At 39.0% G+C, this 576,716-nt stretch overlaps 13 protein-coding genes, 5 long non-coding RNA genes and 1 other non-coding gene across 65 annotated transcripts; 10 read left to right on the top strand and 9 right to left on the bottom strand.

The window, feature by feature from the left end:
* Window positions 1–2,035: 2,035 nt before the first annotated feature.
* DIPK1A (divergent protein kinase domain 1A) lies at window positions 2,036–15,149 on the top strand. Its single transcript, XM_027712963.2, has 5 exons — window positions 2,036–2,437; window positions 9,879–10,013; window positions 10,281–10,388; window positions 11,042–11,218; window positions 12,346–15,149. The coding sequence occupies exons 1-5, from the start codon at window positions 2,384–2,386 to the stop codon at window positions 13,156–13,158; spliced, it is 1,287 nt and encodes a 428-aa protein (XP_027568764.1). The 5' UTR covers window positions 2,036–2,383; the 3' UTR covers window positions 13,159–15,149.
* Window positions 15,150–16,107: 958 nt separating this feature from the next.
* Window positions 16,108–23,532, bottom strand: RPL5 (ribosomal protein L5). The gene is made up of 8 exons (XM_027712993.2): window positions 23,433–23,532; window positions 22,629–22,698; window positions 22,418–22,533; window positions 20,187–20,321; window positions 19,436–19,638; window positions 18,426–18,603; window positions 16,885–16,973; window positions 16,108–16,268 (listed from the first exon to the last, which is right to left on the bottom strand). Exons 1-8 carry the CDS (start codon window positions 23,433–23,435, stop codon window positions 16,169–16,171), a joined length of 894 nt encoding a protein of 297 aa, XP_027568794.1. The 5' UTR covers window positions 23,436–23,532; the 3' UTR covers window positions 16,108–16,168.
* LOC113983909 lies at window positions 18,765–18,861 on the bottom strand. Its single transcript, XR_003539282.1, has one exon. It is a non-coding gene; the product is annotated as a small nucleolar RNA SNORD21 (small nucleolar RNA).
* A 100-nt stretch (window positions 23,533–23,632) lies between the features above and the next one.
* Window positions 23,633–101,037, top strand: EVI5 (ecotropic viral integration site 5). Of its 8 annotated transcripts, XM_027712787.2 has the most exons (23): window positions 23,633–23,825; window positions 39,237–39,288; window positions 39,538–39,767; window positions 43,539–43,728; window positions 46,514–46,738; window positions 47,755–47,829; window positions 48,481–48,606; window positions 50,037–50,180; window positions 51,158–51,247; window positions 51,357–51,454; window positions 51,999–52,059; window positions 53,988–54,041; window positions 56,370–56,402; window positions 56,961–57,107; window positions 62,800–62,934; window positions 65,014–65,154; window positions 65,672–65,830; window positions 67,413–67,559; window positions 70,567–70,662; window positions 79,606–79,701; window positions 94,476–94,485; window positions 98,561–98,566; window positions 99,761–99,904. In XM_027712787.2, the coding sequence occupies exons 2-23, from the start codon at window positions 39,280–39,282 to the stop codon at window positions 99,808–99,810; spliced, it is 2,322 nt and encodes a 773-aa protein (XP_027568588.1). In that variant the 5' UTR covers window positions 23,633–23,825; window positions 39,237–39,279; the 3' UTR covers window positions 99,811–99,904. The 8 variants fall into 8 exon arrangements, with proteins under 8 accessions (XP_027568588.1, XP_039239074.1, XP_027568537.1 ...); XM_039383140.1 differs by lacking the exon at window positions 98,561–98,566 and having other exon boundaries at window positions 23,634–23,825; XM_027712736.2 differs by lacking the exons at window positions 94,476–94,485; window positions 98,561–98,566 and having other exon boundaries at window positions 23,634–23,825; window positions 99,761–101,037.
* Window positions 35,860–105,408, bottom strand: LOC113983658. Of its 11 annotated transcripts, none has more exons than XR_005564264.1 (6): window positions 105,381–105,408; window positions 104,793–104,927; window positions 103,555–103,645; window positions 67,070–67,129; window positions 61,696–61,833; window positions 55,812–57,293 (listed from the first exon to the last, which is right to left on the bottom strand). It is a non-coding gene; the product is annotated as an uncharacterized LOC113983658 (long non-coding RNA). The 11 variants fall into 11 exon arrangements; XR_005564260.1 differs by lacking the exon at window positions 55,812–57,293 and adding an exon at window positions 73,727–74,060 and having other exon boundaries at window positions 61,546–61,833; XR_005564265.1 differs by lacking the exons at window positions 55,812–57,293; window positions 61,696–61,833; window positions 67,070–67,129 and adding exons at window positions 41,146–43,665; window positions 73,727–74,060.
* Window positions 105,409–109,213: 3,805 nt separating this feature from the next.
* On the top strand, window positions 109,214–119,893 carry GFI1 (growth factor independent 1 transcriptional repressor). 2 transcript variants are annotated; one of them, XM_039383076.1, is made up of 7 exons: window positions 109,214–109,548; window positions 109,751–109,972; window positions 110,181–110,387; window positions 115,066–115,481; window positions 115,571–115,708; window positions 117,279–117,444; window positions 119,507–119,893. In XM_039383076.1, the coding sequence occupies exons 2-7, from the start codon at window positions 109,858–109,860 to the stop codon at window positions 119,683–119,685; spliced, it is 1,221 nt and encodes a 406-aa protein (XP_039239010.1). In that variant the 5' UTR covers window positions 109,214–109,548; window positions 109,751–109,857; the 3' UTR covers window positions 119,686–119,893. The 2 variants fall into 2 exon arrangements, with proteins under 2 accessions (XP_039239010.1, XP_027568777.1); XM_027712976.2 differs by having other exon boundaries at window positions 109,214–109,972.
* Window positions 119,894–121,702: 1,809 nt separating this feature from the next.
* LOC113983686 lies at window positions 121,703–143,588 on the top strand. Its single transcript, XR_005564251.1, has 4 exons — window positions 121,703–121,943; window positions 136,185–136,360; window positions 141,408–141,458; window positions 142,150–143,588. It is a non-coding gene; the product is annotated as an uncharacterized LOC113983686 (long non-coding RNA).
* Window positions 143,589–145,154: 1,566 nt separating this feature from the next.
* On the bottom strand, window positions 145,155–177,642 carry RPAP2 (RNA polymerase II associated protein 2). Its single transcript, XM_039383426.1, has 13 exons — window positions 177,609–177,642; window positions 177,345–177,390; window positions 176,451–176,565; window positions 175,684–175,782; window positions 174,654–174,719; window positions 173,568–173,656; window positions 172,523–172,558; window positions 170,733–171,669; window positions 170,324–170,418; window positions 168,509–168,589; window positions 162,746–162,814; window positions 145,842–145,991; window positions 145,155–145,272 (listed from the first exon to the last, which is right to left on the bottom strand). Exons 1-12 carry the CDS (start codon window positions 177,640–177,642, stop codon window positions 145,853–145,855), a joined length of 1,806 nt encoding a protein of 601 aa, XP_039239360.1. The 3' UTR covers window positions 145,155–145,272; window positions 145,842–145,852.
* Window positions 177,643–178,235: 593 nt separating this feature from the next.
* On the top strand, window positions 178,236–201,741 carry GLMN (glomulin, FKBP associated protein). Of its 5 annotated transcripts, none has more exons than XM_039383059.1 (20): window positions 178,236–178,358; window positions 178,509–178,644; window positions 179,893–179,964; window positions 180,422–180,547; window positions 181,751–181,870; window positions 182,625–182,733; window positions 183,853–184,099; window positions 184,575–184,674; window positions 186,565–186,752; window positions 187,227–187,280; window positions 188,078–188,108; window positions 188,465–188,554; window positions 189,141–189,182; window positions 189,266–189,339; window positions 189,658–189,742; window positions 190,912–191,021; window positions 192,096–192,159; window positions 195,026–195,149; window positions 196,530–196,612; window positions 196,745–201,741. In XM_039383059.1, the coding sequence occupies exons 3-20, from the start codon at window positions 179,899–179,901 to the stop codon at window positions 196,850–196,852; spliced, it is 1,821 nt and encodes a 606-aa protein (XP_039238993.1). In that variant the 5' UTR covers window positions 178,236–178,358; window positions 178,509–178,644; window positions 179,893–179,898; the 3' UTR covers window positions 196,853–201,741. The 5 variants fall into 5 exon arrangements, with proteins under 5 accessions (XP_039238993.1, XP_027568623.1, XP_027568692.1 ...); XM_027712822.2 differs by having other exon boundaries at window positions 179,841–179,964; XM_027712891.2 differs by lacking the exon at window positions 178,509–178,644.
* CUNH1orf146 (chromosome unknown C1orf146 homolog) lies at window positions 197,234–206,856 on the bottom strand. 6 transcript variants are annotated; one of them, XM_027713008.2, is made up of 6 exons: window positions 206,720–206,842; window positions 205,983–206,108; window positions 204,041–204,134; window positions 202,753–202,921; window positions 199,264–199,342; window positions 197,234–197,971 (listed from the first exon to the last, which is right to left on the bottom strand). In XM_027713008.2, exons 1-6 carry the CDS (start codon window positions 206,798–206,800, stop codon window positions 197,852–197,854), a joined length of 669 nt encoding a protein of 222 aa, XP_027568809.2. In that variant the 5' UTR covers window positions 206,801–206,842; the 3' UTR covers window positions 197,234–197,851. The 6 variants fall into 6 exon arrangements, with proteins under 6 accessions (XP_027568809.2, XP_039239033.1, XP_039239031.1 ...); XM_039383099.1 differs by lacking the exon at window positions 206,720–206,842 and adding an exon at window positions 206,271–206,660; XM_039383097.1 differs by lacking the exon at window positions 206,720–206,842 and adding an exon at window positions 206,457–206,660.
* Window positions 206,857–209,353: 2,497 nt separating this feature from the next.
* On the bottom strand, window positions 209,354–249,433 carry BTBD8 (BTB domain containing 8). The gene is made up of 18 exons (XM_027712715.2): window positions 249,130–249,433; window positions 248,867–249,052; window positions 240,900–241,174; window positions 240,069–240,186; window positions 236,972–237,061; window positions 234,732–234,812; window positions 233,585–233,681; window positions 232,843–232,931; window positions 232,519–232,621; window positions 229,495–229,677; window positions 228,535–228,672; window positions 227,384–227,513; window positions 224,800–224,861; window positions 223,078–223,717; window positions 222,690–222,777; window positions 221,984–222,123; window positions 218,621–220,936; window positions 209,354–217,268 (listed from the first exon to the last, which is right to left on the bottom strand). Exons 1-18 carry the CDS (start codon window positions 249,237–249,239, stop codon window positions 216,799–216,801), a joined length of 5,316 nt encoding a protein of 1,771 aa, XP_027568516.1. The 5' UTR covers window positions 249,240–249,433; the 3' UTR covers window positions 209,354–216,798.
* Window positions 249,434–249,698: 265 nt separating this feature from the next.
* LOC113983896 lies at window positions 249,699–294,412 on the top strand. Its single transcript, XR_003539273.2, has 5 exons — window positions 249,699–250,181; window positions 257,831–257,904; window positions 279,548–279,637; window positions 288,311–288,415; window positions 294,023–294,412. It is a non-coding gene; the product is annotated as an uncharacterized LOC113983896 (long non-coding RNA).
* EPHX4 (epoxide hydrolase 4) lies at window positions 250,519–267,851 on the bottom strand. Its single transcript, XM_027713498.2, has 7 exons — window positions 267,574–267,851; window positions 264,607–264,692; window positions 260,995–261,152; window positions 258,840–258,968; window positions 256,639–256,742; window positions 255,452–255,600; window positions 250,519–251,457 (listed from the first exon to the last, which is right to left on the bottom strand). The coding sequence occupies exons 1-7, from the start codon at window positions 267,814–267,816 to the stop codon at window positions 251,223–251,225; spliced, it is 1,104 nt and encodes a 367-aa protein (XP_027569299.1). The 5' UTR covers window positions 267,817–267,851; the 3' UTR covers window positions 250,519–251,222.
* On the bottom strand, window positions 273,489–324,571 carry BRDT (bromodomain testis associated). Of its 9 annotated transcripts, none has more exons than XM_027713322.2 (23): window positions 324,271–324,571; window positions 319,467–319,540; window positions 308,795–308,844; window positions 297,692–297,730; window positions 294,555–294,796; window positions 292,270–292,407; window positions 291,121–291,250; window positions 290,142–290,314; window positions 288,643–289,014; window positions 287,471–287,599; window positions 287,118–287,306; window positions 285,778–285,965; window positions 285,411–285,703; window positions 285,213–285,323; window positions 283,538–283,660; window positions 282,594–282,661; window positions 281,247–281,439; window positions 280,422–280,534; window positions 279,298–279,439; window positions 277,483–277,556; window positions 276,027–276,226; window positions 274,424–274,586; window positions 273,489–273,697 (listed from the first exon to the last, which is right to left on the bottom strand). In XM_027713322.2, the coding sequence occupies exons 5-23, from the start codon at window positions 294,744–294,746 to the stop codon at window positions 273,629–273,631; spliced, it is 3,060 nt and encodes a 1,019-aa protein (XP_027569123.1). In that variant the 5' UTR covers window positions 294,747–294,796; window positions 297,692–297,730; window positions 308,795–308,844; window positions 319,467–319,540; window positions 324,271–324,571; the 3' UTR covers window positions 273,489–273,628. The 9 variants fall into 9 exon arrangements, with proteins under 9 accessions (XP_027569123.1, XP_027569132.1, XP_027569154.1 ...); XM_027713331.2 differs by having other exon boundaries at window positions 308,800–308,844; XM_027713353.2 differs by having other exon boundaries at window positions 308,795–308,841.
* Window positions 294,556–309,377, top strand: LOC120323596. 2 transcript variants are annotated; one of them, XR_005564221.1, is made up of 7 exons: window positions 294,556–294,640; window positions 295,197–295,348; window positions 295,715–295,891; window positions 298,526–298,581; window positions 298,759–298,877; window positions 306,429–306,573; window positions 308,015–309,377. It is a non-coding gene; the product is annotated as an uncharacterized LOC120323596 (long non-coding RNA). The 2 variants fall into 2 exon arrangements; XR_005564220.1 differs by lacking the exon at window positions 298,526–298,581.
* A 136-nt stretch (window positions 324,572–324,707) lies between the features above and the next one.
* On the top strand, window positions 324,708–432,229 carry TGFBR3 (transforming growth factor beta receptor 3). 4 transcript variants are annotated; one of them, XM_027713482.2, is made up of 18 exons: window positions 324,708–324,928; window positions 337,294–337,469; window positions 351,406–351,450; window positions 370,498–370,682; window positions 384,923–385,060; window positions 398,098–398,281; window positions 403,415–403,583; window positions 405,916–406,063; window positions 410,621–410,810; window positions 412,020–412,342; window positions 412,998–413,147; window positions 414,923–415,054; window positions 415,319–415,486; window positions 418,136–418,435; window positions 419,201–419,318; window positions 423,026–423,061; window positions 425,056–425,163; window positions 431,498–432,229. In XM_027713482.2, exons 2-18 carry the CDS (start codon window positions 337,409–337,411, stop codon window positions 431,614–431,616), a joined length of 2,574 nt encoding a protein of 857 aa, XP_027569283.1. In that variant the 5' UTR covers window positions 324,708–324,928; window positions 337,294–337,408; the 3' UTR covers window positions 431,617–432,229. The 4 variants fall into 4 exon arrangements, with proteins under 4 accessions (XP_027569283.1, XP_027569244.1, XP_027569289.1 ...); XM_027713443.2 differs by having other exon boundaries at window positions 324,709–324,928; window positions 412,017–412,342; XM_027713458.2 differs by lacking the exon at window positions 324,708–324,928 and adding an exon at window positions 325,054–325,166 and having other exon boundaries at window positions 412,017–412,342.
* Window positions 432,230–480,902: 48,673 nt separating this feature from the next.
* CDC7 (cell division cycle 7) lies at window positions 480,903–496,238 on the bottom strand. Of its 7 annotated transcripts, none has more exons than XM_027713224.2 (12): window positions 496,188–496,238; window positions 494,443–494,591; window positions 492,454–492,537; window positions 491,005–491,140; window positions 490,271–490,364; window positions 490,032–490,174; window positions 489,060–489,309; window positions 488,397–488,498; window positions 487,254–487,426; window positions 485,971–486,053; window positions 483,021–483,170; window positions 480,903–482,087 (listed from the first exon to the last, which is right to left on the bottom strand). In XM_027713224.2, the coding sequence occupies exons 2-12, from the start codon at window positions 494,534–494,536 to the stop codon at window positions 481,711–481,713; spliced, it is 1,686 nt and encodes a 561-aa protein (XP_027569025.1). In that variant the 5' UTR covers window positions 494,537–494,591; window positions 496,188–496,238; the 3' UTR covers window positions 480,903–481,710. The 7 variants fall into 7 exon arrangements, with proteins under 7 accessions (XP_027569025.1, XP_027569034.1, XP_027569053.1 ...); XM_027713233.2 differs by lacking the exon at window positions 496,188–496,238 and adding an exon at window positions 495,729–496,051; XM_027713252.2 differs by lacking the exon at window positions 496,188–496,238 and adding an exon at window positions 495,859–496,051.
* A 131-nt stretch (window positions 496,239–496,369) lies between these two features.
* On the top strand, window positions 496,370–498,213 carry LOC113983794. The gene is made up of 3 exons (XR_005564206.1): window positions 496,370–496,884; window positions 497,726–497,840; window positions 497,964–498,213. It is a non-coding gene; the product is annotated as an uncharacterized LOC113983794 (long non-coding RNA).
* A 20,950-nt stretch (window positions 498,214–519,163) lies between these two features.
* HFM1 (helicase for meiosis 1) lies at window positions 519,164–574,613 on the top strand. Of its 2 annotated transcripts, XM_039382975.1 has the most exons (42): window positions 519,164–519,457; window positions 521,306–521,357; window positions 521,828–521,977; window positions 522,360–522,481; window positions 523,949–524,276; window positions 525,007–525,272; window positions 526,795–526,842; window positions 528,538–528,608; window positions 530,748–530,880; window positions 533,167–533,318; window positions 533,669–533,746; window positions 533,890–534,051; window positions 534,494–534,694; window positions 534,777–534,865; window positions 535,522–535,565; window positions 535,657–535,758; window positions 537,762–537,907; window positions 538,306–538,400; window positions 539,178–539,311; window positions 540,212–540,259; window positions 542,923–543,003; window positions 543,634–543,725; window positions 544,563–544,669; window positions 544,758–544,805; window positions 545,005–545,102; window positions 545,190–545,321; window positions 546,987–547,072; window positions 548,054–548,137; window positions 549,140–549,297; window positions 550,007–550,110; window positions 551,619–551,774; window positions 552,017–552,112; window positions 552,536–552,654; window positions 553,484–553,566; window positions 553,719–553,828; window positions 554,673–554,771; window positions 555,229–555,289; window positions 555,565–555,670; window positions 556,051–556,208; window positions 568,762–568,959; window positions 570,915–571,097; window positions 572,970–574,613. In XM_039382975.1, exons 3-41 carry the CDS (start codon window positions 521,907–521,909, stop codon window positions 571,072–571,074), a joined length of 4,626 nt encoding a protein of 1,541 aa, XP_039238909.1. In that variant the 5' UTR covers window positions 519,164–519,457; window positions 521,306–521,357; window positions 521,828–521,906; the 3' UTR covers window positions 571,075–571,097; window positions 572,970–574,613. The 2 variants fall into 2 exon arrangements, with proteins under 2 accessions (XP_039238909.1, XP_039238911.1); XM_039382977.1 differs by lacking the exons at window positions 568,762–568,959; window positions 570,915–571,097; window positions 572,970–574,613 and adding an exon at window positions 556,480–557,576 and having other exon boundaries at window positions 519,167–519,457.
* The last annotated feature ends 2,103 nt before the right edge of the window (window positions 574,614–576,716 follow it).

Raw genomic sequence — 576,716 nt, 5'->3', positions numbered from 1 at the left:
CACTGTGAGTGACAAATGTTGCACTTGTATAATTAGCGGTTGATTTCTACCTTATACACAAACCCTACATCACTACAATAACAACATTCAGTGTTGTTATAGCTGGATAGGAAACTTAAATATTAATAGGTAGCAATAAATCAGCATAATGTCCACTGATTGGACATTAAGATGTACCAAAGTTTTGGCATTGGCATACAAAAATGGGTAATGCGTGAACTGCAGAACTGAAAGGCTGTACAGTAAATAATACATCAATATGATTTATATTCTACCTGCGTGGGTTTTCTGCATCTGCTCCCCAGTTTTAGAATATTTCTTTGGTTTTGCACAACCAGAGAATGCCAAGTCAGTGCATGTTAGACCTTTTCTGTTACTGTTCTGCCTTACGTGGCCTTAGCTTTTTATGGGAGTTGCCTCTACTGAGGCTTAACTGGGAATTTAACAGGTAACTCAAAAAGGCTGATATAGCCTCATTTTTTAGCATTTGGCAAAGCCTGGGCACAAAGAGTACTTCAGTGCTGGAATAACGCATCTCACAAATGATGAAGATCTCATGTACTAAGTGAAAAATATATCCCCTAATGAACATATGCCAGGAACTGTTGGGATCTAGATGTAACAGGAACAAGACATTTAGATCCTTACCAGCCATATGGGAGACCCACATCTCACAATTACTCCCAGCCTGTCATTCCAAGGGTTGGCATAGAGCACTGGATGAAGTAAGGGCTTGCAATTATTCAGCAAAATGTTAAACTGTTTGCTCTGTGACATCCTCTTGTGTAGCTGTTCCATTTCATGTCCGTAATCAGGCTAAACTCATGCAAATCACTGAACTGTAGTGGGAGGTGATGCAGAAAGTGCAGCCATCTGGGTCTCCTGAAGAGGAAGAGAAGAAAACCTCCATACCATGAGAGTCACTGGCCGTTATTAAAACCAGGATTGCTTTTACAGGAGTGCCAAATCTTACTAATTAATTTTCAGATTTATACTTCAGGGTCACTCTGGCAGTGATTATATTATTCAAAAATCAGCCACAGACACATCTTTCTTTAAAAGTAAGCCCTGCCAAAAAATGGCAGCTTATCCTTACAGTAGTATTTTTGTGACCTATCTTTTCATCAAAGCTGCCTTCTGCACTGAACACCCAAAGACATAATGTGCTACATTCATCTCATTTTATGCCCACACCATGGCATAATATTTGTGCCCAAAGTCTCACAGACAAAAAGCATCAGAACTGGAAACTCCCAGCTTCTGACTTTGACTCCCCATAGGCCTTCTGGGTCTCATAGGCCTCAAGGACTCCATAGGCCCTATAGGCCACATAGCCCCCGCACTAAAAGGAGTCACAATCAAGTCACAAAAACAAGAAGGCTGGACAAAAATCAAACCTCGCACAAGAAAGGGCTATTTTATTTGAAGTTAACAGTGTTCCCACAAATTTCAATTGGACTGAGACTTCCCACAGTGCACGAAGGGTTGAGAAATCCTCTGGCGAAGAAGAAATTCATAACTTTTCCCCCACTTTATGGCACTAGCGTAGAATCATAGAGTGGTTTGGGTTGGAAGGGACCCAGATAATTAAAGATAATCCGGTTCCAACCCTCTTGCCATGGCAGGTTGCTCAGAGCCCCATCCAACCTGGCCTTGGACACTTCCAGGCACGGGGCAACCACAGCTTCCCTGAGCAACTTATTCTCCGCCTCACCACCCTCACAGTAAAGAATTCCCTCCTGTGCGTTAACATGGGCCCAGGCAAATGCCCCTTCCTTATTTCGAAGGAAAGACTCCTCTTTTTTTTTTTTTTTTTTTTTTTAAAGACTGCAACAAGCCTACAGCTGTTTTTAATACCCTGCCCAGTGAATGATAGGAGCCTGTTCGCAATCAACGACACACGTTTTTTATTAACTGACTTCTCCATAATTGTCCCCAGACAGCGCCCGAGCGCCTTCTGGCAGACAGGAGCGGAACCCGGGGGTGGCTGTCGGCTCCACGAGCCCCGCACGGCCCCGGAGGGGGAAGACGGGCCGGGACAGCCCCGGAGGCTCGGGGCGGGCACGGCCAACGCGCTGAGCGCCGACCGGCGGGGCGGGGGCTCCCCGCCTTCGCCCCCTCCGCCCCGCCTCGCCCCCTCACAGCTGCTGCGTTCGACTCCTTCGAGCAGCGGCGTGAGCGGCTTGTGCGGCGGCAGCTGCCTGCCCGGCCGCCCTGCCCGCTGACAGCCGTCGTCTCTCGGCGGCCGCCGGTGCCCGAGGCAGCGCTTCCCTCGCCGTGCCGAGCCCCGGGGAGCCGGCGGCGCGGCTGCAGCGGCAGGCGGGGGAGCGCTCCTCGCCGCTCCGCCTCCGACCGCCGCCCGCTGCGGGGATGTGTGATTGCCATGGCGAGGCGGCTCTTCCCGGGGGCCTGGCTGAGAAAGCCCCACTCCGCGCAGGTAGGCCGGCGAGGGGCCAGTGCCGGCGCCCGTCTCTCCCCGCCAAGTTCCCTCCGGAGCGGGCGCCCCCCGCAGGGCTCTCGCCGCTCCCCCCGGCCCGGCGCGGCCGCCGCTCCCTCCCGCCGGCGTCTGGCGGCGGCCGGGGCTCGGCCCGAGGGCGGTGGCGGCTCCGGGGCTGGGGCGGGTGTTGGGGCACCAGAGCAGGTGGCGGCGGCCCCCGGGCCGCGGTGCCTCTCGCCGCCCCCGCCGGGCGGGTCGGGCCTTGGCGGTGCGCGGAGCGCCCTCCCCGAGCGCCGCGGGACCTGTTACGCCGCGGCCGGTCCGCGATGGCCCCGCGCTCTCGGGGGATTGTCAGCGGGGCAGCCACACCTGCGGCACCGCCGGGCCCGGGGAGCCCTCTCCACGTCCCGCCTTTACACCTATCGCCGCTGCCGCGGGCACCCGTCCTGTCAGCGGGGGGAACAGAGCTTGCATGAGCAGACTCGTTTTTTCACGTGTTCTAAAAAAATTAGTGTCGGGCGCTTTTTTTCTGCTGCCCAGTAGGTAATTGCTCCATGCATCTGTGTATGTGTTCGTAGACAGACTTCTGTATTTACGTATACAAGTACACGTTTGCATTACTTAAGTTACCTGAGTAGTGACGTGTTGGTTGGAAGTGCTGTATCTATCGTGCAGTGGAAAGTTCTGCTGTGAAATGTCAGTCAGATATGACCCTGTGGTTTCTTGATAGGTGTCCTCTGGGTTTCCTTTTTATCGATTGGATTGTATTTTAAATAAATTGTAACTAAAATGAGTATTTGTTAAGTCGGAGCAGAGAAATATTTACTTATATATGCTACTTACGTGTTCATCATCTGTTGATATGCTTCGTGACCATTGTATTAAAAAAATTTATACTTTATTTTGATGCATTTTAAAATCTTGAATGTTTTAGTTTCTTTTTATCTGGAACTTTTCCAGTCTTACTCTGGTTTTGGAAGTGCCCAGAAGAGGGTATAATGTTTAAGGAAAAGCATGCAGATATAGTATAATCTTACCCTCTTCAGTATTTGTTTTATGGTACGTGTCTGCAAATCTGGGTCAGTACCACTTGAGCTTTAGACCGGAAAAGATTACTGTAGATCTATTTACTGAATTTACATTTGTAAAGCATTTGGATTCCTATAGGAGAAAGCCTTCAATACAAGTAAAAATGAATTTGTAATCTATACACTACCATTCAAATTAGGGTTTTCCAAATTGTTTGCCTCCTTTGCCTTGATAACCTCTCTCTGATCATTATATGGGGACGTCTGATTATATTGTTCTCTTTTCTTCTCAAAATTTAATTTAAGGCCTTCCAAGCAAAATATGTTATTTTGAAGTCCACTGAGAAACAGGAAGACAGCAAAATTATTTATTAGAAAAGCCAAAGAAGCTAAATTTTTGTTTCTATTGCAGATTAAAAAAATATTTCCGACTGTGCTTTTTTATACTGGAAGCTGCTTTTGAATATTCTACAGATTCATTTTAGGAGATCTAAAATAGTGGTTTTGTGAACATAAACATATTTTTCTGTGTTAGTGTTAGCTGCTATGTTGATGTTTGATGCATCTGTGGAATGGCAGCAAGCTATCAATATATTGGCTTCTCTTGTCACTGCACATTACTGTTGGTGCTTGACAAATGTAGTCATGGTTTAACTGCACTAATTGCTGAGTGCTTTGTGGGGATTTGTCTCTAAAGAAGCCAGTGCTCTCTAAGTAAATGTTAGACTTAACTCACTGAGGCCTCTGAGCAAGATAAAAGATTTGTGTAGTATTTCTATGCAGCATTTCAAGTAGCACAATGAGGAAGGTGTTTGTACAGTGGAAGGTTATCACTGAGTGAATTCCAACTTTTGATGGCTGGTGTTCCAGACTCGTAGAAAACTGTGTTGTAAAATGTCTTGACAGAACATCAGGTTCTGCAAGACAAAATTTAATACCTGTTCTGGTTTTCCTGTTGTACTAGGAGCAGGATGTTATGAGTTGGTTTGCAACAGATAGTCTGTGGCAAATTTACTTGCTCTTCAGCTTTTACGCAGAATGCTAGATCCGTAGGTAATGTAATAATAGCAAAAAATACCCAAAAATACTGTAAAACCTGACAAACTTTTGAATGCTACTAAAGATCACAAAAAAGTAATCTAATTATATTTATAGGATTTTTCCGTTGGGTGATTAACACTGGGATTTTGTGTTTTATAAAGAGAGGTTAGTGTCCCAAATTTAGGAGACATTGACCTGAAGTTCCTTCTGATAGCTGTAGTTACCAATTGTATCGTGAGGCAGAGGACAAGCCAGCAGGGTTGCTCACAACAATAATCATGTAAAGAGCACTTGCATGCTTGGAAACTTTCTGGCCTCTAGAGGTTCAAGTTTTCAGACTCTTTAGAAGTGCCCCATGGACTTAAGTAATGTACAAGAGACTGTCTTTAAAGGGCCAGAGAATAAGCAAGTTTAAAGCCACACATAACAGAAATTTCCTGTATCATCTCTTTGCTTTAAGATTTTAATCCCTTTTGTTTTGTTTAACCTTTTAAGGAGAGAGATCCCATTTTCCATCTTGGTCACTATTTCATTTCAAAAGATACCTCAGCTCTGTTTACTCAGTTTAGTTACTCAGGATACAAAATAATTCAAGACACTGGCATAATCTTAAGAATTCACTTGTGCTCTTAAAGATGTGAACGTGTCCATTACATGGCATCCAAGACAGTGTGGGCTGATGCTCTCAGGCATCATGTCAGCATACCTGAAGTGCATCCCGTGATCCACAAACCAACCTGAACAGAGAACAAAAGAGGATTTCTAACATGATTGGCCTCAATTTTTTTTACCCGTCCTTTCCTGTTGCTAGTGTGTAAAACAAATGGAGTAAACAGCTCTGATTTGGAGGAGATAAGTGCACTATGGTTATCTGGAATACTTTGCAGAATTAAGCTCTCTGTACTACTAAACAAAGAAATGCTTTCATACTCTTTAACCATAAAAGTGTTTTAAATAAAAAGTACACTTAACAAAAAACTGTCAAGTTATGTTGCATGTTGATTCACTACTCTCCATATGCTTTGGAGTTCATCCAGGCTTGAGTTTTGCCAGAAGTGGTTTTCCAGTTCTATTTCAGGGGATGAATGTCTAATTATTATTCAATGCACATGACTTAGCAGAATATACAAGTGATGGAAGAAGTTGACTCTGAAACATCAAGCATTACAAGCGCTTTCCCTCATTCTTGTGTTCCCTGGCTCATATTTAAGTGTCTTGGTGGAAGAGTGAAGTTGAAAAGAGAAATTGTTTCCTGAGTTTGAACACTTTCTTCCTTTTTGATACTTTTGGAACTCTGTCCTCCCGTTGCCCTGAATATGTTCTTATTACAAGTTTCCTAGCAGTTTGTCACAATTTCAAATGGAGTCTATCTGTATGTGTTGCTCCCTAAATGCAACACTGGGACTCCTTGCTCAGAAATGTGTTCCAATGACGTGCATGGCATATGTGCAGTGAGTCCTCTGCACTGTGGGTGCATTAGTGCACATGTGACCAAACCAGGCTCGGTAAATCCTGTCCCTGCTGCACATTCAGCACGTGCACATGCTGGATGAAGTGGACTAAGTGTGTCTACACTCACAGGCTGACTGTGGGGAGGAAATAGAAATTGGATAGGAGGAATGTATGGGAAGAAATCAAATAATGAACAGTCCTTTTGCTGAATGTGATAAGGAAGTCCCTAGAAAAGTAATTCCCCTTGAATCAGAGAGTGAAAGCTTGTGGTTGTCTGTAAGCAGATGGATGCTGTTGTCCATGCTCTGAACTGGCAGGATGGCTTTTGCAAGTCAAAAGCTACACGACTGCATTGGCACAGTGCTGAGCTCAAAATAAACCTCGCTTCTTCTCTGGAACTTCTTGCCAAACATGTGATGTAGTCAGATGGCATTTGGGAAGGATTTTCTGTCTTAAACGCATTTGATTTCTGCCTGAGAAGGAGGACAGATTTGGATAAACCCATATATACATTATTCTGTACATAAATATGGTCGATATTCTGCAGTGGTCCTGAAGCCTGCAGGCCACTGCTGGTCTCTGAGGTTGTACTAAATGGTATGTGATTAATACAGATTTGCATTAAATAGCACATTGGTTTAAAGTTTAGTGTTATAAAGGTTCATGGAAAGTTTCAGCAAGAAACACTGAGAAACGTAGAGGGTTTGTTGTCCCTGAAGCTTGGGTTCCCAAGCAGTTTTTATATGTGAAACAGCTTTGCCTAAAATTATCAGATGTATTTCTTTTTATCTTCCCTGGATTTTATCAGTAGTTTTCTGTGCTTTATGTTCTACAATATAATGGGGTTATTAGAAATAGTTTTAAAAAATGCAAAATAACAAAATCCCATCTCTAAAGGAAATCGCTGTATCTTATCTTTCAAATAATCAAAGATAATCATTAGCACTTATTTTCTATAATTCCTGATTCTATGAATCAGGAATTCCCCTTATTTATGTGTAGGGGAAATACTGAAGAAAGTTAACTTATTAGGATTTTCAGTAATCCTATTAAGAGAAGACTTTTGTAGAGAAAAATTTTGAGAAGCTTCAGGAAGACCATTCTTTCTTGATCTCAGCAGCTCTAGGCTGAGGAAAGACCATGAGAGGTTGGGTGGGAAGGAAGAGGACTTACCTGAAACTGTAAACACCATCCGTGTTGTGTGAGTTTTGTTGGTGTTTGGTTTGTGGTTTTTTGGGTTTTTTTTTTCCTTGGGTGGGGAGAGAGGGGGTGTTGTTCGTGTGGCATTTTTTGTTAGATTATGGTTTCTTTTTCTCTCCCCTGCCCCCCTCCCCAACCCCCTGCCCGAAATTTAGATCTAATACCATAAGCTGTTAAAAAACATACCTCCTTTTCAGGTTAGATGCTCAAGAGTTTTGTTGCTGGAGTTCTGTGTGTGTGATGGTTGTGTTTGGGGTTTATTTTACGAAATACAGGATGAACCTTTGTCTGAGATTAGGTTCACAACAATGCACTGGTGGCATATATTTAGATGGAAAATAGAATGGTTTAGGTTAGCTCTGTGACAATTTAAAGGCAAGAAATTAAGGATGGTTTGAGTGAGGCCATTCTCATTTCAGCCTGGCACATCTTAATTGTACTTGCTCAGTGCTGTGGAGTTGGCTGGGTAGTCCAAGATGCCCCTCTTAGTTTACTGTATCTACAGCTAAAGAGGCAGAGTGAGCATGTGCCCATACCTTAGCTGCTCCAGCTTGTTATTTGTTTGACTACTGGAAATTTCCGGTGAAAACAATTTTTTTTTCCTGCAAATAGTGATGCAGAGTATGACACCTAACTGTGTGTGCTTCTACAGAGTCTGCCATGTGGTGGTAACCTTTGACAGAGGATTTGGGCAAGGGAATGGAATTGGAAATAATAGGTAGTTGCTTGTCTAGTCAACTAGATGTCAATCCTGATAAAAAGATGGGCACAAAAACCTCATGATTAAACATGCCTTCTTTGCATAGCTTTGCATAGCTAGCTATATCATAGCTATAGCTAGCTTTGCATAGCTAATTGAATATGATCTGATTTTATCAAAATACTGTGCTTTAATGACAAATACCATTTGTACTTTTCTTTAGATGTTTCTGTATCTCATGGTGCTTTTTGCAAAGTAATTCTTTCTTCTTCATGTTGTATCTAGTTACAGAAACATTAGGCCAAAGTAAAAATAGGTGAGTGACTCACCTAGTTAGATAATTTCAGGCACTAACTACAGAGCACTTAGTGGTATTATTACTAGGTTGAAACGTAGTGATTCAAAAAATGTTTATGGAACCATGAATTTTTTGGTGATATAAGAACAAAAAATGAGAAATTATTACAGAAGACATTGAACCTGCATGACTGTGCTGAAGCAGTTCTTGTTTGTAAGTGCTAAAATTATTCATTTGTAATTCGACCAGCAGAAAGTATGAAGGGAGCAAAGAAAAAGCGAATTGTGTTCTGTAGATGGACTGAGAAAGATCTGGTTGTATGCTCACAACTGATCCAGGTCTACTGCTTTGGTTCACCTCTCAGTTCAAAGCCCCCTCTGCTGGAGAGCTGCCTCTGAGCTGGTATCCTGGACTTCCTAGAGATCTAGGGAGCAATAAATCTCTAGGTTTGTTTTGGTTTATTTTGTGTAGTGTGGGTGTAAGAACTAAACTAGGGAAAGAGTCCATCTGCCCTGCTTACAGTTTTCCTTTGGTTCTGGAAGTGAGAACAGGGAGAGAGACCCTCTCCTAATGCTTTGCCATACCACCTCTGCTGGCTTCCCAGAGCTGAGAAAGAAGGATGCTTGTGGATGGTAAGCGCATTTGGTACAGGGGCAGGACAAGGATTCTGAAGGAGGAAAGTTGTGCTGGAGAAACTGAAGAAGTGGATGAGGTGCTGAGTAGTGCTGGAAACTTACTGGAGATGGAAGACAGAAAGTGGAGGAAGATGGGAACTGAGGCCAGTGTTGCAGAGTCGGATGAAAATAGACTGGAAATAGCTGGAAGAAAAAGAATAGCAGAGGATGTGTGGTTTGGGAGGGGGACACTAAGACTGTCTAAACAAATGGTTTGAGATGAGTACTGGAAAGAAAAAATTAGGAAGTGACAATTGTAAATTACTAAATACAGAAAATGATCTGGAAGAAAAAATCGATGAGACTGAGTCCACCTATGCTGGAACTAAGATTTCAGTTCTCTTCTTTAGGGGGTGAGAGCAGTATTTTTGAACCCATAAGTTTTCACCTACTGTTGGTTCACATGTAGGATGACTTCTACTGCTTTTCGTTCATCTGTTCAAGTAGTGTGGTCTACAAGGAAGATTGTGATGCTTTGTGTTGTAAGCATGTAGGTGTGGTATTTTGTCTTCTTTTTAAGGTGAGGCTAGTACAGAGGAATTTTATTTGCATAATTAAATGGTGCAATTTCAAGGAAGGAGAGGGAGACTTCAGCACATGGAACCTGACCCTGACATTCACCGTGCTCTTTGTATATCTGCCTTGCATATTCACACATGAACACAGAATATTTTTTGAAAAAAATCCTGATCTGTTGGATTTGATTTACCATGAGTGGAACAAAAGTAACTGGTCTTAGAGAAAAATGCATGTAATTGAGCTCTGGCAGTTTATGATTTTGATCAAATTGGTTCCTGCAGTCTGGCTTGCCCTATAAGGGTCTGACACCTTTTCTTCTATTTATTTATATCTCAATTTTCCTTCCATTTACATAAGTCAAACTGACCTCCCCTGTCAGTTTTGCTCCCTGAAGGAAGCGAATGTTCCATGTAATGTAGGCTGCTTATTTTATCACTGTGGAAGTCAAATTCCTTAAAGGTGAAATAGTAAGTCATGTTTACTGCTGCTCAGTGAATTGCAAATCATATTTTCTCTTTGTGTCCTCTAGGTACGTTTGTCGTACGTGCGCGTGAAGTATCTCTTCATCTCTTGGTTAGTAGTGTTTATTGGCAGCTGGGTTATGTATGTTCAGTACTCCACCTACACAGAGCTATGCAGAGGACATGACTGTAGGAAAATAATAGTAAGTATATTTAGCATAGCTTTCTAAAGTGTTTGACTAATTCCACTGCCAATTCAGTCAGTGCCCTGTGTAATTTAATCAAGTTCTCATATTGAATTGTAAGATTACAACTTCAGTTACAGATAAAACCACTTGTGTCAACGTTATTTTGGTGTAGAGTTATTAAAATTGTTTTCTTAGATTTTTCTTTCAAGAGTTAGAAGAGATGCAGTTGTTGTCTCCTTTCTCAGGCAATTTATTGAACATATTTCTCCGTATTTGTTTCAGTGTGATAAATACAAGACTGGAGTTATTGATGGGTCAGCATGTAGTAGTCTTTGTGCTAAAGAAACATTGTATTTTGGAAAATGTTTGTCAACAAAGCCCAACAATCAGGTAAGGCTTTACTCATCCAACCTAGTTTTATTATTTCCCACTGAAATGTCATTGTCTGGAACATCAAGAAGACCTTGGTGTCAGCAAGTTGTATCTGTTTAATACAGATTATTTCAAACTTCATTTGCTGTGACATGCAGAGTGTGTGTGTGTATGTACATAAAAATATCTATACATGGAAGATATAATACATACTAATAATTTATACAATATGCACCTATATACAATAGTATAGATTATTCCTGTATGTAGAGGCGTATATCATTATTTTATAATAGATGTGTTTTGGAAACATATATACTGGATCCTTCCACAGTTTGACAGAATAAGCATACTTTTGTACAGCATACTGCTGCTCTGCTATCCTGCTTCACAACTAAAGCAGCAGCCTCATAACAGCCTGTGCACAGTGGCAGTAATGCCAATACACTGTGAAGCTGTGTTTTGCCAGTGTAGTGTCTCCTAAGTACCTGCAGCAACGTGTTGTATTTGAGGTTGCCATTGTTCAAATTGCTCTATGCATTGTCTGTGCACAGGACTCCGTTGGCTGAGCTGTGTTGCCATTTGACTCCTGAAGCAGTGGCTGGAAGACAGGTAGTCTTCAGGTGGACTTGTGCAGTGTTTTTTACATTTTTCCCTCTTTTTCTGCACAGATGTACTTAGGAATCTGGGGAAATCTGCAAAGTGTTATAAAATGCCAGATGGAGGAAGCAGCTCAACTTGATTTTGGTACTGACCCAGAACCAAGGAAGGAAGTAGTCCTATTTGATAAACCAACAAGAGGAACCACTGTTGAGAAATTCAAAGAAATGGTATATGGTCTTTTTAAAGTAAGTATATGCTTATTTATTCTATTTTGACTGAAAGGCTCATTTTCCTGAAGCTGGAGAGAATACCCTATTGTATGAGCCTTGTTCAAGTGCATATTATAAAAATAATCAGCACAAAACTAGTTTTTCCCAGAGGTGCTTACCTTGAAGTTTGAAGTAACTAATTATTAGTTTTTTTCCTTACTTTTTAAATTACGGAAGTTGGCATTCATCTTGCATGTTTACAGCCTTGACTTGTATTTGTATAGAAAATACGGTAAAAACATTTATTTTTTGGTGCTTTTGAGGTTATTGTTCATGCTTGGGAAGAGTTCCTGTGTTAACTGAGCAGCAGCAATCTCTCTATCCGGAGTGACCAGTCATACTTGTCCTTTCTGTGTTACATTCACATGATGCTTATTTCTATTACCTTAATGCTACCCCAGAATTTTCATAATATAATCACCTTGATGCTTCGTTAATTCTGATTTGGGGTTTTCTTTCTTAAAATTATCTTGCTATTGTCATAGCTCCTATGTCTCCCATATCTCCTATTTGCCCTTGCATGTGCATTCATGGTAGCTGAAAACGGAACAGTTCTGATTCCAGCAGTGGCTTCTGTGTATTGACACAATCGAGGTGGTTATATCAAATAACAACATTAAGCATTTCAGTACACTTAGGTTATGGGATTTGTACCCAGTGTGTCTTGGTACTTTTTATAGTTGGCCAACATGTAGTTTATAATGTAATTTCTCTATACCTGTAAGGTTTAACCAGCTGAAAACTAAACCTGATCTAAACATTTGAATTCTCCATACTCTTTCTAAGAGAATATCGAATAAGCTAGTTGATACAATTTTTCTAAGGACTGATCTGACCAAGAATAATGTTTGAATTTTAATGTTTGCGTTTTGAAATGCAGAGAACACTCGTACTTTCAGAAGATCATATGCTTAGTGCCCATTAAAACAGCAAAAAGGAAGCTCTTCAGGCATCTGATACCAGGTCCTGTAACATCCATACTCAGTGGAAAGTAGAACATACACTACCATGCTATTCATACGAGATAACAGGAGGTAGAATGACAGATGGATTGGTGGTAGTTAATGAAATCATACTTAATCCTTTTTGCTTGTTGCTTTTAGGCAAAATTGGGTGAACAAGGAAATCTTTCAGAACTGGTTAATCTCATCCTGTCTTTTGCTGATGGAAACAAAGATGGCAGAGTCTCTTTGCCAGAGGCGAAATCTGCATGGGCACTTCTGCAGCTAGAGGAGTTTCTGTTAATGGTGATCCTCCAGGATAAAGAACATACTCCCAAGTTGATGGGGTTTTGTGGGGATCTCTATGTGACGGAAAGAGTTGAATATACCTCTCTCTATGGAATCAGCCTTCCATGGATTATAGAACTTTTCATTCCCTCTGGCTTCAGAAGAAGCATGGACCAGTGGTTCACTCCATCATGGCCAAGAAAGGCAAAAATAGCTATAGGGCTTTTAGAATTTGTGGAAGATATTTTTCATGGACCTTATGGAAACTTTCTTATGTGTGATACAAGTGCCAAAAACTTGGGATATAACGATAAATATGATTTGAAAATGATGGACATGAGAAAAATTGTGCCAGAAATGAATTTGAAGGAAATAATTAAAGATCGTCAGTGTGACTCAGATTTGGACTGCATTTATGGCACAGACTGTAGAACACTATGTGACCAAAGCAAAATGAGATGTACCACAGAAGTAATTCAGCCAAACTTGGCAAAAGCCTGTCAGCTACTTAAAGACTATCTGCTTCGTGGTGCTCCTTCTGATATCCATGAAGAATTAGAAAAACAACTGTACTTATGTATTGCCCTTAAAGTCACAGCAAATCAGATGGAAATGGAGCATTCTTTAATACTCAATAACTTAAAAACTTTACTGTGGAAGAAAATTTCTCATACAAATGATTCTTAGCTTCTTCACCAGCAAAGGGAGTATTGATGCCTGCCATTAGAGGTGGTCTGCCACATTTGATAAAAACAATCTGCACCTTTTTTAAAAGATATTTCTTTACTCAGATTTTATTAATGGTTCTTTCACTCTTGCCCTTCAGTAAGTACCTTATGACAGGGCTTCTCAAAGAATGAACATGCCACTGAATGATCGGGCAGAGGCCAGAAGTACTTCTGGTGTTCAGTGCTGTGTTACGGAAACAAAAACTCTGCATGCTTGACCGTTCTGTGCACTTTGTCAGATCTTGAACAGGATGAAAGTACTCAGTGTGCCACCACATCAAGAGATGGAACATCTTACAATTCTGTGAAAATCACTGCTCACTTGTGAAATACCTGCGAAGGATTTTTATCCCGAGTAGTTTTCTGAAGAATCACCACTACTGCAAATAATGTGTTCAAGTCCAAGCTGCTGTTATGAATAAACTGAATCGTGAGATTGAAGTTTACTAATATCTTGGCATGGCAGAATTTGCACATTAATAATTTTTTAACTGTGGAAAATTAGAATTTTATTCTAGAATGGACAGGTTGTAATATAAGACTTAAATCAGATTCTGTTTACACATTTGTTACCTCATGCTTACGTCCTGAATGTTTAAGTAGTTCACCACTTCTTAATTAAGTCATTGTATGGTGAACCAGGGTGAGGGCCAAGAATTTTAGAATGTTATTTCTTAAAATCATCTATGTGGTCTAGCAGCAATACCAGCATCCATTTCAAAACCTGTAAATTGTTGTATTTCAGTTGAAATCTTTAACCCAAATTAAGGTGTAGCAAATTTTGAAAAGTAAGGAGTTTGTGGACTAAGCTATTGTATGAAAACTGAAGTTAATTAATTTTCAAAAATACTGATAGCAGAAGTGTGCTACCAATTAAAAAAAGGAAGCTTGCACAGCGTGGGAATCTGCTGTGTAATATGAGAAATAAGTTAATAGTTGTGCATAGTCTTGACTCTTTACTGTCCCTCCAAATTTAGCTAGACTTTTACTTACTTCTTACAATAGATTAAGAAGATTTATGTGAGAGCTAGACCTGAACTGCAGGACAGAAGCTGGATTGTTCAGGCCCATGGAATATTGCTTAAATTGGAGCCTATGAGATAGTAACAGGTAGGAAAGAGCTGGAAAGTAAGTGAGCTGCAGTGTGTTACTGTTATCCTTTTTTTTCTAGTAGCATCTATGAGTCATTGTTAAGTCTCGAGTAAATAAACATCATCTGATCCTGGCACTCCACATGGCATGACCACTCTACCACCTTTATTATCCCCTTGTTGCTCTTCAGATTTACATATATGTTCATAATCTTGCAGAATTGGACATCCATAAAACACCTTGATACTGTGCTCAGTTCTTATCTGTTAATGTTTAATTTATAGATGCTTTAGGTATAAAGTTGTTCAATCCTTATGATTTTAAAGCTGGTCATCCATATTACTTCTGAATCCTGGCCCCTTAATTCATTCTCAGCTTTATTTAAATATCTGAAAGGTTAATTGCTTTAGGTATCCTGTCTTAAATGCAATCTTTGAATGATTAAACTGAAGTACTGGGCCACAATAAAGTCTCGTCTTCATACCCTATGTGATAATATGCAGCTTGGGTTAAGAGAGTACTGTTTTGTGAACAGCAGCTTTTTAATTTAAGAAATACTGTGCTCATGCTAATTCTTGTCTCAAACTTGCTACTGTGCTCCAACCACAAAAACTAATAAGTATTTGTAACCAGCAATGCACTCAAGTGTAAAGTGGTCATGTTCTTGGTGAAAAAAATCTGAGTGATGGCTAAGAGGTTTTGGGCAGAGAAGATTCCTGCTGTTAACAACTGGAAAACATGTTTAATGTGATTTGTTGTACAGAACCTTCATATTTATTGCTGTTGCATCAAGTTGAAGCTTTGGTTGGAACAAAACACTTGTTTACAATAAATCACAGGCCTCCTTTTCTCTTTCAAGAGCAGTATTTACACCAACAATCAGTATCTTAAAGCAAAACATTCCTCACGTAGCCTACTCGACCCATGTTTTAACTGTGCAAACAACTTCAGTAAGTCTAATGGGAAACAAAGCACTTATAAAACTGAGATAGTAGGACCTGGGGGTTCTTGGGTTGGGAGTGCTCCTTGGAGGGGCTGTCTCGAGTTGTGTTACTGTGCCAGGATAAATTGCCTTGTGGAATGTGATGTCTTGGACTCTGCTCAGGGAAACCTAGTGTGGCTGTGTCTTGTGGGGGGGGGGAGGCAAGTGGAGCACCCATGGGCTCAGTGGAGCTGCCCCCAGGGAAGGAGGGCCTTTGGTCCCAGCAGTGAGAGTCTCTGGTGTCGTGGCTGCAAGGGAGTCTGGGAAGTTTCCTTATCAAGGCCTTGTAACAAAGCACGTACGTGCATCTCAGAAGTGAATTCTCTTATCAATCACTTAATAATGTTAAGTATTCAGCTTAAGACAGTACCTGTTTCAGTAGCAGCCAGAACGGGGAGGTGAGTGCGTGAAGTGCCTGAAAGCCTAAGGTTACCTGTGGGCAGAGGTTTTAGAGCCTATTTCGACTACTCTTGTTCTTTTCCTAAGCTACATCCAGACTGCCACCTAACGTTATGCTGAAAATTGTGAAGGACATGTAAAGCCCTTTTTAAAATGTTAAAACCTTTTTCTAGTTAGAAGCAGCAAACTCTTATACCTAGTCTTTGATACTCACCATGCCAAAGATTAAAAAAAATTGATTTCCCCTTCTTATAGGAGTAATTCTAATGCAGCAACCTTGGTCTTTGAAGTCTTATCACCTCTCTTCGCAGTGAAAATTCAATTCACACAGTACTTTGAGAGGGGAAAAAACCCTTTCAGGTACAAAATATCTAGATAATAAAAAATATTGTCTCTTTTTATAAACTATATAAATAAGCCAGTCTTACACTGTTGCTTCTTTGATAAATTTATTCCTGCTTTTTCCAAAGCTTCGCAGAAAACTGTGGAAGTTGTCTTAACTATCAGTTCTGCGCTCCTGGGCCCGGAGGAAGCTGGCCTTCTTCTGAGCAACACGGTCTTTCTTCTGGGCGAGGGACATCTTGGGACAGTTCCATCTGCAATGATGTAAGCACAGGGTACGATATAGTCAAGGCAGAAATAAGCAAAAAGGTGGCCAAGAAGCCTGTAGTGCACCACAACTGTGATTAAGAGTGTGACGGAAAAATGTATGTATGCCCACTTCTGTAACATGTTTTATTTTCTTGCAATGACTTAAGGCTGTAGTTGGGGCACCACGAAAAGTTGGACAGTTTGATTTCTCAAGAGGTAAACCCTGTACTCTTTTGTATAGACATTATCAGCCCAATGCAATAGCTGTGCCTTGATTTCTCCCACACCCCCGAGCAATGAAAATAGTTTAGTACTGACAAAGTAGTGCTCTCAGCTGAAGAGAAGCAGCTTTCCCACTGAAAACACTAAGACCTGAAGATACACACCTCAGAGTTCCAGCTATTCAGGCCAGATGCATGCTTCACTTGGAAATTTTTTGCTCTTGAATTTCAGATTCCTACTGCTAAAGTTAACTCCTAAGTTATACAGAACTGCTTTTATCTTAATCTGATCTACAATGTGAATTTTGACACAACTGCTATGTGAATTGCATTACTTGTTTTACTGTAACTAAAATATCCTCAACTGAGAGGTCACATGGTTAAAGAGAATGAGTTTTACCTCTTTTTCTTGACTTCTCTCTTGGGTTTCTTTTCATGGACTGGATTATCCCGTATAGCAGCATGGGCTTTTTTATACATTTCTTCCATCTTAAAAAAAAAAAAAAAAAAAAAAAATTAAAATTTAAAGTCACCAAAATGGTCCAGCTGTTGGATATCAAAAATCCAAGATATCCCTAGCTGAGCATGCACTAGAAACCAGTTTCATCACAATACAGCTTGTAATTTGGCATGGTTACCTTTAAAACACTTCCTTCATACAGAAAAGAACTGCCACAGCATTAAGAAATTCCTGCTGTCACTATGTTAAATTTAAATCTCCAAACCCAAACTCAGGGCATTTAACAGAGAAAGTAATTTTATCCTTATTTTACAGTTAGTTACTCTAGGGCCTTAGTTCCCTACAGAACTAAGAAGTCTCATAACTACAGGCTGGCATCTTGCAGTTGCTGAAGCCTACTTTCAGTGCTGCAGCTTCCCCAGGTTTCAATTAAAAGGCAAGCCAGAAAGTTATTCTACCTAGAATAAAATGCTTCGTGTTTACTTTATAAAAAAATACTTCACACAAACTCTGGCACCAGACACGTAATCTTTTCAGACCCTACTGCAGTACCCACTACAAAGCTGCTTAATAAAAGGTAGAAGTTGTGAAGCTGTAGCTGCTTTTACAAGTCTTGCAAGAACCATGGTAGTGCCTGCATTGTCCCCAGGGATGCAGTAATGCTGCTCTGTCCCAAAGACAACTCTGGCTCCATAAGGGCACAAATTTTAAGAATACCTTTGCTGGTGGTTAATTAAGACCACCAGATCTCAGCTGTGAAAAACTTTCTAGGAACATATGTTTTAAAGCTTCAGGACCACTTACTAGGAAAACCAAGCAAGAATATTACAGGCAGCAGGACAAGCATCTGAAAGGAGCTTAATACTTGGAACAAGTGGAAGAAGCACCTCTGTATTCTTACATATCTTCCAGTGTTTTGCGCAAAACACTAAAATTTAAAGCAGTACTAAAATAAAATGTATTAGACTCTGTAGATTCATGAAATGCTAGCTCCTACAATACAGCTAGCTTGGGCTATTCTGTGTTCACCTGGAACACAGAACTACTTACAGGGTCACACAAATCCTAACACAGATTTGACACGGAACCACATGCTCACAGGTGCAATTGCTACAGCTGCAGAAATGACAGGCCTGTGGTGCAGGATAAGGATTGAGTGGATAGCATGTACAGAAACTTCCAAGTTAATTTCTGTATTGGGGATGAGGGGAAGCAGTCCAGCACAGAATGCAATCCTGTAAGCTTGGATTTAAAGGCAGAACGTTAAGCTTCACAGCAGGAAAAATGGTCCCACTTTTGAAAGTTCTATGATATACTACAGAGCCCTTAATGAAGAAAAAAAATATTTTCTTTCCACAGATAACATACAGCATGAATCACATAATTTTACATACCAAACTTACTTGCATTACTACAGAAGGCCTTACACAAGAATTAGCAGCATGTCTATTAATGCACAAGATCAGCTAGGTAAATCTTACCCCGTCAGGTGTTACATTGTTCTTTATGTACTGGGAGAACTGTTTCTTGTAAGCGTCTTCGTCCTCCTCCATCAGGTAACGCATATAATCTGCAACATTCTGGCCCATGATGTGCTTGCGGTGAACCTCCGCATTGAATTCTTTGCTTTCCGAGTCATAGCCAGGGAAACGTTTGGTACTGTGGAACAGCAGTTACAGTCAAATTAAGACACTGCCAAATGCTCTAATTCAGAGGCTAAGATCCACACAAATTATTGGTACATCAGATTCTCCTACAGATAACTGAGGGATAGGACCCTCTAATTAAAAATAAGAAGCAAAAGTTTTAAGTTCATCTTAGCTGCCATCAGTCCCGTCTTGAAACACTGCAGTACATCATACACACACCATGGACCAACTACAGAGTGTTCAGTCATTGCGAGTGTCATCATGTAGCAGCCAAGTCAGAAAAACTGGACAGTTAGTCAAAAATAGGACAGCATTTTTGCTGGGAGAGGGGAGGAAAATACATAAGAGATCTCAGGATTTTCTTTCCTCCGCTGCTGCCAGCAGAAAGCAGCAGTCAGCTGTAATATGTGATAATTTTAAATGCAGGTGGACTGCTCCAGCTTACTATTGTACTGACAACTGGAGCAACATACCTGGAATGCACAGGTTTTCATGGTGAAATGAATACCTACGCACATTTTGGTAAAGACTTAACAGAACTCTAACGGATATTTACGTAAATGCATTCAGTCACTTGACTTTTAGTAGAATCAACAGTGTCTGAAAGTTTCTCAGCATCTCAACAGTTTTGAGATTCCCAGCAGCAATATCAGAATTGCACTTGTGGATTAAAAAACAACCAACAAAAAAACCACCAACTCAGTACCTAGGCTACATAATCATTACCAGGTCAGAACAAAATTATTAACATAAAGTGTTAATAGCACTTTAGTATAAGCAGACTGTCATATACAGAAGCATCTCAGGTTAACCCTAAAGAAATTCTTCCAAACATAGATTACCTATGAGGGATGGACAGACCACCATCCACTGCACCCTTCAGAGCACCAAAGACTTTGTTTCCAGTGGTAGTTCTGGCAAGACCTGCATCCAGGTAACATGTAAAAGCACCAGGCTTGCCATCCACACTTTCCACGTTGTATTCATCACCAGTGACTTCAACTTGGCCTTCGTAGATCTTATCGAGGCCAAATTTATTCAGAAGCTGTGGGGAAAGGAAAGGCACTTCTGAAATTCTTCCCATTAGCTGACAGAAGGTAGAGTCAACACCACCTTAAAATGTGAATTTGCAGTAGAATCATGTTTTTAACAAATTTCTTTACAGAAACCTTTTTAACTATCACCACTGTAAGAATGTCTGTTATGCTTCAACCTACAGTTCCAACAGGCACACCAGTGAACTTAAGACTTATTCATGAGCTCACGTAGGAAATGGATGGATGCAGTTTACATGTTTTCAAACTCTTTAAGGAACATTTCTTACATTTTCATCTAGACTCCCTCACTCCGCCAAACTTAGGGGCTGAGACTTAAAAGTGGGCTGCTGGAGCTGAAACTGTGTGCTGTCATACTTCTGTGATTTGACAGTCACAAGAGGCCATCAAATCTATACGGTAAAGAGCAAAAGTTATTATTTTGAGAAACCCACAGATGAGGTGGGCTGACGCACCATTCAACGAAGTGGGCTTTCCCTTTCATAAGAGAACCAGAAAAACAAGAGCAGCCACCTGCAGGCGCCATGACAATACGTACCCTGCGTGCCAGGAGCAGGCCTGTGCAGTAGGCGGCTGCGTAGTTGGTCAGGCCAACCTTCACGCCGTACTTTGGCAGCTCATGGGCATAAGCAGCACAGACAATCATGTCGCCTTCAATCCTGGCATAGGCAATCTGACAAAAACAAAACAAACGTTAGTGTTCTCACAATTCCAGGCTCCGTTTATTGTTCCAACAGGAATACTGTATGGAGGTGTGCGGCTCACCGCCAACCTCTGCATGCAAGCTCAAGGGAGTGTGGGGTTTTGGTTTGCTGAGGGTTTGTTTGGGGTTTTTTTCTTGTGATTTTTGGTTGGTTGGTTTTTTTGTTAAAGGAAGAATCAACTCCTCAAGTAAGTACAAAGTATTCAAATCTGTATTAGGACAGTGAAAACGTATTTGTAATTACCTCTCCACATAGGTCAAGAGGCCAGGAAACTGCCTACAAAATCAACTTTTCAAAGAATCATTACAGATGTGGGTGAATTCTCTCCCACTTTCTGGCACATCTCAGAAAAATGCAAAACGCACGTGACACAGAGTTTGTGACAACACTGTTAATAACCTTATGGAATGATTTTATTAATGGGTCTGAGACTATCATCATCTCAGGGGTCTCCCGTGAGACAGCAGTACTATCAGGTATGTTTCTGATGACTCCCACACCTCCTTTCTACATCCAAAAGTTGTCCCCTTTTTGCAGGATTCCTACATACTGGAAAGGCACTATCAGTCAGATGCAAGCACCTGCCACTGATTTTTGTTTTGAGTTTCAAAGATTAAATTACCTTGTCGATGACTGAACTGACTATTCTCAACAGCTAATCTTTCTATGAAGGAACAACACTTATATTTTTCCAGCTGCCTCTTTTTTGAGCTTAACAACATATATTCATGATACAACAAACATGCCTAAGTTTTTAACTTCAAAATTAGTCAAAACATTCTGAAAATGAAACAAGAAAGTGAGCCCAGTGAGAAACAGCATATGATGCAAGACACAACGGCATACTTCATAAACACGAAAAAATGCTTACTATTCTTATTTACCAGTATCCTTTAATCTCACAGGAAAGCCATCATAAGGCCTTGCTGCTTCATATGACCCACAAAACATCATGGAAATAAAACTATCAAAAGAGAAGGCACCTTCAGATACAACACAATAGCCCATGAAGGTTGACAAGTCACCCTGTCAACTTGGTTGCCTTCAGCCAAGCAAAAAGGCCTCTTTTTGAAGCCCTTTACATAGCACCAAGATCAGTGTTTACAAAGCCATAGTGTTGTCGACTCTCTTATATGGCTCCGAATCATGGGTCATCTACCGCCACCACCTGCGTCTCTTAGAACGCTTCCATCAACGCTGCCTCCGCACAATCCTAAACATCCACTGGTCAGACTATGTGACCAACACATCTGTTCTAGAGCAAGCAGCTATCACAAGTATTGAGGCCATGTTGATGAGAACTCAGCTGCGATGGGCAGGGCACGTCTCCAGGATGAAGGACCACTGCCTTCCTAAGATCTTGCTCTATGGTGAACTTGCCACCGGCTGCCGCATGAGAGGAGCCCCGAAGAAAAGATACAAGGACTCCCTGAAACAACATCTCAGCCTCGGCCACATTGATCACCATAACTGGTCTACTCTGGCCTCAAATCGGGAGGTCTGGAGACACACCATCTATAACGCAGCTGTCTCCTTTGAGAACACACGCAGGATCACCCTCGAGGAGAAAAGGCAACGCAGAAAGAACCGTGTATTGCAGAATACACCATCTAAGGAGTCTTTCTGCTGTGCCTTTTGCAATCGGATATGTCTGTCACGTATTGGCCTCATAAGCCACCAGCGTGCCTGCAGCAAATGTGGATAGAGCCTTCCCAAATCTTCGTTCGCGAAGCCTAGCCATGATTACATAGCAGAAAAAAACCCCAGAGAAATCTTCCCTCTCCCTAAAATTTGCTACTTATTATAGCATCATTAAAGCAGTACAATCTTATATTGCAAATAACCTCACAGAAGAATGTTAACACTAATAAAACTTCATTTCTATGATGAACGTAATTTATTACTGAAGTTGTGACAACATTAAAGACTGTTCTCCTCTAAGGAACTATTTTACAATACAAAAACTTCTCAGATCCAGCCTAAAAATCCCAGCTGCTCCAACCATCCCCCCTCCTGTTCTCCCTGGGAAGGCCAGTGAGCAGGCAGGAAGCACCACAGGCCTTACCTGGCAAATGATGTCTCTGTTGGTAACACGCACAATCATCCTGTACTTAGGAGTGTTGTACTTGTTTTTATCTTGAATTACCAAACGTTTGCGGGCATAGTAGTCAGTTTTTCCCTCTGAAAAAGCAAGAGTTGCAGTGTGGAAAAACGTGTGAACAAAGTAAGACTAATCATCATCGACGTTTAATTATATGTTACAGGAAATTTAATACCTCTCCTTCTCCTGAATTTCACTTGGTATCTCTTGAAGTACGCCTTATTCTTGACAACTTTCACAAACCCCTTGGATAAGAAATATAACTAGATGTTATTAACATATAACCACATAAGCCAAGACCATCCAACTAAACGTGCTAAGAATAAAACCGTGGTGCAATCAGGAATAAAACAGGTATTCTTATACATTTAGATAAAAAGCGTCATAAAAATTAAATGGGGGAAAAAACCACAACAGATCAAATCCCATAAATTCGGCCCCTCCCACAGGAACTAATGCATACTTATCCCCATAACTTCGTACAGAAGGAGAAAACCAAACAGTGTATTTGTCAACTGGAGGCCTGTCTGCACGGACCGGAGCAGCGACCGTGGTCATTTCCTGTCACTCGCGCACAGCCAGTAATTTCTCGGGCGCGTTCTGCCCCGGAGCCTCTCCCCCTGCAGCCCCCTGCCCCGGTCGGTCCGACGGGCACTGGCCGCTCTGTCAGACCCGGCACCGCTGCCCCGCGCCCGCGGCCCGCACCCGACCCAGCGCCGCCGCCCCGGGCCGGCGGAACCCGGCCGAACGCGGCCCAGGGCGACAGCGCCGCTGGTGCCGGGGCCGGGCCGTGCCCCGCTAGAGCCGCTCGTAGCCGCCCGCGGCGCAGCCCCAGCAATGGCAGCCATTGCCACGCCGGCAGCCGCCCCGGGCCCGGCGCAATCGGGCTCCATCCGGCCGGGCGGGACGGCGCGGCGGGTGCCAGGCGGCGGAGGCAGCCCTCCCGGACTCCCCTAAGCCCTGCGGGGCCGGTACTGACCATCGTGCCAGGCACTGTCCGGTCCCACCAGGCCGGGGCCCGCTCCGCACGACAACTGCGCTCCGCAGCAACCGGGGAAAGGCCGCACGTCCCGCGCAGCCGCAGCTCCTCCCTGCCCGGCGGGGCGGGGCGCCGCGAGCGCCCTGCTGCCCCCTGCCGGCCCGGAGGAGCCGCCGCGCGCGGTCCGGGCAGCGCCCGCGGGCAGCCCGGGAACGGGCCTGGCACAGCGGCGGCGCTCCCGCGGCACCGCGGCATTCCTTGGGGCGCATCCCCCTGCGCTCGGCACTGCTGCGGCCACACCCCGAGTACTGCCGCCACTGCTGCTTCAAGAAAGACATCGAGGTGCTGAGCGGGTCTAGAGATGGGCACCGGAGGTGGTGAAGGGTCTGGAGGGTAAGTCCTACAAGGAGCGGCTGAGGGAGCTGGGGATGTTTAGGTTGGAGGAGGCTCAGGGTTGACCTTATCGCTCTCTAGAAGTACCTGAAAAGAGCTTGTAGTGAGGCGGGGGTCGGCCTCTTCTCCCAGGCAACCAGCGACACGACGAGAGATCACAGTCTTAAGCTGAGCGAGGGGAGGTTTAAGTTGGACATCAGGAGAAATTTCTTCACAGAAGGGGTGATTAGATATTGGAATGGGCTTCCCAGGGAGGTGGTGGAGTCACTGTCCCTGGAGGTGTTCAAGGAAAGACTGGATGTAGCACTCGGTGCCATGGTCTAGTTAATATGGTGGTGTTCAGTCAAAGGTTGGACTCGATGGTCTCAGAAGTCTTTTTCAACCTAATTGATTCTATGATTCTGTGATATCAGAGAAATACAATTCTAAGGAAAAAAATAATATTGCTGTCATCTAACACCTACGTGTAATGCATGATCACTTGCAAGTCTCCTTTTGTTAACTACCTAAGCCAGGGTTATATCCCAGTAAAGGGGTTCGTAAATGGAAAAAATACATAAATTTGATCTTAAAAAAATCACCAATTATGGAAATATGATAGGATATTAATTCCCTTCATTTTCTAGGGAAAATTCTCACAACTGTTAAAACAGTAAGTAATTAAACAAACCAGACACCCAGTTGAATGATGTTCTTACAATAAATTATAGATGCTTGGGATTACTGATATTTGATGAATTAAAGCCAGAATTGAACCTCTGCTTATATACACATATATGTATATATATACACACTGGACCAAACAGGTCAAGTGGCATCAGATTTCTTGACATTGTCAGACAATAATGCATCTTTTTTCCTGATGTATTTATCTGGATATCCTCATTCATTTTACTTAAAAAAACCCAAGAACCCATCTCACTAGTTATACATAGACCAATATTTTAAAAAGCTTTTAATATGATATAAATAACCAAGAGAAGTAAAGAAATAATAAATGTTTCCTACATCAGGCAAGTACCAGCATGGTTCCTACCACGAATGGAGTCACCATCCCTTGAGGTGTTCAAGAAATGACTGGATGACTAGATATGGTTTAGTTGACAAGGTGTTCATCAGTCAAAGATTGGGCTTGATGATCTTGGTGGTCATTTATGAAAAATAATTCTGTGATCTAAGAATGAATTTTAGAAAGCTTAGAATTCTGCATGCTTTTCAATTTGTACATGAAGTATCTCTTGGGGAGCACATTGTCTTAGCTACTCTCTGGCATATAAATTCGTGCTCTCCAATAAGGGTCTGCTGGCCACTGCTAGGCAGTTACTTCGGTGACCAATGTCTCACAGTCAATGGTATCACAAGCAAGACTCCATTAATCTTGTTGTTAAACAAGTAAAAAAAAAAATCAATTTCTTCTTCTCTATAAGAAGACCTTTTACTCCTAAAATAGCTCACCATGACAAAAATCAGCCTGTTAACCCATCACACCCACACACTTTCTTGCTCATTGTCACCCTGCAAAACGGAAACTCCCACTGAGCTTATTAGCCCCACCCCAGAATCTCTTACAAATTCAGGGTGAATTGCTCCTCTGGCCTTTAGTTGACAATGTTTGTTGAAAGGGTGGCTGCTGTTCATAAAGGCTCTGAACGTGTTGAAGTAAAAGCCAGTATTTTCAGTGCTTTAATGAAGTACTTTAAACTGATAACACATTGATAAGAAAAAGGTATACACTCTTTTTCCCGCACTCCCGATGTTACTTCTCAATTTCTGTCATATTTTATGTGTTATTTTTACTTACCTGAGTTCTGGAGAGCAAGGTATCAGGCAGGTCCTTTAGAGCAGTCTCTTGTACTTGTAAGTCTCTTTGTCTGATGAAACCGGTACTTTATCAGCACCTCCTGGAACCAGGGCCCCTGTCCCTGTTTGTCTGCAGAGGACTTAAGGCAGAAACGCTGTTGTCTGTGACTGGACTGACCTGTGGTCACTTTTAGGAATTGTACTTTTTTTTTCCCTGTACTCGCAGCAGTGACAGCCTTATTTCTGCACAAGAGTTATGCTGAAGGCCTACCTATAACCTATTCCTGCTACCGCTGCTTATCGTTTTTTTAAGAGTGTATTCTTTGCATATTTGTGTTATAAAGCAGTAGTATGGAGTGCTGTATGTGTCCTGGAATTACTTTTATATTTTTTTAAATGAAAATTATATTTAAGATTTTATTAGAATTCTTCCAAATGAAAATTTCTGTATGGTTTTGTCTAGGAGCCTCTACTCATTGTGGAAGGACAATGGCAAATGGGCTCATTATTAGACGGGGAGCTGCGCCGGGCAGACAGTGTCTCAACTGTTTGTGTAACCTAATCGGCATCTGGCTGAAACGTGTCTGACAAATGTGCGTGGGGAAGGGCCCATGTAGCCCGAGGCTGCGTGGTGCTCCCGGAGAACGCGTTACTGTGGGCAGCTTCCAACGCGGAGAACGCATTATGAAAATCCCTGGGCAGACGCTCTAATTACACCAAAAAAGCCAACTCTTCGCGGAGCAGGGGCTTCGCGTCCTCGCCTCGTGTGGAGGCAGCTCCGTGTCCCCGCCGCTGCCGTGAGGGGCGAGCTCGGGGCGGGGGTTCGGATGCCGCGACCCGGGGCCGGGCGGGGGCTCTGCTGACGGCCGGGGGCTGTGCCGGTGCGGCAGCGGTGACACCTGCACGGTGCGGAGACAGCTCGTCGCCCGGCCTTCCAGCACCGGGGCCCCGTGGCAGCCCCGGTGCGTTCCGCGGGGAGCCCGGTGGGGCAGAGCCGCCGCCCCTTCCCGGCCCGGAGGGTGCGGGGGCCGCGGCGGCCCCTCGCAGCGGCTGCGCGCCCAGTGCGCCTGCGCGCGGCGCGGGCCGGGCCGTGTCCGGGGCGCGGGGCCGGCGGGGCGGCGGCGGGGGCTCGGCGGGCCGGACGCCGATGCCCGCGCGCGCCCGCTCCTCCCGCCGCGGGCAGCGCTCTCAAGGTGAGGCGCGCCGGGCCCGCGGCGGGGCCAAGGAGGGCGGGAGCGGCCGGGCCCGGGCGGGGCGCGGCGACCCCGGCCCGCTGTCTTGTCGCGGCAGGGCCGGGCCGGGCTGGGCGGTGTCGGGGCGCCGCCGGCTGCCCCCGCCCGGGCCCTCCTGGCGGGTTGGGCGGTGCGGCGCCGCTGCTGGGCAGGGACCCCCCGCGCTCCGCCGGGAGGGTGAGGGGAGGCCGCGCTGCGCGGCCCTGCCCGGCTCGGGAGCTGCGGGGCCGGCGGGTCTCGGGCCCGCGGCGGGACGCGGGTGGGAAGCGGGAGCTCCGCGGGAAAAGTGCCCGGAGGGAGGGGCCGTGGTCCGGGGAGACTCCAGAGGGTCCGTCTGCAGAGGGCGAGTTCTGCCTTGGCTGGTGGGAGTACCCGCCGGTCTGTCATTCTTGAGAGAGAGAATTTTCAAATAGTGCTTCGGAGATCTCGTTTCCTGCCACCTTCTGCTGCATCTGCATGAACGTGGTTATATAATGAGAATAAGAAGTCGATATTAATGTTCTGGCTACTTATAGCTGTATTTACTAGTGCCATTTTGCTGTGGTTCCATGTAAATCCTGCTATTTGTTAGCATTGATAATCAGGGCAATTCCATAGTAAACGAGAAAATGGGTTTATACCATTTTCAGTTTCCAGCGTGAGCTGCCATTAACACTGCCTGTATCAAAACATGGCATTCCACATCAGTCTTAAATAACTTCATCTTTTCCAAAGATCACATGCAAAAGATGTAGAAAGAAGACAAATTCATAGGGAGAAGAGCAGATAATGTTCAATATGTTTTACTTGTCTCCAAAAGTATTTGCCGAAAAATTCAGTTTTTTTTTTTCTTGTTTTTTTGTTGTTTGTTTTTTTTTTAAAATTTGCTTTACTTCACATGTCTAAAGAAGATGGTAGCTGGATCTTGTTTGGTTTACTGGTAGATAGCATTAAAGTGTTTTGTATAAATGTGCCTGTTTATTTCTCTTCCCTTTCTCCAGTGTGCAGTGTCAGCTTTGATGATTATACAGCTCTCTGTTTATGCTTATAAAGATTTAAGGCTTATTTTGAAATACATAGCTATGAGTTCTTTTTCAAGTGAGGATTAGGAGAGGAAATAGACACAGCCAAGGAAAGAGGAGCATGATCAGGAGGAAAGCACTCGTATTATGAATCAGCATTCCCTGAATCTGATAAAGTGGGATGAGAGCAGCTGTAGGGATTGTCACTGAATGTCCATCCAGCCCAACAGTACCTTGAAGAGGAACAGATGTTTGGAGAAAAAAAACCTTTAACAGAACAGCCCTATTTCCTCCCTATATCTCTTCCTATACTCACGCGGGTTGAAGTTTACAGACTTCCTGAGCTACAGCTGCTGGCTTGGATTTTTTGTTTTGGTAATGTTGGTTGGGGTTTTTTGTTGGTGTTTTGTTTTTTTTTTGTCCCCATTGCACTCCTATGTTTGCCTTCTGTAGACTTGTTTAGTTGCTGTTAAACAAGAAAACAGGAGGTGGTTGGAGAGTGGAGTGGTTGAAATGGTGTTAATGGAAAGGAAGAGATGGGAGAAAAGCTTTTCCAAATTTATAGGAGAAGAAGGGATGGAGAAAGTGACATGCCTAAATAATTACTGTCAGTTTGTTCTCTGGGTAGGATTGATAGTAAACAAAGAAGTAATCAAAATGGGAAGACAAGTCCTTTGTCAGTGAATTTTGGAAAACAAAAGTGTTTACCTTGCTAATTCAAGCTTCTAATACCATAATTTAGAAGGGGGAAAACAGCTGAGTTGGGGGTATGCATACTTCAGATTATGCTTATATTTTCTTAGTCTTCCTGGGTTGTTTTCTTAACTTGTAGAAAAAAGGAATTCTAATGCTTAAGGAAGAGACATAGTAGAATTTAATATTTTGGATATAATTTTAAGTGTCAAATGTATAGTTTAAAAGAAAAATCTTTCTCTGGTGGTCCAAGAAGAGAAATAATAATGAAAAGAAACCCTGAGTTTATGAGTGTTGTTTTCTAAACTAAGCTATACTTGCCTTGATTACAGTCTCTTCGTTTTTTTCCAGACCCAATTAAAATAGTTATAGTTTAAAAAAAGAAAGCAAATATTATAGGGGTATGTAACTTTGAGTTGTTAGATGTATTCTCTGAAGTTCTTGACTGTCACTGAAGGTTGTAGATAGCATGCTGAATTAAAGCCTCATGTCTTCTGTAGGCCAGTTTTTGATCCCTTTAACTTGGGAATACTGTCTTTCATGGCAGTTGTCTCTGCTTAAGTGCATCCTTTTCTTCTCCAGCAAGTGGGGATTGCAACACATGGGTAGTGACAGTGCAGGGCCTCTGCTCTTGCTGTGCTCATTTCATACGCAGTCGTGATGTGGTTTTGTTGTATGTGTGTACACAGAAACTGTATTATCAAAGGTAACAGCAGAAGTCATTTACTGAATTGTAGCTTTTCTGTAATTACTCTTAATGTTGTCTAACTTCTTGTGAACTCTGGAAACTATTCAGTTTAGCTGTGAAGTGGTGTTTTGGGGAGAGCCTGGGAATCGTTGAGCCTGTATAGGGGTCAGGCAAGGAAGGATCTCCTTTCAGTCATGATGACAGGGATGATGCTGTGGGCTCTGTCTTATTTCAGGCTGTGTGACTGTCAACTTTGTTTGCTAATTGCAAAAGTAATCCTTCCCAGTCTCAGCCAGACAGTTGCATATTTGGGGTTAAGTACAGTACTGGGGTTGGTCTTTATTCTGGACAAGAAGTAGGGTGGTTGGACAGAATGACTGTGGACACTTAACCTTTTTGTATTAATTTCCAACTTGGAAAGCAGCTAAAAGCCATCACTAAATGTCTTCATGTTCTTTGTTCTGAACAAACTTTACCTGGGCTATGTTACTGAAGTCTGTCATCTTACCTGACCTGTATTGCCTTTACTTCCAGTTAAAAAAAAGAAAAACAAACCCTAACTTATTGTTTTGGTAATAGGTTGTTATAATGTATTCTGCTACATGGTAAGCTATTGAACTTCCCAACTCCTGAGTTTGCTTATGCCCTATTGTCATGACTAAATCTTAGTGCTTCTTAGCATAGCACTAAATACCTGTTTGGTACATCATAACATGTTCTTGATGCTTTAATTTAAAGAATATAATTATATTGTGATGATAATGTATTAATTATGTTTTTTTTCTTTGGTTTCATCAAGCTGGCAGATGGGACCAGTCTTTCAGTAATGCATTGTTTTTATCATAAGTTAACCATGCCCTTGTAGCTAAGAGGATGTTAGAAGAGCTTACTGTTACTTTTCTTACAAAAAACAATCAAATATCACTTAAAATGGGTGTGAAAAAAGTAGTAGCTAGCCAAAACCTGACATTGGGAACATGTCCAGTCCACATAACTATAGAGTGACATCGTGTAGAAGTTAGTTTTATATCTCTCATTTTTCATGTAGTCTTCTTGATTATATGTAGTTCAAACAATGAACTACTTTCAGGCATTGTAAGAAGAAATTCCAGCTTTCATGCTGTCTGCAACAGCAGAGCTAAAACCCAGTATTCATTAAGCAAAGTCATTTTTTTCTCCATTGGAATGCATTACTGGTGGAACTTCATAGATTTGGCTGAGGCCTTAGGAAGTATTTCTCAGCCCTTTGGAAAAAGAATTGTGATTGGTCTTTCTAAAGACAAAGCTACAAAAGCAAGTTAGAATTCCATGGTAAGACACGTTATGTTAAAATGGACTTGGGATTTTTATATAAATTTTCCGGTGTCAGACTGATACTTAAAAATCATCTGTTTCAATGATCTTCCTTGCATTTTTCCTGTAGTAGGCCATTTTGAAAGAAGTAAACAGGCCCTTACTTCCAAATGGAAGTGCAACAGTCAGTGGCCAGCTAATCAGAAAATAACTGACTTCTTTGATGATGAGCAGATACATATTTCTGTGAAGAGCCACTTCCCTTTTCTTTATTTAATATCTAAGGAAAATTAGATTTCTAAGACTTGTGCTCAGAGCAGGCTGCAGGAGCACTGTTGCTTAAATAGCATGGAGGAAGACTTCCATAGCCACAAGAATACCTTGGTTTCAAGTTATGCTGTAAGTGCTTGTGAAGGCAAGTCATGGCTATGCTAAGAAAATTAGTGAGCAAAATGAAATATTACTGCAAGACCATGGATGTTGGATGGATTGTGTTAGAAGAATTGACTATTAATGTATGCAGCTGTGTTTATACCTTCTCTGTTTACTGGGTAGCTTGGACAGCTTTCCTGTGTGGAAATTACTAAACTGGTTATGCTTCTCGCTGCTAAAATCTTTACTTTCATTTCTTGTTGGCTGTCAACAGCTGCAGGTTGCAATGAGTTGTAGTTCACAAGAAAAGCTAGTTTAGAAACTGTTTTACTCTTGAGTTTGAGTGTAACTGATAGAAAGTTGGCCTTTTAACTGATCATTTAAAGGAGAGTAATATCCTGAAGTGGGTTCTCACCAGTCACGTGGTTTGTTTAAAATTGTAGTAAGTGATTAATAAAGGGTTACGTGTTACCATATTGCATAAGGACCATGCTTATGTTCTTTGGTTTCTCCATCAAGTCTCATTTCATACATCCCTTTGGAAAGGGAACTGTGCACAACTTGGTAAATGAGAGATGAGCATTTTGGTTCTAGCCTGCAGATTGTGGCATAAGTTCATATTATCTCTATAACCAAGGAGAATTAGACCTAGAAAATACTTCAGCTGCTGGTACATAAACCCCAAAGTTGCATAGAATGGTATGTTTTCATGTGTCACATGCTGGATCCTTTTAAACTTACCAATTTAACTCCTTGTAAATTTTGTATATCTTTAAAATAAAGAGTTATGCTAAAAACATTGATTCTAATTAAGGCTCAATGAACATTTAAAAATATGACTCGGTTGTTCTCACTTCTGGCATACGGACCTAAACCTTATAGTAAATTTAACTCCATTTGTATTCTTTTGTTTATTTTGGTTCTGATGTAGGGTAGATGCTAGTTCTGGCTCCTTTCCAGGAGAAAGTTGGCTAAAAGCAACATTAAGGAAGCTAACCTTTGGGGGAATGAGTAGGAAAGTAAAATATGTAGAAAGGAGCTTTAATTATAAGCATGTGACCTTCAAAGTGTGTTACTCTTTTGTAAATGCATGATGATACTTGAACTCCAGTGAAACGATTGAGTTGCATTTTATTGAAAAGAAAAAACCCTAAATCTTCCGATCTAGTGCATAAACAAACTAACTTTGCAGTCAGTTCTTAGCTGATTAATCTGATTCTTCCCTGTTTTGTTAGCCAAGGGGATGGACCTTCAAGTATATGTATGTTTCGTTTGGCATGCTGAGCCTCAAAAACAAAGAAATTTTCCAGCCTGAGGTCTAAGAGAACAAAGGAAGTTCCCTGTTAAAAGTTTTTACTGTAGTCCATCAGTATTTTCTCTTGCAGCCCGGGGAGCTCTCAGCCATCTTATGTACAAATACACTGTATTTAATTCTTTTCCCCTTGAAAGAAGGCTTCTCTGGTTTCCTGAAGGACACATCCCTGTGTCAGATTTGAAACTTTTTTGATAAAGGGCCATCTTCAGATGGACAGGAGATAGTGTCTGCAAAAACAGTGTGGTTTTTTCTTCTCAGCACACGGGGACAATGCTCGACAGACTGTAAATCACACTGGAATTCAGAGGTAATTAAAAACCTGAAATTGTTCTTGGAAATAAAGGGAATTTAGTTTAACGTGGTCAGTGATGGAAATGTTAGTCACAGGACTTTGAGCAATGATTTCAACTTTTAGTAGATTGCTACAACATTTCTAATTAAGTTCCTTCTTAAAACACCTCACATACTAGTTGTATTTGTGAACTTCCACTTCAGTTTTCTTTGGGACCATGAAAACCCCATGACTCATTAGTCTGATGATGACTTTTAAAGAATGATGCTACATAAAGCTTTCTGATAGGATAAGTTTTATACCATCTAAAATGTTAGACTGCTTTATTTTTTTATATCAGAAAGACTTGGAGAGCTAGTGAGTATCAAGTGAAATGGAATCTGGGGAAGGCTAGCCATGATATTCCTGACTATTGTTAGGCAATATTCCAAGTAAAATCAGGAACATGTCAGCAGAAATCAGTTATATGAATTTGTAGTGTAAAAGACACTAATGAAGCTTACAGTGAAGCTGTGTTTGAGCCCTAAATTGTGATTTTAGCTTTTCAGGGAGCATTATAGTAGGCTAATTCACCAGCTCTCTCTCCTGCATGTGTCATTGACTGAGTCAGTTTAATTTATTCTTCAGATATTAGAATGCCATTAACTTTGAAGCAAGAAGGAGACTGGGTCTGTGGAATGCTATATAACTGGCTTGAAAACCACATATACAATTTCAGCCCCAATTCTGTCAGACTTCTTTTTATATGTAGACTAGTATGAAGATTACTTCCTGTATTCTGGAAGTTCCCATTTCTTTCTCTTTTCAGGAAGAGAAGGAATAGTTTAAAGCATATCATATATACAGTAGTGTTTGTGTAAGGTGTGCAGTTATTTTTACTTTGTCTTATGATAAGAATAGTTGAGACACTATTTTGGGTAATCAAGATACCTGTAACTCTTTAATACCAATTTTCTTCAGGGAAATGTAGGATATAGGTAGTAAGCTAATTTGATGCGTACAGTGAAGAAACTGTTTTTAAAAACAAATCTAAATAGACTTTTTTAGAAAAAAACCAAATGCCTGGCATTGCAGATACATGTAGGTGCTAACATATTTGGGCTTACTGTAAGGTCCTGCACTTTACCTTAGGATTCTCAGGGAAAGAGGTTTATACAGTTGTATGTAATGTGGGGTGTTGCAGTCTATCTTCAGCTAACCTTACTTAAAATATCATGTGTGCTGATCCACTGCAGTGTTCCTTTGAGTAACTCAGAAATCTAAACACAGTATTGTAGTTCCTCTAGGTAATAAAGCCCTGTAATCATCACTCAGTTAAAGATACTAAACATAAAATTGAGATACTGAATTTTGTATATAATAGGCATATATATGCTGCATATCATATGCATCTGTGGGTAATATAAATGTAAACATTTATGTTTGCAGTAACTTTGAGGATGTAGCAGACAGGTCTGTGCCTTGCCTGACTGACTGATCAGGTGGCTGAGAGTTGCTGGTGGTTCTGTTTTGCCCACTGGAAACTGCATCAGAGTACAAAGTCTTTACTAATTAAGTCTTATGTCCTCCTATCTTTCAGTATGTTCAAACTCAAAATCCATACATTTCTTTAGGAGGTATCTGCATGACTTTAGGCAGGGGGATGCAAATGGGGTCCTCCTGGGTTTGTTGGCAAACTGGGAGCAGTGTAGCTAATATGGCTTGGAGCCTGAATGAGTGTCCCTGCTTTGGAGCTGGGTGATGCTGCTTAGTTCCACGTGTGCTCCTGCACAGGGGAAGGAAGGTGTACCCCTGCCTGCTTGTCTCCAGACCCAGCCATCTTCAGTGGAAAGTGTTGGTGTCCTCAGGAGCACACTGGAAGTGGGATTTGTGTTCAAAATCTCTGATAAATTGGCAGGTTCTAGAGTGAGCCCTCTCTGGGGAAAAAGCACATTTTTAGAATGGGTTGATTCTAGTTTTGATCACACATTAATAATAGTTAATAATGGCTTGAGCATCCTGATGGTGCTCTGGATGATTTGGCATGCTTCCCAGCCAAGGTAGGTTACCTTTTGTACTCTTCAAATATAACTTGAATTTCAGCATCTGAAAAATGCTGGGAAAAACAAGGAAACCAGTTCTCTTTGCAGAGCTGAAAAACTGGCTGAGGTGAGTTGAGCAAAGAATACTGTTAACTGGGGGCTTCCAGCCTGGGCTGGTCAGCTGGAGAGAGCTTGCCTAGATCTGGAAGGTGTTGGGTCTTGGGGAGCAGAGCCTGGGCTTGAGCTCTCTGTAGCTGCTGGCCCTGTGGTATAAGAGGGCACCAGGTGGAGCAGCTTTACAAGATGAGAGCTCCCGCGGGGAGGTGCGGCAGGGCACAGGGGGACCAGCAGAGGTGGGAGGGTGACGGCAAAGGCAGAAGTCCTGACTCGTGCAGTTAGATTTATCACTGGGGCCTAGCTAAGATCTTAGGAGGGGCACTGTGGTGTATCTGGCTGTCCTTGTTACTGCTACAAACAGCTGAGCACATTACTACAATCTCTTCCACTGCAATTAAGAGTAGCAAAGGGAAGGACACTTTGTAACTGAAGTGCAGAGCATCGTTTTTGTCGGCAAAAGGCCTGCAGATCTGTCACTGTTTAAATAATAACCAGGTTTTTAAAGAAACATTTGTTTAGGAAAGCCTTGAGAAGACTGTCCAAAAATACAAAGATTAAAGGTTTAATGAGATTTGTTTTCTTGAGTGTTTCCAGAATGCTGTGTTAAGCAAAATCACATCTCTAAAGCAGGGAAGTTAAACCAAGTGCTTATACAGATTTTCCTGGAGTTGATGATATCCAGTGAAACTATCAGCCATCATTCATAGTGAATGTATTCTTATTGCTGTCACTGTGAGTTTTAATTGGAGAAGCCTCAGTTTCTCTAACAGGGCTAGAGAGAAACTTTTAGCTCTTTCCTTTGTGCTGTCAGAGGAAAGAGGGACATATCTCTTGGGAGTCAGCAGGATTCACTTGTGTACTGTGGGTACGTATTGTCTTAGTGGAGCGACACAGATTTCTTGCCGCAGGGGTTGTCAGCAGAACGGTGGGAGAGAGCAGTGGTCTGTGGTTTAGTGATGGCCAAGTAAACTACCCTGTTGCATGGAATGGTGTACATGGAGTTGAAAAGCTTATGACATGTAGAAGGGATTTTCAGTCTTTATTAAGAGGAGGGTAAAGAGTTGGAAAGGCAACTATAGGAGCACTCAGTGTGTGTCCATAGGAATGCTGATATGTTGCTCGTTACAGGAGGAAAAAATAATTAAACTATATAAATTTGCAGCTTAAATTTGGTAAAATAACTCAAGTAACTGGATCTTTACATGTTAACATTACTATTCTGTGTTCTCCACATCACTAAAATCAGCTCAATAAATGTAACTGCTATTTCCATACTTTTCTGAAGAGAATCATTACAAATAAACTAATATCAAAATAATTTGCTTTATTGCTGGTGATTTTCTATTACAATTTAGACTAAGTTCTATTTGCATGTTAGCATTTAAAGGGAATCAAAAGACATACTAAAAAGAAATAAGCAAAACCAAACCCTTAAAATTACTACTGACAATGTATACTCACTTTCAGAAATCCTAGTATTTTAAAACTGACTTCCTGAACATTGTAATTCTAAACCAGAGTATTTTATTTCCACTTCTCATCAAAATACTGATTTGTTTTCAGATTAGAGTAAAACCACACAGCAGAAAGAAAGGTTTAAAACTGTGCATGTGACTTATTTTACAATTAATGTTCCTACGTTTATTGACTAGATGTTTATTTACTAGAGTCATAGGTATGAGGTATGCATTTGTTCAGATCAGGTTTCTTGGGACACAGCCCAAGGTTTTCTCACTTTCAAATTTCAGTGACCTGTTTTCTGGAAGGTCTTAAGTCACTTATCAGAGAATAATTCTTTGAAATCTTCTGCCACCGTTATAAATTTTGAAATTAACATAGGTGAAATGATGAAATATGAAAACTCCTGTTATTCTGTCCTATTTAGGGAAATGGATAATGAACTGATAGCTAAATGCCTTCATGTCTAGGTCCAAGAGTCTTCACTGATGCTGACAGTTTAAGAGAGCTGGTTTTAAAGTTTTAGGAAAACCTGGAAAACCCTGACAAAAACGATGTAGGCGTGACTAGTTAGCTGTTATATCAGAATTGTATTTTTCTTAATTTAGCTTGGCCTTAGGTGACTGCCGTAACTGTTTTTCCCCAGACAAATTCTTCATGTGTTTTTGGTGCAAACTTCACTGTGAGCCTTTTGATTTTCAAACATTTGCTTTTGGCAGCTGTGCACTTTGCTTGCTCTATGTGTCAATGCTTTCGGAGAGATGGCTAGGAATAGTTTTGTATTCTGATACATTCTAATGAAACTCTGAGCTGCTCTTAGAAACAGTAGCATTGTTAGATACATTGTTCTGACCGATTTAAAATGCTGGTTTGCATGGTTTTCTTGACCCTACTTTTTCTTGATATTCCTCACATAATTGGCTTCTCCAAACCTTTGAGTTAATTTGTTTAATGCCTGATGAAATCTTGGTGAATGAGTGTTAGCAAGATTCTTGATTTCTGTCCTCTACACCACCCACCACTTCAGCTCTCTTACCATGCAGTGTGAGCCTCACATTTATAAGCCAGATTGACCTTGAATTTACTTTTTTGCCTTAAATCTTCCCAGTTACTTTGTGAAGAGATAAAAAATTGAATGTATTTTCTCTTCCTATTTGCACCACAGGGTATTACTCAAAATCACTGCTTTCCTAATCTTTATACCTAAGATTCTTAGTACGGGTGACTCTTAAAGCCTGCTGTGTATGGCAGTCATTTTTACCGTGTTGTTAAGATTGGCCCTGTTTCTGCTGGCACTTATTTTTGGAGTAGTTGCATTACTTGTGATATTTTAAGCAGTTTAAAGCCTTTGAGAAAATAATCAGTCTTAAGTAAGATGTATGAGTTACCTTCATTATAATGCAATTTCATTCAAAGTGAAACAGCAGTAATTCATCCTTTCATAGTGACAGTGAATAAAGGATATAGACTGAGAGTGAAATATTAATGTAATAAAATTAGGATTTTGAAACATCTAGTAATTTTTATTCCTTTCTTGTATAAAAGATGGTGTCAAATACTAGTGTTGAAAGTAATTTTTTCCAAGATTATATGTAAAAGATATATGTTGGGATTTCTGTGTTTTGGTTTTTTTGTTTGGTTGGCTTTTTGGTTTTTGGGATTTTTTTTGTAATTGATATACCTGAGTCTTTCTGTCCCACAGTGACATAAATACCAACTGGAATCTTTCTGATGTTTGGATTGGGACCTTACTATTCCCACCCTGCATCTGAAGGCTTCCGGCAAAATCTGATGCCATTTTCAGAGTGAATGTGGAACATATGGAAATTGGAAACCCCTTTGCAGTTTTCTAGGAGAGCTCTTCAGTGTCATGTTGGTGGTGGAGAGAAAGTGGGAAAGTTGAGTACTACTGGTTTGGGTTTGACCTGTGGTGTTCCTCTTGTTATCTGAAGGCATTCAGTGTGTCTTCCTTTTGATATGAAGTGACAATAAAACAATGCTGTATTTGATTGACAAAAAAGTTCTTTGTAGCATTGCATCCAAATAAAAGCTTCTGCTTTAGCAACCAATCACTCAGTCTATATATTGTGCTTCAGATAAATGCACAGTGTTATGAGATGGATTTACTCATTCCAGTAATTTTACTTTAATTAGATACTACTGGAGGATCTTCAGAAGTGACTTTTTTCCCCTGTAGCTGCAGAATTGTTTGTGGCAACAATTTAGTAATTCAGTGTTTTGAGGAAATCAGCAAAGGTCAAAATAAATAGTTACCAGCAACACCACTTCAAAAGTTCCTCTTCAGCCTTTGTTTTGCCAAGTTTTACCCTTTGCTCTGCAGCTAGCCCTTCCTCTGAGGTGCATCTGGATTTTCTCTGAGTTGGGCTGGGGAAGAATTAAACTCTGAGTCACTGTAGGTCAAAGCCCTGCATTTTCAGATGCTGAAGGAAGCTCTAGTGAGGGGTTCACTAGAAAATGCCCCAAAGGGCTGCTGTTTTCATTTCCTGAGTGAGCAGCGGTTCTGTTCTGACTGCTCTGACCCCACAACTCTGGTCAAGAAATAGCAGCAATTAATGATTAATGAATTGGCAGAATTAACGAAGTGGCAGGTAACCTTCACTTTCCCAAACCCACTGTTTCCCTGACTGCTCAAGTAGCACCTCTTGCTCTTCCTCCAAAACCCCAGGCCTGTCCAAGCACTGGCAGTGAGACTGGGGATTAAGGACACTTGGTGTAGGGAGTGACGTGAAGAGAAAGTGAGGAAAGAGCAGAACCAGCAGTGTGATGCCTTAGTGTGAGACATTTGGGAGCTGTTGTAGATTCCTGGGCATAAATTCTTTGAGACTGTTTTCTGCACACTGGCAGATGCTAGAGGATCTTTTGCTTTGGTGTAGATTAGAAATGTGGTGTCCCTGCTCCTCTGTCCTGCCACCGTAGGGATTAGTGAAGGTGAGCAGTGGGTGGCCTGGAGGGTTTACACTGATACTTGTTACTTGTACTGCTTCAGTGCCTATCACTAAAGTAGTTGATTGTTTCTATATCTATTTTTCTACAGTTTCTGTGCCATTATTAGTTTATCAAGATGTTTTAAAATAAGCTTTTATTTCTATTTATTTTTGTAATGGGAAGTCGGAGCTGATCCTGGATCCTGTGGTATTTCTGTACTGCAGAGATGAGCTCTGTGAGTATACATCAGGAATTTCTCTGTCTTTGTGGATGAGCAGCATACTTGCATGTTACTTCTATAATGTTGTATTGCTGTTGATGCTTGTGTAACTTCTGACAGCCTTGGGGGTTCTGGAGAGATAAATAATCTCAGTGTCCCTTTGTGCATACTGTATATTTTTCCTTTGTTTGGTGCAGCAGGTTAGGTGGAAAAAAGGAATTAAAAAAGGACAACTTTTGCATCCTCTTCTTTTTGTCCTAACAGGTGGCGACAGACAAGGTTGCAGGAAAGCTGAGCTCTACTCTCTCATGGGTGAAGAACACTGTGTCACACACCGTCAGTCAAATGGCCAGTCAGGTGGCAAGTCCATCTGCCTCCTTACACACAACATCCCCCTCCACCACTCTGTCCACACCCGCCCTGTCGCCATCCTCACCAACACAGCTGAGCCCAGACGACTTAGAACTACTCGCAAAACTTGAGGAACAGAACAGGTGAACGGAAAACTTTTTGCTCTTCGAAATACAGCAGTGAGACTGAAATTGTTTTATTGCAATTGCAGCATAGAGGCTGTTAAAGGGGGGTAGGTAAAACGTTATGGCACAACACTTCAATTCCAAGGCCCTAAGGTTTAAGAACTTATATTCTTGTGCTATGTTTTTACAACTTCTGTTTTCGTGGAACTCTAAAAGGTGTTTTTCTCTCCTGATTTTACAGGAGCATTTGTAGCTGCTTCTAATAGTGAGAAATTATGCTGAGTCTGTGATTTTCGGTATCCAATTTAAAATAGAGTATCTCAGGGATGAGACTTGTGTATAACCTTACCTTCTAAGGTCAAAACTATACTTCCTATTAGCTTCTTGAAATCTTAAGTATTTCTAAATTCCATTTTCTCTATTTTTTCCATTTTTACCCAGTTCTTGCTTTTAACTACATAACTTTCTCTGTATAGAGATAGAACAGCGTTCAACCACGTTTCTGCTGTTAACACTACTGGTAGTAATTCCTAATTAGTCCTTTCTTCTTGCCTTTTTTTTTTGTATAGTAGGTAACCATTTCCTTGGCAGCCTTTCCATGAGTGCATATTTTTTTGCACTGTGTGCAATTCAAGGTGCAACTTTTAGGTGTATCAGTTGCTCTTCATGTGCACAGTGATTGCAAGTTTGCAGTGTCACTAAAAACTGGAACTGGACTGTATAATTTCTTAATGCTGAATTTCCAGAACCCGTACGCACTTGCACTTTCGAGGCAGGACTTCTAAGTCATCTGTCCTCTTGCAAAATTTGGTTGTGTTTGATAAATATGTTTCAGTAGTCTTTGAGAGGTTGACTGCAAAGAACTTGAGCTCCAAATAGATTTTTAGACTTGGCAGGTATCTGCAGGGCTTTCATACCTGCTGGAGATGGCTACCCCTGTGCTGTAGTGCAGTGCAGTGATTGCTAATTTAACTCAAACTAGTTCCAGTTTCTGTGAGTGTGACTGGACTTTGTGCTGAGGCAGTTGAGGTGCTCTATTTTTGGTTGGGTGGTTTTTGTTTGTTGGTGTGTGTTGTTTGCTCTGCTGATTCCCTTATGAGAGTAGTAACTTCCAGTGGAGAAGAGTAACTGAGGGAGAAGGGGCTAATGCCTTTGTGTCACCTGGCAAGTCTTCTCTCATGTTTATATTCTGCAGCCTAATAGCAGTACAGTTTGCAGGGAATTTGATATATCTGTCTAGTTCTTGACCGAGAACAGAAGGAAGCTTCTAGAAGCACATCATCCTCTCTTCCTTGTGGTTTATGAGATTGTCTCTCTTTGAAGATGAACTATATGTAATTTTTGCTGTGCAAATGAAAAATTATCAAGAGAAGCAAAAAATAGTTAAATAGTGCTTTTAAGAAAGCTAATTTGCATTTAATCTGAGGCCTCCTACTCTGTTCATGGCAAAGTGACTTTTATTTGTAAAGCAAACTGTTCTTTGGACTGCTTATCTATGTTGGAGCATAATGTCTTTACATGTAGAGTCATCTCATTAAGCCCTGCAGTTAGACTAGCTGGCTTGTTGAAAGAAGAATATGAGCCTGGGCTTTCTTTTTCAACTCAGCTTTTTTCATTTAGTAAATAAATTAGCAAATCTTGTCAGGTTTTATTTAATTTTAGCCAGACCTGTTGTTCAGTCCCCCACTAGTCTTGTGTATGAATTGTGATGAGAAGCTACCCTATCAGGTGTACCTTTCCTCGTGACATACTGCCCTTTAATACTGAAATTTGATGCTCTCATGCTGGGTTCACTGTAGTTTCAGAACAGTTTGCATCTGCAGTTTTGCACAGTGGCACTTTGTTGACAAGAAATTGTACTCTGTTCAGAGGGAACCATTCTTGTTTCTGCTTGCTGGAAGAACTGCTGATGATGCATGTTTTTAAAGATTTCCTTTTCATTGTTGGCTTTTATGTCAGTAAGGAGAATACGAATTAGTTAAACAGCTAGAAGAGGGAAGAACTCAAATTGTATCAAGCTATGTCTTGTAGCATTCTGTAATCTAATTATACTGAAAGTCCCCTCAGAATAATGAGGTAGCTCAGTCCAGAGTCCTGGTGCAACAGTTTGGCATTAGTAAATCATTTATAAAGTTTTAAATGAAAGAAAGCAGTGACTAAACATCACAGAACTTGCTACTTACTGTAAAAAGAACTTCCCATTTTCAAATCTAAGAACAATGAGTTTATCCAGGTAAGGTCAAATTGCAGAAACTTAGTGTAACTTCTATAGAAAGCTGTGAAAACTGGAAGTGACTAGTTAGAACCTTGTTTTTGTCATCTTAATGTTTATTCTGTGCTTGTTTTTGCTCTGTGATTACTTTGAATTTGATGTTTAGGCATTATTGTGGATTGAGGGGAGTTCCAGACTACATTTTCACTATGGGTCAATATAAACCATGCTTCTAAACATTTAAAATGGATTTTTAAAATATTTTCTTTAAAACTTGATTTTTTGCATTCCATTAATATGGACTAAATGAAAATTTGTCTTAAAAAGGCTTTGTTGTTTGTTTTTTTTTTCCAGAGGCATTACCATTTAACCCTTTTCCAAACAAAATACTGCTGTAGACTGTACTTGTCATTGTGAATTAAATTACTTTTCCCACGCCTTTTATAAACACCAGTAGGTGAAAGCTGGGAAAGCTAATATAAATATCTCTGTTGTAGCAGAGAGCTTAAAAATTGTAGGTATGCTGAGGTTTGTGTACCATCTCAGGTACAATATACCTCAGCTTATGATTTATTAAATATCTAGACCATAACCTTTCTGAAATGCTGGGCAGGGACAGCTTTTGTGCAGGTGCATTGAGAAATTATTCAACCACGTGGCTCTCATATACTCATGTTGGAATTCCTGGAAGTTAAAGCACAAATGAAACTCTTGGTATAGCAAAGTTAACACTTTCAAGTTAGTCTGAATTCTTGCTCTTACCTAACACATGGTCTAAAAAATTTCCCCCTGTATATGGGGCTCAGTGTGAGTTGAGGATAAACAAAGCATGCCTTTTTGCCCAGAATCCCAGCTCTTTGCCAAGCTGAGGGCCATAGCAACCAGCTAACAGGGAAGCCTCTTCAGGAACTTGTCTGGCCCTTGGCACATCTTTATGTGTGCTCTGCTGCCTGATAACCCCAGAGGTTCTCACATTTGAACTCTGCGCATTAATTAAACATTCATTAGCTGTACTAATCACTCCTGTCGCCTGGTCCCCAGTCTTTAGGTCAGGGATTTCTCCCTTGCATTTATAAAACAGCATGTTGATTTGTGAACAGTTGTCAGCAAATGCCAGGTGTTTTAAAATTCCATCAGGTTTTAATTATTTTGTCTGTATTTACACTGTCAATTTTAAAAAAGTGTAATCAGGTAGAATTTTAGGAGGCTAATTATTTGTCTTTTTAATTACTGTATTTTTTTAAGTACTCAGACATTTGAGACTATCATTGGGGATATTTAACTTCCTTAGGTTCTCTTTGTCAGTCTGATACATGACAGCTGTGGGTGACATCTTTATCCATTTCTTAAAATGCTGCAGTGTGAACTGTTCTGTCTGCAGCATTACTTGAGATCTCAAGAGAAAACACTAACATTGAACAATTCTTTTCAAATGTAGTACAAATTGATGTTCCATTGAACCTCTGGGTGCATTCTTTGTCAAGAGATTGGAAGAACTGACTTACAAACAAACAATTAATAGTGTGATCCTTTGATTAGAAGAACTTGAATTTGAGTTTTGTGTGCTTTCTTTGCAGACTCTTGGAAACCGATAGCAAATCCTTACGATCAGTAAATGGGTCAAGAAGAAACAGCGGATCGTCTCTTGTATCTAGTTCATCAGCTTCCAGCAATCTCAGCCACCTTGAAGAAGACTCATGGATCCTGTGGGGGAGGATTGTGAATGAATGGGAAGATGTACGGAAAAAGAAAGAAAAGCAAGTTAAGGTAGTAGCTGGACACCGGGATTTTTGGATATATTTGTATTGTGATATAAGTGAGACTGTGTTCCATCTTCCTGTTGGGCTTACTTTTTTAAAATAAATATGTAATAGAAGCTTACAGTTGAATCTGTTCCATCCCTAGGCCTTAGTCCTTCCTATGTAACTGTTGCCCAGCAAATGTCTCCTACTGAAAACTAGATCCATTTACCGTATTTTGAATACTAAAGCTTTCAGTCTACCTCTAAAGAGATTTCCATGAGTACAGGGATAATTAGCTTCATGTTTCCAAAAATGGAATTACTGAAAATCAACTTAAGGGCATCTGATAGCTGGATGCTGTGATTATTTTCCCCACTGAGCAGTTCTCTTTTTAAAGCATTCTTAACAGAAGAGCTGATAATTCTACTGTATGAGGCTCCCATGAGTTTGGGTTTTTTTGCATGCCGAGTATGTTGACCACTGGGCAAACTTTGAGCAGTCTGTCCAGTCTGGGTTAGTTGTGGGCATGCACAGAAGTAGAGTTCAATTACATTTTAAATTCAAGCTAAAAAGCATCTAGTGCACTTGAATGTATCCATGTTTCAGTGGCAGCAAGTACAGCAGTGTGGGATTTCTTTGTTTGTAGGCAAGTCTGTTCTGCTTTGGTTCTTTATTGGGCTGTAGTCTGTAGTTTTATGTGCAGAATACAAATGTCGGGGTCTTTTGAACAGTTTGAAATGTGTGTCTATGAATAGGTTGTGGGAAGGCAGAACAGTGGGCTAAAGTAAAGTGTCTTTTATGTGAAGCAGTTGTGAAGAGAGAACATGACTTGAGAGGAAACAAGGGAAGAAAATGAACTCAAGACTTCCTGCTTGCATAGGGAAAGCAGTTTCTGGAAAGGTGTTCCAAAAGGCCATGAAAAGAAGGCCACATGAACCTGGCAAGAGAAAGGAGAAGTGAGATGGTAATAAGTAGATCTGGTTAGTTAGAATTTGTTTGAACCCTATCACCTGTCACAAGTATCACTTGTTTTTACAGCTGACCAAGTACAATTTGGGGAGCATTTGACTAACTTTCAGGGAATATTTAATTAAATTGCTAACTAGTATTATATTGAAAACTAGCCAAGTTTTCCTTTGCTGGTTAAATAATTCTCAGTATTTTTTTGTCCAAAGTCAGCCTAAACTCTGTCAGTCTGCATTTACGATGGAATATCAGAACATCCATTCCTATTTCCTGATTGTGCCGGTAGGTACATAGGTAGCAACATGGGTGTCTTTTTGTCCTGGCTGTAAAAGATGCTCTTAGGTTATTAAGAATCTGGTAAGTTTTTTAAGTTTTAAGCATAGGCATCTATACCTTCTTCCATAGGTGATGTGTTCCACCCTTATGTCTCTCAATCCACTTCAGAACTCAGTTCCCATTTATGAGGGATTCTGAAGGATGACTTAAGTCCTGCTATTTGATTCACATGATACTGTGTAGAGTAGCATCATTTTAGTGCTGCCTAGTAGGGGTGTTTTCTGCTGCTCCTTTTAGGAAAGCTGGAGGGGTTAACCCTATTATTCTGTCAAGCAGGTACATGGTAACTCAAAGCACTAGCAATTAGTTTCTTGCTTTATTAGTAGCCTTTGAGGCTTTAGATGACTGATGTACGGTCTGATAGTGTGTTGTTGACAAAGGATAGCTAGAGACAGGTGTGCAAAGCTGATTTGTTAGGATTCTTCACTTGGAGCTGGCAATCTTTAAGGGAATAACACAGCATGTCTTAGTGGCATTACTATGATGGTTCTGAGGAAGGAGGGATGGAGAGCTTAGGGATATTAGAAAATTGATTACTCTGGCTTCAGAATAAATAATAGTGGAAGGAATTATCCTTTAGGAGACAAAATGTTTGATAATAGTTCTTAAGGTACAAAAAATGATTAAAGGAAACATCTTGAAGAGACAATCTTCTGGGTCAGACTGATTCTAGTTGCAGGAAGGACCACTAAGACAGTCTGTAAAATTCCTGAATAATACTTCTTTCTCAGTTTTCAGATTAAGCAGCAAAACTACTTGTCCTTGTGATTTCTTAAAACACAAGTAACAGGTTTATAGTTCTACTGATCTGGGCATGTTTAAATCATATAATATCTAGCTGATTTTTTTTTTAAGATAAAGTAAATTAGTTAATTTAATAGATGTAAACTTAATGTTTTCTTGGTCCGGTGTCTGAAACTGCATTTAGATACTTTCTTAGAAGGCAACTTGGAAATACTGGCACACCAGAGAAATTAGACACAACTTGTCAAGTTTGTTAAATGACCTCTGATATTTTTATTGTACATATTTTTTGTTGCAGTTGGCTGTGCTACAGTTAGTTTCAGTTTTTGTCATTTACCTATCTTGGAAATAATTTTTAGTTGGTGATTTCTTAAATCTCACTTAGTACAAATTTTACCAAAGGGTCTTATGTTTAGTCGTCTTTTGTGAAATTTAGAAATAATTGTATTAAATTCTGGTTAATGAAAGTTCTTGTATAAAATTATTTGAATATTCAGTTTTTCAAGTAGCTTACCATGGATAGGGTACTACTTTCATTAGCTAATTTAGCCACTGAAAATCATTCAGAGACTGCTTACTTCTGTTAACTTAATAATCTATCACACTAAAATTAAAGTTTACCTGTTATAAACTGTATGATTAGTTTTTGCTATGATGTAAATTTTTTCTGAAGTTACGAAGAAGTTAATTTGAAGTGTTTTGTTCTTTAGGCTTAAGTTTACATTTTTAGGAGATATAAATTAATTTGTCTTTTTGTGCTTTAGGAGCTGGTTCGAAAAGGGATACCTCATCACTTCAGAGCAATTGTTTGGCAACTTTTATGCAGCGCTCAAAGCATGCCAATTAAGGATCAGTATTCAGAGCTTTTGAAAATGACGTCTCCTTGTGAAAAATTAATAAGAAGGGACATTGCTAGGACATACCCTGAACATGATTTTTTCAAAGAAAAAGATAGCCTTGGGCAGGAGGTCTTGTTCAATGTAATGAAGGTGAGTCAGTATTTCAGCCCTTGAAAATATATTAGCAACAAGATGCACAAACGTTTGGATTGCCTTGTGTAGAGTGAACTTGCACCGGTTTCATGGGTTTGGTTTTTTTCAACTTACTCTTTTTTAAACCATTGACATTGGAATGGTTTAACAAATCACATTCCAGTTTCAAAGAGAGCTTCCAATGGTATTCCTATAAGCTTTTTAAATCTCTTACAATGTAAAACCATTAAGTAGGCATTAAAACAAAGTCACATGCGAACTGCTGATAGTATAGTGGAATGAAGTGTGCCATGAAATAAAGTAAACAACATTCACCAAGACAAGAACATCGACAATCAGAACTAGTATTCAGTTTTCAAGTATTTCTGAACCTGCAAGTGGTAGCAGCAAATGGCAGGTACAAGCTAATGGTCAGTTGTTCCAGTGCCCAAAAACAAAATAAGAAATGCCAACATAAAATTGTTTGCATTATTTTGTCTTCACTGTACTAGAACTTAAATTTTGAAAGACAGACCTTTCCGTACACCATAGTTTCAACAGAAAAGTTAGCAGGTTTCCAGATCTTAGTAACTTCCATAACTCTAAAATGAAGATGCTACATGCATGAAAATCAACACATTTCATCCTCCCATAGATAAAACTGCAGCACGTATTTTTTTCTGAAAAAAACCCAACTTGTTTCTTTGTCTGGTCTGTCTCTTACAGAAGTAGTAACCTTGTGTGGTTTGTATGCCAGCTGGCTCTGATATCTTGGCAAATTCCTGTAGTTGAAAACTGCTTGTATTTTTGGTAGGTTTGCCTTACTCTCAGCTTTGTAGGTGATCAGAGAGCAGACTTCATACCCTTTGTAGCAGCAACTAGAACATCTGACTAAAACTTCTAAATAGAATGTCTGCCCTTGCTGGATTTTGGAATGGAAGAGTGAGTTATTAGCTAGATAGCAGGATGAACTATGATTACTTTTTATTGGTGATGAGGTTTTAATTGTTGAGAGTCTTAACTTTATTTCCCAGGCTTATTCTTTGGTGGATCGTGAGGTTGGATACTGTCAAGGAAGCGCTTTTATAGTTGGATTACTGCTTATGCAGGTAAGCATAATATTAAATATGTGAACCTTCAAAATCCCTGCTAGAATGCATAATATATTGTGGTGACTTGTTGGGAATTTTTACAATAGTGTTCTTCATCATTTTGATAAAATGGAGTTGTCAAGGGCAGCTGTTTACTCTGCAAATGAAATGAGATTTACTTTCTGTTGCTCTATTTGCCAAGATACTATATTGGAGTGAGAGAATACATTTATTTCTCAGAGCTAAGGTAGGACTGCAGGCTTGCAAGTTATTTTGATGAGTGTTGTTTCAACTATTAATGAACTTCTCATTTCAGTTCTATTACACTGAATCTCCTCAGAGTTGAAATGAAACTTCACACTTGATTTGATTGTTTTAAAGCTGTGTTTGTATTATCAGTTTTTGTTTTATGACAAAGTAGAATATACAATAAAAAACTACTCGTAGACCTCCATTTCAGTTTAGAAATAATTTGATAGAATTTAGTATATGCAGAAGTTCAAAACAAAACAAAACAAAAACCTTGAAACAAACAAACAAACCAACAACAAAAAAACACATTGCGTACACACCCCCAACCCCAACCCCCAGAGCCCTCCCAGGCACTTACTTTGATATATCATTCCATTTGTCCAGAGTTTTTACTGTGCTTTTTTATTTTTAATATAGATGCCAGAAGAAGAGGCGTTCTGTGTGTTTGTTAAATTAATGCAAGATTACAGACTACGAGAACTCTTTAAACCAAGCATGGCTGAACTGGGCCTTTGTATGTACCAGTTTGAATGCATGATACAGGTACATACAAAATCTATCAAACTTTCTCTTCAGAAACTATTAATAAGGAACTTGGGAATTACAGTTCAAGAGCAGGCATATCTGTTGGCTAATGGGCTGCACTCTTGACAGTAGCTAGTTTCAGAACTTCAGAAGTAAATGCATGTGGCTCTGTGGGATACTTTTTTTTAACCTTTGGCAGACTGACTGGCTTTAAACACTGAAGCATGAGGATTTTTATCACTTCAGGTTTAGGCATATGAAAGACTAATTTTGTTTGAATTGAAGACTCTGGAAGTCAAATTCTTCATAGTCAATTTTTAGCTATTTTACAAGATGGAAACTGGAAGATATCCTCATGTGGAATTGAAATTGTTTTCAGATTATAACTCAGAGCACTGTCTTCCTGGTCAGGTTGATGGAGAAAAATAGGTTTGTGTTTTGTGATCCAGTTTATAACATGATGATCGGGGTGGGATATCCTTAGATATTTCCAGCTCTTTTTGTTCCATTTTAGATGTTACTTAGGGATTTATAAGTGTGCTGGTTTAAGAGTTAACCAGCAGGGGAAATGAACTCAACTTAAAGGAGAGGTTATAAGTCAGAATAACAATTTACTAAAATAATACAGTAAGTACAATCATACAAACAAACAATTGGTCTTAACCCACAAAACCCAAATGTATAACCCAGTACCCTGGGGCATGAACAACGTGGTGTTCCTTGGGCCCCGCTTGAGTCCAAAGTAAAGGGAGAGGGGAAGAACCTGCTGGTGGGAGAGCGGTTGCAGTCTGGTCAAAAGTGGTGATTGCAGTCCAGTTGAGGGTGGTCTAAATCTGGTTGAGAGCAATGAGCTGCAGTCTTTCTCTGGATCCCACAGAGTGGTTAAAAATGTTCCAAGACTCCAAGATTATATCCTCCAGTTCAGGCAGGAATGTTCAGTGCTTCCCTCAGGGCGGGGAGTTCCACAAAGGGTGTGAGGACAAGAGCATCCTCCTATCTCACAGGCCTCTTAGCACCTAGTTTATAGCCTGAGGAGTCAGGCTCTATGGGCAGAGGGTTCGAATAGTCTGTTGACAACAGTTTCTGGGAAATGGCATGGAAGGCTACAGAATACACAGTTTTGGGTTACACCCATACCATGATGAACTGGTCTCAGTTGTCCTAACTAGGACAATAAGCTTGTGACTTCCTATTAGGATCAGGAAGCGTTTTTGTAATCTGTGCTTTGCAGGGTGGAAGTGCTGTAGAACATTCTATATTGGGACTTCTGTTGCATGGTTCTTGATAATGATGACTCATAGCATTCCTAGTCCTGTGTTGCTAAGCTGTTGTCTGTACTAAATATCAGTTATTTTCTTCTTTTATTCAAAATTTGTCAAAACCATGTCTGCACTGACTGCAAGCAGAAGCTTAACATACTTGGTTTTTTTATTCCTCTTCTTTTCCAGGAGCATCTTCCAGAGCTTTATGTGCACTTTCAGTCTCAGAGTTTTCACACTTCTATGTATGCATCATCGTGGTTTCTAACTATATTCCTTACAACTTTTCCACTACCAATTGCAACGAGAATATTTGATATCTTTATGTCTGAGGTAACTACTAAATGCTCATAAGTTATATTTTAAGAGTAGGTGTTAAAAGCAGTCATTTACTTTTTAGTTCTTACACCGATCAAATTATTTTAAGGGGAAGGTGTCTGTGTGTCAAGTAGTTTGTCAAGGAAGAGGAACTAAGTCTCTGAATGTGGATCCTGTGTGTAACTTTGTGCTCTAACCTATTGAGGGGTTACCACATCTGTTCTTTCTGGATGCAGTGCAGTAGCATTGCATGCAGCACGGACATCATTTTCTCAGTAGTACAGTAAGTTTGCAGGGGAAACTAATACTGCTTTCAGGCCCAAGTCAAGTTCCATGGGCATGTGCAAGCCATGAAGAGGGAGTGTTAGTAACTTATTATTGTCTGGATGATGAATAGTAGCCAAAGAAATTTATGGAATTTTTCAGTGTCACTATCACAAAGACACATTGTCTTGTGTTTAGGATTAGAGCTTTGCATCATTGTAACTAGTAACAAATCATAGCTTGTGGTCCATTTATGCTCTGCAGTGATCTTTTAGAAAATAGTAAGTCAAAGGTGGATCCTTTTAGCTTACCCTCAAGAATGTCTGAGATAGGGTATATATGGAGACGTTCCCTTATATCTGTTTCAGTAGGTTAACTGTATTGTACCATATCTGAAATTAAAATGGCTTTTTGGAGAAGTACTTGGGTGTTTTTCTACTAGGTATATTTAAAATGTTTGATGGAGCTGACCTAGAGGACTCTTGTCACTTGAGTTTTCACTTCAGCAGTGGCCTCTCTGAGGGGGGTGTCTGACATCAGGACAAACAGCCAGACTGCTTGTCCCTAGAACAAACTAAGAAACCCAGAACCCGTTGTTGAGAGACTTTTTTTGTAGCCCTTTTGCTTGTCTGAGAAACTGGGTGAGATTTCCATCATTAATAAAGAGGCATCACACTATTGATGATGCCATGAATAATTGTTGGATATTTTTTAACTTCTGTTTTCAGGGTTTAGAAATAGTATTTCGAGTAGGTTTAGCACTACTTCAGATGAACCAGGCAGAGTTACTGCAACTTGACATGGAAGGAATGTTACAGGTAAGTTATGATTATAATAATTTTGAGAGATGTCTGATATGTGTAGTGTGTGTGTGTATTTCCTCACAGCTATTAATTATGTGTAATCTTGTGCTCTGATTGCTTTTAGCACTTTCAAAAGGTCATTCCACATCAGTTTGACAGTGGTCCAGACAAATTAATCCAAGCATCTTACCAAGTCAAATACAATGCAAAAAAGATGAAAAAGTAGGTATAGCATTTTGAGAAAATAGATTATACTGTTGCTAAGAAGCTACTGTTTGTTTATCTTTAAAACTAGTTATTCAGTGTTTATTTTTTAATTTTCCATCTTTAATTTTTTTTTGTTTTTATACTATATAAACAGTTAAAGCTGAGTTCTGCCTGTAAGAAAATTATTTTAAAGCAGTATTTGCTATTTTTCTTTGTAAAAATAACCAAAAAAGCTTTGAAGAAAGAATGGGGAATTACAACACTTCTGTAAACAGGAGCTGAATAGGAAAGCTGGGTGGGGGGTGCTTTTGGAGGGGAGGGGAGATTGTTTGGTTTTTTTCAGGGTGAGGCAGGGAAAGGAGTGCTGGTTCAGAGTCTGTTCATACCTACCCAAATCTGTGTTTAAATTTAATGTCTAGTCTAAGCATTTACAGGAGTGCATTTCAGAGGAAATATCAATAATCTGTATCTCTGTTCTACTGATATTTGTTTGTTAGTTCACCAACAAGTAAATTATCCACAAGTTTTCTAATCCTAATTTACTATTTCTAATTTTTAGGTTAGAAAAGGAATACACTACAATAAAGACAAAAGAAATGGAGGAACAAGTTGAAATTAAAGTAAGAAAGCCTCAACAAATTTATTTATGAATCAGTTTAATTCCTAGGGGGGAGGGTTACATGTTTGATCTGTACATGTAGCAGGACATGTAATTAAAGTCCCCAAATTCTTTTCTTTCAGCATTTGTATTTGGGATATCTATTCATAAAGGATACCTACAGTGAAATTATTGAGATTTCTGGTGAACATTAAAAAAAAAAAATCTTTAGAGACCTGCTGTACTTATTTTTTATTATTTCCTGCTGACTAAAGCTTGCTTACAGATGGCCTCATTTATCAGGGGTTCCAAATATGCTGGTTTAGTTGTAGGTGTCCCACACAGGAGCTTTGTATGACACATGTTAAGACAGAGTTTGTCAGAATGCATTTGAGTGGTTTGTCATTGATTTTGAGATCTTGATTTTTCCTGTGCATTGGACCCAAAATGGAGACTCTTCTGTCTGGAGTCACCTTTTCTTTTGGAGCTTTTGCAGTTAATACTAAGACTGGGGGGGGAAAAGCCAACCTGCCAGTGCAGTTTATTTTTCCCTTTTACTAACTGACCTACTTCCCGTATCTACTTAATCACTGCATCTTTTTCCTTTTGAGACATAAATAGGCTTTTGATGCCTTTTTTTCCTTTTTCTCATTTTTTTTTCACAGCATGTTGTTTGATCTGGATTTTCTTTCTTGTGTTTTTAGACAATTCTGTGAGAAAAGGCAGTGGGAGAAACGATGGGCAAGTGCATTAAATAAAGCTTACAGAGGGAGTGAGGTACAGCCTTCCTTCCTGTCCACTGCTAGTCATTTTGCTTTTCAGTGTCAGTTCTTAAGGCATCAGTTCTTCAGAAAAATGACTGACATGCACCTGGAAGCACAAAGGTGTTCTGAGCCTTTTCAGGCAGTTTGTTATTGTTGTAGCAGGCAGTGAGGCATTAGCAGCATTATGATGTAATGCTGTAATGGCATCTGAAATCAGAAGATTTGCAGGGCTTAAATGACAGCTCTCTGCAGAACAGGACAAATAAAATGATATGAGAGACAACTGTAACTTTAGATTCTAGTATTTTAATTCATTTCAAATCCTTCTCCGCTTCTTCCCATGCTCCCCCCTGTGGGGAGCATGTTGGTTTTTGTTGGCAAAAACCAACAACCACACCCCAACAAAAAAACCAACCAAAAAACCCCAACCAACCAACCCCAACCCTCAAAGCTGTCTGTTTCTAGGTCCTACTCTGGGACTTACGTATGTTGTTTCTGACTTAGCAGAGCTTCTTAACGGAAGAGACTATTTTAGAGAGATAGGAAAACAAGCACATTTTGAGTTTGTCTTTTAGCCTGGCAGAATAAGCCATTTATTGAACTGATATCCAAGGCTCTATTCTTAGGGATGTGGATCTCTTCTATCTGAATGCTGACTGCTAAAATTTACAGGAAGTGCACTAGTAAAGTATATAATGCAGTACAATTCCTTCTTACTTCTGGGGCATCTGAGGTAAATAATTCTCAGTATAACCTTACAGATTAACACTAACTATTATGAGGAAAAGGAATGAAACCTTGCAGCTATCTCATTTGCCTGTCCCAGTGCAGGGAGTGCACTTTCATGTCCGTTAACCATGAAGACTTTTGCTGTTTTTATGAAGGGGAGGCTGTCAGGTCTAGCGTGGGGTTAAGCCCTGTGGTTCACCTGCAGACGTGCTGCTTTCAGCTCATGTAACACAGATGCTTTTGTATAACACAAGACATTGTCTCATCTTTGCTGGTTAAACTCATCTTTAGAGCTAGTTCATCATATAAAAGGAATTAAGAAGGTCACTAATTATTTTCGTACTTATATTGATTTTCATAGATGTGATGAAGTAAAAATGTTGTTAGCTTGCTTGGCTTTTATCAGACTTTCAGTTCATAACTTGAGAAATGCATTTTTGAACTGTTTCCCTTCCAGAGGTTACGAACTGAAAATAGACTCCTAAAGCAGCGCATTGAAACACTAGAAAAAGTGAGTATGTTGGGGATTAGATTTAATCTGTGTTAATTTATGCTTAAATTTATGGAAATTTTATTATATGAAATGAGAATCTCAGAATTATAGGTTATTGTTTTCCTTCTAAACTATGGTGTTTACTAACAGTGCTTAGCCAAACAGCATGGCAATAATCAGGCAATTAGGGTCAGTAAGTGTGTAAGGTTGTAATGTCTGACTCATAGTGATTAAAAAATCAAACATTTTCACATACCCAACTTTGATTGTACTGTTTTCTTTCTGAATTAGAAGCATCTGTTCAAAGTGGAGAAGACTGCATATAGTGGAGTGCTTGGGTGGAAAAGAGGTTTTTGTGAGAGACTCCTCAGTTCTGAAAATCTGAAGTTGTTGGGTGTTTTTATGTAGGAGCAAAATGACAGACCTACCAATGACCGGAGAGATGAGATGAAGGCAGATCACTTCATCACTAGTGAATACAGCAGTAGAGGGTGTTGTTGCAGCATTCACAGGAACACTGCCATTAATCTGCTCTGTGTAATTTTGAACTTCTGTGGCACTTTTGGATACATGGTGGAGAGAATATCTAAAGACTTATTTCTCATGGGTTTAGTCTGGAGTAGAGTTTTGTTAGGCTTCTTTGTAACTGGGTAAAACTTCATAAGTAAGCATGTTAACTGCTGTGGATACACTGCCAACATGCAGGCATTGTTCTCCAGTGGCCTCTCCTATGTCCTGGTATCATGCTTCCCGTGGCAGATTTCATCTGAGCTGCTCTGCTCTAGAATGAGAACATTCTTGTCCATCTTCACCACAAACAGTGGAATTGAGCACTCCTGTGAGTTGCAAACAATTGTGTTTCACAGGGAAGAAAATGGTGAAGTTTCAGTTTAGTGGCATAGTTGGAAGATGTCACACTTCAGATGTTAAATCTGTTATGATTTCTTGAAGAACAGTCCATCTATGTCAAATTCTAATTAATTGGTTTCTGAATTTAGTTTGGAAAATATGCATAAGGACACATTGTGAAAGTTGTGAACAAAAATACAATTTCATGAATATTTTTGTTTCTAATATTGAAGCATTGATAAAATGAATGGAAAAGAGCAGGCTGTCTTTAAGAAGCTTGAAACTGTAGTGAATCATTTCAATTTCCTTGGCAAATATATAATAGTAAGTATCTCTGTTTTATACTTAACTCGTAGGGGTTGGAAATTTTTTTTTTTTATTATGAAGTCCGTGATGAACTCCCAGATGCTAGTGCTTTTGCACATTCTGTATTTAGAATTTCAGAGTTCACTTTCAGAGTATCCCAGTCTGACTGGAATTAAAACATTGCAAAATGGGAAAATATTATCTATTAGTAAGAATTTCTGATGATCATTATCATCACAGCATTTGAGAAACAGATCATGAAGTGTGAACAAACACATTCAGTTCTACTGTTGGAAATTTATTTTAAAAATACTTTTTCCCTCATCCAAACTCATATGATTTAGTTGTGATTTTCTTAGTGTACCTTAACTTCTCAGTATTAGCTCTTATCAACTAGTTCGCACTTCAGTTTTACTAACAGTTCCAAGGACAAAGAAAGTCTGTGGATAGATGTGTTTGTAGAATGTGCAAAACATCGAGTGCTTTCAGGAGTGATAAAGTAGGAGTTAATTAAATGCAACTGCAGTGGGGTAGTGCTTTTCAGTGTGCAAAAAATGAAAATTTCTTTCTTGCAAAAGTTTGTCAAGGAAAGAGAATCTATAAACAGCTCGATGAGTTACTGCAAGAGTTCAGTAAAACAAAATATGAGCTGTCATAGTTGACATTTCCTACTTGTCTGTCAGTTTGCACCATTTAATGTTCCTGCTTCATCTTACTGGAAGCTGTTAGCTCTGCATGAGCACCTTGGTGCTTAGTGGAGTTTCCTTTGTGCTCAAATTATGCCTTTGTTTCATGTTGTGGGTGGACTGTAGTCTTGCATCTATCTACTAGATCATATCAGATAATGCATCAGTAACTCTTGTTAATTAGGGAAGCAAGCTGTTCAAAGAAAAATACCTACTCTCCTGTAGGTGAATTTTAAGTGTTACAGAAATTTGGCTTTGAAACCTTCTGTACCAAAGATGGATTGTGTTAAATCTGTTGCAGAAAAGGCTGCTTCCTGGGACTTTCAGGCTGAGTTGCCTTAATTTATATGAAGAGTTGTTAATTTTGCTAAAAGGTTTGCACAGAAAATGGGTAGAATTTGGGCATTTTCTTTCTTTTAGCTCTTGGTCTTTTTTGTCACTATTATCAGCCCCTTGTTTTTTGATTTTCCTTTTCCTTATTCCTATCTGAATTTTTCCTTTGTAGGAAAGTGCTTCCTTGGCAGATAGATTGATACAGGTATAGTCTTTTAGTCTTTTACTGTATGACTCTCTTCCTACTCTTAAACTCCAACTGCTTTAATGCATGCATATTTGCATGCTATATCCTATCCCTGCTTTGCTGATTTGGAATAAATATAGAGCTAACATCTTGCTAGAAACTTGTTTAATTTTGTTTACTAAAAATATATAAACCCAATACCTGCACGTTATAGTAATTTTCCTAACCTAATGTGATTTTTCTGGTACAAATTCCTATGACAAATGGATTCTATGACACTGTATTAACACTGAAATTGAATATTGTGAACTTCAATCTGTGCATGTACTACTGAGTAATAATGCATGAAAGGAATTTTATTGAATGCAAGTACCAAACCGTGCTTGCTAAATGGATGCTGAACTTTGTACTAAAGTACTAAAGCAGCTGTTCAGTACTACCTTGTCCTAAAATTTCTACCAATTGTATCTGTGCTGTTCGCAAAACCAATCTGATGAAATAAGCAGCTAAACATCACAAAGGCAGTCTTTCTTGGATTTGTCATTAAGTGCTTAAAAAAATAAATTATGTCCTAAGGGACAAGTGACAAGGGCCCAGGAGGCTGAGGAAAACTACCTCATAAAACGGGAGCTGGCCACCATCAAACAGCAGAGTGATGAGGCCATTACTAAACTGGAGCAAGCTGAGAATACCATCAGGGAGCTCCAACAACAGCAGCAATGGGTAAGGAGCCTGGCAGCACATCATCTCATCTTTTTCACTCACTTGTGTTTATTTTTCCTCATCATGACATGGTCTCTGTGCTGTCCTTGTAAATCCTTGTTCATTGTGATTTGCATTCTTAAAATTATACAAATTAGACTAAACGAAGTTTTGGTCTGTTCTTACTGATAGGTGAGATCCATAACCCTGGATAGATGTAAGTTTATCAGTTTATAAAAAAACCCCAACATACCCACAATGAAACACACCAATCAAAAAACTCAACAACAAAAACCACCCAACCCAACCCCCCCCGCATACCACCAAAGAAATACTAACAAAACCACACACATACAGCCTTTGGTAGCTCTTCATGCTAAGAATCTACCCATTGCAAGTTGTGTCACTCTGAATACTCAAATCTGGGAGTTGGTTTACAATGCCTTTACATAGTGTATCTTCTAAGTCAGTTTATTTCATGTTAGCGTTTCTTCTGTGTATCTATATTTGGGTTTTTCCTAGTATGCTAAAATTTACTGCTTACTGAAGTGGAAGGATGTTGTCCCTGAGTTTGGAACTACAGGACTTGATTAAAAAATGTGGGTTTATGTGGATGTGAAGCAGGAAAATAATTTATATATAGTATAGTACTGTGTTTGTGTTACTCTGTGTTTTAGGTAGTAAAATGTGCACGACTTCAGACTATTGCTGTGAGACTGAAGTTACTTCCTCTAAGCCACTTAAAGTGCCCAGTGTCTTCTCCTGGGGCGTGGGGGAAGCCACTTCAGCATCTTCACTTGCTGAATAAACTCTGCACTACTAGTGCTGATGTGAATATCCTCATACTGTTGAAAGTGGTATCTAAGTACTTGTCTGGAGTCTTGGGCATTTCAGGTGTATGAAATACCACTTTTTAAAACTACAACATACTGCAGCTGCTTACCAGGCCCCATTAAGTCAGTAGGGCAGTTGGTTTTATACATCTTCCACCAAAGCTCTAGAAATACTTGTATCTCATCTTGGAAGGTAAAGATGAGATTTACTGTTAGACTGAAAGGAAATCATAACTTAGACTAGTTCTAGAGTGTTGTCTTTATTATGTCTTTTTAATGCATTTCAGCGTAAAAAAGGTATGCTAGAATAATTGCAAGGAGTGACTGATGAGCTACTACTGATGAGCTGTCATGTGAAATGCTGCTGTTTATATAACATGAGCAATTTCTTTAGGAGGAAAACAGCACCATGAAGAAATAACAGTTAGGAAGATGGGGATGGTCTTGTGGTGCTTTCCAACATTTTAGATATATTGTAATCTTTCAAGTGAAATGCAGTGGGAAATGATAGACTTCTAGTTATCTAGCAATTTATTGTCTGATTGCAATAGTACACATGCCCTTAGAATGTGTTTTTTGGAGGCATCCACATTAATGACCTGTATGTAGTTAAAACTTATTAGAAGAGACTAAGGTACTCTATTTATTTATTAGTTAATTGACAGGTAGTGTCTTTAAAAGCTAATGCCTTTAATTATGCTGGGAACTTACTGAAGAACAATGATGGGGAGGCCTGAGAGATTGGCTGGGCATGGGAACTGATCCTAAGCAGAACTGTAAATAGCTGTGGATTGCAAAATTGGCTGGATTGGAGCTGTAAGGGCAGAAGACTGGACAGGTACTGAGAGAATGGAGAGTAAGTAAAATACAAGAATGAGCAGTTAAATTAAGAGCCACGCTTCCTACTTTGCATGCTTGCAGCGTTGTTTTCCTCCACTTAAACGTGAACATGACTATAGGAAATAGTCTGACTATGTATGTGGAACTGAGACTGTAAATACATGTGGTTATGGACAGATTTGTGCCTGGTAGCTGGCTAATTCTGAAGTGTAAGGAGTAGTGCTGTGGTTTTGAGAACCATCGGAATTAGACAACGTGGGGAAAGTGCAAAAATGGCTTCAGTTAGGAGATCGCTATGGGCTACTGCATCGGTAACATTAGTACTTGAACAGGCTTTTAACTTTGTTTCCAAGCGTGGAAATGGGAACGACACAAATGTAAGCAGTTGCGTCTGTTTAGGGCTCCACCTGGTGGGAATGCATTGGTTTATTTGGAATTTTGGCATTTTACTTTACACTGGTAAATTTTTTACCACGTGCTAGTGCCAGTAGCTTTGTTCTTGGCAATATCCTTTTCAGTATTGTCTTGCGAATATCTGCTTTAATGTTTTTCTCCCCAATTATTTCAGCTTTCTTTATGAATAGCAAAAATGATAGCACTGTAAACTTTTAAGTGGCTGGATAGTTTATCTGTGCTTATTTAAAGATACAGCATCTATCCTATGTATTTTATAATCTACGTATTTTCCAGTCTTGAATATTCTGTTTCAGCATGACAGAAATGGTAATGTTTGGGTATGAATTTCTGAATAGGAATGTATGAAAAGAACTGCCTAAGGATACTTTCAACTAACATCGTGGGATTAAAAAAACTCAACAAAACGCGTTTTTGTTGGTAGCAAAAATATCACCTAACCGTAGTATTTCTAAGAAGGTTAACATGTCCTTTGTAAAAAGGTTATGTGTTTGTATTTATATATTAATATTATTGAGGTTTATGCAATCTGCTTAAGGAGATTCGATAGCACAGGTTGGATCATTCAAGGGTAAGTATTGAAGGTGCTTACTGGATGTTTGTGTCTATGAAGAAATTCTCCACTGCAGCACTTCTGAATACAGAGATGGGTAGAAGAGGAGTATTTTGACTGAAGTCCATCACCAGAAGCCCAAATTACACACAAGTTTATTTCTTCCTGTGCTGAAGTATTTATAGGGAGTTTTTAGATGAACCAGAATGACTTCATAATGAAGTGTGAAGTCTACTCAGAGGTTATCATTGTACTATTGGACGGTACTAATCTGTCTTTGGCTTGTCTAACCTTTAAATACAGAAACTTGCCAAAGACAAGTTGTGGTGGATAACCAAACAGTTAAGAGGAAGGTGGCTTCTTCCTCATACTGGTGGTAAATCAAGAACTGCATAGAGGAAGTTGTGCCTGACTTTTAACAGAATACAGTTTTCTTTTGAGGCATGCTAAGTATATATAATGGTATTTGAGGAGTTAGGGGCAGGGGTAATCAGCCTGTTGTAACTTAGTCCTGATAATTATGTGCTGAAGGTTTTATTCTCTGTTCTTTTCCCCTTTTTGTTTCTAAATAAAAAAGGTAGCTTCTGCTGGATGTAAACACCTCCAGAATGCAAATCTTGTCTTTCCCAGTGATACCTTAATTGTCAATGATTACCCAGTTCATCAGTCTGAATGCTTTAAAACTGAATCTGAGAAATGAGAGGCAGATCAAGCTGAAATTGGTTCACATCTTATTTTTAAATAGTCTCTTCAACTGTGTTATGTGAAGATAGAATTTTAATTGACTAAGCATTCAGATGGAAGCATATGCACTTTGTAAGGTAATTTATAGCCATGTATTTGGTTATTGTTACAGCAACTTCATAGTTGTTTTTCAGGAACTCAAGCTACAATGGCTGATAATTATTAAAAGCATAGTAGTTGATTTAGGGAATATATGCTTGTAAATGAGTGTTGCAGCCTTATGGAAGGCTTCACTGTACTTTGCAGTATACTCTTCTAATACTGTGTTCTGATTTGCAACCAAAATGGAGAAAATAAAAATATTGTATTCAGTGTTAGTGCTTAAATGTATAAGCAAAGTTAGCTGAGCAAAGTTAGCTGCTGAACAATCTGTTAATTGCTCTTCAGTATAGTGTGCTGGAGGAACATTCTGTAATTACATCTATCATCAGCCAAAATAATATTAGGAATGGTCGTGTTTAAGAAAAATTGGGGGAAAATAAATCCAGTTGTGTGAAACTAAGCAAGGACTTGTTTCTTTCAGAATTAAATGGCTGTAGAGCTGCAATTTTAGTGCTTTATGTTGCATTTGTCTTTTCAACATAGTCAACAAAGTGCTACGGTGATTAAAATGTTTGGCAGAATCTGGAACAAAAAAGGTAGAGTCCATCTAAGTTGTCGTGTGTATCATGTGATGAACTTGTACAAGCAGCCAGGGAATGTGAAAGAGCTGTTGCCTCTTTTCTGTGTCTGCATGTTGTTACCTATGGTACTTGTGTTCCTACATCATGTGAAGCAATCGTAGAAATGAATCAGCATTGCCCACCCATCCTTTTCTTGCACTCAGATCAGGTCTGCCTCCACTGCTTGCTGAGGCAAAGACACTGCGTGGGTTGAAAATAATACGAATTAAATTAGTAATGTGTAAGGGCAAATTAATACTAATGTACAAGGATCATAATATATATGTGTTCCCTGTGTGTTCAGCTGCACAGTTAAGCAGGCAGAGCACTTAAGTGGATGGTCTTGATGACACTAAAAACTGCCTGAGCTCTGCTTGCTTTTCAGTGCTTTGTATACATCCCTCCATCACAGCTTCCTGAAGGCACATTTATACAAGAAATATAATACATTGTAACACTAAGGTTAGCGTAGATTCTGAATTTGGATTGTACTGTAAGTCATGACAAAAGGCTTCCTTGGCATGCAGAAGTATAAACATAAATGAAAAAATAATTTCCCTGACCATGTAGTTACATGTAAATCCTTGGTTTGTCCTGTTCGCCTTTGGTTTGTGCACTGAAGGTCAGGGAATGCCACACCATAACAGAAGCATGCGGAACTGAAGGCTCTTCATTTTGTCTCTGTTTTTAGATGTAGAAAACTAAATTTTTTGATGCAAACATAAAGAAAACAGTTGTATCTTTAGTATAATGAATAATCTGTGGATTTTACTGTTGAATTTTTAATTAATTAAAACTTAATCTATTAATCCAAGTATAGTATTTATATTTCACAATGTAGTTAATGACACCAAAAATGTATTGAATTATTTTCCTCTAAATTTAATTTTCAGGGTAACGATGTAAGCACAGTAACTAGACAGCTATGCTTTGAGGATGTCAACACCCCCTTTTTTCCTAAATCAGAAATTAAAATACCGATTTCAATTTTCAAATACAGAATGCCTATCAGGCAAGTCTGACAATCTGTCAAACTGCTAAGTCATTTTAAAGTGACCCAAGAAGAAATAAAATGTGTTTTTTAAACTATTGACTAGGGGGGAAAAAAGTTAAGTGAGGCTTTTGAATATAAATGCTTTGGTTGGATGTGTCTGAATCTCAGAAGGAATATGTATGTGGTGAGCAAATGATAGCCAAGGGTTGGAGTGAAGAAATGGGCAAACCAAAGTCATTGTACATTGAAGCCACACATGACTTCATTTTAAATCCAGAATTACAGAAGGATTCTGTCGAATCACAGTTTGAGTAGAAATTGGGAGATACTTGTATTAACCTTGTAATTAGCTAGTGTTCTGTAGTATCTTTTTCTGCATATCACAGATCCTTTGAGAATCTTTCAGTTTGGTTAACAATGAGACAAAAGTGTGAGTTGTTGCTTGTCAGTATTAACAGGCTGGGTGGGGGTGCAGTTGTTTGAGGCAGAGCACTAGGGATATTTTTGGTGGCAGTCTGGATGGACATATTAATAGACTTGCATAAGGTAAGCACTTAAGGTAGTCTTCCTGATCTTACACAGCTGAAGGTACTTTTCACACCAGGTCTGGTATATAAAACCCCTTTCAAACCATCTGTGCTTCATACTAAACATGTTTCTGCAAACTTTGTAGCATAAATGCAGTTCACGATACAGTGAAGACTTTGTGCTACAGCTGGAAAAAGAGCTGGTCCAAGCCAGGCTGAGTGAAGCAGAATCGCAATGTGCCCTGAAGGAGATGCAAGATAAAGTTCTAGAGATGGAAAAGGTAAATTAAACCAGGACCCTCTGTACAGAACAGCACTACAAACAGAATACAGGTCCCTGTAATTCTTTGCATAACTGTGCTCTAGAACTTTCTCTTCTATGCTTTCATGATTACAAGATGCTTTTCAAACCTGTAAGAACAACAGCAATAAAACTAAGATATGTTTGCACTGGCAAAGGTTTGTGAAGAACAAACAAACCCCTTTTCTCTTGTTCCTGAAGCCTACTGTAGTGGAAAACTTGGATTCTGATGAAGTCTTTACAGGAAACATCAATTGTTTCAGAATGATATCCTGCAACAAGAGCAGGGGGCTTAGAGTGAGCACTGAGGTGATGTGAAACTAAAAAGTTTGGGAAAGGAGGAGGAAAGGGTACAATATAACCATTCCCAGGTCTTCAGCATCTTCTACTTTGTCCCATTATGGGCAGGGAAGGAATCTCTCCACCATTAATTATCAAAATCTCTGCTGCTTTTTGGGTGCTGTGGTAGCTTGTAACTTCCTGATGCCAGAGCTCAAGCTGTACTCAAAACAACTGTCAAGCATTTACCTTTCTTTGAAGTAAAACTTAACTGCAAGATAAAATAGCAAAATGAAAAAAGGAAAAAAAAAAACAAACCAATAAGTTGACCTGATATAAAGCATACTTTTCAGATCTTATTGTATTGGCCTTGGGAATAGTTTCCTTAGGAAATTTTAAAGGGCTATATACCCAGGTTTTGGCCAGAACTTAGTTACTGATTAAATTAACCCACTGGAGTCAAGATTTACTTTTTAAATTATCTGAGGGGCTTGATGAGAGCCTAGCAGGTTAGTAGTGTAGTTTTTACTGTCCTGACCATTGGTAAGAATTCAAGATATAAGGTATTTTTCAAAATTCAAAAGGAAACTACTTAACTCAGAGACAGCATGCACTGAAAACTTACCTGTGAAAAAAAACCTGGAGTAATAGGGTCAATTCCAGTGTACCAGACAAACTCAGATGTACAGTAGTACTTCAGTCTCTTATAATGAACTTAGGCACGTGAGAAAGTGGCTGAAGCTAATTCCCTCAAATTCCTGCAGTACAGCTCTTTATTGCTGTTATTGATGTATCATGTAATCTGGGGAACTTCTGCTGAATAAGCCGAGACTTGCATGGCTATACTGACAGTGATGTAAACATTCAGAAACACACCCTCTCACTTCCTATATTTGCCAGTACTCAGATCCCATGATTTTGAAACATGGAATGCTAATAAATGGCTGTTGTGCTGTGTTCTGTTAATGTTAATCATGTGCTTTACTCTCAACTCTCAAGAAAACCTGGAAACTGTCACAGTATTACATGTCTTCAAAAACACTGGATTTTGCTGATGAGAAATACAGTAGAAAGTGATGAAGCACAGTCAGGGATATTGTAATTGGACAGACTGTCCTTTTTCTTCCCCTCTGTTTTTTTCCCATATTTCCATTATTAGGATTTCATCTCTGTGTTGCTTTCCCCAGTGTTTTCCTGTGTTCTGTTTGGCTTTCTCTATCCTTTTTTCCTCATGTGTCTTTCATTTCTAAGACCTCTTCTTGACTTGTTTATATATATATATTAATGCATGGTTCCTTTGAAAAGGAGAACAGATATGTTGACAAAGGCTGGTGACCTACTTCCTAAAAAATAAATTTCCATTATTTTCTCTGTAAACCCAAGTAAAAGTTATAGCTTTAAAGTGTAGTTTTAGTTCCTTGTTTGCTTTACTGTTTATCGACTAGCTCAAAATCTTTCAGATTTCTCTCCATATTTTTGATGGGTTCAAATATTTTAAATATAATGTTTTGTTAGGGAGATACCATCTAGGGAAATCACAAAGTCAGAATACCTAAAACTATTACCTTTTCATTTTTTTCTGTAGTTGGCAGTTAGAAGTTATTTATACATACTATATCCAGAAACTTAGATTTTTTTAAAGGAATTTTATTTTGCAAAGGATGTGTACTTAAAGCTTGATTAGTAATAAGAGTTATTGTTCCATGTCTATATTCGGAGTGGGTTTCACTAAGCACAATTTTATTCAAATACATATTTAAGAGGATGGTCCTTGTTGCAGAGGAACAGCTCCCTCCCTGATGAGGAAAATGTTGCCAGACTACAAGAAGAATTAATTGCAGTAAAATTAAGAGAAGCAGAAGCTTCGATGGGTCTCAAAGAACTAAGGCAGCAAGTCAAAGATTTGGAAGAACACTGGCAGGTATGGGTAGCAATACACTTTTATTAATTTTTATTTTCAATGAATGGTGATAAACCAAGACTATGAAATTTTGAATTATAGATCAAGTAGAAACTAATGAGTGTGGACCAAACTGCTGAGATGAGAAAATCTTTAAATGCAGCTGCCACAAGAAACTTAACTTAGAAAGTATGTTAGAATTTGGTCCCTAGATGGCAGAGGGCCTGTGCTTCCAGCTAACCATTCTGGTAGGAGGGAAGTACCTGAGCAGTACTCTGACTTTGCTAAGTGGTAAGGTCTAGAAATAGGCAAAAGTCTCAGGATATACTTGCAATTCACTGACTTACCGTAGCTGGGAATGACTGTCTTCAGCTTTTTAACTGTTCTTAAAAACAGTAAGTTTCCATGGGTGTCTAGCTTTTAGGACCTACAGGAGAACTATAGCTATTTGTCCTCATATAACTCTGAGACCTTAAATGAAATAAGGGAACACCAGGAAAGATCTGGCATTATCAGCAAAAACATGCTGTTTTTCTAGCGTCATCTAGCTCGTACCACTGGAAGATGGAAAGATCCTCCCAAAAAAAATGCAGTGAATGAGCTACAGGATGAGCTGATGACAGTGCGGTTGAGAGAAGCAGAAACTCAAGCTGAACTGAAAGAGACCAAACAAAGAATGATGGAGATGGAAACACAGGTATGTTTTGAATGCTAGTACGTGTGAATTGAGCTGGATGCTACTGTTGGACTAGGATGGAAGAATCTAGTGCATACAATCCAGCTTACTTTAATGTCTCTTCTTTAGTCTTCTACGACTATGCTTTCCAAATTTCTTATTTGGATTAGTTGGTAAACTGTGTGTGAATGTAAATTTATTAAATTATATCTGATTTAACAAGAGAATGCTTAAGGTGTTTTAAATTTCACAAATCACAAATAGTAATTCTAATTGTTTAAATGGCAGTGTTTTGCTTTCTTCTGGTGAAACTGGTGATACTGGATTTTCTGCTGAGGTCATGAATCTGGTTACTAAGCTGTGGACTCAGCAGAGCAGTTTGTGTGTTGGTCAGGTGTTTTTAGCAGAAGCTTTGCCTTTTGTGTGCCAGAATAGAAATGCATGGATGACCCTTGCTGAGGTTTGTTCAGAAAAGACAATCATAACTTGACTGCCAAAATTCTTTTCGTATAACTAGGGAATAAGTTGTTAAGCAAAGAAATCTGAAATAAAAGTGCATTAAAGTGGTGAGTTCATATTATATTAGTGAACTTTCTTTCGAGTCAGTAGGCACAACATGCAGTTGATGAGAAGGATTTGTAAGAGACTTTTGAGAAATCCTCCCATGGAATATCTGCTAAATGTAACTGTTTTTTGAAAGAGACTTGTGCATCCAAAAGGCTAAACAAACAGTAGCTTTACTTGACAAGGTTCAACAATTCCAGACATAATGAGAGCACGTAAGGGTGTGCTATTGAAGAGAGATTAGCTAACTGCAAGGCACATGGTGGTTTATTTCTGACAGAGGCACTGTTTTTGCTATACCAACTGAATAAAGGTTTCCTTTTGCAGTAACTTTTAAAGTCTTCATTGAGGTGTCAATACTGTTGCACTACAGTTAAAGTGCTTTTATTTTGTTGTCTTTGCCTCATGTGTGTATTTTGGTCAGTAGGGGGCATAGGGATCCTGCTGTCTGGCTAATATGTCACAAGACCTTTTAGGTACTTCTCACTTCAGTGTTATGCATTGAGTCTGTATGTGTTTATGCTGTTTAGCTCTCAGCTGAGAGAAATGCACTGGTTCTCGTGTTATGTACTGGCCTGCACAGCTTCACATACAAATGGTGTGACTGGTACTATTGCACTGATCTCAATTAAGGTGCCACGTTGCTTTTAGGAATTCTTTGAACAGAGAAATGTGCACATAGTATTTCTGACATACCTGATGTTTCTTGGATGCATGCTGCAATTGGGATACAAGTTCACAAAATCTTTGCCTTACCTAAGCAAGAAATTGGGAAAAACAGATGTACAGGAGCTTTGCGATAGCATTCTTGTAATGAGTCATCTGTTATTAAGGAACAATTTGAATATCTTGATCATAAACAAAACGTCATGCAAACTCTTCTGATTGCACTTAGAAAACTCTGAATGCTTTTTCATCAAAAGTTTTTTATGGTAAATAATCTATAAGTCTGTTTTGTCAGACTTCGGAGAGTTAAATTAATATCAAAAATCTTTCCTTAACATGCATTTTCATTCCCTTTTTTTGTCATAAATTTCAGAATCAGATCAATAGTAATCATTTACGAAGGGCAGAGCAAGAGGTTACCAACCTACAGGAGAAGGTGCAGTATCTTTCTGCACAGAACAAAGGACTTCTGGCTCAGTTGAATGAAGCAAAACGTAGACAAGCAGAGATTGAATGCAAGGTAAACAACATCCTGAAAAGACTACTTGGGTGCTAATATACATGTGCATTTTAGTCTTGTCTGCTGTTGTTGGACAGAATTGTGTCTTAACTGAGAAGCGTAAATCATAAAACCAAAATTCTTTTTACTGATTTTGGCAACATCATCTTGAATTTACCATCTCACAAAAATCACTTGAGGTTTTGACAGAGCTGCTTCTTTGTGGTCCCACAAAGATAAACTTTAAAGTGTGGTTCTACTCAGAAAAGTGTCTGTGTGTAATATAAAAAGACACTCCGAGACAACAGACACTTTTAGGTTTTCATTTTCTTGCTGTCTTGCCAATTCCATTTGTTTCTAGTTGAACCTGAATCAAAAGTGCAATGAAGAGGTAACTTCTACTGACTACTCAAACTCCATCACAAACTTTTGGGTAAAAAGCCACTGAATCTTAATTAGAAGAAATTGCTTCTACTGACTGTCTTGTTTGCCATAATCATTGGGTTCCTAAGTGCTATTTTTTTAATGCTGAGATTATTCTTACTGATTTTTTTTTTTTTTTTTTATATTCTCAATCTTGGTGATATGTCTTTTTCATATAACCTGTAACTTCTTTGTTTGATACTGAAGGTGCTCATTAAGCATTAAGAGATTGAGGATTAGAGTGTGTAGTCAATATTCTGGTTTTATGTTGACTATAAGAGAATAATATGTTTTTAACCTGACTAATGTGTTTGTATACATAACTATTCTCACTAGGATAATTTGCTTGTAAAGCTCTGTTCTAACATGGGCTAGAGAAAAGTGTGACAGTAATAGACAGAGCACCAGAGAATCTTGAGAGATTCTCTGAAAGTAGCAGTGGTCAATACCCAGTGAAGCAGTAGTACTGACATACACTGACATTAGATCCTGAAACTTGGTTTGTAGTTGATAGAAAAAAGATTACAATTTACACTGTAAGATGTTTTATGAGTTGATGTTTCTGATATAAAATGAAATATTGCCAATTTGATGCATATCCATTACCTAGATTTCTACTGCTTAACTGTGAGCTAGACAGTGACTTCTTGGGAAGAGACTTAGTAGAATACCATGTAGACTCCTGTACTGCTTAAATGCACAAGTGTTTTTGCTAAGTGTTTTTCAGATAATGTCATGGAGCAATACAGACAAATATTAAGTTTTTGTAGCACTAAATATATTTAAAAGTTCCACCTCCCATCTCTTTAAATCTAGCAAGTTTGTTATTCTCAATTCCATTAGTAACTGATGTTCGATTATTTTTTTTTTCTTCCTGTTGTTTCAAGTCATCTGAAATCACACTCTAGTTCTATTTTTGTCAGTACATCTTGGCTAGGTAGCAATATTTCTACTTCAAGAGGTGTCTCAGAAAAATATATATTTGGATTTTCAACTCCGCCCCCAGTTGTTCTATGCATAAAGGATTGCTACGTTATTTCAGTAGCTTGTATTTTTATTTTAAAAAATAACTTGAAATGCATAAGCAGAAGTTAACATTTTTGTAGCAAGTTGCATCTCATACCACCTGTAGGACAACTCTTTTCTGTCACTGGTGTGTACTGTTACATTTTTCCCTTTTGATCTGAGTACTGCTTCTACAGCAAGGACTCAATTTCAGATTGTTTCTTGAAACTCATCACTGATCTTTCTAATCAGTTTTGCTAAAGAATTTACAACATAAGATTTGTGCCCCCACCCCAGTCTTGTCCTTCCTACCACCATATCAAGGTCTGTGGTAATTGAGAACATGCTCTGTTTCAGAGATAAAGCATAAAGTGCCATCTAGAGCAACACTATTGACTCATCTCAGATACCAGAGTCTGTCCTTCAGCTTTCAGTTAAATACATGCAATCCTGTGGACTTGTCGGTTTGGCTTCATTTGAGTAATCATGCAACAGAATTTAGCAAGAATGGCTGAAATTTGGCTAGCACATGATGGATTTCTCTGAAATGGACTCCACTGATTACAAATACTGTTAACTGGATCCTATAGATGATATACCTCTGTTACAGTAATCTTTAAAAAAACCCCAAACAAATAGCATGTTTGCAAGTGGTTACTGAAATAAGCTTTGATATGTTCAATTTGGTCTCAACTATACTGTCTAACAAAGGAGGCTTGAGTACTGTTAGTTTGAAGCATACATTAAAATAAGTGAAATACTGGAACTGATTTACAGTAACTACAGTTTAGTTACACCAGTCTGCCATAAAAGCAGGTGTACCTGAGCCTAGTCTGTCTCTTCCCCAGTTATTTGCTCTCCAGCTGACAGTACTGCTCGCTCACTATCTAGCACTGCTTTCTCTCTGTGGCTGAAATATAGACTGCTGAAAATATAATAATAGTTGTTTTGTGCTCTGAAGTCTTGAGGACTTGCCTCATAAAACAGGAATAAGGGTGTTTCATGTTTCCTTCTCTCTTGTCCAAACTGCCTATCATTTATAGACACTTACAGGTTAAACTTACAGTGGGAGGCTGATTGTAGGTTATGTGCATTGGTATTTTATTCCAAGCTTTGTTGTGTACTGTGATTTAAGACAGCTGGACTAAATGAGGTTTAGAATATATTTACTTTTGTGGGGTTTTTTTTAATTTATTTTTTTAGACAAAGGAAATGATAAGTAACTCTTTTGTAGCTTTGCTGTTTCTTTATACATAAGGTCAAAGGTTGAAGCTGGTTTTTTATTATGTTGATGCTTTTTCTGAATTTACAATATAACATTTCTGGAAAACAAGACAGCTGTTTTCTGGACCTGAAAACTGATAACAGCAAGTTTTCAAAACTGCACAGATTTTTTTTTTAGATTATTATAGTTTAGAATTTATATTAGATGATTACACAATTCTAGGGGTTAAAATTAAATTTGAGTTCTTTGGAATAGTAGTAGTTCACACAGTAGTGCAGAGCAGTTTTCTCTTCTTATAATTTTGGGTAAAAGCAGTGCACAGTTGTTAATAGCTGAAACTGATATTTGTTCGCTTGCATCTCTGCCTTCTTTCAGAGCAAAGAAGAAGTGATGGCAGTTCGGCTCCGTGAGGCAGACCGCATTGCAGCTGTGGCAGAACTCCAGCAGCATATTGCTGAATTAGAAATCCAGGTAACAAGTGATGGCACTAAACATGTAACTTGATACTGATTAGTTTCTGTACTTCATGGGTTTTTTCTGCCTCCACTTTCTTTCCTCATTAACCTACTGAGAACACAAGGCACTGCTTTGCCAAGTAGGATAATGCTATATTGTTGAATTCCTGTTCAAGCAAAGCCTTAAATCTACCTTATGTGCATACTTGTGAGCTGTTAATAATTGCTTCTGTACTAGTACTGTGCTAATGGCAACACTCTTTTTAACTCTGACTTCTGTTTTGGTTTTTATTCTTGTAATTGGTACTTTTTACCAATGAACAGATGAGGCTGAAAACATCCTCTGTCCAAAAAAAGATGCTAACATTTTGATTTCAGCAAGCATTTTTTTCCTATGCTTACTCTTCTGCTATGACCAGTATGGGAGGATTTATTGTAGAACTCTTACTCCCTTTAAGTAAATCTTGAAACCAGAAATGTTTACTGCTACCACATCACTGTAGGATCTGAAGATGCATCCTTTGGCCTCTCTGTTGTTCCTCACACTTTCAGTTCCTTTTGGCGCTTTACTTGTCTCATGAACTTGAACAGAAATTACTGTTCCTTGTGTTTTCTTGGCTTGGAGAAATCATGATGTCTTACTGTAGTCTGGCCTTTCTATACTCATATACTGTTGTCTTTTCTGAATTCTGCTGCAAAGGTTTTCTTGATTATCATTCCCAGGTTACTAACTAGATACTCTCTAGTTTATCTTTTTAAAAAACTGGTATTGCTATTGTCTTTTCTTCCTCTGAAATCTTTCCTTTGAGGTGATGATTTCTCAGCTAGTTGTAGCTTTTTCATCTCTTTGTATTTGGAATGTACAAAAAAATTTCATTGAGCTTGCATAAAGAATTTTCATTGTATTTCCTTTAGTGCAGCAGGCATGAAATTTATTAAAAGAAAAAGCAATCATTTCTTTTAATCATATAATGCTTAGATAATGCTGTGATCAATACACTAGAAATACAGTAAACATTGCATATGAATCATTTATCATTTTTTAAGATAACAAAAGTGTAGCTGAATTTAGGTCAATCTTCTACTCATGTTAACGTTTTACTAAAAAAAAGGGGGGCGAAGTTTAGAGGTTACTTCAAACAATGTGATTTTGTAGGTAAGAAGTCAGTACTCATTTTGCATTATTTTTACTGTAGCACAGACTTCAAATGGCATCCTGCTTCCCTTATTTGACTGATACAGGTCTCCCAAAAAGTAGTCGAAATCTTATCAAATGGTGAATCCCCTAATGATCAGGGTTTTTTTCCTGGTAGCTGTCACACAATTAGAATTGTATTCATTTTGTAATGTCAATACATCTAACTGGGTTTTCTGTTGTTTGACTGATCAAACCATCCATGCTCCATCATTTAACAGCTCTCTCCTATTCCCTTTCCATATTTTGCTTAAGTTACAGATATAAGAATTGCATGCAGATTTTTATAATACCTGTTTCATGACTCTGGCTAATACGTTCAAAGATTACACTGCCCCTCTTTTGTTGTGATATTGCGCTGTCTCGTGTTCAGTTGGTTGTCCACATCACCTCTCCTTCCTCTTCACAAGAACTACTTTGTAGGATGCAACTTTTAGTTATGTTTTTATTATTCTAGGTTTTATGTTTCCTACTAAAGTGCATTTCAAGTCTCAATCTTAGTAAAATTCTGGATTTTCTTCACAAATGACAGTGGCTGTGCTTTCTTTGTACACAGTGTGGAGTATGAAATCATTCTGTGGCTGGAGTTCATGTTTCTCATTTGATGACTTTGCCCTGTTAGGTTTTTGGTGAACTACTGATCTCAAACTTAAACATGGAAGAAAACTTCAGTTGTCAAACACAGATTTTGAGTGTGAACCTTATCATATTTAAAACAAAAGAGATTTAGTAGAATTAAGTTCCTCTAATGTTAATGTATTTATTTCTGACACTGTAGACATGACCTGAAAGCCTTTTATTGGACTGTGATAGGTGGTGGTTTTTTTTTTAGGAGTCTAAGCAGATACTTTTGACCAGTGTGTTTTGCCAGCAAATATGAAACTTATGATCAAAACTTCCTTTTTGGGTACTCATGCTCAAAAGCCTTTGAAACACCTGCACCAAAAAAATAGTAATGGAGTTGGAAAGCCTGAACTCCCAAAGCTTGTAAACTGTAAACCATGCAATTGATAATAGAGCTTAAACAAATGCCACTTTTTAAGGAAATTGAAAATCTAAATAACTTCTTCCTCATTGGAGAAAAAGCTGCCTCTCATTATCTTCTGTTCAGCTTGTGGCTGCACTTGCTGTGACCCGATGTGAGGAGCAGAGAGCCTTTTAATCAGGACTTGCCTTAATGACTTGAAATGCAATATTTAATACCATAAATACACGTAGCCAGTCTTGGAGTGTAGGTGTCTGTCTTAAAGTAGAGATGCACAGAGCACCACAAATAGATCTGCTTGCTGTGTTATTTCAAAGCTGATAAAAATGAAGGGAGGAAGTTAACCTACCTCATAACCTTCCCTTTTTTTGAGCAGGGTGGAGCTTTTCTAAGAAGCTCTAGGGATTCATTGCCAGGTCCACATGGTCCATAGCAATGCTTAACCTGAATTGTGTGGTTTTCTTTTAAATGTTCATGTAGGTGTAGGTGCAAGACACTGGTGTTAAATTTGTAACAGAGTATCACTACTCCCACATAAGAACTGATCTGACGTTACACACACACAAATGCTAGATTTAAATCACAGTTTATGGGTCACTCTTAGTTTTGGTTAGTAATAACGGCAGAGAAGGAGAAGGAGAGAGAACTCTTATCATTCAACAGTAGATGTAATTCTGCAGCAAGTTGTCAGTTTATTATGATACTAGGAAGTTATTTTTTAATATATTCTAGATGCCATCTTATCTTGGCTGAGCATTCAGTTAAGGAGCTTTTAAATTTCTGTGTAAGTATATTGACGTGCAATGAGTTGTCCAATACATGACAGATATCCTTAGTCATTCCTTAGCAAAAATAACACAGAATTGAAGTATAACTGAAGTTTAACTTAGATGCACATACCTGTTCACACTTTGTAACTAAATGGCTCGTCCTGGTCAGGTTGCATGCACTCTGATTGTGGTTGTCCCACCCTTTTGTAAGGTGTAAAGACCCAGGGCTAAGGAATGGACATTGTCTCCTTCTATGTCTATTGTCAATTAGCAAAGATTCAGGTTTGCTTCCTCAGGAAGCTAGTCTAGTTTTCAGCTGAACTGGTCTGATAGCTTCAAACTGCAGCAAGCAAATATTTCTGGCCTATTAATTAGCAAGTGATCCTTCTGATCACTTATGGGCAGTCCTGTTGGTCCGTCAGTGGTGTTTTGGGTTTGGTTGGTTGGTTTTTTAAAGGCTTTCCCTGCAGTAGTTGAAAGAAGAACAGAAAAATTCAGGCAGGGTTAAATCAGTTGCAAGCTAGTGTCACTCAGCTGGTTTAGGGTACGGAGCATTAGGCCAGTGGAAGTGTAGGCGGGCCAAGGAAGCAGAGTGGGGCAGCTTAATCCCTCTCCCTCCATTTCTGTTCAGGCTGGTAACTTGTACTAGCCTCTTAAAATTATCCATGGCTGGTTTGGGTTGGCAGGTATAGAGCATACTTGTAATATAAAAAACTGGTGTTACATCTGAGTAATCTTAAAGCAAAAAATATCCATAAGAACTCATTCTTTCTTTTGTTAGGTTGGTCTGGACAGGCGGTAACATCACTTCCTCCTGCTGTGTTTCCTGGCAGATTCAGAGAATTTTGTCACATTTACCCTATCTCTAACCATGTCAAAGCTGCTTTGAGAGCAACTGTAAAGGAAATCCATGATTGTGCTAGTAATCTCCCCCACAGTTTAAACTTTTAGCACTATTTCGTTAGACTGAAGCCTTTCTATGACCTCTGTTTAATAACTTTTCCAAGTACTGACTGTTGAGTAAAGAAATTGTTTCCATCTTTTCAAATTACAGGAAACCTTTTTTTTGCTCTTATCAATAGTGGTGTGTGATGTTAGTGATGTGTTTTTGAAAGTATAGAATGAGTCACTGTAAAGTCACTGAAAGGACACTAGTTACCACATTTACCCTTCTGAATATACTTCATTTACATTTTTAATGCAGTATCTTTTGCCGCAGAGTAAGAATTTTAAAGTCTCCCCTGAAAAGAGGCTGAGACAAGGCGTTAACAAGTAAATATTTCTAAGTCAGAAAAAATCAAGGATGTTGGGGAAACATCCTATCTTCCAGCCATTTTTAGTAAAGATGGTACACTGTTATCTTAGGAACAGCAACTTTCCAGTGTGCCTGGAGTTCAACTGCCTATAAAACCATTTTTTTGTTTTTCTGTGTTTTTAAATTTACAGTTATTAAAGTGAAAACAATCCTAGATGTTTTCTTATGATTTAAAATGGCATATTTTCTCACTGATGTGTTTTTATTTTCCAACTCTGATGTGATAATTGAGTGTTTTATAAAACTTTGTCCTTTTGCTCCTCTTGGGATAAGACACCTGCAACTGAAATTTGATTACATTGATCTTCTGTGTCTTTCGTTGAGCAGCAAAAGCAGGCTTAAGTCCTCCAGTGTTTTTTGGGTGACTTCCAGTGATTTATTTATTTTTTGTCTAAACACTTTTTTTATCATGAGTACTAAACTTGATTTTGGGAGGGCATTATACAGTAATAGTTTTCAGTATTTTAAAATGGCATTCTTTGAAGCAGTCTGTCCCTGCACTCTTGTGTTGCCAGCTATACATGCTGGTCTGCTGATTGAGTCTGAAAGGTCTCCACATGTTTGGTAGTTCTCAGTAGGTATCAGGTGTTTGAGACTAACTGCTGCTTCTTTGGAAGATATTTTTCTCCTGGAAAGCCAGACAAAGGAGGATTCAAGTATGAGATGAAAACCATGATTCTCAGCTGATACTTTTTGGTGGGCAGAATTTTTCCTCATTCTAAGAAGGAAATTTTTGGAGTACAGATTTTTCTTCTCAGGAACTCTCAGTGTAACTCTTGTATGTACAGAAGTACAGTCACTAGTATTTCACAGCAGGATGAGAGAGGTGAGAGCTTCCAAAACTGTGAAGGGGCCTAAGTGAGTTCTGTTTTAGCAATGGGGTTTTACAATCTACAGAGCTCATTTCCTGCTTCGCTGCCCGTGCTGCTCCCACTATATACACAACCTCTGGGGCAGGGGATTGGATTGTGTTCTGCTGTGTACACTGTTAGAAGCACCTATCACCTGAGCAGAGGTGATACCTGGCTGACAGCGTGTTTGTTTTCATGATACGGGGTTTTCTCATGGTGGAGCTGGTCTGTTGGAAGAGACTGTAAGACTGGGAGGAGTTATTAATCCTCCAAAGCAGTGAAATTGAGATGAAGCATCTTTATTACAACATAACACCAACTGGCATTACTTTTCTAAAAACCTTTCTGGGAAGAGCAGATGGGCACTGCAGTGGTGCCAATATGCAGAAGCAGCACCCCAGTGGGTTGTGCATGTAGAGAGATTCGTTCACATATAACTGCAGGGTGTTTTAAACAAATTTCTAGATTCTAGAATTGGCTCTCTTTCATTATCTTGCAATTCTGTTAATACTCACACTTTGCTTATGACATGTTATCTGACTTTTTCTCTATATTTTAGTTTTAAATTTAAAATGGCTATTGTTTGCCTAGAGATCAGCTATTCTTAGTGTCATGACCTCTCCAAATACAACAGATTTTCTATAGTAGTGCTCCCCCTCAAAAAAAAACAACAAAAACCCAACAAACCAGCAACCCACATCCTATGTCTATAATTCTAGATTTTAAAACATAAAGCATGAAGAAATATTACTAATTGCTTATGCTATTTCCTTTTAAAAGGTGCGATGTTCATACCTTAAAGACTTCTAAATTTTCAGTGGAGTTGTTTTGAACCCATACAGTTGATTTGAGTGCTGTCCTCAAAAGTACAAAGCTGCTCAAGCACAGTAGTACAAAACTATTCAGGCATAGTATAAAAACAATGCAGAGTGAAATGTCCAGTTCCTACTAAAGTAAACGCTACAATAGGAAGCATTAAATGAAATTAAGTTGCATTAAAGCAATTTAATTTTTCTTATGTCAGTGGGACTGTCTAGTAACTAATGGTATCGCCTCACCTGGAGTACTGTGTGCAGTTCTGGGCCCCACTATTTCAGAAGGATGTGACGGTCCTTGAATGTGTCCAGACGAGGGCAATAAAGCTGGTGAAAGGGCTGTAAATAAAGCCCTGTGAGGAGTGGCTAAGGATGTTGGCCTTGTTTAGTTTGGAGAAAAGGGTGGCCATGGGTGGCCTCATTGCCCTATATAGCTTCCTGAGGCACTCTTATCCCTGGTATCCAGTGATAGGACACGTGGGAATGGTTCAAAGTTGCACTAGGAGAGTTCAGACTGGACATTAGGAAGCATTTCTTTACCAGAGAGTGGTCAAATGCTGGAACACGCTTCCTAGAGGTGGTTGATGCCCCAAGCCTGTCAGTGTTTGAGGCATGTGCACAATGCCCTTAAAAGGCTTTAACCAATTCAGCCCTGGATTGGTTGGGCAGTTGGATTAGATGGTCATTGTTAAGAATTATGTTAAGAGTTAAGAATTATGTAATATGGTGTTATCCAAGCTGAAGCTGCTCAAGCTTTGATTAAGCTACTCATGAAACATGAACATTAAATTATTTGTGCAGTTTCCATGTGTTGTTTGGAGCATGAGTGTCCTTGTGGTCTCTGGGGCTTTCACCATTCACAGTGACATACTAGCTGTGTTTTGTCACTATTCTATTGTCATCTAGAATTAAGATGTACAAGTGGGAATCTAACCTGCATGGGGGCAGAATATAGGGTTTGTTTTGCAGTTGTGGAGGTTTTCACGATCTCAAAATGCACATATACTGACCTTAAAAGATACCATACTCTCCTTAAAAGAGATTCTAGGATGATATTAAGATCACTTGATAAAAACAGTAAGAAATAAGTTTTTATGATAATCAGGAAGTAATAGATAATGTCATACAATGTAGGGTAATCTTGAGAAGCAAACCTAGAACTATAGAATTTTTCAGAAGAAGGTTTCTGTCTGAGTGAGAGATACTAACAGATAGTAGGGAAAGCTGTTAACACTGGGTTTGGTCACATTAAAAAGAACTGCCACGTTGAAGTTTTTCCTGACAACAATTTTTCTTTTCAAATTCTGTCAAGCCACCCTAATGAAAAAATACTGTTAAAGAATATTACTACTAAATTTAAGTTCCTCACATTAAAATTTGCCTTTGATTAACGAATGCTCATCAGAAGGTGGGAATTATTTGCATTAAGTTCAGGTTACTTTCTAACATGAAATGTCACTAGAAAGTGAAACAATTTGTCAGATCATGGTAATACTTTGTACTTGTATGGAAATGTATGTATTGATGAGAAATATTAATCTTTTCTCACAGTTTTAAAGAATGTTGGGTAACTTAATCATAATCTGACAGATAAAACTTTGAATTTTTTTTGTTCATCTAAAATATGTAAGTTTTCAGCTATCTATTTCTTATTTATTCTCTAAATTAGATGAATTTGGTAAACATTAAAATATATTTTAATGCTACAGTGTCTGGCCCCTACATGTTTTTTCAGTGGTTTGCTACTGCACCTGCATGAGTGCCTCTAGAAGGCAATGGCAGGATCAACTTAGTCTACTTTTCTTTTTTAAAATAAACTCTATCTTTTCTATTGCTCAGAGATGAACAGCAGCTGTGAAGAAGACTGATACCTTGCTCTTAATTTTTTCTATGTCATCCTTCCAATTTATCCACTGTAGACAGACTTGGTAGCTTTTAGAACATGAGCTTATTTAATTTGAAATATGTAATTTCTGTTGCAGCCAGTTAAAAGGATCAGCTTCTGATCTCTAGTGTTTTGAATGTTTCAAGAGGAAGTTACAGCATGACCTTTTTTAAAGCATGTTTGTAGAAAATGATATTGCAGGGTTCCGTTTTTTTTTTTTTTGTGCTAAATGCATTTTTGTGAATTGCCAGCTCTACAAAATCTGTAGTTCTGAAAGGAAAACTGAAACTTACTTGCCTTTCACTAAAAATGGGGATCTTGCAAGCCAGGTTTGTGCACAATATTCAGCTCCAGCTGACTGTATTAGAGTCAGTTCTTCCATGAGCAAATATACGTCAGATTATTTTGTAATATCTGCATTAACTTTACAGTGTTATTTCTGGAATAAAAAGTAACAATAAAATCACTTAAATATAATGAAAGTGTGTGATTCCCATATGGTATACACAAACAGCTTTCAGCTCTTTGTGCAGTGCCAAAACCAACCTGCTAAATGTTACTGCTTCTGCTGTTAGTTTATACTGACTTAACTTGGGAACACCTTTTTCATGTCCTCTTGTGCACCCAGTTTCAATGTAAGCTCAGCTGCTTATTACACTTCTGTTTTAAAAGGGCTATGACACCTATGTTCTATTTGTGCTAACACTTTGCTTTACTGCTGCTTTTTGATACTATAGTGTATAGTGACATAGTCATTCAGAGTAATATAAAGTAATTTTAACTATTTAGGACAGGAACTATTAATAATATTGATAATATTACGTGTGTGTGTGTGTGTGTGAATTGGGTTTACTAAAGCAAATATACAACCTCATGTACATAGGACATGAATTCCACCTGTGAAGCTGGTAATTCTTCATGCTCCTCCATAGAATCCTGCCTGTTAGTACTGAGAGAGTCAGCTTGGTCTGAGCCACTGTCACCTTTAGATACCTGCTGTAACTTCAACCAAATGAAAGTGCTCAATGGTGTCTGGGACTAGCTTCTGTTTGTGACAAAAATATGCAGACAGTTAAACTAAGATTTTTAATATAGTAGATCTTTGAATAATTTGAATATGATTCCTTTTTTTAACCAAAACAGAAAGAAGAAGGAAAAATTCAAGGGCAGCTTAATAAATCTGATTCTAACCAGTACATCAGAGAACTGAAAGATCAGATAGCTGAACTGCATCATGAGGTAAGTGATAAAATACTACAGTCTCTGATCACATGGACCTTTTGTCCTTTCACTTGTAGCAGGTTTTAGTTATTTAACACTTATTACATTTTCAGTACCTGATTTTACCCAAGTACATTATTTTAAATGAATGCAATAAAACTCTTATACGTGAATCTTTCCTTTACCCTGGGATGTAAAATAACAAAAAACTGCTTAGTTACATGATTTGATATTAAAGGAGATCAGCATTTATGTTCCACCTTGGTTTTTCTCCTTAATTTCATGAGTTGATGATGTTCGTGTTGCATTTACTGCATTTGGAGCTGTGTATATGAAAATAAGCCCCTTTATGCCTTTATTTGCTACAACTATTAAGGCTATTACAGTTAGAAACTAAACTGCATTTGTTTGAGTAGAAGAGTCCATGTGTAGATTTTCTGGTTCTTGCTCTTGCAAGGATGAATTTTATGTGGTACTATACTGAGATTGCTTAAAAAAAGAAAAGGATGCTTGCTTAATATCAGTTAACAGATTTGTAAGTTTTAAACTGCCAAAACCTTCAACCTATGAAATTTCTGCCTTCAAACTTCCTTACTCTAATAGTTGTAGTAACTTTCTGTTAGTTAAAAAGATCAGAAGGTCTTGAAACAGAGATGGCTTATGTAACTACCATCCTCACTGGCTCATTTCACTTCATCCTGCATTGTGAAGAAATGTCTTTACCTAACACTACACTGTGTGCAAAATGCCCAGTCATCTTTGCATTATAGTCTGCTTCTGTTTCAATAGCCTTCTAATACACAGCTCTGATAGTGTTGCTTAAAACCATAGTATCATAGAGCAATTCTGCTAATTGTTTGGTGCCTTTTTGCTTTTGTAAAATAAACACACACTTTCTTTAAGTGTAGATAGTGTTTTCATAACAATTTTAGTAGATTCAACCTTTTAGGATCAATCCCCTGAGAGCTGTAATACAGTTGAGGATCTCGGAATTCTGTCTATGCTATAGATTGCTATGCTGTAGATTGAGGATAGTCTCTAGGGCCGTCAGTCCAGCACCCTTTACCAATCATTAAGCTCACTTAAAAAACAGATTTAAAAATCAATAACCTGTCTTCTTCCGTTAAAGAACTCTAACTAGCTTGCTTTGTTCCTTATAAGAAAGTCACCTGCTGAATTCTCAGAAAGCCAGATATGTAGTGTATTTTTGCATTATGAACAAATAAGGCACTGTACTGGCTTTTTCTTCTGCTTGGTGTATGTTTAAAAGGTAAGAAACACTGCTGTGGGGGAAAGTGGAATTACTGTTGGAAAGCTGTTGCATAATTTTCTCAATACAATCATTTGTTATGTGCCTGGTGAGTAACTCAGTTGTCATGAAGGCAGACAATATTGTACATGTTTACTGTGTGTAAGTTAGTGTGAACAGGTTGGAATGAAGATAAGGTCCATTAGCTCACAGAACAATGATAATTCTTAGTAATACCAGTGATTCTTAAACAGTTCAGCCTAGACAAATCTTCATTAGCATTTCAATTTGACTGAAAGAAAATACCAGCTATGAAGAATAATGAATTTCAACAACAGCAGAGTTTGAGAAATTCCATGTAGAAGACCACTCCTCATCTAGATTTGTTTTTGTTGTGGCTTAATTTTTAATTTCCAAACTAGGTAAACACTACAGAAACAAAGTCATTCTAGGACACATAGAAACAGTAAGAAGAAATGGTCTGACTTGATAATCCTACAGGTCTTTTCTGACCTTCGTGGTTCCATGATTTTATGAAACTCTGTATGTAGTAGACATGTTCTACCCTGGCAGCATTCTGAATGTTTCCTTTCTTAAAGCCTGAAAGTCTTTGTTTACTAATGAGTTTTTTTTCCTTCCTCTCTTACTGTTATGTATCTATTTGTCTAGTTTTTAAATAAAAAATTAAGAGGGAAAGTAGTGTTTCCTGCAGTGTTTCCTCAAAAAGCAAAATCTGAGCAAAATGGCAACAGGAAGAGGCAAAAATGTTTGCCCTCAACTGGTAAATGTAAAGATTAGAATAATTTAGTCACTGCCAGTTCAACGACAACTTTAAATCTGCACTGAGGCACCTTCATATATACATCCATTAATGACTGTGTGCTTTGCTTTTTGGCTAGCTGCTTTTTGATTCTACTTCTGCAAAAGTTAAAAGACACGTTACACGTTTGCAAATTCATCTTCCTGAAGATAGGGTGATGGTGTATGTGACATGCTGACCACAACCTCCCAACTGGTTAGCATGTAAAAGGCACTGGAAATGGAACCGAGCTGACTGTATGATTACCTTCTAATATATTGTAGTTGTAACTTTAAACTGTTTCATCAGTGTTTGCAAGCCAGGGTAGTAGCCAGGGACAGGGCAAACCTAGAATATCAGTGAGGAACACCAAAAGGGACAGCAAAGAGAGAGTTGTTAGTACTGCCCAGCGACTAAAGCTGAATTCTCTCCACTAGAAGGTGGTGTGGGGGTGGGAGTTGGCTATGGCACAGGTGCAAAAGGCTGCTGCTGTAACTTCTCTTGACTTTTTAAGTGGAGAAGAGTTAGACCCTCAGAGTTCAGATATTTCTCTCAGCCGTTCTAGTGTGGTGACCTAAATCAGCCACGTATTGGAACTCTGCATATGATTTCAGATGATTAATCAATGGACTCAAATTACAAAGGGCAATTGGCTGGAAGTTTTTAAAAGTATGAACAAAATTTTTTAAAAAGAAATTTTTAATTTTGGTCATCTTTTTCAGAGCTCAAAATTTTGCATGTGTCTTAAATATAGTGCAGCTTGCAGCCTAAAGGATAAATTTCAGCTGCTTTTATTACTCATCCAGGAATAGTAATGCTACAGTCAGTCTTTAGTTAATATTATAAGAAGACTTACTTGAAGTAAATTCAAGTTGTGTTCCTGTTACTGAATAAAACTGCACATACTGGAAATTGGTAGTATGGCACCCAAAACTGAACCGATGAGGCACAAAGCTATGAAATGTACAGTGTAAATTAAATAGAAAAAGACAATGCCTTTTTTCTTCCCTTTCAAATAAAGTAAAATAACTATAAATGGAATTACTATATTGGATTTTTGGTCTGTTCTAACAATCTGCCTACCTGATTCCTTTTACACCTAACCAGAGGATTTCTGTGGGACAGTAAGCTAAACTGTATATTGGCTACTTCACAGTAGGTCTTAAACTTGTATTTTATGAACACTTCAGGAAAGCAAACAGACAATATTTTGAGCTTTGAGAACACTGTAACAAGAAGTTGCAGGCTTCTGCTCTACTAGATTCTCTAGACTTCTGTAAGCTTCTGGTTTAGTGGTGAACACATCAGTGTTGAGTTAATGGCTGGACTCTGATCTTAGAGGTCTTTTCCAGCCTTAACAATTCTGATTCCACGGACATTATCTTCGATCTACTTACATGCACCTCTTTCTTTGCACTAACCTGAACAACCAAATATGGGTCAGAATCTTAATACTGAGTGTAACATACAATGTTATGTAAAATAGTGAATTAATTCTTAAATTCCTCAGTGCAACCATAATTTCACTCAGAGATCAAATACATATAGATCAATTATTATTAACTTGCACTTTTAACTTTAGTAAATATATGTCAGGTTTTATGTTCATTCCCTAGAAAGTTACTGACAGCTATCCTTTAATCTTTTACACAACCTTTCAACATTCGAAGAACAACTGATGCATAAAGAAAGGATACTCAGACTGCAGTATTTCTAGTTAGCCAGTAGCTAATCCTTTGATAAGTTTTGTATATTTAGTGCTGTACTACCTTTTCTGCTTTGTTGGGCACAAAGTTGTTAGATGGTTGTGACTTATGACTTTATTGTTGAAGGTTGAAACTAGTGTGAAAACTTGAAATGTTGAGGATCATCACAAACAGGAAGTCATGATGTAAACTTGTTTTTAATATGCACTGGACTTGGATACTCTGTCTGCCTTTTCAGAAATTTGTGTCCAATTGCCATTTGTTCTTTTCATGAATTGAAATCTTTTCACCTAGCATTTTCTTTCTTCCTCCAATTCCCTTCCATTCTTAAAGCTATCTCTACAGTATTATCTTCCAGCTTAGTGGGATTTTAGCCTAAAATGCTTTCTCATTGTGCAGTCCCAACAGGCTACAGCTTCTGTGGAGCAACTTTTGTTACTCTTGCCAGTAAGTACGGAAGCTTGGTTGCCCTGTCTTTGGCACAGGAGAAACAAGGTCTAGTGAGCACTATATTCTGTCACTTGACTTTCCAGTTCATGTGTTTTGATCAATGTGACATAAATGACATGAGTATACAGACACTGCACGATTCATACTATGGTTATATATTCTCAGGCTGCACAAGGAGTGGTAATACTTCACAGAAGTTGCCTTTGATTAGACACCAAAATGATAAGTGAAAGCAACTTTTGTGGTACATTTTTACTGTTCAAGAACATATCCCATTCAGTAGGCAGTACTGAAGTAAAGCTGTTATCCTATGTGGAAATGAATACACTGGAAGTTTTGGACTGTTACGAGTTTCCACTAAGTAAATTTAAAAGTTTAAGAAAAAGTAAGATGAATCTCGAACAAGTTGTTACTCTTTTCAACACAAATCACATACTGAGGAAACAAGGAGAGGGTGTTCGTAGTTTTCCACTTTTTCCTTTTAATTCAAACTGAATGGAATTAAATGATTTATAAACTGCTGAAGTTCTGCATTTCGTGCACTACCCCTCTGTACGTGCAATCAGTTTATATATATTACCCAGCAGCTGGCTCTGCTTCCTGTTGGATGTTGCAAGGCTTGCATGTGTTACCTAGATTACAGGAGTGGTACAAAAGATTAGAATTGACGTGCTTACCCACAAACTACACTGGCAGACCACAAGACACCTTTGGAGACAAAAGCGAGTGGTTTCCAGTCTTTCAGACTTTGTGATTTAGGACTGAAGTGCTTAAGTTGTTTTACATGAAACTTTACAAAGTTTGTCATATTGTTAGCTGATTTTTGTGTCTCTCGGAATCTTTTAATGAGTTTGTTTTGCTCCTAAATTGCATTTTCTTATTTATACTACTACAGTATTTCAAATGGGGATTTGTTTTAAGCTTATGACGGTTTTCATATTAAAGGCTAAATTCTGCCTAACACTGAGGTCCACAAAAGCCTTTCAGTGCATTTTTCCATGAAGCTATGATTTGTCTGTGTATTGGGTATCTGTGTTAGAGGACAGCTTTATGAAGAGAAACACTTCCTTCACTTAGCACATTTTTCCTTAGGAAGCAGAAATATGGATGTTCAAAACAGCCTGTTTTTCAATTATACTATGGCATCTGTGCATCTGCAGGGACTATTCCACCTCCCACCCCTCCCCATGAATTTAGAGAGCTAACTGCTGGAATTTGGGAAGAACATTCTGGGAAACTTCATATTTTGCCTTTTTTCTGCAGGCATCTGCTATTGACCACTGTCAGAGACAGAATACAGAGCTAGTTTTCTCCTAGCCGTTTCTCTGTATTGAGATATGCTCTCGACAGCTAATTGTAATATTTTGAGAGGAAGCAAGGATGAGATTTTCTAATGTGCAAATCTTATGCATGTGTTTGGTATTTGAATGAAAACCAAAATCCTGATGTTAGTGTGGCACGCTGTTCCAACAGTTAGAAAACTGTCTGCAAACTAGCCCAGTTAACAATATTTCAGCTTGGCTGATGGAAAAGAATAACATGGCAAATTCCTTGGGGCATTATTATTCTGCCAAAATAATTTCTGAGGCATTTAAAAGGCTTTATAATAGTACCTTTAAGTGAAATTCTAGTGATTTAAATTCTTGCATATTGACAATGCAGAAAAGGGGGATTTTTTTAAAGGTATTTCCCATTTCAGTATCTGAAAACTTGATGGCTATTCAAAGAAGTAATGACCATTAGCTTACTACTCTTCCATTCCCACATACATAGAGTTTATCTAGGAATGGATGATATAGTATGTTTTAAGAACCTAATGCAGTCAGCAAGATTCTGATATAGGTGTTATCTCATGGTCTGATCATGCTCCTGGTGAGCTAACATTTTAAGATTGGCTTAATGAAAAAAGATATAAAAGTTGGAGATTAAATACTGTGCTTTTAAAAGATTTTGCTTGTGTAAATAAAATTCAAAACACTTTAAGTAATGACTTTGAGGATAAATAATGCATAAGTTGTGACCAAAGGAGTAACTGGTAATATGGCTGAATTAAGGATACATCTTGCAACCTGCATTAGCTTTCTAGGCTTTTTCACTGCTGAAACTAAAATGGAGAAGGGAAAGTAAACTGTAGCCCATCAGTGTGAAGGATTAAAAAAAACACCTATATGGGCCACGCAATAAAATACCTAAATAAAATTCAATGCACTACAGTACCAGGATGAAAGAATAAACCACATTAACAGTTCCTTTAATCTTAAATATCATAAATATATATGGTAGGTAAGCTGTGTTTAAAAGCTCTCATATTATGTCCTCTTTTTATTATTAGCTAATAACCTTATATCACTGTGGGACAGCGAGTGGTTCTGGTCCCTGGCACAGGGAACCCTCGGTCCAAGTTGTCCATTAGGAGTTGAGGGAATATCTTTACAAGCAGCTAAATGATGACTCCACATCAGTCATAGATGAGCACAAAGCTGTGATGCTCTTGTGACCCACTGGAATAGCACCAGATGGGTTGTCCACTTCCAGCAGCATTCCTAGCTCCTATTTCTCTCACAATCACAGCATCTGAGCTTGAAGATGGGATACCAGCGGGAAGCATTATTTCTTTCCTCTATTAATTTTATTATTTGGATTCCTTTCAGTCAAATTCAGTGCTTCCCAAATCAAATGTTCTCTTATCTGATGCACCACTAGACTGCATTCAGAAGCAGAGTAAGTAACTTGGAGTAAATAACATACCTTAGAATAATGGGGATATGAGGATTAACTGGGGAAAGGGAATTCTAGTTGCAGTTCAACCTACTAGAATTTTTTTCAAATTCTCTGGAGACAGAGGGTGATGGACAGTGGTGGTCAGATCATATGGGCAAATGAGAATGGGAGATCAGATTTATCACAGTTTAGGTACCTCAGAAACAGAAACAGGTAACACTTCTTTCATCAGAACTAAGGCAAGAATAGCAAGTCCAAAAAGGCCTAGTAATCTTCCTGTAATATTTGTTATTAGATATAATGCTCTTTCACTCAGTCTCTCAACAACTTATTTCCCCCTCTTTCTTCTCGAAGGAGCGTACTATTTCCTTTTCATGTAGTACAAGCACGTGTATTTGTCTCTTGGAAGCTGTCATTTTGCTTGCTTTCATAAAACCAACTAAGCTGCATGGGATTTATTTCAGTCAATTTTTACATTGTTTTCCCTCCACAGTTCTCAGTAGAACTATAATGTTGGTTAAAACTCCTGTATTAACTCTTGCAAAGCACTTGTTTCTCAATACAGAAGAGAATCACATTAACATCTTCTAATAGTATGTTTTACTAGACAAATGCTTTCAAAATATGTAGCTATCTATAAATGTTTTCTTACTTGATAAGAAGTGTTGTCTCTGAAAGGAAATATGTTAGCCCTCAGATTTACAGAGTAAGCATTTCAACTTGTGGTGGAAGTATTTATAGCACAATAAATCATGTGCTTTTCTTTTACCATATCTTGCAAGCACAGTTGGACAAGAGATGATCAGATTTTTCCCTCTCCACAAGTAAAATTCTTGCAAGGCTGCTGGACAGCTAAAAATGTAGTTGCTTTACTAGTTATGTGTCAAAGTTACAGAGCCTCCGTGCTGGCAGAGTCTGATTTAAGTGGTTGTGGTCAGTCTGAGGAACCTGTGATGTGATAAGATAGTGTTTGTGAGGTCATGTGGTTTGCAAACACCCAATCTAACGTAGCAGCTTTGTCTACACAGGATAGTTAAATATACACTCTATGCTTTAGAAAAGGGAATTGCTTTAGTCCTTTAGCTTAGTCCTTAGACTTAGGCTCAACTTGTCCTTGAGAGTCAGATGTTAAACTGGCTTGATAATGCCCAGATTGTTACAGAAGTGGAGGACTGATCAGATTGAGAGTCTTATCCAGTAACTTTCTCCAATTTAGTCCTGACTTTAATAAAGCAACTAGCTTTAGAAACTGTCTGGCTAAACTAAGCAATCAACAGTCAGAAGGAAGGCACAATGGAATCTCTCTGTATTTTATGAACTCGTTTGTTTAATTCAATTAACTTTGGGTGGTCATAGTGTAATTAACACAGTCATGTTACACTTGCCCAAAATGATACGATTGATTCCTTAGTGATGGTACTTCATTCCATGAATCTTTGGACACAAACTCCATCTTCATCTTTGCATGAGGTAAGGTTGATTCCTCTCCCTTCCCCCCAGTAACAACACCATCAACAAAATATTTTCCATCCCTTGTGAGGGTGAAGGAAACCTCTAAATGTGAAGAGTGTAACCAGGACACTGATGTAGTCTGTCCTCAAATGGAACATGTCTTTGTTTACTTGGATGAGGGACACATGATTCTTAACTGTTTCACCACCACTAGTGACAGATTAGATAAAATAAATGAAGATGGCTGATGGTTTTCACATTTTCCCCTTTTTTTTCCTGTGTCCTACTGCATTGAAGTTCCAGATCTGTCTTGCTGAGCAGTATAGGATTTCTTGATTGCACCATTAAAGATGAACATAGCTATATTGTGTCCTTCTTTAGAGTTTGTCTGGATTGCTAAAGCAAGTAAACCGATAATAGATAAAGTTATTTCACTGTCTTGGCAATAACGTTCTTGACTGTTGAAACTGTGTGACCTGTCTGCTGTACTGATTAGAGCTATGTCAGGGTCTGTTGTGTGTTTCTGCCTGTAAATTAAGTTCTTGGGGATTGAAAAGTGGAGGAATCGAGGAATTGAGGTTCTACTGGTTTATCTGAGTGGTTGTTCCTTGCAAAAATTAGGTGCTGTCTAGGTGAGAAGCACGCTGAAGAGAGGACTGCTATGTGTTAGCTTGTAATAGGTCTCTGTAAACTTATCTGAATATAAGTGAGGCAAACAGTGGAAATGTGGTAGAAACCCCTCCTAAAATTCTTTTATCACTTTGAGTGGCAGCCAGCACAAACGAAAGTAGTTTCTGCAGTCAGAGGCAAAAATGTTACTTAGTCCATTTAAAACTGCTGAGTTTAACTTGTGCTTTAAAAGGACAGAGTAAAAGTGTGAAATGATCATTTCCTGTAACTGTTGCCCGGAATGGGTATATTTTCAGTCTCTCTATCAGCCAGTACATTCTAGTTAATGCTGGAGGTTTCAGTAACATTTGTATTTACAGATGCATACTGTAGAGAGGCGCGCTGAGACTTAGGTATTTCCTTGGATATAATAACTGCAGTACATTCAGTATGATTATACTGCTGTTTTAAATTATTTTTGTTGTCGTGTCCTCACTGCAAATATACACTTCCATCAGAGCTTCTTATAGAGTTTCTAGGAACTTTCCATAAATAACTAGTAGGTAGGTGGAAGGAAAATTCCTAGGCCTGTAGCTTGGAACTTTCTTTGGAGTTGCATACAATCTCACTACAACAAACCTGTCAATCTTACAAAAATTCCATCAAGAAATAAAACCTGACTTATAATTGCCAAATACTAACTTTTTTTGAAACTAGTGTAAGAGTTGGGTATTCCTTAGCACTGTTGCTATTTCAATTGCATATTTGATACCTAACTTCAAAGTTTAACTTGATTACACAGCACTAGATCAAAACCAGATTCTTTAACCATATAGTGCAGTGATCAAAACGTCATGACCTCCCATTGATCGCTTTATTGGTTTCCTGTTCTGATTCACTGGAAACCTTCTGATCTGAACACTTGGTGGTGGTTTTAATCTTTGTCACGTTTACAATACAGCAGACTATGGTAAAACTGATACACAACACACATTTAACATCATATTTCCTTTTGGCTCAAGTGCTCTCCAAATAATAATGTTGAAAAAACCACTTTTTATAAAAACTTAAGTCAGGAAATATAAGAGTACATTCAGAGCAATAGGAAATAAATAGCTGGACAGCTGGAGCTGAGATAAATATTTCAGATATTTGAGATAAATATTTCAGGTTGTATACTAGTGTGTTATATACTAGTGTGTTACTCTTGATCATCCTTTTAAAAGTACGAGTTTCAAAAACTAAGGTAATACTTTCATTAAACAGGAGACTAGTAATTAATCACATACTTAATCTTGGATTCCAGAGAGTTAAAGATGAGTTGGGCAGATTCATCTAATGTTGTAGTACCTCATGACTGTTGCTTTTAAGCCTACTATAGATGGGGGAAAAAAGTCAGGCCAGTTTTTAACTGGCGTTTTTAACTTTTAGCAATAGCAGCCATATTTGCACAGCCAGAATAAGCAGCCTAGGCCTGTTCAGGTATTTATCATTGTCATTCACTGGTGTTCTGGCTCAGACCCACAGTAGGATTATCCAGCCTGGAGTTTACTACTTGCTCTGATTTCTGATTAGCTTTTGTTACCAGTTTCAAGGTGTTTTGCTGCAATTGCTCTAAGAAGTGGATAGATAATACTGCAACAATATTAGATTGGATTTAATTTACAAACTCCAAGACCAGTTGTACTATTTTGAGATAGTGCAGATCAAGAAGTTCAAAGAGAACCTGCAGACAACTGGATATGGACACTTGCAGTCTTCCTACCATGAAATGTGCTACAAATCAGCACCTTTGAACCCTTCTGCTATACTGAAAGTAATCAAAAACTAACTTTCCCTATCTGCTTCTTTCTGCTTGTCCTAACAACTCTAGCAAATCAAAATTAACTTTTCTCCAAGATTCATTTTATTACACCTCAAGATAAGAAGCCAAATATTCCACCAAGTCCTCTAAAACTTTTTGTCAACAGATTTTTATCTTGGTATGACCATTATAAAATTTTTGGGGGGCCAGATCAGATAATGCTGGAAGGAAACAAATACAGCTCTGAACACATCTCTACAAAGCAGAGTTAATTTTCTTTAGGACACTATTTTATATTCTTTATAAATAATACTTTATAGAAACCACTAAACTTGCACTATTCTAGAATCACTAACTCATATCACTTGTTTGTTGATTGTGCAGGTTTCCTGTTTTTGTCATGCTACACTCAGTCCCAAATAAATGGCCAAATGTGCTAAGATGGTCCCAGACAGTCTTGAATATGTTAGAATGCAGCTTGGCTCTTCCTGTAGGGATCTTACAGGGACTGCTTAATAACCTGATTTCAAAGGTCATTGCTGGACTCCCTAATAATCAACATTTTGTTCATCTCACTGAAAGCTGGGTGAAAATTTTTAGACAAAGAAATGAATTAATGTATATATCAAAGACTTTAAAAGTGTCTTTAAAAAAAAGCTTTTATGAGAAATTAAATGTTTAATGGTGATTCATTAACGCTAAGAAAAGGAAGCAGTTTTGCAAACAAATTTTTGAAATACTCTCACTGCATGTTCTTTGTAAGCATGATCAAGACATTTCCTGCTTTCTTAAGTCACAGCACCTAATGCACTGGATTTTTTTTTAAGCAATTTCGGTTTGCTTTATTTTCCTTAACTAGTTTAATTTCTTTATTTAGTCCCTGATGAGAAACTTGAGTACTGCCTTACCAATATCACCTTTGGGGGTGGGGGAAAGGCAAAAGCAAAGGCAAACTATAGAGCTATGTAGTGGTGGCTCTAGTCTGCCAGACTCGAAATTTATGTCAAACCGTCACCCTAAACACTTCAGGCTAACTTTAATATTTTTAGTTTAGGTGAACTCCATGGGGAAAAGTATTTTTGTTAGTGGCGTTATAAAACTCCCCTGAAATAGTCTTCCAGAGTTTTTAAATGCCTTTTTAAATGTATTCACTTCCCTCCTGATGTCCATGGTTCTTCAACACCCATTAGAGTGTACTGAACAGCTTGATTTCAGAAAAATTTAGCTAATTTGCTGGGATTTTTTTGCTTTTGGCACAAAATTAAATCTTCGGGAACGGAGCAGTAAAGAGAACTGCATACTAACACTTCCTATTTGAGAATGTCATTGTCTATTGTATCAACTTCAAAATTAGTTAGATTTTACGATGAAGCAGAATGTCTTTAGGGAATCTGAGAAGACTCAAAGTTGTTCTGAAGAGTTTAGATATTTTAAATTGAAAAGAAAATAAAAAGATGTGTGAAAGCAATAAATGAAGATGTGACCTATTTCCTGAATTTCTCTACTAAGAATATCCGACTATTGCAGATCTTGCATGTCTGCCTCACAGCAAAACGAAGACACGATTCATTGTGATTTCTCTTTCCTTTGCCCCCCGTTTTTTTAACATATTGTCTGGATATATTTTGAGGTCTAAAAAATGTATTTTGAGGTCTGCATTTCATCTTTTAAATCGGTAGGGGTAGATATGGCATTGGAGAATCCAGAATGGCTTTGTTGAGAGACTGGGGGGAGGGCCCATCTCTGTAGCTTTTCCAGGATTTCAAAGAGAAGAAGCCCCTCCCAGCTGTCACCTTTCAGTGAGTCCACGGTTGTTAGAGTCTCTTCCTCAGGAGGGACAACAGCGATTGGGCAGTGGGAGCAAATTGAGTAAATGGGAGTTCCTGGATTCAGCATCTGTTTGGTCAGGTTTGTTTGGGCTTCTTGAATCATCAGTAATTTCCAAGAATGACCCTTGTCTGGCACTGATCATGGCTGTTACTTAGAAACTGTTAATCCTAATTATGGCTGCATTTATAGCTATGGTTTTAGAAAAAAGCCCTTAATGCTAACTGAAGTGAAACAGGAAATTCACTGACGCTGAAATAAAAGCCACAACTTCGAGCTTTGTCCTAATACAGTTACAAAGATAACACATTGCTAATTTAACATATATTTTTAAAATTTGTTAGAGAATGTGTCACTATTTCTAAGCAAAGAATATCGTACTGTATACAATATGTGTTGTTGATTTTTACAAATAATCTTATTTTACATGTAATCTGAAGGTATACGAGTTGTCAGGAAAAGACATAGGATAGTCTTTTGCATATGATCCATATGTTTGGGTAAAAACTGCCTCATGCTTGAGGAAAATGAAGAATGTCTTCTAAAGCTGGTTTGGTTTTGCTTTAAACTTTTTCTTTCTTGCAGGATTAATTGAACCATACCTAATATTTTTTTAAATCTCAGACTGTCAAAAAATGGCTTTTATTAAAATGCTCTGATACAATTCTGTCACAATGCATGTCTAGCAGTCCTTTTCACATAAGGAAGCTGATTCTGTTGAGAAAGTTTAGAAATCCTATTTGCATTGTAGCTGTACAGCCATTAAACTTGTTAAGAATTGCTTTAGATGATGGATTGCTATTATTAGTTTCTGCAACCATTCGTTTAGCTCACCTTGTCTCCGTTTGTGCAGTGTTCGTGTTGTGATGGTTTCAGTATGAATGTGACTCAACCATGTATTTAAAAATGGGCTTCAGAGAGTTTAAGATACCTAAGGAGCTGCTTGTGTTCATGGAAGTGAAAAAGTAGCATGAAAAGGCCTGCAACCTTGACATTGTTCATTTCCTTTGTGTGCATGTGCAGAAATGCTTCTGCATTGTACCTGCTGGATGTAACAGTTGTCTGGACTGATATTTATCTCCCAAATGACAACATATTTTCCATTAATTCAGTTGAAGGTGCTCCAAGTACTTAATTTCCTGAGATAAGCATTTTTCCAAAAGAAGTTACTGGGAGTGATTTTAAAGTAGTGATAGTGTACTACTGTATGCCTTAAACTGAAGTAATCTCATTACAAGTGGGATAGTCAGCACTAAGTAGCAGTCAACTGTTATATATGATAAGGGATCCCATTAGATGCTGTGGACAGTCTCAGGACATTTTAAGAACTCCAATTAAATTGCTTTTATTCATGTTAAATGTAATTATAATTTAATAGATCATAACTGATTTTTTTTTTTGGCTTCTAATTAGGTTTTGACTGCTAAATCTCTACTTTCATCTTGCCAAATTGACAATGCTTTTTATGCATTATAGGACAGGTATTTGAAAATGCTTATGACTTGTTTCTTCAGCTAGAACATACTTTCAGCAACATTCTAATTTTGACACAGGTTTGGTTTTTAAGTATGAAATCGTATGAAGAGTTCCTGTTATTAAGGTAGAGAAAAATAATGAGGGAACTCTGATTTTTAGATTCCTCTTGTTATAAGTAAAAGCACTGAGAATTCAGTATCTTTATTCTTTAAATAAAAATGTAACATCTTGCCTTCTGCCAAAACCAATTTTATTCACCTGAGGCAGTGGTCATACTTTTATCATATTTTGATCTCACCTGTGTATTGTATATTAAATATTTATTGGCAAGTTTTGTTAAAACTTGTCTTTACTATTTCAGAATTGAGTAAATTTCAAGAATTAGTAACTGAAGCCTTTTAAAGAGAGCAGACAGTAGCATTTTAGTTTGAGTTTTCACCACTGAACTACTAGCTTTAAAAAATCCTACAGGTTACAACATAAAAATGTCTCCCAGAGCTTAAGCAGAACTCTTTCACAAAGTGCCACTTGAAAATATGACATATGTTCTCTAGTTAAAAAAAACCAGAGGGTCTTGCAACTGAATAGCACCCTTCCGACTATGATCCTATGGTTTAATATAGAAGACCTTTTGAATTGTTTTAAAACTTCTAAATTTCTCTTTACTGTTTCTCCTTCATGCCTGGCTCGATGAGGCAGTCAGCATCAGGTAAGAAAGTTTATTCTGAGGTTCAAGGACCTGATTGTTAGCCTTTTTTCAGCTCTTTTGAATTTGTGAAAATACAGTGTTACTTGTTAAGACTATGTACAACTAAAGTATTTTCATATGTTGACCAGCAGACATACAGTTTGTCTTTAAAATGCTGAATTCTTTAGGCAAGAGAATGTATATAAATGCACACATCACTAAGATTCTGCTCTTGATTCAGCTGGCTTTTCAAGGGATAATGATGACATAGATTTTGGTCATATAATGTTATTAACCCTTTGAAATGTCCTAAAGACCATGTGAATGTGCTGTAGTGAAAACTAGGTTGAAGCTGCAGTCATCTAGACAATATGACCTGGATTTGAGAACTCAAAGCAAAACACATGGGTTTACCAGACCTGGATTTTTATCAGTTGGTTTTTTTTCACAGATGTGATCAGATTTGAGATTCTTGCAAAATTGAAAGAGTAAGAAACAAGTTCATTTAAATGTCACTTGTTGGAGTGACAGAGATCTAGTTCCCTTCACTTGGAGGAGCAGACCCAAAAGTGAAAGCCTTTAATCAATACTGACTCTGTACAAAAGAGAACAGAAGTCTATACTCTGTTCAACATGACTGCAAGAAGAGGGTTGTTTTTCCTTCAGGTAAAAGGATAGAGTGGAACTAGGGTGTGGAGGTGTATGTTTGGGTTAGGTCCACACATCCTGCATTCTGAGTCCTTAACCGGATTTCCCATTGTCTTGATATGTTGGCTACACGAATAGCAAATCTTGGCATAATGCTTTAGTTCCTACTTTAAGCTCTTCTTCCATGTTCAAATGAAACACTGACAGCAAGAATCTCAAGTCTGTCTTAAAAAGTGACAGATAAGCTTTGATGTAAGGTGATTCATCAGCTGCAAAATCTAAGGCCTTACCTACATGATGGCAAACATAGAATTGTTAGTTACAAATCAGGAAAGATATTTTCAAGTTGGTTTTTAGAGTCCTGTGACATCACTGGCTTAGCACACAGTAGCAGCCAAATTGGACAAGGCAATGTTGGGCATCAGTAAGAAGTATATTAAAAAACAAATTAAGGAGTTTGTATTGCCACTTGGTATCTAGATAGGTGTAGAGAGTTTAAAGAAGGCCTGTAGGGAAGTTAAAAGGCAACTGAAATGATCAGCTGTCTTGATCGCTGCCTGTTCATAAGGCGAAAAAGGAGTGGAACTCATCTGTTTTAGAGAGAGGGCTGAGGGAGGCATTGTGACATAAGGTTCAGAATCATGACCGCAGAACTGCTCTTCACCACTTGTTCCTGCATTATTCGAATTCGGGGGCAGTTACTTAAAAAGAGTAGGAGATTAGTTTAAAACAAATAAAGGAATTTCTGGAACTTACTGCCACAGGAAGCTGTGGAGGTACACAGCAAATAAAAAGAAAATCATCAGTCATGGACAGCTGGTCTATAAATATATGCTGAAGCAGCTAGTAAGAGATTGCACTTATATTTGCTACAACTACTTCTGGACAAGTGGATGGGGGCTTGGTAATATGAAAGTTCTGTTGTCACTGCTGGAGACATGATATTGGGCTGGTGGACCAACAGGACAGTAATGTTCCTGCCTTGAAAAAAGATACTGCTTTTTCTGTTAAAGTGCAGAGCCTCACTTGCTAGACTGTAAAGTTATGTGAGAATGCAAAACTTCATTTTAAGGAACATCTATTTTAGAGCCTTATGCTGATATTAGCCACCGCTATCTAATTGCACTGGAGCACAGGCTGTCTGCAAGTTGTTTCAAATGCTTTGAGAAGCCTTATAAAGCCTTTCTGTTGCAACAGAAATTACAAATAATTAGGCTCCTTCAGAAATGCTCCTGAACAAATATTCGATTGAAGTGCCCCTGAACTATCTTCAACTCTGAAAGTACACAAAACTGGAAATAGTGTGCAGCTGTTCCCACCTATTCTGTTAAATAATTTTAATTTCTTGAAGATTACTTGCTGTCATCAACACTGAAGTTTAAAAGTCAGTGCAAAACAGATTCTACCTTCAATTGAAAAAACAACTTAAGTATTTTCAAGATTCCAGTGATGTGTTTCTAATTGTAAAATGAAAGTAACATTCTGCTGAAGTCTAGATTTTGCAATAAATACAGATATTTAGTACTGATATTTAATGTAAAAGCATTTGTATTCAAATGACAGCATTTACATATTTGAGAAATGCAACAACTTGGGCAGGTAGAAAGTATCTCAACTTCTCAAACTCAAAATGGCTCCCATAAAGAGCAGTAAAATGCATCCCACTGCCTGTGCTTTTCACGCATCTCACTGAAGCAGGCTGGAAGAGACCCTGGGAGGCCTCTAGTCCAACTGCCTGCTCAAAACAGGACCAACACTGAATTCAAAGCAGGTTGCTTAGGGCTCTGTCAGTTGGGTGTTCAAACTTAATGACATGAAGAGTCCACAGCCTCTGAACAACCTATTCTAATTCTTAGCTAGCCTTATAGCAAATATTCTCCCTTCACATTCAAACACAACTTTATGGTTTGTGTTATGATCAATGTCTCTTCTTCCACCACGCATTTCAGTGAAGAACCAGCTCTCTGCTAGCTTAAGGTATAAGCTCCTGCCCCTTAACCCTTAAGTCTTGGTGCCTCTCATTAATCTTTTGTACTGAGGAAGGAGTGAGGTAGCCAGTGTGGAATAGGAGAGATGCAGTCTAACAAGTGCCAGATAAGAATCCATTCCCATGCCGTACTGGTTGTGCCCTTGTCTCCGCAGCCTAGTGTGCTGTTAGCCTTTACCCCTGCCCGGGGACACTGTGCATTCATGTTTAGCCTCCTGTGTGTCAGGCCCCCCATGTCCTCTTCAGCAGTGTTGCCCTCCAGCTTGTTGATCCCCATAATACAAATTCTATGCTGTAGTCTGTGCTTCTGGCTGAGGTGGCCATGTCTCAAGCAGACAGAAGTTACAGAACTCTGTGACCATTGATATTACCATTGATTGTCATGTATATTCTCTGCAGTACATTTATGTTTCTTCGTAACAACCTGTTTCCCCTTGGATGTGAGGAGTACTTGAGAAAAAAGGCAGGCAAGTGTGAAGCTGCAGATCAGAAGTGTTTCTGGAAGGTCACAGATTTGTTATTTTAATGAAAGGATGCGCAAAGATAACACCACAGCGTTTTCCTGAGCTTCCTTTAGGAACTGGCAAAGGTTGTGTCTATTCATGATTTTTTCACCAACAGCATTTTCCACAGACTCTCCATTTGGAAAGGTTACTACCCAAAACCGTAAAACCATGATTTTGTCATATTACCGAAATATATTCATCTAAAGGTATTGTGTTTTAAGTCTTCAGGAAAACATCTGAGGTCACTGGCTTGGCTTTCTGAGTGTTCAAAACAACTAACACTGAGTATCAGCTTTATAATTGCAGGTGAACCAATGGCTCAACTCTGCAGACCTAAAACCATATAATTTCCTACTCTAATATGAAGTTTGTAGTCACTGTACAGTGGATCTTTTTTTTTCCTGTGGTGAGGGCGGAGAGAAATTGTTGGGTTTCTGTGTTTTATTTTCTTAGTGACTAAAATTGATAGCTGTTTTGGAAAATTCATGTGGTAGCTAATCTGATCATATTGCAGGATATTTTCAGAGATAATATTTCTAAATAACACAAGAATGTCTGTATCAGGCTGTCTGTATCTAGGTATATAAGCTAGTAAAAATTATCTATTCCAGATATATGTTACTGTCCAGTATCTAATATTTGGCATAAGCTTAATTTGCTTGCATCCTGAGTTACGCTGTGCAAATGTGGAACTCTGTTCTGCTTGCCTTTATATAAGCAAAGACCTCATGAAACAACTGCAGCCTATGTGTATGTGAAGACAATGCAAAAAACTAATGTTAGTGCACATAGTAAACAAGGTTTAGATCTGCAGCATGTATCCATATTCCTAACAAGGATGTTCTGATATTAAAAGGTGAAGCTTTTACATGCTGTTAACATGTGATTTAATGGCAGCTAGTGTGATTATGACTCATGTGATTTTTTTCCAACTCCTTTTTCTCTTCTACACAAGCCCACGGTAAGTACAGAGATTCCTTCTTCCCCAAATGGACAGATAAAAATCTCCCACTGGTGTTCAATACTGAGGACATACATGCACTCGTTAATTATTAAAGTGAATATTGCTTCAGATTTCTGAAACATCAAATAGATTTCTGTAAAGAAACTCTTCAGGCATTTTATTCTTTCTATTCTCCAAGTCTCTTACTATGAAAAGTTGCTTACAAAGTAGCACTTGGTGCATCTTCTGTTTTAAGTTTTCAGAGTAACATTAGGAAGGTTCTGTAATCCATTTTTAATGTTTTTCTCCATCCTCAGGATTTTTTATCTTAATACTCTTATACTGTTAAACTGACCCTGAGGGACAGTTGCTAGTAAAAGCTAATAAAAGTGAAATTATAAAACAAACAAACAAACACCACAAAACCAACCCACCTCTGGAATGTCATCCGTGAGTTATTTTTCATTAAATTAACAGGAGACTTCAGCACTTTAGGTTTTAGTTTTGAATAGCTTGCATGCGTGGTTGTAATAGTGTATTACTCCATAGTGCATTGAATTAAAATGTTATCTGTCTATGGCCTGACAGTCATTTTTGTCTTGTTTGATGTTCTCTTAAAATTGCAACTACAATCTATTCATGCTGTACGAAGAAATGTTTCTCTCATACTGCTCAATCTGAAATCTCATTGGATCTGAACTAGATAGTTAAGACAATCTTGCAGTGGAGACAGAACTAAACATATTCTCTGGGATTTTCTTCTGTGGCTGTGTGAAACTGGCAATATTCACTTGGGACCCCGCTCTTTGGAATAGGGGAAGGGACTTCTCAAGTGAGAAGTCAGGTGATACAGGAGAGAATGGACCTGTAAAAGCAGATGTTAAGGCCAAAAGTCCTGTCAAAACAAATAGGCCACTCTAGAAAATAGAAACCATCCTTGTGGGGATATTAAAGATGCAGTAAATAGAGGGATCTGTCATTACTGATTCTAGGTACCTTCATTATTACGCCTTAAAACTGTAGTACTTGAAGTGATCATCAAACATGCTACTTCCATATCTAGCATTTAATTTTATCCACTAAGAGTTCAGTGATACATTTCTTGAAAATGTGTTTGGTTTTTTGATTTCGTTTGGTTTTGGTTGTTTGGGGTTTTTTTACTACTGGACTCTTGAGCTCTGATTAACTGTTAATTTCCACTTTTTTGAACAGATCAAATGTCTAAAAGGCCAGAGAGACTTCTCAGACCAACCCACTTTTGATGGGATTCACATTGTCAACCATTTCACAGGAGACGATGAATCATTTCATTCTTCTGATGAAGATTTTATAACTAACTCCATACAGGAGAGTGGGGTGAACTTTCATCTACCCAGAAGGACTGGTCAGATGGCTTTGGATCACACACTTGTAGACAGCAGTGAAAGTGATACTGATGAAAGTGCCCTTCACACTGGGAATTCAGACAAGATGGTTTCTAAGCAGAGAAGAATGGAATCTTACTCTACTACTGTGTGATTATCACTGTGACGAGCACTGAAGATTTTCCTAGTTCTTTAAGGCTGAAAATGAAACCATCCAGCAGTTAGCTTTAGGCAACTATTGGATCTGGTCTGGCCTGTGATAAGAATATAGATGTACTGTTTGTCTGCCTTCTCTCTTTGCCAAATCTTGCTAATGACATACCATTGCCATAAAACAGGCTGGGAAGAAGCTGATGGATGACAGTTCTGACAGTATTACTGAATGTTCTTTGGTTTAGAAACTGCAAATATATTATTTCTTTAGTGCATAAGAACCATTTTTGCTGTTCACAAACACGGGAATTATTTTCCTCAAAAGAAATTGCTTTTGTGCAATATTTTATGCTCTGAACAAAAGTGTATGTTTTACATTGTTATCCTTTTGTGATCAAGATGGACCCTATTAAACCATCTGATCATGACACATATATATATAAAATTACCTTATACTTCTCAATTACTTTTGGTTTTTTACTAAAGTTATTGGATGCCCACAGAAGGCTTGAAAGAGAAGCCTTTATCTGTAGTACTTCATATATGCCAATAATGGTCACTAATGTCATAAAGGTGTTTTCACCATTTTCACTTAAATCTACGTGCATCTGCTTTTGATGTTGCTAAATAATAACTGGTCTGAAATATATTAATTACAATAATGTTTATTTTGTACATATTTATATATCTACACCAAGCTGAAAATGTACATTACACCATTTTATATGAGGAATGTAAATGTTGCAATATTACTGTCTCTGGTATTCTAACAGGAAAATGAATTCTGTATATACACACTAGAAGTGAATTACTAAATAAAGGCAAAACACTAACTTTACATTCAGTTTCAGCCTAGCTACACTAACAAGCTCATGTCAGAAATGCTTGTTCAAAACACTATTGACTGAAATCTTTTACCTTCATGTATATGTAATGAAAATAAATTTTTCATGATTTAACAAGGTTGCAGCATTTACTGTTTAGTCACTTCCAAGCTACAGTCCTTGGTTACCACGTAGTCACTTGTGGCCTCTAGATGGGTTCAAATAAGGTGAAAAATTATTCAGTTCTAATGAAGACATGGTCAGTGCAGTGTAAAATATGTAAGTTCAGTCTTCTTACAGTTTATATTGCAGACCTATGTAGGAAGTGAGCTATTGGTGCTGTCACCAAATAGCTGTGATTGAGCAAAGCAGTGAGAGCTGAGCTGAGCATTCTGCTTTCAGTCTCCTGAAAACTGAGATCCAGTAAAATGGCTTCACCTTCTTGAACAGAACAACATATTCTCCTGTTGTCATATGAACACTTACTTGCCCTCTCAGACACATTCTAGTCAAGAATATTCTTAATATTCCATTATTGCCATGTTATGTAATTAAGCAATCCTTAAGACTTCTTTTAGCAATATTTGCAACTGTTCTATTAAAAAAAAAGCCACACACAAGTCGGTACTGATAGGCAGCATGTATGTTAACTGTCTTGCTACTCACAAGCAGCAGTGTAGTTGTTTAAACTGCAGAAGTGTGGAAGCATACTGCTGAATGCATCTGCCAGGCCCATGAGGCATTTCCTTTCCCTTTATTTGGAATGTATTTTCAGAAAGAAACAGCACGAGTGAGGAGATTAACAAATTTTCAAAGAATGATAGAGAAGGCTGCATGGAAGTAGCCATTCTGGGCCTCTCAACTGTAGTATCTGCCCAGGTGCATCTAATTTACATCTAAAGCATGTAGGTGACAAATTCCAAATTACTGATGTCTGCAGCTCCTAACTTGCTTCAGTATTTCTGCAAAATTTCCCCACATCCTACCACTGATTATGTTGTTCCCAGTGTAGCCTGTGGGAATTGCCATCTCTCAGGTGGATTAGCTCACCGATTCTTATCCCTGATGAAAATTTTATGTATGCAAAACCAAATTAGGAGCACTTTTGTTCGCAAATGAGTAACAATTGTCTTTTTGCTTCCAACGAGCATCTGCTAACTTAAGTTTGCACCTGGATCACTGTTGCCCAAGAGGATAGGTGACAAATGTCTTGTTGCCTGTCATCAATACCAGCTGCAAGCCTCTCTTAAAGGTAATCTTCTGTAATAAGTGGCAGGCACAAAATTCAGTTGAAGAGCCATAAAAATCCTCTTTGTTTGAACAGTGAAGTGTTATGATTTTGCAATAACTGCCTTAATATTCAAGTGATAGCAAATGAGATTAGTTGGCAAGAGTTATTCCCTGAACTTTTGTGGTCTTAAGGTACAGAATAAATACTGATACTTAATAACAGCATAAATAAAAATATTAAGGGAAATACAGAAGTCGACCAGCTACACCTAGTGATAAAAATGAGTCGCTGGACATGCTGCAGTTTCAGAAGACTTGGCTATACACAGACTATCCTAGAAAGACAGCGCAAGACAGGCTGCTCAGCATCATCCTGCTTTTTCTGCAACTCTTCTGGCAAAAAAAGACACTAATCTCTTTGCTGTATGTATTATAATTTGAATATGCATGAGAATATTGTAAAGTTATTAACAGCATAACAATATATTTGTCAATAAATAAAACATTAATTATGCTACATACCATGACCTTCTAACAAACATTGCTAAATGCTTAGATTTGCTTTAAAATGCAGGCTGGAAAAGCTCAATGCTAACGCTAAAATCATAAGGTTAAAAAAAGCACGTAAACATGAAAACTCAAGATTCTTGAATATGTAAGTGCTGCAGCTGAGAAGAGAGGTGAAATAGGGAAGGGGGATGCGCTGCTATATATGGGGTTTATATGTAAACTACATTTTATGTAACTGTAAATTACAATTTTATGTAGTGAAAATGGTTCTGATTTCCCCAGTCTGATAATCAAATGCCTTCACTAATTAATTTGCATTTTCTTATGAGTATTTTAAGTACTAATAGCATTTATGGTTAGACCTCTTCTTACTGAAGTCATTTTGTATGTTAGAAGCTTTTTAGCATTTGTGAAAAATTTGGAACATGACTGTTTGGGAGAAAATACATCGGTGAAGATAAGAAGCATGTATTACATTCACAGCTCAACAACTCTTTATTCTCATTGGTCACTTTTTTTTTAAACAAAAAGCAGGCCTCATCTACATACACATCCACAAAGTACTATTGTCCACTAAATTCAATTTTCAACTGTATCTGCAATTTCCTGTATTAAATAAATTGCTATGAAAGTGATTAAAAGAAGCATTCACGTAGGAGTTTGCATAAATTTAACAAAACCACTTTGTAAATTCTGTACTATTGATCTTGATCAGTACTCAACCCTTTTTTAGAACTGCAACACAGAAGGTATTGCACGTTTGTCTGGAGTATTTAATATAATCACTGTTCTGTATCAGAGACTGTGTTAGTGATTTAGTGAAACTTGATGCTCACACATTTCTATTTTAAGCTAGAATGACCTAGAGATATGTTAGCATAAAAATACCCACATTTTATATGGGATGTACTGCTAATTCTCTTACCTGTCGAGGCTCCAAAAAATGTAACTCATTTCGGGAGAAGATAGAGGATGATGCAAATCCCCTAGGAGAGCCATTAGGCTAGTCCTGGAGACTAAAAAAAAAATCAACCTGTAAGACAGAGGTTTGTACAATCTATGTGGAAACTACGATGTTATGTTCAATCACGCACCAGCTACTAATTCTGTGTATTGAGAGAAGAGAAAAGCTATGTATAACAGATTTTTAGATTCACTTAAGTACATTTTTGTTCTGTGAAATACTTCTATCATTGTAATTACATCAGCATATTTTCTGTAATTCTCGGATGATTTTAGCTGGTGATGGAGTTTTTTGGTTTGGGGTTGGGTTTTTTTTGTTGTTTTGTTTTTAACATAAGAAAAATCGGTGAAATACATTTCTGCAGTAGGCTTTAGAACCCGAAATTCTGAATAATAGGAAGTACACAGTAAATTGACTTTCAACATAACCTCTGTATAGCATGGAGTTTCAGCTTCAGTGGAGAAAACGTTACATATGCATACCTACGCATGCCCGGGCACTGACTACTAAGATACAACCGCTAGATCTAAGATACAACAGCTTAACACTCTCCCTTTCCAGGAACTAATACCTTATTTCACAATTAGGAAAAACAAAAGCGGTGTAGCATACTCTTAGAATTGTAGACTACTACCCAAGTGACTGAAACTTCTACTGTCCCACTACGAGAACTAAAATTCCTATGAGACCATTTCACATAGTCTATGTTCATCCCAGTTTTCAACACCACAGCATACTGTCACTTTCCCTCCCCAGTTTGTGCTTACAGGGATCATTACTTTTCTAATCTGCTCTGAGACCAGCAGAAGTTACTTTGCACTTTTTTGATTGCTGGAAAAACCAATCAAAATCACTGATTAATTTCTCACATGTTTACATCACGTGTTTATGCCACAAGGCATAAAGGCAGCAGTGAACAAGATGGTGGAAGAAAAAATAAACAATAAGCATCATGTTAAAAGCAGGTTTTAAAATAAAAGTTATTAAAAAAAGACATACTTTCCAACAGAATGCACGCTACTACAAGTTCTAGCAGCTTCTCATAGTGAAACTGTTCTGCATAACTGTGCTCCCAAATTTTATCACTTCAAAGTACGCATGAATTCCCCCCCAGTATCACCCTCTTTGCTGCCTTCTCCCAATCCTGACTTCCACACACAACAAACTGCTTCTCCTCTCCTATGTACCAAGCAGCCAACCTGTCAAATCGTGGTCTTCAGATTCCTGTTGCAAAGTCTCTCATCATTTCTGATCGAAGATCTCACCTGCAGCCCGTCGCGTTTGGCGCCTTATCTGATGTTATCTTTAGCTCTAAGAGTGACACCAGGCAGCTGCTGTGAAGAGTGCAGGGAATTACAACACTTAATAGCTCTTCAGTTTTAAGCACGACTATAATAAAATCTCACCCTACTTTAAATCCCTCCTCTTATTTCTTCCCCTCTTTTGACACCAAGGGGTAGCAATCATACACTTATCATTGAATTCAACTGTATCTTACCAAATTTTTACGTTGAATTTGGAATGCCACACTCCCTTTGGGGGGAAGCATTGGAGCAGCTCCGTTAAAACCCAGCCCTACACTGCCCACGAATTACAGCCCTCCACCAACTCAGGGCCTGGGTTTTGGCTTTTTTCCACCCTGGGACACAGAACACTTGGCATTCATTGTCACAGAGCTCTTGCATATCACACGATGGCCACTGCACAGGCAAGACCACCTCAAAGGTTACTGAGTTGCGGCACACATGTCACACAGTAAACCAAGAATAAGAGCCGAGCCCCTTCACCTCTGTTCATCGTGCTGTTACTACAGATGTTACTGTTACGCTCCTCTCGGCGTGGGGAGGACCCTGGGGCGATGGCTGTGGGCGGCTCCCCGCGCGGCAGAGGCAGCGCTGAGGGCTCCCCTCAGGGCTCCCCTCAGGGCTGAGCGCGCGGGGCCGTCTCGCGCCACCGCCCGCGGGCACGTGGCACAGCGGCCCGCGCGCACGAGGCGGCCCCGCGCCCGGCCCCGGTAACACCGGTACCCGCGGGGTGTGCGGGGTGTGCGGAGGTGTGCGGAGGTGTGCCCGCACACCTTCCGGCGACAGACCTGAACCTGCCTGAGGCCCCGCTGGCAGCCCCGGGTCATCCCCGGCAGCACTCGGTGCGCAGCGCCCGCGTTCCGCTTCCCCCTCCCCACCGGCGGCGTGAAACAAATGGCCCGTCCAGCCGGGATTCCGGGAAGGCAGAGTCCATTCCAGGCTCGAACTGGTTTTGCAAATCACGAAACACAGCCGGTTTCGTACCATTTCCCCACTAATCGTTTGAGAAAACTGACGCCCCAGAGCCAGATGTCTGTTCCCGGTGCCCATGAAGCGCCCACCCTCACACGAGAGATGATATGGCTGTATGTGAAACATTCGCTTGGTTCACTCGTTGATTTCTTTATTTCTGCTGAAGGGTTTAACCCGATTAGGGAGCAGAAGGTGAGGAAGGGCCGTCCGCAGGTGGGCTGAGCAGAAGGGGCTGGGCGCAGTGCCTCCCGCAGGACAGCCCCGAGCGGAGCCGCTCGGCGCCCGGCAGCGCATCCCGCACCCCGCACATCTCGGATGGCTGCGAGCGCCCTGCGCACGGAGATCACCGCGCCTTACAGCGTGCTGCAGCACCTGTATAAATTTTGAATTTACATATATAAAGACGAATATGTATTTTCTTGTAACCAGGTCACAATTATTTATGAGCGCTAATTTTTTCTCTTGCCTTCATTACATCCAATCAAAGCGCCGTGTAGCAAGGTACTCAAAAGGGTATGAGTTTATCATCCCATTTCAGAGGCAAACGAGAAAGACTGTTTCTCGAAAAGTCACAGTGAGTCAACGAAGACGCATACACGAAATTAGACCGAGTTTTCTAATCTGGTTATTTCTACTGATTCGACATTGATTTTTGAAGCCGAAGGCGTGAATGATTTTCAGAGTAATCAACCAAAGGCGCAGCAAGGAGACCGCGGTACACAGCTGCCGTAAGTAAAACTGCTGTGCCCAGCACCAGGAACTTTCCGGCAATAATGAAGGTGTTAAGGACGATGTGTCAGTCGTGTTCTTCAGCTTCCTTTTGTGTCACACAACCATCAGCAAAAGGTTGGACAGTTTTTCCCGTAGTGGTGTTTAGTTAGACTTTGGGAAGTCAGGTTAATCCTATGTTCCACAGGGGCTCAGTGACATCAAATGACTAATGTTTCTGTGAATGCTTCGGGGGTGGTGGCGAAAAAAACATCTGCTCGTAAAGCCAGCATGCTCCAGGGCGTGAGGGAGGCTGAAGCTTCTGTCATGTCCGACTTCAGTCTCAGTCGTTTCTGAACGGAAAATAGTGTTAAACCTCGACTGGCTCACTGCAGAGCCGCATTTTGAGGGGCCCTACAGCCATCGAAACGATGCTGGTGACCCGAGATGTCTAATCGCGAAGCCTAGAACCACCTCAGAAAGATACCAGAGACCCGAGCTGGATTTCCTGGCTGCGTTAGGAATCCGAGGCTAGACCTGGAAAACTATGTTTTGAGGTCGTGTGTGAGTGTGTAAAGCAAGGCGAGCCTTTTTCTCTTTGCCGCCGGTGCCTGCCCCACGGATCCTCCCCGAGTCACTGCACCTAACCACGGGCACGCAGGGGAGGACGGCAATCGCTTCCCTCCTGCGTGTTTGAATCGCTGTCAAGCAAACAGTAGCGGGGGGGGGGGGGATTTCGCCTACCCCTTCCATATTTAACCATTACCTAAATCCGAAGGGAAATGAGCAAACCTCTAGGCTTGGGTCTTAAGGTATTTTCAGCGCCGTTGGGCGTATTTATCCCAAAAGAGTTTTCCACAACAAGCTATTTCTAGTGTAGGAGAGGTCTCCGTCGCCCAAGGCCCGGCCTTAGCCCCGATTACAGCGCCACGCACGTCCCGATGGCGGCGGGAGGTGCGGCCCCCGCTGCCGGGCCGGGGGCAGGGATGTGGCGCGGAGCGGGCTCGGCAGGGCGGGCACCGGCTGCCCCGTCTCCTGCCCTCTGCCTCTGCCCGCCAGAGTCAATCTGTGTTTTGAATCTGTGACTTGTTCTCGTTGCGGAAGTCGAAGGGGGATCCAAGAATAGTTCAGATAGATTTGTGTAATTTCTGGAGCAGAACCCCGAGAGAAATGAAAGGCCCGATTCCAGAATGACACTTCGATGTCACTTTAGCGAGCCCTATGTGAGGTGGAATACGGTAAGACATTTTCATTTAAGGAAAACTGAGAGAGAAAGAGAGGACGGGAACAGTACTGATTTGTGAAGTTCTGGCTTTTTAAAAAAAAACTTTTTTTTTTTTTTTGCAGAAGCTCCTAACTAACGCTCAGGAAGTGGAATTTGTGGTTTAGGGGGCCGAGCTCTGAAGGAGGAGAGAGAGAGAGAAGAGAAAAAAAAAAGCCAACTCAAGCAGCATTGCTCTTTGAAGGGAGGCTAAGTTTAAAGTCACCCAAACTATTAGGCTGCCGTGCGTACCCCGTTGACAGCCCAGGTTCCTTCGCCCCTCCTAATGGGTAAGCGCTCTCGCTTCTCTCCCCTCGCATGGGCAGCCGCCGGCGGGCGAGCCAGGGCAGCAGAGCCCCCTCTCCTCTCGCCCCCGGAGTGGCGGCCACCGAACGGGCACGGCCGTCGGGCCAGCGGGAGCGGGGAAAGCGGGGGCGGGTGCCCGCAGCGGACAGGTGGGCTGCGGAACTCGCCTTCCCACGGGCCCGGTCCTTGCCTGGCCGGCTCCGGCCTTGGGAGGCCGGCGGCGCCTCCGCGGCGTGGCTTTTGGAGGGAAAAGCGCCGCGCCGGGGACGAAAACACGCGGCAGAAGCGGCGCCGGCGCCCGGAGCCCCCAACGGCTGCGGCGGGCGCTGCTGTCGGGGGAGCGGCGCGTTATCGAGAGCGCTTTGATTTCTCGCCCTGCTCCGCGCGGGCCCCCTCGCTGCCAGCCCCCACTCAAGGATGAACCCAGGCGCAGGTGGATCTGGGCAGCAACGCTCCCACCCGGCCACCCGGCCCCGTGCCCGTGGGCGGCGCCTCCCCGGCGGCGAGGAGCGACCCGGCCCCCGCCGGGCGCGGACGGGCCGGTGCTTCGCGGCACAGCCGGGGAGGGCACCTGCGGGGCAGCTCTTGCGCCCCGCCAACGGGTTGGGCCCCTTCCCTCTTTTCCCCGTTCGCAAACCTGAGACCGCTAACGGGAGAGGGGGGAAAAAGGTGAAGCCACCCCCTTAAAGAACCCAACGAACGTGGATTAAATTCGTTATTTGCAAAGTGTCAAGTGTAATGGCAGAGGCGGCCCGGTACTGGACGAGTTCCAGTGAACCTCTCTCCTGTCTTACTCCGAGGAGCCGGCTCAGGGCAGCTCTCGTTAACCTGGTCCCTGGCCCCCCTTGACTCCACGACTCCCCCGCAGGGTCCCCAGGAGGTTTCCCACCTCGCCTCCTCTCCCCGCCCCGGCTTTCAGTGCCCGCAGCTGCAAGGTGTCGCGGCGCCGACAGCTGCGAGCTTCAGGAAAGATTCCGTTTTGTTCGTTTTCGCGTTGTCGTGGTTCGCGCGGGATGAGTGAATCAGTCCCTCCGACAGGAACAGCCCCTCAAGCGCCAGGTTTACGCTGCCGAGTTTGTAACGACTCTGCCGCCCGCCCCGATAGCAACCGCGCGCTGACCAGCCCGTTCAGGGTGGCGGGGACTGATAAGCAGTTTCTGGGGAAGAGAGATTTGTTGGCGCCGCTTCTGCTGCGGCGCCGGCTTGGGGACCAGCACGGAGGCGCGGTGCGCCCGGTGGGCCGACCGCGGACGCGCTCCCGCGGAGGGACGGGGCTGCACCCGACCGCGACCCCCAGCTCCCTCAGCCCCCCTCGTCCAACGAACGGTGCCCGGCTACTGCTGTTGCCTGTTCCCCGCGATCTGGCTGCGACCGACGGGCTGCCGGGGCGGCCCCAAGGCCCTGGTGGGGAGGGTGGAAAGGCGTTGGCCGGGGGCGGTGGGAGGCTGAGTTAGTTGCGCTCAGGGAAGGGGGGGCGAGTCGAGCGGGGCCGGGGGCGGCGGCCGGAGCCACCTGCGCGCCGCCACCTGGCGCACCGCCCCCGACGAGCGGCCCCTCCCGGCCGGCGCCCCCGGCCCTCACCGGCGGGATCGCCGCCTCCCCGCAGGTCGCCTCCTCGCCGCCGCCCCGCAGGAGACTCGGGGGTGACACTCGCCGCCGCGCCCGGCGCCTGGAGAGGGAGTGCGGCCGTGCCGGCCGTGGCAGCACCCCACCATGCCGAGGTCCTTCCTAGTGAAGAGCAAGAAAGCGCACAGCTACCACCAACCCCGCTCCGCCGACGAGGACTACAGCCTGCAGCTGGAGACGGTGCTAGCCCAGATCTGTGCAGGTAGGAGTCTGCCCGCCTGCCCCGCATCACCCCGCTGCTCACGGCACCGGCCGGTCCTGTGCAGCCCCCGCGGGACGCCGGAGGGGCTGATGCGGGGTTTTAGAGCGTCCGACATCAAACCTTGGTGGGAGCGAGACCGCCGCGGGAGGTGGCTGGCTCCCACCATGGACCCGCACTGATGAGCCCCCTCGCCCCTTTTGCCCTGCAGACAGCAAGATCCCCGAGGACACGGAGCTGTGCCGCACTGCCCCGCCCGATCCGGAGACTTCCCAAGGACGCTTCTCCCCGGAATCCCACCTTACCGAGGCTGCCGATGGCACCTCCGAGTCAGTGCCCAGCTGCGAGGGCAGCGTCTGTGACAGGGTGTCCGAGTTCGAGGATTTCTGGAGACCTCCCTCGCCCTCCGTCTCTCCAGGTAGGACCGGGGCGAGCATCGCCCAGCGGGGGTCCGGCTGCATGTCAGCGTCCGTGTGCCGTGGGGCGTGCAGCATGTATTTCGTGGTTGGTGGCCGCCGCCGAAAACGAGTACAAGGGACAGATTTGCCTGTCTCTTTTTTATTATTATTCTCTTCCCCCCACAGATTTGCCAGAATCTGTTCCTTCCACTCGTTTTCGGGTTACATCTTTCGGGTTGCTTTCCCAGCCCGTGTCCCGCTGCTCCTTCAGCAGGCTGTAGAAAAGTTGTCATGACATCGGGTGTTGATTTTTTTGTTTGTGATTAATTGTTAAAAGCAGGTCGGTTATGTTTTTAAGGGTCCCGGCATTTTCGTACAGGGTCCTGCCTACACGGAGCTTATAAGTTTTTTAAGACAGTACAAATTTCTGCTAGGCAGTCTATATACCTGTAGCAAACAACGTTGATTTTGTGTTTTTTACTACCTGCTAGACATCTTCCCCAACCCCCTTTCACGTTATTTCTTGACTCTTACCTATAAAAAGGATCTCTCTCTCTCTCTTCCCGCCCCCCTCTCTTTTGGTGGTTTTTTTTTGGATTGGGGTTTTTTGTTTGTTTATTTTTCTTTTCCATAAACGCATTTGTAAAAACCAGAGGAAAATAATGATGGTCAGATTTAAACACCCCAAATCCAGGAAACTCACACTTATGGCTGTAGTGCCTGTCTCTGGCTCCCTTGTCCTGCCTTTGATGTGGTTGAAGCAGTGGGAAATGCTGTCCCCAGCCTGGCGCAAATACTTATCTCGTTTAAAAATACAGTGGTGTCATTTTATAACAAAAATACGTGCGTATATAAAACTATTTTTTATTGCTTCGATTAAAAAGTGACAGCTGGAAAAAAGAACAATTTCTGTCTCAATGAAGGAGAGATTGTGTCAGGTTTACCAAGTGACAGCAGAAACCAGCAAACGAATACTTAGTCCTGGTTCACCACCAGGTTTTCCTACTTTGTCTTTATAGTGTCCTCGCATATCAGTGGCTGATTGTAATCATGTGGGTTTGCATTTTTAAAGCCTCATCTTCTTTTAAGAGTCCTAAGCCCCTTTGAAGGAACATTTAAAATGCTGCCCAGCATCATCACAGCCAGCCACGGGACAGTTTCAGTCTGTGCAAATGACAGACCAGACCAAATGCAACAATGCAACAGTCTCTCTTCTGATAATATTTCTGCACAAAGTGTAGCCATGTGGGTAATTTTTTTTCTAATGAATTTGTCCTGCTTCTCCTTTCCCAAATAATTACAATTTCTGCACAGGAAACAGACCGTTTTCACGTGTTGTATAAAGGCAGATGTAAAGTGGAGCAGGTATTTACCAGGTCTACTCTGCCTTTTCTTCCCCACTCATTTCTTCCCTGACAGTGGGATTCACTAGCTCCCAGCCAATCATCCAGCTATCCCGGGAAAATAGCTTTGCAAAATGCAGGTGACATCCCCAGATCAAGATTTTTTGAATTGTAGGGGGGTGCGGTTCTGGGATTGTCTGATCCCATTCATAGGAGGACCGGGAAGGTAAGGAACTCCCAAGAAGTGTAAGAACTTTATTGAATGAATCTCAGTGCATTGAGACAGGTGCTGTTACGTTAATGATGAAGACAGTGGCAGCAGGATTAGATAGTTAGGCTTCCTCCCTCAGCTCCCTCCAAAGCCCTCTGCCTTCCAGCTGCTTTGTCAGATTCAGTGCAAAGCTGGAATTTGTGTCTAGGTCACTTCTCTAAGATGCCCTGGTGAGAGACTGTATTCCTGTGATTGTGTTTGGATGAGGCACAGTTTTTGTGTTTTGCCAGGTAGAGCAGATGAGAAATGATGATATTAAGTCATGCTCAGAGCAGGCATGGTGAGCAGTACGATGACCCCCTTATCTCTGAATATAGGTGTAGGTTGCACTTCAGTATGCAGTGAAATCCGTATTTCACTTTTGGTTTTGAGTGCTGTGCTGCTGATCTAGGTGGGCATACAGCATATAGACACGCTACCTTTTAACTCTCTAATACACTGTTGACTCCATTAGTGCAAATCACTTTGCTATTTAACCTCACTTTCTGTGTGTGTCTCTAATCACACACGTTTGCATATACAGAAGGTGCATGGGAGCTCCTGCAGCAGTGTATTAGTAAGTCCTGATGAGTCTCTTGATGTTCCAGTCTTGAAAGGAGACTTGTACTGGGTATAATGGGCAGAAAGTGGTGTTTTGTGCTCTAAGAGGACACTTGAATCTTTCTTTGCTATGCATATCAGCCATTTAAGGTTGAGTTTATCTTGCCTTCAAAAAAGAACATTGATTTTTTTTTCTCCCAGAAGTAGTCTATATAAAGGCTGCACAGAATTTCTAGGAAAATGAGGGAGAATCTTTGTCTCCCTCCCTGCTTCCCCCTAGATGCTGTGGAGTGGAGGAGAGGCAGACACAAAAGTACCTTGCAGTGTGGCAGAGAAGGGTTTGGAGGTTGCTTTTACACTGGGTACAGGGCTTGGATGGCTTGAGTATAACGTGAGTGACTCCCCTGCACTTGTGCTTGAGAGGGCTCCAAAGCATGCGAGGTGATGGAAGGAACATCGCACGCAAACTGATCTGTGGTGCAGTGTTCACCGTCTACTGTATTGCCAATTCCAAGGGCTCAGAAATCAGGTCAGCCTTCCCTCTCCTCTCACTCAATGAGCTGGCTTAGAAATCAAGCTTGTAAGTAATACCTTATGGATATTTGGTTCTAGTGTTGAAAAATTGAGGGTTTATGTTTTCATACTTTTCTTTAATGTTTGGACTAGAAGTTGGCTTTAAGGGGGGGGGGAAAGGTTAAAACAAGAACAAGCAAACAAAAAAGCTGAAGGCCTGATGAAATCATGCCGTTTTAAGAGCTGGGACTTTAAAATAGTTTTTAATTTTGTGGTAAAATTGCAAGAGATGGCAACACTGAAACTGGTTGCAAAGACACAAGATAGATGATGTGACACTGACCGCAACTTTGCAGTCAGTGCAGAACAGGAAAAATCATGCTCAGCACCATGTCAGCTAATTTGATTTCATCGCTCTGTTCAGATGTCCCAGTTGGTATGTGTGCATATATATCCAACCAAAAGACTGCTAATTTCAATGGAAGAATTTGAGACTGTTAACGTCTGAAATTACGTAAAAGATAGGAAACAGTCATGTCATTCAAAGCTCAGTTTTCACCTGATTTCTCACTCCCTTCTGTAACCTCTCAGTGACCATTTGCCTATCCAAATGGATAGCCTAACACATCATTCCTTCCTTCCCTAGTCCACCCCTGGTTATCTTGTTTTACCGAAGGCTGAGAAGGCCATGGGAGCTGTGAAGCTGACAGGAGGGAGAAAAAGTAGGAGAGCAATTGTGGGTGGACAAGATTTTGGTTAAGAGGCGTTAATCTGGAAGCCCAAGTTGTAAGCAGTGCCAATATCTCTATGAAGGCATTGGTGTTTCAGCAGTTAACTGATTCATCTTTTCCTTGGTTCACTAAAACATTTGTCCAGTGGAGACATTTGACTCTCCCAATGCTGCTGTGCGTTGTGATGAGAAGTGAAAGCAGTGCACCTCAGCCATTAATCAGCATCTCTGGTAGACACGGTTGGGGTCTGGTACCTCATGCTCCATGCCCAACTGTGCTTTCCTCCATGCAAGGCTTCCTGAGCATTTGTGCCTCATCTGAAAGGCTGTGCTCCTGCCATTGTATCAGACTCTGCTATGGGCCCCCAAGTATGACTGATATTGTAGTGCCCAGTTTCTTGATCAGATGCCATTGCCCAAGATGAGCCTGTTAGAGTCAACTAAAGCCATCTAAGCTTGTCTTGGTGGAAGTTTGCTTTGATTATCACTGGTAGGAAAATGTTAATTGTGTCTTCAGTTTTTAATGTGGCTTATACTGATGACTTTACAAAGCTCTGTGTTGTGGGTGGACTCAATTTCTTCACATGGAGAACCTCAGAGCAATCTGAAACAATCATGATTGTTTTTCAGATGAGGATTGATTTTAGTTGTTCAGGATTTTTTTTTTCTGAAAAAGTGCGGCATATTATGCAAGCACCTCAGAAGCTGTTATTTATTTCAGTTATGTTGTAGTATAGTTATGGTCAGTTGTGGCATGAAGTTGAGAGACTAGATTGGGACATTAAATTGTGCAACAAGCTGCTTTTGTTGAACAGGTAAATCTTGGTACGTATTTGCTGTGTCTGGCACCTCTGTAACGCCATATTTACTATATGGATGTGTAGAATCTCTGTCAGAGCTTAAACATGGACTGCGAGCTTTGATGTCCATCTTGGGACATAGTAGATACATGTTTCTGAGAAGTTGCAGATAAAACTGTAGGAAGTTGCAGACTGAGTTGTTTAGACTGTTTGCACAGTCAGATCAGTGTGTATACACCTGGACACTCAGAAATGGAGACAGAAAAAATTAATGTCTGCTTTAAGTAATTTGGCTGGGACATCCAGTAAGTAGGTAGTACTGGATGCTCAGCCCCTAATGTGCAATGTAAAATGTCCTCCCATGAGAGATGAAAGGGCAGCCTCAGTGTGCAGTACAGGGGTCTGCCTCTGGGCATAAGTCTGAGTGCTGAGACTGTTCTGCCCCGTGATAGTGTCTGGATCATGAAGCACGCTAATTCCCATGCCCTTGTGTTTCCACAGCCTCGGAGAGATCTGTGTGTCCATCCCTAGATGAAGCGCCCCCTTTCTCGGTGCCCTTCAAACCATACATGTGGAACAGCCTGGGTGGCTCTGAGCTGAGGCACCTTGTGCAAAGCTACAGGCCCTGCCCAACGCTGGAGCGAACCTCAACGCTGGGGCTCTTCTGCGACCGAGGCTCTGAGCCTGCCCTGTATGGCACTGAGTGTGGCTCTTCCCTTGGACTGTATGGTGACTTCAGCTCCCCGGGCACGGGGCTGTTTGAGCGCTCGCCGGCAGCAGCTCCTGGACTCTATGCCGAAACACAGCCTGGGCTGCAGCAGGAGAAGGGGCCAGGTGGCATCAAAGTGGAGTCAGACCTCTTGTGCCGCCCATTGCTCATCAGCACTGGCTCTTACAAGTGTGTTAAGTGCAGCAAGGTAGGGGTCCCTTTCTCCCCCGCTGGTTATGACTCTTCCCCAGACCCTTCTCCCTGGTGAACCTGACCCCGTGTACTCTCCTCCCTCAGGTTTTCTCCACACCGCACGGCCTTGAGGTGCATGTGCGCCGCTCACACAGTGGCACGAGGCCCTTTGCCTGTGACATGTGTGGCAAGACCTTCGGCCATGCAGTCAGCCTGGAGCAGCACAAGGCCGTGCACTCGCAGGTGAGAGCAGGGCAGGCTGCCAGGATGAAGGTCTGGGAGCCAGGGCCAGCTGCCTTATTCACCTGGCTCTGGGGAGGACAGGAAGGCAATTGCAGGGCAAGAGTTGGGAATCTAAACTCAGGAGGGGAAGAGAACATGGTAGGGCTGCAGTTGGGCAGTTGTAGGTGAAGAATATGTGACAAGCAGAGGAAAGGGTGGGCAGCTGGTGAGCAAAGGAGCTAATCAACAAATTAAAGAACACAGGCTTTGTTTCCATTCCTCAGACTTTGCATGCATCTGTATTAAGCAATGGGCACTCTTGGCACTCCAGAGGTAACAGATTTTCACTCTCAGAGCTGGAAATTGTAATGCAGATGTGGACTTCTCTTTAACAGCTAAAGCAACTCACTGTGATTTCTTTGGATGCAGCTCTCCTCATTCTTTCTCCTCCTTCCCCCAGAACAGTGAGTCTTTCCTTGTTTGTAGTCTCTGTGTCTGTGAAGGGAACATCTGAATGACCAGTCAGGTATAGAGCACAGACTTCACCCGTCTCGACACACTCTGAGTCACACCCCAGAAGAATATGGTAGTTAATTTTGGTAGGAGGACTTGTAACATTTTCCACCTGCTGATACTGTGCCATATTTCCCCTTCCCCACCCACTTGACTTGGCAAATCTTCCTTCTTCAGACTGGCTTTTAGTGGATAGAGTTACAGCAATGTTTTTTTGCAAACTGTTTTATTTATAATTTCATGAGTGTGCAACCAGCAGAGCACACAACGAGGGGAGGTATCTCATCATCCATTAAACAATGGTGAAAAGAGCACACTGCATACTGTGTCTATGGAGGGGACAGCATTTCAGGGAGAGTGCACTAAAAGCCAAATAAAGGTGATTGTGTGAAAGCATAGAAGGAAGAGGAAGGTGCGATGGAGGTTAAGGGATGAAAAGAAGAGATGATTTGTGGTGGAGAGGAAGGAGTGTGTGAGGGAGAGGCGAGACATAAGATCTTAAAGCATTTGTTTTTATATGTTAAAGTAGTAACCTGAAAAGCTGTTTTTCCCAGGTGCTCTGCATACCTTTCACTTGAATTTTAATGGAACTACAGATAAGCAGTTAGCTGTTACCCTGCCAGCAGAACTCAGTCTGCCACAGGGATTTCCCAGGAGAGCCAGGCAGATCTTAGCACCCACTTTCCTGTGTACAGTGAAGAGGTGGCCTCTGAACAGTGCTGCAGCTGTTTGGCTTCCCAGTAGAGTGATTGCATCTCGGGCCCCTGTTAAAATGTGCAGGCAGACTGCCTGGTCCATCAGGGCTGCCCCCACCTGGCTATTCTTTCCAGCAGGAAGAGCTGTTCAATTAAATTTTTTGAGGAGCAGTGCACAGCACTGGGAGAGGATTCATTATTCTTTTTATCATGTGGTGCTATCAGGCCAGTGTTAGTGTCTCTGAAGGCCAGTTTAGCTCTCTAGAGAAGTGTAAGTGCTTGCTAAGGCAGAAGGGACAACACCGATGTGCTGCTGGGTAGTTTGTTGCTGATGGGATCATCGTTGTGGTGTAATGTGTGTGTTTGTGCTCATCTCTCTGCAGGAACGCAGCTTTGATTGTAAGATCTGTGGCAAGAGTTTTAAGAGATCTTCTACTCTGTCGACCCACCTGCTCATCCACTCGGACACCCGACCCTATCCGTGCCAGTACTGTGGGAAGCGATTCCACCAGAAATCTGATATGAAGAAACACACCTTCATTCACACAGGTCAGCCCTGCAGCTGCTGGTATTCAGCCCCAACACGAAGGCAGAGGTTTCTCTGCAGCAATCCATTCCTACTCAGCTGGGACAGTACACACACATCTCCCGGTGCTTCTCACTGCCCCGCTGCTATTCATGCTGTCTGAGCTGTACTTGGGCAAAGGAGGGTGATTTGAATGTGGTTTACTGAACAGCAGCTGCAAAACAACCCAAATCCTAGCAATCCAATCAGTGTTCTCTTAATAGGATCCACCAATGTTTATTCAAAGGGCTTTTGTGTAAGATGATTTGTAGAGTATTATATTCGTGTAGCCTTGATTTACAGCTGAGGTCCCTGGAAAATGACAGATGAATTTGATTGCAGCATTGCTTTTTGCAGGATCTACCAATTTACAATAGGAGCAACAGGAGTCTCCTCCTCTAGATCAAACACTAAACTGAAGGGCTGAGGATCCAGCTCTTAGTCTAAATATTTGTTCAGAGATTGCACTTCCACCCGGACTTTCTGAGAAATGGCTGCAGTTTGATACAAAATGGAAGGAGAGGTGCAGAGTTCTCAAGTTTCACTGTTAGTAATAAACATGGAAACTAATAAAGTGCAGGTGAATCACCAAAGGAAATTGTTTTAAAAATGTCATTCAGTGAGAAGGCAGGTTTATCAGAAATCATTAAAAGAAAATCTTGCCTTTCAGACCTGCACCGTTCACTTAAAGTAGAGGGAAATGAATGATGTGTGAGATATGGAAGAATTTATAGACATGAAATAATAGCTTTACTGGCCAAACCCAAGGTTCAGATAACAAAAATCCTTTTTCCTGATGTGTCCACTAGCAGATATCGAGGGTGAAGCCTAAAAATGGCAAATATGTAGAAAGATGGCACTATATGTGGTGCTGCTTGACTGTGACTTTTCTAGGTGATAAGCAGTGAACAATAAATGTTACTTATAAAGATTTTCCACTAGATGGTTGCTGGATGAAAATGAACTATTTAGAAGTAACACAAGTATTTCCATAATAACTTTTTCAAATGAGGCTTGATTAAGTAGAATTTCAGCCAAATTCTGAATCAGTCAAACCCATTAGTTTGTTGTGAGATCAGAAACTGTGCCTGGGCTTTTAAACTGCTAATATAAAACCAGGTCCTTAACTGAATCAGGGATTCCGTTCATATGCAGCATACACTTGTGAACTGAGACTTCAGCAAATTTTGTATTATTTTACGATTCTAAGAATCTGATCTTCAAACATCCAGAGAGTTTGTTGCTCCAGCTGAAGTCAGTGGGCTCTGCAGGTGCAAAGCCACTCTGAAAAACTGACTTGGTATTGTGGTTGGGTTCCCTTTTATTCGTTATTTGATAATAAACACAATGAAAACACACTGAGATCCTACTCCCATGGAGGCCAGTGGAGTTTTGCCACTGAGTGCTCTGTAGAAGTTCCAGAGGCTGCATTTATTCTCATTTACATTATTTGCCTTCAGGAGAACTTCAAGGCTGTGACTGCTAGCATTTCAGTGTGGGGAACAGAGAGAAGAACAGATGTTTGGATAAACCCTGCCCTTCAGGGCTCACTGAATGGCCCTAATACCTCCCTTGGGGACAGATCCCAGCTCACTGGGTTGATCTTAACAACCTCCACCTACCTATTCCCCCTGCCCCTATGCTGATGGTATAGTAATCCATGTCATGCATTCATCACTTTTCAAGGAGTTCCTCACGTTTCTAGAGCACAAAGCCAGTTTAAATTGGACAGAGCCCATGCAGCCAAATATGTTCACAAAGTGTGGTATCCTGAGAGCACTCTGTGCTTCAGACTGCTCCCAGGACTATACTGGGGTGATGGACGTGCATCCAAGTCCAGACCTGCTCAGCTGTAGTGCAGGCTCAACTAATGCTTTGAGGCTCCCAACTGCGTGTTTTTTTAAGAATGACTTCTTAGGTAATCACACAGGAATCTGTTTAATAAGCTGTAAGGCCCAGTGTGCATTTGCTGTTCGCTGTGGTCCCATGTAAGCAGCATGATGCCTCTTTCACACCCTCTCTCATTTTTCCACCTTCTACTTGCAGGTGAGAAGCCTCACAAGTGCCAGGTGTGTGGAAAAGCCTTTAGTCAGAGCTCCAACCTCATCACCCACAGTCGGAAGCACACAGGCTTCAAGCCCTTTGGCTGTGATCTGTGTGGCAAAGGCTTCCAACGAAAGGTGGATTTACGGAGACACCGGGAGACACAGCATGGCCTGAAATGAGCCTCATCTGCAATACGGAAAGCCTACAACACTATGAGAACAGACTCCCTTGGCTTCCTTGCTGGACCCAAGCCATTTCCTGAACACAAACCCTGGCATTATCTTTCTGAACAGAGCTTGAAGAGGAAAGAAGAGGACAGAGCCATGCATTGACAGCTCAACCTGAATGACTGAAAGTAGAAATTAAAGGCTGGCATTTTTCTCTTTCTTTTCTCCTCTTTGTCTCTGAAATAACACTGGAAAATAAGTCTTTTAGATATGAAGCCTTGATATTCCAAAGATGGATAAGCTACCAAATATCTGTAAGGTGGAAAATACTTCTCCCATGGCCATGATGAACCCCTTCAAGTATTCAGTAGCTTGAATCACCTTGCAGGAAAACATGGGTATAACAGTGTTTACATAGTGCAATGACAGAGAGCCATCAGCACTTGCCTTGGTTAAGTCCAGTGCTGAATGGGTTCACTCTTGGATGGTTTCCTTTCAGGACTGTGCAGTTTGACATCTTTCTGGTTTTTAAGCAAAGGTACCAGTTTGGGTCTGAGTCTGCTCTCACTTGTTCTGGTGCAAATCAGGAGCTGCATTATCAGTTATAGAGAGGCCCTTTTTGTCCTTCCAGAACTGTCTCTCTGTCCGTGCAAGGCCTGACTGCCTGAGTGTTTGAGGTATGGGGGGGTTACCTCTTCCTACATCCTGTGGGGAGAAGGAAGTTTGTGAAAAGACCACTGGAAAAGCCAAAGCACAGAATTATGCCTTAGAACTAGAAACCAGTCCAACAAGTGATCCTGCCTGAGAAAGGCGGGAGCACAAGGAAGGCACAGACTTTCTGTCCAGAACCATTACAGGCTTCTGCACTCTGGGCTTGTTCTAATAACTGGAAAATAGCTACTCAATAGCATCATTTGTATATTTGGTTTTGGTTTTTTAATTTTTAGAGGGAAACTTTCTGAGGTGGGCAGGAATTATTATAAAAGTATAATTGACTTAATTTGCCTTAAACAACCCTGCATGTACCTCAGTTAAAAAAAAAAAGCTGTTTTTACTTTGTTGACAGGTTTGTAAATGTCCTTATTTAGAGTTTACAGAGTGTCTTATGTTTCTTGGCACATATTTATTGGAACAATGTTTTAAGTTAATAAAGTATTGAGGATGGTCCAGAATGATTTTTATTTAATATCTAACTTAAGCACATTTGTGAATGTCAGCCATTACAACAATACAGAGATTGTCAGGAATACAGAATCTGAGGACAGAATTTGCACAAGGTCTGTAGTGATTGGAGAACACCACTGCCATATATATTTGTCCAGCTCCCACTGATTTCAGTTAAACATTTACACTTTTGAAGACTGGGGTATACTGGGCCTAGTGCTATCAGCATGAAAGGGTTTAGAGGAGAAACAGTGGTTTTAAGTGTCTGCTTTGGAAGTATAGACTGCCAGAAGTCCCTGCTTAGCCCAGGAGAAACTTGAATGTCCCCCCACAAGATTAAATGTCTGTGCCTGGGAGTTTGCAGGGACACCTGAGCAGCAGGTGCATCATTTATACTTAAGCCTGTTGGGACTCAGAGCATTGCCTTTTGCCTGCCTGCCTTGTCAGCAGGGCAGACTCCATCTGGCAGTTGCAGCCCATACAAAAGAGAAGCAGGAGGAGGATGGAGGGCTCCCTTGTCCTTTTCCCAGCAGAGCGCAGCATGGCAGCCTGGGCTTTTATATGTGCATGTAATCTTGTGCCCACATGGGTATATACTCTTGTTTTCAGCTTTGTACTTTTATTTTGGATAAACCCAGTGAGCAGAGGCCCCTGTGCCCTGCTGGGCTGGCCCAGCCCTGCGGCACCCTTCCCACCCGAGGGCCGTGGCGCTCTGCTTGCCATGGTGGCACCCAGGTCCCTCTGTGTTTCTGCTTTCTGCCACCCCTGAGAACCTCAGCTGCTTCCCCACAGGTCGCCATCGCAGGCTATGGCTGAAGCGAATCCCCACAGGGCGAACCCACTTGGGCAGGGCTTTGCTGCCAGGCAGGGCTGCCCACACACCGAGCTCTTACTGAACAGCCCAGCAGTGAGTGAGAGAGGCTGTGGCACAGGCACCACAGAAGGTGCCAGGTGCTCTGATGACCACACATGAGGCCCATTATGCTGGATTAATTAATGCAGAAGGTCAGTGTAGGACACTAAGTGTTGATGGGGAGGACCTGTGATGTCCTGGGCCCTGCCCGGGCCAGGGGAGCCTCCAAGGAGCGGCTCATCAGGTGGCACAGGTAGGCTTGGGGTGTCCCAGGGTTATGCTCAGTATTTATTTTACAGGAAAAGGGGTGGTGTGGATGGAGTTGAGTGCTAGCCAGGGTTCTGGGCATGGGGTGGCTTGGGTGCCAGCTCCTCTGCCCTCAGGAGGGCCTTTCCTGCCGGGCACAGCCTTCCTCCCTCCCTCTGAGCAGGCCTCACTCCAGCAGACCCTGAGCAGGCTCAGTTGCTGGCATTTGCCTTTACGATGACAGTAGCAACGTGTGCCTGTTCCCCTGGAGTGTCCCGTTTCCAACAGGGCTACTAGTGTGGTTTGAGCCTAGTGCTGCCCTGCTGTCTGGGGCGGGCAGCCGGGGAGGCAGCGTGGATGCAGCCCAGGTGGTGAGAATGTTTTTTATGGGAAGAAACTCCGGTGTTTGTATTGGTTCAAGTGTGTCTCCTGCCAGAGCGTGTTGCAGCTCACTGGTGTGTCTCAGGGGACCAGTGCTGGGCTGCTGCTCAGGCCCAAACTGCCCCAAAATGTCCACGTGTGGCTGCATGGGAAGGTGTTCCCACCTCCCCAGCCCCTCTTGCAGGAGTGCCAGCTGCTGGCTTAGGTAAAATGCAGCTACCTGTGGAGAAAAGACATAGCTTTAAGGTGGGGAATTGAAATGAAGAAAAGAAGATTTATCTGGGGAGAATCAGAACAGGCTACTGAGAGGCTGCAGTGCAAGTCTGAAGATTGGAAATATCTCTCTCAATGTTATTACTGCGTGCCATTAAAAATGCATTATGCATATTACATTACATTCATGAAGCAGGTTCCATACCTTTTGTTTGCCAGAGTAACAGTAGAAAGGGTAAGGAGAGACGCTGGAGCACACCTTTGTTTCTTTCTGTAAATTTTTAATGACACCTCTAGCTAACCAGTTGGCGAAGCTCAGTTCCTGCATAAAAGTGGAAAGGCAGAGCTATCTACAGGGCGACTAAGCCTTTCAGAAGCTAATTTGAGCTTGTGTTCATCCACGCCAACAATGATTAAATTACCTATCAAGTGTGCAGAGCTATCAGAATTCAGGGCATTGAAAAACAAGGTGAATTTATCTGATTGATGTAAAAGACATGGGTGGAACAAGTGGGTTATAAAAAGAAAAGATCTATTCCTTAAAGATATTATAAAAGTACTTCTCCTGGCAAGCTAATGAACTTGTTACTTTGCTTCCAAAAGTTGTTTTGCCTGCCCAGAAAACAAATTTAGTAGTTGGAATCAAAATGCTTTATCCAAATCAGTTACCAAGGTGAATTAATTCATGAGGCAGAAACAAAGCAACTTATTAGGTTCCATCCTTATGCCAAGCAGAGATGTTTAAAATTAAAATATGCAAACATCATCTGTGTTTTCTATATAGTCAGTTTTCAAAAGCTGATAGTAACACTCAGATTGGATATTGCAACACAAGTGAGAGAGCAGCTCTTCTGGGTCTTGCTCCTTCCTCAAGCAAAACTTTTGTTACAGTTGATGGGGGGAGGAAGAGGTTTTTAGAATAAGCCCTGGGTGAAAGATTGCAAGACTCATGCAACTCTATTTGCAAGCTGTGCTGCTCTTGCACGTTGACAAAGGTGTGCTCCTCAAGTCTCTGCATTTTCCATCCTTAAGAGAGAAAACCCAAACAGGTCAGTTGTGTCAAATTCATCTCCAGCATTACCCCAGTTCACATCAGGAATGGATTTTGCCTTTGCTGTATAAGATTTGGGTCCTACTCTAAACTTAATAGTGAAACATAGGTCAGCTATGTTTGGGTGAATTGTGATTTAGAAAAGCACTGAAATATGCATGTAAGTCAATGGAGTGCTTCTCTAGCAGAGACCTTATTAGATGCTTGCTCAGAGTCAAAATTCCAGAGATTTTCCCTGCTGAATCCTCGACCTCACTCCATTGCCAAGCCACCTCCTGTATGTCTGTTTTCACCTGCAGTGGAAGTGGCTGCTGAGAATGCCAAGGGTAATTTTTTTTTAAATTGTCCGTAGGATAGTGGAAGTTTCCAGTATTTTTTCCTCCGAGTAATAGAGCACTCTAAATAGATTTAAGGCATGAAAACATCTGTAATGCATTATAAGGTGTGTAAAATGATGGAATCAGATTTGAAAAGATATTTGTGCATCTGAAGCTGCAGACAGATCTGAATGTACATTGGATATGGGTATCTAGTTGTGTCTTTGACTTCCCTACTGGGGAAAGAAAACAAAACAAAAAAACAATATAGGAGTCTCAGAAAATTTCCAGAGTCTGTGTCACACCAGTTTGTGATATCCACAACATATGGACTATAAAGAGAGAGAGCACATAAATCTGAAAGTAGTGTTTCATACATTATAAAAGTGTTGGCCACACCTTGTTGGAATAATGTTGCTTAACGGATTAACCTGGAGCATGTGATAAATCTTTTAAATCAGATGAAAGCAAACCACTTTTATTTGCTTGTTCCAACATGCTGCTTCTCATCTGCATGTTTTTGGGTTTTTTTTAGTAGAGATATCATAAAAGAATACTGAATAAGACTAACCTAGAAAGAAAATAATATAACAGCTGTTGAAAAGATTTTTTTCTTTAAAACCATCCAGCCAACTTTCTGACACACGTGGGATCTGCCAGCTGGCTGGATACTACCATGCATGGGGTACATCCGCCCCAGCTTGCCCAGGCCCAGCTTGCCAAGGCACTGGCAGCATTTCATGCCGCAATGCTGGGGTCCTCTGCTCAAGCAGCCCAAAAAGCACCTCAGCTGCTGGCTCGTGCTGCCAGCTCCCTCCTTGGCATGCATGTCAGAGGTGGCTGGGCAGGAGTGCAGCACAGCAGATGTTTAAAATGGCCAAGATATTCCATTTATTTAGTTACTGTAATAGAGCCAGCTGGCATTAAAGGGAAACTGTAATCCTCTGAGGTGATAGACAGGCCAGTATGACACAAAACTTATGTTTTACACTTTCTTTTTTTTTTTCCCCCTATGAATAATACATTCCCAAAACTCACTGATAGGCTCAACGGGTGAGTTCAAAGGGGAAAATCAATGCAAGCAAGAGACAGGAAACTAAGTCCCAGAGTTCAAAAGAATACACTTATCTGAAAAGAAAAGAGGCAAAAATATGTTTTCAGTGTTTCATATAGGAAAGTTGTGTATTGCAGTTAAGAGCCACAACAAATTAATTGTATTTCATTATGTGGTAAGCCAGAAGAGAATAGACATTTACGTGGTCTAAATTGCTTCCAGGGGCTGCTTCTAGCAATTAACTTACACTCTAAATTCCCAATTTCACAAATGGTCAGGTCTGCTTCTCCTGTTGCCTTTTGCCTCTCTGAAACACAGCAGTATGGATAGGCAGGCAGGAGGGTGAGACCAGCTCCCAAAAAGGGAAGGGGTGAAAAATGGTCTTGATGCTCATTATGTAGCTGTTCAACTGTCTGAGCCGCTGCAGGAATAATGGTTGTGGGTGAAGACATCTTTTATTGCAAACCTGCAGCCAGCGAGTTCAGACCCGCTGGACCAGGATGCTCTTGCTTGCACTGAGTAATAGTGAGTGTGAGTCAGGGTGCTGTCGCCTTGAGCTCTGAGAGCTGGGTCTTCCTGTGTGCTTGTGCTGGGCTTTGTGCTGCAGGGGCCTGACCTTTGCTGAGCTTTAGTGTGTACTCTATATATCTGCTGTCAGTTGGTTTTGGAATTATTTGTGTTTTCAGTAGCCTAAATTAACATTAATGGCAGTTGAGAAGAGTGTCCCTCTCCCTCCTGTGTGACGTTTCCACCATGGCTGAGGCGTTTTGCTTGTGAGCTCTTCCACTGGGCCGGGCAGCCTCGCTCTCCCCCTGCCCATTTGTCAGCCAGGCCTGGCTCTGGCAAGGCTCACCGCTGCTGTTTCCTATGGGGGTTTGGCAATCTTCGGATTGATTTCTGTGGCCACTTGAGGTGGTGAGGCTGTTTGCCACCTCTCCCTTCATTCCAGGCAAGGGGGGCGATGTTCCAGTGGGTGCTTCCGTCCCAGTTTCCCCAGCCCAAGTTGCATCACAGACCCTTGCAGGATGGAAAAGAACGGTTGCATTTCTGGAAGGAAGGGGTTTTATGCAAGTGGGGTAAGCTGTGTCCTATCTTACTCTTCCCTAAATTCTGAATTCCTTTGTCTGAAACCTTTCACACCGCTCACAGCAGGACTCCAGCCAGACATGGGGCCATGGAAGAGCACGTGCCTGCTTAAGTGTGAAGTGCCTCAAACTGCTGGGCACCAAATAATTTCAGAAGGAGAGATATTTGACTGTTACTTCTCTCTTTTGAGACTGCTGTGGTTTGTTTTTTAACTGTGGCTCTTTCCACTTGCCATTTGGATGTCTGTTTTGTTCCTCCGCATGTTCGGTTGCTTAAATCTTGTTTGAGTAATTTTTTCTGTGAACCTTTGCATGTTGGAGAAGGCTACTGCTGCCTTTGTACTGATGCTCTGGCAAGGTTAAGGACCCTGGTGTTTTAGACTTCAGTAGTGCGTGGAGAGCCAAAATGCTCTATGTAAAACACAAACATAAAGAGACATGGTTCTCACCCAGGAAGGGTGTTGGATCCTGAGGGTCCCACATAGTAAAGAGTAACACAAAAGGACAACTGCACCGGCTGGGTTGGGTTCTGCTGCTGTTCAACCTAATCAGGGGAAATGCTACAGTTAAGCAGCACAACTAGATGTGCAGCATGTGTTACAGCGAGGGCGCCTGTTGGTGCTGGTAGTGAGAGTCTCCTAGGTAAATGTTATTGCCCTCTTTCCAGTCCTGCTCCTGGTTAGCTATATGGTGGGAATTCAGCTGACAATCAGTGAAGGTCCCTGAGAGCACAAGTACTGGTGGGTGAATCAATCTTCTACAGTGGTGCCACTGCCTCTTGACAAGAGTGGCCTGGCAGTGCTGAAGCAGGGGGGGGAAAGGTAAAAAATCCACCACCAAAAAATTGTTTCCTTGCACTTTATTTTCCTGAATGGCATAGAAACCAACAAATACCAGGCCTCACTTTCTACCCAAAAAGCTGTTTCTCATCTTTCTCCAGCTGGGCTGCAGGGATTGCTGTGCCTGTTCTCTGCTGCTGCTATGGGATGATTCAGTGACTTGTGTTTTCCCTGTCCCCCCACGCTGTGACAGAGGGTTGTCACATCTATGTGAGAGTTGGTGGCAGACAACCTTACTAAGAGCTGGCTCCTATATGTGGGCTACCAGACAGGCCAGTGCATGGCAAGAACAGGCCTGTGACCATGCAGCCCTACTCCTGGCCTGACACACATGTGGCCTGTGCCTATGTTTCCTATTACTTCAATCTCTTTACTCCAAAGGGGAGCTCTTATGTTTATTGACAATAAAGGGTGGTGACTGAAATCAGGTTTAGGGGCTAAGGAAGCTAAAGTGCCCCTTTAGCACAGCCCATAGTAGCCAGGGGATATGACATAATTTCTGATCACACTGACACTGCAGCTACCCAACCATGCTTCCAGAAGCCTTCATGTTCTTCATAGCATAACAAAATATTTTGTCAACTTAAAAAGTGTGAAATGGCCCTAATTCCTCATCTGTCAGTAAATGGGCTTTGCACAGATCCTTTTTATTGTTAGCTCTGTACAAAGCCATGTTCATGTGACTGAGAATTGACTTAACAACTTTTTACGATGCCCTGAGGACTGAAATTCACTTCTGTAGGACAAAACCAAACTAAAATGCCCCTTTGTGTAAAGGCTGGTCAGGGCAGAGGAGTAGGGGGAACAGGGAAGATGCCATCAGTATGAGGAAGTCATGGGCCAGGGGAGATTCTGTTTAACAGCATACAGAGACCTACTAGGGACTCATTGTGTGTTCGCAGTCCTATAAACTTGAAAGAGAAATTTCAAATAGGGTAGTTGCACTTGCTAACGGTGGTGCTTGGTTGTATGTTGTAACAGTTGTTGACAAAGAGGTGGAGGAAACTCCACCACAATACTTGAGAGAAAACCTGTGCAGCAAATGCCTCTGGCATGTCCAGGCACTGGGCAGCTGTAGGCAGAAAGGTCAGGCTAAGGATTCATGAGGTGGTGCTGGAGTGATTTGATTCCTCCACAGGAATGCCTCAAACACCTTGAAGGGGGAATATAACCTGAATATGACTTGGGAGATGGAGTACTTAAATACCTGCTGCGATCCTGAGGAAGGAAACCTAGGCTGAACTCACTTGGACACACAGAGCTAAGAGTGTGCTGGACTGTCAAGAATTAGCTGGGGAGGGAGTGTGCATAGCATTGATGGTGGGGATGATGGCTCAGAAACCTCCAGGTATGAGACATGTTGACTGTAACATATCTACAGAGTTTCCTTGGCAGGGTGAAACCTCAAAAATGCCTTTGTAGATTTACAACTGCATTAGGAGGTTCTGCATGCTGGCTGCTGTGACACTGAGGCTTGAGCTTAACTACATTAACATGAGTACAGAAAAGTGTCTTTCTAGGGTTCCTGTAAAATAACCTTCCTTGAACCTGTGGTATGTTACTGTGAAGTGTCTTGGCCTCTGGTAATGAACTTATGTCAGAAGGGAATATTTCAAGGAACCATATGGCCAGAAATTCGATCTCTTTTCTAGTGCTGGTTTAACTGATCATCACGTTGAAACCAACCTATAACTCCCCTTCAGAGAGGTGCAATGTTCCCACAGCTCCCAAATGTTATTAGATTGATTTTAATGCAAGCTTAGTGTCTGATTAAAGCTTTCAGGGCTAGTTTCCTGCAGAGATTCACAGAGACCCTGCAGGTAAGAAAGGATGCCTTGGCTGCTGTAGGGATCCTTCATGACCAGGAAAACTCCAATACCCCTGAATTTCCAGTGGGGCAGGAGGCAGTGCATTAGAGGTAGGTGTATGTGTGGATCAGTGTGTGGCTTGCTCATTTTTGTTGCTCTGGGCAAAATCTGTTGACTGTTCAGAGGGCATGAGAGCCCCAGGTGTCAGGTGTTGTTGTCTATCTGATGAAAAGATTCACTTGTGAAAAAAGACTCAGCAAAATGTTACTCTTGTACTTCTCAAATGCTGCCTGGGATGTGCTGCAGACTCAAAGATGATTATTTTAAGAGACATCAAAAAGCATTGCTATGAATTTCCAGTCCAGTGTTTCCAAGGAATAATTCTGTTCTATACAAACTTCTAACTATTGAGTTTGGCAGAGTTGCCCAGCAAACAAATATTTCACTAGGACTCTTCCTGCAAATATACTGAACAAAATTCTGTAGTTTTTTTCTTCTATGCTTATTTGGTAGGTGTATGTGCAGAAAAGAATGCAGAAAAGAACCTCTTTTCACAATCCTGTTCCTTCTGAAAGGCCCCCCAAATTAATTAACTCCCAAAATGAAAATATTGGACAGAAGGAATATCCATAGATTACTGAATGGTGCTGAAGTGCTATTCCTTCAGTTCCTGTATTTTTTTCCCTCTCTTTTCCAGTTTCCATAAGCAAGCTCTGCAACTGCCAAAGCTGCACCTGACTGATAATTTTTTGTAGGAGAGTGGGATATTGGGGAACTGGGGATATGGAGATACCTCCATATGGGGAATTGGCACTTGGGGCAGGGAGGGTCCTAAGAATTGAAAACTGAAGCAACTTAAACCACTCAAACTACCTCTCTGTTGCTTTCAGCCTCCTAACAAAGGCTGTTTCCCTGCATAGATATGTGCTTTAGATATGTGTTACCTTCCCTTCCCTTGAAACAGTGTCATCATTTCCAAAAGCTGATGTCAGCTGGGAGCCAGGGAAATGATGCTCAAGTTCTTGCAAAAAGCAGCCCCGACATTAGATGCCAAGAACTTTGGAGGATGTGTCTTGAAGTGATAAGTTCAGTAATTTCTTCTATACCTCACAGACCTTTTCAGGTCTCTTCAGAGCGGGAGTGTATGGACCCGTTAACGTCCTCACCAGTGATCCCCAGCCCTCCCTCTGTCATGTGGTGAGTGCAGAGGCAGAATGCACGTGTGTGCACACAGCTTTGCTGCCTCTGGTGCTCACAGCTGGCTCTCTGCCTGTGGTGGAAACCTTCACACACACTTCTGGGATCTGAGCTCAACACCAACAACCTTGCAAAGTAAACACATCCACCTAGAATTTTTATTTTCCCAAATCACTCCTTTAGCTAATGTTTCAAAGATACACACGCACTGCATCTGGTGCAAAACAAATATTTTCAGTCTGTTGGATCCGAGTCAATATTTGCCCAAGGTATTAAAAAGATGGTCATGAAGTTGTGACTAAAGGTAAAAGTGCCCTTGTTGAGGATTTGTCTTGGGCTTACATGTGAGCAAAGGGACACAGAGCTTTGGATAGGGCATCTCTGCCAGTGCTGGTCCCGTGCTGACAGTGCTAGTGCTACTTTCAGTGGCCCCCTTGATGACTGGTTCCCATGAGCTTGTGCACGCAGGGTGCACTCATCGATGGTGCTGTCAGAGGACTGGCACTGCTCGTGCACCTTCTCCAACCCGCTGGGCATTCCCCTGGGACAGCCAGATGTGGTAGAGATGTTTGCAGGAGAGGGCTCCTTGCTGGAGAGAAGGTGGTGAATAAATCAGTGCATTCTGTCATGTTGGCTTTGCTCCTGGTTCAGACTTTTGCACCAAAGTGTTTATTTTGTGTAACTTGTGGGTTCCTGATGCCACTGCAGTCTCTGCGTAGGCTTCCTGCTGAGTACAGATGTGTTGTACTTGCAGTCAATTTGTGGAAATTGGCCTGTCAGAGCTGAATCAATCCTAGAAATGCTATTAAAATCTGACATGCCTTTTCAATTGAGACTCACTTGGGTAAACAAAGGTCAAATCTTTAGTTTCTTTTTTGGTATTTACATAGTTCTGTATAAATGCAAACTCCCATCATGCCAAGAGCATTTAGAAGCTGACTCACATGTGACAGATTTGTCTTATTCTAACTGAAGTCAAAGAGCAGGAACCTGACTGTAGGATGACCTATATCTAATCTGCTGTATTTAGGGTAAATCTGAGTGGTCTGTGCTCTAAACTCAACTGAACCTGTTTGTAGCTCTGTAACTCAATCAATATTGTGTGGACTGCATCTAACCTATATAGCAAGAGTCTCACTGGTGCTGCCAGGGTGTCTCTGCAGGCTAAACTCAGCAACAGTCCATCTACTGGGGGAAAACGGTTGTTTCCTGGTCACTGCTGACTATTGGAAATACCAGGTCAGTGGGTGTTACTCTTATCTCCAGTACTTCCACTGCAGTTCTGTGTGGCTCAGCACATTTTGGGTTTGCGCTTATGGCAGCATTTGTTTTTCACTCTGCTCTTCCTCAAGGCAGGGGACTAACATGACACAAAGGGCTACTCTTAAACCTTCCTGGGGAAAGAACTTGTGCTCAGTAGCTGTGCACATGATTGGGGTCAGCCTGAAATTCAGTGCATTAAACTGGAAGTGGCACATCCAATGCTGTAACAAAACAGTAAATCCCCAGAAACCAGAGTGAAGGATGCAACCATTCCTGGTCAGAACCCAACCTTAATGGAGAGGGGAGGTTACTGTGTGACAGGAGCCTCCTTGCAGTGGGATTAGACCCTGCCTGAATGCTCTGTGGTTTGGGTTGTGGGTTGGTCCAATTAGTAGAATGCACACAGGAGGGTTTGACAAGTCTTCTCCTCTTTCGTAGAAGGTATTTATTTCAAATTACTTTTTTTTTTATAAATCTTTTTTTGCATTTAAAAAGAGTGCTGGGGTTTTTGTCTTTTGGGTGACTTATCAGTCATTATGTGCTAAGAGAACTTGTTCCTGGGATTGCTCTGTGTTGTGACCATAGGAAACACTGTGTGTTTAAAAGTTGCTTAAGAGTTGCTGTTATGGTCCCCGTTCTCATTTGCCTGTAACTGTCAGATTACCAAAGTAGGTTGAACTCTCTTATGTCAGTGCTTGACCCGTTATGTTGCTGTTTGCTTGGGTTTACAGGCAGCCACTGTGTTTCAGCAATCTTTGAAAATGAACTCTTGGGAAAATGTCTCTCTGGCTCTGTGCCCTCCTCTTTATGAAGCTGCAGTTCCCTCTCGTGGTACGTTGGGTGGGAAGTCTTCCCCTCTCTCCACACTCCTATTTGCAGGGTACCTGCAGAACTGCTTTGTCCCAAGGGAGGAAAAGCACCTGAAAAAGTTCATCCCTCTCAAGCTGCTGTTCTGAAATGGGCACTTTGTTTCTTTACCTGAAGGTGTGTGACAGGGAAATGGGACCTATACCTGGGGACACAAGGGCGTATGGACTTTCCTTAATGACCCTGCCAATTCCCTCTACATCATGTTTGTACCTGCATGCCTGTGAGTGCTGTCTGGATGACATTGCTGGGTTTGTAGAGCAAAGCAGTGACTCTCAGTGACCAGGGAATCAGTGTGCAGGTGGCTTCAGCTTCTGACTTGAGACTGGCACACAGACCAGAGAGCTTTTGAATCCTGCCATGTTGGTGATGGGTAACAGTTTGGTACCTCTGCTGCTCTTTTAATTGCTCCAGGACATTGAGATCAAGCCTTTAGCCAAGATCTTTGTTTTAGTATTGGAGTTTTACCTCTGTCCAACCTGCAACTCCTACTGCAAGCTGTGAACCCACAATTCATACATGTTTGGTGGAGACTTTCAAGGACTCTGCAGCTAAATTCCCTTAAGTTGGTCATTGCATCCAGGAGACAAAAGTGAGAGCAGGCAGGCTGCTTCCAGGGTTCTCCTCCTCCTCTCACAGCCTCAAAACAGCAAGTACCAGGGTGAGAGGGGTGGGTTCTGATCAAGAAGGGCAAACTCCTACAGATACAGTGCTCTATGATGGCAGTAACACTGAAAATGTTGTGCTGTATCTATCCGGTACTGCAGAAATAACAGATGTGCAGCAGTAATAAATTAGCTAAACATATAATTAGAGATCTGTAGAACAGAGTGATTAAGAGATAATAATACTGCTTTCTAGAAGTAATCTCTGAACTAATACCTAAATCTAAAGAGAGAAGTGATTTCTGAATGCAGTCATGAATTATGCTGCTGTAACAAGACGTTATGCCCTGTCTCAATCTGTTTCATTCTTAGAGGTGTGCTTTGCATAAACTAACAGAAATCACACTGGTTACAAAAAAACCCCCTAAAACACTAAATGCTACCCTTTATGTAGAACCTCATCACAACCTTACATATTGACAGAAGTGTAATTCTGTTTGTCCATCAGAAGTTTAAGGACATTTTCTTACGCCTGCACTCACAATTCCACTTACATGTGGTTTCAGGAAGCCTAATGTAACAGTCACATTAAGTGCTTTCTTGCCTATGGCTATTTTACTGGAAATCCTGGTAATGAAAACCTCAGAATAGGCATTTGTGTCAAAAAAGCATGTTTTCAGTGTTTCCACCCTGGAAAGGGATGCAGTAAGAGTGTGTGTTTCTCTTCTATTATTGATTATTTATTGTAGTTCTCACTAGAGGATAGAGGACTAAGATACTCCGTCTCAAAATGTCAAACCTTAACCTTTGTGCAAACCTTCTGAAGTTCAGCAAGCTATGTGAAAATGGGCCACTGTGATTGAATAACGTTAATGTGGAAATAGTTAACTCCCACACAAGACCATTTCACCATCTGCACCATGGTTTGGGTCTGCAATGGTTTCACAAGTCTGTGACGCTTGTGCAGATTTTGTGGTGGTTCTTCTGTTTATAATTAGTACTGTACTTAAAGAAACATCTGTACAGGAATACATGCAACAAAACATTGATACACAGATGCAGATGCTAAAAAGATAATTACACTTTTGTGCTGAGCATTTAGCTGTCTAGGCTGACTTCACACCCTATATCCATCATTGCTTTCAGAGGCAGATTCTCATCCCAGGAGCTTGCTTTCTTTTCTCCCAGGTGGTTCTATTGCATCTGGTTGTATTAAAACACATTTTGTGACTATGCGATTCAGATCACCCTGTAACACTGACCTACTCTCCTTATTACCCTATGGCTCCACATCCTCTAATGTTCTCTGCCCATTCTACTGTCACAGATTTTTAGCATCACAGCTTCTTCCCTGCACCCCTTTCTCCTCCTGTGAGCTCATCTGCTGCTCCCTTCTGTGTCAAACCTTTGTTCTCATTCTTCTTCTCTTCCCTAGACCTCTACTGTGTTTTCTCTCCTCCTAAGCTCGTGCTGCTTAAGTTTCCACATGGCACCTGGTGCTGGCACTTCCTTACCCCCCTCTCTGAACAAGTGCTAGTCATGGGCTCTAAACTGGCAAGGTCAGCAAAAGCTGCCAAATACTGTATGTACCTTGAGTGTTGTGCTGATGCAATTCACTGAATAAAAAGTGCCCCTCTACATGGATGGCCTGGATTTAAAAAAAAACAACAAAAACCTCCAACAACCACCCCAAACCAACCCATCTAGAACTATGAACTAATACTTATAATCTTTGCTCAGAGTCAGACAAGATTTGCAATCTTACTAGTTTGTAACAACAGCTCCCACCCATGCCCAACCCCCAAGCACTTTTTTCTTCCTTAATCATCCCAAATTAACCCAGAACTATTGGGTTGTTGTAGTAGTAGTTAACCACTTGGCTTAGGCTTCCTTGGACTGTCTCTCATAACCCTCTTTCATCTTTTACCTGAAGTTCATTGCTGCTTTGAAACATACTCTGGTTTTGCAAGACTCTTATAAAGTATTATTAATTGCTCTAGTCCATCCTGCTTTCTTTCTGATATAGCCATTTTACCAGACTGGCTACATTATCTTCTCCCTGAGGGCAGTTTAAAGCCCCTGGCCTAACCCCATGAGTTTACTGTTGGTGGCCTTAATGAGCAGCACTGAGCTAGAGGATATCAAAACCTCCATCCCCACAGTGCTCCTGTTTTGTGCTCTCCAAACATCTCCCATGTAGCTCTGTCCCAGTCATCAGCTGCCCTTACGTCTGTAGCCTCATCTTGTCTTCTTCAACGGGTAGGATGGTTATAAAGGGACAAGAAGACAGATGAAGTGGCTCAGATTCCTCAAAGAGCTCAGCATTCACACTTGAGGCCAGAGCAAACAGTCTGCTTTTAGTCTCTTTATTTTACAGTGCTTGGCCTCAACACACTTAACCACATTCAAAACTGAGTCTAAAGGTTGCAGTGAGTATATCTACAGATATGACCCAAATCTGGTCGTGATTACTTATGAAAATCTCACTGAGTTCAACTGTAACATTTCTGCTTGTAGTGGAGCCAAGTTTACAGTATCAGCAACATCAAGCCAAAGCAACTGATACAGAAAAATATGCTCAATGCATTTTTATTTTTCTTCCTGCTCTGGGTAGGGTTAGGCAAAAGAGTAAGGGAGGCATTACAGCATGTATTGCCAAAACCCAAGCAAATATATTTTGAATTGCAAATGCATGTTCCACCAGAAAGGGATGTTCCTTTGCAAAATGGTGGGATGCCTGCTCTCAGTTTTGGTAAAAGCCATGTTAGTGCCCTGGCCACGAGTGTGGGTACCAGAAGCTCAGTTAATTTCTGGCTCTGCATCTGATATAGTCCATGTGCCCAGATGAGTCATGCCACTCCCCTTTCACTTTCTTTTTCTGTGAGAAGGGCTTTAGTATCTTTGGAAAATGCTTTGAAATTGATGATCAAATGGCTAATTGATAATCATCTTAATGGTGTCCTCAACAGGTAGAGAGCTCACCTCAATAAATGTAAATATGCCATAAGGTGACTTAGCTCAGTCAAAAAGTCAGCAAATAAAAATAAGCATGATCCTCTGAAACCACTGATTAGTTTGATCCATTTTCAGAGGTGAATTTGTAATCCTGGTCAAAGTTCTGAAACGAAACAATTTCTTACAACAGTTAGTTAAAAGTAGGAATGGATATTTTTTTTTCAGCAATAAAATCTTCCCTGAGGTTGCATTATGAAAGGTAATGGCTTTGATAGGTAACAGTCTATAGAGATACAAGGGCTACTATTACATAGCAGGAAATTCCGAACAAAGCTGTTATGGCTCCTCCTCAAATTAGTTTTAAAAATAAATACTGTACTTCTACTAAGGAAAAATACATTTGAGTATTTACATAGTGTAATCTACAACAAACAATTTGGGAAGACAAGTGAAAATGTAAATTTTTGCAAATAAAAAACTCATGGTGTAAAGTGTGTTAAAATGGCTGGACTCCAGTTGATCATATAATGAAATTTAACCCATCTTAAAATGAAAAGTGACTTGAAACTTAATTTTCTTAATTTTTTCTTTTTCCCCCTTTCTGTGTGTTTAGAAATGCTGAAGTGATACACACTGACAATTTGGACACTTTTTCAAGTTGAGAAATTAATCAAAACCAACATTTTCCTGCAAAGGTTTCATTTTCAACCAAGCAGGCCTCTTCTGATTAAAGAAGTTGCATAAAAATTCTTATTCATCTCTGCGCAGGAGCACTGCTGTAGCTGTTGGGTGAGTCATATCTGTTTTAGAGACAACCTTCATAATAACCTAAAGATGCTGTTTTAAGAATCCTTATATGAGTACTTTTGCCTGCACAATCCACTTGGCCCCGGGGCAGTGCCATCCCAGCCGTAGAGAGGTCACCTGTGTTCATGGGCACCAAACCAAGGACACGTGTGAGCCACTTTTGAGGAGCAAGGGCAGAGACGGCCGTTTGCCATCCTGTGCTGAAAAAATGAGCCCTGCAGCAGGTTCCCTGCAGCAGCTCCCTATGTGGACAGGAGGGTAGGAGACTCAAGGCCCTCACTGGGCAGTGCTGACCCTTCCTGTGGTGCAGGGAGCCAGCGGGAGGGGTGGGAAGCCCAGGGGTCTGCTGCTATGGAAGCTGACTGTTGGGTGGGATCTTTATAAGGGCACACAGGGAGCAGGTAGGAAGATGAGTGCTAGCTGTTGGAGTTAGGAAAGGGGTAGAGTGATAAGGAATAGCCAGGAACAGGGATGGGAAGAACAAGAAGGATTTGGAAGATGGGACAGAAACAGAGTAGAGATATGAAATGGTGGGGTGAGTGTCTGTAACTCTGGCTGTACACTCTGTTGTGAATTTTTAGTAGAAGTTTTTCAGGAGCCCTAGGTATAGAAAACACTTTATGGAGTATTATCTGTGAAATACTGAATTCAATATTTTTGAAAGCCTGCAGCTCCTGGAAATTTTACTTTGCTACCTCTTAGACTGTAAGAGCGGATACTCTCTGGCTAACCTGCAGGGAACTTCCTTCCTCCCTTTGTAAAGGAAATAAGGATGTGAAGATATGTATCTATGCTGCTGTGTCCCTCCCCACCCCCCTCCCACCCCCTGCTTCTTTGCACTGGTGACTTTATCAGCTTTGCTTCAGGCATCATCTTTTATATTCAAGGCCATCAGATAGAAATGAACTAGGAAAAAGAGAAATCCAACTTTTGACTCAAACTCTTGATATAAAAATGATGTAACCCAGAATTCAGCATTACTCCTACACAGATCTTTACAGAAGATCGTCAGTCAAGTACCAAAACTGAAGGTCAATGTTTCACCTTTGAATCATCAGATTAAAAAAAAGTTTTTCAGTGAAGCCTAAACAACAGCACTATCTTACAGTTACATATTGACAGAGAGCCTTCGAGGCAGCCAGATACACATTGTAGCTATGCTTTTTATTTTTTAACTGGGGTTTTTTAATGCTGTGACAAATTTTGAACCATAGAGAGAAGAAGACAGCATAAAGTGTGAACTGTGCTTGATAGTTTAATTAGGAAACCAGCTAGCTGGTCTTGAGTATTTTTTCAGCATAATAATGACCCCTCCTACTGCCTTCACATGTCATTCTTTGCAGGATAGTATCATAAGGCCTTTCAGGTAAGTTATAGAATTATTGCCAAGCCAAATCATACATATTTGGCACCTTAGCACTACAGCATTGTAATTTTTTTCCACATCAGCCCTTGCAGTGGGAGGAGGGATGGCTTGCAGAGAGGCACTACAGCTGAAAGAGCTGTGGGTCCTGCTATAGCCTGGCTGCAGAGACCTGACAAATCTCTTCACTCTGCCCAAAGAACCTTCTGTCACCAGGGACCCGCTAGAGCAGAGAGGTGGCTGCTCAGGCAGAGGGAGCTCTGCTCAGTCCTGTCCAGCTCTCGGCTGCTCTCAGCCAGCACCACACGGGGCTCCGATGCACAGCGGCTCCGTGGCACACAAACCGCACGTTCCCGGGGAAGCGGCCTCACCTACCCTGCTGTGTAACTCAGCCAGCACAGCAACGGCCCTGCTGCTTTTCGGCAAAAAGGAGACCCATCTTGGTCCCATAGCAAGGCTCCAGTTCAGCTCAAAGAGATAAAACTCACCTTAACAAGGAAATAAAAAGTTGTTCAAAATTATCTCTTCCTTCTGAGAGCAGCCTCTGATTATACAGTAAGTGAGCATAAAAATGGCATTTGCATTCTTAGGAAACAATGCCTGGGCACAGTTTGAAATGTTTCAGATTCATTCTCTGGAAACAATTTGTGTGATTTGTTTTCCTTCAAGAGGGATTCTGTTTTTCTTCTGCTGCTTGGGGTGTGTGGTTTGACACTCAACTTGTCAGTTTAGCGTTGTGAGATTGTGAGTTTTTTGAAGAGGGTACATCTGTGGTTATAGAAGAATAACAAGAAGCATCAGATGTTCAGTGAACAAAAGAGCAGAGCTTGGGAGGATCTTAGAAATGACTAGTTAGCAGAGATGACATGTTTTTGACCTAGAGCTGTAGAGGGCTAATATAAAATTACTTATTTTCGAAAACTCTCTGGAAAAATTATCTTAATAAGGAAACACTTTAACTACATTTCTAGTTGTGAAATTTTATAACAAGCCAAAGATCTTAAGCAGCAAAAATACCTACTTTGCTTTTTTTTTTTAATTTAGTGACAGCCCACAGTTCAGAAAAAGAAGAATTTATTCAAAAAAGCTTTTAAGTCAATCAGAGTTTCTAAGCAGTAAAACTACTGCCCTTTTGAGAACAGAGGGAAGTGTTGGGACAGCAGCTTCATCCCCCATATTATTCCATAAGATCGCTTGGGAATAGTTAAGGCTATTGGACATATAACCAATCTTTGTGCAAGAAGTAGTCAGACTGCAGAGGGGTGTAGGCTTAGGCAGGTTTCTGTGTAAAAGTGAACTGGATCTAAAACTTGCCCAAAAATCAACAGCCAGTGGGGTTTGCAACAGCATATGCCTTTGTTAAAGTGCAATTACTATTCTAGCTTAACCACCTGCATTGTTATCAAAAGACTTTAATATTTTCAAACATTTTTTAATCTTGCTCTGGTATACTGATATGAAATCACCCTCCCTCTTCTGTCTATGCAGGTAAAGATACTATACCAATTTAATATTGGTCTCAGTGAAGTATTTCTCATGTATCACATGCTTGGAGACCATGTCTTCAATTTGAAACACCCAGGAGTTTGCACTTCTTGCATAAGAAGTGCAAAAAAGCTAGTAGTCACCTTCAGGAATTCTGTGCTAAAGTGACATTTTAACATTTCAACTGCCAAAGTAACGCACCTGTAACTCGAACTACAGCCAGCCTGGCTGAATGAGTACTAGCCACAGATTTGTAAGCATTTATTCTATTTATTAAATTAACAAATCAGAAGTGTCTGCAAAAGGTTTTCCCCTGACTGTGGATAGCACTTGCAATACTGAGATGTTTATGGAAAATCCTGCTCAGTGGCAAATCCTGATTAGGAAACGTTATCATTTTTTTGCATAATAGGTGAGATAGACGTGCCTAACATATGGTTGCTATAAAATACCTTAGATGAGTCAGATCTTAGCTGACAGCTGTAAGCAGGGTTGTTCTGGCTTCTTAGATAATACTACCAATTATGATCCTTTTGTTACTTAACTACTGTACTGTTAAATTATATTAACCTGATTTGTAGACACTCCTGTTTGAGTAGAACAAAAAAGCAAGATTTATGATGTAAATCCTGATCTAAATGTTTGCTGCTTATTAAAGCAGAATCCAAAGTCCTTCAAACTCTCTGTAGTGATGACTAATTCTAACCAAATTGTAGGACTCCCAGGAAGCTGCTGCTGTCCCACTAAGTGTTCAGTGCAGTTACATACACCATGAAATTTAAGAGGCTCAAAATTGCCAGAGATGGCATTGATCTGGCTTGCAGTGGTGCAGGATGTAGCAGTCAGTAGCCCCACTGGCTCTGCGCTCTGATCTTTGCAAGCAGCTCCCACAGGTAATCACAGCGTGCAAAAACGTACCAAAGACTTTGCCTTTAAAGTACAGGCTACCAAATCATCCTGGGGCCTTCCAAGGTGGGATTCTGCAGAGTGGCAAGAGGAGGCTGCCTTGGGATCACCTCTGTGTCGGCTCTAGCCTGTTCTTGGAGAGGGCCTCCTTAGAGCTCTTGTCTTGGGGTAACTGCAGGATAGCACAGTAAAGCCAACAAACAGGAGGACATCTGCAGTGTACAGGGGCCACTGCACTGTTCTGATTAGCCTTCCTAAGTCTAGGACTTTAGTCTACACATTCAGTTCTGGTAGCAAAGTCAGTATATTTTTTTTAGAACTCCAGCTTGCACCTTGCTCTACTCTACAGCTGCAAGCAACTAAGGGGGAACGACTAACATTTAATCACACATGTCCTTACATTGCCTCAGTGGCTGATCTGCTTTCACTTGCTTTTTTAAACCAGCGTTCAAATGAGTGCTGCCTGAAGATATGGGTTTCCAGCTCCTCCCTGCCCCCACCTCACCAAATCCCGTTTAGCACCACAAATGCCACAGTTCATGTTCCGCAGCATCTTTCAAGCATCTCCCAAAGCATTCCACACTCTGTGCGGAGAAGTGGTTCTAAGATGAATAGTCACAAAAAGAAAGCTCTCAAGAGGAAAAGTCTTCAGCAATATTACTTTCTGCCTTTGCTAATGGAAGGCACACCCACTTCCTCTGACTCTAATCACAGCACGACTGGCTGTCAGGTGGTAGAGATGTGCAGTTGAGAAACAAGAGGTCTTTACAGGTAGATGCCTAACCCTGCCTTGTATACCATCTGCTGCTAATGGAAACTTAGGACTTGCCAAAAAGAGAAGCTGATTCTGTGTTTTCAATATTTAATGCTCACTGGAAATGACAGTTCAGCATTACCTGCTGCCCCAGTCAGATCAATCTAAACCCCACCCACAGCAACTGTGTGTTCGTACGCAATTGCAAAAATAAACAGTAAGTATGGAAAGCTTAGAGGCAAATTGTAGAACTTGAATGTAACCTCCTGGATGTAATTTCAACACATGGGCATTATTTTTTCCCCTAAACAGTGCCACTCAATTTAATTCTTTTGGTTTTAACTCTTACAGGTTAAGAAAAATTCTATTAGAAATAGTAGCCATCAAAGTGAACAATAGGATCAGATTGCTTAGAAACTTAGGGTCTAAGTTTCATAAACTATTACAAATTATTCCAGGGAGAACCAGTCTACTATGGTCGACATTCTGAGTTGACTTTTCTGCTTTCTTTCCCCCACTAGGGACTAAGGGACAGAGGTATTACCACCACCCACTTCATACCCTGCACTAAGGTAAGATTTGTAGACCCTAAATTTAAGAGCATTGGTTTTCTCTGAAGTAAATTAAGACAGGCAGGTACCTAAGGTTGGATGCCTAAATTTAGAAGGTGTGAATACTGCTTTCCCCTTCTCTCTTCCTTTTTCTTCTCTCTGATGTGTTAGTCCTTTTTTTCTCCAGCAGTTAAAAACGTCAGTTCAGACTTCACGTCCAGCTGAGCTGTTCATTCCCTCTTGCATTTTATAGAGTCCAGGTTCTCTCAAATTAGGGGAAGAAGGGTATTACATGGAACATCAAGATTCATAGAACCGTTATTTCTCCCTAAAACCACAACAGATGTCTCACTTTTAAGCTACTCACTGAGACTGAAGAGTGAAAATACAGGTGACTCTTCTATGTGTAGTGTGGACAAAGCCTTTGAGGCCCCGGATGTATCTCATACATGTACCATGCTCCTTTGTCGCTCCCTGCATCACTCTTTAAAAGACAGGGTAGATCTAACTTTCCAGTCCTGGGTTTAGACAGCAGCACAGCCCTGTCAGTTATGCTGCTCTAGATTTACTAAGGCACATTTTTGTTTTGATAGTCTTCAATGAAATAAATCAAGCTCTCTTCTGGTTTTAATGTAGAATTTTGTATTACCATATATAAGCATAACATTTGCCAATTTTAGACAGATGCAGCATAATCTCTGATAATTTACAGGTTACCTTACGATTTTGCTACTTTCCTGAAATGGTGACTATCAAATGGACCACTCTGAATCCTCTGCTCTCCAAAACCCAATAAAAATCAGCAAGCGTGGTCAATGGGCACAAAGAACCAAAACAGCAGCACTGAAGGGTTCTGCACTAGGAAGTTCAGTATTACAGAGAGCAGTGCTTACACTGAAAGTATTTACAGGACTGTGAACTGAACTTTGGTGTGAGAATAGACACAAATGCCTTTTTGCCAGCCTCTTTGGCCAGCATAAAGACTGCTTTGAATAACACTGAGAAAATGTGACTTTCTCTGTATATGTGGTTGTTCTCTTCCTGAGATTACTTCATTACTACAGAAAACTTGGTAAGAAATCCAAACCTGTGCTAGGCAGGGTTTGTGTCACACATTCCTCCTTTGATGCGGAGAAGCTGCAACAGCATGAAGCAGGCTTTGCTTCAAGCTTTGAACTAAACTGTTCTTCTGTTCTTTACTTAATCCATTATATACATCAGGAAAAAAAAATCACTGTAGAAGTCTGGTTTTCCCCTATTAAAGAAACATCACACTATATTTGCCCTGCTTATGCCCCATCTCCCCTAAGGCCCAGATCCATAATGTCCCTACACAAGTCGGTCTCAGCAGCTCACAAGTCAGTAACAAAAATTTAGTGTGTATGAGATAAGGCTGAAACCACCACTGACCTGAGTGTCATCTGCCCTCATCCGCTCAGCTCACAGAGAAGGAAAGACAGTAAGCACAGCAACAAGGCCACAAGGCAACAATCTGCCTGCAAACAGAAGCAGAATGAGAAGTGGGGGAGCGACACCAAAACTGAGTTAAGAAAGAGTGACATCTCTTAAAGGACAGATAGTTGTGACAGAAATTAGCTTTAAGCCAAAAATGATGTCTGGATTTGAACATTTCTATGCAGTTAAGCTGTTACAAAACATGCTCATAAGAAAATTACATAAATTAACTTAATTTTTGGTACTTCAGTTATCATCTTTACATACCAGTTAAGGCTGACAGTATGAAAGATCCTTTTCAGATGAGTCTACAGCCTTTCTCCCTAGTAATGGGTGTATATATGCATACTGTCTCCATTTATTCATATGTGTGTTACTCGTGTCTAAGGGAGATAAAATCATTAAAGGTAAGTGAAGAATATTTCTTTGGGGCATTTCCAGCATTCTACAGAAGTCTTTTTTTCTGGCCTCATGGAAGGATAAAGGTTATTCTGTTCTCTTAGGGCAAGGAAAAGAATGGGGGAGCTTACTACACAGGAGCTGAAGGAGAGAGACAAAAATTCTGAAAGCTTACTTTTTTGAGCTGCTGAGAAAGACAGTAAAAGCAGCTACACTGAACCCTGATAAAGAGGTCTTTGAACCTGCAACCTATTCATTCTTATTACAAGATCGTACATTTCCTACACAGTAGGTGCTGAAGACCAAGCCTAAAAATAACTAAAAAAAAAAAAAAAAAAAAAAATCACACCACTAAACTGACAGGAAGTGTAAAAACTTTCCAAGTGTGAGCCATCGAATGTAATAAAACACAGTCATATTCCTGATATAAGTATATTTGTAATGCCTTCTAGGTACACTCAGTATAACAAAACTGTTGTGAGGTAATCTTTGTGCCCCAAGGTAAATGCGCATGGAACAGGACAATGGCTTGCTCATCCACAGTGAAGTACTAGCTAAAAATAGAAATATATTTAACTTCTAAAATCAGAAGCAAATAGATATAAAAATCAAGGTTTAAGTTCTGCTCAGAGTATCATACCTATTACTCAGTCTTCTACAGAAGTTTATCTTTTGGTGAGGTTTTGACCCTTCTTTCCATATGTATCAAGTAAACTTTTTCCATCACGGCCCAAAACCGATGTACCTTCTATCCAGTAACTCTTACAAATTTTATATCAGACATGCTCTGATTGCAATGGGCAATTTTTTCCTGTTCCATACTTAGAAAAATGTGTAGCTGTAACTCTGCATTAAAGGTTATCCACATTCTAAATTGTTGCTTTTACAATGTATACTGAACATAACTTCCCATTACAAGGTAAGTTAGGAAAAGTCAAGCATCTCCTAAATAAAGTGTACTGTGCAGTGAAGCTTCCAGGGAAAAGCTGCATGGCCTTCTTTGCGTTTATTCTGAAGGTATGAAGGAACAACACATCAATAAACTAATTAAGTGGAGAGTTCCCTAATGATGTCCAATTACAGAAACAAAACAAAGGAATAAACTTTGTTTTTTCAAATGGAGTCGCTGCGTAGCAGCCCTGGTAAGTCTTGCTTCAGCCTTAACTAGTGCTGGCATTTGCTGCAGACTAAGCACTGTCAGTTACAACCTTCAAGTCTCTCAAAGGACAGTGTCCTGTGAACTGAGAACGATGCAGTAAACCATATTATGGAATCATTAAGAATCACTAGTGGATTGGTTTTAAATTGCAATTTATAATCAGTTAGTGCCAGAAGCAAGCCCAAAGACACTCAGTCTAAACAACATGACTGAAATTAAATGACTACTGAAAGCCAAAAATTTTAGTTATTAAAATATATGTTAAAGTCCAAATTATTAACAGAGTCTGTTTAAAAATAACTTTTACATAAGTTCAAAGACCACTCCTTTTGTCAGAAGCAGCAAGAGAAACAGGCTATAACTCAGACATCTTTGTCTACTGTCACAGTCATTCTTACAGTTACTGCTCCATGCATTGGGGCAACCGGAAAAATGTCAGCAGCACTGTTCTTAACACTCCAGGCTAATATTCTTCCCCTCCCCCTCTTTCCCTAATTCCTGTAGACAAACTGAAAGTTTCCAAACTAAGAAAAAAACAAATCCAAATTCCTTTCTACTGCTTTTAAACACACAGTTTTCAGATGATCCACATGGTAACTTGTCTTCGTGCATACCTTGAACAACTGCTGTTATGGGCAGCTTTTCCACAAGACTTCAAAATTCTTACCCATAGCAAGGAAATGAAAAAGCAGAAGTGCAAGTAGTACAATTCATACTAAACTATATTTTTCATTTTAAAAAAGTTCCAACAATTGAAGGTATTCTTTTATTCTCTGTGCAACTATTTCAGGTGGTAGGAGATGTTAAGATGATCATGTTATTCTGTGGGGAAGAAAGGATTGAGATCAGTAATGTTAATACACTAATTAATATTATAACTCTGTTTTCACTGAATCAATTTAATATGATCAAAATAAACAAGGTATTTGCTCTAAATTTTTTGGCCTTCCCAGAATGCAATGTGGTCTCAACATTAAGAAAAAAATACATATCTCTCGACTCCATTTTATATCACAAAGACTGAACAGAACAATTTAATTGTAATAATTAAAAAAACCCTGCTGAGCCTTGGCTGTTGTAGCCACACAGAATTTATTTTTTTTTAAAAAATTGGGGTAGTAAAAATTCCTCTCAAAATTGCAGTAAACCACTATATATTATCAAAAGATTAATGTGATAAGTAAGCAGCTGGCATTTACTGTAAGTGACAAAATGATGACACTCATTTCCATACCATATATATTTCTTTACTTTAAAATGTGCTTCACACATTTTCTACTCTGGCTGATACAATCTGTAGTTACTGTGCATACTTACAAAATGCTGAAAATAAAAACCAGTGTTAACTGCCTTGGTTTTATGACACACAAAGTAGCTTAAAATTGACTGACCATTCAAGTCATCAGTCCATTCTAAATATTCTTGTTAAACTTTCCAAATCTTCATTTTTGAAATGCAGTTCTTCCAGCAACGTGGTCAGGAACTGTGTGTACATTGGGCTTGTTTGAGTATTCTTGAAAAGTGGAGTAGTTTGTGACAATCTGGAAAAAAACCAAACATATTTCATACAGAAAAGCAATTTTTCAGTGTCTGACGTAAAAAAACAAGCAAAGCTTGTGTGTTCAAACAACGGTATTGAAGAAAGGCAGTGTATACTGTCACACTTGATTCATTACAAAATATAACAGACTGTATGTGTTATATAAAATGTGATCCACACCAAAATATGATTTTTTATTAAGATGTAGTGAAAAAACCCCCCTAATTAGAAAAAAATGAGTGAGTAGTTTGTATACCTCTAACTGGTGTATACTGCTGTTATTTAATGTAGATAAACAAAATTCAGAATGAACAAAGTGCAAAACATTATACAATTATACATAAAAAAGGAAAGATCTCAGTCATTATTTTCTTCTTTACCAAAAATCTCCTAAACAATCATACAGTAAAAGCTGTATACTTCTTTGCGTGACTAAAATATAAAAGAACCATAAAATTCTGTTTAAAATAACCAAGAATAATATTTATAGTCACACACTGTCAAAGTTCATAAAGACTTTCAAGAAGGTGACTTCCTCAGCCTATTTTCCCCTGCTCTCTGTGCCATAAACCACAACTTAAGAGTAGCAAACCCATTTTGCTTTGTGCCAAGATTTCTCCAAACACAGAGAAGCCTCCCACAGAGGCATTTTGGATTATTACTTATTTTACTTGATGCACATGGGCACGAGACATCAATTAAATTCTCAAACCAAGGAAAAATTTGAGTGAGTAATCAGAGCAAGCTGATTTCTTAGTTTTGACACTCTGTACCTTAAAGCAGTTTAATTGAGAGGTCAGGCAGTTAGAACAGAGCTGGCAGAACAGAGCCCCTCCTCACAGGCTGGAGGTTGGTTTTTGCATTATGACGCTTTGTCAGCGGGGGAGCAGAGGAAGGGCTGATAGAGGATCAGAGTAACCATTTCAGAGTGTTAGTTTGGAGACAAGGATAGTGAGAGAAACACCCAGAGATGCACTATTGCTAGTCTTCAATTCACCCTTCTTAAAATTAAGTAGACTGCATATGAAAAAAGATTGGTGGCAGAAACAGTCATGACTTCCTGAGTGCTGGTGCCAGGCAGTTGCAGCATTGTCAACCACTCTCTTGGCAATGATGTAGATTTACATGCATTTTTATCTGAATTCTCTTGGCAATGATGTAGATTTACATGCATTTTTATCTGAATTTTCTTACTCCTGCCATGGGTTTAAGAGGATGTTAACAAGGACATTATTTTTCAAAAAGAGGAGAAAACTTGTGCAGCTTTAAGTAATACTCTAAAACTAAAATCTTTATACAGTGAAGCTCACACAATTTTTTTTGTACTGCAGTTTGTAGTATTACATAGTTTCATGAATTACAAACATATCCTAAATGTTAAACTCTGTTTAAGACACTCTGTTTAAGGAATAGCTACTATAGCTCACACCAAGAAAGAAAGAAAAAGGTATTGATATTGTTAGGGAAATTACCAGGCATTAAATATTGAGAAAGGGAAGTTAAAAAAAGAAAATACATTTTAGCTGTGGATCAATTTTTTTCCTTACCTGAGTTTTGTTTAAAAACTAATTAAGTCACTAATTATCTGATAAGCAAGAGACTAAATCAACAAGTAACTTCAGAGAGGCACGTACAAGTTTCTAGCAATTAGTTAAAAGTTGCGTCTTGATGGGACAATGTGTTAAACATTTATGAATATATGTGCAAACACTTCACTCTTGGAAAACTGCGTCCTTTTGGTCTAACCTGTAATTTGAAAAGCAGTTATTGTTGAGTACTTTTCTACTTTTAAGTGGATGTTGGAGCAGAAGCTTTTGTCTGCAAGAGGAGCAAGCACAAGTTGCTTATTTGCATCAAGAGGTAAGTCACATGTTCTAAGTAACACTGGTCCAATGTATATTTGAGATACTGCACAACAGAGCATTGAGGGGCTGTTTAACTGAATTAAACCTTAACTGTATGCAAACAAGCCAGAACAGCATTTGGGATCAGTATCTTCAAGTCACTGAAAGCTACTATGACCCTATGTCTGAAGAAACTATCACGACTAATTCAATTTAACGATACACAGGATTTCAGTTCAAAGATCATAGAATTCCCTTGAAACTCTGCAGCATCTTCAAAAGACATAGAATATAAACAGGAAACGGGATACCCTGGACCACAATAAAAACAACAACTGGTTTCTGCAACAATGAAAAGAAAAATATGAATTTTGCTTTTCTGTTACTTCTTTCACATATTGCAACATTCATCTGGAACAGACTTTTGTGAATAAAGTAAAATAAAAATAAGAAAAGCTAAAAGATGAAGTGATTTTAAAATAACCACCTACAGAATTACACAAATATAAATGTTACAGTCCAAAATCATACACCCATTCTTCAAAGGCTCGCCTTCAGCACACCCGTTAAAAGGAAATGTTCATGCTCAGCTCATGGAAAAGTAGTATATCAGAGTTGATGAAAGTGTCGTTTCCTGCACACCCACTTACACCATATGGTAAACAGGTATTTGTAAAGATTAAAAAGTGTTAAAAATGTCAAACTATATCTGATTGATAAAATTTGTATTTGCTGGCTATTCCACATATGTTATATGTTCAAGAAAAAAACCACAAAAGCGAAATTCATGTGAAGACCAAGCAATTATCATCAAGCTATTAAATGACATCTGGCTACCATAAAACGTTTACATAGTTTCAGTGCTTCAACTCAAGACCCAAGCTTTCTGTGAATTACTTGCCCTACAAAAACATTTGACAAATATATTTTTAAGATCATCATAACCAGGATGACTGGTAACTACTCTTCTATTAGAATGATGGAGTTGAACTAATGAAGGATCACAAAGTCTCCTGAACACTTGTTTCAGAACATGGAAATGAAGGAGGATATGGCAGCAAATAGAGGCAGCAATTTTTTGCCCTTCTCCAACAAAAACACACACAGAGGCACAGATTACTTCATATGTGCTACAAGGGTGCCAACAAGCCTCTGATCGAGGCGCAATCAATAGATTCTTGCAACAGGTCCCTACCTGAAAGGAAGACCAATGCATTTTTGCTCTGTTTTGACAGTTACAAATCAGACTATGGCTATGAGCAATCTATTCCTCTCATTCTGTGCAAGCATTTCAGCTGAAGATCTGGTAACATGTACTATGTACACTTAACAAAAAGTACTTACAAGCCTCCACCATCATTTCAGGTGATTCACCACAGCTACTGAAGATTCTGGGAGATCAATCAGCCATTCCAGCAATGTGCCATTAGCACGACTCTAAAGCACTTTTGCTTCATGGCTATGACAAAGTCACGTCACACTGCTGACAAGGACTGAGCCAGGAGAAACACATGACAAAACCAAACTGTGCAGGAGACACTCTGTGAAGTGCCAGGGATCATTACCTGACAGCTACTACAATAAAGCATTAAACAGAACCCTGTCTGAACAGAAAAACTTGTTATACTAAAAGTCTGCCAATATTCAGATACAAATGAAAAACATTTTAATGGAAACTCTACATCAAAGTGTGTTTCTGGGATCTGGTAAGGACTGACTAGCAGTACCACGCTTTTTGTGTGTGTGTGATCAAATGGCTCTGAAAGAAGAGCAGCTTATTGAAGTCTTAGTCTGTAATTCAAAAGCAGGGAATAGCACCATCATGTGGGTCACAGATAATGGAAATTAATTTGGAAATCTGTCAAATTTCTATTCAAAACTCACACTTGCTTGGCTATTATGAGTCAATTCCAGATTTGAAAAAACAAAGTCATGAATATAGGACAGCCCATCTTTGTGAATAATTAACTGATACTTAGAAGGACTAAGTTAAAAGGCCATCAACCCACAAGACTTCCAGCTTTCTCCCTCTACATATTTTTTTATTAACAGTTGGGACAGTATTACCTATATATCAACTGCTTTTCATATTTACCATTAACATACTCTTCTTCCCAGCTCTGTATTTTGAGTTGAAATCACTAAGGAAATTGTCTCCAATTGCTTCTACAAGGTATAAAGCAATTGTTTTGTTTAAGACAAATGGCCAGACAGAGTCAATACAACACATGTTACACATCAACAATAAAACTCATTGAAAGAGATGTGCACTGCAGCTCGTAGACCATCTGCCTGTACATACAACTGTAGTGTTGCCATGTACCAACCACTTGCTGTGTTTATCCATCTCATGAATCCCTGCCCAAAGGCACTCAGACATTTTGACAGAGTAAGTCAAAGCATCACTGTAATTTTGAATGTTCTTCACAATACACTGACTGCCTGCTTAGAGGTAGAGGCTCTCACTTCCAGTATCTCACTGGATACAGTATGTTTGTCTAGAGACAGCAATTTTGTTAGTAACCTATCTTAAATCACAGCAGGATTTCCACAGACCTTAAAGCATGATGCATCCCTAAGGCCAGAGTTACTATCAGACAGAAGGCTGATCTGAAGCATGTGAGTGTAGCTGTAAGTTAAAGATGCAACACCAGGGACCTTAAAAAAATTATAAACTTTGTTATAATTAAGTGGTTACAATTGACACTGTTTTAACACATGCTCAGAAATTAGAAAATATGACAGCCTCAACTCAGCAGTTATGTTCCCAGTTTCAGTGAAAAAAACCCCACTTGTTTCTAATAACTTTAGTTTGAGCATCATTGAAAAATCTCAACATTAAAAAAACCCAAACCGTTAAAAGCAAAAGACTGTCTCTAGAGTGAACATTTTCCATTAGAACACATTAATATTTGACAGACAAGCTTGAACTGGAAGCATCTAACTTACAAACAAGATGCAAAAGTATTTAAATATATCCTAGGAATTAAGCTTTTTAAATTAAACTATACTAGGACTGAAAAAAAGTAATTATGATCAGTGTCATTTGCAACTCTGAAATTTAAGCACCTTCTAATCTGGGGCCTTTTGTTACCATATCCAATGGGTCAAAGAGGAAATCATGAGTATTCAGGGGCAATTTTCTTTAATCTCCCCCAATTAATTCCTGTATTATATTCTCTTAATAAAAGATAAAACACTCTGAAGTCCATGGTGTTGAATGGTAACAACTGGCAGAAATAAACATATTTTCCTACTGAGATAAAAAAGCCTCCTCTGGTCTAGTTTTAAATATAGCCTGAAGATCCTATTCTCATCATAAAGACAAGAATTTTGTAACTGAAGTGCAACTTATGTTTTATTTATTATTTAACTTCCTTTCATTATTGTGTACTGACTTGTCCACAGAATCCAGCACAGGCACTTTAATTCTCCGATGGCAACAGAAACTAAATTATTCATAGTTCAAAATTTTTGTCCACTACACTCAAATCAATGCTAAAAACATTGATTCAAAATCAACGACTGGAATTCCTACATAATCCAAGTATATGGCAAAAATTAAGGTTCATTCAAAAGTTAACTTTGTTAATTGTTTCCACTATCTTCATTTTTTTCCTATGCAGCTTCTACAAGTCCGCTCAATAAAAATGATCTTTGATACATGTTTATGCATATACTTACACAAAATATATATTTCCTTCATTTAAATTACACTTTCCACACACATTTTTCATATAGTTGGTGTCCAGACACAAGTCAATTTGTGGGGGCCAAATGTGGCCAAAACTTTACTTGTGGTGTAGCCAGATGGATACAACTAACAGTAAAAGGAAAGCATTCCTACAGTAACAAGGGTTTATCTAACTACTTGATAGGAGTGCTTGCTAACAACTAAAAAAGAGACAATAACTTGCTTTTCTTTCTTTCCCTTCCCCCCTGCCCCAGTGAGTTACATGTATCCAAACAGGCAACTCGCAGTTCAGAGAACAGTCTGAGACTGAACCTGAAGCCGCACCAGCCCACACCCCACAGCTCCCTGGGATGGTGCTCGGGGCCAGGCCCTTGGGGCCAGGCTGTGCAGCAGTTCCCTCCAGTCACATCACGTTCACGTGGGCTTTGGAGGCCGAGTGAACATTTGCAAAATACTGTGCAAGTTCTACCCTAACATACCACATGAGAGCTTGTTTTATGTCTTTCCCTTCATAGGAGAGTCCAGTTATTGTTTTTCCATTAAACTGCATAAGGACATTTTTTGAAGGCACTTCAATGTTTTAACTGTACTGTGCAGGAGAGAAGAGTTGAGGCAACAGGCTTATGGCTACCTTATCAGGTACAGAAACTGTTCCTTTAAAATGGATTTAATAAAATGCAAATGTTCTGGATCTTTGCAATTTTTTAACCTAACAAACAAGCATGAGTAGTAGGATATATTGTTTATGCCACTTTCTTCCTCTCCCTTGAAAGTTATGGATTACTCCATCAGCTGCCAGCTGTTATTTGTAATAGCCAGTTGTGTAACTACAAAGGTCCTGCAATGAAAAAAATGTATAAGAATGTTGCATCGATACAACAAGATACAGAAAAGGAAAAAAAAAATCAATTAACTTGTCCTCAAAATATTAACTTCCGTAAGATAAATGACTCTTGACTTTCAATGCAGGACAAATTAAAAACTTTCCCATATATAAAAGAAATTTCTATTTTCATCATTAGGTCAGTAATTAACTTTACAGGCAAAGTAAAAGTCTGATGCAAATGAACACTCAAGTCTTAAAATCAATAACGTGTTTAAGGAAACCACAGTGACACATACATGGTGTGACATTCAGTACAGCCATTTAGTGCTATTTGTGTCAGATCTGTACATTGTATACTTGAAGGCAACATGCCTTCAAATGTACACTCTATATATAAATAACTACAAAAAAAATTTAAAATGTCTCAAAAATTAGATAAACATCTGAAACTTTCAGTTAATGTAACTCATACTATTTTACCACAACATAATTAATTATATAATACAATTCTTCTCAGAAATTAACTAGCAAATGGCATTTCTCACTACTCCCATATTTCAGCTCCCTGTGAGTGACCAGTAGCACAAACAATAGCAACAATTTCTATTCAGCTGAGAGAAAATTTAGAACTCAATTGCTTTGTACACTATTTTAGTCTCTGCAATTGCAAGCATCAACTGTTTTTTTTTCCCCACACAGTATCACTCCTATAATGTTCTTTCCAAGCAAGCGTCGTGACCTTATATATGCACACACAGAACAAAGTCAGTTCCCTTGGCACTTGTCCAGGAAAGGAACTACACATTTCAGAACATTCAACAGGTGGAAAATGACGTCACGTTCCCTACAAGCATTTGCCAGCATTATGCTGAACCTGTAACACTAAACAGTTGCCTTAAGTAGTCAGGGATCACTGTTTTTAACCCAGGTTTAGCCTGTCTAATGAGAAAGATGACAGCTAACACTCTGGAAATATTTTGCTGTCATGCCAGTGACAAAAATTCCACAACCTATGACTCCTTTAAAGTCCTAGTAATAATATGTAATGCCTCTATTTGCCTCCTGATAGAGTGATATTTAAGAACTCTATTTTCAAAGACTTACTTATTTTTAAATGACTACCAGGACTGACATCAACGGAAATATCATATAGGTCGAGCAAAAAACAATTACTAGGGTAATTATATGCCAAATAGCATTTCCAGGTTTCTTTAACAGTGGATTAGAAAGACCTTGAGAGGACTAAGGAAGCACCAAAATCAGTTCCAAGACATCTATGGTTTCTTATCCAGAATTCTCTTCTACAAAGTTTAGCTGGATCAGACTCTGTTTCACCATTTTGTATTAACAGATATGACTGCAGGATAATTTTCTAAAAAACAGAGTAGGTACCCACATCTATATTACCATATTCAAAATTATGACTACAACATTATTTCACAGACACAAAGGATTAGAACATTCATAATACTGCATCTGATTTAAAGCACTTGCATTCATAAAGAGATTTGTTCCAAGAAGTTTCAGTTTAGCTTACTTGTCATCATAACGCCAAGGCAAAAAAGAGTTCACAATTTCAACCCAGAAGAAATCACTATCAGCTGTTTCTCTCTAACAAATCTAAGTTTCTTAGGTACACATTTCAAGGACAGGCTTTGTTTAAAGAGCTCCATTTATTTGAAAGTCTGTTTCCTGCTAACCAGCTGACAGATCAAAGGTACTTCTCAGTCCTATCATTTGTTCCCATTTCCCCCTCTTCTTTAACTTACACAAAATTTTAAATTTAGTATCTTTAAAATTAATTTTAAAATTGATCCTTTCAGCCTTCTCAGTCTTCTTTTCCTTTTTTTATGTTCCACAAAGTTTTCCTGTGACACTTCTCAAATACTGGAATATATGCCACTGAAGTATTTATTTACATGAAATTAAGGACAGGTATAAGTCTCCGATTCAAGAATGCTAAAATGCAAGCTTCTCAGAGCCTGAACCTTTTAAGTACTTTGTAAAATACACACGGTTTTATAAATTATTGTGCACATAAAGTGGGACAATTTAATATCTAAAAGATGCTTTTATATTCAAACATGGTACATTGTATGAATTAAACATTGTTTAATATACTTTCACTTTTGCAACTGCTCAACTTTTTTGCTTCCACATATGGGTATTCTATTCCTATCAATTCATTATCTCAGTGATATGTAAAAAATAAATTCAAAAAAGACAAAATAAAATATAGTGACCTACAGTCAAAGCAGCTACAATGCAATATGCTTAGATAAACAATGTCAGTACTTGACTTTATACAATGTACTCACCTGTTCTCAGTTACTAGGGAAACAATGATCGTAAAATTGATCATAGTTTGGTTTCACAAGTTTCTAACATTGTAACTTGATTACAGTCCAGGATACAGATCAAACACCTGGAACAATGCAGCTGAGTAAAGAGACATGCTAGGAATAGACTTGCTTCCACTGTGTCCAAATTATTTTTTATTCACAAGTTAAACATAATGACCTCAATACTTCTCTACTTGCCTTTCCCAGTTTTGAAAACAAATGCCAGCGTGGTTTTGGACCTCTCAACATGAGATTCTTAGAAATCCCCAGAAGTTACAGATTCTTAAGCATCTTTTCCCAGACACGTCAGCACACAGTAGGTTTAAAAAAACCAAACAAACCAAAACCAGAAAACCCCAAAGTCTTTTCCTGTTTAATTGTTTTATTTCCAAATCTATTCCTGACTTGATGATTCCTAGTAAATCACTTTTCTACGCTTAATCTCAATCTTACCATATCTACAGCAGACGAGTACTAGTAACACTGACTTGTGAAAGTACACTGACCTAAACATACGCCTAAAAGCAGCAGAATATGTGATGAGGTTGGGAACAAATATGAAGAGCCAGAGGAACCTCAACTATTTGTTAACTTTTTAAAAGCCCAAATACCTCATCTCAGAAATACTGAGTTTTATGATGAATGAAATCTATTCAGTGTGTTAAGATGTTCAGATGGACAGAAGGTGGAAGAGAGAGAGTGATATATGCACTTCTGTGGAATGTAGGCTGTAAGTGTGGTACACAAAATGGAATGAAACATGCTGAGATCTCAAGCCTCTAAACAACCAAGCATCTGTACAGTTTTTGCACTGATGCTGGTTTTGTACTTAACAGTCTGTAATTATCCATATACACTCTGCAGTTTCTGGACTAAACTCCCACATACTGGTTAGCTGTGTTTGCTACCAGCCAGTTAAACGTGAGAAATAATGAGAAGTAGTATGAACTGCCTTTGCATTTGATTCTTACAATATCAGGACACAAAACCAGGTCTCCAGTTCATCAGTGTACTGCCCACTATCAATTATCATATCATATAAAAATAATTTGCCTCCTCTCTGAGTTAATCTCCTCTCCCCTTCAAATTTTCATGCCTCTGAGTAATTTTTAGTTTATTTCTGGTCACTGTAGAATATTATAGGACCAGCAATGTTCTCCAATATAACATTCCTGATATGAAAGTAAATAAAATGCATGTCTCTATTTCCCCCAACTGACACAGACCTTCAATATGTGGGTCTTCGGGTAGGTTGTGGACCACTGTTGATCCAAGCAAATTACAACAGCTCAAGTATTCAACTATTTCTGTTTTCTAAGACATAATTAATTCATAAAGGTTTTTAAGGTCTTCATGGTTTTTAATCACTTTTAGGATTCTTCCTCCTTAAAAACCATTACACACTTAATGTAAGTTAGGCAAAAATATTGTCTGCTATGTTCAACAGCAATATAACAAAGGAAACTAGAATCTGTGGAATGAAATAATGCCTTTCTAGATAGCCTGTCTTACTGTTTAGTGTTACAAGGTTTTACATTCCATAATCTACATCAAGCAGCATAAGAGAGAAATGATTAGCTCTTCAAATAATACTGCTCTTTCACAGGGATTTTTTACAATCAAAGTTTTTCTCTTATAGTGGTTCTTCTCTTATAGAGTTAAGGAATACAATACTTCTACCTCAGGGACAATTTATTTCAGTGCTAAAGAAGAAGAGGACACACCATTCAGCCTATGAGAGGTACCACTATGACTATCTGCATGGAACCAAACAAGTGAATCCCAAATCCATGCTAAAAATTCTGCTGGTACAAAATACCTGAAGATCACATGCCAGGAAGCTGTAGTAGCCTTTCCAGTGATGTCCACCTCTACTTTTTTTTTTGGTTCAGAAACAAGCCAAATTAACACTGATTTGTGTCTTACAATGAAGTTTCCTGTATGCCAAAACCACTGCTTATATGTCATATCCCCACTAATGCAGGCTGTTCTTTACAAAGTTAACTAAGATAAAATTAAAACTCTGAATATAAAAGATGCAAACGTGTGTCAAAGTCATGTTTTTCTTTTAACAGATGGGTGATGTTTCATGATTAAAAAAATGTTTACCTTGAATGTATTAAGATTAATTATTAATAAGTACATATATTTTCATAGGGTTACAGCTTCAGGATTCAGTTGCAAAATGAACAGTTCAGTTTGCTCAGTGGATGAAGTTAAAATACATTCAGTTTAAAGCTAAATGTAGGGAAGTTGTTAACAGTGAGTTACTGATGGCTCACTGGCAGCATTAGTTCAGAGCTGTCTATATTACTATTACTGTACTACTTATTCTGCACAATGACATGACTTCCAATGGACAAAGCTGTATGCACCCATTACAGAAGGAGGAAAAATATGACATTACAACAGAATTTTTCTAAACATAAACCTTTTAAAGAAATATCACTTTAAAACAGTACTCTCTCTGGGCTTTTTTCCCATCTGCTTTATCACAGTTGTAGCATAAAGTTCAATAGGACATGAACTCCCACTGACCAAGTCAGCTCCCCAGTGAGTCAAGATGATGAAGCAGACATCCAAAATCTAGCATGCTACCTTTCAGAGGCTTGGAACACAAGTGGCAACAAAAATGTCACTTATTCACATGAAAGGCAAAAACGAAGTGGCAAAGTACTTTCCCTACTATCATATTCTTAATTCACAAGTATATTTGGAATGTAATCTTGCCAACGGTGACTAAAACAGAAGATCCAAAATGATGTTCCACATCTCTACATTCTAACAATGTGGAGATGAACATTGTTAGAACACCACCACGAAGGACAATTTATAGCTGGTGATGCACTTTGCACACCAGCTCTGCACGGTTGCAGGTGTCAGTCTGAATGCCCACACATACAGCTGCTGGGAACAGGGAGATCTCTATCTCTTGGAGGGATTTCCAAGACACTTGGCAGAAAGCCATGGCCTTGCTCTTCCCTTGCACTGGGCAACAAAACTGGCAGGTGCAGAGACAGCAGGTTTCTGAGCCAACCCTCCTAACTCTATGTAGCAGAAGTCCAGGAGACAGTGTGTGCTACAGCTCCTCTCCTGCTGATGAAGCCAAGGACCAGCACTATTAAGAGGAATTAATTATCCTGGACTCACCTCAGAGAGTTTGTGCTGGGCAAAGGCCAAAGTCACACAGCACATCCAAATCTCCCATTCAGAAGGCTACCAGAACGGAAAAATAACTGCAGCTGTATGGGCTGCAATGAAATCCAGGGTCACTTCTGCACAACAGCACTACACAACAGTGGGGCTTTTTTGTGTCAGGAGAAACATCTCCTTGGAAACTGCTAAGATTTCTCCATCTGTTTTCTCCCTTATGAATGATGAAGATATTAAATTATTTTAAAGTTGGCACTGATTAATATCCAATTAACAACCCTGAAATCCCTTACAATACTGTTCCGTGTATGTTTCCTAAATATTACTGGAACATGCTAGGAAGAACTAAGATAATACTGATCATGTCCACAATCTGCCAAATGAGCAGCTTTGAGTTTGCTTAGAAAGTGCTGATAAGTAAGCTTAATAGAACTGCTTAGCAGAGTTAAGAATTGTTTAACAGAAAACCTATTTGAGCTCACACTTACCAAATGACATCCTAAAATTAAGAGAGAAAAAGGGAAGAAGGTATTTTTTAAATTTTTTAACATGTTAAGACAAACTTGCCTTTATTTTACACAATAATATAACTGCAGATAGAGACAACACTATAACTGCATTCAAATGTTTTTATAAAAAGACTTTTTGGATTCTTGGTCCTGCAAGCTCTGTTTCAAAATGGTAAATAATTCTATTTCTAGCTTAATAATAATAAATTATTTTTCTCAGCTGAAACCTGGAACCAAACTTCCATCATCAAATGTGCTAAATAAAAGATCATCCAGCTGACTTGCAGAGTGACTCTTTTTCCTACAGAAACCACATACAAGTCTGATTCACATCGTATATGTATTTGTACATTAGATTTGTACATTTCAAACATTCAGACACTTTCAGATAAGAACACAGTAGTGATATCACAAAAATCTGAATTCCTCTTAAAATAATTTAGAAATGCTAGCCTTGAGCAATAGATGTGCTCTCGTGTGCAAAGAAGTAAAAACACATACTTGAACCCAAGATTCTCCAGTTCCTGAACTGTTATCTCCCAGAGAGTAAACCTCTAGAGTACATCTCCACATGACACATTTATCTAAAGTGGCTGCACTCATATAATGATGGCTTTTGTTTAGTGATCATGGTCATTTTGAGTTTGTTTAAATACTGCAGCCGAATGCTTATAAACTAATCCCAGAACATTTTGAAATGCTTCAAAGCTTTTAGCGGGGGAACCTCTTGCATGGGCTTTGTAGATGAAGCTGACCACAGTTCACTGGAACCAGACAGCTCAGATAAGTAAGATGAAAGCAGACATTTCCTGAAAATATCTTGAAAGCTTTCCATTAGTCTGTGCCAGGGGTATACACTAAAGCCAGAAAGTGCCCATGCTTGTACAGCAACCAATCTTCACATTGCCTTCTCCATTCTTTCTTGAACTACTGTATTTGTATCTATTTATCTGCTTCATTTGCTTTCTTGCAACGTTCTTTGGGGGAAAAAGATGCAACTTCTGCATTCTGGTTTACAGTACATTATAAAGCAGCTATTACTAGAACAGAAAATTCTGTTTAACATATTAAAAATTGCTACAGGAAGAAATAGGAATCTACCAATGCCAAAATTACTACAAATTACAATAAATAAGAAATTTGATCTACAGATAATTTTTAAGAGTCACCCACTCCATGACAGGCATGAATGCAATTGTTTGAACATAATTCTCTGGCTGTCAAAGTGTACTCTAAGAAGGTCAATTCAGCATTGCTGAATGTGCTGGTCATAGGAGTGCCTCAGGCTAGATTTTCAATAAAGGTTGAGACTGGCTGTTCATATTTTATACAATAATTTGATTGAATAAATCCAACTGCTCACTAGGAACATGAAATACTCCACTGCTGCGTCCTCCAACATTTTATACTTTGAGACATACAGTCACAAGAGTCACACTGTCCCATTTCAGGCATTTCATTTCAGAGCAATGAATGAGAAGCCCAGCTTTCCTTAACAGTCAGTAGACTCAAGGGCACATAAGTACTTTTAACAGCTTGTCAAGGACCAGCAGACTATAGTGAGCCCAGGTTCTAATTTAAGCACCAAAATTCGGCGTTATGACATCTTGTTGTATCCCACAAAGAGTTAATATGCACACTCATGTGAAGAGAGGACAGCACTGTCATACCATAATACAAGTATGAAGCACTGATGACACTTGAATTCAACACAGCAGCAATGACAAGTTATTCTGTCCAGCAGCTTATCACAAAAAGGGTCGGGGCACTCTGAGACTGCACTGTGGAGTTAAGTACACCAAGTCCCCAGCACGCTCTAGCCATACACGAGAAGGAAGTGGTGAGCCACAACACTGATGCACAAAATGGGGTGCAAGCAAAGTCCAACAGTTGCTACTTGAAACAAAACAACCCTGCCCCCTTCCATACAAAACAAAAAATACTTGAAGTCTTCATAAGTTTTTTTGAGGTATACCTTGAAAGCCTTCTGTAATCTCTGTTCCCTGCACCCTGGGGCACTTGTGATATGGTCTGCCACCCACCTGGAAAGAGGAAGTATTATCCTCTTCCAGGGTGTAGTTTATGCTGTTTAGTATTGGGAGTAAAATGGTCGTCCTATGTCTGAAATCAGGAAAAGACCTGCGAATAAAAACTGTCAGAACAGGACTGGAGTTTATAAAGACCCACTCTGTCTCAGGCCCCAACAACTCCACGATATAAATGACATTACATGTGCTACGATGTGCGTAATCTCTCAGTACAGCTCAAGGAGAAGACTTAACAGGGCGTACTTCTTTTTATGAGAAATATTAGTTATATATGACAGGTTCCTGGCAGACTGCAGGAGTGAAAAGGCCACAACACGAGGATGTGAGGAGTTGCCCAGGTCCTCAGTAGCCTTTCCCTGCACACTCCTGGCTTCCACTAAATATTGAAGTTTGACTCGAATTCCCAAATAATTAAGTGTTCTGCTTTAATCTTTCTGGAAATGATGCAACACGTGTCATCTTGTTAGAGGAATCTTACCACTCATTTTAACCCACCTACGTTCTTCTACATCCTCTCCTAAGAGGCACCTGAGAGAAGTTGTTCAAAATCTCAAGATCATGAGCTTGCAAGAACCTTACAATAAGGGGAAGTCAACAGAGGTTCTATTAATTATTTCACTAAAATAATATTAGAAATAAAGTCTACTGTACTTTATCATGAAATATAATTCATTTGTTTAGGGGTAGACCCTTAGAAAGCAAAAGTAAAAAGAGACTTGGTTCTCTGCTTACACTGATTGTTACCAAGACTGCCTACTACTTGTATAACATTTTAAAGCATCTGTAAAACAATCATTAGTTATGTAAACATTTAGAGCTCATCATATGCAGAAACCAGCAACATACTTTAAATTCTGATCAAAAAGTCACCATTTCCTTAACTATACAGAAACTACTTGAAAAATTCATAAGATCTGTTTCACAAATTAACAATTCAACCATAAGAATATATAGTAAAAATGACAAAAGATTTGTTCTTATAGTTGATAAAAAATTTATGCCAAGGCATTCAAGTAAAGTTACTTTCTGTGTTCTGATTTAATGAATCATTTGAGCGGTATCTGGCTGGGTGACACAGATGTAAGGCTCGCTGAAGCCTGCTCTAATGCCTGCTGGTACAGTCTTCCTTGGGACAGTAAAGCCAGAACAATGTGTCAGACTGAAGTAATATCAAGGAAAGTAAGTGCAGTGCTGGGGATGCTCTGAGGCTGGCCCACAATACTTCTTGACCTGTGAATGTCTGTAAGCACTTCTCTGTCCTACAGGCTCCAGTGACCCAGGAAGCCCAAAAGAAGCAGCAGCAGTGCAGTAATAAACAGGCTCTGGAATAAAGATTTTTGCAATCCTGTAATTTAAGCTCAAGACATACAAAGATTGCTTGATGATTTAACCCTACTGAAAAAGGCAGTGTCTGACACCAGTGGTGTGAAACCACCAGTGATTTCTTAAAAGGTGAACTAATGTAAATATTTAATACACATTTGTGTTTGTTTAACACACTGCAAAGTTTGTGTCTTTAACCTCAGAAATGTACCTGAATTTGCAAAATACAAATTAAGGAACTCGATGCATATGAATACTGCTTTTACAGATCATGCATTTGTACAGAAGTTTACTCAAAGACACTATAATAAAATCAGGTTTCCCATCAGGAAAATCCTTGTAAAGGATTTAATTCTACAGTAAGTAAAACAAAGCCAACAAGGAACTGTGGCCTTGTAATATCATAATCTTGAGCAATAAAGCTAATCCTCACAAAAATAAAATACTGGCTCCCAGTATTCCTTGGGAGTTGCTAAAAAGGCTTTCCCCTCTAAAAGAAGTTTGCTAAAATATTTAAACAAATGTATTCAGAAGCACACCATATCCTTATGGAAATAATTTGACTTTAATCATAGAAGTAAAACCTTCTAAGAAATTAGAAGTAAAATGACAAACAAAAAGCTTGACAGTTATGCCAAATCTAAATAATACAATACACGTCATTTTGTCCTATCATCAGAGAAGGGAAGAATGCCTCTCAGCAGCAAATGGAAGAGGGTGAATTACACTCCTTCATCCCATCAGCCCTCCTTAAAACCCCCTAAGGCTTTTCTTTTTTTTAACATAACATTCAGTTATTGTTAAAAAGTCATTGCCCATTCTTAACATTTGTTGCAAGTCAGACAATACTGTTTTGTCAAGAGAATTTAGTTCATTTTCATAAGAAAAATATTTCTCCTGATTCCACAGTTAGTTTCAATAAATCTTAGCTTCTTTTATCTGAAGATTAAATCTTGTTTCAATAGGCTAGTTAAGACAGTTGCACATAAGAATATTTGACATTGAAAGGTACTTACACAGACAACAAAACAATAGCGATTAGAGTCCATTCAGGTATTTTGTGAATAATATTTCTGTTTGTTAACCTGAAAAGTAATTAAAAAAAATCATTACATTTCAGAGTAAAAATAAACAGATTTTAACAGCTGAATTTTAAGTCTACCATTAATACACTGAGTTATAATGAAGCAATTACAGCTGTATCTGAGCAATGCACCAACTTTCAGGTTTCTTTCATCCTGTAATGGAGGAATTGCAAAATTCCCGATATGTCTCTTTTTTCTATAAGAAAGTGGGATGGGAAAGACTGAAAAGAAGTTAATTCTTTGAATATGCTCACAAATAGTCCTGGCTGCTGTGAGTCCCACTGGGAAATTCTCCACAACTGCACGTGTGTTTCTGAAAAGACAAACCTTCTTACACTTAGTTTCCCTCCCGTTGGCTTCGGATCCAGATTTGCTGTGAGAGCTAATGTGGAAACAGACTGAATTTTATAAGATACCAGCACCAATCCTCTGACGATTCGTGTTTTTAAAATGGAAACCCAGAATTCTAGTTTATGCAATGGGAGCCAGAGGAAATATAAGAGCCATATAAATATAAATGAGGTGTGAATCAAGAACCTCATGGGTGTGCAACCAAAGTGCTGCTGCACTGAAACCAGCTGACCCCCTTGGCTGAACGGCCTAATAAAACAGATCTGTTCTAAGTTAAGTGCTAACCTGTCCTACAACAATTCACGTGTGAATTGCTATGGCTGAATTTAGGCATGACCCAAGACATGCAATTTCATGGAAAAGTCACAGTTAAAAACGCAGCAGTGGCTGGGCAGGCACCCAAAAGAGCCAGCAGATTTAATTTTACTCAGACAGATGGCACCATCCCACAGAAATAACGAGGGGCAAGTGCCTCCCAGTGTTTGCTTCCTTCTTGCTCTCAGTTTCCCTTCTGTGAAGCCTTACACAAATTCAGATCCAGAATGAAGATACCCCGTTATTCATACTCACTCCTACAGGCACTGGTGAAGGGAAGAGCTTGTTTAAAATTAACTGTTTGGCAACAAATACAAATCCAGGGTTTTCTTCCCCAGTAAGATTACTTTTTAAAAAAACTTTTAACTACTTTGGGCAAGTATATAGTTACCAAAAAAAAAAAAAGAAAAAAAAAATTACAAATTGAGAAAATAGAAGTATTTCTATTTGCAATTGTTGAGATTCAAATTCTGTTAACTCATTCCCCAAAATTATGTTCAAAGTGGTCATTAAAAATGCAGTTATGAATAAGACCTTTTATGTTTGCATTTATCTATTTCAGAAACCTATTAAAAATTAATAAAATAAATTCGTAGTGATCAAAATTATATTATCCTATTTTTCTCCTCAAATCTGCAAATCTTCAAACCAAACTTAGATTTTGAAGCAATGATTCCTCAAGCAGTGTCTCAACAGCCTGAGTTTTATTAAATTATGAAAGGCAAAACAATGTTTTGCCCTACATAAGCAGGAATTGTCATATCTAACTAGAACCAACAGTTCTGGCAAATACAGATTATATTTGCTATTAAAAGATTAATGTTTAGCAATTACTCTTGGAAATAGCTAATTGATCTGGCAACAAAGCTTGTACCTGGTAAAGTGTTAAGTGTTACATTTTTCTGGCTATAGAGCAAGGGCCAAAACAAAGGCTGAACATCTTGACTCAACACTCATGACAGTGATAAACAGTACCAAGAAATATCTGATGGAATCATCCTGACAGGCAATTCATATGTAACATTCCAGTTAATCTGCTATGATGAGACACAGTGAAAGAGACAGCTCCAGGCCACTTGGGAAAACTCTGTCAAATAGAGAAAGCAGCTTTATTTCAATGCTCTACAAGGAGTTATTATTGATTAGAGCACAGGAAGGTGTCATTCTTGTCCACAAACTGAGAGATGCAGTTATTTGTGTCAATTAACTCTTATTCAATGTTAGTATTGATTGGCAAGGTCTGAACACTAGTCATTGCCATCAATATGCTATTTATGAAGGAGGTAGTCAAAAGACACAGGCAACCAGCAGGATACAGCAATATGGATCTGCTGCCGTCCTACTGTCACCAGACTGGATGAACAGTCAGGCTTCCACAATGAGTAACCTTTCAGTACAACACCTGTCCTAAAACACTTGTGCAGCTGGAAAAAAAAGCCACATTTCAGGCAGATCAGAGTAAAGCTAGCAACCTACAGGTGTGAAGCCTTAAATAACAAGGAGCAGTGGAAGGGCAGTCACTTTCAAAAACAAGCTGTGTGTCAACACCAAGGCCTCTGAAGAGCAAAGCTTTCAGAAAACAGGGAACTGCAGAGCCTCTGTAAGAATGGTTCATTAAATCTTTGCCTTGTCTCTAGCCAAAACTGTTACTTCAGAACAATCCATGAAAGAGAAGTCTCTAGATTTCTGTCATAAGCATATAACGTGGAAATCTTAAAACTGTACGAAACTTTTTGTGTGTGATTTGAGTTTTGCAGTGGAGTATTTTCTGTTAAAGAGTTTGGCTAAATTCTCCCTTGCTTACCTAAAGAAAGAAAACAATACACAACTTTCCAAAATGGAATGTCTCTAATTTCTGGGCCTCTGCAGAGCAGCAAACGTAAGCCGGGAAAGTCTGATATCCCAAATAGCTGTGTGGGTCGCTTAGTTGTTAGTTTGTGGGTCTTGTGGTTCACTCCAGCAAGACACACTGCAGCCAGACTTGAGTGCTCCTACCCCCCAGCAGGACCCACGCAGCAGTTTTCATACTCTATGAAGGAGCTCAGACTGAGCAGATGGATCCAAGTAGCAGAAGCTTACAGGATACAGGATAAAGGACTCAAGAGTAAGATGCATAAAAATTCCATCCCAAATGTCCTCCCAATAACTGACTAGCACCCAGCCTGCAAAGGAAGGGGATTCTAATAGGGAAGTTGTAGTAATACAGAGGAGTCCAAGGTGAAAGTTATCAGTAAACAAAAACAGTAAACCCAAAAATGACAAAAAAGAGCATACACAGTTGGGTTTACTTCTTTTCCTTTAGTTGTCTTCCCATTTAATTACCATCAACTGCAAATGATAGCCTGATTTGTAAACAGTGCCTGCTGTGGCAGCAGATTTAAGCACTGCCTAAGTGCCCTGTGCAAGAACTTGGAAAGGGACCACAACAAACTTGAAGTTACAGGAAAGCAATGCTGGAGCTGACACCTTTTCCTCAGCTGGATTACATTTCCTGGAATTTCAAGGGAACAATTTGACTAAAGGAACACTGTGCAATGGGGATTAGAAGATGGACACCAACATTATTATGCAAAATATTTACTCCCCTAAAAACCATAAAATACAAATGAAAATCTATTTTCAATATGAAATATTATGCCTTAAAAAAACAACCACACATAAACAAACATAATCATTTCTCCTCAGTTTATATATAAGTAGCTAATTTTCTCTTAATCTTTTAACAAAGTGCCCTTACACACTCTGGAGACTTATTTGACATCTCAGTTTTCGTAACAAAAGCTTACAGGCACTGAGGGACTTTGTTTGGGAAGAGCTCTAACCATTCTAAAATGTCTCTTGAGATCTCTCTAGTGTGTTTCTTAGCAGTGGTGATTGAATAAAATGCTGCCCAAAGGAGGTTGAACTGCAAGTGTTCCTTTAAAAACCAATGGAGCTGAAAATTGTTGTTGCTTAGTTCACCACATGCTCTTTTACCCTTCTTCAGCTAAGCTCTACTACAGCCATGTGTTTTATCTACTACTCTCTTTGGCAAGTTCTTCAGCCTGAAATATTTCCAGTACAAAAAGCAGGAAAAAGCACGAGCATTTATCAGTGCTCCTCTGTAGTCACTAAGTATGTGAACAACATTAACAAAGAAATTTCTAAACCCTGTAAATACAAATGCCATTTAAAATTTCTCCCTGCCAAAGCATTAAATCCAAAGCTTGAGAGAGCACTCAAATAAATTTAAACCTACATACAGAACTGGAGATTCAAATCTATGCCTTCATCTTAGTGAGCTCTTGTGTATCAACAGACCTTTCCATATCAGTAATGTAAGAAGGAGAAAGGGTCCAAAGGTTTTTATTGCTTCCCTATTTCCTGTTTTTATTATTTCACTATTAGTGACAAAACTCCATTTTTTTGAGATATATATATATTATATAACTTGCCTTCAACCACCCCTCATCTCAAATTCTAAAATTCTAAGCAACTGATATGGAATCTTTACAGGAAGAGAGCCCCAAGACCTTGCTTCTATTCCCTTCGATTTACTTCCTAACAAAAAAAGAGATAAAAATAAACTCACAAAGCATTATCTAAGGGATCAGAAATAGATCAGGGGAGACTTTTAAAATATGATAAATGATTGCTACATGAGCTAAGTATTGGGATCAAAGCCCAAATAAATTAATTTAGTTCCACTCTTTAAATATATATATATACATATATATATATATATATGTTTCATATGTATACGTTTTAGAAGTCTATTTTGGCTACAAGTCTTATTTTTATAAACCACTTCTAAAACTTTATATTCAGGCCACATTGTCTTTGAATAGCAAAAATTATTTAAAATAGAAGTTCTGCTTTTGAGAACCTCCAGGACTTCTTACATAATCAATCATACAAAAGTAGACTGAAAGAGACCAAATGTAGTTTTTCCAGTTTTATCAATCCATAAGCTAAAGCAACTATTAAGAATTAAAACTGCAGAGCAATGAAACTGTTTTAAGACAGAAGATCTTATTCAAATAACAGGTATCTATACAGTATGTATATGTTGCTTTGATATAACCAAAAATATCTTCCCTGGTTTCAATGTTGCTGTTAAAACAAAAGGTTAATCAGGACTTAAAAGACTGCAATCATAGAATCAAGTTCAAACACTAATAATTCTTTTAAATAAAAGAGATCATGATCGGAGTCATCGGAAGAGAAGACAGAATTTTCCACAGTAAGAAATCCTGCATATAGACATCTGTGTTTTAGTGGCATCCTTCCAGCCCAGAGTCCTTGTGGCAAATGCCGCATGAATGAGTTCTGGAAAATTCACATGTAAACCTCATGCAGGTTGAGGATGTGGGAACGAAGTTTCAAGAGTGACAATGTACACACAGTTAGCAATTGCTGTTGTTCTTTTCCTGACAACACTTGAGGATGCAGAACATGATCTAGGTCCAAGTTATGAGAGTCGTGTTCCAAAGGAAACCTAAAAACCTTCAGAGAAGCTACCACCATTCTGTTTTCCCTCCTTTATCTCACTGTTTCCAAATACTGTCTTTAGTCCTACTGACTGAAGCAGAAGCTTCCTCTGGGATGGTAAAAGTGCCCACTAAATCTACTTCCCTTTAAAATCAGGAACAAGACAGGTCAAACTGGACCTTCTTCCTGACTCTAGAAGTTACTGGTAACAATTATTAATCACATTAAAACCATTTAGCCCAGCTGCAGGGAGCCAGAGCAAAAGAAAGCGACAGATCTCAGAAACTCATGCTTAATAGGAGGTGACAAGGTAGCAGAACCTTTAAAAGACTCACCATCATCCTCCAGAGACCACTGGCCTAGTTTTTAAAAATCTACAAATACTCCTGGTGACCTAGTCACTGCCAGGAGTAGGGAAAAGGTTGACTTGTTAGTCCACAGGGAATGGGACATTACCTACATGAACACACGGCTAGAAAAGAGCAAATCTGCAAATCGTTCATCGGCATGTTTAATTAATCAATTAAGAAAAATCTCTAAATAAGGATCAATACTCACCGGAAAGTTTTGACAAGGTTTTTCAGCTCTGCATAAACATCACCTGGAGCGATCTGAAGAGGGCCCAAAACTGCAGGTAATCTAGGAGGCAAAAGACACCAGTCAATATGCATTTTCTTCTCTTTCTTATTTCTTCTCAAGTAGGACTTCGGCCAAAGCTTATCAAAGTTAGTAAAAAGAAAAGGAGTGACTTTTGTACAACAGATCAGGCCTGTAGTTTTCATTGCAGCTTCTGAGCGGTGTTTGGGCCACCACCTTCACTTCACAACAGCTTGTTTTAAAAAATAAGCTCTAGTTCAGAGTGAACGTGAAGAAGAAATTAAATACAGTTCTACCTACATTTTCTTACTCATTTCACATTTCAGTTCTGACAAGATATTCTTAAAATTATGAGGATTGGAACTACAGGCCTTCTAAATTTTTCAAAGGTTTATATTTACTTGGTTCAAAAATAACAATACAGAAGGAAACTACATGTCTGAGACTTGCACGCACCTCAGACTTGCACAGATGCAAGAGAAATATCACTCCACTGTGAGCTTGATAGTTGAAACCAAGATGATAGTAATCGGAAAATTTCAAAAGACAGAAAAATACAGGTTTCCTCCCTACCTGACTGTACATAAAAACTGATAGAGCACACACACCGCACATAATGTTTAACTAGTTGTCAGTATTCCCAAATGATGGAAATAACGTGCATTGTTTTTCACATTTAGGATTAAACTTTTGCCTCAGTTCACTCGTTTAATAGTTAATATCCTCTTGCATTTGAATTTCCATTCATATGCACACAGTGCATCAATATCACTGGAAGAATCAAGATTTCTGTTCTGTACATCACTGCACGTTTTACAAAAACTGAGCACAGGACTCTCATGATGCTGGGGATATTCCCTGCTTTATCACAATGTGTGACAGGATCACTGCATCACCTCAGGAAACGTAAAACAATCAACACAGGCCAGACACTTGCAGGATGGTTTGATTCCATGATTGTTGCCTATCCATACATGTTTCAGGTAGAGAAAAACAGAAAGGATTTTTTTCTTTTATTTTGGGGGGGAAGTTTTCGTTGTGGGGGTTTTTAGTTTAAAAAAAACCAAACCTTTGGCAAAACCTAGTTTGGCTGGCTAACACAAACTACAGGAAAAGTAAATACCCCTAACAAAAATACCAGAATCATGAGCTTCAAAGACTCATTTATCTGCATTGCCTTGACAATGAGAATATTTTCAAGGTCCTCTCAACTTTGACAGTTTAGTAATTCTAACAGCTACAACAGAAATGCCTTAATTTATTTTCTGGGACTCCAAAGCCCTTTTATGTATATGAAGAAGGTCTGATGTTTGGGAAGTTTTAAGATTCAACTCTGAGGGCCTTTAATGCTTGTAGCTAGCGGCATACTGAAATCAGCCATCCAAACATGGACTAGAAATTCTTTTAGTAACACCTTTGCTTAAAGGATTATGAGGTTTGAAAACATTGCTTCCTTCTCTGTACATTTTTTTTACCAGTAACAGTATGCTTAATGTACAAGACAAATATTTGCACTCCTCCCAATCAACTTCAGGTTTTTCAGTTTAAAATTGAGCAGTTGGTACATGCAGACCATGCAAACTGACATCTGCAACTGTATCACAGGTGACTGTCACAGAAATAAATAAGTGCTTTTGGACAATACTGGGTTTAAGTTATGACTAAGGCCACCTAGAGAAAGCCAGGCCCATCCTTGGACAGCGTGTTTGTTACTTAAAACGATGATGAAGGAGCACCAACTTCAGATTGACATTTAACAAAGTAAAGGATACTTACACTTTTCTCAGTTTTTCAAGGACGATTCGCTTTCTAATCTGCATTTGTGCATTGGAATCAACAAGCGGGAAGGTGAGATCTTCGTGTTGATCATCCTGTGTTAGACAAAACACCTTAGCAGCTATAACCTAGTATTTAATTAAAGTCAATGCATCAAAACAGCCACAGATTATCAATAAATGTTTAAACATAAGATTACTCTTATCTCTGAATAGAAAAAAAACCCCAAACTGTAATTTTTTAATGGACAGAATCTGCATAATCTGACCCAACATACAGTGTGCAGCCAGCATACTTTTCTTCTTCCCTGTGTGAGACACCCACTTAGGATGGCAGAAACAAAGTAATAATTCTTTGAAGGCCTATTCAGGCTTTACACAGCCTCCAAACTATTCCACTGGACACTTACTTTGTCTGTGCTTGGATGTTCCTCTTTCTGTGCAAGTGTCGCTGCCTCTTCAGCCAAGATGCACCTCCCTTTATAGAACTCTTTCACTCGGAGTTCTAGGAACTCCGTTTCTTCTTTTAACTTTTCGTAACTAGGTACAGGCTTAACTATTTCACCTGGGCCTGTGAAAGGTAAAGAATAATTCAAGCTGTTTTCAGACTCTCTTACAGCAACAGCGTTAAGATCATCGGCTGTATCCAAGTCATCCTCATCAAGTTCTTCAGTCTCTTGGCTGGCAGGTGCTATGCACTCTAATGAGCACAAAGAAGTATAGTTTGAGCCATAGAGAAATTTTAAAGTTTCCTCAGTTCTCCATTCTGTAAGTGTGTGCCTAAGCACTTCCAGTAAACTGCCTTTGGAATTAACTGGATTCCTCAGTTCATATTTTCTATATTCTGTTGAGTTAGCTAGTGTTCTTCTAAGATGTTCTGCCCCTCTTTTGCTCACACCTAGAAAAACTATTTGTGATCCACAGGTATTTTCACAGATTTGTGAAGCACTAGATTTCCCCAGAGTAGTATTTTTTGAAGGTGGTGCAGTTATTTCATTATGAACAGAGCAAGCATGTACTTCTTCCTGAGCATCTAATTTACAATGAGAGAGTTGTTCAGTGGCTTCTACCACATCTGAATCTTCAGCTTTAGGGCTGGGATAGACTTTCTGAGCATGCTTTTTTTTGAGGATGCTTTTTCTGGGCAATTGCTGTGTAAAATTGGCTGAACTTGACTGACTTCCTGGTAGGACAGACGAAATAAATTCTTGCTCATTATCACTGCTGCTCTCACTGGCTGTGTCACGAGAACCAGCTTCACATGGCTCTGAAGGTATCCTAGGATTTTCAATGTCAGATGCTTTAATTACTTCATCACACAGTTTCACCTCTTCTCCAGACCGTCCACTGTAACAGACAACACAAGTCATCAACAAAATAAGAAATGGATGTTACCTGCAGTAGCTTTTCATTCTCATGTAAGAATGATAAACAAAGCACTTTTCCCCTTAGAGAAGAAGAATGATTTTTGCTTTAAGAATCATAGCTGCTCTTCTAAAAGTTTTCTTGAATTTAGATTTGTACTGTTCTACAATCAAGATGACAAGTATAAAGACTATTTAAAGAAGGGAGTTCTCAGCTGATTATTGTCAGTTAGAAAAGTAAATAAAATATTATTAAGGACAGTAAAATAATATCAGACTTAGCATGATGAATACTGCAATTTTAAACCGAAGACAGGCATGTTAAAATAAATAGGAATATAGTACCCTAAAATCAGAGGGACAGCAGAGCTGTTTCATCATATGCAAGTTTGCCACCTAATGGCCACGGGTTGCAAAAGAAAACAAACAAAAAGTCACAATACACAGGGAGGTACAGAGAGATGATAGAGTGGTGTGATTTCATTTTGGCTGATACAGACATTTTAGATTAGGAAGTACAGAAGCTTTCATCACATGTAATTGGCACAATTTTCTTTATAAAGAATAGATGGCATAAAATATGCAAAATACAAACAGTGTCTTTGTTTCAGATTTCAACGGGCTCAATTGAGACACACAATCTAAGAGCAGCTGTACACTAAATCATACAGATCAAATATGCTGGGTTAGAATCACAAAGGAAAAAAAACATTGTGGAGGTTCTAATAAGGTCTTTTCTATAACACAGGAAATCAAAGATTCCCGTTTCACCTGATACGATACTAAAATTTCTAAGTATAGGTGCATATAAAAAAAAATAAAATTGATCAGTGTACCTCTGTCCCTCCTTCAGCAGCTCTATGTCTGGTGGTCTGCAAAAACAAGACACAGAATGAAGACTTTCCTGCTAAATCAATTCTCTCGAAATACACATAAATACAAAAATAGTCGAGCTTGGAAGGGATGCCTGAGGATCCTGTGGTCCAACACCCACTGTTCAAAGCAAGGCTATGAGAGCAGGTTTCTGCACACGTGTTCACAGAGAGGGACTCGTGTGCCTGCAGCACCAGGCTGTTACAGTGAACAACATTTAACACAATCAGCAAGTCACATCAATGTTAGTCAGAAAGGACCTCTGTAAGGCTCCAGTCTGACCTCCTGCTTGTAATGCAACTGTCACCAACAGCAGGTTTGATCAGCCACAAATTCATGAAGTTTAAATCTTGAAAACCTCCAATGACGGAGATTTTAAAACACTGCTGAGTATCCTATTTCTTATGACTGTGAAAATGAGCGCACACCTATAAATTCAGCTAGTTCCTTTTGCTGAAAACCAGGAGACTATGAAAAGTACTGTCTTGGAGAACGGAAGTTGAATGAATTCAGCAGAACATTCTCTATGCAAGTCCTTATTGTTCAACAGTGACACCCATTGGCTCCAGTCATTACTGCAAGCCTGTGTTTCCTAAGCTAGGAACAGACTGCATTACACTGTTCCAAAATGGGTATTGCAGGAACAACGTGAAATGGGCAATCTGAAATTTAGATAGGACAAAGAAATTCTTCATGGTGTAGTCTGCTCTCAGATGCAAGCATTCACAGTCTAAGCTGAAGACCAATGCCAAGTGCTGTGCTAAGGGTGATCAAAACACGGTCATGTCTACTAAGCAGATGTGAGCGGTACAGAGCCTTGTCAACTGTTGTAATCCATATGGCAACAACACTTAAAAGGAACACTGTGCTAAGCTTACACCTTAACATCAGTTACCTCTGCTTCAGTCAAATAATATTGATACACTTCAGCTAATTAATTAGCATTGCAGCTTGCAAAGAGAAGTGATATTCTCAAAAAGAGCAATGAATGTATAAGACTATACTTACTTTTCTTCTTCTCTCATCCATACTGGACTTTTAGAAATTTGAGCTTCAAAATATTTAGATGCTCTATAGCAAAAGTTGCTGCAAAAGCACTGGAAATGAAAGAAAGCAAAAAGATACGACTAAAGCCAACTTCAATACTCATAGAAAGGTACAAAAGTAATTGCTTTTTATGCCTGTATTAAGTACCAATTCATGTTTCTTTTCAAGACTATGAGCAGGTTTTTAATTCACCTGAAAAATCAAACATATCAAATAGGTCTATCCCATTCCCCAAAAGCCACTTTTAGCTTCTTCTTTCCCATTTTTCTGCTTTTTGTACTTTCATTACATACTGATCAGCAAATCAGTGTTGATTCCTACATAAAAATAATTAAAAAAAACCCAACAAACTGTTCAAAGAACAAGCCATAACCCAAGACGGTCATACAGTTTAAAAGACATGCAATAAAATTCAGATGTTTAATAATGAAAATTTTGGTCAGCAACAGAACGTGGTTTTTTGCAATACTTGGAACAACACCTAAAATTTTGCAGCATCTTTGAAAAACTGACTTGCACACTTGCGTCACAAGGGAAGAAGACACAGCATCTTCTCGGAGTCTTGCCTGGTTGCCTAAAAAAGCAATTCCTAGAATTTCATATATCCTGAAGTGGTAAACAGAGGAAAGGAATGAATACTAGTGACACTGAAGAAATTTGTTCTGTAACTGGAAATATTTATCTTACAATTTAATGTCTAAGCATCTGTAGGTGACTGCGTATCCTGCGAACTGGCAAAGATGATTTTTATACAACCACATGTGTCACAAATGTCTTTCACAGATCAGCTGTACCACATTCAAACTGCTATCCAGGTAAAATTTTCCATGTTATGTTTAAATATAGAAAATATGCGGGTTTGTTTTACCAAAGACAGCATCTAGAAACTGAAACACACAAAAACCTCCTAACTGTTCGTGAAAATTATTTTTGTAAGAACCAAAAATACTGGCTCTAAATCAAAGTCATTATATTAATGCTGTTACAAAATGCAGTTCTGACATTGCAACTACTAAATACATTCTAGAAACAGACTTGTTATCATACCTTTCTTTCAGTGATATCATAAACTCTGTTAGTTTTTGTTGAAATCTTGTACTTCTGCTTTGGCACCTAAAACAGAATGTTTTCACCAGCAAGACTGTTACTTCCATGGTGACTATACAGAAAGCTTCATTCTTAAGTGCAATATGTTCTAACTGAATTGCATACTACAACCACCTTTTCTCTCAATTCTGATGTTGTACCTTCTCACCTGTAAGAATAGCAATTTATCTTTAATCATATATGTCTCATCATCAGTAGAAGACAACTTCAGATCTACAAGAAAGTCAGTGCTGAACATAAAACAAGGGAGCTGCCATGGCAGACACTTTTCTCACGTGTAAGTGCTGAGCAATGACAGACAGGTCCTTCCTTAATTCCTATCTATTTATATGCACCTGAGACTGTACCGTCAGGGACCACCACCACTACCCAGACAAACCCAGAGAGGAACTTCTGTAAACTGTAATACAATTTCAAAGTGAACTTCTGTGTTAATATATGAAGTCCAAAAGAGCAAATTTTTTTGTACTCAAGTAGGTTTTTTTTCCAGATAATCAAGTGTACCACTGGTATTACATCACAGGTATCTAACTGAACTGAGTTCTGCTAAAGAAGTCTGACTATGATTTTGACACAGTTGACATACATTTTTACAGCAGATGTATATGTATTCACATAATAATATCCCTGCATTTGTATTATTTTTTCACTTCAATCCTTCTCACAGACACTTGTGGCTATACTGACAAAAGAACAGGATTAGAAAATTTTCTCATGCACAAAGGAAGGCCATGAAGCCATAACTCATTGATCTTCATCACTGTCAAAGTAGATGCTAACTGATTTACCATATAGTAACTGTTGTCTTCTAATCAAATTTTACCTCTCACTTCAGAAGGATTATACTGAAACGGAGTGATATGATGCCTGGCCCATTACTTGGCAGTATTTTAATCTTTGTTTAATCGTTTAAAAAGAAAATGCCAGAGAATCAAAATTGTGATAACAACATTAATGAAAAGCAACTTACATTTTCCAGTTTATTTTGACACAGAGGATAACCACATAGTTTGATGATAGATCGTTCATCAACAATGTCTTTATAGTGAGATGGAGTAATACACTTTCCCTAAAATGACAAGAAAATAGTTCAACAACAGATACTGGAAAATATGTCGTTTTTTGTACTCAAAATATCTCATAAGCAAGTAAGTATTTTAAATTTTATAAGTTACCTAGTAAGTTTAATAAACAACATTTAAAACCTACACAGTAAAAATGCTAAAAGGGTAAACAGAAAGAAGACAGACATGGGCACTTCTTTTTACAAATACAGGAGCTTCATAATTTTGCCTCTAGTGTAGCACTCATTTCCATAATTTTCCTCTATTTATATTTACCAGTTTATTTATAACCTTAACAGGAATAATCATCATACTATTCCAGCAAAACTGTGCTGCCAGATAAACCATGGTGTATTTATAGAAACTTTGCCTAAATTCACAGATGATGTGATGTAGACCTAAATATTTATACTTCACCCACCAGTCCAGAACCACAGAGGTATATAAAAAGGCTGTGATAATAGAGTGAGGATTCATAAATGTATACAATCCTGCAAAACTAGGGCATGTTTTCACTGCAGAACCCTTGAAAACAAGGCAATCATCATCAGAGCTCATGAGAGAGGCAATCAATGGTTTGTCTATTTTAAACTGCAGTAAATTGTTCCAAGAACTTTGGAAAAAAAAGCAGCACACTAAGATACAAAACAGTACAAAAACTTGCAACACCTACAGAATTTAGAAGGAACTCTTCAGTAATGTTCTCCTCCAGGAGCTGTTCAACAATAGACAACGCTTTTTTCTCAAATTCAATCTTCTTTCTCATAGCAGCTTCCAGAGCTGCTTTCCTATAACAGAACAGACACCGAATGACACAGAGGGCAGATTTTCATAAACAAATTTCCAGTCATATATTTATCTTTTTTCTGAAATACAGTAGTTACACTTTTCTGCATCACACTATGTGGGCCAAACAAAGCAACGAGTAATTGGAGTAGTAATTCTGTTATAACCACAAAGGAGTTTCCAACCTTGGTTTGTTTTATTTTTACTCTGGTCAGGAAAAGTATTGACTCTAATTGCATTGCAATACACCCCTCAAGATGGCCCAACTCTTCTTGCAAGAGGGAAACCAAGAACTGGCTGGAGAAAGAGCCTAGGATACACAATTTATAGAGTGTTGTTGAGAGAATAGGAGCTGGATAAGACAAGAAGAGTGGGAAGAAAAAAGGACTGGAACATGATTGTGCATGAGGTTACAAAGTAAAAGAAGGAATAAATCAAACAAATGCTACTACGGTAGATTTCCTGAATGTTTTTTAATGTGAATAAGTATAAATGGCAGGTATGCAAAGAAGTTAAGATGGCAAAAAGCAAGTATTACTAAGGAAATACAATTGTGCACGTTGGATTCATAGGCTTTTAGTATATTATACAATGCACATATGTGCATGCTGTTAGAAGTTACACAGCATCACTGCAAACAAGCCTGCATGATGACGCTGCTGATCTCCTGCAGGTAGTCATGGTACTCTGAGAAAGACAAAAGACATGCAAGGCAGAGAATGCCATTTCAAAGTGAGGTAAAATGACACAAATGTCGCTTTTTGTTAATCAGAAACTATACCTCTGAGCAGCATCTTCATTCTTTGGAACAGCTGAATGCTTATTTCCTAGAAATCAAATATAAAAATGTAGAAATATAGAAATTAGTGTACTTTCTTCCTTTAACACTGGAAAATAACAGGAATCTGAAAAAAATTAAAACCTCTAAACTGTAAGCATAATCAAGATAATTGCTTAGAAACTTGCTTTTGATGGCCGTGACTTCAGTAAGCTAGTAAGCATTCAGCAACTAGTTAGACACAAGTGCGAGGACAGACAGACAGACCCAACTCTTCCCATACTTCCCATTCATACACCATGTTCTGCATACTCAAAAAGGGGAGAGTAATTCTGACAGTTATTTTGTGCAAATCGCACCCCGGCTCTCCGGCCCAGCGTTACCCCCGCGCCCCGCTGTCCTCTCGGCTGTCCCACCGCTGGGATTTGCTCCGAGCCGGGTGCGGCGCAGGCAGCTCACACAGAGCCACTACTGCCACCGCCGCCCTCGCTGCCCCCCGGCCTGCCCCTGACCGGGCGGTGACACGGGGGCTTCGGCAGCCGCTCCCCTGAGACAAGGGCAGCAGGGAGGGGAGATACCGGCGTGTTATGCTTTGAACACGAGGACGCAGTGTCCAACCCGCTGCACGACCGCTGTCGCGGGCCGGGCCGGGCTGTCCCCGCACAGCCCGAGGGGACGGCGAGTCCCAGACCCGCCTCGCCCGTCCTGCCGCCCATCGCGCCACGCACCCGGCCCGGCCCGGCCGAGGCCCGCCGAGCCGTCCTGCCGCTCCCCTCGGCACAGCGAGTTGGGCGAGTCCGCCGCTGTGCCCGCCTGAGGGCACAGGGAGAGCCCAAGGCGCCAGGCGGGGGGGGCGGGCGCGCGGAGCCCACCTGCGCGCCGCCGGCGGGGCCGGCCCGTCCCGGCCGCCATCATCGCCATCGCCGCCGCCCCGCCCGCCGACCTCTCACCCGGGGCGGAGCCGGGCTGGGAGAGGCGACGGCGCGGAGCTCGGGGGTCCGGCCGGTTCGGGCCGAGGTGAGGGCTGCTCCATGGTTTTTAGTTCAGCCGCGTGTTACGAGCTGACGCCGGCAGCCCCTGTGTTGTACCGCCGAGGGAAGGGGCTGCGGTGTATGTTTATCAGGAGGCAGTTTGGTGAGTATTAATAGAACGTTTCACATGATCCAGATTCTGCCCACGTGCCGGTGAAACCTCCGAAAAGATTTAGTTAGAAACCGGATTAAGTATTAAGGCCGGAGACCATCTGCGAGCTGGGCCGGTAAATCCCTGCAGCAGCACGGTGGGTGCTCGGAGCACCAAGGCTGTAAGTACCTTGTGAAGTTACTCAGGGGTGAAAATGCAACACTGTTCGCGTTAGAAAGAACATTTAAATTGTTCTGGAAGGATTAGTACCATTCTGTGAAATGAAGAGCTCGAATAGTACAGCATGTAGTAGTAAAGTGTGTGGTAATGACCAAGTTAATATGACAGGCTAGATACAATGGATAGGTTTCAACGACATAAAATGTTAAATCAGGCCGTCGAGAATAGAAGGGGAGTTGTTTATTCTTGGGATAATTAAGAAATTATTAAGATAATTAATGCTTTTTGAGCTTTCATGAATTGCCCCCTTCGTGTAATCACCCAGCTAGATTATTATCCAGGTGGTGTCTGATGTAGCTTAGGTCAAACATAAGAGGAAAGGTTGAGGACTTTATGTGGAGATGTCTGTGTTTTGATGAATAGATAGCTAATTAACCATGTGTATGGCTAATTGACACTCATAGTCATCATATAACCAGGTTTAGGACCATGACATTACTGGAAGCTATAAAGATTGTGACTGCTGCTATGATATATCACATGGGATAAATAAAACCAAGCTTCATTTTATTTGTAATTTGTGGTCCTAGCTATGTAAAACTTTATATGTACTTAATATTACTCAAATGTTTAACTTAATTGCTTTTAGTTTTGAATTATAGTACCTAGAGGTAAAAGGCCACTGAACTACCCCCCCGTAAACACTAGAAAGAAATAAATGATACTGCATTTGTAATCGTGATTGGACTGTTGGTATAAACTGGCACGGTGGTTGCATCAGCTGTGCACATCCCAGACGCCGGGTTAAAGTGTTCCAGTCAGGGCTGAGCAGGAGCTTCTCTGTTCAGAACTTGGTCACAGGAAGTGTAGTGTGTCATGAGCATCCACACTTTGCGTGCAGACTGTCTCTGTATTAGCTGCGGTTTTCAATGTATGTGCCTAGAGTAGTAGCTAAAGCCTCCGAACTTCTTAAATGACCTAGATAATACTTGAAAAATTACTTCCCTGTACATAGAATGCAGGTTGTTTCCTGACTGTAATACTATCTCCTGCAAATATGGGGAGTAGAATAATATAGCTTACACTTCCTAAAAATGTATTTTTCCATGTTTTTTAATCGTGTAGTCTTCTTAATATCTGTCTAGGTTGTTCTTGTTCCTCTCTTGACTTTTTTTTTATAATGTAATTATTTTTCAGCATCTGTTTTAAATTCATGTGATATAATACTGCACTCTTTAATTTATAATAGTTTTTGATGCCAGAAGAACACAGTCAAACTACAATGGCAGTTGACGAACTTCAAGCCATAATACAAAGATGCGTAAGTAGTTTTCTTTCCTTAAAAGTAACAAATGTAAGCAGTGTACATTTCTCTTCTTATATTATAAGTAAAACCAAAATGACCTCAAAGCAAAGACAGTTGTTAGCAGAGCTACCCTCATTGGGCAGCTAAGTTCAGCCTCCATATTTCATTGACTTCTCTGTGGGGCTTATCCTAAGATGCTTGATAACGTCTGCTTCTTGGAGAAAGAAGTGTTCTTGCACCCAGGAACAAAAGGAGGTTATTGTAGAAAATATATCTTCCAAACAGTATGCTGTAGTCTACACTTAAAAAGTGCTGTTGAAACACTGCTTTGTCTTCTGTAGTAACTCTTGGTAGCTTTTTTAACACGTGAAAAATGTATGTAAGTTACAACATTTAATTTTGAAATGAATGCATGTATTTTCTTATTTGACTTTTATAAGCATGGAGTTAAATGTCAATATTTTCTTTCTAGCAAATTCTGGAAGAAGCTGATTTCAAAGGAGAAGATTTTAATCTGTTCCTGGTGGCAGGTCAGAAATGTTTAGAAGATGGCTATGCAGCTCAGCTATTAGAAGTAATTCAAAATGAGAAAAATAAGGTGAGTTTAAGTTTACAGTCTATTAGTTGTGCATTAACACAATTAAATGCATAAAACTGCTTATTAAGAAGGGAAAGCTACTTTCACTGTGAAGCAAGGCTGTACTTACAAATAGCTAATAAGTTGCTCTGTGTTAAATTCTGTAATTTAGGTAGAGAACCCAAATCATGGTAATCTTAACAAAACCATTTTTCAGTAAGTGACGCAAAGAGAAAAGGAAGGGCAAAAGCATAAATAGGAGAAGCTGGCAGTGTCCCTCTTTTGCAGGACAGGGATTTCAGATAGTGTACTGGATCTGGCTACCATGGAGTTGACTTTCTTCATGGCAGCCTGTATAGGGCTGTGTTTTAGATTTGTGACCAAAACAGTGTTGATAACACACCAGTGTTTCAGCTATTGCTGACCAGTGCATGTACAGCATCACGGCCTTCTCTGTTTCTGACTCTGCCCCATCAGTAAACAGGGAAGTTGGGAGGGGACACAGCTGGGAGGGCTGAGCCAAACTGATGAGATATTTCATACCATGTAACATCATCCTCAGCAATAAGATTCTTGCCTCCATCCCACTGAGGGATGAGAGTGAGCCAGCAGCTGGTGGGTGCTTAGTTGCTCTCTGGGACCAGCTCACCACAGATGGATATAATAATACTGGCCAAAATTGTAAGAGCCAACTAAACTGATGGTACTTGAAGAGATATTGGTGTCTGTGGGCACTGGGGGAGCTGGGAGAATATACCAAATTGTACAGAGATATGAGGGATGGAATATTGTAGCAGTGTTACAGCAGGTTTGCAGTCTGGTTTTGAATTTTGTGAGTTTGGAGTACCACTGAATTTCTCAATCCCTGCAGGTTAAGCATAATTTGTCCAAACAGTCTTTCAGAAAAATTCCTTTACTCAGTCCTGTTTTAAATGTATTGTGATAGACATTTAGAAGTATATATTGACATGTTAATGTTAATAAATTGAAGAAAACTTATACAAATTATGCAGCTGTATTTATAGGTATGGGGAGAGAATAGAGTGTATTTCAAATACAGGACTTTATGGTAATAGTTGTTAAATTTTCACTGACGGTGACAGCTGTGGTGTTGGTGACAACCAGGAGATTGATCTGTTGTCTCTTTTGTTCTTTATATATACAATCTTTATGGGTTTAGAAGACATACAGTTTTGATTTATTCTCTGAAAATCTGGTCTTTAGGTTATCATCAAGAATATGGGTTGGAATCTCATCTCTCCTCTTGTTAGATGTATTTTCACATATAAAGAAGAAGATGATAAGCGAGAACACTGCCTGAGGATACTAGATCAGTTGGCACAGGTATGGTTTTGAAATACAATACAATAATAGTAGGAAAGAGAGAGGTTGTAGTTTCCCCCCCCAGTTTCCAAAGAAAACAGGGCATGAATATTTCTGGGTTCTTCTTATTTCCCATAACTATTAAATTCATGGGCCAGTTTCATCTGAAGCAGACACAGGCTTAGTGTTCTCAGAGATAATTAACGTCTTACACATCTGAAATTAGTAACTGGGTAAAACAGTGACAAAGCATTACCCAGAAGAAGGCAGCAGATAGCATCAAAATTTTTGATAGCCAACTGCTGCAGTCAGAGCAGCCACAGCAAAACTGCCACTTACTTACTACAGATACAGTATTGCTGTCCCTGAAAAGTGAGATGTTTCACCCAGTACACAAAGCCAAAAGACACACAGGATGGAGGGATTTGATTTAGTTACAGTTCTGCACAGAAAGAAGGCTGGATCATTAATCCACAAAGCTAGAACACCAAAGGCCAAATATACAAACGTATTTATACAATTCTGTTCAAACAATATTTGCATAATGGATCTACATCTGTACTTGGATAAGCTGCTCTTGGCAGCTTATTCTCTCGCCTTGATTTAAAGGTACAGTGTATTCAGAGTTCGTGGTGCATGATCAGTGGACAGGGCTCTCCGTTTGGAGATGGGCAGCCTCAGCTTCAGAGGTGTGGTTCTCACATCATAATGAGTTAAACTCATCTAAAGGACACGATTTTAGCTGAGTTACCTAACTTGAGTTCCTCTCTTGCAGCTGTGCAATCCAAAGGAACTGTTTTTGGGTTTACTTGAGCAAATCGAGCAGACCTCTGGAGATCAAGTGTGTCAAACTGTCATGTTATTGCTTCAGCCTTTGCAGACAGGTAAGACTCAGCTTATCATACAATTTCTGAATTAGATTATTTTCTCATTTATTTATTAACTTAGTTTAGCTTTTGCTGGAATGGTTTCAGAATATGCCTGTGCTGACAAGCTTTACAATCTTATGTTCTATAAAATAACACAAGGTATAACTTTCATGCTTATATTGGCCTGCTAGAAAAAGATTTTAGATGGTATTAATACCATCAGTTGAAAAAGCAATATTCAACTATTTCTTATCAGTTACAAGAATGTGGTGTAAAGCACTCATACTATTGTTACAGAAGTAGAGAATTAAATGATTTAGATTTGTGAAATTCTTTATTATTTAACTTTTATACAGTTTCATATTTTTATAGTACAAACCTTTCAGCTGAAGTATGCTGAAATACGTTATTGGTGAGGGGGAAGCATTATTCTGGCTTACATATGAAAATTAAAAATATTGGGTTTGGACACTCTCTAAGTAGGTAGCAAGTGGTAGCTTCTGGTTCGATATGTGAGATGAAACCAAGTGTTGTGTATAAAGCTGAATTCTGACTGTAGCAGTCTCTGAGAATTTAACAAGAGGCATATGTGATTTTTTGGATAGCCAATCTGCAGTTAGCAGGCACTGAGTCCATTAAAATGGAGAGCCTCAGGTGCTGCTTCCTCAGTCTGGGAGTGCCTCTGTTGGTTCTGCCATGGGGTGAAGACCAGTTCTAAGCAGAAAAGCTGAGAGCTTTGTTTTTCTGTGTCTCTGGTTTTGCCAAGCACAAAAGCAGTCAAGTAATAAATGTGTTTTCCAGGTCAGATAAATGGAGTATTATTTTACTTAGTCCAGTTCTAGAAAGGCAGATTTTTTTCAGTCGTCATCAGGGTGCTATGCAGAAAGGAAGATCATTGAAATGTGTGATGGCTTTAATATTTGTTATTTGCAAATACATGGTTGTGTTAACTACAGCACATTAAACTTGCTGATGATATTTTGTCTTGCTGGATTTGCTCACGTGAGCTCCTTCATTGAAACTAAGTGCTTTCTTATGTAGTCACACTGTTTTTCTTCATGTTTTCCTCTACTAAGTAATAACTTTCTGTCTCAAAATGTTCTTTTTCCCCCTTTTTTTTTTCCTTTACCCCAGTGCTTTTGAAACTTCAGAACAAGAAGGCCTACTCAGTGGGTTTGTCGTTGGCCATGATCATGAATCAGCTTACTCCCTTACCTGTACCTTACACAAAACAACAAATACAAGAAGATAAACTTGGTCTTTGTCAATGTTGTAATGCAGTGGTGGACTTTGCTAAACCCTTTGTGAATGAAGTTGTTAAAAATATGGAAAAGTCATCAGAATACGATGACATGGAGCTGAAAGAAGAATTATTAAAATTGTGAGCGTTTTTTGTCAGTGTGATATATTCCTATTACTTTACAAAATCGTCAGTAGGCATTTATTACATAGGCAGTAAATAAATCACCTTTTATAATGCTGTCAACTTACACTGACATGGTATTTTGAAAAAGAAGCCCTAAATAGGCCTTATATATTTGTGAAGTGAGAGAAGAAAGGTAAAAACAATTCTTTTTTAGTACAGGGAAATGGTAAAGAACTATTAGTTGCTGTGCTGTGAAGCTGATTTGGTATTCCTCTGCTTCTCAGATTTTCAGCAGTGAGGATAATCATAGTCTGGAGGTGAAGTCTAAGGAATGCTTCCACAGGAGATGTTGGGGTTTTTTAATTCTCCTTGAAATACCAGAAATAGAGCATCTTATGAGTATAGACTTTATTCTTGGTCATTAATGACACTACAATACTCTGTATTTTTGACCATATTGCTGATTTAGTTTCACCCCTTTTCATTTCAGCTGTATGAAAAGCCTGAAATATCCATTATTGACAGCTCAGCTTGAACAACTTGAAGGCATTGAAGAACATCCTTTTCGGCATTTTGCAACTGAAATTATAGTAAGTGCAGTCAAAATGAATTACAGTGTTTGCAAAACCAGTGGTCTAGTTCAGAATTACCTGTAGTTTGTTCTAGATCGCATTTTGCTTCCTTTATTGGTTAGTGGGGTGACTTACTGGTCCTTTAAGATAATGCAGGTAGATAAAGTTCTAGAACTGTTCCAGGTACCGTCTGTGGAAATTGCAAATCTTCATATACAGTTTTGCTCCTTGATGAACAAGTTTGCACTGCTCTCTGAATCAGCAGCTGCAACCTTGCTCTAACTGCTTCTTTTTCTTGATGATGTATGAATTTATTAGTATATCTAAAGGATCATCTTTGCTGCAGTATTGCAACAAGGTAAAATCTACGTTACCTTTAATCCAGGTGTTGCACAGAGTGAAATCTCTGATGTGCCTGGTGCAGTGCCAGCTGACTATCAAAGAATCTAAATTGATGCTTGACTAGAGCTGGAAATTCAGTGAGCATGTGTCCCTTCCATGCTATCAATGCAGTTACTCTGGTTTTGAATGTTATACATAGCAGCTCTATTTTATTAGAGTAAGATTAATGTGGGTAAAGGTAAGTTTATTCCAATTTGCAGCAAACCCAAGCCTTATAAGGAGATAGTCAGGTACAGTCCATGCATATGTTGGAACACAGATTATGTGTATGTTTTCAGAAGTAGGACTAGATGTGATTAATAAAGTTACTGCACATAGAGCTGCACTTTGTTCACGTTTTGAATATGGTAAAGAATATTTCCTTTCTTGCACATATCCAAATTAGTGGCTTCACCCCAGCTGGCAGGTAAGCCCCCACCCAGTCACTCACTTATGGCCCCCAGGCAGAATGGGGAAGAGAATATGAAGAAAAACTCATGGGTTGAGAAAAAGACAGCTTAATGAGGCTGGGTCATGGTGTTACTTGGGAAGGGAATGGCACACTAAAACTTGATGAGCTTCAAAAGGAAGGCCTAGAGCTAGCTGGGATGAGGAAAGCACACATAAATATGTATGCAAATGTGCATGAACACAGAGGAGGTCTGGAAGTTGCCTTGTGATGCAACTGTGTTTTTTCTCCAATTTGTATTTTAAAATCTAAGCATTTTTTTCACAGAATTCTATATTTAGATGTTAAGATTGTGAAGTGAAGCACACAAAGTAGTTGACAAAACTTTTGGTTGTTTTTCAACAAAAATTGGGTTTTCCCTCACGATCACATCCACTTTTTTCCCCCAGCGTGCCTCAGCATGGGAATGGAAACTGCTGTGTGGATCAGTCAGGTTGTGCAATGGGAGAGAATCTTGTTTCTGAAACCTGTACTTCATTTATTGCAGGACTTTCAGGATGTGCAGGAAGGAGGCAGGGATTACCAGAAGATGATCTCATAGTTAAGATAGTTGAAGGGTGCTCTGAAAAACTGACTTTTAATCCTGCCTTTTCTCTTGGGCACAGTCTGAAACCATGTATTTAATACTAATTATGAATTAACATTTTCTTTGTTTTCTTAAGAAATTTACTTCTGGTGTTTATGAGATTGGGTAGTGGGATTTGAAACTAAGGTCAGTAAGTCATACTTTGGCCTCTTGTGTAATCCTAGTTTTCCAAAACGTGAGATCCTGAATCTTCTGTTTTGGCAACCCCGCAATAGTGAGCTGACCTTTATCTTGCTATTTCTTTGTAATACGTACAATAGCACTTTGCTATGTTAGGAACATTCTTCTAATGGGGGTTATTTTTCCTGCAGGGTTCTTTTTGTGTGCATATGTGTATATATCGTAAATATCACATTTATTTTAATTTATACTGTACAAGAGAATGTACTGTAAATACAGTTAAAGCTTTGAAACTTCCTTGGTATGCAGGTATTTTAAAGGCAACTGTAGGCAATCTATCATTCTTTTTCAGAACATTTTGTGGAATATAAGAGAATTGATACCGTTAGTGTTTTTACATCATAAAGGCAAAAGTCCACCCTGGGAGAATCAGGAGTTTGCAGACATAGAGCGAAAGAATTCTGCAGATTCTTTGGCATGTCTGTCATATCTGATGTTTGTTCAGCATTTTGGTATCGAATGCTTTCCGGTGGTTTTTAGGTAAGAACTATTCTTTCTCATTTATTGTAGGTCTGTACTTTGAAGATTCTTTCTGAGCAGAAGAGAACTTTATTTGTGAATAGTTATGAATGAAAACTGTATTTCACTGGTATTAGTTTTATGTCAACCTTTATGCACTTATGTTTTATGTAGCTTATATTATTTATATAAAGAACATAGTCCTGCAGATTACTCTATTACAGTTTAATTTTAGATGAGCTGTCCTTTTAAAGAAACTGTCAGAGATTAGTCATGTGGTGAAAATTAATGCGTATTAAATGTTCAATTACATATTTATAGACGGTTTTCATGTAAGAGTTACTACCAGTGATTTGACTTACAATTTTTTGTCTATTTCAAAATTTTAGAAAGATATTTTAATTTTTAAAAAATACTAATCCTGTCAAATATATTAATTATGTGCAAACATATATGGCTTATGCAGTTTAATGTAACCTAATTTTTCTCTTTTAGCCCATCATACCTTCTGCTATGCAATATGACACACATTGAAGTGCTACTGAAAAGGTAGAGTTTGTGGGATTTGCAGGTCTAGGTAATGGGTGTGATCTTTTATCGTAATTCATAGAATCAGATTTCAAATATGCCATGTAAGTTCAGTAGAGGTTTTTAAACCTGAGCATTAAAATGGCAAGTTCCACTACAAGATGGCTTCTTCTACTAAGAAGTAGAAGTTTTCTAAAATATTTACATAATGTTTTTATCATGTATTGTGATAGTATTTTTAGAAACTTTATTTGGAAAATGCAAAATTAAGGTAGTTTAAACACATGCAGAATAATTAGTGTATATTTACTTGCACTTCTGTAACAATTATTGTAATACTAAAGGTGACTATTGTGATATTATTTATTTGAATGCATTCTGACATGATACACAATCTGATTAAAGGTCAGGCTTTCTAAAGGAAACTGAACTTTTCTATATATTGTGATTATTTCGCCTTCTATAAGCAGCGGGGTTACCAGATAGCTTCTAGCAGCGCTATAGAAGGCAAGTTTCCCCTTAGGAATACTTACCCTTTCATTTTCTTTGTTAATCAGCATGTCAATACCTGTATTGAGCATTTATAAATATTGAGGGGAAAGAAATCATTTTGACCTGAGGAGCAGAGTCTAATGTTCAACTTTAACATAAGCAAGTTTATTCTAAAAATCTTTGAGAGGAGTAATGAAGATACTGTATTTAGAAAATAGAATAAAAATTGTTGAGAGACAGGTTTTTGTTGACCTCTATTCTAATATTTCTTCTGAAATATCAACAGTCTTTTTAATTAAAAACTTAAATTTGACTTTTTTTTCTAGAACAGAAGAATCTATGTTATCTAAAGGACTTGTAAGTTGTTTTTTTAAATTCAATTTTCATTGTTAGAATGTTTATTTTTTTCAGTTTAAGGAATGGTAAAACTCTTTTTTTCCCTTTCTAAGAGATGTACAAATGATAGTTCAGATAATAGTTCCAGAAATATTTTGAGGCTTAATTAGGTATTCTTCAGTGTTACAAATACTTATATTTTTTGAACTTTACACTCCTGCATAAATGTTTAAATTATCACTATTATAACTGCAACTCCTGGAAACTTTCAGTATCAGAATGTGTACTTACAGCTGTTTTAGCCATGAAATGTTAAGCATATAGATTAATGTCTTCTATATGTGCATACAATTGCCATATTTTTTTTCCACCTGCAGGATCTGTTTGAGAGCAGTTTATTGAGAATGGAAGATAACAGCCTTCTGCATGACTATTTAGAATTCAGAGATTTTATTAATGTACCTCAGGTAATAAGAAGCAATGTACAGAAGTCCTCAGAATTTGGTTACAAATAATACCTAGCTGTCCTCTAGGTGTTGGAGAGAGCACATGCTACTGAACCTTTGTACACCTGTGTTGTTAAATGGAAACCTTCAGTGTCTTGCTACATAGAATTGATTGTCTTTTCTACCTGCTGCAACATGAAGCTTCAGTGACAATTAAAATATACTTAGTGTATGTTATGTACAGGTCACTGAAGCAGGTGGGCACAGATCTTAGTTGAAAGATGGTACTTGGTTGTTTTTGTCTCTTCCTTGCCCATCTGCTGCTTGACTACGTTCTGATTTGGACCCAACAGTACAAGGATTGTATTCTTGCATATCAGCCCTGGGGTTTCGACCACTGAATCTCATGTGAATGTCTCTGCTGAGAATCTTCCCATAATCAAGTGTGCAGTCGTTTGTGGTTGGTTTTTTGGTTGGTTGGTTGGTTTTTGTGAGTTTTTGTTGGGGTTTTTTTTTGGACTTTTTATTGTCTTGAGTAGATTTTAGTTAGTGTTAATGTAATGATCTGTATGTAAGTAGAAATTATGTTTTCTTTGTCCCATTGCAGGATTTGGTGAAAATTATGACCCTTTGTCCCATGGAGCATCTGGTATGTAAAGTTAGCTACTGAATGGGTTAAGTGCTGAATTTATTTAATGAGAATCCATCTGATAACATCTCTGTTTTCTTTAGAGAAAGAAGAGTTTAAGTATTTTGCAGTTGTTCATAGACAAGTTTGACAGTGAGGGAAAATATACATTATTCAGGTATGCATCCAAGTTACTGTAGATTGTGTAATATCAGCCTTAGTGCAGTTTAATTACATACATACAGTGTTTTCTGACAGTTTCCATCTAGAAGTCACATTAATTTTACTTGTTAATTTTTTGATAAATAATAAATTTCAATTGCCTCACATAAAATCACCTGTCTTATGTGAGCCAGTGTTTAAAGGTTACATAGTCATCCAGTTTTTCTGTGGTAAAACTCCCACTTAGTGAATAAGCCCATAATGTCATCTAAGTGTTGAGCTAACTACATAGGAAGCTTTGAAGAGATAATATCTTTGTTTTGTTTGTTTGAAGGTGTTTACTGAAGACAAGCAACCATGCTGGTGTGGAAGGATACATTATTAAAAATATAAAAGATCAGATTCACTTATCGTTAACGGTGAGGCTGTAACCACGAAAAAACAAGTTGCCATCTCAAAATTCTATCAGTATTATGTTGAGAAAACATCTACAGCTTAAACTTTGAGTGATGCATTAAAAAAATTCACTTTGAAAAGAAACATAAGATTGGGAAATTATATTAAAAATATCGCCTTGGCTTTTTATATATGTATTTCCGTTCTAATTTTATAGTTATGTTTTTAATTGCATGTATTTTTCTAAGAAGTTATTATTACCTTTTCTGTGCTTGAAAGTATGTTTTTTTCTTAAAGTGGAACTACTCAGTATTTTGTTTTATCCCCATAGTTCCTAATTTTTTGAATATAGTTGAAGTCCTACAGTCCAGGGAGAAATATTTTTTTCTTGGTTTTTCTGATGACAGTCAGCATTTTATTATTAAGTACTTTGCAAGCGATAAACTCATCAGAAGGGATGGAGCTAGATCAAAGCCTTTTAATATCTCATTTTATAATCATTTATACTGGGAAGTTGGGAAAATTAATTAAAACTAAATTATTAACTTTTTTTTTTTTACTGCTTAGAGCCTTCTCCAAACTAAATTTGATTCTCTAGTATACTGCCTTTTGTCAAATAGGACAATTTAGTAAATTTATGCATCTTTTATGCTGGCAAAATTCTGTCAGATGACAGTGAATTACTATTTATTAGATGATACTCTGTCCTGTATATTGAATCAGCAGGGGTGAACATGATGAAAACTGTTCCAAAAGGGGCTTGCACTAAAATTGAATATGTAAAAGTGTATTCTGAAATTTCACATTTAAAAAAACCCAGTGACACTGCTGGTATGAAGAAGAGTCTCTGATAAAGATAATTAATTGTTGCATTCCTCAATATAAAAAAAAGGGTGCCTTCTAAAATTTGCTATGTTTATGTAAACAAATATTAACTGTATTGATGATGGAACACTAAAGTGGTGGAGAATTTTTTCTGAGAAAATAAGAAAGAACAGCTTGGCATGCAGAGACAAATTGGGGAGGATTATGGAAGGCTACTTTGCATACTTCAGTCACAAGGTAGTAACTAGAAAATACTGCTTCCAGTGTTCGATTATTCTATTCCTTTTCTTTTTTTAGACAAATTATTGTTAAATTATGTAAGATTTAAATTTTGCACTCAGCTAAACTTTTTATATTGTTTTTTCAGAAGGAATATGATAACGTGTGGTTTACAGGACATCACCTGATCTCCCTTCTAGATTTAGTACTTTCACTTCCAGAAGGTGCTGAGACAGATCTTCTGCAAAACTCAGACAGGTGAGTTGTAATGACAGTTAGAGGCTTTTCTCCTTTTTTCATCATTTAAAAAGACTTTAAACTGCCTTACTACAATGACATATGCTGTCATGTAACTAATGAGGTGACAACATTAATGTATTTTAAATTTTTAGAACTAGAAACGGAAATGATCATTTATTTCCATGAACTCTGCATAGAAGAATATCACAATGCTATTACACTGATTTCTAACAATAAAAAAGGATTTCTTCCTCCATTCCTTGAGGATATAAGACTTCAGATGTGAAATTACACTAATTAGCAAAGCATTATTTCTTGAGCAATATCTGATTTGTCAGCTTTCTGCAGAAGCAGTTGGAGGAATAACAGCAACGTGGTATGTTGTCTTATACAAGGCAAGAACAATTTTCAGATGCAACTTAACAGGCTGTTTCACAGATTGCTGAATCCAGTATCTCATGAGTAGAAATACAGATCCACCTGAACAGTAAATAATTGGAATTAAGAAATAAAAAATAACTGAAATATCTCTGAAAATCTCCTGATAGGACAAATCTTACATGATGAGCAGTGGTTGGGCTTGTAAATCAGTAAAGTGATGGAGTCCGGATGGACATATAACTGATTAAAAAATGCAGAAGTATTATCTGTAATTGTACTTCTTTTCTGGAAAAGGCAATAAATAATTTCTGCTAAAAAGTATGGAAAAACAAAAGCAAAAAGCATATTTGAGAAAGCACTCAAAGGTAAAAATTCAGTATGGTAGTAAAGAAAACTGTCACACTAGTTTCAAATCAACTTTGGATCACTAGTGATGCATATTACAAATTCTGTGATAAGATTCTGTCTCTTCAGGGGACTCTTTCCCTCACAATCAGCAGCTTTCTCCAATCTGATGACAGTTTTTACTTGCAAAGTGTGAACTGTTGTATGGACATCACTGGTGCTCTAGACTAAGCTATATTGCTCAACAGACGAGTGTTTTGCACAAATGGATACTTTTAGGATATCTGGCTAATGAACAATTTAAGTTATTGTCCCTGTAATATAAATCTATGTCTAGATTATAAACAGTATGTTTTTAATTCACAGGATTATGGCATCGCTAAATCTGCTGAGATACTTAGTCATTAAGGATTGTGAAAGTGATAATCAAGTAAGTACTAAGTGATTTGAAAATGATTGATTAGCTGAGACGTGAGAGCTGGATTCACATGAACGCTGTTATTCTTGATTCAGAAAACATGGTCTTTGCATTTTTCTTTGCAATGGTTAGTTGGCCAGAAGTGATGCTTTTAATTAAAAGAATTAGAAAATATGTGATGTGTTATTTTATTCTGATGAAATTTGTTTGCATTCATATTCTGACTGTAAACAAGCTAATCCTTTTACTCTGCCTCATAAACTGTGGTCTGTGTCCATAACATTAGAGTATGTCACCACAAAATCACATACCCATCAAGCATTCCCATGAGAAAAAATTTGTTATTTTTGCTTATTGCTGGTATCCCCCAAAAGCTCCAAGTGGATTTCTGAATAATAAAAATAATAATAACAATGATGATGATGATAATAATAATACAAACCCTGGCAGTTCAAGAAATCCATTTAATTCATTTTAGGAAAAATACTTCTTGTGCAATATGCTAAAAGTTGTTAGGATTTCTGAGAAAATATTAAAAAATCGTATTTAACTAGTTTTTAGCTATACAAAACAATATTCTGTATTTACAGCAATTGTGCAGGTGTGTGATAGGTACATATTAAAAGTTTCTCGAGGTATTAGCATCGAAAAAGTTCTTGTCTGTAAGATACATCTGCTGAAGTTACAAAAGGAATGGCCAGACCCATCCAATTTTCTGCTACATTGCTTTACTGGAAACAGCCTAGAACATTTTATGCACAAAGGCAACCTGCCAGCCTAAACTGCCCACTACTGCAGTTTACCCATGTTTTTATTATAGCTCTGCCTCTTTACCTTCATTTCCTGTGTGTGAATGTTTGAATGTAGGTATTTCAGAAATACTCTGCAATATATTTAAAAAATTGAAACTGTCCTTACGTATTTTACCCATGTTATATTGTGCAACCTCAATTTAAAGCAGCAGCTTTAGCTGTAATCCCTGCCTCTTTCTTCTCCATTGTGTTTGTGTTTTCTGTCTGAAACAGTTAGGGACATATTTTACACTTTGCACTCCTCTACCAGTATTTGTTCCTCAGCTGCTGTGTAGCTGATCAGTGCAGCATTTCAGGATGGATCTGTGGCTTTGTGTACAGTCAGTCCTGTCCACCTGCAGTTGATGCAAATGTGTTCCTGGATGCTTGAGGGAGAACTTGTTGGAATTTCACAAGTGGGTTGATAGCAGATGGTTCATAAGTGCAATATCATGGTCATATGAGTATTTGAACCCTTAGATAAGTATCCTAAGATGTTTTGTTGCTCTCTCTCAGTTCCTTGATGTTCTTTATGTTTGGACTAATGGATTTCAGCATGTCATGTTCTGTTTTCTAACATACAGAAAAAAACTTCTGATCTACTTTTAGACTACTTTGAGATCTGGGTATACAAGTTTTATAAGTGCCTAATAATGTTATTGGTCTAAATTGAATAATAACAATGTAACTTGCACTGATTGCCAGAACAGTAACGAAAATGGTGCATTTCTAATTTACTATTTATATTATTAGTTAATCTTGATAGATTATATCTATTTCTCATATTTAAGGTGTGATTACTATTTAAGTAATTATTATGATCCACTCGGTTTCATGTAAATACATAGCTTTGTGAGAAAGATGAGAATTCTTCTTTTATTCTTAATAAAAACTGTCTAGTACCTGGCAAAAGGAATGTCCCTGCAGTTTGAGGAGAAAATAGCATCACATCTGAGGGTTTCCTGGCAAAAAAGCCCTGTCAGTTCTTCTTGACTTCCTCCCTGTCTCTCTTCATATAGTGCAAGTGGGGCAGAAAGAAAATGCCTCCTTTCATGTCAGTTCAGATTTTTTTATTGCTGTGTAACAAGTATTTCATTAATCAAGTTCAAAAATTTTTCCAGAAAGCTATTTCCTTTTTATAGCCACATTCTGGTGGAAGTAATTACTGTTTTTCTTACTTGACTAGTTGACTTTCTGTCATTTGGTATTAAAATTTGAAGAATTTTCCACTGCCATCAGTGGACTCACTGTGTTTAACATTGAGAATTCTTATTTTTATCGTCCTTACTCTGCCCTTTGTGGATACTGCCTGAAGAAAGGAGTTGTATAAGTGGCTCTGTATCTAAGGACACAAAGGCTGCTGTGTGTTTGTTTCCTTCTACAGCAGTTTTGTAACTACAAGCTTGTAAGGTGCCCAAGCAGAGGAGTTTTCCTCTTGTGCTGTGTAACCCTGAACAACCTTGTTTTTGAGCACCTTTTCCTTGTATCTCTTGCTTCATGAAGGCCATTATTGTGAACTGTTCTTTCCACCCATGCCAAACTGGGGAGAAGTTCATAGTCACTTTGGCTACTGTGCCTAAGGATGTGGTAGTAGCATATCTAGTAACATTCCTACAAAGCTTTTTAAATGCAGTATAGGCATTTGGGGAGCATATTCATAAGAACTTTCATATGGCATTGCAATACAGTGGAACATTAATTTAAATATTTGTTCCATTTTGCTGCCTCATTATCTGAGAGGAACCTACAACTGCTGTTTACTTGCTGTAGAGATTCCAGCCCGAGAAAGTGGCTAAGTATCCCCTCCAGCATATCAAGATCCCTTCAGCTTTGCTTACAAAACCAAGCTTTAAATGTGCCTTTCCATTGCTGTAGTTATCAGCCTACATACCAAGTTCCCCCTCCTCCCCCTTTTCTTTTAACTGCTTCATCCTCCAATCAACAAATAACGGAGAGGGAGAGCTTAAATATCTATCACAATGCTATTCATTGTTATAAAGACTAGCTGAAAAACTTGTGCTCAAAAACTTAGTATTGCAATGCTTCATTAAAACTGATTTGTAACCTCCTCTGTTCTGTTTGAATAGACTGGTGTATGGACCACACTCACCAGGATCGAGCAGAATTTTTTAAAACCACTGCGTGTAGGACTCAATATGTCAAAAGCACATTATGAAGCAGAAATAAAAAATAAGAAAGAAAACAGAAAAGGTTAGTTGTTGGGTTTTTTTTCCTTAGTTTTGTTCGTATCTAGAGACTTTGATAATCCTTTGGAAACAAAGAATTGGTGAGTGCTGTATAGATCATGTTTTATTTAACTGTTGATGCTGTTCCAAACCTCAGATAATAATTCAGCAGTTGCTATATTTGATATTAAAATTTTTCATAATTGGTCAGAAAATCGGAACTTATCTGTCATCACATTTGTAAATCTTATGGAAACCTAACAGAACTGTCACATGAAGACCTTCAAAGCTTGTTCTGCATTTATACTTTTGATTTTAATGTTTCACAGGAGCAACTAAGTCTCTCTGAATACATGGCCCTTAGGTTTCATACCAGGTGTGGGAAGGTTAACAAGAGAAGAAATAAGTGACACAGTGCTCTCTAAAGCCTGAGGCATTACAATCTGGATTTTTTTAAAATTTTTTTTTTTAAATCTGACACAGAGAATCAGGTTCTGCTCTGGGTTAAGCAGACACATTGCATGGGGCACTAGAGCTGAAGCTGCTTTAGGGAATCTCTCTGTATGTCAGATCCTCTGTTCCTTGTGGTCTCCAGTATAAAGACAGCCTAAGGAATTTGCATCTGCTACTACAAATGTCAGTACAGCTTTTTGCCCCTAGTCTTACCCTATTCTGTAGTAAACCATATAAGTATGAGGCAAAGAAGGGTTTTTTGTCTGAAGGCAACCTATGTATATCTTTCTAAAGGGAGTCCTTCCAAATTAATCAGGAAGTTTTTTCTTTAAGTCCCTCTTACATTTCTCTAGCCTTTGACAAAGTATAAAGAGATTTGAGTTCAGGAGAGGACATCTAACTTGTGACCTTAAGTGGTTTACCTTTCTTCCCTAGTGTATAATCTTTGTAAGAATTATATTTTATTTCGAATATATGGTCTGAATGTAAGAGGTTTTCCCTTTAGTTTTCAGATCTGTCCTTATAGTTTAGCCTGCTACAAGTAATCTGTCTGAAACAGAGAAGCCTGCAGCCTTTTCTTAATAAAATAAGTATTTCATGTCTGGATTCATTAAATCAAACTTAAGAACCTCCTACTGCCTCCCTGGATGTGGAAATTTAAAAAATATATCAAAACCTGACCATATAAAATTTATTTTTCCTTTCCAAGAGAATTTGAGCTGTATAAATTGTTTTGAATTGCAGATCTTGCCTGTTTACTAATGTGGGTGTTTGTGTTATAGAAAGTGTAGAGAGAGCATCCAGCTCAAACTGCCTTCCTCTGAAGGTTCAGCACCTTCCATTCTGTTTGGTCAATCCCTAGGTTTGCGTTCTTAACAATTACTGTCTCAAAATTCTAATATATTGAATATTCTTTTCTTCTAAGAGTCATGTTGGTTATTTTCTTCTACAGAGGCCCACAGTTCTAACACAGTTTGTTCTGTAACTGTTAGTGGGGAAAAGATGCCTGCCATGACTACTGGAATGCAGCTTCAGGTTAGTTTGTGTTTCCTTCAGAGCTATTCAGAAGTAGTGTCATCTTCTTTTCAATGTGAAGACAAAAGTAGATGTACGGCGAGTTAAAAAAAAGTCTAATAAAAGTAACACTGATCTTTTTTGTCATTTCAGGTTTTACACTCGGCGCTCTTCACATTTGATTTAATAGAAAGTGTTCTAGCTCGAGTAGAAGAACTCATTGAAGTGAAAATAAAAGCTGTAATGGATGAAAATAGTTAGGTCAGCTGAAGTATATGAATGAACATACTCCATACAAGTTCATTTAGACTGGGAGACTTTAGTTGCAAAGGAGGCTACCAGCCTTTAAAGAGGAGCAATTTAGAGTGGCCTCCAGAAGAATTGCAAATGCTGCTCTTCATAAGTCTTGTTGCATGTGATTCACAAATATGGTCTGTTTACTCCTTCAGAATTTGATGCTTTCTCTTAAGTTTAGAAACTAAACAAGGTGGGGGTATGCCCTTCTGTTGTGGCGAGGAGGTATGGTTGGGCATTTATTTTTCTTTACATTTTCAGAATTTGTTAGCTAGAGTTACTGACTGGTATTGTGAATTACAAACATTTTTATAAAGTGACGGAAGAACCATTAATTAAAAAGCACTGTTAAAGCATAAGGTATTTTTATTAGCATGTTTTTATGTTGGCAAACTAGCTTGTATATTTGCAAACAGACTGTAAGGTATTGCTAAGTAACAGTATAGAATATACAATCTATAGATAGTAAAACACTCTGGCAAAGGAAGCCAGGTTTAAAGGAAAACACATCAACTTTGAGCCAAGTAAGATGTTAAAACTTAGTAACATAACAGATAATGCTTGTGTTTAAAAAACAGTGTAAGATTTCATACATATCCCTGTGTATGCTGGGAAAACCTGCATTTTGGAATTGTTCTGATCATACTTATCTTTAATGATAAAGTTTTCCTTAAGACATAGTAAATATTTTGGGAAATTATTTATAAACAGATGAGTCTGTAAGTTCAGAATCAAGTTAAATAAAGATGACTTTTAGTGCATCTAAATCACTTTTCCCCATGCTTGGAATGCACATTTGGTACCAAGTATGCTATTTTTCACTGTATAGTTATTTAATATGAATTTTCATTCCAAATGCATATATTGTATATAGTCTTTTGAAACGTAACTATATTTTTAAGAACATTCTATATTTTGTTTAAAATGTAGCCACTCTATTTATGAATAAAAACCCCAAACACTAAATTAATTACAGTGCAATTGGTATTCCTGGAGCATCTTCCAAACTGGACTTTTTTCTATTATTTGGGCTTTTGTCATTTCCAGTTTGTAACGAGTATTATCTGCTTGTGGCTTGGAAGTCATCTTAGAGAAAAGAAAAGTATTATGAGTAGGACACAGTAACTCCTAGGTAATAGAATATTCAACATCTTATATTTCCAATAGTGCAAATGCAAAGTTATTCAGCAGTGAAATTTGAATCATGTTCTGAAGTAGGTATTCAGGAGTGATGTGCACAGAGGTGACAATATTTCAACAGGAGGTGGGAATGGTAGCTTGGGATTAGTTGGATGGTATTGCTCCCTTGGCCATATCTGTTCACGTGGGGCAAAAAGAAGTTGATTTTTAGGTCCTGTACCAGTTAGGGATTCTCTGGAAAATGATGAGCTCATTAAACTGGCTTTGCATCAGTAAGAAAGAATGTAATGGCAACCAGCAGACTGGTGATAGGTGCTGTCACTGCTTCTTACAGGGCTCTCCTGTTGCAGTTTGGTGCAAATATTCCAAAGAAGCAGAAAAGCAAATTCAAGTTTATAGGTTCAGCAGTAACCTTAAAAGCTTTTAGGTATATGCTGTATTAAGAGACTGGGCATCACTATATTCCATAAAAAGTACAATGTTCAACACTGTAATATGTATTTAACTTTTGCCATACATTAAGTGAGATGAAGCTTACACACTTATAAAATGATGCGTACTCTGAATAGGTTAATGCTTATTTTGAGATGCCCATTTCAGGAAAGCATAGAAGGTAAATTAGTTTTTGATTCCTTCCTAACAAGTCATTCAACCTGCTCTTTGTAGTTTTGGTACATGGGATACTGCTAGTACTGATACAGTTCATATCTAAAGTTAGAGTTTTCATGGAAAAATGGTCTTTAAAGAGTTTCAGTAAATAGATTTAATTAATAATATGTTGCTGATACTGGATATGTTGCAGATCCAGAGACACATGACAGTAAGCTGTAGCAGTAATATACTAGTGTGTGCATCACTAAACATTCACAAGTAACTACTTGTAACTAATTTTTAAGGTAGCATTTTTACTTTAAGTTGAAGTCATTACATATTTAAATCTTATGCTGGTTGTGCACTAGTAAATGAAGACATTCTAACTTAACAGTGGTAAGTAAGAGCCAAATGAGGTCTTAAATATCTAATGTGTCTTTGCAGATGCTATTAAGAGCTTTTAAGTTACCTTTAACAATAGTTTAAAGACTCAGCTAAGATCCTAAACGTTCAATTCTACCTCAGTGTATTAATGGATTGTGGTCAGTATAACCCAAAGTTCCATTAAGGAAAACCAAATGTTTTATAGTTCTTGGCTTTTCCTGATTATTATACTAATATTTTTAAGTATATGCAATGGGACTTACCTTAGCCATAGTTAGCATTAATTTAACAGTTTCAGCAGGATTATGAACTGGTATTACACGTAAATTACTGCCCAGGAATCTGCACATCAAAATAAATTAAAGTTAAGGTTACTTTTAGAATGTGTATTTAATTAGTTATGCTATAAAACTCAAAGTGCATTCCCACATGTTGTAAACAACTTTTTACTGTGCAATTTTACTTACATAGAGACTGTTTTTATTCTTAAAAGCAAGTGGAGAATTCATGCTGTTTGTATAGCCATCTGTCCCATTTCTGTACCACTTATTTAGGTGGGATTTGGAAAGGCTCATTTCTTTATCTAGGGCTCTTGGACAATCAGTCAGCACTTCTTAAGTGTGTTTACACTCAGAGAGAACTAAACCCTCTTCTGTGATATTGCTGAAGACTGTTCTCAGTGGCAGTAAAAAATATGTGGGTTATTTTTATGGCTTTGGAAAAACACAGGAAAGTATCTAAAACACTGTGCTAAAAACACTTCAGGATTGGAGCTAAATCTTTGTAGTTTACTATAAATAAAACAACCTGTATTCCAGATGAGGTTAAGATAATGGGATAATTTACTTTCATGCAAGGGCTTTTTCACTCAAATACTTTGACCTAAAATTCATTCTCTTTCTATAAATAGTGTTATTCATATGCATTCGTTCTTGAGAATAGAATCTGAAGATTTTAAATAGTAGCATCAGTTGTCATTCAGTGCAGTCATGGAGAGATCAAAGCTTAGGCAAGCACTGAGCCTCTCCTTCAGACTGGTACCTGAAGTGTAACACTGACAAAACGTCAGCGTTGCTGCTGTTTTCTGTTGTAGAGCTAAAACGGGAGAGGGACTTAACAACAAAGAATGAGGAATTTTAAATAAGCAAAAATGTAATCCAAATGAAGTGCCCAGCTGCTCAGTTGCACACTCCCCTGTGACCTCCCCTTGTGCCTACCACCTGCTCTTCCCTGCAATCTGTCTGATGACTTGGACTCACTCACATTAAGACCTCATGCTGGTTAGGTATCTCATCTGAACTTGTCTGCCCTTCTAATTAGCAAAACTGTTACAGACACTGTCCTTCCCTAAGAGTAGGCACCCAGGTCTTGGTTGAGTTTTGCTAAAATCTGATGCAGGAACTGTGATTTGATTTACATTCAAGGATTAGAGAAATAAATTGATGCAATTTTATTAATACTAGAATGGGCTAAGCAAAGCATGATGAATGAACAAAGTGCAACAAAGAAACAGTTACATGTATTTACCTAGATCCATGAAAATCTGTTTTTATAAACAGTTCTGCTTCCAATTACAGCAGGTCTAAATTTAGTTTTAATTTGTTTAACAGACAGAATACTGGCCATTTGAACACATCTGGTCTTTCCTCCAGGGTGTTAAAAACCTAACATACACACCTACTGAGGTTATTAGTGGAATGCTCATTTAAGCTACTGCTTTTCTCCCGCTTCCCCCACACTATACACAACCTTACAGAAGGTGTTCATGTTGTTGATGAAGAATCCTATAATTTTCTTGTTAATAATAAAAAACAATCCTTCCCCAGATGCAGCAAAACCATAGATAAGCAGAAAGAAACAGTAATAGAAGACAAACTGAGTACTAAGGTGTTCTGTTTTTTAACAAATCCAACAGGTGACTTGTAGTTTGAAAGAACGTGGCACAAGTTTCAACCCCACCAATGCAGAAGCTCAGTCAGTGCTTTACATACAACAGAATTCCAAGATACCAGGTAGTAAAAAAGCAAATGCATTTAAAATATAATTGTGCCTCGTCAACATGAATTTGATATTGCTTGCAATGATAAAACTATTTTTATTTTAATAAGATTACTGACTTGCCAAATGGAATACAGTTCCAAAAACATTGCGTTTTAGTGATCAACAGATGCACAAATTCTGTTGTATGTAACCAAAATCTAGACTGAGAAATTAGCCTTGCCATCAGCTGAATAACAGGTTCTTGCTGAATGGTGGCAGAACTTTTAAGACCTCTCATGAAAATGTATGGCATTTTCACAAACGGGTAATAGATTTCTTACATTTCATCCCATACACTCTGCTATTCATCAACATTTGGCAGTATGCCCGGGATTTAATGAAACTGGTGTTTGTTTCAAGGAGGTAAAGATCAAAGACTTCATTACAATAGTCACTTCTTGAGGCCAAGAGTGACAGCTGCAGTTCGGGCTACTGTACCTACCAGAAAATAGTCCTGACTACAAGCAGTCTGATCACTGTTGTCAGCAGATATGTACAGAAATATGCAAGTTTTCAGGCTTCATTAGAAAACACAGACAAAAGTTTTAAACAAACCAGTTTTAATGTCCAGTTTTATACTTTTGGTATAAAATAACACTATTTCAATTGTTAAGCTCTGTATAATAGACACTGTTCCAAGTAAACAGATTTTAAAAGCTGGTAAATAATCTGCACTTGCCAATAAAGCCTCTTCTAATTAAGTAAACTTGCCTGTTCTGTTTTGAAAATGACCATGAAAAGATGGTGACAGAACTAAGAAAATTACTTCATTTTTCAGTTCAAGAGAAAACTTTTATTATATTACATAGCCCTAAAGTGATTGAAGGGAATATTACTTGTTATGTTTTGAGGTACATCCTCTTGTTGCCTATAATATGTCATATTGTCTCACTTTATATTCTCTTTATTAATGCCTCAAATAATTTTCCAGTATATTAGCAAAATAAAATACATATTCCTGGAAATAATTCACGGAATAGGTAAGGTTGAAAGAGATCACGATGGTTCATCTGGTCCATCCTTCCTGCTCAAGCAGGGTCGTCGTAGAACACATTGCACAGGATTTCGTCCAGATGGTTCTGGAATATCTCCAGTGAGAGAAACTCCACCACCTCTCTGGGCAGCCTGGTCCAGTGCATGGTCACTTGTGCAGTAAAGAATCACAGGATATGCTGACTTGGAAGGGACCCACAGGGATCATTGAGTCCAACTCTTAAACCCTGCACAGGACCATCCCCAAGAGTTATACCATGTGCCTGAGAGCTTCTTGAACTGTCAGGTTTGGTGCTGTGACCACTTCCCTGGGGAGCCTGTTCCAGTGCCCAACCACCCTCTGGGTGAAGAACCTTTTTCTAAGTTCCAGCCTAAACCTCCCCTTGCACAACTTCAAGCCATTCCCTTGGGTCCTGTCACTGATCACAACAGAGAAGAGATCAGTGCCTGTCCCTCCTCTTCCCCTCACGAGGAAGTTGTAGACTGTGATAAGGTCTACCCTCAGTCTCCTCCACGCCGAACACACCAAGTGCCCTCAGCTGCTCCTCATACAGCTTCCCCTCAAGCCCTTCACCATTTTTGTTGCCCTCCTTTGGATGCTTTCTAATTTTGCCAATTGCCTCTTGTCCTATTAATTCCTAAAATAATATTCCCAAATCTAGAGTGCTGCTTCATTTCTTCCTAGCAATAAAAAGTTTGGTTTGATGTTGAAATCTTACCTTTTCTGAATCCTGAACATGACATTCCATTCTTCTGATCCATGAAGAGCAGCTGACAAAACCAGAAAACTGTTCCGATGAATGCCTATGAACTTCTGAATTCTTTCAGAAAACTGTTCTTCCCCTGTCCTAAGCAAATCTTGAGTGTCTGACAGTATAAATGCAACACCTATTGAGGAAAATCATGTAAATGTACCTGTCATGGCAATAATGGGATTAAGTTCTTACCACAAACCAGGAAGCAGAATTCTTAATTTAACCATTAGTTTAAAAGGCAATGGAACAAAACACATGAATGAATTTACACATCTTTGACAGTGAAATGCAGTCATGAGATTTGGCCACTGATGACTAGTAATTTTAAGATAAAACTACAAATAACTCAGAGGTTAGTTTTCTACCATAACATTAAAAAACCCCCCAATTATTCAATCCACTCAAAATAGACACATCTGAATGCCTTTGAAAGCACATGCTTCAGGAACAAGCAACTGCTATAAAGGAATTAATTTAGGGCAAATGCAAAGGCTGACTGAAGAGCTCAGCAAGTCCTGTTTTTAAATTAAAGAAACAGTTTTAAAATCTTAAAAGTTAGCTAAACTGTCTACCATGAAAAATGAAATTATAGCCCTTCCAACTAAGTTTTTCTGAAAGGGAAAGTTAAGAATACTGAAGTCTAGGAGGCTTAACAGCTGAGCATATAAAAGACTAGGCCAATGCATGCTAGTCCTTATAGTTCAGAAAAACTTCAGATAAAGGATCTCATCTACGTGTCTAAACCATCTTCTGCTCTAAAAAGGAAAATAGATATTTCATGTTTATATTTTCAGTGATTTCCTAATCAAAGCCACTCAAACAAGCCGTTCCCCACCTCCTCTGCTACCACCAGGTCCGCAAATTCAACTTGGAAGTTGACAGCCAAAGGTCTTGGTTCACTCTTACATTTATAGCTGTGCATACTCAAGATCTTGATGGCAGCTTAGACATTAGTGGCATTCAGCATTGTTTGCTCAGTTATAACAAGAATTTACTGAACAGTTCAGTTCACCAAATCTCCTGTAGCTGTTCTACAAGACATCCAAAAAAAGTAAAAAACACTGAAAATGTTTTGTTCCCAAAGTTCTCTGTTTCATCTGATTTACATTCAGTCATAGCACAGCTCCTTTCACTACTGCACAACATTCCCACAAGGCAGATTTTATTCAGTTTAGCACAGCCCACAACAGCACCTGATCTTGTACCTCATTGGAGTTTATGATTTAAAAGCATAAACTTTAAAGCACTGTACCAGAAAGAGGAAAAATCACAGATCCAGTTTCCACTGATTCTGAATATCGAACTCGGTGTTGTTGTCTCTGTAGAATTGTAGAAATTTCATGATCCTAAATAAATTTTAAAAGCTTATTTTAAAAATATGTTTTCAGCCCACAAGTTAAAAATATCCTTAAAGCATTGTCTGAACCATTATAGATAAACCTTTAGCATTGTTGTTTAAAAATGAATTTTATGGTGAATGGAATAAAAACTAAGTACTAAAATGTTGAACATTTTCAATTAATGAATCTTTGAAGTATTTGAATAGAAGTGACACCTCTGTACACTCACATTGTTTGTCTCAGGAAAACTCCTGCATAATGCATAAAGAAATTCAAACATTTTACAGTCTATTTTTGTAAGAAATGCTAAAGGAGGATTTGCAGAAATGAGGAACATAGTAGTGTGTTTCTATGACTCCAGTTAATTAGACTGCATTGTTTTCACAGATGTCACCATCTCAGTTGGAAAATAGTTCAAAAATTCTGTATGGGACATGATTTTCTTTAAAGCTTTTTGACAGAATGCAATCCACTCAGGAAAACTAATAATCATAATAATCTACAGAATAGAAAGGGTTTGGATGTATTTTTCAGCTTGCAAAAAGCATTTCTGCAACATGTTCTACGAAAGCTGCTCGAACACACATATTTTAGAGGTTAAACCACTGAATCCTTTTTAGGTAATAACATGTTCCTTAACCTGCCCATTTAAAATATAGCCAACCTGCCTATATAGGAAAGTGTCATGATTTAGTGGAAGAGTACAAAATAAAATCTGTATAGCAAGTGAACCCTGAAGGGGACAGTAACCAGAAATGTCATGCTTTCAACTGGTCTGGAAAGGGAACACTCAGTGGCAACTGCTTATAACTACAATTTTGGAAAAAATGCACAAATGTAAATAACACCTTTAAGAAAATTATAGCTGTCCTGGAAAAAGAAAAAGCTTATAACCAAAACTGATACAGAAAAGCCATCTTAGATTTGTGTTCAGCTTTGTGTAGGAAAAGCCCTTATTAACAGCAGTAGTTTTGAATAGAGCTGCAGGTCTTATTAATAGCAATGCGTTATGCTGGTATAGCTGATGAAATCACTGCCACCCAATACCTCTTACCATATTATGGATTAAGTTGCTCTTGAAGCAGTTCCCAAACAGTCACAGTTTACAGGCTGTAAATTCCAAGACACACGGGCAAATAAGAATAGGCTTTAAACTGAGGTGACTCAGGAATTATTTCAACATGGTTCACCCATTTACCCAGCAGAGATGGGGTGATAACCTTGTCAGCCAAGCTAGCATGAGATATTCTTGCCTGTGAATCAAAGCCCTCTTGCCTCTAAATTCTCGTCAGCTGGCATGAAATTGGCCTCAGCTGCAGAAACTAATTACCAGCTCATTGACATACCCTTTCACTTTACTTGGCAACACAGTCAAGGCTTCTGATGTTAACGGATATAAATATATATCAATATCTGTAGGACTCCCTATTTTAAACTGAATTACGTGCTTACTGAGCGATCCTCTGCCCCAATGTTGATACTGTGTTTAGGGAGAAATTCAGAAAATTGAGAAACATTTTTGATGAAATTATTTACAGCACTAACTGAAAGCGGCATCAGGGCAGTGCAAAAATGATGAGCCAGGAGAACAATCCTAAAGCAGTGTAACTCAGAATAGCAGGTAGCAAGAATACTAAATAGATACGGAAGTAGCTAGGAGAAAATACAGACACACGGAAAAAGAACCAGAACTCTAGAAGAAGCAGCTTCAGACTAATAATATCTCTGTTTTATCCTCAAAAAAACTGTATTTGTTGACATTGAATAAAATATTCCCATGTATAGAATATAGGACATGATTTTTTCATCATTTCGTAGTGAGTCAGATGCTGGTCTTGACAAGTGGTACTGTACCTGGAGAGCTGTGCTCATAATGACTGTTGTTATCCATCTCGTCTGCTCCTGCCCACAGCTTTCTGTCATTTTTTTCAATGGTCCACTGGCTCTGCAGTGAGATCCCAGGTGACACCTTCTGAACAGCTTGGGAAAAGAGAGACGACAACTATTTCCTGCCAATTAACGAGGTGTTTAAAGCACATGTACACATTAAAGAGCTGATTAAAAAGCAGGGCACTACTCAATTCCCCAGAACGTAACAGGTGCCTACTGCCAGTGAACTAATTTAAGATGGTAATTAAATACCTAAATGGCTTTAAAGAATCTGCATATGAGCAGGCTTCCTCTGTAAGGCATAACACTGTTCTGAAAATATTCCTGTCTATGCAGCTTGGCAGGCGTTTCTGTCTCCGCAAGGCTCACGTGGAGCAGTCGGGGACACGGGAGCTCCCGGCAGGAGCGGGAAGCAGCCCGGGCGCTGGGCCTGGGTACCTTTGTGCCAGCTGGTTCCCAAAGTAAGCTTCAACCGGGCCTCTCCCCGATCTCAAACCCTATTTCGGCGCTAAACCGGAGCCGGCGGTGGCGCGGCCGGGAGGGCAGGACAGCGAGAGCCCGGTGGCGGGAATGGGCCGGTGTCCCGCGCTCCCGCCTCAGCCCTCAGGAGGAGCCGCGGCCGCTCCTCGGGGGCCCGCGCGGTCCCGGAGCCAGCGCTGCCTCCCGCGCCCGGGATGGCGGGCACGGCTCCGGCCACTTACACACAGGCACGGAACAGCGCCGGGGTGAGGTGAGGAGGCGCCGCAGCTGCCTTTCCTCCGCCGCTGCTCCATGGCGTGCATCGCGACTGGCTCCTAATGACCACCCTGGAAGTGCCCCCATAAAGACGTCCAGAAACTTGGTGTTGGCCTGAGCGCCTGCTGCCGTACAAGGATAGGTTGTGTGACATTTTCAGCACCACTTTCAGTGAAAAAAAGAAATACCGAGGGTGTTGGAGCTTCTTTTTTCATCATGTGAGAGAAAACAATACTTCACGTAGTAAAGAAGAGCCGGAGTGCAGCCATAAAAAGCACTGAAAAAGCATTGATTTCCAGCTCTGCTCTTCACCCAGGCATGAGTCTAGCTTCAAATACTATACTGAAACTGGCATTTACTGAAAATCTGAGATTTTAGTAAAAGCTTTTCCTTTTAAACCACTTTAGAGTGTTTTAAAATAGAAGTGACCTCATATATTACAAATTATACATTTAAATAGCAAATTGTCTGCCTTGCATAAAAATAATTAGACATCTTAGTGATTTAAAAATCACTCTTCTCCTTTTTGTTCTAGACAAGAAGTGGATTCACATCTGACTTCCCTCTCCTGTTGGTGCAATGCATCGAAGTTATGGTTACCCTGCTCTGGAAGGGTATGGGAATGTCATGCTACTTTTCCTAGTAAGTCAAATATTTCTAATACTGAATTTTAAAATTTCTGTGGAGCATAAATGTGACAGTCAGCAAATTAAAGGAAAACAACAGATGTATTTGGTATCCCGACTGCTGTGTTCTGGAGAGCTGTGACAGGACCAACCAACTGTGAAACTGTGTCCTGTAACACAGTGGAACCATGTGCTCTGACTGCACCAAAATCAGAGTTAAGAACATCAGGAATTATTTTAAAGTACAATTATAAGGCAGTTTTATGATGAGGGTTGATGATCCTGCTGACATCTGTCCATGTGAATTTTGAATTCATGCAGACTATGAATAAACTTGTGTTTCAGTACTACAAAAATCCCATGGGTAAAGAGTAGTAACTTCTGTTGTAGTGGTTATACTTGATTTATGACACTATAGTATATTTGAATTCATGTTTTAGATTATGTCTAATATGTACATGCATTAATTGAATTACAACAATTCAAATGGAGAAAAAAATAGTAGGGAATAGAATGGAATGAAAAATTATTTCCAGTGTAAATATCTTTAACAGGTGAGTAGATTTCTGTTTCTTCAGTGTAATGCTGTTAGAAATGTACAGTACATACAAGGGTACATTATTACATTAAAAAAACTGTAATTACAAAGAAATATAAACACTGGATTTAGGCTCCCGGGATACCTGCGGATGCCTTTTTCCCCTATAGCCACTTATTGTGCATGGAGTTAGATGCTCTCAACCTCAAAATTCCACTTGAGAGGCATCAAAGGACAATGATGGATAAGCGTGGGACAATAAGGAAAACCCCAACCTTAACACAAAATGCTTCCTGTCAATATTTTGACTCCAGTTGTTACATATCTACTTGTGTAAATTGTGTATCTTAATTACAGTTGGCAAAAATTTATACCAGAAACTTATATTTCTCCTTGTCACATTTAACAGTAGTTCACATTTGAAATAAAAATGAGACTCTGAGACAGAAAATTCTAAGCACAACGAACCCCATGGTGTCCTGTGTAAGAGCCACCCTGGCCTAAGGCTTGTCTGGTTTAAGTCTTATGCAATGGGGCATGCTGAACCCCTGGACTAGGAACTACTCAAGGGACAATTCTGGTAGAGGTTTGTTCTACAATACCATTCAAGTCTGAATCTCACTACGTGATTTGCCTTTCTCTTTTTTTGAACCTAATGTCAGAAGGCTAAAAAAAAGAGAGCTTGGACTCAAAGAAAATAATTTTTTCTGGATTGTGTATTCTGCAGAGCATTCTCCACAGAAGTTTTCCTTCCCAAAAGTGACTTTTGAGGGATCCTGTTCTATCTGATGAGCTAAATTTATTTTAATACTTATGGTTATCTCTGCTGTGACAGTTTCTGACATTTTGGTAGTCTTAGCTTTAAACCTCAGAAGCATTCCTTTCCCACATACCTACATGGTGCATTTCACATACGGGTGATGGTACAGGAGAGAGAAAGAATAGGGCTGAGTCTGGCAGCACATCAAATAATTCCTGGAAGGAGAGCAGAGAACTCCATTTAGGCAGGAATAGAAAGATCTTGGGATTACAACTCCCTTATGATGAAGATAATGGTGTAAGCATTTGGATGAATAACTAATTTATGACAAGGTAAAATCTATCATCTAATTAGTGTTTCTCTGCACTGTCCAGAGCCATATCCTGTGTGTTCTACATCAGCACCATTTTTTGATTTTGTAGGGCAGTTACACAGGTCTCTTCCTCTCTATGCATTTTATATGAGAATTGATTGTTGATCTTCACACACATCACCCATCTTGTTCTCTGATTACACAATTGAAGAAAAATTAATTTTTTTCTTTTTGAGGAGAAAGAGGAAGAGTGAAGGTTCACTAAACACATAGAAAAGTAATGGGTTTTTTTGCAATTGACAGAGCACAAATAAAAATTGATGTCAGCAGTCCACAAGTTGAATGAAGTACAATGACTCAGCATTTAACTTACACATAGGTTTATTATTTTCTGTCATACAGAAATCAACTAAGAACCTTCAGTATGTAGCATGGGGAAGAAAGGTTTTGGGACTATGCAACCATACAGATATTCTGGAAACAGAAGACGGTGTTGACAAGGAGTCATTTGGAAATACGATTACTTAGGCCCCAGCTAATTATCTAAATCTGAAAAGCAAGCAGTTGGAAAACATGCAAGCATTCAGTTTGAGAGCTTAAAACCCTCCCCCTCCTTCCACAAGACTGAGTGGTCAAAATATTCTTGGACCATAAAGTCATGGACTATAGCTAGTGACTCAGACTTTCCTCCAGATGCATCCCGTTATACATATATTGGATTAATCTTGATTACTAAAACATGATAATCCAGAAAATAGAGATTGAAGTTTTCTTCTCTACAGATACAGGAGGACATTTTGGTACAAGTAGGAAGTTTGATTTAAAGGTGGGTCTCATGTTTGTGGACATTAAAATTACCTCAGTCTATGAAGGTCACAAAAAGTTTTTATACTACTTACACTAGATCTGGCATGTACCTATGGTTTGTCCTATTTATACTGATCTTAAGCACACTGATGTAACTCTACTGAGAGGCAGGATGCCATTCCACACTCAGAAGAGTGTTATTTAAAAAAAAAGTGAAGAACTAAAATAATTTCATTAAAAACAAGTGTAAGAAAACCACAAACATTCCTAAATAAGGACTGCATAAATGAGGATGCTCTAGGTTTAAGTTGGTGAGATCAATCTCAAAAGTGGGTTATAGAGCTAAGTTACATGAGCCAAAGTTTTTACTCAGGTAAGTAGTCTTTCTGTTCAGACACTTAAATACACTGATTTTTAGAGGTGTGGATCTCTCACACTAACTGCAGTGGGAGCTTAGAACAAGTAGCCACTTTCACTGGTGTGCAAAAGTATAAAATCTGATGGACTACCTGGGTCACTGGGCTGAGTCCCAAATTTGTGCATGTGAGCCTCTGTTCAGGTTCACCAGAATATGCACTCTAATGCAGTTAACAGTCATCATCCTAATCTGACCACCAATGTCCTTGTTAAATACATCTATTTATTGAGTTATAGGCAGTCCCTCCAAATACTGAGGTTTGAGTTATTGAAGACATGATCAGTATTCATATTTTACTGTGCAATAGCAAAAGAAATTTTGTTGTATGTAATGTGAAAAGTTATGATTTCTTAGGACTTTGATTTCTCTAATTGAATAGTCTTCTGAACTGGCAACTTCAGCAATAAATCGAGGAGAACAGGGAAGCAACTTAATGGAATTCCATTATTAATTATTTCATACTTTAACTGCATCCAGATGGCTCATCAGGATTAGAAGCTCATTAAGCTGAGTACTGTATAAAAGCCCAAGCATGCCCAGTGCCTGCCCCCAGTGCCAGCTCCATTACCCTTTCTGAAAAGCCAATGTTAAATGGAAAGCCAATCTGCAAATGTGCATGTGGATTCGCTCCTGTGTTTGCAGAACTGTGGCCTAATGGACTGTACAGTAGAGACTGCAAAGTATAAAAGGAAGATCAAATGCAATAAATAAACAGGTGTGCATGCATGCATTGTATAGCTTTTTCAGTTATTATATTAGTTACCAAATGTAAAAAAAAATCAAAGAAATGATCAAACTCGGTATTTTTCCCCAATCGATATCCTGTTACAAGTTTAGTTTCCTTAAACACAGACAGTAGTTGTCAATAGGAAGAAGCTTGGTTTTAAATTAGCTAAAGAAGAGATCTGAGCTGTAATTTTTCCAAAATGGAACACATTAAAGCTTATTTTTCAAAAAATATCATATATAGCTTGTGTTCAAGAGAGAGATATGAAAATCAGTATGGATTTTCTGCAAGAGATGAAAGCTTCTAATTATACTGGATTTCATATCTAAAAGCTCATTTCCAGGGAATCATCTGTTGTAACAAAGCTGCAATAATTCTCATCCTGTCTTTTGTCCTCAGTTCCTGTGTAGTCCTGGCATGAAAGTCATCTATCAATGTAAAAATGTTAAATCACTTCAGTCATGAAATATTAACAGAATGCATACAGTTATGACTAATAAATTGAAGTCTTTCTAGCTGTAATTTGTCACACCTACAATTGTACAATGTTATTAGTAGAGTAAAACTAGAAAACTATGAAACAGATATACTGGAAAAATAGCATTTCTAGTACATGCATTAATATAAGCAAGGCTTGAACCTGCTTCAGCTGAGGTCAACAGTCTTTTCTTTGACATTAGTGAAAGCAAAATAATGAATTCTTAAATGTCTTGGTTCTGAGCAACTGATGTACAACATAAGAGCAGTTCTTAATTCCTTCATGCAAAGGTTTAGATTTTCTGGAGCAAACTAGAATGAACATGCTACTCATTATTTTCCAGATGGCAATAATATATACTGAAAGTTTTAAAACAGTCTCCTATAATCTCTACTTAAAACAGCTATGTGGGGTTTTTTGTTTGTTTTTACATATTCCCTGAAAGAAACTGATAAGACAATGCTAGGGAACACATCCTATGGACAGTTTTTGAGAGAAACATGGGAAGTTCTCTTGCCCTAATTCTTCCAAAATAATAATAAAATTTGCAAAGTCAAAAATTCAGTATAATTTTGAAATAATTTAAAACCTTAAAAAGTGTGAGGTAAGATTATTAAACATGTACAGCTCAGTCACATATCATCCAGAATTTAAAAATATTGCAAGCAAGCCATATTTCTTGTACTTAATTACTAATATTTTTCAACAATAGTTGAAGTAGTTTCAATATTATTGGAATATTTTAATCTCAAATAACTGCTTCACATGAGCATTGTGTTTGTCCCTGCTGACTTTATTATGGTTTTATATGCTATGAACCTTGATGAGGCCATGGCAATCTGATCTAACTTTGAAGTTACCCCTGCTTCTAGCAGCAGGTCAGACTAGAGACCTCTGGAGGTCTGTTCAAGCCTGCATTTTCCCATAGTTCTATACTTTTCTCTAATTCTATGATTCTAGAAGTTTTTCTAAGGGAAAAAATGATGGATATATGGAGTGTCCTTTCCACTACCCGTACACCACAAAAGCCAGTGTCTGGGTTCTATGCACTGATCTGATCACTTGTAGCAGCCCAGACTGCCTGCTGATCTCATTTCATGCTTACTTATCTCTCCTGATCTTCACTGTATGTCTGTCTCCACATTTCTTTTGCTGCGCTACATAAACATGGCATAATCTCATGCATTGAAAAAGCAACCTAGAATATATTATTAACTGATCTGCTTTTCTAACTGCTGTCTCTCTCTTAATAGTTAGGCTCAGTTTCCTTCCTGCAATTCTGTCATGCTCTACCAAACTGGCATCTGCTTGCCTTTTACTCTGCGAGCCAATATCTCATTTTGACCACAGTCCTTAAGAACACTTTCTTAACCAACCTCAAAAGTGGTATTTTATACATCTGCCTTGTGGGTTTTGTCCAGTGAAGCCAGTGGTGCAGTTTTCCTTAAATCCTGTCATCCTCATTTGACTCCTGTTTTCATCTTTATTTCCTTTGCTTACCTAATGGTTCTTTTTTTTTGAGCAGATTATTTGGAAGAACCGCCACTTTCCTTAGTTTCTTGTAGGTTTCCAACTGTTTGTTGCTTCCATTTTCCCTCTGCAACACTTCTTTTGGTGATTTATTCCACAAATACAATTTTAGCTAGTATCTGTATGTAAAAACCCTGCAGAGCTGCTTCTCCAGTCCAGACTAGACTCTAATTTTTGAAGTAAAAAAAAAAAAAGTTATGACTACAGGACCACTTTTTGGAGGTACAGTCTTTTTTAAACTTAATACTTTCACATATGTAAAACATCTTTCCTTGTTTTTCACTTTCACAACATAATTCAAGATAAGCAAAGTCAGGGTCATTAGTCACTCTGATTTCTGAGTTCTCGCCTCTAAATTTCACTGAGTTTACTGAATTTGGTGTTACTACCTGCAGGATACGGACACCCTTCCCATTCAAATAACATCTCAGGTAAGCTGTCAGTATCACCTGTTAACTGCAACATTGTCTGCTCAGGCTTTGATGAAGCAATTTTATTGCTCTTATCCAAAATACTACTGCAAAGGTAAATCCTTAAACAATATTTTCACTATGCCATCTCTTTAGTTTCTTCACTGACACCCTTTCACTGTTTCATCAGGTGTACCTACCTTGTCTCTACTTCAGAGGTCCTCCAGGACCTCTTAATCACTATTCATTTGAAGCCTGTGACACTAGCATTGGTTGTTTCTCTATGAAGTTTTCAAACAAACCTTTATCCATTCTCTCATGCTTTGGAAACGAGGCCAATACAGTGACAAAATCACTGACAGGAGGCACGAGCAGGACTCTGAAGAACTCAGGTGACTGATACTATTAATACATAACCACCTACACCTGGCCTAAAGCTTGACCCTGAATGAGGTCAGGGTCAAGCAGGAAGAGAGTTTAGCTAGCACCAAGGCTGGTCAGGAATATAGGTTCTTCCAGCTCCCTCATTATCCAGCCTCCAAATCTCACCCTCCAACTTCCCCTTCTCATAACGCATCCAGGAGAAAAAAAATGACTGTTTAAACTGATGATGTGCTGAGACCACTGCTAATCAGCTAGATAAATATTGACATGCTCATTTTACTTTTCCATCCATGTGCATTTTTTTTGGTCTTTTGTCTTAACTTGGATTATAAGCACTCTGTGGGAAGTCTTTGTTTCCGTTCTGGGTTTGTACAATGTCTAGCCAGTGGGACGTTGGTCTGATTAAGCTTCACAGGCACTCTGGTAACGCAAATTAAAAACAATACCACTTTCTATTCCCGCTACTTCTACAGACACTCTTTGGCTGTGGGAAGCTGAATTCTATGGCTGCATATGTAACAACTGAACAATACCACATCCTAATCAGCGCTCTGCTGCAAAACTATTAAAGGAATTGCAGCAACATCATTGTGGACTTGAAGACAGAAGCTAATTTCATTTTGATACAATCGGAAAAGTAAATGCAAAGAAAAAATAAACCTCTGTATGTGTTGTAATTAATAAAACAAACATGAAACTTTGTGTGTCGCTTCAGTGCTGCTCTATCAATTCAGTAAGAGTTAAAAATATGGGCAAAGCAAAAAATAGACCAGAGGAGCCCTTCTTTCACTTTCTGTCACTTCGCCTTTCCATCATTTCATCTTGTTTAACGTGTGAATGCCCATTATCAGAATATCATCAGGATTTGAAAGTTGATCAAGCTTTTTGGTAAACAAGTTTTACTTTAGTGTTTTACAGAGAAATTGCAAACACTATTCTTCAGCCTTCTGTAAGAGCTTCTCTCAAGTTTCATCTTTTACTTTGGCTAATACTATAGTTCTTTCTTTTATTCAAAAGACTATCCCCTACTGATAAACCTTGTAAACTTTGAAGGTGAAAAACAGGTTTTCTTGATGATTTGCACTTCTAAAGGTTCTCCTAAATTCCTCAATATGAAAACTGGGTTAAATACAGTGTATTACATTTATAATATTTTGAATTATAATATTTCAAACTACTGATACTGCTGCTAAAAGAGTTGGTTAGAAAGATTTTTATTATGAGACTGAACATCTTCCTTCCCTGAGTTAGAGTCCTCCATTGACATAGAGAAAGGAAGGCTTTCCTTTTTTTCCCCCTACCTTGACATTAAGGAATGAGATAGAAAGTTCTTCCTCTGTTTGTTCTGAGGAGAATAAAACATTACTTTTACTTTTGTACCAGAAGTTCAACAAAGTGGCTTTCTAGATAAACTATTTTGCCCCAAAGCTCTTTATTATGTCAAATCCAAAGGTCAGACAGGTCATAACTTCATTCATACGCTAGGGCAACTTCATATTTCCACAGAACTGAGAGTTTGTGACTATGAACAGTAAGAAATGAAGTTTGTAAAAAAAATTAAGGTGCACTGTTGGAATTGTGCAAAAGCTTGCAAAACTGACCATGTTACCGGTGGTTACAACCAGCTTAAGTTGTGCACTTATCTTAAATAGTTTCCACAAAAGAAGGATGTTAGTAGCCATTTACTGCCATATGGCACCTATTTCAGAAGGCACTTCTGTTAATGACTGAGAGGAGGTAGAATACTTCCTGTTTAGACTTCAGGCTGTGTGAAAGACAAGCCCTACTGTTTCCATAATGCAGGTATTTTAGAGAGCCCAGCCTTTGCAGGGGGAAAAAGTTGTATGTTTCAGGAGTTCTGACTTGGTAACAATTACAAAGAGTTTCTCACTCCTTCCTCCTTGTCAAAGCACAAAAGACAATAATTAGTCCTACCCACACTCAAATAGCCAAAAGCAGCAGAATGAGCTTTGTATCCTATTTCACTCTGAGTCAGAAGAAAGGTTATGTTGACATTTAGTCTCAATATATAAAAGCTACACTAGAGATATTAATGAAGATGCAAGAATCCTAGTACTGCTCCAAAAATGTAGCATCTGTAAAAACAAACAAAACCGAATTCCTGAGAATCTTGCTATGCCCCAGCATCAGGAGGGTGCAAGTGTTATGAATTGAAGCCAGAGGGTAATTCTAGTCAGTCAGACTTCTGATGTAACATTGACCACGACTTCAGCATCAGATATATTCGTGGAAACATCAGACATGCTGTTTCTTAGAACAGGAGCAGCATTCTACCAACTCCTTTAAATTCATGCACTATGCCATTTAAAATATTTACTTAAACATGCATTTCCAAGAAAGGAACAGTGCTCTTCCTATAGCACAGACCCTCCGAAGTCTTATATTTAAAGGAAACACAATTTAAAAAATTTATTGCAAACTTCTAAACAAAACAAACCAAAATACAAAAATGTAATATGGAAGAAATAGATGAAACAAGCTGCTCATATTAATAAGGCCCAAGGCAGATTCAGATCAAAACATTTTCTTTGAACATAAGACTGTGTTTCCATCATTTAAAGTAGTGTTGGCACACATCACCTTTTGACACAACCATTCTGAGTCTTTATTGTTGTAAAATGAAGTGACCATAGAGAGAGGGGGGAAAAAAGGAGGGGAATAGCTCTACTAATTGTGCATTCATCTTTAAATTTTTGCTGAATGAGAACATTAAATGTCAAAAAAGAAGATAAAAGGGAAGGTGGAAACCAAGATTTTTCTTTCATGTCATCTAATTTTTCTAACAATTCTAGAAAATACATGCTCAAAGTTCATTTTTAGAAAAGACATACATTTAAGTCTTGAAAAATTACCGTACCTGTGATTAAATCTAGATTATAAATTAACATATTTACCTCATTATATAAGAAAGATTGCCTCAGTATCAAGAATTGCTCGTTCTTGACTGATGCAGTATCATTATTGTATGGAAACAACGCATCAAAAATAGATTTGGGGAATGGGTTGGAGTTCAGTTGCAAACAGTTGGTCACCTTAATGATGGGTTTCCAGTTCAAGAATTGTCCATTCCCCTTGAGGGGATGAACAGTCTTCAGATGAAAAGCTTGCCACTGTAATGCTTGCTGAAGAATCGTCCAGTGGAGACATGAGCTCAGTCCACCTACTGAATGTGTCAACTTGTGATGTACCCTGAGGATTTGAACCATCTCGTGCCAGAAACAGTGTCTGATTGATAAGACATTGTGCTAAGTTAAGGTCTTCAGGAACAGAGTTTTTGAAATCTATATTTGAGTCCTGCTCAGATAACAATTGCCTGAGAAGAGTCCAGTCCTGTTCTGCAAACTGCTGATCTTCAAAATCCACATCTAGAACTGCTGTTTCTGAATCCATCCTCTGCTCAATTGCTTCTCCAACATCCATCTCATATATTGGAGAAAGGGTTTTTGGAGGCCGATGTTCATACATGCAGGTTTGTGCCATTGTGTCATAATCATCTATGTCTCCTGAAATAATTCACAATACTGTACAATGTAAAAATTGTAGATGATCCTCCCCTCAGGGCTGTGTAGAGCAAAATTTAATTCATTCAGGAAGGACAATCCAATCAGGTTAAAAAAAGGGGGGATGGAGGGTTATACAAAATTGACAAAATTTGAGGCATTTATTTCCTATATAAAAAACAAAGTATGATTTATAAATTAAGTTAAAGTAGCAATCACCACTGGTAATTAACAATAACCTCCATAATTAAGTTTCTGATACAGAAAATGACAATGTAAATATACACTTAATGCACATGAAATTTCTCATTTACTACATAAATTAAATTTAGACCAGGAGGTGCATAGAGGGAATTAATAGAGAATGACTACTGAATGGTGACTTAAGCTATGTCAGCTTAGGAGAGAATTAAAACCAAAATTGTTTATCCACAGGCTTATTTCTACACTGCACATGCAAGGGCAGCTGCAGGCAAGGGCAAGCAAACTTAAAAAAAAATAGTACAACTTGTAATGTCTTCTTGTTCTGTGGTCTGGCTGAACACAGATCATCATCAGTGTTTCATTGCTCTTGAATATACAATAGCTGTAATCAACACTATTGTATATTTTTGATGGGATAAACAGACTGAATTATTGATATAAAGAAGACAAAACACAAAACTAGACAAGTATTCATCTAGCTACATGAAACAAGTTAGAACTTTTTTGTATATAAGCATCAGTTCTAAGTATAATCTCTCTTTTAGGAAATAAGCTTTTATTGGTAAAATTTAGAATTTTAGACATCTCACAAGCTCTAAAGCAGAGTTCAAACCTGCTCCCACTGGTGTATATGGCAAATATTCAGTTATATTCAGTGGGAGAAGGATCCAAATTGGTATATAATATATAAATAAATAAATTACAACAATAATGCATATAGCTGTTCAGGTAAACAGTTCAGTGCGCTTTAGTTAAGGTTATTACTTTAGTTATTGCACATCCCATTCAGACATACTATATGTTGTCAAGCAGACAAAACAAATACTAAAATTCCATCAAAAGCTGATGCTGTCAATGTTAGATTGGATCAAAAATAACTGAAGTACAGACAACTGTATCCAATCTTTCTTTTAGCATTACATAAAATCTCTTTTCTTGTAGTCAAGTTTCTCATTGAACAGCAGGGTATTGACGGATATTTCAAACAGACAAGCATTCTCTAATCCAAGTGAAATACTTAAAAATATTTAAATTTAATATAGTTTCAGCCAAAATTACTTCAGTTCAGGATTCAATCCCAGACAAATTGCCAAAGCTTTGCCTATTAATTTGTTTTTGAATGACTGAATGTTTCTATTTCTGTACATTACCTGGAAGTAAATCAGTATTAGCGCATTCAGTAGTTGGTGGTTGACTGTCTCTCACTTGACCTTCCTGAGTCAGTATCTGATTCTTACTGGCTTCTACAGGTTTTGCAGAGCTGTTCTTTTGCGCATCAGAATTAGCTTCTCTCTGCTGAAGATCCAGATGACATGGTCTTTCTTGAGATTTTGCATCATTGTCTAAGTACTTATTGCACTGCTGAAATTCAATAGCAACCTCATTCTTCATATTTACTTCCTGTTTTTCTCCTGGACATGGACTAGCTGCTGAATAGATTTTTTCTGGGCAATTTTGTTCAGTCATTGAAGCACCCTCGTCCTCCTTCCCTGGGATTTCAGTACCGTGAAGATGTAGGAGAGAACTTCCACTTTTATCTGACTTATTGTCTCTATCCTTACGCTGTTTGCCATCCAGGAATCCTTCTTCAGTTTCCACTGAGTGTCTTGAATAAAAGGTCTTTCCGTGCTGCTCTTGAGAAACACTGTCAAATACTTCTGGAGTAAGAGAATCTATTGAGTGCTGACGTGAAGTATGAGTTTCCACTTTATCATCAGATCCCAATTCTTCACATTCATCTACTGAAAGTAAAACAGATCGTTTGAAATTTTTAGTTTTAGAAAACTCCTGACTTACAGTATCATTTTCTGTTGCATCTTCAAAAGCTAAATTATCAATTCCTTGGAACTGTTGAGTGGGCACATTTGATGGAGGGAAGTTTTGTGCAACATTCTCTGCTTCAGATCTGTCATCTTCTGTTTCATCGGCAGAAGAAGAAACTTGGTCTGCTTCCTGAGTAAACTGTGCATTACCAAAAGTAGAACTTTTGCTTTCTCTAGTATTGGTCCGTGAACTCTCCTGATGGGACCAAATTTCAGGTCTTTTTCTTGGTATTTCATCATCACTCGTTGAATTAACACGGAAGAGATCAGAACCCTCTTTTTTCATTTTCACTTCTATTCTTAGGCTGCTATCATAAATTTTTAATTCCTCAGGTGTACTTGTGTCGCTGCTGCTTCTTCCAAGAAAATCATGGCATAACATAGTGCTACATTTAGAAATCCCTCTTTCATTGGATCCCTCATCATCCTGAGAGCCTCCAGCATCATAATCTTCTGATCTTGGTTTTATATCATCAGAGGATGTGGTTGCACTGCCAGTATCTGACTCCGGGCTCTCTTTTGGATCTATGGCACCAGTATTCCAGTGGTCAACGAAGGGAGTTTCTGCATTTTCCTGGTTTTCTGGCATTTCTGTAGGGTCTATAAGCTCTGTGTAACTAGGTGAATATTTTTCTGTTATTTGTTCTGTGGAACATTCTGAAACATCATCTAAATCTGCTGTAACTGATTTATATTCAGTCAAGGCTGATGTATCACACAGTTCATCAGCTGTAAGAAATCCCTCCATATGGATCTGAGGAGATGATGTCTCATCTTCTTTATTGGTTATTCTGGAAAAGCTTGACAAAGCATTTTCATCATAGTTAAGACCTGTTTCAGAGTTTAATTTATCACTTTGCTCACTACAGACTTTTGTTGTTTTTGAATCTTTCACCAGTTCTCCTGGAACACTAGCCTTTTGATTGGTTTCCTTGGAAAAGTCTGAATATCCATCACTGGCAGACTGTGCATGACAGTGAAATTCAGCTGTATTATCAATCTTTGTATCTTCAATCTTTTTAATTCCAGACTGATCTTTACAGATTTGTCTTGTTTCCCTGTCATTTTGCACTGAAACATGCAGCTTAGAAATAGTTTCTTCTGTAATCAGAGGAGAAGAAGACTCAGATTGTATTTTGTATTGCACATTTTCAGTAGAATCTGATAATTTTTGTTTATTGGGTTGACAGGACTCCAGCAGTTTATCATCACCGCTGCTTTGCACCGTAGGTTTAAAAGATTCATTATTGTCATGAAGCTGACCTGCCACAGCATCAGCCGTGTTTTTCTCAAGTTTCTGTCCTGAATCTCTGTGCTCAGAGGTGTGCACATTCTTCTGGACAACAGGAGACTCATTCCTTGAATGTTTTTGGGCAGAGGACTGAGATTTTAATACAGCTGATTTCTGTTTCGGGTCTTTACTATTTGTAATCTCAGCATGCTTTGATGGAGCCAAGGTTTTAGGTGTTATTTTTGCAGTGGCTTTTGTTACAGGTGTTTGTGACTGCTTAACACTCTTCTTCTTGGCTGAAGGATGTTTTTCTGGTAGTGTTGTCTGAACCAGATGTTGTAACACATTTTTTTCTTCATTATGTTTTGGAGACATTCCTGATTTCAGTGAATTTGTTGATTCCCCCTGAGGTCCTAACAAACAGTAAAAAAGACTATAAAGATTGTATATGCCAGTCACAGTACACTGACCAATTTTATGTTAGTGTTTATGTTGAGAAACAAGTTACTCAGCTTTTCATGTAACTAAGGGATTTAGGGCTTAATAAAGAATGAAGAATTGAGATCTTACACAAACAGTAGACAAAAATTCCATCTTGCATTTACATGCTGTCTTTAAAGCAATTCATAGAATATACATACAGGAATTACTTCAGCCTGTAACTGAGGTAGTCATCACTGGAGTAGAAAGCAGCAGCTCTCTAATAATGCATAGAAACACTACACAGCAGTTTAGCACAGGAAGTGATGAGCACTGTATTCAATTTATATTGTAAAGGAAATGAAAGGAGGCAGAAAATAATTACATTAGTCATAATGTGATTAGAATACCAGAATTAATGTCCCTGCTCAGTCAGAAAACACTGTAAGATCTTTAATGACCACAAATTGACAGAACCTGTGTTTTCTATATCATAATGCATTAAAGATAATATAACTTGAATACTGGAGCTCCATCCTTAACACTTTGTTTCTTTATAAAGCAGTGTTCCCTCTCTGTGGTCTATGATGTCATTTCCTACTCTTGCTATCAGCAGCTTGTGGGTCAGTGTCAGTAGTGCTACTGCTGTGGGGGAACACCAAAATAGGGAGCCAGGAAGGAGTCTGCAGTCCATATCTCTGATGCTTATTATAAACGCTCAACCTACAGCATTTCTATTGGACTCAGTCATGGTTCCAAATGCAGAAGTGCAGGGGATCAGCAAATAGAAGACTCTGCAATGCAGATTAAACAAGCAAGAGAAAACACCAATTGGCAGTGAAGACTGTCTTCTAAACATTTTGAAGTTGACACATTAATTTGCATTCTACAGTTTAGGATTGTCACCAAAATTGAAATATGGAAAAATCCCAGAATTCTTCAGAAGATTTTTCCAAATACTTGTGCTAAAAAACAAACAGACAAAACCCAAAGCTTTACTTAACAGTGCCAGATCATTTAATTGCTGTATGAAACTTTACCTTGGCTCTTGGGAGAATTGGTAGGTGTGTTTTGAGCCTTTTGTTGTGCTGCAGAACTGGTACTGACATTCCCTTTTTTCTTTAGAACTGTTTGTACATTTTGCTCATTGCATCCTTTTCCTGTTGATTTTTTTGTCAGACTGCAAGGAAATTATTATATCCATTATTTCCAAGCTTAGATCTAGTAATGTTTAATTATATTTAAACAAGCAATATATGTGTTTTAATGTGCACACATATAAACATCGAAACTGCGACCTAAAAAGTAAACCTTTTGAGAATAAAACTTATTTGTGCATCTACATTTTTAATGTATATACAAACATATATAAAATGACCCATTTCACAATTTCATGGTGTTTCAGCTGTCTCCCTGTCCAGTTTAACCTACTCCAGAAACAATAAGTTTACAACACCTTGTGTAGTCATTAACTGTTCCAGTATGCAGAATTCTGAATGACCCATAACAATTTTAAAATTATTAGCATGAAACAGCCCAACACAAAAGCCAAACCAATTTTATCTTTACAGAATTTTTCCAATAGCTAATTCAAATTGTTTTGCAAATAACATCCTACAGACAACCATTCTCAGCTTAAAAAGAACATGTTGATTGATCTAACAGCAAGTTTAATAGTTCACCTGAAACGTTTCTCCCCAAGCTCATACACACATATATAAAGCAACATATTGATCTGTAACATACCTGCTTGTTGTGACATTAGCCTCAAGCTCAGTCTTTTTTTTTTTGGTGGTGACTCCATTTGATATCTTCACAGATGCCTTTGTTTTCACTATTGTAAAGTAAATTCAAAGTTAATTACAGGGGGAAATGCACTGGATGTACGTACTGAAAAAATCTAATACGTGAAGGTCAGTTATTGAAAACAGCATAGATGCTAAACTTGTAAAGTGTTTACCATTTTATATGGCTACCAATTGCCCATAAAGTCAGTTAATATTAATTTACGGCGAAAGAAAGTAACTCCCATCAATCTATAGTAGATTTTCTTAAAGCTTCCCACCAGACTGGTTTTCAGCATATGACCAGCCTGAGGCAAATTAGAACAAGACTTAAAATCATAAAAAATTACCAGTCTGTTTTTTCCCTTCCTCTACCAATTTATCCTCTTCGGGTTCCTCTGTCTGTTCATTGACAGTCTTGCTATCCGCATTTGAGTTTCCTGACTTGCTGGAAGTTGCTGCTACAGTCACTAAGGAGGGAGATTCCTTCCCTGGGGTTTTTTTCAATGGTTTTGTTTTGATCTGCACACTTGAGGTTACTGTCAGCACTTTAGGTCTGGCACCTGCAATTTTTCCTTCATGATTCTTTAGTCCTTTGCCACTTCCAGAATTTTTTTGTCCAGTTGCAGGTGATGTCTTTTCTCCATCTTGCTTGCTAAGCATGCTTTCAGCCTTCACATTTCCATTGTTTTCTATTTTTGTCTTTATAACAGCTCTAGCCTTTGGTGAGGCAGCTTTTTCCCCAGGTTTTGAATCCTTAGTAATCTTGGAAACTAATTTTTTGCCATCTTTTCCCTTTACATCCTCATGCTTTGAAGCCTTATTATTAACAGTGTTTCTATTGGTGCTGGATGTATGTCCAGATGCTCCTAATCCATCAGATTTCATTTTATCCTGATTGGTGGAAGAATCTCCCCAGCAATCTTTCTTGCCGTATTCTGTCCAGGAACTATTCCTTATACCAACAGATTGAGTAGCAGTTTTATTTAGCTAGGATTAAAAAAAAAAAAAAAAGGCATCAGAAAAAAACCCCAACCAAAACAGACAACATGTGTAAAACCAAACTGTCCATACTCTTACACTTCTGAAACACATCTACTTTTAAATTAGTACATAAATCTAAAGCAACAACATTCAACATAGAAATAAATTTAAAAAAAAAAAAATATATTTTAGCTTAGTTTGCTGGCCTTCAAGAATATAAAAGTAGCACAAATCACTCATGGGAAGTACTGCTCTATATAAAGAGGAGAGAAAGATCTAAGTAGAGTTTTGCTTTTACTTTGGACAAATTATTCTGTAATGGATATATTATTAGAGGCTGCTGAAGTAAGAAAATTTTTTTGAGTTATATGTGCATACTTTCCAAAGAGGAACAAAGCTATGCATTACTACAAACATAAACCCCAAAATTATTGTATAATACAAGTGATGTTTTTAACCATTACCTAGAGTGTATCCACAGAGAAGGGACAATGTTTATTCTCTCAGGTAAAGAGATGCAGTGAAATATGGAGAATTAAGTGTAGGAAATGGAATCTTTGTAATACCAGTGCCATTGCAATGTATCCAAGACTGCCAAATCATGTGAAACCCATACTGTTTTCTACCAAATGATAATGTAGTTTTGATTGTGAGTCTCAACAGAAGAGTTGTTAAGGGCACTAAAAAATATTTTTCCAGGCAGGGAGTGTAAGAGACTTGGTGTTGTGGTGGCTTCTAGTAAAAATAGCAGAGATTCATTAGCTCAGTAGCAAACCATTTGCTCTGGGAAACAGATGAGTTTCATTATGTAGCAAGAGAGGAATATGAGATTCTGAACAAAAATTCCTCTCTTTTATTTGAGCTTATCCGTTTGAAAATGTAGCAGAGCACAGTCTGAATCCTAAGATGTTTGCAGCAATGAACATTACTGATTCTGCAGAAACAACAGTTCACAAGAAAATATAGATTTTTCAAAAAAAAGTTCCATTAAGCAATATGGAAACTTAGTATTCATTTAAAACAAATAATGAAAATAGTTTTGTTTGCAATTATCCAAGTGTTTTTAATGTTTGGATATAAATGTTTACCTGAGAACTAGTGAATACAGGTTTTTTGGCAAGTCTTCGGTCATCACCCTTGTCAAATGCAGCTGTAAAAGGAAGAAGCATTTTCTTTACTATTTAGCAGGAAAGAAGGCAGACAGAAAACAATCCAGCCTACTCAGTCAACTTCATCTGAAATGAGTTCTTTGGGTCCTGTAATTATTCTAGGAAGGCTAATTTTGGTGACATGGCAAATGTTAAGTGGAAATACATGGTTTTATGTTAGGAACAAAAATGTGAGATCTGTAATGAGGTCACATGGCCATAAGCAAGTTGTTTAACTCTTCTGTTTCCCCATGTCCATAGCAGGACTTTTGTTTATCCAAGCCTAATTCATTTAAAGCTGGCAGTGCACTGAGACCTTTCAAAGTGTACAGAATTTACAAAAAAGATGCTTCAAATTTAGAGTAGTAATGACTTTTCAGTGATGTGTTGTTATTTACAGAATATTTATTTATACTATGTTAAGAAGAGATTAATTACATTAAAGTAAATTATATTAGTTTTGAAAAGTGGTAAAGCCAAAATACCTAAATGTACACAGTAAGATCATAGTGCCTCTTTAGACAGCATGCAGCATAATGGCATGAGAGTTATCCCTGTGATTGTCATGTGGAATTTTCAGGCAGTAAATGCCTTTTTTTTTATCTGATGTACTCTGGGAGGAAAGCAGTTTTCAATAAAGCCTTTGAATCAATTGCACTTGTAGAATACAAAAAGGATATTTATAGACACTGTACAGAGCCAGAATCAATAGGTTTCATTTATGCTTGTATTCATATTTCAGCTGAAAAAAAGGTTTTGCAAAAAATGGATATAAAAATTTAAGCATTCATTATGTTCTGACATCCTACATGGATACATTTTTTGTATGTATAACACAAGTAAAAATTCTACTGAATTCTTACTGAAGATACTAAAAATAATTTTTATATAGGTCTGTAAAAACACACAAAAGGTATGCTGAAAATGGCACCCCAGGGATCTAATCCTTTTCCTAGCAATGACTCTGCACATTAATACATACCAATATATTAAGACAAAATCCATATAAACTTGTGCCTAAGAAAACACAAGACATATTGTAAATGAAAAAAACCACATTATCATCTGCCTTCTTTTGGCATTTTTCCTCCTCTGTTATAGCCTTCTAATTCTATATAGGCTAAATTTCTAGAAGATAAACCACCACCAGAAATCTTTAAAATGAAAGTTGATTTAAGTTATCCTAGACATATTTGACCTAAAGATTAGTATTTCTCTACCAGTATTGTGTGATCATTTTGTCTGTAATTAAAACCAGATAATTTATGCAAACATTTCAGCCTGTTCACATATAAAATGTATGTTACCTCTGAGTTATAATTTAATCTAAAAGAAAACAAACAATTTCTGGCAAGATGGAGTTTGAACAACTAAGACACACCTTGATTTTCAACATTTTTATTGTATAGAAAATACTAGTGCAAAGCAGCCTAGACATTATTCACAATAGGGACATGATCATCTTAAAAGTAAAACACCCCAAATCATAAACAACCCACCCTTGTTTCTAAAGCCAGCTCCTCAGCTTCTGAAGGATTTCATAATCCAGAAAGAAATCATAAACCTGTTTTACACAGTATCTGTGAGATATTATTTGACTACATCCCTAAATCATGCTTAGAAAGACTGTTACTGCATCTTTCTCTCAGCATGTAATTGTACAATAAAATTTTAATCTACTTTTCGGCATAAACAATTTTATAACTATCATATCCTAGCTACTAATGTCTTTAACAAAAAGGACATCAAAATGTTTATTTCACCTTTGAATCAAAAGTGATTTGATTTCAGAGAAGTATTCAACACATTTCTTTTATAACACTGTACTATCAAAGCTAATATTCAACCATAACCTGAACTCCATCATCAGTTCTGCACCCTCAGAAATACCCGTGTACTTCAAAACAAAGAACAAAAACTCCTTTTTGTTGGAAGTGCTGTCTGTTAAAATGTTGAGAGCACACCATGCAGCTCCTTAGGGGCTCTCTGCAGCAGCACACACAGGATCACAATGCCAACCAACCGAGAAGTCCAGCTATCTGCATTTGCTCAGAGCACGAGATAAGCATTATGCAAGAGACAAGCAATATTTATACATCACGGGGAAAACGATAAAGGACACAAACTGAAGTCACAGAACATGTAATCTGCTTTGTGCAAATTTAATTCATCCACAGAGCTTATCTCCTTAAAAATGAGGCAGATAAGGTTTTTAATCCTACTGCAGTGTTTTCAGTAATTCAGAGTAGCTGTAAATAAGAATAGAATCCATCTACATGGGTTTGGTTTCTATCATATATCCTCCTAAAATGAAAAGGAGGGAAGACTTTTCACAGAAAATGACTGATTCCCATATTTGAAACTAACTAAGCATGCCATCGTGCTTCTATTCTAAAACACCACTTCAAAACACAGAGCAGCACAGATTTTGCTTTAGTTTGTATCGGGCTCCACAATTCCATCTGCATTTTATCTACTAAACAGATTGCTAAAAAATTCTAATGCCGTTTGATGTCAAACATACCTGATTGTATTTTCTGTTGATGGTCTGGCCTCATCAGCTTCCAGCCTTCTGTGTGACGAACAGCATAAAAAGACTGAACCAGGAAGACCCAGAGCTTATCACGCAGCGCCTGGATCTTGCACGTAAAACCCTGTGTTCAAGTAACAAATCAGCAGCTGGCGAGGGGCATATTGTCATAGCAACCAGTCATTATTCCTTTCAGAATCTACTTACTCTCTAAGCTAGATCAATGATGTCATCACATATATTTTATAATGGTCTGGTAGATGGAGATGCTGTTTTTGAAGGATTATTGCCCACCACAGTAATTTTTTCAGTACTTTAAAACCTACAAACTACAGCACTAGTAAACACTACATTGCTCTTTTTTTCTTTTTGTTTTTCTTCTTTTTTTTTTTTAAATGAACACCATAATAGCTCTTCACTGTCAGTTGTGTCACAACAAGGTCAAATACTCTAGGGAAAAAGAATGTATTTGATTAAATTTTCATTGCTTTGACCAAGGAGATCTACAATAGCACCAGACTGCATTAATTAATTTTTCATTTATTTTTCATTCTCTGTCGTACTATTTATGAATTATTCCCAGAATTAGTTATCCACAGCTTACATATCATTATTTAGATTGTGTGGATATACACGGTATGTTACACACATGGAGACTGACATCTCCACCCAATCCAAAAAACACACTCTGGATTAAGAGGCAGTCCTTGCTTTAGAGGACAGTCTTGAACAAAAGCAAATGTAGCTGTGACTTTCACAAAAAGGAGGGGAAACACATAGGGAGAAAAAGAATAAGCTCTCCCCCCCCATAAGTTTTAGATAATGCAACATTTTGATCGGCTTTTTCTCATTACAAATTTAAAGTGATAGTAAAGATCAATAGGGCAGTGTTGCCCATAGGACTTATATTTTCAGTAATACACAGAAACTTTTTTATTGCCATGGATGGGGTTTCTCTTGAAAGTAAAAATATGACAACATTTTCTGTACTTCCAACAGGACCCTGGATTTATGCAGATGCTTTTCTGGGTGACCCCAGTTGCAGGACTGAGCCGCCTGAGCTCACACCACATCATCTGATTTGAACCATTTTATGAAAAAATATCAGAACAGTTTTTCTACAAACTGCACATTGAAAAACCTACCATCTCCTTCACATTTGCAGAGTCCAACAATGTATCCACAGCTACCAGAAGAAAGCAGCTGTTTTCATTATTAATGCTTTTTTCAATTGCATTAAAAATTAGTTCTAGAAGGTCAGGTTTGCTGCTCATTGCCTGTGCCTGAGGAAACAACAAAAGGCAGCCGTTTAAAACAAAAGAGTGTACTTTGTATGCAAGAGCATTACTGAGCAGAGAAGATCTGCTCTCAAGCTGTGCAGGAGGTACTCCAAAGCTGAGCATCTTCCTTTGTATCTATTCCATAACCCGCCTCCTCTCCAGGCCTCTACAAATCGTCCTGAGGCCTATTGCTAACAGAAATTTTAGGAACAAGCACACGGTGATGAATTTACAGCCCCATGCAACTCTGGATTCAAAGACAAAATGTTTTAACATCTCCCTATTTATTTTTTTATTCCTCTATGCACATTAAAAAACATCTTTCACAGGAGAAATGAACTGGCTAGATGACTACCTATGCTCTCACCAGAACCTGCAGTATTGCCACATTCCTGCAACTAACAACACAAATCAGTCGAAGTTTGAATATACTGGTCAAGCTCATACTCTCTCTCTTGTAAGCACATGCTGTTTTTCTAGGGGCCTGAAAGCTTTTTCAAAGCTGGTATTTATACTTACTTCTTTCCAACACAGAAACCGTCCCACTAAATCAACTGTAACATTTGCTTAACTGAGGTGCATAACCTGAACGGTGTCAGTCCTGCATATCAAAATATTTATGTGCTTTAAAACAACACTGAAAAAACCTACCTCCTGCACCCCCAAAAAACTTAGCACTGCCTAAGGTTTTTTTTTAAATTTTCCACAGAATTATACTGCAAAGTAAAAGTTGAAGCCATTTTGATAATTAGCAGTCTGAACTTCCCAAAATGTAATACAATTCAATTTATTTGGAAGCATACAATAACTTGAGGGCACTTTTACCTGCAACAAAACAGAGAAGCCTTCGCTTTGTACTACGTGTAGGAAGTTTGCGACAATAAATGTCACGCATTCTTCATGCAGCCTGGATGCCAAGGCCACAGCTGCCTCTGTCCACTTCACTTGGGGGAGGCTGTTGATCAGCCGGTCACTCTCCATCAAAAGGAAAGCAGCATTCTTGTGGTTCTTCAAATAAAAACAGAAATTAACCTGTTGCCAAGTAATTGCTTAAAGAATTGCTGATCGTAAAACAGCTTCTGTTCAGTCACTGAACTTTCACACAAGGATCCAATCATGCAGTAATTTCTCTTCTTTAAATAAATTTTGTTATATTTTTATTATACCTGCCTTTGAAACTAAAGCAGAAAAAGAAAAATCCACTGGTTCTGTTTTGCCTGAAGTTAGGTAGTAAAGTTTTCAGTAGGCTTTATTGTATTTTTTCAACTGTATCATTACATACTGCAGTCCTGAAGAAAATAAGGCAAAGATTAAGTGGAGAAACTATTCTGAACAGAGAAAAACATTTTAGGTCGCTGAGAGATGTAATACATTTTGAAATAAAATAGCTAAGTCAGTGTTTTAGGTAAGCGTGGATGGCCCAGCTTTCGGGATACACAAAAAACATTTTCACAGTTATGAATCCTTTTGATTCCCAGATGGAGTTTTAACCGAACTTACTCTCTTTGTTGTCTATAGTTTCTCTAAGACAAGTAAATGTTATGTTTCTAAGTACATTTAAAACAAGTAAAGAGTTTTGCTAATATTTATTACCGTGTGCTTTTGGTTCTTTCATGCATTGCATCAGCACAGTACCTGAGGGCAACTTCTACTGCCTAACACGTCACTTGAAAAAAACTTGCAATTTATGGTTATCCACATTAGAATGGACTGAAAGCTCTATTCAACATGACCTAGCAGGACATTGATAAATTATGCAGTAAGATCAGTAACACTAGAAAAAACCAGCAATTCAGATAAATATTTGACACAAAATCCCCTACTGTAAGTTTGGATCACAATCATGTTTGTCCCATGCAACTTCAAAAGCAGGGAGGACCTTCTCTGTGCAGATTATAGTTAAAATAAAAAATCTGACCATCCATTGTTCAATTAATAATTTTTGTTTTACTCATCTCTGGGCAAAACCAAGTTGCTTCTATGCATCTCAGGTAAATTAAAGATTATATACATGCTTATGGTTTGATTTTGCTCCCACTGGACTCAATTACAAGCTTTTTGAATTGTCTAGAATTCAACCCCTCACAAGGCAATAAGCATTTGCGCCCATTAGACACTTCCAGTGAAACATAAAATGCCTTCATTGACTTCTAATTAAATCAGTACTTTGTAGGAGTGGCTCTAACTGAATTTTACTTCTCTTGTTATATTTTTTTCCTAACCATTCTAAAGTGGAGTCCACTTTACTTATCTAAAAAAACAGTAATTTTCTTGCATGGAGTTGAGAAATCAGGGTTAGGTACTGAAGAGTGCTTTAAACTGTACCCCCATTTTAATGTTTCTGTGTTTATCCATTGTGGCTTCCCAGGGATTTTCTGATCAGCAATCTCCTTTTCTTTGTACCTTTTCTTCTCTAAAGGGCTGCCCCTCATTAACTAGGCTTTACAGTTCCAATATTGGTAAATGGAAGGATCAGCAGAGTTATACTCATTAACTGGGTGTAACCGTTAAAAAGTTTTACAAAAGAGGATTGTAACAGTAGCCCCTGCAAAATTAATGTCAGACCTTTTCTTCTTCCTCCCTCAAGCAGCCTTAAGCATTTTTGCAGATTGTGAAAAACTCCCCTGGGAATTCCACAGGTTTTTGGAATGTGTGTCTTAAGCTCTCGGAGTTGAATGAACACTCAGCAGAACTGGTCTCTGGGCAGAAGAGGCTTATGCTTTATTGTATAATTTTGCAATTTTAAAAACTTTCAAAACCTCAGTCCATAAAACACCAGTGAATCTTGCAACACAACTTTTAAACCAATCATACGGGATCCAAATCACACTAGTCCAGACTGGAAAAACCTTCCAGAGAAGCTGGGCATACACCCGGAGCACTACCAAGTACCACAGTGCTATGAATGTTCTGCAAGTGCTGGCAGCTTAAAGGTAGCACGTGTATTTCAACCCAAATTGTAACCACTGCATCTTTATATACTGGAATAGGCACAGAGGGGAAGGAAGGCCCGAACATTTATCTTTAAGCTGTTGTGATCATGTTGCACAAGGGCCCGGAGAAGAGCCTGGAGCTGTGTCTACATTCACTCTTGGCTACAGGACACACCCGAGGTAGTTTAGAGATGGGCAGTGGTGTAACTATGAACACCTGTAGATCTATACCTGAAAACATTAGTTAAAACTTCTCAAATATTTATGCAACATATGACACACAAAGCTATGTGTATATTCTATGAACAAATCAGTATACTGATCTGATATAATGGCAGAACACCTAGTGTCTTAAGAGATACTAGGTGTACTACTGGGATATTATAGCTACTATCTTTATTGTCAGAACTACGCATTCTGGCAGAAGGACTGTTCAGGCTTTATAGCTGTGGATACTCTTAAGCTTCTCTTGGCACAGCCACATAGCTCTGAAGTCTCTTCGGTTTTCAGGCTTTCACCTGAATATGCAGTAGCAGCCACTAGGGACCTTAAAGATCATCTAGTCCCAATCACCCTGCCAAGGGCAGTGACCAAGTTTCTCAGAGCCCCACCCAGCCTGGCCTTGAACACTTCCATAATGTTGCATTAGGATGTCACAGCTGTGGTTCAAAAACTTATTTTCTGTTATTACGCTGGACGTGGATATGACGATCACTGGGCTGTGTGCCATGAAGCATAACAAGGACATTTCACATCAAAATCGGGTTTCAAATTGTTATTTTAATGGAAACTTTTACATAGTATAAATGTACTACAGATTTAAAATACTACATTTGTTATCTCTTAAATTACATTGTACAGCTAAATAAGGAAAAATTTTACATAGCTCTATTTTTATACAAAGCACACTACTTACCAAAGAGTTAATCAACATAACAAGACAGTTGTTCTGAAGTTCAGTAGGTAAATTGGCAAAGCTTCTCTCTGACAAACATTTTGCAAAATGTTTTCCTACCCATCTGTTGAAAAGAGAGCCACTCTTAGGTAAGGAAGATGAAAAATGTTTTATCTTCACTTGTTAGCATAAGTGATACCTCTTAAGTATTATGAAGAAAAAAAATATTTCAAATGTGAACATCTTATATGCCAAAATAAATCCTATTTCCCAAAATAAGATAATTTAAACAGAAAGCAGAGAATCAAAAACAAACAATATTTTATTTTATTTTATTTTACTTACTTCATGCAAGCAGCATACAGGTTTTCCACTCCCAATGAATGAGCAATAGCCATGCATTCTAGTACAGGTTGTTGTTTTCCAGGAACAGGCTAGAATTGTTAGAAAATTACCACAATTATTGTACATTCCAATTTACAGAAACCATACAGAAGTACAAAATCTTCAGTTCAAACAGAAGTACTGTTAGCTACCATGGTATTTAGGTTTGTTTGCCTTTATGCAGAATATGGAAGTCATCTGCTTCCAGGTGTCAGTAAAGCTGGATTCAGCCTCATGAGCCTAATGCATGAAAATGCTCAACTCTAAGGAGGTATTTGTTTTTAAACTAATTTTAATTGAACAGAAATATTTTCTAAATATATGCCCATGAAATATGATATGCAGAAATACAGCATTTCCTTATCTCCACCGAGAACAACTACATTTACAATGGGACATGTTAAATTATGCTCAGCGTAATTTAATATATTGAATTAATCATGTGGAATACTGCTTTTCATCAGCTGGGGTTTGCAAGTTTCTGTAAACAGGTAGATGATACCACAGGCCTTACTCCCATCATCAATCCCAGTGAAATCAGCAGACTCACACATAAGAACAGGGTCTGTTGACAGGGTCTGTTGACTCAAGCTAACACCTTGACCACACAGTTATTAAATATATTTTCAGTAGTATGTGTTAAGTAATAGAATCAAAATTCTTGGGCTTTATAGCTGACAAAGTAGCATGAGAACTGACGTACCTTTTGGAAAAAATTGCAGTAATCTCTTTTCAAAATGTAGATAGCTACTTCTTTTAGCCCATCCAGCCCATACATATCTGCAATGCCCAACATGCGACTGAAGAGAAAGCAACAGAAATCAACAAGTCATTTTGATAAATGCATTTTGCTTACAAGACAATTGACATGCTAATTTCTCACCTCTTTGTTCAGTCAGAACTTACTGCAGAAATATTGATAACCAAGTGTGCAACTTGCCAAAGAATAGTCTTCAAACAGAAACATATATTCACCTAATAATAAACTCTCAGCCACTGAGTTCAGTCTATATAACAGTAAGCCTCAACTACTAGCTGAGAAACTGTTTAGAAGTCTCTCAGTTTCTCTATTTTAAGGATAGCAAGTGAAAAAGATATTTGTGCCAGTGGAGTTTTGGCATTTTGTAGGGTTTTTTGCAAGGATTACATAAAATGTTATGACATCGTTATGTCCCTTTCAAATATTAAAAAGCACAGTAAGCAAATTATTAATTATTTTATATAATAATCAATACAATAATTTTATTTTCTATATCAATTCATTACCTAAACATTAACAGTGGGGCACATTATGAACAATTCCATATTTTTAAGAAATTGCAGCTCTTTACTGTTTAGTGGCAGAGTTCAACATCTCATATAGAAATGGTTTCAGGGAATAATTCACAGATTTCGGAATTTACTTCACTAATACAGGATTATGTGTAAAAAAAGTGATTAAGAACTATCCCAGAAGAAAATGCCAACATCTACATTGGTTCCTATATATCACCTTTTATGGAACTAAGACTCACTACTTAGCCTTCTCATCACTTGAATAATTATTTTAAAATAAATTAAAAATATTAACTGTTATATGCTATCACACATTGTATATATTATTCTGAAAACTAAAAGGAAGGCACAGGCAAATTAGGAATTACTTTGGTATAAAACATCCTCCTGTTTTTCACACTCCTCACACAGTATTCCCAAAACGGCTGGCACACCTTTTCTAGTAGCTGTCAAATAAAGAAGATTCCTTCAACAGCTTTATTTTTGGAATTTTCCTTCTGACTTTTAACTGAGAAAATACAGAACAATCAAATGAACAAAACTACAACTAAAAAATAATAAAAGTTGACATATACCCAACATCAACTTTGTCTGGGAAGTCCAGAATAGCTCCATATATAAAATGCAAGATGACACTCATTTCTGTATGGCTTATGCTGCAAAAAAAAGAAAGAAAAATACAAATAAAGACATGTCCTGAATAAAATGCACTACACTTCTTAGCCAAAGGAAGTTGGTCAAAAAGCTGATACATCATCCAGCTGTTCTGTGAATGGAAGGTAAATGATCTCATAAAATTAAAGCTATTTTCAAGATTACTGCAATGCAAAAGTATCTAAATGGACTACTTTTGGGTGAATTTAGCTACTGAATAATCTTGCTAAAACTTTCTAATACTTTAAATTTTTGAAAATAAGTCATAAGTAGACTAATACCAATAACTATATTATTTACACTGATAATATTCAGAAAGGATTTTTTCATCAGAGCCAAGCACTTCACTAGTAATAAATCAATTATTATTTAACTGCATATTTTAAAATTGTTTTATAATAATTATTTTTTAATTCTTTATTTTATGATATATTTATTTTTTCCGACAATAAAAACCACATTTTGTAGTTTTATTAGAATGCTAAGTAGGAATGTTACATCTCAAAATTTAGAAAGTCTTTACTCAGATTAAGGAAGCTGGAATTCCTACACGGTAGCATTTGCATCCTTTCATAGTCCCAGCACCACAATGCAGAAAGGCACAGAATGCCTATTTTAAATGATGGACACGATCTCCTGAACAACACCTCATTGTACTTGTGTACATACGGTTTTGTGAGCAATCTTCAGAGCCCACAAGTGCTTTGTACATTAGTGTAAATGGAATATAGTCATGCAGATGGAGCTAAGACCCTTTAAAACCTTAGACATGTTTAAGCAACTGACATTGATGACTAAAAACAAAAGGAAAAAAGCCCAATGTTGCAACATGCAGAAAAGCAAAATCAGCACAGTTGTCTCTGTGTATCAGTACACACGATAGCCATGAAGTCACCAAGGAGTCTCCCCAGTCCTGGCAGTTGTTACCTTATGCAGAGTTTTCATTATTTCAGATTAAGCCATACGTACTTTATAAGTGCTACAAAAGAGAGCACAGAAATCAGCACTAAGCAGAAAAGTGAACTGGAGAAGGTAAAATTATGGATATGATTCATGATAACAGAAGTTATGAGACACTGGCATGGGAATGTGCTCATATAAAGATTAACTACTTCTCAGGAGAAAACCTCTAGTGAAAAATTAGGATGAAATTTTCTTAACTACATAGAAATCAATTATAGAGAGAGAAGTGTAAATACCAGAGTAACTGGGGACTATCAGCCCCTAAAACATACCATAAAAACTAAGGAATCAATTAAATTCCAAGTATAATGTTTTATAAGGATTAGGAATTTATAACCAAATCAACAGACAACCTTCCTGATTTTGCAGCAGTATTATTACACTGACAGCAAGTTAAAATTATGATCATTTGAGAAGGTATCACTTGGCCAAGCAATTTTCTATTAACACAAAGCAGTTACATTTTGCAGCACTGTAAGGTACACAGTTCTTCCTGAAGAAAACCGAGTCAGCCTACATCATGCCTGAACAAAAAAGCTAACATGTACACAGATCAGTATTCCTTTGCTCTTAAAGGAAACCTAATGTATTTCAATTGATTTTTCTGATACTGAAAAGAACTAACCTGGCAGTCCCCAGCTTATTTATGAAGTCTTAAGTATTCATCTTACAGTGACAGTTCCATTGTTTTCAGTTCTCACACTGAAAGCCATTGTGAACAAGCACACTAGATAAAGTTGCTTTAGTAAATGCTGCTGGAATATCATAATTAAACACTATGTAGGAGATGTAATTGTTATTTGTCTTTACATTGTAAATATACACTTATTGTACAAATAAGTATGAAAATTATGTTGTTCAGACACTCATAATACTTTTCACAACATGTACAACGTGAAGTGAAAGAAAAGAATTCTCAAATACACTGTGAATACTAAAACATACTCTACAAAAAAGGATTAGTGCCCTTCTGCTGATGAAAAATACTTCTCTGAATCATCTGACAATATTAACAAATACACTACACACACAGTCATCCTGAAGTCAAAGCAGCACTCGGTAAACTCATCGGGCTGGAGAAAAGTGTCAAAGGCAGATTAATCTTCAGTGCTCTGTACACAGCACAGTTGTTACATATTTGCAGTGATTGGAAATTGCCTACCTTTGCTCCCACACGACTTGCAGAGACAACACTTACCCTTGAAGAGTGATGTGCTCTTGGGAGCTCTCAGCCCAACTTCCACTCAGCATAGCAGCAAAGTAACTAGATCTGGCACATAAAATGGCCCTGAGAGACAAAAAGTAAACATTATTCCACTAGATACAAATATTTATTATGAGATTCTTTGATAACATTGACTTAAATCTTTGCCCTTTATGCATTAAGGTGTCAGCTGTATACTGCATACCTTTTCTTCCAGTGTGTTTGGAATTTCAAAATATGCTAGAAACAAACCCAAACAGTACTCTATAAATTCTTCAGTTAAAGCTTGTTTTTAGTATGACTTTGAGATTCACACAGAGGAAATCTATTCTCACAAGCATTTTCCTTTCATATCAAATTTCACATTTATTTCTTCTGTTTTATTTAACAAATAACAGTAAATAACCTTGTGTCTTAAAATTTTTTTTATACTACAAAATGTGTATTTATCAAAATGAAAAGAGAAGTATGTAACGTCTTGTATTCAAAACCCGTTGGCCACCGACCATCACATCCTAAAAGTCAAACACAACTTGATACAAACATATGCTAGAACAATATGATATGTGTTTACAATGCTGTTTAAGAAGAGTTATCAGTTACTTGTATTTACACTTACTACCCTTGTATATTTAAAAGGCATAACTGGCCATAATGGGGCTAATTCAATTTACTACTACTTCCATCAAATAGAAAAAAGAAACCCAGACCAGCAGCCTGTGTAGCTCAGTATCTCTGCCACTATCAGAGTCTTCAAAATATCATGTAAGAACACCTTTGCAACAGGAGCCTCTTAAGGTGGAAGTGCAAGAGCAGAAAGGAAGAGAAGGTAGTGGATGAAAACTGCTTTATGATTTCAGTCTTCCAGACCCACACCAGTTATAGTGTTAGCCTTCATGTATCTTATCTGGGCTATTGCAGCCACAGATAGCATTGTCACACATACTTTTTTTTTCCTGATGCTTACTAAGCTTCCTATTATTTATAAAATTATTTTATGTCACGTATTTCCTGTGGTAGAAAAAGCAAAGTGTTATATTAGGCATGAGAATCCTTTCTGTTACATGTACTTGCTGTCTCTTAAAATGTTTCAGAGCACTCTCATTTTGAGTAGGAAGAAGCATGAAGAATGCTATTTATGGTCTCTTTTCTAGTCGTTATATATTCTGTAATCTCTCATCTCTCTTCCCTCCTCCTGCTTCAGAAGTCTCAATACTTTAAATTAGAAACTTCTCGCACATTCCTTCTGTGATTCATCCAGCAATTATAACAAAGCTTTTACAGAATGTTTCATATCTTAGTGAAATATGTCCACATGTAAATGGGTACTACATCATCAGTTTGAATATGTGAAATTCTGGATACACACGCAATCTTGGTTTTGTAAGATACAATAACACAGTATCACGGAGAGATGGAATACACTTATCTCCAATTTTTCATCTCCTTCCAAATAAATTTTAGTAATGAGCAATGATCAATCGACTTCAAGGGCATAGTTGGAAGTTGTTATTTTAAATAAAACAGGCACTCGGTAGAATACAGACAAGTGTGTATTACCTAAATTTTATCAGTGTATAGTTACAAAACACATGGAGATACCAAATTAATTTGAAGTAAATTTATCTGTGCTTTCCTACCATGATGGTTTGTGCCAATTTTATCACCAAACAAACTGGACTCGCTCCATGCAGAGCTCTGTAAGAACACAACACAACACTAGGAAAACTCTCTCAGAGCACTGCTACTCACACTGGAAAGTCTGTTGGAAGTTCATAGGACTTCATGAGAAAGTAAGGAATACTGAGACAAGTGGGTGGCAGAGTGTGGGGGCTTAAACTGTTTCCTGTTTGAAAACTTTAAAAAAAAGCCCTTAAAGGAAGTAAATAATTCTGGTGCTTTCACCACAACGATACCCAAAGTTAGATTTCCCTTATTAGCTCCTACTGTTGACATGACACAGCACTAAAACAAGCAAGTCTTGTGTCTGTTTCAGAACATCCTTGTTTTTTCTATGATTTACTGCCATATTTTTTGATGCTAGTTAAACTAGATACATTGCTCCAGGCAGGAAGTGGCCTAAATTAAAGAAGCTCTTTAGAGCTGATAGAATCTCTCTTTTCATTTTTTTTTTTCTCATTAAGTATTTTTTTTCTCAAAGTTATGGATCTGAGAACATGTCTTCTTATAGTGTAGAACAGAAGAAATAAACATGCTTAACTATACTACATTCTGGAAATTTAGTATACATCCTAGCTCTATTATTTAAAAAAATAAAATAGCCCTACACACTATTATGACATGTCTTTTGTAATACTTGTAACATCAGTAATAACCCCCCCAGCTTTGAGTTGAGAAAATACTATAAACAGCGGAGGGTTTTTCTAGTCTCTCTCAGTGATTTTTATACTCAAAGGGAACAAAATACAGGCTCTCTAGTTTGCTATCTCAAATGCAGACTTATATCAAAGGTACAAGGAATGGCACTGACACTTTAATTTGCTTTCCCAAGCTACAGGAGTACAACAAGCCAAAGTCCTGAAACGGCCGTGGACTTTAGATCTAATAAAGTCTGCTGACAATCTTTACACCTATATCACTGAAGCAATTAAAGTAAAATCAGATTCTGTATGCACAGATTCTGAAAAGCAGGAAAAAAAATTACTATTCCAGAATTTTTCTACCTATATGGAAATTTTATTCAGCACTAATAGCTGAATAGTTTATGAATAGATTTTTAATTTTCTTTACAGACCATAGATTATCTTTTATTATCTTATATTTATTTATATATAAAAAGTTAGCAAAATAAACTACACAGTATTGATACATGAGTATGTACTCATCGTATGAGTTTACAGTGGCAATCTTAGAAGTGCTAAAAGTGCAGCTGTTTTCACAACAGTTACTGTTGATGAGATAAATAATACTGATTAGTATCAAAGTATGGCCACTTCAGACATAAGACCTAAAAACTATAACAGTTCACAGCTAGGGAACAGCACCGGCAGTAACCTCCAACAGATATACAGTAACAACAGTGTTAGAAGGCTTTTGGTTGAAAAATTTTTTACTGTAAATACTTATATACCTGTGAGCTTGAAAATCTTTGCCTTCTATGCAAATATTAATATCTGGACAACAGCACTTCTTGTAGAGCATCATTAAGTCTTCTCCTAATACAGATGCAGTTTCTAGTCTGGAGTTACCTGCAGATGGAGAGAAATAGCTATTTTCACTCTGTCTAGTGTAGAGCAGACTATTGACAGTACATAGAAAACTTAAAATTTTGAAAAGAAGAATCTGACACGAAAGCTAGGATTTTCCTTGAAGGGTTTTCCGGACCTTGCATTTTACTTCTCGTTTTGACTTGAGATATCAGAAATTTGACCAATGCTCCATATTTGGTACCTACAGAAGAACCTCTGCATTAAAGTAGAAGGGTCATGCAGTGCTACAAATTTGCTGCATGATCCTCTGTTACTGACACAGCTGTAGCAGCCAACACCTCTGGTGAAGATGCATTTCCTCATATTGTTTCATTCACAACTGTAGTATGGAAGACTCTTAAAAGTTCCAAAACCCTCATAACATAAAACAACACTGGAACTAGTGCAATCTGCGAGAAAAGGAAGGGGATGGAGATACTCTGCTGTGGGGAAGTTCCACATGGCGAGGGCTCGAGTTTCCTGATGCCTGACAATCCTGTCAGATTTATTATGCTGCACATTGGCTAGGAACAGTTCCTGCCAAACTTCTGCAGCAATTCATTTTTTCAAAGTGTGAGGGAATGAGGTAGACCACAGGAAAGAATATCCATGTAAACCATGCTATAAAAGTAATTTTAATTTTTGCCTGCATTTTTACAACTGAATAATTATTTAAAAGACAAAAAGAAAGAAAAGTATAATTCCAAACCTACCTGCAGTGTCATTGTTGCTTTCTGCATCAACGACTGCTTCTGGAATTTCCTCAACACAAGACGAACAAGCAACTTCTTTCTGCACAGGCACAGCTCCACTTGGAGTATTCTGTTCAACAGGTGGTTTTTTGCTTTCTCTGAGACAATTTACATTTGTTTGAGTGTTCTGAAGAGTAGCAATGTTGTTTTCATGTATTAATTTGGGTTCCAATACTTTTTTCATCATAGCCAGCTCCTCAGCTTCTTTAAGATTTTTATCAGATGAATATACAAGCCTAGAAGATGACACTAACTTTTACACCTGTAATTTCTTAATTGATCAAACCAAACAAATAAAAAATGACATTTTTTTATGTAAGAAAGTACATGACCAGAAAACAAAAGCTGGACTCTACAGTGCTTAGAAAAACCTCACCTTTTAAAAATTGTATCTCTGGAAAACTTATTTCTGCAATGCTTGAAAAGCATAAACAAGCGCTACAAGTAAAATGTAATATAAGGTTAAAAGGAACTGAGGTATAAATCTTAGTATGAGCAAAAGAAGACATTTGATTGTCCTTTAATATAATCAATTCTAACATCAAGGTTGCAAGTACAAAGTCATAATAATTGTATAGAGATATAAATGAATTGGGGAAATAAATTTTAATTTCAAAGGAAGTACTTGAAAGCACAAAAATCTGCAGTTAAGATCACCCAAGAACTTTCATTTTGCCCATATTCCAGCTTCCCACTTTCCCATCTGTTTCACCAGCTTATTTTTGGCTCAAGATCTGGAAGGCTAACAAAGCCTGCAGTCTGTGACTGCAAAGATTTTGTATTTATAGAAAGATACTGCACTCCAACAACTTAATGGAGCCTTACAAAGCCAATGTGAACAGATAACATGCTTCATCCGTGGTTTCATACCATAGGGATGAAGTTAACAAAGTTTAACAGAAGAGCTACAGTTACTTTGGATGTAGCAGACATGTGCTTAGAGATCTGCATCGAGTCACTGGTTCCATGGTAAAGAGGCTTTTTTGTTAATACTGGGAACACAGTAATCTGAGTATGCCACTTGGACACTGTCCTCTAAAGGGGCTGAGAAAACATACAAAGAAATCATCTTCGTTCTTAAGTCCTTCTTAAGTATTTGAAGGATTGAGATAGGCAGAATTTTCTTTTGTGTATGTGATACAGGTCCTCACCAAGTGAAATTGAGGAGAAATGAGAATGCAGGGAATAAGAATTTTAATATTTTATTAGATTTTCGAAAGCAAGGGCCAGGAAAAGGTGTGACAGGATTTCACATTGAAAGATTGGTGGACCCTTTTTACACGGGATTTTAAGGTTGTTGTATCTGTATGTGTATTCATAGAAATTCAGCAGGTTATCTTCATATTAGAGTCCTGCTTAATACAGACTGTAAATTTACTATTTTGAAAGACTCATGGAGGCATCCTTTATTTTACTTCACAGACAGCAATAATGATTTTAGCACATCTTTTAGAAATTTCCTTTTATCTTAGTTAAAATCCCATCAGATATTTCCAGATTGCATAATTCGGCAGTTTTCTAAAACCTGTTACAGAAAACTTTCCTTGGCAGTACTCTCTATTTTATAGACTCATTTCTAAAGCAGAGTGAAGCTTTCTAGACTGTCTTCTAGAGAGTATCAAATGGTGCATTTCTGCATAAATAAAAGCTAGGGAAATCTGTCATCCACAGCAAAATGCATAGCTTGGACCTTGGAGCTCAGATGATTTAGTGATAATGTAAAACCATCTCTTTAAAACACAGTTGCTGTAAGAAACCAGAACTCTTACTGCAGAATTATGATAGGAATAGTTTTTAAAAACTGTTCCAAACCTCATGAGTAAGCTTCATTCAATGTGACATCCTAGCTTCATAAGCTAAAGTGCAGAAGATAACAATTCTATAAAGTTATGAATCTCTTCTTTAAATCAGATAGAGGTGTCATCAGAAGGTCTTATATCTTGGTCAGTTTTGAACTGAGTAGTTACAAGTCAGCAGTTTTCATAGTCTTCTGAACAATCTAAGAAGGCCTTACCGCCCTCACAATAAAGAATTTCTTCCTAATATCCAATCTAAACCTACTCTCAGTTTAAAGCCATTCCCTCTTGTCCTTTCACCACATGCCCTTGTCAAAAGTCCCTCTCCAGCTCTCTTGTATAAGCACCCTTTAGGTACTGGAAGGTGCTCTAAGGTCTCCTCAGAGCCTTCTCTTCTCCAGGCTAAACAACCCCAATTCTCTCAGCCTGCCTGCATAAGGTGCCCCAGCCCTCTCATCAGCTTTGTTGCCCTCCTTTGGACTCATTCCAACAGGTCTATGTGTTTCTTATGTTAGGGACCCCAGTCTTGGACACAGTACTCCATGTGGAGTCTCAAGAGAGCAGAGTAGAGGAGGAGAGTCACCTTCCTCGACCCATGGGTCACATCACTTTTGATGCAGCCCAGGATTGGCTTTCTGGGCTGTGAGCACGCACTGCCCGCTCACATTGAGCTTTTCGCCAAGCAACTACAACTCTTTGATGTGCTCATCCAGCCAGTTCCTTATCCACTGAATGGTCCACCCGTCAAACCCATTCCTCTCCAATTTAGAGAGAAGAATGTCACAGTAACTAGATTAGCACCGAAATATCTTCCCTACATGTGTAAAATATCATATTATACAGTTTTACTTTAACAAAGCTATCAGTTACTACAACTAAGTGCCAAAATGAACCCAAAGTATGTTTACTTTTGTTAATAAAAATAACATCGAAAATGTAAGAAATCTCCCTGCCCACAGTTTTAATGCATTAATGTCTAGCAAACCCAACTGCACCAAATACTCTCATGTACTGCATTTAATCTTGGTGGGCTTGCAAAAATATTTCAACAATACACCTATAGCAGTGAATCTGCATTAGTGCCAGTCAGGCCTGTCATATGCACAACTTCAACATACCGTAATCACTTAAGATTCTTCCATTTCCCTTTAGGTTTGCTAAAAGAACCATCTGCTTGATTTTTGCAGCCAAGATGGTTGTTTTAACTTAGCTGATTTCCTGATAGAAGTATTTCAGTAAACTTCTCATGAGATGCAATGTCAAATGCTTCGCTGCCTCACACAGGTGCTGATTAAATTTTCTAATTTCTTGTGAAAGCTCAGCATTTCAGAAGAACCTGATCCTTAAGCAGTTGTGGTCCCAGTGAAAGGTTTTTACCCATTTCTCATAGACTGATTTTTTTTTTCCCCCTTGGGGCATAAATCCATTGCATTAAGATTCTATGCTTTCCAAAGCAAGATCTTAATATCACACACATACTGAATATACTGTGACTTGACAGTTTAGCTTCTCAACTGCCTCCGAAAGATTGAGATTAAATATAAACATGGAACAAAAAAAAAAATCCAGTAAGAAAAAAGACAAACTCATTGTTTCTATGTATATGGAAAGGAGATAAGGTTTGTTATTATTGTCAAGAGACAATAATAACATGTGTTTAAAGCTCACTTTCATCAAAGTAAACAAGTCATCTTAGTGAACGCTTTCTTCCCCCAACAGGATACATCATAAAATCTGAGCTACCAGCTTCATGTTGTACATTACTTATTTCCCTCCTTCCCTCCCTCAGAAAAGTCTTATTCATCTCAGTGACTAACTTAGCTCATATTTATAACCACAAAACTAACCTGGTGCTGTAGTGACAAACTGAGACCAGACAATGTGGTTGTACGAACAAAAGCCATTAAGTTACAACAGCTTGGGTGTTCAAGAGACGCAGATTCCCTAATCCCTTAACTTGGAAAATAAAGACTTTGATTCACAATAATTGTTCTCAACTTTCTCAGTTTTCACTGTTCTTTAGAGATAAGTCTTAACAGAGTATTTTAATTTCCACAATTCAGGACTTATTGTTTCACAAAGTTTAAGACAGTTCCCATGTTGCCACATTAGTAGGGCAAGGTTTGTTAACTCTATTTTTTTTTAGGAGGGATGAATTTTTTTTTCAGCTGTATCACTGATTCCTTTATGAAAGAATATGAAAAGAATAGTTGCTGGGCCAAAAAATGCACCTGTAAGTGCCACAGAAAGCCCTATGCAGTTAGCTTGTTTACAAGTTCCATGAATCAGTCACTCAGAGAAGATACTCCTTGCACGGTACGCTGCACCACATCAATAGGCACGGCTGGTAACAGGATAAAAGGGAAAGACCATATCAGAATAGTTTGTATAAACCATAAAATTTCAAGAACATGGGAGGCATGCTATTCTTCTGAAAGAGTGGTCTGCAATCACAACCCACTAGAGGGGAAAGCATAAGCCTAGATATTAAGGGTAAGATTGCTGAGGCATAAACATAAAGGAATTCAGTGTACATGTGCATAAGTCAGGTTTGTTTCCTCCAAAGTAGCCATTATCCAATGCGGACTATGACAATCTAGGAATCAGTAAGAATAAATTCATGCACAAGTTATTTAAAGAAATATTTCCCTTTTTCACTACTTCGTAATCCAGTGGTATGGAACTGTAACCGGAAATTGTATTTAAAGAACAAATACTAACAAAAGTGCTGTATTTGGTGCAACTGTTTTATGAAAACCTCACGTGCAAGAGAATGTCAAGCTGAAAACAGAGCTAAGCCATCACCTTCTGTAACGTCAGTATGATGTTGTGTAATTTTAACAGATATCTCACCTTATGGCTTGGGGATTTTTTCCCCCCTGCACACAGAAAAGATTCTGATAGACATGAGCAACGAGATTGCAAGAGGTGTGGCCAGGTGACAGATGAAACAGGAACATGCTATAGGGTATCTGTTGTATTCATAGCAGTTACTACAGCCTAAGATTTTTTTATACAAAGGAAAGGTTTACAGAGACTCTGCAGAAAGAAGTTACTGCCATCATGCTGTCTAGGAGTTTACCTTCCAAAATGTTTCTGCCTGCACTTAAGAGAGATGTGGCATCCTTGTACTGCCTGACACAGAACTCTACAAGCATAACACGGTCGAAGCCTTGGCTGGTCTACATTGAATCAACTGCTGGTATAGCAAATTAACCCCTGTGGCAGTAAATGTCACAATGACAATTGTATTTCTTTGTATTTGATTGTATTTATTGCTTTTTAACTGGATCTGTCATTAGGCCCCTCTCTGTCCTTCCCTGACTCAGCTGCCTTCAATACAAATATCAAGAGACAATAATAACTAGATTTTTTATTGCTAAAGCTGTATTTTTTCCAACTGCAAGGGAAAATAAAAAGCGGTTTGCCTCCCAGCTTACAAGATAGTAACGATCTAATGATCTGTGACTGACTGTTGTCCTTCAGGGATGCTAAGTTTTTCTTCCTGAGGCGCACTGCAGAACCCTGCTTAGGCAGTCATCTCCTGCCATCCATGTACTTGGAATTGATGACATTTTTCTAGTGGCATCCTGAAGAGTGACAGGAGGCTATTGGAGGGCACAGTCAATATTACATTAATCAGGCAAAAACACAGGGTGCACAGTGTCTACAATATGGATGCTGCACTTCCTGGTGTCCTCAGATATTCAAGTGTATGGGGGGAAACAAAACACTGCTTAGTTGCTCTTCTATTTCATGCTGGGGCTATGCAGAAAGATCTGCATGAAGCTCACCACGTCCTCCCTCCTGCTCAAAAATGCTCAGAAGTTTGGCAAGAGGAGCTGCACAGCCTTCAGCACACAAGTGACACACAGCCCACATCTCTCCTGATGAAGAGAGACAGAGGCCCAAAGGAAGTGCTGCCTCACTGAGATGCAGGCCAGATATAGCCCGTGAGAAAAGAAAATTCCCAAATCCCCAAGGAAAGATAATTTTTACTTGGGAAGATAAAAGAAAAGCTGAATACAAACAGGAAAGGAAATGAGATTTTTTTATATCTTCGATGAACTCTTCAATACTATATTAGCGTTCCACTTCTCCATACAAAACCAGAACTTTTGTAGAACACAACATCTTTCTCCCAGGAGCTCAGCTGCAGCTACAGGTCTTTGTTACAACTCATCATGGTGGTTCACGTGCTCCAAGAAATAGGCTGGCTTCTGGTAAACCTGAAGCTGTAATTTAAAGGCACCATTTTGCATTTGTGAAGATTAATTAATTAGCATCCAAGAAGCCACTGAGATTCGACAGCCACTGATACTAGCAGAAGTCATTTCAACAATGAATTAGGCTCTTTTCAACTAAGGCTGCTTCCTTTATTTGGTCCAAAGGAGTTCACTGTTGTCAAACTTCAGTGCACTCTGTGGCACAAATTTTCACAGCATGTGCTAGGTTAGAAGACTCAAAAGGTGAAGTATCAAACAGCACTGAAGACTAAGTTAAGAAAAAGCAATCAGCTTGCAAAACACATTTCATACATATCTTAGAACATATAGGGAGGTTCATTTGAAGAATCTAAACTCACTGTGAAAAGATAAAAGGTTTATAATGAGATGAGCTGAGTTTAAAGGTGCTTTTCAATACCATCCTTTTTGGAGAACATGCAGGACTCTAGACATCATTACTTGACTTCTAGCAAACACAGACAAAATTGAAAGCAAGTATCAGTGGACTGTAGGCATATTAAGTGCTTACCATTAGGAAAACAAAAAAAATACTATAACAGTATATAGATAATTAAAATAATTATTCCAAATAATTATGTCCAAATTAATTTGATTTTTTAAAATTTGCAATATCATACTTCTCCATGAAATTCTTATGTGAAGTGAAAGAAATTAGTTATAGCAAAGTAATAATGGAGTCAGGAAAAATACGAGACAAAACCCATGCTGTTTTGTTTCTTACCACTTGTTTTGCTAATGCTCCTGCCAGGCTGTGACAGTAACGTAACAAATGCCTGTTTATCGACCTGTTCCACTACAATGATTCTGTGTTTCAGATATTACTCTGGGTTCAAAAAGTTTTCTTTCATAATTATCATAACTTTAGTACTCCGAATACATATTTTTAGCTATCCGCTGCCTTATTTACAAATTTAAGGAGAGAATGAACAAAACCAATAGGGAGAGGTCAGACTATTTCAGGCACTAAACTTTAAAACTGCAACACCCTCCCCCCCTTCCTCTTGCCAACAATCTCAAGAGCCTGCAGGTACCTACATTTTCTAGGCACATCCTGAATTCATGTGAAATCCCAGAGTGCCTACCACTTCACACCAACGCTGTGTTAGGGAAAGTAGTTGGCACTGCTGCAGCTTTGTTAGAGAAAAGGAGGTCTTTGAAAGAAGGTGAGAGGCATTTATAACGAGGAGGATTGCAAGGTCTGGTGGCAACACTCCTCACATAACTCACCTAAGGTTTGGAGCAAGACATGAGAGATGTTGCATGTGTGGCAATAGGAAAACAGCTGGCAGTGCAAAAACGCGCTGGCCCTTGCACCAGTCCCTGGGGAGCAGCCAGCCCACACGCCTCCCTCTGGGATCCCAGCTCGGATCAAAGCTGTGCCGTCTCTGGCCTAGCCCATGGCTCATTAGGGCTTGAGTGATGAGTTTCTAGCTTTGATGCATTTTCATCCAACTTGATGAAGCTCTCCTAGGTTTCTGTATCCATAACTTTTTTATTTTACGCATGACCTGACAGCGGTTTTTCTTTTCTGTTTCCATTAGGGAATCTTGCTAAGAAGAGTTTTAGTAGGCACAGATAATCTTAGAGGGTATATTCAGGATTTTGGCTGCTTTTTCTCTTTATCTACTAAAAAGCCTTTACATACCATAAAAAGCATGCTGTGGTGGAGAGCACAGCCATGCGCTGTCACCAGAGGGACAAAGGCAGAGGAAAATAAGGAAGTTAAAGAAAAGTCCGCTGCCAATGCTGTTGGAAAGCTGTGAGAATACTGCCTTGAATAGGAAAAGCTTTACAACAGGTGCTAGTGCTGGGAAGCAAGAAGACAGGACACAAGAGAAGCGGTGCCAAGGCCAGCTCATCAGTCCCGCCGCGGCCGCGCACTCACCGCAGGAAGCGCCGGATCTCCGCGGTCCCCACGCCGTCCAGCCGCAGCACCTCGGGGGGCGGCCGCCCCCCTCCCAGGGCGGCGAAGAGCCGTGGCGCCCGCGCCAGCAGCACCGCCCGGTGCGCCCGGAGCGCCGCGTCGCCCACCCGGATGGTCACGTCGGAGCGGGTCCCCTCCGCCAGCAGCCTGCGGGACGGCACCGTTACCGCGTGTCCCCGCCCCGCACGGGGCCGCCCCCGCCTCGGCCACCGCCCCGTGCCCACCTGCCGAGGTCCTGCCGGAGCTGCTCGGCCAGCGCCTCCTTCAGCCGCTGCCGCTCCGCCGCCGCCGGGCTGGGGCCCTTCGGCGCTGCGCCGCCGCCGCACCGCGCCATGTGCCGGCCGCCGCTCCGCTCCGCGCCCCGCGCGGCGGCAGAGGCGCGGGGCGGGGACCAGCCGGTCCCTTGGCGGCGGCCCGCCGTACTCACGGAAACAGCTGGGACAGCGCTCGCGGCCGCGGGCCGTGCCCGCCTTCCCGCCAGGGCAGCGGGAGCAGCGCCGGGAGCCGCGGCAGCCGCGCGGGGCGGGACGCGGCGCCTTCCCCGCTCCGCGCGCGGGGCGTGGCCAGCGCTGCCCTCCGCCAATCAGAGCCGGCGGCGCTGCGCCCGGCCCCGCCCCCGCCGGGGGGTCCGTGCCGGGGGGCGGGACCTCCATCCCGGGGGCGGGGCCTTTGGGCCCGGCCCATCGCGGCTGCCGTCGGGAGAGCGCCCCCTGGCGGCCGCTGCCCCGCCTCACCGGCCCGGCCCCGCCGCGCCCCTCCCGCGCGCGGAGCGGCCCTGACGGAGCGTGGGCTCGAGGGCCGCCCGCGCCCCGTCCGCCCCTGCACCTCCCGCAGGGAAGGGGCAGCAGCCCGCGGGCCGCAACCCTCAGCCAGCTGGTGCTCTGCAGGAAAATCCACACTCCCCATCAGCGGCTGCCTTGCCAAAGAAATAAACTGCTGCTCAGGTGGTAGAAGTCTCTCTATGCCGCCCTCCTGAGGCAAGGGAGAACCTTTCCAATTTCAGAGTGTAAGTGGAAGAAGCACGAAACCATTTTGAGTTGATAAGTGCTGAAAATACTCAGGGAAAAAGGCTTGAAGGCAAGTACCAAACGAGGATGGAAGAGGCAAGATGGATACCATTGTCGTGATCCTGAGGAGACTCCTCTGGGATTTGGTGAAGTGGCCGAGAGGGAGCAGGTTGCCAGCCACGAACTGACACTGGGCAGACAGCACAGCTTGGTCCTTCCTTGCAGGGTCACATCGAGCTGGGAAGAGGCTTTGGAAACCCAACAGGCAGGTGACTCACCGATTCTGCGGTCTCATATTTTGTGCTTCTTTTTCCTTTTTAGTTAGCATCCAGTTTTCTTCCCTCCTGCCATCACACGCAAGTTAATTCTACCCTCTGTTTCCGTAATGACTGTGTCTCTTCGTCCCTATAAACACAGGGGCTGGGCAGCAGTTCTTGGAGACAAGAACAGTAGTTGCTCACACAGGAAGGATAATGCCAACAATGAGGCATTATTTTCAAGAAACTACAACAATCATAGCATGGGTGTCCGGGCTGCACACTGGGCAGACACTTCAGCTATTCAAACGCAGTTCTAAGCTTCAGCAAGAAATCTCTCCACAGGAAGTCAGATAAAGAGAGTTGTGTAAGTTGCATTTTATTAGACAGAGGTGGATTTGATACATGTTATATCTTAATTTTCCATTTTTCTTGTTCAGACATGTTGAGTGTACAGATTTCCCATTTTTTAGTCAAGAAAGAAAAACACATTGCACAAAGCAGCTGCATTCAACAATACAACAAGATACGTATCATTATTCACTTAAAGACTAGAAACGTACCCCAGAAAATTTTCAATCGTTCAGTATGCTAAAATATAGATAAAAAGAGTTAGTTACTGTTTAATGGTAAAATACATTAAAAAAATTCAGGCAAATCTAGAATGAAAACTCGTGACTTTCTTCAGTATGGCACCACTCCATTGTTTCATTATAAATTTGTAAAAGGCACCACACATTAAAACCGTAAAGCAAGAGAGAAAACAAAACCAAGCAACTTTCCATGATTTTCTTTCTGTACAAATACATATGTATCTTAAGGCAGGTGTTTTTATGTGCAAAATACAAGTATACAAGTAAAACCAATGTTGGTATCATATATTCTCAAATTCACTTCTTTTAGCTGTAACATTAGTGTCCAAATATACAGTACAATGAAAACACTTTTCTCTAACAGAGCTCAAAATAGAAGGCAGGCTGGAAATATGGCCCTGATAACAATTAGGTTTTAAATCTGAAGAGCTTTTACGTAGACCTCTTAAAACATGTACAGTCATTCTCTTTTTCTTTTTGTCTCTTCCTTAAGAAAGGTCCATATCAACTTGTTCACTATGTCAGGTTGATCCTGCTGGAGCCAATGACTGGCTTCAGACAAAATAGTTAATCTGAAATGATTTTTAACATAAATCCTTGTAATTTCTGCCATCTCAACTTCCATAAATGCATCTCTTTCTCCCCATAACAGCAGGGTTGGCATGATGACTTCATGGTGCTGCAGAGGTAGACAGCTTTAAAAATAAAACACACCTAGTTAGGTCTTATTTTAACAAAAAATCATTATGACATGTTTTAGTCAACATAGCTTTTGAAATCAATGCAGTGAATCTCATTGCAGACTTTCTAAGTTTCAAGATATCTCCTACAATACCAAGAAAACACTGTGACTTAAAATTCTTTAATTGTTTTAAGGATGGTGAAATTGTTAGAAGGTACTTTTACTGTAACAGGTCTCTAATCAGCAGCTGATTGCAACAGAGGTCTCATTTTTGGAATATGAAAGATGCTTCAGCACAGCTCAGGAGCCCCATGACCTCTGTAAAAGGGAATGTGGAACAACATGGCCAGAATTTTGTAGGTCACTTGCTTTCCCTTGGTTGATGAATGGCAAGTTTCTGAACCTGCATTATTTACTGCACACCAGCCAAACTACCTTACTGAAAAATATGTGCCCAGCAAATGGCAGGCTGCCATTGCTGGATATTATGGAAGATACCAGCTAGAGTGTTTCAGACCTATTAAAAATTAAATATCATAGAGTACAGCTGAAAATAAAAATATTTGTAAAATAAGATGTTCTATAGAACATTGATGTCTGAAATGCTGAACTGAATTCAGTTACATTCACTGTATGAAATTCATGCAACATTCAAAATGCTTCAGAGTTCCCTTTACAAAGCACCACAGTATTTTTTGAAGGCCTAGGACTTACATACCTACATCTTTTACATGCAGTGAAGGAAAACTGTTTCTTAAAGATTTACTTTTCATGAAGTCATAGTCTCTCTAAAACTGCAACATCACAACCCAGAGTTTTGTCAGACTAGAAAGCGTTTAAAGATAAATACATTATAAGACATTTGAAGAACACTTTGAATAAAAACCCTTAGAAAGAAAAACTATAATAAACATGATACTATCACAATGACCTACTTAAACTTTCAATAAAAAGATTATTTTTTAAATACAATTATTTAGAATTGAATATTTAATAAATATTACCTTATATTACACGTATTAAGAAAGATGCAAGTAACTAGAAAGTAAAGACTATTTCACCATTAACCCACCCAAATTTATTCCAGCACATCTGTTTCAGAGATGCTGAAAAATTTATCTAAGATTGAATTGCTTAATTTTAGTCACATATAGTAACAGACTGTGACAATTCAAAACAGACTCCATCTGATCAGATACAAATCTTCGTTATATTAATGCACAAATAGGAATATTTTAAACCAGTAATGTATAAAAAAGATTTTCTGTACAAACTTTTATGACATACTTAAGTACTAGTTTTAACCTTAGGAGTTAGTTAAGAGATTATGCTCTGTAAAGAGGAAAAGACAAAGAAGATGACTTGCATTAGTTTAAAATAAGACAAAGAAGTGGAGGCTTTGAAGATGTTCTTCCTCTACTTACACATTATGTCAAAAAATGTTAATAAAAGATCACTTTCAGTGATAATTTAATTTCATTTTGATTGATGAATTAGGAAAACTCTTAAAATTCCTTTTTTACCAGTAAATTTAAATCTCATTTTGCAAACACCCTGACCTCAGCCACTGAACCATAGCTTATTCATAGTACCAGTTTTAAAAACTGATAATCTGATGATCTCATTCAGTGCATTTAGACTAACCTTTTTACCTTTAAAATCCAGTATCCTGGGTCTTTTCACTATTTAAGTGTGGTGTTTTCACTACTGTAGGGTTTCCTATTTTGTGCCTTGCAAGACTTGTAGCCTGACTTACTTAGATAAAAAATCTACCAGGCTTTTTTACACATGCTGCATACATAAACAACCTGTCATTTTTCACTGCCTATGAACTACACTGTATGTCTTTTCAGTCTGGAATATGGGAAATTGTATTATGCCTGAAATTTCTAGAAATTGCCTTTAATGACAATTAACACGCGGATATCACATTTAGAAAGAAGTTCCACTCCTTAAGTGTTAAAGTCTTTGAAAAACAGACTCAAACCTTCATACAGCATTGTTATACAGCTTTTCTGTAAACAAATAGTGAAGTAACTTCTTAACTGCTGTAAGATAACTAATGCCATTTTCTAAAAATATAGCATATCAGAAGAAATTCAAGCTCCAGCTCTGTACCTATCTCTCTTAACCAAGCACGACAGGAAAGCTTTATGATTTTTATTCTCAAAGTGTTTGAATCTAAAGTATAGTGAAGGGAATGGCTGCTGTGCTATTTATAAAAGGATGTGTTGGTGAAGGATGGAAGTAGGTTATTTCAATCATCTATTTGGAAATAATTTTCCAGAAAAATCAAGCTCTGAAGAATGAAACTCTAAATGGATAGTAATGAGTTGGTAACCTTTAACATGTAGGTCACCAGTACCAGCCCACTGGGAGTTGTGGTGAATACAAGTCATTAGCATCCAAGTGCTGCTTAACAACTCATATGAGAGAAAGGGAAAATTTCAATCCAGTTTTAGTATTTAAGAAATCACATCCTGTAAGGTGTGACAAAGTGTGACCATCAGAATTGGTGGCAAGAACTGAATGAGCTGAAGACTAATCTTTTCTTTCCAGTCCAAAGCCTTCTGCATCGTGGCTGACAGCAGCTAAAATAAAATTCTCTGAATTCCTTACAGGTATACTTTCATTAGAAAAATAAAGCGAACACTGCACAAACATACACACAAAACACACAGAGGAATTAACAGCTCTGAAGATACTTTCTGATTAATAACTGATACTAGACTTTTTTTGAGCCTGAAAAGGCCTGAAATAGTTTAAACATATCAAAGATTTGTTTCATCTGAGTCCCACAGCCATTCAGCTGTCACAGGCACGTCACTGTTGCAGTCAGAGGAGCATCTGGTTAATGTGCACGCTCGGTGATGCGAGGTGCTGTGCCCAACGTAACCAACAGGGCTCCGGGCGCTCGCGCCTCTCCAGCTCCTCATTAGCCCTTCCCCGGGGCTCCTGCAGAGCAGCTGCCGGGCCGGGAGCGGCTGTGCAGCCACACAGCTCCAGCGCCCTTGGACAGCCCAGCTGATGTCATCGACTTTTCTCTGCGTAGCTTTAACTAAGTGTGCTGTTTCCAGCAGGGCCATCCCATTTATTGCCCACTGTCATCCATGCTTGGTGTTGTCTTTCCACTTTCTCCTTCCAGTTTTGTCTCTTAGCCTGAACAAGACAGCAACTAGCTCGGATCCTTGTTTTCCTCACAGTATTTCCCTGCTGATTGCTCTCCTGACAGTGACAGCATGGATAGCACAGAAAGCAATAAAGGTGGTACTGAATTTGCATCAGGGGAAATGAAAAGTTAATCTACCTCAAACATCTACTGCCTGACTTTAGGGAAAGAAGGGAATGGTCATTTTAAAGAATATTGGGAAGTTGGTCTTGTGTTAGAGAAGCATGCAGGACGTTTATCACTGCTGAAGACTGGACAGTAAAGGAAAAACAAGTTCAACACCACTCTTCTTGATACAGTCCTTCAAGTTAGCTCTATAAGTAGAGTATACAGAGTTAAAGCCCTTCTGGCCATGTTTTTGGTAGGTAAAAAGGGGGTGTCAGACATAGTTTTGTAAAGTTACAAGTGAGGGTCACGTACTTGGATGCCGTATTATCTAGTAGTATTATCTAATAGTAAGCTCTTGATAGATATTATAATTACTTAATATGAATTGTAATGCAAACAATTAATTGATGTTAATTTTTAAGTGTTATTTAGAGATAGATTTATGGAATTGCCATGGGTGCTGTGTATGAGGGAGGGCCTTCGCTTTATTAGATTTTGAAACAAAAATTTTCCTTATCTGCACTCTGGTTGTTTTGCTGTTTTGTATGGACACCACACAGAACACGAGGCCTCACCTGCCTTACCGTACCTGCCCCCGGCACCTGGGGAGGCTTCGGAAACAGAGCTGCCGTTCTCCCCCTCTGCCTCAGCGGCAGGAGCCGCAGTAACATTTTTGGGCTCCAGGGGACTCTCAGAAATATTTTCCTCTGTTTGAGAACGTTATACTGACCTGAAAATAGTCCTGTAATGGTTAATGGGTCCTGTTAGTGCTCCAGGTTGTGAAAAGACATACAGATAAGCTTCGATATCTTCTGCTGTTAATCTGCAACCTTTCCTTCCAATTCCAGTGGCCTGGCTGGTAAATAAACTTTTCAGGACCTACAAAAGGAAGAATGAAAAGCTATTACCTAAGATAGCTAGAAAATGTGTTTTCTCTCCTTCAACAGGACATATCTTTCTAAAATCTACTTATACATATTTATAAATTTGTTTATGTTCAGAGTTGTAGTGGGTTGACCCTGGCTGGATGCCAGGTACCCACCAAAGCCACTCTATCACTCACTTCTGTGACTGGACAGGGGGAGAGAACATACAACGAAGGGTTCAAATGTTTTTTTAGAGAGCTGTGTAAAGCACATGGTTAACTTATTTCTAGTGTAACTTACTTCAGAATAATCAAGTACAGACAAATGCCAATATTACCCTACCCAGTTACTGAGTTCTGCATCCTGACCTGCCACCTATGAAAGGCAAAGGCAAGCACAGGCACACACTTTTTTTTGTTGGGATGGACCCCAGTAGGTGACAGGGCTGGAGGGAGGATGATTCATGACCTCCCCAGCTGGCTGTGCCCTGTGTGCATGCAGCACTGGGAGCTCTGCACTGGGCTGTTTGCATGTAGGAGGCGTATGCCTGCAGCTGCTTTGTCCCTTTCTATGTGCTTGCACTTGGTTTTTAAGGTTACACGAAGTGCTGGCCTTGGTTCCTCAGGCAGAATTAATCACCTGGCTGAATGTGATGGCCAGACTCCCAGTCTGCCTGCCCTGCAGCAGGCTCTAAGAGGTAAGAGAATGTTCCACTGCCCATGGGAGCTTCAGATAAGTCAGCAGGAGTTCCACAGGCACCAACTATGTCCCAGTGTTATGGGCACAAGTAAAACCAGCTGACTCTCTAGGTGGAGTAATGCACTGCAGTGCTGGAGGTTAAAACTATGTGCCTGAACACCTCCCAGAAGTGCAAGAGTTAATCTCAGTAACTCTATGTACTTATATCCTACTTTATATAAAGCTTAAGAAGAAAAATCAGAAAGCTCCATATTTTTTCCAGTAATTAGAACTCCATCAGAAGGGATCAATGTAGGTGGCAATTCTATTACTCACTGTTAAATATATAAACAAGAGCATTCATTTTGCTCACCTTGAAATCATTTAGAGTAAACATGAATTCAGGAAACCATGGCATTTGGAAAAAGAAGTAGTAACCAGATTTAATCAATTGTGATGGATGTCGTAGAATGTATTCTGAAACAAAAATGCCCATGAATTAAAAATGAAAACTGATGATTCAAACAAAATTACTGTTAATATTACTATTTTTTAAACTTAAAGGAATGTTTTAAAAATATTACATTAAAGCATGCTATGTGACAAAAGATGATTATTGTTTCAGGAGTAAATATATGGTGTGGCCATTAAAACATAGTTCTTTTATAAATGTTAATATAAACAGCCAGCAAAACAAAAGTTAGCCAAAGATTAAGTGAGGACAGCGACACTGGGGAGTTTAATCGAATTATAGGTTTTCACTTAGAGATCTATGTGTGTAGCTAGTCCAAAGCATTTTTTTCACAGATGTGGAATAAAGGGCATAAATAAAAATATTTAGGTATTTCTCTCATCAATGATGTGATGCACAGAAATCTGTAGATGATGATCCACTGACATTCTAAAGACTGCATCACTCTTGTTCACAGAAGTACAGATTTTTTCTAACAGTTGTCTACTTGGCAATTTCAAGAACCGTAATCAAGGTTATATAGAGTCACTTTTTAAAGATTTTTTAAAGTAATTTTAAAAGACACTGGAGCATATATAACAAAAGAAAATGATACAGACATGCATTAACTCTTTTTTAAAAATTGTAAATTTATATCTTCAGTGAGTTGCAATAGCCAACACTGACATTCAAATATCTAACTTCCTCAAAGCAAGCACACAATGTGTACAGGTACTAGGAATTCTAGAACTTATTCTTTACAGGTGCAAATTCAGGAAGGTAAAACTGCATTCCCAACACAGGAGGTATCTCTGAAATATTAATTCTGACAATGAATAAAAATGGGGTTTAAACCAATGTAAATTGAAGTGTCATCTATCTTCTAAACGTTCATATCTTACACATTCTTAAATTGCATTACCCATTATATTTTTCCTTGCTAGACCATCACTGCTAACTTTACTTTTCTCCACTATTTATAAACTGTATATTTTCATTTAACCCACAGTAGAACAAATTTGATCTAGGGAGAATTTATCAAGCTACAGAGCAGATTTTGTACTTCAACAAATATGCAAACAAATACTGTAATAAAATGTAATTGTCTCCACAGCCTGGCTCCTGCTGTCAGTGAAAATACTGCAAAAAGCTCCTACTTCCTCATGTGATGAACAGACCTCTCCTGGGGTAAGTGTGGCTTTACTACCTGACAAAATGTTCTTTAGTATCTTAGAAAGGTGCCCAAAAACTCTGTGAGAACATCATATGTGGATGGTTCTGATTCTACAGTGGTGTAAGGTCTGATTTATATTCAACTGAAATGAAAATTAAAGCTGCACTGAATATTCTTAGCTGTTTCTAGGGAAATGAGGTGATTTGTTAAATGGAAATGGGTAAGGCCAGCAATTGAAAAAATTGAATTTAGGGAGATACTACTTTCATTTTCATTATGGAATGTTGATATAATCCCTATGAAATGTTTTGTAATTCTGGGTAGTAGACAAAGTCTATCACACAACAAATTCTGCTAGTGCACCTCAGTCCTTGTTTCAGCTCAGTACTAGTACATCTAGTAAGAGTACTAGTACTAGTACTAGTATAGTAGCATCTAGTAAGTAGCCTGGAAGGCTGTTGTCTTCCGATGAATATTGTACCAGATCATAAATTATTGCTTGTCACCTAAATTGGGATTTAATTCTAATGTCTGAGTCACATGTATACAAAGGCTGGTTTATGCAGATTTAATAGTGCAGTGAGGCCTTAACCAAAGTGTAATACAATACACAGCCCTCTCTTCAGGGAATTTTATCCTGCCAAAGCGGAACAAAACAGATTCATCTGTTCGAAAATTATGTTTGTGGACCTTCAAGGTTTACTAAAAAAGTCAGTAAATTTTGTTGCAAGCGCTCCCAACTTCCTACAATAAATTTATTTCCAAAAGTCAGATACTCGATAAAATACATTATAAAATGATACTTCATAAAATACAGCCCAGATTGTGAGAAGCATGGAGTACTTATCTACTGAACATCTAACGGGGCAGGTAGTTGGTTCTCAAAGCAAACATAATCGTAGTGGAAGTGCAGATACTTTGATTTAACAAAGACTACTGTAAAACTCACCTGTAAATACAGAAGGATGAGGGAAATTAACCACAATGAGCTTAGTCACCATTTCAGGGTAACAAATAGCCACTAACCAAGCGATCATTCCTCCCCAGTCATGGCCAATCAACACACACTTGTTGTATCCTACCACATAAACACAGATACATGCTTTTATTTCAATGGAATTAGTATCCATAGAAATTATCACATACAATAATGATTTCATTATTGCACAAAATAGGTGGTTCAGCACATTTATTAATGTAACTTCAGTACTGCCCTGCTTCCATTACTAATGGTCAGAAAAAATAGTCCACTGGTATACTTTAAAAATGTACAAATATTTAAAATTGTTTAATTGAACTTCATTAAACTTTAACTGTACTACCTCCATGTCAACCTAAAGTCACTCAGTATCCAGACTGCCACCCTGTTTACATCTTGGCCAGTACAGGGTCAGACAGACAGTTCAATTACAGTCATTATAATGCATGTACATTTGTCATGTTTAGAGAGTTTGGAGTTTGAAACTGCAGACAAAAAGATGGAGCGATCTGCTAAGCCCCTCCTGAACAAAACTAATCCTCATGAATTTCTCTGAATATGGGAGGTTATCTAAGCGCTCAACACCACTATTATGCAAAAAGTGGGCATTATACTTCATAGCCATATACATAGCATATATATGCACACCTATATATACACTTAGTAGGCCCACAGCTTTTCTCCATAAGCTGTTGTGTTGGCAATTTTTAAAGTTGTTGACATTCACATACTTATTCTTCCATCAACAAAAATGGTATTTAACAGCAATAAAAGGGTCATGTGGGATAACAACTGAGTTTTTGAAAGTCTAACTATTCCTTCTTTAAGCACTGCTGGAACACGCACTGTAGTGTCAGATATCACCACCCTCCTCACTGAGGATTGGAACACTGAGCACATACACTGCAAATTAAACATATAAAAGCCAAGATTTCTAGAATTCTGACATAAAATTTGGACAGAGTTGTCAAAGCACCTTATAAACCCTCTTGAATATAAACCTTTTGGAGCACTTTTGATATAATCAAGTTCTCCAAAAGAATTTAACTTAGGGTTAGAACAAAGATAACAAGCCTCTGAAATACTTTATCAAAAAAATTTTAAATCCCTATGAAATTGAATTATGCTGAGAGCACTTCTCAAGCATAACCACGGCATTACTGTGGAGATTAACAAAACCAGCAAAGGCTGGAAAATGTAAACACAGTGTGGGGACTGCCTGCCCAATCTTTTGACAATGCTCAAACATCACAATCAAAGCAAATTCTAAATTCAAACCTCAGAACTGGAATCACTGCTTTACTATTTCTTCATATGAAATGAAGTAAGTGATTTCACCATCACTGGAGTATCCAGGGAATTTAAATGACTCAGAGAATGACAATCTAACCCCTTGTGTTGCTATTGGTAGGAAATACCCTTCACCAGGTATTACAATTTATCGCCCAAACAGCGACACTTCAAACTGAACTGGAGGGACAAATTTTGCAGGCTCACTTCGGCTCTAGACCATTACACTGGGTATTTGCGTGTCCCTTGTTCTCCCTTCTGTTCTTCTCTTCTCTCTGTTGTGTAAGACAGAGCGATTCAGCTCTGGAGAACTGACCACTGTGCAGGAGTAGTATTTTGGGAGAGTTTTTTTGGTTTTTTTTTAATACAGCAGATGTACTCTCATCATTTCTATAAAGCCCACAATATTTACTCTGCCTTGTTTGTGCAAGAAAAATGTCACCTGATTTAAATTCTTTGTTCTGGAAGTGCTAATTCAAAACATTATCCTCTAAGTGCCAGGAGCAAAGACTTTCTTAGGGATAAAGACCAGAGGTTTGTACTGCTGAATTTCATAGCACATAGGAAAGATTTTTTTTTTAAACTCATGATGGAAAAATCATCTTTACCTGTTGTTTATACTGACATACAGATCATAATTAGAAAACAACCCTTTTTCATTTATAATAATCCATAAAATACGAGTATCCTTAGATTTATACCTATATGTATCTGTGATGTGTATATATTAAAAAGACTGCAGTTTAAGAAAAAACAGTTCTAGATCTTTATGGGTTTTTCTTGCTAGAAAATCAAGTCATCTATGAGTCAAGTAGGTTGTCTTCTAGTACCGCACCTAGAGATTCCAAAATGTCCTTTATATCTGCTATCAGGCAATCTAACTTGTAACTTTCTTTGTGAGAAGGAGCATCTGTTTCTCCATAACCTCTCAAATCCAGGGCCACCACTCGATATTCACTTTTAAATTCCCGCAATTGATGGCGCCAAGAATACCTAACAAAGAGGAAAAAAAGTTGGAGTTATAAGGTCAAGCAGTATGATATCAAAATGCACTCAATGCTTTTGCACCCAAATAACTGAGGGTAAATTAGCATGGCTTTCTTTGCAATGAGATTCCTTTTCCTTTCTGTGCTACGCTGATGGTCCTTTGTGGCTGCAGTAGTTTTCTGTTCCCTTCTCGAATTTGCCAGTAAGGAAGTGCAGCTGCCAGAAAGGGGGCCTGGCCAGAGCTGGGGTGTTTCAACAATTCCTGGAGTCTGGTACAGTCCCTTTGCAGCAAAGGAAGGAGGCATAAACCAGAGCACAGAGAGGACTATTCTGTGTTATCCTTGGAGCCACAGTATCAACAAAATGTAAGGTCTGAAAAGCTGTCCCTTCTCCCTGACTTACTGACACACACATTTTGATGGAGCAGGGAAACATACCTCAAGGCATGGTTGATTTTTTTTTTATTCAGAAAAACAATGTCAGATAATTCATACACTAAATAACCCGAAGAAAGAAATTAAATTAATAACAAATGAATTTGGTAAAGTTTGTGGGATTTATATTTCATCTGTGTCTCTTTACTACCAGAACTGTTCCAGAACAAGCTGTCTCAATGTGTTGGTGGTATACAAAATATTTCATTCCTTGTGTTTCTATGGAAAAGAGTGATAACATTACACACATCAAAAGACATACAAAATTAAGAACTTGGGCAAAGGCCTGGGCTATTCCTCATTCTGTAACAGTATGTAGTGATTATATGTGTGTTATGAAGCAAAAATAACAAGAAAATGGTGGGTCTCATCCTGCAAGAACTATTTGCCCTTCAGCTGTTACTGAAACCAGATAAATTTCAGAATAGCTAGTACCAAGACACACATGGCCTTATATTACACTGTAATAGAGAGATACATGAATCCTTCTCAGCATATTTAATAGTGGCTGTATCCCGCTGTGGTAGCTTTTATTTCTGCTTGTTTCAACAGTCTCAGATAAAGGATATATAATATTTGGATCATCAGTGGTCGTAGCAGTGATGCACAGAATTCTACCTTAATCCAAATAGTGTTTATATCAGACCATTGGCTCTTCTGCTTGATCTTTGCCTTCAGCCTATTAGTAATATTAAGTAATATTGCAGGTACACTCAATGATATAAATCTGTATTCATATAATCAAAACAGTCAAACATTTTCATTTCAGCGCCATATAATGCAAAGATAAGGTTTAGCTGAGATCTCCAGGAATGAATCTTTTAAAGGCATTATATAACGACTTGGAAGCTGAATTTGCCATGGTAACTGTTGCAGCTTTTCTATGTACTTCAGTAAGAAGAAAGAACCAGTCCCATAAATAAATAAATTAACTATTTTTGTTTTTAGAAGATGTCTATGAGCTGTCCTCATCTTCTGTTTTCACAACAGTCCGTCAATCATCAAATGTCTGACCTACCAAATGGGTAGGTTTTATATTTGAAGAAATCCTTTTACCACATATGATATGTAACTACTGGACAACTGCTTTGCAAACAGAATTTGGAAATGTTGCGAATGCTTCTATGTTCATAAGGTTCAATCATAGAAACTATTTTGAGACTTTTTGATCCCTTTCTCTCTAAAAGGCGAGTTGTACAAAATTTAGCAGCTCACACACAAATCTTGTAGGTACCCAGCTGTCTCAACACATTATGCCCAATTTCAAATATTTTATTATTGTCTTTCCACAACATTGGTATTGATTTTCAAGTTCTTATGCATCTAAAGCACTTAGTGGCTCTGGTGCATTATATTCTTAAGTGATCTTTCATGTTCAGACATTCTCTATCACTCACTAAGGTCAGTATTGTTTGGTTATATTTGTCCTATTTATAACCTTGAGACATTTGAAGGCAGAGGATTTGTTACAATTAAGAACTCTGACTGTGGATCATATCCTTTTTATTTTCCTAGACAAACAGTACAAATTTGATGCTGCTTTAAATCTCTCTTAAATTGTGGTTATTTTATCTTGTGCTCTCAGAACAATCACTATTCCTGCATAAAAAAATCTTTGCTGATTGAGTGAACAACCCGACCTGAGTATTTGTAGCATAACTTTTTTACAGACTATTAGCACAGCATGTGGTCTTCTTTTTAAAAACAGTGACATGAACTATGCTACTGGTGGTCCCAGTGACCTGTATAACAGGTTTTTTATTCATAATTTTTGAATGGTCAGATAATATAATATATTAGCCATCACTTATAGCATGACTCACCATTCTAAACTGTAAGAATGGCTATCTGCTTTCTGAAAGTAATATACTTGATCTCAGTAGAATATGTATGTAAACTGCTAATTTTTCCATTCCCCCTGTAGGGGAAATCAGCTGCACTCTCATTGCCTGTGTTAGAATATGCTTTATGCAAGGTATGCATAATGTTTGCATAGAATATGCACTGCTCCATCTACCAGTCCTTTCAATCAAAGTTTTCAGTTTTAATAATTTTAGATAGCAATTTACTATTAGAACAATCTACTTCTTTGAAAATTTACCTTAACATAAACATGACTCTTTACCATCATCCTCAAGGCCATTAGTATCTATGGGAAATTGCTGCTAAGGGAAGAGAACTGACTTTTGTTTTACCTGGGTCAGTTTGTCATGGTATGACCTTAGTCCAAATTGAAAGATGACAGTTGCAACAGTGGACCCTAGCTCCGTACCTGAGTTTAGGAAGGAAAAAGGATCATTTAACTTGCTGAACTACTGGCATTAGCACTTCCTTTATTCCCTTATTGGTTTTTTGGTAGCAAGTTCTGTAAGCCATGCTTCACTAGTTAAACCTGACAATGATAGCCTTTGGTTAAATCATTAGACACATGACTGCTTTTCACTGTTATAAACAAACATTTAGGACTGTGTTTGATTCATCATTCATCTTGTGATGAACTAATAATAGAATCTTTTTCCCTGAGTAGCATTCTGAAATTAGGCTGCACAATAGCCTATAGAACTCATAGTTCTTCTTCACCTTCCTCAGTTAAAAATTAAGGTATAGTATTTTTAATAAACGGAGCAATCCATATTGCTTATCCTTATTTTAATACCCTCTGCAATAATTCATAAGTTTATCCATATAGTGCAAGTGCTATCCAAAGAGGAAATTTGCTAAAAATGAGCAGTTCCTCCCCAAAGTTTGAAGAAAAGGGTACATACCTGGGGAAAAGTGAATTGAAAATGCAAAAAAGATGGTTGGTTTGTGTTAGTCTGCAGGAATTTTTTCTGCAGGAATTTTTTCTGGATGCTGTAGTTAAAAAAATGTTTCCGTGGTTTATTGCCTACTAAAACTTCATGCCATTAGTTAGTACTCATAAACATATATAATGGATCACACTGGGGATATTTAGGTTGAGATGTTCACTCTTGGGTATCTTATGCAGCCTCTTTTATATAAGAAAAGCATGTAGGGAGTTTTACCAGAATTCTGGAAAGCCATGAAGTAGCAGCATCAGTGGTTTACCCCTTTCTCCAGCAGCCACATAGTGGAATCGTAACCCTGAATCCTAAAATGAGAGAAAAAGAAGTGTGCTTTTATTGCTGCATAAAACTGCTATTCTGGGATTTGAGAATGATGATGGTTTCAGACAATATTCTAAGAAACAATATATTGCAGCTGAAAAAAATCAAATTATTAGTTTTGAAGCTGAAGCCTTCTGTGCTTCTGAGAGCCAGTATGTGCTACACGCTGGCAATGCTGAGTATCCCACACCCAGGCAATGCTGAGTATCCCACACCCTCGCCACCACAGCTTTCCCCAGGGAGAACTATCTCTGGTACCTGCCAGGCTGTGTGAGTGTGTGCTGGTCCAGCAATGAGCACAGCAATGCTCCTGACACAGCCCTGGCTCCGTGACTGGGAAATGCAGGTTACTGTCGAAGCAAACTCCTTGCTTTCACGTGGACACCAGTCATGTGCTTTAACAGAAAGACTTTGAGACTCAGTATACTTTAAATGCACTTTCAATCTTTCAGTTAGCTTGTAAAGTTATGCAACTATTTAAAACCATCACATTGCATTCTGGCATGATAAAGGACTGCATGGATTCTTCAGAACAAAAAGCAATCAAAATTAAGTAACTAGAAAGCAAGTTGTTTTTGCTAGTTTTTACTATTCAAGGTTTCAGACTCACTCCAGAAAATTAAACCTTAATGTTATAATGTTCTTTCTGCACTGTCTGTAGTCACTGGTTTTGATGCACCTTTTAAGAAAATGGGTCTTATGGGAATTACGAGCAGACAAGTTACTTATTGCAGAGGCTGAACGCTGAAATGCTATTGAAGTGAATAGATGTACACAAGCTTACACTGACTCAAGGTCAAATCCAGTAGAATTTAAACAAACTGAGATTATGACCCAGAGTTTTTACTGAATTCTGACACAGAAGTAGATACAGAAATTGGGAGTTAGCTTACAAAATACTGTTTAGAAGTCACATGAAGGAAATGGCAGGAAGAAAGGTTGTGCAGCTCCTGAATGAATGTCAGAGCCTGCACTGTTTCTGCTATTTCAAAAAGGAAAGAAAGATCCCATGCCTTTTGCTGCACATCAAGAGCTAATATCAGGGCAAGGATCACAAATGCATACAAAAAGGTTTTATTGCCAAAGATGCTTCAAATGTTCTGAGATATCTTAGCGCTGATAAGTTACTAACCAGCTACAAAACAATTAACTTACATCCTGATTCTCAAAAGGGCTCCAAAGAGAGAACTATTTGGATTTTTGATACTTGCTATGGATATAAACAGGGACTTTTGCTCAGTTTTGCCCCAAATGACACTGATATTTCACCTCTGGGGTGCCAATGAACTTGAAGTCCTTAGAGGTAAAATAAATTCCTAGTAAATTTTAGGACCATTACATCATCTGTGCAGTTCTCCAGATCACTCTGCCTTTGATCCTTTTACATTTAAAAAAGTAGAAGTTTCTCAATTTCCTTCCACAGTTTCTCTTCTCAGTTTAATGAGTAGTGGGAAATCGCTCCTCCATGCTGCTTCTTTCAGTTAGTGTCCTCTAGGGATTTACCCTCAATGCTGTTATTTTAATCTATTTGTTGCTTTTAAGGACATCCCCTTTACTCATACAAATTCAATCACCACTCACACAGCAGTTTAAATGTTATGTACCCCGAACTCTAACCATCTAACCTTTTCAGTTGCTGCTTTCTATCCCCATTTTTCCACCCCCAAAACAGACATAGGATGTTGCCGTCTTTTCTGAAATGGACTGTTTTCTTTGTTTTGTTGAAATCTGAACAGATCTGTAGGATATGTGTGTTTGGAAAAAAAGCCATTAGCCTGCTGTTATCCAAGAGCAAGAGTTTCTTATTTCCTGAAATGAGTGATCGACTGTCATATTGACAGCAATTTGATTTGCCCCCAAATGCTCTTCTACTACTGTCACACCCCTCTCACTTCCCCAGCAGCCCATTAATTTACTGCTCTGTGCTACAAGAAAAAAAGAATGTCATACAAGTAAAAAAGTCCACACCGCTAGCAAAAGAAGACAAGCAAATCATCAGAAAATGAGGCTCAATGATTTATATTAGTACTGCCTGGCATGAAACCATCTGCACAGAACCCTGAGAACAGGGTATTAAAAATAGCACTTGACAAAATTTGCTGTGCATTCTTTGCTCACCTATAGCTGCAAAAGAAATCTAGATAATACAACTTCATTTAGAGCATTTTGTAAAGGAGCAAATCGCAGGTAGAGACCTGAGACAAGCACCCAAATTAACTGTGGTGGCTTTAACTGTACAACCTGAGGGACAGCGCTTAGTTTCTTACTCTGTGTTTTTCCCTGCGACTCTGATGCGCGGCTGGCCAAACAGTAAATCCCGGCGAGCGCAGAGGCGGCGCGGGGAGCGGCGGGGTGCGGGAGACCCAGGGCGGGCGAGCCCCTCACCCGCCCACCCAGGGGGCTCCGCACCCCAGACGGGCACCGCTTCCCCCCGGGGCGGACGGACCGGGCCCGGCCTAAAGCCCCTCAGCGAGCGCGGCGGGCACGGCACCGCTCCGGGGGCAGCGCGGGAAGGCGCGGTGTGAGCGCAGGTGGGCGAGCAGGCACGGCAAGGCGGGCAGGGGTGCCACGCACAGGGGCTGCCATGCACAGAGCACCCCGCGAACAGCAGGGCGGGCAGGGGTGCCACGCACAGGGGCTGCCATGCACAGAGCACCCCGCGAACAGCAGGGCAGGCAGTGGTGCCATGCACAGCGCACCCCACACACAGCAGGGAGGGCGGGGGTGTCGTGCACAGCACACTCCACGCACAGCAGGGCGGGCAGTGGTGCCATGCACAGGGGGTGCCATGCACAGGGGGTGCCATGCTCAATGCGGGGGTGCAACGCGCACAGCGGGGCCCGCGCCCCCCGCCCGCGCCCTCACCTTGATGCGGACGTAGCAGTGGGTGCCCAGGGAGGGGTCGTTGAGGCAGGCAGGGGGGTTCTCCCGCACCACCCAGCGGAAGGTCTCACCCGGCCGCCGGCCGATGCTCCAGAGCAGCCGCAGCCCGGCGATGCAGGCGCACACCCCGCAGTAGCTGTACACCAGCGCCCAGAAGAGCAGCGCCCGGGCGGCCACCATCACCCGGCGGGCGGGCGGCGGGCACGCAGCGCCGGGTCTCGCCATCGGGCCCCGCCGCCGCCGCCGAACCCGCCGGCCGGGAGAGGTTGGAGCGCCGCCGCCGCCAGGAGCCGCCCGAGCGGAGGCACCGGGAGCGGCGGCGGAGGCGCGCCCGCCCCGCGGCCCTCGCCCCACACCGCCGGCGGGCACGGCACGGACACGGCACGGACACAGCACCGGCCGCTCGCCCCGCCCGGCTGCACGGCCCGGGCTCGCCGGACCCCGAGCGGCGTCTCGGGAGCGGCGGCGCTGCGGCCGAGGGCGCGCCCAGCTGCGGAGGGCTCGGCCACGGGGGGCTCTGCTCCCCAAGTATTTCTCGGTGAAACGGGGAGAAGCCGTCTCTGGGGCCGCGGGGCGCGGCTGTGTCACCTGCGCGCTCCGCCAGAGCCGCCAGACACCGGGACGCGCTCGGAATGTCACTGGGAGCAGCGCGGCCGGGGCCGGCGGGCCAGCCCCGCCACCCGGCCTGCCCCGGGCCCGGCGGCGATCGCGCTGCACGCTCCGAACACGTCCTTGACTGTCCGTACCTTATTTACGTGCCAGAGGTGGACAGGTGTATGTGTGGGGCTGTGCCCTTCCACTGTAGTGTGTTTCAAGACTACATTCTTTCACTTCTGCCTCACTACTATACCCATTTAAAGGTGATTTTGTAAATGTATTACAATTTTAGTTATTATATGCTATTACTAATGAATATTTCTTAAAAATATATGAATTTTGGGCTCCAGCACCAAAATTTATATATATTTTTTAAATGTGACTTATTCTGTACTGAGATGTCAACCCCTCAAGGCTGATTTTAGAAGCTGAACAATCCTATGCCTGTCCATTAGTTGTAAATCACTACAAGTGCAAGCAAAGTAGTCACAGTCACATACGAGGCCACAGATGCCAGGGTAAGAAGAAAGGCTCCAGTCTATCTGGTATTAACCTACTGATATGCAGGATAAAGGGTAATTTAGAACCAGAATAGTTCATGTAATCCAAAATTGTAAGAAGAAGTATAACTATGCTGAACAATTGATTTTGCAGGTCATAAGAGTTCAGGTTATGAAAAATTACAGTTTATTAGCTCTGGGAAATAACAAAACGTGGACAAGGTATTTGCTAACTACAAGAAAATTGTAGTCAAGAATTGAGCTTGCATGTCAAATCCTGTCAAGTCCTGATCCAACTCACTGCACAGCCTGCTCATCTTTACTCCTGGATCTCAACCCGTTGCTTCTAGAGGATATGGACAAGGTTTGGGGAGGCCACATGAGGGTCACAGCTAATACGTAGGCTTATGTGCAGCTGCTTCCCTTTTGAGGGGTGGGGTTGCTAAATGTTACTTGAGTTTGATGAAAACCAAAATTTGTTCTTGATCCAGGTGAATCTGTAGGATTAGAATCTAACTTCCAAGAAATATTTTTGCTCTGTCCAGCAGTGCAAGTAGAAGCTGGTACAAAGACATCATCCATCTGTTAACTCTAAGATATGTAATTCAGTGGGCTATTTTTTAAAAAATTAGATAAGCATGTATGCAGGCAGAATATATATAGTTTTTCACTATGCATGGAACACAGCTTGTAGACGACTTTTGTCTGTAACATACCAAATGCTTTCTCCTACTTGTTCTAAATTCAGACTTACAAATATAGGCACTGATGTTGAATCCTAGTCCCGCTGAAGGCAGTGACAGAATTAATTCTGGTTTCAACAAGTTCAAGATTTTTCTTTTTTTAAAAAAATGAAATAAAGCAGCAGAAGAGAATGTTATAAAGAATGGCCCATTAGTGCATTTTCATGCATTTAAAAGTTTAAGCAAGATACAAAATCATTATCTGAATTTATTTTCGGCTACTAAATGTAACATTTTCAAGTAACTGTAAAAATCTACCAAGCTTTTTCTTATCAATAACACAGATTAAATACCAGCAACTCACATCAGCTGCCAATGTTGAATAGCACTGTTCACGATCCCTACTCATTGTCTAAGTACAAGCCCTTACAAACTTAAGGGCAGGAGCTTTATCAGGCTAATGGGGAAAAAGGTGCAGGGCTGTTTAAGGCTCCTTCATTCTCTTGGGCAAGAAGAGAAGGAACATCAGAAGCAGATGATTCAGTTAAGTCACCGAGCTCTGCAGACTGCAGTAGGATTACATGAATCATGCCTACCGAGCCTGAGCTTTCCGTTCAAACTCGGATTACTCACACCGCCAACCCCAGGATTAGCATAGGGCTAATTCTTCATGCATCGGACTTTGTGCTAATGACCTTTCTTGTAGGGAAGAAGCCTTTGCAACTTCTCAATATCAGACTAAGCTGCAGCAGAATTTCCCTGAAGTGCACCTCAGTAAACCAGTGACCCAGTTAGATAAATTAGGAAGTTTGACAGGAGCAAAACAACCAATGTTGTTTATATCACAGTAGCCATCTCATTTCTTAATAAGCCAGTAATCAGAATGAATTACTAGAAAACATTTCTTAAGAAAAAGTGGAAAACTGAGATTGGAAATTGTGGAGTTGACCACAATGTTCCCCTTGCCTCTAAAGAAAGGTTGATGAAAGTCCAGTGATAGGTTGGGCACAGCAATCACAAAATGATAGTAGTCATCTGCAGTACGAGAAGAGTGAAACTTTGGAACCATGATGTGCCTTATTATTGTATGCAGGTATTTGGCCAAGCTATGCAGTATTCCTTGTACAAAGAAAGAAGCAGAGCCAATTTTTTCACAGGACTAGAACTAAGTCTGTTTTTATTTTATACATCACTAACTACCTAGGTAGTTTCATGTCAAACTTCTAAATTACACAAACCTTTTTCCCATGGAGTTTTGCTATGTCATCTTCAGGTACTGGATATGGATCCACTATCAGGGCTGGGAAGCAGGTAGTGCTGGGGACCTCACAGTTCTGAGCGGTCTTTGCACAAGGAAATATCTGCACATCCTAGCTCAGCACTTCTGGGCACCTCCACCTCTGCTTCCTTAGCTGTCCTGTTTTCCAAGGAAGCCCTAGAATTCTTCTTTTATTGAGGAATACTTCCTTTGTACTCTAGGACCATACTGTCTGCATACGTGTGGCAAACCTGTTTGTACAAGGCGAATACCTTCCACACATTTTCCAGCATTTTGCAGAAGAAAGCCTGGAATTTTCTATATATCTCATATGAATAAGAAAAATTAAGAACCCAAACAATTATTTTTCTGTCTTCCTTATATTTTGATTTTCTCATCTTCTGCCCTAAATTATTGTTCTAATGGGTGCCAAGCCAAATCAACCCCAAGGCAGATGGTCTTACGTGCTTTGACAGTGTGCTTTGCCCTCCATAAAGTGCCATCTGCCTGCTTATCTTTTGTCAGCTCAACTAATACCGTTTCTCTGAGAGACAAAAGAGGACAAGTTTGCACATCACTGGTTCTGCCTCTGCCTCCAGCCTGGCCAACTCATAGTTGATACTAAGAAATTTAACATATTCCATTTGTTAGTGACAGAGGAACTTCTTAAAGCTAATGACTATCTTCCCTTTCATTTACATGTAGATACAATCTACTAGCATAGACAGTATACAAGTGACACATTAATGGAGCTGTTTTTTACAAATGGTCAAGGTAAATGAACAGTGTAACAGAACTTAATACACATTTTAACTGTTAGGTAACTAACAGTTCATTTAAACAGCTTGTTTGCAGAGGGTATCTACAGAAGTGGTAGTCCTGCTTCCTCGAGTGTGGTCATGGCTTTGGGCAAACAATCATTATAGGCTTGGTACTCACATTTGGAGGCCAACTCCCTTTCCTCTAAAGTCAGCTTTCTGTCTGAAGATAGGAACTGATTATCCTCTCCGAGTAACTTGTAGGTTGCAAATAAAGGGTTTATCAGATTAGCATTAGCAGCACTGACATTGTGACTTCAAGCCATCACAACAATATAGAGTCACGGAAGCTGGAATTAGTTTTTGAAGGGGAAAAAGTACCAGTTCAATACTGTTAGCAAAGCCCGTATAGTTATATAGATTAGATGAAATGCAGAGAAGGAGTTCTTGCCCTTGCCTCTGTCACCTCCTATTTCGAAAGCAAGAGATCTTGAGCTTGCATTAACCCAGTCAGAAAGTATATCCAGGTGACAGCAAGGTAGAGTGTCCTGAATGTGAACTGCAGTATTTTATTGCAGGACAAATAGCTATTAATAACATATAAAATACAAATGAAGGCAGATCTTTTGACAGGCAGGTAACTTTTGATGTAGATATGAAACAAGACATCCTAACAGCACTAGTTTACATTACAAGACATCTTCCATCACAAATCCTTGTCCTAGCCAAGTCCTCAAATCTCTCAAAAGCATATATTTGAGAGTGCCTCCAGGCCAGGCTCATGTGAGAGGAGATCCCTAGACATTTCAGGGGGTTATGCCCCAATACACATATATGTAGTCATATACACTCTTTGTGCTGTTGAATGAAATAATACCATTCCAGCTGTGGCAGAAGTTGAAGATCCAGAACAAAAGTTATTGTAGGATAGATATATTGAAGCCAGCACTATCTCATCAGCCTGCTACCTGAAAGACCAGGCTGCTATTTTTAGGCATGCTTTAGCTGGCATCTATGAATTTAGAAGCAACTTATTGTCTTTCTCTGAAAATTCAGTTATTTGTAGAAAGTTTTTTCCACTTACTCTACTGAGTTGGGTTGTCTGTGGCAGAACCCCACGACAACTGGTATTGTTACCTTCGCTTTCAACTTTCATCCAGGAACTTGACAGATCAGAGTTCTCCGTAGTGATAGAGAGTTTTGAGTGGGAGGTTCATTGAGATCAGTAGTCTCCAAAATGGAGTGTAGGAAGAAAATATGTAATACAATTTTTTAAAATAATAAAATAAAATGAAAACTAAACAAAAGTAAATAAATAGTATTACAAATAAAAAGGGAAATTAAAAAATTATAATGTAAAAATATACTAGTACAGTAGAACAAGTATATAATTTATAAATTAATAAATTGGGGTCCATGCTTAAAATTTTTAAATGATGGGGTATGTGATGAAAAACGTTTGGAGTTCGCTGAACCGGATTATCTCAAGGGGGCCCCTTCCACCCAACATTTCTGTATTACGCACTGTGTTTTGGTATTAAGTCTATAAACCAATGTTTTATTACTCCCATCCTTAATTTGACACAGCTATATATAATCGACAAGAATGTAGAGTTTTTACATTCTGGTTTCTGCTTCAGACAAGTAGTCCAACATTAATAAAATCTTGCATTAATCAGAAAATCTTTCAAAACTGGAGCCAGTTGTTTTAGATAACTTCTTCCTGTGAAGAACCAGAACTATGTGGTAGACATGTCTGCACCCTTAGCCGAATGTTATGTTAAGATAAAATACATTAAACACATCTGGGCCTGAAAAGAAATGCAATTACACAGGATTTACTGCTCAAATTACAGCATTCATGGAAACTTTATTTATGATTACAAATACTGTTATGCACCCTTTAGAGACCTATTGTACAGGTCTTTTTATCACAGCCCAGATTCTGTGCAAGTGTGTCAAAGTAAAGTGATTGTTTTAATAGCATACATACACAACGTACAAAACTGTAAACAAAAGAACAGCTGCATTCCAGTGTGTATCAGACTGCATTCCATGGTATAAACGAGCCGCGGAAAAAAAAGTCTTTTGGCACTTCAGGTGTTAATGAACAAGCTTTTAATACAAAGTATTTTAGAGAAGCTTACATACTATTTAAAGTGGTCTTATAAGATCCTAACTAGTACAAAACTATGCTGCTTGCAGCAGTTTTGAAGTTAAGTTCTATATTAACTACAGCTTTCACTGAAGATATTCTTCGAAAGATGCCATAATATCTCTCTGCAGATTCACATCAATTAGCCAAGCCATCTGCAAGAAAGCAAGTTAGTGTCTTTTCATAGCAATCAGACGTTAATGAATACTATGGTGGTAAAATATTTAATAAGGATTTAAGAAAAAACTATAAGGCATCTTCTAAAAAAATGTATGCCTTCTCTGTTATTACAAGTTTGAGTATGCCTGCTGTTGAAGTCCTCTCATGAATTAAGAAATGTTTATTCTAAAAAAGGTAGCAATTAAAAAGCAGTCATTACCTACACCAATAAATAGAGTTAGTTTTAAAAAGGCTCAGGTTTGATATTTCAGATCAGAACAGTATGACTAGCACTTTTGTTGACATGGAACATGTTAAAGAGGATAGACAGCTTGCAAGACTCAAGGTTTGAAACTATTTAGAAGGTCTATATAATATTTTATATATATTATATAAATATATAAATATTATAAATATATATTTTAATATAAAATATGTCTATCTAGAAGGCATAATTAATATTTTATTATTTACAATTTTAGTTTACCACACAATTTTTCTAAGCTTATAGGAGTAACAGGATCAAGCAGATAGCTTTTCATAGTACATCACTTGAAAACATACTTTGAGTTTCCTGTTTCATTTTCTGGACTAATTCTTCAGGTAGTGTAGTTCTGTTGTTTTCAATTATTCAGATCCTTTGAAGTTAGGACCTGACTTAATATTTATTTATTCTCTACTTGAGTTGAAAAAAAATCAGGTAGCAAGAGTCAGCAACTTACTGCTTCTTTCCTCCTGCGTTCTTGTTCCATTTTTCTAGCCAAGTTACGGTCTTGATCAAGAACATGTTGTTGAGCTTCGGGCAGTTGTTTGTTCTTATGCATTTCTTTTTCAAGCTCACAGTCTGTTGCAGCCATGGCATCCAATCCTGTGCTTTCATGGCCCCTTTAAAGACATGAAAAGAAATCAGTGGAGGATAAAAATTGTCCTTTTTCTTCATAAGAACATTTTGCACCTGATAGAATTCTGCAAATAATTTAAATCAGTGCATAGCGCTCAAGCCGTGATTCTGTTCCACATGTTGTTTCATGGTAATTTCCCTTCATAAGATGTATGTGCCTGCAGTTGTTGGGCTGTAGTAGGTTCAGGTTTCCTGTGTCCCATTTCCAATCTCTATGCATGTGGGATTTATAGGCACGCTACACAAAACCTACATACACTGTCTTTGAAATTCTCAGTTCTCTGTTACTTTCTTGGCCCATAATGTTTTTCTTCTACCTTCTTCCTCCTCAACTAGTTATTTGAGGTATATTTCACTAACTTCAGGCAAACACCTGTAATGTCTTGTTCCATAGAGCTACATGCCTGGTTTTCTCTTCAGAGACACCAGCTGAAGGTGCCTGGACTGCACTGTATGTTGTAAACCAGGAGTGTACTCTTAAGCCTCTCAAATGCTCTGACTTGAGATAATAAGATATTAAATATTAAAATAGTACACTCCAAAAAATTAACCTGTTCTAATACAGCCAGCAATGGGCAGGAGTAGGAGAATTTAGGAACCAGTTCAGACTTATCTTTCACAGGGTCAAATAGACAAGAAAAAAAATCAATACTACTGAAGAGGGAACTATTACAGAGCTTCCAAAAGGTGGCAAACAAAATTCAGGATATTATTTCAAAGCAGTAATTAGTAGGCTGTCGCTTATCCCACTCAGCATAACCATATACCTCAGACTGGGATACACAAATGGGCACTCCCTAAAAGAGGGACTACAAACAGCTAGGGAAGAATACTACAGCAGGGGCTTATGTAATATGCTTCTCTACAGCAATGCAAAGAACTCTGCTGCCAAAAGTGGTGTGCACTGGAACCCCTTTAGCCATGTTAACACCATGTTCTTGAAGACTAGATTATCCTATATCCCATTAGGACAGCAGTAAGATGAGAATATTCCTGGCTACAGGTATAGGAGAAATAATATATTGAGGACAAATATGAATTCTGGTCATGACCAGAGGAATTGAGTGTTCTAGGGGACAAAAAACCTCCCATCCTAACACCCAAACAAAACCCAAACAATTTCTCCACCCCCCCCCCCCCCCCCCCCCTCCCCCCGAAATCCAAAACCAAAACAGAAATCAAACTAACAACAACAATGAAAAAAGACAGTCCCAAGAAGTTTATTTAACTGCTGAAATAATACTAATTTGATGGGAAAAAGCTGCTTTTTGCATTTTGGATGTGCTGTTGTGCTTGGAGTGGTACAGCTCCATGACTTCGTCTGATATGTGGCCATTACCTAACCCAAAACACTCGTTTTAATAACTAACCCACCCAGTACCATACGAGCACAAAACAGAATAATATTTAAATGTGTTACAAACCTTTTTTTTCCCTGTGGAATGTTTTGCAGTTCCATCTCAGATTGCACCAGAGGCCTTTTTACCTCTGGCACTTGCCCACTCTTCTTTAACACTGCTTCTCTGAACTGTTTGAAGCTCTCAGCAGATGCTTTTATTGGAGCTGGAAGCTTCATTGTTTTACACAGGTTTATCCAGGAATCTATATTCTTAAATCCTGTATCCTGAAGTTATTAGAAAAAGGAAAACACAGCAGAAGCAAAAATATGGTACAACTACTAACATCCATTACCTGCTCAGTTCTTACATTAGCAAAAAATTTTTTGACTAGCTCTATTTGGAAATATCTACAACAAAATAGCCTTCCTTTGGTAGGACATTAGTGCTAATATAACAGCCTGAACAGGCTTAGATATATTTTCTCATCCACTCTGAGATTCTTTAGCAATATGCTAAAAATTGTTAGTATTTATATCTATTCTTACATTTCAAGTCTACCTCTCTTTTTTCATTTCAGAAAACAGGAATTCACAAGGCTGAGTTTACACAAGGTCCGTTGACAATGTTTTAATACAGAAAACATCCACCTACTCTCTATATGTAATCCTTACATAGCAATAGTTTTGCATTAGGCTTGTGGGTTTTGTTTGTTTTAAATACCCATGTTACCCCATTTCCCCTGTGGCATTTTCTTCACAGCAGAAAACAGCATAAAAGCAGTATTATTAAGAAATCCTGCTTCTAGCAGAAGGTCATGTGTTTATGAAGGAAATACATATTTTTGGAATTGAATTCAATATGTTAGTTAATAGCTCTCTGAAAGCTAAGTGCCTAAAGAAAAATTCTAGAAACATTTTAGCTCAATAGATTATAGAGAAAACTTTTTAGGTCCATTAGCTAAAATGATCTATTATTAGTAATTTTGATTTAATGTTTTCAAATAGCTAATTACCAGAGAAGAATTTAACAGATAAGAAAATTTCTCTGTTCTTCCACTTAAGATAAACAAATATTTCTTAGCATACAGTTTAAGTTAACTTTTATAAATACATTTAGTCATTAGAAGTGCTTTGTCTTATTTCAGAACAGGTTTTTCAATAGTACCCAAGACTATATTCCACACTACTCCTATTTTTGTTGCCAGATCAGCAAGGGAAAGCACACTAATAACTTGGATATAAGAACTAGATAATATTAAAACTAAATGAAACAAGCCATATTTTTATATGACAACATGGATATGTTATTTTATATATGTCTCATGTACCTTCTGAAATGCCCAGAGTCTATAGATTTGTTTGGTTTTAGCACTAAAAATCAGATAAATCTGTACAGATTATAACAGTGCCTGAGACATATCATACACTAAATATTCTAATTGTAAAAGAACAGATTTTTAGAGAAGATCCTAAGTCAGGAAGTTACTCAACCTAGTAAGTAAACTCACCCTCCTCTCAAATAGAACTTGATCAACACTTACCTTTTTTGGAAGAAGTTCAGATTTTGGCTCTAGTATGTTTTTATCATTAGGTTTATCGTCAGGTGTATAATGACCTGATGGAAGAATAAAAAGGCTTTTCACTCATGTTGATTTTATGGATATATTTCCCTCAAAATTAAATGATAAAACTTCAGTCATTCCAGGAATGACTTATAAACTTACACTGCAGTTTACTATTATTTGGTTCAGAATGACAGAAATTCTCCCAAACATTTCCTAAGATTAAGTTGAACTGGATCACTTCTCTCCACTTTTGGGCAGGGAAAGGGATAGTTAGCTCAGCTATAGATGAGAAATTAACTCCTGGTTGATTCTAGGAAAGGTCCCAGTGGAACACCCAATAAGTTTGATCAGGAAGTCTCAACGCAGCACTTTGCCACTTACCTCCTCCCCTTTTCCTCCCAACTCTCTTTCCCTTTGATTCCAGTATTATTTAAGGGTACCTCATTCATTATGTAAACTCATTTTGCCTAAAGCTCTCAACCCTATTTACTTTTTTGGTTTTTTTAAACAAAGCAAATAGGTCAGCCAGCAAAGGCTAGTCATCACATTTCCAGGAGCCTAGAGGATGTACAAAGGCTCCATGCTGTTACCTCTTTATTATTTGAGGGGAAAAAAACCTAAACACTTTTTCAAACCAGATATAAACACCACGGATATTTTATGTCATTCAGCAATGACCCTCTACTGCAGTTTGAGATGTTTCAGTAATTACGTAAATGCTTAATAAGAAACTTAAGGTAACATGTTGGCATATTTTTATTATGCGAAGGAGAAGTCTCTGGATGCTTGGATCCAGAATTCTAAAGGCAAAGTATCAAACCCTCACTCAGTTTGTCATAAATGGTGTTTTCAGAAAGACCTCACAGCCTCAAAACTTTTTAATTGAAAATGATTAACTAAAGCCACAGACCAAGTAGAGCTGCTGCAAGTTCGAACAAAGTGAGGGGCAGTACATGCATGCATTGGTGTGTCAAGACCATGAAAAGGCTGAAGAGAACACCACGGAAAATTAAATTTCCAGTTTTAGAACTGCTTTAATACAATTCAAATAACTCTTTAATTTTTGCCAAAGAATAATGCTAGTTAATCAGTGAGCAGACTGTGCCTTTTAATTCATCATTTTCAGAAGCTTGTTCTGTCCCCTGTCTAAACCTATAGAAGTAGGCTGGAGGGACAAGGGGTAAAGGAGGAACCAAAACAATCGTGTCTGGTAACACTGGACGCGTAGCAGGGATATTCAGTTCAATTCTTTAGTTTGAAAGATGTATGAAGTATAGAATGCAGCTTTCAGAGGGCCTATGTTCTTGTAATAATTGCAAGTTTGTTTCATGGTGGAAGTCTGTTTGACATTAATTTACTGTCAGACCCTTGTCACCAAAAGCCAGAGATAATTCAAAATACTCAATGAAGCTCCAGCAGAAGATATTTTAAAGTCCAGTGAAGTTCAACAGATTGAAGCATCAGTTCTCAGACTTCCTTCTTTTAGTACTATCCATACTACTAAATTCCTACATCAAAAAGTAATTTGCTTTATACATTTTAACAGAGAACAAGAACCAAACATCCATTTAACTTTTTTTTTTAAAGCAGCAAATCAAAAAGAAAGAGCAAGGGAAAACATCACTCCCTCCATTATTCTGGATAATTACAGGTTGTAATTTGTTTGTACAGATTGTACAAACTGATTAATGTACAAGTTCTCAGCATTTTATTTCTTTAAACTAGGTTCATATACATTTGTAACTTTGCACTCTTCATATCAATTACTGTTTTTATTATGACGCTACATACTTTGTTTTTGACTTAAGGATATTGAATCAGCAGTTCTCACATTGGCCTTGTTTTGAAGTTTATTTGATTTGTCTAGATGTCTTGTTTGCTCAGCTTGTTTACTCCAGTCAGCGCTGTCAACCTGGGAGATTGTGTTGGATACCTAGAAGAGAAGCTAGACTTCAAAATATGTTCTTCAAAATGTGTCTTTAGCATATGTGGATTCTTATTATACAGCATCAGGATTAAAGGTATTTTTTCCTCTGTGCAGTAATCCCTTGAACTGAGGAAGGTGTTGCAGAAACCTGAGTCATAATATACACTTCTTGCTATCTTGGACAGTGGACGCCAATGGGAAAGGGTGAGCTGCTTTTCTTCCTTACTTACAGGATACATTCTTGTGCTCCTAAATTCAAGAGGTGTTTTCTATTAATTTCTGAAAACAAAAGCTAGTACAGCCTCGCCAAAGCAGGTAAATTTTCAGCCATGTTAAGAAAGACCATTAAACACCTTAAGATGGAACAGATCATGCTGCAGTAACATTGATAACTCCCTTTGTTACACAGAGGCCCTTCTAGCCAGGATACTCTCCAAGAACATATTGAGATAGAAATTAGCAGTGACTAAATATTTCACAACCTCATCTGAAAGCCCCAGTTTCCATAGCTTTAGGAAAAGGAATAAAAAGCAACACACTTTTCCAGTATAGCCTCTAGAGCTTTCACAGTATTACCGAGTTTGTGAAATTGATATTTCTAGAAAAACATCTATTATAAGCTGCCTGTCTGTTTTGTGAAGCTGTAGGTTTACAGGGTGGACTTTTAGCCTGTAAGCATGCAAGGGTTACTTAAGTCCAAGCTCAAGCCCTAAAAAGAAATAAAATAAGCTTTATAGTACACCATAAACTTGATTGGCCAAACTTTCCTTTTGCGTTGCAGCCAACAGGCAATGAAGTAAGACCCTGTTAAAGGATCAGAATCACTTTGTTAGTAGAGTTTTAGAAAACTTTTGTTCTAAACCTGAAATGGCCTTCGTCACATCACATTCAAGCCTGAAGTACTATATTATATCTTATTTAAAGGAGTAAAAACATGCTTTAAAGACATTATTTGAAATGAATTCATTGGAGAGAAGCACATATTCACCTCTGGAAGAGCACGTCTGGACTGAGTGACAAAAGACTGATTTGTCTTTGGAGTAGTCTGAGGAGTTTGCTGGTCTGGAGCATCATACGGAACACAAACAGCTGAGATTACACCTGAGAAAGAAGTAGAGTATGATTTTCCCCTATCATACAAAGTGCAGTCCTACATCTCAAAATTAGGTCACTGTTTAGATCTGTGGATTAACTTAGTATGAAGATATGTATGCTAGCTGCACAATTTAAGAGTTATTTTTAATCAGATTTTAATTGATTTCTCAGTTAATCAGCTACTAGCTCAAGCTGTCTTTTACCAAAACCTCAGAAGTGTCTGATGTTATTAGACCTTTTGAAATGAGGGAGGGAAAAGCAAAGCTCCTTGGATCAAGTTCCTAAGCAACTTCATGTATTTGATATGTCTAGACAACAGTAATCAATTTAGAGGACCTATGGCACCAAGTCTTAAATTCAGCTAATAGGCATTTCAGACCTGACCTTGAGTAGTGGTGATGGGTTTAAGCATCTAATTCCTGCCTTAAGGTGTTCAGCACTTCCTGTAACTCTGGGTTCATTAAGGTATCCTTTTCCATCTGAACACCTCCTCCTGTTTGAATACTACTCTGTCCCACCACAATCTGAAACTCTAGCCAATCCTCAGTGCTGCCATGCTTTAATTTACATCATGCTCTTTGCAATCCGTACCCTGCAAGAATTTTTTCTCATATCCATTTGATAGCCTCCAAAATTCCAAGAGAAACTTATTGGGCATTACAAGCATCCTGGCACCCATTTTTCCCTCGGCAGTCAAATATAGCCATAAAGGTGTTACCTGAGGGAGAGAAGGCATTTTGTTCTGGTGGCTTAAGTGATCTATTCTGTAAAGGCTGGAGCCTCTGCTGTACATTGGGAGGTGGCTGCTGCAGATCAGATGATCCATGATTTTGCAAGCTACTAGTAACATATGAGTGCTGTGCTTGCAGAACAGCATTGCAGGATGTCCTCTGTAAACAAAGTGGTATTCTCTATAAAGAGGTTATGGTAGTTAATACAGCCAAATCTTCTTAATAGTGTTTTGATTCCCTTTCCCCACCACTGCTCCCATTTCCACTGTTTATCAGATTCAGTAGTCCTTGTATTGTGATACTTATCCAGCATTTTTTTTAAGAGTTTAGATGACAGAGACATGAGGTAAAATGCACTTACTATCTTGGTTGACAGATACAGAAAACCCCTAAAAACAAAACGTAATGTGAGGATTTGAAGTGTGATGTTTGTTGTTACTCAGAAAGTCAGTTAGGGGCTGTTACAACTGACCAAGCTGAAGCTTATTTCTTGGATCCTGTTTTCTCAAGTTTATTGCTGTCATTCTGTCACTGCAGAGGCTGCTCTTCTTAAGCAAAAAAAGTGTGTTGCATAATTCCTCTTTTCAGTCTTTGCTTATGAAGATGTAGAAGGAGCAGCTGAATAATAAATTTGCAGCCTACTTTCCTGTACTTTAAGGGAAAGCAAACCTATTGCAAAAAGAATGAAGGCTTTGCCGTGATCTTGCTTTGAAATTCAAGGTCTGTCTTTGGCAGCTTGAAGGCAAATTGTAAAAGGCAGTTAACCCTGACAAGAAATAACACCCAATGTATATACAGGAATAGAGCAGTTCAATGTAAGAGGCATTAAAAATTATTTCTGGATAAAACTGCTGATGGCTATAATACCATAGTAATAAGCAATATTAAAGTATCCTGAAAATAAGTGATATATTGTACAATTTATTTATTTTCAGATGTAGAAGTGAGGTTGTTCATAAAGAAAAAACATTTAAGTGAGGCTTGCACTGTTTATTGGCTCATGGATACTCAAAGATCAATTTGGAGAGGATTTGACTTTTTTAGGGGTGTGTGGGCAGCATTCTCCCTCTCTCCTTCACCCTACACACAATGACCACAAGGATTATAAAAGGTAAAACCCTCAGGAGTTCTCCCATGACATCAGTTTATATACAGATGCATAAAACTACTTTAAAAAACCAGCAGATTTGACATCTTCATATAACTCAGTCCTACAGAACAAATAACATTCAAGCCATATTCATTATTTCCTGATAAAGTTGTGTAATTTCCAATACTATTGTATGTTAAATTTGTTTAGGGCAAAAATATTACCTCCATTCCAGTCAGTTTACCTTAGACTTTTCCATAGAAGTTGGACAGTTCTGCCTGGCTCCAATTTGTTTTGAACAGGTTTCTGTAGCTGTAAATACAGTGAGATGGGCAGAAAGAGGAGGATGGAAAAAACCAAATCAGTCATTCACATACTTTACATTATTCACATATACAAGCTGTGAGTTACAGCTGTACCCAGAGAGCCAAACCTCACAGTGAAAGGAACATTCTTATCTTGAATACTTAGCTTGATGCGTTTAGAGAACTTCTCCCAGGTATAAAAACACCACAAAGATTCCTGTGGGTTTAAGGTCTTCACTGCCATTGACTTCACTGTATTTGCTTCCTCACACTACAGAGGGTTGAGCATTCATCTCACCTTATACCTCGCACAGATATCTACATTGTAGACCTCCAGTTTGGCAGATCTATCTGTCCTAGAAAACTAAAGAGAGTTTTGTATACAAACTTGAGACAGCTAAGCACCAGGGTGGACTTTGGCTCTACAGTCAGTGCTGTAGGCATTTGTGTTTCTCAGCTTAGGGACTAAGTCTTACCCTAGGGTAAGGCATCCTTTATGCTGCAGACCAGAAGATGAAAGTAAAGTGAATCACACTTTCAAAACCAAATCAAAACTACAAGAGTAAGCTATAGCCCAATGGTCAAGTGTCCAGGCTGGATACCCAGACCTTTTGCTAGCTTATTTTGGTCTCTGAAGATTTTAACTGGTAAGTTGAATGGATGTTGTAGTGGGGTTTGTTTGTTTTGTCCTTGGTTTTTGTTTTGTTTTTACCTAGAAACTCAGTATTAAGACACTGATTTAACAGCACTGCAATTGAGCCTTCAAAACAGAGCAAACCTACAAGGATAACTAAAATCCTTGTGGATTTTAGCATGTGGAACAGTAAAAGCTAACCGAGAGGGCAGATGTTTTGCCTACGAACACAAAAGTAAGCTTTCTAACCTGATTCGGAGTCACTGCTATCTGAGGAGCTAGAACCACTGCTAGTGCTGCTGCCAGAATCCGAGGAGCTGCTGCTGTCACTCAGTCTGCTTGGTCCAGTACTGGACTCAGTGTTGTTTTCAACTGCGGGAGAGAAAGAGAGAATTCAGAACAACCGGCAGTGGAGCATTCTTCATAGACGAGACTGGGATCAACCTTGTTAGGTCTATTCTCCCATGTAACAGTTCATCTTATTCCACTTCCTCGTCCACTGTCCATTTAGCAGTAGACTTGAGAAAAAAAGGGCTCCCTCTACAGAGGAGAGGAGGGGGATTTCCCAGCAGCATTCCCAGTTGAATGACTGAAATATCCAGGGAGGAGCTGTAGTCACATGACTTACAATCCTCAAGTAAATTAAAACTATACAACACAATTCAAGCAATTTTCCCCCATAAGATTTCCTGCTGTTAAGTGACTGTTTATGTGCTTGTTGCTGCTGCTAGACTTGCATGCTGAGGTCTTTATCTACAGTCAATTCTTCTTTCTCAAGCCATGTGTACTCCAAAATTGCCATCTATCGCCACCTCCCCACCATCTGACTATTTAGCATCTGCAGGGTTGATTTAACTCAGCTTATAGGGACTTTGCAGTCAAAGCTTTTTCCAAGTTGTTGCTCTGATGGAAGCTTTGCAAATGAGAAGTTACATGGATGCCTGTCTCCCTGGACACGAGTCTTTGTTAAATGCCAGATTAAGCTCTTGTAAACAAGCTAGATGCCAGTTGTGAAGATTCCCTAGCCTGCCTCTTCCCTCTCCACACAACATATAGTTCCCAATTGTTTTCAGCTGCTTCTTCAGGCTTTTCTTTTTAGAGTGTTTTCAAGCCATTATGTATACTAGACTGGAAGACCTGACTGAGCTAATGCTAGAGCTGGATGCAAGCCTGTGTCTTGCAAGGACGCTTCCATCATTTCAGCTAACTGGTTTTACACAGGAGCTAAATAGATATCCAATAGAGGGCAATAATAGCGCTCAGTGGTTTAATGAGGAACAGCTTGACCTATAATAGTAGCATCAGCTGCATTGATCCATTCTCAGCCCCTGATGAGAACCACCAGTAAGTGTACAGTTCAAGTATGTACTAAATTTCTGGCTTTGATCTTGAAATTCATTATTACCTGAAAAACTGAATTGATTCTCCTAGGATACTTCCTTAAGTCTAAGGTAACACAGACACCTGTCACTGACACAGAAATTTTGCTAGTGTGACAGCTAGTGAGACTGCCACCTAACAAGCATGACTAGAGCTGGTTATTCTTGAGTCCCTAAACTATAGAAAGTGAATTATGAACAAAGAGACTGTGACTCTCCCCACTCCCCACCATGTTTTCATACATCAGCATAAAGGAGTTGTTCAGTGTTGCTTAAGTTCTGAAGCCATTCCCACCTTTACCTGTAATGAACTATTAGGTGCAATAATAAGGAAGATGCTTTAGACAGGACAAGTAACTGGCCAAATTTGCTGCTGTGACTCCAGCTCACTCAACATAGGAAGAATCTTAAGACTAGCAATGGGAAGTTTAAGACCCCAGCTATTCTGAGGAGAAAGTCCCCAGCTGCATAAAAGCACTTAAGCTCAAGGGAAGAATTTCATTTTAAGCTATTTCTATTCCAAATGAGTAAAAGAGCCACATTACACTTGATGTTCTTCTTTGGGTTTAGTTGACCATTGACATCCAGTAGTCTCTTCTCTAACTCTTGTTTCCTCTCAGAATTAAGTTGTTCTTTTGACTTCGTTGGTTTTTTAACTGCATGGGAAACAGAAGTTAACATGGAAGCAAACAAGAAAACAAATCTAGTGGGGTTTTTTTTTAAGCATCATTTCTACTACATACCCTGCTGCTTTCTTTGTCTCTTCCTCAAGCAAGTTGCCACATATTTCTCTAGTTCTCTGAGTGTTGAAGCATTTAAAGTTTCAAAGTCTATTTCTATCTCATCAGGGTTGGAGTTCCTCAGTGCAGGTTCTCTTGACTGTATTATATGGACTACTTTCCCAAGCTTATCTCCAGGGAGTTTATTTATGTCCAAACTCAACTGTCGTTTTTCATCATAATTCATGGGCTTGGCAGCATCTTCATCTTCTGATTTATGTGCCAACAAGACCTGCTGCATGGTTTTTTTTGATTGACTGCAGGAAAAAAATATACTGCAGTAACAACAGTTTGAAACAATTAGACACCCACACAAATCCCTCACACTTACATGTTTAAAGAGAGTTTTTTCTTTGATTTCTTCTTGTGTTGCAGATTTTTCTTCTTTTGAATCAAGCTTTTTATTTTAGCTTTTTCCTTGTTCTTTCTTTTCTCACTTTTAGCCTTTCCTTTTTTGTTTTCTGGTCTAGATAAACATGCTTTGGTCAAAACCCACAACTGCTGGTGAAGAGCTTTAAGCTATCAAAAGAAAGAAAAAAAAAAGCTGATAATCTTGGGCAACGTAGAAGGAACAATAAACTGGTCATAAATATCACAAGATATTTGTGGCAGCTGAGTGATATTAATAGAATATCTGCTTTCCAAATGAGATTTATTTTCCAAACATCTTACTATATTGTAGCTTAGTCAGACTATCCACCTAGAAGATATAGGGCTACTTATTTTATGCAGACAGTTCTAGCAGTGTGTGTTTTCTAATATTCTGTCAAGAGTGAAAAAAGAGAAAAAGAAAAAAAAAACCACTCTAGGAGCTTCCAGCATCCTCTCTTTAATTTCAAGCACTTATTAGGCTAGTGAGACTGGGCTCATGCATCCTAGTTTGCAATATAAGATGGCTAGTTAGGACATACCAGGAATTTCGGAGAAAAACTTAACACAACTTTGTTTAAGTCTCAGGATTTGGAAGATGGTCAGGTGATGAGAATTAGAATTCAGACATACTGAACTACTGTAGCAAAGACTGGCTTGTATACTTGCTTATCCTCCTGCCTACACTCATAAATTGATGATTTATCTGCTCATTTGACAAGTACTGAAAACTGTTCCTTATTTGACAAGCAGAACAAATGCTAATTTCCCCCAGAGTTTTCAGATACAGAAGCAACAGGTTAAAAGATTATGTTCAAGCAGAAACAAGACCCATTCCACACTTAATATGAAGCATGGCTTTGCTTCACTGGTTAGCATGAAGTTCCTTCTGTTCTCTCATACTGAGCTTTCTGAAGTAGAAAAAAATGGCTTGCTTTTGTGTGGCTCAAGAGGGACAGAGGGTAAGAACAGAGCTCTTCAGCCATATGAAAGAAATGCCCCTATTGGAAGAATATGCCACTAAGCTAAGTGTGGAGTGTCTGCAGGCTCTCATCATACCACAGGAACAGTTTCATTTTTTAAAAGTTTGAGAGTCATCTGAAGAAGTGGTAGGCAAGAGTAGTAGAACCCACTTTGTATTTGCTGAGGCACTATTCTTAACTTTTGATGGTGCTTCCAAAGAGGAAATAAGTTACTAGAATCTCTTAAAACTGATTTTTGGTGCTAAGCCTCAGAATGGACAAATCAAAGTGGCAGCGTCAGAGAGATCTTAAGTCATGCACATGAAGTATTAATGCTCACTTGCTCCTGAAGCTTTGCAAGGTGCACTCTTTTTTCCTCTTCAGAGTCTTCAGATGATTTTTCTTCTGAAGAGTCATCATTACTACTTTCACTGGAATAAGCTTCTTTCATTTCTCTCACAGGCTGTGGCAGATGAGCACTTGCAACAGGTTCATCAGGAATTTTGGCGAAGTGCATTTCAAAAACATCCTGAAGAGTTAGGTTTGGGAACAGCGTACTTTTCAGATTTCTAAAAGCATTATGAAGTTACTACTTGTGCATAGCAACACAGTCGTTCAATAACATTAGTAGACTCTACATCAGGGCATGAAATGACCTACTCTTTTTCAAGTCTGACTTAAGAGAGAACTCACCTGAAGTTTTCTTGCCATGGCAACTATTTCATGATCTGGAGAATTATGTTTGTAGCAGCTCATGAACATTAATCTAACATCTGTAGCAAATTCTTGTATATCACTATATTCAAAGTTATCCATTTTCTTCTAGAGGAAAAGAAGAATAATGCATGTTTAGTAGAGAGCATTACCATGAACTGGCACAAAAAGAGGAGGGTACAAGAATTTTGACACACAGATTCAGGTTCAGCTTGTATCAAGACAGTAAATATTGTAAAAAAAAAGTTATGCGAAGACCTGCTTCTCACTTTAACATTGTCCCTTTAACAAAGACTTTTTTTCCTCTTTTAAACAGATTTATTAATTGTAATTGCTGGAAGGACTTTCTAGTACTAGTTTCAGCACTAGGTTAAGACAACAATATTTGAGTGACTTTATTTGATTATGTCCTCAGCACCCGTTTTTGATTCTAAACATGATGTTTACACAAAGCTTGTTCCATAATAGCTAGAGTTCTAAGGGGCTAGAAATTGGGAAATAACCTTTATGTTGTGCAAGCCAGTTTTCAAGGTAATTCAGTAAACGATTTAAATTCAACCTCCTCTCCCCTCCCCTCCCCCCCCCCAAAAAAAAAGAGAAAGTGGAGCTTAACTGGGCTATACTTTAACCCCATAGATATATGCCCAGTGTTCACAGAACACTGTCCACATATCTCCATCTAGAAGGGTCACTTTTCACAAAAAAGGTGAAAAGTGTCACATAAATATCCAGTGTTGAGGTTTCACGGCACTTCACCAAGGATATTGAGATTCAGAGAGAAACAGAAGTTGACATAAAGAATTGCATTTTGTTTTACAGGGCATTAACAACACCACTGTATGTACAAACAGAGATATTTAACATGCAGCCTGCTTGGAAGGGCTTCATAATTCCCCTCACTCCTTATATTAACTTGTTCACTGGGTAAGTAAATTAGCCATTATGTGCATAGTCACAAGACTTAAACTTTCTTCAGTGACCTGTGGCTAAGTTTGAGACACGTAAGTATCTGGATTCTGTGCCCATTTTTTCTTTCAAAGGAGAAGCAGCTTTCATGACACCTTTTCAGCTAACACATCTAAAATCTTGTAATTGCACAAGTTATTCAAGCAAGCACACAAACAGTCTAATTTCCTCAGAAACACACTTACTTTAATGGTTCTTAGGTCTGTAGGACATTTGGCAATGCCTTGGTTCTCACCAGTGGAGAAAGATGCCCCATCTACAGGTTTTAAGAAAGGCCACGCATATGCTGCATGTTTCTTTGAAAACATTTCTTTAAGTATTGCATTACAATGTTTTAATTTTTCTGACAACTGAATCTTTTTAATAATTCCAGGTGACTGTTGAGAATGTGGCAAGGATCTCTTCAGAAGCTTATTTGTTACCATATGTTCATTTTCACCTCTGCCTGCTTTAACAGCTTTTCTTTCATTAAACATGGTAGAAAATTCACCACTTGCTGTGACTATTGAAGTAGTAGGAGTTGTAGTGTCAGCCTTCCTTTTCACACCTTTTTTTGCCTAGGAAAAGAAAAAATATACAGTTGTCCAGAGCAGTAATAGAATGGTCAGTTTTCAGACTATACACACACACAAAAAGAATAATCTAAAAAATGTCAGAGCTTTGACAGCTGTTGAAGTCAGAGCAGAATGTGGCACTTCTACAAGTTTAGACTGAAAACCTACAAGTTATTACAAGATCAGCACACCAAGCTTAACCTTAGATTTAAAGGAAAGAATGGGATGTACTGCAGGTCAGGTTGTGGTCAGTTTTTAGCCATTCAAGAGGATTCCAGGAAGCAGGTAGGTTGTGAAGTTACCCACAAACTGACTGCAACACTGCAACTGACTGCTATTTATTTTAGGCCCGGTTGCGGGCTTTGTGTACAAGGTTTATCTTTATTTTTCTTTAACCTGGGTAGTATTTGGTTTGGAAGCAATACAATATGTGCTTTGTCATCGGTGTTCAGACTCTTCTGGAGTGAAGTGTATACACTGTAGGAGAGGCTGCCACAGGTGCCTATTCCTCTTTGCAACAGCAAAACAAAAACAAGTCAATACATGAGAGTTTTTCTGATGGAAGTGTCAGATGTTCACATTAAGATTGCAGTTAACAAGAACTTGCTTTTGTGAGCTACAGACATCTTCCAGACTAGTTACCCAATGTTCAAGCAAACATGCTATTTTTGGAGAATCAAGCGTTTGATTTACATTGAAAACATGAGAATTATTAAATAGAGCTTTATTTTAGTACTCAAACCATTATCCTCAAAGTAGCCACATTATTTCCTCAAGGAAAGAACAGTTTCCTGCATCAAGATCAAGCCTGCAGAAATATAGTAATACTCTTCAAAAATGACCACTTTAAAGTTCATTTTGCTTCTTTGAGAACAACATTTTAAAACTACATTTATAAGAAAAGATTTACCAAGCAGTCATCCCAATTTCTACTTAGTTTCTAGAATTAGTACTGGCCCAGTTATTTAGCAGAGACCTAGAAGATTTAATAGAGATTTTTTACTGTCTTCTATCACAATAGAAGTTTTGAAAAGATATTGCAATAAGCCTAGCTCCTTAGGTTTTGCTGTTAATGCCTGAAGGAGCCATTTCAATATCTTTCTTTCTGAAGGTTATTTGAGGAAACTTACTTTTGTTATAGGGACTGCAGCTGGCATTAAAGCAGTTGGCTGGGCTGCAGACAAAGGAGCCGGAGGAATCTGCTGTCGCTCTTGAGTCATCACTGGAGGCCGCTCACAACTTTCAGCTTGTGTCTGATTTGTGCTTTGTTCATTTGAAGTCCCAGGGATGGGCTGCTGTGTTTCTGGTTATTTTAATATAGGAAATTTTAAAAGTTAGGTCTTAAATGTTGCAGTTAATTTCTTTCATGGTCAAATTGAACAGTTGTCAGCAAAACCACTCTTCCACACACAAGTGGTACAAATAAATACAAACAAGAGCAGTTGTTACTTATAGCAACATTGATATCCTCATCAGCACCATTAGTGCCTCAGCTAGAATATTGTACCAAGTTCCACATTATTTGGCTTCAAGAAAGCTGTGGATTAACCTCAGACAAAAGATTAAAAAGGCATCACACTATATGCTGTATGTTGTAAAAACGTTCTTGCCAAGAAGAGAATCAAGTTCTTTTCTACAAACACGTTAAAGACCAGGCAGCAAAGGGTGCAAGCTGCATCACGAAGGTTCAAGGTTCCTAAGCATAGCTAATACCTGCATATATGGCTAAGCAGTATTACAGCCCTCCACCACTTATCTGAGAAGAGTTTAGACCAATGTTTTTCTGTATTTGCTTTGGCTGGTTAGATTACTAATGTGTTTTCCAGCTGTTATGCTGTTTAGTTCCCACAGATGTTTACACCTATTAGTTTATATAACACGACACTGAGCAGCCCTATGACATTTTCTGAAATGGAAGTCAGTTGCCTTTTTTAAAAGAATATAAATCTTCTAAAGCCTTACAGCAGTATTGTTACTTGTCTGATTGTTCTGGAAAGAGTAGAAAACACCCCGGCTGCTCAAGGGTTGAGTTGTGACAAAGAGGATTCCCTGTTTCCCGCTTTTGCTTGCTTGGTATTTTAACAATTCAGGATAAAACACAGGCCTTACCTTCTGGCTTCTTTCCTTTTTTTTTTCCTTTATTGAGACTCACTAGTGTTTCTTCTGGTGGCATTTGGGCTATTTTCCGCATAAAGACTTTTTCTAGTTCTTCAGCCATAAACACAATGTCATCACCTGGCTGCAAAATACAGTCAGTAACACTCAGGAAAGGAGAGACTGCAGTAGTGGGGGCTACCTCATAAAATAACCAGACTACAGGATCCTGCTCCAAGGATTGAAGAAAGCCACTAGTACCAGAGAGGTCTAGAAGTTCTTGCCATCCCTGCCCCCACAATTCACTTTAAAACAAATTACTTCACTATTGAAATACTTTTTCTCCCACTATCCCATTGCACAGTCCTTTTTTCCATCCCCATACCTCTACAGCAAAGGGAAAAGGGGACAGATCTTCAACTCCCTTATTTACTACTATGTCCTGAAGAAAGCTGTTGAAGCTCAAAGATACTGAGACACAGCCAACAAACATCCAAGCACAGGGAGATGCTCACACTTCATTAGGTTAAACTTATGGGAGGAAAAAAGCATGGCTCATGGTTGCTAGTGTTCAACTTGTACAGGAGTTACACAGCACTTGCAGATTGAGCTGCACAGCTATTTTTAATGGCCAGTCTTCGCGAGCGAAGATTTTGGGAAAGGTCATTAACCCTTCCAGCCTGCGCAGTGGATTTTTTTTTAGGTGAGACACAGCATGCGCTGAACTGAGCCTGGTGGTCTAGTGGTTAGAGTGCCTGACTCTCACCTCTGCGACCCGGGTTCGATTCCCGGCCCCCTGGGCAGGTGGAGCTCGTCAGCCTTGGTAGGCAATCCACCTAAGAGAAGGTCACTCTAAACAAACCTACATCCTGGGGACCTCACTGCCACTGTCCAAGCTTTGCTCGGCTGCACAGCTATAACCCAGAGATTTTGGAGGTGTAATCCTTGTACAACATTCAGTTGTTGCAACAGCAAGGGAGACTTTACTTACATGCCTTCAGTCAATCCTAGCAAAAAAGCCTCCTCTCCTTTCAGAGAAAATAGTTTAAAAAAAATCATGAAGACATTGACTTAGTGCAAGTTCTAATAACCATTTGCTTGTTTTAGACTTGTTTGGATTGTTCAATAGAATCAGTTACTGGTAAGAGGCTGTGTTTCACATACCTTGTTATACATGTAGCAATTCAAGAACATAGTTTTAAAGTCTTCAATGCATTCCGCAGCTTTTGTGTAGTAATTGTGTTCCAGACGCTTTTTTATGGTGCCTAAGTCCATAGGTTTCTTTATAATACTGTAATAATCCTGTGGTATTGAAAGAATAAGTCACCAAACAGGTACCTTAATATTAGGACTTGAAGATTTTTACACATTTAGCTATGAAAGTTGAATTTCAAGAGAGGAGAACTGCATTATGTTAGAAGCAATATTTTTGTAAAAGAAAACTTTCCCCTGTAGCCATAGGTACCAAAAAAGTGGTCAGGAACTCTTCACCTTATATTTCCTCCTTGTTCTTTCATATAACATACACTACTGAAAGCCCCAAAGAATATTTATTTCAATAGAATCCAGAGCTCTCCTGGTACTAATGCTTATGAAAAGTATACACACTTCTCATTTGTTATCTCAAAGCCATTTGCCTGAAGTAGCACTCTGGTTTACAGAACAGTGGAAAAAGAAGCCAAAGACAAACTTGGACAGAGACAAAGTCTCAGTCACTAACAAAAAAGCTGCCTAGTTTTCACAATTGCTGTCCAAATACTTTATTGCCTGTGTTATACTAGCTCTCCTCTCAGGGTTAGTCTAGTGAACATGTGGCAATGACTGAAAGGCAGCTGGAATGTGAACTATTGTGATTATTTTAGTAGCATGGCTAAAAGCTTGTGGGTAAGAACATGAGGCTAATTCCCTAATGGTGCATTTAAGAAACTGGAACAGAGATATCCCCACTAAGTTCACATACACTTTGTGTGAAGTTACTACTATTCCAAGCGTGTTCTAAAGCTGTCCTAACAATCTGTGTTAGTGAAATAAAAAAGCTAAATACATTATAGTGTAGACTATTGAATTTACCAAAACACCACCAAGAAAATTTTTAAATAATGCAGCTAATAATTATTGTCCATTCTACCATTAGAAGATTCTAGTATCTGGGGGAGAGAGGCAAATGGGGCAAATACCTTTATTGTCCTTGCCATGGAGCCAGACATTTGCTTGCTATTGTGCAATGGTTGAACTAACACATACTCCTAGAAGTCAAGAGGCTGCCTTAGAAATCCAGAGAGGCAGAACTGCTCTGAAGCCAGCTGCAAATGTTGCTACAGCTCTGATGGAATGACCCTTAATATTAACCTTAACTGACAGCTCCTTCCAAGAAGGAAAAAGGGTAAGAAAAGACACAAGAAGATAGTCACTTTGACTGTGCTTTTGTACAAAGTGACCAAATGAGTTTGTCACAAGAAAACAGCCATAGATACAGGCTTTTGTCTGCTCTGAACAGAACAAATGATTTTGTACAATTAGTCTTGGAAACATAAGAGAAGTAAATATGAATGCTTAAGCTAATGGAGAGGAAAAAAGAAAACAATCAAAGGAAACATGTCATGGTTTTATTTAACACCTTTCTACTTATCTACCAAGAGTGGTATCTTCCAGGTCATTGAAATACCATTGTGTCAATAACCTATGTTTTCATTTGACTGAAAAACATCCAGAACTGGAGTCTAAAGATACCTGAATTAAAACAATTTATCACAAGACATTATACACATGCACTTTATTACAATTAAGTTTTAACAAAAATAAAACCCACGCAGCAACACGGAACAAGAATTTACCATCATAACTATTTCCTAGAAGATGGTCTAGCACTGTGGTATTATAAGAATCATATCTCTTCTTTTCTTCCCTATTTTTACAGGGACATTTAATTCTTCTAGAAACTTCAGAGCAAGATGATTTGAAATTAACAAATACTGCAAGTGTAATGACTTCTATGCATCAAAATGGATCCAGATTTGCCTATTTACTTCAGGGTCAGTCAGATCTGTTTTCCCATCATAACGTATTTGACATTGAGGCTGCCTCATATTAAAAATAAAAAACTCAAAGGCAAAAGAAAATACTCACCATATTCATTGTTAATAAATGTCTAAACCAGAAGACAACAAGACAAATAATGCCAATATCCAGAAACTCTAAGAGGCTTATCTAAGCATTATTATTATCCCTTCAAAATACAGATATTCTAGCCTCAATACAGAACACAAATTAGAAAAAAATGCAGCATTTCTCTACAAATAAAACAGTTTTCTTGTAGACAGCAGTTCAAATGCAAAAGTAGTCTTCCATAACCTGTTGCATCAGAAAAAAACCTGTTTTCAACTAACATTAATTCAAAAGTCCTCTAAATATTTTACTTATTAATACTCTTATTCCAAAATGGTTCTTACAGGAAGATTCAGCGCTGCTGCATCCACAGGCTGGTGAAATGGCCAGGAATAGTTGTGTCTCCACATGGCTTTCATGACCACCCTCCGTAAGTACTGGAGCTGGTTTGTCTGACAACCACTACTTTTGTTATTTAGGTATTCTGGTGGAGGAGGGTTAATTATAATGGAATGGTGTTGACTTGGAACAGACATCTTCAGTGAGTTTGTATATCCACTTGTTCAAAGATCATTATGCATCACACCTGAGGGGAAAAAAAAGACAGAAGTATTCAGTGAAGAATATCTGGATTTAATGGTGCTTACATGTTCCCTTCTGTTTGTAGAATGTCAATACTGTAGCTACAGGCATACCTTCATGTTCTAAGCAAGGCATGTGTTTTACAAAAGTACATATTTGGATATACTGCACCCCTAGAATCTAGAAATACATCCTAGCTTTCTGCTAAGAAAAACTGATAGCCTGCTTTTCATCATGCTATGAAGTATGTAATGAGTTTCAGAAAAGTTCATTATAAAGTAGAAAGCTACTGTTATCAGCACACTGCTAGAATAGTATCTATGGCCCAATCTTACACAAACTGTAACATCTCATCAGATGCTGCGTATCACACATCTTATGTTTTCATTTGTTCTTTATTTCAGCATTCAAAAGCATACTTCAAACAGCTCCTGAAGCTAAAGAGACATTCCAGTTTCTCCCCATGTGTGTGGACAACAGTTTGGGTTGGAAGGGACCTTTTAAACATCTAGTCCAACCCTTCTACCATGGGCAGGGACCCATTCCAATAGACCAGGTTGGTCAAAGCCCCATCCAGCCTAGCCTTGAATACTTTCAGGAATGGGACATCCACAGCTTCCCTGAGCAACCTGTTCCAGTGCCTCATTACCCTTGCAGTAAAGCATTTCCTCGTCATACCCAATGTAAACCTACTGCCTTTCAGTTTAAAGCCATTCCCCTTGTTCTATCACTACATGCCCTTGTAAAAAGTCCCTCTCAGCTCTCCTGTAGCCCCTTTAGGTACTGGAAGGGGCTCTAATGTCTCCCCAGAGCCTTCTCTTCTCCAGGCTGAACAATACGAATTTTCTTAGCCTTTCTTCATAGGAGAGGCCCTTCTTCTCTCTAATTATCTCATGACTCTTCTCTGAACTTGCTCCAACAGGTTTATGTCATTCCTGCACTGAGGACCCTAAAGATGGAAGCAATACTCTAGGTGGTATTTTCTGACAGTGGAACAGAGGGGCAGAATCACTTCCCTGACCTGCTGGCCACACTTCTTAGTTCACTGTAGTCATTTACAGAATGCAGATGTCTTTCCTTGAACAGTACTACCATCAAGGTAAAAGCTCTCTTTTCTTCTTAAATAAGGAAAATGTATCAAACCTGAGTCGTTAATACCTGGAACAGTTCTGGACTACCAGCCAGCATACCCACATAGGACACTACATCAGTAATAAATGCAGTACAAGATCAGATTGTTTTGAGGTCCACAATAAATCAGGTATCAAAACTATTGCTATTTTTCATAGTATTGCTTTTGCAAAGGTAGTTGATACTTTGACTGCTCATTTGTACTTTCCACTGGAGATGTCCATAAGAGGGAACCCAGCTAAGATGGGGTACTGGGAACAGCCTGATTGGCCTTGTCCTTCCAGTCAGTGCAGAGCCCTGCTTGCCCCCTGGCACAAGCCAGTGACAAACTCACCAGGCACCTTCTGTTGATGCAGTACCACAGTTAAGCATTCATATTGCTCTCCCTCTGTGCAAGCAACATCCTTCTGTTTACATTTAGAGTTCACATACCTCGGAAAATAGCAACACCTGCCTGACATGAAGAATGAGTGCAAATGTAATGTCTATTACTAAGTACACCACCTCAGGCTCTGCGTGTCTTTTATTCAGATGGAGACACACATCTAATTTCTTGAAAATTTTGTAAATTAGTACAGTAGAGTCTAGAAAAAAAAGCACAGAGTGCCCAAGGAAACCAGGAGACTAAAGTTTTGTACATAACACAGTCTTAGGCCTAGATGCTTAGCTTTTAAAACCTTAACTTATGTCATGGAAATCAACTTCCATGCCAATAGGAGAGCTAAGACTGCATCTTCTAAAGGACAGATAAAAGTTTGTGTTTTGGTCAATCCCTCCTTTACTACCTCCCCCTCCATCTCCCCTTCTCCCTAGTCACATAACACTTCTCCCTATCTTAAAATAAAACCTGTGTTTGCACGCTAAAGCAAAAGTGTGATCAGATTCCAGCTAGCTAAGTTGTTTGATGTTTTTTCAAACCACCCCTTCCTAGCTCTGTGTGTTCTTGAGCTGCTGAAGCAGATCCCAGAGGTCAAGTAGTCTTAAAAGAGAAGTCTTGAGTGTTTCCTTAAGGCCTAGTTTGAAGTTTTTAGCTAACCTGATAGAAGTGTCTTTTTAGTTTAAGAATAAAAGGCAAATAGCTTACATGAATTACATCTCTAGAGAAGTCAAGGTTTTTAGCAAGATACCATATCTTGTGAGAATCACACTTCTTTCCTTTTTTTTTTTTTTTTTTTAAGAAAAGGTTATTTGCTCTCACTGATGGCTCTCCAAAAGCATACATTAGCAAGCCTCCTGAAAAGGCAGCTATTTCCTTTTGTTTTAGCTGAGCATTATAGCTATCAGCATAGAACCTGCATATATCATATACTGGTCAAGAACAGCAGCTCAGAAAAATATTAGCATACCACATACAGAACAAAGGCAGACAGTCTACCACACTCTACATTTGATTCTTCAAGGCCTTTTTAACAGGTTTTTTTTCAGTAATAGTCAATAATCACACTGAAATTTCATAAATAATCTTGGAACCTCCCATATGTTGATATATTAGAACTACCCAGGACAGAGTACAGCCTTCTTACTGCAAGTAGCACAATTTCTTCTCTCAGAAGGACAGCTATCCCCTTAAAGACATCCATAAAACAGCATTTCCTTATTTTTATGAGCTCTCCTGGGGTACATCAAACAAACCTTATATTTAAAGACAATCTGTATAAATATTAGGTGCTAAGAAATCACTGACTTAGAGCTACTACCATAACCAGCCACCCTTGAGCAATTCAAAACTAAACTTCCACCCTCAGAGCAGACCAGTCATCTTTTTTACCTTAGTTTTAGGGAAAGCCACAACTCACTTCCTCCCCACCTGAAAGATGAAGGAAGACCAGAGCTTTAGAAGACAGACACAGAAGTCTTTCTAACCTCATCGCACCTTCATTTTATTCTCTAGCAATAACAGCCACACACCTGCAACCCTGACTAAAACCTGCCCTATCAATGGTCCTCATTGAGAAGTTATCAACATAAAAAAGGAACAGCTGTTAAGGGCTAAAACACACCAGATGGTTATTTTGCCAGACCTGCTCACTCATTAGTTAATAACACTAGGTGGAGGGATTAAAAAAGAGGAATTGGTATACTTAGATCAAATTTGGTTTGATTTTCCTATCTTAATTTTAAAGTCTTAAATTTAACATAATGGAATGCTTATGTTTTATTGATTATGCAGGGTCATACTGTGCTATGTTGTAAGAGCAGTACATAAATAGTATGTCTGGTTAAGAGCTGGCTAGTATTCATACCTTCCTTCATATACAGATTCATTACTTAAATTAAACCTAAATATATTTAGCAAATGCATAGTAGTGTAAAAATGAGGGACAGGTTGTTTCCTAATAAATTTCATTTGTTATCAGTAAAACTACAAAGGAATTTACCAAGCTTATTTTGAATTTTAGCTATTGACTAAGCTTTTGTTTATCTCAGTACACCTTAAAAGCTTCATCCCCGGCATGCTTTAGAATAAGGTAGCTCTGCAAAACGAGATTTGTATTTAATTCAGGTGCATGTCCCACTTTAGGATCAGAACCTGCTTGGATTCTTATCATGAAAGTAATTTATCTGCATACTTTTTTTATTTTCTCTTTTTTTTTTTTTTTAGCAAGGTGTCTGAATGAATGGACCAACTGTACTTGGATGACTCTTTTTCTGGCAAAAGTATGAAGTACTTGTATAGGATCTAAAATATCTAGGGTAGATCTGGCATGTATTATTACTTAAGCAGCCCAATCTGTTAGGATATGGATGAAGTTGTTGGGGGAAGCATTTGTTTGCTGCTTCCTCTGGCACCTCTACTGAGCTGTGAGTAGGTAACACAAAGTTTATTCTTTATAGGTGATATGAGGAGGATGTTTTTACTGGGATGTAAGGAATTCCTATATTTGAAGCAGAACAAGTACTAGAAACCTCATTCAATAAAGAAAAGTAAGGAAGGGGAGTGGAATTCTCTGTAGGTAAGTCTCAGGGTTCGCTGAACAGAGTGATCTCCTCACTAGAGGATTGTTACTGAGGAGTATGAAGTTGTGTTACTATTGATGGGATTGGACAGTGAGATGGGAAGGACACTAGCAAAAATCCCAGTAGTGGCAAAAGAAAACAGAAGCTGTTGTCTATTGAGCAGACTTGTTTGCTTTCTTATTTTGCTTTCTGCTCTTAGCTTCCAGACTGTAACTGCTTAATCCTCCTCTGAATCTGCTCACGTCTTGTAAAAATTTAAGTCAGTTGGATCTGGTGGGCTGTGCTGTGAATGGGGAAACACTGTGTTTGAAAACTATACTGGTTTGGTTTGTAAATACTTAGAAAACCAAGTTTTAATGAAATCACTACCTTTGTGTAACTGATATTAAAATAAGCTGAAAAAGAATGTACTACAGTAATTTTTGATTCATTTAAATACTATGTGGGAAAAGGCAACTTTGAAAAATGTTGCAGTGTTCATTGCTGGCTCCCCAGTCGCAGCACTTGCTACGTGGTCTGAGTCTGGCTGGCTGTGGCCTGTAGGCAGGTAGCTGCCAAAAATACTTTTGGCAATTCTCCCAAAGGTGACGATTGGGTAGAGAGGAGAAGAAAACAATAAAATAGTGGAAAGAGGTGGTGACCTTTATGCTTTTGTCCTCATCCAGTGTCTGCTATTTCCAAGACAGTCCTAGTGCCATCCACTTACATGACAGATTAGAATGACATTCCTGACATGCTTCAGAAAATGAATTTTTACAAGTCTGATAGGATGGCTGAGATGGAGTGGTATTTCAGTGCAGACTTGTTGACAGTTCTCTCTTCCTGCAGTGGGTTAGACTGCATCTTTCTGAAGACACCTCATTCTGTAAAGAGTTTTAATCGCTTCTATCTGGGAGACTGTAAGACAATGTCCAAGGTAGTAGCCTGAGACTTCATTAATATGGTGAATATCATGGAAATAGATTATATTATTATATTTGAAATGATTCATCTGTTTGGAATGTGAAAGCAAGTATCACTGATCATTCTTAAATGTCTGCTAAGGCAGAAAATCTGAGTGGGATTTGATCTACTGAACAAAGGCATTTGAAGGTCCCGTGGGTAGAAGGTAAATTTTTAAATACTTGCTCAGAAGATGTGAAATAATGAAGTATCTATTTCTTTTCATCTTTAAATTTATATCTTCCTACAGGGCATGTTTATCCCTTGCCATGGATCTTGTTAGCTGAGGTTTGCAAGTTTTATACTTTCTGGTGAAAATTTCACTTACAGATAGCCATTTATCCCTGAATCATGATGAACTCTTCCTGATTATAAACATCTGTATAAAAATCGGCTAGTGCTGATAAACACTGCCAATTACAGACTGGGTCAGTGTTGACAGCTGAGGTTCAGCAATTAAAAACTAGTATTCTAAAAAAGCACCTAAATTGAGCTGACAAGGAGGGATTTGTTGTTTTTTTTTTAACTGACTGGAAGGACCTCACTGACTTTAATCTCCTATGTCCTACATCGCTTGTAAAATGTTTAAGCTATGTCATAAGGATAGCTGGATTTTCATACCTGTTGTACTTTTTCAAAAAAGTTTGGATAATTCCCTGGAGACAGTGAACTGGTGAGAGTGCTGTTGCAGTCATTCCCATAGCAGTTCTCTGCACTGTGTCACCTGCATCTGTTCTGAATAGGATTTCATGACATGGGACATGAGCTAACCAGTGTTTACTTTCTCTTATTAGTTTAAAAACAACTCTCAAGGTGCTGTTGCACGTAGTGCTGCATTTCAGCAATATGAAATGAGCTGAAATATGAATGAAACACTGAACAAAGGCAAATGCTTTGCAGAATTGTATGGACTGTATTCTGCAAATCAGATCTTAGGGAGAAATGGGGATAAGTGAAGCAAGATCATCAAATTCCTGACACTTTTTGTCTTCTCCCTTGCTCTACATTTGCCTTTTAGCACTTTGTAGGTTTAATCATGTATGGAGTGTACTATCCTAGATAGTAGTGCAATTTGATGTGATATGTTAATAGTTCACATTGATATATGCTTACTTTGTGGGTTTGGCTGTTGCTTTGACACCGCTGCATCAGCCTCACAACACGTGAAACACAAACTATTTATTTTATAGAAGTTGAATGATATTTCCCAAAAGTATTTCCAGCATGTTAATTTTCTTCTCCCTGGGAGCATTTAAAGCACTGCTTTGCCCAGTGAATGCTGTGTGACAGGACCCTTAACTATGCAGGTAACAAATACTTCAAAAAACACTGGAAGCAAAGTAAAGGGGAACTGAAGCTCAAAACGTGATTACAGGAGTCGGCTTTATATCACAGTAAGACACAGAAACTGAAGTTGATGACTACTGCTTTAATAGGCCAGATTTGGCTCTCAGATAGCACTGTAAATTTGGAATAACCCTACTGACTTCAACAGATTTGCTTTAGGTTTTCATCCAGGTAAATGACCTCAAAGTGTCATTTCCCTATGCTCTTTGTTTAACTCATTGTATCATTTTCCCAGGTATTTATAACTTTGTTCATCTGAGACTCTATGGCAGAGTACCCATAAAAGTTGTAAAGGCCAGTCTTTGGTACATACAGGAAATGACTGTGAAAAAATTCATGCATCCCATAAAGCTGCACCATTCCAGCTTGCTTTCTCACCCACTAGATTGGTTTCACTTGCTAGAGAAATCTCACACCTCATTAACTCAGCCTTCAGCTAGTGTCCAACTGAGGGACTATTGCAGAATGATCCCTGACTGGGAACATACTACATCATCAGCTGATGGAGCTGGCAACTACCTATTTCTCTCCCTGAAAATTAATTTCTAAACTCTTTCATTACATTTGAGTCAATTATTTCTGACATTCAGCCAGTGCGATGCTCCCTCTACCCCTGCTGTGGCTCTCCTGGCCTCTGCCAGCCTGTGGATAAGCAGCTTCCTCTGCCTTGCTCTCCCTTCTGGCAATTCAGCTTCTCACCTGAAGCAAACACGTCCCTCTAGCTGCTTTGCTCCTGCCTGGCCTTACTGTTCATTGGATTGCTCAGGGACATCTGCTTTCTCCTCGGATCTTTTAAGTTTTTTACTTTATCCATATTCCCTTATTAAATAGCTCCTCAAAATAATTTCTGTCTGGTCAGGCCTTAATTTTTGATGGCCAGCTTGCTGCTGTGTATTCAGAGATCGCATCTGGATTTGGATGTGGGGGGCTGCTCTGCTGAAGGGGAGGTGTCCTGTGAAGCACTCATTCTGAGCAGGAAAAGAAGGCCTCAGTCACTAGGCTTCTCTACATAGAACTTTAATGCATTATTCTGAAGGGTTCAAGTGTACATCGGTTCTTTGTCCCATCCCGTGACCTTTGGCCATATAGAGAGAATAGCAAAAACATTATGGACTCCTATGATGTGGAAAAGGAGTCTCTTTTCATCATGTGTAAAATTAGCAGAATGAAATGCTCAATGTGCTTTTCAGAACCAAAGATTTAAATAGCTTGCCAAGGGAAAATGACTGGCTTGTTCAGTATATTTTTGTACTCCCCAGGATGTTGATACTCAGTATCAGCACTAAATTTGTGGTTATTAGAACCAACTAGGATGAAAAGAATAGAAACAAAACAGTGTATTAAGTCTGAATTTAACCTTTTTATTTTCTTTCATGAGATGCCCTCTTTGCATATGCCAGGAAATTACCTGTTCTCTTCTAGGAGGTCCTCTAATGTTTGCCTAAAGCAATAGTACATAATAAAATGCTATGTATATTTAGCCATAAATTAGGGATTTAATTTCCGTTATATAAAATATGTTAAATCACATGATTTATAGTAGTTTGAACAGAATCTATGGCAGTAATTTTCAACTGCAGTTATGGTGTGGCTGTGCTGCCATCATATGATTGAATCCATAGAATCTGAGTGGCACTTGGATGTGTATTGAAAGGTTTGGATGCTCCCCACACTGTCAATCCCTTCCTTGTGCTGTGGAAAAAACTGAAGGTGGAAAAGATGCATCCACAGCCTTATCTGCTTACTGAATTGATTTTGTTGAAGTAAGGTTCTAACAGTTGTTTGAGTCCCTGAGAAGATAATGTATTTCTGATTTAGTAGTGGTTTATTTCAGCATAATTTGAATTTTTAAACCATCTTCAGTGGTGGCTTTGTGCAAACTGAGTTGGCTCTACATTACAGCTGGCTAGGAGTATGTACATGTTATTAATTACTGTGCCTCAGCTGAAACCTAAAAACTTCTTGAACTGCTCTAACACAGTTGCAAGCTGTTATGTATTCATACCCTTCATGATTTAAGCTAACCCAAAGCAGATCTGATTAAAATGAATTTCAGCACAATTGCTTGCATGAATAAAATTGGCTCAAAGTTATGCTTGAAATGCAGAACTTGAGGTGACGATTGAGGAGTTAGATCCCCTAGCTACGTGCCTGATCTCTCTGTGAGAGATTATACCCTTACAGCAGAATTGCATAAATTTGTACTTTTATGAGCTTTCCAATCTCAGATCATTCACCAGGTACCCGTTGGAGATCCTTAACAAAATACCTTCCTATATGTTTCCTGATTGTGTCCAGTGTCCTACTCTATTGCAACCTTCTGCCAGTAGATGTCAGCTCAGAACTAGTGAAAGTTTATTCTGCTTGTTTTGGTAATAAGAATTAGTGGTTCTGTGACTTTGGCCTTGACTTTTAATATCAGATTGCTTGCTGAGAACATCAGAAAGCATGATGTCAGTATTCACACATTCAGTGTGACCAGTGTGACATTTGCACACTTGGTGACATTTGTAAAGAGAGAATTCAGCTTAAATACAGTGTGATTGAAAAAGGAAAGATGGTCTGTTAGTTATTAACCTTTAAGGAAAGATTTTTCACGATCAGATTCTGATTCAAAGTTGCCATACTGAGAAGCCAGGGCAAAGGAACCACTGTGTTGCAGAGGGTGGTAGTTATTTGCAGCAACCTCTATGCTGCCAGAAACAGAACTACTGGGGCATTCAGAGGAGTCTCTGCCCCAGTGAACTGGTTATCCCCGTGAGACAATGTGAGGGAGGGATATGCTTGCTGTTGGGATTTTTTTTACTTTTTCTTTTTTTTTTTCTTAGAATTATAGGACTATTTTTAGTTTGTGTATGTTGGTGGAACTGCATCTTGAGAGCCAAAACTTTGACCATTGGTCTTTATGGTAACATGGCACTGTTCCTACACACTGGAACTATCACATTTGGGATGGGCTGAAACCATGTTGTTGTACACATCTAGGACAACCAACAGTGGGGAATCCAGGAAATACACCATGGGGCTGAATAAGGAGCTTCCCCAGCTGTCAGGACCCTGAGCATACCAACAGGCTGGGCAGTCCATTCTCCTCTCCTGGGAGTGGTTTGGGTCCTGCCCTGACACAGGGCAGCTGTGTAGCCTTGGATGAGACTGCTGGGGAAAGAGCAGTGTGAGACAGGGCTGTGAGGGCCATCCTTAGGATCCCCCTCTTTTGTCTCAGGTCCATGCCCTTCCCTGAGCTATGTAGTACTTATGCCCTTGCCTGGCCATACCCCTGCTAGCTGGCTTCCTGGCTTGACCTAGGACCTGCTTGATCACCGCAAACTTGTCTGACAATCACTGGACTATCAGCTGACCCTGGCTGCTGCTGTCAGACCTGCTCTGCTCACCTTGCTTGGGGGCTTTGGGGTGGGTACTGTGCAGGTGAGGCTACATTGGCTCCATGTTTACCCTGCCTGGTGGAGCAGCCAGCTCCTGCTCCCTGACACTAACCTGCTGGTGGGTGGCTATCACAGGCTGATTTATCTTCTGTAGATTACAAATTTAAGTTTAAAAATACAAGTATAAATTAAAATTAAACTTGTCTTGGCAGTTCAGTTCTTTGTACTAGGACCATGGAGTCTGTTAAGTGATTAATGATGTGTGTCCTCAAAATTCATGAAGGTAAAAGTTTCTAAATTATTTTCAGAGATTGGGCTTTTTGAACTGATACGTATTGTGTAGATGGCATACCTGCTCCCACTTGGTATCTAAAAATAAAAAATGGAGACATCAATTCCAAGAAAATGTTATTCCTTATTTTTGCAGTCCGCGGCCTAGCTCAATGAACAGTTGTGGATGCCAATATAATAAATTCAGAAAAGTCAAGTTGCACACTTCCAGAGTCTTTAGGAGATTAACTGCCTGTTTGTTTAAAAAACTCGTTTCTAATGACCTTGCTGCTTTCATGTCATTACTTTTTTTGGGAGGGAGATTCCTCACTCTTGCCATTTTTCAACAAATGGAACTACTTTAACATCAGAGGGCCAGGCACAGTGGAACTTGCTGTAAATGTTTGACAGTGGCAAGAGGGTGATTTTGTTGAACTGGGTGAAGGTTGATATTGGTGACAAAAATCCAGGGCCCCCAATTGGATTGAGCTAACCAATTCTGCACTGTCAACCCAGAGATATTTTCATATGAGGTGTTTTCAGGAGCCTGCTTGTTTAGGGAGCTGATATGGGCAACCAGAAAATCCCGTTGTTCCTGGGCCTGGCTCTAGAAAGGTGGGAATTAAGATATACCCTGCATACCTCCATTGAAGTGAAATAGGAAGTGAGTTTTTGAGTGGAGCTATAATGGTTTGAACAATTTTAATGAATTTTAAATTATATTTTACCATACAACCATCAGTTAATTTGTCACAGGCTTTATGGGTTTATAGGTTTAGTGAGATTTTTTTTTAGTGAGATTTTTAAGTGTTAAGTGACCATATGTTTTACAGGCTTAATATGGCTTTAGCTTTTAGGCGATTGTGAAATTTTGCAAGTTTTTTAAAGATTAGTAATCTGTTCCTTGGCTCTTCTGCATGTGCAGAACCCATACAGCAATGTATTTTAAACACAAACCAAGTCATAAACTATTCAATTAAAGCCAAACCATTTTAACCCTAACTACTTGTTCATATACAGAGAAAATAATTCACATGCAATGTCAGTTAAAAGGATCTGTATGTATATGTGCTCAAAACATCTAAAATAGCTATAGTGAAATTATATGAGCCACTAATAATTAGATTAATGAAGGTCAGTCCCATTGATAGTGGCTCTCTGAAGAACTCTTCCACTTCTTTGCCATTCCCAGACATAAGCAGTTCCTGTAACTGCTTGTTGAGGTGGCTTGAAGCTGAGAGTGTGGATGCTGGTGCTTGAGAGCAGTGCCACTGGTACTGAAGCTGGTAGAGAAGCTGCTATGAAACTATGTACACAAGCTCTTGGCCCAAGACTGGTGACTGACTCCTCTGCTAAGCCTCTATCCTTCTGCAAGGAACTTGTCCTGCTATTTCTACATATGCATTCTGCATCCACTTCTGTGGAAAACTCACCTAAGGCCTGCTTGACTTTCCTCCATTGCTAAACACTCCTCCCTCTGTGCATGTCAGCAGCAGCTTTTGCTATTAGTGTCTACGAGCACATCATGTTAAGGACAGTTTAATAATCTTAGACCTTGGCCAGGGAGATCCTCTATTACCAGTGCTGATTCTAACTTTGTTTCAGGCCAGAGAAGTCCTGGAGAGTACAACAGTTGCTGAAATACCATAATGGAAAAAAGAACTAATATTTGAGGCCGGTGGGAATATTCCACCTCTCTATGCCAAGGAGCCTGTGAAGGGAGCAGTGTATCAGCAAATGGAGAGGCTTAGTAAGTGACCAGCCCAGTCCTCGGGAGTTTGCCCAGTCCAGAAATCCCACAGACTTGCTCTAATAGGTAATGCTGGCCAGCATTATTTACTAGGGAGGAGGAAGGATAACGCAATGCTGCACTGGGATGCAGATGCTTGCTGTCAGAAGAATGGCTTTTCCTCCTTCATCCTCTTATCTCAGCTATGTTTTGCAAATAACAGAGGAAGGATAAGCAGTGGACATGCAGCTCTGTTCTTGCAATAGCAACAGTCCTTTGCTCGTGGGAAATGTTTATTACTATATCAGTGTGGCGTTATGTGACTTTTGCAGGAGTTGAGGTTTTGTGATAACTCTGTAGCAAAGGGAATGGGGAACCTCACACTGGAGGAGGTGAGAAGTCCTTGCTGCATCCCACTCTTGCAGTGAGGACTGTCAGAATTCCTGCGTGTCCCTGGCCACTGCCTGAAGCTGAGCAATTCCTACTCCCCTAAAGGGAAGCTTTGAAGGTGGCAAAGGAGAACAGACTGCTTGGCTTGAGGCTTCAGCCTGAGTGCTGATACTTCTGACCCATCTCCAAGAGCTGAAATGCCTTTAGCTGGAATGGGCAGGGGACGGTGTGGAGAGGCAGGTTTCTGGGAGCGAGAGAGGGATGGCTACATTCAGGACTCTGGTACTCATGGAGAACAAATAATGATGAAAGAGAAGAGAAAAGGATTTTGGCGCAACCTTTTTTTTTTAACAAATGTAAAACTGAAGGATTTTCCAGTGATATATTAATACTTAAATAAATGTGGAGGACTAATCCCTCCAGCATGGAATTGCACTGTGCATATCTGGTTTTCTTCATGGGAGGGTCAAAATATGTTAAAATAATCTTTTAAAAAAATAAAATATTGAGGCTTTGTGGGGGAGAAAAAAGCTGAAGGCAAGTTGTAGATGGGAAAACTGTTTTTTTGAGATAGATGGCTGGCTGGAGTCTGTTTTAGCTTAAACAAGGGTAATACAACTTGTGCAAGACTGACAGCAGAGCCTGTTTATCTAACTTTTGTTTATTATTATCTAGTTTCTGAATTTCTAGACCTCTGTTTCAACATGTTTAGAATTCCCATTTCATTTTCACAAGACACTATATTTTCCACTATGCATTTGGCTGTATTGCATGTGCAAGGGTTACAAAAAAAAGCATATGTGCATTAGTGCTGTACCTTTATATTTATCTACATGCCAAGATTAATCCAAGATGCGGTAATGTTTTGCCTTAGAGCAATTGTACCAATGAACCTTAACTCTGATCTTAAGAGACTTACTCTCTGTTCCTGTGACAGTTTGTTTATTCTTCACTTCAGGGCCTCTTTTGAGCTAAAACAGCCATTAAGAACAAATTGTTCTGGACAGCTTTTCTGCCTTTGAGTAACAAAAACTGTGCAACTTATTTTCATTTCTTCCTCTACCTTTTCCAGGTGATTGCTACAAACATAAATCCACTGTGGTATCCATCCAGCACTGGAATGTTCCAAATGCAGAGAAATTACTTGACTCATTAACAGTGTGACCTTCTAGCATTCTCTACTTGTAAGAATTGCTGCATGCAGGGGAGAAATCCCACTGTACTTTGTGTACATAATATTATGAATACAATGTGTATGATGTCTATATTGGAGGAAAAATACATCCAAATACTTTGTGTATTTTCAGTTATTTCTATAGGTTCTTGTGCTGCAGATAAAATTACAGCTGTATTGTAAAATAATGTTGTATTGAGGGTTTAGTCCTAAAATAGATCTAAGCCCCTGTAATTCAGTGGAAGGTATGAGTGCTCTGTATTTATTCAAGTAATTAATTTATTCAATTAATCAACTTAATAATTAAAATCAATAATCTCAAAAAATGGCTGAGAATATATTCCTATATTAAGCAGAAAACATTTTTTTCTTTCATTACAAAAAATATATTATCTGTGAAAAGGTAGAAGAAAAGAAATGAAAAGCACTGTTTTCCTGTAGAACAGTGGAGATATCAAGGGAAACCTGGAGCTTTTGTTAAAGTTAATAAGAGCTGGATCAAACCTAGGATTTCTTACAGCTCTCATGAGGCACTACAGCTCTTGACTTCACTAATCAAAAATTAAAAATGAATAATTATGAACTATATCTTTCTCTTCACTAAAGAAGAAATAACCTCCAAGTAGATTTAATGTGGTAAAACTTGCTTTATGAAACCTTTTTTAATTAACCAAATACCTTACACTATTTCAGGTCCTGCTGTTCTGTTTCTTCTTATAGGGGGACTACTGAAATGGAAACAAAGGTCAGTTTAGTAATATAGAACTGTTTGTTTTAGAATTACATGTTAAAAGAAAAGAAGTTAATCAGAAATGAAAGTATCAGTCTCTATCAAGCTAAAATTTCAGGCTGACAATGCAGATAGGTTTATAGTAGAATGATAAATTAATTACTGGTCTTTTAAAACATATTTTGTTGAATTGCAGTTGCAACATAATTTACAAATTGTTGGAAAGGAGATAGAATTTTTTTGTTTGTTTGCATTTTCACAGAGATTTTTCTGTGGCTGCCACAGAACAGAGACAGCAGTTACTTCAGTAGTATGGCAAGTACTCTTCCTTTCTGTTTGCATAATCCTAACGTAACTGAAATATTGCTCTGCTTAGAATGAAGAAAAATAAATACACGTGTACAGATCCATATGTATAATGTTTATGTGATTACTGATATTTTTAATGGAAGTATTTGTATTGCTAACTGCAATTGAGGATTCTATCTTGTTCCCTCTTTCTTTCTATTAAAGTTATGATCTAGGAAAATATGAACAACTGAAAAATCTGATTTACTGTTTCATATTGCATCTCATTAATTTTTAAGCTGCATAATTGTAAACTACAATAATAATTCTGAACAAATATATTTATAGGCAGTTGAATAGATAGATTGAGGAGCTGAAGTGGAGTCTTACAGGATACTTAAGATATTCTATGAACACTTTGTAGTACATGCATTAATGGTAAATTTTGAGAAGTGTGAAGTGTTGATAGATGGGATGAACAGAGCTGGGAATGAGCTTCATTACAGCTGCAGCAGTTTGTAAATACAAGGAGTATGACAGCTTGTTCTCGCAGAATAAGCACCTGCTCATCAGCCATGCTACCAATAAAAATGAAACACTGAGAGGAATTTCAGACTGGTTTTTCTGTGCAAAATCTGCTTCTGTTCAGGTATTATTGTCCTGTAGTGAGGATCTAAGGACCAAAGCATGTTTTACAACCTGAAGCAATCTTGTCTTGTCTGTATGACTTTGCCCAGAACATGTAAATTTCTCAGGTGGTGCTCAGTTAGCTGGAGCTTTCTGCAGAATTATGTAGGAACATAAATAATTCTGATAGTTCATGAAATATGAATAAAGGCCTATTCAATACTTTCTTTTTTTCGAGGCTCTTGGGAAACCTAAATTGAATTGTGTTGCTGAAGTTCTTTTAAATACATATTCTGTAAAACTTTTAACGTGCCATATATTTTTCCATTAATTTGAAATAGTTTTCAATTCTTTCAGTGTTCCCTCATGATGAAGAATTTTGGCAAATTCCAGTCCACATTTGTGCAAGGTTTCCAATAAGGGCTATTGGACATGTCTTAAAATGATTAACCTCAATGCTAGAAACATTTCACTTTTCTGCATTGCTACTTCTTGTTAATACAGAGAGAAACTGTCTTCTGTTATTGTTGGGCAAAATGTTTTGCCTGTAAGTAAAATTATAGGTATATTGTTATTTGTCTATTTGACATCTATGAGTACAGAAAGCCCAGTGCTGCTGCTTGCAAGGCATCCTCAATTCCGTGTCCACTCATGCAAGGGGCTTCCCCTGCATCTCATCATCGTGTGCTGGGAATGTAACAGGAGCATAAGAGACAAGAGTATCTGTCACAGATGTTGATAAGACTCCGTTTTTCTCTCCCCAAATTACATCAGGCTAAGATTAGTTTGGTCAAAAGAAGTGATAAAAACACACAAAAGCTTTCGAATTGACAGAGGCAAAAAACTCCAATTAAGATAATTATATAACTTAGATAAATAAGCTGTGCCATGACACATCTAATATTTTAAACAGTAATAGCAAATGTTGATAAGTTAAAGCAGGAATGGCTATTCACCTTATTTTATGAACCACAGTGAGTAAGTTACTCATGAAACTGAAATGTTTTGCCTGCAAAATTGAAAGGAAGTTTTTTCATGCAATGCATATTCTCCTTGGGAAAATCATTATTTGAGGATACTATTTGGTATCTAGAGTTTACTGGGATCTAGAAAAAGAACAGACAATGGAAAAAAATCCAACAAAACAAAGCTAAACCCAAGGCTTACTCAGGTTTGACACACTGTTAAGTAAATAATTAAGTATATTAGAGAAGAGAGAAATACTTATGCTACTGACTCACAGGGGCTAGAATTATCTCTACCTGAAACAGGTGTGACCCAACTACCTCTTGCAAAACACCCTGAATTTTTATGAAGCCAAGGACAAAGCTCTGCCCCAGCTGATCCAGCACAGCAATGGTATGCCTGCACTCCGATGGCAGTAATTCTCCCGTGATGTAGAATGTGGTGCCCTGACACCTACCAGTTTTAGGGGGAATCTGCATGTGTTTCCTAGGTTGTGTGATGTAAGAAAAGTCCAGATCAACCTCCTATGTTGCACTAGCTTTTAGAAGCACTAAGGGTTAAAAACTGCTACTTCAATGTTAGGGACATCCATGTAGCTCGTACATCAGGTGCACTGGCTCTGCTGGCTCCCACATAGCTGGTAAGGAGCTGGAGCTCCCGCTCCTGCCAGGAAGCCTGTGTCCCTCCACAGAGGCAGGGCACTGCCAGGTACACCTCTGACTGCTTAGGACAGGGGAAAGGGAGTGAGTAATAGGCACCTTCTGCTAACCTCCACCATAGGGTCTGTAAGACTCCCCGTGTGCTCTTCTTTCCTGATTTGCTCCCCTTCCAGCAAACCTTGGTGCCAGACACAGTTGATGCTTCCACACACACTCTAGTGTCTTTGCTGGTAAAAAATGCTGATTGGCATTCTAATGAAAATCTAACTGATGCAACCAAATTGTCTCTGATGCTGAAGTACATATGGTGACAGACGCTGTAAACAATTTCTTTTCATCTGTAAAGGAAACACATCACCTCCAGTGTACCCCTACTTTACATCAGACACACTGTTAAGAGTTTTATCTGATAATTAAGAACCAGCATGAAGATCAAATGTTGATTTTAATTTATACAAATAATTTTTACTAAACAACTGCTTTGAATGATACTATCTGAAATCGAAACCTTGGAAGTGCTTTGGAGTAAATGAGGTATTCAGCATTTGATATTAATATTTACTGCTGGAATATGATTGATTATATGCTTTGCTATTTACTGTGAAAGCTGGATACACTTAAACATAAATTCTCCTCAGTATATATGAGATGCCCAACTTGGATGCTTTTTCTTTCTCTTTTTGGCAGCGAATTTCATATATTCTAAGTGAAAACTCTCATCTTTTCTCATTACTCTTGCATGACTGATTTCAAATCTCTCTCCTATAATGCTGGGTGTGGTTTTACTTGCTTTATCACAGGCATTTCCGATAGTTTTGTGAGGTGATTTGGAACCTATACAGTAAAGATGTCCCATCTCTAAAGTAATGGCAAAATTGTAAGAAAACTTGAGCGTGATAGTACAAAATGAGGCCTCTTTTACCCCCTTTGCACCTCCCTGCCCCCAGGGCTGAAGTTGGCTGAGCCACAACTAGTTCAGTCAAGAAGTTTCTTTACAGCCTTATGCAAGGGGCTTTCATTCTGCATATGTTACAAATAATAGCTTTGGACTAATAAGAAGATCTTAGAACATTACTCGGACATCTGTAAGTCATTATTGGAAGTTACATTCCTGTTTGAAGGATCTCTCCAACTCTTCCCTCCTCCCCTTCTCCCAGATCTCTGCTGGAAAAAATGTCATTCCCTGTATGTTTGAAGAAACTGGTTCTGGTATCTCTGACAGTAGCTACGTTGATAATCCTTATGGTAGAAGTCTGATCTTTGTCCTATGTATCAGCAATGGCTTAACTACATGAAAATTACTGTGATAACAGAAAAAAAAATTAAATTTTGGTAGAGCAAATTGTCTGGTGAACATATGTCTGCCTGCTAAAATTCACAGGCTCTTTAATCTGAAGTGAATTTCCCAATAAGCAGAGCTATCAGGACTGAGGCCTTGGCTGAGTAATGCAGTATCCCACAAGGAAGAAAAGGCAGCATCCTACAATATAGTATGCATTTTTGCTTTGCTTATTCTGGCTTGAGTCTTATCTTTGTTTGAGTCTTGGCCTTTGGCTAGTATTTGTTTGCTAGTACCACTAGGAGATCTGAACTCATGCAAACAGAAACAGTGAGGGGTTCCAACTTGCATTTCTCCAGGCAAATGGCCTCATTACAGCTTTAGGCAACACAACTTAGACACTCAAGCAATTTCATTTATTCTGAGGAGAAAAACTTATTAATTGATTGGCATCAGGTTGAACCGGGGCTTGATGAATATGTGCACTATGGATATAGTTCCCTAAAAACTTCACTGGCACAGGTAGGTAAGATGATACCCTAAATCAGAGCACCACAGTAATCCATGCACTGTTCTGTCATACAGAATAAACATAAGTTAATGCTAGAGGTAGCAAAGTAAAACCACTTTGTAAAAGTTGGGTTTCTTTGTTTTTGTTTTTTTGACAAGGAAAAGAGACAGAGTGCACTGTAATTAGATATTATAATAAAAAATGTTTGTAAAATTTCTTAAATTAGCTGTAAAGTTTTGTGAGTTCTTTTGTCAGATCCATAAATCAGATTCAAGCAATTTTTTGTTATTTTTTTAATAAATTGGCAAGAAAAATGTTTAAGTTTAATCTGACCAGTTTTAGTGTATGCAGAAGACGTGTAGTAGATAAGTGTGAAAGACTTGCAGACAGTTTGTATGCAAGACAGGGGGGCAATTGCTTGTTTTCACACATGCTAACTTTAACATCGGTGAGAGCGTGTTTCTACAGTATATAGTTGATCAAAATATAATAAAAATTATAAATAGTTTTGAAAGTTTTCAAAATAATCCTTATTCTTTTGAACATGTTACAAAGACTAAGAAAACAGAAAAAGGAGCAAATTTAAAAAAAGATTGCTCTTATTTACATAGCTAAATTAACAGTGGGCTTGTATAATGCTTTCCTTTCTATTACGTGATAAGCCTCATGTGCAATATCTGTATTTGTTGGCAGATGAAAGATGGGAGCAGAGGGAGGTGTTCCTCATTTAAATAGATCTGTTTTCTTTTTTTTAATAATAAGCAAGACATAAGCAATCCTTTTAGTGTGCTTGGCTATATGTATTTTGCTGCTTAAAATTGCCCTGAGCATATTAATAGTAGAGCACAGCATTCAAATAATATCATGTGGTGGGTGTGGGAGTGAAGGCCTCGTAGTTGGGTTTGGGAATATATACCATGGGAAATCTCTTATGAAATAACTGTTACTTCACACGGTGTGGTCCATTCCAAATGCTAACCATTTACTTGTCAGATATTTTTCATGAGCCTTGCAGATAAGATATCTCTGTGGGGATTGATTTAGCTGTGTTCAGAAAACTAAGCTCTCACCAGAGATGGGGAAACCACTCCACCTTTCTTTCAATTTGGTGGTAGAATATTAACGAGGGGAGTGTTAGTCTCTGGAGCTTCCTCCCACCCTTCAACACATCAGATTCATATTAGCAATATTTATTATCTAGAAGGGTGACTCAGTGTCAGCTGTTTTCATTTTTGCTTATAGCACCCTGGAGCAAAATGTATATATAAGTAACAATTTACATTTTCATTTCTGTATTTTATTGCAGTGGAGCTGGTCACAATACCATAGTAACAGTTGCTTTGCAGATTCACTTTTGACAGCATTTGATTCTTTGCCATAACGGATGTGGTTAAAAGGCTTGCTTGTGGTAAGAACTGGTAAACCTGCAATTCTGAATAATTAAGTGCTATTATTTTATTGAAAGAATCTAAGAAGGAAACATTTGTCTTTATTTAAATAAAGCCAAATATTTACAAAAATTAGTAAAAAGAAATATTCAGTACATTATTTTGCTGTAGGACTTGCTTCATACATAACGTGTATGCATATTAAATTCAACAGCATGTGCAAAGACAATTTTACAACTTCTACAGCTGTTCACCACATGTGTGGCTGCATGGGGAAAACAAGTATGAGCTAAGAGTGGTCCCCAGCTTATGCCCCTCTGAGAGATGTATATGGTTACAGTAAAAAATGTACATATAGGCGTTGTAATAAAATGTTGATGGTTACCAAGGTCTAAGTTTTGAGTAGTGCAACAAGCCTGCATTTCAAAAATTACAAGCAGAACAAGAAAATTCAACTTATATTGCTTAATATGTTGGTTTGGCCTCTTTTTTACCTACAGAAATTCAACAAATACTGTTTAGGTTAGGAATTACTCTCAAACACTAACTGCATGTCTTGGAATTAGAAAAGACAGCAGCACAGTCATAGGCTTTATCTATCTTTTGCTAACTTTGCCTAACAGGTGTGCAAAGGCTAACTTTACCTTTCTGCTGGATGGATGGTTTAATTTGCTGCCATCACACTTTTTAGATAAAAGGTAAAAGAAAGTACCTTGCATCTGAGAAATCACTCCAGATTTTGGTTTAAAAAAAAAGTGTTCTCAACCTGTGCTAAATATGTCTGTTTTATCAGGAATGTATGTGGGATATATTATGCAGCTATTAAGAAATTACATTCTTAATCCCTTCTGCTCTAAAGAGAATTTGTTACCTTTCGTATTTCTAACATTGAAACTTGGGACCCAAGGAATTCAGCTGTTTTCTCTTCAGGGATCTGAACTCCATCCCATACAATGAAATAGAACTGTGGTTGAATGTTTTTACCTTGAAGAAGTAAAAACGTTTAAGAAATAAAGGACAACAGAAGACAGTATCTCCTCTGGTATATCAGCCTCACACATACATGAATGGCTAGACAAGGTTCCAAGCGTAATGGAAGAGGGATTTGTGTTCAGTTTGAGAGGAGAAAGAGGGCTGGGGAGAAGGATTCTGCAGTCCCTTCACGGACAGTCGGTGAAGTTCTCCCTAGCAGAGGGCCAGTGCAAATCCTGGACACAACGTGGAGTCAAAATAGGAATGAAGAAGGGCACAGCAGTACATGAAAGTTGTTTCTCTGCACTGGCATGGATTTCAACACTTAGAAGCAGAGACCTAAAAATGTTTTGTGAACTTGCATTCCCTTTGAGTGTGAACATCCTTAGTATGGTATCAGATGCATCTATTGACAGGCAGCAAATGCCAGTGTTGCCAGTGCCCTGTAGTATCTGCTCTGTAAGTTTCTCTTGCCCACACGTGTCCCTGAAGAGCGGTGAGAGCAAAATTGTATTGTGGGAGGTATTTGGGATATGCCTATGTCAGCTGGATCAGGAGCAGGCTTTGGAAATGAACCTCCTGGTCATTCCCACATTTTTTGGTTCTCAAGTTTGCAGTGTCAGAGTACACAAATGGGATTCCTCCTGAGTGAAGTTAAATTGTGATGCAGGACCTAACATGCTCCAAAAACTAATGGATGTGCAGTCCACACAGGAATTGGCTGGAAATAACTCCCCATAAAGTGTGTCTAGTGTAGACATCAGACCCTCAACAAATACAGTTGCGTTCTGTGTACCCCTTCTTATTGTACCTGGGTAGTTGTTAATAGAGAGATACTGATAATTAATATGTCTTGCTTTTCAAAAAGCATGATTATGGGAATCTGTTCTTGTATCCCCTATTCCTTCTGGAATTAATTACTGTTCATTAACAAAGTGGTTGGTCTATTTCATGGGAGAAACAGGATGAGACAGATGGAGGCCAGCCAATGTTCTTTAGCACGAGGCCTTTCTCACCCTCATAGTGATAGTTTTGTGGCTCACACATTAGGAGCAGTTTTCAATGTAGTTAACTATTCTGCTTCCGTTGCCTCTTGATATCAAAATATCTTGACATCTAAATATATAGATATCCAGGCAATATGTGTTTTCTTTATCTGGGAGGTAAGAAAGAGCTCTCTGGTTTATAGATTTTCCTATTTCTCTGGTGTACTGGTATGCATCAGTATATTTTCTAGGGCAGGCAAATATTTTCCTTCCATGTTTTAAAAAGAGCATGTCATGTAGAAATGATTTGTGGGTTTCTTTCTTTTCTTTTTCCCCCCCAAGAGCAATTGAATTGAACAGATGAAGTATCAAAAAGATGATTTAAGTATATAATGTTACTTTCTTTGTACTTTTGGTCTCTTACAACCTATAGAAGTTGAAATTTTTTAGGTACATTTTGACTGGTTCAGAAAAGTATGAATTCTTCAACTTTGAGACCTTCTGTAGATCTATATTGCTGTTGGTGGGCACGTACCATGCCAGCCTGTAAAGACCTCCAAGGAAAAAAAAAAAGATTTTGGGGCAAATGAAACTTCCAGTCCTTGAGATAAAAGTAAACCTTCAGGCAGCAGCAAAATTTGAAAGACCTGAATAGCAAATTTAATGGATATGTATATTTATGATATCTGCTAGCGGCATAACTTGCCTTTGATTGTTTCTTTTTGTCTGTGGTTTTCAACAGTGTGTAATTCTGTTGCCTGTCTGCTAAAATACAGATGGTTCAACAGATGCACAGGTCACATGTGGCAAATGTAAGCAACCTGTTTTGTACAGAAAGTTCTCAGCCCTGTGCTATAGCGGGGCTTGGACTGGCCCTGCTTTAAAACAATTTCCACGTGTTAACACTGGGGGCACTGGCTCTGACGTACTCAGTTTGCTGATGTCCTTCAGCTCATTATCGCCTTCATATTTGACATTGCCAGTTCTGTGGAACAAATAATTCAGAAATACATAAAATTCTTGTTAAATTGTGCAAGACAGGGAATGGTGGTGGGTTACAAGAAGCAGCTGTGTTTGGGCCTGTAGTGAGAAATATTAATGAAACTACAGCTAGCTGGATATTCTCTGGACTGCTTGGGAACTGGTATTTCACATTTTTTGTCTTCAGATATGTGCTATGATTGGTGGTGTCGATCAGCTGCTTTCTACTTATCTGTGTGGATTTCTCTGTTGAAAGATTGCCTTTCTCCACAAGTCCTATGCTCACTAGTTCAATCAAGAGACCCAAGAAGTGGAAAGGCTTTCCTCTCAAGGTTTTGTTAAGGAGCAGATGGGAGGCTGGGTTGGTTTTCCTCCTCTCTTCCGTTACTTGAGACCTCTCTTATCTTTTGTGTATATTTGAAGGAAAAAGAAACTTGCATTTGGCTTTTTTAATGTGTAAATGGCAACAAAGACTGAATTTTGATAGCAATTCACACACATCTACTCTAAATAATTGATACTTTATGAATCATGATATGATTTATGATTTATGATATGAAAGCCTTCCAGCAGCAAATTATGTGTCAAATTTGAGTGTAAACCCTTCATATATGTATGCACTTGCCTTACATCCCCACTCAGTCTCAATGAAGGACAGTTAAGACTCATAGGTCACATTCCCTGGCACGTGTTATTGTAATTTCAGGGACGATGAACTAACACGTGGGAAAAACAAACAAATATCCAACATAAGGCACTAATCAGTAGCAGTCTAAAGCCAAATAAGGAATGTAATGTATTAGAGATCACTTGGAGGGATGAAATTGAGATCTCTAGCACTTGCAAAAAAGATTCTAATTCCTATATACACAAAGGCAAAATAATACGTTCTCTGAAATAGTTAATGCTGCACTGTATACATGAAGGAAAAACTTTTACATTGATTCATAATTCCAGCTAGATCTAAACTTTAAATCACATAGAAAAGTATAAAATAAGGCACTTTTACATATTTGTTTTGCAGTAGTATTGGTAATTTCTCTTGCAAAAGAAAAATAATGGTGTGTTCTCCTGCTGTGTTCACCAGGATCAGTGCCAAACCTGAGCACAAAGCAGCAGTGCAGAATTCCTTCCTTGAACTTTTGGAGTTCAAACAAGAAATAAATTGGACCCTGGGCAATACATTACTTGGTAATTCCCAAATCCAAAAATTTTGCCACAGATTGGTATTTAAATTCATATAACTAGTAGGTTTAAATTGGTGATTTTTCTTGTGGGGAGGAAATTTGGAAACACTGTATACTGAAGAGAGACTCATTTTATGGCTCTGCTTTAAAATGTGATTACCTAAATTGGGCTATAAAAATATCATACTGTATCACCTTATAAACATCTCATAGCCTCCTTATCCTCAAACCTCTTTGCAAACAGACTGATAACAAAACAGTAGCTCTATTTAATAAAATAAGGTCTTGCAACTTCTGGTTTTTGGGTTGGTTGGTTTTTCTGAAGTTTTTTAGGTTTGATTTTTTTTGTTTACTTGACATGAAATTTTGCTGGGATGTATAGCTAGATTCTAAACATCTAGCTAACCTATTTATCTTGGGACAGAAATGTAGCTTAAGCAGTCATATTTCAGGCACTTTTACTGTGCTGGATGAAATCTACTTCATGAAAGGTAGTGACTATCTATCTAGCTGTTTGATTTTTGGCTCTGCCTAATCTGTGAGGCAGGCTGTACTTCAATCTCCATCTATTTCTTTATCATGACCCAGTGGATCATGTCCTTGCAATCAAATCAGATTGGGAAGGGAAGAAAAAGAGAAAAACAAATCCACTAAAGATTAAAAGGGCTGAAAGAAAATGTCCAAGACACATAATCTAAACAGTGTGTCAAGCTTCAATGCTCAATTACTTTGTCTTGCCTCCCTTTCTTTGTGTTGCATCCCTTTCTTTCACTTACCTTTGCTAATTGAAGTTGTTAGCTCTCTGTGCAGCAGCTTTGTCTTGATGATTTTCAGTAAAACTTTTGGCACCCTATGGAAATTATAGAAATAAAAAATAATAAAGTAATTAGGACCTTGTAGACATGAGAAGATTTCAGCCTATGATATTTACATCTTGGCTACAAAGAGTTTCACCCATAATATGGTCTTGAAACCACAAGCATGCAGTATAAAGTTCAGAACAGAATACAGCAGTTTGGGACTCAATCCTGCAAACAACATATGCAATTTTAGTCATATATATAGTTCCATATTTTAAGTATTACAGGGGTGAATATGAGTTATTTAATATGTGGGCTTGAATCTGAAAGTACATGTGTATGTTATTAAATAATTTTTATGTGACAAGGTTCTAGGTGTGTAATGATCAAACATAAAGAGAATTGTCTGGAACTGAAGAGTTTAAAGTAATCTATTGACTTCTGGCTATTTGATGAAACTTCAGATTGGGCTTTAAACAGACAACATGCAATATGAGGAATGGGATCCAGCCAGAAAGAAGTGATTGAGCAGTAAAGGTATGCTAGTTTCACATTTTTCTTGTTTGATCTTTTGTTGATTTTTCCCTTCTCTCATATAATCTCTCTTTCTTTCCTCCCTCTTCTAGTCTGTTGTGTTTGCATTTGGTAGGTTGAGGGCCTATAAACATCTTATCAGAAAAATGTTGGAAGGAGGGTAAGGGGCATATCAGAGTCAATAGGAGAGGAGTGCTGGGTATAGAAGAGCCTAAACAAGGCAAGCAGGGGTGAATGGGAGGCACAAATGATATGATTAGTCATGCTGGGGGATTTTGTCTTTTTTCTTCCTTTTTTAAATCTGAAAGTAAGAATGTGTTATTTGAATTGGATATGTAGCATCAGGTTTGAGTTTAAACCCCATGGTATCTTCCATGATTGCACTATACATGACTTGTCTGTGTTTGGAATTACTCAGATTTGCTGGTGCACTTGAAATTCACTCCCTGCCTTAATCCAAGGTAACATTCAAGTGTAGACAAGCCTAACAGTTCAACACTAACATTTACTTACCTTTGGCAAAAGTTTTAGGTGTTCAAGGAATGCAGGATCATTCAGTAAGGAATGTAGAATTTTACCTCATTAGTTTGTATTAATGAGTTATTTCCTAAGAAGATTTTAATGGCTTAATTTTATTAAGTGAACCTTTATATTAAAGGTTGTGTGGGTAGAGTCATATGAGTATAACAATAGAGTTACTGCATCATAACAACCTATATCTAGCAACCTATGGTGAAGCCTTTTAGACCTTTCTATTCCCTGCTTTCAGCTGCACAATAAATCACAAATAAATCAGCTTAAAACAGAAAGCTAATTTTAAATAATAGCATTTTACCTCAGAGAGGGACAAAGTGGATGTCCTGGGCAATGACTGCACTCATCTGAACATACTCCTTGTGCTTAATCTCAGTTCCAAACCAGTCTTATGTACAAAATATCCTTGCAGGATCCATTCCTTTTTGGAATTAGTGAATTAGGATATTTACTCTTTTCTAGACTTTCAAAACTATCAATGGTTCTTTAGCATTTCAAGAACACAGTTGCTGGCCTGTTGTCTGGATCCAGCATTACAGAATTTGTATTGCCTTAATGTAGAACATGATCTATAAATTTCAAAGCAAACAGGAACAGTTCTTAGGACAGTGTGGTCCTTCCTATCTTTGATTATTATTTTGGTTTTTTAGTTCTTTATTGTTTGGGACTATCTTTTAGCCTTGACAAGAATCTAGACACTGAAGTCAGACAGAGTTTTGTGAGAATTAGTCCTTACTAATGTCTGAAAATCATTTCTGTGATCTTGAAATACTTTGTGACAAGAAAACATTTTCATACAAAGTTGCTCTTTTATAGAAGTCTGTGCTTTTGATTAGAATCTCCAAGTCAATTTGGGAATAAACTTTTTGTAGAGCTGTTGTACCCTTCATTTCTTTTAGTGCGTAAAATACTTTTAAATAGTTCTATAAATAGGTAAGTGATCATCAGATGCCTACGTCCTGCAGCAACTCTTTAAAGCATGCTTATACTTGTGGCAGTGGGTTCATCAGAAGAATATGTTAATTAGCAGGAAGTGTATTCAGTGCTGTCCCAAGGACACACAGGCCCCAGCTCCATGGTTATCCCAAGGCCCTGGTCCTGCATCATTACAAAGGCAGAGACGGTTCTGTATTCTTAAAACTGTGGAAATTACCCAGGCAATTTAGTATGGGGTTTAGTATTGGTTTTAGTATGCTAAGGTTTTGAGTACAAGTGATCTCTAATTCTCCTTTTCAACCCCAGATATTCTGTGATTCTGTGAATATAGAATGGTATCCAAATCAATAACCCCTGTCCCTGGGAAGGATTAGTTAGTTCAGATTGGATGCCATTTTAAAGGATTGATACTGCTTTTGGCTTGGGTGACCTGAATTCAGCAGACTCTTCGATGCAGGTTAGAGCTCTATGACTATAATGTGAAGTTAGTAATTGAAGCTGGTCTATAATTTTGTGAGAATAGTAAACGGGTAGTTGTTATCCACAGAAGTATCTCTATTGAATTTTGTGGGAAAGAAAGAAAAAAAAAGAAATTAGAACTGCCAAGTGATGGTAATAGTTTTTACTTGGTGCCTATTTTTTGAGTTTTTACATTTGCTTAGGCTTAATTATGTAGCACCATGAAAACATTTAAACCTCCTGCAAAAGTGAACTGTCACAGCTTTCATACATCTTCTTGAGGATAATACATTACATTGCTGGATTGGGCCAATGCCTGCTAAGTAAAATAACCCTGCCCTGGACTGAAGTTAATCACTAGATCAGGAAATACTTAAGAAGTAAGTAAAAATACAAATTATATATATAACTGTGTTCCTCAGCTGCAAAGATGAACCCTATAGTTAAGATTACAAGAATTTTCCATGGTTTTAATAGAAATTAGGTGTTTTCTGTTTATTCTTCCATGAAATGTAAAAATAAAGAAAAATTGCCAAAGTCAACTGTCTATCATTATGTTCCTGGGGGAGCCAACCCATGTTCCTAATTGTACTTTAATGTGGCAATTTGTCATATACAAATATATATCTTTATATACATCAACTGAGTTACGTATTAGTTTATAACTAAAAATCATTGTTGAGTGTGCTTAGAAAGTCTTGAACTTTTTCAGACACCAGGAGAAGTGGTGTAAAGCCTGAACTATGGTCAATACCTAACAGAATTGGCTCTTGAACAAGAATCAGTTCTTATCAGCATCAGTGAAAATGGTGAAAATAATTTGGCTGGAGTCAGACCTGTGTACAAAGAATTTGATTTTGCCAGGACTTGTGTGCACACATTTGACTTCACACACTTGAACAGCTCTCATGGCTGCTTATTTGAGTGAACCTAATCTGTTTGATTTAATCTTTGCAGGACTGGGACCCAAATGAGTAATTAAAATAAAAATAATTGGTTTGCTTAAATTTCAATCCCATTTTTAATCAGTGGTCGGAATTTCAGCTAGTGGAAATATAGTAGCCACAAAATATGCCTTGAAATGCATATGTTGCTAAAGAATATTAATTTTCTTCATTCTTGAAGGGACTTCCCCCACCTCCACGCCTCTCTTGCAAAGATTTTGCATCCTACATACGGGAGTGATAAGAGAGGAGATATGTCATGTTCCAACATGCACAACTTTTCAAACACTAAAAATAAATTTAAAATTCTGTAAGCTGGCTTATGCTGCCAACAAGCAGTCCAAACTTGTATTTTACATGTTTCTGCAGATTTTATAAGCCTGTTTGCTGAAATATTTAATGTAGACTAAATGCTTGTTATTTACTTGCTAGTGGTCTCATATACAGATAACGCAGAAGTTTTGAGACCTAGTCTTTGGGGGACCCAGCCATTGACTGATGTTTGGTATGTGCAGTGGAACTTTATGAGTAAGGTTCATCCAAACAGTACAGATCAAAGTTAAGTGGCAGGGCATTAATCTAGGTTGCAAATTTGGCTAAATTGTGTCTGAACACTCATAACACACCTCCTGGGTAGATGTAAGAATTCAGCATTCATGATCTGGGGACAAAGGGGCTGAAGTCAAACAGCACTGTGAAAAAAATCAACTCCCCTCCTAGCAAGAAAGCCAATTAAACTAGTAAAATTTTGTTGAAACATTCTGAAACTCCTCTGTACTGCTCTTTATCTCCACATGGTCTCCATACCTATACAAGAATAATTGCTTATTTGGATAATAATAGGATTAGGGCTCAATTTTGTGACAGGAGTTTTGCCGTATTAATGTTTGCCAAGTGCTAGTATTGCTCTTGTTACCATGACCTTTACAGGATATGTAGGTACCAAGAGCACACCGGTCTTGCAGGACTGTGTCATAAAGTAACTCTCTGCCCATCCTTGCTGTAAGAGAAAATTAGAACGGGGCTACAGGTGGAAAGGCCTCACCCATGGTGTAGCTCCCTTAATGACATATGGCTCCCCAACTCAGTAGTCTTGACAGTTGGGTGTTTTGACCAACTTAAAAGTGCATTCTGCAGTGAACAACACTTTGTTATTTTCTACCATAAAGTAATAACTCTCGAGTGATCTGGACTGATTTGCTTAGCTGTATACGATGTCAGCTGTGTGGTGTCAGCCAAGATCCCTTCTGATGAGTGTTTTTGGCTGCCCTTGGTCGGGGCGGCCGCGCTGATGGGACAGCGGGGCCCCGCTCAGTCCCTGCGCCCCCCGCCGCCAGTGGGAGCTGGGCCCGCCGGGGGCTGCGGGGACGTACCTCGGAGCACAGGGCAGGGCACCGCCACACCGCCGGTCACGCCGGGGGCCGAGTGCAGCCCAGGCTCCGTTACGGACGCGGTGCCCGCGGCCTCACGCGCCTTCCAGGCCGGTAACTTAAAGCCGTTGCCGGCGGGGGCCGGGGGCGCGGTGCCGCCGCCCGGGGCGGCGTGAGCGAGGTCTATCGCCGCTGTGCTCCGGCTGCTCGGGGCGCCGGCTGTCGGCACGGTCGGGCCGTGCGTGTAGCACCGGGACTTTCCTCACGGCCTCGGGGACGGACGGTGCGGGACGGGACGGGCCGCGCGGAGACCGAGGCGCGCGCTCCCTGCGCGAGGGCGGCGGAGGCGGGCGCGGCCGTCACGACGCCGGCCCCGCCCCGAGCCCAATGGCGGCCCCGCCCGCCCCGCCGGGGTTACTGCCGGGCTGGGGGCCGGGCTGGGGGCCGGCTGGGCGGGCACGCGCCTCCCCCGCACCCGCCTCCTCGCGCCCCCTCCGCGCACCGCGGGCCGGGCAGCAGTGGCCGGCGCTGGGTAGCCTCGAGAGGGCTGCGTTCCCGTCCGCTCCCATCCCGGCCGGCGCTGCCCATGGCGTAGCCGCGCTGCTGCGCGCCTGCCCCGCGCCTGCCCCGCGGGACGCGGCGTGGACGGACCTGCCGCCAGGTGGGTGCGGCGGCTCGGGCCGGGCGCCCCGCGGGGGTGCCCCGTCCGCTGGGGCGGGCGCCTCCCGGGGTGTCAGCCTGGCGGGCTGAGCGGGACGGTCCCGGGGGCCCCCGCGGAGCTGCCGGGCGCGGGGTGCGGGAGCTGCCCGGGCCGGTCGGAGCCCGTGCTGGGAGCGGCGCTCCCGGCCGGACCGTGCGAACCGCGGGCTCCGGGTGGGAACTGAGGAGCGAGCCGGGAGGTGAGCGGCTGGTGGGGGAAAACTACAGGTGTCCCGGCGACAGTCACCGTGCCTGGCTGGCTGGAACGTGCTGGGCGAGTTGCGGGCACCGAGCGAAGCCCTGTGCGGATGCTCGCGCCGGTGTGTGTGCGGGGTCCTCGTGTCATTCAGGAGGCCAGGTGGGAACTCCGCAGTGTACGAGCAGAGTGAGAGTTTTGTGTGAGGATAATACGTGTCCTGTCATTGCCATTTCACTGAGGAGCTGTTGACCTGTGGGATTTTCTGTTGCGTGTTTTGCAGGGAATGTACTGGCGTCAATTCACTGCAGCCTTCTCAGTTCATCTCTTCTAGTAATAATAAGAGTGTGCCAATAAAGTTATATGTAAATTAAGTGAGTTTTAAAATATGAACTTTACTCAGATTCAGGTGCACTTATAATTCTGAAATCACTGTTATTGGCATCAAACAGCACAGGAGGCGATACTACTTCTTTTCAAAAGAAAGGACTTTAGGTGTAGCTGCATGTGTAGTTACACCTTTTCCACTTGCTGTGGATGTAACCAGGTATAAATCTACTCATCTCAGTTTTGTTAAGCTGTAGCTGTTAAAATTTACTTGCTATCGTTTATTATTTTCTTCTCAAATGTAGTATCATCAGGACAGTTCAGTTTTTAGAGACCTCCTGATAAGGTTTGTAACCTGTTAGACACTTGGATGAACAAGTGCCATGATTTTGTTCTAAGAAAAAGTTTTTCTGGTTGGATCTGTATTTATACCAAACTAGGTTTTTATTTACTTTTTTTTTTTCTTTTTGATGAGATTGAACAGGCTTGTATTAGACCCCCACTGGGGAGAAAACCCAGAGTGACAGAGCTGCCTGCTCATTAATTGTAGCACCAATTAGGTTTGTCTTACAGTGACCTGGAGGACTCATACTATTGTAGTCTCGTATGTGGAAGACTTTAAACTTATACATGTAAATGAAACATCTTCCTAAGACAAAATCTATTTATTTATCACTTCTTTCTAAGATTACTTTATTTCTCTTACAGTCCATGTTTTTCTCCATGAATGCCAGGCACAACACGAGTTGGTAGCTGGGTTTTAATTAGCACTGTACTGGTGTCCTGTTAAAGTGTTCCCAGCAAGAGTGTTAGTAAAATGTTAATTGGAAGATGCTTATTCGTTTGAAGAGCTCCAGTTTAACCCGTGAAAGCTTACAGGGCTTGAGTTCCAGCTGAGGAGGAGCTGCTCCTCGACTCAGACCTGGGCCGACACCAACTGCTGCAGCTGGTGCTCAGCTGGGGGAGGAAGGGAGGGACGAGTGTTGAACGGGGGGCAGGTCGTTGGCTTCCTTCAGTGAAGAGTCCTTTACTCTGAAACTTGCTTCCCCCAATTGTTTGCTGCAGTCCAACCTTGTTAACTTTAAAGTGACACTTCAAATTTTTCTCTCCTGCCATGCTTTCTGTCCCTGGGGAGGTCTCGTTTGGTTGTTGATACTGATGCACATTTTGTGTGTCCAGAGCCTCACCTGGTCAGTGTGTAAATGATATCCACCATGGATCTGAATTCTTTTAAGAAGTAAGCTTCAAGGTTTTTTTTCCTGGCCTGCAAAACATCTTTTCATACCCCAGCATCTTGATGCCTACCTCAGGAACCATGTTTGGAGTCAATTGCTAAACCAGCAGGGGGAACACAAAACTTTCTGTCTTTCAAGTCTCTCTTCCTACCACAGTTGCAATTTGTTAAAACTTTGGGCCTCTACTTGTGATAGTATTTCTTTAGAAAATGAATGTCAATTTACTTAGACTCCCCTCATGCATTGGAATAAACACATAATTTTTGAAACCTTATTTATTAATTTTCTCTAGCAGGCCTGTCTCCCGCTCTTCTGAATGGATTTTTTTTGTCATATTAGCCATAACTGGACTTGCAAAAGCATTAGAGGTTTATTTGAGAGAAATTTCTCTTTGAAGATGTTTGAAGTGAAGTAATTAAACCTAAGGAATGATATTTTGAGTAATCCCTTAAGTTTTAGATAACGAACTAGACAAAATATTTTCACAGTGAAACTATTACAATGTCACATTTATGATTGTATATAGACATCCTGAGAGTTAAAGTTGAGTTGCAAAGAAGTTGTATTCTCACAAGAAACTATTTCTAGTATTTAGGGTTTCCATAAGAGAAAATATTTTTAGATACTCTCTTACGTTTTAAGAAGTCATTAATAGCTTATTTTTGTAAAGGTCAACTGACGCTTTCAGCACAGATCAATAATGATTTTCCTTTTGGATTTGTGTTGGTGTAATGATTGGTTAAGTATTTTGTACCAGGAATACTGATGTAAAGGCTGTTACCAGAGAAGGTTTTGTGTATGACTTGCATCAAACCATATTGCTTTCTGGTCTGTGAAGTCGGATGCAGCCCAATGGCAAACGTAAGGTATGGATATGCATACAGATGGCTGAATGCTAAGTGAAGTATGGGAATTTGCATCATGTCAGCTATTCCCCAGTAAAAGCTGGGGAATGGACTCTTACCCTTCTGTAAATGTGAGATATCTTGCTGCTAATACTTGGTGTTAAGCCATCTTTTATTGATGGTGGGATAAAAACATGGCCAGGGAGCATTTTTCACGGAGTAGCCAATTTGCTGCTTGTGAGTGATAGCAGTTGTATATTCTCCCAGCATTAGGTGTTAGAGCAAGTGGAGACAAAATGTAGTTCAACTGAACTGACAGTCCCAGGTCAGGTTTAAAGGAAGAGATGTAAGCTCCTCCGGTTCTGGAATGGCACTGACTGCATACTGAAGTATGAAATGAATATGAGTTTTCTTCCCACTGTTTCAGTGACCAGGTATATGTGTATTCCAGTGGCCATGCATTCTTCTCTTAAGGGCATTATGGGTTGTTGCCAGCTGCTGAAGGTACAAAACAGTGTATGCTAAATTCCATTGATAATCTCCCTCCTCCGTTGCTTTCATGGAGTAAAAAAACTTTCTCCCCAGGTGGTTCTCTGACTTTACAAATTACACACTTCAGCATCTCAAAGTGAGATTTCTGTTTTCGTGTTATTTGAAAATAGCAGTAAAGCTTTGCCTGATATATCTTACAGTTCTTTTGTTTGATACCTCCAATAATATTCTGTTAACATTTAAGGCATGAGTTACCAAGTCTTGGGCAATTTATGTGAATCTCAGAAAATACTCTGTGGGATACAGATTGCAAATATCTTTGCAGTCGCGTTACTTTTGATCTAGATCCACAAAATATTTGTGCATTATAAATAGGCATTACTTCTATAGCAGTAATATTTGTGGTGATTAACAGCGGTATGCTAGTTTCTAGCCACTTCATGAATAGAAGCATGTTTTGCCATAAAAATGTACTAGCAAAGAAGTAGTGCAATTGGAATTGCTTTATCCATAACTGTGGATTCACATTTTTATGTGCTGGCAGTCATCCAACAGAGCAGCATTTCTTGTGCTATTACAGCAACAATTAACCCTGTGGTAGCCAAAATGAAACAGATTTACTTATCTCTGAAAATCAATGAAGGAGGGACTTTAAAGCTGCCTCTTCTGTTTATAGTCCATATTTTTTAATTTCCAGTATCACAAAATAATTTTTTTTGAAAGAACTTACTTTGTGACCTTGATTAGTCAGATTTGTCCAGTTCAGCAGAGAACATTTTATATATTGCATTGTAAATGTAGTATTGTTGACTTGTACTGCTTAAAAATGATTATGTCTGGGAAGATAGATAAGTTTCTGACGTATCTATAATGAAATAAATGGGTTTTTTTGAGGAAAATATGAAAATAATTATTCTGTCTTCATTCTGTGAGTAGTACTTTAAAATGGGCTATACCTCTTTATCATTAACAAATTTAATTCCATTATGTTTATCACTTCTCTTTAATAGTCTGTCTAATTTCAGTACACTAGTTGGCCAAGTTCAGATTTTTTTCTTTTTTCTTTCCTGTTGCAACACATTGTAATATTTTGGGATTCAGCTGGAAAGGATCCCTCTTTTAAATAATTTCAGTTGTGACCTTGCAAGAGACCTGTTTAGGTTGCAGGAGAATAGCTTATCTAGAGGTCACGGGTCTGAAACAGGTTAATTATAGAGCTCCTGTGTGTAGGTTGTTTTTCTGCACAGAAGGCAGTAGGGTCTGTGATACATAAGGTGTTGTTAATGATTCTGAAGAATAATGGCAATTCACTTATTTTCTGATTTCCTTTGTAAGCACAGTAATTTTCTGTTGGAAATCAGTGAGGTTTATTGTGTGTGTGAGGAACAATAAAAAAAATCCCAAAGTATCCCGTGAGCTTATTGTATAGTATAAATCTGCTGAATTCGTGTATATTTCTTTACCAGGAAGCTGGAGGTGAATTGAAGACCAATATGTCCTCTTTTGTCTTAGATTTATACAAGTAATTTGTTAGACTGTGGCTGCATTTGACTAGAGCATGACTAAGAACTATAGTAGTGTGTTATCACCAATGCAATACATTGTTTTGACAATGATTTGAATTACAAAACAGCTGTCGCGGAATTTGAAAAGATGGACCTTTTCTTGTTTTGAGGCTGTTGCATTAATGGACCAAGTCACTCCCCCAGTATGTACAGCTCGTGTTCTGTGATGGATTAGTTCCTCCCTCCAGCAAGGGATTCCTCCTTTCAAGTGATCAGTGTTTCTGAATACCTGGGGATCTGGTGGTTTGGTTCACTCCAGTGATGAGATGTAGTGGCATACAAGATGCACAGATTATTTTTCAGAATATAGGAATTTATTCCGGCTTTCCCTCTCCCTATACTTGTGCTCAAAGATTTTTGCAGTCTTTGATTGTACATTTAATGTAAAATGATTAAAGGAAATTCTGAATGGTAACAATTTTATGGGAGTGTATCTCCATTCTGAGTGGAATGCGATAGTGATGCATATCTTGACTGAAACAAATACTCATTGAAGTGCTTGTAAATAATAATTTTTATGAAAAAAGGTTTTGCCCCAACCTGAACATGTTTTTCTGCCCAACGAATTGAATTATACCAGTTATATAACAGACAGTTAGGGAGAGGGTAGATTACCCCTACACAAAGGGAAACTCCTTTTGACTCATTCTTTTAACTGTGTGGCATTTTAAGGTCTTCCCTATTTGTGTGGGAGAAGTTTCCTATCTGTAAGATGAGCATCTGAAAGTTTAGTGGGTAACACTGAACTTTTGACAAATGTGTTTATCTTGCATTCTTGTTTAACAACCTTAAGAAATAATCTATTGATCTAACTGCCTACTAGAGTATGCCTTAGAGACCAAAATTCTTCTTTTGTTGTTCTGTTTTGTTCATTTGGCTTTTTTTCCAAAATGTGGTTTTGATAATGCATGCAATTAACTTTAAAATACCTAGCAGTTAATATTCTAACTTGTTAATTTACATCCTGTAGTATCTTATGGCCCATGGCAGGGGGGAGGGCTGGCTTGTATCACCTTATCCAATTCCTGTATAGTGGGAAGCACTGATTTTCAATCCTGTTCACTTATTTGCTAACCACTTATTTTTTGTTTGTTTTTCCCTTCCCAAAGAGGGTTGCATCCTTATATAGCAAATTTATGGTAAATGCTGTAGTCTTGCTTTTCATCATTACTCTCTGTGGGTTTCTCACAATTAACCTAGACAATTTTTGGTATTTATTAGGTCATGGTTTCAAAACTACTCTTCTAAATGTGTAGATATAATTTCAAGATTTTAAAACCACCAGTGATTGATTTAGGGTTTTTTTTCCTGGCAGGAAGGTCCCAAGCAGAATATTTCTAGATGCAGTTCTAAGGTTTTGGAGTTCAGTCTTGAAAAAAATAACAGTGTGAAGCATTCATTGACAGAGTAATATGCTGAAACCTTTTACTCGGAGTGGAAGAAGCCTTGCTGAGTTGTTGGTAGCTTTACATACTGCTGTGGCTTCAGTTCTACAGAGGTACCTTCCCTAGGGTCATATCTGTCTTGATAGGTGCATTAGAGCTGTTATCTGTTTAGTTTAGGTGTGCAATTAGAAACTGAGCCAAGTAAAACTTAAGATAAATGAAATTTCTATGAGGTTGTTGGCTGCTACTGTGTTCGTGAAGAGTAAGATAGCCCAGTGCCAGGAAACCTATTCTGTTTCCAATTAGAAACCATAGAAAAGTAAGTAATTAATCCAGAGAAATTTAACTGTGAGAAGGAAAGGTTATAGAGATTTTTTTGTCATGCAATTTATGATCATCTTGCTAAGCCTGAAGATTCCTGTTTCTAGTGCACCCTTTTGTTTTGGGGTAAACTTTTCAGAATCAGCAAGTCCCATTTAAAAAATGTGAGCCTGGTTTCTCTGTTAATTGTGGTGAAGATAGTACTGGTTAATTGGGTTTGGTGGGAACTTGAGTTTTATTTAAATATACATCTGACATTTCTTGGGTTGCCATGTGTTTATGTATGTATGTTTCTAGGCATCTCTGCTTTTTTCTTCTTCTGCTATCTGAGTGTGTATCAGGAGGATGGCGTATAATTGTGCTGCTGGTATTCCCTGTAGGAGCAGTGAGATTTTTCATCCATCTTTTAACTAGAAGATGGAAGCAGAATGCTTAAAGTAGTTGTCTTTCTAGGTGGGTGTTACAGGGTCACTGCTGTGGCCATATGGGGGTACTGTCATGACTTTTTTGCTTGTGAAAGAATAGACTACTTGTGAGTTGCACAGAAAATAACATGGCAGAAGCTGGCAGTAGATGGCAGATTACTTGAGCCATTACAGTGTAATGGCTTGAGCCATTATAGTACAAGAATTGTACAGCATCCAGCATCTTGTTTTCTCCAGTCCTGTTAGTGATGTTCTATGTAGGATGTGCCTGAGGGCTCTACGTTAAGGTAGAAAAGTTCTGATTTGGTACTGAATTTGTATGTAGGGTGTTGGTCTTGTTTAACTCTGAAGTGCTGTCTGTGCTCCCTTCTGTAGAGGTTCAGTAACCTCTAGGAATTTCTGCTGCTGTCAAAAAGCAATCTGTTCCAGTCTACTCCTTGTGGAAGAGTCTTGGATACTCCTTCCACTAAAAGACTCCCGAAGGCACTTCCTTCCCTTCCACCTATTGAACCCTCCTGCATCCTGATCCTGTAAGAGACTGTTCTCTTGTTTACACTTGGTAAGCAGAACCTTGCCCCTCAGCCTAGGAAGATTCAGCTGCATACCTCTCTGTGGGGGGAAGGGGAGTCCTGAGAACATACAGCAGACTAATTTTTGTCCTGTTTCTGCAAACTGTCTCTTACTTTGGTGCTGTGTTGTGCAATTGTTATTCAGCTGAAACTTCCAGTGTCTGGTGTCATCTAAACTCACAGTAATGAAGTCAGGTGATTAAAAAAAAAAAATATTGTGAAGCTGAAGGGAAAGTTGGTTGTGAAATGATACTGAGAATAGACACCCTCTTCCAAACTGGATCTTCTTGCCAGCTGTGGGCAAAATATGTACCAGGTAGCAAAACCAACCTCAGCTTCCTGTAATTTGACAGGCTACATTGTAATATATTAATAAGAAAATAAATAAACAAAATGTTAAAACAAAAGTCACATGGAGTAGAGGGGCACAATTGCTAAATGGCATAAAGCATCTTCCCTTGGCACTTATCCAGTTCCCATAGCCTTTAACTGTGACTTGTTGCAATGTCCCATTACAAGCACAGCAGCATGTGAACTGCAGGACATCAGAGTTACTTTTTCCCTGGGCTTTTGATATGTCAGGATTTTTAGTTTTATTACTATTCATATATTCCCTGAAAACGAAACCACTTTGTTGTTTGTCCCCTTAATAGTTTATGAATAAGTTACTGTTTTGAGTTCTGAATGTGGAACTTCATGTATATGCCTTGAACATAGGCATTAAAAAAGTACATATTTTTAATTCCACATGAATATTTGCTAATTCTGTTAGTCATCTTTCTGACCTGTATGTGTGCAAATCACAGAGAATTGACAGAGGATAAATGTCATCTAATAAAAAAGAAATCTGCAAAAATGCATATTTAATAGGAGTAGGGTTATTAAATAAACTCTTTCAAGAACTGTTCTGTTCATAAGTTTATAGAACTGCTTGTATAGCTAACCATTTGTGTTGGTTTTTTTCTTGAGCTTGACTGTACTTGATTACAAATGATTGGCTTTTTTACTTACACATGGAGTGCATGTATTCATTGCATTCACATAGGGAACCAACTTGGACAAATGGGAAAAAAACCTGGTTAAATAAGTTAAATGGTTGCCATGCATAAAACAAGCAAACAGAAAGTGAAAAAGCTTTGGCTGTGAAGGCAGCCTTGGATGGCCTAGAATCTTGGGTTCATGTTGCTATGGCAAAACAACACAAAGGGACAGATCCTGCTGGCTTCACTCAAGTATCCCCATTCACTTTGTTGGGACTTGTGATGTGACTTAGAGGAGGATTTTTGGCTGGCTTTGGTAGAGAAGTGTTTGTTAGCAGTGTTGTAGAGAGCTGTGCTGCCTCTGGCACCATGTGTGGGAGGAGGGAACTACCAGAGTCCAGGTAGATAAGGAGGAGAGGAAGTGGAAGTTGTTCTTCAGGCAGTAAAGGAAAATGTTGGACAACGAGGAGGATAGAGTTAAGGCAAGGGAAGAATTTGTATGGGAAAGGTAGGTGCTGATTAATGAAACAGGTGGTGACTACTGGGGAAGAGGGTTAGAGGAACAGAAATAAAAGGGAAAAATAAAACAAAAAGATTCTAATTCAGCAATAAATGTGGCACTGATTTCAAGAAGAATAATGTGTAATAGGTACTTGGCCAGAAATACAGAAATAGGCTGAGTAGGAAAGTGCTTAAATGTCCTGAAGACAGAGCTTAATCCTAGGGTGTACAGTGGGTCACTTTCATTTGTAGTTCTTCAAGCACTTTAGAGCAGAGTCCCATCCCCTTTTTGGAGAGCAGTAGGCAGGTGTGGGGGTGGATACATTTCTACTGGTGTCAGAGCAGTGCAGAATGTGATTTCTTAGTAACAAGCCATCCATAGACCTCAGAGCCGTATGGCCTGAGAGTTCGTGTCAGTGAGGGCTGGGATGTCCCTAGGGAAAGCTGCTTTTTTAAGAGTAAGCAGCATGCTTCTCACCTGTGAATTCTTTGGTCATGTTGTAGTATTGAAGGTGACATTTTAGTTCAAAGAATAGCTTTAAAAAATCCACGGAAGGCTGGGATTCTGAGGATGATGAGTAGCAGATTTTTATGAAAAAAATTATTTTGATTAGTGAAAGGCAGAGAGATACAGTAGTGTACTCAAGTGATCTGTGTTTTGTGCTTATTGCTGTTGGCTCTAACAAATGCAGATTCCTATAAATACCACTGAGTTAAGGAGCATCTTTTGTCCTCTAGCTTAGCATAACAATGTTATCTGTTTTTCTATTCAGCGCATTTTGGTGTCCTCCCAAAGCATCATGCTTTTCACTGTTTTCTAGCTAAGCTTTATGCATCAAAATTCTCATGGACATCAGAGGCTTCTCATTTAAACCAAATTAAAACCTCATGCTGTCTTCTCTACTTGTCCTCATGTACTTCATAATGTGTTTTCCCCTTTTCCATTCCCCCAGTCTTCCTTTTAACCTAATAAAATCTAGTGGTAGTAAGATTCTTCCTATGTCCCCAGCAGTGCTCCTTCCCCATTGCATCTGCAAACTGATATTTCTCAACGAAACAGGCTCTTTGTGTTTTTTGGACCATTGCTTTTACCAGGACTAGTGGCCTTTACAACAGCAAACTTCAGTGAAAATGGCCCCAGCAAACAGCGCCTCTTAGTCTTCTATGGCTCTGGCTGTGGATGTCTTCTTTTACCAGCCTTCCTTGTAGCTGGTAGTATAAAGCACGAAAACATTGTTTAGTAAACCCAAAGCTCTGATGTTGTCTTCTCTTCCTCTTCCTCATTGGGATTTTTTGGTTATACTTTTAATATGCCCTTTTGTGATCTCAGTTACAAAAATAGCCATGCAGATATACCCCAAAGGAAAAGATGATTCTCTCGGAAATTTCTTTTTAATCTCAAGTTGACTAGCAGTTGTGTTTACTTCTTGGATAAATAGTTTAGGTTCCTTATCCCTTTGCACAGCTTTCTTCTCTTATTTCAAAGGAAATGTTTCCCTATTTTGTGGACTGCCTCAGCTTTTCCTATTTTGCAGGTTTCACGTATTCTTTTAGTGACAGCAGGTTTCATATTGAAGCAAAATCCAGGAGATTTTGCACCACAACTGAATTTTTCACACCTTTTTTTTTTTTTAAATTTGTTTCTCTTTGGTATAGTCAGATGGTCAGTTAGTAGTAGCTTTGTAGCTGACTCCTGTCACAGGTGAGGATGATCAGATTTTGCAAAATACTGACAAATTGCCTCCTTAATAGGCTTATTCTTAAGTGAGTTATTGGTAGCAATTTCGTCAATCTTTTGACCTGGGTTGCAGCTGTGTAGCTGACTGCTTGGATATCAGTCGTCCTAAAGTCATGAGACTCACTGTCATTTTGTCGCCTTTTCACATGGCTTGATATCTGCCCTCCTTTTTAAGTTTGTGAGTGCACATCTTCAAGCAAGTGAGCTCAGTCTTCAGAAAGTTCTTCTGAATTTTCATATACTGCCTGCTCTGAGTTATACCTTGTAAATGTTACTGGTCAGTGGATTCAGTAGGAATCAAATCACTCATACCGATGGAAATGTGTATGTATTCTGTTTCCCTTTTAAATTATCGTTCCCAAATCAAAGTTGAATTGAAACTTGACATTTTAACACATTTAGGTGGTCAGGCCAGAATGGGATTCTGAGCAGCATTGCTTTCTCTCCCATTCTTTCCCTGTGTTCACTATTTCTGTACAACTCTGTGCCTTAAAATGTTGCTGAAGAATGAGAGGTTTCTGCTGATGGGAGCATGATCTAAGTAATGTCCCTGCTGAATAAACCCATGGAGAAATGCTGCAGAGGAGTTCCTGGTGTTTTCCTCGTAGCCCTGGGAGTGCAGGTCTAGGTGCAGGTTTTTGTTGTGCAGACTTTCGATGGTGCGCAACGTGGCACACGCTGTATAATGGAGCCCAGCCTTTTGTCTTTGTACTTCATTCCATTTTAATGTCAGCAAGAATCTTTTATATGCTATTCATGTTGCCACAGTTTCGATGCTTTTAGTCCTGACTCAGCATTTTCCTATCACCTAGAGCTGTGATGGTGGTTTGTAGTTGCTTGTGTTGCTTTATGGTGAGTGTTAGTGGTTGCCAAGGCACCATCTGTCATCTTCTGCTCCAGAAGGCTGGCAGTGAAATAAAGTAAATAAGATTTTTTTATTTGACTGAACACAATACCCACATTCTGGTACCTTACTTTCTTGATAGGTAGTCTTATTCTAGATGTTTAGATGACTGAGAATATGTTAAAAAAAAAAAGTGGAAGAAGATACTGTGGATCTGGTGTTTTCTCTCAAAAATCTACAGTGTGAAATTCTAGGTCCAGAATTTCCAGTGTTTTTAAGCCTTGCAGGCGTCATTTTTTTGTATAGCACAATAAAGTTGTTTAACTGACCTGGTATATCATGTCCTGAAATCTCTTAAAAGAAAGATTCTGAACAGCTTTGTATTTATATTTAGTGTCAAGTGGCATTGAAGAGTTTTCAGAATTTGTCGTACTGAGAAATGATGAGTTAAATTTATTGAGTTACCCATAAATCAGCTAGAGCATATGTGAAACATTTCTCCATGCTATAATAAAGGTACCAGCAGATAAATAACCAAACAAATGTTTTTACATCCCAGAGAAAGTCTGATTACTTAAAATAAACATGTCTGAGGGTGTGAGTACCATTGGCAGGCTTCAACAGGACTTCGGTATTAGTTGACAGAAGGGACTCTGGGGTTTCACTTCCAATTAGATCATAACTTGCACAGTGTATAAAATGAGAGAGCAACAGCTGCAAAGAAGTGCTGAAATACAGGAGGAATAGTAGGCTATTGGCTCCTGGGTATCTGGCAATGTAAAATGCCAGATACCCTTTAAGAAAGAATTCTGTTTCCTTCTTACAAGAGAGACAATTTTATATGTCTAGTAACATTTCTGTAAGTTGTATTTATATTAATATGTATTTTTACTTCTTTCTGTAGGCAATCAAAAGTCTGGAGGATTTGATTTCAAAGCACACCACAAATTTCAAAGAAAGCAAATCTACATGAAGAGCTACAAAGGGAATTGATTTGAGAAGATACAGCATTTGCAAAAATGTCTTCAAGTTGTGTGACTTCAGTGTTTGCTTTGATGGTTTGGTGCTTTGCAGCTGCAGGTAGGTGGTATTATGTAAATTATGCATTCAATGTAACCTATTGTACAGCTTCAGAATTGTTTATCAAAAATACTTTTTCATGCTGGAAAAATGTAGGTCAGCTTAAGTTTATGTTTATATCTAGGTTTTACATAAAACTATTGTGATTATAACTGCATCATATATGATGTGAGAAACAATGCTGTTCCTATAAGAATGGTTTTTTGCACCTGTGTTCACCCTTAAAATAATTTAAGAACTGCAGTAGTAATGTAAGTCATTTAGGTTATTTACCTATTTATTTAAAGAAAGAGAACTGCATGGTGCACGAATGTAGGGTAGGGTTGCTATGGAAGCCTTTGGGAGAGGAAGCAGGGTAGCTGTGCCAGCATGATGAACTATTTGCTCTGTCAAGAGGCTAGATTTTATTACCCCAGGTGCAGGGTTGTGCTAGTGAAGTTGAGCTAGAGTCTCTCTACAGAGCTGAGCTGAAAGGGTTTACCAGCTCCATTCCAGCTTCAAGACCTATAATCTGGAATTAAGTCACAATTATTTGACTTCATAAAAAGAAATGTCTGACAAAATCCCAGAAAAGTTCATAATAGGTCACTCAGTCCATCCATCCTTCCTACCTTGTTGGGATAAACCTCACCTTGGTCATTCCTGAGAGTTGTCTAATCTGTTTTATATTGAACTATCAGTGGTGATGGCAAAAACCTTTTAATAACAGTTGTCAGTGTTGCTGGAGGTCTTGTAATTAGGAATATGCATTGCTGTTTGTGGGGATTTCTCCTGTCCCGCTTTTTGGCCTATGGATTTTTTAAAACAGTATGTTGCAATAACTTGTGACAGAGAAAGGAAAGATCTGTGGAGTTCAAGTACCTAGTTTATACTGTAGTTTCTTCAAGAGCTGAAGTGATTCTTCTCAGTATGTTTGTTTGTCAGAGTTCTTTCTGTGGTTGCAAGGGGAAGCCTCTTATGTTTCCGGCTTGCATACGGTGTGGGTCATTGGAGAAGATGCCAAGTGGACACACAGTCCGTCAAAATGAGATAGTGGGAAAAGTGCACAGTGGACAGATGGCTTGCTTAAATCTGAGATGTCCTCACTGTGGAAAAGATGACCAGCCTTGGAAGAGACAGGGCTGAGCAATTAAATGTGTTACAATTTGGCTTCCTTTCATCATCAGCGTGGAAAACTGTTGTTTCAAGCCCTCAAGCCTTGTGGGACTTTCTCTGGGTTTGACCTCCTAAGGGCATCCATCCAACATTAGTGACTTCGATTGTTTAACAGTACGTGATGGTAACATTTTGCGATAGCTTCGTTACAGATGAACTCTCAGGGCGTGTCTGAGTGTGTCTGTGGCTGGAGCCAAGGACTTGAATGCTGGTCTTGGCTGAGAAGAGCCATTACTTGGAGCAAATCTGAATCATTATAGATGTGTAAAAATCTCCTTTAAAAGGAAGTGCCGGTGTAGAAAAATAAAAGCTTTTTTAATTTATTACAACCACAATTCTGTTTTGCTGCTGAGGAAATTGCTTGCCTAACAAGTCAGCTTACCTCTTTATGCTTTAATTAAAACACATTAATTTAAGTGTTATCAAACACAGTACTACTGTTAGAAAGTTTTTCAGTGTTCAGAAACCTTAACGTGTCTCTTGAAATTTATTGTGTTTTGTTTTTTTTTTTTTTACTCCCCAATTCTGTGTTTTCCTCTGGCAACTATTCTTGAAACAAACTCTTATAAAGCCTTGGATTTGATCAAATGCTTATTCATAAGTAGAGCTACAGAATTATTTTGGCTGAAAGGGACCTCTGGAAATCTAGTCCAGCACCCTGTGTGGAGCAGAGCTAGTTTCAAATTATTATTTTCTTGGAGACTGATTCTTCCTGCTGTCTGCATGGGAAGAACATAGGTGAAGGGAGTAGAAAGGGTCGCAGCTGGTTAGGGGAAGGTGGGAAAGCTCTGTCATTGTGGGTTTTGGCTGTGCCTGTCCTGTGGGTTTTGGTTTTCCTCCACGCTTTTTATGTTTTCAATAAGTTCTTAACGAGAACATCTAGTTAGTGTCCTTTACAGTGTATAAGGAGTGCAGTAAGATAAGAGCAATAAAGAACTGAGGGACTTCGATGAAGAGGAGAGAGAGATGTCAGGCAGATGTAATTAAAACTGAGGAAGGACAGCTGAAGGTTATTTAGGTAGAGCTTTTGGAACTTTCTTGAGTCCTATTAACGCAAACAGTTATACTTTAAATGCAGGAAGTTTGTGGCTATAGGTGAAACACGGGTGGGAGCAAGCAATGGGTTGTGTGGAAAAAGCTGTGGCAGAGGCCCATGAGCAGTGGTCAGAGTGATGATCAGGCTTGGCTCTTAATTACCAGTGTACAGAACCCGTGCTCTTTCAGTCTTGAACCATTAATGTACTAGTATAAATAAAACTAGAAGTCTAAATAAAGCTAGGAAGTATAAATAAAATCCCTGCGTGCTTGTGGTGAAGCCTGGGGGAGGCAGGGGGCAGCATGCCACCTCCCTAGGGTATTGATTTTTGTATATTAAGCCTTTTTCCAGCTTACTTTTTTTTTCTGAAGAAGTGAGGCTGCTGCAGGAAAGCACACCTTTCTTTTGTTTGCCAGTCCTACACTGGCTCTGCTGCAGTTGTCTTGGGGTTTTTTGCTGACTTTACAATATCTTCAGCATTCTTATCTTTTCAGGTATAGGTGAGCTTCTAGACAGAATCTGTATTTAGTTTATTTCTTTCTATTCTTGCTTTTTAAGGTGCTAATCTATTAAATATATATCAAAAAAAACCCAAAACCCTGGAGTTTTAAGACATGATGCACAGACATGGATATTCAAAGCTGAGCCACAGATCTGCATGTTTTTTGTGCTAATACTTGAAAAGTACACCTTACTAACTGCATTGAAAGTGGTCTGTATAAATATTCAAATAATATTTGTTTTTCTACCTCCTCATACTGCCTGGATGTATGTAGCTAAATGCTAATCTGAATCTGATTAGCTTTTATCTTATATACGGATTTCTTGTAAGCTTGTATTTATACAGCTTCAATATAACAGAAAAAGATTACAAAGAAAACCTTGATTACTGTGAGATTTTTCTTCGTGAATAGTCCAAGGCAGGATGGAGAGAAGAACTGCTGGCAAACTATCTGCCTCAGTGAAGGAATTATGTTTTTGAAGTGGGCTTAAATTAAGGTCTGGCAACCTACAGTAGGAACTCCACACAAAAACACTCAGAACTGTGCACACTACAGCCTTGGATAACCTCATAAGCAAGTCTGGCTTTTTAATCTTGGAGCAAAAATATGCTGTCCTAATGTAGCTTAAATCAAAGGCTGAAACATATTTTTTTTACTTGCTGGCAAATTTGTGCAGTTGGGTGCACGATGCATGTCTTGATGTCTTAGAGGACAGCTGAAACACGTATCTACCCTAGACCCTGAGGGCCAAACCTTCAACAGGACAGGTTCTTCCATGAAGGAATGGAAACAGTTTTTAACTTGAACTTCTATTTTTCTTTTTTCTTTCCTACATTACTATTCAACTGGAAAGAGGACAGAAGGGTGATATAGCCTGTGGATCTACACTGGTCAAAGGTCTCGTTCCAGCCTTCTGGGCTAGATCCTCTGGTGGTGCAACTCATTCCCACTGCTGACAAAGCAGTGCAGCCATGGCATCTGAAACCAACCAGAATTTGCCCATGTAGTTATGTTCACTTTTCTTCAGCCCCCCGACATTGGGTATTGCCTGTGCTTGCCTTGTAGACACCTCTCCCCTTGTGACAGAGTTTCATGGTTGTGATCAGGCTGATGTCTTAAGAGCCTGTAAGAATTGGATATATTGAAGAATTTACCCATTTTCTGTAATACTGAGCTTACTGACTGGTTTATCTGCTCGCGTTAGGTCTGTCTCTATGGTTTTCTTTCAACAGCTCTTTACTCCCTGGTTCTCTACTGTATTGTTATCCTAGCTTTTTTTTTCCTTTCTTTTTACGTACTTGTTCTTATAAGTAATCTCACATTGGTCAGAGCATGTGTGCTTCATTTTCAATAAGACTGTTCACTTGTAAGATGTATCTTTTGGATCTGTGCCCCCCAGATATGGTGGTGATGGGTGCCATGTTAATAAGTGTAACAACAGGAAGAAACAGACCTTGTCATGACATCTTTTTTTTTAAAGACGAACTTCCCCTGACCTTGAACACTGTGTTTCAAAAAGCAATATAAAATCATTCAAAGCATAACAGAAAAGCCTTCCACTGGAAGTAGAAATTTTAAAAATTTCATATTAAAAAAATGAAATTAATACCAATTAAGTCACTCACACAAATTTCCTTCTACTTTAAACAGTGTTTGCTGGGTATTTCCCAGATGTAATTAAATTGTAATTTTTATTTTTTTCTCCAAAGTATTTGTTGCCAGATGTGTGGAGGTTTTTTGTTTAAATTTTGTTTAGAGGATGAGAACCAAGGGACAGAGGTTGGCTCTTGAATTTTTAGGACTGAAGTAAAGCACAGGCTGGTTGCAGCTTCTGCATGGATAGAGATTTGACTCTGTACCTCCCTTTCCTTTTACCTCTTTCTCATGATTAGCTGGTTTCTGCCTCCCTTGTAAAACCACCCACTGGTATCCCTTTATGGTCTGCATAGCCAGACTTTTGAGGATGAGATTAACCAGGATTTGGAACATTTGAAGACTTGCAATCTCAGAGGAGAATTGGAGGAGCAGAGGGGCTGGTTCGTGCTGTGCCATCTGCCATGCTCCATGTTGGAAAGGCTGGGAGCCCCCCTGCAGGGGCTGCAAGGGAATGGTCATGCTCTTTTCAGGAGAGGCTAATGTACTCTCAGTTCTGAGAAGTACTGTTTAGGAACCCCTGACTAGCTTTTAAGGTGGAAATTGTTCTATTTTTTAAATATTCTTTCAGCACCCTGATGGTGATTTGAAGCATCTTAATATCAGATTGTTCATCTGATAGGGAACCAAATGATGAATTCCTAACTTCATGTCAGTGAGCTTGCTGAGATAACTTTGAGATGTCAAAATATATATAAAAAAAGATAGTTAATCTTCATTTCACACAGAAAGAAGTAATAAGTTCTGAAGAGCAAATAATGTTTTTAATTGAGCAATTTAAATACAAAGATTGATCAAAACTGGAGAGCTAGACTGAATTTGTGGGTCCCCTGACTTAATGTTTCTTCAGCACTGCTGTTTGGTGATCTATTCCTCTGTAAATTATGTTTTTAATCTGGCCTTCTGTCTGTCTTCCAGCCAACTCAGTTGAATCAAATCCTGTGCCATTTCTGTGTGGTTTATGCGTAAATAGTATTTTTTTTTCTTCCAAACCCACGCAAAAATTCTGAAGAATTTAAAGAGTCAGGATACAGAGAAAGGTTATGTATTTTCAAAGAGGTAATTGTGTCACAGACTTGGAATGGCTTGAACTGAGCAGACTATGTTTTTCCTGTATCAGCAAGGCTCTCAAGCTAAAAACAGTTGAATTTCAGCAGAATTCTGCACAATTCTGTACCCATGTGGCCCATGTGGAACAGTAGGATGTGGGGTTGTGGGTCCTGATTTAGCAAAACAACTGAATGTATGTTGAAGTGTTTGCTGAACCAGAGCATTTATCACTAAACATGAATGTCTGGTTCTTTGATTAAAACTGACTCTGGGTGATGCCAAAGGAATCCTAAGAATATGAGGCCCACAATGCAGTACTGGAATTGCGTAGATGCAGGCAAATGGCAGCATTGCTGAGGGTCTCTGGGGGGAAGTACTCAAGTGATGAAAAGTAATTTTGCGGAAAATTTTATGGCACAGAATGGGGAATGGCATTAATCCTTGTCTTTCTAAGGAAATTTATTGAAGTTTTTTTAAAAGAGAAACTTGTCTTTAACAAATTCTAAGCATCACATAATTATTTTATAAATACTTTGCTAAAAATAATTCTTTTGTTTTCTGAAGGGAATTGGGAATTGGGATTTTGCTTGTAGATCTTTTAATATCCTTTCTGTATTGCAGGCCCTTATTAACTCTTTCTTAGGTTCTCCATCTGTAGTCTATCTTAAAAATAACATGAACTTTTGATCCCTTTAATTAATAAGAAAGTGAAAAGGGCATATTTAGTTAACTAAAGATTGGACTTTAAGGGCTGTAGCACCCCAAACACAGCATTCCCGAATGTGATTCTGGGGTGTCTCAAGAAAAAACAGAGCATCTGCTATTAGAAAAACAGTTGCTGTTTTCACATGAAAATTGTATTGAGTTTCTGCAAGTGTTTTTCTTTTATAAGCTTCTTCCACTGAAATATATTTGCATGAATCAATGCTGTTATTTTACTACTGGTTATGTTATAGTGTAGAGAGAGTATAGGGGTCAGATGTATTCCTTTTCAAAGAAGAGAAATAATTTCATCCTCTGTAGCTAATGACAAAAAGAGCTGAAGTCCCTTAGGCTGTAAGTCATAGGAGAGATGAATTTAGAGTGAAAAAAAATATATTTAGCACAAAGGCTCTGTGCCATGTTTCATTACCTGAAGGCACTGAGTTGGATTCCTCTTTGGTGTAAACTTGTTTTAAGTCAATGGAATTTCGCCAAGGATAAATTTTGACCACAGGTGACAAAAGCAAAGGTTTTTAGTAATGCCATAAAGTACAGCTGCTTCAAGCACAGTGTGCTTTTCTTCAGAAGTGTACTTTATAAAAGATGGAGCTATTGTTTCCTTTTTTTGGCAGCTTCTACACTGTGAAACTTCCTAATAGGTATTTAATAAAAAAGGGATTTTACCTGTCAGGAGAGGAAATAACTAAGCTGAAAATGTCATTACTCTCATTATTGGAAGGTAGCACATAGAAGAAGTAACAAATAAAGGAATTCAGGGTTAGGCGATGGAAATGTTTCTGTTTTTTCTCTTCAGTAAAAAGTTTACTTTCATCTGGAGCAGGTTTGGTGTTTTGGTGGTGTTTTTTTGTTTTCTTTTAAAATTTTAAATTAATGTACTTTACTTAAAACTTGGAGCCAAGAATTTATTTTTATGGTTATCTTCACTTCTTTTCCTCTTTTCTTTTTCCTCACTTCCCAGATCACTGAATTTGCCTTGTATCTGGAAGGGATGGTTGATGCAATCTATTTTGGAATAAATAAAACTTTCCTTTGTATTATTACTTTCCATTTAAATGGAACACTAACACATATGTCCTACTAGAGATGCTCAAGTTATTTTGATTCAAGCTACTGAGTCAAGATGACTTTTTTCCTTCACAAGATTGTGTGCTTTCCCTTTATGTGTAAAAATCAGTGGGGGGTAACTGGCCACTTTGTGTCACAATGCCTTGGCAGTTCTTTAGGCTGCAGATAAGGTATGAAAGTGAGTAAAGGTGAAAACCTTATTTGAAAATGTGGCTGTTGCTGAAGTAGCTTAGCATTGTTCAGTTTGCACATTTGGGGTTGCTTGGAGGAAATCTGTAGAAGAACTTTAACAGCCATGGCCACACATTGTATATATTTGTGTGTGTGTTTAGTCCAAATGGGTGATTCCTGGTTACTCTTGGGAAATATCTGCTCTGAAGGATAAAAGCTGCCTGTGGCTCGTGGTCCTGCTGGACAGGTGTGCTGCCTGCTCTGCTGGGACCACGATGGAGTGGCCCATGGAGTGATGTGCACTTTTCATTAACAGTCAATGCACAGCCGCCCTGTGTGCCCTGATGTGCATGTGGTCATCCTCTGTGGTGACTCAATGTAAATGCCTGTGCCTGAAGGGCCTTTGTGAGAGGGTGGGCTGAGTTATGGGCTGTCAGATCAATTCTTTCCAGCTGTGGCTCAGCCCTGAACTGGACTGTTCTTCTCTTGGAGTCCCCCTTTCTGATGGCTGTAGGTGTAACCTGTAAGCCTCTGCTTTTGACTGAAAGATGAAAGGCTTGTATCTGGATTTGTGACTTTCTCTGTGATCTCCCCATGAGTCATTTCGTCTCTCAGTCTTGGTCTCTTGATATGTAAAACAGATGTTCTACCCTGACATCTTCCATGCAGGACTGTGTGAAGAGCTAATGTAATCGCTTTAAAGTTCTTGGATCACATTGGAATAACTGCTATTATCTTGTTAATTCTTCAAAATCTCCCCCTGCTGTTTTTTGGAGGTATGAAAATGGCAAAAATTTTATTTCAGGGACTGTCAGACTTCTCACCTGTTTTGCTTATGTTTAGCCTCGTGGATGCTGAACTGCAGAAGTTTGTTGTGATCTCTGATAAGGAACAAGGTGGTTGAAGTTTTGGCAAGTCATAAATTAGTTATGATGTCCTGAGGAGTGTCTTAACTTCTTTTTTCTCTTCTTGCCATGCCAACCTTATTTCTTAAAAAAATAAATTCACTATTTTTAAAAGAAGTAGGATCCATCATACTCAATGCAAGGGGGTGAGAAATCTGAGACTGTACGCAAAAGGATTTTCAGGTGAAATGTGATTCTTTTCTGGCATCATTAGAAGAAAACTTACTCGCAGGCAGGACGCCATTACATCCCATACGTAGCTTGAGCAACGTGGTAGAAGTTAACATGTGGGTTCAGTTTCTGGCATTGGGACAGACCTTGTCTTTGGAGAGGATTTGTTAAACTATGTAATTTGTAAAAGTTGCCAGTTTTCTGCGTTTTCTGCTTTGAAATCTTAGATCAGTCTGGCAAAATTTCCTTTTATAGCACTAATGAGTTCAAAGCAGTAATTAATTGTTCTGTGGGATATTTTCACCTTCAAGCTGAAAAAGTAATGGGTATTTGCATAAATTGGCAAGAAAACTGTTCAGAGATTACCTTGGACATTACTTGTCTCAGTTGCTTTTTGGAACTAGGCCAGTAGTAGTTGCTTTTCTTGCTGAAATAGTGCTCGTGGCCATATTGTTCACTGCATTCGTTTTCATTCTCCCAGTGTTAATGTTTGATCTCTGTGGTCACATGTATCGTCACAGACGGAAGCAAGAGAGCTAAAGCAGGCATCATAGGAAGGACTCTGAGGTTTTTCAGAAGATTAAAATTGTCTTAACTGTAACACTTGACAAATGCTTCCCCAGTGTCTGCTGTTAAAAGGCCTGTTACCTGACTTCAATGATAGTAAAAAAGGAGAACCCCCCCCGAAATGTCGGAATAAGGAATGCTTCATGCCCGTAGCAGAAAAATAAAAGCAATCCCGAAAAAGACCTGGTTCTTGCTTGTGTTCTCTTGAAATCTCTTTTCCCTTTTTGTTTTTGAAATTTGCAAAGCTAGGGGTTTTTCGAGCAATTTCATACCCAAGATAATATCTAAGACCGCATGATGGTTCATTTTCTATGAAATAATAAGGAAAATTAAAGTTACTTAATTCTGTGTCTCTGTTATATATACTGGATCTCAAAAGTACATTTGCAGCAGGAAACCTATAAGTCATCTCTTATGAATGCTAGATTGAACTTCAGCTTTATTGATATGATTCAGGAGAAAAGAATTCTAATGACACAGTTCTGAGTATTGAGTGCTTAGTGATGTTGTTAAAATCTTCTTGTATGTGGAGAAAACCAAACCAGCTCATCCTTCTGTTTGTTTCAACATCACACAAGCACTACGCAAAGGATTAACCAAGAAACCGTCTAAAACATTTCAAGTAAAAGTTGCTAACAAAGAACTCCTTTATTTTGTTCTGCCTTGAGGAGTCCTAGAATGTATCTTCCCTCTTTCTCTGAAGAAATAATAATGCACTCGAGATGGTTTTATAGGTCAAGTGTTCATGTATCAATCAAGTATCTGTGATTTGACAAGATTGCTCAAAGAAAATCAGGATTTATTAGGGAGGATTTCTGAGCAATGAATCAGTCTTTTTTGGCCTAATGGACTGAAGTAATTTAATTGGAGCAATCAACATTTTTCCTACTAGTTGACTGAACTAATTGATTCAGTTCTGATACCTGTGTTGTCTTCTTGTTCCAGTTGCTTTCCTTACATTTTTGGAGGCAACCAGCCTGTTTGCTTGTGTCCCAGTGCTCCCTGGTGGTATCTCTTGCTGGAATGCTCACTTGGGGATTCAGTTTGCTGTTTGGTGGGCTACAAGCCCTGCAGCCAGAAAGGGTTCGTGTTCATACCTTTCTGCAGAGTTGCTACATCTTCTGCCCTTTTAATTCCATCCTAAAACAGTCAGTAGGTGTCTGATGCTGGCACAGTTGTATAGCATTATGTCTCTAGGACAGTTTAATGGCAGAGATTTGAAGGTGGTGTAGCACACCACGTCCTGAAATGGTGTTCTCGTTTGAAGTCTTTTGGCACTCCTTCTCCATTTGTGACACAAGAGTTTCTTTGCTTTTTCTTCCTAGCAGCTTCTTGTTAGGTCCTCGATGCTATTTTGTTAAATAGGCCATGGTTGGTATGGTTGGAGAGACATTTACTGTGAACCTGATGTGCAAGGGTTGTTGTGCCAATGAAGGGAAGTAATCCTTTTCCTCACTCTTCAGTGGGACAATGCAATGCATATAATGCTCTCTGCTCCCCTTTTTCTTTGGGTGTATGTTCTTCCTCCTGTGTCCAATACCTCACTCTGATTGTCTGTATCCAAGATGTGTATTAGTATGTTTTTTTAGTTGGGATGATCTCATCACTAATGAGTATTTGATGCCTTTGTAATGCTCCTAATATACACATAGAACAGCTGGCACAGACTTCTTAAACAACCATGTTTGTAATCTCCTGGATGATCTCAAAGAACATTTAAATATAACAGTGCAGTTACATTGGAAGCTTTAAAGATAAACATTTTTTTCATAGAATGGCTGAGCAGTGTATAGTGGGTGATACATGGGTCTTTCTTTGCATTTATGGTGAACGAAAACTGCAGTTAATGGTCCAAGGGAATTTACTAAACTATTAATAGTTGATAGTAAGCACAATAAAGAATTGGTAAATGAGAGTATACTCCTGTCCTTTATTTATGAATGTATTTTATTATTTTACTGTAGCCTTGTTGTCCAAAGAAAAGGGTGTTTGTGCTCAACAAGAACTCAGTCCTTTTCCAGCCAAGCTTGTGGCTCTGGTGGTAGGGCTGAGAGTAATGGGGCAGTTGAACTGCTCTGCCTGGATTCTCTCGGATGATGAGTCAGGTCTGTGTTGACGTCAGGGGGCAGGGGATGGGGGTGTTTGTTATTCAGTTGTTTGTATCCAGTAGAAAATATTCATACCATGCTTCAGTCGATCAGTTGGGGGTGGCGGCTTTTCTAAAGCAGGACACAGTGAGGCTTATGCTTAACCAAGTGACTTCACTTGCAGTGTCATGTTGAGACTGCTTCTGCATTGTACGGCCAGTCACAGATCTCATGAGATATTCGTGAAATAGTGGATGTTAACTTCCATTCCCTTCCATGAAGTTAAACCACTGATAGGAAGAACAAGTTTCAGCCTGGTTCCTGTGTGCTTATGTGACAGCTTTTGAAGTCCTAGAAGGGTCTGGTTTTCCCTGAATCATCATGATTGCTAGAGCAAATGCAGGGACCCGTGAAAGTGGGTGACAAGGGTAGTGGAACCTCTCTTTTTTGCAGCGGCTCAGGTTTGTACTAGGTCAAAAATGAATTTCCTCTTGCACAAGTAGAGTATTGAAGTATTGTTCAGGTATTTTGAGTAACTTGATCTGTGGTTCACCTGGTGGCACAGTTAGACATAACCACAAAGTAAAACATAGCCTGTCAGAACTGGAACATGTGGCAACAAAACAATTTGATTTACTGGCATAGCTATACATCCTTACTCAAAAGTACATGAAAAGCTGACAGAAGCACTTCTTTTGTTCATGTGACTTATGTAAACTGTATCCGTAAGAAGGGTTTGCCAGCTTAGCAGAGTTTCCTACAGTGATATACAGTACATTATGAAAAGGAAATGCACCACTGTACAATGCAATGTTGAAACTTTGATGCTTTTCCTATAAAAACTGTTGAATAAATGAGAGTCAGCAGTCCTTGTCTGGGCTCTGAGCTGGAACCTTTCACACTCGGTGCTACACCTTGCATGCCATGGTGTAAGCAAGTGAAAGCTTGAAATGTGAGCTTGTCTAAACCCCACCAAACCATATGATTTAATTGGGCCCTGCATTAGGTTCTTTGTCTGCTTGTTTTTTGTTTGTATTAAGATGCCATTTATTAAATATCTAAGTTTTGTCAGTCCCTAGCTCTTGTTCTTTTCCTCAAATCATAACCTGATATCACCTCCTAGTTATGAATATGTTGAAATGTGTCATTTGAATATTATTTTCTTCTACAAAACTGATAGTAATAATTAAAATATGTATGTATGGGTATGTGAGATGCATAGCAGTGGCCTCCTTCAGGCTGTTGTAAATTCCAGCAAACCAGATTTTACTGTCTGAACTGCCACCCCCAAGTGCTGACTCAATGATAGCTTTTACGTGTACCTTGAATGTTTAGCAGGAAGAGGTATTACTCATTACCCTCCCTGCTTCTTCCCCCCCTCCCCCCCAGTCTTTCTGGAGGACTGTTTGAAAGCTTGCAGAGCATGTGCGAGGCTCCTCAGACTGCTGACTCCACTGCAAAGTTACTTTGCATCTGTTAAGTTCCAGGATATTGTGACTGTTTTCTGAATAATGCTATCCTTTACCGATTGTACTTGAAAAGAAATTGTGCTGTTCTAAGTGTTGCCAAGTCACTTCGAAAGTCTCACTGTAAGATTTCTCACTGCTTACCCCGTATACAGGGCTGGGTTCGTCTTTGTTGAAAGGGAAAAAGCCATCTTGCTCACTGAGCTATCTGCTTCCAGTTAAGTTGTGGGACAAAAAGCCTTCTTTGGTTAGCATTTTGTGAGTAGTTTTTACAGAATTTACCTGCCTTTTTTGTTTCCTAAAGTCTTGTTTGTTTGATTGTTCAAGGAGGAGCAACTGGAGTTTTTGTGTATTGGAAAAGACAACAAATTGTACTCCATCACTGGCAGTCAGGTCCTCCATGTGTTCCCTGCCATCTGTAGTGTCAAGGGGGCTCTTGCCTTCTTCATGTAAGCCCTTAAATGGGAATTGAGCCCTTGCCATACAGGGAAGTGGATTTCAACACCTGTGGGGTCTCTGAAAGGGAAGTACTTCAGATGTGTTTGAACATTTTATATTTTTGTGAAACCTGAGTCGGCTTTGAGGTTCCCTGAGACTTTTTTTCCATGCAGTGATGATACCGAGATACATGCCTTATAAATGCTGTGTTAGCATTGGGCACAAATGACTTATTTCCTGAGTTAAAACTCCTTTCCCCAACTTCCCATAAAAAAAAAAAGCAAAAGTTAATAAAAGATTATTTGAGGAGAAGAGCCATTGTGATTTCATATGGAGGCCATCTCAGTTCTCCTTTTATATCTGATGCTCACCTGGGAGTGTACACTGTACTTATGTCCAGAGCTCAAATTGTTTTCAACTTACTATTAGTTTTGAAAATGCATTTAACAGTTAACTGCCAATGTGCATGCTCCTTCTGGTTACAGCTAGCAAGCAGCTGGTCAGTACATTAAGAAAGTTTGGACTCAGTTAACTCTTGTAGAACCATAGCTCTGCATTTTTTCAAATGCCCTTATAGAATTATATGGAGAGAAATCCAGTAGGAAAACACAAGGGGCACGTACTTAATAAGCGCGTACTCAGTGAGCAGAAGGAAATCAAGGAGGAGAAAATTCTTTGGTGTTTTGGAAGGGAAGAAGGGCGGTAATGAGCGGGGGGTAAATTGTTGCCTAGATAAAAAGAAAAGCGAGTGGTAGCATTTAGTAAAAAACTCCTGAAACAAAACTTTACCTCAAGGTGAGTGGAAAGAGATACCTTAGTGAGTGATTAATTTCAGACCTCTGGCTGATATTGCAGATAGCCTTTTGAGAGACATTTCCTAAGTGAGGAATTTTACTTGTTTGTTGAGAATGATTTTGTTTCCATGTGGGGTTTGTTTACTTTCTAGTGGGATTCTGGAGAGCAGAAAAGAACCTCAAGGGTGCATTAGTTAGTAAGTATTTTATTTTATAATTTAATATATATTCCTTTATGTTAACTTTAACAGTTTTTTGAAAATCTCATTAGTGGACTTATTCTGTCAAAATTTACATTTTTAGTAATTGAAATAATGCTTATCCACTGATGCCTTTCTCTTTTCAATGAAGACAAGGCGCAAGTATAGGATATATACGGCCAGATCTTCTTACATGTGGCTGCCATCTGCGTGAGCTAAATTACTCCCTATGAATCAGGCGTACAATATGCAAGCTCTCTCTGTTCTCTATAAAGTTCTGCTCCCAAGTTGTTTAGAGTCATCCTTTTTCGCTCTCCAGTTAGTTCTTTTGCTGGCAAATCTCCCATCGACCTCATCTGGATTCTTGCCTGATTAAGGACTAAGAGCTTGACCTTGTGAGATAATAAAACCCCAACATCCCCACAAGAATCTACACGTTTCCATGGGAGTTGAAGGCAGCGTGTGCTGCTAAAGTGTTCAGCGTGTATGCTGGGTCTAAGGTAATGATTTCAGGACTTGGCTGTGTTACAGTACACATACTTGCTGGCCCTAACTTGATTAAAGTAAGTTATTACCATTATTTGAATCCTCTGTGGAAAGGAAAACACATAGTCTCTCTGTGGATTTCGTGGCTTATTTAGAATGAATTTTCATTTTCTGAATGTGTATATAGAGATGTTCCTCACCAGAAAATTTCAGTTTATTGGTACTCATTTTTTAGGAGCTGTTTTCCTAAAAGCAGGGATCCGAGAGCAGATTGCTTTGGGAAGAGGCAGCCATGAAATTGTAAGAAATAGGAAGGGTCGTAACTTTGACTCTTACTGCACATAGCCTTCCAAAATGCTTCACTGTTTCCTTAAAAGATTTCAGTATCTCCAAGGTTTTGTTAGAAACAAAGAAACACAACACTAATTATCACATCCCGGAAGAAAACACATTACCGAATTAGACCATATAATGAGATAATGAGCACAGTTGGGTAATGACCTTCAGCTCTTTGTGTGGATAATGCCCTTTAGACGTTTTTTATTTTAACAGAGCAGACTGCCTAAAACCAAGGCATCTGGTTTAAAAAGAAAAACAGAATTCCCACAGAACCTCACAGTTTCGAAGGGGAAAGAAATATGGAAATTCTCATGCAAACCCCAAATTAGCTTTTAATTTAAAACCAGGTGAGTGTATAATGCACTTGCAAATTTCTGACATAAGAAAAAACTGTTCTTTAGTGTCGTATTACTGCTTATAGGCTTCTCTCTGAATGCTATTGCACCTAGGCACAAAAGGGCTCTGAAACTCAATTTTAGGTTGAAAACATAACCTTTAAAAGACAAAAGTTTCATGAGTGGAAGGCTACAGCATAGCTACAGGATGCCTACCAAGAAAATAAATTTCTATTTAAAGCACATGACAAACATAGGTAGTATTTCATTAAAACAAGATTTGTTGAAAACAAATATATTTGTCACCTAAAAAAACTAGGTAGATTTTTGTGGTAAAGCTCTTTCAGTCTTTCGAGACTGGCACTTCTGTGTTTATAAACATTTTTTGGTGCGTGTACTTTTTCTCCTCACCTATAATTGGCTTCACACAAGGTTCACAGGGCTGGGTGTCACTGTGATTGCACACTTGGTGGTATCTGGTCGAACAAGATAACACTTGTGTGTTAACAAGCATGACGTATTTTATCTTCTGGCAACATAGACTTCTGTTGTGATGACCTAGTGACACGCAGTGTTTGTACAGATAGGAATAGCTGAGCTTGGGCGCTTGTAAATCAAGCAGAATGGATTTCTATGGCTCAAATGATGCAACCCAAAGATGTTATAATGAAAAAGAGGTATGAAACAAAGACTGGCAAAGGTGTTCTTGAACATGCCACCGGAGGGACACTGACAGCCTTTGGAGGTGGGCCCATGAAAACCTCATGAAGTTCAACAAGGCCAAGTGCAAGGTCCTACACCTGGATCAGGGCAATCCCAGGCACACCTACAGAATTGGTGAAGTGATTGAGAACAGCCCTGTGGAGAGGGACTTGGGGGTGATGGCTGATGAAAAACTCAGTATGAGCTGGCAGTATGCACTTGCAGCCAGAAAGCCAACCCTATCCTGGACTGCATCAAAAGGACTGTGACCAGCAGGTTGATGGAGGTGATTCTTCCCCTCTGCTCTGCTCTCATGAGATCCCACTCGGAATACTGTGTACAGTCCCGGTGCCCCCAACATAGGAAGGATATGGAGCTGTTGGAGCAAGTCCAGAGGAGGCCATGAAGTTGGTAAGGGGAAGAACACCTCCCCTGTGAAGACAAGCTGAGAAAGTTGGGGCTGTTCAGCCTGGAGAAGGTTGTGAGGAGACCTCATAGCAACCTTCCATTATCTGAAGGGGCCTGCAAGAAAGCTGGAGAGGGGCTCTTTACAGGAACTGTAGTGACAGGACAAGGAGTAATAGGTTCAAGCTGAAAGAGGGGCAATTTAGGTTAGATATATGGAAGAAATGCTTTACTATGAGGGTGGTGAGACACTGGAACAGGTTGCCCGGAGAAGTTGTGGATGCCCCATCCCTGGCAGTGTTCAAGGCTAGGTTGGATGGGGAATTGAGCAATGAGGAGTAGTGGGAGGTGTCTTTACTCAAGGCAGGTCACATCTAACCCAAACCATTCTATGATTCTGTGATTCTAAGAGGAGAGAGCATTTGTCCATTTTGCTGGCAACTGATACAAAATAATCTTTCTAGTCCCAATTTTCCTTAAATAATTCTGAGATTTTAATTCCAATAGAGTCTGTGAGTGTCTGTTGTTTCCCATGTGTGTCTAGTATTGTTTAAGGGCTGGATTACTGTGTTCAGGAAAGTGGAAGATCAGGCAGGGCATGGGGCACCTGCTGTACTGTGGCACTGGGCAGGTGTTGTATGATTACATATTCCCACCATCAGTTTCTCTTCCATTAAGTGTGTTTAACAATAGGCCTATTTTCTTTTATTTTTGTTTTTTTTTAAAGGAAGATGTGAATAAACTTTGTGGTGTTTTTCATGTAAAACATTGAAGAGAACATGTGGCATTAGGTAACCAGGGTTAATTTGAAGTCTCACTTTAAAGCCACCAAATTATTTGCCTAAGGACAAGCTCACTTTATCAACTGGTAAATTTCTCTTGCCCTATAAATTAGTGGTAATAATGTTAACAAGTTTTAAAAGGGGAGAATATAGCTGTGGACCCACATTAGTGCAAACCATTTGTCTTGAGTTCTAAGCTGCACTTTAACTAATAGTTACATGCTTAGCAAACCAAGGCCAAGCATTTCAAAAGTCCCAGATCCTCAACTTCTTGCAAATATTCCAAAAAATATTTGTCTAGGCTTATGGACCTGGAATCTCTGGTTTAAGTAATCTTGCTTCAAGATAACTTCACTGTGATGATGGCAACACTGAGCTGTGGTGGAATGGCCTGTGGAGTAGTGGAAGGTGGCTTGGTTGTTTTTCACACTTCAGTATTAGCTTAACAGCTGAGTTTAATATGTAACATCACACTTTGAAAATGGGCTCTGTTTAGAGTGTGGTATAAACACTGAGCTTGTTAAAATTCAGGTATTTTTTCTGTTGCTTCTGGTCAGCCTTTTTGTATGGATATTCAAAACAGATTTCTTAGGCCACTTGACCTCTGTGCCTGTATTCTACTCATCCTGTTGAGTCAGCCTTATTGAGAGGGCAAAGTTCAATTTCTTCCAGTTTGGGGAGGAAAAAACAAAGATGGTTTCTGCTTTTCATAATTATAATCTAAAAGCAGTTGACTTGAAGAGCGGATCTGTTTATTTAGTTTTCTGAATATTAACAGTTTTATAGGAACAGCAGCATGAAAAAACCCACGCACTTGATGTGGACAGATATTGTGCCCAGAAAACGAACCTCTGGATGTTACTGATGAGAAGATGTTTATTTTTATTTATTATTTAAGCCTAGGATTTATGAGATTGGTTAAAGCTGCTGTGACTGGTCTTGAATTGCTTACAGCTGATTGGAAGTTCAGGACAAATGTCCATGTACTGCATGGATGCAGGTACTGCATTGCTGTATGAGAATGAAAATACTGCTGCTTTTGAAGGGAAGGATTGGACATTTCAGATCATAAATTTTAGGTCTTTAATGGTTTGGGGTTTGTTTTTTTTTTCCTTACTAGCTGACAAATGGTCATTTCTCTGCTTTATGTTGAAAAAAGTTCAGTGAGTGCAGAGCAGGACAGCATTTCACACTGATCCAAGAAGAGTTTATCCCAAGCTCTTCTACTTCAAGGTATTTATGTACAAGCAACCTCTTCTGGCTGGGGCCAGAAGACTTTGACTTTATACTTCCTACATATTGTAGGTGTCTCCCTGGACATATTGTGATATTTTAGGAAACCACCCTGTTGCATTAGCTATGTAGGTGAGGCTGTATGTGGTATGATAAGTTATTTTAGGTATTCAGATAGGATGGGGGTCTTCTCTACACATAGAATTTGTAGAGAAACTGTCTGCAATTGTTTTCAAATCTGTAGCATCTTTTATGCATGCATCTTGTCCCATAAAAAGATGCTGTAACAGTAACCTGGGATGATAAGAATCTGTAAACCAAACAGGATTTACTTGGGATTTTTTAGTCAGAACAGTAAATAAAACTTCCTGATCCTCATTTGCAACTTTTTTTTAAATAGCATTTCCACTCCTACCCCTCACCCCCACTCTGAAAACTAGAGCTAAGTCTAACTTGGACTGAGAGCTGAGCTGGTAAAAAAAGCATTGGGTGACTCCTTCAGTCTTCTTGAAAAATTATTCTGTCTGGATAAAAAGCGTTATGTTAATTCAACAAGAGTAAGTAATTTTATGGTGTGCAAGGGACTGTGCCACAAGGTCCTAAATACACAAATGAATTGAAGTGACAACGTATGCTTTTAATAAATGGTTAAACTCATTCAAACTTAAGACTTCTCCCACATCAGGTCTAATACTGCTACATCTAAGATGATTCTTTGCAGTGTAGCTGTAAATGAAGTTTCCAGGAGTTTAACACAGGAAGTGGAGATGAGAAGGTGAGGGAGTGCTGCAGTGCAGTGTGGTTACAACTTAAAAAGGAGGTAGCTCCAATCTTGTGTTCTATCTGAGGTGTTAAGTGTGGGCTTACAGGAACACTGGTTAGGGAAGCAGTTTTAAGAGCATGAGTCATGACTGCAATGTCCTTTCATTGTAAATGGTCATTTTAGTAGTGCTGAGGAAAGTAAATGAAATTCCTTCAGAAAAAGCTTTTATGTTCAAAAACAACCATCTCTTGCATGCTCTTCAAATGTGGAACAAATACCTTTATATGACTATATATATGACTTTATATGACTAAGTGTGATTCGTTGTTCTCACTTTCACTGAATTTTTTGTCAATGTACAGATCAAATAGCTTTGGAGAATGTGTGTGTGTGTGTATATTTACGCTTGCACATGTATGTATATGCATGGAACTTAGTGAGGTATTGCATGATGCCTTCTTGGTAATCAGAGCAGTTGCTAAGCTGTGATTTTTTTTTTGTTCTGCAACGTGGAAATATTTATTCAAAATGAAAATGCATAGGGGCTTTTGAAAGTATTAGTTTGTGTTACTGTTGTGCTGATCTTGAACTAGAAGGAAGCTGCATTTACACAATCAGCACATTTTCTAAAATCAGCAGTATCTCTTTCTAGGAAGGTCTTTGCATTCAGTCTGTGGTTTCATAAGCACAGTTAAATCTGGAGGCTCCCTACTGCCCACAGTAGGGACAGGGGTGCAGGTTACCCACTGCCCTCGATGGGAGCCAGCCTAGGTGCTCCCCGAGCCTTCCTCCCTGCTATCAAATGCACCAAAGGCCAACAGGAGCCTGCTTAGCTTGGGCTAGATTCCTATCATGTTAGTGAGTTGAATCAGCTCCTGGGGAAGGCAGGTTTGATCATCATGAAAATAGGCATAAAGTAGCTGGAAAGTGTTGGTGGGAAGGAGAAGAGAGGTGAAGAGAATGAGACATGCTGGGTTTGGCTGTCTCGATATTGGATGATTCATCCTGTCTCATAAACCTGCAGTGTTAGGTTTCACTGGTTTGTCATTACCTGTAGAATTAGCTATGTATGTATAGGTCTGCCATCCCGTGATAGACTTGTTCATTTGGGTCCATCCCCTTGTGGAGGGGGTGGCACACTGTGTGAGTGAAGCAAAGAGCCATGCCCTGGGTGCCAGGCACGGTACTTGTCACCTGCCAACCAGCCCACCTGGTGCCTGGGGGCCTGTCCTGGGAGCTGGGCTTAAAAATGGTGACTATGGGGATTAGCTCACATGGGTAAGGCTATTGCCATGATATTTTAAAGGGGCAGTTTGTATCTCTACTGTAATGACACTTCTATTTTAAACAGAGAATGCAGTGATTTTTTTTTTTTTTATTTTTGCAATTACTTCCCTGTCTTGGGGGTTAAAATAACTTTGTAGCCGACCTTGCTACATGGCAGGGAATTGAATATTTGGTAATAAGTAATAAGTATTTTAAAGATCCTGGCATGTGGACTTTAGAAAACACTCTTTTGTCTGGATCTGCAAGATGTCATTTGACACTGTTTACACAACTTAGGCAGATGCCTGTGGATCTGTGTTAACATATTATATAAGCTTATTATTTAGCTTAAGATAATGAAGTCTATATGGGATTTACAGTATAATTATATATATTTTCCAAGGAGCATGAAAACTCACATGATACAGGATTTTTTATTATTTTAAACAAAAATGTCACCATGGAAGAGATTTTTGGGGAAGAATTGGCATATGGAAATAGTGAAGATAAATGCTTCTAAAAGCCCAAATTAGGTCAGCTGCTCACAATACTCTAGAATCCATCTGCACATATTTTCTTTTCTTCCCAAGTTTTTCCTTTATTTTTTGATTTTTGGTGTACTATCACTTTAAGTTAAATTGAGGGGAAATTCTAAGCCAGAATAAAGAGTGACTTTGGGTAATTATTTCATATTTAGATAAAAAGCAGGGGGAAAAGTACTCAAGTAAAAATTTTTCAAGCCACATTTTTGAAAAACTTGATGGCCGGTGGGAGGTACTGTACTTGGATAGTCCATGACCTGCTCGGCATTGTGCTAATTTCTGCCCCTTCATTTAACACCAAATGTGCCTAGAGCTCTCCTATTATTTTATCTTTGCTTAATTGATGAAAAAAATTTATTTTATTGCTGATGCTTAGTGAAGGCTACTCTGATTGACTTCTGTTCATAATAGCTTGGAAGTGTGGGCTTTCTTTGTCTTCTGTAGCGATATCTAGGTGCATAGTCAGCCCTCAGAATTTTTCAAGGACCACCATGCACCTTATCTATTAGACTTTTTATTGAATTTGATATAAAGAAAAATGTGGTTATGCAGACCACTTACAAGCAGCTGAGCCGTCAGTGACCTGTGGACCAGTGCTATCTTGTGTTTATAACCCTCACTGGAGATTCAGATGAGGCTTGAGCTGTCTCCAGCACCAGCCTCTTTCAGCCAAATTGTCTGAAACACCTCAATGAACTTGGAAAAACATTTGACAGCATTTATCTTCATGGCTTTCAAATAGGGGAGTGTGGACACTGTTTCCCTGTCCAAGGGGATGCTGTCCTTGAGTTCAGGACAGAGCAAGGTCTTTGTAAGCATTCCTCAGCACTGGGGCCAACCTGGTGTTTTCTCCTCATCTTTAGGCACAGAACCTTGAAAAATTTGGAGCACAGGGTCCTTCCTAGTTAAAACCAAACTAGATAATAAAATTCACAAGTCTAAAGAGAAAACCTGTAGCAGGGCATATTCCGGGATTGTTTTCCTTGCTGACCCTACAATAGAGGCTGAGCAGTTGGTTAACCCAGTGGGGGCTGGGGAACAGTGCAGTAGATTTTGCCTTTTTTTTTTTTTTCTCTCTCTTTGGTATATCTCTTTTTATATTTTTTTGCAACAAGACTGCAACTTTTATGTGTTTTGTGGAGGGAAGTTTTCTCTTGCTTAAGCACTTGATAAGGATCAGTTTTCAAGCTTTGTGCAGACGTTTAGTGATAGTGAACTCATCCTTAAAGGGTCAGTTACAGGAATTCAGCCTTCAATTGAACTTGTAATCTTGTTATTTTTAGTTAGGAAAAGGTTGGTACTCTTTCATTTATGGAGCTGTCTTCCCCAAAACCTTTTTCCTTCCCTTTGGCTTTTGCTGCTTTTGAGATCCCCACTGCATTTGATGTGACTCTGAGGCAAGCAGTTGCCAACTGCTGCAGCTGGAAGCCGAAGTAACAAAGAAATGTTTCTTTATTTTATGAAAGGGCTGTCCACTGATGAGGATTTTCAATCCATGTGCAGCTGAGGAGATGGGAAAGGCAACCCCAGCATGTCCCGGTCTGGCTGGCAGCACGCGAATCACGAGTTTCAAAGCGGCTGCTCTCATTCCGGCTCTGCGTCCAGCAGCGGTGTTTATCAGATCTTCCTGACATACAGTGCTGAGCAGATGTTCCCTTTTTTAGTATGAAGTGATGTTTCTGACGTGCTAGCTGAGATTAGGAAGGGCAAAGCTTATAAAGTTTTGTGCTTGAGTGAAGCACCAATATATTAGCACAGAAGGGCTTCTGACAGGCAAAACCAAGGGGAGGAAAAAAACCAAACCCCAAACCAAGAACTCCTCTCTGTCTGCTTTTCTCTGGGTGCCCGGTGTTGCAAGCAGGGTCCACATAGTTCAGTACTGGCCGAGGATTAGAAGCAGTGACTGCTAGCCTGTTCTTCCAATGTGCTAGTCACAAATGACAAGTCTCTTGTGCAGCCCTGGGCCCAGTGGTGAAGTTAAAGCAGAAGATGATTACATGGAAGTTGCTGTTGAGCTGAAAGCTGTACCATCTGGTCTTCTGCATCTCTGGGGCTGTCAAAAAGATATCTTTGAAAGAAGATCACCTCTCACTCTCCAGATGTGCATGCATCCATATGCACCAGCATCCAGAATTCAGTATTCCCTCTCTGAAGACCAAAATATGACCTGCACATAATCCGATTGACAGATAAAAGCAGGAAATCTTATTGAAAGAAGATCCCTTTGTATGTAGGTGTAGTGAATGCCAAGTACTGATGAAGGTGAGGGGACTACAGAGGAACAGTTTAATGAAATAATAGCAGTTGCATACAAAAGAAAACAAATTACAGATAAGTTTAGCAGAGTTGTGGAAAGGAGCTCATAGACGGGGGGAAAAAAGGCACAAATGGAGCCCCTGCAAGTTCAGTGTGTCTGTGTATGTGAAGAAAAGGAAACAGTTTGGGCCCAGATAAAAGAAAATAAATAAAAGGAAAATTTTGACTATGCTTTTACTTTGGAGCTTGGATGTCCTATCAAAAGTAATGCTAATGTTATGAATTAAAGGAAAATCTGTTAATGGTTTGTAGAATTGTGTAATACTGTAATTGTTTAGGAATGTTTGTCTAGTGTCTTAATAGTTTCAGTAAAAGCAATTAGAAAATTTTCTAAATTGCAAGAGTAGCTATCAACTCTGTGGTGGGTATTCCCCCCTAACCAGTTAACAGAAGGCACCTCTAGTCTCTCCTGATCTCATTGAGGTTGCTGTCATTAGTCATCAGATAAGACTTTGGATATAAACTCTTCACTGCATGGTAGTGCCCCTTGGACAACCAATATGGGCAGAAGATGGCTGCACATGTAGTTCCAAATAGAATTCAATAGGGATCAAGCATGTGACAGCCACTTGCCATTCTGAAAAACTGCCATGGGATATTTTTAATTGTTCTGATTAAGAAAAGGAAAAAACCCCAAACTGAACAACAAAATCTGCCTAAGCCAAAAATCTTACCCCTGCCCCCAGTCTTGTGTAGACATTCTGTAACCTATTACTGTCCGTTTGGATGCCTTTATTTATACCTATTAATGCTGCCTGAGATGGGATTCCAGCATTTCCTGTGTTGGTTCAAAAATCATTAGAATTTGTATCAGCACTTTCAAGAGTACCCATGAGTATACAAAGAATTGAAGTATACATTTGCAATTTAAATAGGTAATATTTTGCTGAGAGAGACTCGGAAGACTTGTTTTCTTAGATAAGCACAGGATGCTCAGGTTTAATCTATGTTTTCATGTGTGTTTTTGTGCATGCTCTTTGCTGAATTCCTGTGTGGCTGATTGTGAAAGTAAGTATGGTTCTCTCTTTTTACCTTCCGAAACTGATTTTCTGAAATCTGGAATTTCCTTCTCTGTAATCTTAAGTTTACTCATTTTCAGGAATACAGTAACAGCAGTAGTGTGGTTAGGATGGTTTGAGGAGTTTCAATACTGGTTTATTGAAAATACAATGTTTTTGAAACCTGTGTTAGTTATTTTTGCTCTGAGCAGGCGTCTAGTTTTTATAGGTTTGGAGTTTTTTTCCCTTTTGGCCCTAATACAGGACTCTCATGTAAACCAAGCAGAATGCTTCCTGTCGTTTTCTGATAAAAAGCGCACTTCCATTCATTGTTTCCATGCAACTTCCTATCCTTTCTACGGTAAAGAGGGATAAATCTGAGACAATTTATGAGCTATCTCTGGGGAAAAGAGACTTTTACAACATAAAATTTGAATGTTGTTAGGAATAATGAACAAGGAATGTTAGAAATAGTTTGTTTGTTCATTTCTTCCTCTTTGTACAATCACTGGGCTGAAGACAACTTCATCCATTAACAGTGATGCAAATGGAATGCTAAATTTGGTTCCTCCATTAAGGCTGTTAAGGCACAATGATTATTTGGATTTTAGGTACTGCTTGTTATCTCAAATAATTCTATATCTTTTACAATCTTGGTACAAATTTGTGATGAAAGTTGGGTTTCTGACATAGAGCCATGTCTGGGGGGTGGGGAAGCCCTTATTCTGAGTAACATTGACCACTGTTTAAAAAGGGATGGTCCTTCATGGGACATAAGATTTGACTGAAATTTGTCTGTTTTCTACTACTTGAGGATAACAAAGGGAAAAACTAAACAACCCTTTTTGGTGGACTACTTTGTGTTCAGTTCTTTGGCATGGAAAACAGAAATTGTGCTTTCTGGGTTTATTTAAATGAGAGTCAATGCATTCATGCTGTTCTGTTTATAGGGATTAAAAAGATGCTCTTATGTTAGTGAAGTGTTTTCCAAATACTTGCCTGGGAGAAGGAATGGGAAGAGAGAGAAAGCATATGTGGATGAATTTGCACGTTCAGGCATGGAAATATAGTAGAGAAGAGTTCCTGTAAGCAGTGTTTTGCTGCAAACCTCAAGAGAAGGTAGGGCTCTGACAGTACTTCTGGTCAGAAAAAAGTACAGCAGAGGTTACATAAAATGTAACTCTGTGGTAGAGTACATCTGCTTTTGAAAGACTTCTTTGTTTTCCAGGTGCAGATGTTTGTTTTCTAAGATTGTGCCTCATGGGTAGCAGTGTCTTGAGATTGTGCTCAGCGGATGTTAAACCAAACAGGTTTTTCATTCATTGCCTCTTCTGTTTAATTAGCTTAATATGTGTATAAACAAGACAGCAAGAGTGTCTGTTTCTTTTGTCAAACAAGATACTGACTGATTGACATTGCCTAGCTTTGCCTTGCTTGCTCAGGTATTGAACTGAATTTTTCTGTATAACAAATGAATTTGACTTTGACCTTTACAATTTTTCATTAAATGGATAGTTTAAGTACAATTCATATTTTTTAAGGAGCAGTACATTGCTGCAGAAATTGAGTTTTATTTGATAGTTAACCTTTCTAATTGAACTTGCATCAATTTTATGTCCTGATAAGGACAAAAGATAATAGAAACTTGTTTTTTAAAAAGTGGGAAAAAGCATTCCTGCTTTCAAAATGTAATTTGAATTTTTTCCTGCATGGAAAAAAATAAGTGTAGTTTGTGCAGGTAACACCTGAGGTTAGATCATCTCTGCTAAACAGAGGAGATAAATTTTGTGCTCTTACCAGTGTCTAGGAGTGGGAGTGGATATTTTGCAACAGATGCACCGGAGAGGCAAAAAAGATTATTTTGCTTAGAAGGAGAAAACAGGATGAGTTTGTACCAAGCAGAATAGCAACCCAAAAAGGTACGGAGCGTGTCATCTACAGGTGTGAATGATTCCTAGTGGGCAGGCAGAAGATGCTCGATAGTCTTTACTGTGTATATTTCAACTTAAGTGTAATCTAATGTGTTGAAACATCTGAATAGTTTGGTCCGTACATGGAATAAGTCTGGGCAGAGTTGATGATAGTGGAATGACAGTTAATTGGGGGATGGTAGTTGTGGATAGAGAAAACATGGAGTGAGGGTCTAATTGCAACGTAGCATTAGCAGTGGAAGTCAGTCTAAAGGTGAAGTATGTAGGGTAATGCATCTTTTCAGAGAATAGTTGTGTTTTTTCATGCTTGGAGAAAGGGAAAAGATGCAGGGATGGTGTCATGAAGTTGCTGGAGATTTCTGGGCTCAGAGCACTGGAATGGGAAACCTTTGCTGTGTTTTTGCACAAGCACGTGTTTTTAGTTAGTACAGCTTGTATATATTAACTCCTTCTACAACCAAGTGTTGCCATCTGTACTGAATATTTCTTGAGGATATATTTTTCCTCTTCTCAGTTTAAGTTTTACAGCTCACTCATTTCAAATAGATATCTGTGGAGTCTGGTATCTTGGGTGTGTTGGTTGGTTGGGTTATTTTTCCAAAATAGCCAAAATCAGTCCATGTCCGTGAATCTTTTCCCTGCAGTTTTAAACCTCTGCCCTTTTCCCCAGTGGTAATTCAGTCAAAAGTAGTTTCACCATGAAATATATGTGCTTTTTTTCTGACAAGAAGCCTATGCTAGACGTGACAGAAAAAGAACTAAAAAACTCCACACTTTAAAATTTATTTCTTAAATATAAAATATCAGAATTGCTTTTTTTCTTTGTCAGAACAAATCTAAAACCTTGATTACTCCCATGCATTTCTGGCTATGTACTAAGGCAGAAAAGTGATATGAAAGCACACCAAAGTTTTGTTTGTCAGTAAATTTCTTCCTCCTCCTTACCAAAACTATGGCAGACTAGCAGCTGTGTTATTCTGCATCACATGTGCTGTGTTTCGCCCGAGTTGCAACTGCTGCCATGAGTTGTATAGAACAAGAAGAGTGTAATGCTCTCCTCCACAGCCGAATAGTGTGTAAGATACAAAAATAAATAAATCAATAGTAGATTTGTACAAATATAAAGATGACTTTAGACAGTCATCCTTTACTTTAGTCTTCCCCTTTGCCTGTATGAAGGTTCAGTGTTCTCTACCTGCTTCTTTTTTATGGTGGTCACACTTATTCAGAGAGGAAACTTGTGTAATCCAGGAATAGTCTTGGGCAGCCCAGATGCTTCTTGTTGCAGATCATGGTGGAGGTCTTCTCTTTTGAGAAGAAACACTGCAGTTTCCTCTATGCTGCTACCTCTCAACACAATGCAGGGTAATATTTCCTACCATCTGATCTTGTCTTTTCCATCTCTCAAGGCTGCTTGCCGGAATTGACTGATCATGAGCAGAGATGTCTTGCCCAAGTGCTGGCTTGGGAGTGTGATGCTATTTTTTCATGGTCCTCTATACTACAAGCTGCTCTTCATATTAATGATGGAGGTTGTCCATTATCCTCTATACCATTTGAATTACTAGGAATTTGGCTTTCCAGGTGGTCTTTTGTCAATGGGCGTGCAGGAAGGAATTTGGTAGTTACTGTTAGAAACCACCCATGCTAAATAAGTAGTAATGACTTATATTTTCTCTTTGAATGATAGGCGTCACTTCTCTCTGTAAATTCTTATTTGCCTCAACCCTTGAGTATATTTTTTTGGTATAAATGCTTCCCTCAGTGAGAAACCTTTTATGAGAAGAAGATTGTGTAGGTGGTAACAATTATTCAGTGTAGAACAGTGTCCCTTCGCCCATGCACTTGCATCTATAGAAATGAGTGGCGAAGGTCATAGGAAGAAGTTATTGCTGAGTCTTGCACAAGTGTTCCATGGAGCTTTTGAGTTCAAGGGAAACTAACTTCCCCTTCCCTTTGTCATTCAAAAGGAGGTTTGAGGATCCTGTCTTTTTTTCTTTTTTCTTGTTCCAGTCATCATTGTTACTAGCTAATATAAGAGAATGCCCTTAAATTAACCTTCTCCAAAAGAACTTTCATGCAAGTCTGTCATTTGGGCATACTGAAATCTCTGCTTTAGTTAGCCTCTTCCACATCTTAATGTGCTTTTCAGCATATAAATTGATGAATTCTAGCAGGATCTGCAGTAATTTATATTACTTTGTACCTGACAGCATAGAGATCCCTGGTGTTCCTCAAGTCTGGATTTTGCCTTTTTTGTCTTTATATATAATGACTAGATTTGTGTCATTCCCTCATTCAAAAATTAATTAGAATAAATCTGTCCTTTTTCTGAGGAGTGTTATATCCCATTGGTGTGGCTTGTACCCTCTGGTATGGCATAGGGGAACCATGCTAGTGTGCTGTGGAGCCCCCAGCACAGATTCACTCAATTTGCAGGAGCTGCTCACAATTTTCAACTGACAACACTGTAGAAACCACCATGGAAATACAACAGAAAGTACATGAGCCTTTACTATTTAAATAAATCCATCACAGTTATGTGTTGGTCTTGGGTTGTTGTATTATCCCCTTTAGTGTCTTACTCCCATTTCTGCTACCTTCTTACAGCAGAACACATGTTGTTCATTAGTAGCATGGATGATATGGGAAACAAGAATGTTGAAGTTGTATTGAATATGTTCCAGATGTTAGTATCAAACAAGGTTGGGTCTGCATTGATTTCCTTTAAAATATTCTTATTATTTGGAAGTGAAAAATAATTCAATACTGAATGATTGTCTAGAAATCTGAATTCACAAAATATTTGCCATTGTAAAACACATACCTAATAATTGGTTCACCTGCTTTCCATCTTCTAAAGGCATTAAGCAACTAAAATCTGACTGTGGTAGGAGCCAGGATTTGCTAACAAGATTAAGTGGTTACATGCTCCAAAGTTAAACAAAAGCCCAAGGATAGCTGTGTGTGTGCACTTATATTCTCAGCAGAGAAGGCACTAAAGGCGTACGATCACACTAGAATGGATAAACTGAAAGATACCTTTGACTCTTTAAGTGCCAGTTTGATGGGGATGGAGATGCAGGAGAATATCTGTACATGTTTGGAGCTGAAGAGGCAATCTTGGTGTGTTAATCGGATGAACTGGCCCTAAAGTGTTGATGATAGTGAATTTTGGCAGGATGTTGGTGTCTCTGATCCAGATGAGGTTGGCAGGAACAAGGTGTGGGGCTGTAGGAGGAAGCTGGCAAAGCCCTGTCTGGGGGTTTGTGCAGGGCAGAGCAGTGGAACAATAAAACCCAGGCAAGATGAGGTTGTGGTTTCATGCTGGCTTTCAAATATAAGTAGGTGATCTGGAGGTGATAAACAATCAGATTAGTAGTGTCATATAGAGGGCTTTCTGTTTTTTTCAGAGTGGTAAATATGCATTTTGTAGGATTTAAACTACATAGAAGTAACTGGCTCTCTGGTCAGAGGAAGCTGGCAGGAAGGAAGGAGGATAAGGAGGAGGGGTCTGTGAAGGAGCCAAGAGCTGCTAATTTGGATAGAGGAGAGCTCTTGCTGCTCCTGCTGGAGTGACAGTGCCTTGTAGCAACATCTGTCTTTCTTTGACTGGGGCAGGTCTGCAGGTATGGTAGGAAGGGCTGGAAAGAAATATGGTTAGTGAATTTTGAGCAAAAAGCTCCAGCATTGCTGGAGTGCAGGCAGCGTAAGAATAGACTAAAATACAGCATGAATTGGGAGATGGTGGCAGAAGGAGCTGTCTTGTGCTATGTACAGGCTGAGCATTCAGTGGACTTCATGATCTAGAAGTAATTTTTCCTTTCACTTGGCACTACCTCCAGGCATGCCAGTGTATGTTGGGCATGGCACTACACCCAGATTAGTGGTTGGGCAAATACACGAATATCAGTGTGTGAGGATTGTGGATTGGTACTGCCAGCATGCTTAAGAGAAATAGTGTTCGCGAGAGTCTTGATTTCCTAGAAAGAGTAGTATAGGTCCAGAACAAAGCTACACAGGCAGCTATGTGAAACTTGGCAAAAATGTAACAGCTGGAGAAACCTCTCTGTTATTTACCCCACCAACATGCCTTGTGCATGGGCAGTATTACAGCTCTGTGGTCTGACTGCAGTGGAGCAGCCTCCAGGAGATACTCTGATCTTCAGTTCAGATTTCAAGGGCTGTATCTCGGTCACTTAGGAGGCTGGTCTGAAAGCAGCTCTATCAAATGCAGTAGCTCCCTGAAAACATTGGTTTCTTACACTGAGCAGTTTAGAGCAGCTCTGTGCACCCCTTTCCTCAAAACAGAGCTGCTGGAGGTGGGGTGGCCCAGGCCAGCAGGGTATGTGGCCAGACACTGTGCAGCTGCACTGGTGTGAGAGCAGGCCTACAGCAGTGAGCCCTGCTCAGGACTGGGACAGCACATGGGCTCACTGCCAGCAGAGTGACAGAGTTTCTGCCGGAGATCTGGCCCCGTCCTGCCAGGGTGGAGTGCAGGCAGAGGAGGCATGCCTTGGTCCACCCATCACTGTGCACATAAGCCTGGCTGCGCTTGGTTATCCGGGATGTGAACTTCTGCTCCCTCTGGGAGTGTTTTCATCTTGCATGTTGAGCAGAACAGAAGACTTTGAAAGAGGGATTTAATGCACATTTGAGGTGCTGGCAAGGGAGACAGAGCCTGAATGTACCAGTCACCATCATCTTCATGTGGATGAGTCCTTGTAGGAAGTGAGGGGAATATCCAGATGTCTTCTCCACTAATATGGTAAATTTGTTCAGAATAAATACCAAATGAAGGCTGGAGAGGAGGATTTGTAGATGTACTGCATTGAAATAGGTGTTCACAGGGAAATCACAAAGGAGGTGTTAGCTCTTTGTCTTGAACCTTTACTAAGGAAAACTCACATTTTTGTCAGCAACTCCATTTCTGGTTTTGTTCAGTCTTACACCTTGTTATCTGTGTTTGTTATGTGTTATGATTGAAGCATCTTAAACATGAACTCCATTCTGGTCTGCAAGAAACAATTCAATGAACAAGTGTTCCTTGGCACTCTGTTTGCTCCCTAGCCCAAGAAATCCTTGTGCAGTTTAGAAAAGCTTTTTGTGCAGGTTGTATAACATGGTCTGCTGCAGGACTTACACATCAGTGGCTGGGCTAATTGGTTAGCAGGGTCTCTGATCTGGTCCTGTACATCAGGAAAATGTGGCCTCTCTACTGGTTGTGTTATTGTTACAAATTCTAAATATTTCTTCAAACATTACAAAGAGCAGCTTTTTAATGGATTTCTTTTTTTTTTTTTTTTTTTTTTTTTTGTAAACTGAGTATCATTGCTTCCCATTTTGTATGCGTATTCTTTAAAAGGATTTAAATAAAAACCAAAAAACCTCAAGTCCTCCAAGCTGGTGGTCAGTGCTACTGCCAAGCTCCTCATTTAGAGAGCAGAAAGTTTGTTTATGCTCTGTACCCCAAGCACAGGCATGCATAATTTATGCCTTGAGTATTGCCTTTACAAATATTCCTGCTCTGTGGGAGCTGGGAGGATATGCACTATGCACTGGTGGGTTTCAGGAACGGCCTGTTTGGCAGGACAAGGCACACATGGCCCGAGGCACTGCAGAAATTTCCCTGTGCTCGGGGGCTTTGCTTTTTCCAGATAGTCTGGTTTAAGATGGTCTCTTTGACTTCTAAATAAATGCCCAGCTGCAAACTCTATCTTGAAAAAACTGTTTTTAACCAATAAAGTGTAGGTCAGTGCTAATATAATTAAACATACGTGTACACCGAAGTCAGATGATCTCTAGTGCTACAATATCTGGCTCTAGACTTGACAAAACCAGAGCTCTGCCATTTGATCAGCTGAGGATTTTCTTTAATTTTGAACTTTTTTCAAAAGAAGCATTTTACTTCAATTGCAGATGTACGCTATCTGGAAAAAAAATATGCTTCGAGCTTATATTTCCTTTTTATGCCTGGCAGCCTCTAAACTAACTGGTTCATGTGAGTCTAATTCTTATCTGAGTGACTTTAGTGCAAATTAGGGTTAAGTCAATTATGTTCTCCTATGACCTTCTGGATCAAAACCATGCTGTATCTGTTACTGTCAGGGGTGGGTTTGAGCAGTTTTGGAAAAGCAGGGCTGCATTTCATAAATATTTGTCTTGATTTAGTTTCCTGAGATATAGTTTAAATGTAAACTGCTCTTTATGTTTCAGCTTTTGCGCTATCTTGCTATATCACATCACACGGTCTCACGTACTATATGAGAGTATGGCACTACATCATGCTGTGGTGATTATTTGAAAGGGCGGTGTACACTCTGTTTTGGACTAGATATCTGTTATCAGTGTAGATAATTGCTGTCAGACACAAAATAGGCTCAGTAAACAAACATTTCATTTTATCGTGTGACAGATGCCTGCTGTTTTGTACAATGTATTTGAACGACATTCACTATAAATCAGCACTGCTTCAAAAGCAACAAATCCAACTCGCCCAAATCCTTCCTGATGTAATTACCTTTATAGTAGAGATTAACTTTTCATTGTTATATATACATGAATGCATTTTTCAATGTTTGGAGATAACAATGTCTGACATAAACAAATAATTCACATCTAAGACAAACCAGTTCCTCTGACTTCTATCACTGGTGGTAGTTTGTTTTCTCCATGGATCCCTCCATGGTAACAAAAAGACTACCTTCAGTTTTGGAATTCATACTTGAAATTTAGACTTTCAGAGAGAAATGAACCAATGAGTTAGAATATTCAGGGGAACTTGAAAGGGCAACGGGAATAAATGTCTTCATTTTGTGGAGAACGAACACGAAGCTTCTGCTTCTGTTCCTGTGGGTTTTCTGAACAAAAGGATCATCATTATTTGAGTGTAAATGATGTACTGCTTTTTTCTCCAAATAATATCTATCTGTGTCTTCCTCTGCAGGTCCTGTGCCTCTCAATGAATGTGTCTTATCGCCTGTTAACAATTCACATCCAGTCCATGCCTTATTGGAAAGTTTTACAGTCTTATCTGGCTGTGCAAGCCGAGGCACGACGAGCCTGCCACAAGAAGTGCACATCCTCAACCTCAGAAACCCTGAGGAGGGTCTTGACCATCATGAAAGAGAGGTAAAGGGGAAATTACTTTTTGTCCCTGGTGACAAGTGTGTCTGCAAATGGCATTGTTATACATTCATTTGCTGAATAAAGTTACTTCTGAATTGTCACCAAAATACTACAAAGAACTATGTGCAATTTGCATGGATATTGTCCCTATGCTTTGCATGTCGTGCAAGTAAGCTGCTTCCATACCCAGTCACCCTCTCAATCACCTTTCACAACCATGAAGTATACTTAAAAAAGGTGGTGGGGTGGGCAAAGGAAATAAGAAACAGATTTAGATCTCCAACAGGCCTTTGCAGAATTGGCTGTCTTCAAAAGCAGATCGTTTACCTAAATGTGTTGTAAATTAACATAAATACCTTTGGATCCCTGCCATGACCACTATATACAAATACTGAAACGCAGATTCTTTTACCTCTGTAGTGCAGCCTTAATGCTTCACTGAGGGGACATTGCTTACAGAAAGCAAGTGTTGCTGACTATGGTAGTCCAATTACTTTTGTGTGTGTGTTGCACTCAAAGGGACTGGCCAGAACTGTAACTGTTCTGAAAGCAATAGAACAAGAAGAAAATTTTTGGTTTTAAGTTATGCCATACTGTTGTTTACTCTAAAACCACATCAAAACAGAATGCCAGAGTACAAAGAAAACATTGCAGGCTATGACAGCTGAGCTTCTTAGTTCATATTCTTACAGTATTACACACACAAATCCTTGGTACTGTGTCCTGTGAGAGCAATGTGCGTACACAATTAGGGAATTTGTAATGAGAGAGCAAAGATGCTGATGTAACAGGGATTTTGTTGAAAATGGACAGAAGAGCCCTTGCTGTGGGAACATGGTATCGGGGGAATTTGTAACTTCTTAGTTACTAAAGGGTGCCCAGGGATGGGATGAAGCAGGCTGCAGATGGAGCTTGTACCTCCCAATCAACTGCCAAGTGCACATTTGCATAAACCCAAATTTCCCCCTGGTGCGGTGCCGCTGGCGCTGCTTACGTCAAAGGGCAGTTTCTGCAGTTGTGTGCACACAACGTGAGCGAGTCACACACACACGAGGGTGCAGGCTGTGCCCCTACTGCCTAATCAGCTTGACAGAATGGTAGATTTAAATATTTGGCTTTGAATAAAAATACTTGCTGTCGAGTAGAAAGAGGCTGCTTGTGCCTCCTCTAATGTGCTTATGGTAAGAAAGCAGTTTGCCTGAAGCTGTCTTGTCTCTGTACTTCAGGGATACACCAAAGTGTAGGGCACAGAGTATATTTCATGATTTGTAGTTCTTAGCCTCCTTCTCCCGTTTCCCGACCAGTTCCCAGTCTCAGCCCTAGGAGATGGCTGCTCTAAAAACGCACAGGAAGCTGGAGCAAGGCTTGCTGGCAACAGTGTCGAGCAGAAGAGTGTAAACAACTTGGAAAGATCGGATTTTACTTATAGGATCAGACTCTGAGAACAAAGCAGAGCAAATGTTATCTTTTCCATTATTGCAAAACCAACTCCAAGTGGCCTTCTGTCTAAAAGTAGAATGTATCCATCACCTCAAGTTACATGAGCTTGATTTACCAGCTGAGGTATTTCCTGTTGCCTGCAAATGCTGATAGCAAAGGTAGAGATCCGTTTGTCACACAGTATTTCCAGTATACTCCAGGATAAAACCAGTGCTTTTGTTTGACAGTACATTAGTTAGATTTAGCAGCATCGAAAGCATGTTTAAAATAAATCATGTATTTGCTCAGAGGTTGGCTGAAGTTCTGATAATATGAAATGCAAGATCTGAAAATCTTGAAGTGAAGGCTTGCTTTGGGGGAGGAGGTCGAGTTTCGTTTTGTTTTTAACCTGCCCTGTGCTAGAATGCTGCTAAATTACACATTCCTTACTTTCTGGGAGGAGTGTAAACTTCCCCTAGCAAATTCCTTGGAGGGCTCATGCATTAAACATACTTGTGCAGTTATCCTGGTTCTCATAAATATGCAACATACATGTATGCATTAATTTAACTCACTTTGACACTTGTGTAGAATATACTGACAATAAGGGTTTGCAAATTTAAACATAGGAGGGGTGGCTGATGTGAGGGGGGGTCAAGGCAGGAGAGGCATGTGTTCCTCCTGTAACACACCCAGGCTTTTCAGTAAAGGATAGTAAGGTTTGGGTGCTTTTTCTTCCCTGTAGACTGGGGCAGGGGGTGGGGGAAGAAAAAAAGACAGACTGGAAATGTATAGGATTATGTATTCTGAACAGTCCTTGCAAAACTGAATCAGTAATTTAGCACTTTCATGTTAAGGTTGAAATCTGTTAAATGTAAGGTCATATCATGAAATGCTGTAATCATGTCTATGATCTTCAAGGAATTTGTTTGTGTTTTACTTCATTAATCCCTGTTGGGGTGACATCTCATATGTTAAAACTGGGAAGACACTTTCTTCAAGTAAGAACCCCTGAAGTTCCAATCTCTTTCAAGTATTTCTTAGAAATGTCTTCTATCACAATTCATATTTGGCCGTGCTTTATCATAGGAAATAGAATACGGGTGCATGTAATAGCCTCAAGTGTTTATATTGAACTTGGCATGAAAAATGCAAGCCTTTTCTGTTTGTTTTATTTGATCAAATATTCCTGGGGAAGTGAGTGCGTGTGTGCATTTCTGTACTGATCTGGGTCTCAGCTGAATGCCAGGAACTACTGAACTCTTACAATAACTTTCTTTTCGGCTTTGGGTATCTTCACTGCTTCAGTTACCCAGTTTTTAGAAAGGAGATAGTTGCTTTGTCATGGAGCTGCTTGTTCTGAGAAAGAATTAGTTTTTGCAGAGGCACTTGGAAACTCTAGGGATTTGCACCAGAAAAATGTGTATAGAAAGGCGTAAAAGTTTTAAGATGAAAGTGACTCCTTAAGTGTATTATCAAGTCCTAAGTTAATGAAGGATTCTTTTATTATGCCTGTCGGTTGAATTTCCCTGAGCTGCTTCAGGCACATAGTCACAATTGAAATAGTTAAAGGGGGGAAGGAGGGGCATATAAAATTAATCTCATGTGAATACTTAGGATTGAATACATATGAATACATGGAATCAGAGTTCCTGGCAATGGATTCACTATTGTTTTCGTTGACATCCTCATCCTCAAAACCTTTAAGATGTTATGCCTGATACAGATGTTTAACATGTGTTATGTGAAATGAAGTCAGGAAAATCAAGGACTTGTCTTTATTTTTTTATAATTTTGAGTAATGCTACTGAGGCTGTAATAATTTGACAGACTTTTTTCCCCACGATTTAATCAGCATTGCTTTGCAACAATTTGATAATAATTTTTAAAAATTTCCTTTGAGAGTAAATCTGATGTTAGTTCCTGGAGCAAGTTAATTATAATTAGCCTGATACTTGCTAGTGATGTATCTCAGGTACCTGAGCCAACCCACTTAGAAGTTGTAAACTGAGGGGCAAAATTATTTTGGTCCGCTATTTAAGTACTTTCTGAAGAGATCCTCTAAGTTGAAAAAATGGGGCAGGGAAGGACTCTGAAACAGTCACCTAATAATGTATTTCTAAATTATGACTTCCAAAGTATCTTGAATTCGGGATAATTTTTCTGTGTCACGGTGTTTTTGTACTTTAGAACTATGAAGATCTGGGCAATGAGGGTGATGAAAACCTAGTTCATTTTGCCTATTATTCTAGGTATTTACTGTGTTTCTCAGTGTGTTTGTTTTAGGTGTTTTCAGAAGTTTAATACCACAACAGCCTTACCCAAGGCTATGTCAGGGAAAAATGTTTTGTTTCATGCTCAGGCATCCAGAGATCCAGGAACAGCCTTGAGATTCAGCTCGGATAAGGGGGCCACTTTCTGGGCATATTTTAAACATGCTGACCTGTGGCACTAGTGCCATGGTCAGAGGGGGCCTGGAGGTCTTGTGCTGACAGCAGGCAGGAAGGGAATTCAAGGTTTGTTATTTGACAGCTGGAGTTAGTGCGGTTTTTGTTACCCATTGTTTGAATAGGTATACACTGCTGCATGTGGGTATATGTAGTATTTCTGGTAGGTCAAGAGGCCTTTGCTTTGAAGAAAAATAGTTGCTGCTTTAGAAGAAGCTTTGAGAAATAAAACAAAGCACTGTGCCTCTGCCCAGGTACAGATTGGATCTGAACATTGCAAGGGTATTTTGCTGTTCCTGCCTCTATACTTTTTGACTACCTTAACTTTGCAGTAATAGTGGATCTCTAGCTATGGCAGCAGACTCACAAGTTTCAATGCCAGTATGTAGAGCTATTTTGAACCTTCAGCCTCTTCACTTGGCCAGCTCGCCTCTTATGTGAGCCCATCGAGGTCAACTTGATCACTTCACCCTGTTATTGCTTGTTCCTTGACGATCTGTGGCTCATGAACTTGTGCAGAGGCAATGTTATCAGTCCAAACAGGATCTTCAGAGTGACAGTAGAAAATTAGTTTGACCACCTGCAAACCTCTGTGTCAAATTTGAGGTTGACCACTGCTTTTTATTGGAATCTTCTTGCATGGTGTTTTGTGAGGGAACGGTGTCACATCAGATCGAGAACAGAGTCCAGATGAATTACTGCTCTGTGCCAGGGAGGTCTCCGAGTCAAGTTGTGAGTGACACTGTGGCAGACATACTCCAGGAACACCCTGTATTTGTTGCTTGGAAAGCAGTAGTTCCTCATCACATGCATCTCTGATCCTGGGTATTTTCCAAAGCTTGCCTTACAGCCTGTGGTAGCTCTACTGGCTCACCACAGTTGTTTTGCAGGCTGCTGTTACTCCCTTTACACACGGCCTTGCCCAAGAGCCTTTTCTGGGCTGTAGTACTGGACTGAATCAGAAATTAAGCATGATAGACCTTATAAAGCTTGAAAGATACTGGCAGCATACTCCACAGAAATTGTAGTCGTTCAATGTCTGTCTCAGATAACACCATGTCTGCTGAAAGCTGCAGATACACTAAAATATCTTAATTGCCTTGATTGATGAACATGACATTCCTATGTCTTTAAGAAGTGGAGTTTGCTTGTCTTTTAAAAGCCTTCACAACATGCTTCTCCCTCTTCTCTTCGTTAGCACTTTGAGGCATCTGTGCTTTCATAAAATCCCTTTTTTTTTAATGTGGCTTTTTCATTTTGCTTGTCTGGACTGCAGTCTTGTGGGTTGTTTTTTGCCGGCTCAGGATTTGTTGGTCATTGGATTTGGCAATCATTTCAAGTTCTGCCCACCAGAACTGCCAGAGGAAGTGCTGTGTTGGCCAGAGGAGACTGTTTGTACAGAGCCGGGTGTCCTGCAGGAGCATGGCTTGATCCATGTCTGCCCTTAAAGAGGCAGCAGTGACATCTCATGACTTGGAAAGTGCTGTGCAAACTCTTGGTATTTTTTGTTTTTAAAATTGGGACTGTTTGCTGTGTGCAGAAAGTGAGCCGTGTTCTCAGTTCAGAGAGCTATGTGGAGCGGTGCCTGAAACCACGCCAAGGCCTACCACAGAAGGCAAACGGAAAGGAAGGAAAAATGTCGAAAGGAGTTTTCTGATTGCTGACGGTTTTTGGTTTTGCTTAAAATGTCCTGTTGGAAGCTGAAAATTGGACTCTTGTTTTCCTCTGCTGCAAGTGTCCACAGGTACTGATGTGCTGTTGCAGGACTGCAGAGAGCAAGTGGGCTGCTGCTGCTGTTCTTCTTCCCCTCTCTCTCTCTGGCTTGTGTGTGTAAGCACACTGCACATGGACTCTCACGTTCTTTCAGGAAGATGGAAGTGTGTTGCTTTTTGATCATAAACTGTGATTCACATTTGTGGTCTCCAGTTTCTTCAAAGCTTCTATCTGACATGCCTTAAAGTATTTATAAATTACTGCTTTGTCTGTAGTTACTTTCCCCAAGAAAAGATAATTAAGGAAGTGATGACATTTCCAGGAGTCTGTTTATATCACAAACCCCATGGTCAGGTTCCAGTCTAGCTTGGGCTTGTACGTGTGTGTGTGTGTGAGAGAGATGTTGGAGCAATGCTTGTCATGAGTGGTCATGTTTATGTTGTTTTCTAGAGCATCTGTTTGAACTAAAAGCTGGAATTAATGAAGTCCTTCTCCTTCAACCTCCCAGCGTAGGGGAAAATTTCCAACGTAAGTTGTGTGGAGGTTGCCGTGCCTGACAACCATGCTCCTGTATCAGCTGAAACAGTCAAACCATGCAGTGGCAAGATACAAGAACAACGAATGTTTTAATTGGTTGGGTGTTTTTATGTAGATCTTGCTTTTGATAACACTTAAGTTTGTGTTTCTCTACAAGAGTCTCTTCTTTTCCCTGTGAAAAAGAGAGTACTTCTGCAGTAGGATAACTTTATTTAAAGGAGAAGATGCGAAAATAGCACCACCATGAGGTACAAGCATCTGAAAATTAAATTTCTTGAAAAAGTTTGAAGGGATCACTGGTAGTTCATAGCCGATACTGTCTCATTAAAAATTGCCATAGAAATTTAAAATAAATATTTTTATTATGATTGTAGCTCACGCTGTATGTAATAGACATAATGGTGGCAGTAGTGTTTCTAGATGAGAGGTAATATTTGGTAGTGACTCAAATGTCATCAGTGAGGGAAAAGTATTAAAAGTTGTCACCTTTCTGGAGATAAGCAACATTCTCTTACACTGGAGACTGTTTGAAGTTCTGACTCACTCTTCCATCATCTCTCAAGGAAGCACAGTGTTCGTTTCTTCTGCATGGGCATGATGTGCTAGTGCGTATGAATGTTTAAATGGGGTTTTGAGCCTTCTTTGCTAAGGTGACTGTATGACATTGGTTTTGCAGAGAACTCTGCACAGTGGCACTTGCTTTATAAGTGTCTCTTCAGAATAAAGCACTGGAATGTGCATTCTTTCGTCCACTAGTTGGGTTTCAAGCGATACTTGCAATGAAGCAAATTGAACACTGAAAATGCACCTGAATCTACATGCAGTTGGTTCTTTCTCACTTAGTTGGAAAGCAAACCAGTATTTTCTTCAGCAAATCTGCTTTCAAGCAAGAATCAGCAAGGTAGTGCAGATAGGAAGCGCATAGAATGGTGTCGTTGTGCAAGAAAATACTGGGTAGCATCACGAGTGTCTTCTGGAATATTTTGTCACATTTCATGGTATTGATTCTGCAATTATATAGAGGTATGAGTAGTCTTACTTATATGACTAGGCCTGATTAAATAGTAAATATAGTTCCTTAGGGTTTTTGTTGTTTTGGGTAATTTTTTTCTGTGAAGTCAGTATCCAAAATTTATTATTTGAAATATTTCCCCAATATTGTTTTGTTTTGTACAGAGACTAAAAGTTCTGATTACTTTTTGAAGTTTGAAAATAAGAAAAAATTTGTGAAGACAGAAGACCTGCCCCAGGGGAGTAGAGAGACAACATTGGTTACAGTTACTTTTAATCTTCTGAAACCAATTTCCTTTGTATTTAATTTCTAATACTGTTTGTGAGCATATGTGTTACAGACACGCATTTGCACCGACTCTTGCTTGGGCTGGTGGATTACTGACAATAAAGTAAACAAAACTGTTTCCTAAATCTGGTGCTGTTGCTGGGTTGTCTGTTTTTTATGACTCATGCACACATGCTGTTCTTTGCTCTGGCTTGGAAAGCAAGCATGTCCAATAAAGATGTGAACTTTGCATTTTGCACTTTGCCTATGTGACAGTGCTTCTTTAAAAACACCCGAGAATGATGTTTCTTTTTCCCAGTCATCTGGCTCTGTGTGTTGTCTAGCTGCAAAACCTGGGAGGACCAAATTGTTTTGTATGTGGGGGCTTTCAAATGTCCTTTGTCCTGCAGTCTGTCATCTTCTTCATGATTGATTGTAATATTTTCTTGCTTTCTGAAGCCCTGTTGTCTCAGCCTCTTTCTCTTCCTCACCTGCAGCTTGTGAAACAGTGGAAAGTATGGTGTTAAGCTATGTAGGATTTACCCTGAGATTTGGAAATTCTGTATTCAGATTCCAGTTGTGCCATGATGTTCTTAGGACACTGTGTCATGACTAGCAAGACCTGTTGAGAGGCAAGATGTATCTACTGTAGTGATACACTAGTGCAGCTAATTTCTGGCTGGGTGGCTAGCACCTATCTAACTTGCTGAAAATACAGGCAGTGGAAACTTGTGCTTACCTGGAAAAGCACGTGTAGATTAGCTCAGAATGCCCCAAATGCATTTAAAGAAAATGATTCTGGCAGAAATTTGTCATCTGCCTTTTTTCTGTCAGTTTAAGAAGCATTTCCTTTGGGACAGGAGCTGCTTTCTAGTATGTACTTGTATATCCTCCAACACAGTAGTTAACCCCCTCCCCACCTGCCTTGTCTTTTCAGGGCATTGGGCACTCTGTTACACAACTATCTGGTAGTAGTCTAGGGATGGAAGAAGGGAAGAGGAGTATAAAATTAAACTTTGCAGCCCAGGCAATGAACCGAAGAAAAGCTTAGATCTGCAATACATGTACATGTAAGTGCAGAACAGAATATTATCAGGGAAGTTGTTTCATTTTTGCATGAGTCTTTTACCTTAATTGTTAAAGTAGAACTTAGTCTGATGTGATACCATTTTTTGAATAGACCACTAACAACAGTAAGGGAGATGCTGTACTTGTGGCTCACAGGAATGGATCGTGTGCCCTTAAACAGATCTAAAGCCAAAAATAAATTTTCCCACAAACCATATAAAAGGAGGACTGTCCCCTCAGGATTCATTATATGGCATGTGAATGGTATTGACATCTACTGATTTATGCAAAGCTGAGAGAAACATCATGTTTTTAGGGTTGAAGTGCTGGGAAGCCTGGCTGCTTTGTAGACGGGCAGATGGCACAAATGATTTCACTTAATCTTTGGGAGCCTGAGCATTTAGTTCAGGTCACAAACAGAATGGGCCAAGTAGTCCCAGTGTTGCACTGATAGGCATGGGCTTTCCATTGACCGAACCATGGCGCTACAGATACTTTTTCCATATGCTGCAAACTCTTAGGCTTTTATTCTAATAATGGACTCTTTCTCATCTGGCTGTTGTGTACAACCACTGTGTCAGTGGATGGGCAGGTCAGTTTTCAAGCTGGTTCTGATGGTAAACTTCAGATCTTAATTAAAAATGGCTCTGAGTTCAACAGGTACCAAATTCAGTAGCGATGCTTCATCCTCACTGAAGGTGAAGGGAGCTTTGCTTAGTTCTGCCTTTGAACGCGTGCTTTGGGGCTACCATTTCTCCTCTGAATCATTAATAATGTGTCTTCATTTTAAAGAGGCCTCTGGGAACATCATGCATTATTCAGAATAGTTTGTTAATAGCATGTGCACATGCTGCAGGACTTGATTTTTAAGCTCTTTGTGTCTGGCACAGCACATCCTGACCTTTAGCCCCTGTTGCAGGACAAATAGGGAGAAAAAAAAAAGGAAATATCAAGCATTTTTCAGTCAAAGGTTTTTGACAGTACTTCTTAATGAAAAGAGTGCAATGGGCCGTAGATCATAGTTGGGTAGTCCTTATCAACCTTTCTGTTCTCTTGTCTTCTTTTTGATGGAGTCATCCTACCACTTTTTGACTGGAGGTTTCCCGTCTGGGTGGTAGATCATAACAGTCAACAGATTGTGCAATAGTATTCTTTTTTTTAAAGAAGTAATGTATGGGACCACATCAGTCTCTGGTTTAATGCCAGTAGCTTCAGTGGAATTATGCCAGGGGTGAATCTTTCCCATGATTTTTACAACTGAGCTATAACTGCTGTTTAGTCAATCAGATTCTCTCAGTATTGTGTGGGCGAGAAGGTCCAGGCAATGCCAATTCATTTGCAATCATATATTTAGGATAAAAAAAACAAAGGGTTGATTTTAGAATTACAGTGTTACATGAGCCTTGGAAATAAACTTCAGTCCCCCATGTACCTGGTGAATGCTACCAGGGACTCAGACCCATTCCCTGGGGACTGAGTCATGCCTCATCCTGGCAGCAGTGCAAAAAGAAAAGGTCTTTTCTTCCCTCATGCCCTATGCACTGCAGCCCTGCTGCTCTCTCCCAAAGGGGCAGGTCCATTAGTGCTCGCCTAGCAGAGAGAAGAAAGCATGGCTTGTTGTGGCAAGGGCTGTGAAGGGGGCACAGTATTGAGTTCTGTGGGAGAAAAAGTAACTGTGGGTACGAGGGCTTGTTTTCAATGGCATTGCAGTTTTCCTGGAGTTAGTTGTTTCTCTGATACTGTTTTGAAGATCTTCCTTCTCATTGCTGGGATGAGTTTTCAGAAAAATTGGTGCTTGCCTTCTATGAATAAAGAGTGTGCATTGGAGAATCTTCCCAGAAGGGAAGCAGGGAGCCGTCTCCTGTGCTTATAGGAAAGTGCTTATACCCTCATTTGATTTAAGAGTGCAAATATGTAACCCTTTGATCAAAACTACCTTCAAACAGTAACACCACTTGAACATATTTTATGTTTCTTGGAAAAATCAACGAACTCTCTCTTGGAAACTGTTGGCTCCTGAAAGCTGGGCAGTGTAATCTACTATAGGTGGCTTGCTATCACATCTGTAACACAATATTCAGTGAGCATACCAAAATATGAGGGTGAGGAAGAAACAGTGTTCCATTTTGAATTCACAGTCTCTGTCTAAAGAAAACATTTTTTCTTTACTTTTATCTTAAAAATAAAAAAAATTGGCCAGAGGATCCTTCCCAGAGTAATTGATAAACTTCTGAAAAGTGGTGCAGTACTAGATCCCACCACTTGAGGTGGATTCATGGATTAATCCTCGACTGAATTCTGTTATGGCCAATGTATCAACATTATATTTTTTCAAGTGAATTTCAGGGGAAATTCGAAACCTCCTATATTGATTATTAGACATGAGTGAACTGTGAAGCTACGTTTCTTCATATTAATTTCTTTGACTGTTACAATACCAGAATAAATTATGTCCTATAAATATTGTATTAACAAAAAGAGTGAGAACACTTAGAGCAAGGATAGGTATAAATTTTCAAAATTCTGCTTTAAATTTTGCCTGCTTTGAATGAGTTAATTTAATCTTTGCAGCAGAGTAATGAGTTAAGATGTCATAAATCTATCTTTAGTGCATCACTTGTAATTCAGAAAATGTGCTTATGTGATCTGAGAGTTAAAGTTCTTTTCTTTTTCTTCTTTTTTAGAGAACAGCTGTCCAAGCCTAGGCAGTGTAATTCAATACAACACAGCATATTTTGTCCTGGCTTATTAGCACAAATTTGTAATGGCTGTTTTGGAAAATGTGCTATGAATTTATCTGAAGGTCTTCATGATGGAATAGTTAATTCAACCTTACAAATCCTTGGCACTTAACTTTCATCTTTTTAGAACAAAACACAAAGCCTGTGATTTGATGCCTTGAAGTCAGCAAAACAAAATGGTACTTTAACAGCAGCATTTACTTTGATCAGTTTTCAGCATTTGTGTCCTTGCCTTTCACGTAGTACAAATTGCTTTACCAGAGTAACGGGGTAGGAGCCCATAGACTGTTTTTGTAGTTGGTTTCTGTGGTGATACTCAGCCCTCCATGAAACTGTGATCTCTGGGGACAGAAACCTCTGCAGCCTCCTTAACCTTGCAGCTGCTGGAGACCTTAAAGGAACTCTGTGCAGCCAGAAGTGACCAGTATGAGTATGTACAGATACAGCTGACTGAGTAATGCCAGCACAGATTTGATAGACAGGGCATCTCTGAACGTGGTAACTTCAAGACTTTTTTTTTTTCCGTTTTTTTAATGTATGTGGAAAAATGCATTCTAGCAAAAATGGCATAACTTCTTCATGTCCCAGTCAGACTTACATGCTTTTTAAAAATGAATTAGTAGGTTTTGGTTTAAGATTTTCAGAATAATTTTAATCTATACATTTCATCTGTGTCTAAATTGTTGTATTCCTCACAAGTTGGTCATGTATTATTTGGAGGCGTGTGTGCCAAAGGGGGACACAAAGGGCAGATGTGAGTCTGGAAGAGGAGCTACTTTGGTAAACTGAGATTACAGTGTTTTTATTGCTTTATAAGAAAACATAACCCCAGAACAAGATAATTATATTTAATAGTTTAAACAGCTTATTAGTAATTAGCAGTGATTACAGCTGAAAACCCACAAGAATTAACAAAAGCTTTTTAATAGTCGGGAATTAATAGTGGTTCTAAACACCTTTTCCTTTCACCTTGACATTTCTAGACAGAACGACAAAGCAGGAGCCTTATAAAACAAATAATTTCACTTTCTCTCTTATTTTCAACTAACAGAATTACTTCGGCTCTATAGCTGATACCGTAAAACAGTTTCTGTAGCTAAAAACACGCCTGTTTGGTATTTCAAGTCTCTGTCCTCCCACTAGAATTGAGAGCACTAACACCCTCCAGTTTCCAAAAATGAGGTATTGTATTCTTTAGAGGCAGAAAATGGAGAGAAATGTGGTTTGTGGTAATCTGTGGTACTTAGTGTTTTCTTTTGGAAATGCATAAATACCACTGGGTCTTCTGCTGGAGAGGCCAAGTGGTGACAAAGATGGCAGCGGTGGGCAGAAAATGACAGTGCCTGGCCTTCCTGCAGGCAGCACTGTCACTGCCCAGCTGCTGATGGGGAGAGATGCTTGTTCTTTAAAGCAGCTTGGGTTTAGTACAAATACGGATTTATTCAGTTTTCCAACAAGTTTTAATCCGCTTAACAAAGAGGAGGAGGACAGAGATGCCCTTTGTGCCCCCAGAGATGTGCCTGTGGGATTTGGTATCTGTGCCACTGTGGGGATGAGCAACACAGTCAGTCATTCTGCACATGTAAGCAACTGCTTTCTCATTGGCATGAGAGCACAGCCAGCTGTTTGCCAGCTTTTTTGCAAGTTCTTGAGTAGTGGACACCTCCAGGTGTCTGTCAGATCTGAGACCAGGTCTTGGCGTTCGCTTTACAGTGATGGTGAACTTTTCAAGGGGAAATGAAGAAAATTAAAAAATAAAAAAAACACCCTAACTTGTTCTTTTGGAAATATTTTCAACAGTAATGGGTGCCTAATTTTCAATTTGGTGTCTAACTTTCATGAAGTTAGTTTGCCAGAAGAATCTATGTTTAATGGTAAACTGATGTCTGCTTGCCATTATAGAAGAATCATGCAATTGACTATACATGGTCTCAGATCTCCTGTCAAGTTCTTTAGCAGGATACAGAATTAATTCTGAATTACCTGTATGCTCATTTCTATTTGCCACCACTCAGATTGGTGGTTGTGTTCGTGTTTGCTCCCTCTATACCTTTTTGAGAAAGAGCTGTGGTTGTCTATCAGGGAATCTGCCTATCACCCATTATTGTGGGACATCAGCTTCTCTGCTCAGTCTGTGGTAGATCATCTCTCCATTGCACACTAAATGTTACTTCCTATAATGTGGGTTGAGCTATCAAGCTAAATAATCACTGCTTAAACAGCTTATTAGATGCTGTAAAAACACTGTGATATCAGTTGCAAGTTGTATGCTAAAAACTGACAGGCTGTTCTATCATGCATTTGGTGAGGGTTTTGTCCAACATGGGACCCTTTCTAGAGGGGCAGCACCAGGATACAAGGAGCTGAGCAGGAGGGGCTTCCAGAAACCACAGACTGGTAGCTTCAAAGCCACCTGTAACAGGTTGCCTCACTTTTGTGATGTCCACTTTCTTGAGATCATTTACCCTATATATCCTTCTAGTCCCTGAAGACAGGCATTTTCTTTCCCTAGTGTATGTTAAAATTTCTTTTGGAATTTCTTCCATGAACTAGTGTAGTGCTTCCTTGTGTTTCTGGATTTTTTCCTCCTGTTTTTTGTTTGTTTAGTTTTATTTGTTTTGCAGGCTAGATTTATGCCCCTAATAGAATCAGCAGATAAGATTTTGTACTCTAAGCCAGCTTTGTAGGCTACCATCTAGAAACCAGAAATCGGAGTTTGCTTTGCAATTCGTTTTATCTCCTTGTTCTCCAACTCTCAGCTTAGTGGTTTGACCTTTTGCATAAGCTATTTTTCATCAACATTTGCCAAGGTTTTCTTAAACACTTTAGCAGTGCTTTGCAAGCATAGAGCACAAATGTTAACTATTTCATCTTTTATATTCTCTCTGCTCTGTTGACTGATTTTTGTGGAAGTAGATTAGTCTGCAGTCTTGAGTCAAGAGGTCTGAATGCTAAAAGTCATAATATATATAAAAATTACTTTTGATTCGCTGTTTCAAATTCCAGGAAGTATTCACATATTTCTGTGTTTCTCTGTAGGTCACGTTACATTTGAATCCAATTTCATCAGTGCATATTCACCAGAAGCCTTTGGTGTTTCTTCTCAACTCTCCTTTGCCTTTGGTCTGGAAACTAAAAACAGAAAGACTGGCACCTGGAATCCGAAGAGTTTTCTTTGTAAGTATACACAGTCCTTTGGCCTGCTCTCTATCATAGCTACTTGTCGCACAAGACATGGAGTTAATGGCATTCATTTGGAAGTTTTTCAAGCTTACATTAAAAAAAAACAAGTTAACAGTAGATCAAGTTTCATTGTAGGGCTCTGGGGAACAGTTAGGTGGTAGGGCAAAGCAGTTTGGAAAAAGTAGCCAATTACTTGTTATGTGCATTCAAGGAAAAGAAAGCAAAACTGCTTTTTCAGAATCTGCACATTGTGTGGTTAATACTAACAGCTATTTTAGTTCAAAAGCTGTGAGGTTACAAGATTGCCAGTCCTGGTTGGAAGTCTAATAGTATCGTAATGCAAAAAGCCTCAAAGCAACAAGAAATATTAAGGGTGGACACTTGTGTGGTCTGTGACCAAAACAAAACTTTGTATATATTGAGCTCAATATGTACAGTTACAGCTTATGTCTCTGGTGAAGCTTGGTCTATTGAAATGACCAAGCTAAGCCCAGAATGAAATCATTTTTATTTCTCAGAAAGACTGGAGCAATGCTTATAATGTAAGATCCAAATATTACCTAGTATTTGTAAATCATGTCCTTACAGTTTGCCAGGACATTCGAGTTTGCTGTTTGTAGTGAAACAGACAAGTTGTTTGGATTAAATTTTTCATGTGTGACATCATGTCTAATCATGAGTCATCTTTATGAAAGTTGCAGCTTTTGCTATATTCAACTCTAATTGCAGAACTAAACTTGATTATATTTAGCTGTATCCTTATAGGGCTTAATTTTTCTCCTCCAGCACAGCTGACGGTGGTAGGCAAGACTGTTTCTGCAGTACCCAGTGGGAATGTAATGGTGTCACTGTGCATCAGCAGGACAGGAAGAGGGGCAGCGCTGCAGCACTGGGAAGGGGCACTGCTCTCTCAGTTGACCTAATGTGGTGGTGACGCTGTTAAGTGCACCAAGAGGTCTATCACTTGGTGGATACCATAAGCTGTCTGAGATTGTTTTTCTTTTTCCTGTCATCAAGGTACAAGAGAAAGAGTACCCTTGATATTTTGAACTTTGAAGGACTCTGTCCTATTTCCAGTACAGTTTGTTACTGATTGGTGCAAAGAACATGAGCTTGTTTGTACTCTGAAGTATTCACAGTCTTAGGATTTTCATTACTGTTTTGGAGACTCTTCACTGTTATCTTCTTGTTGACCATTCCTTTCATATGTCCTTAATGCAACAAATACAGTTCAGGTCTGCTCAGGAAACAGCTGAGGAACAACGTCCTGAACAACAGTGTGATAAGAGTTCTCATTCCTCTCTGGGCCGAAAGAGCAGCATCTTCCATCAGTTAATAAAATCTTGGACCTACTTTCAGTTTAATTTTGATCTTCTCTTACAATTACTACATCATCGCTCCCATCTCATATCAACTAGCTTGTATTCAGCTAGTTTGTGTTCTTCCTCCTCACCCAGGATTTTCCATCTCCCCTTACCTTGCTCTGGGAGTGGAAAGGTGCTCCGCTGAGAGCCATCCGTTTCTGCTCAGTGCACTGCGCAGGTGTTCAGACTGTGATCATGCTGAGCTTGCTTGGTTTGGCTCAGCAGGGCTTCAGCTGCCTGCATTAAGGCATAGGAACAATAGGAATGTGTCCCTAAGGCTTTGACTGCCAAAACTGTACCCTTAGATAAGTGTTTGCTTCAGAAAACTGTTTCAGGCTCTTCTGGTTACAAAAACAGGCTTGAAACTGTGAGCAGCAACCCTCAGAATTCATACCAAACAAGAAGTTGCCTGAACTCAAGAATTGCCACAGTAAACTTAGCCACTAATGGTGCAGGAAGGAGTGACTGTTTCTCAGGTGGGACAGGACCTGGTAGATGCCACAGGTTTACTGCTGTGTTGGTGGGACTCAAATACCTCCTCTCATACTCTATCTTAGTCTCTGCTGGTCATGGTAAGGGCTGAAAGTTGTGGTGCCTCATGACATTCTGCCAGCATGCAGCAGTGGCACTGGGATAATGCTGCTGAGCAGATGTGGGAGTTCATCTATTTGTTGCAAGGAGTTAACCGGCTCTCAGTATTGACCCATCCCTAATCACATTTAAACATCTGAATAGCTCTCCATAACCATTTTGGATCTCCTGAAGTGCCATATGATTTATGTATTTTTCCTTCCACCATTTTAAGGTTTCTATTTTTCTTTTTTATAAAGAGGTCAAAGAATCAGATTGCAGAATGCCAGGGTACTGATCCATCATTACCTCCCCCAGTTTAGTCCCTGTGGTCCCTCTCCCTCCAAAACTACATTCTCTGTGTTTTCTCTTTAAGGCAATATTTTTGCTGCAAACAGAAGCTAACTTCAGTCTCTTATTAGGGACTCATCAGCCTTCCCACTTTTCATGACCCAATTTTTGAGTAGGTAGGACAGCTTGGGATGGTAAACCATGAGGGTTACCGGGTGAACAACTTTGTGTGGTCATCAGCTGTTGCTATTCCACAATTCCACTCTGCTCACAAGGACAAATGCATTGATTTCCCAAAAGCTTTCTGAAAAAAGAGCACAGAATCACACAGAAAACATGGGAAATGCTGAGGAAGCCCTAGTTGCACCTGTAGACGAGTGCAGTATGCCAAGTAGAAATCAAGGGCTCCAGTTTTCCACAGAGCTGTTTGCCTGTGTTGTGCCATGCCTGTTTCCAATCCCTGGGACTGCCTCTGTCCTAGAAGAGCTTTTCCCTTTGCTGATTCAAGGGTTCTTGTTTCACGTGAGTTGTGGGACAAAGGGACATTCTGCTTCTACTCTAGTAGCAGAGAGGCTCCCTGCCTCTGTGCCAGAGCCTTCGGTAAGTTCCAAAGAATTGAGCCTGGAGGGTAAAGAGCAGCTCCAAGGGCTGCAGAGTCTGGCCCTTGTTTAATACTGTTTGGCTCTGTCTTGTTCGTTCTCCTTAAATATATAGCCAAGCCAAAAAACGGGAGTATTGTGAATCGTAGAAGATCTTAAATTTGAAAAACCTTTTCTAATGCCCGTGAATTCTATGCTCAAACCAGAAGTCTGTGGCACGCATACCATAGGAGTGTCATAACTATTGTGTCTGTCTCTATGGAAGCCTCAGGCAGGATATTCTTTGACTTTCCAGCTTTTCCTTCAGACTTTCCAAACAATACATTCATTCACAATTTTATTAATATACTGTATGTAAAATATGAATTAAATTTGTTTCATTGATTGAGCCCTAGTTAGAAAGGCAAGTATTGTTTTAAATGACAACTTCTGGGACTTGCTGCTGATAAAGACCACACTGCTAGAGCCGGGTCAAAGTTTGTAGTTAAAGGATCATGTAACTATTAGTGAAGTCGTAGCTCTTTATTTCTTTTGAACACTAGCTATTTTTTCCTTGTAAAGCATCATAATAAAGTTCTTAAACTGTTCTAGGAAGATGTGTTTTGAATAAATAACTAAATAAATATTACAAGTTAATTGTACTAAAAATTCAAAGGTTATTTCTAACAAAGAAGATAACTTCAGGGTATGAGCAGATAATGAACTGGAGCACTCTGAAGTGCTGTTAGTACCACTAACAGCATATTAGGGGAAACTAAGGCATATTGAGCTTAAAGGATGATTGTATTGGAGCTTAGGGCTGTGTTTTCATGTCCTCATAAGGAGGATGGTCTGCTGCCTTTGCTCTGTGAATTCATTGTTTGAGTTTCCACTAAAGCTAAGCTGTCCCAGATTGCTTTATTTAGAGGAAAGGATGAAAAGATTTAAAGCTTGTGTCAGCACATATCCAAAAGACTAGGAAAGTACAATACTACTGAGTTAGGCTGGAGTTTAACTTCTTATCACATAGTTCAAGCTTGGTTTTTTGCCTTGGGCCTGGTTCTCCATAAGTTAAGAAGTTTAAAATGAATGTGGGAGAAAATCCAGCCTTTGGGTGTGTATGGTTATAATATGGGGGAAGCACAAAATACCTTCTTGATAAACATTTTTCAGTATAAAAATATAGATTTGGTGTATACATGTGGCTTTGTACTTATTTTTATCATGTAATGCACATAGTTTCTCTCAGCACAGTGACTTGTCACATGCTTTGTCTTCATGGAGACAGCTCATGGTTTCATTTTTACGAAATGTCTACTGGTGGCTAAACCTCACAGTGGAATAAATTAACATTAAAATTAAGTAGCATGTCCCAAACAAACCAAAGTTTGTGTTTGGTTACCATCCGGATTTTTTGAATGTCATGTTTTGAAAAGTTTATTTCCAGAAGTATGGTGCTGAATGGAAGCACAGTGATGCTTACAGAGTGACAGTACTTTGGAGGAAGCCATCATGACAGGGCATGGGTGCTAAAGGAACTTGCTCTTTACTAGTCTGTTGCCTGTGTTGTCATTTTGCTTCTCGAGGTGCTTTCCTCATCTATAAATCAGAAGGAACACTAGTGAAGAGTCTTAAATAAAAATTTGGACCTCTTGAAAAAACCTGACAAAAATTCCTCTGTGTGTTTAAGAGAGAGAGAGAGAAAAGAATGTATGGTGACTATCTAGTGTGATGTTAGCAGTACATTTGGCATGGACAGGTTTATTTTCAGACTCTGCACGAGTTGTTTCTATATTGACAGGTGAAGAAGTTGCTGGGAAATTATTGCAATTTTAGTAAAGTAAGTCTTGAGTTTATTCTCATAGTGTTAAAAATAAACATACCTTAGTATCATGGCATTTCAGTCCAAAAATACCTGAAATGGGTTAGTGCATGAACTCTGCCTGACCTAAGTAATTGAAAATCATCACTTCAATTACCAGTACATCTAGTCATATTAATCTGATCGTATATTTTTACCTGTCACAAAAATACAACAGTTTGGGAACAGGCATTTTTTGTTCAGGTCTTCCTGGGCTCATTGCTCTAAAGAGTAGCACATGGGTGGTGAGCTCCATTCAGTTCAGCAAGGGGGAATACTTAGCTACTGTGCTAAGTATTTTTGCCTCAGCAGGGAATAAATGCCAAAATTATATTGTAAAGGGGGAGTGGGAGAGGAAGGTGAAGGACATCTTCACTGGTGACTAGACTGGTTAGATTACGACAGATCACAATTTTACATAAATTAGGCAACACCTGTAGAAAATGCTTTTGCCTGTGATCTTGTTGCAGGTCAGTCTTGGAGGAAAACATTACCAGACTTCTCCCACCACCCCACTTTTAAGTTTTCATACAGCAAACTAATTTCCTTCCTTCCCATCAAGTCGTCATTCCTCTCCTTCCCTAAAGCCGGTTTATTGCGAACATGTCTTGGCAGAAAACCAGGAGTTTTATGAAACTTCACAGAAAGAGGGTTTTATAGGTGCTACTCAGCAAGTAATTTTTTTCTTTAGATTTGGTAGCTTTCTCAATTACTTTTATAGCCTAGGAATGTCTTTACTCAGCAAGCTAAAATGGTGAGAATTAAATCAATGAAAGAAAGGACCCAATCCTTTGTGATTTCCTGGCAGAAATCACTGTTAGAATAGATCCAAAAAACCCTTAAATGTCTACATATGTGATTTTATATAATATATGATTTAAGAAGTAATGCTTCAGCTTTTTCTCTGAGTTAGTTATTCAGGCAATTGAATGAGTAAGAGTTATGGATGAGAAAGCACTTATGCAAGCAAATTAGCTTACTCACAAGAACTTCTTTAATAGGACTGAATGTGTGTGTTAAGTTAGCAAAATGGAGAAAGCAAGAGCAGTAACGATAAATAGAAAACCAGATCACATGGTCTTGGCTTGAGATTTGAAGATAAAGTCTTTATAGAAGACTAGGTGTTAAAATGGAGATTTTAATTATTAGTAATTTCTGTATTTTTACGAATTTAAAAGCCATGTTCTTATTACTTCAGCCAATAGCTGGTTTATTCCTTTCACTTCATGAAAATATGGTTCACATATCTTGGGTCACTGCCACCAAACCACAGGCTGTTCTATGGTTTGTACTAGATTTGGATGACTGACAAAACTCACTGAAAAACAACTGCTATTTGTTTTCCTGTGCCTAGTATTTAACGGGAAATCAGGAGGCTAAATTTCCAATCACTGGTTAAACAGACCCAGATGTGAACAGAACGCTCTGCTAGGAGAAGAGTGAGGAAGGATAGGAAATACATGACTAGTGATAAATTTGGTATAAATAGTGACCTTTCACTATTCCACGTAAAACCAGTAGATTTTCAGCGTTGTGTAAAGTGTGAAGAGGAATTTAAAAGGACGTTTACGTTTCTGTAGAATCATGGGGTTATTTTTTATAAATCTTCATCGTTCTACTCAGGAGCTGGAAATAATCCTGTAGTTGCCCTTTTCCACTTGGAAAAGTTCATATGCTCCTCTCCCCTTCTCACACCATTTCCCTGCCTTTTGAAAAAACGTGAAAATTATCACTGTGTGTCTAATTAAAAGCAGTGTTTAGTAAATGTAACTCTTACTGTGCTTTTTGCACTAGTAATTTTCCCTGTAGACTCTGTCTCCTGGTCTGATTCAACTACTGCAAAATACTACTTTTCTAAAGTCTGTATAACTGGGTTTGCTCCCAGAAATATTAGGGGGACCTCAGGCTACATATAGTGGTGGTTCTTACATTCTTGGAAGAAGAGGGGAGGAATTCTGTCAGCAATAGGGATGGCTAAAAATGACAGTGGTAAATACATGCTTGAAAGCAGTGCATTGCCTGCATTCGGTAAAAGGAGTTTAAGATTATACAATAACCCCAGTAAGGCATCTTTAAATATCTAGGGGGGTGGGGTTTTTTTCATTTAAAGCTTGCTTCAGGCAGCTGTTACAGAAGAGAAGGGATATTTCTGGCTTAGGAAGCAAGATACAGTATGTGAAATGAATATGCAGTGTATGGTAAAAAAATTTCTATATGTGTGATATCCCAAAATAGTGAAATTTTATAATGTATAGGTATCCTGTGCTTTCACTGTAATCACTTCGGTTTAGGCAGAAATATTTCAAAAATACCAACTTGCCAGTAAATTTCAGAGAAAACAAGGCAGGTTCAGGTGATGTCGTAGTTTCTCCTTTCTTGAGACTTTAAAGTCCTGCACTTTTTTCAGAGCCTGGTTTGCCCATGTAATCTAAGACATTTTTCAAAACTCAGGTTCTGTTGCTTGGTGTTTCAGCTTTGAGAGTGGGCTGTCTTCATTGGTCATCACTGCCAACAAACCTTTGTGTTAGGAGTGTGGATAGGCCAGATCTGGATGATGCTGCACCTTGTATCTCCTGCTGGTCTTTCTCATTGCTGCCTCTGACTGATCCTGAGTGTTCCTCCTTCTGGTCCTTCTAGGAGCCCAGACCCATCACTTTCAGAACCAAGATGGCTGGTAGTCAGGAAGATGGGCTTTAAATTAATCTAGGCTTCAAGAGTAAGGGAAGAAAGAATATTCTGGAATTTAGTGGTTGAGATCCCAAACCCATCTTGCAGCAGACTGAAGGGCCTGGAACAGGCATCTGTGATAGTCTTCTGTATGGTCATGGCTCCTTCCCTTCTTTTCTTGCTTCAGTAAACAGGAGGTTTAACCAGTGGAAGTTTACAAAAGCAGGCAGTGGATTTTGGCAGACTACTGGTGTTAGTGACATGGAGATAGTAAATCACAACAGGTTGTGTCACTGACTCATTGATTCCAGTGGAAACTGTAGCTGCAGTTGCATAGATAGGCTTTAATTCTCATTTCACTCCTTCCACTACATGGGCTCTAACTTGAAACAGAATCCCTTCTGCTACCTTATTTTGCTCCTGTCAAATGAGTGTTATGTTGAATCTATTAATATGTGGTTAGATTAATATAAGATGGCTGGACAGTTACCTGTGTGCAATTAATAATCCCCTAAACTTTGGGAACAGATCCTTTACATGGATTTTTTTGTTTGTATGTTTTTTTATCATTCTAGTAACTGTTCCTTGGGGGTTTTGAAAGTTACACTTGAGTTGACACAATTTCAGCTTTGATAGAAAATCCCAGGATCTTATTTCTAGATCCATAAAGATGTGCAAGAGCCTGTTCTCAGATGGTTCTGCTCTTATCCTGAGAAAACGATGAGCAGCCTTAATTATAAAAGGATCTTAGGTACCTGGCAAACTGAGCATCTCCTAGGAAGTAGAACTAAAATCTAAAATGTAATTGAGATGATGCTTTTTTTATGTGTTTGTTTTCAAAAAAATGAAATCTGGAAGTGCAATTTTGTAATTACTGTATGTGGTCTTGAGAACACTAAAGTGAACATAAGAAATTTTACTACTGCCTGAAAGCATCACACCTCTGTGGCTGGTAAGGACTATGCAAAGCTGATAGAGGATTCACAAATGTTACATGGCATTTCAAAAGCAGCATGTTTCTTAGTCTCTTATCAGAGAGAATTTTTCTCTTGATGATTATAGTATGTGTATGTGGATTTATGACCAACAGAAGATACATTTTTGCCTTTTGGAATACCTGATATTTCATCCATGGCGTTACTTTTCCTCTGTAAGGGGAGCAAAGCACATCAAAGTACAGTATCAAAAAACACCGGCTGAGTCTGATCCCCATGTGGGCTTCTCTGAAAGTTGGTTCAAGTTTTTTAATTTTATTCTGAGCAGATTTACTCCTCTCCTGCGTGTTCCACCGCAGGTCTGATATTGTATAGCTCAGATAAAAATATGAAGCATGCTGCTTTTTTCTGCTACTATATTTGCCTATATCTTGGCTTTAGGGGTGGATTAGTTGCTTAGTTGTGCTGGAGGGCCCTTGGTGAGTAGTGGTGTAGCTGTTGCTGTTAGGGGAGGGATTGGTTCATGCTGTGTGGCTGTGGACACTTAACTTTGTGTTCTGGGTCTTCTCCCAGAGCTACCTACCTCTCTCTCAAGACTTAAATTATGGACTTGCTTCCTACTTGGGAGTTCTGAATTATAACTATGTTAAATACTTAAAATGTCATAAAACAAACAAAGTAAATATCCCGCCTGGATCAGATTCTAATAAAAAAAGGCAATAAACATTTAAAAGGAAAGAAGGAAATAGGTAAAATAAGAAACAGAATGTGCTATTTTTGCGAGTGCAATATTCACGCTCACCAGTGTACATAGTTGAGATGGCTCAGGTTTGGTTCTAAGAGTTGTTCCCTCTGATGAATAGTAACTGGAAAGTTTTCTTAGGGGACATATAAAGGCTTTATTTCCCCCCCACCTCCTTCAGCATGAGGGGTATGTGTTTCCTTGCCTTGGTAGGGTGCAAAGAAAATTTCGGTTCCTATTTTCCCCAGTCGTCAGCAGGGCAGTAGTGTATGTAACCAAACGTATTCCTAAACACATTTTGTTCTTTGATGGAATACTCAGATTTTGGTAGCAAGTTTTCAAAATACTGTACTTGATCCTCTTTCCCTCTGACTGCAGAAGATCCCTTTGAACCGTGGTCCTTGCTGTGGTTAGTGGCTGTGGCCTTGCAAACGGATTTTCCATGTCCAGTTTGGAAGTTTCCTCATTTAGCCTCAGAAATGTCACAGGGTGTGTGGTGAACTCAGCAGCAGAAGATGTTTCTGGTGCAGTCACTTTTCATGTCCTCACAACTGGAAGAAATAGAGCTGGGGCACTTTTTCCACTCAGCAAACTCAGAAAGTAACCACTACAGGAGATAAAGGGAGGAGATAAAAGTGTCTGTGGCAGCAGTTTCTTAATCACCAAGTCAAGCTGTATAATTAGTACTCCGATAAAAATTAATATATTCCCAAATATTTAAAACATTATTTGGTTTTAATGCTCTGGGTTATGCTAAGCATGTTCAAGTTGCTTTTAATTTGTTCTGAAGAGTAAGTAGTTAATGTTCAAGGCAGGTGTTGAAACAGTGATGCTTGCCTTTTTTGGAAGGGTCTGTTGAATTCTTTCCAAAAAAAATAACGTGTTTGGCTCACTTAACCTTGCCTTAGGTCTGTGTAGTAAAAATCCCAACATTGGCAGGCACAGCAGAACGCTGCAGTCCTTTCTGAAACCTGGTTAGCGGAACCAGCATTTCAAACAGACTTTAGTATGTGATTAAAAAAATAAATTATGATAAGCTTCATGTTTATTTAAAGATGTTTACTATGTGATCACTTAGTGAGGATGCTTATGCCAGACTTCTTAGTTGCTCTGCTTTCTGTCTGTCAGTTCCTCCCTCACAGGACTTGGTAACTTTGGTAGGATCTGTCCCTCAGGAAGACATTTGTCATGCTGCAGGATGATGAAAAAGGTTTTCAAGTTTTAATTAGTAATAAATGCAAACCCAAGTGTTTTCTGAGGAGGAAAGCTGTTTTGTTAGCAAACATTTAACTATCTCAAATGAAAAATACAGTGAAAATGCATTATTGCAAGGTAATGCATTTCTTTGGTCATTATTTAGAAGGAATAATATTTTCTCTTATGCTGTCCTCACATGTCTTAAAAGATACCCTAATGCTGCTTTACCCTTATGCTGACCATAAAAAATACCAGAAACATTGTGTAATTGAAAACTAACTACTATACTATATTGGATAAACTGTAGTATTTTTGAGGTAGTTAAGGAGGCTTGTTTCTGTGGGTGGAATGCCAACATCTATTCAATATTCCTCCAAATAATCACCAGTCAAGTCCTTAAATCCTGCAATTTTCATGCATGGGAGATTTTTCTAGTTAGGCTAAAGCTCTACAAAAATATCCCACATGTCTCTGATATAAAAGACAGCGTTGCTAAGAGGTGCTCTGTATGGGATTTGGTATGACCTGGCTTATGCTGTGTCAGTGTCATCCTCTGAGACTGTATGCTTTTAATTTACACAGAATTCAATGTGTTAGGAGCACTGTAGAGATGTCCCATAAAATCAATCCCGCAGCTTCTAAGTGGTGAAAGTACAGTGAATGCTATTTACTAAATACATTTTAGAGATAAATGTGTTGCTCTCTTTTCCTAGTATTGTAGTTTTGGGGGCAGTGGATGTACTCTAATAGTAGAATTTGCTGTCTTATTTGAGAATTATGAGAGTATTGAGAGAATGTGGTGTAGTCTGTGTTACACTGAGTAAAGACTTCTTTTTCATTTGAAGGAAGTGTTTTATGGTAGTCATATCAAAAACAACAAATAAGGAAGATTATTCAGAATCAAAACAGATTTTAGTTTAAACTTTGAAAATTATTGTGGCAAAAGGTTTCCTAAGTTGTTTTTTGTGACAGGTGTGGTCAAATTGAACTCTGAATTACCTGGGCTTTCTCTTAGAGGAGAATATGTGATATGTGCATAATAAATACTAGCTGGAAGCACAGGGAAGAACTTTGAAATTCTTTCCATATGCCAAAAGATGTAATTTATGTGTCTACTTTGACAAATATTTTTGTCGGTGCTAAACAAATTGGTACGTATCACCCTGAAATAGTGCTGGGAACAATAGCTCCAGGGGAGGTAATAGTTGGTTGCCGTTGGGTAATTTCTGTAATTGGAACCTGACCTCAGATAATTTCTGTAAAATAATTAGTTTTATAAAAGACTTAAGAGATACTTATGACCCTTACCTGTTGTAATGTGTAAATAGTACTCTGGGCAGAAATTGTTATGATGTATTTTTCCCTCTTCCAGTCATCAGTAGTTTTGGATAAAAAAAAAATACACTTTTGTTCCACCAAAGAATTCTGAGTTAATAGAAATATGGGAAAAGTGAATGGGGAGGAGAACAACAGAGTGACTCTGACTTCTTCCTGAGGTGCTCTGAGGACAACAGAAGAAAATATAATGGTACTTCTTTCATGAAACCTTGTCTGCTGCAGTGGTCTGGAAGTAGGGGCTGTGTGTTATATCTGAACAAGCTACAGGGCATACATCCAAAGTGATCTTCACTCATGCTTTCACACCTGAAAGCTTATTCATCTTGCTGTGCTTTCGCTCAAGTACATATTATTCTTGAATTTATGGTTTTAGATCTTAGTGAAAGTGTTCATTGAAGGACCAGTCTGGATAGAGCATGTAGGCCCCAGTCTGTCAGCACCTTGAAGGAAGAGACAGTCAAGTATATGGATGGGTGATGGCTCCTGAGGTTGGGCAGATGAAGGAATGCTGCTGTTTCACCATTTGCTGTAGGGACCTCTTGAGAGCTGACAAATGTCTTGGAAGTGTTGGGCCAGGCAAGTCAAAAGGTTGCTGTTGGGATGATGTTGCATTGTAGTAAATCTGGAATGATTTGTTTATCTCTCAAGACCATCACAAGTTGAAGCAGGTCCCAATCTGAAAGAGAGTCTGACCCTCTGCTGCCTTCTGTTCTTGAATGATGCTATTGCCGCTTCAGTGAAGTTGTGTTTGAAAGTCTTAGACTTTCCTGTAGAACCTGTTACACTTCTACTTACTGTTTTTCCATTTTGACTGTTTTAAATGACATTTTAACTTTAAATGACATTTAGTCGATCTCAGTTAATGTAACCTATTTTTAAGAATTTTTCTGAAGATGTATAACTCATCTGTGTTATGTATTAGACTAAAATATTTCCTTACTTCCTGTAAATAAAGCAACAGTAAACATTTTCCCTTTCTTTTAGCCTTTCTCTTTCCTTACCCTGTGTTTATGGGCTGACCTTTATGTGTCACTGATCTTGGACTCACGTTCTGTCTGATTTGGGAGTTACTTTAGTAGCTCCCAGTTTTATTGAGCTTCATATTCTTATCTGCCTTCATTTCCTCAGATCATCATCTTATTCTCTCCTGCTTAGTTTTCCTATTGTCTTCCAGCCCTCTCTTTGCCCCCCCAGTTTATCTCCCCTTGCAGCGCTGTGGTTCCACTTCTGCAACAGTATGATTTCAGAGAGTGGCTCAGAGCCCTCTGTTCGTCTGCCATGTGCACCCTACCCAGGCTCATGGGCCCTTCATTTTGCAAGAACAGCTCAGAAAAAGGAATCGTTATGCAGATGTTAAAACGTGTGACATTTAGGCAATAAGCCATAATCACCCTCCAGTTTGAGTGTGACAGATTACATTGCTTAAACTTGCTACTTGTCTGGGTGGTTAAATGTACTCCATTAAAAATATGTTTTTATTCCCATCAGGTGTCTTTAGGTTCCGTTGTTCAGTTTGAGAAGGGAAATTTCTCCTTGTCAGCAGAAACAGAAGAAAAGTTTTTTCCTGAGAGGAATGAACATCTGCTACAGTGGGCCCAGAAGGAATATGGAGCAGTAACATCTTTCACTGAACTTAAAATATCAAGAAACATCTATATTAAAGTAGGAGAAGGTAAACCAAAACAAAACCAACAAAATTGATAGATACTTCTGGATATTGTGTTGCCGTGGTATTATTTCACTGTTTTTTGTATTTTAATCTTTAAACATACCTCTCATTTTCCAAGAGATGTGATAAGAAAGGGGAAGGCAGAGAGATAAGAGCAAGTCTAAAGACAAGACCTTGGATTTAGGCAACTTTTAGTGGATTCTGATGCCATAATTTTATGCTCGTAACTGTGGATGCAATTGCTCAGAATCTTAAAAGAGTCAAAACTTTGCCTTTTAAATGGAATCAGCTACTCAGGGTGATTGGGTGCATTCATCTGAAGAACTGGAGACCTTGACATAGGGGGTAATTTCCAAAAATACCCGAGTTATGGGGTTTTTTTCAATATTTGCTTGTATAAGGATCCAGGCTACTTTGGGCAAAGAATTACTACTTTCCTCACCAAAATAAGTTGCCTCAGTCTATCCTTGTGTTTTCATCCCAAGGAGAAAGATTTCCTGTCCCTGTGAGCCACATGCCAGATTCGTCAGGTGGCCTAATGCAGGTGGGAGAGGACTCCAGCTCCTCAGGGACTTTACAGGCCCATATTAGGATAGGGTTCAGGCTGTACCTTGCAGCTGAGCAGTATTGGAAAATATAACAATATGAGCCTCTGCAGCAATATTTCTATAGAAAGTCCTGCATAGCTGAACTAGTTGGCTAAGAAAAAAAAAAAAAACAAAAACAAAACAGCCAAAAACCCTCTGTGGAGAAAACATTTTTTCCTAACCACCTGTATCTGATCATTTGATTTCCTGACATATGAGGCTTGCCCCCCAAATCAGAACATGCCTGTGTTGGTTTTTTCCAAATCCTGCCAAATTTGTAGAGGATTCCCCTGTGTGATTTTTTTTTTTTTTTTTTTTTTTTTGTTCTACTTGGCACCAGTCTTGGATTTTAATGCCAGAAAGTCATTCAGAAATATATTTATTAGCTTATTAAAGTGCTCTTGGAACATATACATGGGAGTGGTGGTCTCTGCGTTGCAGAGATGAATATTGAATTAGATATGTCAAAAAAAAACCAGATAAAATTTTATTTGTTGATTTTTGCATCCAGTCAAACCAGGCAGCTAAAGAGGAGAGTTTTGTATCATCTTTAGAATGTGTTAAAACACAATTTAATTAGGAGTAAGTACACAAAATGGAATTTGGCAGGCAACCAAAATAGACAGTTTCTGTGAAGGCTCCTACAAACTAGCTCAGCTGTAACCATATTGGCTTTTGATTTAAATTCTTGGCAGAAGAATGAAAGTGCATGTATGTGTGGGGGGTTATGCATGTGTTCAGGGGTGGGGAGAGGGTCAGTTCTTGAACTGCAGCAGTCATGCAAGGAGTTCTAAGGAAACCACGTGGGACATGGTCCTGCTCTGCTTCTCTGCAGACTGAACAATAGAATCACTGGATTTCACAAACCACAGCATACAGTGATGTACATTTTGGGCTTTTCGTGTAAAATTTATACTCCTCAAGCAATTTTAGTAAGGTACCTTTAGCTACCAGTCTGTGCATCACTGCTAGTATTACTCCTAATATATAGGTGGTCATATGAAGTAGTTCCTTGCTATGTGACTGATACAGAATTTAATTGCAGTATTCATATAATTGTCTACATTTCAGATTCACTCAAGGTAGACAAATCTGAAACTGGAAGATGTAACATTTTAGAAGTGGAGGCTGTAGCTGAATACAGTGAACAGAAAATGCAAACCAGAGGACTAAAAGATCTGAAGAAGGATGACTTTTTCATAGAATAAAGCTGCTTCTGATGCCATGGGTCTCTGAAGTCACTTTTGAAGCTGCAAATGAAAGGCAACTGAGAGCACTAGCAAACTGGGTCAGGGCCAAGTGCATCTGAATCCTGTTGATTCTAAAGAGTGGTCGATAAATACTGCAGGGATGGTGACCACAGCAAGAACTTTGAGGGGCCAGAATGGGGGTGTGGAGGAAGGGGGCACAAGAAGTGAGGTTCTTGTTGTTGCCTTGATTTGTGTAGTGAAGGAGATGACAAAGTGACTGCCATGGTAATCACTGTCAGATTCTAGAAAGGAGGACTGTTCATGATGAAAGTGGTCTTAGTACGTGTTTTTCAGCAGAAGGCAGTTTAAATCCTCATGCCTCAGTAAGATACAATTGAACAAGTCAGGAAGGCTTATCAGTTAGCTAAATGTTACCTAACTCACCCAGTATTACCAGTGTAAATCCAAGGCAAATGCTAACCTGGAGGGAGGCTAATATCATCACATTTCTTAGCTAATAAGAAAAAATGTTAGTCAGCCATAGGAATAACTAAACTGGAAAATGTACAGTCCATTTACAGATGGTAACACTGTGCTTCTGTCCTGGCAGAAGATGAAGCTTTAGTCATGAATCTGAATTTATAGCCTGTACACACCAGTGCACATATCCTGCGTGCTATGCTTGTGTGGTTTAATGGTTGTAGGTGATTGCATTGTGCCTGGCTTTAGCTGTATGTCCTGCTGTGGGATGAGTACTGACGAGAGTTTCCATACTCCCTACAGAGACCTCTGTAGTCCCTTCCCTGATCCTATGTCTCCCCTGCCATTAAATGTCAGTCAAGGTTTTGATCTCTGTGCTAAGGGCTGGCAGACTCCAAAATGCACATGAATAAGCCCCGCCATCAGAGTGCCCAAGGAAAATTGCAAATGCCTTGCTTATCCCCTGCTCAGACTTCGAAAGGCAAGCTCTGCTTGGATGGGATTTTTATTGTTCAATACAACTGCTGCTGCCCGGGGTGCCTGTCTTGGAGAGTGACACTAGACCTCCTCATGATGTTAAGCTTGGATATTAAACTTTTAGCCAAGAACCTGTGGATGACACCTAATTCATGCAGAATAGAGCAGGCGATGTCTGTCCTCATCTGTCAAATGGAGGTGCTGCCCACAGAAACTACAGATCCCAGTGTGCAGTCCTCTATCTCCATCCAGGCAGTCTGGCACGCGCCGAAGGAGAAGGTGGCTGCTGGACACTTGTGCACACAGCTCCACCACGTGCCTTCTGCACAGAGGGGCCCCTCGGCATCTGGGCCTGCTGGCTGAAGACCCTCTGCTGAGGGTGTTGCCGCCAAAACTCATGTCTGATTCCATACTGGGAGTCTGTGGAGATTAGAGAGGCACAGGGTCCGTAAATTGACTGTTTGTTGACTGGTTTGGTAATGTTTTTAATTGATTGCAGACACCTGCAGTGCCTTTCCAAAGTAAGTAGACAGCCCTGAAACTAACAAAGAAAAGAAGGGTAGTGAGCAAAGAAAGATGAAATGGATCCCCTTTTCTCTTTGATTCCAGCCCAGATTTTGGTAACTGGTAGGGATGAGAGTAAATACATTTTGGTGTGTGTGTCAAGTAGCCATTGATAGAGTTAAAATTTGCTGCAGAGGAAAAGCGTGCTATCGAGTGGAGGCCCAGGCTGGGAAGCCTCTGTGCTTCTGGCGGCAAGAGTAGCAGTTCTGGAGAGCTCCAGAGACACTTAATGGAAGTGCCAGGAGCAAGAACTGATTTCTTTGCAATGGCAAATGATAGCACGTGTGGTAACTATCCACAAAATGCTCAGAGGCTGTTATTTTATGGCCTGAATTGTGTTGCACAGCAGCTAAGAAGCAAATAGCTAGTATCTCCGTGTCTGTGTGTGTATGTGAATATATATATATATATAAATTCAAGCTCAGCATAAGCCATTTGGGATCATTTTCCATTCTGTGCTGTTGTGGGAGGAGCTGGCAGAACTGCAGCTGTGTTCAAGGCTAATCTGGCAGGGCACATACCAGATAGTTAGAGGAGTGCTTTGCTTGGGCAGTATGAATAGTTACAGCCTTATACAGCTTTCCTAGATTCTGTAGGGAAGACAGCACAGTTAATTTCAAAGGCTACTTTGTGTAAGATCAGGAGAAGAAACTCCCCTAATTTTTTCTGCAGAGGCCAGGGCCATAGGAGTCTCTGGTCTCTCTGCAAAGTTGTGCAGCACAAACAAATGTGCTTCAGAGGTGACATTTCAGTGGTCAGTTAGGGAGCACATGGTCTTAGATAAGTTGTTAAGAGTTTGTCCACAGTTTTGTGTGCACAGTGCATGCTTTTGGTTTATTTCTTTTTTTTAATCTTGCTACTGACCTTAATAGGAAAAGTCTTTCTTATAAAACAATGATCCGAAAGCCAGCCATTTGGCATTATATTCTTACAGAACCTTGTGCCTTTGAACGTGATACTTAGTCCTTCTGTGTATTATAACAGTTCATATGTGAAGCTATCTCAGAAATGCAAAGTATTCCTGATTTTCAGTGGAAATACTGTTTCTTATGGTACAGCAACGTAAGCTGTGCATGAGAACTTCATACCAAGTGACTATTTTTTATAGTTTGCATTTTGCACTAGTTAATGCTCATGATCACTTAGGCAGTTAAAACCAAAAGAGAGTGAATATCTATGCTAGAATTTCATCATTTCAGTTACGGATATTATGATCAGACCTCCTTAATATCAACAACTGGTTTCATCCTTTTCTTACTGTATTCAGTTTTCCACACACAAGGGAACTGCAGTATTTCTAGAGAGCACTGACTCTGACTACACAATGTATAGGGAAATAGATTGAGTAAGGAAATGGAAAGTACTTTCTGTGGTATTTTAAATATGGTAAGTTTATAATAACAAGAATAAAACATTTTCCAGAGGGAGAAGGAATTGATCACAAAAGGTTTCTGAATAAGTTTCAAAAGAAAGAAATATTTTTTAAAGACACAAGGAACAAATTAAATGTATTTTATTCATTTTGAAAAATGCTCACATATTTTCCTTCAATATTGTTTTCAAATTTCTCTTTATAGGAATTTTCTTTCATTAAATGTTTGAATCCATAAATAGAAGCTGTTCAGTTTAGAAGTATATATTTTATGTCAGAAATGTGATGTTACTGCAACAGTGATCTCCCTTTCAATATGATGTTGATTTGTTGTGCTTACAGTAGATAACAGATATACCTTTCAGCAATATAGTGCCACACTGAAGTAGACGCAGTATATATATATATCTAAGCTGATAGCTATGTTTAAAGGTACACATGCCTTTTTTTTTTTTTCCCTCTCCAGATCAAGTTTTTCCACCCTCGTGCAACATTAAAAAGAATTTTCTCTCTTTAAATTACCTTGCGGGATACCTACAACCAAAGCCAGCAGAGGGGTGCCTTATGTCTAACTTAGTCCAAGAAAGAGAAGTTCATATCATTGAACTAAGCACTCCAAATTCCAATCCTAACAGGTAAAATATCATCTAAATAGACTAAAACTGTTTGTAATCATAACTAAAGGTTTCACCTGTCTATTTAAAAATCAACTGAAAGTAACCATTTTATACTTACAAGAAAAACTCGGACTTTAGTACTTTGCCTTAAATAGAAATTAGTTCTTCAGTATGTAAAGATTTTGGATTCTGCTTCATAATCACAGGATCTTTCTGGACAAGACTGCAAAGCACAGTTTCTATGGACTATATCCCACCCCCCTTCTTGCTCAATCAATTGAATTTTTCCAAGACTAAGGTGAATAAGGGAATATCAGTAAGGGCAGCATCTGACAGATAGGGTTTAAGGTTAGACTACTGTATGAGGAGGTGAGAGAGAGGTTGAAAGTAATCTTGACCTGTCATTGGTTGGAATGACTGGCAAGAAAGCCTAGGACAGTGGCTTCCAAACAGTGGTCCAGAGGTTGCAAATGACCTGTGGTCTGTGGTAATTGTTCCACAGTTGGTCTGAAGATCCATGACAGTATTTTCTGTCAAGTTTCCAGTTGAGTTTAAGGGATAGTTTGATAATTGCAAAAAATGTTAAGGGTTGACAGTGGTCCACTGACCAGAAAAGTTTATAACTAGTGGTTAGGGAAAATAACTCTCTGTACACATTATGAGGATTATCTGAATTGTCGAAGGTACCTTTGGGAGGCAGGACATTTAAAACATTCATCTTTTGCTCGTCTTTCCTAGATCTCAGTGGGAGAACATTAATGGGGTTTGCTTCAGATAGTCATACTTGAAAAAGCTTGTATTAAGTGCTGACTATGGTTACTAGAACAGAAATCTGCCATGAAACGTAGATGGTTACAATTTCATCAGAGATAAGATAGCATTAAAATCCTGTCTGCTTACTGCTGACACTGGATATCCAGCACTGTTCAGTCGTGCTCTTCATGCAGTTACACATGAGCATGTCCTATCCCTAATGAGAAAATCACACAGATGGGATGGGAGGAGGGGTCTTTGTAAAAAAGGATAATTATCTCATTACAAGATGTTGAATCCAGAGCCTGACAATATTCTTGCCTAGCAACCTGGGGAGAATAAAAAAGTGCTGAGATGTAGTGGAAGGAGAGTAGGTAACCCCAAATGATTTGCTTCTGTGAGTTGCAGGCCCATCCTGAACAGAACTGATCTTTAGCATCAGCCATCATTCTACATCCCATGTAGTGCTATGCAATGACAGCCTGGATTCCAAGCCCACTGGACTTTTGGCTTTGGCTGATAGTACAATAGGAGTTTGGTTTTCAGATAACAGTGAAAATGTTTAAGTATTTTGTTATTCAAAATAAAAGAAATGATAAGTTGCTTTGTTCTTAGTTTTATGTGTTATCCATAGCTATCTTTACAAAGTTTAAATCCACAAAGAAACATACGGAAGCCAATCTGAGTGTGTGTAAAACTCCAGGAGGGGAAACAAAGGCCCCAAAATACAACTAAGTCTCAGTGCAGAATATTAGTTAAAACCTGTTGCTTGGGGATGAGCATGTTCTTGTGATGTGTGGCCCCATAAGATGGTCTAGAAGTTTACATTTTTCTGTTGAATTGATATTTTGCATGACAAGGTGTTATTGATGGGTACAAACCCATTTGCTCTGTCCATTTGCTTATTTTACTGAGATCTTGAAAATCTGTATAGTGTTCATCTATTTTCCAGCAAGCAGTGGGCTGGACATCTGGGGTTTTTTTCTGTTTCGAGTAAGTATATATCCAGAAGGATTGGAAACTGAATACACTGCTTAATTCCTCAACACACGCAAGATCCTAAGCAAAGTAATTTCCACAATTTAACTGCCTAAGCAGAGGCATCCTTCAATACAGTATTTGTGGTTTGATTTGGGTTTGGATTTTTTGTGTGTGTGTTTGCGTTAAGCTGCTTAATTTGTCTTTTTGCCTTTTTTAAGGTATTATTTTGAGTTTTAATACAGTTGTAGCCAGAGGAAACTGAAACAGCTATATTTACATGCTGTCAGAGGAAAATAAGAAAACAGTGTTTATTTTATAAAGCAACCTACTAGTCATATAACTTACCTGCTCTAAATAATAGCTGAAATGAATAGCACACACTTTGTAAATAAGAGACAACAATATTATTTGTCTAAAAAGTACTTGTTTCTATTGTTATGCAAAATCACTTAAGCGTATATGGAATAACAATCTGTTTTGCACATGTTGTGTTGCCTGGGATAATATCCAGCATTTTAATCAGCTGGCCAGACAGTGAAAACATGATGGATTGGAAGAAGGTTGATAGCTGAAAATTTCTGGCATTCTGTTCTAACTTTCTATTTTCCACATCCAGTGCTCTCCAGGTGGATATAATCGTTGACATTAAACCATCTCAACCAGGCGCCAGACTTGTCAGAGATGTCGTACTTATCCTCAAGTGTAGAAAGTCTGTCAACTGGGTTATCAAGTCTCATGATGTCCAGGGAAAGCTGGAAGTGATTGTAAGTTAAGGCACCTTTATTTTTTGAGAGATACAATACTGCAACAATATAGAATCCATTTAAATGTCATGTAATTGCTTTTTTTTTAATTATTAATGCATGTCAGGGAGTAAATGCAGAAACTATTTTGTCTCGTTAGTTTTTAATATATGGGCTATTAGACCAACACATGGCAGAAGCCAGGTGGTTAGTGCAAGGATTTAGGGTCTGTGTCTTTTAAACTTCTGTTGAAGTACCCTAAACACAGAGTTGGATCTTCATCTCCCTTTTTACTGTTACTTTAGTGAGTGGATCTACAGGTTCATCTCAGAAGTTGGAACAATGCCTCTGAGTGCAGAATGGATAATACTGAATATGTGACACACACCCACAACCCTTAGAAGTGGAAACAGTTTTACTTCTCCTGCTTGTGGTTGTAGTTGTGTCTATCCCTCTTCCCTGCCAGTACTTCTGCCCCAGTAAATGTTTGGTCAAATTGACCTCTTCTCTCCTCAAACTGCAAATAATAAGTTTTTTAAAAGTTAAAACCAGGATCTCTAAAGCTAAACTTCTAAAATTACTGAGGATGCTGGTTAACATTGATTTTTGGTACGGGCTTTGTAGCTCAGCACCATTTCTACTAAGAAAATGTGTTTTCCCTTGGTCTGAAATAAATAAACATAATTGGACTGATCACGCAGCCAATAAATGTGTGGCCTATTTCTGTCTTAAGTGATCAGTTAAGAGCACATTGTACAGTTGAGGTGAATGTTTGCTCAGGACCACCTAGTGGCCTCTTGATTAGCAGTTTTGCAGTAATTCAGTTACGTTTTCAAACTTCAGCTCTCTATTTATGGGAGTTTTACTTTACTGAGTAGCATTCTGCTTTTGATGTGTGTAAGGGTCGTTTTGACAGGATGCAAAGGCTGATTGATCTAAATCTCCCAAGAGGACAGATTGGTAGATAGAATTTCATGCTATATTTTGAGAGTGAAGGAAATAAAAGAAAACAAATTTTGGTGTTGCTCAGAAAATTGAATGGATTTGTCTTACAGACAGGAAAGGGTGTTCTGGTCATTCTGTAGGTCCTAAATAATCAGTCTTTAAAGAGAAAGGTCAAGGTTAGGTGCTGAGGATTACCACTCTTGTAAGCAGAAGGGCAAAAAAACAATGCTTGACTTTAAAGTTTCATTCTAGGTTATTATGTAAAATTCACCACTGTATATTTGGGCCCATATGGGTCTACTTTCACAGGATAGAGAATTGTGCTTTAGTTCCCTCTCTGCTTGGAGATAGCTCAAGTACCATATTTCACCTCCATGAGGCTATCACTTTATGGATGATCAATTTTCCTGGAGAGGATTTCTACAGAATTTTAGAATTCTGTTGTGTGTAAACTGCTGTACTTGAATATAGAAAAGGAAAGCTGCTATTATTTTTAAATTTCTTCTTTATTAATTATTATTAATTGGTAAAGTATATATATATAAATTATAAATAATATAATTATAAAAGTATAATTAAAAATTCCCTGTAATGAGTGGCAGAAGGTAACACCTTATTTAGATTAACAAAAAGAAAAAGTAATGCATAAAATATATATGGAAATGTCAGTATATAAAAGACTGTATTTATGTTGGGATTTGTGGGTAACTGTTTGCTTTACTGCTTTATGTATATAGATGTTTCATTTTCTGAATATGTGTTTGTTCTCCTTTATTTAGAGAGGGTGTGGGAGGGGACCAAACTCCCCTATGTCATTAAAAAGTCTACATATCCAGCATTTAGGATCTCTTCATATCTCTATTAAGCTGAAGACCTTTCCAAGCCCAAATTTAGACTGCATAAAAACATTACTAAGCAATTAGGTAATGTTTCACAATGTTCTTTTTATTAGTTGAAGCAGTTCCACGCACTTCAATTTTCCTAACTTCTTGCCGTCAGTACAAATCAGAGTTGTCTTGAGGGGACTGGCAGACTGAGAGGGAAAGGTTAGTGCTGAGCTGCCTCAGACCCAGGACTGTGAGTTATTGAGGTCTAAGTTCACAGACAAAAAATGAAAAAGACATTGTAGCTCATATAGCTCATCTCCCAGATTGCTGTGTTTCTTGAAACTCTGGAAGAGAGTGTATACAAACACCAGTAAAATGGGAGTCATTTAGGTAAATGATACTGCACATCATGTATGTGCAGTGCTTTCCTCCCAGGCTGTGTTTAACTCCAGCATGCAGTCTGTCCTTACAGCAGCCCCTCTGCAGTGCTTGTCTGGTTATGTGCCTGTAGGCTGCTGTTCACACTGCTTTCTTTGGTTTTGGTGTCCTTTTGCAAAGCTGGGAATTGCACAGTGAAGTTGCAGAAAGAATCTAAGTGTGTTGAGGGGCGAAGAGTGAGAGAAGTGAAATGCACAGAACCCTGTGAGGGTTTCAAAAGCTTGGAGGGACTGTTCTTTACATGAGAGCAACTGCCCACCACTTTCAGAAATGGTCTCTCTTCTGAGTAGGTTAGTGGGGGCTCTGATTGCCTGCTTTCAAACACTGTGTGCAAAGGTGTTGGCAGGGCAGGCAAGTGAAGGTCTATTCCTGCAAGCCCTTGTTCTCAGGTTTTGTTTCACTAAGGTAATGCAGGATTGAACATTTACAGGCTCATTGTGGAGTGGAGTGGTATAAACAAGCCCTGGAAGTGCTTGGGTGCCAGCTAGGACAGTAAACTTCTGGGATAATATTTTTTCAGCTGTCTGCTTCTGACAAAAAGTAAAGGAAGGCTGAGAGGCAGATGCAGCAAAGTTGGAGTAGCATAATAATTCCAACCAGTCAAAGCTGTGGTAATATGACATTGTGTGATCAATCGTGTCCAGATTTGCATCTATTGAAGATCAAAGATCAGTTGATCCAAAACTGATTAAGGCACTAAAATTAGGATACCTATTGCTCCATTTTTGTTTCTTACCTTCAGTGGCCTTTGTTGGTCATTGATAACTGTACTAGTAACAGTATCCTCAGACCACACACTGTACCTAAAATTATTTTTATTGTGGAGCTGCAAATGTTTAAAAGCTGCAGAACTGGGTCTCTAGGAAGAAATGAGGGAGGGAGCTGAAAGTATACTCTGCCATACCATCAGGACTCTCTACATGCTTTATTCACTTCTTTGTTCTAAAGTCGTTTCTGATGTCAGGTGAAGTGCAGCCAAGCTCTGTGACCTGTGTAGCATGTCCATACAACCACTATCTAAAAGAGATCTCAACAGTCAGTCTTATGATGTTCTAGAGTGAAAAAGATTTAAGATTTGAGGAAAACCAATGGGGATGAAAAAAAATGCAGCCTATATGATGGAGAAGATAATTGAGCATGGAAATTAAAGTGTTTATGGAACATTCCGTGGTATCAGCTGCATTAGAAAGTGTAATTCAATCACATTGCAAAAATCATTGAAAAGTGGGTCATCAATGCCTTTCCTGCAGCATCTATGTTCAACTTGTTCTGTAGCCATTGATGTGATTGTTATAGTGATAATAGTAGTGTTGTGAGTGTAAAAATAAATATATATGTATTTAGCTTTGTGTGAATACATGTTAAAGATGCCAAGTACTTAAATGCAAGTTTAAGTGTAATACCAGTTAATATTTTCTAACTGCCCCTCTAACAGTGAGAGATACTTGTTCTATTACTTTGACTTACCCATTTGGACAAGAAAATTTGAAAGTTAGCAAAACATTTACCGGAAAATGGAAACTAGCTGACAGTGTGACTCACCTGTATTCCAGTGCCAACTTTTTTGAGGCATTATTTGTAATTATTAATAATTTAAAAAAATGAAACATGCAAGTGCATTTATGAGTTTGCTGTATCAATTTATTTGTGTAAAACTTGTATTGTTAATTAAATCTTAAAATTTTTTGTATGCAGAAAGTATATGTTATTTGAGTAGTCTGAGCATGCATAAATGTGCATGCTCTCACTTACTGCTCTATTAAGCGTTTAATTCAATCTTGTTTAACATAATCAAAAATTTACAGGAGGCATGCAGCGTGTCTAGGGTGCTCATTCAGACACAGCCTGTCCTTGGTGCCAGCTGACTTTAAAGCATGAGCTGGTATCAGCTCTACTTCATGAGCATGCTGTTTTGCCTTTTTCAGTAATACTCATTTGAACAAAGGTTTTCCCTTATGCAGCTGAAGTAATGCTCTCATCAAAGAAATGAAGGGGACATTTAAAAAATCAGTTGGCATCTTGAATTCACCTCACCTTGGAAGTAATTTCAACTCAGTTTTGAAGAAAGTATTGCATTATACACATTACTGTAAATATGTCTTTGTCTCATTTCAGGATTAACAGTTTTTAACTACCTTGATTTACTGTACTCCAGCCAGAGGCTGGGAGGAAGGGGGAGGCCTTTTTCCATGTATGCAACAGTTATGTGCCTACAGTGGCAGGGTTTGGTTTATTTCCCAGGTGTCCTCAGTTTGTTGTTATATAATAGAGTAAAACAGATTAAAAAAATAGGTTCAATCAGTATCACTACTCCATTTCAAGTATCCATAAATCATAAATCACCAACTAAGTTTGTCTTTATTTGCAGACATCAAATAGTATTGGGTTTGGAAAGGAAACAGAGAGATCCATGAGTATGAGTAAATCAGTAATACCTGATATTCCCTCATCGCATGAGAGTTTGATCAAGTGGGCTTATGAGCATAACTATAGTCCAGTTACTTCCTACACAAAAGCCCCTGTTGCTAACAGATTTCATCTGCAACTTGAAGATACAGGTAAGCTTAAAAATGGATTTTTAGCATATAGAAAAAATACATCTTGTATTTCCAGGAATACAATTACTTAAAAGATGTTTTCTCAGTTTTGAAGCTTTGGTTTTGGGCATTGCACAGCTTTTACTTTCATCAAGAACGCCAGTAATATCTGTGAATGATGGCTTTTTGATTAGAAAAGTCCAGGCAAGTTGTTTTATTTTCTGAAATGTTGGTGGAATTAGGTGTTTATAGTTTATCCAACACACAAGTCTTTATATCTGACCATGCTCAGTGTTCACTGAAATGAACTTGAGCAACCAGATATCTTGTTAGTTTATAAGTCCAGCTTTGATTTTTTTTTTAGTGTTGTTTTTTTCCCCAAAAGTATGAGCATAGTGTTTTCTTGAGACAAGAAATTGTCTCAAGAAACAATTAAATAAACATTTAAATTGTTGACAGACATGATAATAAATACAACCATTAAAAAGAAAAAGTTATTTGGCCAAAGTCATTGCTGATGTAAAGATATCTGGGTCCATTGAAGCTAGCAGAGTTGCATCTGTTTTTTTCACTAGTTCTGAGTTTCAACCACTTTAACCATTTTGATAAACCTTATGTTCACATAATTTTATCAGTTGCACTCTGATGGGTTGCAGATAATTATCTGCCTGAGGCAGATGTTGAGATTCCTGTCCTGAGCAGTCACATGTATAAGCCAGGAGATAGTTTTCTCATTTACTCACTGTAAAGTTAACTCTCATTTAGCTTCACTCTGGTTATGTAAGTAGTTTCACAACAATAGAGTGAATGAATTTGTGATGAGTTGAGTAATAAAAGAATTTAACCCAATGATTTGCACTTAGACTATTTCAGCAGCACTAAAATAGTATATTTATGAATGTGATGTTTCTTTTACCTCTGTGGTTCTTTTGCATATAATAGGTCTACTCCTCAAAGTTTAATTTCAGCTCTTAGTGTTGGAGGTTTTTAGCAGGGACCAAATATACCAAGATTAGGTGCCTCAGGAACAATTAAACCTTTAGTTGGAGGAGTTTTGGCTAGTTATCTGAAAAGTACAAAGATGCTACTTTAGATGTCCTTCAGGAGCTTCTTTTCTGGATATTTTTTTTTTTTGGTATGAAAATTATTAATGCTGGATACTTTTTAGGAAAAATATCTAATGAACTTATGGGGGGGGTTATCTGGTTCTTTTTTTTTTTTTTTTAGAAGAGATGAATGATGAAGAAGACCATTCCCTTCCTCCAGAGCTGACAGAATTGCTGGGAGCTAACCCACTGCCTGCTCCAAAGAATCCCACGTTAAGTGATGGCCTGACTTTTCCATTTCACATTAACAGAGGAAGGCATGATACAGTGGGAGAAGAAATCTTCCCATCCAGGCATTCAGTAGATACGTTAATAAATCATGACTTTGGACATTCCCTCTCAAAACATAAAGAACCAGAAGAGGTTCAGGGCAGTGCTGATGTGGCCCTGTCGATAAAGTGTGATGACAAAGCCATGACAGTAGCTGTAGAAAAAGATGCTCTGCAGGTTGGTGTGCTATCTTATTCTCAAAATTGGGTAGGCTTTTTTTGGACAGACCATTTTATTTGCATTTTGATTGAAAAAATAAACATTCTAAGATCAACCCCCCAAAAAATAGTTTGGTGAGGAAACTATACTGTAGATATTCTTTGCCATAATTCAGAATCGTGTTTCCTCTTCACAACAATCCGATGGTTTTTAGAGGGATTTGCTATTAAAGCTTTGCAGGGTTGGCTCTGTCAAAAAATTAGTGTGCTCAACCATCAGTCTGTTTTTAATTTCCGAAGTATAAAGAAGCTGCTTTTGATAGCAATGTGAAACCTGAATAGGTCTGTACCATCTACCAGCTGACAGGTTGCTTGTGTCCATTTGCATTGTGGAAAAGAGCCTGATACAGACAGCATTTTTAGCTTATTTCAGACCACAGTCAGCATTATTAATCAGAAGATTAATAATGAACCTGTTGTTTTCTTTGTTCCATGCTACATTTATTCCCCGTCTGTCATGTGTAACAGCATTTTGAGAGTGACCTTCCCTGGATGTCAGTACAATGAACTTCACTTCCTCCTATGAGCAATCATGAACAGTATTCTGAACTGCACTTTAAGCAAGAGCTGAACACAATTGTGTTTCAGTCACTTACAAAGCATCTTTGTTTCAGGCCAGTGGCTACACCCGGACAGAGCTCTCGCTGCTGGATCACTCTTGCAAAGCCAGGATGAATGGCACCCATTTCATTTTGGAGTCTGCACTGAACAAATGTGGGACTCGGACAGCATATATCTTGAACAAGATTGTTTATTTTAACTCTGTGAGTATTTTACAGAGAGGACCCACCTTCTGCACTGCACATCATAGTAGTACAAGGAAGCTGTTGCAATTAGCTTTAGTCTTAGCAAAAAGGAGGTATCCTGATCTTTTCCTGTCTAACTCAAACCTCGTTGCAGCCACAGTCCCTGTGTTCATGGAGGCATGAAGGCTTCATATTCAGGGTGCTCCTGTGGTCAGATAGTATCCCGAAGGAAAAAGGAGGAGTTGGAGTTAAATACTTTTTACAAAACTGCATGGCTGCCCTTTGGGGACTATCTGTACCAGTCTCAGAGAATTTGCACCAGCTTTCCCTGTGCAGCTTTGATGCATTGATGCATAAGCAGTACTATATTCTGTAAGGAGGAATGGGAATTTTGTGATTGTACAAAGCAATACCAATTAATTTGTATGCTGAATTAAGTGAAAATTTTTTCTTCTAAAATTGTGTGTGAAAAAGGCTCTTAAAATATGAGGAAAATACATTAATTATGCACACTTCTCCTTTAGAATTTGAGTTTATATTTTCTGTCTGTTGATGTACATGATGAAGGGACTCTTGGGTACTTGCATATAAGTGTTGATGCAAAGGAGCACAGTTAGGTTGTAAGCGACTGCTTCCAGACTGGCTCAACTTATGAGCCTGAGTGCAGTGCAGCTAATCTGGATTGGAAAGTAGTGACACATTTCTCTTGCTGAGCTTTCCAGTACATAGAATAACCTTGGCAAATGATGGAAAGCCTGTGGTCCAACCCAAACACAGCTAAGGCAATCTGATCTGACCTTGCCTGGTTACAACTGTTCTATACTGGTGAGTTGGTAGCACCTAACTTTAGAAACAGTCCCAAACCAGCACTGTGGATAGAATCATCAGCAGACTACAGAGCAGCGTGTGTCTGGAGCTAAATACTGTCATTGTCCCTGTATTCTATTATGGCCCAAACTAAAACAGTCATTTACCTCTTCTCTTTTCTTTATCACGTCTTTTAAAAGTCTTGGCTACACACTTGAACTCCAAAACCCATATGGTATTTTTCAGAATTTGGTAGCATTTCTCCTGAAAAATAAACACCCAGCAGTGGAGTGTCAAAAGGTGTGTATATGCCACTTTTTAGCAGTTGCTCTATGTCCAAGAAAACGAAGTCCTGGAAGGGAGGGAACTAGCTGAGGACCCACAAGGCATACTGAAGCAGAGTGCAGAACACTGGAAAACAAAACGAGGAATTTGCAGGTGAAGTAATGGAGAAGTGTACAAAGGATTAAAAGAAAAGGTTGGAATTCAGTACAAATTCAGTGAAAAACAAGGGAAAAATGAAGAAGAGACATAATGTTTTTGGGTTTACGTCTCTGGAAAGAAAAAATGCAAGTGACAGAGGAGAAAATCCTGTAATAACCCTAACACTTCTAGTGATTTTTCCTGAATACCTTAAGGAAAACTGTAAGTTGCAAAAAATCGCTTTAGAAAGCCGTCTCCTTTTTCAGTGTTGGTTATAGAAATACCAGAAATAGAACAGAAATGCTAGGCTGCTCATTCAGACACCAACACCCAGATTGGTGTTATCACTGGCTCTGAATTCTGGAAAAAAACTAAGGAACATTCTTGAAATGCAAGCTACATGTCCTACATGCTCAGCACAATGTTGTTTAAGACATGCTTTTACTATCTGCTTAGCTGGTGCTCTTCTTTTGGCCTTTGCATTGTTCTGAAGAGAGAAGAAAATAACCATGAGAGTGCTCAGTTATATCTAATCTAATTTGTTTGCAATATCTTTTGAGCAGATTGTCATTCAGCTGTCATCACCAGCTGAAGGCAGCGGCTTTGATGATGATGACATGGAATCAGGTGATAATGGATTTCCAGGGGATGCTGATGAGGGAGATGTTTCTTTCTCAAGCTGGCCTGAAATAGCGGTATGTTACTCTCAGTTTGCACCTGCCAATAAAGAAATACCTATTGTAATAGGCATTCCACATAAATTACATTAATTGTATAGAAATTAATTTGTCTTTTAACACATTTCTTCTCACTACTGTTTCTTATGACCCTGTTGAAGATTTACACTAAGTAGGTGGAACATGGGGGAGGCCTGTATTTCGCACACCAAATTTGCCCTTATCCAGCTACCACTCCTGACTCAGGATGTTATTGTATTTATTTTTTTTTTTTCATTTCAGTTTAATTGCACACTGCACCAGCCAGAGGATGACAGAGGCATATTTTGGCCTCCTGAACCACACATCACCAATGTTACCTTCAACATGGAGCTGTACAAAACAGATTTGTTCCTTGCTCCCTCCCAAGGACTCTTCTCTGTTGCTGAGAATGGGCCGATATATGTAGAGGTAACAAGTTGAAAAAGGCTTTCAAACTAACAGAAGCATTTTGCAAGGCCATGCAATTGAGCCAAATCTGTTGTGAATTGAAGGGTTTTGGGCAGTTGGTTTAGGCAGGCAGGTAGCTACTGTGGTGGCTGCAGAGAACAGAAACTGTGGGGTAAGAAGTAGGACAATATTTTGGGTAAAAACCAAAGGATTCTTGCAAAATGGATGAATTTTTCTTACAAGGTAAATCGGTGATTCTTGCCAAATCTGCTTTTCTGTGCAGAACTTAAAAGTGTCTCTGGGCTCTTGCTGTGAACTGGCATGTCCTGATGAAGACTTCAGGGTTCATTATATTTGGTAGTAGATCTGAACCTCATCTGAAAGATGTAGACGTGCAAAAAATTATTACAAGTGTGTGTCTTTCATATGCTAGTTGTTCTCAGGTTCCACCATTAGTACAGATTCTGATGTCTCTCCAGTTCACTTAAAAACATCAGTTACAATCCTTTTGAATGCTGCCACACAAGGATCTACCAGATTTAGATAAGTAAGACTAAAGCAAAATCAACAGCCCTTGACTTCAGGTGTGTTTTGCACATGATAATATTTCCTTGTGTTGTTCCTCATCTGGGGAATTTCAAACTAATACAGTCAGTATTTCTAAATATAGCCATGTGTACAGAATTTTGGATTTTGCAAATAATGGTAGGCATTAATAAATACAACTTTGGCAGTGAAGAAGTATCACTAGTTCATAGATGAGTAAACTACCAGGTGTGAACTATGGGCTTATAAGACCAAGAGTATATTTACTGAATTAGTTCTGTGCCATAGTTCTCTTGCCCAAGGTAGTTCCTCTTTGTGAGTCCGTGTTGCACATGATAAGCACAGTGACCTGTCTGACATTGGTGCAGTTTTCTTCATATCGGTGTGTTGTGTCTCTTCCTCGTTCTCTACCCAGTGAAAAGAGTTTAAGATAGTCGAAGCAAAAACAAAGTATGTCACACTCTATTAAGAATATGTTTATAAAAGACACTTCTTTTTTTTTTCATTTGGATAAAACCGTCTGCTTCCTTCAGTGATCTGAGATGAATCCCCCTGGCTCCAAGCCCTCTGGATTTGTCTGGTTCTGTAGCTGTTTATTCAGACAGATGTTCTGATTTCTTCATCACCTGTCCTGGCAGAAGCCTTTTTTTTCTGTTTTTCCTTCTTGTGCCTTGAAAAACATATGAGTTTTGAACTTCTGTGACTCCATTTTTTTAACAGACTCAGATAATTTTTTTTTGTTTTTTTGTTTCTATTTTGCATTTTTTATTAACAAATATATTTGGGGGGGTTGATAAATAGATCATAATCAGTAAGAACTCTATATCTCCCTTTTCCTTGTCTGCTAAAGATTTTTTTCGTGTTTCAATATTTTGGGGGGGGGATTTTCTTCTCTGCTGTCATTTTCTCACCTTCCTCCTCTAGTTGTTTTCTTTCCTTGAGATATCATTCATCCTTTTATTTAATGAACTGTAGTATGCCTGTCCCCCTTCCCATAATCTCTTATTTAACTAATTTACACCAGCAGCTTGTTTCCTGTCAGTATTTATGGCTGACTTTCATTTATCCATCTTTATTTCTGTTCTTTTTGGAAGATGGTCTTTCTTGCTTAGAAAATCCCTTGCACATCCCTTCGTCTCTAGTTTGATTGCTGCTCACACAAGGGAGAGAAAAAATGAGAAATGCCTTTATTCACAGCAAAACTCATAGCATTCAAAAATTACTGCACAAACCACAGAGTTTGGCAGGCTCTTCCTTAAAGATACATGAGGCACATATGGATTAAGTACACAGATAAGGCACATTTCTTCTAAGAAGCAAATTATTTCTTGTGGAACTGTTTCATTGGGCAGTGTTAATGGTTAGAAACAATGCTTCTGTTGTTTATTAAGAGCAACACGGCTCATTCGTTACAAATTCCATTTATTCTTTTTTCTTCTAATTATTCTGTAGCATTTGTTGTCTGCATTCCAGTCCAGCTGAGCAACGTCAGGGCCTCGGAAGTTTGCAGTCTTAATTATTTTTCATAAAAGAATATGAATTTCAAACTTACAATAAACTAAAAGGATCCTTTCACAAGAAATTATGGCTTTTTAGGAGTCTCCCTCAACCCCCCAGTCCAGGAATGCCACCCACACGTCAGACCATGACCTCTTCTCTGCCTTTGCATTCCTGTCATGGCTGGGGGTGGGTTCTCTGTGTCTGTTGCTTTTGTATTTTTTCTTTTTCATTATAGTTTCAAACAGATACAAAGATATGGAATTAGTGATTGACTTCCATCCAGCTCTGTCACAGCGTGTGTGTCTAAGGGAAGCAGTGCCATTTCAGGTGGCAGTCACAGTCATTAACTGTGTGTCTCGTCTGGGCTGGGTTTTTCATCTGCTTTCAGGAAGATAAGAGATAGCTGTATTTATGCACGGTTATGCTATTAAACAGCTGCTGATTTTGAAACCACAGATTTTCTGTCTCTCAGTTTGACAGTCTACTCTTAACATTTAGCCTTCAAAATAGTTCAGGTTGGAAATGGTACTGGAAAACTGCTTTAAAAATTGTTGAAAATATTAATGAAATGTGAACCAAAAATGTCATTTCTGAGATCTTACCATCTCTTTCTTTTTAATGCAGGTGTCTCTGACTAAAGCTGACAGATCCTTGGGCTTTGCCATTCAAACATGCTTTGTTTCCCCGTTTTCAAATCCAGATAGAATGTCTGACTATACCATTATAGAAAACATTTGTCCTAAAGATGAATCTGTTAAATTCTACAGTACTGAGAAGGTGAACTTTCCAATACCACATGCACAGAGGGACAAAAAAAGATTTAGCTTTGTGTTTAAACCAATGTTCAACATCTCACTGCTCTTTCTTCACTGCGAGTTGACTTTGTGTACAAATAAAGACAAAGATACTCAAGGACTGCCAAAGGTCAGTAATTTATAAAGTTAAATCTTATGATTTAGATGAAAATAAGGTATTTTTCTCATCTGACCTCTGAAGTGAATAAACGGTTTTCTGTGGAATTGATGTAATAAACATGGTATCTCTAGGCTCAGGATTTTAATAGAGAAGAGTTATTATAGTATGCATTTTGACTACATGATTTACAGTTTCTGTTTAAATTTCATTGGATGGTTACAAATAGAAATTGCTTTTTATTATACAAGTGGTTCAGGATGATCTTTGCTGTCCATATCACATCCATATCCAAAGCACAAACAATGTTAGCTTCAATTTCCAAAACCGTGCATCATATAGGTTAATATTGTAATCTGATTGCTACAAAAGAGAATTGCCAAATTTTGCTTTATAACTAATGGAATTATATATAAATTAGTTGTTAAAGAATGTATTCTAAGAGTTTGGAATTTATTTTTAATTTGGGGTTTATACACATTTCACTTAAAATGTGTTTTTTAAAAATGATTTGTCATTGTTCATTAACATGTGTCAGTGGCTACAGTTTTGACTACCAGATTTTTAGAAAAAAAAATTATCCTGAAATAAAATAATTACTACCATTTAAGTTTAATAGTAACAGTCTCATAAAGGTTAGAGAATCTTTAATGAAGGCAGAGGTTGCATCCTGAAATACAGCTCATTACCTTTGCCAGTACGTTAAATGGGGGTTGTTTGGAGGTTCTTGGCAAACAGGTGACTCTCTGACCTCACACACTGTTTTTCCACTTGCAGTGCATTCCTCCTGATGAAGCTTGCACCTCTCTCAATGTGGATATGATCTTGGCCATGATGCACAACAAGAAAACCTTCACCAAGCCCCTTGTAATAACACATGAAGGAAAACAAGAAGGTATGAAAATGAGCTTGAACTCTTTAATAAAGCTATATATATTATATTGTGTAACATACAGGGACTTGAAATGAGGGAGTGCTCCAAGTATGTGGCATTGTGTAATCTTATGGTGATACTGTGTCTGTAAGATGTTACTTGTTTAGACATTTCCCTGGCAGCAGTCACCATGGCAGTTCGTTGCTGTTTTCTGATTGTATTGATCTCTGGACATGTGGTTTTGCCAGGCATAGAGAAAGGAATGCTGTACTGGGGTTTGGAATATGAATGCAGCAGTAGCATTTGCAGCAACCTTGTTGCCCAGAAATCAAAGGCAGTGCTTTGCTCCCTACTTTATAATTTATTTATTGTGCTTGTAAATATAAATTTAGGAATAACAACAGTGGAATTACAAAGTATTGAGGGTGCTAAAGCCTGATAAGTTTGTAAAGCAGAAAGGTGGCCACTGGAGACTCATTAGACAGTTAAACTATTAAGAGCAAAAGATGAGATGCACAAAGGTGCTCCACTTTGGCGGGACTTGTTTGATTATGTAATCTGTATTGCAAGAAAATGAGTGTGGTTAGTAACTGATTGAAGGATTTGGAGAAGCTGAATCAAAATGTTCCAGTAGTGTCCAAGGACTGTTTGACCTTTGGAATGTTTTTTGGGAAGCATCAAAAAGATGGAGATCAGAAGTCCTTTAACCTCCATTGTACAGTGCATACTTTTTAGTCTTCCAACAATTTAAAGTACCGTACAGCATTGCTAGGGGACATAAGCAACAACTGCTTCTGTCTAACTCTGCAAGTCAGCTCATATTTAGTTTTGGAGGGTTTTCTACGAATTTGTTAATACAGATCAAATCCACTATGAATTAAAGGTGAATATTTGATCTGTCACTTAAAACTGTGCTTTGGGCCTGATTCTGTGCTTTATTTTTGCTCAACTCTCATTTTATTTCAGTGGGCTTTCTATTGGGAATGAGTAAATCCTGCAACTGAAATTCAGCTTTCAATAAACAGAGTCGTACTCTCAGCTCTCTTGCCCTTGTGATGTGTGGAGCATTGTGCGCAGCTCCCATCTTGGGCTCCACTCAGAATGTTGTCTTTGTCAGAGGCACAAGGTCTTAGTGTGCAAAGACAAGCTAAATTTATAAAGATTAGTTACAAGACAACAGTGTGATAGAGTATTTCGTTGCATTGTGGATGATTTACTTTAATTGTGGGATGTTTGGTGGAAATCTCCCCAGCATATCCCAGCTTTCAGACATAATACAGAGTGGCTCATTAACAACATAGCTTTGTTGGTGTGCAGTTGTCCTGCAGTGAATCAAGCAACCCCTTTCTTAAAGCCAAATGTCGTGTTGGCCAATATGTGAACCTAAGATTTGAAGAAATTATATCACATTACTGAACAGTAGAATTTACCTCTCAGAGGTGGTGTTCTTCATTTTCTTTAATATGAACAGACCAGCTTTCACTGTTATAAACCATACTGTGTGAGGTGCTGCCATTGGATCTGCTCAGCAAGCCAACTTGTGAAAGTTAAGCGCTTGATGTTTCAAAAGTCAGAACAAATTGGTTGTTGCAAAAGTGTCTTTTATTCTCTTCAGACATAAGTTTATAACTGTCATTGACTGTACTAGAAATTACAATGGTATATCCAAATGAGAATAACTCTTCCTTCTCTCCTAATTTTGTTAGTTATTTACGAGACTGTTGGTTATATTATTGCACTAGATCTCAGTGGAAGTGTCTAAAACCTAACTGCTTGCCACGTTCTTTCCCTTTGCATTCCTACATTTCACACACATGATCTCCCCCACTTCAATGAAAGGCATATGGATGGCCATTTAAATGATAGGAATTACATGTTCTTCTGTTGAAATAATCTACCACTGTCATTGTTCAGACTTTTGCTAAAGTGTGGAAACTTCAGATTAGTATTTCTACTGCAAAAGGAGACAAGTCATAGAAAGGAGGTCAAGTGGGCAACTAACAAGTGCTTCTATCCTACAAAGATATATAAAATTACAATAATTCTAAAGGCTGGTTGATCTTGTTTTTAAATTAGATGTTTTTTGTGGACCTCAAGGATTCTCACTGCTTCTGAATTGCTCTGAGCAAACCACAATAAAGTACATGTAAGAACTGGATGACTGAAGCGAATTGATAATGGACTGCACAGCTTATCATTAGCAGATTTCATATTCTCTGTAGAGAAGCCAGTGATAGAAAGAGCATGGAAAATTCATTTTCCTCTCAGCTTAAAAGGAATTTTTTTGGCACTTGGGATATGCTAGTGGAGTGTTTGGACAATCTGATAGTGCCCTTACCCATGTTTGTACTTTTCACTGCTCCTTGGTTTCAGTCCAGCCCTCCTCACAAATCTTACATTCAGTTACACTGTTGGTGTTATGTTTGTTTGATTTTCCAGCTTATTTGTGAATGCACACCCAGACACCCACACATCCCTCTATGCTCTCACCTGTTTCTTACTTCTGTTTCACCTGTTTCCTATCATCTGCCAAGAGATACTCGTGTTCGAACAAGAGTCAATAACACAGTTTAAGAATAAAATGCTATTTGGATTTTGTACGCACGCATCTCACGTGTCTCAGAGCCTAATGGTCTAAAGGATATTGCTGGAAGTTTAGCACTGCTGTCTGGGCTTTAGAAGTTAGAAGCATAGTCTTGGTTTAAGAACACTTAAAATAAATAAATATATATATTTATTTTTTGCGCTGCTATGTTTGCATAACATTTAAACTATTTTTTTTTTCAGTTACTAAAGATACAAGAACAAGTATTGAATCCAATCCTTTTACATCTGTTGCACTGAACATAGTCAGATAGGCTGGAACTTAAATGAGACCCCTGAGTTACTGGGCAATCCAGTATCCAACTGAAGCTAACCAAACAGGTCCTTGGGTCTGAAGCCAGAATCTCTAGGTCTTCTGCTTGAGGTGACATTCTTGGAGAAAGATAAGAGAAGCCAGTTCAGCAAAAGAAGGGAAAATTCTTCTTTTTTTTAAACAGTTGTTTACTTGTCTCTTTCTGTTACATGCTGATAATGATGATGATATTTGATGTTCTTGCCAAGAATAATAGCTTTGATACAATAGCTATGATCTTTCAATTCTTATATATAATTAAAAAACCAAACCAAAAAACCCACACAACTTTCAAGAATACCAAGTAGGACTCAGGAAAATGAATGAATCAATACATATTCATGCGATTTGGACAAAGTAGTGTGTATTGTGCCATAAAATCACTATTCTTTAGAGGTGATAGCCAGTGTTTGACTTTTTTTGTCCCTGTGATTTAGCATGCTGGTATCTCCTGTTTGGGACTAGTGAGTAGTCAGATGAATGTAATCACCTTTAAAACAACCTTCCACATAGGAGTAGCCAGAGTTACTGTGGGTCAGACCTGGTGACATCTGAGTTGGGAAAGGTTGCACTGTACTTGCCAGCAAAATATGTGATGTATGAATGATACCGTAGATAGGGTCCCTTGAGGAATAATTGTTATATGAATAGAATTTTTCTGAGATAAGTGAGATTATTGAATTTGGGATGGTTTTCCTGAAATTCCTGGTTTGTAAAAATTACAATTAATGTTTTCCTGTCAGATCAGACCCTGCATAGTTTGTAGGCTGTAGGTGGAACTCTATCTGATTAATGTTTTGTGGATTTTGTTTGTTTTTTTGTTTTAAATTAGATCCTTCCCTTCCAAAGCCAAATGTGAGACAGCCACGTAAGTAACTCTTAAACCAATCCCTTTAAAGTTTTAAATATTTGTCTATAAAGCATTAGATAAATTAAAATTATCTTCAAGTTTTGTGAGTGTGTATGTGTATAATTCTGAAACAGAACATAATTCTGACTCAGTTGCTGATTGAGAGGTTCCCATCAGCATTTAGAGAGAATGGCTGTGACTTTTGATGTATGTGATAATCAAATTTGGGAAAACACCGTTGAGAGTCTCAGCCTTAGCAAGTTCATTTGCTATGTGTGCATTATTTCCCCCTTCTCTGATGAGGCCACTGCTTCCCAATACCCGTGTTTGAGCAGCAAAGATCCTACAGAGCTTCTGTGTCCTAAATATGTCCTATTCCAAGCCTCACTCATATCCTGTGCTGCAGCTGGCCACATCCCCAGTTACTCTGGCACCAGCACATACGTGCTGCAGATGAGATCACTGACTTGATATGGATTAATTTCTTTGGTTTTTCTGTTGTCTTGGTGTAGTGAATTAATCAGGGTCTATTAATGACCCAGAAAAGGAGCAGCACTGGAAGGCAATAATAAGCAGGAAGGTACAGATGATTTGCAGCCAAAAGCAAGAATGAATGGAGAAAAGGGAATTTAGAAGAGGAAGTGCAAAGAAGGTTTTTTCCTCTGTTCCTGCCTTCAAGACTAAATTTGCTCAAAATAACAAGGGCAATGAGAAATTATGCTTCTGCCACTTCTCCATGGGACTTTCTTCTCTCCACTAAGTTTCCTCCTAAGAGGAGAGGACACTGGCTGGTGCCTGGTGGAAAAAACAGTTGTGTTTAGGAGAATTTTTTCTGTTTGCATTTAAAATGACTGAAAGTATCCAGAGAAACCAGAAATAGCCTCATGGAAGAAATGAGAGAAGAAACTTCTAAGCCATTATATGTCAGGTGTTGCATATGCAAACTAGGTCACAGGTACCCAGAAATGGGTCCTGAAGGCCCTTGCCAACAGGAACTGCTGGAGAAAACATTTGTCAAAAGAGGATAGGAGATGTCCTTAGGGACATCTGCTGGGTGCAGGATTGTGTAAAGTGAGGGTGTTGGTTGTATTCTGGGAACTGAAAATTCCACTAAAGGATAATACTGAGATCCAGTCAGCTCATTTCCTGGCCCGAGTAGTCAGTAAAATTCACTGTCCTAAGCCATTTTGTGCACTGGGAGACATTAAAAGTACTAAAACTAAAAATCAGTTTTGTAAGAAGAAATTTTCCCAAATGATTGCTGAAAGAGTAATTATTATTTTTTTAAGTATTTCTAATTACCAAAAACAAAACCACAGAAGCCAAAAGTTTTTCTATTTGGATGGTCAGCATTAGGGGGCAACAGATCCAGGGGCCAGATGTTGTTACCCTTGAAATGGTCCTACAAAAGGGCCTCTCCCCTAGAAAGTGATTTGCATGTGTGTGTGTTTCTATTTTTGTGTTCTGGAATTAATTTTAGTTATTGAAAGCGTTGCCAAATGTGAAAAACAATTGCTTCTATTTATGTTTTTGCTGACTTTTTGCTGGCATCTCTTCCCTCTTAACAGCAGTTCCGTTCTCCACCTAGATTTCAGACTGAACTTGCAGGAGATGTAGGGGAAAGCTTGCTTAGGCCATTTAAGTGAAAAGCATCTTCTGCCAAAAATATCAGCCTTTTTAAAACACTTTTAAGATAAATGAATATTTAATTGAAAGCAAGTTATTAACAGCCAACTGAAAATGCTTAATTTTTGCAACGCTTTCCAGATTGGGGTGTGCTGAGCTGGGGTTTTGCTTTGTGATGTGGAACAGTTAGTTGACCTGAAGCCACTCTCTGAAAGCTTCCCTTTTATTTCCTTGACGCGAATTTGCTAGTCTGTTCCTTAAAATGGTGCTTAATTAACTATGAATTTTTAAAAAACTCTCCCCTGAAAGTGTAAGGGTGTATTTTTGTAAAACGGCATCTGCCACTGATAATGAAAAGTCCTTGTGTTGTGTGTGTTTGCCTTTAGCTGTGTTCTACGGGCTGGACACGCTGACTGTGGTGGGCATTGCCTTTGCAGCCTTTGTGATCGGGGCCCTGCTGACGGGAGCGCTCTGGTTCATCTACTCTCGCACAGGTGAGTGCGGGGCTCTCACAGAGCTCAGTGCAGGTCATGCAGCAGGAAACGTGGTGTGGTCTGAAGGGGAAGGGAGCCAGCAATGGCTGTCCTGGGCTTTTTTATTTTTTGCCCTCTCCTCTTAACTAGGGAGTTTTCCAGCAGCTCCTCCCATGAACCTGTATTGTGTATCAGCCAATTGATACCCGCCCTTCCCTACAGGGAAATGTTACACATTATGATTTAAAATTTGCTAAAATAATTTTAAATGTGAATCTTGAAAACTCACATGGGACACAAGTAAAACTCTGAGTATTCACGGTTTGTGCATTATCATTAGTAGCATCTCTGTATTTGAAATTTACTTAACATTTCAGTTAATGGATCCTTTTTGGTTCCCGTACTGCTTTTTAAAAATTTTTTTGCAGTTACTTCATTAGGCCGATGCGTACAAGGAGTGGGCCAAATGGTTAAGCGAATGCCTTATTTACATAGACATACTCTGAATATAACTAGACTTGAAAATTTTTCTTGGGCCTTGATTGCCTGAAATTTTTACCACAATTATTTATTCCTCCATTCTTCAACTATTACATTCAATTGGTAGAAGTCACATGTAATCTTAATTGTGCCCAAACAAATAATCAGGAATGTGCCTGAATTTGGTGCAGCCTTTATGCATAGATAATTTCCCAGTATCTCCTCAGAATTTTTTCCCATACTAAACTAAGTTTGCAGAAATAGAATGCTCTATTGGAAGAAGAGGGAGTTTTGGGAGCTTTCTGTTGCATGTCATCTGCAAGGTGGTACAAAGACTGGACACTGATGGAGCCAGCATGATTTCCAGCACGTGGCCTTGGCTGCTTGTGGATTGTGGGGTATCTCAGGATTCCTAGAGCATGCTCTACTCCCAGCTACTTCTACTTTTAACTTCATAAGACCCTACCAAGACCTTTAGGAGGAGGGGAAAATGAGAAATCAATTACTCCAAACCTGTGCAGCTCTGGAGCAGTGGAATTTGCCTGTAGCCCACTACAGTGTGTTGGCTTTTTTGGCATCCAAAACCTCATGGAAGCTATTTAGGAGTGAGAGTCTGGCCCTGTTGGGTCAGAGCTCCTGTAAATATTATGACCCAGGAGCTTAAGTTAATTTGGAAAAAAAAAAACCTGTGGGCTTTTTTCCAGTTGGCAGTACAACAATTTTATATAAGCAGTTTAATGCTTCTCAGTGCATCAGCTGTGTATGAAACTTGTTTGGAATTGGGGCAAATGTGGAAAATTTAAAGTTTGTGATAATACGTATAAATTGTATAATCCTGTCTTGTATACTACTGAAACATTGTGGAAGAAAAGTAAACATAATTTCAGTGAGTAAATATATAAGTTAAGAAGGTAATTTCCACAGGTAACCTTTATTAACAAAAAAAAATTAAAACAACTCTTAAATTAATATATTTGATCCTGCGTTTGTGGAAGTTCGATCTCTGTTCATGTACAGAGCCATCTATAGACACAAGTTGTGTGTCTGTAGTCAAGGAACACTGGGAATCCAACATGAGAAATCTTTCAGCAACAATAGAACTTGGACCAATCCCATTAAAAGAGTTATATTAGCAAAGTATGTCAGTCATAGTGACCACATACAGAGAGGGCAGCTGCTCTGGCTTTGTGTTTGAGAGATGAAAAAAGTGGAGAAAAAGGCCAGAAATAAAGTAATAAATGAAAATAGAAGAAAGGACAGGGACACTGTAACGCATCAGATTAGAGAATCACAGAAATTATAAAAATTATCCAGGAAATTATCTGGTTCAGATTTTCAAAGAATTGTGAAAGTGAACCTATGTTCCTGTGCACATAATTTTTGTGCACATAGTATCTTGTATCTGCAAAGCACAACTTGCAACACAGTGCAGCCAAGGCTCTGGCAGGGACAGTCTCTTAAGAGGGCAACTGCTGTGGCAGACAAGATAATCCAGCTGCAGTGGAAACATTTTAGAACTGGCTGCAGACTTATATTAACACAAGGAGGGGGAAAAAAGATAATCTAAATTTCATCTACAGAGTGGCTGTCTTTTGCCATTAGAGAATTTAGGCATTGCTGAATCTCTCTGATATCTCATCTTTTGTTGCAAGTAGTACTGGGTTTCTAACACATGATTCAGACCAAAGGTTGGAAAATATGAGTTCATTCTAGAACTGTATGTTGCTGATACTCAGAGCACAGATAAAAGCTACTGCTGGTAGAGAATGGCAACTTGGGATGTGTGAAGTAAGGTGTTTTTATTGCTGTAGTGCTGTATGCAATGCAGCAAAAGGCCACCTTTTTGCCTGTAAGCAGGTTTACCAATACACTTTTATCAGTATGTCTCTGCTGGTAACAGAGTGTTACATGAATGAGCTCTTTTGTTCTCTTGGTGGGCCATTAACGTTAAAACCTCAAAGAGATAGCAGAAGGGAACTCCAAAACAGGTAGAAGTTAATCTCCAGATGTTGAGCAAGGATTGTTGTGTGGAGTTTTTTCATGTAGGTCTTTTGCTGAGTTCAGTCATGAAAAATTTCTGCTAAAGCATCAAAACTGTGCTTCAGAATACACTAGATTTTCTGAAACAATTCAGCGTGGAGTACAAGTGTTCTAAGATACATGGGTAGTAAGGAGAGAGAGAGAAAGCTAATATTGGAACAGCAGAGGAGGAATTTTAGCTGACTTTTCTGCAAAAGGACTCTGTACTTTTGATCCTTCTTTTAGTCAGTTAAAAGACGAGAAAGGTGTTGGTCCTGCCTGGAGAAGACCCAAGGACAAATGGAAATAGCAAGGATTTGCCACAATTAATCCCATTTATCTGAGGATGTTATGTAGGAGCAAAAATGTTGCGGTGTGCATGGATGCAGAAACCCTTCAAAATTTAATCATATAAATATGTATCAATGTAATAACTGCCTTAATAGGGATAATTGAGTATTTTTAGGAAGGGACATGCACAAGTCTGATTAGTTAATGAGAGCGTTAAACCTTGTAAACTGTGTTAGAGAACATCTGTCCCTGTGTTCTCTTAGGAAGCACACTTTCCTCCTTCAGGCAGTGTTGCAAGTTGAGAGGATAAACTGTTCCAAAATCCAAGAAGTTAAAAACGTCCCTCCTCCCCCACTTCTCCCTTTTTTTATGGGATCTGATTTAAAGTAAACTGACATAGCAACCAATTATATTTGGCAAATGGAGATAGAAAAGCAAACATTCAGACTTCCTGGACAGGGAGTACAACTGGCAGCTTTCCTAAGTGTGAATAATAAAGTGCGTGTTGTTGCATTCAGATGGGTAAAAGCTTGTTTACTGTCAATAGATGAAACATGTCCATTCTGAGCAGTTCTGGTTCGGTAACATGAGATACGTGAAGCTGTTTACATGAAAAAGACAGATGGAGAATGCCTCTGTGGTGATAGTTTACATTTCTTTACATCCTTTTCTTGAATATTCCCTTAAAGAAAGCTTTTCTACGGTTAGCTAGGTGTTGAGGAAATAAAATACAGGAAAAATCATCCAGTCCAGATGTAGTTGCTAGGCTGTGTTCGTAACATCACTGTGATTTGGATTTTTTCTTTTCCTTGAGGACACTGAGAATTTGTTATTGTTCAACAAGTGATTGTGATATACTGTGGTATATCAGAGCTGCTGATTGCGCTGTAGAAATGAGGTCCTGTGCAGGCCATTGAATTATAGTGGAAGGAAGGAGTCTTCCAACCCAAACAGAAGGGAAGGTGCCTCCTAGGACACTTTCCAGAGGAGGCGGGAGGGGAGAGCGAGCCATTGGGCTTGTACAGGGACTCTGGCATTGTGCTTTCGCTTTGCCGTAAAATGAAAACAACATGTGTTTAGCTTATAAATGAATTTATGGTTAAATGCGTACAGATCGTGTTGATGTGCTGGGGCTGACCAACGCTGTGTGTAACCATGTGGTTTGTAAAATGGGTGGCAGCAGAGCTGTGGGGAGAGAGGCGGGGGCCAGGGGCCCTGCCGGGGGAGCGCAGCGGCCGCCCTTCCTCTGCACCGCCCGAGAGGCTTCTCCTGCGGCTGGGGATGGGGGTTTGCCACCTCCCCTCGCTGCTTTCTGATGTTTGTGTTCCCTTGTTTTGTTTTAATGAAAGGGAGTTTGCTTGTCACTGCCTTTATAAATATATCCTGTAGTACAAAAGGAAGGAAGGCTTGTACACAAACAACTGAAGAAGGGAGCAAGTCAGGAGGGGAAGAAACATCCAAACAAGGCTTATGAAAGCTTTTACAGCACGATGACACAGACTTTGATTTTATACAGTTTATTCTGATTGGTTGCAAAGCCATTTCCAAAGCAAGTTAGAGCTGAAACTTGATTTATTTGCAGATGACTGAGGGCAGATTCTGACCTGCTGCCTTTGAGCAGAAATTCACTGCTCGTGGATGAGCTGCATAGTTATTTGTTACATTGGGAAAAAGAGAATCAAACTCTGCTCACAAGAGTAAATGTTAGACTGAATGCTGAATTTAAAAGCAAGATCCTCACCCTCTTTTTAAAAGTTTTATTGGGCTCCTAGGCCATGTGGTTTAGTAGTTTAGTTTGTTATTTTTTCTGTCCTGTCCCATCCCATCCCATCCCTTCTTTCCTCCCCATTCCTAAACCAGTGGGGTGTAAGGCAAGAGCTGTGCATTGTGGGGCCTTATGTGCACTTCAGCTGTGGCTGTGGCTTCAGCTTGCAGCAAACCTGCTGGTTTCCATTACGCAGAGCACTTGCAACCTCTGCTGTGAGAAATCCTTAGACCTCCCTTGTTTGTAGCAGACCTCGGAATACTGAGCAGCCTGCAGAAGGATATTTTGTGGCCTGAGCCACAAAGCGTTAAAGGCACACTTCCTCTGCAGCCTCATTCCGAGGAGCTTGAGCTCTGGCAGCTGGGCAGCAGCACACAGGGCAGGGGGATGTGCCAGAGCAGCTCCTGTGGGAGGAAGCTGTCTCGTCCCTGCACTGTAACCCTCTGGATGCAGGCTGTGCCTCCAGCCTTCAACCTGTCGCTGAAGCAATCACTGGGGAACAAGATCTCCAACAAATCCTGAACGTGGAAGAAAAACTGGGCTCTGCAGACCTGACCTGTGGCTTCAGGTTTTGGATAACACAGGATAATGTGAAGCAGGAGAGCTGCGTCACTACAAACTCATGGAGCAGGAGATGAGGCCTTTGATTTTTCCTAGTTGCTCCTACCCATGATCCAGCAAAACATTTCCGTCTTGCTTTTTTACTGGGAAAGCAGCTGTGCTGTTTCTGACTGCCACAGGTGGTCTGCAGCTCAAGCAGCAGCAGTCTGACTGTGTTACCGTGCTGAGATCACAGGTTCACATCCTGAGAGATGAGCTCAAGGGAGGGGGCAGCTACAGTGCACATTATATAAACTTAAGTCTTGCCATCTGTTTTGAAGAGATGATTTTGTAATATTGTACAGATTTGAGCACTGTAGCTTAAAAAATGCCACAGTTATGGTTTCCTACGTGGTCTCATTATGATCTTTTGGGCATTGACATAATGGCACAATTTTTACTTTCATACTTAGTTGAGAGCTGAATTTTTCCCATGGAATCCCAGGCACAGGTGCAGAAGATGTATGAGGAGAGCAGACAGAAACCTAGGTTTTATCAGGAGCCATAAATCAGGCTTTAAATCCTAGTGCTTGTTTTGGCAATCGAAATAACGAAGGGCTTTTAATTTATTGTCAGTAAACAATTGACAAGAAATAGGGAGACATGTTCTCACTACAGATTTTAAGTGCTTCACATACTGTGGTAGCTATGGGGGAACTTCCTGCATTTTGTGTTAGGAGTAAATCAAGTCAAGCTTTAAGCATGTTCTTTTTCTGCATGAAGAAAACTGGCCATGTCTCAGGATATGTGGTATCCAGCTGATTGAAGGACTCTATCTTCAGCTCCCCTTTTAGTAAATATGCTGCTCTATAAACTGGCATTAAAACTAAAGCCTGCATTTCAGAGGCCTTTTTCCTGCAGATAGCAAAACTATAAAGTGGTCTGTAACAGGACCCATTGAGTGACAGGTGACAGTAGAAGGTAGACAGTGTCTATCTTGGCAGTTTCCATCAGCTGCTTTTAAAGTGCAAAACAGCACTATTGTTTTCCCCACATGCATAGCAATGTTAAGATGCCAAAGTCTAGTAGCATTTTCAACAATACTCTGTTTAAGGTCTGTCCCTCAATGTATTTATTGCATGGAAATACAGACCACCAAAAGAGGAAGACTGGGAAGGAGTGAATTGCTGTTTTCTACGATATTTAACATTTTCAATTTCCCTTTTCTTGACCCCACCTTTTCTCTTCCCTTTCCTTCAGGGGAAACAACAGGAAGACAGCAGGTCCCTACATCCCCGCCAGCGTCCGAGAACAGCAGTGCAGCTCACAGCATCGGCAGCACACAGAGCACCCCCTGCTCCAGCAGCAGTGCCACCTAACCCGGGGGGGACACAGCTGAGGAGCAACATAGGAGCACATGGGTTCCAAGGACTGTGTGTGGACATCAGCTTTTTAAAGTTAAAAGGGTTGTTTTGGTTGCTTCTGAAAAAAATGAGGAGGAATTTTTCTACAGGAGAAAAAAAAGACTGATTTTCATTTGGGGAAGCCACTGTGTGTGTGAGTGTGTATATGAGCACACAATGCATGAGTGAACACAGCCTGTTGGATCTTGTTAGCATGTTATGCTACATGTGACAAAGCTACTAATTTTACAGTACTGCAACCTGTTCTGGGGGTTTGTGGGCCCCTCAATGTGAAGTCTATGCCAGTTTGGAAAAATGCTGCTTTGTCTATACAATTTTTTTCTTTCCCTGAACCTTCTCATTGACAGAAAGTATTCATTAAGGGAATTCAATCATAGAATCATAGAATGGTTTGGGTTGGAAGAGACCTTAAAGATCATCTAGCTAGACCCCCTGCCATGGGCAGGGATACCTTCCACTAGACCAGGTTGCTCAGGTGGTGTCCAGTGTGGCTTTGAAAACACTTCCAGGGATGGGACATCCACAGCTTCTCTGGGCAGCCTGTTCAGTGCCTTACCACCCTCACAGAGAAGAGTTTTTTTCTAATATCCAATCTAAACCTGCCCTCTTTCAGTTTAAAGCCATTACCCCTTCTCCTGTCACTACACAAGATATGGAGAACAAAGATGACCTTAGGTCAAAGGATTTCTGTTTGTCTAAGCAAGAAAGCTTCAAGGTCAAATCTCTTTGGTTAATAACATTTTATTATTTCAGCTACATTTAGCCACTTTTGAGTAATCTTTGTTTTGTTCAGCTTACAGCTACAGCATCTCATTTGCTTTCCTGTTGTGTTTGTAGGTTCAAGTTTGTTCCAGGGATTTTTGTTGTAATATGCATTGATTTGCTAATTGGAAAAGAGCACACTAACATTCCCTCTCTTGTTTTTTGGGCCAAAGCTCTTTAATAAGAGATTTTTTTTTTAATCTACTATACCAAATATAGGCACACACAAATATTAAGACAAAGAATGGTCTTGTGCACTAACATAGATGTGTGTGTATCTTTAATGATAATGTCTTTATGCAAGTAGATGTATACCTAGGTATACAGAGCCTAACTTACCACTTTAACAATTGGAAATTAGCTTCAGTGTCCCTTTCACACATAAAATATATAATGTTTATATATATATATAAATAAAAAACTGTCTCTTTGGTTTATAGAAGATAGAGGAGATAAAGAAGTTGATTTGGTTCTAATCCTTCAGCTAGCCCTTTGAAATAAGAGATGGGTTTGAGAGCACAAAGAATATACAGTAGAACGTGTTGTTTGTGCAGAATACTGCCTATCGAAATTGTTCTCTGAAGATAGTTGTGCAGTTGTTTGTATCAAACTGTTGTATGAACATTGCAGTTGGATAGTCCCAAAGTAGTATCAGAGTATGGAAATGGCAGAAAGGTACTAATTGTCACAGTATATTTCAGTGTTGTTGCCTTATCTTGAGCTTCAAATTGATGCCAAATGAAAAAAAAAGACACTTTTAATGTGTAGTTGTTTGACTGTTGGTTGCCACTTTGTAATTGTAATGTGTTCTACTGATTCTTCTCCTTTGAGGAAAAGAGAGATTGTTTTCCTCTAAAAATGAGATGAATAACTTTCATTAATTTTAGTGAAAGTTACCTGTGTTCTGCAAGAGAGGAAGGGAGTTCATTACACTCGAGCGATAGTCTGCTCTGAAGTTTGAGCTGCCAGTCTCTTGCTGATTCTACACTTGTGCCTTGCTGATGCCAGGATGGTTGAAGTGCGAGATAAGTGATAGACCTAAGTGCCCAGGATAAGGTAGAATGTTGCTCACTTTAAATCAAATCTGTTACTAATCCTGCAAACACTTACACATGTGAGTAACTGCATGCCTCATCCTTGCTATTAGAAGCACATGCTGGACTCTACACACCACAGCTGGTTTCAGTGTCCATGCAGGCAGTTGGTGCACAGAGTTAAACATACAAAAATATTTTATGTTAGCAGGCCAGTGAGTAGTCCTGGTCACATGGACAGATTGTCACGTGGGTGTAGTTCTCCCATGTGTGAGGGTTTGCAGGATTGGCTCTGTTACGAGGTGTCGGGAGGATGAATGTGCTGCCTGTGTGGTTGAAAAGAAAGCGCTTTGCCTAACCTTCAGCAGAATGTATTGTATAAGCATATTCTATGTGTAAAGTCTTTAAAGATGTCTTCAAAGAAGACTAGAGTCTTTAAGTTCAATCATAGCTATATTTTACTACATTAAATTTCTGTATAAAGATATATTTAAATGTTTTAGATAAATGTAAGTTACTCTATATGAAATGTTTAATTTCAATTACTGTGAAATTTACATATTTTGTAAATTCTTTTCCCCTGTTTTAACCCTTTCCTTCCTCAGATATTTTATTAAGCAGTTTCTGATAGGAAGTATTAGATTTGGTTGTTGGGACGGATAGGTTGAAAACTTCTCTGTAAAACAGATAATTATATATTTTTGAGAGAAACATGCTGCATTATCAATCTCTTTAAAACTGTAAATTTAAAATAATTTACAGATTTATATTTACCATTGGATAAACCAAAAATATATAAAGGTCAAAGATTTGATTTGGTGACTTGTGTATGAAATACAGTTTAAATTAACTGAAATTGGTGTACTCAGCTATTTAGTTCAGAAATTTTAATCCACTTGAATTAATTGTCTATTGGAGGTTACTAAAATGATTACTTAGCAGATGGAACAGCCATTTCTGCTTCAATAAAGAGAGAGGCAACCAAACCTGGGCATTCCCAGTTAATAGCTTTACTACAAAAATGTATAGTACTTTCCAGCAGCTGGTAAGCTGCCCTCAGTTCAGATCACTGATACACTTATAAACTTTGTTTTTATAGCAGCCATTTGTCTCTGCTGCAAGTCTCTGTGTGTGGTGTGGCAAGGTCCCAAATGTGTAACTGCTCAGCCACTGATTCCCCCCTCTGTCCAACGTGGTCTTGCCATGCTGAACTCACATGGCAGATCCCCGTGGGGTGTGGAAGGCCAGTGAGACGCTGCCGTCCCAGCAGAGGTGGTACAGCAGAGTTTCGGAGGGGTGGAGTCAAGGGGTTAATTTCAGCATGGTGGAATCAAGTGCAAAGGAACTTTTTGTGTAAGAATGGGAGGATTGGGCTTAAAAAGGGACACCTTCTGCCTGTAAAAGCTATTAGTAACGTACTTAAACTCCACAATAGACTGCTTCTTCTGTCATGTGTTGTCTAATCACTAACTCTAACCTTTTACAGCATTTGGTTTTGGACATTACTATATTCATGTCTCAAGAGGTCAGATCTTTCTGTGTTAGGCTATTTCTGTAGCATATTCCACATGGAAATGGATTTTGCAAAATTCTGTAAATGCTGATGATTGTAACCTTCCCCCTGCCCCTTTCTAACCCTTCCTCTCCTGTTTGTTCTTTCTGTTATGTATATCTACCTCATGCTTCACAAGAAGACTAGACTGTTGGTTGTGCTGATAGCCCTTCATGTGAGGTGACTGTTTGCCACGTTGTTTGTCATTCATAGGGATGTTCACAGTGTTATCAGATCTTTGCTGCCATGTTCCTACCGGTTCCAAACACAATAGTCTCACCTTTGAATAAATAAGTGTATTTCTTTAAGATGCAAATGCCAGATGCTTTTTTAAATCCAAGAATGGGAGAAATTTACTTGCTAATACCTGTGGCCAGTCTGAACACCCATTTGTATTTCATATTACATTCAGTATTTCAGAGACTTGTGGAAATGCATAGTTGTACAGTTTTGATAACCACAGTGTCATGTCATCTTAGTCTCTTGTGCATAATAAAGTATATCAATTTATTAATAATTGATGCTGTGATTCATTTATTTGAAACCAACATCAGTAGATCAAGTTTTGTCTCACTGCCCTGTTCTCATGTCCGATAAACTTCAGTGGGAATTGTGTGCATTAAAGGTAGAATTTGATTCTGTGTGTCCACCTCTGTTTTCACCTTTCTGTGTTATTTTATCCATTGGCTTTGATTGACTTCTCAATATCACGGCTTCTTGCAGAAACCAGTAGTTATATTTAGTTAATGCTGCTGTTCTTCACTCTAATTTGAAGTCCAGAGCTCTGATCCACTGGGCATTTAGTTGTTGCATGTCAAGACACAACCTCAGTCCACTCCTACACAAAACCTGGCTTGAGCACAGTCAAGCCCAGGGGTCTGCAGCAGCAAAGTGCCCTTGGGTTGTACCCGTGACCGCAGGTACACTGGAGACACATGAGCAAGTCTGTGTTTTAATTAGTTAAGGGTCTTCCCCTGCTGGAGCAGATAGTTGGCTGCATATCAGCAGGACAAGGATTTAGGTGTTTACTATCCTGCTTATTGCATTGCTTTCTGTATTTCATGTGCAAACTGTTCTTCATGGGCACTCGAGGGGAACCAGCCTCAGTGGTATTTCCCTGGGTTATTCAAAGGTTGTGGTTACTGACTCACAAAAGAGAGTTCCTTAAGAAGGGAATCTAAAATGTTTAATGATCACTCTTAAAAATCAAGATTCCTTCAATACAGAAAAGGCCATTAATTAGAAGCAGTTCTAAACTACATGTTGCCTATGATTTACAATTCACAGAGCTGCAGTAGATTTTTTGCTTCATAACAACCATATTTCAGTTTCTGCATTAAGACAGTTTTTTTTTCCTGTGGAAATGAGCTCCATAGAGCTGACTCACAGCCTAAAGATGCTGGAGCTGCTGTTCACCTTTGCCTGTAAGATTTGTATTTTGACAGAAACATGGTGGGAAAGCATGATCAGTGTCTCATATGAGGAATTAATTTTAAAATGTAATTATTAGACAACAAATTGTGATGCATTTGCATGAGTATTTTTAGACATTAAGAAGTAAGACTATTGCCATATTGCAGAATAAGTGTCAATGTTGTGGCTGTTTGTTCTGTCAAGCACTATGAGTGAAGCAAACGTTTTGCAAAGTCAAAAAATACCAAGTGCCAGTTTCAGAAAAAACACAGTCCAGAGCTCTTCTAATTTAAACAGAATTAAATTTATCACAGTGTTCCTTCCAAGACTTATAAAAGGAAAAGGAGACAATATTTTGATAAATTTTCACAGCTGTCACTTTGTAATTGTAAAGTAGATATTTATGAGGCTGGAACTCTGTTTGCAGCGTATGTTTTTGTACAGTGTTCCCAAATCTCAGGCTCTAGATGTGGCCTTGCCAATCTCTGTGCATTTACACTTTGCGTAAGAAAGATCAAATTACATCTCTTCACCTGCTTGAAGAAGGTTATGACTCAAATTACACATCTATAGTCCCTGATTTGCTGGAAGCCTTCAGGGTCTCACTGCAGCTTGTCCAGAAGGTGATGCACACTGAGCTGTCTCCCGGCTGTGCAGCCAGTCTTGCCTGTCTGGCCTGCACTGCTGAGCTGCAGGTTTACTGTGTTTAGGAAAAATCTAAAAAGGAGTTGGTTTATGGATAGCTGAGGACGAAGAGCAGCACAAAAGTGTTACTCCTGCACTCTTGTTTAAATGACAGATTTTTTTTCCATCCAGTTATTTTGGCATGTATGTCTGAAGAACTGGTTAAAAAAATACTTGGGTGGAGGCTCTTTTTTGCTGTTACTGCTGCTTGTAAACTGCTGGCTCTAGTAAAAAACATACTGTGCTGACAAAAAAATAAATCTTATTCTAAAAACCAAAATACTGAGTGTTAGGCAGAGAAAGCTGATGGTATTTAGCAATGCATTAAGTGGCTCAACACTCTGTTTTGTCAGTAGATCTTTTACAGCGTGCCTGCAAAATCACACTGCAATCTGTGCAAGTGGCTGTGGTTTTCCCAGTGCTCTAAGCTTTTAACTTCCAGATTTGCTTTGTAAACAGGGCAAAAGGATTAAAAAATTCTAAGTCTGTTCTTCATACAAGGAGGCATATCCCATGAGGTCGTAAGAGCTTGGGATGTAGGGAAATTCTTTGCTCTATGAATATTTTTATTAGTTCATGATTCTAAAAGTGATTAGTAACACTGGCTGTTAAGAATGAAAAATAAAATAAACAGGAAGATTTCAGAGGAACATACACACAGGGCATTTGCAGCAGAAATATTTTTGAGTGCCAAAACATGTCACAGAAAATTTAAATCACACCAATAAAATAACATGAAGGAAGCAGTTAAGAAGTGTGTGGAAATGGGAGACTGAAGGCTCATGCCTGAAAGGAGCAGGACCTGGCAGGCTTCCAGGGCTGCCACACACTGGCTGTGGCCACAGCCTGTCCCCAGCATGCCAAGGGCATTGGGCTGGGATAGTGCCTGTCACTGGAAACTCAGGATATAGTGCTGGGCATCAGCCAGCTGGGCAGGATTATTATAGACAGGACTTGTGCATATAACCCTGTGATATGCCCTTTATTAACAGAGTGTTTCAGACAAATCAGGGGGGTGTGTGTGTAAGCTAAGCAACTCTCTTTGGCTTTTGCGTTGGGAAGAAGGGCCATGAAATACAAAAGGCTCCGGCCGAAAGTCACAAACTGCAGTGCTGATACTTGGGATGGTCAGATAGAGGGTGTTTGCCTTGCAAGCAGAACAGGTACAGTGGCAGTCCTGCCTCTGGGGAGTCCCTCCACTGCTAAACACCAGGCTCAGGAGTTCAAAATAAAAAACCCCATCATGGAAAAGAACAAACTCCTGTCTTTCCCTGTCCAGCTTACACAGGAGCAGCGAGGCAGAGCGGTTGCTCTACTGCTGGGAGATCTGTGGCCTCAGGCAGGATCAAAATGGCACTTTGACTGTCCCAAGAGGGTTTTGCAGTGGAGCTCAAAGTGAGAGGGGAGGCAGCTGTCAGCTCTGGGGGCAGCCGCGGGGTGCATGGCAGCATTTCACAAGGGCTTCTCGGGGGAAGTGGGTGTTCAGGTGTAGATTTGAAGGAGTGCAGACATGACAGACTATGTATGCCCAGTGGGAGCATGTGATGGGAAAGACAGAGCTGTTGTGACCCTTTTTGGACAAAGTTAAATATCACTGCTGGTGAAAGATGCATATGGGTTTTGGTGGGGAGGGAGGTGGCTCACGTTTTTAACTTAATAGTTAAATTGCTGTCTCACTGACCTGCCATGTGGGGAGTGATGAGGGGCCCTGCACCCTCCAGGTCTCCAGATAGCTCTGTACAGCATCTCTGCTGCAGGAGGCACCTGTGCCATCTGGGACTCTGGTCACAAACAGAGCTGCCCTCGCTTTAAGAGGAAAGAGACCCAAAGGTGGGGTTTTGGATCCCAGTCTTCTGACAGAATGTTTCAAACCCTCTTTTAGAGCCCCAGAAAGAGCTCATCAGGCAGCTCCGATACCCAGGGCAGAAGAATCACATGCAAGCTGACAAAGGGTGCTGGTGATGGGGAAGATGGTCAAGAGAGAGAGGCAGGAGCAGGTACAGGATGACAAACACCTACACAAGGAAGGTGAGGCTGTTACTTTAATTTACATAGACTAAGCTGGCAGTGCCCTGAGTCTGATGATGTGGGGAGACGATGTTGATAATTAAAGATGGAAAAAGGAAGAAATCCGTGATGAGGTTATTGTCAGGTTGGTTGACAGAGAAAGTTGGATCGGTGCTGTGATTATGAGTGTTGTAGCATGAGTGTGCTGGCTTTATCCTGGGAGAGTTGAGGGATGATTACACTGGAAAGCATGTATCAAGCTGACACGCTTTGTACCATTACAAAGCCGGAGTACGTACACCCATGTTTTTACTGGCAGTGCTTAGTTAATTTTTCTGTGACTTCCCTCAAACGCGTGTCCCTGAACTGACTCATATTTTAGTACATGCTAGACAACAAGGGTCTGTCATAAACCAAGAGGTCTTGCCTGGGCCGGCTGCCGTCCCAGCGGGCCATGGAAAGAACAGGATGATCTGCTCTGTGGACAGAGTAATTTCTCCCGCGTGGGTTGTGCCCATCACCTGCATCGTGGGATCACCTACCCAGGAGGCCACAGTTACACTGGGAACTTCAGAAATCTAGCTCTGGCAAGGTGGTGGGTATGGTTAATTTTGCCTTCTGTTCTGTTCCTGGCTGAGCACCTGCAGTGAGCCGGGATGAATCCATATGTAAATCTTCTGTAGACATTATTCCTCACACTGGGGAACAGTTCTTACAAAAATCTGATTCTTATATGTGCTGGTGATGCCAGTGTAGAAATACAATGATATAAGTTTATTTTGACACAATCAGTGAAGGTAACAGTTACATGGAAGGAGACTAAAGGAGATCAGAGTCGCTGCCATGCAAGTATGCAGCTTCTGTCTCTAGGTGGGAGAACTCAAATGTTGCTTCCTGCTTACAAACCTTTAAAAAGATTTTTCACAGCACTGAAAGAAACCAATGTGTGTAAAACTGGAGGCATTTGCTGATATAAACCTGCTCCTTCAACTTCAGTCAAATTCTGTCTGTTTACACCAGCAAAGCATCTCTCAAGTGTGTAAGCTGTTTTTTAGCACCAAATAAGAGAAATATAATCTGGCAAGCAGACAGTTTTGACAGCTGCCAGTGTGCTTCAGATCCAAAGATGATTCCTTGAACCCCAGCTCTTCCCTCCTTCTTTAGACTTTTATTGAAAACAGGACCTATTCCCTAGTCTCTCATGTCGTGCATTCTTCTTGCAATGTTAGTTAGCACACTACCCATTTTCTCCAAACATCTGAATTTTGCTGTGCAGCTGTAAAGCCCTCTTCCTTGACTCTAATCAGCATTAAAAGCTCTTATTTGCAGCTGAAATTCCAACGATTGTGATGCTGGTCCTGCTTTATGCATTTAAGTCAAGAAGGCTCACCTTTCAGACCAGCCAGTGCAAAATGCTGTGCTCATTTTTTAAAAATGCATGTGTTTTGAGCAGAGTGTGCAAGGTGGCAAGGCACTGGAGCGATTCTGGCTTCAATGACTTGGGTAGGTTTCATTATAAAAACCCCAGAGAAGGTTGAAACAAATGTTCTGTGCAGCACACGTGCAAACATACAAACACTGTGTTAATTAGTAAGAGATGCTCTACAGCAAAGCCCACAGGCTCTGTCTGGCACAGCACACAAAGGACAGCACTTGAGATCTCCTCACTCATGGTATGGTTGTGGGCAATGTCACTCTCCTAAATGGAGAGAAATGCTGCCAGTGTGGAGCACTGTGTTTCCCAGTGCCACTTTGGCATTTGTGAAGCTCAATGGCTTCCAGGCTGCCAGTGGGCTCGTTCCTGACAAGGGCAGCCAGCAATGGGCCACTGCTGCTCTTGTGTCCCTCTTCTCAGCAACACTTGGTTAGGCCTCCAAGGAAAACATTAGTCATACATGAATCAGCTGTAACTATCCCACCCCTTATACACCCTATTCACATTGCCTGTTCCCAGATGTTTTTAACTGGCAGCTACTTTAAAGTGTGTCCATGCTGTGGCCAGGACTGGTCTAGTTAGCACTGCATGTGATGAAGCCCACTCACCAGGGAGGCTTAAAAACTGTTTCATTGATCCAAGTTTTCAGGAAGGTTTCTTCCTCTTTTTCCCTTAAGCTCATTGCTATTCCTGCATTGACTGCCATCCATTTACATTTCCACTCTTCCACTTGGATAAAGCAAACACATCTCTAGCTTGACACTTTTGCCTTTGCCTTTTGCAAGTTTTGCAAGTTTGTAAGTTAGGTCACCTCACTGGAGACAAAGAACTAGCATCTGGCTTTGAGTTCTTCAGTATTAAAGAAATATTTCCAGAAAACAGCCTGCAAAACCCACACAGACTGCAACGTGCATTCAGGGCTCATCAAATGCCTTGGAATAGCAACCAAAATAGTAAAATCACACACTGCTCTTAGACAAGTAGTAGGTAGGGGGGAAAAATAACTGTATGGGCTAAATATGTTTGTTGTGTTAAACCTTTTGGGAAAGATCTTAAGTTTGTGGGAAGAAATGACTGTTCAGTCCTGTAAATACAGATGCGTGAAGCTGTTGCACAGTGCTAAAATATTTTTTAAAGGAAGTAGAGTTGTTCTTTTATCAGTCACCAAATTTAAGGAAACAGCTCATCATATGTCATGAGCTGTGATTCATTGTCAAGGACTAAGATATTTCAGGGATATTCTGTGAACTTCTCACCTTCCCCAGGACTGACTGCCATTGAAGTGCACACTATGTGACCCCTGACTAAAGGCTTCTAACATGTGATTCAGACTTGACCAAGCTTGCATTGTCCCTAAAACTTCGCTTTATTTTCCCTAAGATTTTAGTACTAAAATTAAGCCTATTTTAAGCTGATTTACTGAATTATATTCACACAACTCTATGCCTCTGGTTGTGAATTCAAATAGGTACTAGCAGCCTGTTGAGGAAATTTCAAATCTTTGTTTTAGTCTTACAAAATACTTGATAACTTCATGTGGATGTCATTGGGATAGTAAAAACACTCTCATGGAAGGGTTGCCCGTTTCTTTTTTCATGAGGAAGATTGGTTGATCAAAGCTATCATATAAATCTTGCAGAAGCATCAGGTTTTACTCTCCATAACACAGTAATAAGAACCATTCACTGGTGATGCTATTTAAGAAAAACAGTTCTCCATGGCAGTGGTTTTCTTTTGATGTTCCTATCAGGTCAGTGCAAACAGGCAAATGCCACAGAGCTGAAACCTTATTGCCTGCTAGAATGTCACTGGTATCTAATACCTGCAAGACTGTTTTCCAATCAAGGCACATGGAGTTTTGGGTATAAATTGAAGCCTTAGTGGGAATTTCCCACCTAAAACTCTCTCCTGCAGATCCGATGAACAACTGGCTCTTTACTGTTGGTGTCTGTTTATGTATCTTCCTCCTCTCACAGTTAGAGTTCATTTTGCAATAAAAGCAGCTTGTGATTATTTCCTTTCTTTTTAAATCCTGATAGTGACAAATAGGTCTTAGCAACCTATTTCTTGTAAGTTTTTGTTATTTCTGCATACTTCAGGTGCTGCAATACAGTGGAATTACCTTTAAAATAAAAGGTTCACACACTGTAAATCAGACACAGAAAATATCTGTTTAGGCCACCTTGTCTGAGACATCTGGAGGTTTGACGCAGATTTTATAGCAGAGAATTAGTGCTGGTTTCTGTGACACGACTCCTGATTATCACCTGAGTGAATCAGGTTCTGGTACCCAAACAGAGGAAACTCAGAGCAGATCTTGATAGGTCTAAATCCAAGGGATTTGGGATGTAATAATATATTGTTTGATATTTATACAATCTACTTTAAGGCATTTGGGGGCACCTCTTATCTGCTCCGTTTCATTTAGGCATCAGTTCTGAAGAATGACGTTCCCTGGCCAAAATGCCATTCAAGAAAGGTAACCCTGTGGTTCCCAGGGAGCGATGCAAACCACTCTGCGGGGCACAGCACAGTGGAGAGCCCAGCTCTACCAGTAACCCTGCCAAGGCACTGAATTTTTCTCTGCCTCACTTTTTTTTCATATGGGGCTTTCTTATTCACTTTAGCACTTTAAAGATGATGCATGTCTGAGAGCTGACGTTCTGGGAGGAAGGTCTCTGTTCTACTTTAACTACTTCAGCAATCTGCAGTAAAACGTGAAAGGTTAAAAGACTGTGCTCTGTTTTCTAACTTTTCTCGCTGTAAGACGCATTTTGCCAGATGCAAAAAAAGAAAAAAAGTAGTCCTTCACTATATTTTTAAAGGATTGCATCAAGAAAATTTCCCTAAAATTTTGAAGTACATATTTCTTGTTCCTCTCAGTAATTTCTTTTCACCATGCTATCTGCAAAGGCAAACCAGTGAAACACTCATTACTGTTTCCTATTGCAAATAACACCATGAATTGGAAATAAACAGAGCTATTTTATCCCAAACAGCAGGTACGTCCATGAAGAAGTGGAATTCAAGAGCTGTTATTTTATAGGCACAATCTCGGTTGCCAAAGCCAACTTTTTTTAAATACTGTTCATTTGTAAATCCATAAGCTACATTAAAGGATAGTATGTAGGATGTAAGAGGCTGTTCTTCCTTTTTTCTGCTTCCAGTTCTCATCCAGTGTGTTTACAGCACAGTGTCTTTGTCACAGCACACAGAATTTGTGGGAGAGTGAATCTGCACAAGTGTTAAATGCCATGCTGTAAACTAAACACTCCCAGGAACAGGAGGCACCATGAAAGGATTCATATGGTGAAGAAATACTGTTTTCCTGGGTAAACTTGAAACAACCATGTTTTGTTGACTTCATGTTCTGAGAAAACCTTTGCTTTAATCAATGATGCCATGCCCTGTATTTTTTAATAAACTTTTCACTCTTATATAGAAGAATGTTCTGCAGAATGATGGAGGTAGAAAATATCCCGACTTAATAGAGTTGATTTGTAGGTCAAAAGAATTAGTCTAATAATCATCATTGATGATTAAAAGATGTTGAAATGCACTGGATCCCCCACTTAACTGTGGCCAGTTTATTTTAACGTTCCTCATTGCTGGAAGGATGAATGTTGTGCCACAGCTGGGTGAATCACACAGTTCAGTGGGACATTCAGTACAAAAGTATTCTCCTCTTTAGAAACCTGTGTGACCATGGCCAGCATCTCTGGTATGGCTGAGGCTCAGTACTGCTCTTCTCAGCTCCCATTCTGAGGCTGACCACCAGGTTGGGGGCTGGGATACCTCAGTCTGATCTAACCTCTGTTTACTCTGTAATTTGAATAAAAAGAGTTTTCCTTTTTAGTACCACTGTTTTCTTTGCCCAGCCTTTGCAGGAAGTCTGAAGTTTGGCTGCAAAGTCTGCCTTTCCTTTTGTGGACCTTTGCACTGCAGTGCTCTTTTCTTGCTAGGAATTAGGGGTATCCTGACTCCTTGCAATCTATCCTTGCCCACCATCTCCTGCTACCCTAACAGGCTGGAGCATCCTGCAGCAACTGTATTGCTCCTGCCCTGGGATATCTTCCTCCATCTCTAGCCTGACATGTCTAACCTACAAAAGGGGTTCCTTCTGTAGACTATCTTCTCCATTTTTAATTGTTCCTACCGTGCGCTGCATTCAGACTGGAGACAAGCACAGTCAAATAAACAAGCGTACTTACTAGTGAAAAAGCCATGGGCTTTTACTGGGGGTATGTGTTTTATCCATGATGACTGCTCTGAAAATAGGATGAGAAACTGGAAGAAATGGTAAGGGGCAGCTCAAATGGTTTTGGAGATTTCTTGGGAAAAAATTTTTGAGACATCTACTTTGTGTGATGTGATTATTGTATGCTGGGTGCATTATGGAGGTGACTCACTCGTTGCTTGGGTGCCGAAGGGTGAGAGAGAAACAGGAGAAGTTGGCTGTATCCTTGTAGAAAGCTTTGAGTTTTCTTTAGTAAACTCTCTGCGGGATTCTTGTTTTAACTTTTCACAGAAAACTCTCATCCTTTTCTCAGTCTAATTATGATCTTTCTTGCAGAGGAAGACATTTTCCCATCTGAGCAGCCAGCTTGGAATAAGGACTACAAGGGACATGAGTAAATAACAAAGGAAGGAGAGGTGGAGGGTAAAAGGAACATTAATTAAAATCCAAACTTCCAGTATATTGCAATTTATGATTGTTTGTGGTTGTACAAATACTTTCCTACAGTGTAGTTATCCAGATATTATCCTTACAGAAATTCATTTAGTTAGATAAATCAACAGGCACAAGAGTATGATTCATGTTTTTTTGCTCAAGTTAACTCCCCCATATTAAGTATGCACTGACATTTATGGTTCTGCTCGAGTATCTGTTTACACAGAATTTTATGTTCATAAATCTACTTTAACTTTTGACCATAACAGTAATCAACCTCTTGCCCAGAAAAATTCACCGAGTGCAGCAACCTGTCCATGGAAATAGGACTCTAGCAAGGGAGACCACTTCATTTGAATGGTGACTTTGGAGCAATAGGATTGCATTAAACCGTTCTTATGTTTCTCCTTCCTCATCTGATCAGTTCGTTGATTGACGAGGTTTCGGTGCCAAAAGTAGTGGTTTGTTTTTAAATTATTTAAATGGGATTTCTCTTATGTGCCTTCTGTTACCATTTCCCCAGCCCAGTGGGAGGGTTTGTTAGATGAACATCAATGGGTCAAATGCCTACACCTGCCACCAGGCTCCAGGTGTGTGGGTTGTGTGGCCGGGGTGGGGCTGTTGCCTGAGGACTGCTTCCTGGTACGGGATGCAGAGGGAAGGGATCAACCACCTTCGGTGTTGGAGCCCACTTTGAGCCTGGCAAGCAAAGGTAAGGCAGCCTAAAAAAGTGAATGTGCTTGATTTTTACTTTTGAAATGTGGCCTTTGAACCTAAAATTGCTGAGTTACAGTGAATATGAACTCTGTGGTGATTTTGCATGTGAGAATAAAGCTACAGCAAATAGTGGGGAGTAGGAAGAGTCCTTGAACTGTGTTTATTTGACTTTTGTCAGAAATAATTTATTAAGGCTAATTTGAAAGGCTGTGTGGATAGATCTTGCAGACGCTGAAATGGAAGGATTGCTTTAGCTAACACATGGAAAATATTTACAGATCTTACACAATGGTGATATATAAGAGTAAACAGAATGTCAGATAAGCCCTGCATTCCTTTATTTTTACTTAAGACTCAAGAAAAAATATATGCCTCTTTGCTAGTAGGGAGAGAGGAATGGCTCCATATTGAGGGCAAACTGATCTGGAGAAAAATGTGTGTGTTAAGCAAAATGAACTATCAGCTTTAAAATCCTTAATAAATTCACATGTTAGGATATGTCCTCCGAAGTATGTGCAAAAGCTGATTTTTGTGGATTAGGAGCTTAGGCAATGGCTCAATTTTCTGTCCACTTTGATTTAACTTGCAATTAAAATTGAAAACTTCACAATGATGTTGATCGTGGTGGTGGTGGTGTCTCTCCTGGCTGGGGAGGGGGGCAAGCCAGTTCCTGTGGCAGGTTAAGGCTACTCTTCCCAAGGTAGCACCAAAGGATTTTACATAGAAGCAAAAGTCTAGGAGACCGAAAGCAGCAGGGTCTCACTGTGCAGCAGGTCAGACGGAGGGAGCAGACCGGGGTACGCAGCACTGAGCAGTGCCTCGGCTCTTGCCCCTCATAGCTGGGACCTGAAGGCAAGACTTGGATATTCTGCCTTCCCAGAGCTGAGCCCAGCTGCTTGGGCTTAGGCGTGGTTACATTTTCCTGTGGTTTCATACCAATTGTATTAATGCATAAATCTGTATTTTTCTGCTCCCAAAGCTCCCAGGGATTCCCTGGGAGTGTCACGGAGGAACAGTGCTGTGCCCTAGTGCCTGAGCAGTGACCGGGGCCGAGCTCCCCGGGGTCGTTGCTCAGGCGGAGAAAGGCAGGAGCAGGCGGACAGCCCCGACAGGATGCAGAGCAGCTGGTCCTGACTCTGCTCTGCCGTCCAGCAGCCGGAGCAATTCCAATAAATGCAGGCTTGAGTTACCAGAGTTTTGCTGTAGATTCATTAGTATGGAGCGGGTTCCTATGCAGATGGTTTCTCATCCACCTCAAGTGGTGAGAGGCTGGACTGGTGATGTGCTTTTTTTTAAATTTTAAGGCATAAACAATAGCTGGTTTTCTAACAAAGGCAATATATAGGAAATTCAGTACATTGCTAATGCGGTGAGGAAAAAAATACATCTCTGAACAAATATGTTACTAAAGCTGAGATCTAAGAAATGTTAGCTTGTGCAAAATCCTGGTTTGAAATAATGACATTTTAAAATGTTGCTGACCTAAGAATTTTCTTTGACTTTAGCTGTTGTTTCTTTTGGATATGCTTAGTTGTTTATCCAAGCAGCTCTGGTCATTGAAAATGAGGTTTCAAGAGAAAAGGTAAATAGAGGAGAGAAATTAATGCAGGCAAATGCAGATAACTTCTGCTGTAACAACTACATTTCTTTCATTTTGCAACTCTGAAACTGTATTAGAATGTGTTGATTTAGTAAACTTTTTCATGTTTCTAAAAAGAGCAGGATTGAAAATACTCATGCATATGAAAATGCTTAGGAAGTACCTAAGGTTTGTTAGTTTTGGCACAGGCCTGCAAAGGCAGTGTCATCATGTTCGGAAAAAGAAGGACAGTGGCAAAGAGTGATTCAAGTGCAGCATAAACTTGGTTAATTTACAACATGATCTTGGTTTTAATAAAAGCCAGGGGAATTGGTACACAGTGCTGGCAGAAAGTCTGTGGTGAAATCAGATTTAGCTGTGGATATCAATTAGGAAGCACAGCCAATATTTGCCATTGCTACGTTTATTTTTTGCTGCTTAACCTTTTAAGATGACTAAATCTCTGTGTTGGAGGTTTTTCAGTTTTGCTTGTTTTGGGGCCTTTTTGAAGGCCAGTCTGTAACTGTGTCTGAGGTACTTTTTATATGCCTGTGGTGTCCTGGTCTGCTTTAAGTTCCACTGACAAAGACACACCAGGTCACTTGCTGCTTGGTGCTCACTCACGTCAATGCTGGGTCCAATAAGAACCAGCTGTGAATGCATCTGAGCTGTCTCTGATACAGCTCCAAGTCTGGAAAAACTAATTCCTCCCTTTCTTTTCAGACAGTGTTGTGCAATGGCCTGAGCTCACTAAATACTTCTGTTGTTCAGTAGCAAGTAACCTAGGTACTGCATCTGCTTTAATGGCAACTGGCTTGTCGAGGCAATAGATGTTTGGGAGTTTTTTTGCACCCTATGCTCTGTTTGTACCAACTAACCTTTTTATGCTGATGGAGTTTCAAGAGATCAGTACAACCATGCCATCTTGGCCACTATTTCCATACTATCTTGCCAGCTAAGCAGACCTGAGCGACACTGTTTTATGGCAGAACTCTGGGAATTGGGTTAATTCTGTTGCTGCTGTACACACAAAGCCAGTGTTATGAAGTTTCTGTTCTCTGCTTACAAACTGCTTTGAGGAAACATTTTATAAGACAGGTTTCCTAAAGAAGTGAAATGGTACCATGAACTAAGGTGGCTAATTATTAAACCATATGGAAAATCAAATGATAAAGCAAGAAAAACAACCCAGGCTCTTTGGTATGTGGTATTGTAATGTTTCCTGAAAGGGGTGAGCTTGGCTAGAAACATTTCCATCATTATCCCTTTCCTGTTCTACCCACTATATCCCTTGGCTCTGTAGTGCTCTTGCAGGTGTTATTTGTTGCAAAATACATCTAATCCCCAAGGAATCTTGACGACTACTCCTCAACTTACAATATACTATTTGTGCCAACTGATCTGTATTACTACTTTTGGAGTGAGAAGTTTGCTGTAGTTTTTCTTCAAGAGGTTTTTGCCACCTGCCTTAGTAATTTTAGAATTTACAGGTCTGCAGTTGTTGACAGCATTAACTGTTTTGTTTGTTCCCTTTCCTTCTGCAAGTAGTCTGATGTCATACAGAAACACCATCTCACCAACTTTCCTATTTTAGGATTCCAGCAAGCAGTGTAGCATTCCTGGTCTGTTTATTCTCTGCAGCCATACTCCGAAGGTCCAAAATGAGGGCTGAGAGACAACGGATTCAAGTAGTACAACGTTTATTTTTGTGCTTTAACTTCATAAAATACTAATGCTAAGACAAGAAAATGGCCACAAATATATTTTACAACAGCCCAGTGCTTACAGCTTGCAATGCTAGCAGGCTGCAAGCTGGTCTAAGCAAATGGATATTCTAATTTCTCATCTCCTTTCCAGGAAATATAGCCTATATTCAGGGCCAGGATAGTCAACTCTCTAAGTTGGTGGACCTGCACTAAGATTAGCAAAGACTACACACTCACAGCTCGGGACTAGCTTGGGTTTGACAAGGCTAATTATCAAAGTGAAAAAGCAGTAAGAATCAGTTCTTGAAAGAGCTCCAGTGATCTTAGGGGATGTATCTCAGAGTTACAGTTGGGGTAAAAAGGGGAGAAAGCCTAGGGGTCCAGGTGGTATAGAGGCAAAAAGTGGTCACCAAACAAAGGGGTGGGCTGCATGAGGACTTAGTTTAGAAAATGACTGTTGAATGTGGATAAAGGTTCACTTCATGCCTAAGTATTATACTTGGGTTTAGGGTTAACAGAGAGACAAAGATAAAGCCCAAATAAACACTAACCCAAACCGGAACCTTATTCCTAGTCATGGCCTGAACCCATATCCTTTCTCCAAGGTCACAGTTTCACAAGGTTGAAAAACTGTAATATTTCAGGACTGTGGTTCTGTGTTCAACAACTCCATTTTAAATGTAGCCTAGAATAAATGGTTACTAACCCAATCCACTCAGCTGGGGACAGAATTGCTGTCAAGCCCATGGAAATGCACTAACAAATGTAAGGCTGAACAAATGTCTAGTACATTGTGTCACATTTTTGAGAAGTGTCACAAGGTAAAATACTCATTCTTTGGCAAGGGAAGATCTCAACAAGGAGGTGCCAAAGGAATTGACAAAGCTTTGGAAAGCTTTACATATCCCTTTCTCCAGGGAAAGAAGGAACTCAAGGAACTCCTTGACTGTTTACATCTGAAAATGAAAGCTGGAAACCCATCAGGGACACAAGAATTTCAACACAGTTTGTTGCCACAATTAACACTGAGGAATATTGATTCTGAAGCTGTTGAATTTGTTCTCAGGGGTCTGTTTTGTAATTTATATTGTAGGGTTTGCATTTTATAATCTAATTGGAATTTGCAAGATTTTTATACACATTGATTTAAAAAATCAAGGTTACATACTGAGATTTTTAGACCTCTACTGTGCTAACGTAAATATGAGAAGGGTGTATTTAACAGACCAGCCACTGCTAACTCAAGGAGCAGCAGACCACACTAACCTGGCCTGGACTAACCAACTAAGATCAATTAAGATACAGAAGGTCGTTGACAGCCACTTCTCTTTGTGGTGTCCCTGAGATAGCAACTGTTACAAACAGATGTACTTTGTTCAGTAACTGTGCCCAGCACTGGATTTGTCATACTATTTATTAGCTGATAGTTTAAGAATCTTCTCCTTCGTCTGGTGGTGTGTTTGGTGTAAGCACAGGTGTGTTGCAGCATGGTATTGTCTAAAGCAGCATTGCCTGAATACCATCCCCAATGGTGATGTAAATTACCTTGACAAATAAAGAGGTCAGAGGTCTGAGGATCCTTAAGTATGTTGTACAGTACTCTACCCATCTCCTTTGGTGTGAGCACTTGTGCATATGAGGGCTTGCTATAGTCTGTTCATGTTCCAGCCTCCATCTCCTCCTCTGCCTGTGTTTAGGTGAAAGGCTGAAAAGATTTTCTTTTAAGAAAAAAGGAAACTGGTGGCTTGGGGAAATTCAAAATGCAGTCTGCTGCAGCTCCAGGGAAGAACTGTAATCTTCTCTCTTGGTAAATTAGCCAAAACCAGACAAAACCAGCGCCAAGAACTGGAAATTAATTAACCCAGCTAACTGGGGAAAACAGGTTCTTTTGTTTGAATGTGTAGTGAGCATTTGTCATGTCATCAGTAAGACAGCAACAATTGCCTCTCATTTCTTTGTCCCTAGCTGCTTCTCTCAGGTATTCCTACTCTTAATCAGGCTTATTTCCCCATGTGTTCACCTGCATTTTTCTTCTGATCTTCCTGCTGAATTTTTTTGTCTTTTTTTAAATTTTAGTTTCTTCCCACAACACCCTTCTGCTTTCAACTTCCATACCCTGTTGGGTATGGCATGCAGTTAATGCTACATTTCAGCCTTCCAGTCACATCTGTTAAAAATCTTGTGATTAAGCTGGATATCACGTACTCAGGGTTGCTGAAGCTTTGTGGTACAGGGTTCACAACAGAAGCTCAGAGAGAACAAGCTGCTCTAGGTACTTCCTTTGCTTCTCTAGTGGGTTCTGAAACCCATGTCAAAGTGTATGCTGGGAAAGAGAAGTTACTGTTATCCATGTTGGCTGGCTTAAACTTGGCATGGATTTCTGGTCTCTGACCTGCACAGCAATTACTACAGAATTAACCAAAGCTGCAAGGACAGCTACAAACAAGTTATTCTATTTATATCCTAATTAAGTGAATAGAGCCTTGTACAAAAATTGATTGGCAGACTGTTGGTTGTCCTTAACCTCTGGTGTTGCTGAGGATGTTGAACCATTAGTGATGCTGGGAAGCAACACAAGTTAGACAGAAACTGGTATTTCATCATGTCACTATGGTGGTATGAGCTTGCTGATAGTCTGCGATGATGGATTGGGACAGTTGGCCTTAGAGAAAGTCTTGCCTGTTTAAGGGCTAATATGAGGAGAGGAAAGATAACTATCATGCCTCCAGGCTGTTTCTGTGTAAGAGAAACAGACCACTGGACTGTTTTGCTAGTTAGTATGAAAGTGTGTTTGGTTTATGTCTCGTATAAATAATAAAAGTAATAAAAAGACACAAATACCTCACTGCAAGTGAAGCGGACAGGAGCAAATTTAAGAGAAAAACAAATAGCTGACCAAAGCACATTAACCACTCAGACTGAAATCTGACTTCAGTCTGCAATAAAAGGCTTTATTAGCCTCTACGCTTGATGTGCTCAGTTGATTCGAGCACCTAGGGTTTTTTCCCTGCTTTCTGCAAAAACAAGAACTGATTAGGATAATCGCGTTCATGAATGTCGCTCACTGGGGAGTAGGAAGGGGGTGCCAAGACTCCTCTTGTTCACTCTTGTCTCTGCCCAGGAGACCAGTCAGTGCTTGCTCTGTTAGGAGACGCTGGCAGGAGCGTGTGTTTCCTTGGCAGAAATGTAACTTGTTCTATTCACATACACACACACAAAAAAAAGTACACAATGTCCTCTTTCCTCAAGCACTGGAAATGAGCATAATGCCGTTTCCTTGCTCAGACATCCAAACCTGCCTTCCAGCAAGTGCTGTGCCCAGGTCCCAGCCCCCAGCTCCGTGTACCCCGGGCCAGGCTGGGGGCTGGGCTCCCACAGCTGCAACCCGCCAGTGCTCCGGCCCCACGATAATGTTCCGTCTCCAAGGGAACTGCTGAAGCCAAATTGTTCAGATTCAAAGAGTCCAAGCCTTGCCATCTATCAGCCTGTATCCTGGTCGGTGGCTTCTGGTGTCTGTTTCTCCGAAATACAGAACTATTAAATCTATTTAGCCACTTTATTTAGCTCAAATGTAGTTTTATGGTGTCTCGTAGGTACGAGAAGGCTGCTGTCATCTCCTCACATAGTCTTTTGTGGAAGATTTTTGTTGGCAATGATCGACTTTGTGCTTATGAGGACCAATACCTATTTAGGTGATATTTTTTTTTAAAAGGTACTCGATCTTTAAATGTGTGTTTTTCTGCTCATGCATGGTTCACAGAAGTTTGCCTTATTCAATGCTGGGGAAAACACTGTAGGCACCTTCTGCTGATATAAGCTGCCATTAGCCAAACCCTATCAAGTACATCAGCAGACACCAAGGCTTCTTAAGTGCTTAGGAAAGATTGTAATATTTATTGTACATATTTTTGTCATTACCAGATTTCTGACCTTTATTAGATGATTACTTCACAAAAGAAAACTCGCAGACCAGCTGTGCTGCAGCAGTGTCGCATGTAGGGACAGTGTGACAACAGACCTGTCTCTTTGCTCTTGGATAAAACTTATTAGAATTAAGATCCCATCACTTATAAGCATTTGGTTGTGAAAGAAGCTACCTGGGTTATTCCTGGGGAGGAAAGAAATAAACAATTTTCAAATCCCTAGGCCTGATGTGTGATGCACCAGCTGGGTGCCCCCCTGGCTGCAGGTGCCAATGGAGAGAAAGCTGAGACTGAGCAGACTACCAGGGTTTGTCTGAAGACATTTTTTCCAGATACCAGGAACTATAATCTGTCCTGGCTTCCTTGAAATGCTGAGTGCTAAAATAAGCGCTGTAGATGGAAAAACTGAAGGAGAACATACAAACAACAGATCAAAAGGAGTGAAGGCACAAACTTTCACATTTCAGGTTTCCTTCAGAAATGCGGGATTAGATTAATAAAGATGAGGATGAGGATGATGATACATTAGGAAAGACAAGACAGAAAATTCTGTGGGATACATATTACTCCCAAAGAAAACACACAGCTCTTTTAAGTCTCAAGAGCAAAATAATTTTTTACTGAATACAATACATCAGGTTTTCAGGATAGAAGGAACTAGGGAAGCAACAGTTCTGTGATTTGGAAAACCAGGCCAGCACAGGAGGGTGCAGCCTGCTTGCCAGGACAGTGCTCCCCGGAAGTGCATCTTAAGCCACAGCTCGATCAGCTGTTGCAGTCTTGGGAATCTCTATGTGGAATTTCTATAATATATACTTTTCGCAATTTATACTGTGATTGAATAGGCAATTATAATAACTCATGATTACAGATTGTTCTATATAGTTAACTTGAATTTTATGTTAAAAAAATTTAAATGGCTTGGGACATCACAGCAGAGAAAGTGCTGCCTCCCTAGAGGTCAGCAGAGGTGTTGGGGCTGGAGTTCCCCCTGGTAAACAGGAGGGAGTATCTGGGGGCACCTTCTCATACTGTCTTTGGGAATGTGCTGCTCCAAGAGCCTGCCAGGTGCTGGACATGTTAGTTCCCTCAGTGACCTGCAAAGGCCATCTTCTCCCTTCTTTGCAAAACCTCTTGGAGGATGTGTGTTGAGGTGGATATGTTCATGCTGTAATTCTTATTTCTGTGGATATGTGCCCAGAGTACTGCACGGGTGCCTCCAGCTGTATCCCATTATTTTGAAAAAGCTTGAAAATATAAAAACCACGAAAAATATAAACTCCACGGTATCTCAGAGGAGCCTATTTAAGAAAAAACATTCTAACTGAAGTGAGGCCTGGGAATGCACAAGCTGTTGAGTCACCTTCCACCCTGACATTCCTTCTCTTTCACTCTTACCACAGCACGTTTCCCTCATATGTGAAGGCACTTTGTCAGCACTTCATTGCAATTAGCTTGGTTGCACTGGGAATGGCTCTTAACGAGGCAGCTTGAAGCTGCCTGATCTCAGGAGTGCAGCTGACAGGAGGAGTTGTGCTCAATAGATGCAAAGATGTGGAACTTGCAGGAAAGCGTAAGCTTTGTGTAAATAATCATGTGGATCTGATGCATATGTTCTGGATAGTGATTCATGCTAGAAGTTTAATTTGAAGTGAACAGGAAAAGAGAGAATTATCAATGGCTTAAATCTGATAGTTGCTGAATGCTCTCTGTTCCCTATGGAGCTTGAAAAGCTGGTTCCTTTTTCTTGTTACTCTTCCCTTCTTTATTCAGTATTCTTCTGTGTGGTTTTATTGTATCTTTATTTATAGGCATGGCTTTTGTCTGAGTTGCTAATTGAAACTTTTTTATAAACAAGACATGCATGCATGTTAAGTATGGAGGCTGTATACCCAGAAGGGCTACAGTGAGTTTTAAACAGAGCAGTCAGGAGTTGCACTGCTACTCCGGACTAAAGCTCTGTGGGGTAGGAATAGACTGTTGTGCATGCAAGGCAACTGTCTTGGGGAATTTGATGTTTGCTTAAATCAATTTGTGGAAAAACAATTTGTTTCTTGGGAAAGAGAGTGTTTGACAGTATGACACTATCAGACTGCATCGAGGAAAAATAATTAAAAAAGGGACATTTTTTGCCTTTGTTTTAAGGGGAAGTAAATTTATTTTCAAAAGTAGGCTCAAGCTCTGAATGCAGGGGTATGCTCCATGGGACTGCATATTTTCTGTGCTCCTTGGCTGCACCGAGATATTCAAAATGTTAGCGGGTTCATAGTTTAACATTGCTAATGAGAACTGAGTGCAGCGTTTCTCTCATTGAAAGCCTCTTCTAATAGTCTTGTGCAAAGCTCTCTAAAGTCAGTGGAAATGTTCCAGCTAACTTTAGTGAGCACTGCATCAGATAATACATCACATCTGTCCTATTCACCTGTGGATGGACATAAATAACATGCAGTAGAAGGTGCTAAAATTGTGCAGCAAAGTTCATGAGTTTTTAGAATCTATAATGCCTTCCTTTTAAGAGCAATAATACAATGCAATCCTTTTAAAAACATAAAATAAAACCAAAACTCACCAGAACCCAACAACAAAAAACCCAGCCACAACCAAACAAAAAAGCCCAACAAACAAACACAGAACCCAACCAAGCAAAACCAAAATAAAACCACACACACACACAAAAAAAAGAAAATAAAACACCAGAAACCCCAATGCCAAAAAGCCCATGTGGGGGACGTTCTGCACGTTAAAAGAAAACAGAATTTTCTGTTGTAATACTGCATGTTCAAGGAATCTGTGAACCACTGGATTTGGAGAGAACAGGTATATTAGCAAGTGGATTACAAGTGCTTTATAAACTTACTCTCTTTAGTGTTCTGAAGCTGAAGTCACCTCTCTGGGCAATAAGGATTTGAAACTCCTCTTAATGTTAGACAGTAGATGTTACTACTTATGGCATAGGGTTTATCTATTCCTGACTAACTCTAAAGTATGAGCATTTTGTCAGTAAACTTCAAATTCTTGATAAACTTGTGCTTCACCAGCAATGGTGGAAAGTACCACAAAATGCAGTAGCAGTCTTTCAGTGTTTTCACATGTTGATTTGATTTCATGTGTGTATGTAGATATATATATGTGTCTGTGTGTGCGTGCAAAAATATAATTAATTTTAAAATTTGGTCCAATTACCAGGAAAATTCTTGTCTTGGTTGTCTATAGGTAGTTTAAATTCTTTTATAATTTAAAGAATTATAAACTTTCTAAAATGAATACTACTTTTACTGTAGTGCAGAGTAGAGTGATATTTTTTATTTTGCGGCCAAGAAAGGTAAAGTAACTGACCTGGTGCTTTATTTCTGGATGAGTGGGCAGAGAAGCAGCAGCAGCAGCCCCGATTTTTTTAGCAGGATGTGAGCTCCTTTCTTGCTTGTTAGCTGTGATATCCCCTTGCTCCGGACTCTTGTTTTTCTCCCACGTGCTACTGATTTTATAAGACCTTTCTCCTGAGTGCTGAAGATACCCACTGACAATTTAGTCTCTTTAAAACCACTTTGCATGCTTTTTCTGTGCTGGAGTGGAAAACTTCATTACACTAATGACAAGCTCATTTTCAGAAACAAGCACATTTTCCTTTCAAGTCACTGCTGGGAGAGGGTTAGAGTTCATATTTTCTTCAGCTGTTATAGTTGACTTTTAAGTCTTTTTACTTAAATGGCTTGGTTTATTTTGGTTGTCAGAAATTTACACTTTCAGAGCTCTGATAATATGTACAAATATTTACAGATGGCAACAATACTTTGGAGTAATGTCCAAACAGTCCTCTTGAGGGCAGTTATCAGGGTATCCAGAAAGAACTGAAACTACAAAAGGGGTTTGTTAGACACAAGCAACAAGAGACAAACAGCCTACTCAGTGGAGATGGCTAATCTCCATTATGGTTTTGAATTTGCTTTCTCCATCTTATTAGTCTACATTACTGGAGAGAAGTGTTATCAAAACCAACTTTCTTTTCTTCTCACAGAGACTTTTACAGAGCTTATACCCTCTGGATTAGCCCAGCTCAGGGTTTGAGGAGAATTTCATATTTGATGTCTTACCTCCTATTCTGGGAGCTTTCAGTGTGATAAAATGGGCATTTTAATCTACCTGGTGAGGCAGCTTCTCTCCACAGCTAAACCACTATGTGCTTCTACACATTGCATCTTCTCCATAAGGAAAAAACAGGATTACTCTAAAGAAACTGCCTCTTCTAATAAGAGCATTGGTAAGCTTTCCTAGTCTAAATAATATCCTCTTTCCTCACATCTTGTAAGTCACTGATTGCAGACAACGGCACAGTCTGTGCATCAGTTCCTATGGAGCTTGGGTTGTGGCAACACTGATGCTTTCATCAGATGAGATTTGGCTGCTGCAACTGGGGAAAACCTCCCTTGTGATATTTCTTGCTTTTGTACCAGAACTAGTGTTCATGTACATGACTGTTGGACAAACCAGACCAGAGGCATGTGCACAAGTGAAAACTAAACATTTGGGACAGAAGGAAAGGGAGGAAGAGTTAATTTTCAGCCAGATCATCTCCCTGATTTATCTTGTGGTTGCACTTGCTTGCACGGTTGCTGCTGTTGGTAAAGGAGAATGCAAATGGGCTCTTCTGACAGCAGCCTGCACTTGGGTCAGTGTGAGGAAAGTAGAAAACCACTGCACAAACCTCAGTCTGTGCAGCTCCCACATTTGGCAGGAGAATCAGAAGCACAGTTCTCCACAGGTTTTGGTTTGCCATTTTAAGCATCTGGCTTCGTCAAAAACAGTGAATGAAAAGTTGTTCTGTTGCTGGTTGTAACTATGAAGAGCGTGTGGAATTGAATTCATAGAAAATATTGGTGTTCAAAGCAGCCTAGATCTCCTGAGGGCCTAACATGCTCTGAGGCTGTAGCTGTATCCTGATCTGATTAGAATGTGTCCACAAACCATGAAATGCCACACATGCTACTTAGTTACTGAGTGCAGCTTCTAAGGCCTTGTCCCTTTACCTCCCTGGAGATGAAGTGGTGAGCAGATACTAACAAGAGCCTGATTGCTGCAACCTGAATGAGACCTGAAAATATAGTATCTCTTTCTGAAAGTTGTAATGGGTTCCTAAAACCAGGTAGTTCAGTTCATCAGGAGGAGGGAAGTGCTTGGAATATGGAGATGGCTGGTTATTAAAGTCTACATACATTGTTAGTTATTTGAAGTCTACGTCTAGTGTGGCAGACCCAGCTTCTATAGACATCCAGATACGGTCATGTGTCAGTCTACTTCTTGTACTTCTTTCCAAATGCTCCTTAGTTTGTTTCTTCCTTTGAGAAAGTCCATTTCTAGCTACTCTAATTCTTTTGAACTCCTATATGCATGGACCATCAGCTGTAATTGCCTCTTACTGCCAATCAAGAGTTTTCTGCAAATACCATACCCTGCCCGTCCCTCATCTAGTTGTAAAATAATCATCCCAGTAACTGTGTTAACATTGAGTATTCATAAATTATTGCAGAACAGCTCCATTCCATCACAACAGGCTTTTGATAAAGCTAAAACTTGTCTATGTGGACTGTGTTGTAGCAGAGTTTCTTGACTGCACTGTATTTGTAATGTGAATTGATCATTAGTCTAGCATGATTTATGGAATTATTTTGTAGTGTAGTTGCCATTATGCACTTGAAATAGAAGCCACATTAGTACCTTGCTAACATGAAGTACAGTGAAATACATTTCAGCTGATGGCCTGAAATGATGGACTTAGGCCCTTGTTGGAGTTCAATAGTCTCTGACCAAGTTCTTCTAGATGTGCTCTATGTGGAGAGCTTTATGTTTATTACCAGCTTTACTTATTTGAAGGTACCTGATGTTATAAGCTATCCAAAATTCAATTATAAATCTAATCCTGCATTTCTTGTGCATCCAGTATTATCACTGAAACCAATATGTTTGTGTGCTGTGTATAACACAAATATATGTAACTGAGAGTAATTGAGTTTCCATTTTTACAAAGAGAAGTGCTCTACAGAAATCGATTTAAGCTAAACATGTTAGTGGCTAGAGTGGTGCACTGGGGCCATGCCTAATATCAGAGAGCAAAATGGTGCTGTGTGGTAGGAGCTGGAGTTGGCCTGTAAATGCTGCACACCACTGCTGCTGTGTGAGGACTACAGGTACTCCTGACTGGTAAATCTCAGAAAGATAGCATGCAGACGATTGTAGGATGTAGGATGGTGCCTCATTGCCTTGTTACTCTGCAAAACTAGTGCCAAGCTGTCCTTTGATTTTGATGTACAAGTTGCTTTGAGACATGACATTAGGTGCTCTTCAATGTCTGAGCAGAGAACAGAAATCACAGCTGCTAAAAAGCTTTCAGAGATCAAAAAACCAGCCTCTAAAGCAAAGCTTGGTTTGGGAATTAAAGATACATCTAGTGATCAAACAAGAAATGACCATGCAGTTCTCCATATAGCACTTGATGACAAGTTGCTAAGAGTGATTTCAGCCTTAAGGTGTCTGTAAAAAAGTTTTTTTTAAAAATTGCCTGGTCAGTTATCTTGTGAAATCTAGTTTTAACCAAGCTATGAGAAGTATTATTTAACCTAAAGATATCAAAAAATTACTTGTCTAGTTAAACCAAAATGATGGAAGATTAAGTTATGGCAAATAACCATGTTAAATGAGGGTCAGGTTGCTCTCTTAATCAAATAACTTTGCCAAATATTTACTAAAATAGGACAGGCTCTTGTAAAAGTATAAATAGTTTGTTAGTTATTTAAATAAAAGATCCTTACAAACCTTATTTGGTATGATTCTTTGATAGTGTTTATGAGGGGGGTTTTAATAGCAGGATTTCCATTGTGATTTTTCACTAGTGAAAAGGAACTTTTTTTTTTCCTGGCAAAGTAGATTTTCCCTATAAAAATCTGATAAAAAGCATACTACTCAGTAAATTAGGAGATATGCTTTAAAGACTCCATACGTGAACTTTACCACAAAGTTGTTGCCATTTGTGAGATTGACTAGATATTTTGTTGCTGTTCTGTAATCAGCAACTTCTGAATCCCTGATAAGAAAGTATTTAGATATGCAGGGAGGGGGGAGAATGTTCTGGAAGAGAAAGTTCGTAGTCTTTTGTCCAAACATGTTCTTTGTGCGTCCTTGTATTTTGCAGAACAGGATATGTTCAGAACATATAAGACAGAATTTTTCTAAATGTAATATTAAAAAATATACATAAGATAATGTAACATGAATATTGAAAGCAAATGTGCACATTTTCAATCTCCCTGATCTTGTGGAGATGGGAATGCCTGTATTTGTGTCTTGCTCAGTCCTGTTGTGTATGATTCACAACACTCCTCAAAAAAAAACCCAGCAAGGAGTTAGAAAATACAAATTGCTCTCTCATAGTGTAGAAGTCCAGCATAAGGAAATTTAAGCACTTTATGAAGTGAAAATACAGGTTGGACACTTCTTAATATGTGGGAAAGAGCGGGATTATTTGATTAAGTTTCAGGGCCATAGATGTTAACGCCCCATATGCAGTGCAATTACAAATGGGATGGGGTGGGAAAGTAGTAAACATTACCTAGTATGAATGGATGGATCAGAAAGTATCCCTGTTGGACAGATTAGGCAATGATTATTCACCAGGTTAACCAAATCATCTTCTTGGTTATCCTGTGTCTGGTATATCTCAAGTCTTGGCAACTGTAAGGCCATAGTCCATCTTAGTTGAATGAGGTGACACTTAGGACAGCAAATATCATGTGAAAAAGGTGGGGTTGTGTTGAAGAGAGATTAAAACAAAGGCTCAGCAATATTTTCAGCCAGTCTGTATATGCAAAACAATTTGTCCTGAAATCTTGAAGGCTGAACTGTCTGGATGTAGATTTGAAAATATTATGTCCATGTAAGTTTTGCTGCTATTTTTAGTGTTCTGATTGTGTAATCTGTGGTTGTGATGGTGAGCATTTATGTGGATCATTTCTTTGGCTCTGGTGGGAATAAGATTTATCAACACTATCAACTCCTACTTTTAATTTTCCTCTTTTTGTCCAACCTTGCTCAAAGCCTCTATAGGAAGTAGGTGCATATTGTACTGAGGCACTGATCACAAGTATAGAGACGTTCATTTCTCTCTTGGTGTGAAAATGGCCTACTCTAAAGTGATTTCGACACAGCATTCCATAGTAATTGCTGGAACTACTGGAAATGACTGAATCCAAAAAAGGATTGAGCCTGGTGTTCTCCAGTCAAGAAAACCAAGCGGAGTCCCAGCTGCAAGACACCAGAAGCTGGAACCATGAAATAAAATGGGGGCTGCTCACTTTATTTTACAAAGGCTTCATCCCGAGCTTCTGCCTGTCTGCACATCATAAGGAACAGTAGGATTTAACCTTATTTCAGTTGAAGACCAATACCATTGATACAGCCATAAAAATGCGGAGTATTCTTCATTCCTTGCAGTCACTTAATAGGAAAACGAAGCTACAATGAAGCTAAGTGCTAGACTGCCATCTAACTCTAAGCATAATATCCTGTAATATTGTTTCAAAAGTCTGGAAGTATTCCAGATATGTGATCAGATGATTTGAGTCCAAATGATACCTAAGCAAGTGAGTCAATAAAGAGATTAACCTTAGATGAAGTAACTAAAAACATGTCAAAGAACTGAAAAAGGACCAGTAGAAATGGAAACAAAGCATAAGAAGTACAAAACCATAGCAACAGTCAGTGTTGCTGTCTACAACAGGCTTGTGTTAACTGGAAATAGAACTAAGCAATGCAACGGATTGGAGAATAAAAGATAAAGGCAGTTTGAGTATTTTCTGTTGTAAACCATGCCATTTATGGAGGAATACAGCAGAAAGCAATAGAGTTTAAACAAACAACGTAACAAGATGGGAATAGATGATTCTGTGAATGAAATGCAGTCTACATTTTAAACTATTCAATGAGAGAAAATTCAAAGCGTTAGCAGTTTACTGGTTAACACAGAAAATACTCTGATCATGCAGATCGTGCAGGATCTTTCCTGTGCAAACATCTGCAGAATAATCAATCTACAGATTGATGGCAATCTTTAACTGGTGACACTGTTTACATGAAAGGCAATTCCAGTGCTAAAGCCTTGTGAAATATAATGGCAAAGTGAGATGTCTTTTTCAGTAAGAGAAAGGACAGACAAGCTATAATAGCAAAGTTGGAATACTTGAAAAATTAGGGCAAAATACCCTCCAAACTTGAAAATAGACAACGGAAAAGAAAGCGAACAGCAAGATTTTGCGGTTCTATTAATGTATTTCAAGGGTTTGGGTGTTTGCCAGTGCAATGTGCTGTATGGCTCTATTTCAGGAGATTTTAAAGCATGAATGTGCCTTACACCTGTGACTACTCTCAAAGAGTTGAGGCTGTGTGTGTGGAAGTCCAGCTGGGTGCTAATGCCATGCTTCAGGCTTTCTACCCATAGTTTTCCTAGTGTCCCTGTGGGTGGATTTCTTGTTGGTTTGTGCTGTACTTGTATACATACATACCACAGATGGTCCTCTTGTGGGCAACAGATTTGGGTGTCCCTTCTCTCTATGGGCCAACTATTAACAAATCTTAGAGGCTTCAACCCTTTAGCAGATTTGGTAGAAAAAGTCAAAAGTGATTTTGTGTGGGGATAAGCAAGAGATAGATGTACAAAGAGTACAACTGCTAAAACTTCCTTACTGCAGGAGACCAAATGAAAAAGCAAGGCCTACTAGGTAATGCAAGAAGAAGTGTATCAGTTGTTTAACTGAAGGGTGTGTTGAGTGAAAGAACATGTTGGATGGGGGAATAAACAGCTGGGAGTCATTTGATTGTAACACTCAAAGCACCAGACAATAATGTCAGAACTTTTGCAAAGCCAAGAAATTCCCAAGAGACAATGCTCATCTGCTGACTTGAATGGAATAGTGGGAAGAATAGCATCAGCCAAATGACTTTCATCTAGATTTGTTACAGTGAATACTATTTGATGAGGCAAATTCTAGAATATTTAGAATATCTAAATATCTAGAATACTGCCTGGACAACATCAGTTTCTGTCTTCTGTTGGTGCTCTGTACCCAGTGTCCCTCTGACACAAGTGCAAAGATTTTGTGGGCACACAGTATGTTTTGAGAAAAAATTGCAGAAACACACAGAGTAGCATGCTAAAACCTATGTTCTGTCTTTGGAATTGAGACAGCACTCGTTTTCTTTTTTTTTTTTTTTTTTTAATTGCTAGAAATCATAGATACTGGGGAAATACAGAAATGGGAAATTCTGAAACAAACAGGAAAAGCTGAGTAACTCTAGGCATGCTAGTGCCCTACAATGGAGGAAATACTGCTTGCATGTTTACTTGTATGTGGAATTCCTTGCCTAATAATGTAGGCAAAACTGCTTTGCTACCCTTTCAAAGGTGAGGGTGGATGGCAAAGTGAGCTGTTTTTAACCCACCTTGGCAATGTTGTTATTTCATCCAAAAGTTGAACTGTTAATCAGCTATTTATGATCTGAACTTCAGACTTCAGCACCAACACATGTGCAGTTATAGTACCAGCAAAAGAAAAACTTCCAGTAAAATATGATTTCCAAATTATTGAGCAGAGCAGAAGAGATAATTTTTATTTTTAAAAATTACAAACGAGACTATAGAACTGTGGTAGTATATGTCCTCTATATGTGCACAGGTGGGATTTTGATGTGTCCTTTTCAATGACTGTGTGTTATCCATAAATTTGGATTAAATTAACTTGAAAATATAGCTTGATACACTTGCTCTTCTAGTAAGGCCTATTAGAAAAAGCTCATGGCTCTCCCACACCCTAGTCCCTTCATCTGCACATGCTCTCCTTATAGTTCACTATCCCTTTGCAGTGGTGTGCTGATCTGCCCCTCTGAAGTGACACACCAGAGTTTCTAAAACAGTGGGGTGCTGCATTGTTTGGTGTTCACCTTGCAGCAAGGTCAAAAAAGCAGCTGTGCCAGTGCGAGAGAATGGGAGGATGTTCCTCTGCAGGAGGGATCCTCTTAAACCAAGAATGTTTCTGGAGGAAAGGTAATTTTGCTGCATCCTTCAGGCATTGCATCTCAAGAGTTTGAAATCTGTAGGTTACTGTCACAATCTAGAAGGTAAAAGTAGTGAAACCAACTATTGCATGTACCATGTATTTCATTTTTTCAAGTAGTCCTAGAAGTGATTTGAAGAAACTCACTAAGAGCTGTGTGCTGTATTCTCACCATAAGGATCTATGGCATTTCTCCCTAGGACAATTCTCCCTTCAATTCCTACTTTATTTAAGCTTTAACTTGAAACTACTTGAACTGCTATTGGAGACTACAAACAGCTCAGTCAAGTCTATTCTGTGAAGAGTCTCAGAGTAAAGAAATTAGGAGATTAGTCATGCCAGCTTGCCAGGAGGCTATTGCCTTATATGTCACACAGAAATTGCAAAGGAAACTTGTATAACTGTGCATGGTTTCATAATTCAGAAATACATGAATAGCAGCAGCAGAAGGCACAAGTGAGTCAATGTTGGAGTCGGTGTTGCCCCACAAAGCTAGGATCTTGTAGCTGAAAGATTGTTGTTGCTTTGTACTTCTGATAGAAAACGTACTGTCAGGCAATACTGTTCTGTGATGGCTGGATCACTACATGCTCTGACGTGTCCAAATCCTGAATGTCTTGTTCAAAGAAAGGTTTATATTTAGAAAATCTGTGTTTATGACTCATCTTTATTATCCAAGAGGAGGTGGCTTGCACATGGAAAGCTGTACCCAGCCCGGGAAACATGGACTGAACTGCAGGTTCAGTGGCCTGAGCCTGGTGATGAGACAGTGTGTTGCAGATTTTGGACAATGGTCCTGGCTTTTTGCATCTCTGAAGTCTTCTGGTTGTACGTGACACCTTTGGACAGATGAGGCTTCCGTGCCGAATGTGCTTGCGTTCCATACATGCCATGGATGGCTTCAAGTGGCTGAGTCACCGTGAGAGGAATGGGGAAATAGGCACAATTCCTCCCATGGTAACTGCTGACATGTAGAAATGGGCAAAATGGGATCCCTGATATATGCTCGTATCTTGTTTAGTGTAGATCAAAACAGTTTTAATTACACTAAGAAAGGAGATGTCTAATCTGTGGAGCTTCTGGTCTGGTCTGAGTATATCAGCACATTTTTTCTATAGCCTGGATGTTTTTCTTTTGTTTTTATGAAAGCATGGTCAAATATACTATCCTTTAAAAGTTGATTTTAAATGATTGGTGAAGTTAAATTAAGAATAAAATCTTGTTCTTTGTCTGCCTCAGTGCCCAGTGAAGTAAAGATATTTAAAAGCTTACACGCCCTGATTCTAGTTTTTATATCTAAATCATTGTTGTTGTTATTATTTGATTTTGATTTAGAAAAACCAAGTACTGAACAAATATTAGATTTTTGTGGGTTTTTCCTATACAAAAACACCCACAATTCTCATCATAATATAACATCACTTCAGAACAACTGTTGTCAGGAACAATCAGTATGGCCAAGTATTTCCCACTACCTCCACCCAGTCTGTAGGTTGTTGAATAAATTTGATTTAGCCTGTGTATAGATGGAAGCAGGGTACTGAGGGAATTTGTTTTTTTTTTCTCCTATTCATTGCTAGCTCAAAGAAATAAATAGACTTAAAAAAAAAATCTATTTAATTACAGCTTCAGAAGAGCAAGAAAAGGTCTAGAGAACTAAAAGTCTTCCGCTTTGATTTTTCTCTGTGAGACAGTAGATATAAATATTTTCATTTAGAATTTAAATTTTTTAAATTATGATGATTATAATAATCAATTAAACTCATGCAAATGAAACTCTTCCGTATCAGGACTTTTTGATAAATCAGGATTTTTTCTCCTGAAACAAAAACTTCCGGCTGAGACACTGGCCAAAACTTCTCTCTTCCAGGTTTTGGACTAGGGAGTTGAGCTATCCCTAGTTGTATCAAATATATATTTGATAGAATACATCCCCAAAGGAAATTAAGGAAATTTAACTGAAGTAATCCATTACAAAAATACCTTGATTAAGGGATAAACTGTCAATGCTAAGGAAAATCAGCCTTGAGGTTTTGCAGCTATTCACTGGGAATCTTAGTATGATACAGATTTGGGTTAAAAGCCAGACATATAACAGCTGTGTAGTTGGAAAATGTAGAGATCTTATTCTAAATACTTCAGGCCAGAAGAAATGTTTTTAAAAATCTGCTATGCTTCAAAATGGTCTCATGTGAGCAATCTCATTATCTTTAGGGGAACAAGGACTGTTTAACTGTTGTTATATCTTGTTCTTAACTGGTGACGTATTTACATTCCTAAATCAGGAAGAAAAAAATTCATAAACCCCTGTATTCTAGCGATTATTGTTGAAGTCGCTAGTGTCCTTTACAAAAGCAACATTTTTTAAAATACAAAGAAAAAACTTATCTATCAAACTTTAGCACACCCAACAGATCTAGCTATTTTTTACGGTTTTTTAAATTAATAGAATATGTGGGGAGTAGTGGGGAGGAGCTCAGAGTGCAAGGTAGTGACTCCTGTGCCAAGTTTTAGGGAAGCAGGAGAGAAGCAGATGCAAGCCACAAGGGTCAGTGTGTTGCAGTTTGCTTAGAGCAAGCAGATAACTCCTTGAAAAAACAGGGGGATTTAAGGACGTTAATTGTTCATCATGGACTCATCGTCAGCACTGAACAGAGATGACACGTTTACCACTAACCTGCTGGGTGACACAGAGTGGTGAAACCCTCAGACTGCGAAATGATCATACTTCGATCCTGCTACGAGCACTTCAATTATGAAGAGCTGTTCTGTGTTGTAGCTCTTAGGGAAAGTTATCTCTGTTGGAAGAGGCAGAAATGAGGAGGGCCACCAATGCACGCTTACTACGTAACAGTTTGTGACAGGCAACACTGGTGGTAACTGGGGCACTTGCTTGGCTATGAGGTGGGATGAAATTCAAAGAGAATTGGAAGGTCTGGTCTCCTGGGAACAGCAGGTGTGTGGATTCTGCCACGAACACTGTAAGAATCCCCTTTGCAGGAATGTTTGTATGGGTTGAACATTCCTGTTCCATCTCGTGTACTAACTAAACTTACAGGAACTTGCAACTTTGCTTTTAAAATTTGCTCAAAACTATCCAACTATCCACCTATCCCTTCCAGAGTTCCCAAGGGTGGAGATAACACTGCCATAAGTAGCCAGTGTGAAACTTATTATCACTGTTATACTCCAGCTTTCACGCAAAAAGTGAACCATATGTCTTGGAGTGGAGGAGTGGACATGTGTTTCTGCATTTCCACTGAGAAACGTGGCTGTTCATGGTTTGATGCAGCAGTTCAGCCCAATTCCTTCAGGGGCAGGGCATTTGCAAATATTTGACATTTCTGAATTTAGCATGTTGGATCCTCTATGGAGTCTCTTGTTGCTTAATGCACTCCATTTCCACAGTGCTCCTGAGTGTTCAGAGAGAGCAGGTATCTTGCCAGGGTCCGTGGGCCTGTCCTAACCCAGGACTCTACGGCTTGGCAGCCTGTCCTGCAGGAACACCTCCAGATGTTTGGAAACACTTGGGGTGCTTGGTGCCAGAGCTCGAGAGTAAGGTAGTTCTCTGTAGAGCCAGCGCTCTCGAAAGTAAACCCATTCCCCTTTCATTGCTCAGAGCAGCCATCTGATTAGAAATTAGCAGCTTGGAAATATTTGGAGCGTGGAGTAGCTGGGATAGGAGGTAGAAGAAGTTGACTCTTCTGAGTCACATTCATTTGGAGTCCTGATCTTGTACGTTCTGCTGCAGCCCAGTGACGCACAGGCGATTTGACAACAGTGACCACTTCCTCATAGATGCAATATGGTGCACTGACCTACTTTAAAATACGTGATTTCAGCTGAGTCCCCCTCTGCAGACCCAGCAGGAGGCTTGTTTCAACACCTCCCTTATTTTCCTTTTCCAGACTAACTCTTTAGTGGAGTAATTATTGTACAAACTCCAAAGCCCAGCAAGCTGCTCCGCATTCCAGTTTCACAGGAAGTAAAATCCGAGCTTGCCAAATCTGCTCACTCATCTGTGGCTGTTCGGAATCCTGAATTCCCGAGCCCGTTAGCAGGGGGTTATGTAACAGGCGCATGCCGGGGCTGTGACTTTTTTTATACAGAAAACCAGAAATGAATGAGTGTGATGTGGCAGGAAGCAGCTTGTATGAAAGGCACAAATGGAGATCGAGAGATGACAGTAATATGTTTTCAATACTAAGTTAAAGCAATGAAATACTTGCTTGAGCAGCAACTCTGAAGTCCCTGAGGCTGGTTTTAAAAGGTATAAATGAAGTAAACCTCAAAAATTGCATGGTCAATTTATTTGACAGCATGAGCTTAAATTACCCTAACAGCTGGCTTAAAAACTGTTCTTTTAAGAGAGACAGAAGTATTGAGGCAGCTGTTTTTCTTTTTGGAAATGTGATCATAAAAGCAATAGAGTTACAATAGTAACCCCCTCCTGCAAGGAGATGACCAGCTAAGGTTGAAACCACTGAGTTGGGACCCCAAATGCACACAGTGGCCTCCCCTGGGGCTGTGCTTCAGCTCAAGCTTTGTCAGTGTGTCTGTCTCCAACTCTGACCCTGCCTCCTAGATGCATCTTGGGTCTGTGCTGTGGCCTTGTCTCCAGCTCTGTCTCCTTTTGCTGCTGACTGGACCCTCTGCATAGACCCTGGGCCTAGTTTATATCTCTACTGCTTTATCAGGGACTGCTGATATGCCTACACCTGGCTCTCCCTGTCCTGGTCACACATGGCAAGATTGCTCTGATTGATGAGGGGGCTGTGTACACCACTGTCACCTCAGCCTCTGGCTCCTTCATGGAACAGCCCTGCTCGTGCTGCTCTTTGCTGGCCTTCAGTGGGCATTTCCTTGGTGCTGAATCGCAGCTGATGCTCATGCCAGGAGGTCCCAGACAGCTGGCACAGGGCAGTACCTACCAACTCTGCAGCAGTGTGGCTGCTGAACTCTCCTGTGCGTCAGCAACTACAGAAGCTGATGGAAGTCAGCTTCATCCTGTGCCATTCATGCATCTCAAGGGGTAACAAAACTTCTCAAGGTCTCTGGCTGCGTGTGTACTCAAACCAAGCTGGTTGCCAGCATGTTTCCTGACCTCTTTTTCCAGGTCATATCTTTTTCCTGTGTACTGGGAGCATTGATTGCTTCTTGGGATGAGCTCAGGCTTTTGTTTAACAAATTTCCTGTTGTTGTGGGGACCAGAGCAGGGGTGACAGTTTCTTCGGTGTTCTTTCTATGATGTTACCGGGCTTCGGGGTTCTTGCTGCAAGTCCGAACCTTGCTGATGTTTGATGAGAAGTATTTTGTAGCCTGTGGTGATATTTGGAGTCCTTCAGGGCTCAACAGTTATTGTGTAGATATGTTAGACTTGAGTCCAAAAAACTTCTAAGCAAGATGCCTGTCTCAGTTTGCCCAAGAAAAGGAGGAAACTTTTGGTTTTGCTCCATAGCAGGGGTCAAATTTGGGAGATGCTTGGTCTCTGACTGGTAAGATTGGGAAAATTTTGATCTAATCTTCTAGAATGCAAAAAGAGCTTCTGCCTACATTTTAAGGCATTAACAACTTAGGAAAAAAAAAAAAAAGGAAAAGGAAAGAAAAAAAAAAAAGCCTAGCAAGCAAGTGAAACAGAGGAGGATCCTGCTTTCGCCCCTGCTGCAGTGGAGGGGTGGTACTCAAACCTGGTGGTGTGTGCGTGTTCCCTTCCTTCCTTCCTTCCCTCATCCTAGCTGGACCAAAATGGCTCTGCCCCAGAAGGCAAGACCTTCCCTGGCAAAGCCCACCTGAGCCTTAGTAACTCCATGTTTACCTGCCAGTGTTGTCCGTATGAATCATAGAGGGGGCACCCCTTCCTGACCCAGGACCTGCAGCACAACAGTGACTGAGCTTCACCTGGCTGGAAATGGTCAAATACTCTGTAAAAGCAAACCTTTCTTTTCAAAGGAATATATAGTAAAATATTGCTAAATATCAGCAAATCTTTTCACTTGATTTTTGGTCCTTCTAAAGATTAACTAGAATTAGGAGTGGGGAGGGAAAAGAGTTTGCTCGTCCTCTAGAATTAGAATCAAAATACAAAGAAGATGGAGGGGAATTGGGCCATAATTTACTTACCAGGATGCTATAGCTCTCATACTGTGCTGCAGTAAAAACTAAATGAAAATCCAGATCACGTCTGAGCACATGAAGAAATAAACAGTTCCTGTGTATTTCAGAGAAGAATGAATTTCACATTGCTGTAGTTCCCAGTAGTTCTTTGTTTTACTCGGAGATGATAGTTGTTAGGATAGTACATTCTTTAAAGATGAATTAAACTTGGGTTTTTTTGAAATTACGTACCTCTATCATCAACAGTACCCTAAGCAAGACACTTTGTAAACTTCTTTTGTATTACAGTTTTATAATGATGAAACTAGACTAAAATAACATATATGAAATTTAGAAAGTCATAAGGTACAGCCAGTATCTTTTGGGGGTAAATTCTCTGGTTCCTCTGAAAGGACTGTTAACCTGATACTGGAGTATTCTGGTGCCTTGAGCAGTGCCCCATCTGAGCAATCTCTTCAAAACTGTGGCTCTCTAGGGATGAAAAGAAGAACTATCTTACCTCTAGCATTGTTTATTATTATGAAAGCTAATGGAAAAAGCAGATTTGGAAAAGACTCAGATTCCGTGCTACTAGAAATCCAGCAATTGTATAAAGAATTGTAATTCTTTCTGCTCCAGATCTCCTGTCCCTTTTCTTGTGCTTCATTGTGTCCTTTCTTTGTACAGAGGCAATGGAATTTGTTTGAAAATCCAAGCAGAGCTTTGGTCCTTTTTGCTGGTCTGACCAGGCAGGTACCGCCAACACTTACATAGGCTGTTGATCATTTTTAGATCTGATTTTAAAATCATGTGTTAGAGTATTGAATAGAAGGAATTTTATAAACAATGTAATGTAAAATTTATTTTTTATACTTTTTTTGGTTGAGTTTTTAAAAAACTATAAATGAAAATTATTTCTAGTACACTTAAATGCTCCATATTGCAGTATTGCATTAGTTACATTCCTACATTCAGATTGCTTGCACTTGCACGTGTGCATTCATCTTCATGATGGATGATCTGTGCAGCTGAAATTTTTGGGGAACTAGTCTGTTTCAGCAAATGCAACCAGGTAGAAAAGGAAGAATCTCCACATTATCACTGCAAATCTCATGTGTAAAGGGAGTAAATTCATTTAATCTTTGAGAGAGGCTTAGGCCTCCTTTCATAGATTCCTTCTAAATGTATCATTTAACTTACTTCTTCATTGTGTGCTTCAGAAACTAGAAAGGACTAAAAAAACCTTTTTTTTTTTTTAATTGCGGCAAGACTTGAACACCTTGTGACCCTCTTATCTCTTCCTCTCAAATGACTTGTACACCTACAGCATTTTGGAAAAGACAATTGTAAGAAAGAGGTATTTTCAGTGTAGCTTAATTAGCAAGTCAGTTGCTGGAGCACCGGAGAAGTGTCTGTGTGCCAGTTTGTATTTGTAGTCAATAATTTTTGCAGGAATACGCTCATATATTCACCGACTGTACCTCTCACATGGAATTTTAACCAGCACATCTTGCAATCTGTTTCACAACCACCCTTGTCTCCTATATGCATTGTTTGCCAACTGTAGTTAATGGACTGAGTTTTATAGCAATGCATGAGCGTGTTCTTTATATATGTCCTAATTCTGGCAAAAGTTTAATTACCGAGGTCTCACTATGAACTACATTTCTGTATGAAATCCCAGCATGCGTGTGTGCATTCAGCAGGCTGTTGAGATGGCTGCTGGAAACTTATCTTTAAAGCTTTATTGCAAGTCAGTATTTTGAAACTTGGCATGCAGCATTTGGAGTGGGTGCAGTTCTTTTAGTTAAATTTGGGTCTGTCTCCTACTCTCTTTTTATAGTCCAGGTTCCCCAGGGAAGAACCTAATTGCAAATCCGTCTTGCCAAATGCTTGGCAACTAGAGCTTCCCCCCAGAGCAGAGTGTGTCTCTAAAGCAGATAACATCCATTTGGAAGAACTGACATTTTAGGCTAGAAAAGGGCAAAGAGTTTTGAAAAATAGTTTAGAGATTAACCTCAAGTATTTTTAACACACATATTCATTTACAGACATTGTGGATACGACACTTTTTTAACATGTCATTGGTTGAAAAGAGTGTCTTGTAATAATATCTATGTTTTTCACCTTCTCTTGCATTTTTAAAGCCACTATTGCTTTAATGTGGCATTTTAGGATATTTGGGTCAATAATAATGTTATGAAAACACTTTGTACCTGCGTATCCCAAAAATATATCTATATTTAATTTTCAAGAAATGTGTGTGCTTTGAATCAATTAGATTGACGGAGTTTGAGAAGTTTTATGGCTTTGTGTATGTTACAGAAATCTGGCATCTGAGTCAGTGTTTGCAGCCTGTGCATACCAATGAGCACATATCAGCAGAGCAGAGGTACCAGCAGAATTAAGGGCCTGGGGTTGCTGTGAGTCAGTTCTGTAAACCAGCAATCCTGCAGAGTCAGCACAGGCCCCACGAGCAGAAACCTAAACATCTGGTTAACTTTAGGCGTGTGCTTAAGCTTCTTTGACATGAGCTGCTAAGGCGAGTGGGTTTGTTTTTAATCATTATTCCAAGAGCTTTACTTCACAAGGTTATGCTTAGAAAGCAATTTTTAAGCAGGATGGAGTTTGTTCCCTAGATTCAGCCTGCCTTTGCATGGTGGGGCGAGACATAGGCATGCAGTCCCCAGGTTTCTCCCTTCCTTTTCTTTCTCTCCATATTCTAGCTTTGCAGAGGGGGGGACCTTGGGTGCGCCAGCCTAAAATAGAGCCGTAGCTTGTTCATGTAAGTATCCAGTCTGGAGAATCAAGGGATGGGGACTGCACAGCTGCCAGGTGCACACCTGCCTGAGCCTACAACCAGCCTACCAAATGCTTAGAGTTCAGATTTCCCTCTCGGCTGGTGTGGTGTGTTCAGTAATGCTTCAGTGCGTGGGCTGACCAGTATTAGTGCAATTATCTGAGGGACTCTGGCTGTGAAAATTTGCAGTGGGCTTGTTCCTTTACTACCCCAAGCTCTGAAAACAAAATATTCTTCCTTTTGGATTGAATTCCATTCCCATTTCATTTTGTTGCTGCTCCTCCTATATATTTCTCTCTCATCTATTTTCCTCTGCTTTTTGCCTATCCCGACCTTTTCTGTATTCATACTGATTATCAGCTGGAGTGGTCTGTGTGCATATATTCTATATACTTACTATAAAGTTCTGAATTAAAATCTCAGTTGTCCTAGCTCTAATGACAGCAGGGTCAAAGAGGATCTTTTGAGAAAAATTGTGGCTGAAAATGCTGGGAAGAAATTACATTCTTGCCATGGCATTCTTCCCATGTTGTATCTGAAAAGCTACTGGAAAAACAGCTCTAGTCTGATGAAGCCTTTCAGCTGAGCTCAGATCCCCCAGACAGTGGAAAATGTTGCTTTGACCCACCCAAATAAATTCAGCTCAGAGGCCTCTTCTGACTCTTTGGTCACCAGCAAGCTTGGAAAAGTTCTTAAAGATCTCTTCTGTGTTTAGGTCTGGTATACTTAATTACATGTTACAAATTTGATAAACCCACTTTAGGTAAGAAGAATGAAGAAGTCAAAAGAAGGGGGTGGGTGGGGAAACACCTTTTGCTTCTTGCTGTTAGAAAGACTTAATTCTGGACTGAGGGAAATAAGGCTTGACACCAAATGGTATTTTTCTGTTAACGGACCAACAGGAAGATCTCCCTCCATCTGAGTAGGAGGATGTTAATGACTTGTTACAGTTTGTTTGATGGCAATTGGAATTTATTGTGGTATCTGGTAACATCCATCTTTCAGTTCTTCATCTGTTTTGATAAGGCAAAAATCCTGTGCTGCTGTATCCAGCTCCATTCCTCCTGATAAATAAGCTGCATATCTTTATAAACCATCAATTACTCTCTGTTTGTCAGTTTTACAAACTGGAGAAGATTAGTGGGAAGAGAAAGGGAGGATTTCAGCTTGTTTTGTATGCAGGTCCTGATGGTGTCAGGGAGGTGGACAGCTGCTCCTGCAGGAGGGAAGATGGACAGGGGGACATCCCACCAGGGCACTCTCCTGCTGCTGCATTCTCACCTGCAGCTCCTGCCCTAAACCCTGCATGGTCCCAGGTGTGAGGGTACACCCCTGCCTGGTGCTGCCATATTCGCTGGGTCTGGGAAGCTGATTGTTTCACAGAATCACAGAATATGCTGAGTTGGAAGGGATCCACACAGATCATCAAGTCCAGCTCTTAACTCTGCACAGGACCACCCCTGAGAGTCACACCACGCGCCCATCAGTATTGTCCAAACACTTCTTGAACTCTGTCAGGCTTGTTGCTGTGACCGCTTCCCTGGAGAGCCTGTTCCAGTGCCCAACCAGCCTCTGAGTGAAGAATCTCTTTCTTATAACCAAAACTGCACACAGGACTCAAGATGAGGCCGCCCCAGAGAAGAGCAGAGCGGGACAATCTCCTCCCTTGCTCAGCTGGCGATGCTTTGCCTGAAGCCCCCCAGGACATGGTTGACCCTCCTGGCTGCCAGGGCACTGCTGACTCATATTCATCTTGCCATAGACCAGGATCCCCAGATTCCTTTCCAGCATCTTGTTCCCCAGCCTATTTGAACATCCAGGGTTGCCCCATCCCAGGTGCAGAATCTGGCACTTTCCCTTGTTGAACTTCATATGGTTGATGATTGCCCAGTCCTCTAATTTGTTGAGGTCTCTCTGCAGGGAGACCTTTTGACTCCTTTCAGGGAGTCAACAGCTTCTCTGAGTTTTGTGTTACCTGCAAACATGCTTAGTATTCCTCCCAGTCCTGCCTCCAGGTCATTTATGAAGGTGTTGAAGAGCACAGGGCCCAAGACAGAGCGTTGTGGAATCCCACCAGTGACAAGTCACCACTCTGATGTTCCCCTATTCACTATTACCCAGTGTTAGCTGCTGAAGAAGGTCTTCCGCTGGGCTGAAGGGTGCTCTGGAAGGGCTGATAACCACCACCAAGAGCCTGCTACCAGCAGAGTTCCTCCCCTGCATCCACAGCTCCTTTGCTCAGTCATATGGGATGCTTTCTAAGCTGTGCCAGCTGCAGTGGTTTTGGGACTGAGTTGCCCCTGCCCCAAACACTGAAATTAGCAGAGGTAGCTTAGCACTACATTCCTACTTTACTTCATCCCTTCCTTAGATTTCCACAAAGTGATGGGCATGGGATGCCTGTCATCCAGGTGCATAAAGCTAAGGGAATGAGAATAACCATCTAGAGCTGACTCACCCCAGCCTCGGCACCAAACAGCAACTTTTGAAACACATGTGCACACCCAATTGAGGCCACAAAGCCATCACAAGACAATGCTGCTAAGAGCTGTCCTGCGCTCTGAGGGGTAAGCACTCCTCTCCCAGCGTCTGTAAGGATGGCAGGTGTATTTCTTGTGCTACCTGAATTTTTCTTTTGACTTCCTATTTAAGCCTTTCTCATAATTTCCATTAAATTCACAAGGAGTTTGTTGCACTGGAAGATACAAAATAGACCTGCTGGGATTAACCCAGTCAACATGCACTTGGCTGAATTACAGTACTGAATTTCTCTCCTGGATATTCTGAGTCTTCTTTGAACGTTGCAAATTAGCATTTCACTTAGACTTATACCAGCAATAGGGGATGAGTGACATTAATATTTGAAAATTCTGTGGTAGATCTAATTTTCACGTTTGCATGCCAAAGCTTAGCATGTGCTGAGGCACTTAAAACTGACATATAGGTGTTGTAGTTACAATTTAAACGTGTGGCATGTCTCAGCATTTCATGCCCCTGATATACAAATATTACAGGGTTAAAACCAATGAGTTGTAAGCATGATGGTATGGCTTCTCCTGAATAATTAGTACATGACAGAACAAAACAATAGCATCTCGCAAACCGTGATTATGGTCCGTCAGCACTTGAAAAATAATTGGTTTGGTAATTATAAATTTTTGCCTCAAACTTTACTGGCAGGCCATAGGCAGAGTGAAGCATGTCCAGATTATGGTCTCATCTCCAAGGATCAGTATGTAATCCTAAAGGTGGTGTGAGGGCAGGAGCTGGGTGGTCCAACAGCAATTATCTGAAGTGGCACAGTAATGTCTACCATATTCATTAGGTTCCAAAAGGTCTGAAAACATTGGGCTTTGATTAATCAGTTTTATGTGCTGTATAAAATTTGTAGGTGATGAATCCCTATGGAAATGTTTCAAGGAAAAACCTTAGACTAAGTCTCCATTTACAAACTCTGAAAAAAGGCCAGGGAATGCAGTTCTGGACCACCATTGGTCCAGTATATTTGCATCCATGTCCAAGGTGATTTACTAGGGAATTTGCAGTCCTTGATTTGCTGGCTGTTAGATGATTTACCATATGTAAGTCATAATGCATCAAATTAATAAAATAATTGATTTTTAGCAAACCAAAAGAATAGCAATCAAGAGGTAACTCAGACCTTTCTCCCCTCTCAGTATGGGCTGCCTGTAAGAAACTATTTCAGAATACTGTGATTTATACAAAGACAACTGGGGTAAATACCTCTAAACTCAAACTAAACACTGTTTTTTCATGAACGAACTGTAACGAATGTGACTCAAGTTACAGAGTTAGTTGCAAGCAGACCTGCAATGGGAAACATATGACAGATTGCACATGTGAAGGATCCCAGCAGGCAGTAACTGCTCGGCTGTAAGCTGTATGGGGGACAACTGTGTGTCCTGGTGAATTGTCCATGGTAAACTACCATAGTTCAATCCATTAAAAGTACTGAAAGAACAAAAAGACCCTCAATATGTCTGAGCTCAAGAAACATTTGCACAACACTCTCAGGTACATGGTGTGATTCTTGGGGTGTCCTGTGCAAGGCCAGGAGCTGGCCTTGATGATTGTAATGGGTGCCTTCCAGCTCAGCGTATTCTATGTGTCCTGGACTCCCCTGCAGTAAGTCAGCCATCATAAGTCCCTCACTTTTGGGATATGGAAGGAGCCCTACAAGTAGCTAAGGCAGCCTATGAGAGTGGGCTGGCAAACAGAAGGCAGAATAACTTCCTGGGGAGTTTTGAAAGCAACTTTGAAACAAATTTTATAGCTCAATACAAATCTGGTGAAGGAAAAAGATGTGGCGTTGTTTATAGAAGCAAGAAAAAAAGCTGGCAGTAGCATTTTGTGTCCTCTGAGATCCATGTTACTGTCTCACTTCAGCACTTTCCTCCAGACAGGTGTGTACTCACAGAGTAGAAATTCCAGCAGAAGTTAGGCTTTCTCTTTCATTTGAAATTGGTATTCCCAGATCAGATAAGACAAGACTATGGACAAAAAAAATGAAATGCTACAGAGAACTCTGGAATTTCTTACCTACCCTGCCAAGTCCAAGTGATAAGGAAATTGCAATCTTTGAAACAAGTAAACAGACAGTAGAACAGAAGCAGGACTTGAGAGAGGAACCCCAGGACACTTGGAAATAATTGGTGTTTTTCACATAACGCACAGTAACATTCAAAGCAGCAAAACAATCATTAAAGACAAAAGCAGCAAGAGAGAGTGCAGGCATCTAATCCTCTGGTAGGATTTTTTGGGGGCGGTGATGAGAGGAAACAGGAATGGAAAGTACAAGAGGGGTTTTATCAATGGCCTGCCTGCTTCTACATATGACCTATGGCATTCATTAAATCAATCATATAAAATGTTAATTTTCCTTTAAAATGTCAATTGTTAGGCTACGTCCCTATCTCTTCCTTAAGAAGTAAAGTTAATTATGCATTATTTGTTACAAGTAGTTTGTTTATGCCATATAGAAGACATGGATTGAATAAATACCCCGGGCAAAACATTTCTTAGCACTAGTATTTTTGAATCAAAGGTTTAATTAGGGTTTGGATTAAAATCTGACTCCTCTGAAAACTATGCAAGAACTTTATGCAAGAGCACAAATAACATGTAACAAAACCATTCTCTTCCCTGCCATATACCCACAGGAAGATGTAAGTCTTTCCATAAATGGAATAAACAATACTCTGGGGATACTCAGGAATGCTTATAGTGGTTAGTTTTTAACATGATACAATAAAGCATTGTATAGGGATAATATTCTTGCAGAGTCAATAGACATGAAAGTAAAAAGGGTTGAGTCAGGGAGAGGCAGATTTAACCATATAAGAGGCAAATTTAAAAACCCTTGGTTATCTGGGTTATGCTGTACCTTCCTGATGCAAAATATCTGATTTACTGGACCCTCACTTCAGCAGTACTAGAAATTTTTGGTTACCGGGGTAACAAAACTCTATATGCTGGCCTTTGTAAGCATATGATCAAAGGGACTATCCAATTTCCACCCACTGTGTGCAGGCTGCCAATTTAAATATTTACTACCCCTTGAACTGGCCAGCAAGCAACACAGCAGCAGAGAGGGGTATGAACCATATATGTACTGTCACTGGCCTGGGACATGTTCTGTTTTCTGGAAAACATATAAGAGAAATTTGAAGTGAACATGCTGTGGCTACCTTAGTAGAATAATTTACTATGTGCTCTAAAAAAACAAACATAAAAAAACTCCAACCCAACCAAAAAGCCATTTACAACTATAGTGCAGTAAGAACATTGTTCAGTAATGTCTCAGAGAACTGTCCTTGCTGTAAGTGTACACTTGAGCTGCATTGTTTCATTATAGAATAGGAATTCATTAAGCCATTAAGTATTAATTTCCTTTAAAATGCTGTTGTTCTATTATGCTCTTGTTCTAAATATGTATTTACTATCCTTTTCAAGTAGGATGAAAATAACAAACTCACAAATGCCTCAATTTCCTCACCGAATCTAGCTTAGTGTTGAGAATAAGCTAGCTTCCCCTATGCTAAATACACAGATGTATTTATATTTGCTCCCAGCACTCTGTTCTCAGGATTCTAGGTATCAGTTTCTCCTCATCTTTCCAAGTCCATGCTGATTTTTGCTGCCGTTTTTGGTTTCTGTCCAATTTGTTAATATCCTTGTCATAGCATGGTGTCCAAAACTCAACAGTAACCCAGCTGTGGCCTCACAACTCCTGTACATTTACTGGAGCAACGTAATTTCTGTGCAGATCTTTTTCTAATTGTAGCTCTCCTGGTAGGAGATTCACAGTTTAGAAACATCTCAAATCATGCAACTGAACTTTAAAGGAATCTTAAGTACTTTGCTTTTACCTACAAGATTATGAGATTCTCAGAACTACAGGTGAGAGAAGCAGAAAACTCAGTGGCAACCACTGCTCACCTCCAGTGTTTTAGTGTTTTCTTGCTGTTTTCCTTCATTTTTTCCTCTTTTTCCTTTTTTCCTCTGGTGAGAGCCCATTGTATTTAACATTCTACTTCTGGCTTTCTTCTTTTGTAAAGTGCTAGAAAAAGTACTTCATAAGCATACGCTTGTTCAAACACACTTTTCCTTTATCCCTCCCCTGGAAAAAAAATTCTCCATGTTTTAAATAGCTATTTGGAAGAAGTAATACCAATGTGTTCTTCCAGCTCATTATGGAATACACTGAGCTTAGAACTGTTCCTTACAAATTTTATTTACCTTTAATGTTTTGGTAAAAATATCATTAGTAATGCTTTTGCCTTTTTGGCTATTAAATTTATGCAGTGGTTAATTGTTGTAGTGCCTGTTGCAAGGAGCTACTTAAGGCTGTTAGCAGGAAAGCCTAAAGAGCTGGAGTTGCTTAGAAAGTTCACAACAGATAGTTGACATATTTTCGCTTGCTGTCAGCTAGTGCTCTCATAAGACCACAGACAGCACGAGTGAACGTAGGAGGAAACAATACATCTGCAGACACTGGCAGACAGCACTGCTTGCCAAATTTGGCCACAGTTCCTTTAGATAAATAATTTCTCAGTGACGTGCTGTGTTGAAATTATATAAACAGCAAAAATTACTAAGACCTGGGCCCCAGGGTCTTATGGGTTTCAAGATTTTCTGCAATCAGTATTCTGACATCTGCAAATATTTTTCCCTAACAGCTGATGCCAGGAACAGAGCAATATTACCATCACTTTCTATGTGCTCAAGATTTTGAATATATTGAAATAGTGTCTCTTCAGCCCCAGCCCTGGTCAGGACCTTTGCACTGTTGTAACCACCAGTTCACACTAGTTACGCAACAGGTATCAAAGCAGCAATCTTTTCTCAGAATGGCGTGTAACCTCCTATAGCAACAACTCCATTAGCATTTCAAGAAATGTACATGGAAAAACACTGTATTACATTTCAGTCCCCAGAATTATCAAGGGGTTTAGAAAAACGTCTGCTGAACATAACGTAGCTTACTTCACACACTGAATGTACAGGGTTATTATGGTGGATTTTCCTACTTAGGACCAGACAATAGGCAGCTCCTAAGTCTGTGGTAAGACTTCCTTGATAATTAAGATACTCCCACTATAAGTCATACACACTAGAGCTATCTGAAAAGTGTCTTCTAGACTGAGGAATTCATGCAGGAAACTAGTGTGCATGATCTTCCCCAAACAGAAGCATAGCAGAAAACCTTACCTGGCTAATTTTTGTACAGCATCTCTAGACAAGCTTCTGAAGTTATAAAACCAAATCAGTTATTGAACAGATATTTTTTAAAAAATCAGTTTCCATAACAGAAATCAAACCTATGCCTGTCACACAAGACATTCTGAAGGCAGCACCTATTGAATACTGACAGTTACCCGTGGCACTAAGGAATATGGGCTATGCAAAATGAGTACTATGCATTTATTATTACTGCCTAAGTAGGAAAGGCCAGACACAAAAAAAAATGTAGTTTTAAAAGTTATGCTTTTCTTTTGATGATATAACCTCCAGCACCTGGCCTCTCCTCTAGCAACACTTTCAAAGTAATACTGTTCTCTGAAAATAGTCTGAATAAAACGAACACGCTTTGTTCCATTTTCAGTCCCCCATGTACTAAACAGGAACAAAACAGAAATATGCAAGTATGGAAAAAAGTCTCTCAAGTACTTTCTTATTTCAGTCATACCTTAAGGCAAATTTGTAAATTTTAAGGGAATATCTCGAGAATTAAGCATAGAGCTTATGAAACCCTTTTTCTTTGTTGTTTTTGATCAAAGGTAACTTTTTCAGAGAACAGGTATGCACAGCAGTAACCCCTCGTAAGTGTCTTAGGATAAGACCATGTTAGTGATGTTTATGTAACTTTTACATCTGCACATATTTCTTAAACTGACATTTGCAGTCTAACTGTACAAGACAAAATTTCAGTAGTTCAGAGCACAGTGTGATGTTATTTCAGTGAGTGTAAATGTTGAGGGCAACAAGGTAAAACTGCCTCAGTATCTCATTTCCACATAAAACACATGAAAGGAATAACAGAATACAGGATCTTCTCAGAGTCTTATGTCTTTAAAAAAAGGATGCAACAAAGCCTCCTTTGCAGTTACTCTTGTTGCAGGGTTTAAGTCTAGTAGCTTATCAAGTAGGTCATATGCTTCATCAGGAACCTGATCCCATCCTTTCATGTCAGTTGCCTTAATTTCCAAAGCACCATCACCTTCATGAAAGCTTTTTTGTTGTTGAATTTGTTTCCCAAGTGCCTCAGGAGCACAGGGTTTGTCTACTGCAAATGGCAAAGCTGAGTCGTTTTCAGACCCATTGGGCACTTCTCCCTGAGATCTCTTACAGCCACTGTTTGTTCCTCTCAGCTTTTCACAGAGGGTTCGCAGGTTTTGAGTTGGGACAACCTGGGTACACACAACTGATTTACCTGGAGGAAAAAATTGTACAGGTAAGCCCACGTTTTATCATACTTTCTATGCAGCTGTAACTTTCAAGTTTGTTTCAGAGAAATTTCATGTCTCGAAGTGTAACCAGAATGAAAGAAAAACACCTCAAACCTATCAAAGAACCAAAACCAACCCCCTCCCCCGTCTCCATACCAGCCACGCCGTTACAGCAATAGTCCCAGCAACTCAGAAGGGTCACAGCCTCAGTTCTGCTCAGAACAAAGCAGTTTGGCTTATATGAAGTTATGTAGTGACAGGTTGTCAGCCACCCCGTACACCTGATTTTTACACCTTTGTCTGGAGAATGAACACTGATGCTGTTAGTTACACATAGAGGTAGCAAGTGCTGCAGCATTTGGCCTGCAAGCAATTAGGGGAATGGTTATTTTGGTTTGTTGTGTGTTCTGCGGAGGTGATTTTCTGTTTTTTAAACAGGCCAGCTGTTGGGTTTTGGTTTTTTGTTGTTACTAGTTCTTCTTGGGGCGTGGGGGGAAAGCAAGGTTTACATCATCTAAATATTAAGTCATATTGACTTAAGCCTCCAGGACAAATTTTGCAGGAATAGAAACACTGTCTCAAGAATTCTAACCAAATGCCAGTAGAAAACATTTAGTTGGCATATTTCACCTCAAGTAGCCCTGACTTAGTGAAAGGCAGTAGACAGGTTGGAAAAACTGTGGCATGAAGCACCCCATATACACATTGTAAAAGGCAGAAAGTACAAAAACATCTTAGAAGTCTGTAAATATAGACTAGTACTTTTAGTTTTTACACGCAAAAAGTGTCATTTACTTCCAAAATGACTCTAAAACCTAAAAATATATTTATATACACAAACAAAAAAAAAATCAGATTGTAAGTCACAGCATTAAATAACATTTTTCCCCTTTTCCCCATAATTAAGGTTTGCATACCAAAAGTTCTAGCAGCCTGAATGGTTTCTCTGGATCCACGGACTGTCATGATTTGTGCCAAAGCAGTTAAATCATCACTTGCTTTAAAAAATGGATACCGTCCACTGAGCAGAGAAAGGAATATGATTCCTGCAGACCACATGTCAATTGCTGCAAAGGAAAGCAAATTTAGTAATAACTAAACTCACAATTTCATCACAAACAAAATCACAACCTTCTTTTAAAAGAAATTATGATCTGAGAAGTTCTGAAGTACTTTTTGACTTTAGTCACATAGATAATTACTTTAGCAAAAAGTGGAAATTACTATAATTAGAATGAAGAATAATTTCCTACTTTCATGCAGAGAGTGTGTTTTTCTTGATAAACTTAAAATGTACCAAAACAATATATAAAGTTGTTTTACCCAGGGAGATGAGATGGGTCAAATGAAATGCCTAGTTTTGATACTTCTTGAACTTTACTTCATACAAAGAAAATCTTATATAAAGGTCATAAATAACAAACAATTCACAAATGAATGAGAATCTGAATTTTTTGGGGAATGAGGCTGTAGGCAGCACTAAGAAATTTATCTTACTATGAACTTTGCTGCTCTCTAATATGAAATCATTTGACAATATAGGCAGTTTAAATCTAATAGGTAGAACTTATCACTTTCACTCTGTTATGAAGAGTACAGAGAGTACTCTGGGGATAGATGCCAAAGCCTGATGGAAACTTTAGTTACAAGAATACCTGTCTGCCATAATTTCTTTGGCTCACTAAGGTGCACATTTTGAGAGATGGTGAGGTTTAGTGAAGGAGAGAGTTTGAAGGATTCTCAAACTTTGAAGAGAAAAATTAACAGTTGGGAAATAAAGACATAGTCATCCTGCTCCTCTTCAAAAAAATAAGTAGCAAAATAGGCAGTAATTAATTTGGATGTTTTAATTAGAAATACTCAGCACAGGACTTTGATTTTTTTAAAAAGTGTTAGGTTGACTTAGTTGCAAAGCCAGATTTTACATCTTTAATTAAAAAATAAAAATCCACGTTAATCATTTGGCACAATTCACAGTAGAAAAGTTTTCTACCTTCTGCATAGTTCCTGTAAAAAAGTTTTAATATTACTCTATCACTGCTGAAAAGATCTGTTTGAGGGTTTGTGCATCACCCTGAGGATGTGTTTGAGTAAGCTGGAGCAATCAAGGTCAAGACCTTTGAAAAGGTTTAATTATGTAACTCTTGCTGAAATTAATAGGCATTATACATCTGAATGGCTAGTAAATCCTGGCCCTACAATTCCGGTAGACCTGTGATCATTGACAGACTCCAAGATCCTGTAGAATGACATCAAAATCATGGTTCTTTCCTATGCTTTTGTCTAGTGTTATCTAACTAGTGAGGAAAGGGGAGCAGGACAAACCAAGTGAAAGGGTAATGGACCTGTGTAGCATCAGCTTGAGAGTTTAGGTTGTGTTCCCTGCACTGTGAACCTGGGTCCGATGCGCGGTGGTAGCTCTGGATAGAGTCAGCTGGATCCACCTGGTAAGTTGGTCTCAGCACAGAGACCAAAACTAGACATAAGATTGGCAGGAATACAAGGAGGTGACTCCAGCAGTTCCAGATGGAAGCGGACAAGAATATTTGTTAGTTCAAATAAAACATAATATCATAAATATTAGTACTGGTCTACCCAGATCTAATTAAGGCCTTTGTTGACATACTACAGGAGCTCAGCACCACTCAGACCTTTCAGGGATGTCAGTGCCACACGCCAGAGTTTCCAGATTTACCCCTATTTTCTGTAATCCTGCTCTCCATTACCCTAGAGAACAGAAAACCATCTGAAAGCATGTTTAACACCAGCATGTGTCCAAGATTTCCCAAGTATGTCTTTTTTCTGCCTAAATTCTGTCTAGACAGATTCAGGGATTGTCTAAACTTGTCCTAGATTTCTGGATGGCTTGTAGCCTATAAAGCTGGCTGTTACAGCACAGGCACAAGAACTCCAAACAAGCTGCCATATCTCTGAAATCCCAGTCATACCCACAGCACAGACATTGTTTCAAATAACAGTAAACTATCTAGGCATAAACTGATCAAATGTATTGTTAAGTCTATTTTGAGTGTGTATACACACTTTAACTACTGAAAATTGTCAACTTTCTCAAAAAGTGTTCAGAAAAAAAGTGGCTAAACCCTGTTATTTTAAATCCAGCTTTTGAGGACATTTGTATTTTTTCATGAGTCAAAACTCCTAGTCATACACCAAATGTGTAATGGGTAACTTTGCTTGTATTGGCTCTTCACCCTTAGGTAGGCACAACCTCTTCCATGTTGCTTGCAACACCTAATGCATTAACCATCCCTCTGCTGTGTCCTGATATTTACCCAAGCTACTGAATCTTGTTAACTAGACTTTAACACTGAGAAATTAAAATTTTAGTAAGATTATGCTATTTTTACAGACTAGCTATTTAAAGCAGTAGTGAAAAGAAAAAATTCTGATAAAAATCAATAAATGATGCTTTCTAGAACCCATTTGCAATTCTACCATTAATTATGCCTGCTATGACAGTAAAGTATGTGACAATCTGTCTAGAAAAGTCCACAGTATGTCCTTTCCCCAAGATTTATTCAAGATCTTTCTTGAATAAATAAGCCAAAAAACTTGATAAAAATTATGGCTTTTTTTTTTTAATATATTATATTCCACTCCTGCGTGTGGCCCTAACCCTCAAATGAATAAAGATATATTCAAGAAAAATATTCATGACTTGTTCTTCCTCCAAATAATAAACTTTTAAATAAAATCAGGAAATGCTTGATAAGGGTTAGAAGGGATGAAAAAATTAATTTCACATGTTAAAAAATCCTCCAATAAAAAAAAAGACAACAACATATGCATAAATTAGAAGGATCAAAAGGTGAGAAAAGGCATTTGTTTTGGTTCGTTGTGCAGTACCTGTGGTCTGAGTGGGGCACTTCGTTAACACTTCTGGTGCTCTGAATCCAGGTGTTCCTGCCCTGGGAGCAACTTGTTGAGGCCTTGTAATAAGAAGCAAATATATTCAGAATATAAATGTTGATAAATAAGTTCTAATAACAATATTATTTTTAGAATATATTTATGTAAGATGTGTAAACAGCCTAACCCTACTTTATTCAAGTTTTATAGAACTTTGAAGCATCTTATCTAGCATGACATTATGTTGCATAAGGCCATAGCCTTATTATATTATCTATTATATTTTTATTGTATTATCTAGCATAAGAGTACCAGAGAAATACTTACTGCATACTTAATTCACAATGACCTTTTCCAGTTTCATCCAAGAGTAGCATAATGTTTGTTAAAGTCTAGTTTTCATAGGACACTTTGAAGTTGAAACTAATTCACCAAAGGCAAAAAATGCAAGAGATTCTTGAATGTATATGCTCTGGCTTTGTATTAGTCCAGAGCAAACTAAGGTTAGCTCTTTCTGAGTGTTGACAAGATATTACTTGTCATTAACTAAAAGCTGCGAAATTATCATTATTTAAAAAATAATGTGGGGATAAAAGGCAATAGTATATCATAATCAAAACTAACTGCAGAGGGACAGAGTTGAACTGAGCTACTAAGATTCTCTAACAGGAGACACTGGCACAGGTTGCCCAGAAAAGCTGTGGATGCCCCTGCCTAGAAGTGTTCAAGGCCAGACTGGACTGGGCTTTGAGCAGCCTGGTCTAGTGAAAAGTGTCCCTGCCCATGGCAAGGGCTTGGAACTGGATGATCTTTAAAGTCCCTTCCAACTCAAACCATTCTGTGATTCTATTAGTTTTTTTTAATTAATATAAAACAGTCATGTTTGCTTTTTATTCTACATTTCACCATTTCTAGAATCCCAACTGTTGGTATGATTTAGGCCTATAAGATAACTACTAATGACAGATTGATGTATTGTCTTTTCTAAGTGTTGTAATTAACTCAAGCAATTTTCTACAACACATGTAGGTGAATAATTAAATACAACAAAAAATCATTAACAGAGGATCTTAGTTGCTGCAGATAGCAGTGAACCAATTATCCCACAAATTCCATGAACTACTCTTGTTTAAAAAGAGTACTCAGTTTTAAGAGTTTAAGAGACCAAATCCTATCTTTCACCTACTAAATGAACTGTCTAGTAAATCTAAGTTTCTGACTTTGTTTGACATCAGAGTGGACAATTTTACAAATTTTACAACATTATCAAAGCAAATTACCTTGAAAGGCAAACACTGCAAACTCTGTCCGTTGCGTAACAGTCACAGGGCAGGTTTAAGGGACCGGCAGCTTTCCTGGCTGCCCCATTGCTCACAGTTTTGGTAAAAATAATCTTCTTCTTTGTTACTAACTTCCTAGATGAAACATCTATCACCTTTGCTTGTTTTATGAGCTGCAATGTAGATATTTTAGAGAAAGTGACATATTTAAAATATTAAGACTGAACCAATGCTCGTGAGCAAGAAGCTGCAATTTTAGGACAGAAGACACGAAATCTTTTTTAACAGTATCACAACATCTATAAAGCAGACACTGGAGCTTTCTAAATATTCTGATTTCCTCCCCTTCCCCTCAGAAGACATTTTTCAGTGTTTACTAAAACCCAATATATATATTAGATATTCTGAAGCTGCAAACCAAGTATTTTTCAAGTTAGTATAATGTTTCAAGAATTTTTTTGGCTCAATATGAGAATAAGAAGTAAAGAATATGAAAAGCCACAGCAACACTCAGGTACTAACCCTAATTCTACAATAAAATACTCACTGTTGACAAAACCCTCTAATTTAGTTGGGTTTCCCCCTTGTCATATTAGACAAATGACAAAAAAATAGTTAAAAGTTTTATCCTCAGCTTCATATGCAAAAGAAAAAAAAGTGGCACAAGATAAGTAGAGGGAGGTTGAGCACTGGAACAGGCTCCCCAGGGAAGTGGTCATGGCATCAAGCCTGTCTGAGTTCAAGAAGTGTTTGGACAATGCTCTCAAGACACGTGGTGTGTTCTCAGGGTGTCCTGTGCAGGACAAGGAGTTGGACTCAATGATCCTGATAGGTCCTTTCCAGCTCAGCATATTCTATGATTCTGTGATCAGTTACACAGATACAGGTACAGGAAAAAAGATTAATTTAGCATCCAAACAAGATCAGCTAGGGAGACAGCTACATAACTACTTGTTCAAGAGTTTCAAAAGGGACTGAAACAGAAATGAAAAAATCCTTAAGCCTTTGAGCAAAGGCACACTTAATAATCTGCTCAAAAACTTTTAGTTCCACATTATCCTGGAGAGGTGTCCAGTCTTAAAGAACCACCAGTTCTATAATTTTCCAAATATGTAACAGATTGATCCTACTGATGAGTCATACTTTTACTTTTGTACTTGAGTTCTCCTGGTATGTGGAACTGTAGACATTGAAATTCCTCTCTCCAAAGACAGAGCGCTGGACAGAATGGTGCACAGAGTCCTCCTGCAATACCAACAAAAAGGACAATAAGGATCCGATCTAACACACAGTCAGCTGGATACTGACAGTTCAAAAAAAAAAAAGTGTGAAGTGACATAAAACATGAACAGCTGCATGTAAGTCATTTTCAGGCATCAGTTTACTGTGGATGAAGAAAACATGGTCTAGACAGAACAGCATACACGCTTACAAAACGAATCACACCTCAGAAGTGCCCCAAGACAATCTGAGTGTAGTCTGTACTGCATTTGTTATGCAATAACTAAATACAGGTGAATAATTATTGGCTTGGGGAGGAGTTTCACTGTACATGTCTCTTAAAAAAGGATTTAAGGCTGTCTAAATAGTAACCCGTGCTAGGGTTTCATACAGCCTTTGGCACTGTATTATATTAAACAGATAATGATGAAGCCAATACAGTTACACAGGAGTAGCCTCTGTGCATCCCTCTGGGGCCCTGCAAGATGTGCACACATGGCTTCTGTGCAAGTATTGCATCTCCCCCTGTTGGATGAAGGAACACATTAAATATATACAACAATATTAATGAAAGAGACTGAGAACCTTTCCTCCTCTTCCTTGTTTAATCTGTGCTTTTGAAAGTGAGCTGGACTTTCCGTCAGCTGCTTTTGAGGCTGACTGTTGAGCTATCTGTTTAGGTGCTGTGTCACTGACAGAAGCCCCATTTCCCAAGGCTACAATGGGATTATTTTGCAAGCAACTTTCCTGCTGGTCTTCAGAGGGGGCAGTTTTCAGAAGTTCAATTTTCGTATCAGGGGTTCCTTGTGCCAAGCCAAAATCTACCAAGGCATACCTGAAATACACAAATTTAGAATCAGGAGTCACAAAGTATCTATCCATCATTTCAATTTACTATTTGTTACTTGCTTACTTATCTTTCTTTCACATTTTGTTCAATATGTTGCTTATCTGTACTACTGCCAGCATCACAGTCCCGCTTTCTTCCTTCACCTCCTGTGTTCCATCTTAACCTATCCCCTCAATGTTTTTTACCCTATATCACTCTTGCTTCATTGTTTCTTGTCCCAAAATCTTCTCAAGTGCATACTATCTTCAATGGTGTTAAAAAAATATTCCCAGCAACTGATTTCTGGGGTTTTAATCCTACAGCTCCAAACCTTCAACCAACAGTCAAGTACAAGTAACTTCACTCTTGCAGGATTCCGACGGGCAGAGGACAAATGTAGAAGTGAAGACAGACAAGACTAACAATGCTGAAATTTTTGACAGACTTCTGGTAAATACTACTGAAATTTGAGTCTTCAAACAGGTAAGACTACATTAGTTCTGTAGTAGTTTGAAGATATTATCTTAAGTTAAAAAAAAAAATTCTTCCCTCCTTAAATCCCTTCACACTGAAAGAAAAGTATTACAAATTAAAAAAACCCACCTTTTTTAGCTTTATTACTTAAGCACGTGTTATGCAGCTGGAAGGAAAGACGCCTAAAAGCCTAATGGACTCTGTTCTGCCAAGGCACACATCCCCAAATGAGATCACAGTATGGCCAGACTTACTTTTTTAGCTGCCTGTTGTAGAGGAAGTTACTGGGCTTGACGTCACGGTGAACAATACCAAAGTGATGAATGCGCCTCAACGCTTTGAACAGATTAAACATGTATTCCCTCACTTCTTCGAAGGAAAGAGAATTCAGAATGTCCTGAAAGATTATTTGGATACTGTATTCATAGAATCATAGAATAATTACGCAACTGCCCTTAATTAAATGTTTTACTACACATTAAAATAGACTCACCAAGAAGGATTCGTGTTCCAGGTATGGCATAACAATAACCACATGATCATTTTTCCTAAAGCAATATTTAACTCCCATAACATTATCTTGTCCCCTAGAAGAAAAGTAATGTTACCGAATAAAGACCAGAAGATGAACATTTATTTTTCTTTATTTCTTAAAAAATTCAGTCAGGCTTTCTTTTATAATCGTAACTTATATCTTGACAGCAGTCTTATCAGCAATCAGTAGCTGTGCTGTTGCTGCTCATTGCTATGTTCCATTTGAGTTCTGCAATTTGCAATGAGGGCAGCACAGATTATTTGTGGGGCCGTGGTTTGTAGTTACCGCTGTAATTAAGTATAGGACCTAACCTTCACGATCCAACTACTTTAAGAAGGTGTTATTCAGCGCACTCTGGCAACAAGTATTCATTCTTAAAACCACATTTTCTAATGAAGAGATTCTTTTTTTCAAAGCATTTCAGAACTGGAATTTTTGTTATCACAGAGATACATCATGGAATTTCTCAGATGGAAAACAGAGCATCCTCTGCAAACTGAGATTAGCAGAAAAGGGCATCCGTTACAGGTAAGACACTCCATTTGTTATTTGCTCTCGATAAAAAGAATTTTCATGTCTGTGGTTAAAAAAAAAGCAAGAGAAGTGCCAAAATTTAAAATAAATAAATACAGAGCAGTGAGACAATGTTCAGCAGTTTAGTCATGACAATCATAATTTTTTTGTTTATGTACCCTGCTACTGTGAGGCACTGAAGTTCAGCAGCAATTCGCAGAGGGTGGCTGGTTGGAATCAAGTGTTTCAGAGCCATTTTTTCCTCTAATCCAGTTTGTAGTTGTGCTGTGGCCAAGTAAACAGAACTAAAAGTACCTGTAAACAAGGAAGAAAAACACTGTCTTTAACATTTTTAATTAGGTCAATGCAGCTTTTTACAGAAGTGATGTAACTGTTCACAATCCTGCAGTGTACTTGATACTACATCAAAAGCAGATTCTAAAAGAGAAAAATCCAGTTCCTTTTTTCTACTACTGAATTCCGTGATCTTGTATACAAGTTTTTTATGTCAGTAAAAATGCAAATATAACACTGTCTAACTTGCCTGGGACACAGAGCTCTTTGAATGTAAATTTCCTATCTTTGATTTGCTTTCTTGTTCAGGTAGCTTACTTTCATCTGACATCCAACTCCTCTCTCTACAATGTAAGAGGACTATATAATGCTAATGTGGAAGGCACTGCCTTTGCTATTCAAAGCACTTCTGAAATTGCTACATTTTTTCTTAATTCTGTACCTTATCTATAAAGTAAGGCTTCTCACATGATGTGTGACTCCTATTGTTTGTTTTCCCAGAGCATTAGCACAAAGAATGTGACAGATTCATCTGAGAAAGGGATTTTTCAGGCTTCACAATAAACTTACCCATCCATTTAATTTTAAGGATATCCTAATATACCTCTTAGGAGGTTAATTCAGAACTGAGATATCTGAATACACAAGTTGAAGTGTTCTTCCATATGAATAAAGAATACAAATTACTTTTAATTACATTTTAAGTATTGTGTCTGCATCATGCTAGGTCAAGAGTCTGAGTAAACACATACATAAAAAGGCCAGCAAAAACTCTGAAATACTTTTTGCACTCATTAAAAAAAATAAAAATCTAGAGACCCATGCCTTCAATATAATTGATTACAGCAACAAGAGTTACCAAGCTGACTTAAGACATTATTTTTGGTGGTGAGAACGGCTAAAATGAAAGTGACTCCAGAGTGGAATCCTAAGTTGAAGCTTGTTTTCTCATAATGCTGCCAAACTGCAAGTGGTATTTTTGAAAAGCATTGTTTGCTCCCAAGAGTAAAATAAATAGACTTCTCACGTAAAGGAGAAAAAGAACGGAATGTTAAGACTTATTTACTTGAATCTACCTCAAAAATTTTTAATTGTCAAAATTGCAGTGTTGTTTTAAAAGGCTTTAATATACCAGATTTTCAAGAAAATAGCTTGAAAATGTTCCTAATTAACACACCTATGCGCTCAGCTATTAGAATTCCTACAGAGACCAAGTAGTAAGTCAAAAAGGAATTTGGATTAAACTGCATATATTGGGATCTTAGGATTATACTTTTTAAATTAGAAATGCCAAAAGAAATCTAAGTCTAAGCAAGCTAAAATGAAACATTTACCTTCTCCAATTTTTTCCTTAATTTTGAACACATTTACAAGCTGTGGCACCGCTTCATAAAGTTTTTCAATATCTTTTTTTATTCCTGTGGTGGGAAGAACAGGGAAAATAAGTTAGGAACTTTATTACTTGATTCAATATCTGATGTATATTTGAGATCACAAATTACACTTCAGTTCACAGGACTATGAATTCACATATACAGAGGATAAAACAGCACAAAGGTATCTTATCCCTGCTGACATTACCATCTGCATACTTGATATTGTTATTCATCCCACTCCCTTATAAGCTGCAGCATTTAAAAAATTATTTTTTACTCATCTGATACCTAGGAGATCCTGAGAGGGTAAAAGCCTTCTGATTAGTACAACATCTACAGCTCATTGCCAAATGTTTACATGAGATTTGCAATATCAATTTCACACAGGACAAAACTGTAATAGTTGTTTCTGTAAGCACAGGTGCATATCCATCAGATGCATATCAAAAATGCAGAAGAGGAATTATTTTTTATATACTTTTAAGATCAATAATGCAATCTTTCACACTTTCTTAAAATAGTAAACATCAAACCCCATGTTTGGCCTGCATTTAAGTTCCTGCACTTTGTGCTGCAATCACTAGATGGCACGACAAGGATGTTATACTGTATTATTTTAAAAAAATCACATAGTCTTCTATTCAGTTTACAAATTCTTGTACTTTTAAGTGTTTTCTATACCCTGCATAAGAATTCACTTCTTTTGAAGCTATCAAGTATGTAGAGGCTGTGACTAATTTCTCTGAAGCAGGGGTAAGGAATATGTTATTATATAGAACTAAGCACAAACTGGCATTTGAAAAGTCAATCAAATAGAAAAATAAGTGTACATGTTTCATTCTAAAAATAAATAATGAATTAATGACAGTTTTTGGGTTGTTCTGTGCCACTAATCTAACAGCCCTAAGGTATATACTAAGAATCATGGAAAGCTCCCTCAAAAACTTCTGTAGAATCTGCCAAATACTCCATTTTGTCTGACATTGAATTCAGATTCCACCCTGAACAGAGTTCAGTGCTGTCAGAGCACTTCCAGCGAGGTGACAGGCTGCAGTGCCTACCCAAGGCACTGGAAGCGTTTAGCAAGTCAACAGAGCTGCCTGTGTGAAAGATCCTGAGAAGTGCTAGAAAAAGTCAGTGACTGTCCTTGTTGATAGACAGCAGTAAAAACATCACCTAGTCTCTTCTCAGGGCCCAAATACCCAGTTGGGTATAGAGAACATACAGTCATTGTACCATCAGTGTATAATAACAGTAACATCCAACATTTTCTGTGAGCAGATTTTAAAGTAATTTCTGTATTTGCCAAGCAAGACAAACACTATTCAGCATCACTCGATGTAATTCTGAACATGGATGTGCAGGAGACTGACAGGCTATCTATTTTAGAAAAATCAGTAGCTATTATATATATAAGCTGGCTGATCATCTGGGATTACTGAGCAAGCATTGTACATAAAGTCCAGACTCAAGTAAATACACAAAGAGACCAAAAAATGAACAGCAAAACCACTATCAGAACACATGTTCTTAGTTCAGCTTCTACAAAGAAGAAGGAGTGTTTTTATGCCCATAATCACATCTAAAGATATTGAAGGATAAGGCCGGCAATTATAGGTTAAAAGGCAAAGTATTGGGTTTGTGCACTTGTTTGGTCAGAGTTTTATTCTCCAGGGCTAGCTTTTTTGAATTCTAGTATCCTCTTATAATAACATATTCTATAATAAATAAATAGTAAGTTTAGCAAATTGTGACAAATTGTAGCACATAAAAAGCAGGAATAAACTTAAAATCAAAAGCCATCTCAAATGTTTTCATTTCATTAATTCTTTATACACCAGGACCATCTACAGACAGGCTTATAATCTATATTGAAACTTCCTGAAGTGATGAAGCAGCATGCCAGCAACAAAACATAATGTTAACAATTCCTATTTCAGCGCATACCTGAAAGCTTGCTGTTCTGCTCAAGCTTCCTGTGGAAGTCTTCAGCCTGATGAGGGTGCTGTTCATCACGGTGAGACTTCAACATCGTCTCCATCACAAAACAAATCTCAAGTAAAAAATCCAAGACTTCGAGGGCCACTTCTGGACACCTGGGGGAGCAAGCATATCTGGTAAGACACTTCCTGGCCCTGCACTCAGTCCTTAAGATGAGATTTAGGGAGTCTGAGGAGTTCCTCTGTGTTACCTAAAACAACAAAGTGTCATCCATTATCCCAGAGAAATACCAAACCAGTAAACCCACTCTATCTCTAGTAAAAGGGAAGAGGAGTGAAGGGAAGAAAGACTGCAAGACAAGCTTAGATAATGATTTTCTTTCATCTTTCACATTTCCTCATTCATATTAAAGCATTGTCTTTCCCCTGAAGTTTGCTTTGAAAGGCAAGGAACTGATGCACACAGAAATAGCTGCATTGCACACTGCAACAGCTGTAGAAAGACAGAAAACCTGAAAGAAATTATAAAAAAATCTTCTCAATACAAGAGATTTCTCTCCCTCCTAGATAATCTCAACAAAAGGCATAATTATTTGTTGTCCTCCCACCATAACAAGAAAAATAACATAGGCTTATTTTGAAGTGCTTCTTCCCAAATATTGGGAATACTACATAAAACTGCAAATTAGTAAATTTACAGTTAATACCGTACAATCAAAAAAGCCCCAATAATTCTATTTCATGAGTGAAAGAGTGGCAGGAAGCCCCAGGGCAGAATAATGGGTGATAAGTGAGCCTGGAAGCACCACCTCTGACAGTTCCCCACCCTAGTTCCATTCAAAAATCTTCCTTGCTTGTTACTTTGTCAAACCTTCAAAGTTCTGGATGAACTTTTCTACACAGGGGAAACATATTCTGGAAAACTTCCAATGAAAGGATTCATCTCTTTCAGCTATGAGCTGGAAATACATTTTGTCCCCAAAGAATTCGAGCTACCTTTAGTCTGTCATCCATGTGTAACAGAACAGGGACAAGCAACAGCATCCTTTTTTGACAGAGCTTTGCTGGAGAGTGGGACTTGGAAACTACTGGAATGAGATTAGAGAGGTTTCTAGTCTCTTAGAGACAGACACTCCCTCTGCCAGTGTTGAGCAGGCAGATGAGCCTGTTCCAAACCTGTAACAGCAGGGCCTCACCGGCAGCACAAAGAGCGCAATACGGATACTGATACAGTAAATCCGTCTGTTCCAAGACAGGCAACAGCCGTCCCGCCTCCAGCACTTCAGTTCGCACCGGTGGTGTCACCGCTGCCAGACCAAGGGGAGCACCCGGGGCTCGTCACCGGCTTTGCGGGACAGCCCCTGACGGCGAGGCCGCGGCCCGAGCGCCTGTCCCAGGGTTCGCCACCGGCCGCGGGACTCACGGGCGGGCGCAGCGGGGAGAACACGGGACGGGCCCTTCAGCTGCGGCCGCGGGGTCGCCGCTCAGCACCGCAGGGGAACGGCCTCCGCGGGGACCGCCCGGCAGCGGAGGGGCGGGGACGCGCGGAGCGGGTCCCCCACAGGCGGAGAGGCCGCGTCAGGGCGGGTCGTGCCGGGCCCCGTCCCCGCGGAGGGGCCGCGCCAGCCCCGGGGCCGCCATGGACGGGGCCGCGAGGGGGGGGTGGGGGCGGGGGGGTGGCGGGCGGGGGTCGCGCGGGGCGGGAGGGGCTCACGCGGGGCGGGAGGGGCTCGCGCGGTGGCGGACACTCACGCGGACACTGGCGCGCGCCGCCCCGGCGTTTTGCTGCTGCCGCCCTTTCGCCGCGCGCGCGCCGCCGCCAATCCCGGCCCTCGGCGGAAGCCGCGGCCCCGGCCAATGGCGGCGGCGCGCGGGGAAAGACGTGCAACGATTGGCCGGGCGCCGGGGAAGGGCCCGCCCACAGTGGCGCGGCGGGTTCGAAGCGGGGGCGGGGCCTGGCGCGAGTCACCGGTGCCGCCCCCTGGGCCCGGCGCCGTCGGGGCGGGGTGTTTTACTGGTGTTCGTGCCCCCTGCAACAGTCTTCGGCCCTTAGATTTTCTTTTTTGCTTGTGGTTATTGCGAAATAATTACTGTCCCCAATAAGATCTCGTCCTCATTAGCTCCGCTGTGAGTTCAGTCAAATAGCCCAGAGGCCGTGGAGCGGCCTCGCTCACACCGTAATAACGGGGAACAGCTTGGCTTGCAGCTTTGCCTTATTACCTGATTACACAAGAAGAAGGATCGCACTGAACACAAATTGAATTTGCATCTTGGCTCTGGTCTCCGCTGTAACCACTGACTAGCAATGAGCAGGAGTAGGAAATTTAGTGGAATAATGTTTTGCTGATATTTGAAGTAGTTGGATTTTACCAAAACCAATGCAGTTGCCTGTCTGCAGATAAAAGAATTAGCACTTTTTGTCTTTTATCCGCTTTGATCAATTTTTAAGGTAAAATAACATTGCTCTTGTTAAAGAGTAGCTCCCCTGCACACGCTGTTGCATAGATCTCTTGTTTATTAGAAAATGAACTAAAACACTGTTGTTTATTGCGTACTTCAGGTAGGGTTCTGTAACTGCAGCCCTTAGTAAATAACAACCAAACTTGAGGTTGACAAAGTTTCCAAGGCAACATTCTAATTTGACTTTACATTATAACAAGCTGTGCTTAGGCTAACAAATTGTTAAAAGCATAAACAGGTTCCACCACTTTTGCTAATTTGCGTTTCATATTATACAGTCTAAAAGGAGGGTGCAGAATCAAGTTGCTGAGCTGCTTTGGTGGTTTTCAGTGGTGAGGTTTGATGTGTGCGGGGTTTTTCCCAACAGTTGTTCTAATTTACACTTTCTGTTTAGGGCTCTAATAAGCCAGGGCAGCAGTTTGACATTAAGCAAAGTTAAGTATGCTAGCTCAATAATTTCAGTTAAGGGCGACAGTATTTAAAAGCAGATTATACTAAATATGAATTAAATGAGGGATAATGACAAAATAATGTAGGCCAAATTCTGTTCTTTCTTGCCTCTCCTCTGTTTAAGGCGGAAGTTCAGTCAAATTGACTATGACTCTCCTCATATGAATGTCTTCTCAAAAGTCACTTCTTCATCAATGTCTATCTCCATGTACATCTTCATGGGAGAGTGACAGATTAGGTGTACCTTTTCCACTGTATTTCCTCAGTATTTGCTTAAATATCTCCAGCTTATTTTTGCTTTATTTTGAATTATTGTAGAATAGGTAAAGACGCAGCTTCTGATTTGCTTCTGCACAACTTCTGTGCCTTTGCTACAGCAGGAGACACTCCTTTTTTCCTGTTGGCTTGGATTAGCAGAAACTCCTTCACTCTTGGGGCAAAGAAGGCTCTACCTTATCATTCAACACTGAGCTCCAGTTCTAACAATGCACCACGGTAGGAACTTCTCAGAAGGAAAGAGAAGAAATTGCATCAACAGAATATGACAAACAAAGCAGAACATCTAATGCTCTGTGAGCCTAACTGCTGCATTGTCTTCTCTTGTGGCTTTATCTCTAGGTTGGATATGAAGGATGAGAAGCCAAATGACAATACAGGTCCATGCAGAACATTCCTTATGGCTGACAAGCCATCACCAAAGCCCACCTCTGGGAGCTTGCCAAGAAAGGATCCAAACGTTGCTGTGTGATTGCATCCACTGCTGCCAGAATCTGCAGCTGAATCAAACTTTTTGTATCTGCTGACAGGCCTAAAAGAATCCATGCTGACACTAGAGCACATCTATTAACCGCTTCCTAGGTCAATTAAACTAGAAGCCTCCGTGTGTTTGTACTGTCTTCTAGCCTTGAAAAACTGATAAGCAAGGTCCAGGAAGGTAACTGGTGAATGTATCCAGCACAAACAGAGGTAGGAGATCCTTAACATCCCCTTGATGCCAAGAACATCTGTTCATAAATTAGAGACCAGAAACTACTTGGAAATGAGCAAATAAAAGTATATTTAATGGCAGTATTAAAAATATATATACAAATATACATATATACAAAATTCAATTTTAATTACAGTAGAGACTATTAAATGTACCATTCAGTTTTCATTAGCCTGAATGACACATGCTTTCCAACTTTTAATTACTCTTTCTGTTAGCAATATGATTCTATGGCAAAATTTTGCTCTCTTTGGCACCAGGTTGAGACAAATCTCTTCACGCTATTGTGCCCTTTAGGAATACTGTCAAATTCAATCATTCAGGACTCATGAGTCTTGCACTAACATGAAGAGATTGATTTGAAAACCATGGGACTAAGATCCTTTTTTTTGTTTTTCATTTTCCATTTCCATTCCTTAACCAGGAAAGCTGAGATTGCCAGCTTTGCTCTCACATGCAAATGAGCACGGCCCTAGAATAATGCTCTTGGATGTGGCAGTGACTGTGTCTGCCAGCATTTTCTGATCAGTTATATCTGAAATATCAAGAATTATTGTGGTGTCAAAAAACATACCACAATATAGCAGTCTCTACGGCCTATTTAAAGGCAGTTAAAAATAGATATAAAAATTACTTCAGGCAAAGATACAGAGGAATTCTTGACCTTTTATAAACTGGATTTCATTCAAACAATGTACGTTTTAATAAAATCTATCAATATATACCTAATAAGGAATGTAGGCTCTCCTACACAATGAAAAAGTATAAAAAGGACAAGCTGAGTAAGCTGATGAGTTTGCTGTAGCAGAAAGGGTTTGTGCAAACCTTGACTTATAGACAGAGCACAGCTGTTAGTGCTGACAATTTTTACCTGTATGTGCAAAGTTATGATGGTGGTTGAGCCAGTTCTGATACTCATATTGCAAGATGGATACTGGAAAAAATGCAGTGAGTATAGAGAAGAGCTATGGAATGATCTGAAATCAGAGAAAATGCCATGTAATTGAAGAACTAAAAATCTTAAACTACTCACTGAACCAAAGAGATTGAAAGGTAAGTTGATAACAATGTATAGATATATGCACAGGGAAAATATTGAATATAAGGGCCACTTGAACCTACCAGAGTTAAATAAGAAGGAGTAATGTCTAGCAGCTGGAATTAAGCAAAATAAAATAGTGTACTGTTCAGTACCTAGTTCAGTACCACTGATAACAAATAATCCTTGGAATAAACAAGGACTGTGGTTGATTCCTTGGCTCTCAGTGTCTTCGAATTGAGACTCAATGCCTCCCTGAAAAATGCAGGCTATCCAAACACAGGCTATGTTGTGTTGAAGTCCAGCAGGCTCAGTTCATGGTTAAATAACAGTTGCCTGTAATTTACAGGAGATAAGACTATATACTCCCATAGTCTCTCTTCTTTAGACTTTATAGATAAATTTCTATGATTAATAAACTTTCCAAAACCTCTATAAATAATTCTTTTCTTCCTATCACCCCAAGTTTAGCTTTCCTTTTAATGTATGCCTCATCTGTATTTGACTATCCTGTCCTACTTGCACAGCACTGTGGCTGGAAAAATACCACTGACAGGTTATGGGAAGATGGGCACACACTTCTTGTCCCAGCTCCTGAGACTGCACAACATCTCTCAGAGAAGTTTCTTAAGTAGTGCCTGTGGCCTTCACCTTTATTTGACCTCTAGGAGAATGCATTTCATCCAGCTCAGCTCTCTCTATAGCTGCTCTTTTTCAACCTTTAGAAGAAAATACACAAAATCCGAGCTTTCCTCAGAAGTAAAAATCCATTTACAGTAATTTAAGTATTCTTATATTTGTTGCAGCTTTAGTGATTATTTACAGCCTAACAGGAATATTGGGCTTGGCCAAACTGGTACCTGCATAACTGGCAAAACTGGCATCTTATGTGCATTAGCTGTGTGCTTTTCCTTTCCTGCTGTTGTATATTGCCTCTTTGAATGTAGACCTACAGTTTTCTTTGTTATTTGTTATATTTCACCAACACACAAGGTTTTTCTCATGGTTAAATACGAGATTCTGGTCTCCTAATAGATATGTAGATAACACTGGGCTTTTGCTCCACTAGCTGACATAAGGCTGAATCTGGTAACCTCACTTACTGAAAAATTGTGTTGTCATTGGGAATACTCACACATGTAAAATGAGCAGGACTTGGCCCTTTGGTCATATTTTTGTAATAAAAGATAAAATGAGATTTTTAGGAAACTGCAACTTATGACCATAATATTTATGAGGCTGTCAGGACTGCACTGTAAAAATTCATATTATTTAATTCTTCACTCTGACACTAAAGCATCATTTCATTTATATGCAAATAAGAATATACTCTACTGCTGTTTCTTCACTGAAGAAGCTGTTTGAATTATTCAGATTTTATTAATAAAGCTTCATAAATAAGTTTTTTTTCTACTCAATTGGTAGTGGCCATGAGAGAGAATCTATTTATCAGACTTTGTTATTATGAGCTTCATAACAAAATATGAAGATTTATGGAGTATATAATTAGACGTTATGTGATTGTAATGGAAACATTGGGTTATCCAGATGAAATACTCTTTATGCATTTCTCCTTGGCAGAGGCATTGCTGGAAAATGGACTAAACCCATCCTCATAAGTTCCAAGAAGTGCCTATGAAGGGAACAGAGCAATTTAATACCTTTTTTTAATCATACACACTGAAATAATTTTGAGTAAAGAAAAGATGCCTAAGAGAGACTACAAGGAATGCCAGGGAGAAGCAGGTAGGGAAAATGATGTGCCTTCTCTGGGCAGAGTCTGCGAACTGAGTGTTAGCTGCATGTGTGACAGTACAATCTACAGTCTGAAGCTGCCTGGCCTTTAAATCATCATTTAAGTGACCAGCAATTAATATTCCCTTCAGGTACAGATCATAGTCAGAGTAATCCTGTGTGAACTCAGTTCTACCTGTGCTGTGAAGAAGGCTGCCTATGGTGCTGAGCCCCAGTGCTGAACCCTGGTTTGGGACAGCCAGGTCTGCAACCTCTTGATGGATTTGGGCAGAACAGGGATGTCCCAATGATCTGCTTAGACAAAGCATCAGCTTCTTCATGTTTGCAGCGGGTGGGCTTCAGAGAGCCAGGTATTTTCTTCAGCAAAATCAGAGCAAGCCACAGAGATCGAAGTGGCTAAAAGAAGTTAATATAAATTGCATTATCTGAGTTAGGTCCCTGTATTTTTGTTAAATTAGTCACTTTTTAAAATACTGGCACTGAATTCTCCCCATGGAGTTGAAATATGAAACAGTCATTAGATGTCCAGTGCTATTGCACAAGAGCACTTGTGTGCCTATAGGTAACTTAAACCAATGAAAATTTAAGGGGAAAAGTCTGGGTATGAAATATATACTGAACATTTCATAGCAGCCCACAGGGATATATTACTGCATGCTGTAATCCAAGCACAGTTTTAATCTCACACACAGTACCTTGGAAAATCACCACAGCAAAACTACTGTAAATGAAAGGTAGAGGAGTACATCTTAGGCTGGGGGGCTTGTGCAGAGAGGTGAAGATATTTTGTGGGAAAAGTTGCTAGCTTGTACTTTGGCATTGCTGATTGGGCATGGACTGAATTTAGTGTTTCTCTGGAAGGAAGATCGTGGAGCATGTCTTGTGGAAATCTCTCAACATCTCAATCAAGATGGCTGTTCTTGAAACAGTTTTTTCATGTGAAATAAGGGTCGGCAAGCCACTATGTTGGGATTCATCCAAGTAAGCACTAAAGTATGTACATAACTTTAAACATGTGTATAACCCACTTGAAGGCACTGACTTGGGCTGTGTGCTGCTGTTAGCAGCATGTGCCAGATAGATGGGGGGGGGGGGGGGGGAATGGGCTTGCAGCTACTTGAGGGATCCTGGTTTGGATGACAGAATCAGGGAGGCAAAGGATGTTCCGAAAATTCTCAAATTGCCTTAGTCACTATGGACCTAATGATGGTCAGAGCAAAATTTAATCATGTTACACATGATCGGGTGTTTTGAATTACAAAATTCCTACAAAAGACACCCACTTTTCATGCTAGTTTGTATAACCACACATTTTATTTTCATTAATTTTTATAACATTGAGAAAGACCTGAAAGCATTATGCCTAAAGTACTCATTGCATTAATTTTTGAAGATGAATCAATACTGTAGCACTGTAACTTTCCTTTCTGGAGTTCAATTTAGAAAAAAAAAGTTGATACATTAAACTTCTTTTCTGGAGACTTTTATATTCTGCATGCTGAATACAAGCTAAAACTTACAGACAACAGCAGAGTGCTGTTATTCCTCTAACAGTACACATATGCTGTCTATTACAATATTATTCAAAATTATTCACAATAAGCAAAGTAGAAAGTAAAACAAGTATAAATATCTGTGACAGCATTGTAGCCAAGAATAACAAATTTTTAAGCCTACAGATATTTGATATGCAAAAAAAAAAAAATCTCTTTGAAAATAGATTTAAACTGTAACACTTAGGACATTTTATGAAGCTTTATTTACCAAAAAAATAGTCTAAGAAGGAGCAGAAAAAAAATCTTGACGCGTGATTTTGGTATGTTTAAACTTCCATCAATGAAAACCAAAAAAAACCCCAAAACCCCAGCTTGTATATCATCTAGGAAGTAAAGTTGTAGGCTGTCTGCAATATTCTAGTAAGGCTAGAATTAAAAGTACGGATGAGTTCAGAAAATGTGCATATAGTATTCTTCAATTACATAGTTTCACCTATGGAATTCAATAAATGCTGAATCTGGAGGCTTGAGTTGTCTCCTGCACGTTACATGGTGGGCACAAGTGGAAAGGATAAGTTACTGATCCAAAAATCCATAAGCAGTTTCTTTCTCTCCACTCCTGGTAGAGGACAGATACTAATTTTCAGTACTGAAATTAATAGGAATTTTACTCCTCGCTCTGCAAAAGGAGGAAAACCTAGTATAAGAATATAATTGTTTTCTCCCCTTTTTTTGGAAGTGGTTACATACATCCAGACTTGCCAGAGCCCCGGGGGTACTGATGGGCCTGGTCAGCCCCACCTGAGGCCACACCCCACCCTGCCCAGGGCCCTATTTCAGCCCAGCTTGGGATCATTAGCCTGGGCTTTGGAGATGCTGTAAGAGTGCTGGTCTCTTGCTTCCTACAGACCTGCCTGGTTGTGGGCTGATGTCCTGGGCTGTCCCTGTGCCCAGGGAGGTGGCAGATGGGTGTGGGAACTGTCCCCTCCCTGCCCTGCTCACCTCCCTGGATGGGGGGTGAGATGAGCCCTGGCTGGTGAGATCCTGCCTGCCCAGGTGGTCCCTCCAAGCACTGCAAGAGCTGCCAGCCCTTGATATGCCCTGTCAAGACCATTATTACACCTGGATTTTACTGAGGAAGAGATGCAGCAGTCAGCTCAGTTTTCCTTTACTTCTCTTCTCCGTTGCAGAGATGTACAGCAGAGACTCCGTGAAAGCCTTCCTGACAGGTAATGTTTTGATCCACATTCTTTCCAGCCTGGCAGGTCTCTTTGCATGTAGCTGTGTGTCCCTGGTTAAAACTCTTAGGTTCTTTGGCCAAAAGAAGCAAGTATAGAAATTTAAATCAGGCACCATGTATCTTAGTCTGGACAACCAAGTAACCTGATTTTTAGGTTCTCCCGGCCCAACAGTAAATCAGAAGAATTTCTCATTCTGGACTGTGATATACTTGTAGCTTGCTCCTGTTTCCACTTCAGTTTTTCCTTGGGATAACAATATTAAAATCTGAGTAAAACAATTAATTTCTTGCAATCTCTTATACTGAAAGTAGTCATACCTCCAAATCAGCTGCCTCCAATGCTATTGCAGTACCTACCAGCTACAGTAGGGATAATAGTACTGAACTTGAATATAGAACCTTTTTTGGCTTTTTGCTTTGGATTTTTTTTCTTTCACTAAGAAGAGAGGATAACATGCTTTGGAAAGGCATTATTTAAAGTGTGTATTGGTGCACTGCAGAACTTGTTCTGTATTAAGTTCTGAGGATGAATTCTCTTGTGAGTAGTTTGCTGTGACTTGACTGATTCACTTATTTTTAAAGAGAATCGTCTCTTCTGTTTGTTTGGTTTTTTTTTTTTTTATTTTTTCATTACTCTTAGCTACTGGTAATGAAATGAAAACTAGCTTCATTGTTATTATATGAAAAACTACAATGAGCAAACTTTCCTAATGACAGGAAAAGGTGGTAACTGCTGTGGGCTGACAGAGGAACACGTTGAAGCTTACTGTGGCTTCAGCCCCATGTAACAGGCACAGCTCTGCATCAGGATACAGCAGAGCCTTCTCAGGTTTGGGCACAAGGAGGGGCAGGGGTGTGATGGTGTGGGAAGGCTGTTGTTTCTCCTCCTCCCTGCACGGGAAGGCATGCCATGTTTCTAGTCCACTGGGACCTCTGGCAAATAAGTGGGAGCTGTGCTCTCCTTGTTATCAAATTACATGTTTGGGTGTATCAGACAAGCCCTCTCCAGACAGGTGAGGAACAGGATCAGGTAACACATATGGCTGTATCTGGAATAGGCAGGACAGTCATTTAAAGATGAACTTTTTTGAGGCCTCAAGTGTCATAATCTTCTAATGTTCCTCTAAGCATAGAAACTCATCTAGAAAATTATATCACACCACCTCACCTATTATCTGGTTGCTTGCTTTCTGCTGTAGTGGTTTTTTGTTGGGTTTTTTTGTTTTGGTTTGGTTTGGTTGTTTTTTTTCTTCAGGCAGGCATGTAGGACATGAGTTTTTCCAAAAGTCCTCCTACACAAGACCACTTTTGGAGTTTGTGGATCCTTTCATATCCTCTGTGAGGAAATATTTTAGTGCTGTAATTTGGTGTGAGCATACTCCAAGTAGAGGGTTTGGCTGCACATGAGCTTTCCAAGGCAGATTTCTGATGGCTACCTTCTGATTTTTATTTTTGTTCTTCACTCTGTGGTATGCAAGCCATAGGACCATATGGTACAGCTACAGAAATATGCCAACTTAGTAGGGAACTGCTTCCTGTTACAGCTACAAATATGGAAATGATGAATTAAATGGATCAAAAGTAATGTCACAGTTCAAGAAAGCAGCAAGCCCAAATCACCCATGAAAACAGAAATATTGTTGTCCAATAGGTATTTCTAAAATACCTAATGCAAAGAAGACAACTGAAAATTAATTTAATTCACAAATAACACAGGGAGGTACTCCAGTTCTTTTGCCTCACTGAAAATGGATTTCCTACTAGCATCCCTGAAAAGGGAATGAGGGATGCAATGGTGGCTGTTCATACTTTTTCTGTGGGATTTGTCAGCTTCCTAGTGACTAGTGCATGTATTCAGCAAACATGAGGTGTTGAAATGTACCTGGGTTTGGTACAAATGGGGAAGTAAACTGACATTTGTGCAAATCCATGGCACTCTTCAGGTGTTACTCACTGTCACAGATTTCTCTCGTCCGTCTGCTAACTGAAATTTGTAGCAAAGTGAGTCACTCAGAAAGAGGTATTATCATATGAAGTTTGAAAACAAATGGAAAAGCAGCAGGATGGAAGGACTGAGAAAAGCTGGGTTTTTTTCAGATAGCAGAAGCAGCTCAGGAGCAGTTTTATAAACAATGTTGGTAAAACTGTAACAAAGGACAGAACTGAATGGTGACAGCAGTGCTAAATGGGGGGAAAACCTCATAGGAACACTACAGTGCTCATTTGGAGTTGCTGGGGAAAGCCGAAAAGTCTTCGTATTTGTTCTAATTACAAGGACCATGAAGCTGTTGTGGAAGCATACGACTTAGCAGGGTGTCTTCCTTCAGAGATTTATGAGTAAGGGAAAAGAAATGAGGCAACTGTAATGCCCCCCTCTGCTACAAACACTGCCTTTCATGCCAGAAGAAAGGGTGAGAGGTGATGCCATCATGATCCCTATTATATTCAATATTCTTGTAGCCACAGGCTTTGTGTCCTAACCATTGCCTCTCAACTCTGAAAACTCAATTTCCTAATTTTTGTCCAAAATACACCCTTTGGACACAGTTAGATGTATTTCGTATCATTGATAGTCTGTATCCCGGAGCACTCTTGCATAGCACTGACCAATGGAACATTATCCTCTGTTGACTTTATCTGCATTTGCATATATACAATGCAAACTGTGTGTAACAGTTTTATTTGATAGCATTTGGCATCCACACAGCTCTGATGAAAGTTACTTCCTAAGGAGAGGTGGAATGAAAAGTCAAGCCTGTAGATGAAGAGGTATTCTGGAGAAAATCCATGGAGGAAAACAAGAAGAGACATTTTTTAACAGATCCCGAAATCAATGAAGAGCTGGTAGGGATAGCTGAAGATTAAAATGGTCATATTTTTACATTAAAATTGGCTGCAAGTGGATTAATTTTAATGTTTCTGTAGGGTGCTTATACTGAGAAGCATTAAGGTCAAAATAAAAGCATTTTAAACTAGGAAAGCAAACAGCTTCAATGATAGCTTGAAATAATCAGATTTCTTAATGGGAGACTTCAGTAAGGATGAAATTATGGTAGAAAAATAGATGGCTAAAGCAATGAGAGCAGTAATGTGCAGCCAGAGGAGATATGGGGTGTGGAAGAAAGCCAGGGTCAAGAATGAAGTCAGCATCACAGCCAACAGGGACAGCCAACAGGTCAGAACAGAGAAAAGCAAAAGAGAGTGAGCAGCACATGTATAATATATGTGATAGGCAGGGCCAAATCCTGCCTGAGCTTACATCAGTATAACTTCAATGGCTGAATCCTCTTAACACAATGTCACTTCCAATATGGTCTAACAACATACATGCAGGCTTTTATTTAAATCAGTGCACAAGGCTATATTTTCTCTTATGCTGTTTCCAGGCAATTGTTACTTCATTGTTCCACTGCTATTACTCTTATGGTCTTAGATACTGCTGAATTTCTTGTTTTGTGTATTTTCCATGAGTAAACATTCACCTCTTTCATATCTGTCTTCTGTTTTAGCAAGATTAAATTCTTCAAATTAAAATACCATTTTAGGAAAGCATGATATTGTACACTATTGCTTGAACAGTATGCTATTTATTCACATTTCAAAACTGAATTCTGTGTGCATTCTACCCATTGAACCTAAATTTTTTTAAATGAGGATTATTTTTTTTTACAGTGTTGGTATTCATGTTTTCCATATTTTGGCATCAGTAGTGTAAAAAGGAGTGGTGAAGAGGAGAATCAGCTTCCAGAATTAATAAGCAGAAAAACTGACTTTGTTTGAAACACCTTTCTTGTCATATCTTTTACACTTGTAGCATTTATATTATTTGTGAAGGTGTCACTGATGTGGGAACAGTTATTTTAATCTAACACCTGGTTTTGGATACAAGCAAAACTGTGCCCACTTATCTGCATGTATGCATGCACACAAGGCTTTTCTATTCTAAACCCAGAAGAAACCATAGGTATTTATGGTTTTGAACTCTAACTTTTTAAACTCTAGCTCTTTCAGTCTTGTTTGGAAAAAAATCCCTATAGGTGTTTTTCAAACAAACAAAAGTAGCAAGCTTTCTAAGCCCACTTCTCCCACAATAAAGTGTTGTTCCAGTCTTTGTCCCCACTCATGACCCACAGGCAACTTTGCCTCTTACTTCTACAGTTTATAATAAAAATTTTAAATATCTAAAAGCCACCAGCTTCCTACCCTAAAATCCCAGGTTTTAGCTAATCTTATTTGTGTATACTTTATCTTAGATTACCATTAGAGAGGACTATTTACTGCTTGTGTACATCAATATAACAAGAGCATTAATTAACCCTCAGCTCACTGACTAGTGCAGAGCAGCAGAGGTATTGTCTGGTGTTTCCCTGCACCTACCATGCTTTTGGTTCAAAAAGCCACCAACACAGGAACAAAGAACCACAGTTCATAAGAAAAGTGTTCCATACCCACATGCAGAAGAAGAAAGCAATGCATACAAAGCAAGCTGTACTGTGCCAGCACGGCAGCATCCCTGGTGGAGGTGTGCTGGGATCCTGGCGGGCTGAGGGAAGTGGTTTGGAGCCCCCAGGAGGCAGCAGTGCTGGGGCCCTCACACCAAAGCCGTCTGTCAAAGAGAAATTTTATACTGAAAGGAAAGCAAGACATATATCACTTAAGGCATCAAGCTTAAAATATTTAAAAGGAGGACAGAACTATGGTAAGGAGTGTTCTTTTAGAAAATTGCCTGTGGACTGTATTTTAATGTTCTGAAGCTGTTCCCTCGAGCTATTTTACACAATACCCAGTTTTCTTGAGTTTCAGAACTACTAATGATTCAATGGATACAGAATCACAGAAAGCTCCTGAAGTCATCTTATGCTCTCCTCCACTGCCTTGAAGTCCTATTTCCAGCTAGTGTTTCAGAACTATAGAGCATTGCAAAGGGGCAAAAATCTCTCTGGTGTTAACTGATACCTTCTTTGAAAGGAATTCATTTTAAACCAGAGAAATTGGATGTATATGATTGAAATATTTTGTCTCTTTTTCCTGAGAACTGGTAGATTACGAACGTAAAAGCTTGGTTTAATGCAGCAATTACAGTAATGAAACACAGCAATATTTGTGTTTAGTATCAGGGTTTTTTCCTCTTTTTTCCAATATTCCTGTAGATATTTCTTGTGGGTTTTGATGTTTAAAATAGCAGTTACTTGAAGTGTTGTGAATATGAATAGAAATTTGGTAAGTAGAAATCCCCTCTCCCCAATTTAATATAACAATAGTGCTTTTTTAATCCTTTCAAAATATACAGTCAACAGTTCTTTGCATAACATAAAAATATAACCTAGAAATACAATTTTGTGCAAATTTCAATTATATAGGGGTTAAGATGCATGCTACATAATGTTTAGCTATATAAATCATCAGGGGAAAGATGGCTTGTTTTTATGACAATAACAAATAACATTGCAGAGATTTTCACTATTAAAATAAAACTAGGAAATATAATGCAAAAATACAACTGAAACTTAAAAAAAAAATTCTGTACTTAAAAAAAACCCTCATTTTAATGCCTTTTTCTACAAGGCTGTTCTTAATGAATTAGAAACTACTGAAATACTGTTGAAGAAAAACCACGTCTTGCTGGAATTTCACCATAATCAGAATGTGCCATTTGAGGATACCAACTTTGCCCAAAGATTTTATGGGAAGTCTTAAAACAATTGGATATTTCAAAAGGGAAGCAGTCTGAGGTATTACAATTTTACCAGGATAAAAACTCTATTTCCCAACCAGGTCTAGTGGAAATGCACTGTTTTAATTCCTGTGTCACATTACTGGTGGTCATGGTATTTCACTAGCTTTTACTTAGCTGTCCTCTGTGAGCAATGAAAGCTGTTCCCTTAGTCTGGAGAACAGACCTGACTTTATCCTACTCCACCACACTGTCTGAAATGGTCTTCAACAGAAAAATGGCAGTTTTAACCAATTAAAGCCCAGTGTTATTGTGTAAATTTCTCAAGCATCCTTGAGAACATCCTTAGTACCTTGAATGGGTACTAAATTGTCTGAGGATAAAGACAAAACCAACCAAACTGCCCAACACTAGTATCCTATATCGTAAAATCTTATACTTCTACTGTGATGAGAGTGCCTGTGGGCTTCCCATAAATCAACAAAGGAATCACTAGTTACAACAATTAAAAATAAAGCTATGCTTTCTTACCAGAGAAGTGAGATGGTAGTTACAGGGAAATCAGTCTAAGTCCTTGTAATTCCTTGTATTTCAGTGACACATTGTACAATTGTTTAATTGGCAGGAAAGGAATAATGGTTAAAATGCTTATTTCAGGCTGAATATGTAGCAGTGGTAGTCAAAAGGGGAGTTGTGCTGCTCTCTTGTTCCCTAAGATAATCACTGTAGATCAGTTTTTTGCTCTTGGAGTGATAGGTACTAGTACATGTGTGTGCTCGTATTTCTAGGCTGGAAGCATACTTCATGCTCTCAGTGTCAGGTAAGAAGGACCAGGTGGCAGCCAAGCTGTATTTTCAACTGTTGAAATACACACAATGCACACCCATGAGCTAATGACAAAGCAGAAAGACTGTGACAGACAAATTCCCTTTAGTCTTTGGGAAACAGATGACAAGAAGCAGTAGCAAAGATCCTGATTTAAAAGCTTGGAATATATTTAGGGAAATAAGAATTTACTTTTGAAACATGAAATACCTGTAAGTAAATGTAACTAGATTTTTCTTTGGGAGCTAACCAAGGCAAGTGCTGCCAAAGTTGGGAAGTCACGATTTAGATGCCACTCCCAGAAGCCTCAGCCACTCTTGGAGCCCTTCCCTATGCTGCTTCCCTTTTTTTGCTTTTTGTGAGTAAACCTCCTCTACTTTGCTGATGTCTGCTATTTTATTGCACGGTTGTTATTGTGGTGATAGATCTCAGCTCCATCGCTATAACTGCTTTGTGTCTCTGCTCTCCTCTGCCATCTGGAAAGCAGTGTTTGGAGCTGCCTTGCAGAGCTCTATAAATATACACTCTAAAACTGCATGGTTGCTGGGCTTATGTCTTAACACTTCAGTGCATTTCTCTTGCTCACATTCTATTTATTTAATTACTATTATTTTGAATGAATACTGTAAGTTTATCTAAGTTAATTTTGAAGTTCTGTGGATCTATATTCTGTACCTTGTGCATGGGTGATTAAGATTCTTCCCCATAGGTCTATAGTAGCTGTGAGGAATAGCTTGGCACTGTGATTTATTTTTTTTTAAGGGGAGATTTATCCTAACACTTTGTTTTTCCTGGTACTCCTGCTGTTGCTTCTTCTATTGCCCAAGGAAATGTTTCTGCCTCAAATCCCTCTGCTTCCACAGTCTATGCGCAGACTGTGAATATAGGCCAAAGGTCACACTTTGGAGAAAACAGAAGGGTGGAGAGAAAAGAAAAAGTTACAGCTCTCAAAAAGGGGGTGACTTGGTGAAATTTAATGGCTTTTTACATGAAGGAGCTCATGTTGGGGATTCTTACATCCTCCTTTGTCATACCACTCTGACTCTGTAGAGGTGAAGCCAAAAGAAAAACAAGAGCTAAAACAAGGAGAGAGGAGGTAGATTTCTTTTTGTATATATGTTTAATTAAAATACTGTCTGAATATCATGAGAATTTTATCAGCAACTTCTCAAGAAAGAAAATAACACGTTTCATAAAGAAATATTTTTTTTTCACATAGAGTATTTTGTAGTCAGCTTATGAAGACCAAATGTTAAAGTTATTTGCCTAGATGTTGCAATTCCAGCATGTTTTACAGGGAAACAAGGTGCTTAAATGAGTACAAAGAAGTGGTGAATCCCACTAAACACTTGAAACCCACACTTTGTAACGTTTAGTGATGCTAGTAGAAACAGTTTAGCTTAGGCTGATCTTACAACTTTTTTGTAAGTTGGTATGATTTGCGGAAACCTTCTGTTAAGGAATGAGTTTTTAATCTTTAGTTTCCTTCATAGTAAATTAAACAGTTTTAAAAGCTATATAAAATCCACTCCTTCAATTCAATGTTATTAGAATTAACAAGTTACGTTTTCCATTTTTAAATAGTGATTTGACCCTTCGGCTTTTCTTGCAAATGTGATACAAACATCACTGTTATCACTAGAAATACTTTGCTTCCTTATAGTGGGTTGGGTTTACTTGCTTGGGTTCCTTTGGATGAATTAAATATTTGGACAAGAGCACTCATGACTGTATTCTCTTGTAGCCAAGGGGAATGCAGTAATTTTGTTGGGGGGGGTGGGTTGTCTCTCAGGTGTTTTTCCTGAGTCATACAGTCATGTTGGCACATATGTGTTCTTTTTATGTAAGGTTTAATTGTACCATACCATTTTAAACGGTTTTACCCTGACAATGCTGAGACAGGCTTGGCTCACAAAACCGAATAATTGAGTAATGGGACCTTTCACTCACAAGGTGGGAGATGTGGATTGAAATCATTTCACTAAAAGGGAAGGGATCTTCAGTGAATGCTGTAACTGTAATGGTAAAATGAGAAGGGAGAACCCTACCATACTTTGTAGTGATGTGCTAGACTCTAAGTTCCCAAGTTTTCCTCAGAATTACATAGAAAGCTAGGGCTTTCAATTTTCCACAGAACATTCTAACAGAAAGCACATATACCACCTTACAGTAGAAGACACAGAAAACTGTCAGACCATCATGACACCCTGAGTTCTTCTGTAGGTAGAGTCCACTGATCATTTCATCTTTTCTTCATCTATTTAAATATATATGCCCTCTTCCGAATATCTTATCACAAAATTTACCAGTAAGTTTATATGGTCTGAATTAATACATGAAAGGGCTCATTAGTGAATAGTTGGACTAAATATGCAAATTAAAAAGTTTTCTTCATGGCTTTATGTGAGGAGATGTTTTTAAAACTTTATCAATGTCAACGTGTCAGCCTGCATTTCTCTGTGAAATCTTGAAACTGCTCTTTCATCTATGTTGTAAACACATCAACAAGTATGTAGAATGTCTTGACTTTGAAATACTGTCACCTACTTTCTGTATCGTTGTCAGTAGTCAGCTTGTTATAAAAGTGTTTCATATCTAACTCTGTTTCTTTTGGTAGTATGTCAACACACTGCATTTTTCAACTGTGTTCCTTGCTGCCTCTTCCATTTTTATCAAAAATCCAGTGTGACAGAAGTTTTTCCTCTTTCTTTGCAACATGTTGATATCTCAGGTTCTCCACTGTCACCAAAGCAGTTGTGCTACTTTGAGGATAAGTTGAGTCTATGTAAACCATCTTCAGCATTTTGTGCCAAAGTACAGTGGGATTTTTGTACTCAAATGTTTTTGTGATTGTGGGAAGTTCCCAAGCTTCAGTCATCGCCTTTACTTCCTAGCTTGGAAGTTTCTCTGAATGTGTTCAATCTAATACAGTGCCTACTCCTGACATGCTCTGCAGTTTGGAGTCCACAGTTGGCTTGGAACAAACCCACCTGGTGATGGACAATTTCTTAAATGTGAGTGTACTCAGGATTTCTATTCTGCTGCTTCTCATGTAATGTTTTGGGGTTTGTTTTCAGAAGACATCATGTCAGGAAGCAGTACAATTGCCTCAAATGCCCCAGCTGGAAGCTAAGCATCTGTACAAGTGACTGCATGAAAGACTGAATGTAAGATACTTGCTACTTTCAAGTTTTGAATTATACTTGTTTCACAAGGATTTTCAGTCAAAAAATATGATAGCACTGGAATTTACAGAGGTACAAATTAGCTTGAATTGGAAAAAATATTCTATTCAAATGCCTTCAAGACTTGTGCAATAGAATGGAGGTCAGTGAACCCAAGAACTATGATGAAGTACTCAACAGATACCTTAATCATAGAACCATTTAGGTTGGAAAAGACCTTTAATATTATCAAGTCAACCATTAACCCAGCACTGCCAAGTCCACCACTGAACTATGTCCCTAAGAACCATGTTTACAGATCTTTTAAATACTCCCTAAGAACCATGTTTACAGGTCTTTTAAATACCCCCATGGATGGTGACTCCACCCCTTCCCTGGGCAGCCTGTTCCAATGCCTGGGAACCCTTTCAGTGAAGAATATCCAATCTAAACCTTCCCTGGCACACTTGAGGCCATTTCTTCTCATCCTGATATTAGATACTTGTATCATTCTTGTGTGTTGCATCTGCAACAGTACGGTTTCCCCCCACCTTTCAAGTCATGTTAAGTTACTAAAACAATATGGTCTGAGTGGTGCAAAACATAAACAGCTTTCTGGTATTTGATATGGAGACAAGAGGGTTGGCTTATGTCCCTTCCATCATCTGCAAGGACATGTAATACTTCTGCACTTGTACTTACTGTTGTGTATTACCTGCACTGCAATAATATCCTAACACTCTCCTTGGAACTAGACCACACTTTGTTACAAGACACACAGCTTTGCACTCAACATTTTTCTGATGCATCAGTAAATGTTATATTATCAAGCATCAAATTATTAAATTTAAAATCATAAGGCTCAAGGCAAATGCTCTTTATGATCATAAAAAGTTAAAATAAATAAGTACGGGAGAAAACAAACTTTGAGGAATGTGTGCTTTCTACCTTAATGCAAGGAGAATAAACTTCATTTTTGAAGAAAGATCAGTGCATGAACATGTTTCCTTCTCTATCAGTATAGATCACATTCTTGATAACTAACATATCATAAAGAAACATTTTCTAGTCATGGTATGTTTCAAAACCAGGTTGACATGAACCAGAGATCAAACAAAATCTGTATACACGGACCTACTTTGAAAAAGCTAAGGATCTGTAGGGTGTTCAGATCATATAGTCTGCAGAAATTTAATTGGCATATTGTTGCTGTTTAACTTAAAATGCACAGCATAGCTACAGTATGGAAGATTATTAGAAATAACTGAAAAGTAGGCTGTCATCCTAGAAAAGATAGTTTTAAATTAAGAGAATTATCTCTAGAATACATATGTGTCTTAATCCTCACTACATCAATCCATTAATCATACTGGCTGGACCCCATGCACTTTGTATGTGTATCACACTGCTGCTTTAAATGCTGTTTATGTGGCTGAGTTGCTTTATTCCACCTTCATCAGTATAAGTTTAGTAATTAGGACCAACCAGGGAAGGAAGAAAACAAGTGAGGAAGATGAACTTTTTCTAGGAATCTTTTGATGAGCATTTCAAAGAGAACAGGAGCTAAAGTATTTGCTTTTTTTTTTTTCTACAGAAAATGAAGTGGACACAAAGCCAAGAAAACAAATTTCTCTGGGAAGGAATCAGACATATAGATAGTAAGTGCTCATAGTGTAGTTGTTTTCTTACCTCTTGTCTACTCTTCAAAACATTGTTTGCCAAAATAACGAAACACATTTGAACAGCTATAAACTTTCTTGGAGAATAAAAATGCTATGTGTAAAACAAAATGTATTCTAAAAATTCATTCTCTATCATATCTGCATTTTCAAAACTCACAGATTTTCTTCTGTCCCTTGAATATGGACAAATACCTCAGTCATATTAAGGTTTCTGTATAAATAGCTTTTCCATGATGAGAAATATCCTTTTTCCTTAGAATTACAATTTGTGGCTTATTCTATGGACCTTGTCTTCCAATAAGTGTATCTTCTTTTCAGTTTACTGAGCAGCAGCAAGTTAGAAGGATTTCACTTACAAACCTAACTCAAAGTCAACTGGTCTGCAAGTATTACTCAGGAATATGTATAGAACCGATGATTTGGAAGATGAGCTCTTTGGATGTACACTTATTGAATGATTCAGAGTGATACATGAAGATTACTATGAGTAAATATTTTTAAAATTCCCAAAACTGTACACCAAATGAAGTTCATAAACAGTGTGTTCTCAATTATGGAATTATAGTTTCTAATCCAAAGAAAAAGAAATTTTGCTGGCAGGAAACATTGTCAAAGGGCATAAACCATCAGAGGATCTGGAATTCAGATGTTAGCTATTGTATAATAGTAAATACTGTTGATTCATGATAATTTAGAGCAAAAAGCTAATAAAATAAGAGTATTTTGTTGAGATCTGACTTCAACAAAATAGCTCTAGCTTAAAAAGCATCCATTCCCTTCCTACCTTTAAAAAAGTACAATGTTGGAACAGACAAGACGAAAATAGCCAGGAATTTTCCAAAACAGTGGTTGCAGATATAACTTTCAGGCTTATTTGTCAAAATAAGCAGACTCCACAGATACTATCAATGAAACATTCTTTATGTTTCATTTTTAAGGGAAGCAGCAATGACTTGCCTCCTAGGAGATACACTCCAAAAGAGCAAATATCACCATTTTCTCACTTTAATCTCACTTTCTTTCCTTCTGCATGTATGTCTCATTTTATCAGCTAAGCCTATGATTTAGATATAGGAATTGAAAAGTATTAGCTATCTGAACTGTAAAATCTATACTCAATATTACATTATCTCCTTTGTCTATGTGCAAAATTGCTAGTGTATCTAAATAGCTCATGACATAAAATAAATGTTTGTACATGATAAGATTTGTTCAGGGTGGAGTTGTAAATGTGGAATGTGCTTGTTTTGTTAATTTGAAGCACAACACTAATACTATACATAATGAAAATAGTCATTGATGGTTAGTCTTTGCCTGAGGGGTTCAGTGGAGGAGTTCATGTCTTAAAAGTGTAAAAAAAAAATTTAAAAAAACCTGTATGGGTAAGAAATTTAAAAAGGAAACAAATGTAAAAAAAGTACAGAAAAGACCGCTTTCACCACCTCACCATGAAAAAAGCAATAGCGATAAAAATATTTTAATTTAGCCACATAAAATTCAAAGTTCAAGAGCTAAACTTCCTGGAGAAGCATCTGTTGAGGGCACAGCAAGAGCATGCTGCTGGCTCAGCCCTGGGGAGCAGTGCCTTGTATCAGCTCGGGGAGATCCCCTCCGGCGGACATGCAGAGCAGTATTGCCAGGTCCCAGCGGGAGCCGCGTTTAGCTCTCTTAAGACCTAATCTTGCAAACACTTATGCACGTGAGTAATTTCAGCTGCCACAAACTAAGTTATTCACCTGTTTAAAGTTTTTGCAAGGGTGGTGCAACATCGGGCCCACATTTGTAAATACTAGCCAACATGAAAATGGAAGAAACTTCCCTTTTCCTCATCCAGGCAACTTAATTTTTGCTGTATTTTTATTTGTATTTTATTTGACTGGAAAAGATTACAGCTGCAAATATTTTTTTTAATTCCCGAATCCTACAATTTCTTTAATAGATGAGTAATTGAAACCACCTCAAGCAACTGTAAAAATCATGCAGTTCAGGGGTTGCCTGTGACTTTAGACCTTTTAACATTTCAGAGTGACTTCTGCCATGAGATAGGGTGCTTTTTAGACCAATGGTTTTGTTATGCCTCTGAAATTGTGGATAAAGCCAAACGAAGCTGAGAGAAGACACCACTGATTGTTAGATCACTTATGTCCTCCTCCTTTTATGCATTTAATTTGTTTGTAGCTGATTTGTTCAATTTGTAAGTTCTGAGGAAACCTGAATCTTCTAACAGCTTTGTATTTAGCAAGTATGAGTATTATTCTGTTATCGTACGGATCACTGACCAATGTCTGGTGTTCATGATTTTCTAGTTGCATTGCTCCAGAACATGCAAGTTTATGACTTAGTATGTGATCTCCATGAGCTGGAAAGACTCAAAACATATGGCAGATCAGATGTTAGGCTTCGGGAAAATCAAAAATTAAACTGTCTCAGAGCAGTTGAGAGACTGCTTTGCTATATATTTTATGTGATTTGTGTGTGTGTTGAGGGAGATGTCACCTAGGGAAAGGAATTGAAGAAAAAATAGCTTTAAAAAATGAACTGTTTGTATTATGGCTTTAAACATTAAAGTCTGGTCAGCTAAAAGCAGATGTTGTGAACTAAGATGGAAACTTGCCTGAGGCCAGAATCGAAGAAGGCATTCTTTAATAGTAAGAAGGAAAAATGCTTTCTGGTTTCAGAATTTATTACAAGCAAAAAATGAGTGCTTACTGTATGCTTATAAGCACAAACATTTCCCCGCTTTTATTCAGATTACTGAATAATGTTGGTGGCTTCAGAATTCAATTGCAGATAATGGGTTTATCAGAAATCTTAATTGTACTCTAACCTTTCTATCATAAAATCTTTTGTTATTCTGTGCTGGCCAAGATCCTGTCATGTTGGAAATACGAATGAAGTGCTTCTCACTTTTGGCTGTCTGCCCAGTAATTAGTTGGGGAGGTGGATTAAAGCATCTAAACATGTGGTGTAAATTTTGGGATATTATAATATGACACAATTCTGATGCAAGTATTTTTAAGGTAAGAATTAATAAAGGAAAGACCTCATATATACTGAATTGTAAAAATGAGTATAACCTTTCTTGCATGCTTTTAACTGACCTGGGCTTGTATGGCTTGAGCAAACACACATTATGTAAACATACAATGTCTAAGAATTTGAAATGGAAAGTTAAAAATTAATCAATATTTTCAAGAAAGAAAAAAAAGTTGATTAAATAAAAATTATTTATGTTAAAATCAATATTTGAGAAAATCTTTTCATCTATTTATGTATGAGGAAATACATATTTACAGTAGCTGCCTCTATAGTATTTGTTGAATGGCATGAAGCTTTGAACCAGCTTAAAATTTAGACTGAGACAGTTCTGCAATTTATTTAAAATTTACTAGTTCAAAAACTATTCTTTAATGGCAAGTCCAGGATGATAAATTGCAATATTTCTGTGGGGGGAAATAAAAAGCAACTTACTGCTGCATTTTACAAATACTTTATGTGATATTGCTTCAATTTGTAGAATTTGAGGCGTTTTGTTGCTCCAGTTCATCAGCAAGGAAAAAAATTTGCAAAAATTCGCTATAAAGTATATTAACGATCAATATTTTCCGTATATTTTTTTCTTTCTGCAGGAATCATTTTGCTAACAGAGTCATATGGGTCAGGAATCAGCTGCCTTTTCTAGTTTATACCGGGGTCAAAGTGAGTAAGGACTTTCCACGAGAGAGTAATTCCCATGGTTTGGACAAGATCTAAATCTTGCACCAGTGGAGTCTCTCCACATTCCTCTTTGACAATTTATATGGGGAATTTAGCTCCATCCCTTCCTATCGCTTCAGGATTTCCGAGTAGCGGGGTCTGTCAGGTGCCGCGGCCGGGCCGCCCCTCAGAGAGAAGGCAGCTGGCGGGGAGCGGGCCTGCCGCCCTCCATTTCGCGCCGGCGGGAGCCCTCGGCCCCTGAGCGGGGAGGGAACAGGGAACGCCGGCGGGAGCTCTCAGCCCCTGAGCTGGAGGGGACGCCGGCCGGCCCCCGCACACTGCGGAGGGAGGCGCGGGCGGCCATCGCCGCTTCCCGCCGGCCCGGCTGAGGCGGTTTCTCCACGCGGCCCCACCGCGGCCGCCATTTTACACGGTGTTGGCGGCGGGAGGCGCTGTCGGTGAGGTGGGAGCGGCGCTCGCAGGTTCTGTTTCCTCAGTGAAGGGAGAGGAAGTCTGACTCTGAGGGGCTCGCAGAGCCCGGGAAGGAGTGCAAGTGAGCTGGGGATGTCCTCTGAATCTTTGGGGCAGGACTGGGAGTGCGCAATCGCGGGTTGTTTGGGCCAGCGCTCCGGAAGGTTGCGAGCTTCACCTTGTGCCCCAGGAGAGAGCACTGAAGTGATCTGAGGAAAGGACTTGGCTTAGGAGGAGGGTGAAAAGTAAAGGGGCTTCAAAAGTGAGCAAAACCCCTTGTGGCCTGTAGTGTTTGTAGTGAGGTGTTTCTTAAAGCAGATACATGAGAGGTCTTTGCTCACAGGATTTGGCAAACACCTTTTTGTAAATGTGAATCAGTGGTCCGTGCTGCTCATGCAAACACCTACTCCCTCATTCTGCCGCCTGGAATATGCCTTTTACCTGTGCGGTCAAACAGTATTGAGCATATGGAAAGGATCCTTTTATTTCTGTCCATTGTGGGGACATTTTGGGCTCCTCCCCACCATCACCACCACACCCCGGCCTTTTTTGTTTTGTTCTTTCTTCTTTTAAAAGTCCGAGAGACTTTTCATTATTGCTTGTCTGGAGATTTTGAGAGGGATGTCCCAGCTTACATCCTGTGAGCAGCTGGATGAATGCAGAGCTGCACAAAGGAGTGCATCTCTCTCAGATTTCCATAGTCTCATAGAATGACTCTCATAGAATCTTATTTTTATTTATATTATCAAGCAATTGGAATAAATGGAGCTGATCAAAGAATAAATGACATAGAGAGCAGGGGCCATAAAGCTCTGAGAGATCAGATACTGTATATAACAAAGACTGTTCAAGGATGGGAATCATAAATCTGAACTACTTAAGTGGAAGTTGCATAATCATAGATTGGCGATTCCCTGCCTGAGATAGGGAAGCCATTTCATACTGGTATGCAGTGTTCGCAGCTCTGCTGATGGAGCAGTGGTTATTCAGTTGGATAAGCACCAGCATGGATTATTACTACTTCAATAACAACACCTTGATAGTGTTCCTGATAGATGCTTTCTGCTCCCCCTACTGCTACCAAGCCTGAGAACTCCTGCTTTAGATTACTGGCATTAAAAGCACGCAAAAGCATGGTGGCAAAATTAACCAACTTTGTTAGATTTATCAGTGTGATTTCTAAATTCTAGATTTAATAATGGGAAGGGGAAAGTGGCAAAACCTGGCAGAGTGGGAGTTGCAGAAATTGGCAGAAGTGGTATTGCAAACTCACTCTGTGTAGAAGGGGCATTGACAGATTTCTTGTTTGAAGTTCTTCACTGTGTTCACAGACAGTTTCAATTACATACTCTATATTCTCCTGGTATTGTGAAATGTTTTCTGTTTTAAGTTTGAAGCATCTCTTTGGAATATTTGAAATTTTACAGATTCTGTAAAAGAAAAATATACTTTAAATTTTTGATTCACAGCTGATGGTACACAGTAATAAAGTAAACCTGAGTCCTAATTGCAAAGCACTCTTAAAGATTCTTTTCATGTGTTACTGATGAGATGCTGGAGTAAAAGAAGTGTTGCCTTTGTATATCTCTCTAGGTAAAGTAGGTAGCTTTGCTTTGTTACCTTATCTCCAGAATTGGCCTTTATTGGACTTTATAAGCTTGATTTAGTATTTTACCATTTATTTTAGTGATGAGATTTTTGAGTCAAAAAATCATCTCTCTAGTATTCTTTTAGTAAGATCTTTGCTTTTTAAACTTGTCCTCAATCAGAATTAAGAGCTGTGAAACTTCTCAACATGAATGCATAAAGAAAATATGTCTAATGTCTACAGTTGGTGCTAAATGAAAAACATTTAAATTAGGTGGAGTATTTTTAAGACTGGTGTATATTATAAATAGTTTAGAAATAATCTCTGTTTCTGATGTTTCAGAACAAACCTGTTAACAACATTAAGGAGTTGGGTCTGTACTCCAGTTATCCAGGTAAGCAGTTTGCATGTAGGTTTAAAAAAATCTTGTTTTCTTGTAAATTAAAATAATTGTTGACTTTTTTAGGTAACAGTATAGTTTTATTTTGCAAAAGGTTGACAGACTGTAATCATAAAATGTATTTTTCCTTCAGAACAGAAACAATTTGAGAAAAAAGTATATAGTCTGCAGTTGTATAAAAGAATATTAGCATTTTGCCTAGAAATTAAATACTTTAATATAAACTTTATCTTGATCTTCACTCCTACCCACTTTTCTTCTACAGACACATCGTAGTAGTGTAAAGGTTGTTTAAAGTGCTGCCCTATGGAATTTTTTAGTCATAAGTAATAGGAACCATATTTTATCAGGACAGAGATTCTCTGTTTGAAGAAGAATTAAGGACGCAGGCAAAAGCTCTAAAAGAAAACAATTTAGAAAATATTGGCACTTAGAACTAATAAACTTCCTATTGCTTTCTACAGGTTCAGTTCTTGTAATTCCAGTTTTACAGTTGCTTGTGCTGCCCTTTGCAAATTAAGAGACTTCACATTTGATCTAAAAATGTTCAACTCTGCAGACATGGTCTTTCCACTGGAAAATTTATTTTATGAAAGACCAGATATGAGACAAAGGTAAAGCTTTATTGTTAGACATATATAACTGTTCAGCAAGATTTTCCACACTCTGAATCATTTTACAGTAGTATTCTTGTGACTCACTTTTTTGTCGACTGATAGAAACGTGGGACTAGAAATTTCCAGATTCATGACCCATACTTTGAAATGTCTCCAAGCACATTGTATGATGCAGGTGTATCTTAGGGCTACAACAAATAGAGGCTAGCAGAAATTTTGCCTCTTTAATTTTATGTGACTAAAAATCAAATGAATTGAAGAATAAGAATATTTTGTAGCAAGAGAAACAGTAGGTTATTTATAATTAGTGATTTTGAGCTAGATGTTGTGGAGGGTGCTTACAGAATGCTTTTACCTTACATTTGTGTGTTAAAAATAGGTATCTAGAAAATGAAGAGCCTAAGACTTGGTTTATTGCACCTGCTCCAGCTACTGCTGAAATTCCATCTGCAGAGGAGTTACAGAGGGAACTGGAAAAAAAGTCAGCCAACACTCATATGGGTAAAATATCATAGAACATAATCATGGAATCATTGGAAAGGTTGGAAAATACGTTTAAAGTGATCAAGTCCACCCATAAACATAACACTGCAAAGTCCGACTAAACCATAATATTTTACATTCATTTGAAATTACTTAACAAATAATATGTGACAGATATTTCCTCCTCTTTTGCTGTGAAATATGAACTATTCTAGGTATGCAAGTATAGACATAGAATGTATTTTAGTGGAGAATGATGGTGTTAGATGTATTTGGAGCGTTAACAGTCCTCTTTAGGCATATACAGGCCACAGGTTTACTGTGCAGAAGTGGGCAAGGCCAGAAGTATAATCAAAATTTCAGTTACTCCACATTGTTTCACAAAGCACTGTAACACAGTGGGAAGGGCTGTAAGAGCACAATGTTAACACATGGATCTGATGACCTGTCTCTCACCTGAGGTACAGAGTTTATATGAAACTAACTTTTTTCTTCCCTTTTGGGGCTTTTATCAAATTGCTGTTCAGGAGGCGAAATTTGAATCTGGTTGTTAATTGCTGTGAAGTGGCATATTCCTCCCATCTAGACACTCGGAATCACCTTAAGGAAATTTATTTTAAAGAATTTTGTTGCTTTCTCTCTGTCAACCAGATTTCTGCATTTCTTAGCTGCTGTGCTGATTATGATATTCTCTATTTAAGAATTATTTTAAAACAGAAGGTGGTTTGTTTTATTTTCTACTTTAGGCACAAGCAATTCCATTAAGAGCTACTTACTCAAATAAGCCTTCTGGTGTTTGTAGAATTAGAACTGTTGTGGTTGTATCACAAACAGGACATGATAATTTGAAATTTCCAAATGGATAACATTGAAATTAATAGACTGCAGAATAGAACTGTTTTGTTATCTTGTCAGGTTTAGTTGCTTATTTCTGCTCCTGCCTTTGCCTTCCTTTTGCCAACAGCAATGCTTGTTGATCTGGTCTGCCAGATCAGGACACCGATCCTACTGAGAACTAACCTTGCAAAATGTGATAATTAACCAAGAGGGCTGTGAGAGCAGCCTGTCACCAGCATTGGTACCAGTTCTGACTGTTGAGACTGCAGCGTTTATCTCACAGCTGTTTATACCAGGAACTTCAAGCTTGGTCATTGTGTCATTTTTAAAGACCATCTTTATTCTGGGACAGGGTGAAGAGTTCTGTCCTACAAACTACTTTGTAGTTCTGAGGAACAGTTTTGCTCCTTTACTTTGTATAGGAAGCAAAGAAAGTCACCCTATTTTTATAACTTTTTAATTGACAACAAATACATTACATTCATTAGCATAAGTCAAAATATGCACTAAAGTTCTTGCAATAAGATAGAAATATCAGTTCATATAACATATGTAAATTTGGCTGATACTGTTTGGAAAATATTTGATTAAATGATTATGAATAAGAATATGAATATTAACAGAAATATGAATTTATTGTTTTTGTAGGAGGGAGAAAGCACCAGATGTTTATACAACAATGTAACAGTAACACTGAAAAAGTAGAAGACAAATCATCAGCACCTGTTCCTTTTGGCATAGCCTCTGAAAAAGAAGTGCTACAATTAAGTCTAGGAGAAAGAGAGAAAATTAGTTTTCAACATGAAAGTCTGAAAATAGTTTCATCATTTCTCTCTTCTGATGAAGATAAATCTAAAAGAGGAATAGAGTTTTCTCAGCAACCTGGTGCAAATTTTTCACAAAATAAAGTGTTAAGTAATTTTCCGGAAAACAGTGATGATGATGATGAGAGTGTCCATTCAGTGTTAAGAAAAAGGTACATGTCTAGTCAACTCTGATAACTTATCACTGTCAGAATGGTATTATTATTTTAGATTAATCTGTTTAACACAAAGTTTTGAATCCTTCAGTTGAAGGTACTCTTTTCCAGGGCTCCAGGCACTAATTTTCTTCAGTATAAGGAAAAAAGATGTTTCTTTTTGCCAATATTTTAGTACTTTAATTAAATGTGACCTGAGCTCAACCTCTTTCATGAGAAAAGTAAGCATGAGATTTGTTGCTTAAGTTTTAAAGAAATTGTTAGATAACAAAGATTTTGCAAAATACTACTCTGAGTTCTTTATCTGCATGGTAACAAGCAAGAAGGCAACAATCACTTGTTTTTCAGAACAGTGGTCAGACAGTCAGCAATAAATTCCTCGAGCAGTTCTCAAGGTGATTTCAGTGCTGCTTGGGAGGAGAGGTTTCCTCAGAACCTGTATGTCTCTATTGGTTTTAATATGCAGAAATTCAAAGTTAATCTGCTGTTGGGAGTCAGAGCCTAGCTGGACAGGCAGTTAATTCTTTCAAGTTCTTTCTGGAATGAAAATAAAGTTAAAATATGTCTTGAAAGAGGTTTTTATGTCAGATCAAATAAAGTTAGATACAATTTTATTATTAGTGTATCTTACTAGTTCTGCTTCTAATACGAACATACATATTTTCCAAGTATTAGACTAACTGTGTAACATTACAACAAACTAATGAAAATTCTGGATCTTTTGCAGCTTATTTAAAAAGTCTGGTTATACATACAAAAATGCAGAATTTAAAGCTGGTTCTGTTGATGTGAAAGAAATTGATGCTTGCTTAAATACAAATGAAAACGTGAAAGAAGTGAGAAAAGAAAGTTTATGGAAAAATAATCATCATGCTCCAATAACTAAAGACTCAGATTTTACTTTGCATAGGGTAAATAATGAGGACACTGTGTCTGAAAATGGAATTAAATTTCAATCATTTTCTAATGCTTCAGAGATTCTGGATATGACAGGTAATTATTTTTACTCTATTTTAAGAAAAATTGTCCATAGTCTGTCTTTGGTATATAACAATAATGGATATCTAAGATCGGAGGTAGAGTGAAGAACATTTTCTCACCAGCTCAAGGTGAGATAATTGGCTGAAATTGGTAGAATGTATTGCAGTTCTGTGGAACTTAATTGCATTGTTAATGTGAGCTGGCTCAACAATTTATGAAGAAGATTCACAGTTTCAGAAGTGCCAAGTCATGTAAACATATTTGAAAATGTCACTTCACATCAGTCCTCTAAGCAATTTGGAAAAGAGCAGCCTCATCCTTTCATGTGGTAAAGAGTCTCATCTTCATTTGAAACCAGATATTGAAAATTAAATGTTTGTTTGTGATGTAGCTCGTACTTGTATCTTTGTAGAAATAGATGTTAAATAGGAGATATCTAGAAAATTAGGGGAAGTGCTTAGAATTCTGATGAAATGATAAATTATTGTTTTAGAAATAATTTTTGGTTTTTAATAGTTTTTAGCTAAGTGTGGTTTATTTCTAGATCTTAAACTTTTTGGGACAGGGACTCACTGTGTCTGTGGAATGTACCTTGTGTACCTGGCTAACTGCTTCAGAAATATGGAATAGAAAATTACTTATAGCAGAAAAACGCAGGGCAGAGCTGTGGCTTAGGATGGGATTTGGAGACAGGCCAGGAATGGAAAGTATGATTCCTGTTTGATTGCCTTATTGAGCAATTTTACTTAACTTTGTGGATGAGGGGAGAGCAATGGATGTCATTTACTTTGCCTTCAGCAGGGGTGTTCATAGAATCATAGAGTGTTTGAGAAACACCATCTTCCGCAACATTCTTGTGTCCAAGTTAGGGCAGTAGCAGTGAATTGACCACTGCGTGGGTCTGAAAATGTTTGGTCAGGCTCAGAGGATGGTGGTTACTGGGTCACACTCTGCCCATGTGCCTGCTACCAGTGCAGTACTGCAGGGGTCTCTCCTGGAGGAGGGGGCTGCCAGTGATCTCATGAAAACCAGCAGGAACAAATGCACAGTCCTGCTGCAGGGAAAGAGAAGAACCCCTAAGGTTCCTCTGGGATGGTTTGACTGGAGGCAGCTCTGTGGAAAAGTGCCTGGGGTCTGGTGAACAACTTGCTGAACATGAACGATCAGTGTGCCCCAGCACTAACAAAGGCCAGCAGCATCCTGGGCTTCGTTAGTGGGAACAAAGCCAGAAGGTTAAGGGGAAGTAATTATCTCCTTCTACATGCTACACTACATGCTGCGTGAAGTCTTGGGCCTCTGGTACATGCAAGACATCCTTAAACTGGAGTGAGTTCAGCACACTCCAGTGTGATGGTCCTTTCATTTGAAAGGATCTCCCTGTCCTATCCTGTCAGCTCCTTCTGTATCACCTAGACCTTGTTGTAACCTTGGAACTCCTCGCAGAACACATAGCTTGAGGTCAGGAAAATATTTTTCATGGTTATTGGTTGAAAAAAGATCTGATTTTATAAATTTACTATTTCTATTTCTTTAGGAACTACAGAAAGAAAATTGGAAATTTTGAGGGCTGTTACAGAAATACGTATCCTTGTATTTGCTCTTCTGATTTACTGATTTTATTACAATGCTTTACATTTACAAAACTGTAGTGTTTAATTTGTAGCCATTGGGTATTCGTGTATTACATTGTAATAGTTTCGATTTGTAACATGAGGCTGGGAATCAAATGGTAAATAGGTGCTTATCCTTTGGACTTAAAAATATAGAATGAAAATAAGGCAACTTACAGATCATTCATTCCTAAGAAAACTTATTAAAATTTAATCCTCAAAACTTTATTTTTAAAATGTAAAATTTTAATTTGCATAATATATATTTCATGCAAGATTTTATATGCAAACATGCATATACACAGATATCCCCATACACTTTAAATAAAGGAAAAGTGAATTATTATTTAGGAAATAAATATTAGGAAAACTGAATCTTACTTTCTATCCCGTTTTCTCAGGAGAAAATTAACTTCATGTATTCTTTGTTGGTCTGTACTTATGTTGTAGTGTGCCTATGGTATATTTCCGTTCTTTATGCAGATTTCACCATAATTTTCCTCCTTCTTGGCCCTGTCTTGAACACATAACATGATTGACCATTCATCTGTATCTGTCAAACTTTTTTTTTTTTTACGCTTTCTTTTCAATATTTTGTTTCTAGTAACCTGTGAAGTGGTAGGTTAAATATCAGGATTAGGAAGTGTCTAAATTTAGGCATCTTAAATTCATGTTAGTAGCTTTAAAAAGTGTCCTAATTTTGAAAATGGGTAAGGACTCAGTTGTTCTGAATTGGCCAATCACAGATCATTAGTGCTCTACATTTTGAAAATAGTTCCCTTATTTAAAGAGAAAATTTAGATAATTTTTTTTTTTAAATCCCCATTTTCTCTAGTCTGATGTTACTTGCTTAACTTTACTCCTTTTAACGTTTAACTGCTTTTATTTCTTGCTTTACTGCTTTAGCTTTTCCTCTTTCTTTAGTTATTTAATGTAACATCAACCTGAGGCTCAGCAGTTCACAGTTCTTGTTACTGTTGGTGTCATGTCTGGCTGTGTGTGCATCCTCAGCCTGACGAGATGGTCACAGTTGGTGTGCAAGTCCAGACAAGGATCAACTCACTCATGTGGATTTGTAACCTAACAATACTCTCTTTTCATCTTATGCATGTTTTAGATAAGAATGTTGTTGTCTGAAGAACACACGTTATTAGCGACTGAAAAGTATCTTTAAAACCACAGTACTAAGTGATCATACACGAATTTCTTTGCTACTGTTATGACTGAACATTATGGTAGAATATTATGCTAATTAGTGTTATATTATAAATATCATGTGGCCATTGGCACCTTAAATAGGCTAAGAGCAGTGTTCTGCTTGCTCTTGTATCTGGTTTGTCCCTTGCAGTTTCACATTCCATAATAGTATGCTGTTCCACGAAGCCTGTGCCAGGGAGGAAGTTCTTGAGTATTGGTATAATCCTGAGGCCTCTCAAATAGGTCATGTTTTTTAAACTGAAGTGGAATATATGTCACACCAAGAATCTAAAAGAAGACTACTGAATCATTTAATAGGTTACTTTTAGATAACTTTTTACAAGCCTATGAAATATTGCTGTATATGTTTTAAGTTTTCATTTAAATTACAAGAAAGAGATGTATTTACAGTTCTAAAATAAATTTTATAATTTTCACTCAAATGTTTTAAATTCCTTAATGCCGTCAAGCAACCCAATTTAGAAGTATTTTTAAGGAGTTCCCATATTTTAACTATGCACAGTCTAAAGCTTTGGATGATGTAAGTATAGAACAGTAACTGTGTCTGCAAGTAGTACTTTGTAGATAAATATAAGTGATAATTTGATATTCAGAACATAAAAGGGATTGGAAAACTGTAATATATCTAGAACCTCTTCCTGGAATGGTTGATCAGGGCTGTGCTTAGCTGGGAGAAGAGATGAGAAAAACTTTTAAAAATTTTTTTCTCAGCATAAAATACATTTGTGTGAAGATGTGGATTATATTTATTTATACAGATTAGTAATATTTTGTTAATGATTTTCACAGGAAGATTAAGAAAAGCAGAACTTGAGAGAAGGTTGTCCTTTTGGAGAAGGGCCGTTTGTCCATGCCCCTCTTATCAGTTATGCTCTTTCTTTGAAACCTAAAACTTATTTGAAAGTAAAACTGAGAAAGCTGAGAAAGCTTTTATTATAACTGTTGCAAAGAGAACATATCAGAGTTCCATCAGTCTTCAACAGAGCATTTGGAATTTTTATTCAACTGTAGGAAAATCCCAGTGTCATTCACAAATGTTTCTAAGCATGTTTCTAAGCTACTTTTGCTGTTGCAAATGTTTTTGTTTGAATTTTGTATTCACCAGGTAGTGTTTTATAAAAAGAGGGATTTTAAGAATGATGCTTATGTGAGCAGAATGATCTTGTATTTAAATGATATGGAGAACTGTATTTTCCCCATTTTGCCTTAAATTTTTAGTATTATGCATAGATTTAGAATATTTTTCCTTAGTTCCAAATTTGTGTTTATTTTCTGATGAGAATTAGAATTGGCCTGTAAAATAATTTTCTGTGACTCTTTGTTCTTAGAATAAAGGGAAGCCACAGCTCTAAGCAAGATTTACTTTCATCAAAGTTGCAAAAAAGTTATTGGGACAATAGTTTTTTTGGTTTTTTTTGGTACAGCTCATGTATTAGTACTCCTAAATATAAAAAATTTTTTATAAGTGCCAGTAAGGACGAAGTTTGTTTAGCAGTCGTGTGTATGACATGGCATTGTTAAAAAAAGTCAAGAAGTTGTTGGCATTTTAAAAAGATAATGAGTGTGCATATTTTTTTAAATTGGTTAAGGTTGAAAAATTCAACTTGGTAGCAGCTCTGGTTCCAAGAAGTTGCAAGCACTCAACTTGGTAGAATTTCTCTGATTGATTCACAGTGAATGTTACAAAGGATTACTTAATAAAAATCAGGGTAAATTTTGTATTCATATAGCATTCATACTTCATTGATTTTTTTTTTTTTTTGAACATTGGAGAACTGACAATGGTAAATGAACACAGGTAATTCCTGCAACTGTTCAGCAGTACTGTCAGTGTCAGTCATTGCTACAGGTATATATAAATTGATTGCTGGGTGATTCCTGTTTGTCCATGTGAGCTCCTAGCAATCACAGAATACTTTTAGAGCATTAACAGCTAGAAGGAAAGGAAAAAAGAGTGAGAATAGTAGAATGCATGAGTTGGGAGGGAAGGAAGGAAGCCAGGAAGGCTGCACAGAGAATGCTACAGGGAGGAAGGGTGGCTGAATGAGCTAGTGACGCTGTGGAGAAGGAAGGAAGGTAGAATCGACCTTATCAGAGGAAAATGAAGGAACCTGACGTGGACATACCTGGCTTCTAAGATGGTAGAGGATAGAATGTGTGAGAAGGAAACACAGCCATGCAAAATTTTGATTTGCGATTATTGAAAACTAAACATTCTGTTTAAATTATATATATTCCAATGTTGACATTCTGAATGCAGATCAAATTGCAGAAGGCAAACAAATTGTATTTTGAATTTGAGCACAAAATACTTCTTTCTGATGAGCCCACGTTTGATTGCAAGTGGACATTGGCAGTGATTCTGTATTAATGCCATCTAACGCTACATAGTGGGGGGTTTGTTTGTCACAGTGGCAGACTTTATTAAATAAAAGCTTAGGTGAACAGTATCTCATTTAAATTTCTGTGGCAGATGTGTAGCAAATGATGTTTCTTTTGCTGTAACTTCTCATGGAACACAAAAATTTTTAGAAGGCTACATATATCAACGTAATAATAATTTCCTTGTGTCATTTTCCCCTAGACAGTGCTTTTGGGATGTATGAATAGATACTGTGGATAGCTGTGTTATATTTACTACTTTGCAATTCTTTCCCAGCTTTTATATACAGATAAGAACTTTGTGATTTGTGCTCCGACTGGCTCTGGAAAAACTGTAATGTTCGAGCTAGCTATTACCAGATTACTCATGGAAGCCCCACTGCCTTGGTTAAATATTAAAGTTGTTTACAGTAAGTTTTATGCAGCTTTAAACATTTTGGTGACAGCAGTAGAAACTGTCATTCTGTCAATGTAGAGATCTGGAGTGAATGCATTAAAAATATTGAAATTAAATATGTTAAGAATTTGTGACCTACCTGATTCTTTAAAAAGTTGTTTCCTTTTAGTGTTTATTTGTGATACCATTGAAACTATTATTAGTATTTAACAGCATTGTGTAATTGTAGTGTTCAGCATTGCCTATACAAATAAAAATTAGAAAATCTTGTAAGCAGTTTGTCCTCCAAGAGGGCAAGATATACACAAGAAGGGAAGAAGGAAGTAAAGGAAACTAAACCAAATTCTTAGTGCATGATTTCTGGCTCTGCCAGTATCTTTTGTGTGCCTGTCTGTTGCTCTGAAATGAGGATCAAATTTTCCAGTATTTGCTTACCAGATGAGGTTTCCTGCTAACTGCTAGTTTTTGTATAGTAGCTCAGAGGCTACAGAACTGTGGTCTTCATGACTTTAATTAATCTGTATACGAACTGATGAAAATTCTGGGAGATAGGCGCAACAATTAAACCTTTTTTCTTTCCTTCCTGGAGAACTGAGTTTGTATCATGTAAATTGGTTTTAATTGGTGGGTTTATCCCAGTTTTAATTAATTCATACAGTGATATGTTTGTCAGTCTTGCTATTAAAGGTTTCATCTTTTCATTTACAAAAGTTTCATCCTTTTTTTTCTCTAATTGCATTGTGTTCAACTTCTCACATTAAAGCAACGCTAGCTTTAGAGTTTACTGTGTATTGTAAACTGATCTTTATAAACAGGCATGTTCCAGCTTCTCTGTCAGCAGGTGGAGGTTGAGCCTATCGGTGTAGGGTGATAGGTTCTAATTGCCTTGGTAGAATTGATATATGTTGGCTGGTGGAACTTTTGGGAAGAAAGCAGTTACCTGCTAGTGGAATTAGACCTGCTGACCTTTCCAGGTTCGACAATGATGGAGAAGGAGATGTGTCCGTTTTCTGACTGTTGGAACGGAGGTGGCAATGAGATTATGTACTACTGGAGTGAGCACTGGTGCCTGGTTCCTCAGGGGCCCCATGTATGTGAATTGGCTTGCAGTAGTACTGTCAGGTAGAGTTGTTTCACAGTAGCTTTAACATGGGAAGGATTGGTGACCAAAGTTCCAGAAGCAGCCACTAGCTTCTCGCATTCTTGCATTGCAAAAGATGATTAGCTTTGCAATTTTGTGAGTTACTTGCTGGTAGCTCAGTCAGATTTCCGGAGCTAATTATTGCTCCTGCTTTATAAGCCACTGATACTCTTATGAGATTTTATACCTCTTTCTGAAGCAGCAACTGGTTCTTTCAATCTCTTCATCTTAGGGATCACTTGTGAGCTAATATGGATAAGTCATTCATATTCCAGGGGCTCTAGCTACCCTAGAATGTAATCACTGCAAGATCTCTTTTACTATGGCTGTTTTCAGATCATGCACAGATCACTTCTTTAACTTAAATCACTGCATTTTCCATATAGATTACTCATCCAGTATAGACTTACATGTGTTGCTAATATCAGGCCTTGTTGGGAATTACACCTGATTTCTAGAAAAAAAAAAGAATCTGCAAAAGTACAGTATGTATCCTCAGAAAAAAAAAGTATGAAGAAATAGAATGTTTTAGGAGTCTGTTCATGAGGACCAGCATGAGAACTGCTGCCTGCTGCATTAGCTGCTATCTGCTGTGTTAGCTACTTGGTATGACCCTGACTACACTTAACTGTACATTTGATTTAAATAGACTTTGATTTCTTCTGGTATTCTATCTCCTACTTTTGGATGGTTTCTCATTTATGACCCCTTTGCTCTCTGAATACAGATACAGAGTGCTCAAATAATTCATAATCGGAAAAGGTTGGTATTTGTATGATCTTCCATTAGAAAAGATGTATCTCCTGTGGTTTCTTGTGTCTGTGAGGAAACCTTTGATAGCTGAATGATGGTTTCCATGTGTTACTGCAAAAAAAAAATAAGGATTAAGAGACAGCATAAATAATCTTAATTAAAGGTTTCTGTTTGCTGATGAGAAGGACTGGGGCCCAAAGCTCAACATTGATTTGCCTACATGGAGTAGGATAATAAGGACAATAACACCAGTTACAAATTTTATGGTTCTGGAAGTGAAGCTGAAAATTAGGGAAAATAAATTCAAGAAGGCATCCTAGAAAAGTATGCTTTTGGCTTCTTTAGCAATACAATTGAAGATTTGTTTTTCCTGATGTAATTTTCATCATTTTGTGTTATTTTTAGTGGCTCCAATAAAAGCTTTATGCAGTCAGCGTTTTGAGGATTGGAAAGAAAAATTTGGACCTATTGGACTCACCTGCAAGGAGCTGACAGGAGATACACTGATGGATGATTTATTTGAAATACATCATGCTGATATTATTATTACTACACCGGTAGGTTTCAATCCCACTTCTTACAAGAACTCACAAAAAGCAGACATTAGCACCCTTCTAATTGTATGCTGCTAGGACAGCTCCTTTTTTGTATACGTAGTAATTTTGCAGTCCTTATGCTTGCCTGCACACCGCTGTGCATACTGTTAGTTCGTATAAACAAGAGTTAGTAGTACAGTCATGTGCCAGATGAAACATACATGGCATCAGCTTTAATTTAACTGATTCTGTTTAAAGATTTGTTAAACTTTAGGCATGTCTGCCTGGACTGTTGCTGCAGCCTATGTTGGCCTTTAAAACATCTTTCACCTTCTGTTGTTGTTTTGTTTTGTTGATTTTTTTTCTCCAAGGAAAAATGGGATAGCATGACTAGAAGATGGAGAGACAATTCTATAGTCCAGCTTGTACGACTGTTTCTCATTGATGAGGTAAGAAAAAGGATGGGGTTTTATGCACTGTTTTTGTATCTTATGTGAAGATAGAAGGAAACTTAGGAAATACTAGATTTATTAGCACACGTGTAGATTGGTACTGGAGAAATACTTAGCAAGTCTTTTGAAATTCCTGCTAGGTTCACGTTATAAAAGATGAAAGCCGCGGTGCAACGTTAGAAGTTGTGGTCAGTCGGATGAAGACTATTCAGTCTTCTCTTTGGCATCTGTTAGAGAAGCATGACACTATTCCTCCCTTGAGATTTGTAGCTGTTTCTGCAACAATACCAAACACTGAAGATGTAAGAGTTACCTTTGTATTTTGATCAATGGAGTTGTATTTTATAAAATTTATCTGGAATTGCAATTTCAGATTGATAACAAAATTTGTAATTTTGAAGCTGTCAGCCAAAGACAGCTGTGAGGTTGATGCTATGTAACAAATTACCTTCAGCCATATGGAGCTATCAGCCAAGTATGGACATGCTTCAGTTTTAGATTTCTGTTTGTGATTTTTGCTTCTTAAGTACAAATCACAACAGACTCAAGATCTCAGTCCAAGTTATATTGGTTCCATAGAAAGCAGAACCTCACCTGATTTTAGCGATAAAAGCAATGTCAAATGTGTTAACAGTTTATATGTGACAAAAAAGCTAAGTTAATTATTCTGTGATGCTGTTAGAGCAGGAGCATGATTAAAAGAAGAAATTTACAATTTCTGTTCTGTGTCTTCTTTTTTTAAAGATTGCAGAATGGCTTTCAGACAGCAAGATGCCTGCTGTATGTCTGAAAATAGATGAGGATCAACGACCAGTGAAGCTACGCAAAATTGTTCTTGGTTTTCCTTGCAGTGACAATCAGACAGAATTCAAATTTGACTTAACTCTTAACTACAAGATAGCTAGTATTATACAATCATACTCAGAACAAAAACCAGCACTTGTGGTAGAGCAGCTTTTTTTATTGCATTTGAAATTCTTTCTTTCTTAAAAGTGTTGATTCAAAAAAACCCCTTTCTTGTTTATAGTTTTGTGCCACAAGAAAAGGAGTACAGCAGGCTGCTTCTGTTTTTGCAAAAGATGCTAAATTTCTACTGAGTATAGAACAGAAACAAAGGTATTTTTCTATTTGGGTTGTTAATAAGTGTTTGTATATTTTAGTAAACCTGTGACTTCTGTGAGGAAAGCTGTTGAGCTAATACCATTTCTAGCAGAGGAGTGTGCAAAAAAATCTTCACAGTTGACATTCTTTTTGGTAAATTGGCACTCTTCTTGGGAAGTTTTATTTGCTTCTCAGATTTTTAGGGTACTTTTCACAAACATTAAGTTGTTTCTCAAAGCTGCTTTATAAACATAAAAACGTTAATTCTTACAGGCCTCTAAGGCACTGTGGTGCAAGCATTAAGCTTATGAATAGTTAAACTGGATGTGGTCTTACTAGTATTTTAAGTCAAGCCATAAAATGTCTTTGTATTATCAGATACCTTTAATAAATACAGCTGTATTAATTATTATTTACTTTGGGGTTGCCTAATTATGGGAGCTGCAGAAGCTACCTCCTGATTTTGGACCTCAAACATGATCTTATTTGCCTTATGTGAACAACACATAAGGATTGTAGATTGTGACTTTGAAAGATGACTAGGATGGAAAGGCTACAATAGCTGCCCCAGAGAGTCAGTCTGTTCCCTCTGTGAAGATGGGAAAGTTGGTGGTTGAAAATACCCAAAGAATATATAGCTTTTAATATTATTTTTTATTTGTGTTGCATAGATTACAGAGGTTTGCAAATTCATTGAAAGACTCCAAACTGAGAGGTAAATATAACCTACTACTTCTCTGCTCTGTGAATGAATACTTGCTTGAATAAACTTGGTTAAATGATGCATGTAATGATTTCATTGTCAGATCTTTTAATGTGTGGTGTGGCTTATCATCATGCGGGTATGGAGATCTCTGACAGAAAAGTAATTGAAGGGGCTTTTACTGCGGGAGACTTGCCAGTACTTTGTAAGTAAATTTAACTTTGAAAGTCAAAATGTCGTTTATGTATCCTAAGAAGACTGCAGTTTCGAAGTGGTAATATTTTATGATTTTATAGTTTGTTAAACTTCTGGAATTTGTGAAATCCGGGTAAAGTGTTTCACGTGCACCTTTACCCTCTGAGATTATATATGCACTGTTACTAAAGACCATAGAACTTCTTTTCACTGTGCGTGGAGGTTATCCTCCCTCATATGTCCGTATAGGTCTGGCCATGCCCATTTCTTTTTCCTACCATTGAGTCATCCCGTTGAGGTGGAGCTCTGTGCTTGTATGTCTTTCCTCTGAGTTCACATGATGTTTTCTTTGGGTCTTGTGAAGCAGTGGCCTCCCAGAAGGTAATCTTGTATATTTATGCTTCTTAGATGGGCAGGATACTATTTTCAAACTCCCATGCAAGGTGTTGTGACTGATAAAAAGATTCTTAAGAACTACTCCAACTGTTGTTACATGAAATGAGAAGGTATCTGAGACATAATTGTCGCATTTCATCCGGGCTTTCTTTTTCTGTAAACAAAAGATCCAGAGCCTATGGAGAGTTGTCTGTGTAGTTCACGTACAACACTGAAAGATTCATGGATTTTTTTCTTTCCTGCTACAATGGTCATGACTTGCTATGAAAATGTAAGGTAGATACCCTTACTGTGATCTGGAAACCTTTCTAGCGTTGCAATGTCCATGGTAATAAAAGGCCCCTGCATCCCTGCAATCTATTGTGCTTTGGCTGCCTGGTGCACTGTGTGTGGCTGTGTCAGCTGTGGTGCCATTTCTGAAATCTCAGGAGACTAATTCTATGATTGCTCTTTGCAAAAATGGCTTTGAGACCCTGTGCCACAGCTGAGCACAATGTGAACACACATGTGGACTATCACATGGCAAAGTTGCTCATTGGTTCTTAAGTCCTTTGAAATTTGTAGTTTGGATGAATATTTCAGAATCATCTGAGATACTAGAATTACATTTCTATAACAGGGGAAACTGAAAGAGTATGGAGCATATTCCACTTCATAGCTCTGTGAGCATGATGGGAGGTAGGGTTTTAACACACCTTTCACAGCTACTGCAAAGGGAAAGAAATCTTTTGGTTTTGAAGTAGAATATCCCTATACTCACAGTGTGTGTGTGTATACGTGTATATCTATATATACACACACACATGGACTGAAGCTCTGATTGCACTGGTAAGTAATCTTTCTTTGTGGCTTTTTTTATGGTTAGGTTCTTTTGTTTTGACAGATTTCCCATTTTGCATACTATCAAAATATGAAAAAGTCGTAAGTAATAATTTTAATTTTCATTTCAAAAAGAATTGGAAATTTCATTAATACTTTGTTGTCCTAGCAGACTAGTAATATCAGTTGGCTTTCTATGTTAAATTCTCACCATCCCATATATTCTTTAGAGAAAGTGAATCACAAACATGAGTGTGGGATAGTTTGCCACACACTTGACTGGTGTTTTCCATGTGAGAACGTGTGCTGGTAAAGTGCTGTGATAGTGTTGGTGGTGATTTTGGTTCGGTACTATGGATAAACAATGCTAATGACTGATGACTTAAAATACATCTTAGAGATACTGACCACTACTAACCAAGATGAAGTAATGGCTGTATTCAAATATCTATACATGAAGAAATAAGAAATAATGTTTCTTCATTGTGTGTCTGTAATATTGAGGGTGGATTGGGTTATGGATTGTCTCCAAATGTAAAGGAATGTTTAAATAAAAGTATCTAGGATTTAAATTGTTAAAGAACTCGATAATAAATGATGCTGATGATCAGGTACACAGAAATTGTTATGTAAGTACTTGTCTGTAATCTACCTAAAATCCTTTGTGGTGCAGAATGCCCACTGATTCCACTAGAAACTAACAGCTCTTAGGCATCAAGACTTAAGTCACTTATTTGCTGCTTGTTGAGTGTCTGCCAGGACATTTCGATGGTGTTCATATACTTTGCTCTGATGTAGTTACTACCAGCACCTTAGCTATGGGAGTCAATCTACCTGCACACCTGGTGGTTATAAAATCCACAATGCACTATGTTGGAGGAGTGTTTCAAGAGTACAGCGAAACTGATATTCTGCAAATGATTGGGAGAGCTGGAAGGCCTCAGGTAAGTTAATGCTCTATACATTGGTGCTGTCCATGGATTAGTAGAAACTATTCTCAACAAAGAAACAACAATGCCAATAATTTTACTGCAGCATTTGGGTTTTAAAGGGTTGTTATTGATACTTAAATTACTCCTGGGTAACTTCTTAATTGAGAAAGAAATCTGTTTGCTTTTGTATGGTCCACCAAAAAGTGGAAAAAGATCTAAAGATTACATTTCAGTTACATGGTCAGTGGGGATTAGAGAAATAGTGGGATGCTGGCAAACAATAGCTATTTCAACCAGGATTTGAAGAAAACAGTTTTAATGGATTCAACAGATACGTGATACATATTCAAATGGATTTTTTTTTTTCTAAGAACCATAGAGCAGCTTTTATTTGTGGTTTTATTTTTCAGTTTGACACTACAGCTACAGCAGTTATTATGACTCGTGTGAGCACAAGGCAGAGGTATATTCAGATGTTAAATGGTGCTGATATAATAGAGAGCAGGTAACTAAGTAATTTTTATAAGACTTTATAGATGGTAGCAAAGTTTCATAGTTTCCACAGAATGTGTTTTTTCAGGTGGGTTTTAGGGTGTTTATTTGGTCAATTTAGAAGAAATCAAGAAAAATTTAAGGAAAATCAAATTAAGCTATTCAGGAGTTAACAGCCTCTGTTTTGTCAGCCAGAACCATCTTTAAACTCAACCACAAAAAAATAGTTGTGTAAATTCCTGCTGGAAAACTGAAGAAACTGAAATAGTTCATATTGCAAAGACAAAAAGCAAGAATTGAACCCAGATCATGTCTCTGAATTTTTAGATAATAGAGTCTGGGAAGTACTTGACCTACAAGAATTCACTTGATTTTAACACATTATCAAGAGAAAGGAAAGTTAAGACATTAAAGAGTAAAATAGGAAATTTTTTGCGAGTAATTTTGTTAACATTTAATTTTCAAATATATACAGAATATCACTATTATGCTGTAACTTTTAAATGTTTGTAGCTTTGTTTTCTAAATAAATGTGAAACTTCACAGTTGACAGTTTATTTTTCCTTGCTGGACATTATGCCATAATAAACAAATTACATTGTTGATTATTTACATTACCTTTACTGTTTTCTATTGATTTCGCTGATTACAGTGATCAGTTGATGTAGTTTTGGAGGAGGGGTTTGTTTGCTTTTGTTTCTTCCCCAAAAATAGTTTTAGCACTTTTTGTATTGCTAATGGCTAATTTTGTATTGCTAATGGTTACTTAACTCCTGTTTTTTTGCATTAGCTTGCACAGGCATCTTGTTGAGCACTTAAATGCAGAAATAGTGCTACACACTGTCACAGATGTCACTGTAGCTTTGGAGTGGATACGATCAACCTTCTTGTACATTAGAGCCTTAAAAAATCCAACTCATTATGGTTTGTTTTTATTTTTTTAAATTTATCTAAATTATCATGCTAGGATGTGTTAGGTCCATATTATTTGTTTCTGTCATTTTCTTATGGACTGTTATTTCATAACAAGATGAAAACAAGATGTACAATATGGCCTGTAATATTTTGTTGCTTTGACATAAGTAGTGGGAGTTTTATCATGGTATAACATTTAAAAACCATGAAGGAGCCATTTACAGCTTCATAGTGTATTTCTTTTGCTCTTAATGCACTGGGCCATATATTTATGCTGTATCAAGCCATAATGTATTTTTCAGTGCTGAATATGTTATCTACTGCTAAGAAAAAAAGAAAGTCTAATATTTCATAATTTTTCTAGAATGAAATTTCAGTAGTATTAATTCCAGTTTCTTCAGTTTGTCTTGTCCAGAACATCATCTTGGTCCCCATGCCTGACCATATCTTTGTTCCTGCCCACTTGCTCTACAGCTGATTTTGAAGTCATTGGACACTTGCTGGAGACAATTTTTTATAAGGATTTATAGCTGGGGCTGGAACATAGTACATCTACTACTTGAATGGATGTTACAGTTTAGGTGGCTTTCTATGTTCTTAAATGGGAAAACTGTACCTGGGAAGTTGCTACTGACATTTCTGCAACTTCTAGGACTCTGATATTTTACATCGGGGAATATCTGCAGCTTTTACCTTTGCACATCTGTTCCAAAAGCTATTTACTGCTACTTAGATAGTTCTACTCTCTAAGGCTTCTGACTTGTTAGCAGTGCAATAACTACACCTTTTTTATTTTGGGGTATTTATCTGGCTCCCAAAAATCAGCAAATCAGTTTTGATGGCTGATGATATTGAGGAGGAAGTGTATAATTGCATCAGGTTAAAACACCTTTTGTCTTTTCCATGAAGGTTTTTCACCTGGGTTGGATAAAATTGGAATTGAAGCAAAATTACAAGGTAAGTGTGAAATTTTCAGCTTTTTTTCAGTAAAATGTTATGTTTTAGAGCAGATTCTCTCATTATATATATATATCTCCATTAATTTCAGTCGATCCATTTGCAAAACCAATGTAATTTACTATGTTTTGTTATTTATTTTATTAAATTATTAATACTTTTGAAAGACTATAAGTGCATTTTGTTTTTCTTGTATATGGGAAAATACTTAAATGCTTTTACCTATCTCGTCTTCATATACGTGCTCAGAAATATGGAGCAGAGCACTTTAATTTTGATTGCTTGTCATTCTTCCTAAATTTCCTTTGATTGATCTCATTTACTTTCATTAATTTCTATTGCCATACTTTGAAGAAAGTCCTTTTTAGAAATTGTCGTCTTGCCTTCATCATAAATTTAGCTTTGAAAACAAAGCACGTAAAACATAAACATCTTTGCCTTGTTCAGACACAGTTTAAAATTGCATGATTTTAAAAGGCTTTTTTTGCTAAGACTTGAATAAAATCCAGTTATTGACTTTTTCTTAATACTGCATTTCAGCTATTTACAATTCCATTAGAAAACATACAGCTGATTAAATAGTTTGGGAATCAGTGCCTCTCATCTTTAAATATAGAAATAGCATACAACTCTCTTTGAGTGGTTTGGTTTTGGTTTGGTTTTAATTTATTTTAATGAAGTTTTCTGGTAGATCAAAACTGAGTATATTAATAAAAGACTACTTGCTGTCAAGTTCTGCAAATCTACAAGTACAGTTTTCTATCATTGGTGAAAGTCCTTGTGTCCATCATAGTTCTGTACATTTGTATACTGGACCATTTGGAACTTAAGTATCTGGAAGAGGGTCTGGTACATGAAAACATGGACAGTGATATGGTTTGAAGCTGGCTCCCTGCCAAGTCTCCAAACCTTACCACCAGAAGTCCCCCCTCCCACCCCCAAACCTCAGGGAGAAAGAGGGAGAAAAAAAACTAAGAAAACCCGAAACGAGAGAGAGACAGCTAAAGTGAGATATATAAATGTATTTACACCTATATTACAATTATATACAATTAAAAAATATACAATTTCACAAGGGAAAGGGAAGGAGGAAGGGAAAAGGAACAAAACCAAAATAAAATATATATATATGTATCTCGATTAGTGACCCAATATCTAACAACTAAAAGAGTCAGCAAAGAAATAACTCACTACTCTCCTGGGACAACCGAGAGTCGCTCCAGAACGATCGCCAGCAACCTCTGTCTCCCAAGGTTGGCAAGGCCTAGCCAGGCCTCGCTCCCCAACACAGCAGACTCAACAGCAGGGAACCTGCACCTCCAAGCCGCCAGAAGGAAAGAGAGAGCGAAGGCCTTTCCTTTCTTCTTATAATCTGGCTTACGTAAAAATTGTAGGGAATACTGGGTAAATCTGGACCCTTCCTTGGTTACAAACTGGTCACCAAGGAAGGCCTAGCCCAAACCACCACAGGCAGATACACAACCAGAAATTTGTAGAGCTTGTACTTGGACTCCACTTCCATATTTATTACATTTTACACAACTGTGTAGGAAAAATTTGTGATTGATGTTGGGCTTGGTGGAAGGATGCCAAGGCTTTTTATTGTTTAGGGATTCCAAAGGCCCATCCTCAGGAACACAGTGTAAGTGCTACTGCTTGAAGTCTCCAAATAGGAGAGACATTGACTGTGACTTGCAGAGAGCTAAAACAGAAGCACTTATCAGTAGAAAAAGTTACCTTGTTCATATGCTTGTTCAGTAGTTTTCTATCTTTTTTCCTGTTTTTTAGATCAGGACTTTTCTATTTTTGGCATGTAGGTTGAAAGGAATAGAGGTAATGAAGCATGTTACTACCTAAATAAGCCTTCATGGGAGAAGGCATGGTACGAAACCACCTCTACAGTTAGGGTTAGGGTAGAAGAATTCACTTTAAAATGCTTTTTCAGTGTGGATTGTATTTTCTTGAAGTGTGTTTTGATCTTAAAAACAACCTCTTTTTAAAGTTCTTACAGAAACTAGCTCCTCTTCCCTGCACACATGAAGTATTTTGTAGTAATGTATATAGTTACTTGTTTTCATACATTTCATGTGTAATGTGAATGATTTCTGGTTGCTATAGGAACTATCACTTTGAGTACTTTTCCAACTGACTTTTAAATTCTGAACATTGCCTTGGTCTTGAAAAGAGAAAACTAAAACACTTTGGTCATCCTTATGCAGATACCTGACTCAGTAGGTTCAGTGAACTAAGTACAAATGCACCTGATACAGTATGAAAATATCTGATGAAAGATTAATAAATACTTGTGGATATTTGAAATTTGAACTGTTTAAGTGTTAACTCTCCAGCAGAAATCTTTTGTATAAATGCTGTGGGCTTTCCGGTCTGTCATTCAAAATTGAATATGGCAGCCTACATTCCAGCATCATTTCTTTTCCTTTGCTACTTTTGCTTTGCTGAAAAAGAGTTGGGTTGTCCCGTGAGTTTCCCCAGGCAGAAGTTAACCACCAACTTTAATAGAAGCAGAATCGTATTCTAAAATCTTTTCTTGAGTTCAGTGGAATTACTTGGGTATACATTCATAGCAATTTGATGATGTTTCTGATTTGTACGTAGTTTTTCTGCATGTACTAAAAATACAGATGTTTTCAAATTTTTGACAGAACTGTGTCTGAAGAACTTAAATGATTTATCATCTTTTGATTTGATCAGGATGGATGAAGCAAATAATTTCAAACCAACAGGTAACACTTCTTTTAAATAACTACTTTTCAGAAATGATGTTGAGATAGTAGTGAACTACAAAGGGTCACAACGTTTCTTGTGACCCATTAATTGGAGTACACAAATGTAGTAGAGAGCAGAATCTGAGAGATTGTTTGACTAGAATATATGAACAGGTTTCTTTAATAAGTCCTGGAAGTTCTATCCATGGATCAATATTAAGAGAACGATTTTTTTCTAGTTGTTGGTGAAAATTTTTTGCAGATTAGGAGAAAATTGCAGAACATTTTGACAGGATGATTGGATGTGTCACAGTGCAGTGAAGGACAGGTTTTATCAATATCTGCTCATGTCTGCAGTCCTCTGCTAGAGGTGGTTGGCTTCTCAGCAACCACAGTTCACTGCCTGGCATGTTAGTGTTAATTAATCTCCACTGGAGAAAACTAACTGGCACATGGTTCTTTCTGCCACTCCGTGGTTGGGTCAGTAATGCCCCTGAGACACTGGGGGCAATAACAAACTGAGTTGGTGGTGAACCTCACAGAGGCCTGTAATAAGAAAATTAATTTAGTTTTGTGACTTAAAAAACCTCGAACTCACTAAAATAAACTTGGCATATTTATTTTCTAAGGTGTATTCTTCTTTTACAGAAACTGGAAGATTAATGGCGTGGTATTATATTGCATTTGATACAGTGAAGCAATTTTTCACAATTAAGGGAACTGAGACTTTAAATGAATTGGTAATTTAACTTTTTAAAGGAAATTTACATATGTTCAATTGATTATAAACAGAATCTAAGATAAGAAGCAGAAGGTTTTATTTTAAAGAGCTCAGTCTTTGTTAATGTAAAGTTTTAGAGATGCATCTGATTAAATTCTGTATGGGGTATTTTTGAGGCCTTGTACGTTGAGATCTTTTGATTTCCAACTCTTTCTCCCTTCGCTAAACTTGCTTATGAAGATGAGAGAGAAAGCTGCTGAAGCTGTTCTGTTTATGTATTAAACATTGTACTGTTTTGTGGTTTAGTAGTATTTTTGTTGCAAAAACCAACTGCATCAAGAGCAGATTTTAGTTTTAAAGGAATTGTCTTTCTATTTTAAGCAGCTTTCCTCTGTCGGATAACAGGTTGTTTTTGCTACTGTTAAGTCACAAAAGACATTTTGTTTTCAAGTAAATACTATTGTAGAACAGATTTGCCATGAAAAAATGGAATGATTCTTTTCTTGTGGCTATCTTTTGTTCTTAAAGTATGAAGAAAGTAAAATGAAATACATAACAGATGGGAAAAGCTGGGTTTTTTTGCCTTGTATATGATAAAGTGTTAGCAGTGTGGTTAATTTTAGATAACTTCAGGTGAAATAGTAATCTAAAAGCTGAAAGAAAATTTTCCCTTTTTGTTATGTAATAGCCTTATAGGGAAATGAATGAAAGTTGGTCAGTATTAGAAAGAACTTTTCATGTTCCTAGTGTTGAGACAATAAAATTTTTAAAGTGTTCTTTTAAAAAACAGAAGTTGGAAGAAGTGATAGAAAAAATGGCACATAAAAACAATTAATAAAAACTCTAATTGCTACAGATTACAATGATCTCCAACTGCACAGAATTTCTGGATGTCAAGTTAAGAACAAATGAAAAGAAAATACTGAACACTTTGAATAAAGACAAGGACAAAATAACTATCAGGTACAAAAAAAAATCATTGAAGAATGAAAGTACGTTTTTAGCAATAAATCAAATGAATTGTAGAAAATATGTATGTTTTCATGCATAGGTTTCCAATGGAGGGGAAGATAAAAACAAGAGAAATGAAAATAAACTGGTAATTATTATATTGTGCTGTTATTTTTTATTGAAAAACTGTCATTTTATGGCTGTTGAAGTCCCTGCTAAAATCTGTCATTTTACAGAGGTCCAGATCTTGCATTTAATTTTTTCTATTTTGTGTTTCCTTTTTTTTTTAAATGTTATTGTACTTTGTTTACAATATGGCTTCTATGTAAAAAAAATTCTTTTTCCAGTCTCATTCAGGCTCAGCTGGGATGTATTCCAGTTCAAGACTTTACTTTGACACAAGATACTGGCAGAATATTTAGAAATGGCTTAAGAGTTACTAGATGTATGGTAAAATTTAATCCTTTTTTTGGTTCAAATACAAATAATCTACATTTTATTTGATTAATATAAGTCAATCTTATTTTTACAGGGTTATCTGACTTTCTGGCATCATCTAAGAACAACTTTTCTGCTTTATTAAACTCTTTGATTTTAGCAAAGTGTTTCAGGTGCAGACTTTGGGAAAATTCACTTCACGTGTCTAAACAATTGGAAAAAATTGGTAGGTACTAGACAGAAATTATAAAAGTGTAATCTGATAGAGAATCAAACCTCCTAATTAGCCTGTTGGTTTCTGTGGTGTCTCCTTACATAATAAAATTAGTCTCGTAATTACTCATTTGCCACAGTCGAGTACCACAGTTGTCAGAATAATCTGTCATAACAAAAATGAACTGTTTAGTAATTTCCTTCAGGGTTTCAAAGTATTTCAGAATTGTTCATATTTCTTAATGTTCATCTCAGTGTCTTAGGCATATTCCACATCCGTGTGATTGCATGTCTCTGACTAGGCTATGCCTTCCTTTCCAAACAGCTGTCACTGTAGTTCCTCTTACTTATATGCATGAAAGCCCTTTAATTCACATTGACATGGATTCATTCCTATTCATTGACATGGATAGGAATCCTGAAATAGAAATAAATTTATTGTGCATGAGGTTCTTACACACATGATGATCAAAAGTTTCTAATGATCTTCTTCCTCTCACTGTATCCTGTTATTGGATGAAATTCCAGCTGGAAGTACCGGCTTGTCATAATTATTTGAAAAGGAGTTCAGAAATTTTTGAGTCCTCTGCGTTACAAAAATGTAGTCATACTTGTTTGAGGTAGTCGTATAGCTTCCTGCTTTGAAGTCTGGTCTTATCATACCTTCATGCTTTCAGAATTCACTGCAGCCTTCTCTGTATTTCTTCTTTAAAGACACACATGCTCTGTACCGAACAGCACAGTACAGAGATCTGCAAATTTGAGAATGGCTAATCCAGAAAATCCATATGGTCCAGTACGTTACAACCTTGCCAGCTCAAGTGCAGAAGCTGTAGTGCTTCATTCACGTGGATTCAAAGCAGGGGACAAGGCTTGTTAGCTTGTGCACTGCATGGTATGGTGTGCCAGGAACACATTTCCACTACTCCACACCCGTGCCAATGGCAACACAGTCATCTGAGGGGTCTGCCTCGTGTTCAGCATTTCTAGGGAGTTAGGAGTAAATATGGCACTTGCAGTGTAGACAAATCCTTCCTGTACACTATATTCAGTAGAATAAAGTCATGTTTAGTTTTTTAATAATGTAAGTGCTATATCTACACATATCTGTCCGATTTTCCTTTTTTTTGTACATTTTTCTTATGCTGTCATATCTCTTGCAGCATATTCTGCAAAGACTCCTAGAAGATTCTAATAAATGCATTTTTTCAGTGACTTTTGTTATTATTTTGCTCAGAAATGTTTTGATCCTTATGATTTTAACATAGTTAAATAATTCTTTGGATAGGGAAAAAAATTTTGACACAAAGAATAGGGTGTAACGTGCTTTTTTTCATCATATAATATGCAGAACACATTTCTTGATTCTTGTAGAAAGTGATCTAAAATCTGGTTTACCAAGGAAAACGTAACTAAAAACTGTCACTATTGAAATACTGAATATTTTCATGTTTGATTTGTATTGCATTTCTTTTTCTCTTTACAAGTGGAGAAATTAAATAATACTAAAATATTTAATCAGCTGCAAAGAAATGTAGTGATTTGCTGGGCAGAAAGCTGGGTCAAATGTAATATAAAATTATTTATGCTTTGATTATACCTGCTATAGTGCAGTTTTTCAGAATAATTTGAGGTTATTGATTGTCCTTTAACAGCATAAAACTTAAATTTTTCACAGGTGTGTCACTGTCAAATGCTATGGTAAATGCTGGGCTGACGTCATTTAAAAAAATTGAAGACATAAACGCAAGGGAACTTGAATTGGTAATTTATTATTTTGTACACAGATAAATATGATAAGGAAAAGATCGAGTATTAATACTGTTACCAGTAAAAACAGTATGGTTAATATATATCTGCTGTATGATCATAGCAAAATTTAGGGGTTTAGTTGGTTATTTGTTTTTACTAGTGAATTTTTAAAAAGTCTGTAACTACTACTGTTTGTCCTTGAAAATGTGTATGATGTTTTGTTGTAGTAAATTTAATGTGAATGATTTCACTGATTTGGCTGAGTTTGGAAAGCAGTTGCTTAAATATGTAGAATTTCATCATGAACATAATTTGAAAGAAAGGACAATATGCATTTCCCTTTGGGGAGTGTTAGAAAAAATATAAAAGGAAATACATACAGTTTCTCTTAATGTATCTTAGTTATGAGAATCCCCAATTTCCATTATTGCTAGTTTGAGATGGTGATAGAGTAAAACTCTTCTGAATCATCTATAAAGCACTTTCTATTTTAGGGAAGTTAGATTTTACCCCAGGGCAAGTTCTTTGGTTCTTGGCTTCTTTTCTGAGGAAACTTATTCCAGTGTTTTGGAAGATATAACAGATTTCTGAGGGAAACCAATCTTACTTGTTTTTTTTATTTTGACTTCAGGAATTTGATTTCTTGTTTCTGCCCCTTTTGTGGTTTTTCCTGTCATTTTTTTTTTTGTTTTAGTTGAAGCTAGGGCAACATAGAAGAGTCATCTCATATAAAACTTGAGTAGTTGGGGTTTGAGGTCATTGTCTAGTTCATTGGCTGTTACCTGAACAGAAGCAGTAGCAACATGAAAAAGTACTGGAATTTTCTTTTGGTAATATTGCTATTCTGTGCATCCCTGACAGTAGAGAACCAGGAGTGATAAGGGCTTTTGTTGCTAGCATAATTACTCAGGTGACTTGGATTCCTTAGGTTTACATTTCTCTTGGCATCTCTAATCAGCTGAATGTATCAGAAATTAAATTCAATCTTTGCAGATTTTAAACAGACATCCTCCTTTTGGAAACCAGATAAAAGAGTCTGTTTTGCACCTTCCAAAATATGAACTTGATATTGAACAGGTAAATGCTTTTCTATCTATTGTATGTTTTTTATGCTGGTATTATTAAATGAAAGAGCAAATACTGACTTAAAGAAATTTTGAGTCTTCGCTGATAGAAGATTACACAATATTGTGACCTCCTTCCAACTTAGTATGTGTAATGAAACAAACGTTGAATGAGAGCCTTGGAATAGACATTCCCTGTAATATATTGGCCCCTCTCTCTCTCTCATTAATAAAATTTTATGTTACAGATGCAAACCAGTATATCCACATTTTAGCTTTATATGTCAGCCTGAGAGGTCTCTTCTATCTTGAATATAAACAAACCCTAGAGACAGAAAAACATCCAAATAAAACTTACCGAAGAGGCATTAACTCGTATTTATTTTCTACATCACAGTTAGGAATATAGAGAAACAGTAAATTATTACATTTACCTAGTTGGTGCCCTTTCAAAGGAAGGATACAATTCCACATGTAATCAGGAGCTTCGAGGTTCTGATATGCATTTTATCTTTAAATGGGTCACATAGCCACTCTGCCTTTCTGAAATGCAACATTTGAAAAACAACCTTAAAGTTGATACAAATTAAGACATGTTTGAAGTTAAAAACTCAATAGATGTATGAAATACTATTGTTATAACAATCAGTTCTAGTTAAGTTTTTCATTTGCCATAATACTAGATGAATAGTTTGATTCTCAGAACAAAGATTTAACAATTATAAATATCTTATTGAGGAATGTTAGGATGCCAAAATATAACTTATATATAACGAGTTCTTGCATATTTCTCTTTGCATTTGTCTTTTATTCTCAATCAAATTTAGGATATTCAGCTATGGGCAAGTTAGAACTGTATAATAGTGTCTCAGAACAACAAATAAAAATTGTACCACAAATTCAAATTGCTTGAATTGAGCTTTTGTACATGTGTCAACAGCTAGAAATTTATGGGAGGGTATGTATTTTACTTTGCATATTTTAGCAGTTATGTGTTCTGTATCATTTTCCCTAGCTTCCAAAATACAGCGATACATTGGCTGAAATCTTAGTAACCGTCAAATTAACAAACTATGAGCAGCTACAGACAAAGAGAACAGCGACAGACTTTCACTATGTTACACTGGTCATAGGAGATGCTGACAACCAAGTCATTTTTAATCAGAAAATTATGTATGTATGATTAGGGTTTTTTGCCTCACATCTTTTTAGGGTGTTGGCTTTTGATCTGTTCTGTGACTTGCAGTTTTTGCAATACTTCCTACTGATGCCTAATAGTGCAAAATTACTGTTTATTCTACAGCATTTCCTAGTCATTGTTGTTATTTAAAATGCTGCATAAGATTCAGAGACCCCAAAAACATGTCAGTGTGCTTGTCAGTGCAGAGAGTATGTGTAAATATCTGTACAACATTGATGTCATGTTATGGAAGTCATAATAATTTTCCCATAAATATAAAACAAGCAAAATACCTATTAAAAAGATATAGTCATCAGTTCTTACTTACTGCTGTTAGCAATATTTCTTTAATTATATTTTTTAATTGTTTTTCCCTCAAAGATGGAATTAAATTCTCCAGTTGGCTAAGAGATGCTTGGAGCAAATGGGGAAAGAGAAACAAAATCTTTTCCAACTGCCTGACCTTCATGAGAATTGTGACCGAAGTCTGGCACTTTTGGCACAACTTAAGCTGATCTGCAGGATCCCAGCTCTCTTATTGCCATAAATCATATATTATTGGAAGGTTATTCTTAGGCCACTTATCAAGCAAACCCAAAGAACTAAGGCCAAATACAGGCTCTTTCACCTGTTACAGATACTGTAGTTTACAGTCTTGCTTTCATTGTCTGTGTCTAACAAAACTTTACTGATGCCTTACAGGGATTCTGTGCTACTGAAAAATGGAAATTGGACAAAGAAAATTGAAGTGAAAAGAGCTTTTAAATCAGAAGACATTAGTATAAATTTAATTAGTTCTGATTATGGTAGGTTGCGGTATGCTTTGAATTAAAAAAACAACTGCATAAGAATTCTGAATAAATTATTAAACCAGTTTATATCAAGCCAAAAATATCATAAAATGAGCTGGTCTGGAAACAAAACTCTATCACATGTTTTACTGGGTTGCATACTGCCAGTCCTAATTACTTACCTGTTTATTTCATTTACTACCATACTAAGGAAATGGGAAACATCAAAATTGTTACTAGGAGACATTATTTTGCTCCGTTGGTAGAGATTAGGATTTCTTTTGTCCTTTGCCTTCAAGTGAGTTAACTTTCACTTTGGATAACCTGTCAAACTGATAAGTTTATTTATGTCTTTGTGAATGGTTACGTTTTGCATAGTGGTAAAGAGGTATTAGATATGGACTCATCTCCACTTCAGTAGCAAGAAACTTCTACAGTTCAAAATCTTGTGCCTTAACATGTGCAGATTTAAACAGTGTTTCCTCAGTGTCAATTTTCATATAATTGGAATTATAGCAGCAGATGAGGAGAGACTGTTATGACCTTGAAACACAGAACTTTAAAATACAATTTAAAAATTGTATTAAATTCTGTCATCATACCCCACCTGTAAAGAAGATTGCTGTGTGCTAGATTAACTGGAGTTGATGCTTCCATGTTAAACATTGAATATTGAGATTATTACAATAATAAGCCTGAAATAATCTATATTTCTGTGGCTAAACCTGTGGCTCTGGAAAAAAAAAAAGTTTGCTAACCAAACAGAAATGAAGAAAATTTGTCCTTTTATTGCTACTTGGCTATCTACACATTGTACTGAGTTCAGTAAAACTAAACACAACAGTTAATTTCTCTGAAACTGCTGACAGTGAAATTAGACTAAAACCAGATCTTTCTAGTCTCTAGTTATTTTGAAGTCTGCTTCTGTTTCAGGCTTGAAGGACACCTCACATTTTTTTAAAAGCCTATAGAGTTTTCCAGCAATATTTCCAGGAAATTTTATTTCCCTAATAAAAGACAAAAATAATCTCTTTACAAAGGGTGTCTCTCAGTCTCATATGAATCCTGGTTTAATTAGAAACAGAACCATTGTTAGCATTCAATTTCAGAAGTACTGTCAACTATACTCATTTTATGCCTTTGCCAATACAGAGCTGCTGCTGTTACTGAGAACATTTTAAAAATTAGTACATTTTAAAAATGTAGTACATTTTAAAAATTAAAATGATATTCTCATTGCAAAGCCACAGATAAATGTAGTTTTAAAATAATACAAAACATTCAGTAAAAGGGACTAATTTTTTGTTCTTCTATAACATTCTGAAAATATTTAGCATTCTTAATCTCAATCATAAAGCATCTGTTCATATAAAAGTGTGCTTTTAATGGGACATTATCTTAACAAATTTCCATGACCTTTGAATAACATTGTTTTCTTAAACACTTTAGAAAACTGAAGGTAATCAGTAGTTTAGAAACAGTTTAGTGTAGTTTTAAATATTTTTGTCTTTTTCTGTTCAAAGTTGGCTTTGATATACAGCAAACATATACAGCCTTTTACTTAGCACCGAAAACAGAGGGACGTAAGGTGGCTACAAATCGAAAACTGAAAGCTGAGTCTAGACTTGATGTATGTTGTGGCTCACCACAAAGTCTGCCAGCAGCAAAAGTAGATACAGGTAAATGGTCAGATCACAATATCTGGCTAATTCCAAAGTCAACAGAAAATTGAATTTTGCTGTCAAAATAAAGATCCTTATTTATCCATGCTGTTTCTTTTTCAAAGGTAATAAAAGTACAATGCTGCTGCTTCTGCTTGTCACGTACTACTACAGTGCAATTCTTTGATGATTTTGAAAGTAAGAAAAATCATGGGTATTTGATATCTAATATTACTGTTTGAATTTCTGTATTTGTCTAGGAGGCAGATCTAAACAAGAGATTGCTTACAAGAAATATGGAAACAGAGAATGCAACCATCGGTGTAAAAATAAAGATGTGTGTGGGCATGACTGCTGTGAGTGTCATTAAATCTACCATTTCTGATACTTTGGGGACAAATATGATTTAGAATATCTTCCTTCATACCAATGGCTACATCAACTGAAGCAGCACAAGCAAGAGAATCAGACTGGAGTTGTTGCTATGATGCAGCCACAAAAGCAGTTATAGAAAGCCTTGTCAGTAACACTTTTATGGGCACTACAGTGATTAAGAATATTTTTCAGACCATCTAGCATATGATTTAAGAACAATGTCAAGCTTGTTACACTTTTATATGAATATTGGTGTGTTAAATCATTTAATTAGCGTGTTATATCTTTTAGAATCTTCTAAGAGAAGATACTAAGCTTAGTGGCGAAGTTTCCATTGATTTGAAAAGAATTAAGATTTATCTGTAATAAACTAATCTGAAGATTATTTTATTTCATTTTCTCAGGTAAAACTGGAGTACCTCCAAAGTCACAGATGAATGGTGACACACAGTTTTCTGTGTACCTAGCTGACTTAAGGAGCAGGGACTCAATTTCATCTATACCCCCAGAAAAGCGGCTAAAGGTTCATTTGAATACAGTCAGCTATTTAATATATTTATTTTAATATGTTATGTATTTGTATGTATTGTTTGCAGAGAGAATTTTATAACTAAGTATGAACATTCAAATTTGTCTTTTCTGCATGGAGTGCAAAAAGCAAATAACGACAAAGGTTCAGGAATCTCTAAGAGGTTCTGCTGCTGTTTGGAATACTTCCAAGGGTCCACTTTTGTGCATGTACTCTGTTTTTCCTCTTATGATGTTTGATAGATTGTGGTGAGTGAGGTTCAAAGACATTGTCAAAAGGTACTGTACAGTGACTTGGTTTTGGCACAATATGACCTGAATGAAACAAATAGTGCTATTTATTCGAGTCATGCTACTAAGAGGTCTTTGACTGGCAGGTAAATCCACTTTCGTAAGAAACCCATCCATATTAGTTTTTACCCTGTGAAAGATTTCATGGCTTGCACTTCATCCCTTTGAACGTAGTGTTAAACTAGGTCTTTCTGCAGCAAGAATGACATTTGAGATATTGGAGGGTTTTATTTCCTCCTCAGAGTTTTATTTACTTGTTTGTTTGCAATACAGGATTATTTAGCCTACAGCTAATCCAGATGAGAGTTAACCAGTTTGGCTTTGCCAGGGTGCTTGGATGGCTCCACCAGAAGCACATAATTCAAACCTTTTTAACTGATTACGTTATATAAGCAGACACCAGAAAGGTTTTATATAGGATATCTAAATATTATGCTCACTTGATACAGTATTAATGATGTCATTAAACTTGTTAAAAAAACAGTTCTCAATATGTTTGTATCTTAAAAGTTAAAATATTCTGCTTTCTTTAGATGCAGATGTTAAATCAAGCTCAAAATGTGGATCTCAAACAATTTGGTTTTACACCCAAATCTTCGATGCCAGCACTGCCAAGGTATTGATTAATATAAGTAATAAAAAGGAAATCTGTCTTATTTTAGACGGTATTCTTAGTTGTAACTATTAGAATTTTTTGTGTGAATAAAATTATTTTGCACCTTTCTGCAAATGTTTTGTCACTGATTTTTTTATTTCTTTTTTTAATAGGTCTAGCAATAAACAGTTGTCTTTATCACCTTCAGTGGACCAGGCAGATAATGTTAATAGCTTAGGAGTATCTCAGAAACAAAAGCAACCCTGGAATTATGGAAAGACTAGTAAGTTATTGCTAATGTTTGAAATTACAATTTTTACTGTTTTATCTGAACTCAAACTTGCTGAAATCACTACAGCAACCAGTATAGCATTGTAGAACACTGTATGGGGAATTATATTGGCCTTAATTGGCCTTCATTCTGGTATCTGCAAGAATTTCTAATGTAGATCTAAACATTTAAATGTTTAAAAGAAAATGCTTAAATATATAAAGGTCCAAACCTATACATTACAATAATACCTTTCAGAAAGTATATATTTCCTCTGAAGCCAGTTGTAATACAAGATGCATTTTACCCCTATATCTATACTTTTTTTTTTTCTTTTTGATGAAAGAAGTTAATGAAACATGAGCTTTTTTTTGGCAGTTGGCAAAATTCCTCTTTCTGTTTCTCTTCCCCCTAGAAGGTCTCAGGTGTTTTTGCATTTGGTATTAAATGATCAGTCTTCATTATCAGTATATTACTATGATGTTCTCCTCACTGCATGCCTTTTTGTATTTGGTGACAGTAGATTGATGTAAATCAGACTTTGATTAATTTGGCTGATAAGTTGCAGCTCCAGTGTTTAGATCATACTCAGACATACAAGAAACACAGTGCTCAAATGAATTGACACTTTTTTAGTTCCTGCTGCCTTAAGTGTTGGCAGCTATACTGCATAATTTTAACATTTTTGTCGGCAAGGTGGACAGTGGGATCAAGTGCACCCTCAGCCAGCTTGAAAATGATACCAAGTGTTTTGTGAGTGAGAAGAGCCAAGAGACAATGGCATACAAAAATGCTAAAAATATTTAATGTTATTTTAAGTTTACTGATGCAGATAAAAGCAGATCTTGTTTTTCAGATGCTTTGGACCTGGACTTTGAAATGAGAGATGATATTTGGGATGATATTGATGATGATAAATTAGTATTTGCTAGTAGCTTTGTCAGTAGAGAATTAGGTAAGGTTATTTCAACAAACTTCTTTGTTTCCTACATACAAATTATTCTACAGCCTATTACTTGAGAGTAAATTATTATAGTATACAATGAATAGAACTACCTGAAATATTTGATTTATTGACTTCACTGCCAGGTTTATTACTCTATCTTAAATGTCATATATTGTGTCAAATCTAATACAGAAGGGAGAGTTGAGAAAGTCACAATTAAAAATTTTTTGATTGTCTGCAACTGCATAATTGTTATTTTATCTGACTCCATATCTGTGCTTATCTTTACATTAGACCAAAATCTGCAAAAGAAGTATTTCAAGTGTTAAGACATTTGAATAATTTTCAAACTATTATTTATCATATAATGTGAAATATTTACAAGGCATTTTGGCTGATTTTTAACTCTGTTTTTTAAACTTTCATTCTTAAATGGAACATGGAAATATCTGCCTTCAAATTGCAGATGAGTGTGAACCCCTTTGCCAGTATACAAGAAGCAAAGCCACAAATACCATTTCACAAGAGTAAGAGTCATATAATTTATTACTATTTTAGAATTTTACTAGTTTAAAATATTGTCTGTATTTCACATGTATCTGTATAATTAAATGTATAGAAAGTTGGTCACTCATAAAAGTGAGGGAAATTTCAACATTTAAAATGTATGAGTTGTTGAATTATATTATTTGTTTTTTATTTAAGTGAGCAGGGAAACAAGTAGAAAATCCTGAACTGAAAAGCACTTCTGTATTTTGCACTTCTGTAAAAATACTGAAATTATTCAACTTGGTATTTTCAGTTCATACACAGTACATGATGAGACCAATATTCAGAACTCGGATGTTTCTGTGGTCAATAGCACATCAAAAGGGAATTTATCTGTACAGAGCAGAAATATAACTTTGGTGAGTAAAAACATACTGATAACAGAATTTTCTATTGTTAGAGTATTTAATATGTAAATGTATCTGACTTATGAATCAGTTTGGGCATCCTGAATTTCTGAACCTGTGTTGTCCAAACCCGCATGCATCCTGTGTTCAGTGTGATATTCCTAGTACAAAGAAATAAGACACACATTTACTTTATATAGCATGATTTCCAAAGTATTTGAACTCAATTTGATAGATTTTCTATGCAGTATATAATTATATTTATCACATGCTTGGTCCTTGTCAAATACCATAATATCAGTTAAATACCTGCACTACATTCTACAACAATCTGGCAGTTTCTCTTTCCGGTAGTTGTTTTAACCATATACACTTTAACTTTCATGTTGCAGTTCAGTGTTCAAGAAAAAAATCACTCAAATGCTTCTCAAGAGCTGAAAAACATACAGTGTTCTCCTGTCTCAAAAATAATCTCAGACTCTTCTAAATTCACTAGGAAAGAGGATTTTTTTATTTTCACAAAAGAACAGGAAAAAGAAGCAGATTCCAGGTAATAAAAAGATTCTACTGTTGCCTCAGCATTCAAGTGCTTAGTTCTTCATGGAATATAGACCTCTAAGCATTGTGTTAATTTATAACATTAATTTTTAAAAAGTTTAATTTTCATAGTAATAGTAAGAACTATGTTTTCTTGAAAAGGCAATTATTTAAAATTATTTTGTTTGTCTTGGTATCTCTTGACTATACTTTATGTAGTGTTCCTGTTTTCATAGGTTTTGATGTGCTATACCTAATTTGTTTGTTTCCTTAATACTCTTTAGATATGTTCTTGATGATGAAATCAGTGATGTCAAGCCCTTCCTTGGAATATTTGATGGCATTTTGTAAAACATATAAACAAATTACATTGTAAGTGCTGGGGAAAAAAGTTACAGTCAGTTTTACAGAGTGAAGCCTTCAGTTAAGAGAATTTGATTTCTATTGTATACCTATTTACCAATAGCTGGATTGCTGCATAGAGTAGATAATAACAAAACTGGTGTCTAATTTATAGAATTCTAGTATAATATCTTAGTTTGAAAAGTACTTAAATATTTGTTTGTTGACCTTGCTGTTTTCAGGATTATAAAGAAAAATATTGGAATGTGTCAAAGAAGAACAGTTCATAAACTGCTAATAACATTAACAGTTTAATTTAATAACATTAAATCTCATTAGGAAAAGTAAGGGATTTGTAGTAATATGTTTGTAGTAACGTGCCCTGCTTCACAAGTGCTCTTTAAGTGAATGAAAGACACTTTCCTTGGAAATCCAGTGCTTTTTGGGTTTTTCTTTCAGTTTCTCTAATGCTGAATTTTTCATAGCACTGATTCTGTAAAATAATTAGATTTACAAATAGAGGTAATAGAATGGTAAATTATTCTAGATACTTGATGTTCCTTTTGACAGTGCTATGAACTTGTTAATAAAAATGTGTAACTTCAAGCAAATGTGCTTCCAGAATCTCAGCAAACCAGTTGTTAAATGTCTGTACAATATTCTAAAGCTCTGTTTGACTGTTCACTTTCACACCTAAGGTCATAAAATGATTTTTATAATAATAAATAATAAAAGGATATTTATTGTCCTAATACAGATTTAGGCACCAAGCATTGGATTTGGATATCTTCTTGAAGCTTTAGTGTTTGAACAGTAGGCCCTGCAAGTTCAGTAGTTAGCAGAATATATAATATTGCCTGAAATGCAAGAGAATGTTAATTTTTACTGTTAATTATTCAAAATATGTGGCATTAAAAGGTTAAAATCACACATGGAATATTAGCTGTCTGTTCTTGCAACACTGTTTGTAGTGCAACCATATTTTGCTGCACTACTAGGCTGGAATTTTATCAGCCAATAAACATTTTACTTGACTCCAGTGTTTCCTTACACTTTGACTTACTGTCTGGTATAACTCTTTCTGCACATGAAAGACTGGCCCAGCATAAGCAGCCTCACTACTCACCCCTCGATATGTTTTTGACTATGCAAATTCCAGCAGGCCCAAGCTTACTCCCTTTCCTGCAACTCAAGTATTTTATTACATCTGGAAGTTTTTAGTATGTCAGATCTCTTTTTGTCTGATGGTTTTGTTAAATTAAGCTTCCAAACTGATGTAACTCAGAATTACTATACTATTGCAGTCCTAGCCATGTGCATTTTCCAGTTCTGTGTCAGGATAAGATTTAAGAATGCAGGGTGACAAATGTCATTTTAGATGCCCCAGAGAATCTTCTCTTGGCTCAATCTACCATGCCAGAGGAGCACAGGTCTCCCACATGGAGATGTTTCAGGTCCTCTAAGGCATCTAAACTGGTACTTGATGCTGACGTTTAAGCACCTGCTGCTTGAAATGCACAACATTTTTTTTCAATTTCTAGTTCATATTTACATAGCATTCTTTAATCACCTTTGTATCCTGCCTTTCCCTGGGGTTTTAGCCTGCAACAGCTGATTCAGCAGTTCCTCAGTTTCTTCAAGTCTGACACAAGTTTTTACTCAGCAACACAAAGCTGAGCTTCAAATTTGGAAAACAGGGGAGGAAGGAAACAATCAAGATAATCTTGATTATATAATTTATTTCATTTATATAACTTTGTGATTATACTACTTGCAACTTTCCAAAATTTCACTTATCTGCTGGTTGCTCAGGCCTCACCTGCAAACTGGGAATGCTTCAGGTGGTAGGTGCTGCATTTCTTCCTGCTAGTCTGCATGAAATTCCCTCTAAAGTTTCTGAACTGTGAGGCAGTGAATAGCAGAAACTGGTTGTGCTTAGGGCTTCATAAAAATGAATAAGTTTCTATTTATTTTTCTGTACTAAGGAAGTATCTTTTCAAGATGTTTTTTGGCCCCATATCTACACTGAAGGTGAATTTCCATTCTTCTGTGAAATATTTTAGTATTTTATATAATGTCTACAAAGTAATTGACATTATTGCTGCTTTTGCTTCATTTTTTGTATAGTCTAAATATAATCACTTGCTTTTAGTTTATAGGAGTAGGTTTATATTTAGACTGTTACTTCAAAGAAAATTATCCTTGCAGACATGTATTTTATTTTCCTCTTGGTTTTCCCCAGTGCATGAGTTCAGTAATTATTGGGTTTCTTCAAGATTTAGGCTGATTAATTTTCTGGTGCTGTATTCAAATTTTTTTCTTTTGATTTTTAAAAGGCTTTAGTATCCTATACTCAAAACACATTATAGTAAATGCATTTTGGTACTTTCAAGGTGATTCACGCAGATGTTCTAAAAGATTATTTCTGGTCTGTTTTCCACAAAAAATCAGCATCCTATATCACCCTTGGAAAATTACAAAATTGTGTTATTGCTGCTGACAAATTTCACAGATTTTGGAATGTAAATACTTCAATACTGCAATATCTTTACATTAATATCAAAACTCTGGTGCAACAACATTTTTTTAGAGATAAGTGCTTTGTTTGGTGCTTTTTTTTTTGTTGTTTCATTATTCATATTAGCTGAATGACTCTTTAAAACCTAAATCACTTTTAGAAGTTCCATGAAGATGTGCCCTCTATCTCAGGAAAAGGAATGACTTTGTATGGTAGTATTTGTTATTGTTTCATTTTTCAAATCAGAATAATTGAAAGATCAAAAGTGATACCCATAGCAGGTCTCTATGGCAACAATTAACTGTAGATACACAGTGACTATACTTCAAAACAAATACAGGCAGGAAGATCAAGTTGACTGCAGAATTAGAAAAAACTAGTCAAATCTGAATTAATTTTTAAAATCAATCTTCCAAACTGAGGTAAGTCAGAACTGCTGTACTACTGCTATGTTTAGCCCAGCAGTCCTAGGCATGCCCATCCTAGTCACCTCCCAGTTCATGGCAAGATTTAAGAATGCAGAGTTTACCTTCTGCCCATCACCATCTTCTGATTTCCATGGAAAGCAGATGGCTCCCAGGCAGTCACAGTGGTGTTTCTCCACAGATGCTTTATACAAATGACCAGAGGACCAAACTCCTAGGTCATGCCTCAGAAGGTAAGGATAGACTTAGTTATGAAGAGCTGTAATTTTAGTCATTTAACTAAATCACCTTAAGTCACTTCACCTGGACTCCCTGTGTAGTCAGAAGATAATTCAGATTATAAGTGGGCTGAATTGCTCTCTGATGGGACTCGCCAAACTACCTGTGATGACAGTGGCCTCACACAGCTGTCATGGAGAACCTTGTGTGCTGCGAATTCACAGCCGGGCTCACTGATTATTGCCTTTCTTGTGCACATGACACACCCGAGTTCTTTTATCCACATAGAGATCTAACTTTCCTAAGGTGAATAAAACAGCAAAAGATGGCTCTGCTTCCTTTCAGGTGCTGCCGAGATGATAAAACAGACTAATTAAATTCCACAGGATGACATCAGACAATTTCACTAAGCTACTACCAATAAATAAAATACAGATTAAAATACATAAAAATGTTGTTAGAGCCTAAAATGATCCTTACTTTTAATTCTGCATAGAGTTGGAACTTTAAATGAGTGGCTTGAGTTTCAATCAGTGGGATTGTATAAGTAATTCTTTGGGGATACAGCAGGCTGCCACAGACTTTAGTCTGGGGATGATTCTATAAAATTTACATTATAAAAATACTGTTTCCTATAATAGAATAGTGAAAGAAAATTCAATGTGACAAGAAGTCAGATTTTACTATCTTACTTGTCTTATTCTCCATAATAAAAATACATGCTTATACCTGCTTTTAATTTAACTTCAACTTCCTTATATACTTTCTTGTCCTATCACACATACTGATTTCAAAATATAAACTGAGGTCACCCATATCTGTGCTTGAAGAAAATGCAATATTCACTCAAAACCCACAATCTTCAAAAATTGTTAGTGGAAAAATAACTATAGTGTTTAAACATGTTGCCAGACACATTTCTGTTTAAGGTACATTCATAGCATATAGAACACTGTAAATGTATTGTGACATAATTTTAATTGTATGCAGCATGTCTTGGACACATTTTAATTATGTAGACTTATTATTCATGTATTTGAAGATTTTAATGAGTTAAACATTACAGGAATTGTTAAAATAACAGCAGTTGCGACAGGTCAGGCTCTTGTTATTTGGGTGTATTTTTACTCAGATATACCTTCACAGAATAGTTATGTGAGGTATAAAAGTTGGTCCTCTTAAAGGCAGTCAGAATAATGATAAAGAGTGAACAGAAGTCACCTTATGAAACCAACATGCACAAAATAGTTAAAATCAGTCAATCTGCAGAGCACAAATGATACCACTCTAAGGCATCATTATGACAGTATCAGTGGTACCTCTTCTAAAAGGGAGGATGTCTTGAATTAGCTCTTTATGTCACCCCTTGTGCTTTTTATGTAGAAGCAAGAGAGCAGTATCATGTCAATCATTTTACTGCCAGAATCTTTAAATTATATCCCTGAAATTAGATTCATGAATGCCTGGGTTTTTTCTAGCTCCTTTGCTTAACAAGGAAATAGAAAAGAAAGTACTAATCAGGGTAAAATTCACTTCCAGCAAAAGGCTAACAACACATTGAATTTATGGAAGACTTACATGCGAATAAACTGAGGCACATATGATGTTTTCAGTGATGAAGTTCAGCTTGACTGAAAACAATCAGATAGAAAAAGGGCAGGGGTTTTTTGGCTGCCAGTGTTCAGCTAAGGGTCAACCTGGCTGAGCCATGCTTCTATATTTGTTCTTGAAACCCATGTGAGATTAAATTGTATCAGTTTAAGCCTTCACTTTTCTCCCACTGTTGTAGCTCTTGGTCTCCATGTGCTCTCAACAGGTGTTTCAGGTGGAATGGGCTGAGGTAAGGGCTGCATCTTGGTAAGCAATAGGGGCCCTTGGGGCCCTTTTACTGCCTTTCTCTAGGCAGCGTTGATCACTGTTGTGATTCCCTCTGGTTGTGAAGTGACAGGAAAAGCTGTGCTACTGTTAACTTGCAGTCTGCACTGCATGTCCTGCTCTTAACCCTGTTCAGGCAGTTTATACCAGTTAGAGCTGTTTCCCAGTTAGTTTTATTGTGCTACCTACCACAGTGAAACATTAAATGTGCATTCTTGTCTTGTGGGATGTGCTTTGACTAATCCTGAGTCTGTTCTCCTGTGCTCTCTAAATAGATGGTTTCCATGTGCCAGGACTTGAGGGGCACATCTAATTGGTGGTGTGTGAAAAAGGGGTTAACATTTGGCAGAAATGCAGTAGATAATACTGGGTGGACATACTTTGTACGAAGAAAGTATATGCCCTTTTAAATATAATAAAAGTAGATAGAATAACTAGGAATTTCTTCCCGTATTTAACATATGCTGTGTGGAGCCAACCTGTAATGATGAAACAGACTGTCTTTCTGATTGATGCTAGATGGCAATTTCTATGTTTTAGATAGCTGAGCATAGGGAATAAGGCAAAACATTCTGTTTTGAAGGCTGTAAGGGTATTTTGTTTATATAAATGAAACAATGTTTCTTTTGTAACTGTGAAACTTCCTATTAAAGGATGCATATAACTTCCAAAATAAAAAGATGCTTGTAACTGTAAATGGCTACGATATATTTGCTGTTCCCTCACCCATTTAGAGGCAAAAGCTATTTATGAGGCTTTATTAAGTGCAAATAATTCCCATGGCTTCAGCACAGACGAATCAGCTGCAGAATATAGTCTGATTTGCATATAAATGACATGATTTCTGCTCAGACAAGGATATTGAAAAATATATTTCTACAGTGGAAACCTGATATTCACACATATTAAGGTCAGCTTGTATAACTTTTTTTAAGCTGCTGCATGTTGATACCTGATCACCCTTCCAGCTAGATTCAGGCTTTATCAATTGTACCCACTATGAAATTATGAATTTCTTCTTTTGAGTTAATTAAGCTATAATTTAGAGAAATAGATTTTAAAACATTTATCTCAACAATTTAAGCACTTAAAAGTGCTCAGAATATTTATCAGTACCAGTGGAAAACTCGAAACTTGGCACTTTTCCTTATCTTCAGTACTGTGAATTTGTGATGTGAGAGAATTCTATTGTTTTGGTGAGACAGAAAAAGTCCTGCTAACTTGCTGTAGTCACTTTAATAAATGGTAGGATATAACTAAAGTAGACATGGATGTTACTTTTACTGTCTCAAATAATTTCCTCAGGTTATCTTCTTAAGTTTATGCTTCTAAAATTTCTGCCTTGACATAGGCCACCATTGACAAACTGAGATGCTTGGCCAAAACAAAAAGCAAGTGTTTCAAAGCTAAATCTATATATGCTATAATCTATATAATCTATTTTACCCCAGTTGTTCCAGCTCACTGCACAACAGAGATTGATTTGCCACAGTGAATTGTCATTAGTCTGAATGCCTCTTCAAGAGCTTGACACTGTCTAGTAAAGAAAAAGTGAAAGGAGTGCTATCTAGAAACTTGGATGTGCAGATCAGAACTTCCTTTTTTAGCAATTTCTTTCAGTTTGTAAAGGCTGTTAATTTATCTGAATGAAAGTATGGCAGTACAGTTTATTACTAGGATCCTGATTTTTTTTTTCTGTTTGTGGTGTAATATTTTAGCTATTGGAGTTCCTGGGTGCAGGAATTAAACTTCTTTTTATCCCAGAGCTCCATTCTTGTATCTTAAGTGTTATGCCTAGAGAAGATTTTTCTGTCTAGTTGGAAATTTTTTCTCAAAGAATAGTCACCCAGCAGCTGGATCATTACATTTTCAGTATCTCCTCAATTATGAAGATTTTAGGCTCTGAGGTCAGTTTGGTTTCTAAAAACTGTACTAACAGATGTAAAAGGTGCATTGACCAAAGCATCAGCACATTATCAAATAATTTTATTTCAAAAGTATGGCAGTAGAAGTGATTAAGAAATTGCCAACCATGAAATAGATCTGCTTATCTTGTGATATGTCTCAGAGATGCATTTCAGAGACTGGAGGCTTGCTTAGTGAGGAAAATAAACTTTGTTAGGAAGATAAGAGATACAAGTGGATCTCTCTCCCTCTCTCTCTCTTGGGTGTAATTGTCTCAGGCAACCATATTAGCAGAAGCTTAGATGCATTCTTGGCTTCTGGAATGGTTTTACTGAAGTGACAGTGCATACTGAGGATGATGGTAAAAAAATGGGCAGTGTATTCTGAAAGAAAATAAAGTTGGCAGCTTGGAATGGTGGAAAACAGCTTCAGATAAGCATGTGGTTCAATAGAAATTAGTCTCTGTTCATAGACTTTATAGCAGCCTATCAGACCCGCTCTTTCAGTTCAAGCAGTTAATAGTATCTCAGCACTGTAGCTTAAGGAATACAATTTTCAAAATTATTGTAGTATGGGACCAATAAATTTCAGCACAAAGAAGGCAGTATTCCATATAATTTATTTTAGATTTCCATCTAGGGTGTGTTCTGACACTCCACATGAAAGTCAAATTGTCCATGTAAAATGGTTTTTAGGTGATAAGTTGACCCCTGGGGTTTTAGTAAAATAATAGATTCAGAATTCTATCTGACTCTCCAATCCATAAAAGCTAGTTATCAGCTGTTTGAATGATTTGATAAGAAGGGGAAAAAAAAAGAAGAGCTTTTGTATAGTGACATTTTTCTCATTAATGGGGACAGCGTTAGAATCACAAACTCCTTCTGGATTTGGTAGTAAATACTCTACTGACGTGTTTTGGGAGGTGGTTGTTCTGTGTGAGGAGTGTATGTGTCTAATACTCCACATGCATATGGAACAAGGAATATTTCTAACAGACAAGTACAGCCCGTCAAAGCAAGGGCATTTACTGTGCCACCATCTGGCCATTGTTTCTAAATGCGTTCTGTCACCAGAGCCTACCTCAGCAGAAGTTTTGCTGCAGAATGGCTCTTACAGTGCCTAAAGAAACACTAGAATAACATGTATTTTTCCTGCCAACATTCTTCAGTATTTAAATGTAGTGCAAAACAAAAAGTAACCTGAAAAGAAATTATGTATTAAGTTCTTGTCAGAACATTCTTATAGAACTTGCTGGGTTTTTTTTCTAGTTTTGTTGTTTTATTTAATTGTATTTTCTTGAGAATACTTAAATGTTGTTCCTAGTGTAACATGTGGCTTTACTGTCAGTTTAAGCAGATCCAGAGTTGGGTAGAGGCTTTGTTGCATTTTGTTTTAGTAGATGGGTGTATCTGCATGTTCATGCAGAACTAGTGAGTAACTGGGGAAAGGTGACAGTAAGATACGACTAGTCATAGTGGCAGTAGAAGCAGCTTTCTTAATAAAATACAAAAAGCATGTTCATGCTTAGTGCAGTTGTGTGCCTCTTTGAATTCTGAGCAAAGAAAATGCCTCCTGTTTTTTAAAAACAACTATGCTCAAGAAAACTTGACTTTTCTACAGTGTGTGTAAACAAAAAGGATTGTCTCAAAGAAAAATCCACGTCTCTCCTCAGTTGTTCCTCATGTTAACCATGTCCTGTCTTTTCCCTGCTTGTGTGAGTGGTGAACATTTAGCTCACTGCAGGAGTGTACTGCCTTTTATACTCTTACTGTGGCTTTTGCAGGTGCGAAGAAGGCTACAAGGAGGGCGCCCGTTTGCCTCCTGCATTCTGGATTACTGGGGGGAAGGGGCAGATGTCTCCTCCTCTGAGAGGAACTGAGCAGTGCTCAGGGATGGGGATACCTGATGCTCCCAAGTTGGGTAGAGAAGAGAAATGTAGTGACCAAGATCTTGTAGGCAGTGTCATGGAGGAGCTGGGATTTTGCTTGTGGGACAGAGTCAAGCTTTAGAAGTGACAGGAGAAAAGAAAGTTTAATTGAGCAGGCTGTGGTGATGGGGTGCTCTGTGAACCATTCTGGAAATTTTCAGATTGGAAGTAAGACTGGAAAAAAATATTTACCCTGCAGTGACACAATGAGAAGATTAATTTTCAAGCTTTTTTATTTAATCTAGCTCTCCAACAGATCAGAATTCTCATGATTTAAAGAAAATTCTATCCTGCCATTTTCATAACACCTGCCTTTAGAAATCTGGATTCTGTGGGTTTGCTTGTCAAAAGCAAAAGCATTTACCTAAACACAGTTGCTAATTCAAGGTCTTTGTGGATAGGATGAAAAAGAGCTAACTACTCTAAACATTGCTTCTTTCTAGTTTTGTTGGGTTGGGTTTAGCTTTACAGAGGTGACTGAGTGCTGGTCCTGCAAATGGGTAAGTTGTAACAGATGTGGGACAGGTCTGTTCACTCGAGTGAACTCCTGCTCGCTCAGGTGTACATGAGCTCTACTGAGATGCGCTCAAAAGCAAAACATCTGTTGCATTCTTAAAGTGCTTTTCTTCTGGAAGAGCAGATCTGAGGAGCACAAGAATTTATGAGTAACTCTTGACTTAATGCTATTGACTGGATTTAGTCTGCATTAACACTGTCCAAAGTAGCAATATATTTTCTGCTGCTGTGAGGCTGATTTTAAAATAATTTAAAAAAAAAAACAATTTCAAGCTTTCAGGTGTTAGCACTGAAACATTTACCTCTCCATTGAGGTAATTATCAAAATGTTTATTTTTGTGGCCCCAGTTAGTTGTAGGCCACACCTTTTGCTTCCTTAAGCCCTGTGAGAAATTCTTTCCTTTACTGGAGTTGGATGATGCACAGAAGGAAGTACTTTATCTGTGTTCCTCCATACCCTTTATATTGGGAAGATACTGTGTCAGGTGCTGTAGCTGTGTAAGTATTCACTGAAAAATCTATGACTGCACCCATAGGTAGAGCTGGTGTCAGACCTGGAAACATTATGCTACAGGCCTACAAGGAGAGTCCCCAGGGCTCTGGATCAGGGAGAAGATCTCTGGATCACAGAGGAGCCACATGTTCAGAATCAGGCTCCTCAGGGCAATCTCCCCAGGACAAGGGCAACAATCCACTACCCTAACAAGATAAGTTTACTAATGAAGCCTGTGATAGATGTGTTTTTATTAAGAAGTCCCTCCCATAACTTTTAATGTGGGAGTGGGGCATCTGTTCTAAGAGTTTTAATTTGTGAGATCTTGTAACTAATAAGAAACGCAGGAGAAAAAACGCTGCACAAAGTATTGCCTCCTTCAGAGGCACAGTTTTAGGAGCCACCTGTTTGCTTACATGAAGCACTGAGGCTTCTGGAGCAATGTTAAGTTATGGACATTCCTCACCTTCACTGCCTGTATTTTTCCCTTTCTCCCCTGCTGACAAACTTTATCCAGATGCCATCTTTTCTATTGCTAGACAAGGTTGTGCTGACTGGCCAGATATTTTTGGAAGTTAGTATGACTGGAATGTGCTTGTGAAGACATGGGAACCTAATCAGTAATGAAAATACTCAGAGTGTAATTCTGTGTTAAGCACGTTCTGGCAGAAGTTCGTTGATGCTGCTGAGCTCCCCTCCTGCCCTGTGCCACTCAGCTGTTGTGCCAGTCCAGTTGCTTTGTAGGATGGTTTATGTGAAATTAGCTAAAAGAAATGTGTGAGTAATCTCCACACCACTGCCACCCCCTTTCTTTTTGAGAAGCCTGTCTCTTATCTCTTGGCAATGCTGTTGTTGCATGAAAAAGTGCATGTGTGCAAAGAGCAAACCAGCCTAAAATGTTACCTTCCACAGCTGTATTTCACTCATTCCTGATTTGGAAAATAGCCTTTGTTTCATGTATGTGACAAGTGAACTACATAACATTAATGAAGCAGAGATCCTAAAAATCCTGCTTGAAATTGCCATTGGCAGAGATTAATGTATTTTCCAATTGTATTTTTTATTTGGAGCTTAGTCATAACTCGCCAAGATGTAGATCTGCTTGTTAGCTATAAAGGTGGTTGAAAGTGCTTGGCATGCTCCAAGATTTCATCCAGCTTCACACCCTTCCTCATTGCCTTGAAACTGCACTGGGGTTTCTATCTCCAGTGAAAGAGCTAAAAAAAAGAGCAGCACGAAATTTACATTTCCAGTTCCTGTGTGGGTGGAATGGGAAATGAGGGGCTGTTTGCCACCAAGTGGAATGGGTAATAGAATCCCAAACACTGGCTGACATCTGTAAACAGCTGTGTCTTCCCACATACTCTGACAAGAGACTGCAGAATATATTTCTTTAAAAAGGTCATTGAGGAATACAACCCCCAGGATGCACCGCACACCAAGTGTTTTAATATGTCTTTCACACAGGCCTCACATCGGACATTTCCTCTCCGTTACCGCGCTCACAATCGCCGGCCTGAGGCGCACTCGGGACTGGCCCACCGGCCGCGCAGGAGCCGCGCGGGACGAGCCCTCGTTCCCTGCGCTCCCGCGGCTGCTCCGCGGCCCCAGCGCAGCGCCGGGGGGGCCCCGCGGGGCCGTGCGCGGGGGGCTCGTTACCGGGGCTCGTTACCGGGGCTCGTTACAGCGGCCCGGCCGCGCCCGGTCCCCGCAGACCCCCTGTCCCGCGACGGGGCCGGCGGGCGGTGCGGGGCCGCGGCCCTTTGCCGGGGGCGGGCGGGTGCCGCGCTCGGGTGCCTTGGCCGGTGACACTGCGTGTTACCGCGCGCTCCCCCTCGGTGCTGGCACCGGGTGCAAGGTGAGTCCGAGGTACCGCACAGCTTGTGCCGCACCCGCCCCGTGCGTGGTGTTGCACGGTGCTTGTCCAAAGGGCTCTCGGGGCTCGGCGGTGCTGGGCGGGTGACACAGACCCGGCGCAGGGACCCGGTCGCCACCGCCGCCTGCCCGCGCCCCGAAGGGACCACCCTGCCTTGCCTCGGGCACGTGTTTCTGGCCTTAAAAAAAGGAGCCCTAAATACTGAACGGTCGTGCAAAAATGCAGTTTGAAAGCAAAGGTACCGACTATACTATAGCACTGGCAAGAACTGTAATTTTAAATGGAGAGAAGCCTAAGTAAGGTGACTGCTTTTATGGCCTTCCAATGTATTCTAACAAAACTGATTAAATCGTTAACAAGGGACTGACCTGCTGCAGAGGGAAGGTGGTATATCATCCTCTCTGGAATTTTCCAGAGTCGTGTGACCCACCCCAGCACTGCAGTTCCGTCATGACCGCTTTGCTTTGTAGCTCTCGGGTGCAAACTGGGCCAGCCAGAGGGGAAGGCCAGGCTGGAGTACCATGTTCCAGCTGCCGCTGCATGGAGTGTCCTGGTGTGCTTTTCTCTGCACCGAGCCCATCTGCGTGTCTGCCCACTCCCAGCCAGCCCATCACCCTTCATCATGTGGGAAAGAAGAGAAGGAAAAGTGCTTTTTCCTTAATGCAGAAGTAGGTTATGGGTTTGTTTTGGTGTTTTTGTCTCAGAATTTATTTTCTCCTGAAAAGGAAACTGTGTCCAAAGAAGCCGTTGGGCCGACCTCCCTTCCCTACATGCTGTCCCTAGTTGCATGCCGATGGGGGGAAGGGAGAAGTGTTAAGTCTTGGCTTTGCTCTGCTCTGTGCTGTCCAGACTTTGCTGCGTTTGGCTCTGCAGCTGGCGACCAAGTGGCTGGTGCTGACTCTGGGGCTGGGGAAGGTTTGGGTGTGCCTGCGGTCACAGTGGGGCTCTGCACACAGACCCTTCCCTACAGGAGAGACGTGTCAGCACATGGACCGGTATCTGGCTTCATATTCCTTTCCAGAGCTCTCGAGATGTTAACTTTCAAAAGAGATGTCTCCCTTGTGTGTTTATGTCAGTGATTTTGGGTTTTAAACTATTCATGCATGAAAAATGACTGTAGGAACTGTATACTCCCATGTATGAATAATGACTACGTGGGAACACAGATTACAGCAGTTTTGCACTGAGACTTCTGCAGTTTACATGCTCTCTTTGGGAACATTATGAAACGTTTTTAAATGCTGGTGCATGTTAATGCATTGATTTCAATCAGTCTCTTTTTGTCCCTTTTGGATTTGTTCAACTTAACAGCTAGTGTGTCTCGTGTTTGCTCTAAGATATGCTTAGCAAATTAGGCAAATAAAAAAATGCATGCAAAAATATGGTGTTATGCACATGTATCAGGTTTGTTATTTATTAATAGACTCCAATTTCCATATGATAGTGTGCCTTTTTTTTTCTGCTTTGGCTCAATGGATAGTTTATGCCAATTACATGTAGTTTAACGGCTTCAAAATCTGTTTTTGCTTTTCTAATGCATAAAGACATTGATTCTGTTTCAGGTTTTAATTAAACTCTACACTGACTTTAAAGATTCTATTGTCCTTTTCATTTAAATAGGATTTTTGTTAGATCTTTAACAAGACCTCAGTGGGGTAATAAATCTGAGCAATTGTCCTTATTAGGAGTAGATTATCCTCAAGAGATGGAAAGTCAGAGAAGTAACTAAAACCATTTGTAAAGACCGAACTAAGGCTTTTTCTTCCTAAACATTAAACAGACTTGCGAATGACTTGCTTGGGTGCTCAAATTAAATTAAATGATACTGTGTTTATTTTTCACATTTTCAGTGTAGGCTATTTGCATTTACTTAAAATTTGAGTTTCATTGAGTAAAATTCACTCCTGGGTAAAGATCCTTACTTTCAATATACAAGCTCTAAATGAAACTCAGTATATCTTGCCATTTCTTTTGTTATTAAGCCTTGCAACACTTCTAATTTATATGACCCACTGACATAGTGAGTGTATTCTTAATTCATTGTATTTACCACAGTAGATGAGTCTTGGCTGAAGAATTGGTCTTGTGTTTGCCCCACACCCCCCAGCCAAGTAGAAATGCAGGGTATGTAGCAGTGCAGAGCTTGTCCAAAGATCTCCTCAGATGCTGGACTAAAAACACAGGTTCTTAGAGAAACCAATAGTTCTGTCTAAGTTTGGTGTTAATGTGTTTACATGCTGTTAGGAGGTGAAAAGGGGTTTAACTCTAATGGGTTTTTTTTAGCTGTTTGCTGGATGGTATTCTCTGGGTGCTCAGGCCTTACTTTGTTCCTGGTTTTAGTCATCCCTTGACTTCTGAGGGGACATGGCCTCCTATATACACACAGTCAAATCCTGAATTTCTGCTGTCTGTTTAATTCCCAACTTTGTTGTAACATTGTGGTGCAATTTTTTTTTGCATCCAGTTACATGGAAGCTCCGCTTTGTGGTGCCAGGTTTGGGACACTCATTTCTAGGACTTAGTTCTACCCAGAAACAACTGGACAAAGGCAGGGATGTTGCTCAGGGACATCCTCACAGTGAGATAAGTTGTAAGACAGGCTTTTCTTTCCCGCTGGCTCCAGCTTCTGCGCCTCTGAGCTGCTGCCCTCTGCAGAGCACGCTGCAGGAAGCGGGGCTCCAGGGACACCGCTGCACGTGACGAGCCCACGTCCGCCTCTGCCAGGAAGGAGCCCACAGCCCTGCTCAGCACATGAAGACAAACCCTTCTTGGTTATTGCATAGCTGCACCAGCTCTCAGCCACCAGGTATTTAATGTCTTGAAGCTCTCCTGTCCGTGGGCTCCGCTGTCCCTGTCCTGCTGGCCGGCATCTCTGTAGAGCCAAGTCCTGTCAGCCTCCAGTCTGTGCTGCTCCCCACATGGGTTTCTGCTGTGTTTCTATATTAAGAGACTTCACCTCACCCCTTCTTGTCTTTTAAGGGACACTACAGTGACATTTGGGGGCAGAAGGAATCATATTAGAAGAACATAGCTCATAAATATTAATTTCTGATTAGTCTCTATTTGCTGCGTATTGTAGACAAAATTGCAGGTTTTGAGCCTTCATCTCCTGCTTTCCATATCACTCAAACAGCAGAGATTTTGGCATGGTGATTCACAGAGGGAGGTGGAAAAACTAATGCAAAGTAAGATAATGTAGTTCTTCAGCATTATGGCTTCTCTGTGCCCTGACAGGAAACTGAAAAATATAGAAGGTGCTGAAAGCAGATAAGTCACCTAGTTGCCGCTCTGCTTTAGGTATAAAGCCTGGGGAAAGTGGAGGAAGGGAATGCATATCCTGGCTTTAGCCTCAGATTGCGACTCATCCTTTCTCACAATGCAGTGTGCTGGAGGAAGTGTGGCAAACCTAGGCTGAGTCCTGCAACTGATTTAATATGAGTCGGTGCACAAGACTAGGAGCACTAAGAGTGCTCAGCCTTTGGGACAGATTCTGGGGAATTAAGAGATCCTTTGTCCTGTGTTGTTTGGCAATCAAACCTGATTTAGGAAATGCCGTAAGTCAGACAAAATTCACAGGGCATAGTTTTGCTCTGGATTCTCAGCAGGATGTGGGATTTTCCCTCTCTTTTCTGTGTCAGTGGGGCCAGGAGCTAACCTGTTCATGGCTCTGCAAGGTGAGAACAAGAGGGCCCAGCTCTGCCCCTTGCTGAGAGATGTCTTGTCTCTCCCTCTTCCTTCCACCCATTTCTGAGGACGATGCTGTAGTTATAGGCAAGTGCTGTGATCCTGCCTGCAGTATGAAGGTGATGTGTATACAAGAAGTGCAAGGCTAGCTGAATGGACTTCACTGCTTGTTGAGGTGCAATTAAAAGATTCCCTTCTTTCCTTGCACTCTGAAGTAATGTGTGTTGCTTTCCAATCCCAAGTGTATCCCACAGCATCAAATGTGGTGGCTGCTCTTTGCATGTTGGCCATGCGGTGAGCCAGCAGCTTTTTCCGCTGTTCACAGCAGCCTCCCTGGAGGGGAAGCAGGCTGCTTAGAAGGTCAGCAGGATACCTGTGCATCACAGGCATGAAAAGTTGCCCTCTTTCTGCCCTGAGGCACAAACCTGCTTTTACTTTGTGAAGCAGAGTAGAAAAGCTGGGGTCCAACAGTGGCAGGTATCCCTGAGTGCAAGATGAAGGTGATGTGGGTATCAGAAATCCAGTTTGCTTCTCAATGTGAGTAGGTGAAGTTTGGGTAGGAAAGTAATGGAAATGCTAAATGTTTGCTGCTAACACTTACTAAGACGACAGCAAATCTTGTCTATATTAATGTTCAGCTTCTGAGACTAGATGGAATCTTACTTTATTAAAGAAGGTAAAAAGCCCAGAAGTAGCTCTTTAATCTTCAACTAGAAAATACAATTTTGAAGTCCATTTTCTTAAGAATGCAGTAACCAAACAGAGTAATAACTGATGTTAAACCTGCTTTGAATGTTATTTAAAGTATTTCTCAAATGGAAACAAAAGTTGATAGGATGGTGTCAGGTTCACATGGACATGTGCTTTGTTTATGCAGTTGTCCACATGAGAAACAAAGGTTGATCAGCATGTATTTTCTGGTTATGTGATCGTTTAGGAATTGTCAAAAGTCATTATGTGATTCTTAAATACTTCCATTTGCTATTTGTTCTAGCAAAAGGCTTTGGAACTATATCAATGTTATTTTATAGCTCTACCCATGAGGACATCACCACAATGGGTATCCAGTGTCCTACATCGTCAGGAATCTTCAGCATTGGAGAGAAAAGTCTTTCCCCTCTTACTGCTGAGCTGTTCCTCTTGATACATTTTTAATGTCCCCCGGTCAATCTGTGCCCGATACCATGTATACATGTCCTATTGTTCCCCACACTGCAATGCTCTCCTGTTTTTCCCAAATGTTGTTACATTTCCTTTCTCATTCCTGTGTTTTTCATCTCTCTTTCCCATTTGTATAATGCATCTACTGTCTCTGTTGTTTTCCACTTCTAATTTAATACCACTGGTGAATTTGTCTCTCTATGCAGATCATTAAAAACAGGCTATGTGGGACTGCTTGTAAAAGAAAACACTGCATTCCCAGGATAGGTTACACACTGGTGTGTATCAGTACTCTTTGTTTTGGAGCTTTTAGCTTTGTTTAGTACTTAGGTGCAGAGTGATCTCTGGATCCCTTGTTTGCTACTTCAGTGTGAGAATAGAAGGAACACAAATTCAAAAGTTGCAGGACTAGAAAGGACCTGTGCAGCCCTAGGGAAAGGGCAGTTTGCCATGTAAGCAAAGCAAAAAACCAAATTAACAAAATCTGAGCCCAGCCACAAAACCAGTCCGTCCCCAGCCTGTGGGCAGTTGGGGGAAGTCCTTTCCTCCTTCCCACCCTCTCTACAATTTGTTTCAACTCACCATTGTGCTCAGTGGCTGTAGAGCTGGCAGAAATGGATGTGTGCCTGAAATACCACCAAGAGTGAAAGGCCAAGCTGGCACACCTGTGGTGTAAGGGGAGAGGAGTTCTGCTTCTGTGAGAAGCCAGGAGTCATGCGATTGCTTTAATCCAGCCCTGATCTCTGTGGCTGGTACAGACAAAAGGGGCATTTGTGTGCTGAGGTGGGTGGCCGAGTTGGATGAGGGAACAGATCCAACTGCAAGCTCCACACTGCCTCATCAGGCCAACCTGAATACCAGTATTGACACAAAGGAGGGAGTTGCTGGGGCAGGAAGGGAAGATGGGTTGACACAGACTGAGCAATATCATCACAGGGTCAGTGAAGAGTGAGGCTCTAGGTGCACGAGTCTCTTCCTGGTGCCTGGTTTTAGGATGTAGATGGCACTGCTGTGCCTGTGAGGTCTGTACATGTCAGTTGATGCCCAGAGTAAATCTGTGCCCATGTGTTAAAGCAGCATTGGACTGACAGACCCATCCCTTCATTTTGCTTGTGCTCCCTGCTGGAGTGTTTTCACTAGGAAAGCTCTCATTCTCAGCCCTGTGTTAGACAGGGGCAGATGGGCTCATAGTTGCAGCTCTGACTGGGTTAAAGGATGGCCTTGGGCAGCAGCAGGAATTCTGAAAGCCCCTGCAGGCTGCATCTCCTGGCACAGAATCCCTTCGCCCTTGGCCCTCCTCGGCTGCAGTGCAGGAGGCAGCCAGCATTGCCCGGATGGTAGTTTTAACTCTTTGTTACCTAAAATTCAGACAGTGTCAAAGCAACATAGCAGTAAATAAACCACTGGCCTCTTTCTACAGTCACGTCCCTTGTGTTGCCCTTGCTACTAGTGTTAATAATGTTGTGTGCAATTTCCCAAGCATAGACTGGGAATTGGGGAATGTAAAGTGTGCCTCAAGGGGCTGGTAGCAGCAGTGAGTGTTTGAGGCTGGATAATACCCACTGGTGCTGCATGAACTTACTGTCAGATAACTGTGTAGATAGTGTTTAGCCTTGGTCAACAGTATGACTGTAAACTGAAGCAAATAGCTCTGTCCTGATTACGTTTTCTAGAGGGGATGATGCAGAAGGAAATTGAATTAAAAATTAGCTTTGAAATGAGCTCGAAGCTTTTTACCAACCACTTCAAACTTTAAAATATCTGACATTAACAAAGTAACTTTTTTGAAGTAATAGTAAACTGCCATCTGCTGGTAAAACAGTAATGCACATAATGAACACACAGACTTATGAAGTGATAATTATTTTGTATTTGACATGCAACAGTCAAATATATACATGACAGGGAAGCTGCATATATTTATTTTACTGGTGTTTTTTATTTCCATTTGCATTTTCATATAGAATATGCTAAACAGATGCCTATAACATAACTAACTTTAATGACAAGCGCAGAAAACCAGACAATGAGAATAAAGAATGAGGACTAATAAAAGCAGATGAGCAATCAGGATGATGACAGCTTCCAAATGTGTCCTATTTACATTGCTAATAATGAATCACAAGCACTTCCTTTTTTGTTCCCCCCTGCCTTAGACCCTCCTGTATGACCAGAATTGTAGCACTGAGAAACATTTCCTGGCATCTTCAGTTTGATATGTGTGTGTGTGTGTGTGTGTGTGTGTGTGTGCGTGTATGTGTGTGTGTGGTTCCTTATGCAAGCTTGTAAATAGGAACTGGGTCTTTAATTGTTCCTGATTTAAGTAGGTCATCTTTGCCAATACATGAATCTTTTGTTTCTTGTAAGCCAGCTCAGCTATTGAAAGGATATGGAAAGTATTTACTACACAAATATGACATGAGAAAATAATTTCACAAAGGACCACTCTGAAATTATATGGCATTACACAACCATTTTCCATAAATCACAGGTATGATGAGTATACTACAGGGGAGAGACTATCAGATTTCATGTTTGTATAGTGTGTACCAAGTAGGTGTGCTGAGCATGACTGGGTCCCTGAGGTGCTGCTGCACTATAAATAGTGATATTAGTGTGAATTACCTCCGATGCAAACATCAGGCCACTGGCCCTTTTCAGATGCATGCAGTTTTCTTTATAATTGTGGTTATTCCAAACATAGACTATTGTTTTAGCAAACTGATCTTCTCATAGGAAATGTTTAAAATGGGCAAAGAGAAAATAGGTCAGTTCTTCCTTTGAAATCAGAGAGAAGTGTGTATTTGTAATATTTCCCAAGCTTATTTCCTTGGAGTGGGTTTGGCAGGTATGAGAGGAAGTTAAAGATTTATTTTTGGTGCTATGTACCACATGTCATACCTGCTCTTCTGAGACAGTTGCTTTTATCTCCAGCAGTACCTGCTCTAGTAGCAATGAAAAAGTGACTTGAATCCCATTTAAAGCATGTAGTGTGCACTGTTCATGTGCCACTAAAGGAAAGGGAAGGCTTGTTTGGGAGACTCCAGGCAGAGTCTTTATGAGTCATCGTAAAGCAAACATGTTTGCATCCCTCTCAGCAGTGTTTTTGGCTCTGAAGACGTGGTGAATTAATGTGCCCAGCTCCAGGGCTTGTGACCCCAACAGACACTGAAGGGTTACAAAGATTTCCAGTTTGGAGTGCCATTGTATTTAAAGGGTCTCTGCACATGGCTCTTTTTGTAGCATCCAGGTGGTTCCTTGTACAGGACCATTTCTGGGAATTTGTGGTGCTGTGCATGCTCCATTCACAGAGGTCTTAATCAAATGCTGTTCAGTGTCTTGCCTGAAAAGAGTCCTGCTTGATGGCAGAGGACCATTAATAATATAGTGCCAAATCCTCAGCTCAGGAAAACACCACAGCTTTTTTGACTTTTAATCTGCGGAGGATCTAGCCTGTGGTGAATGGTCACAGAGCAGGGACACTCTGCGCTGGGTCCTGTTTACTGAAATGCTCCAATAGCAACAAAACACGTTCAAATGGAAACAGAGCCAGGGGAACAGCGGTGCCCATGGATACCTG

This window comes from Pipra filicauda, unplaced genomic scaffold (genome assembly GCF_003945595.2).
Source record: "Pipra filicauda isolate LSUMZ 115617 unplaced genomic scaffold, ASM394559v2 scaffold112_size3218982_pilon, whole genome shotgun sequence".
NCBI lineage: Eukaryota > Metazoa > Chordata > Aves > Passeriformes > Pipridae > Pipra > Pipra filicauda.
Note: the sequence above shows the minus strand (reverse complement) of the source record. Positions and strands in the feature narration are given on the sequence as shown.

Excerpts from the sequence above, each read along its gene's own strand:
- GLMN (XM_027712891.2), top strand. The coding sequence starts at position 179,899 with ATGCCAGAAGAACACAGTCAAACTACAATGGCAGTTGACGAACTTCAA. Across the intron at positions 189,183-189,265 it reads TTTGTCCCATGGAGCATCTG|AGAAAGAAGAGTTTAAGTAT; the intron begins GTATGTAAAGTT and ends TGTTTTCTTTAG. Across the intron at positions 196,613-196,744 it reads CTACTGGAATGCAGCTTCAG|GTTTTACACTCGGCGCTCTT; the intron begins GTTAGTTTGTGT and ends TTGTCATTTCAG.
- EVI5 (XM_027712736.2), top strand. Across the intron at positions 43,729-46,513 it reads AGAAAGAAAAGCAAGTTAAG|GAGCTGGTTCGAAAAGGGAT; the intron begins GTAGTAGCTGGA and ends TTTGTGCTTTAG. Across the intron at positions 50,181-51,157 it reads TTGATATCTTTATGTCTGAG|GGTTTAGAAATAGTATTTCG; the intron begins GTAACTACTAAA and ends TTCTGTTTTCAG.
- EPHX4 (XM_027713498.2), bottom strand. The coding sequence starts at position 267,816 with ATGGCGAGACCCGGCGCTGCGTGCCCGCCGCCCGCCCGCCGGGTGATG. Across the intron at positions 261,153-264,606 it reads CATGGCTTTCCAGAATTCTG|GTATTCTTGGCGCCATCAAT; the intron begins GTAAAACTCCCT and ends CCTCTTTGTTAG. Across the intron at positions 251,458-255,451 it reads CATTACAGGACTATTTTCAG|CTGTCTACCTCTGCAGCACC; the intron begins GTCAGTATAACG and ends TTATTTTTAAAG.
- TGFBR3 (XM_027713443.2), top strand. The coding sequence starts at position 337,409 with ATGTCTTCAAGTTGTGTGACTTCAGTGTTTGCTTTGATGGTTTGGTGC. Across the intron at positions 398,282-403,414 it reads CTATATTAAAGTAGGAGAAG|ATCAAGTTTTTCCACCCTCG; the intron begins GTAAACCAAAAC and ends TTCCCTCTCCAG. Across the intron at positions 406,064-410,620 it reads AGGGAAAGCTGGAAGTGATT|ACATCAAATAGTATTGGGTT; the intron begins GTAAGTTAAGGC and ends CTTTATTTGCAG.
- DIPK1A (XM_027712963.2), top strand. The coding sequence starts at position 2,384 with ATGGCGAGGCGGCTCTTCCCGGGGGCCTGGCTGAGAAAGCCCCACTCC. Across the intron at positions 2,438-9,878 it reads GAAAGCCCCACTCCGCGCAG|GTACGTTTGTCGTACGTGCG; the intron begins GTAGGCCGGCGA and ends TGTGTCCTCTAG. Across the intron at positions 11,219-12,345 it reads TGGTATATGGTCTTTTTAAA|GCAAAATTGGGTGAACAAGG; the intron begins GTAAGTATATGC and ends TGTTGCTTTTAG.
- BTBD8 (XM_027712715.2), bottom strand. The coding sequence starts at position 249,239 with ATGGCGCGGTGCGGCGGCGGCGCAGCGCCGAAGGGCCCCAGCCCGGCG. Across the intron at positions 237,062-240,068 it reads AAAGATTTTCAAGCTCACAG|GGCCATTTTATGTGCCAGAT; the intron begins GTATATAAGTAT and ends TTTGTCTCTCAG. Across the intron at positions 223,718-224,799 it reads CTGTATTCACTAGTTCTCAG|CTAAATAAAACTGCTACTCA; the intron begins GTAAACATTTAT and ends TTTTAATCCTAG.
- RPAP2 (XM_039383426.1), bottom strand. The coding sequence starts at position 177,642 with ATGGTGTATGAATGGGAAGTATGGGAAGAGTTGG. Across the intron at positions 175,783-176,450 it reads AAGAGTTCCTTCTAAATTCT|GGAAAGTGTATTACTCCATC; the intron begins GTAGGTGTTGCA and ends TTGTCATTTTAG. Across the intron at positions 162,815-168,508 it reads AACCTTGTCAAAACTTTCCG|GTTAACAAACAGAAATATTA; the intron begins GTGAGTATTGAT and ends ATTACTTTTCAG.
- BRDT (XM_027713322.2), bottom strand. The coding sequence starts at position 294,746 with ATGTCTGTTCCAAGTCAACACCATTCCATTATAATTAACCCTCCTCCA. Across the intron at positions 290,315-291,120 it reads AAAAGGAAAGAAGCCAGAAG|AAACACAGCAGCCCATCCCT; the intron begins GTAAGGCCTGTG and ends TAAAATAACCAG. Across the intron at positions 273,698-274,423 it reads AACGCAGGAGGAAAGAAGCA|ATGGCTTGGCTAATTGATGT; the intron begins GTAAGTTGCTGA and ends GCTTTCTTGCAG.
- GFI1 (XM_039383076.1), top strand. The coding sequence starts at position 109,858 with ATGCCGAGGTCCTTCCTAGTGAAGAGCAAGAAAGCGCACAGCTACCAC. Across the intron at positions 110,388-115,065 it reads CTCGCCCTCCGTCTCTCCAG|CCTCGGAGAGATCTGTGTGT; the intron begins GTAGGACCGGGG and ends GTGTTTCCACAG. Across the intron at positions 115,709-117,278 it reads ACAAGGCCGTGCACTCGCAG|GAACGCAGCTTTGATTGTAA; the intron begins GTGAGAGCAGGG and ends ATCTCTCTGCAG.
- CDC7 (XM_027713224.2), bottom strand. The coding sequence starts at position 494,536 with ATGGAGACGATGTTGAAGTCTCACCGTGATGAACAGCACCCTCATCAG. Across the intron at positions 490,175-490,270 it reads TGGAACACGAATCCTTCTTG|GACATTCTGAATTCTCTTTC; the intron begins GTGAGTCTATTT and ends ATAATCTTTCAG. Across the intron at positions 482,088-483,020 it reads TCAGGCTGCTAGAACTTTTG|GTAAATCAGTTGTGTGTACC; the intron begins GTATGCAAACCT and ends TTTTTCCTCCAG.
- CUNH1orf146 (XM_027713008.2), bottom strand. The coding sequence starts at position 206,800 with ATGCACGCCATGGAGCAGCGGCGGAGGAAAGGCAGCTGCGGCGCCTCC. Across the intron at positions 204,135-205,982 it reads TTATGAGCACAGCTCTCCAG|GATCATGAAATTTCTACAAT; the intron begins GTACAGTACCAC and ends AAATTTATTTAG. Across the intron at positions 199,343-202,752 it reads ATGTTCAGGATTCAGAAAAG|ATTCCTGGGCAGTAATTTAC; the intron begins GTAAGATTTCAA and ends TTTGATGTGCAG.
- HFM1 (XM_039382975.1), top strand. The coding sequence starts at position 521,907 with ATGTTCAACTCTGCAGACATGGTCTTTCCACTGGAAAATTTATTTTAT. Across the intron at positions 525,273-526,794 it reads AGAGATTCTGGATATGACAG|GAACTACAGAAAGAAAATTG; the intron begins GTAATTATTTTT and ends CTATTTCTTTAG. Across the intron at positions 547,073-548,053 it reads ACGCAAGGGAACTTGAATTG|ATTTTAAACAGACATCCTCC; the intron begins GTAATTTATTAT and ends CAATCTTTGCAG.
- RPL5 (XM_027712993.2), bottom strand. Across the intron at positions 19,639-20,186 it reads GCCTGCTCCTGGCACGCAGG|CTTCTGAATAAATTTGGCCT; the intron begins GTACGTATTGTC and ends CTTTCCCCACAG. Across the intron at positions 18,604-19,435 it reads GGTCTGTCCATCCCTCATAG|TACCAAACGTTTCCCTGGCT; the intron begins GTAATCTATGTT and ends GCTGTTCCACAG.